This window comes from Diceros bicornis, chromosome 21, assembly GCF_020826845.1.
Source record: "Diceros bicornis minor isolate mBicDic1 chromosome 21, mDicBic1.mat.cur, whole genome shotgun sequence".
Lineage (NCBI taxonomy): Eukaryota > Metazoa > Chordata > Mammalia > Perissodactyla > Rhinocerotidae > Diceros > Diceros bicornis.
The window spans coordinates 34,487,684-35,064,399 of record NC_080760.1 but is presented as its reverse complement, the minus strand read 5'-3'; the positions used below and the strand labels follow the sequence as shown (position 1 = coordinate 35,064,399).

At 40.0% G+C, this 576,716-nt stretch overlaps 1 protein-coding gene across 9 annotated transcripts; it reads left to right on the top strand.

Annotated features, from left to right (window-relative positions):
• Positions 1-147,213: 147,213 nt before the first annotated feature.
• SAMD12 (sterile alpha motif domain containing 12) lies at positions 147,214-527,815 on the top strand. 9 transcript variants are annotated; one of them, XR_009223284.1, is made up of 7 exons: positions 147,220-147,361; positions 189,557-189,735; positions 314,255-314,384; positions 362,879-363,019; positions 417,656-417,776; positions 519,746-522,768; positions 523,840-527,815. XR_009223284.1 is itself a non-coding variant. In XM_058564834.1 (6 exons), exons 1-5 carry the CDS (start codon positions 147,349-147,351, stop codon positions 417,754-417,756), a joined length of 534 nt encoding a protein of 177 aa, XP_058420817.1. In that variant the 5' UTR covers positions 147,214-147,348; the 3' UTR covers positions 417,757-417,776; positions 519,746-527,815. The 9 variants fall into 9 exon arrangements, 8 of the variants coding, with proteins under 8 accessions (XP_058420817.1, XP_058420822.1, XP_058420815.1 ...); XM_058564834.1 differs by having other exon boundaries at positions 147,214-147,361; positions 314,255-314,354; positions 519,746-527,815; XM_058564832.1 differs by having other exon boundaries at positions 519,746-527,815.
• Positions 527,816-576,716: the final 48,901 nt, after the last annotated feature.

Here is a 576,716-nt window from a genome sequence, read left to right as displayed (position 1 = left end):
CAGGGTCTGGTTTTGTTTGTTTGTTTGCTTGTTTTTGGTGAGGTTGCTCTTCAAAAGGACCCGATGCACTTGGGTTGTGCAGCCATCTGCCACTACATGCTCAAGTATTGTGGTTAAAAAAATCTGGCCACCCTGCCTTTGATATAGAAGAACCACATGGGGTTGAGTCATACGCTGTGGAGAGAACACAGCTAATTATGGGATGTGCTGGGCCCAGAGAAGATGTTAACTGCTACATAATTACAACTGCAATCCAAGGGGACAGAGTCATGGAAATCCAGTTAATATAAAGAAGTCAACATAAAAATACTAAATTCTAAGCCACAAGCTACTGAAATATAGTCCCATTCTTAAATTTTTATTCCCTTGAACTTCCAAACTTGAGATCTGGTTTGTCATCAGGGATGACCATGATTCTGAAGCACTTTTTGGCATTAAATAAAATGCTGTTTCAACAATGCTAGGTTTTGATGATTTGAATGAAGCTGAAAGGATGGCACCAGTCTAGAAGATGTAAGACTTTCGTTCTAGCCTCAGCTCTCTAATTAAAAAGGCAAGAGACCTTGTGCAAGTCACTTAATTTGGAGAGGAGAGGTAGGTTGGAGGGAGGTTAGTTGAGAGAGTGTCTGAACTTTCCCCTCATGATAAATAGAAATAGTTTATTTCAAGAGAGTTATTGATCATCAAGGTCATGTCAGGCAAGTATTTGGAATTCAGAGATGAATAAAACAGTCTAATAGTCAATTTCACAAAGTTATTACACTTTCTCCGAATATCCCATCATTTAGAAAACTCACGACAGTAATAGAAACCCTACCCTTTGGGTATTTTTTAGATTTTTTAAAAAAATTTCAACTCGAATTCTGATCAACTAAAGTAATTTCTCAAGATCCATGGATTAAGAAGTTGAATGGTGAGAAAGTAGAAATAAAATTTTCACTGGTATTATTTCATAGCCACATTCGATGGTGCCTAGACTATGTTCTGCAACATTCTATTTGTAGGACATGAGGCTACATGCTGAAACCAGACAAGAGAGCAGAAGAACCTGAAAGAATCCTAGCATACTACTCAATGTATTATATAGGCATACGTGTGTGCGTGTGTGTATAAGTACGTAGCCCTGTCCCTTGGGGATAGCATGGTATGACATAGTGGTGGTTCTTAACCTGAGGTTTGAATCAGAATCATCTAAGGGGCCCACGTCATACCATGAAGTTCCCATTCAGTGGATCTGGAGTGATACCCTTGACTTTGGTTTTTAAATAACAAATTTCTTGTGATATAATTTGTATACCATATAACTCACTCTTTTAAATGTACAATTCAGTGATTTTTAGTATATACACAAAGTTATGCAACTATCACCACTATCTAATTTTAGAACATTTTCATCACCCTGCTACCTGCTACCTCAGGACCATTAGTAGTCACACCAATTCCTCCTTCCCACAGCCCCTGGCAACCATGTCCTTATGTCTCAAGGGATACCTATTAAGAAGAATATGGGTTTCTTGTCAAGTCTATTACTGTCACATGTCGCTTAACGATGGGGACACACCTTGAGAAATGTGTCAGAAGGTGATTTTCTCATTGTGCAAACATCATAGAGTGTATTTACACAAACCTAGATGGTACAGCCTACTACGTACCTAGGCTCTATGGTACTAGTCTTATGGGACCATTGCTGTATTTGCGGTCTGTCATTGATCAAATGTCATTAATTCTTGATGCTCCAGAAAAGTGATTTACAACTAAGAGCTATGAGGTCCCACTTACACGGGTTAGGAGATATGTGTTGGATTCAGGAAAATGCAAAATAGACTTGATTAACACTAAAATTATGATACCACATGAGATTCTACAGCTTTATTTTCTTGGACTATTTCCAGAAAGCTTTCAGGAAGTTTCCCAGGAGAGTTTTTCTTTGAAAGACCTTTGTGCTATCCAACTAATATAGTAGAGAACTCAACAGGAACACGCTTTCCAAGAGTTCTTGAAAAAACACCTTGAGGTGACCTTGTAATGGTGGACCCGGCATCTGCCTGGGTCAGTCTTGAACTCAACTGCATGTGTCAAAAATCCAGTTACAGCATATTAACCAAATAAGAGTTTATTTTTCTCATGTAATAAGATCCAGAGGAAGGTAATTCAGGGCTGGAGTAGCTGCTCACGAAAGTTCTTAAATACCAAGGCTTTTTCTAGTTTTCTTAGCTGCATGTAGCTGTTGCCCTTTGCTTTTCCCTCATCTTTCTGCTTACAATTCAGATGAAGGTAGAGCAACCACATTACAATCATGAGAATGACAGTGCCACAGTTTGAGACAAAAGAAAAAAATAAAACTACAGTTCATCCCAAAGCTCTAGCCAGTAGACTTCTGCTTACATTTCATTGGCCAAAACCAGGTCCTGTGGCCAAGCCAGGCTTAGCTACAAAGAACTCTGCAGAGGAAAATAGAGAGCGTTGTTTCGCTAATGAAAACCAGGTTGTATTAATTGGAAGCAGAGAGAACGAATATGCAGGAAACTTGCAGTGTTTGCCACCGTGGCCTTTTTATACATCCCCACAGCTACCGCTAAGTACAAAACCTGATCTGAAATTCGTGGGCTTTTTGTTTAGGTACAAGAAATTACTGACTAGTGCTAATTCCAATCAAAGCTTCTAGTTCTTTTCTATGTTCCTCTAGGAGGTTGTAACTTGAGGGAAAACAAAAGTGTACAGGTTTGATATTATAAGTTTTTAAGATGAGGGTCCTGCCTCAGAAATATATGAAGCACTGGTAAGTATAATGCTTTGCATACAGATGTCTCCACTTCCTCCAAAGTATGAATGGGGTGGTATTGAAAAATGAAGTTATTTTACTTCCAAAGCCTGGCAAATTAATCTAAAATGCATAGCACCTTCTAAGCCACTATGCAAAGCCAGCATCAGGTTCCTAAGAGAAGACTGCCATATGAACAAGAAGCTCAAATCAAATGCCTTCCTCAAAGTGTCTAAATAGTGAAGGAAAATAGAGAAGAACACTGAAGGACTTTTGCACAGGACCGTGGTGCTCTCACCCACAGGGAGTGGGATGTACAGGGACATCTGGCTTACGAATGTGGAGAGGATTGTGCAGCACGTTTCTCAGTCTCAGGGAGAAGAAAGTTACACTCTGTTATAGGCTTAATTGTGTCTCCCAAAATTCACGTGTTGAAGTCCTAACCTCCATATCTCAGAATGTGATCTTACTTGGAAATAGGATCACTGCAGATGTAATGAGTTAAGATGAGGCCATACTGGAGTAGGGTGGGGGCCTAATCCAATATGACTGGTATCCTTATAAAAAGGGGAGATTTGGGGGCCAGCCTGGTGGTGTAGCGGTTAAGTGCGCATGCTCTGCTTTGGCGGCCTGGGGTTCGCAGGCTCGGATCCCGGGCGGGCACCGACGCACTGCTTGTCAAGCCATGCTGTGGCGGCGTCCCATAGAAAGTAGAGGAAGATGGGCACAGATGTTATCCCAGGGCCAGTCTTCCTTCAGCAAAAAGAGGAGGATTGGCAACAGATGTTAGCTGAGGGTTAATCTTTCTCACAAAAAAAATGGCGGGGGGAGATATTTGGATACAGACAGGCACATAGGGAGATCATCATGTGAAGATGAAGGTAGAGATTGGGGTGATGCTACTACAAGCCAAGGAACCCTAAAGATTGTCAGCAAACCACCAAAAGCTAGGAGAGAGTCACGGAACTGATTGTCTCTCATAGTTCTCAGAAGGAAGCAACCCTGCCGATTCCTTGATCTTGAACTTCTAGCCTCCAGAAATGTTAGACAACACATTTCTGTTGTTTAGGCCCCCCAGTTTGTGGTACATTATTACAGAAGCCCTAGAAAACTAATGCACTCCCTAAAGAAAGATGATGCTGGTTAGCTTTAGCTTTTTCACCAAGAGAACAGATCTGAAGGCTTCAGACCTAAGCAAATAGTGGTTTTCCATGGTATCTTTACTACGCACTTTATCCATTCTGATGGTTTGGCAGCCCTGCGAAATTAACCTACAAAAGAAATATGGGAAGGTTGTGGCCTTGAATTCTGAGAAGTCTCTCTAGTTTTGGTTATTAATTTCCATATGGAAATTGTTTCGTAGGGTAGTGGGGGAAGCCATGGTTGGAATTAGAGATAAAGTTCGACTCCTTATGATGCTGATTAATTGGCTGAGGACTTTGGCATGTGACTTAATCTCTCTAAAATTCAGTTTTGCTTATCTGTAAAATGGGGATAATATCTAGCCCAAAAGAATGTTCTGAGGATTAAATGAGGCAATGAACATATTGGGTTCTGTGACTGGCACTTAGCAATAGTTCAAGGAATTGTGATAATGCTAATATTCCTGAACTGTATCTACAGATAGAGTTGTAGTAAAAGAAAATGTATGATTTCTGAGGCATAGTCAACTCTCAATAATCTATCATAATGAGAAAAGATTATCATAGGAAATAAGATCATTAAGAAATAATCTAAAAATGGCATTTTCCAAAATTAAAATCATTGTTTGTCTATAAAACTTACATATGCTCACTGTAAAAATTTTAAATGATATAAATACATATAAGGTAGAACTGTAATTTTATACTTCCCAAGTCCAAGATTCAGTGATTTTTTTTCATATTTCTTTATGTATGTCTGTGTGTGTTTAATAAACAAATTATTTTACACAAAAATGGATCATATTATATACGCTGTCCTACAAATTGATTCAGCTCTGTTCAATAATATATCTTAAACCTTTCATGCCATTACATATAACATCTCTCATTGCTTTAAAATGCTGTATAATATAAAGCTTTATGGATATACAAAAACTTATTCCCCTAAGCTATTTGAACATTTAGATTGCTTGCAATTTGTAAGAATCACAATGCTACAATAAGTAAAAACTACACTTTGGAGAATGGTACCTATTTTCTCCAATCTTTTGAAGATAAATTAAGGTATGGTTGGAAGGAAGGAAAGTAAGAGAAGAAAAAGTGAGAAGTTTGTTAATTTCTCTAATAATTTGGTATATGTAATGTCAAATAACATATTTATAAGATTTTTTGGTTGAATATTACTGATAGTTTTCCTGAATGAGAATTAACTGAATGGGGTGGCACTCTTGGAGTCAATGTTTGCATAGCCTTAGATAAAAGCTATACGATCCAATAAAATCTTCATTGAAAATGTGATGAATCTAGTCTAAGGAATCTAGTCCCAGGTTTCCATAATTTTTCCAACACTTTGACATTGTGCAGATGTCCCATTGTGGATCACTTCTAGAGCCAGACAGCAAAGCTTCTCAAGTGATATGCCCAGAACTAAACCAGGCATACATCCCAGGATCTTAGTTTCATTTTGTAGATAAAATGAGGCAGGGTTTGGACTTAACATTCATTGAGAGGGAAGAGAAATATTTTTCTTTGGTGCTATCTTTGGGAGTGTGTTGAGCAACTCAAACATTTTAGAGGTACCAGTTCTCGATAACGTACTGGCAGACGTCCTCTGTGAGTAGACACTCTTGCTTGGAAAGATGACTCTCTTTTCTCTAGTGGGTCTACATATACTATGTGGTTTCAATCAAAACTCCATTGAGATTTTTTAAATGGACATTTACTATCCATTCCTAAAGTTAACCGAAATATACTTGTCCAAGAATAGCCAAGAAATTCCATATCAAAAAAAAAAAAACAGAGGCCGGCCCAGTGGTGGAGCGATTAAGTGCGCACCGCTCCACTTTGGTGGTCTGAGGTTTGCAGGTTTGGATCCGGGCACTCACAGATGCACCACTTGTCAAGCTATGCTGTGGCGGCATCCCATATAAAACAGAGGAAGATGGGCGTGGATGTTAGCCCAGGGCCAATCTTCCTCAGCAAAAAGAGGAGGATTGGCATCGGATGTTAGCTCAGGGCTAATCTTTCTCACACATGCACACACAAAAACCCACAAAAATCAGTGTACCAAATCAAAATATAAAGTTATAGCTATTAAAACATTGTGGTGACTGGATCAGGAATATACAAATAAATTGGAACAGAATATAAAAGTCTAGAAATGAACATATGTAAGAATTTATCATCTGATAAAGACAACACTTCACTTTGGAGGTAAAAATATGTGCTACCCAAAAAGTATTTGGAAAAATTAGATATCTATTTGGAAAAAATAAGCTATATATTTCATTATATATACAAATTAAAGACTCAAATATATAAAAAAAAGCTTTAAAAAGTATTAGAAAGAAACAGATGCTAATAAGACTATTAATAAATTATGACGAATTATGAACATAAAGCACCAGAAAAATCTATAGAATATATATATATTCCCTATATATATATGAAAGTCTTTCTAAGCAACACAGAAAACTCAAAGGACATAAATACAAAGAATGGTAGATTTTACTACCTAAATCTTTCAACTTAGATACTGTGAAAGACATCATAAAGATCTTCAAAAAACACGAAACAGAGAGAGAAAATACTTACCAAAAAAATCAATACTCATAATATTAAAAGCTCTTACAAATCTCCAAGAATAATGTAACAAAACCACTAGAAAAATGCATAAAGGAATTGAACAGACAGTTCAAAAACAGAAGAGTGCAAATCACCAATAAACATTAAAAGGTATTCAACTTGTGGTAATTGAGGAACTGGAAATAATTAAAACGACACTAAGATGCCATTTTTCACCCACCAGATTTACAAAAATTAAAAAGATAATATCTGGTGTTGGTAAAAGTGCCAGTGCAAGAAAATGGACACTTTCATGCATTCTATGTAGGAGAGGAGCAAACAGAGCCTTTCTGCAATCTAATTTCACAATGTTCATCAAATTCAAATACACGTATACTTTGACCTAGCAGTCTCACCTCTCCATTTCTCTCCCATAGGACTACTTGCTAATGCTTAAAGGTATTTGTGCAAGGATGTACTGAAGCATTATTATCACGGTTACCTGTGTAGCACATGCCAACCACATAAAACATGTAGAATGATTGACAGGATGACTACAGGGCTCAAGAGGGCAAAATTACCTGGGAGAAACCTGGCTTGAGTCGACACTCTACAGCTCAGTTCACTAAAAAGGCTGGGGGTCACGCAGCATGAAAAGGGATCATATTTTTTCAGACAATCCCACATTTCAAAGAAAGACCGAAACCCTGTGTACAGAACATTCAGAGTCAGGCTTCTGTTTCATAGCCTAATTTGTGCTTCTTTTCAGTCTAAAATCAAGGCAATACTTTAGAAAACTTAAATGAATAAGAGGTTTTACATCAGTGTCTTCTAGTACTGATGTCAAAAGCCAAAATGAATACTGACTGTCTTCAGCTGAAAACACACTCTTTCGGGGCAGTATACAAAGTCACATATTTGCTAAAGCTTGAGGGTAAAGCTATCATCAATGAAACACTGCTCCTTTGGCCATGGTCAGAATTATATCCTCACCAATAGATGACTATCATATTCGTTTCTCTGCTGTTGGTTCAAGGTTCACGCAGTTCAACTTCTACAGCCATGTTTATCTACTTAATTACATGGCGCAACCTGTGTTTAGAAGGCTAGTTCTGTTCTATTATAGTTTCCCACAGACAAAACAAAAATATTTGTTTGAACTCATCCATTGAACAAAAAATTACTACTGTTTTCCTATTCAATTGATACTGATGTTGGCTTTGAACCTTAAAATGAGGACAGTGATGCTTGTCTGGCTGAGTGGAGATCTCAGGCTCAGAGAACATCACCAATCACCTCATCAGAAAAGTAGGATTTGAAAGTTCCTTGGATACTGGGAAGACACCATCCTTGGTCGTTCCAACCACATACCTGCTCCCGACCACTACTTATACTGAAGTTGGTCTCATTTGGCTTCTCCTCTCCCTTAAGACCAAAAGACCACTACTACCCTATGATGGGACATGCTTCACTTTCTAACAGGTAGCACTCCCACAGACCCTTCTGGATCCCTAGCATGAATGCTCTTAGAGCCACTTGCAAAGGGGGACTCCATTTACCTGTGTTATGACGTACTAGATATCCAGGGACACAATGATTACATCTTAGGAGATAAAGTTGGACTTACTGAAGGAAATCCCAGCTCTGCCACTTAACTTGTGTGTCCTTGGGCCTAGTACTTAATGTCCCTTAGCATGAGTTTGCTTATCTGTAAAATGGGAATAATAAAAGTACTTATAGTCTTGCCAAGATCATTAAATAGACTAGTATGGTGTCCGGCACTTAAAAAGTACAAGAAAATGCTAGCTCTAATTGCTAGCATTCTCATTATCTACTTGCACACCCCTGCCTTGGCCAGACTTACTCAGCAAAACAGGTTACACAAATTCCCACAAGGCCAAGGTGCTGCTGGCAGGTTTCCCCAGGCTGTGGGCAAGTACCCCACATTGAAGGCAACTCCACCAACGAGGAGGTGAAGTGGAGAAGTTCCACCCTGAGTCCCAGCCATGCCTGCCCCTCCATCATCTATTGCACTTTCTCAGGATCTGAATAAAAAGGACTTAAGTTTCATGGCTCTATGCCACTCTGTGCACACCTCTCTTCTAAAACCAGGCCCTCTGCAGTCCTGATTGTGCATACGTGCGTCCCTTGCTAGATTGTGAGCTTGAAGGAGGGACCAAGTTTCCTTTCTCTTTGTATTTCTCTTGGTGATTTGCCTCGCACTGTGTCTGGAGAAGAGTTAAAGAGAAAGAAAGAAACAGAGAGCGAGAGAGAAGAAGGAGGAGGAGCAGGAGGGAGGCAGGGAGGGCAAGAGGAAGAAATATTTGTAAGCAAGACAATTGGGCTGGTCTAAAGTAAAAGGAAATTTGCCTTGTTATTTCCCAACTCCCATTGTTCCCAGCTGTGAAAGATGTTCTTCCCTTGGTTATCAATTCCTTCCAGCCTGCCTTAGCTTGTCTCCACCCATGCTTTGGACTCCTTCCCCCTATCTTTCTGTATCAGTACCCTACTCTCTCTCTCTCTCTCTCTCTGCCAAGTGGCAATCAGGTGTGAATGCATTAATTAATCAGGTTAGCAGCCCCTAAGACAAAGTACTAATAAATAAATGCAATAGAAAACGAAAAACCTTAATCCAGGGGAAGTTCTAGTCTACAAAGAATCTAATACGGGTCACTATAATGGGGAAATCTCAAGTTCTGTATCAGGCAGGTGACAGAAAAACACCTATTTGATTGTTCTTTGTCCTTGGGATCTTAATGTCTTCTTTAAGTGGCTCCGAGAAATGCTGTTGTGCATGTAGGATCTGAATAAGTCTGGCCAACTGGCTGCTGCTATACTAATTCTATCTTCTGTCTGGTTTTTCCAGAGCCACCCTTGAAAGAATCAAAGTTCATGCAGAAGGTTTTATGAGAGCAGCTGCTACACTGTTTGCAGAACTGTATCAGAAACTAGAGATAGCAGAGGGGTTATCTAGTTCCTCCTCAGAGGCCAGCAGCAGCATTGCTCTGAATACACTCCAGTGTTTGATGTCTTTGGATGACCACATGTAACCCCCATAGACAGCCAATGAGTAAACACGACCAAAGGCTGGTACTTTCCCTCTCAGCGGAAACCTCCAGCTAAATGAATCATAGTAGTTCCATGAGAAAGTGAGGGGAAAACCCATCAATAACTTGTCAAGAAACTTTCAAGTATAACTGAGGAAGTAGCTGGGGGGAGAAAAGGCAGATAGCCTAGCAAATCAATTGCTGCTTGTATTAAATCATCCAGCTAAAACCCTCTGCCCAGGCCCACGCGTAGTTATTGATAGTCAATCATTATGAACTGTTCTTGCCGACCATTGCTGTCCTCCAAGTACAGAGCGCAGTGCACAGAAAATTCTCAAGATAGATTTGATTAAATAAATAAATCCTAAGGTTGCCCCATGCGGCTGCTACTTTGGTGAATAAATCAAATAGTCTGAAACAATTGTATCACCATACCATCACATCTCTGCTTACCTTATGAAACAATCCTATTCTTTATTTATTTTGTCACATTATATGAAATTTTATAGCAGCTCTGTAGGGATAGTAGGAACTTAAAATATGTCAAAGGAGTTATTTCTTTATTCCACAAACACTTTTGAAACGGATACAGATTTCCAGACACTGTGAAAACACTAAGAAAATGACAAAAAGATAAAATTCCTATAAGATTTTTATTGATAATAACAGCTTATATTTATTACCCATCACATAATAAGAATTGTGTTGGGCTCTTTGCATATATTAGCTCATTTTACTCTGACAACAATCAGCAAGGTGATTATTATGTCCATTTTAGAGAGAAGAAAACTGAGATACAAACAGGCTCAATAACTTGCCTGACATTTTTTCAGCTAGAATTTTCCAGAACTAAAACCTCCTCTGTATTTCCAAAACCCATTCCTTTTCTACTCTCTTACTATCCCTCTTTGAACATCCCACCATAATGTCAGGCAGAATGAAATAAATACCCTATTGGAGGTATAAGTAAATTATTCTGGAGCTCAGAGAGGAAAACAGTGAATTTGGATGGTGGAGGACTGGGAAAGACCATACAGGGCATTTAAAATGAACCATATAAGATGGGATTACAGAGGGGGACTACAGAGAGGGACGAGGAGGAAGAGGAAGGGGCTTCAGGAAGCAAAAATATATCAGCAAAGGCCCAGCAGTGCCAACTTGCAGGGGAGAGCAGCTGTGTGCCAGGACACAAAAAATAGGCTGCAAGTAGGGGTGAACTATGTACAGGCAGGAGTAGAATTTCCAGAGCGTTGGAAAAAATTGTTCTTTAAAATACATACACAATCTCACTATATTCCCCTTCTTATCGCATACCTGAAGCTAAGATAAACTTGAGCCCTAGCTTAATTTTGGAGAACCATCACAATTCCTATTTGAGCAGGGCTGACTATAGGATGTTTGTACATAAGACACACACACACACTCACGCAACTTTGAGCAGCTGATATCTAAACAATCATACTTTGGTCTCCCATTCTGTCCACTCATTTTCTGCCATTAGGCAAATTACCCAGAGATTATTCTCAATTCCACAAATAATCAATGAGCAAATATTTATAGTGAAGTCAATCTGTTGCAAGACCTAAAAGAGAGAGAGAGATTGCTTTATTGGTGGCCCAAAAGCAGGTGCTTTAAGAGGAATACAGGGGTTAGAAAATGACAGGCCAGGGCATCAATACACAACACGGAGCAGGGGAAGTTCAGAGACCAGCGGGCTTTCAAGATGGTCTATTTCCCCTAGTTTTACAGACAAAAGGTTTAGGAAGCCCTGGACCTGCACCAGAACCCAGCACTCCTGTTGCCCTAGCCTCTCCTACAACTTCATCATTTAGTTGTTCTGAAAACAGTGGCTGCTGCCTCTAGAATACATCCCGTTTGCCTCCAAAGGGAAGGCTTTTTTTGGCTACAGCGAAAGGAAAGTGGGAAGATAAAACAAACTTTAATTCATCTGTTCTTACTCATAGGCTTCCCATCAAGGATGGGTTTTATCCTTATTTAGAATCAATACTAAGTAAAGAAAGTACAAATATACCAATTGAAAAACTCTTTCTGTGGATGCCTCGGCAGCCACAGTTAAATTGCCTGAGGTTTAGCGACACCATGCATTTACCCTAGCTCTTATTCTGCAACCCTCAAGTGTTAAACTCAATCATTTCCTGCGACCTTTGATATAACAGCATCTAGGATCTGTTAATAGGACTTTTTGTGTTGTTTTGGGGGGATTTTTTTTTTGTAGTTCTGGGACAGAGTTAGGTAAATCCCTAACAGACTGATGGAGTTTTTGAGCCCTAATTGCTTGTGTTGAATAGTTTTCCCCAGGATACAAGAGCAACAATGTTTAAGTTGAGTATTACCATGTCTGAGAAGAGTAAGAGGATCTAGGTGAAACTGAGGAATTTCCCCTGGGCATTTCCCCTAGGTTAGCCTTGTGCCAAGGGAATCAAACCTCAGGGTGACCCTAGGGTCTCTGTATGCTACTATAGGAAGTGGCATAGACTTAATCAGATGACTTTAATTTCCTTACTGTCCGTCATACTGACTGGCACTATAATCCAAGGGAAAGCCAAACTCCAATGTTTAGATTCCTTGTCCATAAAATAGGAGACCTGAATTGATGTGTCCCTTTAGGACTTTCTAGCACAGATTAACTCCATTTCTTTGGGTTGCTCTGGGCAAACACAAAATGAGCCACAAGGAAAGTGCTCAGAGCTGAGTATTTTGAGAAAAGGAGAGGGATATGCATATTGGGTTGGATCTAAAGGTTTATGGCTGGATTTGTTCCCTGGCTTAGGAAACTGGAAATCCTTTGGTCAAAGTAGTACTTGGGTCAGTGAGTCTCAAGTAGGCTCACTTTGACAAGGACAGTAGAAGTGCAGTTATTTTCACTGAAGGTGAAACCAAAACAGCCTTGAGTAATGAGCCCAGGTCTTAGGCTACTCTGTGGTCACTTTTCCACTATATTATACCACCTAGATTTTCTCCTCCAGACCTAAAGGAAAGAAGAATATAAAATGATAGGTAGATGACTTGGAAAATGTTAAACTATTGTTTCCAGCCTTTCTGAAGTCTGCCTCCAGAAGATGTCATGTATGAAAATGTTTTCAAAGTGCAAAATGTGGGAAACCAGAAAATTCAGCTCTCTCTTGGAGCTTCAAAATTAGCATTAACAAAGCTCAGAAAGGTCCTACTGTAAATAGACCTGTATACATTTTCTTAAACTATTTCCTAACTCATTTGGCCAATGAAGGCATACTCTACACAAACCACCAATTATCATTGTATCTGATTTGTAAATATGTAGAAGTGATCACTCATACAGATGGATGGAAAGATCATTTTACCTGCACTGTGAAGTGACCATCTCTCTCATCTTAGTATGTGCCCATTTGTAGCTCCTTTTCATAACTACTTTCATTCAGCACAGGCTTGGATTTTAGTCCAATACTGTACTAAAAACAACTGATCCCAGTTGTTTTTGTCATCCCGGCCTTTGATATCACACCTCTGTATCCCCAAAATTACTAGCATAATACTTGCAAGTCATGGATACTCAAATACTTGTGATGATCCTGTTACTGACCTTGACAAGATTTTTGGTCATTTTAGTCATTCAAATGTGAATGCCCAAGTTGATCACTTATATATGGCACACTTGACTTCTATGGCCATTGGTTATAGTATCCCATTGGTTTTGCAGGATACTATCCAATGATGCACACCCAACCTTTCATGTGTCAGTGAGAAGAGTGCAGCAAATCTAATCTTTGCTTAAATATAAACCCAGAGTAAAAAGAAGCCACAAGAATCCTCCCTCAAAGCCAGTACACACAAATCAGGGTCAGCAGTTAAAGGCACATGGTCATCTGCCTAGTGACCTATCTTTACCCTTGGGAGCTGGCTTAGTTCCAGATAAGCCCTCATGGGGAGGAGGAATGAGTCCAGACCAGAGTGGCCAGAGGGTCCACGTGGCCTGGATTGGCTCCATGCGGTGCAACCCAGCTCCAGGCCATCCTTGTCTGGAACCCCAAATGATAAGGTCACAGCCAACAACCAGTAGCAGAAACAAAGGGGCATGCATAACCAGTCTTAGCCATATGCACATGTTGACCAGAGGGAACAAAAACAAATTATTTAAGGTGAAATATGTTGGTGAGGACAAACATAAAAGCGGAGAAATTGGAACCCTTGTACACTGTTGTACAGATGCAAAATGGTGCAGCCACTGTGGAAAACAGTATGGGGGTTCCCCACAACATAAAAAGTAGAACTATCATAGATCCAGCAATCCCACCTCTGGTGATCTACCCAAAAGAATTGAAATCAAGATCTCAAAAAGATGTTAACACAACTATGTTCATTGCAGCATTATTCACCAAAGCCAAGACGTGGAAACAACATAAATGTCCATTGGCAGATGAATGGATAAGGAAAATGTGGTATATACACACAACAGAATATTACTCAGCCTTCTAAAAAATAAAATTCTGCAATATATTACAACATGAATGAACCTGGAGAACATTATTCTAAGTGAAATAAGCCAGTCACAGAAAGATAAATACTGCAGGAATCCATTTATGTGAGGTATCTAAAATGGTCAAATTCATAGAATCAAAGAGTGGAATGGTGGTTACCAAGGGCTGGGGGGAGAGAGAAATGGAGAGTTACTAATCAGTGGGCATAAAGTTTCAATTAAGCAAGATTAATATGCTCTAGAGACCTGCTGTGCAACATTGTACCTATAGTCAACAATAACGTACTCTACATTTAACAATTTAAGAGGGTAGATCTCATGTTAAGTGTTCTTATCACAATAAAATTTTAAAAAATAAAATGAAATAAAGGTACTTGGGATATTGTAGGCACTCAACACATTGCATTATTATTCTTATTCAGTGGGTTCCAAATAAGAAGGTTTAGCTTAGTGAATAAGGAGGGTTTAGACTGCAGTCTGACATATGGTGTTCCAAATCCTCCTGATTGCTCAATTTTATCATCTATAAAATTAAAATTAAATGGAATTATATTGGGCATATAGCATGTAGGCAGTTCCTAGCATATAGTAAGTATATTTTAAACATTTTTTAAAAGTATGATAGTGTGACGATCTTGCCATTTTGTCGTTATTAATTGGTCTTTCTTTGAAGTTTATAACATCCAGATTACCTTGATACATCTCTCTTGGCTTACTCCACTTTTCTCTCTTCTTTTCCTCCTCCTTTTCCTTCTCATTCTCTCTCTTATTTCTCTGATCTCTTATGCACCAGGTCAACCATAGTCTTTCAACTGCCTACTCCCCTCCTGTGAGAGAGGAGAGAGAAAAAAAAAACACAATGTCCCTGCTGGGGAAGGGAGTGGATAGGTTCTCTTCCTAGATATGCTGGTCAGAAATAGACTATTATTATTATTATTTTATTTTATTTTTTTGGTGAGGAAGATTAGCCCTGAGCTAACATCTATTGCCAATCCTCCACTTTTTGCTAAGGAAGATTGGTCCTGGGCTAACATCCATGCCCATCTTCCTCAACTTTATATGGGATGCCACCACAGCACGGCTTGATAAGCGGTGCGTAGATCTGTGCCCGGGATTTGAACCTGTGAACCCCGGGCCGCCAAAGCAGAGAGTGCGAACTTAACCACTACAACACCAGGCTGGCGCCAGAAGCAGACTACTGAGTAAATGAGGGTGACAAACTCTGGTGACAGGAGTTGCCACACATTTCAGGATCTGAGGAACAAAGGAGTAAAGATTATTCTTCTTAGGTACTATGAAATTGCCGTAATCTAGCCCCACCATTCTCCTCCTGAATCATATACAGTACATTAACAGCACTCAGTTCTTAGCTTGACTGCCTTTGATTGTGATGAGGGTACATACCAACCCATAATACCTAGGTATCTGTCGGCTACTGTCCAAGACATACTGGCTCCTTTTTTGTAACCAGAAATTATTTACTTAACAAATATCTCCTGGAAATCAAATGTCAGTCAGCTACTAATTTGAAAAAACAAGCAAATACAACCATTTAGCAGAAGTTTTTAACGGCTCCATAACAACATGTATGCATGCAAACACCTCTCTAACAGACGTTAGCTATTTTTTTTTTTTTTTTTTTTTTGTGAGGAGATCAGCCCTGTGCTAACATCCGCCAATCCTCCTCCTTTTTTTTTTGCTGAGGAAGATGGCCCTGGGTTAACATCTGTGCCCATCTTCCTCCACTTTATATGGGACGCCGCCACAGCATGGCTTGCCAAGCAGTGCGTCGGTGCGCGCCCGGGATCCGAACCAGGGAACCCCGGGCCGCCGCAGCGGAGCGCGCGCACTTAACCGCTTGCGCCACCGGGCCGGCCCCGACATTAGCTATTTTGAAGTAATATTTTTTAAATTAAGTGTAAAATAGATACAGAAAAATATGCAAATTACAAGTATGCAGCTTGATAAATTTTCGTAAAGGGGCCCACCCATACAAACATCATCTCAACCAAGGAATAGAGAATTTCAGATAGCCCAGAGCACCCTGTCACCCCTTCTTTCAGTCACTACCCCTCCAAGAGTCACACTATGCAAACTTCTAACACCATGTACTAATTTGCCTGTTTTTGAAGTTTATTTAAATGAAATTAATCAGTCTCTAGTCTCTTGTGTCTGGCTCCTTCTGCTCAACATATGGTTGTAAGATTCCTCCATGCTACTGCATGCAGCAATAGCTCATTTGTTTTCATTGATGTTGCTGGTCCTCAGCCTCAGATTTCAATTAGCTTTAAGCATCAAACGAGGCACACTTCTGAGTGCTTACATCCAGGAGTTATATACGGACTAGAGGCAAGATCAACAACTTGCTTAACAGCTCTATTTATTCTTTCTCGTACAGGCTTCCACTTGAAAATAGCCTGAGCCCAGCCACAAAAATAGGCTTTCAAATTATGTATTTCTTGCCTCCCTTTTCCAGGCTGTTCCCCACCAGTCATCCTCCACCTCCCCCCACCACTTCTACTGCTTCACCCACCCTTCCCAAAGGTATTAACACCAGAAGTCTGAAGTGTAATATTTTCCTTCGCTACCAATATGGAAAAAAACTACACAGTCAGAGGATACTGGACTATTTTTCAATTGCTGGCTAGCTGGGTCTTCACACTCAAAATTCACTATTTTATTTGAAATTCCATGGATGTTCATATAATTATATATAAGGAAAAACATTTGTTCCCACATAAAAAAATTATTTAGGGTTTATCTGGGCCAATACTTTTTTCTACCACCGGCAATAGGTGGAGATAAATGAGATTTGACTATAATGAATTAAAGTGGGAGCAAATATTATATCAAACCAAATGGATGCTGAGAGACCACATATGTGGTTAAGTTGGCCATGGAAAAAGCCCTGGAGTGTGAAAGAAAGACGGACACGCTAAAAATGGAAGAAAGGAAGCATACCAGGCAATACAGTTGCTCCACAATGTCATTCCCGCCCATTCCAAAGGGGCATAAATAGAAATATTCTGGAATTTAGCACCACTGATATTTAAGCCCAATTTCCAGCAAGGTCAAGACTAATAGTGAATTATTTGTTTTACTAACTTAGGTTGCAAGCGCCTTGGGCAGATCTTGTGCCTTCTTCTATATCTCCTTTAGCGCCAAGAATACTGTTAGCCATCAACAAAACCATAATAGACCTAGATTCTTCTCCAAAGGCCAATGAAAACACACACAATGAGCTAATGGAGACATTTACAGGCAGAGGATTCCAGTTTCCTTTCTGAAAATGCCACCAAGGCAGCCTAGCTAATTAGGTCTTAGTAAATGACACTGACTGACTGGAATGGCCCACCTGCCTAGAGCTTTGTGTGTGCACCAAGCCTGTTTTCTATTTGTTTGGTTTTTGTTTTTGTTCTTCTAGCTATAAATGAAAATGGCTATTTTTGAAGTTTCAAAAGATTCTCTCTGAGATCTAGCTTGTGAGTTTACAGTAATTTCAAGAAAATGGGAATGCAGTACTTAACACTGCAAAGAATAAATTTATTCATTTGACGCTGTTTGGGCATTCGTCTTCCAGTCCTATTATCTTCCCTTTGGAGAAACCTAGAAGTATAATTATGTCCAAGGCTACCCATAAATGCAGTGACAATTCCAGGAATGAAATTCAGATGTTTCTTGCAACTTTGTCTCTGATCCAGCCTAGGAGTAGTCATAAATTTCCCAGTATTCCCAATATAAATGTCCTTGTCATGGTCTAACTCATCCCTTGTTTGTCTTTCTGAAAACAATGCAAGTTGATAGAGATAGAGATTACAGACACAAGACACTGGAGTAACACAGACTCAAAGACTAGCAGGTCTTTTGATGAACAAGAATGGCTTTGACTTCAACCAAGGTGCTTTAAACCCAAAGACCACATATGATGAATGTTAATCACTGGAAAACTCAATGAGTATTAATGGAGCTTCTATTATAAATACTCAGACCACGAATGTTTCTGTGTCCCTCATATTCTCTTCCTCCAAAATACTAATAGAAAATGATACAACTGCAAGTCATGGCCTTTCTCCACCAAAAAGTAAACAAATAAAAATTTTTGGAGGAGCCAAAACATATCAGCATATCAGCCGAAACATTCTAGAAAACTGTAATGCAATATGGTAGAGCAGAGAGAGAATGGACCATGGAGGCAGATATACCTGATTGCCCATTACAGTTTCATTTGTCGTTAGTTCTGCAGTTTTCTAAACCTCTCTCAGTTTAATTTCCTCATCTGTAGAATTAGGACTAATACATTTATTCAGAGCTCTTTCCATGGCAAGTATCAAAAACTTAACCCAAATTTGCTTAAGCAAAAAAATAAATAAATACATAAAAGAAATTTATTGACTGTGTATCTGAAAAACCTAGGAGTCTCTAGCTTCTGGCACACCTGGATTCAGGTGCTCGATTTTGTCAGGAAGTGATCTCTCCCATACACCTTCTTTCTTCTGAAATGGCTTAATTTTTAAGGATGCTTTCCCATCACGATGGGTGCCAGAACTCAAGGATAATATCCTCATAGCCCCAAGTCCAATGCAATGAATACTTCTCTTTGCCAACAGTTCCAACAAGAGTTTAGGAACTAACCTCATTTACTCTGATCAGTTATATGTCCATACCTGGAGGCATGACTGGAAGGAATCTCAAGGTAAATCAGAGTGCTGTTACCTGGAAAAAGGTAAATGGCTTCTGGAAAGGCCAAAGCAACCAATGTCCCCTATAATGCATCTCAGAGTTGCTGTAAAAGCAAACAAAAATACAAAACTTATCCCAACGCCTACAATTTCCATTAAGATAATAATAAATTAAAGTAATTCTTATAAGTGGACAAATCCTTGATATCCAGGAAATATTTGCCTGTATTGACCTCACTTAGAGCACACAATACACTTGGTAGTAGAAGCTCCATGATCTACACAATATTCCGCCAAAATTAGGTAAGGTTGCAAGATGAGATTTTAGCTAGATTGAAAGGGGCAGAGGATTTAGCCAAGTAAAGAACAGAGAGGTCATTCTAAGGGGAAGTAATAAAACAAGTCAATGACTACACATTTTTCATATAACAAAGAGTGTTGTGGGTAAGATGAGCATTCTAGCCAATAGAAAATGACATATCATGAAGCAGATTTGTAAATGTTAGTAGGAAGAGCTTGTATAACTCCAGCAAAAATAACATTTACAGAATTCAGTTGTTTAAAATGTCATTAGCAAGGAAAGATTTTTTTTGAGGTACTCATTCAACATAGTTCTTTGAAAACATACTCTTCCTCCTTAAGCTGGTGAGCTAGTCTGCTTTCAATGAGGCGGCCTGTGTGCAAACATATATTTGACAAATGAATTTCACACCTCTTCATTATAGGACACAATTAGGTCACTCCAGGAAAGATGAGGATTTATTGGTTTAAGCATGTTAATAAAATCCTGGCTGCAACTGAGAAAAAAAATGTAGTTTAGAATGAGAAAACTGCATTAATATACATGATGTGGATTCTAACTGAAGCCAAAATGAAAACTATTTCCTGGATATCAGATAGAGGTCTGTCCAACAACAACCTTATTTTGAGCATTTTGCAGGTAGACTTTAAATAAATAATGAAAAGTAAGACAGAAACATTTAACCAAATGTGAAAAGAGTGTTTTTTTAAACACATTGGGAGTGCCAACAATAAATAATTTTTGCAAGCAATACTAAGCCAGACTTACCATCCTTCCGGTAATGGACCTACATCAGACACCAAGAATCTTTATTTCTAGCTATGATGAATTCAGATGAGTTATCCCATTCTCAAAAAGATGTCTACAGAAGGCTCTGCTGGCTGCCAAAATCAGTATTCTCTCAAAATAGAAATCCCTTCTCAGTTCAACTTAAGAAGTCTGCTATGATAATCTCAGGGAATTTACCAGTCTGGGGAGATTTATTTCACAGAAATAGTGTGTTTCCAAGGTTTGAAGAAATTCACTCCATATTTCGGGAAATGAGCATATGATATATTTTGCATGTTGTTTTGATAGAAGAAGCAATAGCCCTTTCTACAGTGCACTATGAGCTGCTGATTAAAAGCCATTGTATGTTCACAGCCAAGAAGTAAAAACAAAGCATTAAAATAAGTGAATATAATAAATTAAAATCTTAAGAAAATGAGGGCATTTTAGGTGGCAAAATATTAGGTTCCAAAACAAAAAATTCAGTGATTCATCCAATTATTCTTCATTAGGAAAAAGTTGCTTCTAAACATGAACACATTGAAGAGCATCTACACCAAGTGTTCATTGGATGGTATGATGATTGCCAAGCATCTCTACTGCTTTGGGTCCTGTACCTTTGTGTTTGTAGTCTAAAAGGACCCTTCCTCAACTCTTCCCCCAACCGAGAGTTCCGAAGCCAAAACAGAGTTAATTATGTGGCTAAACAAACTGAGAGTTTTGATTACAGGAAGGGTATGCACAGCTTTCTGGATGTCTCATTAGCTGTAGAAGATCAAGTCAGCCTTGGGGTCAGGCTCATGGGAGAGACACTTAACCTCGTTTCCAGAAAACAGGGCAGCCTTCTGTAAATAGAGGAAATGGAAGCTGTGGCCTAAGGAGGAGGAGAAGGAGATATTCAGGTAAATAAGGTCTTAAGGGGGACTGGCATGTGCAAATGACCACGAGCCAGTGGGAGCCTTTTGGAGAATCAGCAAATGTTGAGTAGAGTGAAAGAAGAGAATATACAATGGGGAAGCCAGGGGGAAGAGGAGGTTAGAAATGTAAGCAGAGACAAGGTCACGCAAAATCTTGTAGGCCGTGATCAGGATCTGCACTTTATTCTAGAAGCAGTGGAGAGCCATATAAATCAAAAGAAAATCTTATCATCCCTACATATGAAATATATCCAGGAACTAACCACATTTTTTACACATCTTCATCCCCATTATGGGTCCAAGCCACGATCAACTCCTGCCCAGAGCATTGCAATTGCCTCCTAACTGGCCTTCTTGCCTTCCCTTGCTTCCTTCAGGCTCTTCTTCTCCGGGTACTCTCTACACCTTGACCCTGTTCACTTTTCTCCATAGCACTTATCATCTGACATATTCTATACTGACTTAGGAGTTCCTGGTCTGTCTCCATCACCAGAAGAGCAGGAATCAACTAGTTTTGTTCTCTGCTATATTATTTGCTTTTAGAGCAGTGCCTGGCATAAAGTAGATGCTCAGTAAAGTTTTGATCATTGAAGACTTGCTTATGCTCCCTATATTCAAAACTCCTCCAGTGGCTTACCATTTCACTTGATGAAAAGTCAGAATCCTTACTACGGCTCCCAGGCCCTGCACAATCTAATCTTCCAACCTCTCTGCTTTCATCTCCTACCACTTTCCCACTTGCTCCCTTTGCTACAGACACACTGGCCTTTCCATTCTCGGACCATAGCAAGCATGCTTTACCCCCAGTGCCTTGGCACTTCCTATTCTCTCTGCCTGAAACACTCTTGCTCCACATAGCTGTATAATTTGATCCTCTGTTTTCTTCAAATCTGCTCTAATGTCACCTTCCCAGAGAGGATTTTTCCCTACCATCGTCATACAATCGTAGCCCCTTTCTGCCACCCTAGTCACTCTCTTCCCCCACGCCTGGCTTTTTTTTTTTATCTTCATACTAATGAAAAAGTGCCACTTATCATAATACATATTTATGTATGTTGCTTGTCTAATCCTACAAGAAGATCAATTCTATGAAGGCAGTGGATTTATTTGGGTCATGACTGTTCCCTTGCACTTGGAATTATGCCTGATCCATGTTAAATACCTGCATTAATGAGGAACCAACAGGGAATCAGAAACCACACCAGTTATTCCATGACAGGGAATTTAATATAAAGAAGTGTAAACTACTATAAACTTGTTAATTACCTACCTGAAAGGATACAGAGAAAACTCCCAAAGTATCTCAGAAATAACAGCTGCAGGAAGCAACCACCCCCTTCGAGGCTGGGGGAACAAGGAAAATGTTGGAATTATTAAATACTAGAAACCCAGAGGATACTTGTGGAGCTGAAACTCAAGACTCTGAGAAGAGGGCTCTCCATGGCTGGTGGCTCTGAGCTCCGAGGAGTGAGCTGGTGGGCCTAGGACCCAGATCTTTGAAGATGGATTGCTGCAGGCTGAGGCTGGTGGAATGGTAATTGAGATGAAATGGGCTCTGTTCATGTTGGAAGAACTAACAGCATGTTGGATCCAGCTGTCACTACGAGAAGGAAAAACTGCTATGAGCTAAAGAAGTATTTCTTAGGTGATGCTACTGGGAACAGAAAGCAGAAAGTCTCTGAGAAGCTGGGAGGAAGGATAACATACCTTCTTCTTCAAGCCTTGTAGTTTCTCTTTCTCTATCGCCCCCTATTGGCAGAGCCTAACATGGAGCCAGCTGGCCAAGCCAAAGTGTGGTTCGCACAGTCCTAGCTCCAGCCAGCATCACAAAGCTGAGTGGAGAAGGATGAGTTGGAAGCTAAGCAACAATAACTTAATAACGTGCACAATACTCAATAAATTTCTATTGAAAGAAGTTATTGAAATATATTGCAATTTCTTCAAAAATCATTTAAGTTGCTTAAAAATCAAACACACTGCTGAATATAATAAATAGCAATTTAAAAAGTTATCCAAAGGACACAGAGGCAATTGAGGCTTATCAACAGGCTAGGGTCAAGTAAAATAATCAATTCCTATCACAGGCAGAGAATGGTTATCCATTTCCCAGCAGCTGAGGCAAAAATGGAAATATGTCATGCATTAAAATTTAATTATAAAAGTTAGTGCAGGAGAGCAGCAAGGAGGTCTCAAGATAAAGTTACTATTGTTTTCCAGAGCAGAGATTTGATTCTTTCAAGCATGTGTACTCGTTTGAAATCCCATAGTTCAGAACCAGGCAACATGAAATAAAAAGATTAGTCTTGCTTAAGTTTTACCTCATAGCAGTGTGTGTGTGTGTGTGTGTGTGTGTGTGGTGTGTGACCAGCTGTTGGCCTCATATACAAAAGAACATCAATACATAAAATAGCAAACATCTCATTTTAAGGGCTAGATCCTCGGGAGCCATCAGGATGAATTAGGAGCAAAATGCGTGCCAGAATAAGAGAATAAATCCACTTGTGGGTCGAGAGTGACTGAATCCCTACAAAAGACATAATAAATTGACTTGTTGCCTGAGGATATTTAAAATTGAATGTCTACCAAATACAATGATTTTTATGTTTTACAGAATTTTATGCTGAGTTGCTCCTAATGGAAGTAAGATGCCAATAGACTCATATTGCTTCTTAAGTTCACCCTTAGAGAATACGACAAGGTTATCAGCATAAAGGAAGACACTTATATTTCTCTTTGTTACAGTAGGAGGAGATAAAGTCAATTCATTTCATACTTGTACTATGTTGATAAAGATTTAAAAAATAAGTGTTAGAACTTAGTCCTGTTTGACATTACTTAAGGCTAGGTTGCATTTCATCATGAGAATATTTCTGCCTACTCTAATTTTGGCAAATACGTTGAATGAAAGAGACAGTACTAGCTGAGGTGACTGTCTGGATTGCATGAGTTGGTCCATAGACAATTGTCCATAGAATCAGGGGTGAATGATGGAGCAGTGATGAAGATTACACATGGCCTTAAGACATTCTTAAACCTGAGGTACATCAGTGCAAGTGTATCAAAATAAACAGCTATATTTTCAATTTCAAAAATATGGATTAGAAAGACAATCTCAAAAAAACGAGAAGCAAGCCACAGACTAAGAAAATATTTGCAAAAGACATCTGACAAAGGATTGTTATCCAAAATACAAAAACTCTTAAAACTCAAGAATAAGAAAACAAACAACCTGATTTAAAAAATAGGCCAAAGAGCTGAATAGACACCTCATCAAAGAAGATATACAGATGTCAAACAAGCATATGAAAAGATGCTTCACATCAAATGTCACCAAGGAAATGCACATTAAAACAACAATGAGATACCATTGCATACCTGTTAGAATGGCCAAAATCTGGAACACTGGCAACACCAAATGCTGGTGATGAGGTGAAGCAACAGGAACTCTCATCCATTGCTGATGGGAGTGAAAAATGGTACAATCACCTTGGGAAATAGTTTGGCAGTTTCCTACAAAACTAAATATACTCTTCCCATACAACCTACCAATCATGCTTCTTGATATTTACCCAAATGAATCTAAAAATTATGTCCACACAAACCTGCACATAGATGTTTATGGTAGCTTTATTCATAATTACTAAAATTTGGAAGCAACCGAGATGTCCTTCAGTAGAAAAGTGGATAAACAGTGCTATATCCAGACAATGGAATGTTATTTAGTGCTAAAAAGAAATGAGCTATCAAGTCATGAAAAGACAACTTAAATGCATATTACTAAGTGAAGGAGGATTTTAACAAATATCCCACTCTGATGTGGGATGGTTGATTATGGGGGAGAAGAACAGAAAGAATATGGGAACTCTCTGTATTTTCTGCTCAATTTTGCTGTGAACCTAAAACTGCTCTAAAAAATAAAGTTTATTAATTTTTTAAAAAGAGTAGATTGATTGCCTATATTACATTGAGACCAATATTTTACCATAACTTGCTTTCTTCCTCTCTTTCATATGGAGGAGGAGGGAGTGGGTCAACGTTTATATTCTTCACTTCTAGAACAGCTGGCTCATACCTCTTACTCTATCTCCTATTATGTCCCTCATTTTCTGTCTCCTACTACTTCTGTTAATGGTGTATGTTAAATAAGAAAAAAATTTGCTGCTTTCAGGGTAGCAATCAAAAGTTTCATCTGAAAAATGACCAAGATTATTTAAATTGATACCCTGGAGACTGACTTGTTAGAACTCTTTAAGAAATTCTGACCATGTCAGCCTTGCTAATCTCTCTTCTCATTACTCATCGATTCCAAACTCCATTAATCCCCTAGACTGACTATCATGAGAGCTTTCCAGAAGTGTCTGTAAGAAATACTCTCTGCTTCATGGTACTTCTTGCATTCCATTCAGTCTGCTTTCCCTCAGAAGGCCTGTTCATAAGGCAGAATGGGAGAGAGAAGGCGAGTGGGTCAGAGAGATTCTATCACTAACAGGAGTACATTGTTAATAATAAACAGTTACCTAATATGAATCACAAACCATGTACCAGACACCACACTAGCTAGGTGTTTAAATGAAAGTAAGTATTGTGCCCTTTATAGTTAAGGAAACCAAAGGTCAGAGAGGGCACATAACTTACAAAAGGCCACAAAGTTGGATTGGTTTCTGGATGCTCTGTTTCCAAGAGTCAGGAATAGGACTCCAACTCATTTAGACAAAAACGGGTAAAGTTTGACTAAAAAATTCCAAAGAAGATTAAATAAGCAGAGCGAACACAGGTCACAGATGCAGCAGGGCCTTAGGAATGCTTAGAACCAGCAACTCAAAATCTACCAAATCTTTTTCTGTATCTCTCCTCTCTGGTCTTCTTTGCATGCACCTTTCATTCCCTCTTATTGCAGACAAGTTTTCTCCTTTTGGCAGGAAACTGGGCTACCAACAGCTCCAAAGATTTATATCTTAAAATGTCTGGTCCTGGAGAGATACTGTCTTTGCACTTATCAATTCAGAAAATTCTGGTGAAAAATGTTCTGTTTATCCTCCCCACCTTGCTGGCCTAATGAACTCTCTCTGTTTCTAAAGAAACCACATGAATGACAAGAAATGGGAGCAGAATTGGAAGGAAGATCCAGGAGAACTAGAGACTCTCATAAGACAAATTCAGAGATGTTCACTACAAAAATCATGGTGTAGGGCCAGCAAGTATTATTCCCAATACGCAGATGAGGAAAATAAAAGTTAACTAATTAAAAGAAATTAAAGTGTAAGTGTTTTGCCCAATAAAACCCAATAAACAAGTAGCTGGGACTGCACTCAGTTCTCTCTAAATTCATTATGTTTTTGTCTGTATCTGTTTCCAACCCTACGAAGAGAAGGTGGCTCAGAGTAATCTATTGTTAGAGAGGTGATGCACAGCATCTCACAGGACCAGCTGATGCCAATGGAACATGAAGTCCACAGATTGGATCAAAGCCCAATCCCTCTGACATCCACATTCTTAAGGTAATTATAGAGATAAAACAAATTAATAAAGAATAATAGCAATGATATTGATTGATCACTATCTTTACGCAGTGAAATTTGCTTATTTATCACATAAAATAAAACTCTGAAAAGTAGGGAAGATTATCACCATTTTATATGAGAAGAAACTGAGACTAAGAGAGATGAAGATATTGCCTAACACCAGGGTTGATATTCAAACCTATATCCAACCAGCTTCAAAGTTTTTATGCTTTCCAAACATCTTCTACTTCCAAAGAGAAGAAGGTGGAAAAGGATGTATAAAGATTCTCCCAAATAAAAATGGTAAAGAACATTAGCACCTGGATTTACCTTGAGCTCAGCTGGATGAGTGATCCCTGGAAACAAAAAGAGAACAATGGACACTTATGGTCTCAGCAGAGCTGTAGTCCTGGCAACTAAGAGTGAGGGCTTGAATGTGATCTAGAGACTCCAAATATAAACTGACACTAGGGATACAGTTAAACAAGACAGAGAGTCCCCCATCAGAGGAGCTTATATCTTCCTTGGAATAATAGACCAACATTTATATAAAACAAATAAATAGATTTTAATAAAAACCACAAAGAAGTTAAAAAAGGAAAATATGACAGTGAGTGAATGTGGATGCTGGGTTATATAGTGTTGTCTGAGAAGATCTCTCTAGGAGGAGACGTGTGTTTAGTCCTGAATTACAAGACAAAGGCAGCCGTGCAGAAATCTGGGTGGGGCGGGAGGTGAGGGGTGGGAAAGAGGAATAGGGGGAGATTGTTCCAAAGAGAAAAAAAATGGAGTGCAAAGACCTCGAGAAGGGAGCAAAGCAAGCATTGCTGGATCTTAGTAGTTGAATTGAGAAATATGAGAGGAGGTTTGAGAGGTGAGCAAGAGCTGGATCCTGCAGGGCTTGGTAGACCAAAGCCAGGAGTTTGACATTTTAATGGGAAGTCATTGGATAGTTTTAACCAGGAAGTGACATAATCTGATTTGTATTTTAGAACCATGACTCTGAAGGAAAGGCACATGCGAAGGCATGGAGATCCATGAGTCTGGAGGCCACTGTGGAAGAACAGGTAATAGATGAACTCAGGATGTAGCAGTGAGATTTGTGAAGAGCAGTTGGAGTTAGGACACATTTTGGAGAAAAAGCCTACAAGGTTGTACATAGATTGTGAAGAAAATAAAGTAATAAAAACCCCCAAATCCTAGATTTTTATGTCTGTACAACAGGTTATGTGGTAATGATGTTCACTGAGACAACAAAACCTTAGGCGGGTGGGGGAAATACTTCTGTTTCACCCATGTTATGATTAGTATGCTTGTTAGACATCCAAGTAGAGATGTCATGTTAGGCAGGTAGGTTTATGAATTTGCAAGTCAGGAAGGGGACTGGGACTGGAGACGTAAAGGGGAGAGTCTTCAACTTATAGATAACATCTCTATGGAGGATTTCCCTAGGGAGACACTGTAGATAAGGAAACCAACAGAGAAAACGATAGAGCCCTGTGTCACACCAAAAGTCAGAATGCTGGTGAAGAAAGAATATACAGTAAGTCACTCAAAGTATAGTGTGTTAGGCAGCAGGAAAAGAAAGGGATTGTGACTCAAAAAAGCTTAAAGAAAAATGTGTTTCAGGAAAAAAGGAGAGGTCAACAATGACAAATGCTACCAAATACAAGAGATAAATAAATAAAGATATAGAAGCCTGGATCATTATTGCTTTTGCTGCAAGGTACAGAGAGCCAACTGAGATTTTTTAAAATAATATATGGCTAGTTATCTCACATATCAATAGGCCTACACTTTAGGCTGTTCCAAAGTTCCTTAAGTCAGAGGATCAACAACACTATCAATACTTTCCAGATACTTTCCATCTTGTTTTTCTGCCATCCTCAGAGTATGGACAGTGTCTTCCCATGTGCTGACAAAATGACTGTACATCTTCAAAATCTCATATAGACATGACCACATGAAATAAAGGAAGTGTTTTCTTCTGTCTTTCTTTCTGTATTAGGAAGTTCCCAGATATGCTCCCACCAGACTTTTATTCAAAACTCATTGGCCTAGATGGGTCTTAAATCAAAGTCTAAACAGTCATTAGCAAGAGAGATAGAATGACTTTTTTATTTTTTTGCTTAGATCAATTACAATTCACATCTCAAGGACTGGGAAGGGATTTCGTTGTCTTCCCTTATCACGTGAGAGAAAGCCCAAATATAATAAAAGACTCAACTAAAAGAAGTAGTAGAAGACGAAGACGAAAAGAAGAAGGAGGAGGTGGAGAATAAGAGGGAGAAGGAAGAGGAAAAGAAAGGAGAGGAGGAGTAAAAAAAGGGGGAAAAAGGGATGGAAATATCTTTCAGATAAACAACCAACAGGATCTGCTCCCAGTTCTATAAAGGCAATTTCAGTAGAGGGTGGAATTAAAAGCTCTATTAAAGCAATTGCAAAGAGAAAAGGAGGGAGAAAACTAAAAACAGTAAGCACAAAGAATATTTTTAAGGAGTTTTTATGTAAAGGGGAGAAAATGCAATAGTTTCCAAAGAAGGATATAGGGCCAAAGAAATTTGGGGTTGATTTTAGTTTTGTTTTTAAGATAGGCGATTTTGTAGCACTTTTGTATGTCAATATGAATGATCCTAAAATGGGGAGGAAATTGATGTAGAAATGTGAGAATTGTAGTAGCCAACTCCTCAAAAAAATGACATGGAGATGAATCTAAGACATTGTAGAGAGTTTGGTCTTTGTAACAAAAATAAGTCTAGTCATTTAATAAGATGGGTAACTCAGTAGATGAATAAAAATGCTAAAAGATTGGATGAATTGTTACAAGGTATGGTAGTTCATATACAACTATATCTATTTTCTCTATAAAATAAGCTTCAATGTTATGAAGACAATAGGAAGATGAAGAGGAGCTGTTGAAATTTGGGGAGAGAGGATAATAAGGGAGAGTCTCTGAGGATGAGGAAGTACATTGACTAGAGAAGTAATACGGGGCAGCTTGGCAGAGTTTAGATTTTCACTAATATTTTTACTGTTACAGCATTAGCACAGAGTTAGAGGATAATTTAGTTTGATTGGCATTGGGATTGTGCAAGATAAGAAGGATAGTGGAGAAGAGAATGGAACAAAGGGGTTAAGAGTGTTTTCAAGGAAGTGTTATAGCACTAGATCATGAAATCTTTAGGCTGAGTAAGAAGAGAGGTAAAGTCAATGGGTTGAAAGTTTGAATGAAGTCAGGGAATGTTGTGGGAATACTAAAGGAAGCAAACTAAAAATATAGGAGATGAGCAGAAGATGGTCAGAGAATGGACGTTTGAAATTAAAATTTTAGAAGTGGTATAACTATTGATGACAACAAGATGGCTGAACTAGGGTAGAAAAAAAAGATAGTTGAAGCTAAGGAGGTCAAGGACCTGGGAGGCTAGCTCATAGGATGGACAATGCAATTCCTGGCCCCTCCATTTATTGACTAGCGACCTTGGACAAGGTACTTTACATCTATATGCCTCTGTTTCATCTAAGAAAGGATAATAATATAAACCAATTCATAGAGCTGTTATGAAACCTAAATAAGTTCAGATATATAGACGGTGCATTCAATAGTGCCTAGCACATAGTAAGCATTCAATAAGTATTGGCATTGAGTACTAACTGTATCTGCATTATGTACTTACTACTTTATTTTTAAATGATGGTGTAGGTTCTGAATATATTGGTCATTAACTACATGACAGGCACTGTTCTAAGCACTTATTTTGTTTTAATCTCATTTAATCCTCACAATGTTCTTACAAGGCAGGTACTATTTTCACATCCATTTTGTAATTTAAGAGACAGAGAATAGCTAGTAAGTGATAGATCCAGGCTTTGAACCAGATCAGTCTGGTTCCATATTCTCTGCTCTTCACCACCATCCTATGTGGGGATTTACAGGGAAATGGATGAGGCCAGGAGGCGAGAACACAATGAAAGAAGAGAAGATATTCACAGGTAGAGATATGAGAGCTACAAGGAAGGGTAATGGATAACGAAGTCAATGACATGCACATCAAAGAATCTGGGGTTTTGAGAGAGGAAGGAGGCGAGACAGTCTGGAAGTGACCCCCGGGGGCAAGGCTTACAAGACATAGAAGCATTTCAAGTATTTCCGACCAAAAGGCAACATGAAAAAATAACTGCAAATTTGGGCATCCAGTAGACTTGGCAGTTCCTTAGGGTTTTGTCCTTGTCATTGTATTTTTATCCCAAGGAGAGGAAGTTTTTGTAAGACCTTGTCCTCTACTCAATTTTGCTAAGAATCATACTCAGTTTAGGAGTGAAGCTATCAGGTTAACCAAGAAGATACTAAAGTGATGTTTTTTTGAGGGGGAATGGGTGGTTCTCAGACCAATACTCATATGAAAGTATTTTTTGAAAAACAGAGAAAAATTCTCTAACTTAGGGACTTATCTGGTATGCGGATATTGCAAATAACGCAATTAGACGCAAATTTTCAAGTTCAACTTTCTTTCCATGACAGGTTCAAAAATAAATAAATAAATAAACTGAACGTTTCTCAAAACCAGTAGGTATAGATCAGCAAAGTGCAGCCCCTGGGCCAATTCCAGTCCACCACCTGTGTTTGTATGGCCTCAGAGCTAAGAACGCCTTTTACGTTTTGATGTAGTAGAAGAAAAATCAAAAAACAAAACAATATTTAGCGACATGCAAAAGTTATATGAAATTAAAACTGTAAATGAAATAATTAAAATCTCATTACACTTTAGCATTAACAGATGAACATTTGCAAAATATTTTGATGATAGGGACATCAAACCCAATTAAATGAAATGTTATCCCCCAAAAAGGATTCCATTTTTCTCATTCCATTACAAAAAAGTGTACCTTATTATTATGATATTTTTAATTTTATCAGTAAAAAATCGTGGAAAATTGTTTTCCCTCATATTATACAAGCACCTACATAATATTCTCAAATTTACCTCTTAGCCTAAAAAGTTTAAAAGTTTTGCTATCTGGCCCTGTATAAAAAACTTTGCTGACCTTCAGTTATAGATAATGGGTAGACAAAGTTTATATTACTTTAGATACCATAGTGCAAATATTATGGATGTGACTTGTGGATGTCTGTGTATAAATGTAGCCATTTGATCACATATTCATTCAGCCAAGAGACATTCATCGAGCACCTTCTATATTCTAGAAACAAAGGATTTCTACAAAATTCTCCTTCAAATGAATATTCCCTCCTCTTCCACAAAATTTCTAGTTATTATTGGTTACTGAATTTTATATTTCTGTATAACCATCAAGTGATTCACTGTTTTTCAATCTAGGATGGAAAATAGGAGTTAGCAAATGTGACATCTCTCCTCTATCTTTAACTCCACTGGACCGTCTTGTGACTTCTCCCTCCTAGGCTTACCCCCTACTATGTCATTTAATTTGTTAGGGTCTTGGCATGTCACTTGGATAAAGTCATCCAAGGTATGTGCCTCTGCCAAGTGGAACTGAGTGTTGCCCATTATCATAGCAATGACATTGCTCATCCACAGAATCAAGACCCAAAGCCATTTCCATAATTTTTAGTAGCTAACTCTTATCCTTTTCTTTCTAAATTGTCTCTGACACCAATTGCCCTACAAGATTTCAGTGTGGGTGTAGGGTACTGAACAGCCAATGAATACAGGGCATTCTTACAGCATGCAATCATAACTTGTGTTTAGCTTTCATAACAAAATCTTACCCAAAACCATCTCAAAGAGGCCAAAACCAATCCAAAACCACTTCCTAGGTCCACATTGCATAAGTGAATGTGTTCTTTCCCACCACATGATGAAGGGCACTAGGTAGCTAGATGCCTGATCATATAAATAGTGAAACTATTTATCTGTTATGTTTAAGCTACAAAAAATTTCAAGATTTATGGTTCCATATTGTTTATTAAACGTTTTTCTATTCATATCCATTGTTATTCCTTCTTTGACTCCTGGGAAGAGTCTATTGCTCTTTCTCTTCCCTTACATCCTAACAAAATATAACTCTTGTGGGAGTAGGAGAATGGGGGACCTTAAGGCTTTTGCTTAATACCCATAGATCAAGAAATAGGGGAAAAAGAGAATGAATATTTAAGAGCTGCATTGATAGAAACAAAGGAACTAGGGGACATGGAGTTTTTTAACATTAAAACATCTTTCTCGTTTCCCAAGTTCTCTTGCTCCCCTAAACTCTATCAACACTATTGAGCTTATGTGTCTGAAATGCAGTGAGGCCTTTAGAATGCTTACTTGGTTCAGTAACCACCTCTCTTACAAAATGTCTTCCTTGGTAAGCAGTAGAGATTCTCTGAATCCTGAGTCCATGGGAAAGAAATGTTCATTCCTTTCCTTTTAGATTACAAATGTACAGAGCCAGGAGGTCTCTTGTGCTGTAGCCAGTGTACTTTGTACAGAGAGGAAGGTTTTGGCAATGCTGGAACAGGAAGGGATAAAAAGAATGAATTAAAAGCTAAAGGGGACAGTCCCATTTGTTTATTTTTTCTATTGTTTCTCTTGCCCGGTCAGACACGGTGCTTGAAAATATGTTGCTAAGACCAATGTCGAAGAGCGTACTGCCTATGTTTTCTTCTACAAGTTTCATAGTTTCAGGTCTTACATTCAAGTCTTTAATTCGTTTGGAGTTAATTTTTGTGTATGGTGTAAGGTAAGGGTCTACTTTCATTTTTTTGCATGTGGCTATCCAGTTTTCCCAACACCATTTGTTGAAGAGACTTTTCTTTTCTCCATTGTATGTTCTTGGCTCCTTTGTCAAAGATTAGCTGTCCATAGATGTGTGGGTTTATTTCTGGGCTTTCCATTCTACTCCATTGATCTGTGTGTCTGTTTTTGTGCCAGTACCATGCTATTTTGGTTACTATAGCTCTGTAGTATACTTTGAAATCAGGGAGTGCCTGTACAGCAAAGGAAATCATCAACAAAACGAAAAGACAACCTAACAATTGGGAGAAGATATTTGCAAACCATATGTCTGATAAGGGGTTAATCTCCAAAATGTATAAAGAACTCATGCATCTCAACAACAAAAAAACTAACAACCCAATTAAAAAATGGGCAAAAGACCTGAACAGACATTTCTCCAAAAAAGATATACAGATGGCCAACAGACACGTGAAAAGATGTTCAAAATCATTAACTATCAGGGAAATGCAAATCAAAACTACAATGAGATATCACCTCACGCCCGTCAGAATGGCTATAATTAACAAGACAGGAAACAACATATGTTGGAGAGGATGTGGAGAGAAGGGAACTCTCATACTCTGCTGGTGGGAGTGCAAACTGGTGCAGCCACTATGGAAAACGGTATGGAGATTCTTCAAAAAATCAAGGATAGAACTACCATATGATCCAGCTACTCCACTGCTGGGTATTTATCCAAAAAACTTGAAAACACCATTGCATAAAGGTACATGCACCCCTGTGTTCATTGCAGCGTTATTCACAATAGCCAAGACTTGGAAGCAACCTAAGTGCCCATCAAGGGACGAATGGATAAAGAAGATGTGGTATATATACACAATGGAACACTACTCAGCCATAAGAAACGGTGAAATCTAGCCATTTGTGACAACATGGATGGACATTTCGGGTATTATGCAAAGTGAAATAAGTCAGAGGGAGAAGGTCAAATACCGTATGATTTCCTTCATTAAGTAGAAGATAATAACAACAATAAACAAACACATAGAGACAGAGATTGGATTGGTGGTTACCAGAGGGGAAGGGGGGAGGGGGGAGGGCGAAAGGGATAATTCAGCACTTGTGTGTGGTGATGGGTTGTAATTAGTATTTGGGTGGTGAACATGATGTAATCTATGCAGAAATAGAAGTATAATGATGTACACCTGAAATTTATAAAATGTTATAAACCAATGTTACTGCAATAAATAAAAAATTTTAAAAAATAAAAAAATAAAAAGGTTATTAATAATGGTTGAAGGATATTATATTGATATTTATTGGAAAGAGGTATAAACGATTTTTAAAGGCTTTAATGAAAAGAAGTAGAAAAGGGAAAGATTTAAATAAAATTCACAAATAAAAAGACAAATATCCAAAAAAAAAAAAAAAGCTAAAGGGGACAGAAATTAGAGATTTTTTTTAAAAAATTGAGAGAAAAATTAAGTGTGCGCGCGGAGGGCAGGATCACACGTCAACACAATGACTGGAGATCTAGATTATGCAAATTGATTCTAAGTAGCTCCATACTCTGTTCCACCCCATCCTGCAAACAAAAGAAGGGTATTTTTTCAATTGATTTATCATGGTCTCTAAAACTGCCAGCATTATTAAAATTCTTTAAGGGTGTAATAAAAGAGAAATATATTTTAACTTAATGAAACCAATTGGACGCCATTTTGTAAGAGAGTAACATAGGAACTGTTAATAAATTTTTGAGCCTGGGCTAAGCATTATCCACACCCTCCACCTTCAAAATAAGAGTCATCTATCTTTGTGCTACTTTGTGCATTCCGCTTCTCTGAGAAGGCTCCATCATGTCCTAGCCTTCGTCAGAATCTTTAAAAATCCTCCATCTCCCTCACGTTCTCCCCCAAACAATGGCATAAGCAATCACCCAAATGTGCAATTTCTATTTCCTAAATATCTCTCAAAGCTGTCCCCCTCTTCTCTATCAACACTGCCATCGTTCCAGTCTAGGCCACCCCACCTCCCATTTGGATTTCTAATATAAACTAGGTGGTCTTACTCCCTGACTCTACTTAAAAGAGAGACTTTTCTAAATTGCAAATCTGATCTTGTCAGCTTCTTGCACAACTCTCCTTTGTGTCTCCCAAAGCCCTCAGGATTAAGCTCACACTCATCTCCATCTTTATAGCACACTTGCTTAATTTTCTTTCCAGAACAAATCCCAGCATGTTTTAGGGGCCTTCCATGCTCTGCTATAGTGACATTTCTTTCAATGTTTTATGCTGCCTCATGCCTTTGCAACTTTGTTGTGATATTGGATACTCCTGCCCATCGGTCTCACAAAAGTGTGTGCTCCAAAAGCTTAGGGTCTATGTCTTGTTTATTGTTGTAGCCATGGCATCTGATATAATGTCTGGCACATGGTAGAATGAGACAAAGAACTGGTAACTTTTAAAGCAGGTTGACAATTCCAAAAGGAAGGAGTGTTTGCTGGCTGAGTACAGGTACCACAGTGATGAGGGCACAGCTATCCTGACAGTGAAAGGAAAACATGAGCGCCCCCAAAATTTGAGCCAAGGAGAGAAGGAAGGGGGAGTGATGGGCACCAGGGGTAAAAAAGGGAATGCTTAAAAACCAACTGTCTACTGCATAATTTTGCAGAGGGCTGGCCCTAATGTGAAGGGTGGCTCAAAGGGAAATTGCTGCCCGACACAGGAGTAAAGAATACCAATTATTTTCCTCTTAAGTAGGGCCAGACCAACGCAACAGAAAACCAGTGAGGATGGGCACTGTATTCCTGGAAGGAAGCTGATGAGGCTGGTGCCATCAGCTGGGTTGACTAAGGAGACATGATCCAGGAGCCACCCAGCTGAAGGCTGGTACACCACAGACAGACATGCTTCTTGGAAAAGACCTGTGGCAATTAGGAATTCAATCCTAGCCCCAACTTTTCAGATGAAGCCTTCTAATTTTCCTTTTCCCTCCCTTGATTCTTCCAGGAAACCTGCCTTGTCCTCTGCTGTGGTCAGGAAAGATCAAATATGCCTTTTACCGAAAAGGCAGGGCTTTCCTCTCCTCCCTGTTCCTTTGTGTGTACCCATATGTGATGGCTCATTCAGGGACACTCCTAGGGCTTCTGACATGGAGCCGCCTCCATTCTGTGCTTATGATCCTTTGTGTAGAATGAGAGGACATGAGGTCAAAGCGGAAGGCCAGACCTGGTAGTCCGAGACAATAAATGATGATAGAATAATGTGACCATGAAAACCACCATTTTGAATAGAATTTTTCTGTGATATATTCTGAGCCCAGGCAATTTTTGTATGCTTTTGTGCCATGCTTTCATCATTTCATGCATGCTAACTAATTTTAACCAAACACTTTGCCAGAAGAATTAGGCAAAATCCGAAGCACCACAGGGCCTATCTCACCAATTGGAAATAAAAATTAGTTGTTGAAACAGGGGAAAGAAATTTGACTCTTCGTACCCAATCTCTTCTCCCAATATTCTAATAATATTTTCAAACTTGTCCAGACATCTTCCACCTGCTTTCCATGGACACACAGTATAACTTTCCAGTAAGTTTCTTCCAAACATCTACTTCCTTCATTCTGCCCAGTTGTACCAGTTCTTATAACCCTTACACCATAGAATCAATGCCTTTCTACTTCTGTTCCTCTCACTAGCTTGTGAACTTCTGGAAGATAGGAATTATCTCAACTTGTCACCATTAGGTCACTCTTTCTTTCCAAACACCTCTTCCTATGCATCACTGATGGACTATAAGCTCATCATGGGCAAGGATTATGGCTTATTTCAGCACAGAGAAGATAATGTGTAAGTACTGGTTGCTTGTCTAATTCGGCCAAAAATTGGTTGGTCACTTATTGCCATGTCCAAAGTTCATATGCAAATACACTGTTGCCCCTTTCTGAAATCTTCGTTTTCTCACATTAAGTTAAATACTGAAGATGGAAGGATTTAATCATTTCTTAGTATCAGCCCATAAGAGGGCTACAAAGGTACAGGTGTTATTAATACCTAATAGGACTTTGAACTTGAGGCATTGTGTGATGGTGGTGATGATAGTCTAGGTCATTTCTCACTCAAGACACTCAACAAAAAAACCTCCACAGAGCTCCATCAGTAGCCCCAATGAGGCTAGAAAAACAGGGTAGTCCTGGAAATGGAAAGACCATGGGGTCACTACAGAACAGTCATGAAGGGAAACGTACTGTGTTTTATAAATCACAGGATTCCTGACCCAAGGAACAACTCAATTTCTTTGACAATCCTGCAGTATTTTTAGCCATTGAGCTGGCTAGTTCCCTGTCTGAATAATATTCCTCTTTTGTTTACTCAACTCTTGAATCTTCCTTCCTTCCTGCTGTGAAATGGTATGTTTACTGTGTATTGCTAAATCACTACCATATTTACTTGTGTTTTTATTGCCAAGATGCTCACAACTCTTTTTTTTTTTTTCCATCTAGAGGGGAAAAGCCATAACTTCAAAAAAGAAAGAAATAACAGAAAAGCGTGGCTCTTACATGGCCAGAAATGTTTCACTTTATTTTCTACCATATTCGGAGCACTTCCAGATTAACAGGTATCGTTAAACACTTAACAATTTTATCTCATTTAACACTCACCACATTGATAGCTGGATACCTGTTATTATCCTCAGTTTTATTTATGGGGAAATAAGCACAGAGAAACTTTCCCAAGGTCATCTGCTAATATATGGTAAAGCCAGAATTTGAACCTAGGTCAGTGAGACTCTAAACTTGAAATCTTAGTTACTAATCTTGTATGACTTTGAAGCCTGTATCTTCATTTCCCATTGCTCCCTTCAATTCTGGCCATGTTCATCAGTTTCAAAAGAATCCCTTGCCTGATAGAATTGTGTATCACACAAGACCACAGAAATCACAGACGTCCTCATTCTACACATGATATAACAAAGACTTAAAGAATTTAAATGACTTAAATAAGATGTCAAAGCTACTTCATGCCATCTCAAATCAAAACTAGGTTTTCTTGTCCTCCTGTTGGTCTCTTACCCTTGTTACAGCACTGAATTCTTGTGTCTCTTATATTTTTACTATGACTTTCTGATAAGCAGTATTTCTTTTCCTTCACTGAAGAAGCTCTGTTTTGGCAAAGGAGAACGAAACGTCTCAGAGGGAGAGATCTAAATATATCACTTGAAGCTATTATGCACACACTGGATACATTAAACCCCTTGGATGCTTAAGACATCTTGGTTATGCAAGATGATTATGTAAATCAAGATGTTAATTCATATTTTCCCACATTATAAATTACCCATAGGAATTCACTTGGCTGGTGGATGAGACTAAATACAAGCAAGGCCAATGCTAAGCAAGCTTCAAATTAAGTATATCTGTTTTGGATGACCTGCTACGTCCCTTCTAGACTTTCCTCACCTTCTAGCATTCATCTTCTTCCCTACTCACCTATTACCTGCCCAAATATCTCACTGATTTGGCTGCCCAAGAACATCCTGTACCAATTTCTCTTTATCACCTTCATTAGCCTCTCTTCTTCCCTCCCCCCAATTCTCATTCTCTAAGCTGGATGATCTTCCTGAAGGTTTTGATGGCCTCTATCATTCTTTTCCATGCTTCTCTTGTCCTTTTTCCTACATTCTGAGAGCACCTGTGACCTTCCAATACCTCCTTCAACCCACTCCCTACAGAAAGAATTCCACCAGAATGGGGCATTGCTATAATTTTGGGGTCTTTCCAATTCCTCTTTTCCATGACTACCCCTGGTCAACAGTTAGCTGTCTGAATACCACTCCTTTATGTCCTGTTCTTTCAGGTGGTTAATGAAATTAACTATTAGTATTAATTAACATTTATTAATAAGGAATAATTTATTAATACAATGCTTTTATTATACGGTATTAATACAATACTGTTATTAATATTAATATTTATTAGTTTCATTATATAAATGGTGGCAAATAGAATTAATAAGCTAATCCCTGCCAATATGTGAACTACCTGATGTGTCACCCCACACAGTAATCAAATGCAAAAGCACAAGTGAGGGTCCGGAAGACCCTCTTGGAGTGACTACATTTAATGACAGGTAGCAATACCAGTTTCTCAAATCCATCGTAAAGACTGATCACTGCCAGATTCCTTTAACTCCAAAATTAAAAGTATTCATCCAAGTCTTGCTAATTACCATTTCATTCCTCATTGTGTCCATTACAGCTTATTCCCAAGTAGATGGTTTATAATTTCATGAGATAGTAGTGAAAGCTTTATTTTTTCTTTCATTTATAGGTTTTATTTTTTAATTGAAAAAATAATGCAAGCCTCTTCTAATAATCAAGTCTAAGAATTCTGAGAGATATAAGGAAAAATTAACAATCTCACTTTATATCATTTCTACTCCATCAACCCTGAAGTAATCAATGTTAACAGTTTGGTGTGAATGCTTCCACCCACTCTACAATCCAAAAAATTATATTCAAAATAAATACATATGTTCACACAAAGATATAAACACATATAAATAAATATTTTAGTTATGTTCCAAACATGGGATCACCTTATGCATATGGATTTCTTGCTCACGTTTGTTCTTAATAATATATCATGGACATCCCTCTCGTCACTATATTCTATATTATGGAGTAGTATAATTTAGTCAACTTTCCTCCTCTTAATAGAGTCAGGCTGTTTCCAGTTCTGTTGCCACTACAAATAATAAAGGAAATATCATTGACTGTGGCTTTACATTTTAGTGGCTATTTTTATCTGTGGGATATATTTACCAAAATTGGATTGCCTAGGTCAAAGAATACACACATTATTTTTCTGGAAAAGGTTTGTTAGAGCAATTTAACAACATCTGAGAGTGTCCATATCCTTAGCAGACTTATAATATGATAAAAATATTGTGAGTTACAAGCATACAATAAGTCTACGTGGGCTTGTGTCCAATATAGTGAGACATGTAAAATGAGGGGCCTGAGGTGGAAGGAAAAGGGCCATCTTTCAAGATGTAGCCTAACATTTTTACACAGGTTCAAGCTTGTTGAAAATAGTACCAATGGCCCTTTTTGGAGTGTGAAGGTAGAGGTGGACATTTTAGAAAAGATGAATGTAGCTTTCAGGAGTGGGTGGAAAGAGGGAGGATGGTGTTATTTCCAGGCAACCCTCAAGAAAATTGCTCTGATTTGATGTATGTAGATGAATAATTTAGCCAGTTTCCTCATTTTTCCCACCCATCGTCAACCTGTGCTGCCAATTGTTCCCTATAGTGGCTCAGAGTACACGTAAGGGGCAGTACAGCGGGTGGTTGGTAACAATGTTTCCACCGGTGGCTAATAAGTAGCTAACATTGATTGAGTGTTTGCAGTGAGCCAGGTGCTCTTCTAAATGCTAAGTCCAGTTCCCTTGATATCACTATCTACTGGTCACAAACTTCCTATCTTCCCAGGATGTCCAGCCCATCCAAGCCACATCAACACCTTGATGGTATGGACTGTTAGGAGTCATATTTAAGCCTGGCCCATACTGCCCACATTCTCACCTCCTTGTCCACATTCTCTTCTCAATCCCCTGCAATCTGCCTCCTGCCCACATTGTTCCACAGAAACTGCTAAGATGAAAATCACCAGATGCCCTCCATGCGGCCAAATCCAGCAAGCACTGTTTTCCATTTTCTCCCCTTTGACATTTGGCCACTGTTCACCTGTGCGAACACAACTCTCACCTCTCAGTACGCATGAGAACACTCTTGCCTGGATTCCTCCTAACCCTATTGCTTTAGGCCAGTCTCAGTCATGGACTTCTTTTCCTCCATCATTCCCCTCGTGTTCTCCAAGATTCTAAACTTGGATCTGTCCTCCCTCCCTGGAAAATCCAATCCATATCCCTGGAATCAGATACAATTTATATGCTGCTGATATACAAAGCTAAGTCCCCAGGCCTGGATCCCTTCTGAGAACCATATCCTTGTATCCTAGCAGAGGCGCCAGACATGCTTATCCATGATTAAAATAAAACTCACTTTTTTTCTTTAAAGCCTGCTCTTCCCCCATATTCTCTGCATATCAGGACTATCCAGCTATTACTCATTTTAAAATTTAAGGATGCCATTCTAAACATCTCTTGCTCTCTCAGCCCCTAAGAATGGTAGCGATCATTTATTGAGTTTTGATGTGGGGCCATATTCTTTTCATACTCTGATCCATATCATTGAAAAGAGTCCCACAAATAGCTACTATAATCCTAACTTCACAGATGATGAAACTGAGGCTCAGAGATATTAAGCAACTTGATCAAAACCTTGCAGATAATGCAAGGCAGTAAGGGGATTTAAATGAAAAGCTGTGTGGCTTAAAATATCACACAAGTTCAACTACACTATGTGACTTCTCACCCAAGTCCCAGTACTGATAATAATTATAATAGCTTTGATGGTTAATTTTATATGTCAACTTGACTAGGCCATGGGGTGCCCAGATGTCTGGTTAAACATTATTCTAGGTGTATCTCATGGAGGTGTTTCTGGATGAGATTAACACTTGAATAGGTAAACTGAGTGAAGCAAATTGCCCTCCCCAATGTGGGTGGCCACTTCAAATCTACTGGAAACCTGAACAGAACAAAGATGGAGTAAGGGAGAATTTGCTCTCTCTGACTGTTTTCAAGCTAGGATATCAGTCTTCTCCTACACTTGGACTGGAATTTACACAATTGGTTCTCCTGGGTCTCAGGCCTTCAGACTTAGACTGGAACTACACCACCAGCTCTCCTGGGTCTCCAGCTTGCAGATGGCAGATGATGGGACTTCGCAGCATCCATTATTGTATAAGCCAATTCCTTATAATTAATAAGATAATATATATCTTATTGGTTCTGTTTCTCTGGAGAACCCTGACTAATACAATAGCCAACATGTATTGAATTACAATGTTTCAAGCACTGGATAATAAGAACTTTTCTCAAATTATGTAATTTAATCCACACAACAACCCTGTGAGGTAGGTACTATTATCCCATTTTACAAACATGAAAACCAAGATTCAGAGAATTTACAAAACTTGAACTGCACAATTGATCCAGCTAGTAAGCTAGAAAGAAGTAGTACCAGGGAACCAAGGCTGAAAACCAAACTCTGAACTTCTGTGATTTTCCTAAAAGCAGTTTAATCTGCCTCTCCCTCTTCATGGCCACTGCTACTTTCCTGGTCCAGATCTTCTCTATTTCACCAACACCCTGTGCTATTTGCCTCCTCCCTATCTATTCCCATTGAATCCACCACATTCCATACGTGGCCTATTATTAGCACATATGACATTATTTCCCATTGGTCAGGGGCTTTGTAAACGCAGGTATTTCGCCTTATTCATCTGTATCTCCACCCAAACTTCAATACATTTTAGATGAATAGATGGACAGCTGCATATCCTCCCCCGTCATCAGGATAGCTTACTCATGAATGAATCTCTAAGGTTTCATCCCTAGCCACCCATGGACCAAGAGACAGATCACTGAAAAATGAAAAAGCAAATCAGTACAGTGACACCGTCAGAGGCAGCTCAATAATTCTATTACTCCCTATTTGATTTCTTCTACTAAGTCCTTGACAAGAAAATTTAAACACAAAGAGGAGTTGCAACTAATTATGGACAAGGAGAGTGTCTATGTCTTGATCTTGTAATTCACACCCAAATCAACAACTTAGCACTAAATCTAAAGAAGCTATTCCTTGTCGTTAAAACTTGAACCATGAGATGTCATATAGTGATGATGTTATGTGGTTTTAAAAGTGATTTTTTTTTTGCCACAGCTTTTTAAAGACATGAACTTCCTATGAATTAACATGATGATGGTAATTCAAGAAAGTTTTCAGATTTTAGAAGGAATTGGCCAATGTCTACCCAAACACCCAAATTTGCAACCACAAAAATTGATTCCTTTGAAGCAGACATTTTTCCCCTTCCCACAGACATGTGAGCTGAGCAACTCTGCACATGGCGAGACTAGAGAACCAATGGAAAAAAGAAAACAAGCCATGAGCTTCTTCACAACATGCCAGGAAAGAGGCAGTGGTGAGACCTTTAGAACCCTGGAATTTGGTAGGACAATGGCTCATTTATAAATCTCAGTTCCTTCTTAGAGAATCACTAGGTTCTACTCCTCTTGATACCTCAAACTTTGCTGGTTTCTAAAGATGGCTATTCAATAAAGATACATCTAATCTTTATTCACTTTGTGTGAAAAAATAATTTAGTCTACCCCAGATAAACATGGAATGCCTTATCCACAAACAAGCCACTGAAGTTTTATTTCTAGCCAATCTTTTTCTCTTTCAATGAAAAAAATCATTACAGAATCTGACTTGCTTTGAGTTCAATTCAACTATTCTCTTTTAAATTAGGTAAGACTTTACCTTTTATTATCTACAACTAAAATGAAAACTGACATTTACTTATAAGCCATCTTTCACCAAGTTACTAAAAACATTTTGGACAGCATCTACCTCACTAAATCAAATAAACAAAAAAGACAAAGTGGGGGCCAGCCCAGTGGCATAGTTGTTAAGCTTGTACACTCCACTTCAGCAGCTCAGGGTTCACTGGTGCGGCTCCCAGGCACAGACCTACACACTGCTCATCAAGCCGTGCTGTGGCGGCATCCCACATACAAAAAATAGAGGAAGATTGGCACAGATGTTAGCTCAGGGCCAACCTACCTCACCAAAATAAAAAAAAAGACAAAGCGATAGCCCAAGGAGTGGAGTGACTTGAAGTCCATGACTTCCCTTGTTGGGCCAACCTAGGAAAACTTCAGGATGGCCAGTGCTTGAAGCTCTACCTTGGAGAGTTCGAGTCAATGGACTCTTTGGCCTGAAGATCACACGTGGAGTTTAGCTATGGCTGGGAAGCCAAAGTACTGGTGCGCTGTGTAATCATGCATAAAACAGGTGTTAAACGTATTCTTTGTTTTAGATGTTTGTTACGTATTCTAATACGATATATATATGTATATATATTCCAATATGCAAAATCTAGTTAAAAATCTTGAGCAGAAACACTACTATAAAATGTGTAACTTGAAGAAATTTCTTCCACCTAGTCTCTGTAGCCTCAATTCTGTAACCCAGGATGAACCAGTGGCTTTTTCTTCTCCGACTATCCCTTCTCTCTAACAATGGTGACTCTGTGTCCTTCGACTGCCCCTTTCCTGAAGGCTGACCCTCAACATTCTGTCCTCGGTCATGTGCTCATCCTCTTCTAGTCTTCTGCCCTCCCCAGTCACCTCTTTCACAACACAGCCAATGGCACGCATCAAAAAAGTAAATATCAAGTTGTCACTCCTGGGCATAAAACTAATGGCTCCTTATCACCTGCAAAATAAAATCCAAGTCCCTGAGAATGACTCTGTGAGAACTGGTTAAAATCATGGGTAGAGGAAATTTATATTCCTATATCATGGAAAAATTCCTATAATAGAAAAGAAAAAAGGCTCAGAATCAAAGATTAGATTATCCATCTCAAGAAGTGAGAGGTACAAACTAAATGCTAAACAAGAAAAAGGAAAAAAAATAAATGGAAATAGAAATTAATGGGATTGAAAACATATAGTAAAGATAATAAAAACTCAAAGGTTAGTTCTTTTAAAAGACTAATTAAATTGATAAGTCTCTGGTGAGACTAATCAAGAAAAAAGAGAGAAAAGGCACAAATTACTACTAATCAAGATGATGGGGACAATCATTACTCATTCAGACATTCTAAATATAATGAGGACATTATAGGGTTGCCATAAAAATACAGGACGCAGTTAAATCTGAATTTTAGATAAACAACAGATAATTTTTTAGTATAAGCATGTCCCAAATATTGTCTATCTGACATGGATCAGAATAATTTTATATCTGTTAAAGAAACTGAAGCCATAATTAGAAATCTTTCCACATCAAACCAAAAAGACTCCAGGTCTAAATGGAATCATTGAGAATTACAGCAAACATTTAAGCAAGAAATTTCACCAATCTTACACAAAAATCTTACACAGAACAGGAAAGCAAGCAACACTTTCCAATTCATTTTATGCACCCAGAATAAACTTGATAATAAACCACACCGAACATTACAATAAAAATAAATAAGTCTGGTCATCTCACTTATTAAAGTAGTTCAAAGACATATAATCTATAAAGATTATACAACACAACAAAATTGGGTTTATTCTAGGAATGGAAGATTAGTTCAACGTTTTGAAAATCAGTCAATGTTATTTACCACATTAATAGAAAAAAGGACAAAAAAATTATATGATCTTATCATACGTAGAAAAAAAAGGCATGTGATAAAAATTCATGTTTGCACAGGGTGTTCTGTCCATACCTCGTTCTGACAACAGTGTGGCCAGTTGGGTAAAGTTGTATTTAGTGTGTGTAAAGTGATCAGAAGTATATGTACTACTAATTGAATTAGCAATTTCAGCCCTGTTCCAGGGGAAAATAATTTCAAGTAAATAAAAATGCAAAGTTGGAAATAGTTTAACTGTGATGTGTGTAAATTCTTTGCGGAGCTATGTTTGCGTTTCTGGCATCCTAAGAATGCGATAAGATAGGAATGTTTTAGGTCCAGGCCAAATGAGGCAAAGGTCTCTAAAAAGCTAAAACTATGTCTGCTCTGCAGCAAGGTTGTAAACCCCTTCCCCGGATCAATGGTGTCATGAGGAGAAAAGCCCCATGCCAATGAAGTGAACAGTAAATTGGGTGGAACAGACCATGCTTTAGCTGGTTCTGCCTAGTGGTAGTAGTGGGGAGGTTTGGGAGAGATGTTGAGGGACTTACAGATGTAAGATTACAAAGGTTTAGTTTTGATATATAAATAAGACAGACTTCCAGCCTGCATGCACAGTATAGAGGTCAGCCTTGGTCAGTCAGTACAAATAAACTAGATATTCTAACACCCGTGTTGTCATGCCTGCTATTCTCAGTAGCCTTCCTTGCATGGGAGGAAATCCCAGAGCTGGGAGAAAAGCTCCTTCCCCTGGTATGGTGGCTTCTGCGGATTGGCTTGGGCTCCTGGCAAGTAAGGTATCCTCTTGGCTTGATTGCTCTTGGTAGGCCTGGAGCTCAACCAAGGGGTTAGATGAATAAATAAGAGACACAACATATGTCTTTACATATAGAGAAAGAGGTTCTTTCCACATTATTAATATTGCATTGTATATTCAACTTTGTGTCTAGAGTTTTTCATTTACTTTTATATTATGAGAATTCTTTCCCCTTAGGTCAGAGTCTCTATCATAGTATAGTGATGCCTGGCACTCGAGGTTGAATGAATAAAAACATGTTCAACATTAAAAACAATGTTAAAAGGTTGCATATATGGACACAAAAGTTGAAATGAATAGAAAACTTTTAAAGAATATCAAGTTGACTTGAATAAGATAAAGTTAAAAGTATTGGGGAGGGTGTGGCAGCCCTACATGCCAGAGTCCTGAACTTCAATCTCTCTAAACAACACTCCCTGTTCAAAAGCGCCAATGGTCCCACTTTGCCTGTTTGCTTTTCAACCTCTGTTAATCAGATCCCAGGAATTACACAAAGGTGTCATAGGGTCCCAGGAAGGGTGGGCAGGGAGGGGAAGCATGTGTGAGTTAACGAAAAGACAAATTAAATAATGTTTCTGACTGCTCACTCCTACTCTAACCAGAATAGCTATGTATTTATCTGTTTCTAATATACTGGCTTGCATAGAATATTTCATTTGAAAAAAAGCAGTTCACTTGCTTGGTTTGAAAACCATTAACTGTTGAGTTGTACTCCGTTGCATGGTTGGGAATAGGGAGAGATTACAGAGATGCAATTTAATAAGCTGTGGCAATGGTAGAAAGATGCAGGAACAGCAGCTTGACCACAGATGGATTGACAGAGCTGCCTAGATGCTCATCAATCCTGTTCCCTCTTCCTTGTCACACATTTTCCCCGCTTCTTTGCGGGTATGTTGGTACCAGATGGCTGGATTTGGCCAACTGAATGCAGATGAGAGTGATGTGTGCTATCTCCAGGCCTGTCCATAAAATATTCTGCCTAATCTTCAACACTCTCTCACCTCCCATACCTCCTTCTCCATCTACTAGCTGGATGGTACCAGGGCAACTTTGAAGCAATAACAGAGTAGAGGCTCAAGATGGTACATCGCTGAGTCTCCACTTGCAGAAAACCACCAAGAATTGCCATCCAATTAGGAACTTCCATATTTGACTCTGTGCTAGAAAGCCACAAATTTTAACTGGGTTAAGCCATTAAGATTTCAGAGTTTCTTTATTATTGTAGCATAGCTCACTGTGACCAATAAATATGGTGAAAGCCAGCATGTTCTAGCTGCATATTTGACATTCAGAGGATCATTTTTAAACATGCTCTTCCTTGACACAAGAAAATTATTTTGAGTAACACAACATGAAATGAGAAAACAATAATGGTCAGGAAACAGAAGTAGAGTAAATTTTTATTTTATAGAACTTTTAATATATTACGTCAATTTTTTTTAATAAAAAATAAAATAAATATGACAACATATGAAAAAAAGGTAATGGACTAATCATTTTAATTGCTTTGCCTTATTTTAAAGGGAAAAAACATTTACCTACGTATTGCTCTATTGTAGTAATGAACAATAAAATTATAGTTTTTGTTTTTCTAGCCTTAATCTTCTACAAATTTGTCAATGATTTTGTCAAAATTATTTTTATTCACATCTTTATGTTCAATAGACAATATAGATTTTTTTTGTCAACCTGTTGTTCACTGATAGTTGATGGAAGAATAATGTTTTTATTAATTTCAATGTCATAAAGTTTCTTTCAAATGAAGCGATAGATATAAAAACAGCTAAGAAACCCTTAAACTAAGTATAAGCCTGGAAAAGTTTCATAAAAATCCCATTTTATAATAAATTTCAGAAATTTCCATGTCTTTGTTTCTCTGTTATCAATTCTAGTTGCTTCCAAATTTTTTCATAGTCAAAAAGTTCCTCTAAAATACTTTCACCAGAAAAGCATCTTAAATTTCTATTACATTTACCAAAAACTTCTAACTTTTTCCTCTTCTGCTTTAGAACTAGTGTCCAGATCTTGGTGAAAACGATCAGGACACGCAAACATTGCTTTGTTATTTTTCCAAAAATGTAAGACGAGCATGTTTTGTTATTTCTCTGGGTATTTTTCTTCTAATTTGATTAATTTTTCTATGTAAATGTCCAGTTCCTCACATTTTGCATAGATAATCACCTTGTCCACTATTTCTGCGCACCGGTCTTCAAGGAACAAGTCTGAGGCTTGCTGTTTTCAGTACATCATTAAACTGATTCTGGGTGTTGGCAAATATTTTGATGTCAGGTTTCTTCACACCAGAAGAAATACAATTCAGAAAAGAAAAATCACTACAGCTATCTTTGTGTATTTCAAATGTACTATTTACATGCAGGAATATGGAGTACCATGGGAGTCGGATATATAAACTGCACCAGAAGGAAGCTCCAAGGATTCTGAACCATTAGGAACTTCCTCTGGAAATGAATTTGATAGTTGAGTCCACATGGTGTGGAAGGCCAACCGCATAGTTGGGAGTTCTCTGAGTTTACCCTCATAGAGAACCCAATGTTTATTAAAGAGGTGATTTAAATGTGCTAATTTGATGCATACATATATGTTATTGAAACTCAGCTGGAATCATGGCAAATGTTTGGACATTAGATCAGAAAAACATTTTTTTCACTGACAGTGCTTAAGAACTGCTGGGCATGGTGGTACTTTAAAAGCAGATCAACTTTTAGTCAGTTTTATTATGTTCTTAAATTCTCTATGGGTAATGCACCCCCTGATTATCTATACCCCAGGTGGATCGTACATCCAACTCCTGCTCAAATACAGATGGAAGATCATGTAACTCTCCACTTACTGGAATGGAAAATAAGCAAACCCTCAACAGACATAGAAAAGGCAATAGAACAAGGAAGCTGCTAATGCCTCTATTGATGCCTTTATCCTTAAATATGTAAAGTGTTTCCTCACAATTTTGTGGATAGTTCAGTTACCGTGTATTACAAGATCTCCTTACAAAGTTGAGTCAGAAACAACAGTCCTAGTTCCAATAGCTCTCCGGGAAAAGAAATTCCTGACCTATGTAATCCATTTCCATGAGATTCAAGGCTTCTCCCTAACAATGGATTGTGGCCATTTTCCTTAAACAATGGATTGTGGCCTGTTCCCACACCATTCCTGGTGAGACACACTCCAAAAAACCAAACCTAACATAAACAGAGATCAAATGTGCCTTTCCTTATGTGTGGTGACGGATAAAAACTAGACGATTGGTGGTGAACATGATGCAGTCTACACAGAAACTGAAATATAATAATGTACACCTGAAATTACACACTGTTATACGCCAATAAAAAAAAAATGTGCCTTTTGCTCAGACACAGAAACCACATCGCGGGCGGAGAAATAGGAATGTCCTCTTTACGCCACGTAACCCTACACCTGTCCCAACGCCCCACCACTTAAGTGGTGGGAAAGGAAGAGTGAGCAAAACCAGCTGGGTTGTGGTGGCAGAAATTCAGGGAAGCATGATGAAGCAGACGCTGGAATAATAGCAATGCGTGCAACGTCTCCCTTCTAGCTGGAGAAAAATCCTTCTTCTTCATGTAAAAAATTCCTTTGGAAATATCTTCTCTATGGAAGAAAGAAAAGTTCTTCTAAGATTTCTAATTTTACCTCTGAAGTTTCTTCTGTTTTTCTCCTACCCTGTCCAGCCACCCAGAGCTCAGTTAATCCTCCTGAAAATAAAATACTTTTGCAGCTGTTCCAAGCCTTATTCTCTTGGTCATTACGTTTTCATGCCAGCTCCTCGACTGTGATTATATTGATCCAGGCATCAGTGAAACAAAGCCCAGAATAAGCCCAAGACCTTGGGATGTTCACCTCATAGCTCATTTTGACAGATTTATTTAAGTAGTTTTTTCTCTTTTTTTTGTTTACTCAGTTTTGTTTCCTTTTCCAACTAAGTATATCTTCAGATTCAAGGCCAAATTCATAGATTTATGTAGTGGATTCCCTGGAATTAGTCTCCATACAAGTTACCCCACCCAGCCAAGGCGCAGAGTGCATTAGACCCTCCCTCTGTGAACAGGACAAATTCCCGGGGCTCTAAAGCTTAGCCTAATGCCAAAGTGCAGTGTGGTGTGACTGCCATCTGCTGGTACCGGCCTTGCATTACAGGATGGGCCGCCGGCACGCCGTAGCAAAAAAATCAGATGACATTTGTGCTGGAAAAAAAAAAGCTTTCTCTGAAGAAGTGAAAAACAAGTTTCTTCATAAACCTTGTCCATCTTCAACACCAAAGGAAAAAAAAAATCTTTACACGGGAAAAGCTGAAGAAGACTAGAAAATTCGTTTATGACAGACTTCCAAACGTTAAATATAGCCAGGAAGTGGGATTGGTTACAAGGCAGAACCCATTATCATAAACCTCGAGGGCAAACCTCATCGACTCAGGCAAGGAGGTCCTACCTTGTGAAGCCTCTTATGGGCTGACATTAAAACCAGTAACAAACTGAGTATCTTCCTTAAGGTATTGACAATTACTATGACCTCTTTCCCTTTAAAGGAAAAGATTTTGTTTCTTAGAACCCAAATGACTGAAACACAAGCATTGCCATTTGGGGGAATGACGAAATTTTTTTCTCATTACAAAAGCCATTCTCCAACGTTTAAGAATAAGAATCATGCTCAAGAAATGTTTACACAATCGTACCCTTGAAATCAGAGCCAGGCACTTTTTACTCAGTCCTGACTGTTTTTTTCCAGCTCTTATCTTCGGGATTTGTGGAACCGCACAATTCATGGCAATGGAAGCCAAATTCCTCTTGCTGACTTCAGTGGGTGTTGTCACTTATTTTCATGTCAAAGAATAGGACCTTGTATAATTGTCTATTCACAGGGAAGAATTTCCCATAGAGAACACCCCTGATGATGGAATAAAACTAAACTTCTTGAAAGGACCTTATTCACTATAGAAGCAACACATTCAACACAGAGGCACTGTTTACTGTTAATCAACATTAATTTCTTTATTAAAGGCCATGGGAACTGAAACAAATTTCAAATTTTGTAAAACTAAAGGTATATAATAAATATTGTATTTTTATACTTATATATATATGATTTCTCCCATCCCGGAAGCCCATTTCTCCCCTAGCCTTCCCCACCTTAGTAAATGGCCACACATCTGCTCAGTTGTTCGACCCACACATGCATGGAGCCATCCTGCAAGCTCTATGCCTCATTCACCGCGTCCAGTCCATCTCCACGTCTTGGCAGTCTTATCTCAAAACTCAAATCTGTTTACATCTCTCCATCTCCACAGTGACCAGCTTAGTCCAGTCTACTGTTATCCTCCTTATAAACTACAGCAATCACGTGCTAAATGGTCCCCATTTCTGCTCTTGCCTCACCATCTTCAATTCCCAACAGTGCAGTTGGAATGATCTCTCTAAAATATAAACCTCCAGTGGTGACCCGGGGAATAAAAACAGACTCCATACCAAATGTGCCTTTATGACCTAGTGAAGAAACTTCATAATTTGTCTGAAATGATGAGTTGCTTTAGGGTGGTTGCTTGGAGAGTAGGGCTGACTGCTCACTCTAACACTCCCAAGACAGGGAAATTCTCTTTGTTGACGGTTGCAGAAGGTGCCATTTTTGAAAAGTCATCACATAGCTTAGGGCATTGGAGTACAAATAGCATGTGGCTTTCAGAGCCACATCAAGGCATGAAGTTGCCTCAGGTAACCTAATAATTTGGAAGCTCTTCAAGTCGATATTCCTAAAATAGGTTTTAATATGGGTTTAGAGATGAGTCTGAGCTCTGCATGAGGAAAGAGGGATGCAGGGACACCAGTAGTATCATCCTCATTCTCCCTAGCAAGGTCTTGGGCCCCTAACTAGCATCCCCATTCAGAAGAAAAACTAAAGCCCTGAACTGAGCTCCACTCCCCTTCCTAAAAGGCAACTTAGTAAATACTGATTGTTACTCCAGTTTTCCCATTAAACAGCCCCCCAAATGGCTTAACAAAAATTTCTTCCAATCACATACATTATTTCTCTGATCAGAATTCAGCTAGATTCCATTGTCTCCCTCTAATTATCTTCCCTGAGCTGTTTTTAGCAACCTGTATTAGCCAGCGTTAGATCAGAGAAGCAGAACCAGCTGGAGATTTACACCATAAGGGATTTATTATAGGGATTTGATCTTGGATGATTGTGGATGAAAGAATCTATTGGGCTATGGTTTCTGCAGGCAGGGAAGTCAGACAGTCTGGCATTGGGAATGGGAGAAGGATGGGAAGTGGGAGAAGCAAGCTCTATAGGAACCCTGTAGGAATGGGCTGGAACCCAGGAGCGTGCACCAGAATCTGGCTGAGACTCTCACCACCTCTGAGCCTCCAACTTTGATGATGGCAATAATACGGAGGAGAAGCGATGCCCTTTGTCACACAGCTACATCTATACCTGGCCCAGGAAGCAGAAAAACCAACAGAGGGAGTCTGGCTGGAGCTGCCACGTGCTGGCGAGGTGTGCGGGCGGATGAACGACAACACGCCTGAGCTGCAACAGCACTTCATACGGTGCATCAACCGCTTGAGGATAAAAGGAGTCTCGCTGGTGCTTCACTTCCACCTTCCCAATCTCGTGCAGAATGCCTTTGGTGACAACCCAGCCGGGAGCTAAACACAGAAGGGAATTCTGGGAACTGTAGTTCCAGATTAGCTAAATTGACACAATATGCATCTACCACATACCCCTTATGAGCTGCTACCCCAGGAAAACTCTTGGCTGGCCCATCTACAAACCCAGCTATTAATTAAACAGAACTTTTGTGATGTCAGGATGTAAGCAAGAGAATATTAGCACTGGAACAAGCTAGAGTCATCTAAACCCACCCCCACATTTTACAAATGAGTAAAATGAAAGATCCAGGAAGGTATCTTCCTGAAACTTGCCTAGTATCATAATTGCCCAGAGGCAGTGCAAGAAAGCAGTTTACCTGTCTGTTAATCCATTATATGTGAATTGAGAAAGACATACGAAGCAGTAGAAATTCCAAGGTAGGCCTACCCCTGGTGTGACCCACACAGGCCTCCTCGACAAATGCTACATATGCGAACACGGGATACACTGTGGCCTTGGCATTCCTTCTCATTTAAAAAAATTATTGCATAGCCTATGTTCCCAGTTTTTATTTTGGCATTCACATTTTCTTTTAGTATTATACCTTTTTATGATAACAGGCCATCAGAGAATTCATCTGACAACAAGGTGCAGAAATGTACATTTTTCTTTAAAATTACCTTCTCAATTATTTTTACTTTGTGATGCCCTTATGTAAAAGGTTTAACTAAATACAATCAAGGTACAGATCATATTAAAGCTGATATTCTAAAGCTTAGCCCTAAAAAAGCAGTGTAGTGGGGGCCGGCCCCGTGGTGTAGTGGGTAAGTGTGCGCGCTCTGCTGCTGGCGGCCCGGGTTTGGATCCCGGGCACGCACCGACGCACCACTTGTCAGGCCATGCTGTGGCGGCCTCCTACATAAAGTGGAGGAAGATCTGCCGGAAGTTAGCTCAGGGCCAGTCTTCCTCAGCAAAAAGAGGAGGATAGGCATGGATGTTAGCTCAGGGCTGATCTCCTCACAAAAAAAAAAAAAAAAAAAAAGCAGTGGAGTGCATAACATTAGGAACATAGTCTTTGGATTTGTATAGCCACAACTTCACATAGGAGCTCTACCACTTGTCAGCTACTGGGCCTGCACCAAGTTCCCTCAACTTTCCGAGACAGTTTCCTTTACTTTAAAATATAAATCAGAGTGTTGTTAGGATTAAGTGAGACAATTCATATATAACACATTTACTACAGTGCCAGGGAAATAGAAAGAGCATTAAAATAGGAGCCATTAATTTCTATCATTATTATTGTTGTTGTTATAATTGGCGCTGTTAGTAATGGTGTTCTAGTAATTAATATTAATAATTAATTATTAATTAGTATTAATTAATTACTAAGAGTATATTGAACCTGAAGAACTGAATGTGGTGCAAAACAATTTTTATGAGTTTTCTTATTGAAAAGAACAATTTATGTGATTCCTTTAAGAGGTCATATTAATGAAACCAGGGTTTAAGACAAAAAGAACCTGATATTATCACCATATACCTTAGAGACTACTAGATTTCCCAATATGAGAATTGTTACACAAATTTCAAGCCTAAACTTCAGGGTGAGAAATGGTAATCACATGAAATTAAATGTATTTCTTTGCCAGCATCCTACTTCTAGCTGGTTATCTTCTTTCCATTGCTCAGGTTACTCTTCAGAATTAGCAAATGCACATCAGAACATGATTCTGGCGGTCCAGCATCCTCTCTTCAACTGATCTTGCCACAGATCAGGGGGTCCTCTGCATGGCCCTTAAATGTGGGAACAATTTATTCTGAAGCAGCTGAGCCCCATCAGTGACACTCAGAAACTTTTTTTACTTTACAAATAAAAACTGCACTGATATTTGTTTAGAAAGCATTTCATCCAGGGTTCTACAAATTGCCTAACTCGCAAAAGTTTCCAAGCTTCTTAGATGCCCTCATCCAATGTCATGCAAGTTGTTGACAAACATGAGATCAGTTGAATTCAACTACAGGTAATTCATCTTGTGAATTACAGTGTCTTGCATCAGCAATTAAATGCTTGACCTGAAAGTGGCATGCATAGCTTCTTCTCATAATTTGTTGGCCAGAATGGTCTCATGGTTCCACCTAAGCATAACAGGGCTTGGAAGTGTTACTGAACCAGAAGGAAGGGAACTGGGAAGCCCTAATGACTAACATGTAGAATTTCTATTTGATTCCAAACAGCAACATCTTTCTTTTATTTGAAAAACTGTAACCTTGAGAAGGTTGTTTACTTATTTTCTGTGGAAAACTTTTGGTGGTAAGTCACAGGATATAATCATTATGTGAAAGGATTCGAAAATCACATAAGTGTATTGATTAAAAATCTTGGATGCAACTAAATTTCGGTCTAGGCGAGTTTCTAATAGCAAACTGCCATAGTATCCTAGAAATCACGCTCACCTGGAGACCGACATACTCACCAATCGAGATGAAAATGAAGACAACCTGGATAACAAACCTATCCAAGAGTCCTGCAAAGAACTAGACCTATGGTTTTCATCAAACTGCCTCCATGATGATGAATCTTCATTTGCAAAAACTGGATTTGACCATTTCACTTAATTCAGGCATGAGAATTCCAATTATTCTTCTTGGAGCATACACATTCACGGGAATGATGACAATCTAAATCTGCACTAACAGGAGCCACTAGCCACAAACATAGCTATTTACATTTAAACTTAAATAAATTCTATTAAATTAAAAATTCAGTTCCCCAGTCACCCTAGCCACACTTCAAATGTTCTATAAGCACATGTAATTAGTAACTATTATGGTGGAACAGCACAGATATCAAACATTCACATCATTGCAGAAAGTTTTATTGGACATCTCTGGTCTAAGTCTTTCACTTTTGCTTCTGGAAACAGTTGGATGTACCCCACTTCCTAAAGCCATGGTTTCAATAGGGTAAGCTGATTTCTAAGACCTCAAAGAACTAAGTAGAAAGTCCTGACTGCAATAACCCAACAGTCCAATAACCAAGTCCATCTCTGGTCTTGTTTGATCTCATTGGTTTGATATGCCTTGCCCCTTAGTTGCAGAGGGTACCTACAGTAACACAAAAAACCAACTCAAATTTAAGGTTACCCAAGCTAGAAAAGGAAAGCAGAACATCAGAAATTACATAGAACTTGTCTCATTTCAACTATTCCTGTACTTCATCCCTCCAGGATAAAACTTACCCTAAAAAAAAATTGATGTAAGATTTGCTATATTTTTTTGTGTGAAAATACAGTAGAAAGTCTAGGTCAGGAGTCATAAGTAACATATGATAATTTATTCTGATTCTCTGTAACTCAATCAACTGATTTCATGAAATTAAGAATATTTTATAACAGTCAATAAAGATAAAAGAGGTGGATCAGCGTGGGTTGTGAGGACACAGAGGAGACGGTGGAAAAAACACCCATTCTGCCCCTCCTTAGGTATGATATTCTTATAATCTGTGCATTGTTCCTCAAGATTGGTATGGTTGGCAACCAAAATGATGATCACGGCCCCTAGAAACATGACTTGGCGGCTGGTCAGGCTTCAGTTTCTGCTGCTTTGGTTTTAAAATGGAATACACAAATATTGCCAAATAGACAAGATGTGTATTGCTGCACCCTCAACTCCTCGCTGTGGAGCCCCACTCTGGCGCTCTCAGCGTCTGTTTAATCAGGCTCCTCTTCCCATTTACGCAAAGGCTGTTACATCACAAATGAAAGCTTATTTTTCACCACCTCATCTAAGTTTGCCAAGATCTAGTAACAGGATCGAGGATCTAATTATAAATGGCTTAACTCCCTTGTCTGATTTGAGCAGACAGAATTTGAGCACCAGTAACAATCAAAACATTTCTTTGGACAAGTTTTATTAAACCGTGATATATTTTAGGCCAAAATATATTCATTCTCTGAAACCTACACCTACTCAACAAGACTTCACCATTTCTGCAATCGGGAGAAAAACAGGAGAATTTTAATCTACAAATTGGCATGTGCTTTACCATTTTGCAGCCCAGCTCCCCAAATTATAATTACAAGAAGAACTATAAGAAATACCCATGAAACGTGAAGTATGCACGTCCAGGTACATACTGTGAAAAATTTTGCCATTGAATATGCAATTGTAGTTGTCAGGGGCTGTTGGCATAAATATCTGTATTGTACCAGCATCTGCAGTGACCAGGACTGAGTCTATTTGTAAAGGATCGAAACTCTAACACAATGGATCGGAGTCCAGCCTTAGCGTCAGACTGGGATTAAAATATTAGCAATGCTGCTTTGGTACTATGATTTTTGGAAAGTTACCAATCTCTCTAGGTCTGTTTTCTTACTTATAAGATGCAGAAAGTAATATCTCAGGGTGGTTGTAAGAATTAGAAGAACTGGATGCAAAGTCTCTGACATATGGCAGGTGGCCAATGGATGTTAGCTGCTGTTGTCATTCATGTTGCTGCTGCTCTTGTTGTCCATGAGCAAGACAGTGCCATGATGATGTAAAGATGCCCATGGAAGACGCAGTGACATCATCAACGCTGGAAGGCGAAAGCACTTGTGCCTGATCATTAGGGATATATTTTAAACATTGAAGAAATAAATGATTCCCTGTATGGTGGGCTTAGTGATAACCAGACCACCATCACATGAAATGCTACCCATAACCCCCATCTGCACGGTATAGCAACTTCTCCTCCTTTGAGAGAGAGGCCACTGTGGTAGCTTTTTGTTATTTGCTATTGTTGTGGTTGTTCTTCTTGATGCCTGGACTTGAAATCTGGAAACCAAGCTTTGAATTTCAGCTCTGTCATTAACAAGTTGTGTGACCTAAGCTGCGAAGTCTCTTGGCCTCACTGAATCTCAATTTCCTCAGCTGTAAAAACAGGGGTTGTTTTCAGCAATATGGTATTTGGAATTTTGACAGGGCTTTGCAAACTGTAAATGCTAGCTGTGATGTGGGTTAAGGAAAAGTCATGAAGAAGATGCAATGATGCAACTATGTTACCAAGCAGGGACAACACTGGGATTTCACTGTTTCCTCACATTAGCCTGCTCTCACTTCATTTGTTCACTCACTCACACATATTCATTGAATGCCTACTATGTGCCATCTGTAGCTCTAGGGGCTGGAAATGAAGCAGATGAAGCCCTTCTGTTCCTGAAAACATTCTAGGTCAGGAGACAGACAATAACCAGATCAATAAGTATATGCTTTAATCCCAGGTCATGGTAAGTGCAGTGAGAACAAATAAAGGAGCACAGGGAGTGCGGTGGTCAGAGTTCTCTCTGAAAAGGTAGTGTTTAAGCACAGGTTTGAATGAAGTGACAGAATGAGCCATGTGACTGTCTTAGGAAGAGCCTTCCTGGCAGAGAAGACACAACTATAAATGCATTGAGGCAGTGGCATAATTGGAATCTTGGAGGAACATCAAGGAAATCAGTGCATCTGAAGCCTAGGGAGCAAGGAGGGGATGGTAGGAGATGGAAACCAGATAATTTATTACTTGTAAGCCATGATAAGAAGTTTGGATTTTATTTGGTTAGTTGGAAGATCCAAAGAGCATGGTAGCTGAGGAAACAGAAGAGAAGTTTTGGTGAGGATGGGGAAGGGAGATGCAAGGAATTCTAACATGAAGCCAAATGGGAGAAGGTAAACCCTGACATGGGGCCACAGTGGGCGGTCCTGGACCATCAGAGCCCTGTGAGCTTGGAGAGAATCAGGGTGAGTGCAGACAAAGGTACTCATTCTCAAGATTAGCCAATGCCTTCAATGGGGAGTATGATCAGTTCTGAGAACCAGTGACTTTTTCAGAACAACACTTGACACAAGTAAAGTCAAGTAAGTTAGCAGTCACATTTAAAAAGACTTTTGGCAAGAACATGTTTAGATGCTGATGTGAATGCAGAAGAGGCCACAAGGACTCACATTAAGAAAAAAATAAGAAAGACCTTGTACATCCCCAAAATGGTATAATAAAGCAAAATGTTTTTAAAACAATATTCTTGTCTTTTTATTATTACTATATCCCCAATTTCTCTAGTCCACTGCCTATCACCTAGTAGGCACTCAAATGTTTGTTGAGTGAATGAATGAGATAAGAAAAGAAAGAAGCAAGAAAGAAAAGAAGAGAGGGAGGAAGAAAGGAAAGAATAGGTGATACTGGTTTCCTGGACTGCTGTACCAAATTACCACAAACTTGGTGGCTTAAAACAACAGAAATTTATTCTCTGACAGTTCTGAAGACCAGAAGTCCAAACTCAAGAGGTTGGCAGTGTTGGTTCCCTCTAGAGGCTCTGACAGAGAATCCATGCCTCTCTCCTAGATTCTGGTGGCAGCTGGCAACCCCTGGTGTTCCTTGGTTTATACCTGCATAACTTCCATTTCTGCATCTGTCTTTGTGTGGAAGACATACTGCTTCGCTCCGTCTCTTTGTGTCATTGCTTCTTCCTATTAAGGATACGTGTCATTGGATTTAGGGCTCATCCTAAATCCAGTGTGATCTCGTCTTAAGATCCTAAGATTAATTACATCTGCAAGATCCTTTTTCAAAATAAGTTCAATTCATAGAGTTCAGGTATGCATGGGGGGAGAATTCAACACACTACAGGTGATGTATTTTTTTAATATGAAGAAAACTACTGATAGGTCAAATTTTCATATCAGGAGTAGCACCAATTCTATTCCTGTATTTGGCTTTAATTGACAAACAGTATGAAAATTTTGTTCTACACAGGTACATTTTCAAAAGGAAGGATAATATGTTCTAAAATATTTTGGTATTCTTGAATAAAATTTCTCCAAAAATGGCTAACTAGACACAGAAAGTTCAGTTCCTATGTTTTAAAGGAATTGAAGATACTAACTGCTATCTTTACTTTGAAGTAGTCTGCCTTTTGGCTGGTCAAATTTAAAACAGTTTGAGAATGATTATATTCTAATTTTCATATATAAAAATACCTTCTATTAGCAAGAGATGCATGAGAACAAGTTTGTGCAGTATAAATGTTTAATAGTCAATAAATGTTAACTATCACAAGTATGTATTTACTCTCTAAAACAAGATACATAACAGTCCAGCAACCACTAGACAGACAACATACATCAATATGATTCTCAAATTGGTAAATGTAACCCATAAAAAAATTTGAACTTCAGGCATTCATGCATTAGGTGGTCTTTTCTGCAACTTAACGACATTTTTATATGAATACATATTGTTACATCAAAATAAAAACTACTCATACTTATATATTAGTATTTTATTTCTGACCTATTTATAATAAATGTTAAAAAGAAAAATATGGCTAGCACGGGTTTCTTAAAACAGAATATCTAACATTTAAAGTAACAGCATGCTTTAGAGCAGTTTGAAAAATGCTGATTTGAGGAAATCCTAGAGCATGAGCTGCCATCAGGACAAATTTTAGGGATGTGCTTCAATGGAAAAGAGATCTCCAAAGTTAACCCTAAGACATTAGAAGAGTTTGGAAGTTCCACAGAGCTGCGAACTCTATTTAGCCCTGGACATACCCCAAAATTGCCAGAAGGCACCAGCTGAGCCTTTCCAACTCTTCCCCTATTTCCCAATACAAAACCCTCCTCTCTAGCTAGGCAGGTACACAACAAGCTCATTTCTATCTTGCCACACCTGTTCCCCTCCCAACCCAAATAGAAACGTACTTTTCTTTATTTCTCTCTATTGCATTATTATCCATGTTTCATTTTTATCTCCATGGAGAAGCATTTCCTAAGCACTCAAGTCCCCACTGGACTCTTACAGGTCTTGCTATCAATGTTATTTGAATGGCAATTTTTCTACACTACTGCTTATGTTGTTGAGGTTTCCATTTGTGTCACCCTTGTTTCCCAACTAGAGAGTAAGCTCCTCATATATGTAAACCATGTCTTATGGTTTTATGGACATACCAGTTAACAGTTCTTTGCATATAGAAGGAACTAAAAATATGTGTGAAATGAATAAAAGAATTAATATACTAGCTTATTATTTACTGAGATATCTACAAATAATAAACAGTACAGGAGTAACATGAAAGGATTAATGAAACTACACAAGGACCTAGTTTACGAGCAGGGAGTAATTTATGCACCATGAAACCTACATCCATTACCCACCAATGTCTTTCAGCTATAAGCAAGTCTCCCCAAAGAAGAGCTTGTGTTTCTGACCCTGTGTATTTGAACTCACAGGACATCAGTCTATGGTCTTTATAAAATTGAATATAGAGCTGCTAAGTTCCCACATCAGATGAACTAAAACAATTTTGTTCTCATACTTCAACTACTTCTCGTACTTCAACTATCAACCAAGCAGATGTTATTAATTTGGAGTGGGGACAGCCTGCGTCGGAAAGTCTTGTTCTTCCTAGGACAGTATGATATTATTCAATCTCATCTCAGAAAAGGTCTTTTCTTTGCTTTTATAAGAAGCCACATTCTAAACCAGAGAATGGCAAGTTTGTTGCATATTTTTTACCTCCTTCACCTTCTAGAACCTTGGCAGCCATGCTTAAGCAATCACAGGACTCTTTCTTATTAAGTGTGGACTTTGTCTCTGAATCTGTCTCCACCTAATTCTCCAGGAATCACTGTCAATCAAATAGATTTGTCAGACAAGATACAGCCTCATTTCCATTCCTAGGTCTAAACCACTCTCAAACTGTTCACCATCCCTTCTGGTTTCTCAGCAAATTATGACCATTTGGCCACAGTTATCTGTTATTTTTGCCTCAATTCCTCTGCTTAAAGTCTACCTTGAATATGCTGCTGTTTTTGTCATCTCTCAAGCTCAAAAGAAAAATATAACCATTTCTGATGGTAATCATTCTTTTGGTATCTCAGAAGCAACACAGCCTAAACCTACTCTAACTCATCTCATCTGCTGAGGTTTTCTTTCTTCCTTCCCAAGAACATGACGTCCCACAGACCTGGACCAAAAGAGGCCAGTTAGTGAGAGGAAATAACAAAGGGGAAAATGATAACCAAATACCATTAGAAAGCTCTAAAATTTATTTTAATTCAAAATACTTCCAATTTTAACATGCTTGTCATATTTAAGAGTGGTTGTCCTCCTGGGTGCAGGGAAAAGGAATCACCCTGACAGGCTGTTCTGTTCCCCACCTTCGTCTTGAACACCCAGCCACTCTCCAACTTGGAGACTTAGTAATCTGCTCACACGCATATGATCTTTCTTCTCCAAATCTAATATACTGAATCCAAGGATTCCTCCTTAAAGTCCAAAAGAAGCAGTGTCAAATAGAAGTATTATGTTAAAGAGGAGAGCATTTAAGAAAGTTTGCTAATCAAAAGTGGAGATCTAATAATCAAAGACATTAACATACAACTCACATAGGAAGAAAAATGGCCAAGAAAATATAATATTTTCACCCAAGAAATGCAAATATAAACCGCCATTAATTTTCTTTGTTCTGACTATTACTGCGCCAAAGTTGAAAAATATTGACAGTACCTAGCACATGAGTGTGAAGACATGACACTCTGATGTACTGTTATTGTTGGGAATTTCTTTGGTACATATTTCCTGAAAAGCAATTTGGCAATACGTGCGGCATCTATCCAGGTGCAGTCAGGGGAACAGAAGCCACTGGTACTGAGGCTTACACCACAGCTGGGAGTCTGCGGGAGGGTAGATCCAGACAGGCCCTTTTCAGGAAATCCGGAAGTGTGGGATCATAAAGAAGTCACCACTGATATCTCAGTTCCCTGCAACACTGAAATAGGTGGTTCTCCGGAGAAGACCTAGACACTTATGATCTTGCTGAGGATGTCTGCAAGTCACGGGCAGAACACCACTGCCAAGTCCACCCATGTGTCAGCCTTCAGCTGATGCAGAGAATAATAGCTTCTCCTTCTCCCTCTCATGTGAGCACCTCTCACAGACGGATTCTAAACAGAACCCTAAGTCAACAGAATCTGAGAATATACTTCCTGGGCTCTAAGTCTCTGTTAAACAGGTGAACTTAGAAGGGTAGGAATGGGTGGTATCTACTACCTATTAATAAATATTAATATTTTAAATGTTTCTATCACTGACAGTGATTCCTCCTGTAGGAATTTAATTTAAACTGAGAAATTAATGGATCTGAGCACAGGATGCATAGGCAAGAATGCTAGCATGTTGCCATGGCAATCATGGCATTGTTTATCATAGAGAAACAATGGTAACTACCTAAAGATCCACCAAAAGAGGATGAGTTAAATTAATGATAGTACATTCACACAGCAAAATCCTCATGTGGGAGACATTACTAGAGCTCACTAATTTCTGATTCTCCTCATCTTCCCCAGGCACACAGAGGCCACACACGCCAGTCTTCCTGAACTTGGGTGGCACCACACGACTGGTTCTGGTCAGAGGACCAAGAACAAAGTGTTTTACTTTACTTCTAGGCTGTACCTGTGAAAAGCTTCTGTGTAATGTTCCAGAACTCCCTTCCCTTGCTGCAGTGACCCAGAGGTCTCACACTGAGAAGAGAGCCACAAGATGGAAGAGGCATGGATCCCTGAGTCACTACTTAGGGGCACAGGACCCACAGTCAACTGTGAGCAAGAGCTAATCTTTGTTTCATTAAGCCACTGAGTTGCAGGGGTTAATTTGTTACTGCAGAATAATCTCGCTTATCCTGACGAATACAATTTATTACTCATAAAAAGATCGATCTTTCTGTTCATCAAAATAGGAAAATGCATACTACATATTGTTTCAAGCATGTTGCTTTATAAATGTTAAGCTTCCAATAAATATTTTGACTGAAAGAATAAATAGATAAAAGCAGGTTGCAAATAATATCTATAACATGAGTCCATTTACCTAAAATTGTATGATTGCACATGTGGTACATGAAATGTGTAAAGAAAGATGCCTGTAAAGATTCTCACCAGAATGTTAATGGTGGTTATCTAGAACTGTGGGATTTCCAATGACTTTTGCTTTTTTCTATATACTTTTCTATATATTCGTTGATTTTCATAAATTGTCTATGTATTATTTCAATAAATGAGATTATATATATATATATTAATACTAATGCCTGGAACAGTAAATGCTAGCTATCATTAATATTATTATTATTGCTCACAAACAGGAAAACTATTTTAAATAGGTTTCTAAAACATTTAGATAAACTCATACTTTATTATATATTCATTGAATTATTAAAACCCAGACTTGGGTGACAGATCTAGGTGCACTTCTGGGCTCTGCCCCGGCCAGCAGCATGACCTTGGCAAACTGACATTTTGAAGACTCAATTACTGCCATTGAGACAAGCTATGGTCTCTGAATATCTGGATTGAATTCATATTTCTTCCCTTAGCAGTAGTATGATTTTAAGCAAACTACTAAAACTTATTATGCCTGAGTTTCATCATCTGTAAAATGGAGCTTTACTAGCTCCCTTCTAGGGAGGACTGAATGAGCTTCTTTGTGTCATGGGATAATATAGTATACAAGTAAAGAATCTTAACTCTGGAGTCAGAGGTCACTGTTCTCATCCTAGCTCTGCCACTGGCTAGATGTGTGACTCTGGGCAATTCTCCTCACTTCTCTGTGCCTTAATTTCCTCATCTGGAAAATAAGGATGAATAATAGTGTTTATTTAGAAGGTTCTTTCAAAGACTGAATGAGCAAATGTTCATTGAGTTCTTAGACCAATGCCTGCCACATTTAAGTATTTATAAGTAAAAATAAATAAATAAATGCTCTATGTGATGTGTTTGAAAGCCCCTGGCACATAAGAAGTCCTCTATAAATTTCAGTTATTGGGCATAAAGTCAGCCTGATGCATAGTAAGTACACTACAGAAGGTACGTGCTTCTGTTAAAGGAAAACTATAATGCTTCAGACGACATCCTTATTCTTTGTGGGTGTCACTTAGAAAGTGGATGCCACAGGTGAATCCTTCCACTCTCTCTAAAATATCCCACAGCACCATGTTATGAAGGGCACCCAAGTTGGCTGGTGAGCATTGGATCTGTCCCTCTTTACCCATTCTTATAGGTCAAAACATCTTAATATGTATGTGTGGATGTGAAGAGCGGTTGTCTCCATATGAGAGTAATAGTTGTTAAATTGAGATCCGTGGACCCTCTGGGGCTCCTCAAGGTAGCTCAGGAACCCTTGTGACATTGAGGAGACGCTGAGCGGGAAGGGCTTCAAGCCTCCATTTCGCTTACACCAAAGCATCTCCAGTTACATCTGTTCTGCACATTGGCAGTCCGCATGTCATGACAGTGCAGCATGGTAATTTGCTGAAAATTTAATATAACAGTAGTACCTACTTAAAAAATTAAATTTGGGTGCTTTTTTTGGTCAAAGATAATCTATTATAAAGGAATCAAAAATTTATTAGTCATATTTCTCAGGACAGTGGCCAGGCCCTATTCCCTAAGTTTACACTCCCCAATCCTCCAGGTTGCAGGAAAAATGCCTGTTTACTATCTCTTCCTCCAGCCCCATCACCACCCCCCACCAAGATCCAGGAGTAAGAGATTACCCTAATGCTATCTCCTAAAGAGACGTTTGAAGTTCAAAGTTCTAGGCAATGTTGAAACTGTTGAATCACCTAAAGAGAAAGAGATGAGGGCTTTATGTCTTGAAGATTGGCAAGAGAAGCGTCCAGGCTCCTGCGAGATATAGAATCCCCTGGACTTGAATAAAATGATGTTGGTAGATGCCCTTCTCAAAGCACAGTCCCTCTGAAGCAAGCCAGTCCTCGTCAGGGGCTGGCAACAGGGGTGCTTGTCAGGACTTGGTGTGAAGCATACGGCCTCAGAAACCTCAGCAAAGATGCTTTGTGGCTGAGATGGAAAAAAAGGAAGTGGAGCAGGCAGAAACCATCCTCCCCTGATGAATTGTGAGGCCATGGCAGGGAGCCAGGACAGCAGTCATCATTGTGCAGGAGTGATCAGGGCCATATTAGCCACAGAGCCTTATCAAATATAAGAGTGTCAGAGAAAGCAGGAGAAAGGGTGGACTTTCCATCAATACTGGCAAGAAGAGGCAGGAGCCAGACTTGATTTGGTTTAATAAATTTGTAAATATGGTATTATCTGTATCCCAAACATCATGTAGTAATTAAAAGCATTATTTTCACAAGACTTTGGAAAAATGGTTTTAATACTTTAAAAAAAGTTAGAAAAGCACTATTGTTGGACCTCACCACTCCTTCTGACACTACGTTTTACCTACTTCAAGGAAAGAGTCCACTGAAGGAATCCTTAGTTCTCATGAGTTCCACACTTGTGGGCAGTAGACACACAACTTTGCTAAAGTCTAATAGCTTGTACCACAATGCACGTGCCAGGCCTCTACAGTGAAGTAGAGATGAGAATCCAGAGAAATGCAAAGATCAGAGTAGCAGCATCTACAAGGATAATACATACTATACCATTAGGATAGCTGAATTCCAGTAAATTGAAGAATACCTTCTTTCTATCCTTCATCTCACTTCCATTAAGCTTTCCCTGCACCCTCAGTCTTTTCAAAATGGTGAAAACGCACTGGATCACAGTTGGAAAATACAGCAAACCTTAGATTTTTACCCTCTGATTATTACCACCCCGGGGAAAAACCACCATGAAAGTGCTGTTTCTAGTGGCTGAAATTGAGGCCCTGTAGGAATTAAAATAGTCTAAGGAAAATAAACAGCTGATGGCACAAGTCTGGAGATGAAACTCTCATTATCACTTTTGTCTGAGAGTTCAGAAAGAAATGTGGAACAAAGTCACTGAAGCAGAGCCAGAAACCACTCTCATTTTGGTACAAGCAACCCCTGCTGCCTTTTTTCTGTGCGATTTATCGTGAAAGCATGGCTTCTATTCCAGGGCACAGCGGAAGCTGGATGTCAGTTTTATCCACCTCTTTTGAAAAGAGTATCATGGGTGACTGAGGGAATTAAAACAAAAGAAAAAAAATCACATCTTATACCAGGAAAAATAATAGTCAGAGGCATAAAAAAGACAAGTCCCACTACTTATGGTCTAGAATTAATGAGGACTCAGGGCAGCCTGAAAAGCTTTCCTTTTAGAAAACTCAGTGGTATATTAAGTGATTCTCTGAACGACAAAAGCAAAGTGGGCACCCCTTCTCTAGCATGGTGGGCACTACGAGAGGTGGTCTTCTTTGATCCTTCTTCTTTTTCAATTAATTATCTGCACTTGTGATCCAGCTCCCTGGACAACGGGGTAGAGGGTTGGGAGTTAGCAAATGGATTATTTTGGGGAAAATATGTCAAGTTAGATACTCATCTCACGCATACATCAAAATGAAATCCAAGTGGATTAAAGAGTGAAATGTAAAAAATAAGCAAGACCCAGAGAAAATAGATTATGTAGAGGATATTGACAGAGAAAGACTTTATGAGCATAAAAGCTGAAAGCACAAAGGAACATTTTAATAGAATTTGTTAGATAAAAATTTAAATTTCCATAAATCATGAAACATTGTAAATAAAATCAATAGACAATCACACAAAATATTTGCAACATTTAAGGTAGACAAAAGATAAGTATTTATGGTATATAATTAGTTCTTATAGATCAATAAGAAAAACCTCCAGTGAAAAAATAAAGAGCCTAAATACTTAACTCTCAGAAATACCAATTATCAATAAGCATAGTATAAAACTTCAACCTCACATGTAATCCAACAAGTACTGAAATACTAAATAATATTCTCACCAAATGGCAGAGCTGTTCTTAAAATGACCAGCTCTTTGCTGATTAAGCTTTTGAAAACAGAGAGTGAAAAATGTAAATGGTTAGGAGGCTTTTTTAAATAAATGGAAGAATTTATGGTCTAACAGAAGTCTAGTTAAGGGATTGGGGAAAAATGAGTCTTGCCGGGTCATAGGAAGACCAAAGCAGAAACTTTCTGTCTCTGTAGCTTCAGCATCACAATCACGCTGCCATTAAGGACATACTTCAGGGTTCTTGATGAGAACTTTTCCTTCATCCTCAGCGTGGTATCCCTCCCTGAGGCCAGATCATGTAGCAATGGCTGGACTTCACACACACCCAGTCCTATGGGAAATATATAACGATAGCCAGTCTGCAGGCATGTCATCTCATTTGTCTTCTGAAGGGTAGCAGAACATGTCATCCTAAAGTATGATGCTTTGGCATATTGATTATTTTGAATTAAAAGCACTTAAAAATAGCTGATACAAGGCCGGCCCAGTGGCGTAGTGGTTAAGTTCGCGTGCTCCACTTCAGCGGTGCAGGGTTCGCAGGTTCAGATTCCAGGTGCAGACCTACGCACTGCTCGTGAAGCCATTCTGTGGAGGCATCCCACATACAAAACAGAGGAAGATTCGCACAGATATGTTAGCTCAGCGACAATCTTCCTCACCTTGAAAAGAGGAAGATTGGCAACAGATGTTAGCTCAGGCCAATCTTCCTCACAAAAAAGAGAAAAAAAAAAAACCCAGCTGATACAAGAAGGACATTCTGACCTTCCTTTGCCCTCCTGAAAGCAGGAGATAAATCTCCTATGTGAAAGGTACCCTCCCTGTACCAGGAAAAGGGAAGACATTCTTATCACCAGAGACAGGGAATTTGGGGCAGAGAAATCTGAACAAACCTTGTTAAACTAACCCTTATCTTCCAAGTTACTTCTTCACCACTTACTACACCTAGCCCAAACCCCTTTGTTTTGTCAATTCCTCACAAATTTATTGTCTAAAAGGCATAGAAGCTCCCTGCTCTGGTCACTTCTTTGGGTCTTCATTCTCTTGTCAACGTTCCCATGTACATATAAAAATTTAGTAAAATTTGTATGCTTTTCTCTTGTTAATCTATATTTGTCAGTTTAATTTTCAGACTCAGCCAGGGACCCCAACAGAGTTGAGGAAAACATTTTCCTCCCCTACACTACCATGATGCAAAATCTGGGACCACTAAGCTTGGTATGCCCAGCCATGAAGATCCACAGCAATGCCTATCAAAAGCCTTCATATTCTTTGACCCAGTAATTCCGCTTCTAGAAATCTGATCTAATGAAATAAAGATGCAAACAAAGAAGTCTATACAAGGATATTGATGGAAGCACTTTTTATTATTGAGAAAATCTGGAAATAATCTCAATGTTCTATACTCAAAGAATAGCTAAATTATGAAAAACTCAAATGATGAAACCTTAAATAATTAAAAATAATGTTTTAAGGAATATTTAATGACATGTGAAAGCACTCAAGATATATTAAGTAAAAAAGTTGAAACAATAATCTTTCTATAGTTTGTTCCAATTTTTTTTTAAAAGACCAGAAGAAAAGATAACAAGATGTTACCATTGGTTATCTCTGTTGCAAGAGATTAATGTTGCTTTGTTTAATTATAAAATTATAATTTTACAAAATTATTTTGTAACTATAAAAGTAGAACATGATACTTAAGATTAAAACAATCTAGGAGCATATAAAGTGCAAGTAAAGGCCTCTCACATATTCCACTCTGCATCACTAAATCACCCAACCCAAGAATGTGTTGGTGTACATACATCCTTTCAGATGTTTTCCTAGGCAGATTCACATTTACTGTATTTTAGGGAAATGGAGACATGTTAGAGTTACATTCAGAACATATCTAGTGTTCTAAAACTCACTTTTTATCACTCAAAAATATTTCATGGATATCTTCCATGAAAGTGCATATAGATAGGCTTGGTTCTTTTTTAACAGCAAGCTAAATTTCTTTTATTTAATTATTTATTTATTTATTTATTCTTTTATAGTTGCAGTGTTTCCATAATGTTTAATAATTCTACAATGAGCATATATTACTTTTGAGATTAGGAAAAAAATAAACATTTTTTATAGAGAGGAGTCTCTACTACATTAGAGAGAAGGAGAGGGTGTCTCCTTGCAAATATCCCTCACCATATGAATGGGAGAAGCACGGACTGGAGGAGAAGCATTCTTTCACTCAGCCACGTAACGGATGTCCAGCAAGGACCTGCTGTGTGTCAGGCATTACAGTAGGCGTTGGGGAGACAGGACATAGTCTTAGTGCCTGTCTCAGAGTTGGCTTTCGATAAATGACAAAACTGAACTGTGCCGCTGTGGAATGGAGCAGGGAGCTCCCCACGCCTAGTGAGAAGGTTAAAGGCGGGGAAGGGCTCAGAGTTCTCCTCAATTCATTGATTTTCTGTTAATGCCTACTAGGAACCAGATAAACGTTTTTCTCTGCCCCCAGACTCTAGTAATTTAGCTTGGTTTAACAACCAGTTTGCAATCTCTAAAATAAGAATGATAATGAGTAGGGATTAAGGGAGAATTTGGGTGAAATGCCCAGCAAGGGTGTGATACTTGGTGCATTCAATAAATGACCGCACCCAGAGTACTGTTCCTTCTCTTACAGCCTTCCTCCTCCATCAGCTCTGCAGGGAAGATGAACAGCTTCATATAGACCTGAGTAATTAGTCTGATCCTTGTTCGAGAGCCATGTTCAGAAGGCTCTGAGGCTGAGTCCAGGTATAGTGTGAGTAAACTCTACCACAGGTGTAGGAGAAGGGAATGGAATAGTTATTTGCCCTCCCTAAACCCAGATATTTTCAGAAGTGTAAGCTATTTAAAAATTGCCCCAGGGGCCAGCCTGTGGCCTACTGGTTAAGTTCAGCGCCCTCCACTTCGGTGGCCCAGGTTTGGTTCCCGGGCGCGGACCTACACTACTGGTTGGCAGCTCACATACAAAATAGAGGAAGATTAGCAGAGATGTCAGCTCAGGGAAACTCTTCCTCAAGCAGAAAGAGGAAGAATGGCCAACAGATGTTAGCTCAGGGCGAATCTTCCTCAGCAAAAAAAATAAAGCCCCAATGCCAATAAAAGCAGGAAAACAGTTCTGTTACTATGAAATGATTGTAAAACATAGTGACAGGATGTTGGATTATCTGTGATTTTGGCTTATGGATAACACTTCTCCCACTATACCACCCACATTTCTCAAACCCACACCTGATTATGAAAAAGAGAGAAAAGCAAAATGAATATACTGAGTTAAGAGATGAGCCTAAATGGAACTAGAGAAATGGGACTTCAGCATGGCTTTGAATCTAACCTACCGTGGTCGCATGGTTTTTTTCCTAGCTGTCATTGACAAGGCAAAACAATTCAACATTTTATTGACTACTGCTATCATTGTTAAAGAATATGACTCCCCCGCTCAAAGTGAGGGTCTCTCACTAGGTTGCACATGGCTCCTAAACAAAATTTTAAAAAGCAGTTCATTAAAAAGAATGTAGTGGAGCAAAAGCCACACAGCCACCCTAGATACATTTACTGTGTGTGTGAAGATGTGTATGCCAAAGTCAGGGTCAAGTGAACCACTTTGCAACTAGAATTCTGACCTACTCGAGCAAGAATGGTCTTGCCTAGGGATCGTAATTATATCAATGGAGTTTACCCAGGATCAAGAGTTTCTACATTAACCACCACCTGTATGAAGTTCTTATATCCTCGAGGCATTGAAAAATAAAGGCACTAATTTAGAAAAATAACTCCTCTTTAAAGAAGCCTTCCTTGACATTCTCTCAGATTGAAGTGGTCTCATCCTGCTCTGAGTCCCCTGACCCTTTGTGTACGGGTGTTTTAGTTCATATCACACTACAGCTTACACATAAGTGATATGTGTGTATGTGGTATAGTTCCTATGAGAGCATAAATTCTGTGAAAGCAAAGTCTAGATCTGCTGTCTTTGGGTCTCTCATTGTATTTAGCTCAGTGCATAATAGATGCTTGGTAAATGTTTATAATGTATAAAAATGAATACACATACATAAATCACTCTAGACAAAAGACATACAGAATTTGTCATATTCATCCTAAGCCAGGGTTTCCTTCACCAACTCAAACGTCTACAGGGGCCAAGCAGCTAAGGTAAGTGAGTGAAGTGTGGGTGGGGTGGGGCGTTTTGGTGAATTGGTGAGGGCAGGCTCTAGCTAAAGAGCCCAGCTGCTACTCAGGTCCAGGTAATTGTTGCTCTGCAGGAATTTGTACACAGATTTGCCTCATCTTCCCATTTTTCAAAGGCTAGAAATTTTGACCTATGTGAAATCTATTGGTTTTTTAAAATGTTATCAACTAATAAATTTTTAAACACAGTGCAAGATGAATAAAAGGTGCCTGCAGGCCAGACGCAGACCACATGCTGCCAATTATGTTCAGTATGCATATCACCGTGCCTTTCACCCATGCGATTTTCTTGTTTAATGTCTCCCTGCCAGGGATGAGTAATGCCCTTCAGCCTGTAAACCTCTATCTTCATTTTCACTGTTTCTGTCCTCTTCTCTTGCTGGAAGGATTGTCTCTAAGTCTAGGTTTGTTGCTGTTTGTCCCCCTGGTTTTCTCAGCTCTAGTTAGGATAAACACAATTTCCATCCCAAAACCTGTGCCTGCTGCTTTTATCTTTCTAATCCCTGTCTTCTGTTTTTGCCAAGTGAAGTCTACCTTTTCTCGTTGTAATCCAAATGACTGCAAACCTTCTTTTTATCTAATCTTTGAAATACATTGACCTCAGCTAGGCTGACTTCCTTTCATTCTGCTTTAACTTGAGTATCCTTTTTTTTTTGGTGAGGAAGATTTGCTCTGAGCTAACATCTGTCACCAATCTTCCTCTTTATTTTTGCTTGAGGAAGATTAGCCCTGAGCTAACATCCATGCCAATCCTCCTCTATTTTGTATATGGGTCACCACCACAGCATGGCTTAACAAGTGGTGTAGGTCTGCGCCCAGAATCCAAACCTGTGAACCCAAGCTGCCAAAGTGGAGTGCACTGGACTTAACCACTACGCCCCGGGGCAGGCCTCTTGAGTATCCTTTTGTGTCAATGAGTGCTCTTCTACATTTTAAGTCCTGGCTTTCTACTTTACCATTTTTCCTTGGGAGTAGGTTTTGGGCTTCATATTTCTCCAGAGAACTGTGTCCTTGACTACATAACTGCCAGCCAGGAAGCTCATTGGTTCCCTCTTCTCAGTGGGCTTGTTCATTGTGGAAATCTCTGATGAGTAGCCATGCTGAGTTACACAAGGTATCATTCAATAGAATGTAACCCTGATCACCATTTTATCAACATTTTATGACTCTTGGGACTCAGAGATAGCATCCATCTATCCTCATCTTAAGATGTCCCTGATATTGTAGTCTCTTCTGTGAACAAACTGGGAGTGGCAATTGATTTCGACTCCATGGTTTTTTAGCAAGAAAGAAGAGCTTCTGGGCAAAGTGTAATGCATAGATTCTTCTACAGAATAAAAGTCTTCTTGTATGATCTCATTCTTGTTCATCTTTCTCCTGCTCTCAGAGCCATATAACCAATACAATTTGCCATATTTAAAGCACTAATACTGATGCTTGCCTTCAGATTTCTGCTACTCAGCTGAAAAGGCTTTTCACACTTAAGTTCTTTAACTATTTCCTGTTCTGGTATGGATAGGTACAGATCCACCTTAAAATTCTCATTTTTTCTACCTGTAAAAGGTGAATCACAAAGAACTTCACCTAATTGGGCTTAAAAATGAAGAAAATGTTAAATAAAAGTTTCTCTAAAAAATACATAGGGGCCGGCCCGGTGATGTAACAGTTAAGTTCGCACACTCCACTTTGGTAGCCTGGGGTTCACAGGTTTGGATCCCAGGCGCAGACCGTCACACCACCTCTCAAGCCATGCTGTGGCGATGTCTCATATAAAGTAGAGGAAGATGGGCACAGATGTTAGCCCAGGACCAATCTTCCTCAGCAAAAGAGGAGGACTGGCAACAGATGTTAGCTCAGGGCTAATCTTCCTCACAAAACAAAACAAAACATGTAAAAAAAAATTATAGATGAGCTAAATAAAGACAGGCACATTTCAGTGAATTTTTTAAGCACATGTAATATAGGTAATAATCAAAATACCATCAAAAGTAGCCTGAAGGAAAACTAGCTTGCAAGAAACACAAATAATCTAGAACAATCATCTAAGGATACCTAGAGGATAGGCAAGGTGAACTAAAATGTATTATATATTCATTCCATGCTTCGTCTAGACTCAGTTAATTGATACTGTTTACAATTTTAGTCAGAGGAAAACAGATAATTCCAGAATAAGATTAAGGGCAGTGAGAGGAGTGGAAGGATGAAGGGAGTGAAAATTAACCAGGGAAAGGATACAACTAAAAACTATCTGCCAATATTTGAGCTTCAAATGAAACCTGAGCTTGGTAAACAGAATCGTAGTTGTGTGCAAATTTAAAATCAAACATCTACTCAGTGAGTGCCTAAAGTATTTTTTAAGAGCTTTCAAAATCACTTAAAAAGGAAATTGAACTTCACACCTTCCTACCCTAGTCTTCAAATACTGAAGTCTTCAGGAGTCTCAAATTCTAAGCCCTTGAAATATTCTATTTCAGGAGTCTCAAATTCTAAGCCCTTGAAATATTCTATTTGCCCAATTTCATTCCTGATCATACAGTCTAAACGACGGTGGAAAATTGCAATTGTTTGTAATGGCTTATTATCAACTCTAAATCAGGTTTAGTGGTTCAAAGAATACCCTCCCTGGAGAAGCAAGGACTTCCACCTGAGAACTGCTCCAAACCCAACTGAAAATGTCATTTCGTCTCATCTCAGGATGGAGAGTAGCTATTCCTTTTCGCCAGGCACCATAGAAATTACCTTAAGTACTGACCACCAGTGTTGCTTCTATCTATTTTTGAACTTTTCTATAATTCTCTCTATTCTTCACCATGAGAAAGTAACTAGATTTTAAAATAAAAGCCATTTTCCATATATGAAAACAAATCGAAATATTCAAGCATCAAAGCCGTGTTTATTTTGAAGCAACATGAAGCTGCCTCTTATTTAAGAGTGACTCTCTGCCCAAAACCATGTTAGTTCTAGCTTTTAGTTTATAGATTTTGTGTTTGGTATTCAAGGTTAACTTCCTAGTTGATTAGATGTAAGCCAATATTAACAGCAGCAACTGCTACTGTGAAAATGAGATGCTACACCTTTGGTCTTAAAAGTCAAGAACCTATGAGTTAACTACATGATCTAATCTAGCTTCAAATTAACCACATTAAAATAAATTAAATGCTTTCTCCTCTTCATGTTACAAAACATAAAAATGTCATACTCTGTAATTTGAGAATGACTGTTCTCACTTGATTCAGGAGATGGTGTGGTGTCTTTAATTCCTTTATCAATATTATCCCAGACCAACAGATGGAAGATCAAGCAACCAAGGAGAAATAAGCATGTGCTATACTTATTATGCTTTTTCTTTCTTTTCCTGAGGTTTGCTTACTGGAAGTTGTTTTCCCATATCTACCAGACAGGGGTGTTTACAGCCAAGAAATGAGAAAGAAAAAATTAAAGGGCTCAGAGAAATCCGTGATATATTAGAGAGGCAAGGACAGAGGACAAATTTGCCTACCTTTTCTCAGTCTATTCCTCTGTTGCAAGAATTTTATTCTTATAGACAGGTATCCAGTAATCCTTGATTTTTATCTTAAATGGGGAACTTGTGGCCTAGATTTTGCTGACATTGTAAATTAGTCAACAAGTATTTATTGAGCAACTATTATATGCTGAGCACGTTGCTAGGCTCTGCAGACATATTGGTAACAATGCAGACAGTGGCCTTGCCTGCTAAGGGATCCAGAAAACTAGTCGGGACGACAAATATGAAGGAGATTATTTCATTTCTTAAATGTAAAAGAGTTGAATTTTAGATCAAAGCTCTAGGGATCAAGACAAGTTACATGCTGTATCACTTTGGGTCCCAGGAAGAAACAGAGACACAGTCATACGGGGAAATGGGAAACTTTACTAAAGGGACAATTTATAAAGATGTGGGCAGGATTTAGTCCCTAAAAGGAACTGAGCAGTACTCCAGGGTAGTAACAAGGAATAGTGGAGTCCTCCAGGGTAGTAACAAGGAATGGCATAGTGCTCTAGGTCTAGCAAAGGCAGGGAGCCAGCTATACCTCCAGGTCCTTCTCCTGCCCCCAACCCCCACCCCACATACACACTTAAAGGAGTAGGAGGGTCCTCAGGGAAACCTAGAAGATGAACTGTATGGACAGGTCTGCCTGATAGGAACAACTGCCTCAGTGGAGGAACGCAGTCAACCCTCACCAACCCAGGAGGGAGGGCTGGGGCATAAATTCCCTGGCCTGACACTCCTTCATCCTGACTCCTATTGGTGAATACAAGGCTGGGAGTAGGCACAAAATTTAAGGAGGCCATCACAATGCCCTGGGGATCTCAATTCTCTCACCCTAACTCTGGCCCTAGGTGAACTCAGCTAAAGCCAGAGAGCAAGACAGCCTGTTGCTATGGCCATGGAAGCCATAGAGCAAGACTGAGAGAGGGCAGAGCAAATTAACAGAACACATAGAATATCCAGCATACCTACTTTATTTTTCTAAATCAAATTATATCTATCTAAGTCTCCATCCACCTGGTTAGAGAGAAATTTAATTTCAGTAAATATTTGGCCCCCTTTACCTCCTCCGTGGGCTTATAGAAGAATCCTGGGAATCTGTGGCAGAAATACTGGGAGAGGGTCCAGGTCTTGGTGGTGTTGCCATCTATAAATTTGCCCCTTGGACTATTTAATATTTCCCTACTTCAGGCAGTCACACATTTAGGGACTACCTATATTATCATTTTCTTGATCTGTTCTTCAAATCAATCTATTTGGTATTAAAAAAGTAATAGCCATAAAACCACAGTTTTAATATGCAAAGTATAAACTTTTCCTCTATGCATTAAAATAAATAAATAAATGTCTGCCTAAAATCCTCCCCCATTGTTACCATTGTCAGGGTATTTTTGGCTTACCCAGTATTTCAGTTCATCCCCCCAAGCGCGGCTGCCCCGGACAAACCTCATAGATGCATCTACCTTCCCCCAGATGCTGATTCTACACCCTCTTCCTCGCCGCAGGGGCACAGCAGGGCCGTGACCACAGTTTTAGTCTCAGAGGTCACTCTAAATCTGCCCATCCAAGCACTGGCCTCCTCCCCCTTCTCCACTGAGAAACCCATGATTAATCCTCCAGAACAGACCCAAACCTTAAAAGCTCCCAACTCTTCCAGTTCAAGAGAACTTAGAAATTTAGAAACACAGTGCTGGCTTTTCTGGCGTGGGTTAGGCAGGAAGAAAGGAGTCACTAACAACACCTATAGTGTGTATTCTTCCTAATCATTCACTCTGTCACTGAATAATAACAGCTGTTATGAGGAAACAAACAGTGGTGAAGAAAGTTGCCTGGGGAGAGGGAGGCCATGACCTGCACCAACTATGAGCGAATTGGCCGCAGGCAGTCTAGAGAAAGGTGTGCAGAAGTCAGAGTGCCTGAGCTTGGCAGCCATCCTCGCTCATTTTGCAGACCTGCCAAGTTTTCTTGGTACCTGCTTTTGCAGCTCTGCTAATGATGATAAACTGTTGCCTCAGGATCCACAGCCAACCCTTTACACTGCATAGGTTTATCACTAACACCCTCAAACAACAGATAGTAATTAGGAAATATGAGTATCTGCTATAGTATAAAAACTCACAGGTGTTGTTTGATTCTGAGTGACATCGACATCTAATTGACCAGGTTTCTTGGGGGCAGATCTCCTGGGAAATAGGGATAGTAACAAAGCTATTGATGGTTTAAAAAAAAACTGAAAAAAATGATTGCAACTTGTGATGGCCTAAGTTTAGAGTTGAACTACTGAGAGCTTTCAACCTAGAGGAGGGTGCGCCTGGCTGGGGTTGCAATCACGAGATACTGCTACTGCCAAAGAAGCAGCACTGACACGTGGACGCAGCAGGGAAGAAATTCGCAACCTTTTCCTCCTTTCACATGCCCATTTCCTTCTTTCTGTTTCCCATTGGCTGAACCCAATGAGAAGCCAGCCAGAAAAGGAGGTGGGGAAATGTCCAAAGGATCAGCCTTGCAGGGCACAGAGCAGAGAGGAGAAGAACAAGATCAAGGCGGATGGGCAGAGGGAAGATTACTTTAGTCATTTTTATCTCCTCAGTTTCAGCTCTGGAGATCCACTTAGCTCATCTGAACCTGACAGGGATCAGAAAGAAGTATGGCTACGAGAGAGCAGAAAATGGTTGCTCTCTCTGGGCAGAGTCTACAAAAGTCATGTTTTTTCATCAATTCAAGGTAACATACTGACATAGCTATAAGACTATGATATAAAGACATTATAGGAAGAAATGTGAAATTGACCGTGAGACTCATAAAAAAATATTAAAGGCACCTTTTATTATGGTTTTATTCCCTTAACCACTAATGGTGTAGGTACTGGATATTGAGTTACTAGAGAATATTCCACAACAGGACAGCAAAACAGCATTTCTAAAAAATTGTCCCTCCATAAGCACTCCTTTCAGAGTATGTAGGACACTGTGATGCATCATCCAGATTCCTCATCAGGAGTGAAGGTCTTAGTCCCCCAGTTGCTGGGAAGGCTGTTGGCAGACAGTTAGCTGTCGGCTCCTTCCAAGGATTGCCTTAGTTGGAAGAGAGACACTCACCCAAGGTCACACACCTCTTCCCAATTCCAGAACAGCCCACATCCAATGACTGATGACAGGCCTATTAAGGATCTGCCCTCTCACCCCAACTAGGGACAGGTTTGGGGGGTCATGCCATCTTCAGAATTCCCCTCAGGGATGGCTGAGGCTTCTGTGGACACTGCGTCTCAGCCTGACTTCTCCCTCTCCAATCCTGCTTCTTTCTCTTCCCTTCCACATGTTGATCCCAAGAGCACTCCCTAACAAAAGCCCTAAATGCTGATCTCCATCTCAGAGTCTGCTTTCCTGGGACCCAACCTGCATCTCAGAGATCCCCTAACAAATAAACACTCATACTTTTCTATATTGTTCAAGGCACGTTCTATTGTAAAACAGCTAAACAAAGGAATTCTTTTCCTGCCAGTATTTCATTAAACTCTCTGCACATTAGTTTCTCTTTTCCAAGTTTCTAGTTTTGCTCTTGAAATGTACTTGAGAAAATTAATAGACCTGGATACTTTAAAATAAAACCCAAAGCACAGTAAGTCTTGTACTAGAAACCAGAATAGAGGGCAAAAAGGAGAACCAAGGGCTGAGTTAAAAAGGGATGAAGGACTTAAGAAAAATAAGAAGAGCTGTACACATAATAAAATCTGTTTTTAACTCTGGAAAAAAAGGGGTGAAGGAGAGGGTAATAAACTCACAGATTTATACATCCAACAAGAAACACACTTAACATGGAAAGTGGATGCCTGGTCCCATGGACTTCTTGCACTGGAAATCTGCCTTTATTAGGAATCAGAATCCTTTCTCCTCTGTGGCAGTGCCATAGCAGCACACCAGACTTGTCATGGGTGCAAATTCCCTCCACACTTTCTGAACTCCACCCTCAGAGGATGTCGAGGCCGGAGAAGTCAAGAGCCTTCTTTAGCGATTGATGAGAAAGGTCAGCCCTGCAAAATGATAATGAGATCATATCATATTCTGTGATAATAGAATAATAATAGCTAACTTTTAAGTGTTATGCATGTGCAAGGCATTGTGCTAAATGCTTTAATAATATCTCATTTAAGGGGATAAAAAGAGGAGATGCTGAGAACTATAAATCATGTATTGGGTTATATCAGTTACTAAAAGATTATGGACATAGAAAAGGAAGAAATCAAAGAGGAGCTATAGTGGCTTTGCAATGCATTAAGTTGGCTTGGCTGAACAACATTTCCCACAATTCCTTTTCCTGTCTGTTTCAGGTTAGGTTAGACCACAAGGAAGATTCTTATGAGAGATTTGGAGGGCAATCCTTTCATACCTCATATACATTGCTGCTGATCATCTTATTGGCATGAGGTAGTGGCTTGGCCTGCAACTGCTCCACCTTTCCCTGGATCCTCCCACTTAGTTGTGGTCACCCCACAGAGGTGGGATGGATCCTCCCACACATAAGTGTGGTTTAGACATTGAAACTGATGACACTACACATGTACCATGAGAGTATGAAGAGGTCTATTACTCACATAATGAGGTTTTCTGGGGAGAGCAAGGCAGGCTCTAGAGCAAGTTGGAAAATGGCTTGAGAGAGAGCAGAGAAAAGAGATTGGCTTGGGGTTTTATGGCAGTTAGAGGGTGGGACTGGAGTGCCAGCTCACACACACAGGCTGGGGCTTATGTGGTTTGAACTTCCCACAAGTGTAAAGGAGGGAGCATCCAGGTTTTCTTATTAGCCTGCCCAGATGTGGGGCAGAGGGGAAGGGATTGTAGTGGAGCTTGAAAGCTGTCAGCAGTAACAACAAAAATAGAGTCAATCTCTTTATCAGAAGTGTCTTTGACTCCTGGACCGGGTGTGTGTGTTTCACCCTATGACAAAGGGCCTTGACTTCTATAGAGCACTCATACCACAAGATCAGAAGCAATAAGAATGGAGACAGGTTTCAGTCCATCCTTGTGGGCTCCAACTCATGCTTTTGGGTTCCAGCTTGATCTTGCTTGACCCCACGTTATAACTATCTTCCCTTCAGGATTGCCTGACCTGTGGACTTCAAGCTCCTGTAGCAGGTGCAAAGACAGCAGTGTTAGAAGAATATTTAACCAGCTCCCCCCATTTCATATAGTCAAATCCTTGAAACAAATATGTGTGTGTGTGTGTGTACACACTAGTGATTCTGCTTCTCTGATTGAACTCTGACTGATATAGGAATACAAACTCTACTTGTTTGGAACATGGTTCAAGAAAGGTTTGGTGTCTCTGGCCATATGATGCTCCCATTCAATATGTTGAATGCTTCTCAATGGGCCCCTAATTAAGCATACAGGTGTTTAAGGCCCTTGAGCTTACATTTATACTCTGTACTTCAGCCAAACTGGACTGCTGGCAGCTCTCTGACCAGAGAGCCATATTCACATACCCAAAATGCAGTGGTCTGGGAAGAAGGCCAAGCTCAATTACCACCAGATGAAAGACCAATTGTTCTCTGTTAGCCATGATCACCTTATTCATATGGAAGTATGTGTGGTCCCCCTGAGTAATCTTCCACCTTTATCAGCCTCATTTTGAAAAACATGAGATCTTGTGTACAACTATTGAGATTTTTTTCAAGAAAAGACTCTACCTTGAGACTGTCTTAATTACTATTTTTGTTAGAAGCCAATTCTCAAGGTCTTCATCATGTAGCACACTTTCTAACTGTTTGATCACGGGGTCTAACTGTGTCAATCACGATATCTACACGTGGATTAATTTCTTCCCTTTCATTTTTCTCTCGCTTCCCTTACTTAACATGTTAAATGCCATAGCAATTTCCTACAAGGCCCAATTTGTGCCAAGTGAAGATTTTTCATACTTGCAGACAGGATTTAAAGGTGACACATTTAAAGCTTAAGTTCTTATCAAGGCAAATGATTATAGTCATTTGCGTAATTCTTGTCGACAGTTTTCTTTAACTTTGGTCTCCACATTACAAAAATTAATGTCTATAATTTGCTTTATGGTCCCACAGAGAGGGACAGCAAATGAAAGTGGCCAGAATTGATCATATGAGTGAAAATCCAGAATGAAATGAATGCTACTAAGAGGCAAAGAAAAGGAAATGGAAAAAAAAAAAGCACTAAACAAATATACCAGGGGAGATATAAACTCTACAGAAGACAGAGATTGTAGTCATTTTTCAAAATCCTGTTTACCAAGTCAAATTAGAAAAATAAACTTGCACAATAAGAATAATGGAGACACTGCAAAATAAGTATTGACAAAATGCAGGTGGGGAGTACTTAGCGTAAATGTGAACATAAACATTTGGTCTGGATGATATGTATCCTAACATAATAAGAAAATTAGCAAACATCTATTGAATTGTTTATAATTGTCTTTAAACAAAACACTCAAGACACACCATGAGATTAGAGGAAAACAGATGTGGTATCATTCCACAGAGCGAGTAAGAATGGGTGAGCCAGCTATTGTAATTCAGAAACTCTACCTTAGCAATATAATGAAACAAATATAATAAGATGAAAAATCTTTAAACAGTTAGAATACAATGGGATCGCAAGCAAAAGATAAGATGGGCTTACAGAGAAAATATCACGTTAGACTGAAATCGTAGATTTTTGCCAACAAATTAGAAAATCAATGACCGAAGGAAATGAAGTAGATGTTTCATAATTGGCCTTTGGTGAAGCTTGTGACAAAAATCTCATAAAATTCTATTTGTTAAATTGATTTGAAATGGTTTAGAGATGAATATAGTCACCTGGATTGAAAATTAGTTGCCTCGCTGAAGGAATATGCCTAGAAGGCTCTGACAAGGATGGGTATTTATGTGTTTCAATGCTCCTAGATTTTCCTTCTTCCTTTCAAGGCCTTGATGAAAATGAGGTAAAGTTACAGATTCAGGCATGACCCATAGGCAGACATTAAATTTTATATTTTTAGCCAACCGAACTGTAGTGCATCCGTTTGAAGAACGCAGAAGTAGAAGGAAATGAAGGAATAGAGTAAAATAAAATATTTCTGATAAAGATAGAAGGTATAAAATGGCAGTTTCTGACCATGTCTATGTAAACCAATAGAAGTAGGGTTTTGTTTGGGGTTTTTTATTTACTTTGGTTGAGTTATCATCTGTATAAGTTCTGGCTTAAAAATGGCTGGAGTTTAAGGACTGAACCCTTGAATGATTGCTCTTCTTTTACTCCCTGGCTACCCTTCCCAGCCTCCCACCTGAACATCCTCCTTGTCAATGAAAAAAGAGCTGTCAGGAAGCTTCCCAAAGTGGCACTTTGTGCGACAATTAAGGTAAGAGCTCTGCCCACACAAAACAGGTGAAAACTAGAGCCTAGAATTGTTGGTCCTCTCTCATCCGGCAGGTGGGAACTGGTGAGGGACAAACTTTATCTGGCAGTATCCCAGGGTGTGAAGGGAGCCTTTTGCTCACTGGGACACAAAAGCAATGAACAAATAGTAGGATTTTGCAAGATGCCTAAAAACTAGGTCACCTAATCTGATACAGAAAGTAGGAGAAGCAAGGGAAATGGATAAGCAAAGTGGCAAAGTGTCAGAGCAGAAGGCTTGAACTGGGTCTTAAAAGATATGCAGGAGATCATCTGGGATCTAGGAAAGAAAAGCTGGGGAAAGAATGTCCCAGGCAGAGGGACCCTTACATGTAAAGGCTCAGAAGCAGGTGCACCTTGAGATTCAGAGCAGCTGAAGGTAATTTGGTGTTAGATTGACTACACACTCAATGCTCACCATGCCACCACAGCTTAAAACCTTTAGTAGTGCTCCATTGTGCATAGGACAGAGGGGGAGGAGAATCTCTATCATGGCCTACAAGACCTGCATGGTCTGGCCCATGTCTAACTCTGCAGCGTCATCTTGCTGCATCCTGTCAGGAGACAATTCCCCACGGGACTCTCAAGTTTCTGCACTTCTTGCAAGCAGAGATATTAACTGCCTTTTTGTTCCAGACTATCTTTTCAAGGGTGATTGTATAGTGAACTGTCCTGGAACCTAGAGCTAATGTCTCCCTCTGGAGCAGAAGGCAGGTTTGCTTACTGTCCAGTATAATAAAGACAATATTTCCCTCCAGACCAAATGTCAGGTAGGCCTACTTCTCATTTTAAAAGATTTGGGTTCCCAAAGCTCAGGATTCTGCAATGGTGACACAAACTCACTGTGTGTTCAGCTCTACCTGGGTCTCTCCACGTTGCCTATGTGAGACTTGGATGATGGAGAGGTAGGGTGGTGTGGAACTGATGCAAACATGAAGCTCCTGCTGTTTGCTATGTCATGAGTAATAGAGTCTTTTGTCTCTGATCCTGGAGTCTTTTGTCTTCTGTCAGCATCCATAAAATGGTGACAGGCTAACTTGTTTGTGTACGTGTAGAGCAAAATCTCAGATCCCTCATAGTTCTTGACACACCCTCACTTTCTGAACTCTAGTCACAGTCAATATCATTAGACATCAGAAAAATGCAAATTAAGACGAGAAAGAGCTATCACTATACACCTATCAGAATGGTTAAAATGAAAAATAGTGAAAGCACTAAATGCTGGCAAGAATGAGGAGAAACTAGATGTCTCATACTTTGCTGATCAGAATGTAAGATGGTACAGCCACTCTAGAAACAGTATGGCAATTTCTTAAAAAACTAAATGTACAATAACCATACAATCCAGCCATTGCCCTCTTGGGCATTTATCCCAGAGAAATGAAAACTATGTTCACACCAGAACCAATTCACAAATGTTTATTCCAGTTTTATCCATAATAGCCAAAACTTGGAAACAGGCTACATGTCTTCAACAGGTTAATGGTTAAACAAATTGTGGTACATCCACACCATGGAATACTGCTCAGTAATACAAAGGAACAAACATGTTACATGCAACAACTTGGAGGAATCTCAAGAAAATTATCATGAGTGAAAAAAGCCAATCCCACAAGGTTACATATTGTATGATTCCATTTCTATAACATTTTGAAATGACAAAATTTTTAAAATGGAGAACAGATTAGTGATTTTCAGGAGGTAGAGATGGAGGGGAGAGGCAGGGAGAAAGGTGGGTGTTGTTATAAAAGGGTGGCATAAGGGATCTTTGTAGCGATGGAACTGTTCCACAGAAGTCAAAATAATTCTTGACTGTGGTGGTAGATACATGAACCTATACCTGAGATAAAATTATAAGGAACTAAATACACAAACACACACACACATATGCACACACAAATGAACACAAGTAAAACTGGGGAGTTATGAATAAGGTCGGTGGGTTTTACCAATGTCAACATCCTGTTTGTGATATTGTCCTATAGTTTTGTATAATGTCACCACTGGGGAAAACTAGGTAAAGAGTATACGGGCTTTCTCTGTATTATTTCTTATGACTGTACACAAATCTAAAATTATCTTTATAAAAATGTAATTAAAAACTTCTGAGACATGCCAAAGATACCTTCTTTGCACAAGGAAGGAAATCTATCAAAGTGTGTTTAAAGGCAGAAACAAAAAGATGAATCATTTCCTGTTTACACCACATCAGGTCCAACCAGTTTCATACATTGTTACAACATTACATAATTCCACATCTGTTTCTGTGTACTTTGATGGATTCCTCTTGCCTTATTGTACTGTAAGCTTCTTTACGGCAGGACCATGCCTGGTTTGCTCATTATTTTAGCTCTAGGGCCTGACAGTTATTAGGCAATCAAATACTATTCCATAAATTTAAAAAGGAAGTTTTAAGAGGTGATGTTAAAGAAACAGAACTTTACAATCATGAATATAATATATTAAGCAGTGATAATGTCAAAAAAAGTGCCAAGGCAACAGTGGAGCAAGCGCACCCAACTGTCAGACTGACCAGGGTTCACATTGCGCCTTGGACACTCGTCTGATAGGTGACCCAGCAAGTTAGACGGCTCTCTACGTCTTAATTTCCTCATCTCTGCAGCGTGAAGATGTACTAATGGTATTCATCCTAGAGGGTTATTACGAGAACTGAGATTACGTAACTAAAGCACAGTGCTCGCAACATAGAAGGTGCCCAGTAAACGCTGCTGCTTCCTCTACTAAAACTATTAATACCACCATCAAAACTCATGTTACAAAACCAATTGTTCCAACTGAAGAAAGCAAACGCTGGTCAGAGGGTTTCAGACTGATACAGAGATTTTTTTTCCAAGTCTTTAAATAGTGGAAGTGTTCTATCAGTGTATTTTTCTATTGGGAGAAAAAAATAATGAACCAGTTAAAGAGCATTTGCTTAAAAAACTTCATATTCACCAAGATATACCACATTCTGGACCATAAAATATATCTTAACAAAATTAAAAGAACAGAAATCGTATAAAGTATGTTCTCATCGTGCAATGGAATTAATCTAGAAGTCAATAACAGAAAGATAGCTGGAAAATCCCCCAAATATTTGGAGATTAAACACCACACTTCCAAACAACACATGGACAGAAGAAGTTACAAGAGAAATGAAAAAGTGTTTTGAACTAAATGAGCACAACTAAAGGAACAAACGCAATGCAATGGAAAAAATAGTCTTTTCAAAAATGGTGCTGGAACAATCTTAGGCAAAAAAACAAAAAACAAAAAAAAAGAACCTATACACACAGACCTTTCACCTTTCACAAAAATTAACTCAAAATGGATTGTAAACCTCCACGTAAAATGCAAAACTATAAAACTAGAAAAGAGCAAAGCAGAAAATCTGTGTGAACTTGTTTGGTGGTGAGTTTTTAGATACAGCACCAAAAGTGTGATCTGTGAGAGAAAAAAATTAAGTTAGACTTTACTAAAATTAAAAACTTCTGCTCCGTGTAAGACATTGTTAAGGGAGTGAAAGGCAAGCTAGAGACTGAGAGAAAATATTTGGAAAATATATATCTGACAAAGGACTTATATCCAAAATATACAAAGAATTCTTAAAACTCAACAATAAGAAATCAAACAACCCAATATTAAAAAATGGACAAAAGATCTGGACAGACACTTCGCCAGAAAAGATATACAGAAGGTAAGTAAGCATGTGAAAAGATTCTCAACACCATTCGTCATTAGGGAACTGCAAATTAAAACATTTGTGACTTTACAGTAGAGAATTCTGGCAAACAGTAACATAGGAGTTGATCTAGGTCTATGTCAACAGGGATGTATACTGATAGTATGTACTGAACTTGAGTCTAATCATGAGGAAAACATTGACAAATCCCAAATCAAGAGTGTTCTTACAAAATAACTAACCAGTACTCCTCAAAAGTGTCCAAGTCACCAAAAACAAAGAAAATTTGAGAAACTGTCACTGCTGAGAGGAACTTAGAGAGACATGAAAACTAAATATTAATATTGAACTCTGGATGAGATCTTGAACAGAAAAAGTAATTAGGTAAACAATACGGAAATTTGAATAAATATGGACTTTAGTTAATAATAATGTATCAGTATCATTAATTGTAGCAAATATACCATCTGATGTTAGATGTTAACAATAGGAGAAACTGGGTGTGGGATATGTGGAAATACTATCTTCGCAATTTTTCTGTAAACCTAAAATTGTTCTGAAAAATGTGTTTTTTTTTAAAGCCTTGTTTAATGGGTATGAGGTTTCAGTTTTTCAAGATGAAAACGTTCTGGAGCTCTGTTGTACAATAATGTGAATATACTGAACATTACTGAATTGTACACTTAAAAATAGTTAACATGGCAAATTTTATGTGTTTTTTACCACAGTTAAAAATAAAAAAAAAAATTAAAGGCTCATTTTCACTTTTAGCCACACAGTCAGGAGTTTCTCTCTTCAAACACCTTTAACACTAAATATTAATTATTACAAAATTGTAGTTATTATTAGTGTAGCTTCTAGCATCAAGAGAATGCTTAATGTACGTGAGGGCTGTGCTAAGCACTTCACAAAAATTCTTCAATAGAATCCTCTCAACAACTCCATTAGGTGGGTATTATCACTATGTTTCCCAAGTTACAGGTGATAAATGCGAAGCTCAGAGCATTTAAGTAAATTGCTGTGATCACTTTGTAGTAAGTGGTTCTAATTTCCAGAGAAATTTGACTCCAAAAAGCCATACGTTCATAGCTACTTTGCTATATTTGCAAATTTCACTGCAACAGTTCACAACCCCAAGGTATTACAACAGAACAAAACAAACAGGAAAGTAAACAAATGAATAAATACCAAGCCAGCAGAGTAGCCAGCCACTGAAGTAAAGTGGCCCTGAATTCCTATGCATTTCCCACAGCAGCTGTTTACCATTTTATAGATGCTAGTCCCCAGTTGTGATTTCATTACAACCAATATTGGCTGCTGTGATGTAACCAGGCTCCCTATCACTTACTCATATTCAATTCATCTTATGAAAACTGGGAGGGAAAAAAAATGCTATACCTTAGGGACCTGAAAAATCCTACGGGTGGTATATTTAAACAAATGTTACATTCCTAGGAAAATTATGCTACAAAAGCTTCAGCCCAAATGTCATTTCTCTTGCGGGAGAGGGAGAGTCTTTCAACAGAGGGGAAGTAGTGTCCCTAAGAAACAGGTTAATCCTTCATTTTGTTTAAAAAGACCTGCATTTACCTGTCTGTTTAACTAAGAAGCCCGTGCATTTGTCAGGCCTGGGCTGTGACTGATGGAAAAGCAATCTCCCTGCTCTCCTGGCATGTTAAAAGAGGCAGAAAACTCACATGAGACTAAGTGGATAGTTCCTTGCAGGTTAAAGTGGAAACCTTTGAGGAAAATATTTCAACCTCTGTCTGATGTAAAAATCAGCACCAACGCTCACTTTTAATATGGAAAATCACAAATCACTAGAATAAATCCCTGTTTGGGATGGGCAGACTATGTGAATGGAACATGGAAAATGCATAAATAATTTTAAGTAGCAAAAGTGAACACATTTTGAAACTCTGAAAGTGCTACAGAATGTTAAGCCAGGGTTCAAATTCTATGACTTCTTTTTTCCCATCGGCTTTCACTAATTTCAGTTTCTTAGACTCTCACATGAAAGGAAGGTATAATATAATAATATAATGCCTTTTATAATAAGGCATACCCTTTATTATCAGGGTTCAAATTTGAATACAGAGTTATTAGCTCCACCTTATTGGTTATGTTAGTTGAGTTTTCTCTGTCCTTATTGCTGTTTTATCCTCTGATTTTCCCAGGATTGAGATAAGTATGTTAAAATCTCCTTTTATTAGTGTATCTCTATGTCTCACCTCTGGTAGTTTCTGCTTTTTGAAAGTCGTTGCTGTGTTATTGGAGGAATAGGTAATAACAATAATAACTTTTGCATCTTCTTTGTGATTTTCAGCCTTTAGCATTACAAAATATCCTCCTTTAAATATTTTAGCATTTTGGACGTTAATTCTACTTTGCCTATATCAAGACCTTTCCTTTTTTTAATTCAGTTTCCTATTCTTTTGTTTTTAACCTTCAAAATCATTTAATCTTAGGTATGTCCCTTTTAAACAGCGAAGAGCAAGATTTTGTTTTTTTGGGCAATCTGAAAATCCTTTCTTTTCCCTTTTAATAAGTGAGGTGAGCCTGTTATGTTTGTTGATATGATCTGTATGTTTGGTCTCTGTTCTGTCATATTGTTTTATGATATTTTTTACTGAATATAGAAAGTTGTTCACTATGTAGTCCTTTTTGTTGCCCTTTTCCTTTTTTAAGAAGCATACTAAAGTATTTGATAGTAAAATGATATAATGGCTGAGATTTTGTTTAAAATACTTCAACCACAAAAGCGGTGGTGGCAGGGGGCTAAATAAAATAAGTACAGATAATGTTGATGGTTATTAAAGCTGGGTATTGGGGCTCATTGTAGTTCCTACTTTTATGCATGTTTGGAAATTTTTGTTTTCAAAGGTGTTTTGCTTTTTAAACAGTTATAAGAAAGAATTTTCTTTTTCATGTTATACAAAGTTGGCATGTTTTTTTAATTTACTTTCATAATAAGCCAAGTTATATCTTCGTGAACATAGACCAGAAATAATTAAAACTTAAGAGCTTCATAAAAAGAATTGTTAGTCTCTAAATCAAATAAAGACCTTCTCTATTGCCTCAAGCTCCACAGTAAATCATACATACTGTAAATGAGCAGAGCTTCTTTTAAACTTACAAGAAACAATTTTGTCTTTGTGAGAGTTTTATAACTACATCCAACAGCCTATAAAAAGCCTGTCTTGATGTGGTTCCCATGGTGACAGGACATAATATATGTGTCCATTAAATTTGGAACTGTAATGAAGTGTAATAAAAATCTACTTCAGAAAAATACACTTCTCAGCATATTTTTATTAATTAAAATATTGCATTGAACATTTTTCATGTCTGCATGCCTGACAGTAAATAAAAGCTTTGCCACAGATTAACTGTGACTCTTGAGTTCCATCCAATATTAATTGGTACAAAATAGGAAAGGCATTTTTGCAGAGAAAATATTTTGACTGGTGGCCCAGAGTGATTAATGGGTAAACAGTTATGCTTCCTGAACTGTGCATATACCATTTCAAATGCCACCAGCAATACGGATTTTGACATTTGTGTCCACAGGGGCAGGAACAGACTGGAAAGTGGATATCTTTAACCCTGGGGGAAGATGAGAAGTTCCTTATTGCTGACTGCCTACCCCAGCCTTGTGAAGAGTGTGACTACTTTGCCTGTGGGGGAGACATGGGATCATAAAGGCAGTTTAAGAAAGTCCTGCATAAATTCAACTAATGACAACAAAAGTAAAGACCACAAAAACCATCTCAGTACACCGCTAGAGGCAAAGAAGTTGCCAAAAAAAAAGGTGGGGGGACAGGTTCAAATTTTAAGCAGAATAATAGGAAAGGAAAGAGTCTTATTCTCAGGATGATTACCCAGTCATCTTCAGATGAGGAGTGGAAAACTCTCAACTACTTCTGTTTGAGCTACTCTCTGTGCCTGTCGACATCTGAATGACTGACATATTTGAAATCACACAGAAAACATAACTGAAGAAAGTGTGCATAGCTTCTGCCCACCCCCAAAATCAAGAGGAGTGTGAATTTCCTCTCATATATTAATCTAAGAAATATTTTCCTTTTGAGTTCTTGTGTCACACTGCCATGTAATAATTACAAGAATTTTCACTGCCCTGGTTGCTGTTCCCTGAAGAACCCAATGGATTAAACCACATTGAGCAATTACTCAACTGAAGAACTAATGAGCTGGACTTACTAGGTCGTAAACTTTCTCTGAAAAACGTTTTAAAAAATACTCTTATAAGTTTCCCATTAGTTAACCACACCTCAATATCCTAGTCACATTTTTTGGAATTATGGAAAATACCTGAACATACCACTGCCCCCGCTCCTCGCTTAAATAGTGCCATACTAAAAAAGGAAAGGAAGTGTTTGGGCACAAAATTTATATTGGACCCATGATTGAGGGCATAATATCAATATTATATTACTGTTAGATAGTCCAGATTTGCCTAAATGTTGCAGTGAAAAAGCAGACGATGGCAATTGACAAATGTTTGGAAGTTCCCCAAAGCAAATTTTTTTTGTACTGGCTCAGAAGGTTTTTTGGAAGTATGGAACTCTAGGAGTTGCACATATATTAAAGCAAAAGTAGAAAGCAAAAGAAATGAAGAAACCAGAGGCCTTCCAAATCTGGAGGCTCCTGGGGCCATGGAGCACGGCCAAGTGCCAACGGCTATGAGGCCTCACTTAGTGAGGCAGGGTATATAAGCACGCTCCCTTCTCTAGCCATGTGAGTGTCTCTCTACCAAAACACATCAGAGGGCTCTGAGTCAGGCTTCCTTGATTTCCAACACATATAGTCTAGCTCCCATCTATTCCAGAGTTTCTCTTAAATGCTCCCCTAGCCCCTGATGCTTCATTTCCCATTGAAGCACTTATCAGACTATCTGGAATGGTCTCCTGTCTGTGCCTGCCCACCCACCAGACTGTGAGCCCCTTGATGGTGGGAAATGAATCTTGTTCTTTTCAGCATTCCACCTTTGATAAATACTTAATACATAGCAGTTGATTTATATAGATGGAAAAAGTCTTGATGATCTGTTTGTAAAATATTGTATATATATGCACCCTGATTCTGTCAAATATATAATGGTACACTTCATCCTTTGCACCTCGAGATCCATTGTCTGGACAGTAGATACATAAGGATGCTTACCTTGTTCTCTGTACTGGTCTGACTATTTGAAACATTACTGAGTTGTTAAATTTGAATACGGAAAAAGAGAAAATACATATACCAAGTCACTACCTCTGTCTATTTGTACCCATTTATTTATTCATTCATTCATAGCATATTTTTTGAGAACCTATAAGGTACTAGGTTTGTCCTAGGCATCAGGAAAGAAGTAGAAACAAAATAGAAATGCCCTTTGTACTAATGGAGGTTGCATTCTGCTGTGCTTGGGAAAAGACAATAAACTAGTAAACCAATGAAGGTACTAGGTAATCTCGGGTTGACATATGTGCTTACAGAGAAAATAAACCAGATGATATAATAGAGTGACTGGAAGGAGGGAGGGGCTATGTTCATAGGTGAGCAGGAGAGGCCTCTCTGAGGTGGTAACTTTGACCAGGATAAATGTAGAAGAAGAAAGTGGGGTAGCCTGTGAGGTCAGAGAGTAGGCTGGGGCAAGATTATGAAGGGTCTTAAAGCATGCTGCAAGGAGTTCAGGTTTTATTGCAGTGCCATGAGAAGCCATTGGAATGTTATAAGTAGGGAGGTGACAAGATCTTATTTTTAGGAAAGACCAGTATGGCTGTTGGGTGGACAGTGGAATGTGGCGTGCCAAGAGGTGAAACAGAGGATCCGTTAGGAAAACTGGGCCACATTTACTTTACATTTACTCTGATGGTTCTCAACCAGGGGCAATTTTGCCTCCCAAAGGACATTTGGCAATATCTGGAAATATTTTTGGTTGTCACAACTGGGGGAAAGGAGTGCTACTGGCATCTAGTGGGCAGAGGCCCTGGATGCTGCTAAACATTCTACAATGCACAGGATAGCCTTTCTCAACAAAGAACTATCCATCTAATGGTGCCAAGGTTGAGAAACCTTGATTTACTCTATGCAGGTCTGCTCTGACTTCCTGATTGCACAATAGAAGCAAGAGAAAAAACAAGCTGTATAAATTCTAAGGAGTGTGTGTTCATGGGAAGCAAAGAAGCAAACTATGAAAAGAAAAGAGGACATAGAAAGAAGCTATAAAGCTAGACTCAGAATCACTTAAAACATGGAGTCGTCCAGTAGCCCCACCTTTTGTACCAAAAGCAAAGACGCTTCACTCTGGAGACCAGCGAACTCCCCTTAATTTCTTATTGCATCCTCAACATGGTGACCATCTTAGATGGAGAATACACAGTTATTTTTTATTTCTTTTAATTAAACTAAATAGCATCCCATCCATTTAGACTACATTGTATTAACACTTAGAAATCCTTGATGAATGGCATTTCTTGTCCTTGGATATGTCTTCCTTTTAAGAAGTTAATAATTTGCCTTCAGAAATTTGAGCATTTTATTAATTAGCAATTGGGATCAAGACTGTTCTTTGTGACAACACCTAGACCTTTTCCATTAATATGTCTACAAACAGAGATGGCATTCCACAGTGGGCAGTGCTATCAGATATTTTGATGCAGGTTAAGCTGGATTCTTTTTTCATGAAAAGACTGATGTGATGGGATTCTCCCAATAAATTATTATGCTGGGTCTCAGAGAAGGCTTCACACTCAAAGGGAGCCCCTGCGATGCTGTTATTACTCTTTGAAGGACACTTGACTTTCACTGAACATCTGCCCTGCTTAATGTACCTCTACTGAATGTGAGCACCTGAACCGAATATGCTACCAAGAAAAGCAACTAGCAAGAAACCATTTTGAAAACCCCAGGACTTTTGCCAGTAGGCTAAAATACAACTTAGATCCTCAAAAGAAAATCCTTAAAAATAGGTTTTTCAGGGTTTTCTTTAAAGTCTGTATTTTCTGAATGGTCATATTCAGTGAAAATCAATAAAAATTAATGGAAAAACAAAGATTATATATTTATGTAAGAATGTTGGGGGCTGGCCTGGTGGTGTAATGGTTAAGTTCGCGCACTGCACTTCAGCAGCCCAGCGTTTGTGGGTTCGGATCCCGGGCACAGATCTACACACTGCTCATCAAGCCATGCTGTGGCAGCATCCCATATACAAAATAGAGGAAGATGGGCACAGATGTTAGCTCAGGGCTAACCTTCCTCAGCAAAGAAAAGAGGATTGGCAACAGATGTTAGCTCAGGGCAGATCTCCCTCACAAAAAATGGAAAAAAAAATAATGTGAACATTAGACATACTAGAATAAATAATCTAATATGAGGCAATATATAGGCAGACAAATATATTTAACAGTGAAAGTACAAGTTAATACCAGTGAGGGTGGCAGGATGTATACTCCCATACACTACTATGGGGCAGGGTTTATAAATTATTACAACCTTCCACGGAAGTACCTCTAATCAACATTTTAAAAAATTCATACTTTATAATCTGATAACTACCCTTCTATCTTAAGTGAATACTCGGAGAAGAACACAAAGATTTATGAATAGGCGTACTTGTTGCAGGATTACTAAGAATAGTGTGAAATGGTAACAACAACAGTCAGGAATTTGTTAAATGGATTATGTTAACCTAAAATATGAAATATTAGTACGTCATTAAAAATCAAGTTTTCAGGAAAACACTCGAGACTGTTCACTAATGTGTCCCTAAAACTTAAAACTGTGCTTAATTAACATGATATTAAGCACTCTAAATAACTGTCAAATGAAAGAATATAACATTGGATGAAAGGGGTACAAAATCATTTTTTCAGTATGATCTAAATTCTCTTATAATTTAGATAGATAGATAGACCCCTACATATGCATAGAAAAAGATCTGAAAAGAAATACTCAAAATTATTTACAATGGTTAGTTTGGGATGCTGGGTTTGTGCATTGTTTTTATGTTCTTTATTTCTTCCTTTTTTTTTTAAATCTTCTACAACAAACATCAGTTCTATAATCAAAAAGAATGATCTTTTTAAGTGACAAAAAGCATGTGTACATTAGAAAGATAAGTCGCTATTCTTTTTGGTGGTGGTTCTTGCTGGCCTTGACTCCATTTCCCTATTGGAACTCTTGAGTGTTTATGAGATCAATCAATTAATTTAGTTTAACAAATATTTGTTGACACCCTGTTAACTGTCTGCCATGAATGAACAGTGCACTTCCTGCTCTTAAGGATATTACACTAAATATAAAGTTATATTATTTTGGTATGTATTTAATATAAAGATAATATGGTTAAGATAAAACTAAAGACAGTTTTTCGTTACCTGGAGCCAGTATCATAATGGAAGTAAGTATGCAAAGGCCACCGTGGGAGCAAAGAGCAAGAGTGTCTTCATCAACTTGGGGGAGACCAGAAGGAGCAGTTAAAGCCGGAGGAGAAAAACAATGAGGGTACACAGTTACAGAAGCCAAGGAAAGAAAATGAATGCAGGGGAGGCCAAGTCGGCATGCTGCCAAGAAACAAATAAGACAACACCTGAGATGTGAAGTAAACAGCAAGAGTAGCTTTGCTGTTTGGTGTGTATTCTAGTCACATCTTCATTTCTACCCAAGGAGAAATGATAAATGACATGTCTACTGCCTTCTCCAGCCTCAAGGCCAATTTACCATCCCCTCAATCTGACTCTCATTTGTGAGTAAAACTCCCTTTCTTGGTTATACCACTACCTCCTTGATCACTCCATTCTCCACTCTTTCTACATCCCAAATCTTCCAGCTCTCTTCCCTGCTAAAGAAACACAATCCATAATGTTTTTATGATTTTAAGATATTTTCAGACAGAGAAAAGCATTTTAAGACAAGGAATTCTTGACTAAAGCTGTAGAGAGAGTCAATTAAAGGAGATTTAAGTAACTGGTAAGATGGTAACTTTCAAATAAGACTGGTAGCCCTTTCCTGCTTGCTGTCATGTAGGGCACTAAAGATGGATGGCCTTAATACCAGGCCCTTTGCATTAATAAACACCAAGTCCAAGGGGAATAGCCCCAGAGAAAAGGTATCTCCAGAGAGGTTCATACCAACATGCACTTTATGCAACAGCCACACAGATATAATAATGACCAATATAAGACCGCTTGACCAATAAGTGCTCAGTCCATTTTGTGGTGTAATGTACAGATAGATAAGCAACTAATGTGGGAATATCCTTTTTTAAACACGGAGTTCAAAACAAATCAACAAAACACGTAGCAGCATAACCCATGTGTAGAACACAGAATGACGGTTGCATAGGATCATAATAGGTTTTATAAAAAATGAGCATACTGGTTAAAAATTCTGGGAAACCCTTGATAAGACAAGTTTCTTCACTATTGTCTTTAACATGTCAAGGTGAATCGAATTTCTCCTAGAGGATGTCCCAAGTTTATTTGACCACAGAATCTCTTTTTGTGGATTAGTTTGCAGGTCTAGGGTTTTCTTTAAGAGCATAGCTTTAAAAATCATAGAACCAGATTAGATTTTAAAATTATAGAATCAGATTAGAAGAGATCTCGAATCTCAGTTAGAAGTGATTTTAGAACAGCTGTTCTCAGTTGTGTCTGCTCATTAGAATCACCTGAGAAACTTTTAAAATTCCCAATGCCCAAACCTTACCAGATCAATCAAATCAGAATCCCTGAAGCTAGGACCCAGGCATTAGAATTTTGTAAGGCTCCCAAGGGGATTGCAATGGACAGCCAAGTTGAGAGCCACTGCCATGGAGTCTCCCACCAACGCAGGAAGCTCTTCTTCGGCATCCTTGATATCTTGTTGTTCTATCTCTTCTATGATGGGAAACCTCTGTGGCCCTGTGAGACAGTGAAACATTCCTCTGCTATGTTAAACACAAGACGAAGCATATTGCATCTACGATAACATTTATCTGAGTAATATCTTATATTGCTAAAACTGCAGGGCACATGCTACATTCCTATCTTCCTTCAATAAATGAATGGCCCATATTGATTTTCTCTTAGTAGTTTGAACATGGTGTTCCACATAAAATTCACACATAGGGAAAAAACGAGCTTCAGATTTATTAATAAAGTTCTAACAGCAAATATTGAAAAGCAGATATCTAGACAGAGAGTGCAGAATATTAACTGTGACATGTAATATTTAAGGGCAGCAATTTTTTATTAATATTTATACATCTAATATGTACAATCTAGAAATCTAAATAACTGAGATGCTTTTTGCATTATTCACACATAGGCCCAGTGAATTTAACCAGCCTCCAGGGCACAGAGTAAGACTGTCGTGGAGGTGGGAGCTCACATAGGCCCCTTTGCCAATCTTTGCCTTGGTAGGCGCATTAATTAATTAATTAATCTTAGTTCTCCCAAGTACTGCTTTGTTTTTTCTCAATGAATTATTTGGAACTCATGTTCAGATGTAATGCCCTGCTTTCAGTTAAATAGTTAAAATAAAAATACTTAACTCCAAGGACTCCAGCCACATAAACAACCATTCAAAACTTGAGACCTAAAAAGAAATGCTTTTGATTTAACCCACCAAAAACCAGTTTTGCAAATGACATCCCAAAAAGCATTGTCTCTGATTTGGAGTGAGTCAACCTGTTATAGGTCATTCTGTTAAAACACATAATAGTTTAATCCCTTGCTACTTATGGATTTCATGCAAAATTTGCATCAAAGGAGGGGCGGGCCCGGTGGCATAGTGGTTATGTTCGTACGCTCTGCTTTGGCGGCTCGAGGTTGGAAGGTTCAGATCCCGGACGCAGACCTACACTCACCACTCATCAAGCCATGGTGTGGTGGCATCCCACATACAAAATAGAGGAGGACTGGCACAGATGTTAGCTCAGGGACAATCTTCCTCAACCAAAAGGAGGAAGTTTGGCAACAGATGTTAGCTCAGGGCCAATCTTCCTCACCAAAAAAAAAAAAAAAATTGCATCAAAGGAAATAAGAATACTTAGTGCTTTAGCCTTAAAACTAAAAAGCTTTATAACAAAGTAGTTACCTTATTTATTTGAATATAAAATAGAGCCCAATTTCAACTTGACTTTCTAAAACCAGCTATCTGATCTCAGAGTCACTAATCTTTATTTTCCTAGTAATCCAATTTCCTTTATTATTTGCATTGCTAATGACTGTTTTGATTAAGGAATTAGGGATAGAAATGATAATACTGTATAATTAAGCATGTAGATTTGGAACTTTTTGCTTTTAAATGCAATGTATTCAAAGAGCCAGATCTTGGTACTAGATAATTTGTGAAATTCTATAGTGCATTAGTAATGTGCTGGGATAGTTAAAGAGCTAAGAATTTCAGGAACATCCCATGTCCAGTTGCTGGTGGTCCATAAATATACGGAACGAATCTAAGGAGGCCTTTAAAAAATCCAATTTATTGAATTAAGTATGAGTTTTAATAGCCCAATAAAATATCACTGAAAGATAAATATTGCAAATTACATTGCCCAATTTCAACACAACAATGCATTGACTTTTATCTCTCTAGGAAAAAATAAATATTACAATTATTTTTCATAACAAATTTGTATCTAATTTAAATAATATTCCTTCATGAACCTGATAGTTTCTATAATAATAGACTAAAGTTATCTGCTGTTTCCAACACAGTTTGTTAGGTATTTTGAAAGTGAAATATAAAGAGGGTCTAAGGGAATGTGCAGCACTTATGCTAAAGAAGAGGAAACACAGGGAAAGAAGTTGAGAGGATAGGGAGAATTTATGGCTGTGTTTAATTTTGTGGTTGGGCTGCTGTCATGTAGAAGAGAGATGAGACCTTCTTTGATGCTTCTGAGGGTGAGAGACCAAATAGAGATAGACTGTGAAACAACATCAGGAAATATTTTCAAGCAATCAAAATTATTTCAAGACTGAAAATCCCCAAAAGGAAGTGAGTCTTTCATTAATAAAAGCAATCAAGTCCAGGCTTGACAAACACAAGCAGAAATACTGAAGAAGAGGCCTAGCATCAGAATTAGGAGCCAACCAGATTACTTTTAAGGTCTGTTTCTACCCTGAGATCCTAGAATCTTCTGAGATTAATTATAGTTAATGGGGGATTATCAAAAATCAAGGCATTTAGTTTAAACAAATCATTTGAAATATCAGAAATCAGAATCAATTTAAAATAAAACTTTTAACCCAAGGTGGAGCCACTGAGAGACGCACAAATTGTAATTAAATCATTCTCTATTAAAAATTTGTACAAGTATGGTCATATTTTTCTATATACAGTGGTGTTTTTTGAAAATCTGTACAAGAATGGTCATTTTGATGTTTCACATTAAAAGCTCTATTATATACCTACATGTTTATAGGTGTTATCTTTAGATTGTGAGGCCATAGATGATTTATATTTTCTGCTTTTTCCTTATGTTAATATATTCATTTTCTTAAAAAGCATGGTAAAACTGAGAAATAATAAACTTTAATAAAATATTAGAAGTATGTTTTGACTACATGTGCACATTCACAGAATAAAGTTAAAAACTGAGATACCTAAATAATTAAAGAATTCAAAATCAAATCAAAGCCTCCCTTTGACCTCAATTGCCTGGATACTATTAAAAAAAAGTTTAAGTACTTAAATTATAATTATCTAAATTTATCCTTTAATTTCTCAGTGCAGAAACAGCCTACGTATTCCATCATCTGAAAGCTCATACAAATTAATAAAATCAGCATTCTGGACATATTTTACTGAAAGTGAGAGAGCAGTGTCTTAGTATCTTTCACAATATAATTGTGTACTAATGAATATTTTAAATTTTATAATATTTTAGTTTGAAGTTAAATCATTGTCGTTAATTATTTAGGGTTACAATCTCAACAGCTATACCAATTATGGGGGCAGAAAAAGTAGCAAGACTTAATTCTGTTAAAATGAAGCATTTTACTAAGCCATAGCATTATAGTCAAAATTAAGGCAATAAACACTTGCTACAAATTCAGGGAAAAAATATGAGTTATTCTGCCACTCTCTGCTAATATCATGCAAGAAAACTTATGAAAAAATTCTTAATATTTGCTTGTACCTACCATCTATGTTTTCTGTTTTAATATCACAGCTGTCTTCATTTAAATGCTATGAAAAGTTAAAGATATCACAGAGGGCCTTACAAAGGGATTCAAGCTCCATACTTTCAAGATTATTTAAACTTCTGGAAATCACTGTATTGGATAACTCAGCTTTTAAATAAAATTTCTAGTTTCTACCAGCCTTACCCACTATGTAATTCAATTCAGTGTTCCAGGAGGTTGCAATTTTGGGGTCAGGCCAAGTAAACTAGCGTGCAATTAAGAAAAATCTGATTCTCCTCCTATCGGGATAGCACCATATGCACAGGTGAGCAAACAGCTAGAAGCAGCTACCCTTGGAAGAAAGGATATTGACATCAATTGCCTCTGCAAGCAAATGCTTCGTTCTCTGAGTCCTTATCCTTTCTCTCACCTGTACTTGGAGCCAAGTCTCCCCCTGGAGGTCTCCCCCTCCAGACTCAGCTCTATTCTCCAGGCCCTATAACCAATTTGATTCTTCATCAGAAACATTTAAAGAGTCCTACTTCAGGACTCAATAACAAACTTTGAGTCAGCTTAACTCTAGCCTGCCTTTAGTCCTTTGCCCCAGTCCTGATATGTGGCCTTTGAACCAAGACCCCTATCTTTCATCTCTGTCCTAACAAATGATTTCTTGTTCTTCTGCACCTGATCATCTGCTTGAAGACCAAGTCAGGAAGCTGGACCCAATGTTGTCCTCATGCTTAAGAAAGATCTAGGTTCCCACATATTTAAAAAGTAATACAGACATGAGCATGCATGTGCACATACACAAAATTCCAAAAATGTTTTAAAATTGTGCCATTCTTTAAATGTTTACTTTGAACAAACTGATGCTTTTAACACAAAAAATATTCAACCTAATATTATTGTGTTAGTCTCAAGAAAATTATAGAATTTCTAAAATCAATTCAAAATATATTATAAGAAATGTAGAAGGAATGGACTCTATAGTCCAATCACTGTACCCGTACCTGTAGTACAGTAGTGTACCTGTGTCCTCATCAGGAGATGCGTTGGGTGATGTTTCTTAGTCCCTGCAGATCTACTCTTCATCGCTATATCCTACTCTACACTGAGGCTGGCTTGTATGGACAACTCAACATGTTCCCTTGCCTTTGGTTTCCTATTGGGTTAGCCAGTGGGTAGAAGTTGCAGGAGGTTGGAGGGTTGATGAGATGGGGTCAGAACTATAATTCCTCAGCTCCTACCCTGCTGGGTCACCATGGGCTGGCTGCCTCTCTCAACCTATGATCTTAGCTCATACGAGGTTGTCTGCTCCACACAGCCTCTCTTGCTCCAAGTATTGCTTACAACTCCCTCGTGCATCCCTTCAGATCTGGGTAACAGCTCCCCACTATCACTAGCTCCAGGGTACTGCACATTATCCCTTGTGGTTTCTCTACATGTGGCCAGTACTTTGGTAATAGCCCCTTCATTAAGCTCTCCAAAAATTATCCAATTTGAAAGTGTATCTACTTTCTGCTGCAACTCTGATACAGGAGATAAAGTTGAAATTCTAAATTGGAGGTTCTAAGAAAATGTAAGACCAAAGTCAAATGGCCCTTCTTGGCCTGTTCCGATGGCCGTAGGTAACCATTCCTCCTATCCTAAAACCAGAGTCCTGGCTCTAGCCCAGGCTTGTGGCTAGTTACTTACACCTATGAATGGCTAGACCTCTCAGTTTTGACTTCTGCAAGGGTTATTCTTCTTGTGCCTCCTTTGCCATGCTTTGGTGTATTCAGAGCACCTTTATAACCTGATGCCATCCATCAACAGCATGACCATCTACACTTATTTGTCCACATGTCCTCTATATGCCTGCCTGGCTTGACGTTCCAACCTCTGGCAGCTCTCTGCACTGCATGGACCTGCTCCAGCCCAGTGGATATATCTTCTCTCTGTATCTTTGTCTCCCCATCCTATTGAATCAAACACTCTGAATCTCATTCTTGTCACAACAGATTCTATTTATGGGGCTTGGTGTAGAAATAGTTCATATGTTCCTTTTCACAATCACTGCAACATCTTTTCTTTATGCATAAGAGTTACAGTGAAATAGGCATGTAGCCACAACTCACTTTCAGAGTGTGGTTCACTCTGCATTATCTTACTTGCCTTCCCCAGTATGGGATACTAGTGGCTACCCCTAGGTGGAGTATCCACAACTCTCCTCCTTTTAAGCCACTGCTTTGCTAAATATACATTTAGGATGAAATCATAAAGTAAAAGGCAAAATGGTTCTGGACTTGACCAGTAGCTACAATTACCACTGAGAAGATTCCAGAAACACACTGTGACACTGGTAGATATTTGGGAGGAATGGGCATTCTGAATGCACCACCGTGTGGTTGGGCCACACCGATTTATTTCACAAAAGGTAGAGCAGGAAAGCTGCTCAGAACCGCTCTGTTTTTGTACAAAGTATACCATCTGCTTTGCTGCCCTCTGTTAAATCTCTAATAATTTTAAAAACAAAATTTGGGGTTAGCTTGAGTGGCACTTAACTTTAAGTCAGTTTAGAAAAAGCATGAGAGCATTGCACCCTCTCAAGGGGTGGAATGAAATAACATGTGGGAGATGTACCAAGTTGATAATATAACTGAACCCCTTGAAGAGACCAAGAATTTATTTTCCTGCCAACACTTGCCTAGATGATTTTATCTAATCTCATGTATTAACACAGGCTCACGACTCCCAAATTAAAACCTTCAGCCCAGACCTCTTCCCTGACCTCCAGATTCACTACCTAAATGCCTCCTCTACAACTCTACATGGAGTTCGACACGCATCTCACACTGAACATGTCCAAAAGGAGATAATACTCTAACCTCCTTAGTCTGTTTCTCCCGAAAAATTTCCTATCTCACTAAATAACACCTCCATTCTTCTAGATATGCAGGTAAAAATTCTTGATTCCTTTCTTTCTCTCATATTCAACGTATTAGCAAATTCTGTCAGCTCCTCCTTTTAAATATCCAGAATTTGATCCCCACTCGCTATCTCTACCATGACAACCCTGGTCCAACCAGCATCACCTCTTGCCTGGACTAACACAGCCTCATACCTATGGCGTCCTTGCTTCCACTTTTGCCCTCTACATCTACTCTACACAGAGCAGGCAGAAGGAGCCTTTTAAAAAGTAGGTCATATCATGTCTCCCCTCCGCTCAAACCCTTGCAGTGGTTTCTCAATCCACCCAGCATAAAATCTAAATTCTTTATCAGGGATTATATGAGGCTAGATGGTCTGCACTCCAACCTTCCTTTGCATCTCACCTGCATCTCCTATCACTCTCTCCCTTACTCACTCTATTCCAGCCGCAAGGGCATCCATGCTGCTACACCTTAAACACACCCCTATTCAAGGGACTTTGCCATAATTGCCTGAAACACTCCTCCCCTGATATTTGCAAGTCTTGCTCCGTCACTTCCTTAAGGTCTCTGCTGAGATGTGACCTTAGAGAGTGACTTTCCTGCTCATTCTATATAAAAGAGCATGTCCAATCCATGTCACTCCTTATCCCCTTATCTTGCCTTACTTTTCCTGATAGGATGTAATATATTTAGTTATTTAATGCCTGTCTTCTTGCAGAAGATGTAAACACCTCGAGGGCAGGGACTTTGTAGTATTCTCAGCACCTTAAACGGTGCCTGATACAGAGCAGGCACAACTATATATTTGTTGGTTGATTAAATGAATGAATAATGTACTCTTCTGTTCCCAATCTTTCTCATAATGGAACTCTGCATGTTTGTACACCCTTGCACATTATATGGAACACATCAGACCTTGATCCAGGCATTCACAATGTCCCAAGGATGGTAAATCTGGAGTTAATCATCCTTTTCAAATTGGCACTGCCCCATGGGCATTTTATCATCCTTATACCAAGACTGCTGGAAAATCCAGATTGAGTGATTACGATGTTCTCCTAAGGAGCCATTTGCTGTTCATAAAACTCTAAAAAATAGCATCTATGGAACAAAGAGGCTGATGCCGTATAGAGATACATTATCCTGAACAGCTTAAGATGGCCTCCAAAAATAGGATGTTCCCTGTAATAGCATAATAACCTGTCCATTTCTCATTAAAAGGAGACTGAGAGTGCCACTGGCACCACACATTTATTTTTAAAGCTCTTTCATGAAATTGTTCTCGCAGATTCTAACTGTGGACTTGAAGGAGAAATCTAAGATTCTAAAAGAGAATTTCTAATGACTGAGAAAATCATCAAAATATCCCATGTTTTCTAAACGTGGAAGGAGAAAATGAGCTAGAGGAAAACAGAGGGAAGAAACTGCTGCAGAGAATACCGCAAGGGAATGTTAGATGAATCTTCTCTTTGAGAATTAATGGACTAAATGACCAGACAGAGCAAATATCTTGTCCCATTTGTCATGCATTATCTACGTGAAAGCTTGGCTGAGAGAAGGCATGAGTATTTGGTGATTATTCTTATTTTAATCCCTGTGATATTGGTTAAGATCATAGCTTTTGATGTCAGATACACAAGGGTTAATTCTTAGCTGTTTCTTACTAGCTGTGGGATGGGACAAGTCACTTAGACTCTCTGATCTTTCATTTTCTTATCTAGAAAGTGGAAATAATAACACCTTTCATGGTGGAAGGATAAATAAAATAAACAAATAAAAGAATGCATGTAATGCAGCGTCTAGCATATAAATAATAATAAAAACTACAATACAAACAATAGATAAAACAGCTGGCATTGGTAGAAGAGAATGAGAAGAAAGAGGAGGCGCATCTAAAGTACATTATGATTACTTTTCCACTCTTTCAGATCTCCACTTAGCAGCCTACAGCATGTGATTTGAAGAGCTGCTAACAAAGTGAAAGGCTTTGGACGCTTATTTCTTATGCAATATGGAGGGAAATTATTTCCCTCTATTTGCCAGTTGATGTCCCACCTGACTTCACATTGACTTAACATGCCTTCCAGGGTTTGGTAATGACATTCTTTCCCTAGGAACTGACACTCAACCTCTTACAGTTAAGGTGTGTACATCCTTTTGTCTCTGCTCCAATCCTGCCAGTTCCTCCCTTGCACTTGGTTGCTCCTGCTCCTTACACTCCAATCCAAGTGCCCTGTGCTGCTTCTCCCCTGTTCCCTTTGTTCTGGTTAGAGAAGACTCCTCACCACTCCTGGAAGGAAGAGACTGGGATCTCACAGCTCATGAGCTTAGCACCTGCTGTTCCCTCTCTTTGTTCTCACCCAAACCAACTCAGACTTATCCTTCAAGATCAAGTCTATGCATCACCTCCCTGTGAAGATCCTGCTGTCTTCGCCACCAACCACAAGCAGAGAGGACCTGACTCCTTTGCATCATCTGTGTGCCTTATGACAAATACATTAAGCCTTTTAGAACCTGTATTGCAACTACTGGCTCATCTATAGCACAGGATGAGGGTCATACAGACCTGATTTCTAATTCCAACTCCCCATTTACTAACTATCTGATCTTGAGGATGTTATTTAATGTCCTGAGCCTTGGTACCCTTGTCTGTAAAATGGAAATAATAATAGATACTGAGAGAATTATTATGAGACTTCAATGAGATCATGAAAATAAATGTTAGTCAATGTTGTCACATAATAAGTGTTTAATGTGCACAGTGCCTGGCACATAGAACGCAGTCGTTCATCCAAAAAATATTTATAAAGCATGCGTTATGTGTCAGGCATTGTGTTAGAAGCTTACGATTCAACAGAAGAAGTAAGATCCAGTTCCAGCATTCAAGAAGCTCAGAGACTATTATTGGGGTGGGTGAGGGAGTGTTGGTTGGGAGAGAGGTGCAGGAGAGCAGAGCATGAAGTGGATGGATAGACAAGGAAAGCTGCACATGCCTCAGTGTGGTAGGTGCTATGATGGGGTGGGATTACATGTGACTGCACTCACCAAAGACTTGGAGGGCAGAAAGGTTTCCCAGGCACTTTGGGATTCAAGCTGAGACCTGAAGGGTGAGTGGGAATTAGCCACACAATGGTGGGGGTAGAGGGGGTAAAGTTGGCGGGTGGGTTGGTACTAGGGGGGGCAGGGCATGAAGGACGTTCTTGGCAGAGAATGTGCAGAGATCAGGAAACAAAAGAGAATATACTGGGTTCAGAGAGCCAAAAGCATTTCAATATGGCTGGAGACAATGAAGATAACAATTAAATATTGAATTAATTAATTAGCTAAGTAACTGATTAACCGGAATTGCCACCCTTCCTACCTTGCTAAGGTCTAATAGCATTTTTCTGCTGTCTGCCACATACATTTGAAGATGGTTCACATCCAGTAGAACACAATGGCTAAGAGCAGGGTCTCTGGATTCTGACTGCCTAGGTTCAAATCTCAGTTCTGCTACTTACTAGCTGTGCAACTTCAATTACTTACCTCCAGTTTCCTCTCTTGTAAAACCAAGATAGAAATAGTACTTTCCATGGTTACACAGATTTAGTTATTAGTACGGCAGCTGACACAGAGCAATCATCCAATACACGTTATTAACATGCATGTACTCCTCCCTAAGTTTTCCCTGTGTGCACTTCTTGTCTCGTGACCTGACTGCAACCTCCTTGGGGTCAATGACACAGTCTTAAACATCTTCTCTTCCCTGATAGGATAGAGCAGTACCGGCTAAAAATGGTCAATAAATGTGTGCTGACAGTTATGTCAGTTCAGGCAGAGCAGCAGAATGCTGAAGATCATAAATTCCGGAGCCAGATCTGCTTGGTCTCATTTTGATAGCTCTTCCATTTTCTGACTCTGTGATCTTGGGAAAGATGCTTTACCTCTCGTTGCCTCAGTTTTCTCATCTGTAAAATGGTAATAATCATAGCAATGACTTCACTGGTTAGTTAACCCATGAGCATTCAATGGGTTAACTTATGTAAAACCCTTAGACCAGAGCTGGTATTTAAGAACTAGTATTGTTATTATTATGCTGTGTATATCTGTAGCATTAGAATGGAAAATAGGGACTGGGGTTGGAATGTAATATGTCTAAATATGCAGCCAACCTAAAGATCCAATGGCAATCAGAGATGTATAATTTCTATGTATTTGTGTAAAATCACCTGTGCATATGCACAAATAAATGTTCACAACCTCATTATATTAAAATTAACATTGTCTAATGTAATAGGTCATATGTAGATTGCTCTCAGCTTTGTACCTGATTTTGTCCTATTCATCTTGAGTCAAACAGAATCTTGGCTTTGGTAGAACCAAAGTGAGAGACTAGAGAGCTTCCCAGAAACAAGAAACCAAAGAACAAGAGACCACATCTTAATAACCTGATACCAACAAATACCAAAAATTACAGCTTTAAAAAGTTAGATATTAATGATTGATCCAATCCTAAGAGACTCAATGCAATTTGAACCATCAAAGTCAGTTCTAAAGCTGGATCAAATCCACTTACCCATCCTTGATTTAGAGCTTATGGATTTTATTCTTCTAAGGATCTGTAATCCAAATATCTCACTTGGGGCTCACGGGGGAAGACGCAATAAAGTGTACAGAATGCTAGGAATTCAAATGGGGAAATTCCTAACTCCTTAATTAAAGTTGCAGGGACAATGCTTTCTGCATGAATCAGATTCATAAAAGTATAATAACAACCATAGATTTATAGCTGGACAATGGATATATGTCATGCTCTGAGTTACAGCTGAGAACAGAGTTTGTTAAAGCTGAATTATGGCAAATGCCTTCAACTGAAAAAATGTATGCATAAAATATTAGCTATGATACACACTTGGAATACTCTGCAGAATAATAAAGACAGTTTCTTTTAAAGGTTATAAATTAAGAAGGCTTCCTTTCCAATGAATTACAATTATCACTTTCTTTTTAAAAGTGGCTGAGCATGTATCTTGAGCCTATCTCCTATTTAAAGAATATGTCCATAACCTTAACATTTTTCTATGTAACTTTCTCTGGGGTCCCTGAATTATAGGCACAAAGCTACTGTAAAAATGAGAAATAAATACAACTCAGCCATTTCAATCGGTAATTATGTTCACTACCAAGCTGTTTCTACATGTTCTTTGATTCAGTGGGCAAGTTTACAAGTGTTCAGAGCACTCTTTTTTTCCTTTCTTATTATGTTAAGAAAAGCCAGGTAAGAATTGCCCACACAGTAAATATTTCTTGGATCCCCACCATGAAGGCATACTTCTTCCTCCAAGCCAGGAAATAAAAGAAGAAAAATTTTCAAAGCATTTGAAAGTACATTTTCATTAAGAAACTTGGAGATTTGAGCTCATAACTCACCCTTCCAAGTAAGGGAGTTTGTTGGGTAGAATAAGTGACCCTCCAGACTTACAAGGGGACCCTGTCACTTAGCCGGCAGATGATGGAGTGAGTTTTGGTACCTCCAGTTGTCAGATTTGCAATAACATTTAGCCTTTGCAAATTACTCTACCAACTCCCAAGATCATCAGTCTGTCATTGGGTGTTTTTTTTTTGTTCCCCTGAAACTTGGCTTTGGCTCCTACTGGTCGACTGACTTGAGTAATTGCTGAGTTTATCCAAAACTCATCAGCTTCGCTTCATCCCCTCCTGGCCAGGGCATGATTCACCACTTAACCTTCTCCTTTCAAAGCGGGGAGAAAGGGAATATATATATATATATATATATATATATATATATATATATATATATATATATATATATATATATATATATATATATGAAAGTATTTCTTGCTTTAAAAATTGCTATTCTTTGAAGATATTCAGATTTCCATTCTGTATGTTTATCCAGCAGCTCAGAAAAAAAAAAATTTAGGGACTATAATTCTTTGATTACCTCTTTCCTTTTCCTGTGTTGCTTTTTTAATATATATTTTTCCTGCTTTTTTCTAAACATAAGAATAATACATGTTTGTGGAAAATTTTGAAACTATAGAAAAGAGAAATAACAATATAAAAAATCATTCCTAATTTCAGTACCCTGAGATAATCACCATTAATATTTTGAAATTTCTTTCCAAAACTTTTCCTACGTGCCTTCTAACAGCATTAGGATCATAATGTATATAGGCAATTTTATATACTGCTTTTAAAATGTAACATTATATCTGAGAATTTCTCCATTCTCATATTCTTTGAAAACCTAATTTTTTAATGGTTGTATAATACTCTCTAATGTGGATATTACTTAATGAATTTAACCATTTCTATCTTGTTTGACATTTAAGATCTATTTAGTTTTTCATACTTACACCCAGATCCTTATTCTAATCTCTGATTATTTCCTCAAAGTTTCTATAAGTACAAATATTGTGCCAAAAGATATTTTAGAAGCCTATTTAGCACATACTATTTGCCAAACACTGTTCTTAACTTGAATAATATTGGCTCATTTTATCCTTATAATGGGCAAGTACTACTGTTATCCTGAAGCTAAGGCAGTGAGATTAAGTAAATCCCCAAAGTCACACTGTGAGTATGTGGGGGAACTGGGCTTTGACCTCAAGGAAATGCTCCTAAACACTGCTCCAAGCTGCCTCTTGGGAAAAATTGCAAAGCTTTTGATAAATATTACCAATTTTTATAAAGATCACACAATACGCAACTACATCTGAGAGTACACACCTCACCTTACATCACCTTACATTCACCAGCACAGAATATTATTGTTTTTAATATCTGTCCCCAAATTTTAGACTTTAAATTTGCATTTACTCAATTCAGTCCCTTTTTTCTGAATTCTATAGATGCTTTTGCTCTTTGAGAACTTCGTACCTTGAAAATACTTGGAGTTCAACTAATATTTGTTGGTTGATTGATTAAGTGATGGACTGAGAAAAAAGGAGAATTAATTCAAGTCGCATCAATAAGTACTGATTCAGACTATTTGAATACAGGCTAGCAGACTTCAAAGAACTGTATGGCCACCTGAGCTATTAAAGAAAAGGCAAATATCTGACAGAGTATGTAGAAAAACTCACGGCATCCAGACTTTCACTCAGTGGGGGTCCTTTCCTAACTCAGACACAAGTTGACAGATGCTCCTTCAAGAAGCTTACTCTTTCTGAAGGGTCAGAATGAAAGCAGTTGAAAAATAATACAAGATCGTATCCAGTCATGAGCTGAAGGAAACACAAATGTTATGGTAGGTCTGAGAGGGGAGGACATTCCCAAAGGCTAGACCCTGAGCTCCCCCTCAACAAATGCTGTGAGATTTGTTTTATGTAATCGTATTGAATTGGTTGAGCACGTCTTTTTGAGCAATGGTGAGCCCATTCTTTCAGATGAAACCTAATTCGGGAAAAGTAGAAATGTTTGCAAATGGCAATATTTTTATTGCCTTTTATTTTTAAGCAGGAAATGTAATATCTGCAACTGTACCTAGTCATTTTCTTCTTATTTTACTATCATGGGAGTGTCTCATTTTGGTTTATTTAATTTTATGTCAAAATGTAGAAACTATATAAGTAGGCTGATTGTATGCTGTGCTTCTGAACACATTTTGAGTGTGAGTAAGATATATTGACGTTCATGTAAGGTGGCTAATTATGAAATGTGGCTTTTGTGGTTGCACTTTTTAATAAAGTATTCTTTAATATGAGAGATGATTTTTTGTTGCAGAGGGTATTAACAGTAGCTTTTTAAATACAGAACTACTTCTCATGTTTGTGGAAATGTAGGCTTATTTCTAGACACTTCTCTTTTTGAGAGCAAATACTACAGCACTTTAAATACTATACTACTTCTTAATTATGTTTTGCAGTTGTTAAGAAAAACGTAATTATAGAATGATTAAAAATTTTTTAAAGATTAAGATACAAAACATATCCATTTCTTCCATTAGGCACCAAAAGCACCATGCTTAAGGACTATAAAATTTTCAAAACACACACACACAAAAATGTAACAAAAATGTACTGGCTCTAAAATAGGAAAAGAAAATTGCAAAATAGGAATTAATAAATGCTATTATTATATCTACTGAAGGCATCATTTTGTTAACACTTCAATGGCAATTAAATCTTAAGACAGAGGTTAAAATGAAACATTTTCCTTATTAAAATATATCTGATATCGTGTGGGCCTCCAAAAGTAAGAGAACCTAAGACCTGCAAAGATTTTAAATTGGCCCTGAGTTTAAAGACGTACTTCTTTTTGATCAAGCTGTTTTCAAGCACTGCTCATTAAACGTGTCTTCGTTTCTCCAGTAAGTAACATAGACTATATAACATAGCTAAGGTACACTTAAGACATCAACAGGCGTTATAAAATTTCTACGTCTGTCTACAGCCTTGACAAATAAAGGTCAGTTGCCTCAGGCATTTGCTTCTGTTGACTATATTATCTGAGATGTCTGCAGTATGGTTTCCTCTATTTTAGCTACTGTTCATTCTTCACTGAATATATAATTTCAACCTGCTTTTTGCTCAGACCCTGGAACAAACTATTCACTGCTCCTCCTCTGTGGCCACCCAGTTTGTGGTACTTTGTTAGAACAGCCCTAGCAAACTATACATTGTCTCTAAGTTGAAAGTTCAAACTTTAGCAAGAGGAACACTGATCCATCTTGGATCAGGTATCCTTCTCTGCTCTAATCAACTGTGGTCATGGGGGCAGGATTATAATTTCTGCAGACTAAGTGTGCATACGAGACAAAGGGAAGTCTTGGCCTATGTCCCTAGAAAATAGAGTAGGAGTCAAGAATTAAGTGCTGATGCTTTATTTGGGAGGTGCAACACCAGGGCAGCAAGAGCGAGGAAAAGGTAGGACTACCATATACCCCAGTTTGCTCTAGTCCTGGTTTGCACTTGTCCTGGTGGGTTGTAAGACAGTAACAAGCAAATGTGCAAGTCGTTCTCCTTGAGGAGAGGCACGGTGATGCTCTCAGCTCCACAAATTAAGCACCATCTTCTTCATCAACAAAGACTCTGTTATGCCAAGTGACCAGAGGGTTCACAGGAATAGAAATCAGGAACCCAAGACTCTAGTCTTGTTTTTGCTCTTGTCTTTCATTTGACTTAAGAATTTCCATGGAATGTCAGGTTTAGAAGACATCTAGCTTTGCGTTTACCAATACATGTTAAGTTTTTTACAGTATTCTTTGCATTTTAATGTACATTATGAAAACTAATAAAAACATCAAATGTACAAAATATAGTTTTAAAATAAATTTATCTGATGGAAAATGAGTGAATCATTTAATGAAAAAGATTCAATAAATAATTCAACAGAGAGCACCAGAGCAAAAATTGTGGGGGTGGTTCACAAAAGAAGTTCATTCATAAATTCAGTGTTTTAATTCCTTGTGCAACACGCAAGATGTTGTGGTTCAGCCTGAACTTGAACGGCTCCATTGACTAGTTTCTCCCTCTACCCCTCTCCCCGTGCCTCAGCCAGGTCTTTCCTTGTCTTCTTCCTTTTTTTCCCATTAGTCCTAACTCTATTCTGTGGAGTCATACAGAATTATTCTATTATTGCTTCTTCGTGGCTGTCCTTCAAATACTTGAAGTCAATAAGCAAACCTTCTTTTAATCTTCTTTTTCTCAGGGCTAACTATTTCGATTGCCCTTCCTCATTGAGAATCTTTACATTGTCTTCTCTGTCACGTTATGAAGAAAGAGAGAATGCCCACATCTCAAGAGCATATATTTCTCTCATGTAATCCACTTGTGCAGAGCTCCAGAAGAATAATGTCACAACATTTCTATGTGGTTCAAATTTTTGAAATTCTTACATAAAAAATGATCTCATTTGATCCCATCTGTAACTTTGCAAGGTGGACAGGTAATACTAGCAAGTAATATTACCATTTATTAGATTAGAAAACTGAGGGACAAAAATATTAAGTGATTTCCTTCAGTTAGAAGACAAATAATAAAATTTCTGAGAATAAAAATAGAGTCTCCATGCATTAATATTTTGGTTTTTCTGCTAAACATACTATTTATATAGTCTCTGATCTCATGAAGTTCACAACTCAAGATGTAAGATAAGACAGACAGAACCACAGAAAATGGAGAACAGCAAGGAAAAAGTAAAGTAGAAAATTAAAAGAGAAAACATACAGGATCTGGAGCAGGATGGATGGGCAAACCAGAGGGAAATTATGGGTATAAAAGAACCATGGCATTGTATTTGAATATTTTAGAGTAGATCGTCTTTCTTAATATCGGCCCTTGAACTTGAGATCCCTCAAGCCAGAGCCTGCACTTTAGTGGTGCTAGGGAGGCCTCTCAGAAAATAAAATAAATAAATATATTCCTTCTACAGAATAGAAGAAGTCTCAAGCCCAGCCCCGTGTTTGATAATTTGCTAGGAGGAATTACATGACTCAGTATACAGTTGTACTCATAGCTAAGATGTATTACAGTGTAGGATATAAAGCAAAATCAACAAAGGGAAATGCACATAGGATGAAGTCCAAAGGAAACCAAGTGTAAGCTTCCACGACACCTATCTTGGAAGTTACACAGGACATGTTTAACTCCTCTAGCTATGGGTTGTTACAACATATGAAATATTGTCTACCACAGAAACTCAGTAACCAACGTTCTTAATGGGAGTTGGGCACATAGGCACCCATTGCCTGGCATGTACCAAATGTAAATGCTCCAACCAGCCAAAATCTTATTACAATCTCAGGTTGATTAGGCTTGAGAACAGAATTTCTTTTTTCCTCTTGGAAAAAGGGATCCCAGACTGTTCCAATATAACAATACCAGTCATCAGAAACAATTGGGATAGTAGATATGGGAAAAAGAGTAAGACCAAGTATCTAATGACTACATCCATCTGATGGATACAAAAATCTGTAGTCTCACTGATGATCCCTGAAAACGTTATTTCTCAATCCCACTTGCGAGTTAGTTCTTGCAACTGAGATATTTCTGCCCCTTAAATCTAACCTAATTCTTTCCTTCTTATTGAACTGAGTCTTTCTATCTGGCTTAAGAAAGCCTTCTATTCCCTGTGGAAGCTCACTTGGCCCAGGTCGACAGATCAACAGGGCCCATGATGTTGTCTGCACTGAGGTGTATCACGAAGAAGTGAGCATTTGATCCTCATATGGAAGAAGCAGGTTTTAAACTTCTATACATATAAAATAAGGTAATCAACTCAGATTACCTGAGGAAAGTGTGTCAGGAGATCTGCTTTCCTTCAGAGAAAACTTAGTCACTAATTAGGTGTGTCTGCTTGGGCAGTTAAACCTCCGAATCTGAGTCTTCTCATCCATAAAATGAGATCTCCAAGCTACAGGGCCTGCAGAGTCTAAAACTCTCTGATTCAGTGGGTTTCACAATACGGTCATACACAATACCATTGTCATTATTCAAAAGTCCCAATGCTCTTGACTCAAAGGTCTTTTATCCTATTTAAGTTCAAGCGTGGGATGGACAGTGGGCAAGAAGCTGGGGTTGCGGAGGAGTGGCAACAAAAAGTCGTAGGGATTAAAAGGGCTGGCCTGGTGGTGCAGTGGTTAAATTCGCCTGCTTGGCTTCGGCTGCCCCGGATTTGTAGGTTCGTATCCTGGGTGCAGACCTATGCACCACTCATCAAGCCATGCTGTGGTGGCATCTCATATACAAAAAATAGGGGAAGATGGGCACAGATGTTAGCTCAGGGCTAATCTTCCTCAGCAAAAAGAGGAAGACTGGCAATGGATGTTAGCTTAGGGCCGATCTTCCTCACACACACACAGAAAAAGAGGTCTTCCAAATAGTCTCCCTACTCAGAAACTTTTATTTGGATCATATAGAACTATTTCTTTGTGCTCCGGCTGAACTTTCCCATCTTGGTTTTTAATAATAAAGAAACCAGCACATTAATTTTTTAAAACAGGAAATGATAGGGCAAAGACTCCATAAACAGCCGAAATGTTAATCACACAAAGGCTCCCAAAGCAATTTCGTTCTGGATTCCTCGTGGTTATGCATTACAATAGGAATTTTCATCAGAACACTGGCCCTAGGACAGGCTGCTGGGGAAATGACACCTGTGGCAGCCTGAATCCCTGTGCTAGCTCTTGAAGGGACAACCAAGGCAGAATGTTCCAGAAAAGCCATTGGCATAGATGGTGATGCTGAGGCAACAAAGGGGGTAATTAATCCATTTTGAGAAACTACTAGGTACTCTGCATATATTATCTCAATTGATTTCAACAACAGCCCATAAGGGTATATGATTATCATGCTCACTTCACAGGTGATGAAAATGAGGTTCATAGAAGGTAGGTAACTTTACTACTTCACACAGTCACACAGTGTATTAGTTTTCCACTGCTGTGTTCTTGTTGCATAACAGATAACCACAACCTCAGCAGCTTAAAACAACACAATTGTATTATCTCACAGTTTCCATGGGTCAGGAATCTAGGTATGAGTTAGTGGGTCCTCTGCTCAGGTCTCATGGGGCTGAAATCAAGATGTCGGCCAGGGCTGTGATTCTTACCTGAGACTTGTGGTCCTCATCCAATCTCCCCAGTTATCGGCAGAATTCATTTCAACTAATAGAGGTCACACACTTCCTTGCCACGTGTCCCCCATAGGCAGTTCACAACATGGCTATTTGCTCCCAGGCTAGTCAAGCCCATCCAGGATAATCTCCTCTTTGGTTAACTCAAAGTCAACTGGTTAATAACCTAATCGAACCAATAATATTCAATTGTATTCACAGGTTCCACCCACACTCAGATGGGAAAGTGGAAAGATTATACAAGGTATGGGACACTGAGGGTCATCTTAGAATTCTGCTTACCCTACATAGCTTGTAAATGGCAGAGCTAAAGCATGACTTCAGGTCTATTACTTCCAAAGCCATTGTACTGCCTGCACAGCTGAGCCAGCCTAGGTTGAAGCAGGAGCCTAGACAGATATTCCCAACCATGGCAACTGGTTCAGAGAATTAGAAGAGACAGGTAAACCCGAGCTGGCCTGACATTACCCAAGAGGGTTTTAGTGTCTAAGTTTCCCTGCCAAGTGTTACCTTTGAATAGGCTCATTCTGAGATTCCTCAAAAACAAATGTCCCTCATTGTAAACGCCTCAGACCATCAGGAGGAATCTGGTTTCCCTGCATCAGTGGCTAAATTTCCTTACCTATTAGTTCCTCTCAAGGATCCCTTCCTTCTGCTCAGCCTTTCTGCCACATTTAGAGTGCCTGCTATGAGCCACGAACTCTGAGAGTCACTGAGGATACATAGATGAAAAGGCAAGACACTGCCCTCAAGATTTTTATGTCTTAAGTTGTAGGAAAGGGATGAAAGTGGAAAAGGATAAAATAAATGTGTTCAGGGAGATACATACATACATATATATATATACATATATATGTGTGTGTGTGTGTGTGTGTTATAAGTTAGAGAGGAAGGAGCTATATCTGCCTGGGAAGATTTCATAGAGTTCAATCTGATTCTTAAGGAGAAAGAGGTTGTTGAGTAGATTAGATGAGGAGTATGGGGGGTTGGGTGGGGAGGACATTAGAAGCAGAGGAAATATCTTCCTTAAAACCCTTCGATGATTCTCCACAGACTCATAAGATCAAATCCAGAGTCCTGGATATGACTTAGAAGTTACTATGTGATCTGGCTTCTTCCTTTCCAGACAATGCTCCCCTTGATATCTGCTGTCTGGACTCACCACTGGTCTTTCACATGTGTGGTTTCCTCTTCTGGAACATTCTTTACCAGTATACTGCTACCACACTTAATCCTTCAACCTATCTTTCCACAGCCCTACACACACACATACATTCATAATTCTATTGTCTAATTACTGTTTACTCTTCAGGTCTTGGATTAGACATCACTTCCTCTAGAAAGCCTTCCTCAATGCCAAGGCTCTGATTTAGAACACTCACTGTTAAGTGCTCTCATAATATTGTATGTGTTCCATAGCATAGCATTTATCAGTGTCCTGTCTCCTTGAGGCTAGTGGAAGATACGATATAGCCAATTTAAGGGATCAGGCTTATCTTTTCACTCTTCCATCTCCAGTGCTTACCAGTCACTTAGTAGGTGCTCAAAAGATATTCGTTGGAAAAATAAGTAAAAGGCAGAGAGGCAATCCTTGTCCATGGAAAAAAAAGTAAAGGCTTCATAGACTAAGTAGAAACTAAATTGCTCAAGACTTCCAGAGCCTAGTGTCTGCACTAGGGTACCTGATACAGGCCTTAGCAGAGAATTTATATATAAAAATCATATATAAAGTATATATATAAATCATATATGAATTATATATATGTATGAAACATATGTATATATATGAATGATAATGCTTAAATGAAGATCAGAGAAAAGAGAGACACTTCTTAATATAAAAGTTTGGAATTCTGATTTTCTGTTGCAAACATAGTCAAGAAATCAGATCTGCTTTTCACAGTTGGCCATTCCTAGAATGTAAGTACATCAGTCAAGAGAGGCTAGGGTTTGCTGCAGTAACAAATGATCCCCAAAATCACAGTGGCTTAAAACAAAGCTTTATTTTTTGCTCACAATGCATGATCATTAACTGCTCCCAATATTGGTCACTCCAGACTCAGGCTGACCGAATAGCCTCTGTCTCTGATATATCTATGGCCATCACAACAGAGAGAAGAGACATGAGAAATCTAAAACGTCCATCTTGGAAGTGACATGTGTTACTTCCATCCATATTCCATTAAGTAAAGCAAGTCCACATGGCCACTCCTGAGTTCAACAGGGCAGACACATATAAATCTCACACAAGAAGGGGTTCTTCAAGGAGGGAAAGTGAAATATTTGACCAACAATAATCCATCGCACCAGGGATCAACAGACTGCAAGCCTCTTTTCTAACATTTGGATTTTCCTTTTCATTCGTCAGCAATTAAACTTTATAATACTGCCCTGCAGTTGGAGTAAAGAATACAAGTTAAGTTTCTAGAGGGAAGAGAAAGAATCAGAATCCTCAGGTTGGAAAGGTCCCTATAGTTCACATTGTCACAACACCATATTTTATGAATGAGAAATCAGCTCAGAGACTCTGATGGCCTTCCCCACGGCACCCCTGCATCATGTGAGAGCTGAGACCACATCCCGAACCACTGGTCTCAGGACTTAGGATCATTCTTCCATTGCCTACATGAATGAGATAACCCATTCATGTCTATGAACCAGACCCAAGGCTGTGCACAGCATGGATATGGTTCCCGCCTTTGAACCTGATTTATGGTCCTGCTGAGAGAATCCCCCAGTGCAATGAGTTACAATGGGGCGTTTCTCAAACCAATTCTCCTTGCTCTGTTGAGAGAGGCTGTAATTATGCTCAGTTCTTCGCTTGTTTTATAGCTTGGTACTGACATAGTGAGAGCATCTACAATAAAAATGTCTATGGAGCTTTGTTCCCTTGTATAAATTCATTGTCTAGAATCTAGCAGCCCCATGTCTTGGTGATTTATCAGAATTAGTCCATTTAGGAAGGAGTGCCTTGCTCAACCGAAATCTGTTCTCTTTGTTCTAGCCAAACACTGGTATTGTCATGTAGCTTAAACTAAGCTCCTAGGTCTATTTTAAAGTAAAAAACAAAACAAAACAAAACCCTCTCTGGTCTTCAGTCAATTCTTCTTCTAAAGTGTCTCTGTTCTAATCTTTTTCATGCTTCTCGATTGTATAACGAACACTATGTCTTCATCATCATTTTGTTCCCCACTGACATTCCATGTAATTTGACTGCATAATCTGATGGCTACCTTCATTTATGAATTGGTCAAATCTTAGAGACGGCAGAAAAGGTAATGAAACAGAGAGCTATTTTTAAAGAATAAAGCGTGGTTTATTTAGACTTTTACCCTCAGTTTTTAATACAAGCTTTTGAATACATTATAGATTTTACATCCTTCAAATTTTCTAGGTAAAAACAAGGAGCATATACTCCAATGTTCTCAAATCCTTAAGAAAAAATATCTGTATATTAATGTACAATATTAGCATTTTGTTTACTCTGAGTTTTGAATCCATTATTTTATGCTCTCCTGTTTTCTATTTTTGATACACTTAGGTTGCACTTTTTTCCTTCTAATATATTCATGCTATTGAAGTGCAAGGTTTAGTACTAAGAACTGAGCAAATTGTAGACATGTGAAGGAGTTTCAGGATAGAGAGATTGGGTAGTCTAAGAAATGAAATAAATGGTCACTGCCTGCAGAAAGGTTAGAATCTACATTTTTAAAAAATGGCTCCTGACACTTTCAGGATTTGGAGTCTAAACGGTTGTTTTGGGGTCCCCTACTCCCCAGTTGGATTTTGACTGTCCTCTCCTCATTTGCTGACTCTGGCAAAGGGTGCATAGGAGTAGTTTATGTGATTTGCCTTTGATATGTGATAAGCGAATTCACTTTCTCATGATGTGTTGTTCTGCGATTTATATCCACATACACACATATATAACACAGGTGTAGTATTTCCTTGAGGGTTCTCCAGCATAAATAAACTAAATGATGTCATATCAGACAAGGGAAATTCTTCAAAGCAAGCCAAGTTGGCATACAGAATCCAGATATTGGGAGCACATTTGAATAGACAGACTGTGTGCTAAAAAGCTGCTTCTCTACAATGCTAGAGTTCAGAAAAGCTGAAAAGTTTGGTAATTTGAATTGGACTATTCCTAGAAGACACCATCAATTAGTGAACAGGTGGCTGGGCTTGGATGAGGAAGCCATAATTATGCCCTAGAGGTCTAGGGACTTAACCTGCTCCATGACTTAATTTCCACAGCTCAGCTTGCTATGATTTCTGTCTTGGCCATAATAACTAAACTATGACCCTTTCTCTCTTTGCTTAAAAACAGCTGATATAGTATTAAATCTACTGCTAAACAGCACAATTCTAGACCACTATATCTTTCATATATTAATTATTCTCCTGTATATAAGAGTAGCACATGTTCACTTTAGAAATATTGGAAAATAAGAGAAGTATAAAGAAGAAAAATTTCATGTAATCCTATTGCTCAGACATAAAATTGTAAAATATTTGGGATATTTCCTTCTAGCCCTTTTTTCTAGGATGTCTCCATCTATATCCCCCATCTACAAACACACACCCACACCTGGAACCCCTCTCTAACACACACGCACACACACACACACACACATGCACACAGAGGAATACATCCTCCATCACTTACTAGAAAATTACTTAACCTTTTTATTCTTTAGTTTTCCTAACTGTAAAATGCTGACTAAAATAATGCCTGTTTCACAGGACTAGTGTAAGAATTAAATGAGTGAGTTAGAATATGTAATGTACTTAGAACCTTGCCTGGCATATAACAGATACTCAATAAATGTTGGCTACTATTATCCTACTGTATATACCATTTTGTTTCTTTTTTTTTTAACTTTATAAAGTACATTCAAACTCTGTTTCCCCACCTTCACTGCTATAACCCTAGTCTAAGCTAGCATCATCTCTCTCCTGAAGTACTGCAATGATCATTTACTTGATGTCCTCAGTAGGACTTATAGTCTAGTCTCCATGTAGCAGACAGGTATTGTTGCAAAAATAAATCAGACCATATTGCTCTCCTGCTTAAAACCCTTGGATGATTTCCTATTACACATAGAATAAAATATAAATTTCTTACTATATTTATCATTCAGGAATTGGATTCCAGTTCATGTCATGGAACCCTGGTTAGAGTCACCTGAACAAACAGAAATGTGTACTCGGGTTTTCCAGAATGAATATACCAGCTGCATGATGCCCTCAAGGTCCTAGGCGCCCTTTATCTTCCTGCGGCAAAATCCTTAGCCTAAAGCTCTCAGTCTCTTGGTTGCAAGGCACTGCTCCATCTCCAAGATCTTTTCTATGTTCCAGAGAGAAAGAGGAGAGAAAGGTTAAAGGGCAAAAGTCAAAAGTCCGAAGATAAGCTGCAGAGTCTGTCCCCTTTGCAAGAGTCTCCTAGAAGCCTCCTTCCACGCACTGAATTCTTCATACATCTTTATTGGCATGGATAGTGTCACAATCCCCCTAAACCCTACTCTAGATGCAGGAGACACCAGGAAAACCAGTATTTTCATTATACGCATTAGTGCTCCACACTAAATTGGTTGCCTCTGGAAGAAAGAAGAGAGATGGGATGTTAGAGTGAGCAACCAGCAGTATCCGCCACCCCCTGGCCTACATCATCCTTCCTCATGCCTCCCTGCTCTACCTCTCTCCTTGTTAACTGTGCCCAGACACACTGGTCTTAGTCCTTAGAACACACCAACCTCCTGCCTGCCTCAAGAAAGGTCATTGCCCTTGCTTTCCCTTCTGCCTAGAAGGTTCTGCCCTCTAGTCTGCACATAGCAGGCTCCTTCTCCTCATCGAGTCTTAGTGGAAATGTAACTTCTTCAGAGAACTTTCCTTGATTCCCTATGCAAAGTCACCCCTCATGCCACCCACCCACCCTCTTTGCTTCATAACACTTATCACTAGCTGAAATTACCCTGTTTATTGATTTGCTGACTTGTTTACTGTATATCTCCTCGAGTAGGACACAAGACGCAAGAGAGCTGGGCCTTCACTCCTGACTACATCCCCAGTGCTCAGCACAGGGCCTGGAACATAATGTTAGATTTGGTGGACAAATGTTAAATGAATTATGATAACTTTCTGTTTTCATTAAATGTTACTCAAGAGATTTAACAGCTGCATAATATTTCATTGAATAAATATAACCCAATTAACCACTTCCTCTGGTTTGGTATTGTGGTAAACTGAATGGTGGTACCCCAAATATGCCCAAATCCTAATCCCTAAAACCTGCGAATGTTACCTTATACGGGGAAAGGGACTTTGCAGATGTGATTAAGTTAAGGATTTTAATCTTAAAAGATTAAGATTTAAAAATGGGGATATTATCCTGGATTATCTGCGTGTTTGTTTGTTTTTGTTGTTTTTAGTGCTGTCGAGTCAATTCTTTCTCCTAGTGATCCTGTGTACAGCAGAGCGGAACCCTGCCCAGTCTTTTTGTGCCATCCTCTCACATTCCCATGCTCTATCAGACAATGCTCCACTGATATTCATAGGGTTTTCATGGTCAATTTTTTCAGAAGTGGGTGGCCAGGTCCTTCTTCTTAGTCAGACTTTGACTGGAAGCTCCATTGAAACCTGTCCACCATGTCTAACTCTGCTGGTATTTGAAATACCAGTGTCATAACTTGCAGCATCACAGCAACACACAGCTGTCACAGTATGACAATCGACAGACAGGTGGTGTGGTTTCCTGACTGGGAAATGAAGCCGGTGGTGAGAGTTCCGAACCTTAACCAGCAGACCACCAGGGCTGGCTTTATCCATGTGGGCCTGATGTAACCACAACAGTCCTTATTAAAGGGACACAGGAGGAGTCAAAGAGGAGAAGGCAATGTGATGACAGAACAGAAGTTGAAGTGATGGACTTTGAAGATGGAGGAGGGGGGGCCACAAGCAAATGAATGTGGGTGGCTAATAGAGCTGAAAAAGACAAGAAAACAATTATCCTCTCAGAGACCCCAGAATGAACCAGCCCCGATACCTTGACCTTAGCCCAGCAAAATTGATTTCAGGCTTCTGACCTCTAGAACTGTAAAAGAATACATTTTGTGTTATTTAAAGTCACTAAATTTGAAGTAATTTGTTACAGCAGCAACAGGAAACTAATACAGATATTTAAGATTTTTTCCCCTAAGTGTTTACTATTATAATGATACTGTGATAAACTTCCTTTTATACTTTGTCTGCTTTCCAGTGATTTCATTAGAATGGATTCCCAGAAGCAGAATTCCTGTAAGTTGGCACCACCTTCCAACATCCTCAGTGGTGGCTGGGCAAATGCCTGAGCAACCTGGCTATTTAGAAGTATCTGCTGTGCCGGCCCCGTGGCTTAGCGGTTAAGTGCACACGCTCCACTACTGGCAGCCTGGGTTTAGATCCCGGGCGCGCACCGACGCACCACTTGTCTCACCATGCTGAGGCCGCGTCCCACATACAGCAACTATAAGGATGTGCAACTATGACATACAACTATCTACTGGGGCTTTGGGGAGAAAAGGGGGGGGAAAAAAGGAGGAGGACTGGCAACAGATGTTAGCTCAGGGCCGATCTTCCTCAGCAAAAAAAAAAAAAAAGAGGAGGATTGGCATGGATGTTAGCTCAGGGTTGATCTTCCTTAAAATAAATAAATAAATAAAGTGTCTGCTATTTTGAACCACAGCCACAGCGCCTGCATAGAATTAACCCACATTGTGCAACAAGCAAACACACAAACACAAAGAGATTGCTTTCCAGGGGAAACAATGTATATAAAAAATAAGCAAAACACAACGGTGCTTTTTTTTCATTTTTTTCTCATTCTTTCCCCATTAATACTATAACCTAGAAGTGGCGAGCAGCAAAGAGTTAAAATATAAGACCAGAAAAAGCTCAAGTTCAGCTCCAAGGATCTAGACACACTTTTGATACCTGCCAGATGGGCCTCTGAAGTGCAAAACAGGATCAAATCACGAAGGGAAGGCTGACACACAAGTCCTGACCTGTGAATCAATCAGAGAAGCCTCTGAGTATGAACACACGTTGCAGCCGTTAGAGGGTGTGGCCCGTGTAGGCTGCTTGGCCAGGGTAGTCTCTGTGGCAAGAGAGAGAAATAATTTACTTAGGGGCCAAGTGACAAGTGTGGCATCTCTCAGGGCAGAGCATGTCAGTGACCATCCCTCAGCACAGATAAGAAGCATGTTGCAAATAATTCAGTAGGGACACTTGTGAATGATTCACCTTTGTGTTTTCCAAAATTTTCCCATTTTCCACCCTAGAACCTTGCCGCTCAAAGTGTGTTTTGTGTACCAGCATCATTGCCATCACATGGGAGTTTGTTAGAAATGCAGCTCTCAAGCAGCATCCAGACCTATAGAATGAGAATCTACATTTTAACAATATCTTCATGTGATTCTTAGGCACTTAATGTTTTAAAACATAAGCCCTAGTGTCTAAGCTTTATAACAGCACAGCTTTTGTGAGCTTTGTTCAGAGTTGTATTTTCTGTGCCTCAAATAGTGTCTGGCGTGATTTGGAGGGGCTCAATAGATGGTTGTTTTATGAATGATTACATGAGTGGATGCACTAAGGCTTTCGTGCTGAAGACGAATTTGAAAAGATGAGAGTTACTTGTGTATTTTTCTCCGTATTTTACACACACATACACACATTTAAATCAAAGAATATTTTTTGACTCCATACCTCAAGTGCATTAGCACAAATAAGTGGCTGCAAGGAGAATTCCTTTCCTGGCCATTGTGAAAGCCGAAATCCAGGGAAGAGGTTAAGATAAGAGAGCTGGAATCAGCCTAGGGAAGTTACTCCCATGACTGAAATGAGGATGTAGGTCTGTGGTTCACCCTAGTGTCCAAAAGTCACACTCTTCCTTGGGAATAAATGGACCAGGACTCACAGGGGAGTGATCGCCCAGGATTCTGTGCCTAGAGGGGACCTAGGGAGGCTGGTCCTACACAGGGGTGCAACAGACCTCAGAAGAAATTCTTGCTCCAGCCTTGGCATAAATGCAACATCGCTGACTTCTTTCTAAAGACTATTCATACCAGATAACGGTCATATCACCATGACCCTGCTGGCCTGAAGACTTTTTGGAGCACCACATGAGCCTCCCAGACTGCTGAGTGACTGTAGCAAGGGGCCTCTATACTGACTAAGATGGAATTTTCCTCCAGCCCTGTGATATAAAGATTGTGAGTCAGATTTCATATTATTTAAAGAAATAAAGTATGACATTCTCTTTTTTATCATTTCTTTTTAATTTTTATTATAAAAATTTCAAATACACACAAAGGATGAAAAGGAAAAGTATAATGAGCCCTCATTACCCACCATCCAGCCTCAAGAATTATCAACATATTGCCATACTGGTTTCATCTGTACCTCTCACGTTCTATTCTTTTGCTGGTTATTTTTACTTAACAGCTGTATTGAGTTATAAGAGTAATAAAATTCACCCACTGTAAGAGTACAAGTCATCATTTTTAGTAAATTTATACAGATGTGCAAACTTCACACAGTCCAGTTTTAAAACATTTCCTCACCCCAGTGAATCCCCCCAAACCCCCTCCTCCCCACTCCCGTGCTATTTACAGTCAATTCCTGTTCCCAGTCCCAGCCCCAGGCAACCACCGATCTGCTTTACATCTCTATACATTTGCCTCTTCTGGGTATTTCACACATAGAGAATTACACAATATGTAATCTTTTGTTTCTGGATTCCTTCAGTTAGCATAATGTTCTTGAGGTTCATCCATATTGTAGCATGGATGTAGCATGGATATAAGTAGTTCAATTATTTTTATTACTGAAAAGTATTTCAATATATGGAATACCATATTCTGTTTATGCATTCACACGTTGATGGACACTTGGATCTAGTTTGGGGCTTTTGTCTTATAAAAATGCTATGAACATTCATTTAAAAGTCTTCTGATGTACATATTTTTATTTTTCTTAGCTAGATACATAGGTGGGGAATTGCTGGGTCATATGGTAGCTCTTTACAAAACTGAAAACCTGTTTTCCAAAGTGGTTTCACCATTTTCCACCCTTACCAGCAACGTGCGAGAATTCCAGTTCCTCCACATCCTCCCCAACACTTGTTTTTGTTTCTATTTTTTTTAAAGTGCATTGTGCATATAGCGCATAGGAAGTGGTATCTTATTGTGGTTTTAATTTGCATATCCCTAACGAGTAACAATGTTGAGCTCTTTTCATGTACTTATTAGGCCTTCATATATTTTCTCTAGCAAAAAGTCTGTTCAAGTATTGTGCCCATGTATTAATTGGATTGTCTTATTACTGAGATGCAAGAGTTTTTTTTATATATTCTAAACATAAGTCCTTAATGAGATATATGATTTACAAAATTTTTCTCAAACCAGTTTGTGGCTTGTTGTTTCATCTGATTAAGATGTTTTTCGAGCCACTCTGATCCTGGATGGTTACAATATCTGCTCACTGAGGATGTACAGGGGCCTCGTTTAGTAATATTTAGTTCATTTGGCTATAATATATAAGTGGCAAACCGCTTTCAATGGAAACTTTACAAAGCACAAAGTTCTGCATCTGGAGAAACCAATTCTCGACCAGCTTCTGGCTAATGAGATGGCCCAGGAGAGGGGGAGCATACGGCTTCTCATGAGGGCAGAACAGAGGGCCCAGCAAGAACACCTGCTGGTATTTTGATAGTGATTGAGGAGAATTAAATCTTCCAATTCACAAATATAGAATATCTCTCCATTTATTTAGCTCTTCTTTAATTTTTGTCCTCAATGCTTTGTAATTTTCAGTGTACAAGTATTGCACTTCTTTTGTTAAATTTATTCCTAAGTACTTTATTCTTTTTGGTGTTATTTGGAATTGTTTTCTAAATTTCATTTTCAGATTGCTTACTGCCGGTATATAAAATTACAATTGATTTTTGTAAATCGATCTTGTATCCTATGACCTTGATGAACTCATTTATTATTTCCAGTAGTTTTTTCTGGTGGTTTCCATAGGATTTTCTAGATACAGGTGTGACATTTTTTGCACTCATGTTTGTGGAATAAGATTCATAGGAACCTGATTTTAAATTAAACAAATTAGAATGCACTCAAAATTATTCCAATTATAGGGCTGCATATGCCTAAAGAGTAGAATGGGAGAGGTGTCACTGGGCTGTGCTGGGAATCATACGTCATTTGCAGCCTGTCTTACCTTTTCTTTTTTTTGTTTTTGTGAGGAAGATCAGCCCTGAGCTAACATTCATGCTAATCCTCCTCTTTTCGCTGAGGAAGACCGGCTCTGAGCTAACATCTATTGCCAATCCTCCTCCTTTTTCACTCCAAAGCCCCAGTAGATAGTTGTATGTCATACTTGCACATCCTTCTAGTTGCTGTATGTGGGACGCTGCCTCAGCGTGACCGGAGAAGCAGTGCGTCGGTGCACGCCTGGGACCCGAACCCCGGGCCGCCAGTAGTGGATTGCGCGCACTTAACCGCTAAGCCACGGGGCCGGCCCCTGTCTTACCTCTTCTACAGCCATATGAGACAGCTTCTTAGTTGAGGGTTTTGTCAAAATGTGCCTATACCTATAGGAATGTGTCCGAGGGGGAAAATCATTTGAGAATAGCTGCCTTGGGAAGATGGCTTGGCCTGAGACACGTCCTTGGGGAAGATTCTAGGGAGAGAGAAGGGATCCTCAAGAGCAGGAGCAGCATGGGAAAAAGCAAACCAGAGGCAATGTATTTTGATGCACCCATGTGAAAAGTGTAAAAGTGTGAGAAGAGGCATCCTCCCTACTTCACAGAGGGAGTAGATAATGGTGCAAGGTCAGCACTTTGAATCCAGCACAGAGTGTACAATTCAGTGAACTACATAAAGGCAGTGAAAAAAGAGAAGGTATTGCAATGGCTAAATTGTTGCTATAAAAGTCACAAAATCCTTATATTGTAATGTAATGAATCTCCACATGTCATTGAGTTAGTGTGTGTAAAGCACATAGCTTAGAGTTTGGTTAATAGTAAACATTCAATAAATGGTAGCTGTTTATATTATAACTATTACTTTTGCAACTAAAATTAGAGGCATTCTGCAACTCTCTATAACTAGTATTTATAATGCTAAGGGCAGTTCCCTGCTCAATTTGATGGCCAATTCAGAGACTACTTCATGGGTCTCAGAAGTAGATAAGGCAGCCCAGGATAGAGATAGACTTCCGAGGAGAAGGTGGTAAGGAAGATGACAAAAACCAAAACTTTGTACTAACCACCCACGGCAATCAAGACTACAAAGCACTTTTCCATGTCCATTGCAGCATTATTCACAATAGTGAAGATATGGAAACAAACTAAGAGTTCATCAACAGTTGAATGGATAAAGAAGATGTTGTGTATATATGTATATATATATATATATATACATATATACACACACATACAATCATGCCTCGGAGATATTGTGGGGTTTGGTTCCAGACAACCACGATAAAGCAAATATTGCAAAAGAGCGAGTCACACAAATTTTTTGGTTTTCCAGTGCATATAAAAGTGGTGTTTACACTATACTGTACACTATACTGTAGTCTATTAAGGGTGTAATGGCACTATGTATAAAAAAAAGTACATACCTTAATTAAAAAGTACTTTATTGCCAAAAAATGCTAACTATCATCTGAGCCTTCAGTGAGCTGTAATTTTTTTGCTGATGGAGTGTCTTGCCTTGATATTGGTGGTTGCTGATTTAGTCCAGGTTGCTGAAGGCTGGGGTGGCTGAAGCAATTTCTTATAATAAGACAACAATGAAGTTTGCGCATTGATTGACTTATCCTTTCACAAAGGATTCTCTGTAGCATGAGATGCTGTTTGATAGGATTTTACCTACAGTAGAACTTTTTTCAAAATTAGTCGATCTTCTTAAACTGTGCTGCTGCTTTATCAACTAAGTTTATATAATATTCTAAATCCTTTGTTGTCATTTCAACAATCTTCACAGCATCTTCACCAGGAGTAGCTTCCATCTCAAGAAACCACTTTCTTTGCTCATCCATAAGAAGCAACTTCTTATCTGTTGAAGTTTTATCATGAGATTGCAGAATTCAGTCACCTCTTCAGGATCCATTTCTCATTCTGGTTCTCTTGCTATTTCCACCACATCTGCAGAAACTTCCTCCACTGAAGTCTTGAATTCTTCCCTCAAAGTCATCCATGAGGGCTGGAATCAACTTCTTCCAAACTCCTGTTAATGTTCATATTTTGATCTCTTCCCATGAATTCTGAATGTTCTTAAAGGGTCTAGAATGGTGAATCCTTTCCAGAAGGTTTTCAATTTGCTTTTCCCAGATCCATGAGAGGAATCACTATCCATGGCAGCAATGGCCTTACAAAATGTATTTCTTAAATAATAGGACTTAAAAGTTGAAATTATTGCTTGACCCATGGGCTGCAGAATGGATGTTGTGTTAGCAGTCATGAAAACAACATTAATCTCATTGTACATCTCCATCAGAGCTCTTAGGTGACCAGGTGCATTGTCAATGAACAGTAATATTTTGAAAGGAATCTTTTTTTCTGAGCAGTAGGTCTCAATAGTGGGCTTAAAATATTCAGTAAACCATGTTGTAAACAGATGTGCTGTTATCCAGGCTTTGTTGTTCCATTTATAGAGCACAGGCAGGGTAGATTCAGCATAATTCTTAAGGGCCCTAGGATCTTCAGAATGGTAAATGAGCATTGGCTTCAACTTAGAGTCACCAACTGCATTAGCCCCTAACAAGAGAGTCAGCCTGTCCTTTGAAGCTTTGAAGCCAGGCATTGACTTCTTCTTTCTAGCTATGAAAGTCCCAGATGGCATCTTCTTCCAATATAAGGCTGTTTCATCTACATTGAAAATCTGTTGTTGAGTGTAGCCACCTTCATTAACTATCTTAGCTAGATCTTCTGGATAACTTGCTGCAGCTTCTACATCAGCACTTGCTGCTTCACCCTGTACTTTTATGTTAGGAAGATGGCTTCCTCTCATAAACCTCATGAACCAACCTCTGCTCACTTCAAACTTTGCTTCTGCAGCTTCCTCACCTCTCTCAGCCTTCATGGAATTGAAGAGAGTTAGGGCCTTGTTCTGGGTTAGGCTTTGGCTGAAGGGAATATTGTGGTTGATTTGATCTTCCATCCAGACCAATAAAACTTTCTCTGTATCGGCAGTAAGGCTGTTTCACTTTCTTATCATTTGTGTGTTCACTGGAGTAGCACTTTTAATTTCCTTCAAGGACTCTTCCTTTGCACTCACAACTTGGTTAACTGGCGCAAGAGGCCTAGCTTTCGGCCTGTCTCATCTTTTCACATGCCTTCCCCACTAAGCTTAATCATTTCTAGCTTTTGATTTAAAGTGAGAGACATGAGACTCTTCCTTTCACTTGAACACTTAGAGGCCATTGTAGGGTTATTAATTGGCCTAATTTTAATATTATTGTGACTAATGGAATAGGGAGGCCTACGGAGAGGGAAAGAGAGATGGGAGAATGGCTGGTCGGTGGAGCAGTCAGAACACACATAAAATTTATTAAGTTCGCCACATATAGGCGCAGTTTGCGGAGCCCCAAAACAATTACAATGGTAACATTAAAGATCACTAATCATAGATCACCATAATAAATATAATAGTAATGAAAAAGTTTGAAATATTGTGAGAATTACCAAAGTGTGACACAGAAACACAAAGTGAGCAAATGCTGTTGGAAAAATGGCACTGATAAACTTGCTTGACACAGGGTTACGAAGAACTTGCAATTTATTAAAAAAAACGCAATATCAGTGAAGCACAATAAAGCAAAGTGCAATAAAACAAGGTAGGCTTGTATATATAAAATGGAATATTTTTCAGCCATGGGAAAGAAGGTAATCCTTCCATTTGCGACAACATGTGTAGACCTTGAGGGGGTTGTGCTAAGTGAAAGAAGTCATATAGAGAGAGACAAATACTGTATGATATCACTTATATGTGGAATCTGAAAAAGCTGAACTCATAGAAACAGAGAGTAAACAGTGGTTACCAAGGGCTGGGGGGGTGGAGGAAATGGGATGATGTTGGTCAAAGGGTACAAACTTCCAGTTATAGGACAAATAAGTTCTGAGAATCTGACGTACGACATAATGACTATAATTAATAATACTATACTATATACTTAAAAGCTGTTAAGAGAGTAAATCTTAAATGTTCTCACCACAAAAAAGAAATGGTAATTATGTGACATGGAGGTGTTGAGCTAACTCTAAGGTGATAATCATTTTGCAATATACAAATGTATCAAATCAAATTGTACACCTTAAACTTATACAATGTTATATGTCAATTATATCTCAATAAAGCGGGGGGAAAAAAGACTACAAAGTACTTGTAAAGAGACTAATTAATAAACGCATGCATTTGTACTGTGTGTGTTTGTATTCAGAAAATGTATTTCAAGCTTATCTATAGTCATATTTAACTATATCTTTTATTTCCAAATTGCCAGATTAAAAAACAAGCTCCCTTCTCACTGTATGTGAAAACCTGACACTGGAAGTGCCTGCCAAAAAGGAGGCGATTGTGTGGCCAGGAGCTGTAGCCTGAAGGCGCAGTTTCAGAACAGACCCCTCCCCTTCCTTTTCTTCCCTTCCTTCCCCTTTCCTACAGTCTTCACCCCTGCTCTAGTTCAGGGCAGAGTCATCTGACCCTGGAGATTACAGCATCACTGATACGGGGAGGAGGGCTATTTTAGTTATATTTACTTCATCAGCTACAACCTACAACACAGAAACCAAGTTCAGCTTGGCTGGATGGTTTTCAGACCCTACAGTGCACAGATCTCTATGTCTGGAGAAATCACCTCTGTCTTGCTCAGCTCCTATGCTCCAAGTAAACCAAGCCAAAGCTCGTCTGATAGGATGGCCCAGGGCAGGGCCCCCGAATGGCCTGACTGCAGTCAGATAGCCAGAATGCTCAGGTGGCCAGCACCCTCAGGAGACATAGGCAGTGTCAGGGCACCCTGGTAACAAGGCATTCTCTGCCCATATCAGCTTCTCTGCTTCTAAGCAGATAGACAATCCTATAACCAGCAGAGAGAGAGGCTCAGCTTGCTGAAGGAAGCAGGGAATGGGCACATTGATTTCATCTCTGTCTGATGCCTGGCAAAGAGCGGCTACAGCCTCAGGAAACACTGCACTGAATGAAATAAACATTCTGGACTCAACTTTGACACTTGGGAATTGAAGTCATTGCACTTCTCTGAGCCTCTATTTCTGCTTCTGTATATTGGAAATGTAATAATTCCTACCTGCAGGGTTACATCAAGGATAGAAAAAGAACATACTCTAGAATGTTCCTTGTGAGGTCCAAAGCCCCACACAAATAGGAACCAAAAAATGACAAGCACTCTCCATGATGCTATGTCTAAACTTGGCCCAGATATTAATATTTAAGTGGCTAAAAGCAAGTTTCTCACTGACATTCTTCCAATAAAGGAAATTTAAGTGGTAGGAATATAAATATTATTTTCATAGAATTCTGTAATTTTACTTTCATTTGAATGAGATAAGTATGGTCACAAACTTTTTTTTTTTTTTTCTGAATGAGTCCCTGTAAAATAACAGGTTGTTTATCATGGCTCTAATGGGTTCCCTTGTTTCAGTCTCCCACTGTCAGTTCCATCCTTCACACCCCTGCCAGCCTGCTCTGGCTCCAAGACAAATCTGAGTTTGACTCCTCTTTTTCCCTAAAGACCTATATCCAATCAGTCAAGTCTTATGGATTCTGCCTCCTTAATATCTCTCAAATCCATCCATTTCTCGCCATCCCACCAACATGCCTCCATTTTAAGTCACTATCATTTCTCACTGGAAACTAACGAACTAGCCGCCTACACAGTCACTCATAGGGGACCCCTGTGTTGCTCTTTTGTCTCAATTCCTTTCTCCACATTGCCGCCAGAATGAACTTCCCGAAGCGCAAATTTTACCCTGACTCCCTGCTGGAAACTGTGGTTGTCCGGATAATCAGGATGAAATCCCCTGGACCTGGTGTCCCTGATCTTACAGATCCAGGTGCTCCCTGGCCTCACCTTGTACCACTTCTGCCAGTGCACTTTCCACTCCAGCCATTCCTAGCTATGTAAGGTTCCCACACCACATTCTCACCCTTTGCACATGCTGTTCCCTTCACCTGGAAGACTCTTTCTCTCCAACAGTTTCCACACCCACTGATCTTCACATGACTAATTCCTTATCTTATTGTTGCCATCACATCCTTTGGGAATCCTCCTCAGGATCCCTGAGACTGGGCTGGATGCTCTTGCTCTGTGTCTTCACAGCACCTACCACCCTCTCCTCCTTACCTATTTGCTGCAATGGCTCATCAACTCCTTGAGGGCATGAATGGATCCTTGTTCCTGCTATATCCCAATAGTGGATGTTGTGTTCTCACACAGATTTACTTCTTCCCTTCTCCCAGCTCCTGGGGATATTGATTACTGATGGCTCAAAGCCATGTCCCTTGCTGGGCATTGCCCTAGGCTGCAAAAACTGCCTTGCCCACGATTACAGCCCCTCTTAGGGATGCTGGGCCAACAATGACTGGCTGTCATGGGCATACAAAGGCCCAGCCTCCTTGCCTCTTTGGGACAACTCTAAAGGGTTATCTCAGCTCCAGAGCTCCTGGTAGGACTGGACTAGGCCTCCGTTGCAAACACATTGAGCGCCTGCTTCTCTCTCTGCCCAATCCTGCCACCCTCACTGTCTTTCAGGTGAGATGCACCCAAGAATATTCCCCAATAAACTTTCTGCACAAAATTCACAATTCTCAGTCTCAGAGTCTATTTCCAGGGAACCCAGTCTAAAATCCTCCCCACCACCCAACATAGTACCTGGCAAATAGTCAGTGCTGAAAATGGGCTTGACATATGAACAAATGAATGGATAAATGCCTTTAAGGCCAACTCTCAGGGCAGGAAACTTGTATTATCCACGTTTCCCTTTCTAGGGCCCAATACAGTGCCTGACTACTTACTTGCTTGAATGGTCCCTCAAATGTTCTCTTTATATGACTATGGGAGCAGTCTTCAGGAGGCATATGGCTCCTTTCTTTATCCATCAGGTCTAAAGAGATACAAGCTAAAAGTATCGAAGGAATGTAATATTAGTCTGCACAATAATGAAACTTACTGCCTTCAAAGGAAGAAAAAGTTATATCACAAATTACAAAGTAGCTAGAAAATATTTTGCTTTTCATTAGGGTTTAGAGACATTGTGTTCTCCCTGAGAATTAAAATAACTTTAGGGTGAGCTATGTGCTGTTCTAAAAGATCTGATAGGTTTTTCTTTTAAGGTGTATCTTTAGGAAAACCCTCAAAGAGATCTGCCTTGAAGGATACACGCCCACCTGAATGATGCGGTAAGACATGGCGCACCAGACCCCTCCCCCATATCATTCTGCAGCTCTTTGGGTTATCAGAAGAAATCATTGCTTGTTCACATAAAAACCCCAGGATGCTACTCTGGACTCAATGACTTGGACTTGGGGGAGTGTCTAGATAAGGGCAATCACAATGGGTCCTGGAAGAATCCAATGGGTAGGAGTTGTGGTGTTCCAGAACATGAATAGAATTTCAATGAGGAAGTCTAGAAGATAAAGCTCTCTTGGATAGAGAGGCAAAACCAGGAATAGGAAAGTTAGATTAGAAACCATGGATGTTTCAAAGAGGACCCATCTAGTGAACGGCTGACTTAGTCAATACACACACACACACAGACACACACAGACACACACACACACACAGACTTTTGAACCTTGAGGAAGTTATATTTAGTACTTGGTTTTAAAATTTTTTTCTTTTTTTTTAAATAGACTTTATTTTTTAGAGCAGTTTTAGGCTCTAAAAATCTCACAATGTGAAGCACAGGAATTCCTTAGGCTTTAGCAAAATTGAGCAGAAGGTACAGAGAATTCTCATATACTCCCTGCTCCCACACATGCATAGCCTCCCCCATTATCAACATCCCCCACCAGAGTGGTACATTTGTTATAATTGATAAACCTATACTGACACATAATTATCACTCAAAGTCCATAGTTTACATTAGAGTTCACTCTTGGTGTTGCATTTTCTATGGGGTTGGACAAATGTATAATGACACATATCCACCATTATAGTATCATACAGAGTAGTTTGTCTATGCTAAAAATCGTCAGTGGGCTAATTCCCTTTTAAAATTACCCAGTCCTTCAGTAAAGAAAGTTATGTATATGTGTACATGCACACATATATCTTGATGTTCTGAATCACACATATCCTGGTGACTCTAGGGAGCCTGATAGTTGGGCAGTAAAGGAGAAATAGAGCAACAGTCTGTTGAAGAATGGCTTTCTGAACTTTCATGCGTTAAGAGGCAATACAGTGAGTAGGGCTCATCAACAAGTGAGAAGTATCAGGGAAGAGGCATGGTGAGAAGAAACGAGTTTCAAATAGACAACCCAAGAGAATTTCACGACATGACACCTATGCTTGTCCACAACAAGCCTAAGAGAGTCCACCTGTTGGGTTACTTTATCTCTCTCTCAGGAAGATTCACATTGCATATTAGCATATCAAAGTCTTCAGGAACTTCTACTAGTAAAGAAAACTACTTAACTTATTTTAAGACTGTATTTTCCAAAAACTATTGATACGTACTAATATCTGTGGTACTCCATATGAAGACTGCTACACAGCCTACAGGGAAGGGTTTTATTTTAACAATAGGTTGTCATAACCAACGAGGACATTCTTGGAGATTTATGTGGTCATTGGACACAAGGTAATCTGGAAGTAAGAATGACTGGAGATGTGAGTCCTGTTAAGGGACTGCTACAATGTTTCAGTTCCGGTCCTCATCAAGCCAGAATGAAGATGGTGGCTAAGGGATGCGAAAACGAGAATCAAGAGAGTAACCGTTGAGGACAAATTGACCAGACTTGGTCACTAATTTTTAAGGATGAGGAAGCAGGAAGAAGGAGGACTCATATAATCGTAAAACTTTAGAGCAGAAAGTAATTTTTAAGATCATCTAGTTTAGTAATTTTCAAACTTATATTTAGCCTTAAGACCTTCAAACATCAAAGTTTCAAGGAGAAACCTAAAGTGCAGAACAGAAGAAAGTAGAAGGCTGTGGGAGTATTTTATCAAATAGTAGAGAAAGGAAGAGTGTGGGAGAGGAAATCCTATGCTTCACATTGTGAAATTTTGGATGGGAATTTTCAGGGTATACTAGATTTGCCTCAAAATACAGACTTAACAATTCAAGTATCATTTTCTCCCACTATTAAAATATTCCAGGACAAATAAGTTTCAAAGGTGGGAATGTATCATATGAATAATTTTAGAGGCCTTGATTTGTGGGAAGACCCATAGATTGGAAGTCAAAAGCTCCATCCTAGAGTTGACTATTTGAGACCAATTCCTGGCTCTATCATGCCCTTCCATATGTTAACATCCCCAAATTTGTTTAACTTCTCCGTGCATACCTCAGTTTTCCCATCTGTAAAACTGGGATAATAATAGAGTAGTATCTATTCCCAGGGTTATTGTGAAGATGAAATGAGCTATTCCATCAAAAATGCTTAGCACAACACCTGGCATAGGGTAATAATTTAGCTCATTATTTAATAAATGCTAGCTCATTATTTATGATGGTTGGTGTACACCAAGCACTGTGCTATGTACTGGAGAAATGGAGTAGAACAAGATATTACTTAAGCCCTCAAATAATAGTTGCATTCATTCACTGAACACATTTTTTTCCAAGAATTTTACTTATGCTACCTCTTGTGGTGATTTAAAATATGCCCACAAATTCTTAGACACTCCCTTCAAAAATTAGAGCCTTATTCTCCTCCCCTTGAGTGTGGGCTAGACCAAGTGGCTTGTTTCTAGCAAGCAGATTAGGTGGAAGTGACGATGTATGATTTTTGAGACGAGGTCACAAAAGGCATTGTGCTTTCCTCCTTGCTCTCTTGGATCACTCTCTCTGGGGGAAGCCAGCTGTCACTTTGTGAGGTGTCCCAGCAGTCTCATGAAGAGGTCCATGTTGCAAGGCACTGAGGCCTCCTGCCAACAGCCAACACTAACTTGCCAACTGTGTGAGTGAGCCACCATAGGAGTGGATGCTCCAGCCCCAGTCAACCCTTCAGATGACCGCAGCCCTGGCTGACACCTTGACTGCAAGCTCATGAGAGACCCTGAGCCACTTTCACCCAGCTAAGCTGCTCTCAGATTCTCTGAACCACAGAAATTGCATGAGATGATAAATATTTATTATTTTAAACCACTAAGATTTTTGGGTTAATTTGTTAGATAGATAGATAACTTATCCTCAAAAAGCCCCTGAGAGACATATGTTGTTATCCATTATATAAATGAGAAAACCAAGGCCAGACTTGTTACTTTGTTTCAGTTCATTCAGCTGATATGTGGTGAGAGGCAGATTTCAGACTCAGATCTATACGTTTCCAGTGTCCAGGGTATTTCTACTCCATCACTGTGCCTCCAAAGGCAGAGCTAACAGTACATACAGCATATGTAAGGCAGAACCATAAGGAACCAGGGCCTTGGGAAGGCTTTGTGGTTGGGTTTGTTTATTTTTCCTGAGACCAGCCCAGGAGATGGCAATGAAAGACCCCCAAGGGTCCATAGAAGAGTTGTATGAGGAAGACAGAGATCACCTTAAAAAATATCACTGCATCACTTAAGACACCTAACAGATACTACCCCATTAGCATTTAAAACTATGCGGCAAAAATGAGGTAATTTCCCCTACCCCCCAAAAATTCACATTTCCAGTTTTTAGGATCCTTGATTAAACCAGACCTCAAAGAAATAACTTTCAAATGCTAAATTCTTCTCTAACAGTTACCAGGGGCTGGAAAAGGCAAGTGGAAGGTAAAATGTGGGGCTGTACTATGCTAATGCTCACCTTATCTCACAAGGCACATCTTGGGTGTGCTGCATTCTGTCTCTCCCAGGTGCAATCTAAATCACCTCCTATGTCCCATTTTTCTTTAACTTTGAGTTTGGCAGACATTAGGATTGAGCCTTAGATCATGCCTTCAGGTTTACGAGGTCAGTAATCTGTCATCAGCACCTGCAGTGCCTTTTATCGGGCTCCAACTGCATGAATTCCCCAGACTCTTAACTTTCTGACAACTGAGGGACTTTTCTCTAACTACGAAGGCTCACTCCCATTCTTTCCTTTTGCGACAACACAATATGCTGTTTTTTCTGCCCCTGGAAAAATAAGACAGTGTACAGCTTCCTAAAAAGAAAAGGCTGCAGAGGTTTTATCCACATTTCTATTACAAGGAGAGGGCTCCTTTAGATCCACACCTGATATCAACGTATCCAGCTCCATGTTCTGACTTGGGTCTGCCATTCTCCAAAACTGCATAGGGCGGAAACACAATATGCAAAAAATTAGAAAGGCGGCATAGTATAGTGGTTAAGCACACGGCCTACAAAGCCAGAATGCCTGGGCGTTTTTAAAGCACGTAGAAGAATTTCTGGCAAATCATAACCACTCCATTAGTGTTTGATTCATGTAGGTAGGTTAAATCTATTGAACAAATTCTCATTTCTTTAGAGAACTACCTCTACTCTAAAATGGAGCTTTAATTTTCTCATTTAATCCACACAAAACCAAACAGTATATTAAGGTGCTAGAGTCCAGAACTATCTATCTATGCCCCCATTCAGAACTAGGAATTTTGATTATTTTAAGAAAGACTGTTTCGAATATACAGACATTTGTATAAAGACTTTCCTTATAGTCTTTTCTTTATGTTCTCCAATTTTGGAGTGCTAGCGAATTATCCTACAGGATTGTACGTATAAAATTACATGTCCTATATTTCAAAGGCAATGTAAGCCATTTTCAATGACAAAGTTGCCCATTCCTGATTTTTACTTTATACTTTTACATGAAAATCTAACCCCATCTAAGCCTGACTCCCTTTTGTTAAATTTAGTTGTGCATTATATGTGACTTCACTAGTAAATTAACTTTCTATGCCCCAAGGCTGAAATGCTGTATTCAATGTGGCATGTTTTCTTTCTTAGTCCTGCACATACAGCCATGGGGGGTCCCAGGGTCATTCTTTTCCAGAACTGGTCGAGGACAGAACTGTGGAGTCAGCAATAGGTCTTTGGTAATAATCATTTCCACAAATGTATTGAACATTGTGCAAAGCACCTTGCCTACGTTTTCTCATTTTCTTCCCAGGGTAGCTCATGCCAGACTCAGGGGCCAGCCTTGATGACCCCTCCCATCTCTGTCACATCTACAGAAAACGAAAATTCAATGTGATGACTTTTGGGTGTAAGAACAGTGCTCTATCAACTTCACTTAACCATGAGGCAAGTAGAACCTGAATTCCTTAGAAGTATATTCTTATTATTCAGTGAATTGGTTAAACCCGCTCTACTTCTGACACCTGCCCCATTGTGAGTAATTCTCTTCCCCTGACTTTTTGCCACCAGCAAGATGCCCCTATTGCTTATTCTAACACCTCTGCAAACTCAGAAACACACACAGTGGCACCCAACTGGGATTGGGTCCCACTTCTCACTTAAGAACAATGGCTAAATTTACTTGTTTACAAAGCCTACGTTCTAATGTCTTCTATGGTAGTGGTTCACAAACTTTAGCATGAATTAAAATCACCTAGAGGACTTGTTACACCACAGATTGCAGGGTCCTATTCTCCTGAGTTTCTCATTCAGTAGGTCTGGGTTGGGGCCCAGGAATTTTAATTTCTAACCTGCTCTCAGGTGATGCTCATGCTATGGGTCCAGGACCCAGACTTTGAGAACAACTGCTCTAGTTTATAAAATATGGTACAGGATTTTAGTCCCCCCCAAATAGATATGTTGAATTTCTAACCCCAGGTACTTGTGAACGAGACTTTATTTGGAAATAGGGTCTTTGCAGATGTAATCACATTAAGGTGAAGTCAGACTAGATTAGGATGGGCCCTAAACCCAGTGACTAGTGTCCTCATAGGGAGGAGAGATTTAAAGACAGAGACATACTCACGAGGAAGAAGACCATGTGACGACGGAAGCAGAAACTTGAGCGATGTAGCTACAAGCCAAAGAACTCCAAAGATTGCCAGAAACCACTAGAAGCTAGAAGAGGCAAGAGAGTATTCTTCCCTGGAGCCTTCAGAGGAAGTCTGGGTCTGCCAACACCTTCATTTCAGACTTCTAGACTCCAGAACCGTGAAAGACTAAATTTCTGTTGTTTTAAGCCACTCAGCTTGTGGTACCTTGTTAGGGTAGCCACAGGAGACTAAGGCACAGTCATTGTGGAGATTGAATAATTCGCTCAATTCCTCATCCTTCCCTGCATTCACATCCTTGCCATGGCTTCTTCATGGGCAGAGTATATTTCCTCATGCCTTGACTTTCAGGTTGGCCACGTGACTTGCTTTGACAAATGACATAGGGGAAGAAGTGAAAGCATCCCAGTTCTAAGCCAGGCCTGAAAAGTCTTTCATGCTTCCTGTTGCCCTCTCACTCCTCTGCTATTACTATGAGAATGGCTTCCCCAGGTAGCTGCTGCCCCTTCAGCCTGTGGCAGAGCCACCCCAGATGATCCACAAACCTGCAGTGAGGAGCAGAACTGCCCCAGCCTCTTTGACTTAAAGCTAAGCCACCAAACCAAGCTGAGCCTAGAGCAACAATAATCTTCCCACCCATCCCCTGGCCCCTCAAAAAAACCTTGGCCTGGATCTGGGTTCTAGACATTGTTTGGCCATCATGTGACCTGGGCAAAACCTTTTAGCTCTTCTGCCTCCACTGTGAAATGAGGGGGCTTAGATTAACTTGTCTCTAAGTCATTTTTTTTTTCCAGTTTTGATTAAATGTTTTGTTTTGGCAGTTTTGAAATACATACTGTGTTTCCACATTTATTGGTTTCTTATTTTACAATCTGATTTAACTTAAATACAACTGAATCAGTCACTTAAACTTATTCTTCAATAAAAACATACTTGGTCCTTTTATTTATTTATTTATTTATTTTTATAGATGTTTTAATAGTTTATAACATTGTGAAATTTTGGTTGCACATTCTTGTTTGTCCATCACCATATATATGTCTCCCTTCACCTCTTGTGCCCACCTCCTACCCTCATTGCCCCTGGTAACCACAATACAGTTTTCTCTGTCCATGTGTTGGTTTATATTCCACATATGAGTGAGATCATACAGTGTTTGTCTTTCTGGCTTATTTCGCTTAACATAATACCCTCCAGGCCCATCCATGTTGTTGCAAATGGGACGATTTTGTCTTTTTCTACGGCTGAGTAGTATTCCATTGTATATATATACCACATCTTGATCCAATTGTCAGTCGAGGGATGCTTAGGTTGCTTCCACTTCTTGGCTATAGTGAATAATGCTGCAATGAACATAGCGGTGCATAAGCCTCTTTGGATTGTTGATTTCAGGTTCGTTGGATAGATTCCCAGTCATGGGATAGCTGGATCATAGGGTATTTCTATTTTTAATTCTTTGAGGAATCTCCATACCATTTTCCATAGAAGCTGCACCAGTTTGCATTCCCACCAGCTGTGTACGAGGGTTCCTGTTTCTCCACATCCTCTCCAACATTTGTTGTTTTTTGTCTTGGTGATTATAGCCATTCTAACGGACATGAGGTGATATCTTGGCGGTGTTTTGATTTGCATTTCCCTGATGATTAGTGATGTTGAGCATCTTTTCATGTGCCTATTGGCCATCTGTATATCTTCTTTGGAGAAGTGTCTGTTCATTTCCTCTGCCCAATTTTTGATCAGGTTGTTTGTTTTTTTGTTGTTCAGTTGTGTGAGTTCTTTATATAGTATGGAGATTAACCCCTTGTCAGATATATGTTTTGCAAATATTTTCTCACAGCTGGTGGGTTGTCTGTTCATCTTGATTCTGGTTTTGTTTGTCTTGTAGAAGCTCTTTAATCTGATAAAGTCCCACTCACTTATTTTTTCTTTAGTTTCCATAGTCTGGGTAGGCATGTCATCTGAAAAGTTTCCTTTAAAACCAATGTCAAGGGCCGGCCCCGGCTTAGCAGTTAAGTGCATGCGCTCCACTGCTGGCAGCCCGGGTTCAGATCCCGGGCGCGCACCGATGCACTGCTTCTCTGGCCATGCTGAGGCCACGTCCCACATACAGCAACTAGAAGGATGTGCAGCTATGACATACAACTATCTACTGGGGCTTTGGGGAAAAAAATAAATAAATAAAATCTTTAAAACCAATGTCAAATAGTGTGTTGCCTATATTTTCTTCTATGAATTTTATAGTTTCAGGTCTCATCTTCAGGTCTTTGATCCATTTTGAGTTAATTTTTGTGAATGACGATAGCACATGGTCCACTTTCATTCTTTTGCATGTGGCTGTCCAGTTTTCCCAACACCACTTATTGAAAAGACTTTCCTTTCTCCATTGTATGTTCTCAGCTCCTTTGTTGAAAATTATCTATCCGTATACGTGTGGTTTTAATTCTGGGCTTTCAATTCTGTTCCATTGATCTGTGTGTCTGTTTTTGTACCAGTACCATGTTGTTTTGATTACTATTGCTTTGTAGTATGTTTTGAAGTCAGGGATTGTGATGCCTCCAGCTTTGTTCTTTTTGCTTAGGATTGCTTTAGCTATTCGGGGTCTTTTGTTGCCCCATATGAATTTTAGTATTCTTTTTTCTATTTCTGTGAAGAATGTCATTGGGATTCTGATTAGGATTGCATTGAATCTGTAGATTGCTTTAGGTAATATAGACATTTTAACTATGTTTATTCTTCCAATCCATGTGCATGGGATGTCTTTCCATTTCTTTACATCATCATTGATTTCTTTCAATAATGTCTTGTAGTTTTCATTGTATAGGTCTTTCACCTCCTTGGTAAAATTTATTCCTAGATATTTTATTCTTTTTGATGCAATTGTAAATGGTATTATCTTTTTGAGCTCTCTTTCTGTTAGTTCGTTATTAGCATACAGAAATGCAACTGATTTTTGCAGATTGATTTTGTACCCTGTGACTTTGCTGTAGTTGTTGATTATTTCTAACAGTTTTCCAATGGATTCTTTAGGGTTTTCTATATATAAAATCATGTCATCTGGAAATAGTGAGAGTTTCACTTCTTCGTTGCCTATTTGGATTCCTTTTTTTTTGCCTAATTGCTCTGGCCAAAACCTCCAGTACTATGTTGAATAGGAGTGGTGAGAGTGGGCAGCCCTGCCTCATTCTTGTTCTCAGAGGAATGGCTCTAAGTCATTTTTGATTAAAATGTCTACTTCTAAGAGTATGGAACATTAAAACACACAAAGACAAAATATTAACTTGTAGTTTCATTGGGGAAAATAAAGGCTTAATATGATTAGTAGTTTATTCATGCACTCCTTCAGTCAGTCATTATTTATAAACATGTAATACTTGTATTAAGTATTTATTATGTGCTAGATACAGTGCTAGTGGCTTGAATGCGAAAGGCGAGAAAAATCAGAGTCCATTCCTGTCCCCATGGAACCAGTAGGGACACTGGCACTATTTAAATGAAACCCTGGTCGGATTCCTCCAGCACAGGAGTAGAGGGAATGGGGAGGAAACCCACATTCAAGAGGTATGTTGCAAGAAGACGGGACAAGACTCCGTGACAGGTTAATAGAGCATGCAACAGAGAGGAATGTCAAACATCTCTCTTCTTTTTATCCAGGCATTTTGGTCTCTATCCCTTTAACAAGATTGCTCAATAGAAACTACAGATTAGAATCTCCTGAAGCACTTGAAGAAAGAAAAAAATGCTGGGGGTGAACGTGCTACCTCCAGAGATTCTGATACACTTGGTCAGCATTGGTATTATTATCATTATTTTTAAACTGTCTCCACCCACAAAAATAGGGCCAGAATAACTGTCTTTGTACAGGATGTGTCTGTATTAACTTCTATTGCTGTATAACAAATTAACCAAATTAAAACAAACAAATTTAGCAGTTTAAAACAATACTCGTTTATTAGCTCACAGTTCTGCAGCTCAGAGGTCTGAGTGCGTGCCCCTGGGTGCTCCGCTCAGGTTTTACAAGACCTAATTCAAGGTTTCAGCTGGGTTGGATGCTTATCTGAAGTCTCTGGGGAAGAATCCATAGCCGGGCTCATTCAAGTTGTTGGCACAACCGAGCTCTTTATAGCTATAGGACTCAGGTCTCTGTTTCCTTGCTGGATGTTTGCCAGCAGCCACCTGTATCTTCAAAGGAGTAATCAGTGCGTTGAATCTTTTTCATGCCTGGAATCACTCTGAGATCCTCTTCTACCATCCTCTTTTTCTACCTGCTGGAGAAAGTTCTCTATCTTGTCTGATTAGATTAGGCCCACCCGGACAATCTTCCTCTTTCAAGGTCAACTGTGCCTTATAACATAACATAATCAGAGGAAGAATGCCTTATCACATTCGCAGGTTCGGGGGATTATGGTATGGAATCTTGAGGGCCATTTCTAGAAATTCAGCCTACCATACATCAGAAGCATCTATACAAGTGCTGGCACATAGTAGGTCCTCAAAACGTACTTGTTAAATGGAATGGAACTGTGACTTTTCTGTGGCAAAGAAAGAGAAGGCATAGATAATCAAAGAGTGGCTGATATTGGGTCAGTTATCTTATTTAATTGAATCTAAGCATATATTCCTTTTTTAAACTTTTCATTGGAGTATCTCACACATACACAAATTTCCACAAAACTATACAGATATGCCTCCATACATTTTCACAAACAGTACACATATGTACAAACACCACGTGGATCAAGAATCAGAATATCCCCAGCACCCCAGATGCCCTCATGGGGCTTCCTTCCAGTAACTAACTATTCCCCCGCTTTAACCTCATATACACTAGGGGGAACCACTATCCTGACTTCCAATGCCATAGTTCAGTTTTGTCTGTTTTTTTAACCATATCTAAATGGAATCACACAATATGTCCTTCTTTTTTGTCTGGCTTTTCCCCCCCAACATTCTGAATGTGGTAGGCAGCCTCTAAGATGGCCCCCAATGATCCAATCTCTTGGTATCCCCTTGAGTAACTTGTATGTAACACTGAGACATGAATAGAAGATGGCAACATTGAGGGGACGGCACTTCCATGATTAGGTAACAAAAGACTTCCATCTTGCTAGTAGACTCTATTGCCTTCACGGTTTGCATGCTTTGATGAAGCAGGCTGCCATGCTGGAGAGACCCTTGTAGCAAAGTACTGAGGACGGCCTCCAGCCAACAGCCAGCAAAGAACTGAGGCCCTCTGTCCAACAGCCTGTGAGAACTGAATTCTGCCAAGAACCATGTGAGCTTGGAAGCTGATCCTTCCCTAGTTGAGCCTTCACGTGACTTCAGCCCATCTAACACCTTGATTGCAGCCTGTAAAAGACCCTGAGGCAGAGGTCCCAGCTAAGCTGTGCCCAAATTTCTGTCCCATAAAAACTGAGATAATAAAAGGGTGTTATTTTAAGCCACTAAATTTTGGGACGATTTGTTACCAGCAATAGATAACTAATGTATATGGTTCATCTGTGTTGTTGTATGCAGTTGTAATTCATTCATTCTCATTACTTTATAGTAGGGTTTGAAAAACCTTTTTCCTGTAAAGGGCCAGATAGGAAATATTTTAGGCTTTGCAGGCCAAAAAGCAATATCAAAGATATTATGTAAGTACTTCTGTATAATTTTCACGTGTTGCAAAATATTATTCTTCTTTTGATTTTTCTCCCAACCTTTTAAAAATGTAAAAACCATACTTAGCTCATGAGCCATACAAAGATAGGCAGTGGGCCATATTTGACCCATGGGCCATAGTTTGCTGACCCCTGATATATAGAATGGTTTGGTCATACCACAATTCACTTATCCAATCTATTTTTGATGAACATTTGGGTTGTCTGCAGTTTGAAGCTATTACAAATAATGCAGCCATGAGCATTCCTCTGTATGTCTTTTGGAGAAGATGTGTATGCATACCCGTTTGTTATACATGCAGGAGTGGAACTGCTGGGTCACAAGATAAGCTTATATTCAGCTAAATATTTTTTTTTCAAATTGGTTTTCCAGCTTGGTTGTATCAATTTGCACAACACCAGCTGTATATATGAGTTCTTACTACCCCACAATCTTGCCAAGAGTTGGTATTTTCTTTTTCTTTTGGCCATTCTAGTGGGAACTGTTTTTTCAAAGCTTCCCAGAATTGGCCAGAATTCAGCCAGATTTGAAAACCCCTGCTTAACCTTTATTAGGTTGAACCACATGAAATTGCTCTATTTATAGGTAAAAAAAGTTAAATATTGGCTGTTTCATATGGTTAAACTAATAGTTCCTTCATATCTTATTTACATTTATACTAAAAATGATACTCAAATTGGAATGCACATCAGTTGGGAAAGACCTTAAAGGCCTGAACTGAAATGAAGTTTTAAAATTAAAAATGGATTTCAGTGATTCTTACATTTTAAGATCCTTAAAAGCTTGAAAACACACCAATGGTTTTCACCTTTGATGCAGCTTAGAATCACTTGTGGGTTTTTAAAACTTAAGTGGCCCTACTCAAACTCTCAGAAATTCTGATTCTGTAAGACTAAGGTGGGGTTATGAATGTGTGTTTGTAAAAGGCTGATGCACAGATAAGATTGAGAACCATTGATATTGTCTGTCCTATGGCTTCCTTTTCCATTCATTCAATCTAAGGAAAGACTTAACACCTTGGTGATTCTGTATACTTGAAGGGGGAGGGAAGCACCTAGATTTCAGTTCCTTCCAGATTTTGGAATGCCTGGCTGCATATTAGGTTGGAAAAACTCTTTTACCCATGGCAATAGTGTCTCCCTGAAGAGGTCGCTCTCTACTGTACCACAGACAGAAGCCTTGGGTTTGATTCGTACACAGCTCTAAGGACTCAGCATTAAAGTATCACCAAGGGCATTTACTGGTTACACACAGGTACTTCTATAAATACGCAGACCCAGCCATATTGCCCAAAAGGAGGATTAGCATGTACTTAGTGGCCAGAAAAGCAGGTGTGCACGTACATACTCAGAAACAAAATTGTTTTGTAAAACAAACAAAATTTATGACCAAGACAGACAAAGAAAACCTAAGCAGTTATGATGGGGAGAATCGAATGTTTGTACTTCCTTGAGTTATTTTCCAGTGTGGTATTTTAAAGAATTATATATAGGGGAGGGGACAGAAGAGCTGGGGGCTGGGTGGAAGTGGCACCACATTTCTGAGCTCAAGGTCTTTAAAAATCTATGGCAGTCCTGAGTCAGATTTGTTCCCAAGGCCATTCCCTTATCTGTACCAGCCATAATTGCATCTGTATTTCCACGCAGGGGAAAAAAAGAAAAAAAATTCGGGAACTTCATTTTTATGGGTATTTACCAACTCTGTAATTCTATTGCCCTCCACGTGATTCTTTTTCCCGTCGGCTTTAAGCTCCCACAGCTGGAGTTAGGACACAGGTTCAGAAGTTGAAAGAACACTAATTCTTAGGCGCTGTTAATTATTAGGCCCTATCACAGACCGCCAACGGGCTTCTCGGCCAGGCAAGCTGAGAGCCTCCTACCTTGGACGCCACACAGGCTTCCATCACCTGACATCCTCAAGTGTAATCCTGGTTCCTAGATTTTGCTCCTAATAAGCCCTTGGGGATGATGCCTGTTAGGGATTTTTAAGCCATCCCCCACCCCTATGCTAAGTGTTCAGCCACCTGAACCACCTGGAGGATCAGCAGACAGCTGTATCACCTGGCGGGGGGATTCTCTTAAACCCCACACATCCCAGGGCGCAGAGCAACACGTTTCAACCTCACCCTGTGCAGCTGCTCTCTGGCCCAGGCGGAGAACCACAGGCGGCCGGTGGCTCTGCTCTCCTCACTAAATCGGTGGCCAAGGAGGCCAGCGAACAAGCTCAGACCACATCACCAACCCCGCCGCCTCTTGCCTCCCGCACGACCCCTGCCAGGTGCTTACCCTCTTCTAACTGACAGAGAAGATCTCAATCACGGGTCTCTACTCTTAGCGCCGAACGAAACCCAGAGCATGGCATCTTGGGAAATGTAGTCCCCGCTACCTCCCGGGGTCCCCGGGTCCGCTCAATAAGACACCCCCAGGAAAGATTGCTCTACCTGGGTCAGCTGAAGCTGGAGCTACTGTCCGAGTGGGGAAGCGGGACCGCGCTCCGCGGAGGACTTGAGGTCCTTTCACGGGTCCGAGCGAAGGGAGGGAACTACATTTCCCAGGCCGCCTTGCTCCGAGCCGGGAGCCGGTAGCCTCGCTTTGCGTGACCGCGGCAGGTTGGTCCTGGAGCAGATGAGCGCAGAATATTTAGGAGAAAGCGCGAGGACGGGGGGAGCGCGGGGCAGGAGGAGTACCTCGGCCAAGAAAATCATGCATGCGTTAGGGAAGCTCTGAGAGAATGGCTGTGGAAGGTAAGGGACGCTTGGGCATTTTAAGCTCCCTCTTAACCCGCGCACCCCAATACACACATCCCTGACGAATCTTGGGGAACGTGGGGAGGAGAAGAAAGCGGGTGGTGGCGAGCGGGCCCTTTCCTCCTACACGTCTTGGCACTCACCTGAGCCACCGAAGGCCAGCAGGCGCTTTATTCAGTTGCTTTGGAAAGACATGGAGGTGCGCAGGACTTTAGGGTTGGAGACGAAGAGTGCCCCTAATGCGAAACGCTGTGCTGGAAATAGGGGGAAAGCCGGAGAGACCAGCATGAGGTCTCAGCCCCGAGGTGCCCTTTTCGTTGCCTCCTCCCACCGGGGCCGGCTGGGTGGCCATGAGGCTGGGGATGCTCGCTTTACCCCCCACACGTGGGAGAGGACCCCCGCCAGGTGCGTCATCGGGAAGCATGCACTGCGATTGGATCGAGGGCCCCTCGTCGTGTGCACCCAGCAGCGGTGGCAGCAGATATACCCAGAGGGTGGAGGTGTCCCTACACCTGTCTCTGTATATACAACCCTCCCGGGCTTAGTCAAGTTTACAGAAACGAAATGGCATCAGCCCAGGAAAAAAAGGACAACCAACCTCTTCGATTTGGGTGAATCCTTTTCTTTGAAGACCACCTTCCTCCTTCCTAGTATAATTTTGGCCTGTGGCTTTGTAGTTTTGGCTCTGCCATCCTGCCTCCTTTGAACTTCCTGGTTGAAAGCAGGGACAGGCCGTTTGTGAGGGATCCGAGTTTTCATTTCACATTCTCTTACCTTGGAACGCAGGGGTTTTTTTTTTTGTTGAGGGTAATTTCTGGGAAAAAAGACGTGGACCAGGTGTGTTTGTGATCTCAAATTAGAAGTCAGACTGGGCGCCAATGATGAAATGATCCAGGCACTAAAGGGGAGCCTGTGTTCACCTACAGAATTATGGTTCCTGAGTGTGGCTCAGGTCAGAGGGGAACTGGGGTAGGAAAAAGAGGGCATGTCTGCCAGCTGCATCAGGTTCCTTGCCAAGGGGAAATGAGCCTGTTCCTTGTAGGGTGGAGGCAAGGAGCCCTGAGGGCTTGCTTGCTTCCCTCCTCCCTCCCCGCCCCAGGTGAGAGAAACAGCTAATTGTTTTTAAACTTTTTTTTGTGTGTGTGAGGAAGATCAGCCTTGAGCTAACATCCATGCTAATCCTCCTCTTTTTGCTGAGGAAGACTGGCTCTGAGCTAACATCTATTGCCAATCCTCCCCCCTCTTTTCCCCCCAAAGCCCCAGTAGATAGTTGTATGTCATAGTTGCACATCCTTCTAGTTGCTGTATGTGGGACGCAGTCTCAGCATGGCCGGAGAAGCGGTGCGTCAGTGCGGGCGCGGGATCCGAACCTGGGCCGCCAGTAGTGGAGCGCGCGCACTTAACCGCTAAGCCACGGAGCCGGCCGGAAACTGAGCTAATCTGACTCTTGCTCTGTCTTTAACTACTTAACCTGAAGTAGCAACAACCGAGCTCAAATGCTTAGGACCTATTAACTCAGGAAGCTATTGCTTTTGGGCTATCTCAGGTTCAGAGATCTTCAGCTGGCCTCTTCTTTCTATCTATATTTAATATATTTGGCTTTTCAATATATATATATATGTATATGTATATATCTCATATATGTGGCTTTGAAAAACCAAATAACCAAAGACTTTTCCAAGTTTTCTTTTCTGTGCAAACGTAGTAATAGGGTGAGAATCTGGCTTTTTCACATTGTTATAGTTGATAAGTGAGACAAGATGTAAAAAAAAATAACTGAGGTAAAGTTCGTCCTGAGCTTGAGGCCAAGGATGAGTTGACCTGTTGGCGCCCCTTTGCTTCACTACTCAGATGACATTGATTATCCTGTCTTCTCTTCCCTGCTCATCTATGTCCCCAAGTGAGGGGCACTCCTGCTGGCTGCCAGTCCACAGTGTACTTGAAAACGATTTCCTGCTCGCTGGAAGAAGTATAGAATTAGTCATATTTCTTGTCTGATGGGTTATTATACCAGCAAAGCCAGACCTTACAAAAACAAGGGCTTTGGAAGGAAGTATGCATGGACTGGGAAGAGCTTATTTTATTTTCTAGTGACTTATTTGGTTCAAGTGCCTTGTCTAGTAAACAGGAGATCCTGAGTTTGAATCACAATGTGGTCTTAACTTGAAGAATGCGGGGAGAATTTTAAACTTTGGCTGCCAATATGATTCCTATCTCTGGTCTTTGCAATGGCAGTTTTCTTGTCCTGAACTGGGCCCTTCCGGCTATCCTCACTTGGTCTTTCAAGGCTCAGGGAAAACTTCATTTCTCTGGGAACCTGTCCCAGCCCTGCCTTCCCTCTACCTTCACAGTGCTCTGCCCCAGTCTGTGGGAGAGCACTAAGTTTTTTTAGCACCTGTGCTTCCATCTATCCTAACACTTAACATACTTAATCTCTCTCTCTCTCTCTAGACTGTAAGACTACAACCCCTTGAGAGGAGGGACCATGTACTCTGACTTTATATTCCCAACCAATAGCACAGTACCTGACCCATGATAAGTGCTCAGCAAATGCTCATGGAATGCATGGGAAATAAATTCACGGAACTTTTGTAACTGACTCCCTAAGGGTGCATGGGGCTTTCTTAGGAGCCCAAATGCCATAAAATAGGGGACTTTTGAGAAATTTTAAGGTAGGGGAGACTTTTAAAGGAGGTGACCCTCTCTTCAGTCTTTTGTCCTGATGCTCAAAGACTCTTCTAGAGCAGTGGGTCTCATCTGAGGGGGACATTGTCCTCCTAGGGCTTGTTTGAGATATGTAGGAATTGCTACTGGGGGCTGCTGTTGGTATTTTGTGCACTTGGGCCAGGGATGCCGAACGTTGTGCAGTGTGTGGCCATCCCAGGCAAAGTTCCCCACCCAAGACCAAGTAATGATGAGTTTCGCCAAGCTCCTTGAGATTCACTGATTCAGAGAATAAGGAATTTTGCTAGAGGAACTGGGATAGGAAATAGAATACGTGTTACATAACATCTGATTTAGTTTCTGCATCTGGAAAAAATGGGCACGCTGTCTATGTCCCAGGATGGTTGTGAGGATTAAGTAAAGGAAAGGACTTATAGAAGAATGCCTGAAACATGGATCCTTAGAAAATGCTATTTGTACTCCTCCTATCCTTCTCCATAAAAAAAACAAAACAAAGCTCTTCTACTTAGCACGTGTGTTTTGTATCCTGAATTTTCACTTATTCACGCCAGTCTTTCTAATTGGTAACAAATTAGAAGGTTTTTATGATGTGTAAACTGTTTTAAGTAAGCTTGAACTTGTAAAGGTGTCAAGAGCAAGTAGGCAGCTCATTCATTTTGCTGAACCTGTAGCCTTGAGTTTAAGATGAAAAAGAGGTGCCCTCTTTTTATTGTTTTATGGCTATCCTGGGTTATGTTTTCTTCTCTGCATTTAATTACAACGTCCAGTTTCTATTCCCTAGCCTGGTTGTGACCCATGCCTTGCGTTTATGGGCAGCTGGGAGGCTTAGAGTTGTGCTTTCCAGCCACAGAACACATTATGGTCTGCATTCAGATTGGGATTATGTTGGCATCCATTGTCTTTTTAAAAAACCATTGCATTGTAATAAATTACTCCAAATAGCTGGAGAACTAGGACCACTAGAGAGGAGGTGGCATGCAGAAACCGCAGAGTAATCCATTCTCCATGGATAGACTGTGTAGACGGTTGTGTCCACTGAGACAAGGTTTTCTAACAGAAATGGATTGCAGTAGTATTCAGGGAGAGGAAAAAAGTGGATTCAACAGGGACAGTGTTGTATTCCTCTCTTTAGTCCAAGATTGGTGCTTGGCACTTAGGGGAGCACGGTAATTACGTCGTGAATGACGTATAAATGCCCCAAAGCAGGAGAAGGGTTCTCCTACTCCTTGTCTCCAATTCCTCTCCTCCTGGCTTCATCCTCAAGAGCTGTGTAAGAAAAGTAGGGTGGATGAACATTGTACGTAGTGTTTCTATTCCAGATCTGCTAGAATAGCCTCTCTTGCATGGCAGGAGGAGGATTCCAATATTCAGCACCCCCCGGCCCCAAAAATTTTAAATGGAAGGCTCTGTGCTCTAAATGACATCTGTGTTAGGGAATCTGAATTTTCCATCCTCAGTGAACAAATTGGCTTATCAAATAGCCTCTGATAAGTCATTCAATGTTCAGGTTCTATAGTTTTTTCCCCTGTAAATGAGTGAAAAAACTGCCCATCACCAAAATATTGTAAGGATAAATAATAATAACAGTGACTGGGCAAAAGAGCAAACGAGATAGTCAAATGCTTGTAGCAAAAAGAAGCAGTCGTAAATGACAACTCTGCACCCTGTTGAGTTCAGAACTGAGTCACAATGGGAGAGAAAAACGTCATCTTTGTTCCAAAGTGACATGGGTTATTTTTTCTGGCTTTGGGTTGGATGATCAAGTGGACTTGCTAACATTGTACCCTATCAGTGAACCCCTCATAGAAGTGCCTGCCTCTAACGCTGACAGCCCGGAGAGCAGAGAGAGTATGGGCTCCTCTGGTGGGACTCAAAGGGAGGGAGGAGGGTGAGACCCGAGCTGCCTATGCTTTGTTCTCTTTCACAGACTTGCATGTCAATAGTTGTCTTCTCTTCTCCTGAGGAGAACCGAGGAGACAGAGACCAGAAGGGCAATTCTCATGGATTTCTCCTCGTATGACAGACACATGGAGCAAGGAGGAAGATGGCTCTCTTGGTGCTAACTTACCTCATTTCTCCATTTTTCTAACCACATTTCCTTGTTGAGAGCATTGTTTATGTGCACCTCTCCTTGGTGGTGCTTTCTGAGGGCAGGCACTGTGTCTTCTGCCTGGCCCATGGTAGACCGTGCATGACGCTTGTTGAATGAACAAATGAATGAATGGAAGACCGATGGAGGATTATGAGTGCATCTGATTTCCATAGTAGCCCCCGTATACTCACAAGGAGAACTCCCAGTTGTGTTCATCTACAGAGTAGATGTAAAAGCAGTGGGACCGTGGACTAGTTTTCCTATCAGCTACTTATCTCTGCAGCATCACAGTGTTATTGTTCAACTAACTGCTACCCAATTCTCCTCCATTTCCCTGATCACCAAGGGTCTTTTTTTCCTTTTTATAACTTTTTTTTTTTTGTGTGTGAGGAGATCAGCCCTGTGCTAACATCCGCCAACCCCCCTCCCCTTTTTTTTTTTTTTTTTGCTGAGGAAGACGGCCCTGGGCTAACATCCGTGCCCATCTTCCTCCACTTTATATGGGACGCCGCCACAGCATGGCTTGCCAAGCAGTGCGTCTGTGCGTGCCCGGGATCTGAACCAGCGAACCCCGGGCCGCCGCAGCGGAGCACGCGCACTTAACCGCTTGCGCCACCGGGCCGGCCCCTCCTTTTTATAACTTTTATTTTGTTCTCCAGCCCATGAGATCTGACTTTCCTGCACCAGCAGCTTCTATTAATCACTCTGTTTTAGGACATGAGAGTCATGAAAGAAGCCCATCGTTGAAAATTCCTGTCCAATGACTGTGTGTGAGCAAGAAGTGAGGCCTCAAACCCTGCTTCTCAACTTGCTGTGGCAGTGTTCCTGCCACTCCCGTCTCATCCTCTTCGGGACCTCTCAGCCAGTTCAGATAGGGCTTCAGTCTAATCCTGCTGTTGCATTGCCTGGCCCAGCCCTTACTAATTCCTTTCAGCCACCCCTTTCTCCCTCATCTTGTCTCTTATGCCAGAAGAAGCACAGGCTGATACTAATAAGGGGAGATTATGTAGAGCCTTTGCTGGTGTAGCTGTGTTCTGTAATGCTGAGTCACAGTAGATGCTGTGGTGACATGTCACGGGCAGCCAGGGATCTGGAGCTGTGCCTGAACTCGGGGGAGTCAGCGTCAGATGTTGTGCACTTAATTAGGAGAAAGAAGGGAACTTGCAAACTCTTTCACTAGCATTCAGACAGCTTGGCGTTTTCTGTTGACAAGCAGTAGAGTACTGACTGTGTGCAAGGAACGCTACTAGATTTGGTGGGAAGTCTAATAAAAAGGGAGCTGAGTCCACTCTGCCTCCCGCCTCCACTTTAGTGATGGAGTCAGGGAAGCAGATTAGGCTGAGTGATATAAGTGCTAAATAAAAGTACAAGCAACATAACGTGGGAGGTCTGAACAAGTGGAGCATTTAGTTCTGAGCTGGATGGGGATGGCCTCGCCAAGGGGGGAGCATTTGAGTGAACTTTTGAGTAGGATATTGATGGGTGGGGAATGAGGGAAGGGCGTAAAACAGAGTGGTGTATGTGGAATATGTGCTACCTGATGGATTTTTTTCCCCCAAGTCCGGGGGCTCTGGTTGTTGAGCCCTTTATGGGCAGGAAAGTGAAGGAGGATGCGCCTAAGTCGTGTCTGGTACATTCCTTTTCCTACAGGCTCTATTATCTGCTTGGCCAAACCTTCAGCACTCCCGACAGCCCAGTTGGATCTTGCATATGGTCCTTTTGAAACCACAGGAGCAAGCAAGGAAAGCTGCTCTCCTGTAAATCACACTGATTCCTCCCCAATTTTCTGAAGTGGAATGTAGCAGCACTGCCAGCTCCAAGCTGGCTCATGAGAGCAGATTTGGCTATATTTAGTCTGATTTTTCTAAAGTGTGGGTGCAAGAAGCTGCTTGTACAGCTCACGTCCCCAAATGAAGAGCACGAAGGGGCGGCAGCTGTCAGGTGACAGGGGTGGCCGCCTGACTGCCTTCCAAGCCTTTTTCCAAGGGTGCTGGGGCTGGGAGGAGCCAGCTGGCAAGTTCAGTTTCTTTGCTCCTCGACTGCCTTGCCTGCTGTAGAAGGTGTTTGGATTCTGTCTAGCAAATCCCAAGTCTTCAGTCACTTGTCGGATGTTTGTGGACCTCACAGCTACAGCTGAGCGGGAGAGCTGGGGTACAGAATGGTCTCAGGCCTGCTCGTGTCTCGCTGTGGGGGCTATAGCACTCACAGTGCTGTCTTTAAATATACAAGCTCTATAGCCGGACTGGTGTGAACCCCAGCTCTGCTGAGGACCTGCTGTATGGGTTTGGGCAGTTCACTGAACAGCTCTGAGGCTCCTTTGCTCATCTATCAAATGGGAATGTTAATAGTAATGACCTCATAGGCATGTTGAGAGGGTTAAATTAGTATCAATAAAGCTCTTACATCCCATTCTGGTAGTTGCTCAATAAACACTTAGCAAATGTTAGGCAAGATGATGGCGATGGTGCTGTCTCTCGTTGTCTCCCTACAATGCTTAAGAAAGCATGGGGCCGTTTTTGTGGCCCCATGGTAATACAGTGTTTGGTATAATAGTAGGAACTCAATGAAGGAATGCAGGTTCTCAGAGTTGGGATAAGACTAATACAATGTAATTGATAAAATATAAGATCCTCACTTTTAAATGTATTATTTGATTTATTCATTAACTGATTATCTGATCTCATATCTGCAGTTATGAGGCAACAGAGGGAAGTAAAATTGTCATGAAATATTGACTAAGGACTTGTCACTTAAATAATGTTTCCTCACCAAAAATTTACTTGCCACTTAACATCCACGATTTTGTAGGTTGGGCTCTCTCTGATGGTCTGATAATTGCTCAACCATACAATATATATATATATAAATTGGTTGCAAAAAGGAATTTCACATCTTGCAAAAGGGAAAAAATTTCATGGATTCTATGAAAGTGACATTGGAGAACTGATGGAATCATACAGCCATGGTCCAATTAAGATCTGGCTGAGTTATGCCAGATAACCATTAAAGAAGAGAAAATTGACCTAAAATGCTGACTTGATAGGCATCAGAGAAAAACATTAGGACCATCTAAGGATTACGAGAAGTCTTTGAAAAGTGATGCCCTGAAATATTTTGGGACAAAATAATCTCCTTTATAAATGGGCTATGAAAAGTCAAATATGAAATGAAAAATGTTTTGTCCTGCTGCCATAAATCTTGTTGCAGAAGTTATATAACAAATAAAAAATGAGTTATTTTCTTGTTCTGGAAGTTAACATTTATAATTATAACCTAAATTTGGTTACTTAGGAGATAAACTTCTCAGTTTCTCTTTTCAAGATAGAGTATCATTCCAACTATTTCATTGTTAATTTTGAAACTTGAGTCCCTATTTCAAGTGTTCTCTTTCTCTGTTCTATATTAGTATTTTAAAAAATTTAAAATCTGGGTTATTTATATTTTACGTACAGTAAAATTCATCTTTTGTAGTTCTTTGAGTTTTGACAAGCATATACAATGTATTCATTCTTATAACCACCACCAAAATCGAGTTCAATTCCTACACCCCGGGAAGTTTCCTTGTGCCCCTTTGAAGTTACCGTTCACTCCATCCACAGCCTCTAACAACCACTGCACTGAATTCTGTCCCTATACTTTTGCCTTTTCCAGAATGTCATATAAATGAAATCATATACTGTGTTGCTATTTGAGTCTAGCTTCTTTCACTTAATGTATTTGAGATTCATCCGTATTGTTGCATGGATCAATAGTTCAGTCCTTTTAACTGCTGTGTAGTATTCCGTTGAATGGATGTACCACAGTTTTTCCATTTACTAGTTGAAGTACATTTAGATTGTCTCCAGTTCTTGGTAGTTATGAATAAACCACTATAAATAGTTGTGTGCAGGTTTTTGTGTGAACATAAGTTTATTTCTCTTGTATAAATAGCTAGGAGTGAGATTTTTGAGTCATATAGTAAGTGTGTTTTAACTTTATAAGAAACTGCCAATTTGTTTTCTAGAGTTACTGAGCCTCATACATATTTTCCTCGGTTGGGATTTTTTTCTCTGTATTAATCATCTGCTGATAACGAGGTCTTCACAAGAATAAGAGAATTACACTGGTGGGGACTACGCAGGCAGTTGTATGGTATTAGAAGGAAACAGCTTTCCAGAAGTGAGTTCCTTGAGCTGCATCATAGAAGAGCGTGCAGTATAGCTATAGTGAATATACACGCTGGTTTCCAGGTTATCCCAGACTTCAAGCATGGGTAAAGCCCAGAAATGCCACTGGTTTTGCGTCCAAAAGAAAGCCGTTAAATTCACTTTTATAATAAGTAACACAAGAATTTGTCATCAAGTTCTAGACTGTTGTTGTGGAAAAGCAGTCAGATTAGGAAAGCAGCCCAGATGAGGGAGGGCTTACTTTTGGAGAAAATTAGGCAAGAACATGAAGACAGGAAAGAGATCATCTTTGAGAGGCCACAGAAAGTGAGATTAACTAGAGCAGGGGAAAAACTTACCTGTCCCTGAAAGGAACTGGTCTTGCCTGCCAAGGGGAGTGATGCACTCCATTTTGTGAAGCCTAAGAAAAGGTTAGTTGACTCTGTTTCTAGTGTGATTTAGATTTTGAGGATGATAGGTGGTTTTGCGGCTCTGTGCAGTTCTGATTTAGAATTGGGTTTTTCACCAGCTGTCCCTTTATACAATGCCTGGAGCAGTGCCTGGTTCACCTGCAGAGACCACATTTTACTCAGCCACAAATTGGGTATAGGGCCTGACAGCAGAATTGCTTCCAAATGCAAAAGAGTCTTGGAGGTATAATTTGGATGTGAACACATTAGGATTTCCAGGATTTCCCACTGGTCTGTGAGACCATGGGGTGGAATATTTGAATTTAGGATTGCAACAGAATTCCTGGATACGTGGTTGCCTTAACTCTATGGTATTTGAAGTTGTAAATGTCAACTCAGGGTTTGTTGTCCTTTTTTTTTCTTTTTTGAAGAAGATACCTGTGCATTACATGGAGGTGAAAATATGATGTTATTAATCAGGCTTCAGTAGATGTACTTTGCACTTGATTTTGTCTGGAGTTTTATTGTCCCCTTGATGAGCAGGGGTTTATAGGTGGAAGAGAGAAAACAATCAGTAGCCAAGAAATGGAGGTGAGACATCCCACTCCTGGCCTTGGCTGAGTTATTACCCCTTTCTTTCCCTTTCCATCTCTGAGAGGAACACCAGATGTAGTACTTCCTGATCCCTGAGCTCTTGCTTTCTGTTTCTTTTCTGCTCTCTGAGAAAACTTAGCTTTTGTTGTTGTGGTTGTTTAATAGACATTTCTGCATGGATAAACTGTAGGATTGACATTTTGTGTTCAAGTCATCTGGGAAACTTCTGTGGGTATAGCATTTACTTCCTGTAGCTTAGAAGTGGAATATTCTTCATTTTGTGCACAAATACTTATTGAGTACCTACTATGGGCCAGGCTCTAGTGGAGTTTGATTTATAGTCCTATGGTGTGGTGGCTAAGCTTAGAAAAGCAAGTGTGCTGCAGATCGAGCTCTGCTTAGGTCGTGTTACCTTAATGATGAGATTCTCCTGGGGCACTTGATAACATCCACACTCCTACTCCCCTCCCTTGGGTGTATGTTTTTTTTTTTTTTTCTTTTGGTAAATCAGAAATGAGATCCTGAATCTAACATGTGCCCCCTGAGTCATTCTTAATAAACATATTTGGGAGACACTGATATAAGGGCAGGGTTCTTAATCTAAGATCACAAGAGAGGATTGAAGGTTTCATGGGATCCTCAATCCCCTTCCAGCTGTGTGCACAATTTGTACATGGACATTATGTGTATTGTTCATGGGGAAAGAGACTGGGCTTTCATTCTGTTCTCACAGGGGCTGAGGATGAGTAAGATGAGCTCCATGAGAACATGCACTTAACTTTTATTCTCTGATACATCTCCAGTGCCTACAACCATGTCTGGCACAAAGAAGGCACGCAACTGTTGGTTGAGTAAACAAGGGAACTAACGTTATTTTGTGTCTACTCTGAGCTAGGCTCTTGATGTCCATGCTTTAAACATGAATTTTCATAATGCACTGGGATAGGAGGTGTTCCCATCCAATAGTGGAGAGACTTTAGGTCCAGAGAAGGTAAGTAATTTCCCCAGTGCCACACAGCTAATTCGTGGTGGAACTGGGCTCTGTTGCCAAATTTGCTATATTCCAGAGTCCTTGTGTTTTCGCTGTCCTGTGTTGTTTTCTGGTTTTGTTCCAGTTTAGTGGTTTGATTCTGGTTTACCAGCTGTCTTTTGGAAACTTTGGTAATTTAAAAAAAAAAAACATAATAAAACAAGACATACCTTATTTGTGTTCTACAATAGGGAAAATTCTTCCAGGTTTATGGCTCAAATCTCTGATAAGATGTTTCTGTTGATATTGACTCGCTACAATTTTATTTCTCTCTTTGTAAGGAGCCCCAGGCTTTGGGGTTTTGGTTGCTTTCCCATGTTGCCTTCCAAATTCACTTGGGTGCCCAGCACAATTAGTGTACATTTCTATTTTATTTGGATAATAAGTATTCATTATTATTACAGTGTGATAAGCTAAGCACTGTGAACAGCACTGGCCATAAAAGAATCTAAGGCTATGAACCTTCTCCTTGTGGGGCTTACAGTCAAGTCAGAGATTCAAGGATCTAGCTGTAAATATTTCCCAGTAAAGAAGGTGTGGACTTGGGCAGGGCATGTGGGCAGAGTAGGCTGTGTAGGGGCTCTGCTCTCAATCAGGGGAGCTGCCATGCCCACAGCAATGGCCCTCCCACCACCCTGAACTCCCTGTGAGAAGTCCTTATAGGTATTTTTTTAAAAGAGTGGACTAACGGTTGGTCATAGCCTGGAGAGACTGTAAAAACAAGGAAGCTGAAGTCATGTAATAAGATGATATGGGGAAAGGAACCGAGGGGAGCAGATGTGAGAAACTTCATAGGGAAAAAAAGATAGGATTTGGGATTGTTTAGTTATAGGGTGTGGCAGATGCATAGTTGCTCCCAACTCTTCAGGGGCTCCCCGCTGCCAATAAAATCAAGTCCAGGGACTGGCCCGGTGGCGCAGCGGTTAAGGGCTCACGCGCTCCGCTTTGGCAGCCCGGGGTTCGCAGGTTCGGATCCCAGGCGCACACCGACACGCTGCTTGTCAAGCCGTGCTGTGGTGGCGTCCCGTATAAAGTGGAGGAAGATGGGCACAGATGTTATCCCAGGACCAATCTTCCTCAGCAAAAAAGAGGAAGATTGGTATTGGATGTTAGCTCAGGGCTGATCTTCCTCACACACGAGAAAAAATTCAAGTCCAAACTCCTCAGCAGTCAGGGCCCTTCACCGCCTTCCTGTTCTAGGCTGATTTCCCACCCCTCTCCTTTAGGAATCTTTCCTGATATTCACAGAGCCAGGGATCAGCTGTTTGCTGGCCCACAATGTGCCTCGAATACCTGCTGGCTTTATGTTCTTCCCACCTTGAAGGCCTTTCTCCCAGTTGTTCACATGTTCTTCTCACATCCTTCTATCTATATGTCTAAGGCAAGAGAATAGGGGGGTGGGAGAGGAGATCTTGTGTGAGAAGAGCATGACTGCCAGGCAACTGCAGTGTTTAAGGGACGGGATGAGGAAGAGGAATCTGAAGGAGACAGGAAGAAGCAACCAGTGGTAGTAGGGAACCATCTGGAAGATGGAGTGTGTCAACATCGCCTGATGCAGAAAGACAGCCAGCTAGGGTGTACTGGGAAGTGCCCATGGGTTTGGCAAGTAGTAAAAGGCTTTCTGATGAAATGGGGAAGCAAATCTACCTTATAATAGTTTAAGGATCAAGTGGGTGATGAGAAAGCTACTCTTGATGCAAATATATAGTAATGGAGAAAAGGAAATGTATCCAAGTAGAAAGAAGGGAGAAATAGTTATAGCAAGAGAGGGCAAGGTCAAAGGAGTTGTAAATGTGGTAAGAAGTTGAAAGTATGAAGACAAAGGGCCTACCTAGATGGGAAACAAGTTCAAAGGAAGCGTTTTTTTTTTTAGCTAGGAAATATTTGGGAGTGTTTATAGACTGTGTGAATTGACCTAGTGGAGAGGGAGGTTTTGAAGATAGAAAAATAGAAGGGATAATTGGTAGAGCAGGGGCCATCGGGAATTTAGATGTATTATCTCTTGGAGAAGGTCCTGTTCTTTCTGGAATGGGTGGGTGGTGTGTGGTGTGGATAAGGAATGTTGTAACTGTTAAATATATAATTATCAAAAAATATTAGTAGCTATACTGTATGATAGGCACTGTTCTAACTGCTTATCATATATTAGCTCATTAATCTTCACATCAACCCTATCTATAAAAAATAAAAGGGGCACAGAGAGGTTAAGTAACTTGCCCACAGTCACTCAGCCAGTAAGTAGTAGAGCTGGAATTTGATAAAAACAAAAGATGTCCATCCAATTTCCTAGTTGGGACACTTTGAAGAATACTGGATTAAGACATTATCATCTTCAGAATTTTCTGTAAATATGAGACTATTAAAGGATAACCTATAAGAATATGTGGGCGATTGACAATTTCTTGTGAATTCGTCTCTTTGGTGATAACTAACTCCAGGTAGGTCAGGGATGGAGTAGGAGGAATTCTAATTCTCACATGTTGGGGGAGGGTATAATTTTTGGAACATGAGCCATTTTCTGGAGAGGTTAGGCCTTAGTGGGTGCTTGCCTGTGGAGCACGGGTTGGGTGCCCAGGTCAGCCAGCAGGTACCACGAGGGCATTTTGATCCTACAGCCTGGGTTTGGGGTTTCAGGAAGACAACAGCATATAAGGGTGATGTCAGAAAGGAAAGGTGAAAAGATGCGGAAAAGAAACTTGGCCAACTTCGCAATTTTGCCAAGACAAGAACATGATCTCCATTTCCTTCTCCTATCTCCTGCCCCCTTCCTGCTTTTAAAGGCCTTAAAATTTAGGTTTCCAGGGTGCTGAGGCCATTGTCCCTGATTCTAATGGTAAGGGAGAGTGATTTCCCCTGGCTGATGCTCTCTCTGTTGCTTGCTAAGTGCCACTATACAACCCCATGAAGCTGCAGCCTCCCTCTGACCTGCTTTGCCTGACCTGGGTTTCTAATTGAAACTCAATAGCTGGTAGCTTTGGCGCCCGCGTGTTTTCTGGGGCTCACCCCAAGGCCATCATTGAAATCATACTGCCCTGGCTTTACACAGCACTCTGTGCTTTCCAAGGTACAGTTCTCATTTGAGCCACAGCTGATCCATTGGCAGCTGGAACAGGCACTCTTGTTCCCATTTCATAGATAAGGACATGAAGGCTCCCTTGCCCAAGATCACATAACTCCTTAGATTTAGAACTTGGTGTCGTGAGTCTTTTTATTATGGCTTCTATCCTTGTTGCCGTGATTGGAAGGGAGGGCAGTGCCTACTTCTAAGGTATTTGCAAGTGGGATGTTCTAAAAAGAATCAAGGATTTTTCTTTAATTATGGATGAAGGCAGCCCGAATGGGGCCTAAGGTCATGGAGGTGCCCAATCCTTGGCTCAAGTGATAAATTCCTTTTTTTTCCTCTCCCAGTATTTTGTTGAATCTCCATAACCATATCTTCTAAATAGCTATATTAAAGCAATATTTAAAAAACATATTCTGGGCATGAAAATCTTTCATATTCACCATAGAAATAAAAAATCATGCAAACACAAATAAGAATAACTGTAGCTAACATTTATTAAGCACTCACTGATGTTAGCAGCTGGGGTTGTTCTTCAGCCAGTATACCGTGGTACAGCTATACTGGTTGTTGATAGCCAATGACTATTCTGATGGGTTGGGGTCCAGGCTATACTGGTTGTTGTTTATTTTGAATATCCTACATATTCACAATAATCCTATGAGATGGTTAATAATATTATCTCCATTTCCTCCATGAAAAGTTAAGGCCCAGAGTGATTAAATCATCCCCGAGGTCACCAGCTGGTAAATGACACAGTAAGAATTCAAGCCCAAATTCAGGTGACTTCATTGTCTACTCTGTTGCTACTAAACTAGTTGGCCACTCGGATACACAGATAACCCCAGGGAAAGTTCATATTTCCTTCTGGGCTTTATATAAGTAACTTTCTGTACGTGGAGTAACAGAAGTCATTCTAGCAAATCTTAATAGTTGTTTAGTTGTTGATAAAATATTAATGAATTTTATTTATTCTCCTTTTTTTTTTTTGTTTTGTAATGTGTGTAAGCACAATGAGCAATCTTATTCTCCTTAGATACAGGACTTATGAGGGCAATGATGGAAGTTCTTGAGAGGACAACAAATAATTGTCCGAGTTTCAGAAGGTATCATCCCATTCTGTCAGTGGTTGATGGTTGTGTCGATGTTGAGGTTAGAGGCATGGAAAACACTCACCTAAACTACCATATGATCCAGCTATTCCACTGCTGGATATTTATCCAAAGAACTTGAAAACACCAATGCATAAAGATACACGCACCCCTGTGTTCATTGCAGCGTTATTCACGATAGCCAAGACTTGGAAGCAACCTAAGTGCCCATCAAAGGACGAATGGATAAAGAAGATGTGGTATATACACACAATGGAATACTACTCAGCCATAAGAAACGATGAAATCCAGCCATTTGTGACAACATGGATGGACATTTCGGGTATTATGCGAAGCGAAATAAGTTAGAGGGAGAAGGTCAAATACCGTATGATTTCCTTCATTAAGTAGTGGATAATAACAATAAACAAACGCATAGAGACAGAGATTGGATTGCTGGTTACCAGAGGGGAAGGGGGAAGGGGGGAGGGGGGAGGGCGAAAGGGATAATTCAGCACTTGTGTGTGGTGATGGGTTGTAATTAGTATTTGGGTGGTGAACATGATGTAATCTGTGCAGAAATAGAAGTATAATGTACACCTGAAATTTATACAATGTTATAAACCAATGTTACTGCAATAAATAAAAAATTTAAAAAAAATGGTGTATTGCTGTTAGATGGAATGAGAGGTCTGTGCAACATGAGGACAGGATCCAAATTAGTTGTAAAACTCAGAGTTGTAACACATTTCTTTTTAATTGAGGTAACGTTGGTTTATAACAAATTTCAGGTGTACATCATTATATTTTGACTTCTGTATAGACTGCATTGTATTCACCACCAAAAGTCTAGTTGCCATCTGTCACTATACACATTTGCCCCTTTACCCCTTTTACTCTCTCTCCACCCCCTTCCCCTCTAGTAACCATCAGTCTGTTCTCTGTATCTATGTGTTTGTTTATCTTCTATATTTGAGTGAAATCATATGGTATTTGTCTGTCTCTGACTTATTTTGCTTAGCATAATACGCTCAAGATCTATTCATGTTGCAAATGGCCAGATTTCATCTTTTTTATGGCTGAGTAGTGTTCCATTGTATATATACCACATCTTCTTTATCCATTTATCCATCAGTGGGCACTTAGGTTGTTTCCAAGTCTCGGCTATTGTGAATAATGCTGCAATGAACATAGGGGTGCATACATTTTTTCAAATTAGTGTTTTCATGTTCTTTGGATAAATACACAGAAGTAGAATAGCTGGATCATATGGTAGTTCTATTTTTAATTTTTTGAAGAATCTCTATACTGTTTTCCGTAGAGGCTGCACCAGTCTACATTTCCACCAGCAGTGTACAAAGATTCCCTTTTCTCCACATCCTTTCCAACACTTATTATTTCTTGTCTTTTTGATAATTGCCATTCTGACGGGTGTGAGGTGATATCTCATGGTTTTGATTTGCCTTTCCCTAATAATTAGTGATGTTGAACATCTTTTCATGTGCCTGTTGGCCATCTGTGTATCTTCTTTGGAAAATGCTCGGATCCTTTGCCCATTTTTTAAATAGGTTGTTTGTTCTTCTGTTGTTGAATTGTATGAGTTCTTCATATAGTTTGGATATTAACCCCTTGTTGGATATATGATTTGCCAATATCTTCTCCCAACTGATAGGTTGTCTTTTCGTTTTGTTGATGGTTTCCTTTGCTGTGTAACACGCTTCTTAAGGTGAGCTTGCCCACCCTTATTACAGCTTATTGATGATTCACATGCACTACTTTTATTTGATTATTGCCATGGCATTTTATTCTATTTTTCAATATATTCTTTTAGCAGGCTTTCTACTTGTCCTTTTCTTTTGGAGTTTCACTTTGGTCTCCTAGTCTCCCTGGTCATTCTAATGTTTCATTGATCTTTTTTTTTTTTTTTTGCTTCTACTGTGGAGGCTGTTCAGCTATTTTTATTCTTAATGTTTTTAAATCTTTAAATATTCAGAAACACTGCAATTCTTATATTCAGCCGCTATGTATCTATGACCTCTTAAGCGTTAACATTTCTAAATTAGGATTTCACTTTTCAGGTGATGAAACGTATACCCAAATATTTTATATACAAGTATAGACAGATAAATATTTTCTACCATTTGTTAAATGTTTACTGTATATTGCTCTGTCTATGCCTAGTACATTGTGTTTATTCCCATTTTGCATATGAGGAAACAGTCTTTGGATAGTTACTTGTCTGAGGCCACTTAGTAAAACAAGTTGGGAGTGAAGCCTGTGTATGCATGTATAGTTCAAATCATCATTATAATCGTGGCTGAATTTATTGAGTACTTCCTATATGCCAGAAAGTATGATAAGAACTTGACAAATTAAAACTTAGATTTTATTTTTGTTAGTTATATGTGAACATTATTTAAAAATTAGTCATTGTCAAATCTTTAAAAAAATGCTTTATAATGTTGTTTGCTTAGTGTTCTATAAACTTATCGCTAATTCAAATGAAGAGTTTCTCTGTTGGTTAAATCTCCTCCCAATACATTCATACACTAGGTATTCTGTCAGTTTCTTCTCACTGAAGAAATTTTCCCTAAAGAATTCTGACTTGTTTCAAATAGGTCTCTAGACTTGATTTAGAGCTGTTGTGGATTTCCTTTTACCTCAGTCCTTGGAGAGCCTTTCTGGATGTCTTTGTGTTACATTCCCTCTTCTGGGATCCTGGGTCTTCCTGTTACTTTGTTTTCACCTTGGTTGTGAATGGAGCACATCCTCCAATTACCTCCTGAGGAAAGGTACATGGGAAGCATACTTTTGAGAACTTGCATATCTGAAAAAGTAGTTACTCTACCCTTGTACTTAATTGATAACTTGATTAAATTTTAAAAGTTAAGTTGGAAATTATCTTCCCTCACAATTTTGAAGCATCTAATATTGTCTAGTTTCTAGTCTTGTTTTTGAAAAGTCTGAAGCCATTCTGATTCTTGATCATTTGTATGAAATATACATTTTTCTTCTTGAAATTATTTAATCTTTATCCCTAGTGTTGAGAAATTTTATGAGACTAGGCCTTGTTGTGAGTTTCTTTTTATCCATTGTATTGTGTATTTAGTGATCTTTCAAAATGCAGACTCATGTCATTCATTTCTGGGAATTATTTTTGAATTATTTGTTTGATTTCCTTTTATTCGATTTGTTTTTTATTTCTCTAGCTGCTGTTTTTCAGATGATAAATTTCCCAGACTGGTTCTTATTTTTGAAGTTTGTTTCCTATTTCCTATCTCTGTTCTTTTTGTTTTCTGGTAGATTAATTTTATCTTTCAAGCTTCTATGGCATTTATGATTTTTACTATCATTTTTAATTTTTCAAGAGATTTCTTTTGGTTTTCTGAAATTTTTATAACATCCTAATCTTTTGTGGATGTAATATCTGTTCATATTTCATTGAGGATATTAATGCTAACATTTTTGTATTTCGATTGAATTGTACTTTGCTCTCCATATTTCTTCCAAGTTGTTTTTTTTCCTATTTGTTGATTATGGTCTCCTTTCATGTTAGATATTTTCTTCAAATGTTTGTAGATATTTGGTTCTCTGCTCAGATTTGAGTGGCCTGCTTTAAAAAAAAAAATTGAAAGCTCTCTATGTATGCATGAGGCCTGTCAATCCATGGTTTTCATTGTAAGGTGAACTGGCTGGATGTTTTTAGCAGAAGGGTGGGAGGGAGTCTTCTTATGTCAGAATGTTTAGGTCTTTTTTATTGGACTGGTTGGTTATTCAGAGAAGACCCAATATTTGAAGTCTAAAATCTGATTCCAGAGTTTGTGCCCTTATCCACTCATTTTATTAACTTTCAGATAAGGTTCAATGTCTGGGTATATTCCATTGTATTATTTCTTTCTTTTTTTTTTTTTTTTTTTGTGAGGAAGGGCAGCCCTGAGCTAACATCCATGCTAATCCTCCTCTTTTTGCTGAGGAAGACCAGCTCTGAGCTAACATCTATTGCCAATCCTCCTCCTTTTTTTTTTTCCCCCAAAGCCCCAGTAGATAGTTGTATGTCATAGCTGCACAGCCTTCTAGTTGCTGTATGTGGGACGCGGCCTCAGCATGGCCGGAGAAGCGGTGCGTTGGTGCGCGCCCGGGATCCGAAGCCGGGCTGCCAGTAGCGGAGCGCTCGCACTTAACTGCTAAGCCATGGGCCGGCCCCCATTGTATTATCTCTAAGTTACATGTAGAAAGAAAATCACATCTACTCTACATGTAGATTTTCTAGGAATTCTCATTTCTGGAGGTGATTCTTTTAACCAGAAATTTCCCTCCACTACAATTGTAATATGTATCTGTTTTTTTAGAGTATTTGAGCACTTGGAAAAATAACCTGATACATAGTAGGTGCTCAGAAAATAATTGTTAAATGACTTCTTGTTTTGCTCAGCACATCAGGCTGTCTGAACAATATGTGAAAGGATGTAGAAAAAAGCCCCGGTTTCCTAACTCCTGTTCTAGTGCTGTAGTACATGTGTACACACTCAGACTTGACAAAGACAGTCATACAAACCGAAATAGATTCAACCCTGAAAGAGAGGTTTCCTGTTTATGGAACTTCGTGAGGCAAGAGTGTATTTCTTTATACTTGGGGTTGAGAGTTATTATTGAGGTGGCACTGAAGTTGCCTGGAAAAGGGCTGGCTGGGATACAGAATTGGCCCTCTTAGCAACTTGCATGTACTTCTGTGTTCAGATAGCAGCATTTTGGATCTTGATTTAAGCGTACATATTGCTGATTGCTGCTTAGGGACTTTCCTATTGGTTCCTTTCTGCTGACTGGGTCTTTTTGAACTTAGAATGGAGAGATGTCCCCAAGGGCTACCCACAGCTGCCTCTTTCCATCCTCTTGCCCTTATGCGTCTACCCACTAATCCTTTGTCATTGAGGTGGGAATGGGGGTGAGAACTTGATAATGCTGAACTGGCCTTTTTGGAAGAGCCAACTGTCAAACCAAAAGACTTAGCTATTGGCATGGCCAATGGCTTTGCTCTGTGATATTGCCTTTGTCCTGCATTTTGACATCTGGGCTCCCATTCTCTGGAAGGATCCATTCTCAGGGAGGATCATTGGGGTCAAGATTCTCTGAAAGAAGCAAGAAGAGAGCAAGACCACAGCATTAAGAATTCTCTCCTGATGAGAATGAGGCAACCATGTTTAAAGATAATTGTATAGAAAAACTTATGATATTCAGTCAGCCAGCCATGTTGGGTCTATTGTCAGGAGGTGAGAAAAAAGGGAGCTGTACTGGAAAACAGGATAACAGTGAGGAGGTTATGGTGTCTAGAAATACTTAAGAGTTATTCACTAGGCATGAAGAGAAAAATGATTTATCCAGTTATAAAGCTATATCGGCTGTTTAGACCTGAAAGCATAGTTTGTTGTAAACCTAAGGTTTTTAAAATTTTTACATAATTTAATATATTCTGCTAATATTCTAGAGCAAAATACTACTAGAAATTCAAGGATTAAAAAAATGCAACATAGCAACATTTCTCGACGTTTTAAATTAACCTTTTAAAATAATTATAATTACATGCTTATTATATATACCCTTTAGAAAGTAGAAAGAAAAAAAGTTATTCATGGACCCACCTACAAAAGACAGCCACTGTTAGTATTTGGCATATTTTCTTCTAGCTTTTTTCTCTTGGAATGGTTTTTGGTTTTGCATAGCAGTCATAAGGCATTTTGCTTGCCTTTTAATAGGATTTTTTGGTCTTCAATTGTAGGTGACTATGGTTATATTCTGATAATACATGTCTGTGATTTATTCTTTCCTTGTCATGTGGCTGAATAAGCAGTGCTTTACTTCTTGGCTTGAATAAATTGTCTATATGCTTTTAACATAAAACATTGTTCAGATTAGAAAGTGAATAATCCTTAGAGCAAAGAAGTATGATGTATATTTTATAACCACTTAAAAATATATCAGATCTAAAAAAAAAAGCACAAAAATGGTTTGGGGGAAATGTGTGTAACAAAGAAAAGACTTGAAGCTTTCTCTAGGTGAGACAGTGTCTCAGTGGTCCTAGGACACATTATAGATGTCTAGTAATATTTATTAAATATACAATAATTATTATTACATGTAACGTGGTAGTCTCAATGCAGACAGAAATCTTTTTATCTAGAGATACAGAAGGGAGAACGTAGGGAAATAGAGGCAATACCAGAGGCAATACTGAAGCCAGAGTTAGAACTTCTGGTCCTGCCTGAGCTGCTAACTAGTTGCCACCTCAGAGGCACCTGCCGTCAATATCATCACCAATAAAATGAGGCTGTTGAACTATATAATTTTAATGAGTTTCTGCCCTCCTCTGACATTCAATGACTCAGTGAATTTATGATTCTGGGGCCGAGTGCTGAGAATATAAAGGTCCAAAAACCTAGCAGTTACCTTGACTCTTCATTTTCCTTCTCCCTCGTATCCATCAGTGACCAAGTCTGACCATTTTACTATCTAAGTCGGGGGCTGGCACGCAACCACCTGTTTTCATAAATAAAGTTTTATTGAGACATAGTTATGCTCATTATGTATTGTTTATGGCTGTTTTTGTACTACAATGGCAGAGTTGAGTAGTTGCAACAAACTGTATGGTCTGCAAAGCTTTAAGTATTTACTCTCTGGCTCTTTATAAAAAAGTTGGTCAACCCCTGATCTAGATGATTTGCAAACTCATCTCTTTCTCTCATGTGCACTACCTTTGTCCTAATTTAGGTCTTCATCTCTTTTCATCTGGACAACCCAAGAGCCTCTAAACTTTCTAACTCGAGTTTTGAGCCTCTCAAATGTAGTCACTACGGAATACAGTATAATTAAAAAAAAAAATCTTAACCCTATTAAAAGTTCACCCTGTTGAACTCAGAATGAAGTCCAAATTCCTTACCTAACACACATGGTTAGAAAACCACTGCACTTCACTGACATCTGAAGAGCCTTCTAGTCACAAGACTTGACATGTTTGACATGACCCGTGTTCTGTAAATTGCAAATCTCAAAAAAACCCAACTCAACCAGCTTAAGTATGAAGAGGCTGTGTTTTGGCTCATCTAACTGAGAAGCCTAGGTGTAGATCTAGCCTTGGGAAAGATTTAATATAGGTTTCTAGTTGTGTCACCTGGACTCTATTCCTTTCCCTTGGCTCTTCTGCTGCTGTGTTGGCCCTATTCACCTGGAGGCTTTTATCTTGAGAGGTCAAGACTGCTATAGCTGTTTCTGCTTCATAGCCTTCTGGGTGCATATCTGGCAGTAAAGACAACAAATCTTTTCCTAGTAGTGTCATCTTTTCCACATGACAGCATAGGTCATGTGATCAGGGCTAAGAGAATGTGCTGATGGGCTTAGGGCCAGTTCACATGCTTAAGCCCTGGAGTTAGGGGTGTGATTCCACCTGAACCATAAGGACTGGGAAGGGGGGAAGACTTTATCCCCAAGCAAATTTTGGGTTGTTGTGGAAGCAGGGTAAATAGAGGCAGAGTGGGACAAAACAAGCAAGATTCACTGAGCATGCCATGAGTAGGAGCCCTCTGGCAGTCAGAAGCGATAGCAGTTGCCCTCCGTACCTGGGGAGGCCAGCAATTAGAGTATCACAAGGTTTGGGGATTGTGGTTGCCTTAGTCAGTGGTTCTTAATTCCAGCTAGTCAGTAGAAGTACCTGATACCTGGACTCTTCGAGGACCAATTAACTTGGGACCTCTCCTGCTTGGCCAGCTGTGAGTGATTTTACAAGTTCTCCAGGTGATTCTAATGTGCAGTCAAGATGCACTATTGACTGGGTTTAGGTCCTGACTTCATTTGCGGGTTCAGTGACCTTCGGTAAATAACCTCTTTAAGCTTCAGTTTCCTCATCTGTGGAACAATCCTATTCACCCAGCAAGACTGTTGGGAGGAATCAGTGAGGTGACGTATATAAGGAATACAGCCTGCCTAGGACCTCAAATAAATAGTAGTTTCTTACAGTGGTTCTTAACTTTATAGGGATATTGTGTTAGATTCCTAGGGCTGCCATAACAAAATACCACAGATGGGGTGACTTAAACAACAAATTTATTTTCTCACAGTTCCAGACTCCAGAAGCGTAAGATCAAGGTGTTGGCAGTTTTGGCTTCTCCTGAGACCTTTCTCCTTGGCTTGCAGATTGCCTTTTCTCTGTGTGTACACATCCCTGCTGTATCTTCCTCTTCTTATAAGAACACCAGTCATATTGGATTAGGGCCCGCTCTTTTGGCCTCCTTTAACCTTAATTACCTCTTTAAAGGCCCTGTTTCCAAATACAGTCACATTGGGGGTTAAGACTTAAACATACGAATTTCGAGGGGACACAATTCAGTCCATAATGGATATGGATCCTTTGATTCTCTGATGAAAGCTAGAGTTCCTTTACCCAGAAAAATGCCAAGATACACATTAAACCTTGCATAAGCTTATAGGACTTCAAAGATCCCTGTTAAACAAGAACATCTGAAGCAGCCTTGCAGAGGAAAACAAATACTAGAGAGAAGGATGTGTGTAAAAGAAGAAGGACATTGTATTACCATTCATTCATTTAACGATTATTTACTGGGTGCTGCCCGTGTGCCAGGCACTGTGACACAGGCAAGCCCCTTCCTCTCATGACTTACAATTTTTGTTGGAGGAGGCAGACAATAAACACATAGGCCATTCAATATCAAAGTACCAAGTGCCACGTAGAGAATCAAAGCAGAATGAGGGGGTGTTGTTGCTTGGGAATCTGCTTAGATGATGTGGTCAGGAATGTCCTCGCTGAGGAGACAATGTGTGAGTGGAGGCTTGAATAACAAGGAGTCAGCATGCGAATTGGGGGCAGAGGGTTTATGGCTGCCGAAATGCTTATTACTCTCTGGTTTATTTTAGTATCATCTGGCAGAGCCACCTCCTCTCGCACCAGCTGCTTCCCAGATTCAGTTCTGCTGCCTGCAGAGCGAGAATTCAGGATCTGCTCTGAGAAAGACATGGCTATTGTGGACTGCACCCCTGACTTTAGATATCTTTCTCTTATCCTGTCTCTGACATGTTTAGGTCTTGTGTTCAAGACCCCTAAATTGATGGGGTAAGACCCATCAATTCCAACATCTGTTCCTCTAAATTCTCATTGACATTACCAGAGTTGAGTCACTACTGTCTTTAGCCTGGATTAGTGTGACCATTGTTGGGGGAGAAGTCAGCATTGGTGGTGTGGTAAATGCATAAACGATAATTGTATTGTAGTACATGCTTCTGTAACAGTACACTGGGGCTCTGAAGGATTTAAAGGGACCAGTGGGTGGAATGGAGAAGACTTTCCCTAGAAGCTGCATCCTGAATGTACCCCATTGGCCTTAGGATAAAGAGAAAAATCCTGTCGTGGCTTGCTGACTCCTGTGGATCCGGCACCTGCCTCCCTCTCTAGTTCTCTCTACCTCTCTGCCAAGATAGGCTGGGCTTGATTCCAGCCTTTAGACTGGGCTCAGTTGTGCTGTGTGTGTCTCATTCTGGGGTCCAGGCTGAAGGGGCAGCAGCCCCTGGGCATGATCTTTTCCTAGTTATCATAAGTGTGTAAGAGGCCAAACCAAATTGCGTAAGCATGTTTAACTACTGCTCACATCTCGTCCATTCACATCCATTGGCCAGATTAACTCACACACCAAGGCCAAAGTCAAAGTTGTTGAATACGGACACATACTCTGGCTTATAACATTGTGTAAATTTCAGGTGTACATTATTATATTTCAGCTTCTGTATAGACTGCATCATGTTCACCACCAATAGTCTAGTTTTTATCTGTCATCATACATATGTGCCCCTTTACCCCATTTGCCCTCCCCCCACCTCTTTCGCCTCTGGTAGCCACCAATCTGTTCTATGTGTGTGTTTTATCTTCCACATGAGTGAAATCATATGGTGTTTGTCTTTCTCTGTCTGACTTATTTCATTTAGCATAATACCTTCAAGATCCATCCATGTTGTCACAAATGGCACAATTTTGTCTTTTTTATGGCTGAATAGTATGCTACGGTATGTATATACCACACCTTTATCCATTCATCCATTGGTGGGGACTTGGGTTGCTTCCAAGTCTTGGCTATTGTGAATAATGCTGCAATGAACATAAGGGTGCAGATATCTTTTTGAATTAGTGATTTCATGTTCTTTGGATAAATACCCAGTAGTGGAATAGTTGGATCATATAGGGACACATACTCTGCTCCAAGGGGAGGGGAGTGAATATTTATCAAATCGTAATTTGATCTACCCTAGTATGTAAAGTGCTTAGAATAGTGCCCGTATAGTTCTACCTAAACTCTAAGCAATAATGCACTTTTAACAGTCTTACTGTAGGGAAGGAAAAAAGAAGGGAATAGTTTGTTAATAAGTGAACAACGGAGTTGGGGGAGGATTACTATATAGAGCAAGACTTGAGCATGTTAATGGACTCATGGGAAGAGCGAGTGGGCTGGTGGAAGATGGAAGACAGGGCAAGCTTGAGGATTCAGCTGAAATTTGAAAACAAGAACTTAGAGTGGTGCCCTCTTCCTCATGGCCTTTGAAATCAGCACATGGTTAGATTGATGGACTTTCTCTAATCTGAGCTTTATGAACTTGATTTTTTTCCCACTTCTCCTTAATCTTAAGGAGAGATTTAGATTGTAACAGTTGGTGTTTACAATGTTTTAATGGCTGTCATATTGAGAACTGACTAGAAGCATCTTTAGAAATAATTTACAACACCATAAAATGAGTTGCTAATCTTTCAGAGTGTATTCCTTAGAATTATTTTTGTTTGTTTTTGTATACCAGCCAAGAAGATCTAGACCAATGAGGAAACTGGTAAAATATTTTAGAAACGTTATCTAATTTGAAAAGCTAAGTAGGAATATAAATCCTTTCTCAAATACCCAGTCATGCTCTCTGCCATTTGCTTGTGGTTTTGTTTCCTTAGTTGTCTCTTCAGGCAGTGCGCATGTATGTGATTAAGATGTCCACAGGATGCACGCCCACCAATGCTCAGCTGTCGGACTCTTGGGTGGGAACATAAAGGCTATGGAACATGGTGTTGGCTTGTACCAACAGTCATTATTTAGCCCCTACTGTGGGCCCAGTATTCAAAGGGACACAGGTAATGATGTTGATAATTAGCAACAACAACAACATGATTTATTGGATGCCAAATTTTGTGGTAGTGACTTGAAGTGGTAATATACTGCCCTAGGTAGTACGGGTAAATGCTTTGGGAGTTCAGATTAAGGAATATAGGTATGTGTTGGAATAGGGGAAAAGGTTTTAATGAGACTTAAACCGCATCTTGAAGGATGCTCATGTATCTAACAGATGAATGTTATCATATTCATCCGTATTACTGAAACACAACATTGGCTAAGTTTCTCCCTGCTCGAAACATTTATTGACTTGACAGCTGTTTAGTGAAAAATATTATGGACTCCTTATCCTAATACCAAAGACCCCACATGCTCATTGTATTCTACTCCAAGATTATCCTCCTATCTCATGTCCACAATTTCTTTTTATGTACTTTTGATTCTAAATGACTTGTTCTTCCTTATAAATGCTCCCAACTTTCCTAATCTGTCAATACCTTCTTTTAAGTTGGTCCTTCTGCTTGGACATCTTCCCCTGGTCTATGGGTGCAAATCCAACTTCTTCAAAACCTATCTGAAATACCAAGATCCTATGAAGTCTTACTTGACTTGGAAGTGATTGTTTCCTTTCTCAATTTTTAAAGCATCTCATCATTACTTTCTCCGCAGCTCTTATTCCCACCCTCTCTTACCCCCCATATCATCTGCAAATAACTATTGGCCTGCTTTTTTTTTCATCAATAGCATAGAAGTACTCAAACCTTTAGCTTTCAAAGACAAGTAATTTTTTAAAAATGAGGACACTCAGTTTCTATAACTTTTTTCTTGTGTTGACATTAAAACTCACGTGCCCAGATACACACAGATACTCACCATCTCTTATCTAGTATCATAAAAGATATGCAGTTAACACCAAAAAATGCAGGGAAGACAATATCAGAATAAAGGACAGGACAACAAAACATTTGGCCAATTGAAAACTCACGGGGCTATCTTTTTTTTTTTTTTCTTTTTTCATTTCACTGAGGACAAATGCAATTTTCATCACTTCTCTTTCCTCTCTGGGTAGACATTTGGAAGGCACTATTTTAGTAGATTGTGAGCTTTGCCAGAGCTGATTTATCTCTGAATAGCAATTTCTCTATCTCCCTCAGAGTTAATCTTGGGTATCTAAAAGTTTGTAACAAAAAAAATAGCTGGCATTTGTAACATAGAAGCAACCAGATTGAGAGACAGGTTGTTCAAAGATCTGACAGTTGTCTAAAATAACTAAACAGGAAGTCACTTTTATAAAAGCATATCTGAAATGTGTATGCAAGAGTAGTAGGTTACAGGGCTGTTCATTCTCAAAGAGCAAAAATTTCACAAAATTCCTAATTTTGGCATTATACTTAATTTTTTTTCTTATCTCTAAAATGTAGATATGATCACTAAAAATAACAAATGCAGAAAAAATTTCTGACAAATTCATGTTTTCTCAATTCTTTCTAAAGTAACATTTACCGAACTGAACAAATTGACTTTAACATTGGGAAGAAAGACACTGATTTTTTGAAGTTGTGCTATCCAGTAGAACTTTCTGTGATGATGAAAATGTTCAATAATCGACACTGTTCACAGGTAGCCACAGCCATGTGTGGCTGTTGAGCAGTTGAAATGTGGCTGGTGTGACTAAATTTCAAAATGTATTTAAATATAATTAATTTAGAATAGCCACATGAAGCTATTGGTTCCCATATTGGACAGCGTGGCTTCAAAGAATTGAATTCAAATGACTGAGATGCATTGCAGAATATTGACCTGCGATTTTCTATGTCAACCTGGATGGCATCTGATCAAGTTTCTTAATAAGTTTGAGAAATTTAAAAAGCATTTTTTCTTATTAATGAGTCTTTAGCAAGTTGTATACCTATCATGGTTTTCCATTGACCTTTGAGCTACTTTTAGTCCTCAGATCACCACAAGTTTTAAAAATGATGATTAGCAATCTATAAATTAAGATCTGTCCATTTTCCCCATCATTATTGCTCCTTTTAGATAATATGATCTTTGATTTATGTGTATATACACACACGTACAAATACATATGTATACACACACACGTATATATATATCAGATATACATTTGTGAAGATCAAGTGAAACAAGGGATGGGGCTAGTTAAACTTGAATGGTCCTTTAGTCTGAGCATTACTGTGAGTAGAGAGACCAAGCAAACAAAATATTGCCTGCTAAGATGACCTCGCTCCACCCCCTTGGGGAAGGGGAACACTCACATTTATCAAGTCAAACCGGAACCTATCAAGCCTTTTTCATGTTTTGGTGATTTGACAGATAACTTATGTTTCTGCCTGAAATGTTCTTTTTTCCTTAGTTGCCAGGATAACCCTTTCAAGAGAATTTTAAGCTTCTCTTTTTCTTCCCTGAAGCCTTTATTTGACCTTTTGTCCCCCTCTACCTTCCCTAACCACAGTGACTACTCACTTCTCTTTATTTTAGTGGAGCCGTGTGTGCGTGTGCATGCAGATGTGAATACCAAGGGCCAAGGTATTTGCTTCTGAAGAAATCAATATCATTAAGATGATATTAACAAGAGCAAAGGATGTAATGATTACAGCAATGGTTACCTTTCATTGAGCACTTATTAGGTGCCAGGCATTGACTAAGCACTTGATTATTTTTTTGCGGTAACATTGGTTTACAGCATTATATAAATTTCAAGTGTACATCATTGTATTTTGATTTCTGTATAGATTACATCATATTCACTGCCCAAAGACTAAGTACAATACATCACCCCATACATGTGCCTAATCACTCCTTTCACCCTCCTCCTGCCCCTCTTCCTCTCTGGTAACCTCCAATCCAATCTCCGTCTCTATGTGGGTGGTGGTGGTTGTTTTTATCTTCTACTTATGAGTGAGATCGTATGGTATTTGACCTTCTCCTTCTGACTTATTTTGCTTTGACTAAGCACTTTAAATACATTTTCATTTAATTCTTCTAAAACAGTATCAAGAAGTTATGATTATTCCAATTTTATAGTTAAGACCTAACCTAAAGCTAACTAATTTGCCCAAGGCCACACAGCGTGTCAATGGAAGAGCCAGATTTATTTGATTCCAAAGCCCATAATTTTACTGACTAAGCAATTGTTAAGGTGTAAAGAAAGAAAAACTCTTATTCTGCAGAGTAGCATGGTGTGGTGGGAACATCATGGTATGTGATGTGAAGGAATTCTTGTTTTCATTTCTCCTTTGCTATTTCCCTGGTGGCCTTAAACAAGTTGCTTAGCATCTGTCTTTCCTTCCTTCTAATATCTTATTCCCTCCTTCTGATATCTAATACCTTAGTGATAGAGGATGAAAAGTCCTACATATATGTTAATTCTGTACTTCTTCCTCCTCCCTTTCTGAAATACCAGATTTCAGAATATGTAATATGTAAAGACTTTCTAAACAATTAGTCACCTTTTTTTTTTTCTGTTAGCTTGATTTGATAGAGAATGCCATCGCTCAGCAGCAGAAAGTATGTTACAAGATGCAGGCATTCGCTTTTATCTTTATTTATAACCTCAGTTCTCACCAAGGTTGTTTACATATTTGAAAAGCTGTTCTTTTTTCCTTCTGGCTTTTTTTTTCCCCCTCACTTTTAGTTTGCTCTTTTCTGTTAGGATTGCCACTTTTCAGTTCTGTGCTATGTTTGTCCTTTAAAATTACTTGGTTACCGTTTTGTTTAACAGTTGTTAAAATTGTTAATGCCAAGTGGTCATCCATTGTGATGGAGGAAGGCAGTAGGATAAAAATGGAGGATTGTTGTTCCTTGAACACATGGTAGGTATCAGGTTTTCTATATGTGTTATCTCACTTTATGAACGCAATAACAATGTGAAGATAAGTAATAAAATAATGTTAGTATTGCCATTTTACAGAAAAGAGGTAATATAACTTGCTCATGCTTAAATATATGTAGCAAGGAAGTGGTAGAGCTTGGACTTGAATCAATGTGTAGCTCTGTGTTGAGTAGAGGAGAGGGATAGGAATAGAAATATATAATTCAAAAATCATTTGTAAACCCTTTATAAAAATAAAGTATATCTAGGGGCCGGCCCGGTGGCGCAGCCGTTAAGTGCGCATGCTCCACTGTGGCAGCCTGGAGTTCGCAGGTTCGGATCCGGGCACGCACTGACGCACTGCTTGTTAAGCCATGCTGTGGCAGCATCCCATATAAAGTAGAGGAAGATGGGCACAGTGTTAGCCCAGGGCCAATCTTCCTCAAGAAAAAAAGGGAGGATTGGCATCAGATGTTAGCTCAGGGCTAGTCCTCCTCACACACACACACAAAAAATTATATCTAGTATCTGTATTTAATTTTGTTTTTGTTACATTTTTTAGATTATATTATTTACAATAGAAAGCACATATCTTAAGTGTTCAGTTCACTGAGTTTTGATACTTGTATAGTATCATGTAAACAAAGCAAGATGTAGAATATGTCTGTTTCTAAGAGTTTCCTCTACCCTTTCCAATTAAACCTCCTTTATCTCTGTTCTGCTATTGAGCCCATCCACTGAGCTTTTTAATTTGATTATTATATTTTTCAGTTCTAACATTTCCATTTGGTGGTTCTTTATGTCTTCTATTTCTTTGCCCTGACTTTTTATTTCTTTGCTGATTTCTATTTTTCTTTTTTCATTGTGTCAGGTGTAGTCATTGAATCATTTTTATCATGGCTGCTTTAAAATCTTTGTCAGGTATTTTTTTTTTGTGTGCGGAGGACCAGCCGTGTGCTAATATCCAATGCCAATCCTCCTCTTTTTTGCTGAGGAAGACTGGCCCTGGGCTAACATCCGTGCCCATCGTCCTCTACTTTATATGGGATGCCGCCACAGCATGGCTTGACAAGCGGTGCCTCGGTGCGTGCCCGGGATCCAAACCAGCGAACCCCAGGCCGCCACAGCGGAGTGTGCACACTTAACCGCTTGCGCCACCAGGCTGGCACCTGTCAGGTATTTTTGACGTTTCTGTCATCTTGGCATTGGCATCTATTGATTGTCTTTTCTTATTTGATTTGAGATCCTCCTGGTTCTTGGTTATGAGTGACTTTTTTATTGAAACTTGGATCTTTCCATTTTATGTTGTGAGTCTCTGGATCTTATTTAAACCTTCTGTTTTAGCTGGATTTCTTGAACACCACTTTGTCCAGGTGGAGTTAGAAATCCAGGGTACCCACTCTGCTTCAGTTGATGCCTGGGAGGTGGGGCCTCTTGACCACTGGGTGATGGTGAACGTCCTGACTCTCCACCAGGCTTGCTTTGACACCACCCCAGGAGAGAGGGGCTGCCTTTTATTGTCTGGTGGGTGTGAAAGTCCAGCATCTCCACATCATCTCTAATGACATTGCAGGGGTGGGGAGGTGGCCTCATTACCAGTTGACAGACGTGAAAGTCTGGGCTCCCTACTTGCCCTTCTATGATACCACTCACTTGGGAGTTTTGGGGTACCTTATTACAGCCTGGAGAGGGTGGAAGTGTAGGCTCTCCACTCAGTCTTTGCTGGTATGGGTGGTTGGGTCACATTTTTTCTATGATGTTTGAGTAGAACAGTTCTTGTCGAAAAGTTTTCTATCTTGCTAGGTTGTCCCTTTCATTGTCCTCTGGCTAGAGAGATCAGGCTTTTGTTGTCTTATTTTTTGTCTGTGCCCTATAGTATATCTAGGTGGTGGTATTTCTTCTTCAGCTCCATGTCTAGAATATATGATTCAAAAAGAAAGTGCAGGGAACTCACCACCATGTCATTCTTTGAGTTCCAAGGTCCCTAGATGGTCTACCTTCTCATTACCTTTCAGAATTGCCTTATGTTTCTCTTATATATAATGTCCAGGGTTTTTATTTTTTCTTAGTGGGATGAATTGAGTAAAGTATGTCTATTCCATCTTCTCAGAAGCATTCAAGAGGCAGTACTTTATTTAAAAAAAAATAAAATCAGAGTAGATCACCAGTAGTAAAAGAATGTATTATTTCATAATAACTCTAATTCATATACAGGGATAGAGATTTGTTTGGGAACTGATTCACACTATGAAATGTTTCTTATAGTATCACGAGTAAAAATGTTTTAAAGTCACCAATGTAGACCACCTCTCTCTCTCTCTCTCTCAATCTGATATCTGAATCCTCTGTCTAAAGCTTCATAGAACCTCTGAGGGTATCTGCCTTTGTATTCTCTTCATGAATGAGAAGACTTAATGTTTATATGTGATGGAGAGAGATCCTCCAAAGCCTTTCCTCACTCTACTGATGTTGAAATGTGTAAGTTAAGCGTTATTTTAATTTCTGCTATATTTAGATCATCTAGTCCAGATATCGTGGGTAGGAAGGGTGAACATTCACTGTGGTCATTACACTCAAGTAGGGGAGCGAGTTCATTTTTAACAAACTGTTTAACAAAGATGAAATCATCTCTGTAGACACGTGACCCAGAGTGGTGTGCCTCATGTAGCTTGGAGGAAGCAGTGTCCTGACACAGCTGCACATAGTCTAAACATTTGGCTGGGATGGAGAGTCATCCAGGCCCAGCTCAGGCAGCCACATGATAGTTGTCAGGACTACCATCTAGCAAACTTGTGAGGACGATAGAGGGTGTTTTTGGGCCCAACCCTTCACATTCCATGTTATTTCCTCCCCTTCTCTTTGGCAGAGTGCCTTCCTCTCCATCCTCCTCTTGTTCGGAATAGGGCAGCCATCTATTACTGCTCACCTATAGACTTGCGGGGAATGGACATGTCATCTTTTAATGCCTCCAAGTTACCCCTCTGGAAATTTGTGTTTTTAACGCCATTCTTTTTGATAGTGAGACAGTGACTCCAACCTGTATTTAGAAATTTCTAAACTTCAGCATATATATGGAGAACCACATTTAGCTGACTGAGGAGAGGTTTGGAAGTCATATTCTGTCTCCTCAAGCCTGACCCAAATGATCAAGTCAAACATAATTTAGCTCATTTAAATTGCTTAGGAGTGCAGAATGAATCAGAGTCTAGTCCCTCAAAGACCCATGAGTTCTTCCTTGATGTTAGGGTGCAGGGGGCTGTGGTTCTTAGACTCTACCCTAGAACAGGGGTCAGCAGATTTTTTTTTTGTAAGTGGCCAGCTAGTAAATATTTTAGACTTTGCAGGCCATATGGTCTCTGTTGCAGCTGCTCACTTCTGCCATTGTAGCACAAAAGCAGCCACGGACAACATATAAATAAATAAGCAGGGCTGTGTTCCAGTAAAACTTTATTTATGGACATTAGCATTTGAATTTCATATAATTCTCATAGATCACAAAATGTTTTTATTTTTTTTTCCAGTCATTTAAAAATGTAAAAACTATTCTTGGCTCATACGACATATAAAAACAGGCAGTGGGTTGGGTTTGGCCCATGGGCCATAGTTTGCTGACCTCTGCCCTAGCAGATGTCTCCTGGATGGGTTCCTTTGCTCAAGGAAACATTGTGCTCCCTGTCTGTTAGCTTAACCCAAGCCTGTGTTCCTGAGATAAAATTTTGGTACACTTGATGTATTTTCATGTTAAAACATTAGTGATCTGACATCCATGAACACATTCCGATTCATTCATGCAAAAGCTTTTGTGAGTGATCTAGGCACTTTTCTGGGTGCCAAAGGCCCCCAGATGAGTACGAGAGTTTTGCCCTCAGGTCTTCACAGTGTCATCTGGATTGATTGTACCTCTGATAACAGTGTTTCTTTTTTTTGTTTTGTGAAGAAGATGAGCCCTGAGCTAACATTCGTTGCCAATCCTCCTCTTTTTTTTTCTGAGGAAGATTGGCCCTGGGCTAACATCTGTGCCCATCTCCACTACTTTATATGGGACACTGCCACAGCATGGCTTGACAAGTGGTGCGTCGGTCTGCGCCTGGGATCTGAACCTGCGTACCCCAGGCCGCTGAAGCCGAGTGTGCAAACTTAACCGCTGCGCCACCGGGCCGACCCCAACAGTGTTTCTTGATAGCAACACACATTCTTAATGTACATCTTCCTTGCTAAGATAATACTATAGTTATACAGCTGTCTAAGTCATAATGGGAGTTGTGAAACCCAAGCAAACCATTCTGGTCCAGATTTCAGTTTTCCTGTCTTCTCCTTAAGGAAGAGATAAGCAATCATATGTTATTGGTTAAAATGGAATTGTGTGTCAGTTTGGAATGGTTCATCTGAGAGTTATAGAAGACCTGATTCGCCGTGGCTTAATAGGTAAGGGATTATTTTTCTCATTTATCATGAAGTCCAGAGGCAGGCAATTAAGAACATAATTTGAGTAGCCTGATGATGGCAGAGCCAGTGTGGCTGTTAGCCTCTTGGCTTTCTCTCCTGTTTGCAGCCATATTCTGATCACAAAATATCTATAGCAGCTCTAGACATCACATCTGCTTTCAAGGCAGAGGGCAAGGGTGGTATTAATATCTGTTCTCCTTTCTCAGTTCCAGAACTGTCTCTTTACCCGTCAAACTTCTGCTTAGATCCTCTTGGCAGGAATCTTTCCACAGCCACTTGTTGCTGCAAGGGATGCTGGGAAATTGTTTTCTTTGTAGCCATATTGTGGAAGGTGGTAAGGAGGAGAGAGTTGGAAATGTTTAGCCAACCTAAACAAAGTGTCAGCTACAAAGAGAGGCCTTTTGTGATGCTCAGATTACTTCTAGAGGGTAGTGCTCTGCTTAATTTGAATCCAGAATATAATGCCACCTCCATTAATTAAACCAATATTTGGAGAGTGTCTGCTATGCGTGTATTATATATGAGAGATATGAAGCAAGGGCCCTGTCCTCCAGGAACTTCATCTCTAGCTAGAAGCAAGACATATACGTGAATTATTAACAATCTGTCTCAATTCTAATAGCTAATGATGGGGATTGGAGTATATTTGTTTCTAAGGTTGTTCGTTCATTTAGCAACATTTGTTGGGTGCCGATTATGTACAACTGTTCAGTCATTGTGGGCACGCAGATGAACAAGACTGCCTTTAGAACAGAAACTGTCAAGTAAATCGGCAGTTTCAGGACAGCTCTATGATTCTGTGATTTAACATATTTTTGGTGAATTATGCAATTAGGTTGGAAGCAACTTTTATTCACTCTTTTGAAAAGTAAAAATATAAGTTACTCATAAGGGAATGGCAGTGAGTAGGATTGAATCAGGATCTTTCCATCATACCTCTGCTCATTCTATAAAAAATGATGGAGCACTTACTGTACATTAGTCATTGGCTAGGCTCTGGGTTTGTAAAGCTTAATGAGAAGGAGTCACATACTTCAAGGGGCTCCTAGTCATAGACTAGGCAAACATGTTAATAAATATTTGCAGTGCATGGTACACACAGAAAATATCTTCTTTTTTTTTTTCTTTTAAAGTTGTTTTTTTTATTTATTTTTTTTATTGATGTTTTAATGGTTTCTAACATTGTGAAATTTTGGGTTGTACATTTTTGTGAGAAAATATCTTCTAATAAGCAAAAGAGATGAATTTTCAACATTGCTTAGGAGGATGTAATGGGTGCAAAATCAGTTAAAGCTTCATGGTGGAAAAAAGAGAGCATTTAATATTTCCTGAAGAGAGCATTTAATAAATGAGAGGAAGGAAGAGTATATTGAGTAAAAAGATCAGTTCTGTGAAAGTGGAGAAGCACAAAACCTTTCAGGAGCTGCGAGCGGTTTCTGCATGATGGTAGTGGAGGTACCGTTGGTGCAGGAGCCAGAGCAGTGTAACGGGCTATTGGGAGCGTTTGCACAGCTTCTGTTCACGGCCTAGCTTAGAATAAAGGAACATGCAACTTGAACGAGTCTCTGTCCCTTGTTGTACTACAAGGAGAGTGGGTGTGGGTGGGGATTGAAAGGACTGGGAAGCTGGGTGACTTCTTGGCAAGTAAAATATACTCATTCTTGTGAGTGAATGCAACCCAGCACATCCCTGGGCTCTTCTCATATCTTCTTGAGTAGACGAATGAGGCCTGGCTCTTCCGGATATTCTGTCACTGTGACCTAAGTCGCATCAGAAGGGGATCTCTCAGAGGTCAGGTTCAGGGGACCCCGGGCTCACTTCCAACAATTGAAGCACCTCTTCTGCCGGTCAGGCTGGGGCCCATATCGGAGAACGTGCCCTTTCCAAGAAAATTCTGAAGTAATATGATACCATTGAGCTATCATTATTAACCATTATTTTTTAAAGAAAACAAAATCATGTTATAGCTGAAAATCACAATGGGATTATTGAAAAAGAAACTTTCAAACCTTTGAATAAAGAAAATATCGTTGGAACTTCTCTTTCCACTTATGAAGGCAGTAGGGGGATGAAATGAGGGAGTGGGTTTTTTTTGTTTTTAAATTTTATTATAGAATATATATAACATGAAATTTATCATTTTAATCATTTTTAAGTATGTTATTTAATGGCATTAAGTATATTCACATTATTGTGCACCCATCACCACTATCCACCTCCAGAACTTTTTCATCATCCTAAACTGAAACTCTGTACTAAGCAATAACTCCTCATTCCTCTCTCCTCCTGCCCCTGGTAACCACTGATCTACTTTCTATCTCTATGAGTTTGACTACTCTAAGTACCCCATTAGTGGAATCATACAGTATTTGTGCTTTTGTGACTGGCTTATTTCACTGAGCATAAGTGAAATAGCGCTTAGTCTTTGAGGTTCATCCATGTTGTAGCATGTATCAGAACTTCATTCCTTTTTAAGACTAAATAATATTCCATTGTATGTATGTACCACATTTGCTTTATCCATTCATCTATCAGTGGATGTTTTGGTTGTTTCTACTTTTTCTCTATTGTGACTAATGCTGCTGTGAACCTGGTTGTACAAATATCTGTGTGAGTCCTTGCTTTCAATTCTTTTGTTGAATAACTGGATCAAATAGTAATTCTATGTTTAATTTTTTGAGGAATCGCCATACAGTTTTGCACAGCAGCTGCACCGTTTTACATTCCTACTAGCAGTACCTGAGGGAGTAGGGTTTTGCACATGAAAAAGAGATGGCTCCTTCAAAATGGCATGTTAAAACAATGCTAAAATAGGTGCATTTGCAATGAAATATTTTCCTGTTAGCTTTTTAAAAGAGCAATACTTATGAAATCTGTTTTGGTTTTTAACTCGTCATTTTGAAGAGCTCCATATGAGCAACATTAACATTAAGGTGACAGTGGCAGCACGTCAGGTAAAGGCCGTAAGCAGCCTAGAGTGTCAGTTCAGTAACTAGAAATCCATAAGGCACAAGAGCGGTCGGGAAGGTCAGGGGAATATGAAGAGGGTCTCGAAGCCGACTTGTGAACTGCTGAGCTCAGTAAATTGAGTAAATAACTTTAGTGAAAACAAGAAAGGGTAGTGATGAGGACAGAAAAGAGAAAGCAAACGGGGACACCTTTTACAAGATGAGCAAAGAAATGGAGGTCACAGCTTGTAAGAGGCCATTTGAAAGTTGCTTGATTTGTAAATATTAGGGACATGAAATTCAGGGAGAACAAAGCAAAGCCTGTCAGAAATGGTTTTAAATAAATAAACCCCAGCACAAAAACCTAAATCAACTACTGGGTTTGCAGGCAAGGAGGGAACAGCTATGGAGGATTAAAATATTTGTGTGAAGAAGGCGGCCACGTGTGTAGAAAGTCAAAACACCATATTCTGCCTCATGTTTATAGATGGCTTATATTTTCAATGCTAGGTATTTACTAGCAGAGAAAAATTTCCTTTTGATTTAAGGCATGATCATGTAAAGAGAGGAGATTGCTGGTTCATTCAGCAGCTGAACAAATGTTTCTTAAATGCCTATTATATGCCGGGTTCTGGACTTGGGAGTGGAGATCATGGAGATAAATAAAGCATAGAGCCTACCTCAAGGAGTTGCAGCTGTGGTAGGCGAGGCGGACAGATCAATCAGGTAGACATCCTCAATACAGTGAGGAGATAAAGCACCAGGGTACCGTGTTCATGGAGGGAGCGTAGCCACACGTTCTTGCTCTGGTAGCCAGCGACTCCTAGAAGGCTTTCTGAAGAGATCTGAACTGACATGTGGGCTGAGCAGGCGTCAGTCTCCCAAAGGAAGTAGGATTCAGGTGGAGTAGAACCTCTTTCTAGGAGGAGAGACCAGTATGAGCAAAGGTGAAGAAAGTACCAGAGTCTGACTTGGTGAGGTGATGAGGGAAAGAGGAGGTACTAGAAGATATCAGCAGCTCAGTGCTTTTCCTAGGCCATGAATTTCAAAGCAGGAAGCAGCCAAGGATCATGCTGGAAAGAAAGGTCAAAGCTATACATTTTGTATAGCTTTGTTTTTTTGTTTTTCTCATTAACGTCAAAATCCATCCCATGCCAATCCTCCAGCTCCCTATACAAGCAGGTTTCTTTTTCTTCTTCTTCTTTTTTTTTTTTTTTGGTGAGGAAGATTGGCCCTTAGCTAACATCTGTTGCCAGCCTTTCTTTTGCTGAGGAAGATTGGCCCTGAGCTACCATCTGTGCCCATCTTCCTCTATTTTGTGTGTGGGTTGCCACCACAGAAGGCCTTGATGAGCAGAAGCCCACTTTTTTTTTTTTTTTGTGAGGAAGATTGGCCCTGGGCTAACATCCATGCCCATCTTCCTCTACTTTATATGGGGCGCCACCACCACAGCATGGGTTGACAAGCGCTGCGTCAGTGCGTGCCCGGGATCCAAACCCAGGATCCAAACCCAGGAACCCCTGGCCGCTGAAGCAGAGCACGTGCACTTAACTGCTATGCCACCAGGCCTGCCCCCAGCACACCTTTTTTAATAATCACAATTTTAGAATATTTAATTGACTATTCATTGTAAGTAGGCTATTCTTTGGAGAAGGGGAAGCTGATTGATATTAACAGTAATTGGCCTCATGCTCTCATAGGTTTTGTTCTCTTTCTATCACTGCCTGAATTGGGCGTTATGGTTGATTCTCCAGCATTGATTCTGCTCCTGCCTTATTGAATAGCAGTAATGTGGTTTGGGGAATTGACCTTAGCTGAAGGTCAGCTGGTTTAAGGGTAATCCTATTTGCACTGCCAGGATTTTAGTTCACTGATGGTTGTGTGATTCATTTTGGTCCAATGAGAAAAGATGAAAGTTTGGAGGAGGTTTGAAGGAAAGAGAACCATAGTCAACCAAGTTTTCTCTATTGCTATGTGAGAACCAGAGCTTGTAGCTCTGGGTGCCATGAGGGGACCCAGGCTTAGGATAAAGATGATGTTATAGATAGCAGAATGGAGAGATGGAAAAAAAATCAGAGTCCTTGATGACACTGTTAAGCTGGGAAATTGACTAACTCTGACCGGGCTTCCTGTTCCAAAAGCTAGTAATTTCCCTTACTGTTTAATTCATTTGGGTTTGTTCATCTGAAGCTTGAAATCATCTGCATCCTAAAGGATATGTATTCTTTGTGACCTTCAGCAGACACCTCCATGACTTTTTGTGACTATAACTCTTTGAGCCTCATTTCCTTTATGTGTGAAATGAATATAATTATGTCTCCTAGTTTTTCATGGAGATTATTTGAGATCCAGCACAAAGCATGAGGGAGGAGGCATAAACTAATACATGTTGAGTGCCTACGATGTGCCATGAAATAGGCTGGTCCTTGGTTTTAGGAAGCTTAGATACTAAGAGAAATTCACAAATAATTTCCATATAAAATGGTATAAATCAGATCACATGCATATGGACCTTTGTGCAATTAAGTTTTTTAAGACCATTCATATAATATTTGTTGAATACTTACTGTTCCAGACATGTGATCTAATATGGGGTGGGGCAGGAGTGGAAATGAGGAAGGGGATTAAGGGAAGGCATATCTGAAGAAATGGTATGTAAGCTGAAACCGGAAGGGTGAGTAGCAGTTAAGTGAAGAATGAGGGAGAACACATCAGGCAAAGAAACATTACGTACAAAGTCCAGGAGGTGTGAAAGAACTTGGTGTGTTCAAGGAAGTGAAAAGTGTATGGTCAGAGTGGAGTGAACGAGGGATAACATGGTGAGAGAGAAAGTTGGAAAGGTAGAAAGGGGATAGATAATGCAGGGCCTTGTTGGCTATGTTAAAGATGTTTGAATTTTCTAGGTGTAAAATGAAGCCATTAGAAAGTTCTAAGCAGAAGAGTCTCATGAGCTGACCTACCCATTTTTTTAATGGGATTTTGGAGGTCAAGGGGTAAAGAGCAGTTGGCCTAGTCAGCAGTCTGGATGAGAGATGTGGGCAGCTTGGACCAGGGGAATGGCAATGGAGATGGAGTGAAGAAGGTGCATTTGAGCAGCATTTTGGGTATAGAGCTTACTGGATCTGGTGATAGATGGAAGGGATGTGGTGGATCATGGAGAAAGTTATGTCAAGGATGACTCTTCAGTTTCTGTGTGAGTAGCTGGAGAAGACCAGAAAAGGAGACTATCTTTTGTAGAAAAACCAAAGTTCAGTTTTGAACATGTTAATTTTGAGATATCCATGATACTTTGAAATTGGGATGTTGAGTAACAGTTTTACTTAAGTCCGAAGCTCATAAGAGAGGTCTAACTAGCTGGAGTTAAAATTTGAATCACCAGCAGGTTGACTGTATCAAAAGTGATGGGACTGGATGGTACCTGTTAAGGAAGGAGTGAACAGTGAGGAAAAAACACCATACCTTGCTTCTGGGAAGGCTTCCCTCATCTCTCAGATGTAGAATATTCTCTCAGAAGTCTGGTAAGGAGAAGAGGCAACCCTGACCTGGATGGGGTGCTGAGTAGAGGGAAAAAGAATTTTAGAATTGCAGAAGTGGGTTGAAGGGGAAGAATGCTGAGAAAGGGGAAAACTGAAGATGTTCGGTAAAAGGAGATTATCAGTGAAGTAAAGTCCTGAGGGAGATGGGAGGGGATTTAAGGTTCTGGCCTTAAATCATCTGAGGCCAAAGGGGAGGGGATAAGGACGAGAGTTGAACTAAATTTGAAGGGTTGAGGTCACAGGACGGTGAGATAATTTATTACTAGGGACCTCAAAACACACATACGTGCTGCATGTGCATATAAACACACACATATACTCACACACACCTGGTGGTTTGTGGAGGTCATCTAGGTGGAATGTATGGTTCCCATAAAACACACTGCTATTTCTTTGATAATGGGTGCATGGGAGGGGCTCAGTATGTATTTGTTGAATGAATAAATATCCTCAGAAAATGGGCTTTAGATTTTATTTGTGGGGGTGTCTGTGTTAGTGGATGTGGAGAGAGTTAGATATGAAAAATTGGAAGCCACCAGGCTTAACTCTCTTAAACCTTTCACTCTGATCTTTCCTTCTCGTCCATGTAGCAGTAATAACTCTTAAAATCAGTAGTTCTTTTGTCTGTCTCTTCTATTGGATTGTGAGTTCTTTGAGGGTAACACCTGTCATATATAAATCCGTGTTTCCCGAATCTAACCCAGGGATGGCACATAGTAAGTGCTCAAGAAAGATTTGAATGAATGCAGGAGGGTAGATTTGAGTGGATGCTTGACAGGTAGAGAAGGTTCAGAAGGGGGAGGGAATGAGCACTTTGCCAGACGGAGGCAGAGGGATAAGCTAAACTACTGGGGTTGAGATAATTGCCTGTGTGGGAGGCAGTAGGAAAGTTGCCTGATCTGGTATTCTCATCTGTAACATGGGGGATTAGTAACTCGCTCAATGTCAGACCACTTGGAACTGATGGTTTCTGGATTTGCTGGTAAGTCTTTCTGATTTCAAAGCTCAGGGTTTCCCGCTATACCATGCTACCTCTTCACCAGATTATTTCCCATAGTTATGACACCACTGCTCATCTCACAAATGCTTTGTTTCTTCCCACTTAGGCCAGATGAAATATTGCCTCTCATGGATGCCTTGTTTCTACAATTTGTTTTCTGAGTTATATTTTTTCCTCTTAGCTCTCCACTGCGGCTTGAATCCACGGGGTATTGATCACCCTGCCTGTGCTGAAGGTATTAAACTGCAAATTGAAGGTGAAGGTGTTGAATCTCAATCCATTAAAAGCAAAAATTTCCAGAAGGTGCTTGACCAAAAAGGAACCCCCAAACGACTGCAGACGGAAGCTGAGACGGCTAAGGTAGGTAATAATCCAATACATTAAGGAGATTCTGAAGCTGCAGCTTGGATGTTTTGTGGTCCAGCCACAGAGAAGAACTGATGGTGTTTTCACTAATTACCATTGTATCTTCGGTTAAATGATCACTGCTTCTTGGTTATGAGCAATAATAAATGAAAATATTGACTACATCCCCTTTGGAGTGAAATTGAAACACATTTGTGGTCAGTCTCATGCCATGAGGCTCTAGATATGGTGTGGTATAGAATGGGCTATAGAGAACTCCTTGGTCTTAAAGCTGAAAGATTTGTTTGCCAGGCTCAGATTTATCATTTTATGATGATAGGCGAGTCATGTGACTTTCTAAGCCTCAGATTCTTCCTCTATAGAATGGGTATCATAAAAACTACCTTTCTGAATCAGGTTGAGCAGATGAAATAATACCGTGCATGTGAGAGTATTTTGTAAAAGGCCCAGTTGGCTGCATGGGGATGAGGGGCTTTTGGTGACAAATACTGTTAATTAGTAATAACAACTGAAATTTTGTTAAACATACACATATATTCCAGGTACTGTTCGAAGGACTCTTGATGTATTGGTTTATTTTGTCCCCGTGATAATTCGATGAGGTAGACGATAGTAAACAGGACCCTAATTAATGAAAGATATAATTTTTCTATTTTGTTGCAGGATACTTTGTTCTTTTTAGTCTTGAGCCTAGATGTAGGTACAAAGCAGACATTAGTAAACTGGGAGTTGTAGGGTAGATGATTCTTTAGTAAGAACAACCCCGTTTAAAGACTTTCCACAGTGTAATTAGAACTATATGGATTTTTGTCTGAAATCAGTGAAGATGTTCATGTTGGGGGCACAGTGTTGAAGATGTTCATATTAGTTTGCTCCTTGGAAATTGAGAGAACTAGTCTTCAGATGGCATTTGGTTTCTCCCTTGTGCATTCCCTGCAAGGGAATTTCCTTTCAAATGTTTGAGTGAATGTATATATGTATGCCTGGGAAAGCAAATGTTGCAGTCACCCAAGAAAAACCTTAAGTGGAAAGGTCACTTTGCTGTCGTACAATAACCACATCTTTCCCCCTAAAAAGTGACTTTCAAAATCAAATGTGAATTTTTCTGCTTTATCTACAGTTTTGAATAGTTACCATTGTTGCTTCCCTTCTTGAGTGTGGATAATTAAAATTGATGACAGTACGTGTGTGTGTATATGTGTGAGAGTGGGAAATGACTGAGAGAAATTGCACCTGAGAGGAAATTGGTTGATGATCACTGAAGTTTGGTTTGTGAGCAGAGTTGGAAATAAGTGAGCCGTATTATCACATCTAAACCTCATCAATCTCTGATGCCGCACAGGCATCTTGAAGGAGCGAGGAAAAAAGGTCTTAAGGTTCTTCTTTAACTGGGAAGATAAATAGAGTTTGTCTGAGTAGGCCCTTTCCAAAAGGATGCTTAAAATATTAAAAATTAGAGTGGAGAAAAAAATTAATGATATTTGTCTGATTTTAATTCAACTTTAATTAAACATTTCCAGATTATCTTTTATTTGGTAATGTAAAAAGTTGGATTCAAATCTGATATGATTTTATGACTTCTGAATTATTTGGAATATGTGGTATTGTAGTAAATCTTGAATTTTCGTGTTGGTAGCACTTGCCTTTGCCTCTAGATGACTTTTTATTTGCTTTGCTGAAAACATACTTCACTGAGAATGTAGTAATCTATAATGAACCTTTCCTCAGGAATAGACCACATATCGGAAACCAGATTCATTTGAGTTTATCCAGATCATCTACAATGAAACCCCCAAACAAATGGGGTTGAAAAGGGAATTATGAGTGTTTTCACATTGACATCATATTTAGGAGTCAACAGACTAGAGGCTTTCTAAAGCTTAGACAAAGTATATACTCATTTTTCCTGGAGGACTTGATGACGTTTTTCATAGAGGACTTACTGCAGACCCGCAGTTTCACATACCCTGAAGTTTCTGTACAACAGACCATGTGAACTAGTTTTATGCATGGAAGACACATTTAAATGTTCTCTTCTGTTGCATTTAGGGAGTTATTGGAGTTGTGAGTCATCTTTTTTCTTGGGTAAATAATTGAACCTCTGGTAACTTGACCTACTCTAAATGTACCAAAAAAAAAAAAAACCTCTGGCTGGAAATGCATGCCTTTAAAGCTGCTCAATAATGTAAATTGGTACAGCTTTTCTGTCGGACAGTCTGATAGCAATTATCAATTTTAAATGTGTGTAATTTTTAGCCAATAATTTCCTCTCTAGGAACTTGTCCTAAGGAAACAATCATCCAGATGTGCACAGATGGCTGCAGAAGAATGGTCACTCGAGCACTGTTTGTGATATGAAAACATTGGAAACAGCCTAAATGTCTATTCACATGGCACTAGCTAAAGAAACAATGTGTATTTATGCAGTGAAATAGAATTTTCCCTTTATAAGGGTGAGGCAGACCTGTGTGTATTTGTCTTAGTCTGTTTGAGCTGCTGTAACAAAATACCATAGACTGGGTGGCTTATAAACAACAGAAATTTATTTCTCACAGTTCTGGAGGCTAGGAAGTTAAAGATCAAGGTGCCGCCCAGTTTGGTGTCTGATGAGTGTCTGCTTCCTGGTTCATAGATGGCATCATCTCGCTGTGTTCTCACATGGTGGGAAGGGACAAAAGAGTTCTCTGGAGTCTCTTTTATAAAAGCACTAATCCCATTCGTTGAGGACTCGACCCTCACGACCTAATCACCTCCCAAAGGCCCACCTTCTAATACCATCACATTGCGAGTGAGGTTTCAACATATGAATTTTAGAGGAACACAGACCTTCAGTCTATAGCAGTATTAATGCAGGAAAATGAGCGTGATGATATTTTAACTTGGGGAGGGGAGGAGAAAGGCAGGTTACAGCATGTGTAGCATGTCCCATTCATGTAAAAATGTCTGTCTCTGTATTATTTCTCTGCATGACCGAGTCTAGAAGAGTTTACTCCACAATTTGAGCAGCAGTTTATATCTGAAGTTGAGATTATGGGGAAAACTTTCTCTTCCTCCACTTCTGTTTTGCTTGACTTTTAAAAAAAGATATGCATTCTTTTAAGCATATTTGTTTTAAAGCCCTTTTCAGATTGCCCTATTAACTTGAGTAGGTCAACTGTGACTTTTCCTGTTGAGCCAGCATTCTCCCTTGTAGGGTGCTGTATGTCCTCCCATGGTTTCTAATTCTTGCTGGTAGGTTATTTGCCAAGAGAGAGAGTTATCTTGGGGACTGTGTGTGCCTTGGGTTGTGGAGACCATTTGATGAGGTGCTTTTATAGTATATGTGCTGCTGAAGCAAGCAGTGATGAGGTGTTTTTGTGTTTGTCTCTTCCTGAACCTTTTGGGATGGAACAGCTTTGACCAGGTGTTACATTATGTTTCAATTTGACATTCTAGCTCTTTGCTACTCACTGACTATGCAAATCAAGCCCTCCCCCGCCCCCCACATGTGCTTTCCCGTTTGCAGGCCTCACACAGGGAACCTGGTTCCAGCTCCCTATCATGCCTGTGGGCTCTGCCACTTTGAGCCCAGCCATGTTGGGCTTTGAAACCAATCCCTCAGCACATCACCTGTTCCAGATCTCCAACAGGCATAGTGAGCTTCATGCTCTTCGTTGCTGTGGGTTTCTGACACCTAAAGATTTCTCTTCCCTGATTTCAAGCTTGGTCTTATATGAGTTTAAAAATATATTTTCTAGTATCTTTAAGGTTCTAGAGCCTGAGAGGGGATTGTAGCATGAGCTTAATCTACTGTCTTGACCTGAAATTTGTATTGCTTTCATAATTTAAAAATGTATCTCTCAATCTATAAATGTATAAATATCTATTCTAGGAAAAATCATCCTTTTTGCTTTTCTCTTAGAATGTGATTTTGGGACCCTTCGCCCTAATTCCTCAAACGACTAGAACCCTAATTTCAGAAGGAGGTTGTCTATGCCACGAGTTGCCTCCAGCTCTTATAGACCAAAGAGAAATCAGTAGAGAACCAAGCTCATTTTTAAGCCTTATTATTGGGCAGCATTCAGTCTAGTTGGAAAAGAAATGGATCCAATTGAAGTGTAGATCTGCAAAAGATATTTACCAGTGTGAGTCCTAAATGCTTATGAGTACCTGGGAATCCAGAGAGTATGTGTGCCATTCTACAGCTGCAGTTACAAGTTCGAGATGCAAAAAACTACATTAACTTAGCTTTACAGGTGGATACAAGGCAAGAGAGATAGGAGGTATAGCATTTTCATCTCATCAGGAGATGCAGACGTTATGAAAGTACACAGTTTCTTTTGCCTCCTCATCCACACAGGGGTGTGTACAACTGCCTCAGATGAGAGCCAAGGTGAGGATGAGTCTCCTTGACACAGAGAAGGCACAGCCTCTGTTTCCCACCAGTCTATTTTTACCATTCTAGTCATGGAGGCCCAAGGCCAACTCACAACTCCTACAGACTAGGTATAAGGAAACAGCCATATGAGAGACTGAGGTTCTTCCCAGATAGGCCCAGGCCAGAGGTTAATTAACACTTGCCTCAGCAGTGGAGATGGGGCTGCCAGAGAGGGTATTCCAGTAGAGGTCGAACTTGACCCGTGTTGTCAAATATTGGTAAATTCAAATATGCAGCAGTAAAAATGGAAGGTGCTGTTAGCAATGAAATCTAAGTATGTTGAGCCAGGGTGTGGCAGCAGACGTCCTCAGGTGTGCTCAGCAGCGGTCTCATTAGAGTCAGAGTTTGTGTTGTGGAAACTGGTTGGACAGTAGCTTGAAGCCAAGTTGTATAGGATGTGAATACTAGAATGAAGAGCATGGATTTATTTTCTGTGCTGTCCAATATGCGACTAGCCATATGTGCCTATTTAAATTTATTAAAATTAAATAAAATGAAAAAACTCATTTCCTTGGTCATACCAGCCAAATTTCAAGTGTTCAGTTGCCATATGTGTCTAGAGGCTACTCTTTTGGATAGCACAGACATAGAACATCACAGAAAGTTCTGTTGGACAGCCCTGCTCTGATCTGTGGGAATCCGTTTAAGTTCTCTGGGTATAGGAGTAAGATAAAAATGGAGTTGTGTTAACATTTTCTCTGACCCTTGTCCTTAGGCCTGGAAGGATATGTACTTCAGTCATAAGAAAAATGTTGAACAGAAGTCTGTTCTGAAAGTAATATTCCTAAATGCTTTGGTTGGAATTGGAGTTTCCATGGCAACTCTGGCTATAGAATAAGATCAGCCCTTCAGCAGGCAGTATCCTGGCTGTTCCCCATCTTGGAATTCCGGAATGTGTCCTCACAAGTGGCCTAAACACAGCATTGTGAAATTATAAACTTAAGGAAACTTTCCTTTACTGTGTGTTTATGCCTGTAAGATAAGGGTTTCAAAGGTTAATTCTTTGTTTTCCTTGCCAGCAATGCCAATTCACCAGAGCCTGTAAAGTGGTAAGTCAGAGTAATAATCAAGAGTCTTGGTGGCATTTTGAGTGTCCCTCATTTTTGTGTGACTGCCCTACCCATTTTATTTATAAAATTTGTATCCCCATTTTGCAGCTGAAAAAACAAAGAATTTAAATGACTTGCCGAAACTTAGTTTCCAGTTAACAACTAGAGGATGATGGAATTCAAGTCTAAGTCTAATGACTCTAAATCCAGGATTTTATATTCCCTTAACATTAAATGTACAAATGATTTATTTATTTGAAAAGAAAATATAATCTGTTACACTGAGAAGCTGGCCGACTAGGCAGAAGAAGAGGTTAAAACACTGCATGTATTTTTTATTCCTCAGAGAAACACAGCCAATCTTGATTGCTGTATTATATAAGAGAGAAGCAATGCCAGCATCTAAAACAGTGAATAATTGCCTGCTTTTGGCTTTGGGATGCATTATGTGAATCTTTGGCAGCAGATAGCCTTTTCTCATTAGGTTAATATTAAATTTAGTTTGTATTGCTTTGGCACAGAGTTAGAGGAGCTGGCCTGGAACTGGGTGCTGGAGGCAGGAGGAGGAGAAAGCCTGGTGTTTTGGATAAGCCACAGGCAGATAAATGAGAGTTGACTGGAGGACAGCTGGTGGATGTTTGTAACAGTGAGCAGGAAGCGTTAATCTGGGATTAAAACGGAAAGCTAAAAGAATTTTGACTTGGGTTAAAAGACGAAGGGTGGATTGTACTTAACCTTGATCAAATTACATTGCTCGGCTGCCTCTGAGAAGGTCTGTGGCAATTTGGGGATAGAATGATCTAATTCTTGGCTATGTGTATTTCTTGGCTCAGGGAGCAAGAGTGTCTCTAAAAGAAGCTGCCAACCCGATATAATGTCACCAATGATATGAAAGGACATAATGCATGGGAAACATAATGAGCACATACTTAGTTAAGAATTGTCAGAAGGGTCAGAACAAGAGAGACAAGCCAGAATGACTTCATGCTATGTGAGTTCCAGGCCCCCAGTACACATACACTGGGCACTTGGAAAAATCTCAGAAGAAACTATAGTAAAGCTGTATTTGAAAAGGTAAGCATTTATTGCTAAAGTGTTGAGCTCTGAAAAGTATGACAATAAATAGGGTATATTTGAGCCATAGATTCATGGTATCATCAAGAATGAAGGAACCTTGGGGAGCATCTGACCACCTAATTTTTTTCGTAGGTGATGGAACTGAGACTCAAATGAGACTAAATGGCTTCTTCAAGATCTTCATGCTGGTAGTGGCTCAGTCTAGCCTGAAACGTAGCTCTCCTAACAAATGGCCGATGTTTTCCACTCTTCTGTGCTGACAAATCTATATAAGACAAGTGCTTAGAGCCATTTGGTTTACAGTGTCTGGTTACTAAAACTGTGGTGTGTGCCGTTTGAGGATGCAGCATGGAAGGTGGTGTTCAGGGGAGATGGAGCGCCTAACAGTGAGTGGGTTAGAGCCCAGTTACAGTTCCATTGACAGTTTTGACACAGCAAAGATAGGCCTCTGGAAGAAAGGGCACTTGAGCTTTAGGGATGGCTTGTCTGGTAGCACTCTGCCCAAATGCTATGCTTTTCCAGCCTGAAATTCTGAAGATTGCTATGCTTCCGACCATGGCAGCAGTTAAAGAATCACAACAGTCAGAACTGATTGTGGTATTTCAGGATTGCATGCATCTATATTAAGGCAAATATACAACATGTACCCAAGAAAGAGACAAACATAGGTGGCACTCAGGACAGCAGTGAGCTTGTTCTGTAGCTCTGATGAAAAGATTCCCAGTCCTTGTTGAGTGACATTGGAAAAGCCTAGAGGTAACTAAGAGCCCTGGTCAACCCAGCCAAGGGAAGAACTCAAAAAGCAGATAAAGCAGAACCAGAGAAGCATACAGTAGAGCAAGATGAACAGCAGAGGGCGGTGGAAGAAAGCAGTGTTTGACCTTCGGCGACACCCATGGCTGGAGGGCTGATGACAGTTGCTAGTGAGGGGCATTGTAGTTTAACAACTACACATCATCTCAAAGCAAAAACAGCTGTACCCTCTCTCTCAACGCACACACCTGCTAAAAGATCTTCTTTATAAAATGCATATTTTTTTTGTGAGGAAGATCAGCCCTGAGCTAACATCCATGCTAATGCTCCTCTTTTTTTTTTTTTTTTGCTGAGGAAGAGCGGCTCTGAGCTAACATCTATCGCCAATCCTCCGCCTTTTTTTTTTTGCCCCAAAGCCTCAGTAGATAGTTGTATGTCATAGTTGCACATCCTTCTAGTTGCTATATGTGGGACGCAGCCTCAGCATGGCTGGAGAAGTGGTGCGTTGGTGCGTGCCCAGGATCCGAACCCGGGCTGCCAGTAGCGGAGTGTGTGCACTTAACTGCTAAGCCATGGGGCTGGCCCTAAAATGCATATTGTTTAGTAAGGTTTTGAAGTAAATCTTTGTTTTGCTTTCCCTAATATCCTACACTGTGGTTGCTGTTGAACTGTAACTACTTGGATTCAGGTGACTGTTTAGAACAGGGGTTTGTAAACTTTTACTGTAAAGGGCCAGATAGTAAATAGCTTTGCATGGTGAGTGTTGCTATCTCTACGTGACTTGGAGGAAGTGGATGCATTTCATCGAGATAGTTAAGTGGTGGACCTGTTGTTTAGATGTCTGCATGTCTTGACTGCTCCACGAGGCCTTGGCTGTGCCTCAGCTGGTGGGAGGCGCTGGACAGCTCAGCTTTAGACACTGCACACCCAATATTATGGGGAACTGTGGGGAGACGGGTGGAAGGGGTACTTCAAATAATTTTAAGGAAACACCTTACTTTCTCTTTCTTCTCTATGAATATACAAATGGCCACAGCTTATGTTCTATTGGGATACAAGTTGCCAAAAGTTTATAGTTGTAAAGGAAAAAAAAACATTGTAATAAGTAACAAATCATTTAAAACTGTGCTGGTATCCCTCATACATTGAGAAAGAGAAAGATTTTGTAATAATGATTGCATTGGAAAAAAGTATTATGTGAAAAAAACAAACGCAAATGGCATAGGCAATTCTGTTATTCAGAGATGGATTATTCATCAACACGTCATGTTCATTCATTCTACCCCCCTACATATGCTGAAATCCATGCGTGTTCCACCTCCGCTGCCATCACACGGGTCGACCTCACCATGTCTTATCCCTTGGACCACATCAGCAGCCTCTTAACTGGCTTCCAGTTCACTCTTGCCCTCCTGTGATCCGTTCTCTGCACAGCAGTCTTGAATCAGAGGATGCCACTCACCTGCTTAGCATCCTTAATGGTTTTTCATAGCACTGAAAGTCAAAATCCAAACTTGTTATCATGAATGATAAGAACCTAAGACATTTGAGTCCTGCTTGCCCTCCCAACCTTGCCTCATACCGGGCTTTTCTCTGGTTGTCTGAGCTCCAAACATATTTGTCTTTCTGTTTCTTGAATATACCAAGGTCATTCTCTTTTGAGAGCATTGATACTTGCCATCCTTTCTGCAGCTCATGTTTTCCCCCTCAATCTTTGCATGGCTGGTTCCTTGTCATTTAGGTCCCAGCTGAAATGTGCCTTTCCAGAGAGGCCTGACCACCCTAACTAAATTTGTCCCCTAGTCACACTCTCTGACATCACTCTGATGTCCTTCATAGAACTTTTTCCTGTCTGAAATCATCCTGTTTATTTTCTGTCTCTTCAGTAAAATTTAAACCCCTGAGAGCAGTAATCTTGTCTGTCTTGTTCACTGCTGTGACATCAGTGCCTGCTACAGTGTCCAACACATAATAAAGAATGAATTTTTTGACAAATGAATAAGTCAGTTGATGTGACACAGAAGTCCCTTGCCTCTGGGTCTTTTTCTCTTTTGCCTCATAGTTATTTCATTATCTTTAGCCTCTTTGCCACTGAGCAGAAAGATAAATCTTCTGGGGCCTATAATGGTTGACCATATCAGGGGAATGCTTTTCTGGACTGGTGGGTGCACTTGGGACATCATCCGCAGGATGAGCAAGAGGTGCATCCATAGCCACTCTCTTACCCTTCCTCCTCAAAAAGTCAGGTTTGCTCTAAGACTAGGCAAATACCTGTTTGCAGTTTGTGGCAGGCATTCCAAACTTCACTTAGATAAGTAGTCTTTAACTTCTAGATCAGGACCCGGTGATCTCTCTGCTACCTCCAGGATTGGCCAAGATTCCAGATGGCAAGTTTCCTTCACTCCCACCCATAGCTCTCTTCAGGGTCCTCAGTATAAGCATCAGCTGACTACTCTGATTTTACCCCATCCCCTTGAAGTCAGAACTTGAGGGAAATGGAAAGTGGCAGCTTCTCCTTAAATGATTAGGAACTCCTGACTTAAATTGAAAATCAGACCACTAAGTACTAAATAATACCTAAAATGTTATTTGCAGGGCCTTACAAATTAGAAATAGTTTTTAAATGTTGCTTTCACAAATAACCTTAGATATATACTGTCATAGTCTGCTTGGGCTGCTATGACAAAATACCATAGACTCAGTGGCTTAAACAATAGACATATATTTCTCACAGTTCTGGAGGCTGGACAGTCCAAGATCAAGGTGCCAGCCAATTTGGTTTCTGAGGAGGGCCCTCTTCCTAGCTTGCAGATGGTAGCCTTCTGGCTGTGTTCTCACATGGTGAGGAGAGAGTGAGCTCTGGTTTCTCTTCCTTTTCTTAAAAGGACACTAATCCCATTAAGGGCCCCCACCCTCATGACCTCATCTAAACCTTATTATCTCCAAAAGGCCCTATCACCAAATACCATCACATTGGGGGTTAGGGCTTTAACATATGAATTTGGGAGGTGACACCAACATTTGGTTTATAACATATACCAAATATGCATTTTGGCCAGATGCCTGAGTGTTAAATCATTATTTGGCTAAAGTTGAATATCACCATCATATCTGGTACACAAGAATAAACTTGAAATATTAATAAGAATGCCTATTTATTGCAACTTAATTAAAATTATAGCAAGCAGACTTTTTTAAAATTGGTATTGTAGTGCAGTGGTAATAATTTCTCAGAGCTGTCAGCTCCTGTGATTTTTATGTTGCACGTTTATGATACTGAAAATATGCTCTCTCTTAACTGAAGTCAGTGAAGGAGCAATGTACATTTTTGTCAAGCTCTGCAACTACAGGGTCGTGCTAATGGGGATATTCCCCCCAAGTCATTAACCTTTTTTCCTCTCCAGTAATAACTGACTAAAAAAACGACTTGGACTCTTGGGCTTGCCATCTTGGTTGAAGGTCATGAGGCAATTTCATTGAAACAATCCCATAAACTAAAGCTCTGCACTGTACTTGAAGAAGATGGTTTTTAAAATTCTCAAAATGAAGCTTAATTTTGTTGCTATCCCTTGTGGTTTTCTTTTTTTGAGCAACGTTTTCACAATATTCATGGTAAAACATGAATCTCAATTCAGCAGCCGGGATGATCTTGTTAATGTGAGAATCAGATCATGTCGTTCCTTTGCTCAAACTCCTCTAATCACTCCCCATTTTCCTCAAATTAAAAGCCAAAGTCCTTTCAGTGGCCTACCAGGTCCTGCATGATCTGTCCCCTGGCAAGTCACTCATGTCATCTGCTACTAATGCTTCCACGCTCAGGCTACTCCTGTATTAAACCAGTTATTGTCCCACCACCGAGCCTTTTCACTGGCTGTTCCCTCAGCCTGCAATTCACTTTCCTCAGGATGCACAAGGTGCACTTCTTCATTTCCTCAAATTGTTACTCCAGCATAATCACCTCAGAGAGGCTTACCTGGGCTATTCTATTTAAATAATGACCTCTTTCCCACTGTCCCTGACTCACTCCCTGGCTCCCTGGCTCTTTTCTGTTATTCTCACTGCCTCCCCCACCCAACATACTCATCACTTTCTAAAACAGTGTATCATTTCCTAATTTATTATGTGTATTATTATTTGACATCATCATCCACCAGAGTGTAAACCCTGTGAGGGCAGGGACCTGTTTTGTTCAATGACATATCCCTAAGACTCACCACCATGCCTGGTACATTGTAGGGGCACAACTCTTTGTTTAAATGAATTCTTTTAACCATCAGTATACCTTTAATCTTCAGCTGGCTGATAGACTTCTACTATATAAAGCAAACCAGGAGAATTTCACTCTAAGTTGCATCCAGAATGCCAACTTTTATTGGAAAGGGAATTTTTATGTGGTGACAGTAAACCCAAAGAACATCCCTGTTTGTGTTACTAATAGTGCTGTGATGATCAGATATGTAAATAACCTATGATCGAATGATCATTAATTGCACACAAGTTTAAGGTTGCCAAAAATATAGTTGAAATGGGATTTGGCTACTTGGCCTGCCAGAAACCAAGGCTGAAGTCAAATCGTTATAGCAGATTTTTGGCCAAATGCCACAACCAAAGCTGAACTTCAGTATCTCCTTGTTCTTTATATAATTGAGCAGTTTAGCTTCTAAATGTTCGTGTCTAACTTGCACATTGTGTAATCTGTTTTTTTGGGAAAAATCTGATACTAGCCTTTTCTCATGTTCTCAATAGACAAGGGTTAACCCTATACAAGCCTGGATAGTAGTAACCTCTTATAGGTGGCCAGAAACAGGCCAGAACTGTAACAAACAGAAGAGAGGAAGGCATCAAAGCTTGAATGTGTTATCAAGGAGAATGATTTTAGAGAGGATATGTGATTTCACTATTTTGATTTATCCTGGAGTTACACAGTCGAGAGTACAGGCTCTGGGGCCTGAGGTCTGATCCCTGCTCTGCCGCTTACTGGCTGTATCACCTGGGGCTAATTTCTTGACCTCTCTCTGCCTCATTGTCTTCCTCTGCCCAGTAGGGACAATGACAGTATCCATCTCCTTGGGTTGTTGTTAGGATCACTGGAGTTTATATATAAAGTGCTTAAAACAGCTCCTGGCATGTAGTAAGCGCAATGTTAAGTGCTACTATTGTTACTCTTAATATCATCATTATCCTTAGAAAACATTTTGGCAAGCTAGATCGGAGAATATTTTTTTTAGCTGAGGTTTCAAATTGGCTGCCTGTAGCCATCTTGGGTCCACTAAGTTTGTTTGCCCACACAAAGTTTAGATCAATCTTCCACAATGGAAAAGCCCAGAAATTCTTCATTTAAAAGCACCGGATTTTCCACTTCTCTTGAAAAATTAAAAAATCTGGAAATGTTAAGCCTAAATTTGTACCAGCTGGAGTTGTCAGCAGCTGCTGCTTTTAAATGAGCAGTTTTTCCAATTTGGTTCTGTCCATGGCTGGCCCTCTTCGCTCATGTTTCCTGCTAGACTGGTATAAGCAGTTTAGTTTGTGACCCTGACGTACTATAAAGGTATAGTTAACCCTCTTTTATTTTGTGAAAATGGCTCTTATTTCCTTAAATATGCACATATTCTACATTCAAAGTATCTATTAGACCCCCTCTCTGGTTGATGCTATAGTGAGCAAGACAGAAGTCGAAACTGGATCTCGAACATGTACTATGATGCAAATTCTAATATATATTTGGAAGGAAACCAACTAAAGTCTGAAAAACTGAGATAAAATAAAGATGGAGTAGAGGATAGGGGAGGGAAGGAACAAAGAGAGAAAGGGTGTTTTTGAAATGAAGCCTGAATGTTAAAGAGGAACAGCCATGCCAGAAGATGGGAGCAAGGACACTTCATGGACCTGGGTCAGCTTGTGCAAAGACCCTGAAGTAGGGAAGAACATATCCTGCTTACGAATAGAATGACCAATGCGGCACGTTTATACAAATAGCTCAAGATCATATTGGAGAGATCATGTGGTTTTGTCTGAATTTTATACTTAGTGCAATGGAAAATCAATGAAGGATTTTAGATAGGGGAGGGACTTACAAAGAGAAGACCCTAGCTGCTCCTCAGAGGAGTGATTAGAAGCTAAAAAGAGTAGAAATGGGGAGACTAGGAAGTAACAATTTATAGAGTTGAGAGGTGATGGTGCCTTGGGGCAGGGTGATGTCAATAGAAATGGAGAGAAGTGGGTAACTGGAAGTTTATTTTGAGATAGAAGTGGTAAAGTGTAATTAGGTGTAACCCATGAAAGAAAGGGAGGAATCAAGGATGGCTCCGAAGTTTGTGGTTTTAGCAGCTAACTAGACACGGGTGTTATTTAGTGAGAGGGGGAAAAATGGCAAGAGAGGGCATTAATGGGAAGCTTTGGGGTGAAATCTGAAGTTTCCTTTTGACCATGTTAATTTTATGATTTCTGAGTTACATCCAAGAGAAGATGTCAAGTAAGCCATTAAACTTGTGAATCAAGATTTCCAAGGGAGGTCTCAGCTACAGATATAGATTAGAAGTCACATCTGTCACACTGGGGTGTGTATGTGTGACACCAAAGGGTTTTCCATTGGTCCTCACCTCTAGGAGGTGGTATCCTTTTTTCCCCAGCCTCTGCAGCTGCTGCTACTTTGGTGATTCTTGTTCTCTCTGCCCTGTCGTCATTGGACTTTGATGAGCCTAAGGGCTAGACTGTTCAGTTTGGAGTGTAAAGGCACAGCATGAGAGTACTTGGATAGAAATAGCTCATCCTAAACTTTTTCTTTTCAGTCTAATTTTTGACCACTCCTCCCTGGCATTTATGCTTGCCTACTGACATCTAATGAAAACATGCCAGTGCATTGCATGGGCAGACAGGGAAGGGGAGGAGTAGGGTTGTTGGGATGAGCAGCTGAGGCAGTTTTTAGGCTTCAAGGCATATTAATTTTCTATTGAGCCAGCCCGGGTGTTCTAGTGGTTAAGATTTGGTGCTCTCACCACCACAGCCTGGGTTCATTTCCCGGTCAGGGAACCACACCACCTGTCTGTCAGTTGTCCTACTGTGGTGGCTGCATGTTGCTGTGATGCTGAAAGCTATGCTATTGGTATTTCAAATACCAGCAGGGGACAGGTTTCAGTGGAGCTTCCAGATTAAGACAGACTAGGAAGAAGGACCTGGCCACCCACTTTCGAAAAAATTGGCCATAAAAACACTAAGTATAGCAGGCAGCATAGTCTGATATAGCGCTAGATGGATGGTGAAAGGATGGCACAAAGAGAGCAGGCAGAGTTCTGCTCTGCTGTACACAGGCACACTAGGAGTTGGAATCGACTCAACATGAACAACAAAAAAAATTTTCCATTGGGACATGAGGGCATATTTCTTTTTTCACCAGTGCTGTTATGGTAGATGTCACTTGTGTTCACCAATATCTACTTCTCTTCTCCTCTTGGGCTCGTGGAAGACTGCACTTCCCCATCTCCCAGAATGACTAGTTCCAGACAGTGGCCTGTGAGAGAAAGTGACACGCTGCACTAACAGGCTAGGGCAGCAAAAACCCTGGTGCAAACTTCCAACTCCCTCTTTCTTTTTGAGGAGTGTGGTGGCTACCTGTTCAGATGGCAGAGCACAAAGTCGAAGGAACTTTGATCACCAAGTCACCATGTGGACGTCAGATGCCCAGGAGCTGACTTGTAGCTCACTTTGTATAAACAAGAAATAAACTTTCATTATGTCCCAAGATTTTGAGGGGTGTTTGTTACTACAACATAAGCCTAGCCTAACCGGATTAATCCAGATGTCATCTGGAAATGATGCAATAATGCTTGCTCAAAACTTAAGCTCTTCACAAGCCGGCATCTTGTTGAACTTCAGGCTAAGTGCAACCCCTGACAAAGATGGGTGTGCTTGACTATTACTCAAAAGTCAGTTTAATCATGACTTTTTTTTTTTTTAACAGATGGAGACTATCAGTACTCTTTTTACTCTGAAGATTTTAAAGCTTTTCTCCTGGGTCCCAGTGATTGTTACCAATGTCAGGACATTCTAGTGCATGTGCCTCCCTAGTGCCCATTTTGTGTTTGTAATTGACAGCAATTAGCGCTGTTTCTATCTCATTATGATGCTGTGACTTCCTTTCTTGTGCCTCATGCTTCTAGAATGTACTGCGAAGTGCTAAGCACATGTAACTGGTCTAAACTGTTGGGCTTAAAAGTTAGAGATGTGTTGTTTTTCCAGTGTCATTTGTGTGCGTGCGTGTGTGTGTGCGGTTTAATCCACTTGAGCAATTATTTTGTTTTGGAGAAGCTGACCCATTTTTCCCTCCTGAATGCAAATCTGAGCTGTATTTCTTACCATTAACACATCGACTTTCTGAGACACGAGTGCTTCTCCTTGAATGACCCCTTTCCCTCTTGGGCTTCCTTAGCTAATATTTATCGGCAACATCTGGGGTTTAGCGCAATGAGGTTATTTACAGCAGTGCTTATTATGCACTTCTGTGACTCATGGCGGTTCCTAGCCAACTCCGCCATTTTGTTGAGAATGGTCCCCAGTGGAGCCCCGAGATTTGCAGCTATTTCTTAGGAACTAGAAGGTTTGTGTGCCTTGATGAAAAATCACAGAGAATATAAGGGAAAGGAATGGTTACAATTGGAGTGGACGTTAGGAATCATCTAATCCAACCTTCTCATTTTACTGGTGAGAAAACTGACGGGCAAAGAAATAAAATGACTTGCAGAAGCCTGCAGGAAATAAGTTACAGAGATGCAAGTAGGAGTCAGTTTTTGCTCTCAGTCTGTTTATCACTCCATCATGGCTTTTCTTTCTTGAGACTTGATTCAATACTTAATCCAGGATGTTTATGGGGAAGAAGTTTTTTTTGTACGTAGATCATTTCTTAGATTTTCTTTCACTCAGGGAAGAAAAATATGAGAAAATTCAAGTTGTGTTTGGGTTGATTATTTTCAGCATTGTAAGGATTGCTCCACCTTCCTTCTGGAGAAGGTCTCATAAGAGCTATCACTTCATGAGGGCAGAGCAGGCAGTTGCCTTTAGCTTTATGCTCTGGGCATGGATGGTGATGGCTGCTGCTGAGAATGGAATGGGAAGAGATTGGCATCTCCAGCTGCTCTTAAATGTGATTCCCAGCCTCATGCATATATCTCCACTCTTTTAAAAAATGTGTAATATTTAATACATATACAATAGCATATAGACTATGTAGGTATGACCAATAGTAAAATTAACACTGGTGAACCCACCACCAAACTTAGGAAAGTCTGCTCATTTTTGAACTCATCTTCTCTTGAGTTTTCTAGAAGTGGCTGGCTCCCTTAGCTATGTCCTTTTTCTTGTATTTTCTCTTTCTATAAAATATTGCTGACTTAAACATATGTACAAGCATCCTCTATCTTTAAATCAACCACAATTACAACAATCCTTTTGTCTTATTTTAAACGTCACTTTATTCCTCAAATACAGTGATTTCCAAGACTGTCATTAGCCCTTTTCTAGTCTTTCTTACCATTCCCCTCCTTGGCAGTGTGTGCAGATGACCACCAGATCCTTATCTCCAGGCCTCACTTCTTTCCTGAGTCCTCTTCTTTCATTTTCAGCTGGACTTACTGCAGTTACATCAAAAGGCAACATCAAAAGGAACAAAAGAAATCTGCTCTCCTTCAACTGCCACCCTAATTTTTTTAAATCCATCCTTTTAGTCCTAAACAAATATCTCCAAGAAATAATTTGTATATACTCCCTGTATTTATTGCATCATCCACACTTACTCTTGAATCTCCTGCAGTTTGACCTGTGGCTGCACTCCTAAAACTAGAGTCTCTAAAGTCAACAATGAGTTTTATTTTTCCACCATTGTCCCCCTTTCCTTAGTTCTCCTTCTTAATCACTTCTCTGCAGTGTTTTACGTTGTTGATCAATTCCTATTTTGTTTTTGGAAATGCACTCCTCTCTTGGTCTATGAAATACTGCTGTAACCTGGTTTTCTGCCTATCTTACTGACTTTTCTTTCTTTTTTTAATGGCCTCTTTTGTTTTGCTTTAATCCCCAAAACTGCTATTTCCGAGTGTGTCATCAGCCCCTTTCTGGTCTGTCTTACCATTCCCCTCCTTGGCAGCGTCAATGCAGGTGACTGCCAGATCCGATCCTCACCTCTGGGCCTGACTTCTCTCCTGAGGCTTTCTTCATTTTCAGCTGCCTAGTGGACAGTTCCACTTGGACCTCCTGCAATTACATCAGAAGGAATGCCCACATGGAACAGACCATTTACATCAGTCCCCCAAAGATTGTGTATGGTCTAGTGTCATCCTTGTCACTATATAATGATAGAAGAAACAATACTAGTAAGATGTAATAATTCTAAAGATGCATGCACCTAATAAAATAGCTTCAAAACATATAAATAAATCAAATGGAGAAATTGACAAATTCACAGTCAGAGAAGAAAGTTTTAACTTCCTTCTCTTAGTAATTGAGATCTTAAGTGGACCAGTGTTAGAAAGGTTATAGAAGATATGAACAACACAATAAAGAATCTTGATCTAGTAGACAAAGTTAGAACCTTGGACCAACAATTAAAGAATACATATTCTATTTGTACATACAAGCCAATAAGCTACAGGTGGCAAAATTAACGGTATACATGCTATAATCTAGAGATTGCATCTTACATCCTTGTGTAGAGAAATTCCTGATATGTAAAAAAAAAAAAAAAAAAAAAATTACAGAAATATTAATTATAGGATTGTTTATAACACAAAAATAAGAAACAACCTAAATGTCTGTGAGTAGAATACCAGATAAATGAATTGTATTGTGTTCATACTAAGAATACTAAACATTAGTTAAAATGATTGGACTAGAGTTATCTGACTCAAAATGGTTAGGTCTCATAAAGGTGAGTGACAATCAAGTTGTAGGATAATATATGCTGCATGATGAGATTTATGTTAAGTTAAAAAATGTAAAAAAATGTTTATGGGTATATATAAATAGAAGTTATAAGGGGCTGGCTCAGTGGCTTAGTGTCTAAGTTCATTTACTTGGCTTTGATTGCATGGAGGTCGTGGGTTTGGATCCAAGGCACAGACCTACACACTGCTCACCAAGCCATGCTGTGGCAGCATCCCACATACAAAATAGAGGAAGATTGGCACAGATGTTAGCTTAGGGACAATCTTCCTCACCAAGAAAAAGAAAATAGAAGTTATAAGAACATGCTAGAGCTTATAAAAAAAATAGTATTAGAATATCATTTCTAGAGGTCGGGTAATCTTGGAGGGAGCAGGGGAGGGGAACAAGCTTTACAAAGGTGCTTTGTGTGTGAAATTTTTTGTTTCTGTGTTTAAAAGGTTTGGAGTACAATTAGACGTATTTTCAAGATTTGACAAATCTGAATGAAACCACCAAGACACATACATATAGCAGCTATGTGAAAAAGTCTGTAGACCACTATGACTCAGGTTAGGTGTTGAGATATTCTGTAGTTTTGCTCACGATGTGACCTTGGACAGTAGTGCCCTATTTTGCCTACTGTAGTGTGCTCATCCATGAAGACTCATTTCAGATACTCTCGTTCTCCATGAAAGCTGCTCTAATCTACGCCAATCAAAATGAATCCTTCTGTGTCTTCTCTCAGCATTTTACTAGTTCTTCTATGTCACTTATGTCATAGTTATCGTAGTTGCCATGTTTGTTTCTGTCACTAGATTGTGAGTTTCTTGAGGACAAACTCGATGTGTCTCTGTCTTCCCTAGATATTAGCATGTTTATACTTGTTAATGTTATTTCCAGAATCTAATAAGTTGTATTGGTGGTTGCAATTTGAAGATTCTTGGAGTTCATGATAGCCAAAGGGACTTACATATGCATGTCATTTACCAGTTGGCAAAGGTAGGTCATTAGGATGCCTAAATATTGTGACTCATGGATGATATTTACTAGGGAGTCTTGGTCATTTCTGCCATATGGGTCCTGACGAATGCCAGGGAGCATTCTGAAACTTCTTTCACCTCATAATGGCCTTATCAGCTATTCCAGACGACCATGCTTGGGGGCATGGGAGTGACATTTTCAGCTCTAGAATGTAAAGGGGTGAATGTTGGATCTTTAAGAATGTTAAAAAAAAAAATCTATGGGGCTGGCCCGGTGGCGCAGGCGGTTAAGTGCGCGCACTCCGCTGCGCCGGCCTGGGGTTCGCCGGTTCGGATCCTGGGCACGCACCGGCAAGCCATGTTGTGGCGGCGTCCCATATAAAGTGGAAGAAGATAGGCACGAATGTTAGCCCAGGGCCAGTCTTCCTCAGCAAAAAGAGGAGGATTGGCAGATGTTAGCTCAGGGCCAATCTTCCTCACACACACACACACACACACACACACACACACACAAAATCATACTCTACATGGAATTGTTTTTCATTTAAATCTTGAACATTTTTGTAGACTGCTGTTCCCTCCATTTTATTTTTTATTTTTATTTTTTGTGTGTGAGGAAGATCAGCCCTGAGCTAACATCCATACCAATCCTCCTCTTTTTGCTGAGGAAGACTGGCCCTGAGCTAACATCTGTGCCCATCTTGCTCCACTTTATATGGGATGCCACTGTAGCATGGTTTGACAAGTGGTGCGTCGATGTGGCCCGGCATCCGAACCCGGGCGCCAGCAGCGGAGCTCATGCACTTAACCACTATGCCACAGGGCCAACCCCTCCCTCCATTTTTTTTTTTTTTTTGTGAGGAGATCAGCCCTGAGCTAACATCTGCCAATCCTCCTCTTTTTTTTTTTTTTTGCTGAGGAAGACGGCCCTGGGCTAACATCGGTGCCCATCTTCCTCCACTTTATATGGGACGCCGCCACAGCATGGCTTACCAAGCAGTGCGTCGGTGCGCGCCCGGGATCCGAACCAGCGAACCCCGGGCCGCCGCAGCGGAGCGCGTGCACCCAACCGCTTGCGCCACGGGGCCGGCCCCCCTCCCTCCATTTTAAAGATGAGAATACAGTTGAGGCACAAGACTGAGGACTTCAAATCTAAATTCCGTACCTCTTGCTCAGTGCAGTATGCATAATTATTTTACCCTGACATTTTCTAGTTCCCCATTCTCAGAATGTGATTTCTTCTTCCTTTTCTTTTTTCTAAGCCAACTTAGTAAAATATAACTAACATGATTAGAGTACTCACTAGAAATCACTAAATACCAAGGATTGGTAATTGTGCCCAAAAAAGCATTTAAAAATCACTTGAGTAAGTAGTGAGTTGACACAATACTTAAGGGTCCAGCCATGCCTTCATGTTGCAATGAGAAAGGGCCTTCGTTGGTTGTGGTTGGGCTACTTACAGTATAATAAACTTTTTTTTATGGTTTGTTTCTCTGTTCAGGAAATGTAATGATAAACACATGGCCGAGGCAGGAGCTGGTCTGCACTTCATTGGCACTATATGTTATTTAGTGGAAATGAGGAGATGTGCAATGTGCTGGTTTGCAGAGTAGAAGAGACTTCTTATTTAAATTTTATGACGTTAATATTTTTGAATATTGATTTGGTTGTCAACATGGGCTCTAGAATTCATTCACTTTTTTGATTTATTAACAAAAGGCTTTATATCTAGTGTCTGTATGATAGTGTGGAGGAAGACAAGCTTGTTGTATATCAGTAATACAAAGTGATGCACTAGAAGAAATCTAGGTGGCTTCACGGGGCAGGGGAGGGGAGGAACGAAGAGGGGGAGTTCTGTTGTTTTAAGGAAATGAATTTAGTAGATTTTTTCTGGCACCCATTCAAAAAGAGAAAAAAATACCATAAACTGTGAAACTTGAATAAGAGTGTTTTAGTTGTTTTATTAGTGATTTAAACAAAACAAAGAATGGAAATCAAGTTTAAAGATAAACAACATCAGGAAAGGAATTCTTCAGTATGTGCCCTGAGAAAGTTATAATGGAAACTAATTTATAATTATTTGATTTGTGGAGCTACTCTGTGTGTTGCTTATTTTGCTTTATTCTCACATTTGCTCTGTTAACAAACAACATCTGAATGTTAGCTCTTTTGTAGTTGTTGAATGACTTGTTATTTTTTTCCCCAAATCCCCGATGGACCATCTTTAGGTATAAACCCCACTTCTGTAAATACACAAACATGGAAAAATATGGTGTATTAGAGTTCTCCAGAGAAGTAGAACCAACAGGATATATAGATACTGGTCTCTGTCTAAGTGTCTGTCTGTGTCTCTTTGTCTCTGTCTCTGTGTGTCTTTGTGTCTAGAGACTGATTGGTTAAAGAATTGGCTCATGTGGTTGTGGGAGCCAGCAAGTCCAAAAATCACAGGGCAGGCTGGCCCACTGGAAACTCAGGCAGGGTTTATATGTTGCACTTTTGAGGCAGAATTCCTTCTTCTTTGGGAAATCTCAGTCTTTGCTCTTAGGGCCTTCAACTGATTGGATGAGGCCCACCTACATTATGGAGGTTGTATGAGGGTTCTCCAAAAAAAAAGGAACCAATTGGATCACACAGTTATGGAGGCTGAGAAGTCCCAAAATATCTACAGTCAGCAAACTGGAGACCCAAGAAAGCCAATAGTGTATTTCCAGTCCGAAAGCTGACAAGCTCAACACCCAAGAAGAGCCAGTGTTTCGATTTGAATCCAAAGGCAGGAAAAGACTGATGTCCCAGCTATAAGCAGTCAGGTGGAAAAGGTTCCCCCTTACTCATGAGAGAGCGAGCTTTATGTTCTCTTCAGGCCTTCACCTGATTGGTTGAGATAGCTGGTTGCCCACATTAGGGAAGGCCATCTGCTGTACGCAGTCTACTGATTCAAATGTTAATCTCATTGAAAAACACCCTCACAGAAACGCCCATAATAATGTTTGACCAAATATCTGAGCACCCATGGCCCAGTCAAGTTGATGCATAAATTAACCATCACAGAGGGTAATCTGCTTTACTTAAAGTCAACTGATTGAATGTTAAAAAAAATATTTTTCACAGTAACATCTAGACTAGAATTTGACCAAACAACTGGGCACCGTAGCCTAGCCAAGCTAGGTTAATCATCACAGATGGTGTATTTCTTATTTTTTTCCATTATAAAAGGACTGTGACTACATTGTAAGTTCTTAGGAAACTAGGAAGGAGAAAGAATAATATATCCATTATCCCACCAGAACTTGTTTTATTTTCTTTCAGTCTTTTTAATAAAAGGATATACTTTAAAGTATCTTGGAAATATTTGCAATAATGTTGTAGAGGGTTGAAATATTTATTGGGGCCGGCCTGGTGGCATAGTCGTTAAGTTCACACGCTCCGCTTTGGCAGTCCTGGGTTTGCGGGTTCTGATCCTGGGTGTGGACCTGCACACCACTCATCAAGCCATGCTGTGGCGGCATCCCATATACAAAGTAAAGGAAGATTGGCACAGATGTTAGCTCAGGGACAATCTTCCTCAAGCAAACAAAAGAGGAAGATGGGCAACAGATGTTAGCTTAGGGCCAATTGTCTGTGCCAAAAAAAAAGTGTTTATCTTTCTGGTATTTATTCTAGTTGTCAGAGCAAAAACCGTAAAGTGGGAGCTGGGGCTCTGGATGTTTGTCCAGTCTCTGCCACTCACTGATTTCATCAGTTAAGAAAGAAATAGAACCTCCTAAGCTTCAGTTTCCTTATTTGTGAATAGTTTGGGTTTGTCAATCTCTAATGACCTTTTCAGCTTGAATATTTTATTAATCCAGGATTTCTTAAAGTGGGGTACATGTACCACTCTATTACTACATTCTGGAAGAATGGAGGTGATATACAGATGAACAATGTTTAGTTTAATAATTCAGTATTGTGTATTTCAACTAAATATAATTGCACACAAAATCATGGCTTCCTGGTTATTGTTGCTTAGGACGAGGTGAAAACTAACACGGGATCATTTTAAAGAAAAATATTAAAGCACATGTTTTAGACTGATATGGAAGAACATTAGAAATGAATGAAGCTCGGGCTATAGAGTATATTAATCTAGGAATCTAACTTGATGTGCCCTTGAAACTTGAATCTAACTTGATGTGCTTTCAAGAGACCCATGAAGACCCCAGTAGCAGAGAGCAATGTAGATACTTGTTCATCTAACATTTTGTTCACCCTGTATTGAGTACAACCTGCTGGGTGCTGTGCCAGGTGCAAGGATCCTTGGGTGAATGGGATGTGGCATTGGCCCTTGGTGGCTTACAATCTAGTGGGGTGTCAGAAGTGTAAATTATTAATTATATCTGTATCACATCTGCAGTAATGGAAGTATATACCAGGGACCAGGTTTGGGATAACACAGAGAGACTAACTCAGCCTTGGGGACACCAGGAAAAGCCTCACAGCAGTCCTTCTTGACCTGGCTGACAAATGGGGGATGGGCATTCCAGGTACAGGGAATGGATGTCCAGAAGCTTTCAACAGACTCCTGGGTGTTTTCAGATACATAAGAAGTGCCTGTAGAAGATGTTGATTTCCAGCTCTCTCCCCAGTTTCAGGTGGCAAGCCTGAGCTAATCTTTCAGTATTTACAAATTAGATTTTGGAATATTTGCCATCTCTGCGCTTACCTGTTACCAGGCTTGCGGCTTCTGCTGCTTTACTCCTGAATGAGTCTCAAGCAAAAATCTGCCTAGCCTATAAATATGCTTTTTCAATATGGATTTTGTCATTTAAAAAAACGGAAAGAGAAGAAAAATGATTTTCAATGATCTTGGATGAGGGAAAACTTTGTATGCCTAATTTAATGCCTGCATTTGGTTTTGTGTTTGCTGGGAGCCGACTGTAAAGCAAAGCAATGTAGCCTTCTGTTCTGTTCCAGGCGCCAAGAGCTTGCTGGGCTGGGTTCCCACTGCATCTGTGTAATGCATTCCTTCTGTCCCACCCCATATTGCAGATCTGCCGAGGCTGACGTCATCACCATGGATAATAAAGCCATTCCCAAGTGCGTTACAAGTCGAGCTGCCTAAAGGGAGGCATGGGGTGGGATTGCAGAGGGCCTTGCCAGTTAGTTCAACATTGTAATTTCATTTGCCTGCTTTAAAAAAGTCATCTGTAGAAATAAGAGAGATCACACATTTAAATTTGAAGTATTTTACAGGGCTAATTTATTGCTCCATTGCTGTCTGCCCTGCAAGCAGATCTGTTCATCTGTTCCCTTGACAGCCTGCCAGATTTGAGTTTGCATTCCCCCCCAGTGGGCCTCATCTGGACGCCTTGGGAGCTGGTGGGAATCGTATGGACATAGTGGGTGTGTGCTGCCGGGAAGAACTGTTGGACCCAGTGTTACTCTGGTTGAGAGCAGATGAGTGCAGGGTTCTTCTTTCTCTATCAGGGCTTACAGAAACCTCTCCCCATTCCACCTCTTGCTTTGATAGCTAAATACTACTCATCCTTGTTAATCTCATCTTAAAGGGTACTTAGTCCAGGAGTCTTCCCTGACCACCTAAGGTGTGGGTTAGTCCCCTTGTTATATTCTCTGACAGCACCCTGTCCTCCCCTCTCATCACACTTGGTAGCAGTTCCCTCACTGCATCGCAAGCTGTGTGACGGCAGGGGTGATGGCATTTGTTGAAAGAGACTTTGTGCCAAGCCTCTTTCTAGATGTTTCCCATATGTTGCATGGAGAGGTGTACAGTGGAGGTTGAGTCCTGGAGCTAGACTGCTCCTGTGAGCTCTATAGGGTGAAGGAAGGCAATACTTGGGCTGAGGTGGGACACAGTATAATAAAGGCCGTTGACTTTGGAGTTAGGAACAATCTTAGCTTGGTCTCTTACTAGCTGTGTAACTCGAAGAACTTAATCTCACTTGCCAGGCACATAACCATAGATTAACCCTGACCATAGTGGGTACTTAACACATGTTAACTGTATTTCATCAAGTCTAAGATGTGCATTTTTTTGTGTGTGTGAGGAAGATCAGCCCTGAGCTAACATCCGTTGTCAATCCTCCTCTTTTTGCTGAGGAAGACTAGCCCTGGGCTAACTTCCGTCCCGATCTCCTTCTACTTTATATGGGACACTGCCACAGCATGGCTTGGCAAGCAGTGCATCGGTGCGCGCCCGGGATCCGAACCTGCGAACCCGGGCAGCTGAAGCGGAGCGCGAGCATTTAACTGCTACGCCACCGGGCTGGCCGCTAAGATGTGCATTTTTTAAGCCTTTTACCATTTCTGAAACTTAGAGGCATCTTACAACTGCTTGCATATCACGGTTTAATTGGTGTGTTTTCCTTCTTAGTAATATGTAAAATAGTGGCGCTTCTTGGGTGCATCAAGAGTCATAGAGGTATGATAGCTCTCTCTGTCTCCTCTTTGTAGGACAGAGTGTGGGGTCTAGATTAGGTGTTAGGTACCCTAATTCAGGATATGCACAATACCTGTGTAGTATTTAGAATTGCCTGGGCTACTTACTTAAAAATGTGTATGTACTTATATATGTATGTGTGTGTGTACACACATGCATGCACACATAAATGAGTGTATATATTTGTATAGTTTTGGGCCTCATCTCAGGTCTACTGATTAACATTTATGTGAATATAGAGAAAATAAATATAAAGGCCTGGGCATCTGCATTTTATCATTTGCCTAGGGGGCCTCTGTCACAGCTGGCATGAAACAGTTTGAGAACCAGTGCCCTCATTCATCTACTGTTGGCTTTCATTCTACTTCCAATCACTGCTCTTCCTTTTTATATTTGCTTTCTTCCTTCCTTCTCTCTTTACATATGGAAGCACCTAGCACAATGCCTGGCACAAGGCATGTTCTCAGTAGATCTCACTTCTTTCCCCATCCTTTCTCCTTAATATTTCCAAAATTAGTGAGTGAATAGAACGTGTAGGGGACAGAGTTGCAGGGTATGTTGAAGAAGCAGTGGAGTAGTGAGGTGAGAGCTACCACTGACCTTGCTCCACTGTTAGCAAAGAATGAGGGTTGGGGAGGAGGGAGGAAGCCAGACGCCTCTCCTCACGTGGTTCCTGGCTGTCTCTGTATCAGGCTGTTCTCGTTCTCTGGGTAGTCTATAATGTACATCAAGTACTTTAGTTTCAGTTTGGTTTTTTTCACGGCATGTGGCTTGGGGTGAAAACCCCAGAGCAATTCTCTACTCTCCTTGACTGACTTTTAATCCTGACCAATCTAACCATCACGTGCTTAGAAAACCCAACTATAGGAAGCCCTTGCCTGCTCTCGATTACAGGTAAGTATGACTCTTACCCTGGAACCCCTGGAGACAGACACCTCTTGTGTGCTCTCCCCCACTCCCAAGCTGCTGTTTCTGGCTCTGCAATGCATCCGTTGATCCCTCAGCACCCTTTCCTGAGGTTTTTCTGGAAGACTGGTCCCCTTAAGGGCTCAGAGAAGAAGGGATTCATCTTTGTTTCTTTGCTTCTCTTAGGTCTTCTCACCCTTAGAACTAATCTGTATCTGGTCAAATATACTTGTAAACTTTGTATAATAGTTTGCTCTTAATGTATTGTAGTCTAATTATGAAAGTAAAATGACCTGTTTTTTGTGCCCCCCACCTGTCTAGCACATAACTGATAATTAAATGTAAATATGTGACTGGATAAAGGTGGGAATGAGCATTGCTATTTGGAGAAGACCTAGTGGACTAGCTTAGGTCATGGAAGGTTTCATAGGTGAGAAAGGTAAGTTGGAAACGGATAGTGAAAGACCTAAGACAAGACCCAAGAGCTTAGACTCTGTACATAGAGGGAGCCCCAAAAGACTTCTATGAACAAGAGGCTGATGGAGTAAAAATGATATTTTGCTAAGATTCATTTAGCCCCAGTGGTTTGGAATAAGGAGATGGTGAAGGTAAAGTGATGAAAAATGAATATGAAGACTATTCTAGAAATACATGAATGCCTAAGATTTTGTTATCAGAAGGGTTGGAAAGGGAAGGAAGGGATGCAAATATGTTATGAAGAGTCTTTTTGTTGAAGGATGTAGAGTCAAGATCCCTGAGGTTTCCACCATGAACCAAAATAGGGGTATGGGAAAAGGAAGCTGGCTGAAGGAGAAGGTGAGTTTTTGTTTGGTCTCATTAGGGTTTGAAATGAAGGTAGCTCTTCTAAAGGGAGATATCTGGCTGACAGAGAGTCAGAGTGAGAGACCAGGAGATGGATCAGTGGTAGATATAAGAGATTTGGAAGTTGTGCACATAGAAGTGTAGTTGGCTCCTGAGAGTGGAAAGGTGAGCTTAGGACTAAATGCATAGACACTTGGGAATTGCCAAAGTGAGTAGGCAGGAGCCAAGCAGCAAATCCACAGGGCCCTAGGCATAGAATAGACCATTTAGAGTACCTGTCTTAACATTTTTTTTTTTGCTAGGACTACAAAGATAGCCCTTTTTTACTTAAGCTATTTAATTCTTCTCTCTTTTTTCTCCTCTTTTCCCTTCTTTCATCTGCCTTCCCTCTTTTTTCAAAAAACAATTTATTATATTTCATTTTTTTCAGCTTTATTGATATATAAATGATACATAACGTGGTGTAAGTTTAAGGTGTACAATATGATTTGATATACGTATATATTGTGAAATGATTACCACACTGAGGTTAGTTAACACATCCATCCCTTCACATAGTTACCATTTTTGTGTTTGGCAAGAACATTTAAGATCTGTTCTCTTAGCACCTTTCAAGTATGCAGTCTGTTTTCCCCAGCTTTATTGAGATATAATTGACACATATCATTGTGTAAGTTGAAGTTGTACAATGTGTTGATTTGATACATTCGTATATTGCAAAATGATTGTCACCTTAGAGTTAGCTCAACACCTCCATCATGTCACATAATTACCATTTCCTTTTTGTGGTGAAAACATTGAAGATCTACTCTCTTGACAACTTTCCAGTATATAATACATTGTTATTCACTATGGTCACCATGCTGTGCATTAGATCTCCAGAAATTATTCATCTTCTAACCGTACTCACCATGCTCTGCATTAGATCCCCCACCCTCTTTTCTTCTCTCCTTTAGGCCCTCCACCCTCCCTCCTTCACTTCTTCCGTTCCTTTTTTTTCTGTCTTACTTTGTATTCCATTCCCCTAATCTAGTGCAAAGATGTCTGGGTATTTAGGTGTAGGCTAGAGATAATCTTGGATGCAAGAGAGGAGTGTAGGCAGAAAGGAAGATATGGACAACCTTGAAGTCAATGGTTCTGTTTTATATATTGCACACAAGACTACTTTGTCCCTCAAGGGCAAATTACTCCTCATAATAGAAATAAAATGCATTTTGCTAAATGGTATTTACAGGCAACCTATCATTACCTAAATGCGTATAGGCTCGGAAATTAACATTCCCTTGGATCTAGCTATAAGTAACCTCATAAAAGTAATTCTTATAAAATTGCCTTTCCTTTTTATATAGTTGCTAATTCTGGAAGACCTGAGACAACTCCCTTGTGTTCCTATAAAGTGATTTGAAATCAGAGGGTTGCCTCCTTCTCCAAATGCCCTTAGAACCATATTCCCTTCAAAACCAGACTTTAAAAGGTATATCTAAGACTGTACTCTTTCTTTAGTACAATATTTTAAGTACTAATTTATATTTGTAGCAAATATTATCTCATGGATATTTTAATTTACACCTAAAACATTTAATTATTTGTAAAGTGACTTAATTTTTAAAACAAATACTGTTTGGAAAATTAATGGAAATAGATGTATTTATTTTCCCACTGCGAATGAGATGGTCTGATAGATAATCAGACCACATCTACACATCTCAAAGAAAGAGAATATCTTTTGGTATAGCATTTGTTTATCTTGGTATTGTCTGGAAGTTCCTAGTACTTATTATTCATGCAGCCAGAGTAGCCTAGTTCTCACTAGCTTAATAGTTCTTTCATCCTTGCATGGAGTAAAATGGACGGCCCCCTTTTTTTCTAATGAAGATTAGCCCTGAGCCAACATCTGTTGCCAATCCTCGTCTTTTTGCTGAGGAAAATTGGCCCTGAGCTAACATCCGTGCCTGTCTTCCTCTATTTTATATGTGGGACGCCTGCCACAGCATGGCTTGATGAGCAGTGCGTAGGTCAGCGCCCAGGATCCGAATGTGTGAACCCTGGGCCGCCAAAGTGGAGCGTGCAGACTTAACCACTATACCACTGGGCTGGCCCCTGGACTGCCCCTTCTTAAAGGACATGTGCCCGCCCTCTAGTATTGCCTACTTACCTTAACTTTCTTTGGTTTATCACTAATAAGATATTTGGCACGCTCATCTTCAAGAATCAAAATACTCAAAATCATCATTAGTTAACACATTTATCAACTTGATCAGTTAGTACATTTGTGTACTTTATATGTGTCTGGTATTTGATCAGTTACTGAAATAAGTGTGTGTGTGTGTGTTTAGCCGTGGGTAAATTATAAAACAATGTAAAAATATTTAACATTTGGAATTTGTCCATAAGGAATTTATAATCTAGTTGCATGGTGAGTTATAGCTTAGAATAGCAAACTATTACCCACAGGCCAAACCCTGCTTTCTCCCATTGCCTATTTTGTAAATAAAGTTTTATTGGAACACAGGCACACACATTCATTTCATACTGTCTACACTACGATGGCACATTTGAGTAGTTTTGACAGAGATTGTGTGGCTCGCAAAACCTAGAATATTTATTATCAGGTTCTTTGCAAATGAAGTTCACTTGACCTCAAGCTTGAAAGCTCTGCAGCGTAAATCAACTGATGCCCAAAGACCAGCCCAAGATCTCATGGGTAGGCATTTTCAGATTGGCTACAAATTCATATAAAACATCATATACCTACTTGGAAGAGGGCAAGCCAGAAACACATGGACTAAAATTTCTGCTCTTCTCTTTCCTGATTATATGACTTTGGACAATGACTTAAACTTAGAGGCCTAGTTTCCTCATCAGAAAAGTGGGCTTAATAGCTATCCGCTTCCCTGGGTCATAAGGATTTAATGAAATAATGCACATATAATACTTTACATGCCACTATGTGGTGGTTTCTCTGGGTTGGCTTCATTCCCTGGGAAGGACAGGTCCTTGTAGCTCCAGGCTTACAGGATTCTGCCAGTTGAGATTTAAGAAGACTCTCTCATTGTGTCATTTCAAATTTTGAAAAAGGTTCCTGATTGGCCCACTTCAGTCACATTCCCATCTCTAGACCAATCACTGTCCTACCAGGATCCTAATGGCCTGAGGGAGAGGCATTCCCCATCAGAAAGGGATACAACCAAAAAGTACCATGTTAACTACATTGCCTTTACTTGTGTTTGACCTCATTATTTGTCTTGACCCAACCTTTGCATATATTCCAGCTTGAGAGAGATTTCTTCAAGGGCTCAGGCCTCAGGTACCTGTGGACATTTACTGTATGGCCAGGTGCAATGGTGCAGGCTTAAGGAGCAGAAAGCAACAGTGGTTTTTTGCGCTCCTGTGATATGTTTAGAATTCTATGAAGGACACAGTCTCTGTGACTCTTAACTTTCCATCTACCTTGACAAATAGTAGGGATGATTTTCACATAACTAACGTACCCTATATACACGCTTATATACACACCTGGGATTATACCTATATACACACCTGGGCTTATACATAATTCCCTACATGCTGGCTATATCAAATTTCTCTTCCACTAAGAAAGCATGTGGGAATGCAAGTTAGGATGACCTTATTACAGATGACCTTGAATCTGCTCTGGAGAAGGGAGGACACAATCATAAAGCACTAGCCAACTTGAACACTTCATTATAATTTAAAGATTACTAATGATATACCTCATCACTGATCACAGTACTCTGGGGACCTGTGTCATGGTAGTTGAGACCCACTACCCTGGAATAACTTGGGTGATAGAAAAGGCTTATAAAATGAGCCATGATATAAGGTAGATAGTTTGAGTGCCTAATAAATGGAGCCAGCATCTGGAACAGTTGAGAGTATAAGATATCCCACAGGTAGACGACTCTTGTGTTTGTGGGCCTGTATTAGTTATAGGTCTGGTTAGCTGAAGCAAAAAGGGGAATTCATTGTAACAGTGAAGTGTGTCTTCTAGTCCTCAGTCATCTGAAATGACATCTGGCACATACTAGGTGCTCAGTAAGTGTTGAATGAATGAATGATCTCAACCGGAAAGTCATTAGAAACCCGGACAGTATTCTGGCTCCAGCTCTTGTCTCTGCTTCTCTGTGGATGACACCCCATTCATCTTCTCTTCCTGGCAGCTGCTTTCTCTGCTTCCCGGTCCTTGTGGCAGCACATGGCTATCCGCAGCTCCTGAGTTGATGCGGTCCAGTTTCAGCCATTTGAGGAGACTGACGCGCTTCCCTCATTTCCAGCTCTAAATTTTGGTAGAGAATCTGATTGGCCCAATGTGAGTTAGTGGTCTACCCTTGGTAAATCAACTGTGATGCAAACATGGCAGCCAGCAGCATCTTCCCCAGGATCCTGTGGCTCTAGGTTGGGCAATAGGGGGAACATTCCCAGACACAAAGAAATTCATTATAAACTAGGAAGACAGTTCCATGGGTGTCTACTGTGGGCCCTGTTAGATAGATAACATAAAGAGTACTGAAGCCAACCCTCCACATAGCTTGCCCCAAGACAGGATTTGCTGGAGGTTGGTGATTGCAGCTGGAGTCAGAATAGTTCAGCCTCCTGGTCTTCGGTAGAATGTCAGCCCTACTCTTCTTCTATGGTTATTATCACTTGGGTTCCATGCCAGCCAAGAAAACATAGAATTGTCTTTTCAGAAAGTGTCAATTTGAGGCATCCTCATTTTCCTGAAAGCAGCTAGTTGGTGCTGAATAATAATGAAATGCTATTCCTGGACGTCATGATTCCATCTCTGAGCAAATGCAGAGGAGATCTTGGCAGGTATATCTCTATATGATCAGCTATGCCAAGGCACCTCTCACTGCTAATGCAGTGCAGCAGGCATGAGTGACATTTTTAGGCTGTTTGTATTGATTGTAATAATGTTTTAATGTAGAATGTATCACGCGTTACTTTTGGGAGATGGCTTGGTTTGGTAGAAAGGGTCAAATAGGTTTACATCCCCTTTAGGCCACTTGCTGTCTCTGAAATATCAGGCAAGTTCCTTAACCTTTCTAAGTTTTAGTTTTGTCATTGGCAAAAGGGAGATAATGACATTTCAGGAGGAAGAAAGAAAACAGAAATAGATGCCTTTATACCATACACAAAAATAAATTCCAGATGGGTTAAAGAGCTCATATGATAAAACAAAGCTTTAAAAGTTTCAGAAGGCAATAGAGGAGAAAGGCTTTCTTAAGCGTTGTAAAATTAAATACTTCTAAAGACAAAGTCACTATAAACACAGTTAAACATAGGTGACAGCATGGGAGGAGATATTTGTGATATATATAGCAGACATTGAATTAATATCCATGACAAGCTCAGTAAAACAAATATTCACAACAAATCAGTAAAACAAGCTATCAAATAGATAAATAGGCTAAAGGAATAAATAGGCAATTCAGAGAATAAATTTTTATATCACAATAAACATAGACTCAATTTCATCATTAATCAAAAAATTCATTTTTTAGATTCCTTTGCATAGCATTAACAAAAATTAAAAAGCAAGTAATGTGGAACAATATGCACTTTCATGCACTGTTAATGTAAAAATTCTTTAGCAAACCTTCTGTTTATTTTGGCATTAATTCCAAGATATAAAATGTGTATACCCTTTGACTCAGTAATTCCACTTCTAGAAATCCATAAAGAATACTTCAATTGTGCACAATAATGTATGTACAGGGATTCTTATTTCAGAATATTTTGTTGTGGAGAAAAACTATAAACAACCTTTATCAATAGGAGAGTAGTTAAATTATGGTATATCCCTTTGAGTGAAAAATTGGAAACAAACTAAAGCCCATAATAAGGGGCTAGCCAAATCAATCATGGTATTCACTCCATGGAATATTATGGAGAGATTTATAAGAATGAGGTAGACTCACAAATAATATTATGCAAATACCTCTCCAAGACATATTGTTAAATGAAAAAAAAATGAATCAGAGAATAATAAATATAGTATGATCTAGGTTTTATAAAAGGTACTTACATTTATGTACATATATGTAATATATGGAAAAAGGACAGGAAGTATCACACCAAATTTGACCCTAGTGGCCTTTGTGGGATGTTTAGATGTATGGGTGAAGGATGATAGTCACACTTTCCTATTTTATTGTATTATTTAACTATTTCAGGTGAAGCTCTTATTAACTCTTTTCTTCTGAAATATAATTATTTTTTAAATGGTGATAATGTAAGGGTAAAGTATTAAATGCAAAACACTTAGGACAATGCTTGGCACATATTAGGTCCTTGATACATATTAATATGTTTCTTCTTTTAATCATAGGCTAAAGTGAATAAGAATTGTATGAACTAAGAAATATTCAATTTGTGCTTACTGTATGTCCTGGGGAACACTTATCTCTGCGGACCTTCCAATCTACCTGTGAAGATAAGACAGATTCACAGATGTATCCAACAGTGATTTGGATTGGCATGTCCACGCTAGAAATGTTTATACCTGGACTCTGTATCATTTCTTAGAATCAGAGCATCCTTTTCCTGTTGTCTTATCAGCACTTGATGCAGACTGATATTCTTTATTATCCAACTGACTTTTGCTAAACTATTGTACACCTTACAAGGGATTCTGGAACAGTTAGTCCCTTCTGCTTCCCTACTCTCTTTTATGAATCAGCTCTTCTCTTTTTACAGTTTAAAGTTTTGTTGTACCTGTGCTTTTTGTTTTAAGCTGCCTTGACTCCGTTTTTAGAAAACAAGCATGCAGTAAATAAATGTATGTTACCTATGTGTTACCACAAACTTCCAGCATTACTCCATCCTTCAACACATTGGACGTGTTACAATTAAGTTGTTAATTTTCTTTAGTTGGCTACATTTCTGATCATTTTTTTTCCTCCCCTCCCAGGTAGAACAAATCCATCCTTTCATGCATGTCCTTTCTTCCTTTCTGCATATCTATTTGCTTGTTTATTTACCTGTGTCTTCATGGCTAGCTTTGGGAGTTCCAAAGGGATCAACGACAATGAATGTTTCTTTGTAGGCTAGACACTATGCCAGGTCCAGAGTTATAAAATAAACGGTTGATTGCAGCACAGCTGAAACATTCACATATTGAAGGTGTACAGTAATATAAGAGTACTTAGGAGGGACATGGAACTGAAAATAATGGTGGTTTGTGGGAGGGGGCTGGAGGTGAATACATAGAAAGAGTAAGATAACAGCATTGTTATAGTAAAGAAGACAGAGAATGCATAGCAGGCTGTATGGCAGAAGCCCAAAGTGAAATGAGTGGAAAGCTGAGACAGATGATGCTAGAGAGAAGATGGGAGCCAGAGTAGAGCAACTTGGTAAGCTCTACCTTGGAATTTGCCTGGGAAAATGGTAGCATAGAATCAGGTTCCTGCTGCCCTCCTTCCTAATTCCAGCGTAATTACTTTCCATCTGTCCTGAGTGGAGCAATTTGGGGTTAGGCAGGAGCACCTGGGGATTTGCTGGAGTCCAGGACCCAGGCCCAAGCCGGGAGCCAACTCAAGCCTAGGGTGTAGTGGTGGAGAGCCCTCAGGGAGTACCAGGACACCTTGCTTCCTGGAGAGAGCTTGATCTGCAGAGTGCTGTAGACCCTGGGATTAAGGGCAGTGCCAGCCCTGAAAGTGGCTCTTGGAGGACCCCCGACCCCCAAAGAGCTATGAGGAATGAGAATACAAAGATTGAGTCTTTCATTCTCAAGTGAGCAGGAAAATGCCAGCTTTTTCAGCTGAGGCATCCAAGAAGGAAATTTAATTCTTTGTCATGTTATATTGGTCCTGGTAGGCTCAGTTTAATCGGTGGAAACAAAAATCCCCCAAACCTCAGTGACAAAAATACAGCAAACATTTCTTGCTTTTTCATTTTACATGTCAGTCGCCCGTTATCTGAGGTCTCTGCCTCAGGCACCCAGGCTGATTGAGGCTCCACCATCTGGAAAGTCGATGGTCACTGTAGCAGGAGGGAGGAAGGATGAGTAATTGCACACTGACCTTTCAATGTTTTTACCCAGAAGTGACACATGTCATTTTTTCTTATTCATTGGGCAGAACAAGTCACACAGGTACACGAAACTTTGGGAGTTTGGGGGAGTGTAATACTTTCTATGCTAGAGGTAGAGGGAACTGTAGATTGGTGAGCAGTGGAAATGTCCACCATATTTGGCAATGGCAACTGCCAACCTGGCCATTGCTGGTCCATTGTGCCTCCTCCCTCTTACCAGATTACTGCTTAAAGGGTCTCTGGATCTGAGTCCCTGGGGTGAAGAGAGTCATGAATGGGCAAAGGAAAATAACCTAGAAAGGGTCCCAGAAGCCAGAGAGAGGGAAGATATGCAGAACACCCGGAATAAGTAGCAACTCCTGCAGGGGTTGGTGAACTACAGCCTGTGGACCACATGTGGCCCAACCACCTGTTTTTTATGGCCTACAAGCTAAGAATGATCTTACAGTTTTAAATGGTTGGAAAAAAAATAACATCAAACGCTTTACAGTGTGTCATGCATTCTTCTAAATCGCTGTGTTTATCAGCTCCATTGATCTTTACGACAATCCTGTGAAAGAGGTACTAGTAGTCATTTTGTAGAAGAGGCAACTGAAGCTTCTATATAAGTAGGTAGGTAGAGCTGATGAGTCCTTTAGCTGGAATTCAAACCCAGAGTCTTACCTCAGAGCCTATGCTCTTAATCTGTTTCCCTAAATGAAAAGTTCTTCGAGACTGTGAGTGCAGTATTTAAGTGATGAAAGAAAGATGCAGGCAACACATTTCCAGGAGAAAACACATTTCCTCGGTCTTTCAGAGAAGCAAAGAAAGGCTCTATAGGAGGAAGAGGCCGTATTTCTACTGTGATAAGGAACACTAACTTTGAACCCCACTTAAGCCAAATGTTACCCATCCCCTCAAAAAAATCCCATTGTTCTCATTAGTAGACCTTAGACTTGTATTACAAAAATTATACTCAGTTATCGCTATTATATTTTGAATTTAGCGAATGAAGAATTTATGGAAATTGATTTTTCTCTCTTGTTATGCATGTACCTACATAATATCCTCAATTTTGCCTCTTGGCCCACAAATCCTGAAATATTTCCTATGAGACCCTTTACAGAAACAGTTTGCTGGCCCCTGAACTAGTGCTATGGAAGTTCAGGAGGAGATCACTAGTAATGTTAATGAAACAATGATATGAACATTTAGGAGGTCCAATAATATAAAAAGCCTTTGTTTAAATAAAAAACATGATTTTTCCTTAACTTTTTTAATATGAAACTTTCAAATACATACAAAATAGTAAAACGTGGTAAAATGGCCTCCCAGGTACCCAGCACTCAGTTTCACCAAATTCCTAGTTTCATATATTGCCCCGGCTGTTTGCCTCCCAGACATTGGGGTATTGTAAACAAAGACATCATGTCATTTCACTGGAAAATATTCCAGTATGTATCTGTAATAGGTGAGGACTTGTGTTTTTTTAAAAAATATGCATAGCCACAATAAGTTTATTATACCTAACAAAATTAATAACTTAAGGCTATCTACCACTAAGACCATGTTCAGTTTTTCCTAATGGTCTCAAGAAAAGCAGAAGTTGGAAATTAACTGGTGTGCAGGTGGGGGAGGCAGTGACTTGTGTCTTGATCAAGCCAAGAAAAAAAAGAATAACAAGGTAAAATAAATAGAAAACAATGGAAGATACAAAGAATAAAATTATTTCAGTTGCTTATTATTGTGAACATGACAAATTCCCTTATTTTATACAGATGCAGTTAAAATCCAACAACACGAAGTTCTTTTAAATCAGAGATGAAAAATGGTTTAAATTACAGGAATGTGCAAAGAGATAGCAAGAAAAATAGAGGTTATAATTTTAATATCAAACTTATGCAAATTTAAGGTTAAAAGCACTGAACAGGATAAATAAGGACATTACTTAATTATAGGCACAATATAAAAGAAATATTATTCATAAGCATAAATGCATCAAATGAGACTGAAAAATATAAAGCAAAACTTATTAAATGCAAAGGGAACTTGATATTACTAAAATTTTAGTGTGATCTTGCTTTATATCTTTCAGGATCACCCAGATCCAGGCAATCTGTATTGTAGTAAACATAATTGAATATATTTAACTTTGAATTCTATGAAAGTTAACAGTATGTGTATTTTTTGTATGTCTGTGGAATAATTCCAGGAATTGATTATATTCTTAGCCCCAAATTTTCATAGGCCATGTTCTCTAATCATAATCTACTAATTAAAAATAATTAAAAAAAAACTAATTAATTAAAAATAATTAAAAAATCAATACTGAAATGATGACCAAAAAAGTCTTAATTATGGGTTAATGAAATTCTTCTAGATTATCCTTGAATCAAAATAGAAGTCAGAACTTGAATTACAAACTATCTAAAAAGCAGTTATACCGGGCCGACCCATGGCTTAGCGGTTAAGCACGCACGCTCGGCTGCTGGAGGCCCGGGTTCGGATCCGGGCGCGCATGGACGCACCGCTTCTCCGGCCATGCTGAGGCCGCGTCCCACATACAGCAACTAGACGGATGTGCAGCTATGACATACAACTGTCTACTGGGGCTTTGGGGGGAAAAATAATAATAATAAATAATAAAATTATTAAAAAAAAAATACCAAAATCTATGGGACGTGCCAAAAGCTGAACTCAGGGAAATGTATTGCCTTAAATATCAATATTTGAAAAGTAAAATAAAGAAACTTAGACTGTCTTAGGAATATAGAACAAGAACATAAAAATAAAACATGTAAAAAAAGAAGTATTAAAGATAAGGGCTGAAATTGTTGAAACAGAAAATGGTAGAAAAGTTAAGTGTGTCCAAAATCTGATTCTTTGAAAAGACCAATAAAACTGATAACCTCCTCTTGATTGTAGTTGAGAAAAAGAGACAGCAAAAATGTATATAATTAGGAACAAAAAGGGAGATAAAACCATAGAGAACAAATTAAAAGACTTATAAGAAAATACAGTATAAACCCTTGTGACAATAAATTTGAAAGCCCAAAAAAAGTGTTTAGGATGCAAATCATAAGTCATTTCTGGTGCTGGTCAGGGTGGAGAAGCCAAGCCTATTTCTCCCAGTGACGACAACTGCCAGTTCTGGACAGAGTACCAAAGGCAACGACATGAGGCCTCTGAAAAGTAAACAACATGGACAGATTGGGAGGGAAGTCTGCACCTGAAGAACTACTGCTTCGGTGGTGAGGTTCCTGGTTTTTTCCTCTTTCACCCCTGGCTGGAACCTGAGGGTGGCCCCAGTTACTGAACTGTGCAGAGGGCATCCATGGCTACAACTGAAGAGAGAAACCCCATACTTCTGGCCCGAGGAACAGGAAAGAGGGCCTCCTTCAAGCTGGAGAGTATGGGAGGAATTTTCCTTTTTTCTTCCTTTTGTTTTTGTTCCTCTCTCATCCTCACCCCAAGGGCGGCATCTCTGTGGCACCACGTGGTGGCCTCAGGAGAGATGCGGTCGTTTAAAACCTTGAGAGAAAATGGTCTCTGGCTAGAATTGAAAAAGGGCACCCCTGTGGTCCAAAGAGTGATGGGGGGAAGGTAACCCCATTTTTTTTCCTTGTCTCTCACCACTTTGCCCGAGGGCAGCCCCAGTTGCACAGAAGTATGGACAGTAGGGTGTCTAAAACTCAGAGAACCCCACCTTTCCGGCCAGAGGAAATGGGAAGACAGGCCCCTGTCATGGTGGGTATATGACTATGCATTGGTCAAAACTTATAGACCTGTATGCCAAAAAGAATGAATTTTACTGGATATATATTCAAAATTAAGTAAATTTAAACCAGAAAAATTATACATTCATTCATTTGGGAAGGAGAAAATTTGCATGAAAGTAATTGTCATAGAAAATATTAGAAACACAGCTAAAGGTCTGCCATTTAAAAGTTACAAGAACAAGACCATTATACAACTATGTTCTCTATGTATCAGAAAACAGTTAATCCTAGTGTTACTACTCTATTGCAGACTATAAAGGAAGACAGCATTACATTAATAGCAAAACACAATAAAAATAGTTAAGGAACAAAAACTACAGACTGATATCATGATTATAAATATCAAATAGTCTAGCATCGTGTCAATGAATAATATGCTATGACTAAGTAGGCTTTTTCCAGAAATGGGAAGATATCCCATGTCAGAAAAATCTATCAGTATAATTCATTTCTTTAACAAATTAAAGAAAAAATAATGTATTAAAATGCTTCAAAAGGCAGTTCCTAAACTTCAGCAGGTATTCCTAATTAAACAAATTAAAAGTTAAGTAGGAATAGGAATTCATAAATATAATAAAGGCTATTTACAAAAAAAAAGTGACTAACATTGTCTTAAATGGCAAAACATAATTTCAGTTAGAATCAGGAGCTAGACAAGCATGGATACTATAACCTTTATTATTCAGCATTTTTTGGAGATTCTAACGTAGTAAAGAAAATGTAAAAATAGAAAAAATTGGTATAAATAGTAGAGAAAAGAATACAATTATATCTGTGCTTACTATAAAATTGCCTTGAAAAATGCATGATAAACTGGTAAAGTACTGGAATTAACAAAGGCTTGGCCCATGGTAAATATACAAAAATCAATAGTTTTTCCTCTCCATTAGCAAAAATCAAGACATGGATTTAAAGAAATAGATTGCATTCACAGTTACTGTCTGCTGTTTACCTGTTTGCTGTGGGGAGCTACTGTAGGGTACTAAGCCTGGGAGAAATATGATCAGATTTGCATTTTGAAAAGAATGCTTCGGCAGCTCTGAAGTGACGACTTTGAAGCGGGGAGACCAATTATGAGAATCCTGCAATGATCCAGGCAGAGACAACGTGGCTTCAAGCAGTGACAGTGGTAGTGGGACAGAAAAGAACTGGAAGGATCTGAGATAGCAAGTAGGGAGAATAAAGAAGGATTTGCAATTGGAAAGGGAGGGAGAGGGAAGAGTTACAGATGAATCCCTTGATTCTGGCCAGGAGCCTGCCTGAAAGGGGGTACTGATCATTGAGTAGGAATACAGGAGGATGAGCAGGTTCCACGTGTTGGGGTTGGGGAAACATGTTTGGTTTGGGCCTGTCATGTCTGTGTGACATACAAATATTCAGCAGGCAGGTGGCTGGATGGGTTTGGAGGTGAGAGTGAAGGGTTCATTCAAGGAAGATATTTAGGTGTCATCAGCAGCTTTGTCTGATATTCCCAGTGCAATTACTGTGCCAATGTTTCTTTCCATAGGAAACTGATTCTCAAATGCCTGGAGTACAGAATGTTTTCCTTTTAGCTCTCCAGATCATTATACCTCTCCCTTTCTCCACTTTGCTCCAGAACTCAGAAGGCCATCATGTATGGCCTGCATCAAGGCTGTCTGTCTTCTGATTGCCTTTGGCCTTGACTGAACATTCGAGCTCCTGCCAGGCTGTCTTCTCTTGCATCTATAGCAGCTCTGCACCCTTCTGGCAACTGCTCCCTCAGCTTGTCCCTTTCGGTCTAGAGGTATGAACAGCTCTCTGCTGCTATTCTACTTTACCTTATCCCTGCCCACACCTTTAGAACTCGTCCTGTCCTTAGATTCCTCCTAATCTCCCCATTTGATGTGCTGTTTCTGGTTTGCTCCACCTGGTCAGTGGATTGGCTGCGTCAAAAATCATCTGGGATGCTTGTTAAAGTAAAAATCCCTGGGCTTCATCCCAGAGTGACCAAAACAATTTCTAGGGGTGAAACCAAAGACTCTGCAATTTATCAGGCATCTCAAGTGATTCTGATCTGTAGCCACATTGGGGAACCTTCCTTAATCTTGGCAACCCTTCTGAGACAGCATAATATCATGAGCCAAATGGTTGAGGTTAAATAGTTCAATCCCAGGCTCTCCCATTGCCCTTATGTGACCTTGGGCAAAATTGTTTCATCTCTCTAAGCCTTGGGTTCCACAGATATAGAGGGAGTTCAGAGTTCCCAGCTCATGTTGTTTTTCAGAGGCTTAAATGAGGTAATCCAGGTAAAACAGCAGGATGGTAATAAGCTTCCAGTAAGTGTTATTTATTATCTATTGATAGTATTCATTTAATCTCCACACACATGGTCAAATTTTGCCAGCTCTAGGGCAGATAAGACTTGGTCCCTGTATTCAGTCTTGTGAAGGACACAGAGAAGTAAAATAATTATAGTAAGTACAGTTAGATGCTTCAATATTTATAAACTCCTAATTTAGGAACTTTCACTGATGTCAACCAAGCTGTGGCCCAGAGCAGATGTTTGTCCACTCTGTCCTCCGTCTATGGGGTAGGGTTATGGATTTATGAACTTAACTTCATAGATAGAGATGTTTTGTAATGAACTACTTTGGGAGTACAGAAGAGGTTGGGAGAAGCAGGGCAGGTTTCAGAGATGTTTGTGAATTGTCAGACATTTCAAGCTGTCCATTTTGGATAAGGAGGCAGGGCAGGTGTTTCAGTGACAGGGAATAGCATATGGAGTCCATGGAATGTGCAAGTGTGGGGTCATTGGAAAAGGCACCATTTGGTGGGACGGAAACACAATGTTAGAAGCAGCTGATGAACTTTGTGGATATTGTTTCATTCAACTAATATATCTTGAACTTGGCTATGGGCCAGGCACTGCTCTGCATGCTGGGGACACAGACAAGTACAAAACAGATATTCTCTCTCCTGACGGAGCTTACATTCTAGTTAGAATTTTAGTTGATGAATAAACAAGTAAATGTATAATGTATAATGGAGACAATTGCCATAGAAAAGTATTACAAAGCAGGATAAAGGGAAAAGGATGTGTGGGGCAGGATGAGGAAATAATATAGGGTGGCCAGGGAAGGCCTCTCTAACAAGCTAACCTGAAGGGAATGCTAGATGTCTGTGGAAAAGCATTCCAACAATGGGAATATAGTACCAAGACCTTGACACAGAGCATGCTTGATGTGCTGGAGAAACAGCAAGGAACCTGTGTGACTTGAGCAGAAAGAAAATGAATAGAGGGATAAGAGGCAAGATCAGAGTACCACATGGGGGTTATAGCTCATATAAAGCCTGGGAGGCAGTTGTGAGCATTTTTGCTTTTACTCTGAGTGAGGTAGTAAAGCGTCATTGGGTTTTGCTGTTATCTGACTTATTTACAAAGGAGCACACTGTCTGCTGTGTTGAGAATAGCCTAGGGAAGCAAGAGGGAAGCAGGGGTACCACTTAGGAAGCTATTGTAATAATCCAGGGGAGACAGAGTGCTGGACCAGCATGGGAGTAGTAATGGTGAGGAGTGGTCAGATACCTGGTGCATTTTGAAGATAGAGCCAACGTGTTTCGATGGATTGCACGTGGGTGTATGCACAAGAGATAAGGAGTAGTTAAGATTGACTCGAGGTTTTTGGCCTTTGGAAGCAATTAGAAGGTCACAGCTGTTATTTACTAGATCAGAGAATTGCAGGAGGAATAGGGTTGTTGGGTGAGAATGGAAACCAGGGATTCTCTTTTAGACATTTTTGGTTGGAGATATTGAGCAGGCAGCTTAAGTAGATGAGTCTGAAGTTCAGGGGAGAAGTCCAGCCTGCAGGTATAAATTTGGGAGGCATTAGTGTATAAATGGTATTTAAAACCTTCAGCCTGGGCCAATTCCCTTAGGAAGAAAGAAGGGATAGAGAAGAGAGGAGCAGCAGGGACTGAATGTGAGGGCATCCAATATTTAGATATCAGGGAAACTAGAGGGAAAGAGTAAGGAGTCAGAGAAGGAGCAACCAGTGAAGTAGGAAGGAAGGGAGGTGAGTCCTGTCCCAGATGCTAAAACAAGAAAGTGATTCTCGAAGGAGGGATGGTAGAAGCAAATGTTCCTGGTATGTCAAGTGTGATGACTGAGAATTGGCCATAGGATTTGACAATGTGCAGTCAGTCATTGGTGACCCTAAAGAGCTGTCTCAGTGGAGAGGTGGGGGTAAAAAGCCTCATAGGAGGGGGTTCAGGAGAGAATGGGCCCAGAGGATTTGGAGAACAAGAGTAAGATAGCACTTTTGAGGCTTTTTACTCTAAAGGAGGGAAAGAGAAATGGAGTAGGAGCAAGGGGGATGTTGGGGGAGGGGGATGTAGGGGTGGAGACAGAGAAAGATGTTTATACGGTGATGAGAATGATCAGTAGAGGGGGGAAGTTGAGGATGTGGGAAAGGAGTGGACGTGTGCTGGGGTGATGTCCTGAAGTAGGCACGAAGGTGTGGGATCTAGCGTACAAACAGATGGCTTGACTTCCAGTGGGAACACCCAGAGTGAGAAGAGAGAAAGCAAAGTAAATGGGGCCAGAGACAGGTTAGGTGGATGGTAGGATGAGGCGGGGAGGATTGGGGAGCTCTGTTCTCCTGGTTCCTCTTTTCTCAGAAATAAGAATTTGAGTTTCCATTCAACAGTGAAGAGGGAGAGGAGGGGAGTGGGTGAGTGAGTGGATTAGGGACACGTAATGGAAACACTCAGGACCACTAAGGTCCTCTTGAGTTACTGGCCTTGAATTTTGGGGGAGACCAGTCACCCGGGTTGTGTGTTGTTCTCTAGTCTTATTCAGCAGGGCAGCTGTAGGTATTGAGTAAACAGAGTTGAACTTATCTAAGGTTGGGGTTATACTTATCTAAGGTATGTCGACTAAGAGACACAAAATATGCCATGTAAGAGGTCTAGCTTTATTCTCTAAGCACTGGGACTCGTCTATGATTACATACGTGTTTTACGAAGTTAAATCTGATAGCAGTGAAAAAGGGGAAACCTGCACACTGTTAGGGTAGGTGATGAGAACTGGTTCTGAATTGCTTCCGTTTCGGCCACTCTGACATTGCTGCCTGCTTTCAATTTGATGGACTCTTCGAAGTCTGGACCTATCACTGGACTTGTATCTTTTTGTCCACAGGCAAATAATAACTTCCATTTCCACAAAAGGTTGAGAGAGCACGCCCCCTCCCCCGAAATCTTTAATAAACCATGAGCCGAGTCAGCAGTCTTTGAAAGATTTGTGGTTCCCAGAGCTAATTATAAAACTTTTGTACATCACAGTGTACATGTGTTATACCAACCCTTTTGGCTCAACTGGGCCAACTATTTCAGGTATAAAATATATTTTATGAGTTAGATATATATCAAAAGAGTGCATTTTGTAAAGCCAGATAAAATTGCATTTTCAGCTAGAGAAATATCAAATATCAGAATGACCTCCAAGGACCAAAACAGCCAGGTTTTGGTAAATACACACTGTGTATTTTATTAAGTAGAGAGATCTAAACAAAATCCATCGTGTGGGTATGTATAAAGTGTGTTTAAACCAGAATAATCTGTCTTGAGTTTTGCTTTCTCATGGCTGCTTGCTCATGTCCTCAGGAACAGTGCTATGTCTTGATTTTGTTTTTTAAATTCTTATAAAGTAAAAACCTTTAAAAACTGTTTATTCCATTAAGCTGTGTCAGTTTTATTCAGATTTGTTTCATGTCTGATGATACATTCGTTTCTCAATGTAACAAATGAGGAAAGCTCTGCTGACAAGCCTTACAATTAAACTGGATATTAAATTCTTTAATCTCAAACTGTCACAAATAGACTAAAAGTTCACAGCAACTTTGTGGAAAAGTATCCTTGAAATGATTCTTTCCTGTCTCTCTTTGATGGAAACTTCATTAAAGCTCATGTGGAAGATGATTATTTAGTAACGAGCTTTGTGTGAGTCTTATGATGTGGGCATGCATTTGTAATTTAGTTTGGAACATGAGTTTTTAAGTTACTGTGAACCTAGTATTGATATACTTAAATCTCCCCAAATACTGCTGAAAACACCCCTTTCTCTGCCCACCAAGCCATTAGGAGTGGCCTCTACCACATAAACTGAAATAGTTGGGTGATATGTCTGTGTTCCCTCTAGCTCTTCAGATCTCTCTCTTGCTCTCATGTGCTTTCTCTCCTTCCTTTCCCTCCCTCTCTCCTTCTCCCTTTCTCTCTCTCTGTCACTCAGACAATCAATAATTGTTTACTGACCAGCCACCACGGTACTAGACACTGTCAACATGGCAGAGTTATGCGAAGACACAATTCTCACCCCCAAGAGCTCACAATTTGGGGAATATTGGACAAATTGTGGTATGTTGATTACCATATAGGTTATAGGCCTGGTTAGTTAACCAGTACTTCCTTGGAACAATGCATTTTCTGTTGACGAGTATGTATAGTAAGTTACTTTAAGATTCCCTATCGAGTAATCCAAACTGAATTAGAAAAACTGGGCAAAAATATCCCCTACCCCCCAACTCTCCCTCCGCCCCTCCCCCCACCACACATACATACACACACACACACACACACACACACGCACGCACGCATACACGCACACACACACACGTGTGCGTGCTGAAGGGGGAAATCTTCTCTTCGGCGTTAGCTCTATATATAGCTTCTGAGTCTGGATGAATGCCAACAAAATGAGGTGGCGACAAGGGTATGACATTTACTTACCTGGGAAGAAAGAAGCCTAATAAATTGTTGGCATTATCATCATCATTAAGGAAAACAAGGACCTGGATAGAAATCTTCAGCACAGCCCGGTCTTGGGTGAAGCCCAAATGTATATATTAAGCATAGAAAGCACTGAAGGACGCGCATCCGTCACTGCAGCCATACGTGTGCGTATCTGGTAGTATAACACTATCAGCAATAACATTGTCAAATATTCAGCCGGCTGGGAGGATAAATATGGAAGTCGTGTGAAAGGTAAAAGTGGGAATGGAAGAATAAGTGACAGTGAACACTTATCTCACAGTAAGAGAAATGATCTCGAATGCGCCCTCCTTCAGGCCAGCTCTGAAAGGTCTCTAATACAGAATCCTTCCCCTAAAGTAGCCTGCATCTGCGAGTTAGAGACCCTGTGCTCAGTCACGTCTGCTCAGCAAAGGGATGAAGGAAATAGACATGGCAGCCGGTGTTAAAGGAGCTTAGCTCAAAGGGAGGATCAAGGGAAATGTGACAGACAGTGAGTGCTGGGTAGAGATAACAGCTGCATGATGGATGTTTGGAAATGGGTGAAAAATTGGACAATGCAACAAATAAAATGGAGAAGAGGAACACTACAATTTTTAGATCAGCGTGCACAATGATGCCAGTTTAGACTAAAAGGAAATCTTAAAGTCTATATCTTAAAGATATAGACTAGATGAGAAGTGAAGAGAAATCTGTACATATATATTTAATATACATTTTAATTATACATGTACACAGAATCCAGCAAATCTTTAGTGTCTGAGCAAATACAGATTGACGAGACCAATGGTGAATCTGTGCTACATAATAGGTTTACCCTTGTCCTAATTATTTTTTATGGATCACTACCCAGAATGGATATAAAAAAGAATGGCTTTAACCTTTCTCTCAGGCTGATTGGAGTTTTACTATCTTTTTGCTCTTCTCCTTTCTAAATCGATGAAAAAAAGTTTGTATAAGAAACAATAAATTGAGCTACTCTGACCTTTTGATATTTGGATAAAGCAAAAATGTAAGTGATTGTCTTTAGACATCTTATTGATGAGTCTTCCAGAAAAGAAACACAGCCACCTGGTTTTCTGATTCCTTTTCCTGGGTATCTAGTTCTTTATCTCTTAACATTTTACCATCAAGAGCCTGTATCTTCACAAATACTGTAGGTTCTGTGTTTTTAGAAACAGTTAATTCATGTAAGTTCCCTGGACTAAATGTTTTAGTATATAGATTCCACTGAGCATTTATATTTTAAAATTATCTTTTTTTACTCCTTCTATCCTCATGCTAATAGTGTGGAGAAAAATCGGCTTGCATTGTGTTAGGGTACTTTTTCTTTCCCTGACAGTAATAATGACTGTGTTTTGAAGTATCCCACACCTGTGCAGTGTGATCTCTCTCCACGCCTGCCGGTTCCGATATTTCACATGTAAAAATGTTCAGGTAGGCTTCCAAATGATTTAAATTGACTACATTTTCTGAAAAGTCCGGAATTTAAAGATGGAAAGATATTTTTATATATACTTTTTCTTCTTTGCTAAAAGCTGGTGTTGTGTTTCAGCAAATGGTTGTCATATGAGGTAATTAAATCATTAGATTCTAGCAGTGTATTTATTTTAGAGAATAAACCAAGCAAATTATCCTAGGAATGCTCACCCTCACCTTCCTCAACTCCCCTCTCAGCTCTGTAACGCCTTCCCTAGAGTAGTATTTAGTGTGGGACCACAATGAGCTCTTCGATATTGCTGACAATTACCTGAAATTATCAGTAATCATACAAGAGGCAATTATAACTCATAGAAGCACCAACATAATTATTACATCTTTTTCAATGCTCTAAACTTAAATGTACTCCGATAGCTGAAGCAAAAACGATGTTGCTATGGCTTTATTAGTCAAATTATCTAGAATACACAAACTAGATGTTAAATCACTTTATTTAGTTGTGACCGATAAAAACAAGTCCTAATTTTAAAAGTACACAGGTTTAGACAATCTATGGACCTCTTTCTTCTTATCGTAATTGCAACATGTTCATTAAGGCCATACCATAAAGCAGATCATCTTTAGGCAGAGCTGTATTAGGGATGCATACCTGATTTGTATCAGCATCCCTCAACTCAGAGATACAATCATCAAACATCGTCTGACACTTGAAAGCAAAGGTACAGCCACTGTGCCTCTATAAATCATCAAAAGAATCAAATCATCAAAAAGAATAAAATTGTACTCCGTGTACTTTAGATACAATAAATATATTGTACTACATTGATGAGGAAAATAACCCCCAAGGACTTTAGATTTCTGTGCAAGGGAAAGAATGTGAGGATGTCAGCCAGCCATTCTTAAGCTTTAGCTATTTAGACTCTTCTCTATTAATGATTAATATGATTAAAGATGTCAAGTGCCTGGCAAAATGCCTGTTATCTAGTAGGTACTCAGTAACTGGTAGCTCATGTTATGTGTAGAGTATTGCTGGAGGATTCCCTAGAGTTTGGCGAGGGTGGGAGATTAGTTCAGGGGTGTGTAGGGAACCACAGATCTCCTAATGCGCAGACAGCAGGACTCGGGAAAGGTGTTTATGCACTGAGACTGTAGTGGAGGAGGAGACAGACCAGTGCCATCCTGCAGTTGGGTTTCTTTCATTCCCACGGGATGAGCGTGCTTGTCTGTTAGTATAAATCAGACTGGACCTCAGTCCCAACAACTGCTGACTTTTGTTTCCCTCTGCAGATACTTTTCTGCATTCCCATATCTCCTGCCCCCTAAATCTAGCTCCGTGGTATGAAGCTTCCATCTTAAACCCTTGGTTTCCACGTTCCTGTTCTTTAAGAGCACATCCTTTTCTTTTCACAAACATTTATTGAACACATGCTGTGTACCAGGCCCTCATGCCTGACACTGGGAGTACTGAGATAAAAAGACACAGTGAGCATTCCAGGAACGTGCAACCTAGCTCAGCAGCCTAATGAAGACCTGGTGGTACTTAACAATGCTTGGAACACACTTCCTTATGCTATTGTTTAAGAGGTCGGAGATGCTCAGCGTGATGGTGCAGTAGGGTATGAAAAACCTTAACCATTCTAAGGAATGTTCTGTATGTGTTATGTAGTAAGGGCTGAGAAGGGTGACCAAGGCTCCTGTGGTACTGAGTGATTTCCCTCTATCCCCAGGTTAGCACAACAAAAGTTTATTGCCAGCTTAGAAAATTTGCTAGATGCCTGAAATACGGCACTAAATAATAGTCTTTGTCATTCTGTAACCTTTTTAGGCATGGGGGGCGTAGGAGGAATATTGGAAGTAGGGATGGGGTAAAAGAGACTGTTTTCTAATTTATCAAGATGCAAGTATTGACCCCATAGCTAACAGGATGTGGCTTTTCCTGGGAAGTGATGTCTGCTTTGCTACTTCTCCATCAGAGTTCTTGCTTTGCAGATGATGCTTTTCTTGTGTTTCCCATTGAAAGGGACTTCTCTTGGCTTATCTGTCCATCACCCTTCTCCCATTCCTATAGTAATATTGGCCCTTAATCCTGTGGGGAACCCATTACATGTAGTTTGGTGGAGCCAACTGTCCCCCACCCATAGTGGTGGGCATGTGACTTATGCCTGGTCTTTCCTCATCTCTCTGGCCCCAGTAATTAGTTCAGAGGTAGGCAAGCTAGGTCAATTAGAAATCCATATAGGGTTTTTTTTTGCCAGAGCTACTGGGAGACAACTGCCCCTTTTCCTTGGGGCTGCTAGGCTGGTAGAGAGTGAGTCTGAGCTGCTGTTGCCTTTGACCATCTTCTTTGCTTTTTAGAGAGGAGAGAAACAGAACCTGAATGGCATTGTTAAAATCCCCAGATTTGATCATGAATGAAGATAATATTTCCCAGTTATGTGTTGAGTTAATCATCTCCCCCTCAACCCTTTCCAAGGGTGGAGTGTGGAGGCAGGCATAAGCTAATTTAGAGTGGATTGAGTTGCAACCAAAATAACTGTTACAAACTCACCCATTCAAAAACTAAGAAATTACCAGTAAATGCTGGTCGATTTTATAACAGTCTACAAATCTCTAGGCCATAATGCCTTTGGAAACCACCTAATGTGTGTGACTGATTCTGATCTTTTATATGACACAACACATCCTCCGGATGGGCAGGCACCAGCAAACACCATGGTCTCTGGTGGTTTTGTTAATAATCCTATGCTCTGTAAGCACCTGGATGATACATCATCTGGAATTCCTATAGGTTGCCCTTATGGGTGTGATATATCTCCCTTCCATTTGTCGTTTTAAACATTTCTCAATCACTTACCGTGTACCAAGCACTACTGTTAGACATTAGCATTATAACTTTAATTGGCTCTATAGCTCTATGCGGATGTACTGTTACTATCTTCATTTTACAAATGAGAAAATTAAGGTGTAAAGCAGTTAAGTAATTTTCCCAGTCAAGCAGGCAAGTGCTAGAGCTGTGATTGACCCTGAACCTGACTCCAGAGCACTGATGTAATCACTGTGCAGTGGCATCTGTCTGTGCACCAAGTGGTTTTGGTTCTGCTTCTTGGGAATCACTTTAGACAATCTTGCCCTTTTCTTCCCAGCTTCTTTTTCCTCTCAGATGGCTAGTATGTCTAATACCCCATTTGAGCTAGGAAACATTCGGAAATTAAAATAGGCTTCCCCACTGATTATTTGTGTGTGGGATATTCACCCATATAAGGAAAATAAGGGTCAGCCTACAAAGAAGATTCTAGATTTTCTTAGAACTTTCTTGGAATTTGGAACTTGTAGAAATATAGCTTCTGCACAAATCCTGTTAAAATATCAATAGTTTGGCTGAAACAAACAGAAAAGGTCAATGATAGCAAAGAGCCATGAATTAGATTTAAGGAAAAATGAGTCAAGAGGAAAAAGTAATTGGAACCAGAACATTCATGGTCCAAAGAAAGAGAAATAGAAACTTCTGGGCTCTCTTAAGAATCAAGCTGCCCTGCTGTACCAAGGACAGCTTTCTATATTCCCAGAACTCCTAGGAGTCCCTGCACTGAGCAACTATGTATGTTTAATCTGAGCAGCACGTTGTAACAATAGAAAACTTTGATACAAAATTGAGATGTCATTGGAACAGCCAAACCAACATAAATAAAATATCTCAAAAGCAATTGTAAAGTGCTGTTTAAACCAGTATGTAAGACTAGGATATAAACTGTGTAAGTAGTACCCACAAGATAGAGGGCAAGAACCAGTAACTATGTGACAGAGATAGCAAAAGTTTAGTGAAGTCGTGGAAAAATATACATATTATTCAGCCTTAAAAAAGAAGGAAATCCTGCCACATGCAACAGCTTGATGAATCTGGAGGACATTATACTAAGTGAAATAAGTCAGTCACAGAAGGACAAATACTGCATACTCTCACATATATGAGGTGTCTAAAATAGTCCAACTTGTAGAAATAGAGTAAATAGGTGATTGCCATGGGTTGCAGGAAGGAGAAAATGGGGGAATTGCTTTCCACAGGTGTGGGTATAAAGGTTCAGTTAAGCAAGATGAATAAGTTCTAGAGATCTGCTGTGCAACATTATGCCTATACTTAACAATACTGTATTGTGTCCTTAAAAATCTATTAAGAGAGTAGATCTCATGTTTAATGTTCTTACCACAAAAATTTTTTAAATATGAAAGAGAAGGCAGCTGCAGAAACGTGAATTGCTCTGTATTTAAACTTTTCCCCAGGGCCTCAGAGAGCTCTCTTAGCTAATTCACAGCTCCCAGTGTGAATGGGGAATTGGGGAGACTATTGGGAACCACACTTCTCACGTATGTCTCTATGGCTTACCTTTTGTGAGAACAGAATTTTGGAACTGCTGATCCTTTCTAAGGAAAGCACCCAGAGTAGGATTTCTACTTCTGTATCTTCAGGGGCCAGCAGGACTGCTGAAAGGAGGGGTGAGGGCTGTGGGTTACTGGAGAGTCCAAGTCTTGAGTAAAGGCATTGAAAGCACTGTGCTAGTTAAAACAAACCCTCTATGGGCAGGATTTGGGACTCGCCAGGGGTTGAGGTTTCACACACCAGAATTAGGGGTGGGGGAGGAAGAAATGCTGGGATGGGAAGAGGTACTTGTCAACGAGGAAGGTTTCAAGAAAGGAGAACCAAAATGAACAGTGCTCCATCAACAGACCTGTCCACACGTGCTTACTGAGCACTGCTTGAGTATGTTAGATTCTGGGACTTTCGAGTTCTGCTCCCATACTACAGTCATCCCTCGGTATCCGGGGGGAATTGGTTCCAGGACCCTCTGCAGATACCAAAATTTGTGGATCTTCAAATCCTCCATATCCATGGGTTCCATATCCGTGGATTCAGCCAACCATGGAGAGTGTATGGTTTATGATCCGCGGTTGGTTGAATCCCTGGATGCGGAACCTGCGGGTACGGAGGGCCGACTATATGCCGCTGCTCTGTGAAGGGGCTGACGTTAAATGTAGGTGGTCTTTCCTCAGTATACAAACAGACTAATTTAATAATGCTATTTTCCCAATTTTAAGGTTTTTCTCTCTTAAATTGGTCTTAATCTTTGTTATCAACCATCATTTGTCCATACGGCAATCTAGCTCCAGGTAGGCATCTAATATAACCTGTAATTGTCTATATTTAATTATCTTATATTGAATAAATCAGTATTTCCTGTGCAAAGAGCGGAATGACTCACAGATAGTCTATAACCTGAACAATTAGTGAGTCCCTTTAAATACCTCATAGACAAAAGGAGAATGAACACATCTTGGACAGTTTGTTAGCCTTCCTCATCCTGTAGCCGTGAAGAGAGTGACACAATGAAAATGCCTGGCTCATAGATGGTGCTCAATAAATATTTGCTATGAATTAATGGCAGTGAGGAAATGAATGACTCATGGGACTCCCTTTCGCCTCCACCAGAGCCTACTGTAAGGTTGATTGGAAAATGGGAATAATAATGCCTTTCTCCACACTTGCTCTGAGGAGAATTGAGAGAATGCATAAGAAAGCACTTGGTGAGCATACAGCACTGCACACGTGTTTAAAATTCCTACTGTGGTCCCACGACTCATTTTAGTGCACTCCATGGTCAACCATTAGAAAGTAGCATGAGAACTTAAAAAATAGCTTTAAATGCATGTGACTAGGGAAGCTCGCTGGCCTCAGTCACTCAATTTATGCCGCACAGGCTATAATTTTTTTTTCGTTTGTGAGGAAGATTAGCCCTAAACTAACATCCGATGCCAGTCGTCCTCTTTTTTGCTGAGGAAGACTGGCTCTGGGCTAACATCCATGCCCATCTTCCTCTACTTTATATGGGACGCTGCCACAGCATGGCTTGACAAGCAGTGCATTGGCGTGTGCCCGGGATCCGAACCTGCGAACCCCGGGCCACCACAGCGGAGCATGTGCACTTAACCACTACACCACTGGGCCGGCCCCATCACACAGGCTATAAATTTGAAGTTCGGCCAACAGGTATATTTACCTGGCCTGCCCAATGCTTGAAACATTTTATTTAAATTAGTTGCCAGCATTGATAATGGAAACTTTCACTTAAAATATGAATTTTAAATGTTTCTTGGAAAATTACATTTTCTGGAAATTTTGGACCTGAATTCCCACATAGAATTAATAAGCTGGAATGGAGTCGTAGAGGTTCCCTGGAGGAGGGGTGTTCTTTTTTGGTTAGCCATGATTCCTACACTGCCCTTTTATCCCTCAGAAACTGCAGGCAAGTGTCATTTAGCGTTGATCTTAGAACTTTATTTTCTCTCCTCTAGACCTTCTCTACTCATTCACATTACCTGTCTAGCCCTTGTAGACAGCCAAATTTGTGAGTTTTGCAAAGGGGCTCTGTCACCATTACACCCTCCCCCTACCACCTTCCCCTGCTCCCAGCTGTCCCAACTGAATTACTTACCTTAGAGGCATTTTCTTCTTTTCTCTCTTGAGCAGCCAAATCCTATCCTTATAGCAGACTGTGTTTGAGCTGGTCTTTACTGTAATGCGTATATGAGAATATATATTTTTATTGTTTATTGGTTGTGGTGTGTGTGGGTGTGTGTGTGGGGGGGTAGAGGGGAGCTGCTTTGGGAAGCATCCTCTAACAGAGTAGTTATAATTTTACAGCTAACATGTACCCTATGAGCCATGTTGACCGTTTACAATCCTCACAGCCTTTTCTGCATCCTCTGACTTTAATATTTCTTAATAGATGTATTCAAACTCCTTTTCCTTTAAATTTTCAACTCTATTCATCCTTACTGGGTTGTTGATATATTTTATTGGTAAAATATTTAAATCTCCCTCTCTTTGGGTTAACTGCATTTGGGATTGGCAGATTGTTTAGTTTTTATGGGCTCTGGTTTTGCAAGAGAAAAATCAAATGACTACTGCATGTCTGAAATATATGGATACTATTTATTTAGTATTTACTGTGCCAAGACTAGTTGACTAGGCTGTGAAAAAATGAAGATGGCCTTGCCTTCAAGGTCTTCAGAGTCTAGTGAAGGAGATATATGTATGACATAATTAAAAAATAATACAAGTGATATTAAAATTAACTGAACTTTGTATAGCCTCCAATAGTGCACAAAATGTTTTTAACATATTTTATTTGATATAAGCAAGAACACTGCAGAGGAGGGAATAATTATAACTGGTTGGAAGACTTGGAAGAAGCTTCATGGAGGAGATGATGTTTGAACTTGGCTTTGAAGGATAGTCTAGCCTGAACAATGCAGAAGAGAGGTTAGAGGAGGGTGCATTCCAAGCCCAGAGAATGACATAAGCAATATCAAAGAGGTTCAGAAGGGCAAGGTATGGTTGGATATGGCTAGCAGATCAGTAGAGATGGATCTTAGAAAGCAGGGAACAATGTTCTGGGCAATTTCATTGGAAAAATGACTGGGACTAGATCATGGAGAACTCTGAATGCCATGCTAAGGATTTATGCACTGAAATGAAAAACTCAGTGTTTCAGACAACAGTCTGGTGGTTTTATCTCCCTTTGTTCTGGTGTCATAAAAATATTTATTGAATGTCTCATATTGGCCCTGTTTCAATGCAAGCTGATATGTGTTTGAGTTCTCTAGGATTTGTTCATTTGTAAATGATAGAAAAGTAACTAAACGGTTTTATGCAATCAATCAATCAAATAATGGGGTAGGTATTTATTGGCTCACAACAACAAAAAAGCGAATCATAGCTCCGGCATGGCAGATCCAGGGCTTACACAGTGTCACGTATTCCGTCTTTTAGACCTGTTTTGTGTTTCTTTGCTTTACTCGCCTACAAGATCTTTTCATGTGGCAATCCCCAGCCTCAAGTCCAGTAGACAAGTGTCTCTTTCCTGGAAGTTGGTGCCAAAGTCTTCAGGGTGAAGGAACTACTCCGATTGTATTCATTTGCCCAATTGAAATGTGGACCTGGGAGTGTTAGAGAGGTGCCCCCAAGGAAAATATAGATCCTATTTCTAGATGAAGGGAATGGATGCAGAGTTAGATGGCAAAAAATGCCCACCACAGTGCTCCATTCCTCTCTCTTAGAAAGGTCCAACTACTGATTCGTTTATTCATTTATTTACTAACTTATTATTTAGGATTGGAGGCTCAGATTTCATTGATAAACAAAGGGCAAGTTTGATTTGTCAGTTGCTCAGTCTGAAAAGTAGCAGCAAGTTTTTGCAAAAGGCCACTGCTTTGTTTGGTGCAGATGTCGATGTGTCCCTGTTGTGTGCTTTTACAAAATAAATGGATGCTTTTCAAGTCATGACAATGGGAAATGATTTGACTACCAAAACCAAATCGTGTCTGTTTAATTTCCTATTAACTGGTCTATAAGGCATTGTAAAGCTCAGTGCAAACCTTCATTCTGTTGTGGATTGTGTTGAGAAATATTTTAAATTGTCTTTTTTCCTTTACTTTAGAGCTTGCTGTAGAAGCTTGAATGTAAAGTCTTTACTAAAGAAAGTGCTTCTTCAACTGGAACTATAGCGTTGCTGGGGCCTCGCCATGATAATTGACACAGCAGAGGTTCAGCAAACATTGCTCTGAAGTCTGCATTATCAAATCTACCCAGATTTTCCAATCCACAAAACGTCTATTCAAGCACTGTTGTTTAACATCGAGAGATTTCTAAATTTGTCAGTTGACCTGCTAGACACTGCATATTATGTAGCCTAAAATAACACCGTAAACTGTGGGGAAAAAAAGTGGAATTGTCAAATCACCTACAGTTTTTAATGGTTTTCTCTTTCATATGAACATTTCAATTTCAATTGCCGTCAGTTCCTCTAAATAAGAATCGATCTTTTTTCCCTTCCTATTCCCGTCATTCTCAGTGCTTCCCAAGGAAATAACCAAATTAAATTAATCTCTGCACCTTTAAGTCTTTGTGTTTATTTATTTATTCTTTTCTAATTTGGTGAATTTATTGCACCAAGACATCCCTTTTGTTAACAGTTCAATTTTCTTCTGCCGTTCTAGATGAGTCGTCAACGATAAGGAAAGTAATATTTGAATTCCAGTCGGTTCTTTGTGAAGAGAAATATAATATCCCAGACTGTCACAGTCAGTTTATTTTTTAAATGACAGCAGTGTTGTTAATACCTTTTAACTTGAATTTCCTGAGGAACTTCAAGCTTTAATAGTTTTAAAATCAGTAGAAAAGTAACCACATTCACACTACCTTTGTTTGGAGGAAATGCCTTCTATCTACTGAATATTGTGAGTTATTAGCATTTTTAACTGTTGACCCAAGATCTTGGGAACTCTGTGAAGAAGTGTTAAATGAATAAGTGGTGCTCCCCTGCCACAGCTTTTTGTGTGTGTGTGTGTGGAGTGGTGGAAAGGTTTTGGGCATTTAGTGCCTAGTAGAGCTAGGCTGTAATATCTAAACTTAACCAGTAGACACCACTCTCCAACACATGGTGTCCCCTTGTCCACTGACTATGGCCAAGCAAAATGTACATTGCATAATGGGGGGTAGGGGTGCTTTCACTGGATTTGTTGTATGAGTGACTCCTCCTGGAGTTGTCTTGCCAAATCTTTTCCTCAAAGTTCAAGATTGAGTTATATAAATTAAATTATCACCCTACTTCATAGGCAGCAATGGAATATTATAAAAGAAACCTCCATAAATATGTATAGTTTCTCTTCTTGTTTTTAAAAAGATTATGGTACCGAACAGTCAGTGAAATACCTCCTTGTTTCTCAGAGTGTGATCTGCGTCAGAATCACATGACCTGCTTGTCACTGAAGGTTCCTGGGACCCACCCTAAGCCAACTCAGGCAGAATTTTTTTGGTGGGGAGAGTGATGATTACCAAGCTTCCCAGGGGATTCTTCTGTGAAGTAAAAATTGAGAACTGCTGTTACAAAAGATTACTGATGATTGTAAAGTACTGGCCCAAAACACATTTAGAAGAGGCTTTCACACTAAAATGAAGGGAGTGTGAAAAGGAAAGAATTGTGTACAGATGGTCCCCAACTTAATGATGGTTCAACTTAATGATTTTTCGACTTTATGAAGGTGCAGAAGTGATATGTTTTCAATAGAAACTGTGCTGCTAATTTTGAAGTTTGATCTTTTCCCGGGCTAGGGATATGCAGTATGATACTGTTGCGATGCTGGGAAGTGACAGTGAGATGCAGCTCCCAGTCAGCTACACGATTGGGAGGGTAAACAACCGATACACTTAACAACCATTCTGTGCCCATACAACCATTTTGTTTTTCATTTTCAGTACAGTATTCAATAAATTACATGAGATATTCAACAGTTTATTATAAAATAGGCTTTGTGTTAGATGATTTTGCCCAACTGTAGGCTAATGTAAGTGTTCTGAGCACATTTAAGGTAGGCTAGGCTAAGCTATAATAGGTAGGTTATGTGTATTAAATGCATTTTTGACTTAGGATATTTTCAACTTACCATGGGTTTATTGGGAAAACCTCATCATAATTCGAGGAGCATCTGTATATTTATATAAATGTGTGGGTGTATGTAACCACTTTAGCTTGCACAGATAACTCTCATCCTCAATATTATCATCTTTAAATATCAATATTATTCACTATTGAAATAATTTGTTACACATGAAGTATGTATAATGTTACACTTTAGGGTGCAATAATGCATAATTATACAGACATCACCTTTCCATCAAGATTTACATTCTAAGATAGACAATAGTCACTGTTAGATATTTAGGACATATGGTAAGGACAAAAATCAAAGAAATTAAATATTTAAATTACATATAAATTAATGTAAAGCTGTTCATGACGTTACATTTTAATTAAAAAAGTAAACATAATCTGGACTTCATGATACAAAAGGTGTCAGAGGAGGGGTGTGTGTGTGTGTACCTGCGTGCATGTTTACGTGTAATGTTCAGTTTTGGGTTTTGGGGAAGTCATGTATAGGATTTTTACTAAATCATATACTTCTACATTTCAGAAATAGAACCAGTTCAAAAACAGAAAGTGTGTAGATATGTCCATTCCTGCTCTCCAAGAGTCAAAGCCGGTTTCATTAAGATACAATAAAATTTCTGTTTCTTGGGGAAGTGTTTCTGAAACCTTCAGGCAATTTTGCTGCAGTTCAGGTGTCAGCCAGTCTGGCCCGCTCCCACCCCTTGCTCCAGCCACCACCTGGTCTAGCCTGTGGGTTTAATTAGGATGGACAAGGTGACTACTTTGACTGTGAGTCAGTCTTTGAGGGTTAAATATTATTAAACTTTGGATAGTTGGCCAAACCCATTCACACCAGAATTTTAAAGTTTTAATGTAATTATTTGGCACTTATTGGATACAAACACACAGATGCACATTTCACTAAATTTGTGATCTTTTGCACCTTCATTGAAGATCAATTCAGAATCATCCAAGAAAGTAGTGCTTTTTTATATAGATATATACCAATTATTAAACCTTAAGGGAAGAAGGCTAATATTCTTAGCATATTTTATCATCCTCTTGCCTCCCAAGTGGCAACTCACTGTCAATATTTAGACCAGAAGCGTTATTAAGAATATGAAATGTTATTACAGAGCAGATTTCATAAGAAATTTGATCCATCACTTCAGTATGATACCAGACTTTCAATCACATTGTAACATTTAAGTTCCATTTTTAATGTTGCCTGGGTCTGGAATTATGTTCAAAGTTAAAGAATGAGATGAATTTGGAGAAAATGCTTTCATCCCTTTCCTTCATATCTCCACCTCTGTCATGCTCTGCCTACCTTTCTGACTGCTCACAGGAATTTGGTTGAAAATAAGACTGTGGGGAATGATTGAGCACTTGCTTTGTGCTCAGAACTCCCCCTATATTTAACAATAATGAAAATAAGCAAGCTCCTGCCCAAAATAGCAAAAACTAGTATGGATATGTGGTGATTGTGCAAGTGACGTTGAAGCGAGACTATGAGATGAGATGGAGATGTCTTTCTTTCTTTATCTTATTAGACATGTGGAAATCATGGATAAGTTGAAATGGCATTAACAAGTCAAAGATTATTGTGAAAATGGTGACTTCATAGATGGCAAAAAAAAGCAAAACACCTTTGGGAGAAGTCTACTTTAGTTTTTGATTCGTTAATTCTTAAGAGAAGGAAGAAGATTATATTGTCTGGGCACTTGTTCAACCAAGCAAGTTTCACCTTCCTTTTGAGAGAAAATAAGATCTGGCCTTAGAAAGTACTTCTCTCATAAATTAGAGAGAAGTTTGGATTATTTTCCACTTGTTTATAGGTCTATATTCTAAACAATAACTAATAGATAATTAACTATTTCTATTGGTCTTGTAGTTCAGAATTCAAATCTCAATTAGCTCTGGGATCTTGGGCAAATCACCCACCCTTTCCACACCTGTTTTTTCATCTACAAAATAGGAATAATAGGGAGTAAATAAGATGATGATCGTACTGTACTTGGCATCAGGCAAGCCTTCAAAATGTGCTCTGTAGTGAATATGATCTTGTTACATACACCTTCAAGGAGTTTACAATCTAGTAGTGAAGATGGGACATGTATTCACATGGTTATAATTTAATAAAAGGTAGAGTTCAAAAGAGGGAGAGATCACCTCTAACCTAAAAGACTTAGAGGAGGATGTGTCATTTGACCTGAGCCTTAAATAAAAGGAGTACTATTTGAACAGGAAGGGAAGCCCTCTAGGGGGAGGGATATACAAGCAGAGCTGGAGAGGTGAGAAAGTATAAGATATCAGTGAGGTGTTCGGTCTGATTGCATTGGAGAATTTGTGAAATACAGCAGTGTCAGGGAAGACTGGGAACAATGAAGTTGGTTGTGGCTAGACTGATTACGTAGGACCTGGAATGCTGTGCGTTCAGAATTTTGGTCTCGAAGCCGTGAAAAATGAATTCTCATCCTGATCATTTGGAGGGGTACATGGCCAGCTCGTTTATAACCATCATACCTACCCGCGACTGAGGGCCACACCCCCCACAGCTTCATGGTGGGAGGTGATATGTGGCAACCATCCATGGCTGAAGCTTCCTGAATAGCTCTGAACTTCTGCATTATCCAGCTGGTCACACTTTCTGCCACACCTATGTAGTCGTTGAGAATTAGAAGCCATTTTTTTTTAGATTGGCTAAGTTAAAGGCTAATGTTTTCTAAATTGGCTATGACTGATTTTTTTGGTAAATAATGTCGGTCTAGGAAACTATCAGAGGAATGTGACCCTAGTGCCTGTCAGCCAGCATTGGTGACAATATCAAGTACACATGGCTCTTGATGCCTCAAGTCGTTACTTTTTTATATCCATTTATGGTTTGAAAAAACTCGGATCAAGAGATTGTGTAGCTTTTTCTAGTTCTTGTAAACATTGTTGTCTTAGTGGCAGGGTTGATCTTATCCCAGTTTCCCTTTTCCCGTGAAAAACTGGGAAGTGATGCTGATACATGGAAGACCTGGAATATCAGGCAAGCCAGAGGCTGCCAGGAGGGAATGGGCCCCTCCAAAACGGTCTGTAGTCTGACCCACATTGGGGTTCAGGAGATGTTTTACTAGATACCAATGGCAAAGTAGGAATTCAAAGCTCTTAAGTACTCAAGTCCATAGAAAAATAAGTAAGTTATTAAGTTTCTTGAATAATCAAGATATTAAAAAACTGAAGGTAAAGCTAAGGCACTGATTCGTGGGTAGATATAATCAAGAATAGGTAAAGAGTTAGGAGTTCAGCAAATCTCTAGGATCGACAAGGGGTCAGCCTTCAAAGCTGGAACTTGTGTCTTCCTCATGTTGGTACCGCCTCTGATCCATCCTGCTAGTACATAAGGACCAGTGTTCTGTACCTAGACCATAGATGTGACCATGGGCATGGATACAAGTTCTGTTAGTGACAGGAGCAGTAAACAAGAGAGCTAACTTTTGCTCAAAGTTTCTTTCGAGGGATAACAGCGAGATTGAGGTGCTAATGGATAATAAGGCCAAAGCAACAAGGAGTACCCAAATTCCGTTCAGGGACCTGAGGAAAATATTCCACTAACTGCAAAATGAGGGGCAAAGTAATGCTTCATTTTTGCTGTGACTTCACCTCAGATCCTGATGTCGAGAGCTCTAGTAATTGAGCGAGTTCACAAAGAACATTGTTTTTCTAAGCTGATGGGCATACTAGGAACTGGCTGTGAGTTACAGAAAGCCCAATTAAACAGTGGCTCAATACCTGGTTGACTTTTCTCACATGATATGAAGTCCAGAGTATGCAGTGCATGGCTGACTCACAGATGTACAATATCTTCAGTGTCACAGGCTCCTTCTGCCTTTCTCTTCTGCCTTCCTTACCCTAAGCCTTTTTCCTTTTCATTGTTTCAGTTCTACTTATCATATTTGCATGCCAGGTAGGAAGAGGGGTAAGACTTAAGAGCCAAATGTGAGTGCCAGAAAGAGTCTGCCCCCTTTAAAAATGGTTTTCCTGGAGGCCAACGTAACAACTTCCACTTATCTGTCTCAGACTAGAACTCAGTCGCATGACTTGTTGCAAAGGATCCTGGGAAGTATAGTTTGCACATTGCTGCCCTGAAAAAATTACAGTTCTGTTCATAAGAAAGGAGAAGATGAATATTGGGGAAGCCAGTGGCACTAGTTGCCAAGGCTAGTTAAGTCTGAATAACTTCAGAACCAAGTGGGCCCTGAGACTTGCTCAGCCTCTGTTACTGCTCACCAAAATCCAATCTCAGATTCTAATGCTATGTCACCCTATTCCAACTAGTGCCAGGTAGGACAGGCATTGGAACTGGAAATAGTCATTCAGAAAAAGGAAGCTCATGTATCTCTTCTTTATTAGTTTTTTGTGCCTGTTGTAACAAACTACCACAAACTCGGTGGTTTAAAACAACAGATATTTATTCTCTTGCAATTCTGGATGCCAGAAGTCTGAAATCTTACTCAGAGGAACTTACACAGGGCTGCACTCCCTCTGAAGGGTCTAGGGAAGAATCTGTTCGTTGTTTCTTCTAGCTTCTGGCACCTGTTGGCATTCCTTGGCTTGTGGCCACATTTCTTTCTGCTCTGTCTTCTGTTGTCTTCTCTGCTGTGTGTGTGAGTCTTCTCCTCTTTTATCTCAAATCTCCCTGTACCTTCTTCTATAAGGACACTTGTCATTGGATTTAGAGCCCACCTGGATAATCCAGGATGGTTTCATCATCTCAAGATCTTTAATTAGATCTGAAAAGATCCTTTTTTCAAGAAAGCTTTTGGGGTCCACCATTCAACTCAGTACACCCTCTGCTAAGCACTGAGTTTTCCTAGGTCAGCCTAAACCTTTTAGAAATAGCAAGTCAAAGGCACATCCACCATATGATCTCACCAGCTGTGTATATGTGGAGAGAATAGAGAGAATGATTAAAAGCCAGGTCACCTGGCACTTGTGGGTGGACCTTGTAGGGTCATTTTGAGGGTTAGACAAACCTGGCACTAAGTATGTATTCAGTAAGGAGAATCTATCCATTGTTACTGTATTGCTTTTATTTGGGCTTCTTTGTGATGCCTCATCTAGGAGAGGCACAGACAGGAGTATGTTTTGCTGTGGGTTGAAGATGCTAGTGCAGAAATGCTTTGTAGATATTGACCTTTCCTTACCCCTCAACAATGGCTTCAGGATGTAGGTGAAGGCATAATGAACATGAACTTCATAATATGCTGACAGAGAAAGACAGGAGAATAAAAGGCTAGGGAATGGCTGGTTTAGATGGTAGCAGGGATGGGGTAAGCCAAGGAAACCGTGTGACACAGGCTATTTCTAGGGGATGGGTAGTCAAAGAAACTGTTTCTGAGGACTTAGGCTCTGAGATATACCCCAAAGACAGTTAAATCACGAGGTTTGGGGTATGACCACCCAGTATGGCCAACTTGCAAAATTAGTGGTACTGCTCCTCTCAGACTCTACAAAATCACCTCAGGCAACCATTTTGTGATACGATTAATTTTTATTTTATTTTTGCTTTAGATATTTATTTTAATTGGATTTTACCTGGGGCAGAAAAAGAGGTGGTGGTTATGGAGGAGGATTGACATGAGAGAATGAGAGGTGGAGGGAGATGGCGGCAGTGTTGTGATTCCGCCTCCTGCCGCCAGGTGGAGCTTGGTTTCTGACTCAATGTTTAGCCTCAAAACGTTCTTTCTCCTCAAATTCCTCAGAAATGATGAAAGGCAACATAATCTTGAAACAAATGGCCAACTTTCCATGGACTCTTTATGCTTTAAGGGTGAATTTTGGCCTTATTAGAAGTTATCTAGAGGGTCAGCAGGAGAGGTTAATGGGATAGAGCCGTAGAATTGCTGTTGGTTAGTGGAAAGGCAGCCCTGAACACATTTATCCTTTTCATAAAGTTAATTAAATGGATAGATAACTCTAATACCTTTCCATGAAAGCACCTTCCACATTAAAGACCCAGTCCCAGCCACAGAAATAATCACTTAAGTTTCTTAATTTCCCTTCATAATGCACTACTGGTAGAAGAGCTTATTTTCTAGTATTAAGCCAAATTGCAGTGCATGATACATTTTCTTTGCTCGCAAGAAATCCCCACAGACAGCATTAATGGATTTATTTTAAATTGTTGTTTGTAAAATGAAAGCAAACTCCAAATAATTATATAAAATTGTTTTTTAATGTTTGCATAATTTTTTCATCATTAAAAGCCACCAAGCTCTTTAATATTGAGGCAGAACCATCTATTGAACATAAAAATTTGTTACCTTGATGCTTTTAATATCTCTGCCTCACACACACACAGGCAGATAGAGGCATTCTCTGCTCTGCATGGTTATTTATAGTGCTTGTCACATTAGCGGCTTATTCTGACAAATGTATTGTTTTGGCATGAACTTCAATAAGAGAGGGGAAAAAAAATTCTTATCCTGAAACTTCCTGGAAACCAAGCCTATGTGCTCGGCCTGCCATTGAGAATTGGACAAAGGTGCTACTTTTGCCTTATCATTTGAGAAATTACTAGAGATGCTTTTCTTAGCCCTTCCCCTATTTTCAAAAACATCCTCTGCATAGGTCGCAATGCAATGCTGGAAAAGCCTCCAAAATCTGCTTATTAGGATCAAGGTATAGCTTTTAGGATGTTTTCCTCAAGATTGCAGAGGTGGCTCAGGAGTTCAACAGATATTTGCTTTGAATTTAGTTTTACATACATTTTACTCACAACTATAATGAAAATATGCCCTTAAATATATTCCAGATTTGAATATACTGGAGACCATTAGTGCTTTAACTTGCCCTGACTTGTACACAGCTATTAGAGAAAAGCCTTTCCTGTCATTTGTTTCCTTGGTACCTAACCTAAAATTGTACGACAAGCTGCTAAATAGTTGTAAATGATTCTTTTTTTTCCTCTATGAATCAGGACGTTTATCAGGAAACAACATGCAAAAATAAACTAAGTACTAATGCTAATATGCATTTGTCTTACAAAACCCATGATTTCAAATTTTGTGTTCATCAAAACAGACTCATCGGTCTTTTGAATTGACTGACTTTATAATAAAGAGATGTTTCAAATTTGAACTTATTTATATATTCAAGCTAATAAAATATCACTCTCTTCTGTTATAATCGAGTCCCTGGAAGATACTGTGTTTTTTTTGGTTTTGTTTTTTATTTTGCAGGGAAAGATTTGCCCTGAGCTAACATCTGTTGCCTATCTTCCTCTTATTTTTTTTCCCCTCCCCAAAGCCCCAGTTCATGGTTGTATATCCTAGCTGTAAATCCTTCTAGTTCTTCTATGTGAGCCGCCACCACAGCATGGCAACTGACAGACAGGTGGTGTGGTTCCACGACCGGGAAACAAACCCGGGCCACTGAAGCAGTGAGAGCACCAAACTTTAACCACTAGGCCATCAGGGCTGGCTCTAGAAGATATTGTTTTAAAACAACATCCTAATAAGCAAACTAACAAAACAGTTAAAAGTGTAGTCTTGCCGCTCAAAGTGTGGTCTGTACAGCAGCAGCCTGGAAGTTGGTTAGAAATGCATAAACTTGGACCCCACCTCAGACCTATTGCATCTGAATCTGCATTTTAACAAGATCTCCATGTGATTCATATCACATGTTAGTTTTGAAAGCACTGCCCTGGACTAAACAGTAAAAGTCTCTGCTAATAAACTTGTAATCTACAGGAGTAACCCATTATTGCTCATAAATATGTATGGCAAAGGTGCTTTCCAAATGTCACTCAGAGGGCCCATGTCCAAGCTGGATAGATTCCTAGGCCACGGCCACAAAATGATGCTTTAATAGGTCTCGTGGGGAGGAGAAATCTGTATATATTCTAGAAAGCTTCATAGGCAATTGTGATGAGCAGCTGGTTTTGTAGAAAGCAAGACTTTGGGAGAATGGGATATAAAACTGGCAGTTTTTAAAGTTTGGGGGAAGAGCGAATGGGTAAAGGGAAGGCTCACATGTGGAAAACAGCTCATGCTATATTGGCTCTAAAGTACCAAATCCTAATCATTCAGGGGCAATTGGAGAAGGACAAGAGAAAATGGAAATGACAGAAAAAAGTGGCTAGAGAGGCGCTCCATCCATCGCACGTCTGTTGGTATCTGTTTTATACAGACCACCATACTGATAGTGATGGACAATGAGCTGAGCGATCAGACACAGTTGGTTGTCTCAGCATGGAGGACTGTGGAGCTGTATTAAGTACAGTCTTCTCTGGAGGCTCGCTACACCTGACAACCTTGTTGATTCCTTTGAGGAGACTCAGAGGTCGAGGAGGTCAGCACCCTTTATTTTTTTCATTACCCAAAGGAAGAAATGTTTGAAGCTCTTGTCCTTCAGCTGAGTAGTCTTGGAGTCTGTGGCCAAGATTCATAAATTATTTGTGCTTTTATCCACACTCATGTTTTGGCAGCCTCCAGTTTTCATTAGTTTTTTTCTAGTCGTGGCCGACTATGTCCTCCTCGAACACATGCAACTCATGTTCAAAAAGTATTTTACATTTCTGGAGCATGTTTAGGTTTTCAGAGCATTTTCATTTACCACTGCTTCCCTGAAGCTGTAGATCCAACATCTGAGGTAGGCAGGAGAAGTGTTATTGCCGTATAAATTTGGCTTGGGGAGGGTAAATGACTTTGTGGACATGTGGCTAATAAATCTTGGAGCTGGGAATAGATCAAGTTGATTGTCCTGTCCACATTTCCACACTTCCTCTTATTCCTTATAGTAAACCACTGTGGTGATCATTAGTTCTAGTTAACAATATTTGGTCCTCCTCTCCTTCTGGTCTCTACCTGGTTGACTGGTTCTGGCCAAAGAGAGGTGACTGGAAGGGATGTATGTCATTTTCAGGCTGGAGCATTTAATTACCAGATTGAGACCAAGGGGTCCCTTCCCCTGTCTGTGGTCATCATGGAAGCCATGTCTGGATGAGGCCTCTGTCATTCTGGGTCCCTGAGTAACTATGATGAGTTGAGCCCCTGTATTGGACATAAAATAAACAGGAAATGAACTTTTGTTGTTAAGTGATTCAGATTTTGGAGTTATTACTGCAGCATAACCTAGCCTATCCTGACAGGTACAGCCTCTATCAAATCCTTTTGTGTATAAGCCAGCATGTATTCACTGGAAGGTGAGGGGGTGAACAGTGAACTTGGCAGGGTGATGAAGCATGTACCTAAAATGCTTCATAGTACAAGACTCTATTCTCTCTGAAGGAATGTGCTGTGTCTACCTCTCCCCTAGTTAAAGCAGCCGTTTCGACCATATACCTCACACCTATTAGGTGCCCTGTCTATATCTGTTGAACGAATGAATAAATATATACTACTATTTTAGAGTAAACTCTGTGGGTATGTTCTTTCTGTCAAGACATATCTTAGCAATATCATTTCTGTTTCTATTAGTTTTCATATTTTCCATGTTATACACCATAAGCCATGGGAATTCGAGGTACGAGCACTGCCCTTTTCCCAGGAATTTAGTTGGGTAGGATATCTGTATTACCACTAAATAGCTAGCATCGTAGGTTTTAGAGGAAGAAGAAAAGGATGAAGTAGTGACGTTATTAGAAATTCAGAGCAGGGATCCCTCAGCCTGATTTGGTGATGTGCTCGGAGCTATCCGTGTACCTCTAGGAGTGTTGTAAGGTAATAAGTGTTACAGAAATAACATGCCAATCTAGTCGATCTTAAATAAAACACATTAGTGTGTTACTGAGTTTTTTATTTTATGTTTCGTTGGAAACACAATCTTATTCTTCTCCATCTTTTGTGTACCATACTAATGAGCCTGTATTTAAGGGAACAACATATAACTGTGTAAACAGGGTCCTTAGACTGTTTCTATGACTGGGTGGTCATTGACATGTTAAATGGATTGCAAAACACTCTTCTTTAAAAGTGGAGATACCTTTGTCTCAGGTGGAATCAGAAGCATGCCAGGCCTGAGAGTGGTGTCCATGTTCACTGTGCTACGCTCTGTTGTGGCACATTCCCTACCTTGTTTCAGTTTGTTAATCATCTGCTTCCAGTTCTTCTGTTTAATTAGTCCTGTGTTGTTTTATTCTTCCTGCTTCCTGACTTTCTCCCTTTCTTTCATATTCTCCATCTGTTTCTGTCTTTGAAAATTTCATTTTGGTCTTTAATTTAATTGATGTCTCCTCTAACATTTTATAGTTCATTAGCATTTCTTATCAGATTTCTTACACTCAGTTCTGGCATTTTTACATATCTGAAATCTTTTACAGCCTTGACTATGTATACAGATCCCCAAAAAGCCATCTTTTTTTTTTTTTTTTTGAGTAAATATTTCCAAATGCTTGTGATCTCTATAAACATTTTTCTATTCTCCTCAGTCCAAAGTAGATGGGCCTATATTGATACCCTTGATATTACAAATTGTATTATTTCAAAACGTAATAATAATAGCTGACATTTAATGAGCACCTGAATGTGTTAGGCACTTTCCTAAGTGCTTTGTGTGTCTTATCTCATGTAATCTGTACTAAAACCCTAAGAAGTAAGTACTATCATTATCCCCATTTTGCAGATGAGGAAACTGTGATACCGAGAATTATCAGTAACTGTGTATTTTACCCAGGCGGCTGGATCCCGGTCCCATTCTCTTGACCATTGCAAGAGATAAAGAGATTAGGTAAATAACTGATCAGAGAAACCCATGTGTCTTTGAAGATTATCTTCCTTATTATAGGTATGAAGATTATATTATCTTTGAAGATTATAACTAGTTTTCAACTGGCCATTATGTACGTATTTATTTATTAGCTGAAGTGATCATGTAAAAATCACACCTAGCTGAATCTGGAAGGAAAGAAGTGTTTCACAGAGTCAGTATATTTAGAACTATTTTTTAGACTGGGAGAGAACATGAATGTCATGATATTACACTTCCCAAAAGCTTTGGAATGTGGGGTTCTGAGACTCATGATGCCCCAGATGCAAGTCTTTCCTATATTGACGGGGCACATACATCCCATGACAATCTGATGACCCCAGTTGACACATTTTGTTCTCTTCCCGTTTGACTCATTATTGCCTAAGCTCACCCTGCATTCTCGAACATCTTCTGTGACAAGGATGATGACAACTAACATTTACTTTAAACTTACTGTGTGTCAGGTACTTGTGCCACATGCTTTCTGAGCATTTTCTTGTGTGATTCTTACAACAACTCCATAATGTATGTACTGTCATATTCCCAGCCTGTGGATAGGGAAACTGAGCTTAGGGAAGTTTGTGTAACTTGCTTCTGATGACCCAGGTGGGAGATTGCAGAACTGGGTAACCTCTCTTCTTGCCATACATGATTTGGGGTATATGGAAGACATTCATTTGTCAGACATTTATTACACCACACTTTGTGTGAAACACTGTGCTGAGCATTCAGAGAAGGGAAATGGTTTTTGCCCCCACAAACTTGTAGAGTAGTCAGATGTGTACACAAATAATTACAAATAAAGATAAAGAGATGAAGGGTGCTGGAGAAGCACAATTGACTGACCAGTTCCTTGGGGAAAACTGGGAACGGAGAATATATTTGATGATTGAGTGGGAATTAACCAGATGAATAAGAGAAAGACATTCAAGACCAAGGGAACACCATGTGTATAGGCCTGAAGTCCTTCACTGGTTAATTCAACAAATACTTGGAGTATGTACTGCCTTCATAGACCTTATACTCCAAACATGCAACAGCTTTGAATGCAATTTCATGAAAGTACATGACACATTTAGCACATAGCTACAGCTGGGGTTTATAAAGTGTAGGCAAGTGAAGCTATTGTGTTGGTTTCCTAGTGCTGCTGTAATAAATTACCACAAATATAGTGAGTTAAACAACACAGATTTATTATCTTATAGTTCTGGAGGTCAGAAGTCCAAAATAGGTCTTTTGGGCTAAAATCACGGTGTTGCCGAGGCTGTGTTCCTTCTAGGTTCCTTCTAGAGGCTCTAGGGAAGAATACATTTCTTTGTCTTTGCCAGCTTCTAAAGGACACCCATATTCCTTAACTCATGGCCCCTTCCATCGTCTTCAGACCCAGCAGCATAGCATCTTTGAATATCTGCTACTTAGACACTCCTGCTCCTCCTTAAAAAGACTCTTGTGTTTACACTGGACTCACCTGGATAGTCCAGAATAATCTCTTCACCTTAATCCCTAAATGCCTGCCAAGTCCCTTTTGCCACCAAAGGTAACACATTCACAGGTTTTAAGGATTAGGACGTGGACATCTTTAGGGACCTGTTATTTTGCAGTAGAGGCAGATGATGAAGATCTTCATTAATGTACTAGGACCTGGGCTTTGTTTAATAGAATCATGGGAAATGAGCAGAAGCAAAAAGAGGCTAGAAAAAGAATGTTTAGAGGCTTTTACTAGTGAGAGCTGATGAGGGTCTGAAGTAAGGCAGTATCAGTGGGATTAGAAAAGGTAATCATTTGAGAGAAATTTAGTACATTTCTCTTGGCATTAACAGGTTATGTGCATGAAGAAGAGGGAGAATTCAAAGATGACCCCAAAGTTTCTCCCTTGGTCAGCTGGTTAGCAAATGTTCTTAATTTTCTGCTTAAAATGGTATTTTCTGAACTCTTAAGTGTCAGCATAAATATTCAGGCCAGTACAACATTAGCTGCATTGACTTCTAACAAATCACTGGTGGTAGGCCTTCCAGCTGAAGTTATTCAGGTCTTCAGTTTATATTTTTCTTTACTCTATTGTAGACTGTTCTTTAATATGCTGGTATACACAAATGTCTTCTCCACTAAATTGCATTTTAGTATAGTATCTTAAGCTAGCTTATGATTGGAGATTTTAAGGTATGAAACGTGTCACTCTTTTTTTTTGGCGCTTGATATGTTTAAGAAAGTAATTTTTGATCTAGCCATCCAACTTTGGGGTATATATCCAAAGGAAATAACATCACTATCTCAGTGAGGTATCTGCACTCCCATGTTCGTTGCAGCATTATTCATAGTAGCCAAGATATAGAAATAATCTGTCCATCAACATATGATTGGATAAAGAAAATGTATATATATATATATATATACACACACACACACACATACACACACAATGGAATATCAGCCTTTAAAAAGACGGAAATCCTTCTATTTATGACAATGTGAATGAACCTGGAGGACATTATGCTACATGGATTAAGCCAGACACAGAAAGAAAAATATTGTGTGATTTCACTTACTTGTGGAATGTAAAAAAAAAAAAAAAAAAAAAGGCAAACTAATAGTAACAGATAGTAGAATGGTGGTCACCAGAGGCTGGGGGTGGAGGAAAAGGAGAGAGATTGATTAGAGAGTACAAACTTTCAGTGAGGAGATGAATAAGTTCTGGAGACCTAATGTACAGCATAGTGACTATAGATAGTAATAGTGTATTGTATACTTGAAATTTAAGAGAATAGATCTCAAATGTTCTTATCACACACACACCAAAAAATGTTAACTATGGGAGTTGATGGATATGTTAATTAGTTTGGTTGTGGTAATCATTTCACAATGTATACATATATCAAAACATCATGTTGTATACCTTAAACATATACAATTTTTGTCAAAAATAATTTTTCTAAAGTAATTTTTATAAATACTTAGATGAATAAATCAATTTTTGTAATCTAGGGGTAGAATATTAGCTTTCATATGTAATTTATGCATCATAACCTGAACATACTAGGCTCTGAAGAACTCACCAGAACCAGTTAATTCAGAGTATTCCTCAAGTTTCCTCTTTAAGTCCAGTATCATGTTACATATTTTTGTAAGGTAAGGAAAAGTATTTTTCTCTTCCCAAGTAACTTAGGGATGCACTGGGCCCACTGTGATAATACAAGGGAAATAGCTGAAGAGGTATACAAAAAGTTATCAGTCATCGATGAATAGATGTCAGAACAGCAGCGAGAGCATGACAGCAAATGGAGATGGCATGGGCCAAGGCTGGCTCGTTCAAATGAATTAATCTCAAACCCCAATCCCTAATACCCCAACTCCAATCAAGTAACTTCTATCCTTTCCAACTTAACTCAAAATATGTTAAATTCTTAGTGTTAAACACTGTGTTTCACAGACTGAGAGGAGTGTGTGCAGTGCATATATCTGACAAATGACTTGTATTCTGAATATATGAAGTCATGCAAATCAATAAAAAAGGACAAACAACCCAACTTTTTAAATTGGCAAAGACTTGAACAGATGCTTCACAAAAGCAGGTATCAAAATAGTCAATAACCCCATGAATATGTATTCAACATCATTAGTTATTAGGGAAATATTAATTAGAACCACAATGAGATACCACTTCATACCCCTAGAGTAACTAAAACTTGACAAAGATAGGCAAATGCCAATTCAATTAGGATGTGGAGCAACCAGAAGTCTCCTACAGTGTGAGTGTGAATGTAAAATGCTGCAACCACTTTTGGAAAAGTGTTGGCAGCTCCTCAAACTTAAACATACGGTAAACATAAAGTTAAATATATACTTGCCCAGTGACTTAGAAATTCTACTCCTAATTCCAAAAGAATTGAAAACACATGGCCACACAAATACTTGTACATGAATATTCATAGCAGTTTTATTCATTAAACAACTCAAATGTCCATCCACGAGAATGGATCAACAAATTGTAGTATATTTATAGAATAGAATTCTCTGCAGCATTAAAATAGAACAAATTACTTGTACACACAGCAACATGATTGAATCTTACGGACATTGTGTTGAGTGAGAGAAATCAGACCCAAAAACATATATACTGTATGATTCCATTTATATGAAGTGCAAAAACAGCAAAAGCACTCGGTGGTGAAGGAAATAAAATGGAATTTGCTATAAGGGGTGGGGATTGATTGGAAGAGGACGTGATGGAATTTCTTGGGATAGAAACGTTCTATATTTGATTGGGGTGTTTGTTACATGGGCAAAAACGCTTGCTAAAACTCATCAAATGGTATTCTTAAGGTATATATATTTTACTATATGTAAGTTTTCCCTAAAAAAATAAAAGTACTGTGCTAGGTAACAGGAATGCAATGATTGAACAAAATAGATGAAGTCCTTATCTTCATGAATTTTTGCAGTTGAATGAGTGAGACAGATGTTAAATAAGAAATTGTCTGTGGGATGAGCCTTTTGATATGGTGCCATGGGAGCATAAAGCAAGGGAAAACGCTCAAGAAGTGTTAGTGTCCCAAGAGAAATGACATTTAAGCAGACACTTTAAGGATGAGGAAGAGTGACTTAGGTGAAGTTGAAGAGACATAGAGGGAAAAGACTTTCCTGAGAACTTGGAAAGTATGAAAGAACTCACTTCTTCAAGGAACTGAAGAAGGTCCAGGATGACTGGAGCATGGAGAAAGATAGGGAGAGTGATGGAAGATGATGCACTTGTGATGCACAGTAGAGAGGCAGCCAGGAACCAGACAGTGAAGAATCTTGTAGAGTATATTAAAGGGCTTTAATATTTATCCTGTGGCAATGTGAAGGTGTTCCCATTGTTGTACTTTGTAGAATGACGTGACCAGTGTAGCAGAGCCTGCCAAGTTTCCCCCTGTGTTCATTCTTCTTTTTTTTTTTTTTTTTTTTGATATTAAAACAAAACTTTTAGCTCAGCATTGCTGCCCAAAATAAAGCCTTCATTTCCTAGCCTAACTAGCAGCTCTGTGTGGCCATGTGGCTAAGTTCTGGCTAAGAGGATGCAAGTGGAAGTGTTCTTTTTTTTTTTTTTTTATAATTTTATTTATTTATTTTTTCCCCCCCGCAAAGCCCCAATAGATAGTTGTACGTCATAGCTGCACATCCTTCTAGTTGCTGTATGTGGGACGCGGCCTCAGCATGGACAGAGAAGCGGTGCGTCGGTGCGCGCCCGGGATCCAGACCTGGGCCGCCAGCAGTGGAGCGTGTGCACTTAACCGCTAAGCCGCGGGGCCGGCCCCAAATGGAAGTGTTCTTTAGCAGTTTCTAGGAGAGACCGGGAGTATGCCCGCTCACCTTCTTCATTTCCTGCACCTTCCTGCTTCCAGGAACTTGGATGTAGCCTTGGACCTTGAGGATGACACCCTAGGGTCAGATCCTCAGGACTTCATGGAGAAGACCTTATATAGCACCAAGTTGCAAACCTCCAAACTTTTATCAGAGAGAGGAAAAGGGAGAGAAAGAAGGCAGCTCTGTTCTTCTGAAAAATTCCCTTAAGAATTCAGGTAAGGAGAGGAATGGTGACTTTGCATACCACCGCTCTGCACGGACCCCGCCTAGGTTTCCTCCCTCCCCCCCCAGTGTCTACCAGGACCTCAATATCCTAATAATTACCAACAATTTGCATAGTTGTTTTGAACAGTTAAATCATATTACTTCCTTTCAGTGTATCAAACAAAAGGAAAAGCTAACATACAAAACACGATAAACCAAAGCCATTACAACAACTGTACTTAGAACAGAAGGGCATTATGAGCTAAAAATGTTTTAAATTACTTTTTAATGTGAAAATTAAAGGCATTGTAAATCCATCACATGTACAGGATTGTAATTTCCAGTCGATACAAAGAAAAGCATCCTGATAGGAAGGGTTTTAAAGCACCGGAACAGATTACTGAAAGAGAGTTGTCGAGGTGGTTTCTCTAGAGATCTTTAAAGGGGAAGAAGCTCATCTATCTTAGTTGGTTTAGAGGAAACTTGGTAGGAGGCGAGAGGCTAAAATCGTTGGCATTTGAAGGTCTCTTCTACTCGAGTATTTAAAAAATTCTATGCAAAGGGAATATCTTCATGACCTTGGGGTGGACAAAGATTTCTGAAACAAGACACAAAAAGCACTAATCATAAGAAAAAATGATGAACTGGGTGTCATTAAAATTAAGAACCTCTGATCATCAAAAGACAGTAGAATGACAAGCCACAGATTAGGTGAAGCTATTTGCAATACAGCAAATAAAAGAAATACAGCAATTCCAGCAAAGACCTTGTATCCAGAGTTTATAAAGAAGTTCTATAAATGGGTGAGAAAAAAGACAAATACCCCAATTAAAAATGGTCAAAAGATTTGAACAGGTACTTCCCAAAAGGGGATATTGAAATGGCAATAAACACATGAAAAAGCTAAGCATCATTACTAATCAGAGAAATGCAAATTAAAAACTGATACCATGACAGCCTCACCAGAATCTCTCTAATTAAAACAACTGCCAATACCAGGGTTTGGTCAGACTGTGGAGCCCCTGCATCTCTCACTTGTTATTGCTGAAGTGTAAATTGGTGTAACCTCTTCAGAAAACTGTTAGGCAGGTTTTTTTTGGTTTGTTTTTATTTTTTTATAAAGTCAAGCAAACAACTACCCTGTGACTCCGCAATTCCACTCCTAGGTATTTGCCGAAGAGAAGTGAAAACGTGTCCAAACAAAGACTTGTACAAGAATGTCATGGCAGCTTTATTCAAAATTGCTACAAACTGAAAACAACCTAGGTCTCCACCAATAGGAGAAGGGAGAAAAAAACTAAAACCAGTGTTGGTATAATTTCTACACAGTATTAAAGAAGAATGAACTACTGATACATGTGACAATATGGATAAATCTCACAGACTTTGTGCCGAGGAAGAGAAAGTAGGCACAGAAGAGGGCATACTGTATCATCTTGTTTATGGGTGGTTCAAGAGAAGACAAAACTGGAAGATGGAGAGAGGCACCAGAATAGCAGTTACCCTTGGGCTGGGCTTGAGGGGAAGGAATTGTGTGGCAGGTTGGCAAGGGACGTGAGAGGAAACTTTCTCAGATGATGGAAATTTCCAGTGCCTTGATCTGGGTCGTGATTGCATTGTATATGCATATGTGAAAAATCATTGCATTGTACACTTAAGCTCAGTGTACTTTACTGCTTGTATGCCTCAATAAAAAAGTTTAAAAAAAGTTAAAATTCTGTATTGTGATTCTGATTCCCCTTAGAGTGTTGTCCAGTGTTTCCATTAGACATATTGTGTAAAGCACTCATCTTCAAGCATTTAGTGACCATGCACTGTGTCATTTTAAAAATAGTAGCGAAATGAATGAATGACGAATGAGCATGTACACAATACATGCCTTATTAACTGTATTCCATGGAATAAAATGTGTTTGGGGTAAGAGTCATTATTGATAGGAGTTATGAATCCACATTTGATAGGCTTGATACTTTATTTATGTGCTGACTTGATGCCTTTGATGCCAGAGACCCACTTTCACCATCCTTGCTTATGGAAGTAAGCATACTTCCATTTTAATTCACCAGCCGCATGGTTGAACTTCACACTGAGTATCTTTGTGTTGCAGGGTAACAACTGATTATATTATATCACCCATTGGTGAAGTTAATCAGATTGCGGGAATAGAAAGGCATGCTGCATTTGTTAGGTCTGTCTCTCAAGTCTTGAAGCCATGATTTGGGGCCATGCTGGACCATGTTATAATGGACAAGAAAGTGGACTTGGAATAGGAAGGATTGGGATCAGATACTAGTTTTATCACACAACAGCTGTGACCAAGTTATTTTTCATCTCTGAGTTTCATTTTCTTCTTCTTGAAATAATACTTGCCTCAAAAGGTCTTTTGGAAACTAGAATGAAATAATGTTTATGAAAATGCTTAGCATAATGCATCATACATATTAGGTTAAAGCACAATAAAACTTCATTCCTTCCTTGCAGTTCTCCCAGAAGCCACATGAGGCATCTAGACCTGGAGTTCTTCCTTTTGCTAAACCACCACATTGTTGGCCACTCTCAGCCTGAATAGCAGAAGTCTGACTACTTTAAACCTTATACATCTAGAGGAACTCTGAAATAGGTGACAGGATCCTTGATGCACACTGGGCGTTGTCTGGATTGTCTTCCAACCCATTCTTTTCCTTGTTCTCTGCTTACTCATTAAACTTAGTGTACTGTTCCCTAAACTCCCTTTCACAAAGCTGTTGAATTAGATACATTTCCCAGAGGATATTAGCACTCCAGTCTCATATTATGTGCTGCAGCATAGTTGTATAAAATAGCTGGAAAACAACAATAACAAAAACCTAGAGCCACTAACATCCCAAGGTGGTGGAATGGGTTGCTTAGGTGAAAAGCCTACCAGGTACCAGGTCCTTTATATATACTTGTTTTGGGTATTCCACTTGCTCTTCTAGATCCACTTTCACCCATCTTTGCCCTACTCAGACCCTGGTAGGACCACATCACCCAGGCTCCCTTGCTCTTTGACTTCCAATTGGGAAACATCAACAGGAGACCAAAGGGCAGGAGGATAGCAAGGTTAGAGTGTTTATTTCTCTACTCTTTCTGTGCTGGGCTGGGGATCAATGGTGGCTGCATTCTGCTACCTGAAGCCATGGCTCACTGTTGGGCAGCATCTCTTCTTTGGCTCCGGTTCTCTCCAGGCTCTAATAGTAGCTCTCTCCCCTTCCCCTTGAGGCTTTGAGGGGATATCTGCCTCCTACCATTGCTGGCACGGCGGTGCATGGTTCCAGTAAACCTTCCTGCACCTTTGTCACTACTGCTTACTATGTTAATTTTCTAGTGCTTTTATAACAAATAACCACAAATTCTGTGCCTTAAAACAACACAAATTTATTACTTTACAGTTTTGTATGTCAGAAGTTTGACATAGGTCTCACTGAGCTAAAATTGGGGTGTTGGCAGGGCTGCATTCTTGAGGCTCTAGGAAAGAATCTGTTGTCTCTTCTAGCTTCTAGAGGTCACCTGCATTCCTTGGCTCACATCCCCTTCCTCCATCTTTAAAACCAACAACAGTGGGTTGAATCCTCATGTCATATCTCTGACTTCCTCTTCTGTCATCCTCTTCCACTTTTAAGATTGGCCCCACTCAGAAAATTTAGGATAATTTCTTCATCTCAAGGTCCTTAACCTTAATCAAACCAGCAAAGTTCCTTTTGCCATGTAAGGTGACATATTCACGGGTTCCAGGGATTCAAATGTGAACGTCTTTGGGAGCCATTATTCTGCCTACCACAATTACCTTCATTAAATTCTCTTTATTTTCCCCTTTGTGCCATCTGCTTCCTGCCAGGACACTGACTGATAAAGCATTATTTAATTCCATCCCATAGAGACTCGGTGATTTAGGTATTGTTTCACAGGTGAGGAAATTGAGGATAGAAACCTGTCAACTGCATTTGGATTTACCATACCAGTATTAGATAATTTTAATGATATTGGTTAATTAAAAAAAAAAAATCAGAAAATCCAAAATTATTTATGCCTGCTGGCTGCTGGAATTGCCCATAAAATTCCATAAACATTGGCTAGCTCAAGGCAAAATTATTTGGTGTACAGTATGTAATAATCAAATATATGTATATATCAAGTATATATGTGTATATCAGATATATGCACATATGTAGATTGCCTACTGACTTCTGTAACACAAACATCATAACCCAGAATAAATTAAAAAAAAAAGAATTAGGAGGAAAGGGAAATTCTGTATCATAAACTTTCAACTTAGGAGAGTTGTAGAATTAAGGTGGGTTAAACTTTGTTCTGATTCCTTTGTCATCTCTGTCTTCTCTCCTCATGCAATCAGTCAACTTAGTGGACTTAAACAGTTTTTTTCCTCCTTCCCCACATCCCCCACCTCTACCATTTGCAGGAGAAAAGTTATTGCAGCTTTGGTGTGAATTATTTAATGTTACCTCTCCTAGGAGTGTTGATGTGGTGAAAGAGGAGGTCCATGGCAAGGAGGAGTTTGTAAAACCAGGCCATCTAGTCTATTTACTTAACATTAGTAGATATCTTGGACCCATGGGTCTTTCAGTCCTATCTGATGCTGATCCTGTGTACTAGGTTAACCAATGTAACAGAAATCGTGCTGGTGAAACAGGACATACCAGAGGAACAGTCCAAATGAGGAGCCCTGACTTGGGTCTACAGATGTGATGGTGCAATTGTAGACAAACCAGGGAGCAGATTCCAAGCAGGAGGGCCAGGGCCACTATAAGCATCATTGGGAGATCCATTAGTGTGAAAGTCTTATAGAACTAGGGAGCATTGTCGGGATTCCTTGATCTCCATATTTCCAGTGTCCAGAGAAGATATTCTATAGATATTTGTTAAATGAAGGACTCAAAGAGGAAAAGGAGAGAAAGAAGTGACATTTCAGGCTTTCTAACCACCCTTTCAAAGAAAAGCCTAACTGTTTTTCTCTGGCCATCTTTTGCCCCTTTGAGAGTAGAAGAGTTGACAAGGGTGTTGACAGCCAGAGAGAGGCAAGGCTCCCCAGGAGACATTAGCTGCTGACTTTTTGAGAGAATCTCAGCTGATGTGTTGTGCTGCTTTATCAGGTGTCAGTGGTATTTGAACCATCAAGTTATATCAATAATACATGTGTAGCTTACTTGTAATAGAAAGAATATCACAGATGAGTTCAAAGTCCAGTGGACTAACATTTCTAAACCCATGCTTTGGATATGCACATGACCGCCTCATTCATGTAACTTACTTCATTGAGGTCTCTGCTCACGTGTTCCCTTTTCAGACATAGTCTCCCAACCCCACTTCCTCCCTCTCCCCTTACCCTACTGTTTTTCCTCATAGCACCTATCACAGTATGACATTATATTACATGATAATTTTTTATCATCTGTTTATCCCCACCAAAATGAACTTCTCTGCAGCTAGACAGTCTCTCTGTTTAGTTTCCTATTCCAGTGCTGAGAACAATACTTGATACAGAGTTGCTGCTCGGTATATATTTGCTAGATTCAAAGCCAGATTCATTCTGGCTTTTTTATCTGGTGATCTTCTGCAGGCCCATCTCTCTCATCCTCAGTTTTCTCGTGTATGAAATAAGGGTAAGAATTACAATATGGGGTTATTTAAAAAATTAAGTAAGAAACAGTATGTGAAAGATCCTGGCACAGTATCTGGCCCTTGGAAGGTCCTCAAAACTGAGTTTCTTTAACATTGTCTGTTTTAATTGTGTATGTTCTTCAAGAGTATAAGTAATTTTTCTTTGTTATATATAGGTATTATTAGGTATTTAGGAAACTTGTTAATATTAATGATCTAGATATGAGTTGTAGTAATCAAATTTCATCATTGAGACAGAAAATCCAAGTTGGCCACTGACCATTAAATAAAATGTTATAGTGAAATTCGCTAGATGGCAATCTTGGTCTCAATATGGCAAGATTTGAGTGATTGACAAAAGTTTTTATTTGTTAAAGCAAATTGTAAATGACCGTATTAGATGACACAAGCAGAGCAATAAATGTAGAAAGTGATTTAAGACCAGATTCTTATAATGTCAATCTTTTTCGATTTACAAATTTAAGTGGTATGTTTCTCCATAAAAAGTACATGTTAATGCAAAGTAGTGTCTCCTTAAAATGTCAAGTGCAGTGAATTACTAAGATGTTGCTAATGGTTTCTGTTTTAACCTCAAACACTCCCAGTTATTGTCTTGATTGTTACAAATAGCAGATATGCTTTCTGACACGATTATTACTTTATTAAATAATTTTTAATGCCCTTATACCTCTTCCATGTCTCTCTAATCATTTATTCATGAGGCTTATCATGTTCTGCATAAAACCAGCATGATTATATTTGTACCTGAAATTTTTTTAGATTGAGATGGATGGCAAAGATCAGACACCTTAAAAATACTTTGCTGCACTGTCCTCTAATTGCCAGTTTTACTGAATGTGAAATATATTTACTTTCTCTTCATTGTGGCTTTCCTGGGAATAATACCCAACAAGCCAGTGAAAACCCAGAGGCAGTTCACAACAGAGCAGGCTTTCAGGTTGATCTTTCTTGGGCCACTTTTGGAGGAGTTTCATTACAAAAGTATCCGAGTGTCTTCGTTATAGACATGAGTGTCCTGAAGTACTGATCCTTGGACAGCTTTAAAGCAGACAGTAAAGCGTATACCTGTTTTCCTTATCTTTCGTTTGGTAGCCATTCGGTAAATGTTGGAGCTGAAGTATGTGAAGTGAGTTGTGATAAGTTAAAATAATCTTGGCCTTTAGGGGGAATATTGAAATGACTGACAATGCTTGTTTTTGGAGAGTGGGCATCATCATTTTGAATCAATGGTCCTATTTGCTGCATTAAAAGCTCATTTTATGTCTTTCAAGCTATGGGATCCTGCACCTGTTGAGTTAAGAAGATACTCTACTCTTGATCATTTTTGGGGAATGAAAATAATGGATGGTCATTTAGTAAAGGTCATTGGGCATCCTTTGAGGGGCAAGACTGCCTGAACTTAAATCCCTGCTCTTCTAGTAATTAGCTATGTGATCTTGCCTCATTGGTAGAATGGAGATAATAACCATAATCTACCTCATTGGGAGAATTAAGTCAGTTAATATTTGTAAGGCTCTTGGAACATTACTTGGCTCAGAGTAAGCACATCTGTAAGTGTCTTCCAAGGCGCTGCAGATCTTTTTTCCTCTATGGAACCTCCTCGTGTTGCTCTTCTTTCTGGCTGTCTATGTGATTTATTGTCCGAGCCGCATACTGTGAAACTTTATTATGTGTACTATAACCCTTTATTGTGCCTCTGCTATTTTCCCCCCATTTGTGTAAGTCAGTCTTGCCCACACATTTATAAGATCCTTGAGGGCAAAGATTGTGATCAGCTGTTTTTAAATCCCTCCGGTGCCCCCAGTAGCATCTTAGCACAGGGCTGGCTAAGTCTTTGACTTCAAATCTTTGGTAAAAACAAATCTAAATGACCTTCTTCTGTAAAGTCGGTGAGGGTCTTATTTTCCCATCCCTGTGAGAACTAGTTGGTTCTTTCTTAGCATTCCTTTTTCCCCTAAAACCTGTTTCTTTAACTCTTTCACTCTCCCTCCCTCCCTACCTTTCTATCTTCCTTCCTTCTAACCAAACCAACCACCTAGCCAGCTGTTCAAGAAATAAATACATTTTCAGCCTCCTGCTATGTGCCAAAAACGGTGGGAGTTGTTACGTATACAAACGATCAACAGAGTAGAGACAGCCCATGTTTTTTTTGGATCTTTTACTGTGAAGGCTGGGAAGAGAAAGAACAGAGTCCTCTGACTGAATGACCGTAGGAACCTACTTTAAATTGTGTAGCTAAAGAATGCTGCTCTAAGAAAGTGATATTTAAACTGAGACTTGAAAGTTGAAAAGAAACCATGGTGCCAAGATCTGGGGAGAAAAAAGGTGAGGAAGGCCATGACCAGTAGAGGGAATTGTATGTAGGGAGGCATGGAGGTCTTCATGGCACTGAAGAGGGCCAGCAAAACTGGAGCCCAGTGAGCTTAGAAAGGAGAGTACGAGAGTAACACCTAAGTGATAGACAGACGGGGAGACCACACGGAGCCTTGCAAGCCACAACAAGGGTCTAGATCTGAAGTGTGATGGCAGTCAGTGAGATGCCTGAAGGGTTGCATTTTCTCATTTCCATTTTTAAATCATTCTGGTTGCTTCTGTGGATAGTGCTTTGGAGGGGGCCCAAGCCAACATGGGGGGACCAGGAGCTATTGCTACAGTTCATTCCTCTATTATCGTATTTAACACACTGGGTTATTTTAATGATTGATTTACTTGGCTCTTCATGTTTGCATCACTGGGTCCTAACATACTGCCTGACGAGTGGTGAGATATGTCAGAAAATGTTGAGGAGATAATGCATGAATTAAAAGCTGCCCTTAGTGCAGTCCAGGGGGATTGCTTCTCTTGTCTGTAAACTGATTTGCACTGATGCTGTGGTCATATGCTGCTGTCTCCTACTGAGGCACATGGCACGCATGCTGCCTAAGTCCACAGGCAGGAGTAATCAAGTACAACATCCCCTCCTACTGAGGTGGGCCTGGGAGAGAGAACCACTTGCTTCTCCTTGTCTAGAGAATCATTAAATTAACTGACGCTAAAGTTTCCAAAAGGGTATACCTAATTTTTTCTTTGGTGGTCTAGTGGTTAAGATTCAGTACTCTCACTGCTGTGACCCGGGTTGGTTTCCTGGTCAGGGAGCCACACCACCCATCTATCAGTTGTCATCCTGTGACAGCTGCATGTAGCTGTGATGCTGAAAGCTATGCCACTGGTATTTCCAGTACCTGCAGGGTCACCCATTGTGGACAGGTTTCAGTGGAGCTTCTGGACTAAGACAGACTAGGAAGAAGGACCTGGCCACCTACTTCTGAAAAAATTGGCCAGCAGAGCATTGTCTGATATGGTGCTGGAAGGTGAGAGGATGGCACAAAAGGACCAGACAGGGTTCCACTGTGCTTTACACAGGGGTCCTGGGAGTCCGAATCAATTTGATGGTGCTAACAACAACAAATTTTTTCTTCGTTTTTAAAGTTTTTTGTTTGTGTGTGTATTTTGGTGGTATTCATGTTCTTTAAGGACCTTGCCTATTGAATCCAAATATGATGCTGGTATTGGGTTTATACTTTTCTCCCTTCTGCCTTCCTTCTCTTTGTACTGTTTTCAGGAGATAATTTGCACAACTCCAGAGTGAGAAGTGCTGTGATAGTGTGTAGGGATGCAGCAGTGAACACAAATGACAAAAATATCTGCCCTTGCAGAGTTTACTTTCTAGGAGCAATTATATAAGAAGATGATGAGTATGGTGGGGGGAAAAAAAGAATAAGGGAAGGGACTGGTGGGTGGGGTCCTGGTCAGAGAAGGTCTCAAAGAGATGGTAACGTTTGAGCAAATATATGAAGAAGAGTAAGCTATGAAGATATTGAGGAAGAGCATTCCAAAAGAGGAGGTTCTGAGGCACAGTTTGCCTGGCAAGTTAGAGGAAGGGCCGAGAGGCCAGTATGGTTAGAGGGGAGTGAGCTACGGGTGATTGGTAGGAGAGAGATCAGTGAGATAATAATGGAGAGACAGATTGTGAAAGGCCTGTGGTCTACTGTGGCTTTTACTTTGAGAGAAATGGGGAACCAGTGCACAGATTGACCGAAGGAATTACATGTGTATTGACTACTCATTAAGTGACAGAGGGAAAACAATCTACCAAATCCATTTGTCTTGAAGTTGGTGTCCCAGGTATGGCGTAGGAATTGGCTGACACCGGCCTTGAGTAACTATGACATATTGTCATTGCTTGGGTAGCTTAATATCAACTAATGGAGTGTCAACTCCTCCCTAATGAGGTCTTGGAGCTCCTGCTCCCTGCTGGAGAAAGACAGTCAGGATCATGAAAAGTAGATCCGTGCAGCTGGTCCGCCCCAAGCAGCTGGTCATTAGGAAGAGAGTCACCCAGAACTGAAGTGGAGAGGCAGCCCAGGGTGGTGGGTAACAACAGGGATTCTTGGGCCAGACTGCCTGGGTTGGAACCCGGTTCTGCTCTTTGCAAGCTGTGTGATGTTAGATAAGTTCACTTCTTTGGGCCTCAGTTGCTACAACCATGAAAATGGGAATAGTTGTATTACCTCTTAGAGTTACCATGAGGATTAGTTACTACTTTTAAAGTGCTTTATAAATGTTTTAAATAAAATCCACATATACTCCCCCACTTTCTTTGGGTTTATGCACCATGCTCATTACTTTGTGGCTCAAGGAAATGAGAGTGCTCTCCACAAAGCCCTGTCGGCTCTTCCCTGGTCCTGTGTTTCCCTCTCTGTCTTTGGATGGTTGGTGGCTCTGCAGTTAAGCCTGACGGTTCAGGGCTCTCCTCCAGTCCTGACTGAAAAGGGAACAGCAGCTTTCCTTTAAGGGAAACACCCTGCTGGAAGAAAATACATGGGCCAAGCCGTCATGCTAATTATCTAAGGCTCAAAGGAATTAATTTTCTGGTAGTCTTTGAGCTTACTGCCTTTTTTTTTTAAAAAGAATCATTTATTAAATTAATGTGATATAAAAGGATTTATATTTAAGTGGATGGTGAATAGAATAAGAATGAAGGCATATTGAGAACTCGAGGTACAGGGCCAGGCAGGCAATATTATTGAACATATATTAATTCTTCATAGGTTCTTAGGTTTTTGAGGAATTGTCATCTCTGTGATGCTATGCTTAGAATACTGTCTGGTTCTTTTTTACTCTAGAATCAAATAATTATAGAGAGGTAGTCTGACCAAGTACTGAGTACTGTATTATTCCAAGTGCTTTCTAAACACTATCTCAGTTAATTCTCACTTGGTGAGGTAGATAGTATCATCTCTAAGTCACAGTTTGAGGAAACTGAAGCCAAGAGACCTTACAGCTACAAATGGTGGAGCCAATGTTCAGAACTTTCTATGTCTCCCAAGACCCCATTTCTTCCACTGTCCTCTCCTGCCTCCCTTATTAGGTCACTGCTGGGCATTATGAGTCAAAGGACTTGGCCTCTTCTATCCTAGTAGGTAACATTAACAGCTTCCCTGTCAGAATTTTAGATCCTACTGGTGGTATTGTAGAATTGGCCTGGGAATAAGTCCCTGTGTGTATCCTGTTCCCAGTGTTCATTGGAGCTTACAAACTTTCAACTGGTATTCAAATCAAAGGATGATCTTAGTCATTCATATAAAGGCAAAAGATTAGAAAAATGAGACACTAGCTCAAAATAGAAAAATGAAAACAGTAAATAATTTGAGTTAAATATCTCTAGATTGTATTACAGCAGAGGATCTCTTATCAGCTGTTAACTCAATTTGGCTATGTCTCAGAGAACAAGCAGGAGTTGCTGTTTGGGGATTATGACTAGCCATCGTGAATCAGGCATCAAACAGACCACAGAATCAGACGGCACTCCACTTTGGGGCTGTAACTCCTCCAGATGATGAGAGAGGCCGGCTGAAGTGTTCAGGTACAGGAAGTGACGTGTCTGGGTGGGAACTGGTTGATGATAGGGTCTCTAAAAGACTTACATTTGTACTTTTGCCAGCAAATGGGAAGAAGCATGGAGCACTGCTCAAGAGCTGGCAGAGAACCACTAGAGCTAGAGGAACAAATGCCATTTTCTGAGCACTGAGATTTCTTGGCAGAAATCTTTAATGTTTGGAGCTGCCAGAATGTGAATGAGGGCATGAAATAATTTTGGTATTTATTTTTAGTAATTTTAAGAACATGCCTAGTATTATCTTGTTCCTAGAGCCACCTGTTCAGATTTGTTGAATTGGGATGGAAACAATGCCAGGCATCTCTAGTCTCTCTCCCTGCCACTTGGAAGCCCCTCCACGTGATTTCCATTTGTCTCTCATGTACTCATGTGATGATAATATCAGCCATGTAGTAGACTGAGCTGCAGTCTGAGAGCTTTGGAACTGTTGGAGGGTTTGGCAGAATTAAAGACGTCTTGCCTTTCTGGGCTAGACTCTCCTTGGATTCTTTATCACCATAAGATGAAAATTTCAGGCACCAAGGGACAGAAAACATCCAAAATGTATTTATTCTCCCTTTATTCCTGAAAAAAGTAGAGTGCCTAGCAAAACCCAGAAATTGCCCACACTGCCCCTGCCCTCTGCATCAAGGTGAGAATCTTCCCATATCTGCGTGGTCCAGGGCATGAGAACTGGGTCAGTTTACCCAGGCAGGTGGCAGAGGGCACACCTGCAACATGCAGCTGAGACTGCCATCCACAGTGGGTGGTCATTCCAGTGTGGGAGGTGTTTTGACTCCTCTTTTTTCACTTTACTCAGGTCAGAAATTGTGGACCACTGGTGACAAGTCACAGAGCAGGCTCAATAGTGACGCCCAGGCACAGCCTTTGCATTCCATTTATGATACCAAGTGGCAGATGTTTTGTACTTAAAGGAATGATTTCTACAAAGGGGAAGGCCTTTTCACAGGAAATTTGCAAACATTACATTGCCTCCTCTAGCTTTGTTGCAGATTCAGTTAGTCTTCTGAGAAGGAGCTGCTAGGAGGGGAAGATCCTAGCAGTGCCTTGCTGGAGAACATTGAATAATTTGATCCCATCTGCTTCTCCTGAGAAGGGGGGAAAATCACATGGTGATGTTAGTGGATCTCAGGCTTCAAATGAGCTTTTCCCAAAAGTCTTCTATAACCAGACTTAGCCATATCTTCCTCTTTTGTTTGCTTCCCTGATATCCAATTTGACATCTAGTAAGCCCACTAGCATTTATTAACTAATCCAACAAGGTTAATTAAGTGCCCCTGAGAGGCAGTAGAGCATGGAGATTAAGAGTACAGACTAGAGCTAGACTGCCTGGATTTCAGACCTGGCTCTGCAACTTACTAGTTTTATGATCCGGTCAACTTACTTAATCATTCTATGCTCAGTTTCCACATCTGTAAAATGGGGGTGAAATTAGCATCTGTATCATTGGATTGGTGAGAACAGTAAATGAATTAATATATCAAAAGCACTAAAAACGATATTTGGCACTTAATAAACACTGCTAGGAGTTTGTTGGATGATGATGATGATGACGATGATGATTTTGTTGTTAGGCTGAGAATAAAAATACAGTTCTACTCTCAAGTGGCTAGTAATTTTTGGTGGGGATACAGGCAAGTCAGTCAACAGTTTCGTCCTGATTTGTGTTGTGTTTGGATAGGAGTGTGCAGTGGTGTGTGAGTAGGGAGGAGACTTGGTGGGGGGTGATGGGAAGGACTCTAGAGGGTATGATGTGCCAGCTGTGTCTCAGGCAATGAGCAGGGGTTAGCTAGGAAGAGAAGTGAGAGAAATGCCTTCCAGGTGAAGAGCCCACATGTGTGAAGACCTGTGTAGGAAGACCTGTGGGAGACGAGTTTGAGAAGCACAGTTTGCTATGGTTAGTTAGCATGTAGGGTACAGGTGAGTGAGGGGTGAGATATTGAATTGGAGAGGGAAGGATCAGCGAGAACAGAAAGGATCTCATATGTCTTGATGGGGAATTTGGGTTTCATCTGGAAGGTGTGAAGCAGCGAATGACGGAGCCAAGGAGGTGGCAAATCAAAGAATTAAAAACATCGGTGACACTTAAAGCATTTTGAGTTTCCTCATCTATAAAATCAGGGGCTGTGGGACTGCAGTTGTTAAGTGCAGAATGAGTGGACAGAATGTTCTCTTTTTGGATTCTCTAGCAATAAGGCAGAAACAGATGGCATACTCCACTAGGATTTTTGCAAATAAATGTTAAGGAGGGGACCATTTAGAGATATTGGTAGAGTTTAGAAAACCAGCAGGGCATGGTAAGGGATGCAGTGGGTCGCTATAGAAGGGAGCCTGAAGGGGCGTGAGGAGCCCACAATGTGGCAGAGCTTGGTTCGGAGCTGAAGCCGCAAACGAGGGGCCGCTCGATAGAGGTCAGAGGGGAGGGACGAGCCGCTACCAGGACTGCTCGAAGCAGGCAAGGAGCAAGATACCCTGTCCTCTCCCTTCCTCCCACCCTCTCATCTCCTACTGGTGCCTCCCACTGCTGACCCCCCACTGGAAGCAAGAGAGCAATGTATAGAGGTCAGGAAAATGAGAACCAGCGCTCCTCTCAGGACAAACCATTTTGAGACTATTTTAATTCTTTTTTTTTTTTTTTTTTGGCTTGTCAAAATCCACTGTGAGACAATACCTGTGGATAAGATAGGAATTTGGAAAATTTTTTAAATCACCTTTCTATTCTGAGTTGGAAATATATACTAGGCTTTACTATAATCAGCTACTTGCCTCTATTAGAGGCTTCTAATGGAAAACCACAGAATAAGTACAATAATTCCCCCTGTTCTTCCCATTTACTGAAACTCATCTGGGTGACAGGCTCTTGAGTCTAATCACCAATCCTTACAACAGTCTGAAAGGTGCTTTGTATTATTATTCACATTTTATGGAGATGAGAATAGGAAAGAAAATCAAGGCAGTGCTTTTCCAATGACACTACAGCTATAAGTAATGAAACTGGGATGCAGACTCAGCTTTGGTTTTTGTCTATACCCCACTGCCTTTAGGCAATAGAGGTGCTTTAGATAGGTCTACTACCCTGCTTTGGGGAAGATACTGGGTACCTGGATGTCTGCCGTCATCACCATCATCACCATCACCACCATCGTCACCACCACCACCAACAAAACAAAAGCAGCAAATAGATACACAGAACCAGAGGCAAGTTTTATGGACGCTAAACCTGAACATCTTAAGGAGAGTTATTTTTATCTAACTGTAGTTTTATTTTTTAATGACATGTTTCAATTTTGGCTTTATGAAGGAATTTTTATCAGATTCCCTCTTGCAAATGTTTTCAGTGCTGACATATTGGTTGTAATTTGGTGCCAATGAAACATTTCAACGGAATTATTGGTTTAGCCACTACTTTAATACTATTTAGATGCAACCAAAATTTCTGCAATATAGTGTAAGATGAAATTGCTTCATGATCAGGACTGTCCTTCTGCTCCCACCCAAAATGGTAGCTGCTAAAAGTCCTTACAACTGCAGACTAGGTAATTGAATAATGTGTATACCAAATTGAGGTCCGAATGATGCTTTTAATAGCATAATTACTCATAATAAGGAAAAGGTCAGCATTCACTAGTAATTATCTATTCTCTATAATTTTTAAAACATGAAAAAAATGCTGTGGCCAGCACATCCAAAGGGGAAAAGGCTCTGTAAAACATCACTGGTATGAGAGAACCGTGCTTTATTATTAAATTAGTAATTTCATTTGAGAGACACAATGTATAATTGATCAGCTAATTTGCCTGAAGCCTTTCATTTAAACACTGTATTTCATAGATTCTTAAACGCACATTCTCTTCACATATTCATATTTCCAAAATCAGGCATCATTGTGTAACATAGTTTATTTAGCATCTTTCCTTTTCTGTCATAGCGGTACATAAAATAAATGTATGTCTTAAAATCGGTGGCATCTTAGATCAGATGAAATAGGGGTTCAGACCTTTTCATTTTTATTTTTTCCCAATGAGATATTCCTGAAAGACTAAAAGAACTCTTTGGAGGGAGCTGATACAGAAGACTACATTCACATATTCTAATAGAGTCATTCCTTTTTTCTAATTTATATTATTTGCCTTATCTGTGTGAGACACTAGGTTATTACTTTATGGTAGTAATAATCACAATGATAAATAGTGTCTTCTGCATTTGGATAGTGCTTTACAGTTTTTAAGGAGCTATTGCTTGCATCATCTTATTTATTTTCAGAGTTACCATGGAAGATAGCATTCCTGTTTTCTGGCTAAAGAATCAGATACAAACCTTCTGAAGGTTGGGTGACTCAACTAAGGTGCTCAGGTCAGGGTTGACAGAGCCAAAACCTGGGTCTCCCAGCTCCAAGTCCACTCCTTCCACTACAAAAAGAGAGAAAGCCTAAGACAGTGGACATGGGCTTCCAAAGCAGCTAAACCTGGGTCCAAATCTTCCTTTGCAACCTAACGTCTAGGCAACTGAGACCAGGTTATCTATTTTTTCCCACGTTAATTTGTTTAATTGCCTAAGTAAAACATGAACGTAAACGAGTTGTTTAAAGAAAAGGGTAAAATATGGAGTAAAAAGTCAAGTATCCCCCACCACTACCCCTTTTCTAGTATTTACTGCATATGTGTAAATAGCTCTTTAGCATAAATGGAGTCATACTATTATACAGTATTTTGTGATTTCCTCTTCTCACATATAGTATATCTTGGAGATTGATTCATTCATTCAATAAATATTTGCTGTTCTCAGCCCTGAGAAGTCCTCATGTCGGTATATGTAGTTCCTGTCTCTCTCTCTTTCAACAGATGGAGTATTCCATTCTAAGTGTCTATCATAATTTATTAAAGCATTTCCCTGTCACTGGACATTTGGCTTGGTTCCAGTGTAATTTCGATTACAGTTAATGGTACAATAAAAATATAAAAATCATAGCACATGCCTATCTGTGCAGGTTTGTATACCTGTGGGCTAGGTCCCTATAGGGAGAGGTAAAGGATGCATGTATGTACTTAAATTTTAGTTGCTTTTGCCTAACAGTCCACAAAGGAAGTGGAATCAAGAGTGTGTCAGAGTGAGCAAAATGATTCTCCATGAACTTTCCTTTTTTTTTTTTTTTTCCCATTTACAAAAGGGAGGAAATAACACTGATCCCTCATAGAGTTCTGAAAATCTTGCAGAATAAGAGTTGGAGAAAAGTAATGATAGCCACCCCATAGGATTTCACCTTCTTTTGTGGATAAGACAAATTCACAAAAAAAGTAGATGACAAGACAGTAAATGCCAAGGGCATCTGGATGGCATGGGCAGATTTGAAAGGTCAAAGGAAGATGAGAGGACTTCTGGCTGCTGTGTGGTGGGTGAGAGGAGAGTGGGTATTGGCCTGCCTAGTGGATGGGTAGAAACGTGCTGGGCTGTGAAATTCCAGGCAGAAAGAATAATGTGGACAAAGGCAGAGGGAGATGAGTGTGATGGGACACTCTTAAAATGCAGCAAAATCCTATATGATATGATGGAGCTGCGGCCTCTCACTGTTTGGATTAAAACTTTTACTTTGCATCTCATTAGTCATGCAGCAAGATAAGCCACTTTGCTTGGTCTCCTCAGCTTGGCCATTGCTATTTGTACCTCACTTGTCTGCACAGTGACAAGAATTATACACTCATGGACAGGCTACCAAAAATCCTGTATATTCCTCTGTTAGGGAATAGTGTTTATAAAAAGTTCAGCGGTAGAGTTGGAACTGGAGTGAAAAATCTAGTCTTGCTGGAACGAAGCTACATTTCTGTTCAACTCACCTGAACTGCTCTGTGTCCAGCATTCTGCTAGGCACTTCTAAGGCGAAGAGAGAAGGGGACAAGAAGGTTATAAAACAAACTCTCAACCCACTAACAGCTTTTGTATTAGAAATAGAGTATTATTTCATGTGAACAAAGCCCTGTGAAGCACCACATGCCTCATTGGATCTCCCCCTTTGCAGTGTGTTATTTTCTAAAGGTGTTCTGAACCAATGGAAATAATAGCAGGGTAGTTGAAAATTATTTTGGCATTTTAAAGGAGGATTCTGCTGCCCTTAGGGGTGGGTTTTTTGTGAGCATATGAAGACGGGTTGGTTTTCAGACAGTTGGCAAAAACCCATCCCTCCTTGCTAGTTCATGTTACTGCCTAGTGAAACTGCCAAAGATCATGATGTTATACTTTGTGGTCTGCTTGCTGCGCTGTTTGCCCGCCATCCACTACCATTTCATATTGTTAGGAGTCAGGCCTGGTGTGTATGTATGTGTGTACATGCTTCCTGTGCTAGGGTACTCTGCTATATGTTATTGTTCACTGATTTCCACATTTGCACTGTTGGTAGACTTTCTTGTTACTTGCCACAAAGAATTGTGATTTACAGGAATGGGATTACTGAAGGAGAAAGGGGCGGTACCTTGTGGCAGGTCTTATCTCCCACTGGATGGATAAAATGAACTGCAGCATGTGGCCACATGGTCCCCCATCCTTATGCATCGGTAGAGCTCAGAAAACCACAAGTCTTGTGATCTCCTCAAGGTCTTTTGGGGTCTTGAATTGGAATAGTGTCTTGTTGATTTGAATGTGTAGTGTAAGTAGCAGCCCTGAGTCATAGATTGACCCTGTCATAGATTGGGAACCATCTACTCTGCATTTTTGTCTCAGCCATAGTTGATGGGGCAGGATTCACACAGATTCTTACCAACTAGCATGTTGGGCCTGTGCCAAGCTCCAAAATGGTTAGGAGCTGCTGAGCCCAAGGCTGTCCTAGATTGGATGTCCAACAAGCCAGTAAGGTAAGTAGCTGCCTTACTGTAAGGTAATTAGTCTCTATATGTCTTGATGGTATCTACTTTTCACTGTCTGCATTGCAGCAAAGATCACAGCCACGTGTTCTTCTGCAGGAGAACACAGAAGATGGCACTACCACTTTTCTAACTGAACCTGGATCTGAAATCCTAACTTTAAAGTCGAGGTAGGCACAGCATTTTAAATATAAGACAACAACAAAAACAGTAATAAAAATAGTAATAAACCTTTATATAAATTTTTCCATGTAGTAGAATCCCCAGGTTATCATTGGTTATAAGGGTTCAAGGTAGCCATATGGACAAGGAAAGATAGTCAGGGACAAAAGCATTTGAAGATTCGCCCGTTATTTCTGAATAGATGACTCAAGAAAATGCAGTCCTGTCATTTTCTGTGCCCAACAGCTTGGTATCTTCTTTTGTGATTCCTACTAGGAATCATTGATTACCTAAAATGGTTTGTGAAGCAATCCAATTAAATGAGCCAAGAATTACACATCAAGTGTTACCATCTTTATTTGCTTATGTCAAGTGGAGTCAGAGCCCTTCTGTGATCAGCAAAACAGGTATAAAGTGGTTGATTAGTTTCCTTTAAGTTTTATCAAAATTTGTGGGCAGGGAACCTAATTTTCAGTTTAATTTTCCTTCCTAGCACACACACTCCATTTTTTTTTTTTTTTTTTCCATTCTCTCTCTCTCTATTACTGCTAGCCGGAACACATAATTTGTAGTTTCACTTGAGTGTTTGGTTAATAATGTTAATATGAATCCTTCTCTCTTCTTATCTTCATTTTAAATAATTTGTAAAGGATGGTCAGTTACAGACATGCTTAAATACATGTCAGCCATTTTGAAGAATACTTGAAAAAGCAAAAGATTTTCATTAAATTGTCCTTTAAAATACTTCCCACACTGAAATTATTTTGTGTGGTTAAGAATTTTTTTATGTGATTTATTGTGTGCCTACTATGGGCTGGACATGGAGGAAATACGAGTGTGTATAAAAACCATACCTACAGCTTCAGTTTTCTCATATATGAAATGAAGATAATAACTAGGTTTATTTCATAGAGTTCTCATTAGATTATATAATCTTTGTAAATGTAAGCTAAGTTATAAGCTAAATGTTAGCTATGGCCACATGGCTTCAGGGTTGTCTTGGCCTCTGATCCTGTGACCTAGAACCAGTGACTTCCCTGGTCCAAGACCTCACCTTGCTCTCCAAGCTCCAACACCTGTGCTGGGACTCCTGTTTACTCTTTTCACATTGCCAGTGCCTGAACTATGACTGCTTTTAGTCCTATACTGAGATTTCCTCTGTAGAAGCACTGTGCTAGGTGTTAACTCCGAGCTGTGCAATGGTCTGTTTGCTGGTTTCTCCTTCTTAGTGTTGAAACATTGAGACATGAGGTTGAGAACATCTTAATTCATCCTCTAATCAGCTTGGTTCCCTTAAGTTAACACTAGGTGGTCAATGAAACCTCTTGTAAAGCAGATCCATCTTAGACAACTAGGGAAGTGTGTAGGGTAACCAACTTGTCCTGCATCAACACTGAAAGTCTTGAGTCCCAGGAACCCCTTAAGGGATAGTTTCCCCACGACGGTCTCAATTTTAAAACTGAAGATCCCAGCTTCTAGGAACCTCCTTTGTCCCAGCCAAACAGAGATTTTGGTCACCCTAGGTTCAAAATACCAAGGCAGTCAAGAATGCATATCTCACGTCTTGTTTGTAAGTAATTATTTTGCCATAATAAAAAAATAGAAATTAATTATTCCCTTTGAAATACAACTGCCTTTAAAGTTCTGTTACAGACGTGAGGCTGTTGTGTGGCTCTCCTGAGGGCAGCACCTAGAGAGTCATGAGGAATCCAGGTCTTATCTTTTGCTTTGTGTGTATCTGAAGCCATGTATATCCCTTCCTTTCTAGTTAAACAGATTCTGTAGGACTTTTCAGAATAACAAGAAGACAACTGACAGATAAGAAGTCTTTTCTTGGTTTAAAATAAGAACTGTAACTGGCAAGCAGACAGATGCCTTGGGTCAGCTGATCACCTTCTTTTAGCCTCTATAAAAAGAGTCAACCTAGAAAATCAAATAACCATGAGAAGATTGCTTATTAATCATAGTACCAGAGCATAGGAAGTTGAGTAATCATATTAGAAAGCCATCAAGTTTTATGAGTTCCACTCACACATCTGCAGGTATAGATCAATTCTCAACCCTGGCTGTGAATAGCATCATTGCTTCCTAAGTCCGACCCCCCAGAGAGTCCAATTTAATTTGATTGGGGTGGATCTCAGACATTGCTTTTTTTTTTTTTTTTTTTTTTTTTTAACTCTCCAAGTTATCCTAATTTTCATCCAGGGTTGCAGCTAAGGATGAAGGGAACCCTCTCACCTGCTGGCATGGGGAACCCTCTCCACTGGGTAGTACCTGACACATTGAAAACCATGCAGTTGGCTTCTGCTTTAACTCCATAAAGACCAAACCATTCTGTTAAAACAACACAGTGAAGCATAACATCCATTACTCTCTCTAATTTCCTGAGGAAGCTCCAGGTTATCTCAACAGGACTTGGGGATGTTTCTAGACTATTCCTTATGGTGGGATAGATCTTTGAGTGTCTAATATCCTCCATTTATAATTGATTCTTATTATCTCCAGTTTTAGGTAATGCTATTTGCAAATCTTGCCCCCAAAGCTTTGAAGGACAGCCCACTAGGAGACTTTAAAAGGCACTGTATTAGCTCAAAATAAAGAAGCCAAATAATACCGTATAGAATTGTTTCTATGTATCCTTTACTCCACTTTTTCAAAAGACTTTGTTCCTTCTTGACTTGCCTCTGGAAACTTTTGGGACAAGCCTTTTGTTCTTCGCTAAATAGTCAACATTCCACTGGTTAGACTCCAAATTAGTACCACTTTCACAGATATAAACAGCTCTCTACCTAATCTGATTCTTTCACTGGTTCTGACTATAGTTAGCCTTTAATACCCTTTTTCTGGAGCCATCTTTGAAATGTTCTCTGTAGTGGTTCTTATCCAACTTTCATGGGCTATTGGAAATACCAAGTCGCTTTGTCCCTGCTATTTCTCATTTGCAGGTTTCTTCAAGGTAAACAGCTCAGTCATATTATATTATTTTACAACACAACCAGTTTATGTTCAGCAAAGTTAACTCCATCACCTATCATAAATATAAAGCAAGTGCATTTCTTTGCAGTGGTTATTTGAGGGGATTTTTCCCAGCTTTGTTTTTTGCAAGGCCAGAGGGTGAAGGGCAATACATAATTAAAGGATCAGCTGAAATCCTAATCCTTTTAGCAACACTGTTGCTGTTTAGGGCTTCTCCTGTACACTGCCTCTGAAATATTATTTTCATTTTTTTAGATGTGGAAACTCAGACATAGTTTCACAGAGAGGTTAAACAACCTCCCCAAGGGCATTCATTGCTGGTCAGAGGTTGATCCAGTAATCTAATTAAGGCCTTATAATTCCAGCAGTGTTGCCAAAACCACACTTTTCCCTCCTCCTCCTGCCAAACGCAGTAATTGAGTATGATGACTTGCCTGGCCCCTTGCCCTGGAATCCCTCTGATGCCCACAGCTGAAGCCATTTGACCACACATTAAGGGTTCTACCCCAGGCCAAGGGTGTGGGGTGATTAGTGGTCGTTAATCAGGGAATTTAAGAAACCCTCCTCAGGAATCAGGTCCTGCCACTGGGCTGCTTTGGGCTTGACTTTTGTGGCAGTGACACAGCCCCATATTGTAACCTGGTACTGGTAATAAATGGGATCGCTATTCTGTCCCCTGTGGTCAGATTCTCCCATTTGTTCTTTGGTTCCTGCAAGACCAGGGTGCCCTGTCTTGATGCCTGGCCTACCTTCCCGGAGTCCACATTCTTTCTCTGAGCCTTTGCCAGGCAATGGGAGCCCTGCCTTCTCCTGCCCACTCTCCACCTGCTCATCTTCCCGCATGACAGTGGCTTTCACATGTGCCATTGCTCCCTGTGACTCCTGGATAAATCCTTATCTTTATTCTGTACCTCCTGGTCCATTAACACCTGCCTGAGCCAGTGTCTCTCTCCGTATACCTCACACCTGTGCTGCTGCTGCATGCCTGGGTTGCTCCCAGCTGGGTCTGCCTTTGCTCTGTGATTCTGTCTAGGGTCGAGGTCCTAGTCTTTTCCCACCACCTGTGAAGTTCCGGTTTCTTGGTCTGGAAACGAGCCATCCATTCTCTATACCAATTGAAGATTCTATTTGGACTCAGCACTTTCCTCCACTTTTCATTTATTTCTTATAGGACTTAACTTTTTATCCTGGTATCTGGGGGTAACCTGCAATTGCCTTTTGTATTTGCAGGTGGTGTTAGGCCTCTTTGCTTTTGATTTTGTAAATTGTCCTCATTTCTTAATGTCATTTTCAGCCATGGTGTCAGATTTGGTTTCCTTCTTTCTTTCTTTTCTCTCTTCTTTCTTGTCTGATTTCGTGGAGGGTTCTGTTTGATTCATCTTTCACTGCAACAATCTAGCCAGCAGATGGATGGATGGACGGAAAACAAACATACAAACATTCTGCTTTTTTCCTTTTTAATACTCTGAGTGTGGTGACCATAGATTATCTAGTGTGTGTGAAACTGACTGATGTGTCTTTGTGTTTTATCACCATCCCCTCCACAATCTCATAAATGATGGTTAACACTCAACACATGCCTATTATTAATAATAAAGCAAAAACTGTAGTCAAATTCAGGTTTGCTGTCGGAGCAAAGGAGAGCCTTGTACAAGTTTACCAGAATAACTGTGTCCTTCACTTTGTGTAGGAAGAGAAGCAAGATAAGGCTATTAAAACCTCTGGAAATAAGTAATGTCTCTAAAGGAAGCCCATTATCAGATGTGCACATAGTCCTGAATTGCAATATTTGAAAATATTAGAAATGAGAGAGATTTGAAATAAAGCAGCCTTAGGAAGGGACAGACATGAGACCAGAGTAAATATGGGACCAGTTAGATTCATTTAATACCATGTACCCAAGAATGACAGGATAAAATACAGGTATTCCACTATTTATTAAACCCTTATAGACATTTAAGATGTTTCCAAGTTTTCACTGTTGCAAATTTCATAGCAGTGCACACCTGTATGTGTTTTTACATATGTATATCTGTATTTCTTTGGGATAGAGACCTTGAAGTGGAATTACGCATTGTAAACTTCTAGAAAAACAAGAATTTGTACTTGAAAAAGGCAAAATGAGTCTAAGCAAATTTCCCACTGGATATTAATCTTTTCAATGCTTGCATATTTGTTGAGTGAAAACTCAATCTTAGTTTTCCTTTGCATGTCTCTATTTGTTAGTGAACACTATGTAGCAATTGAAAACAATGAAGTAAGTCTATATGTTTTAGGGTGGAAAATATTTCTAAAATCTATTAAGTAAAAAAAACTTGAAAAGCAGTGCATATAGTATTGTCTCATTTGCAGGGATGGGCAGGGCTCATAGAAAACTATGTATTCCTATTTTACGTATATACGTGTGTAAAATACATAGGAAAGAAAATGTGCGCAAAGCTATACCTCAACGTGATGACAGTTGCTACCTCTGCTGAGAAGAATGAAATTGAGAAAATAGTATGAAAAAGTTGTGTGGCTCTGTATTATTTGAATTGTTTCAGTGAGAATGCATTCAAAAATTACCATGTAAAATTTTAAAAATCTAATTAAAACATCCATAGTATAATGTCCTCTTCTAGAGTATCTGACCCTTTGTTAAATGACAGTTGGAATAGCAAATTATATAAAACCAAATATTTATATAATCAACACCTACTATGTGGCAGACCTTGTGTTGGAGCTGTGAAGGGTAGAAATGATGAATAGAACTGTTAGTACCCTTGAAATGCTCATGGTTCTGTGTGGGAGCCGACATTTAGACAAATAATTAAGTCTCACTGGGAAAGGGCCTGTAACTGGAGAATGTTACCAAAAACTATGGGAACAAGGCAGGGAGGAGTTGAGGAAATCCTCTAGTTGAGATTGTATTTGATTTGGGGCTTGGAAGATGTGCAGGAATTCTTCAGGTAGAGATGCTGGAAGTGACATCCTAGCAAGATAAAACATTATGTGCAAGAGCACTGAAGCATAAAAGGGGCGAGTGTTTATGTGGCTGGAGAAATAGTTCTGGGGAAATGATGAGTGACGAAGCTGGGAAGCTATGTTGGGTACCAGTCATGTCAGGTTTGCCGGATGGAACCATAGAAGTGGGTCTCTTTCACTCTTGCTTCTCCAGCACCCAGCGTAGCATAGTTTGAGAGAATGTATGAGTGTGTGCATGCAGGGTTCCCTACTATATGTGGGGACAGAGCTGCATCATTGTTCATGGCTGTATGATCCCTAGTCTACACCATCTCTTCTCCCATCCTCCTGTACACTTCTTCATCAGTAGTGTTCCTTTCTCAGAATCTTTCAACTGTCTCAGTGTTCAGGTTTCTTCTTTTCATCACATTAATATCCTCGTGTGCCTCTGTCCTAAAAATACCCCCTGTTGGCCCTACCTCCTTTCTAACTCCTTGTCACTTTCACTTGTGCAGTCAGCAGGCTGGGTGCCCAAATCACCATTTACTGCTCTGACTGAATTATCTTTCTGTTCTGTCTCTTTTGAATCACTGGCCTGAAGCCCTGATTTTTCTTCTTGATGTCCCCAGCATATAGCATAGTACCTGGCGTATAGTAAGTGCTTAATAAATGGCGAATAAATGAAGTGAATAAATGAATCTTTCCTCCATTTAATGGTGGGTTGTTGATTGTTAGTTTGTGTTTTTACACCTGGCCCATCAAACAGTACAATGTCATGTGTGCTTATTGGACAATGTAATTATGTGGTTACAGGACGATGTAAATCATCATAATTCATGGAAGAGAAAGTAACGGTGGTGGAGCATTTGTGAGGGGCAATTATATGAGAATTTGGAGCAGATTTAGGCCATGTGATTACTGGAAAACACATTTCTATTGAAAAGTAGACATTTTCAAAAAAATCAATGTTATAACACAATTTTTAGTTTTCATGTTCTCTTGCTGATGTTTATATATGTCAATTTTTTTTTCCAAATACCTCCAACTTGTATCAGAGTTTATTTTAGTGACTAGTTGTGATAGGAAATAAACCTGACCACCCCATCTGAAATAGCCATTTCCTCACAGTGCTCCTCTCCTTTGTCCTGGTCACAGGCTCTCTCCTCACCCAGGTTTATTGTCTTCTCAGCACTTGTCTCCATTTGACTATGACTTGTTTAGTGTCTGTCTCTTATGCTAGAACGTAAGCCATGTGTGGGCAGGTGTCTTTTTGTTCTTTCTCACCAATGCATCCCATAGTGCCTTGCATATAATGGATACTTGGTTAAAATTTCATGAATGAATGAATCTTCTATAGAAAAATTTATCTAGCCATTCACCTTTGCCAGATATTAAAAATTCATCATATTTAAGTTTTCTTCTTTTAAACTTCTGAGAGTTAGCAGGGGCGACTTATTCTGTGGATTTAAAAACCTTTGCATGACCTGACACAAAATAGTCATCCGTAGTTATTAATAATTGTTTGCTTGTTTTAAGTGGCTTTTCAATAATTTGAATTATAATATGCAGAGTCATTTTCCCTGCCCTTCTGTCCAGTCCTTCATCATCTGGATGTACAGTTGACTTGTTTAAAGTAGGAAATAAAGAAAAATGTAGAAGTGCTACTGAATATGTTAACCATGGAAATCAGAACACTTTGCAAATAGGAACTGCAAAGCTTTGATAGATTATAAATTATTATTTGACACCTTTCCTGTGTAGCAGATTTTTTTAAAAGAACGATATGTTAATATTGTAAAAATTGGAGCTATGAACTGAATGCGCACACACATATATGTAGCTGGAAATTTAACTACTATTTGCTTTGAACAATGGGGCAAACAGAGCATGAAATTAAGTGTCGGGCACATTAAATCTACAGATTTTAAACTTTTTATGTGGTCACTTTTCAATGAGTAATAGTAACTTGAAAACCAGTTTGACTCTAAAAATAATTATAGAATAAAATACATTTGATGAGTAGAAATAATACGATTGAAAGGATAGCTGAAAGAGAGGCTGGAATCACCCTGCTTGCAGTATGAAAGATTTTTGCTCCTTCATAATCAATAATCTCAAATGTCTCTGAAGGGCTCCACTGATGTATAAAAGGTATGGAAAAATAATGTCATGGAGGAACAGAGAATCAGTGGAAAATTAGTTTGGAATCCTTTTCTGGGCTTTTCTTTGAAGGATCATAAAAATGTCCTGTACTCAATTCTCTCTGGTCTGTATATCAAATGTGTAACCCAGATATTTTTATTATTAAGGTAATGTGCTTTCAAATCAAAGAGGTCAAGAAATGCAGAAGGTACCTTTGAACCTCCAGCCTCTTTTTGCACCTGCTCTGAATGCCAAATGGCTAAAAGATAGAATGAGGCCCCAGAATAGAAATGGAAAATAATGTGCATGCAAAGGCAGAGAAGGAAGGTTTTTTAAATTTAATAACCTGCGTTAATTCAAGGAAAAAAATGGAATGGAATAAAAAATGAAAAGGGGAAGCTTATTAAAAGGGAATAAACAGGAGAGAGAAAAAATGAAAACATGAAAGAGGATTTTCAATGATGATTTGTGGAGAAATGTAATTTTAGTTAAGTAGAGAAACTGCATTTGTGGTGTATCTTTTAGTGTCATTATTTATTCCCACAGACTCTGGATGATGCTTGTTGAGTGGGAGAGTTTTTCTTCTTTTGGATTTGTTAAGCACTTCCGTAGGGTCCCAGATTTCATTTCCACAAATAACATTCATGAGCCGAGTGAGCATTGCTCAGTGAGAATCCAGATTTCTATTTATGGCCCTGAATGATCCTCCCTAGAGAAGGTCAGTCAGCCACACAGACCAAAAAGACAAGATATATTGGAAGAAATACTGAGCAAATGAAAGTGCTCTCTTGGCCAAGGTGTGTGTACTGATTGGAAGCCAAGATTCATGTTTAACTGGGTATTTGTGGCGAATCAGAGAGGATGTTGAGATTTCTTTTGTGAATGATAAGTGCCAGCTTCATGCCTGGATCTAAGAAATGAGTAGGATATGATGCCATGTTTCTTTTCATGCTGTTTTCTTAAAAAGAGCTATAAAATGGCAACCACCAAATCCTTTGCATTTTTGCCTTCCTATGGGTCTGGGTAAATTATGCCACTATAAAATAACTAATCTGGTTTATTATGTAGCTGTCAATGAATGTGTCTAAAAATATGTTTTAACCTGATTTCTGTCTGACCCGCACTTCTTCAGTAACAATAAGTAGTAGCAGTAGTGGGAATAGCTGCTGTAGCAGCAGTAGAAGTGATAATAAAATAGCAATGATGGCAGACACTACCATTTATTAATTATCATTAATGCCAGGGACTAAATGACATGTTTGATGTTTATTTTCTAATCAAATCATCATAGAAAACCTATGAGATAAATATATTATTCCCTTTTGCTCTATGGTAAAGCAGAGGTAAGTCACCTGCTTACAATTAAATAGCTAGTAAATAGAAAACCCAAGACGCAAACCCAGGTCCCTGGAATTTCATTTGAGCAGAGTCAGGTGGAGGGCCTGTTCACAATGTCATGCAGCCTCCCTTATTTAGATCTCTTGGTCTGTTGGCCTTATACTTTTCAATATAAAGTGTACAATAAAGAGAAGACCTCTTCTGTGTTGTTCAGTGCTCAGTACCCCCCACCTAATACAATACTAGACATTGAACAAGTATCCAGTAAATATATTTGAATGAATTAATGAATCAGACAGGGAAGAACCCTCACTATTTTCAAATTCAGATGCACAAGACTGCTCCTGAGCTTTGCAAGTTGCTTCATTGCTTCCAGTTGTCTCACACCAAAACCTTGATCTACTGTCAGATTGGGACAGGAAAAGACATAGAGGACTTCTGGTTTCTGCTCGAGCATGTGAAAAGCTTGGAAGTCACCACTCCATCCTAACAAGTAAAAAATTGAACACACTGAAAAATCAATAACTCTTCTTAGATCTGTAAGAGAAGTGAGGTTATAGAGCAAACTGCTGCCCCCAAAATTTGAGAGACCAGCGAGTGAATGTAGACAAACACAACTTAGCAGAGCAGAAACCTCCATGGGATCCAGTGCTGGTGCAGTAAAACCTGAACTGTAATTGATGAATTGCTGGAGGTTCAGTGTAGACAACTCTGAGAGATAAAAACTTCAGGAGGACCCAGTAATTGAGGGACACCATACTTTTGTGAATTTTACCTCCTGGAGCTTTACTGTGCTCTCACAGTGAATATCAGAGACAAATCTCCTTGTGCCTCTGGCAGAGGGAAGGAGAAAGGAACCATTTTGAAATACAGGAGAGCGTTCTCCTCCTCTTAACAAGTTCTGCCCTCAGGAAAAACCATTTAACTATAGCCTAACCTGCTGGGGTATTTTCAGAGCCTAACTGACCTGGACAACTGCAGCCCACTCGAGCTATCCTGTTCTACCCAAGGGACGAGGGAGAAACTGAGAAGCGTGTATGAAGTTCACAGTGCAGAGGCATAGGCTTATTAAAAGTCTGAGCCCTAATCATAGGACTATAGAATTATTCCCCTCCTCCAACACTTTACCACCACATTACCAAAGACCTATTTATAAAATCTACCCAGCACATCATATCTGGCTATTAAGAAAAAAACTATAATACGTACTAAAAGGTAAAAAACACAGTTTGAAGAAACTGAAAAACCATCAGACCCAGACTCAGGTATGGCAGGGATATTGGAATTATCAAACCAGAAATTTAAAACCATTATGATTGATATGCTAAGAGCTCTAATGGATAAATTAGACAACATGCAGTGGGCATGTAAGTAGAGAGAAGAGAATTCTAAGAAAGAACCAAGAGGAAATGGTAGCGATCAAAAACACAGTAACAGAAATGAAGAATGCCTTTGATGGACTTATTAGTGGACTAGACATAGCTGAGGAAGGAATCTCTGTGCTTGAGGATATCTCCATAGAAATCTTCAAAACTGAAGAACAGAAAAAAATTGGGGAATTAAAAGAACAATGTGACAACTACAAAAGGTATAATGTGTAATACCAGAAGAAAGAGAGAAAGGAACAGAAGAAATATTTGAAATGACTGAGAATTTCCTCAAATGAATGTCAGACATCAAACCACAGATCCAAGAAGCTCAGAGAACACTAGGCAGGTTATATGCCAAAAAAATACACTTATACATATTCAAACTACAAAAAATTAAAGATAAAGAAAATATCCTGAAAGAAGCCAGAGGGGGAAAAATACTTACCTGTCCAGCAGCAAAGATAAGAGTGACATCTGACTTCTCCTCAAAAACCATGCAGGCAAGAAGAGAGTGGAGTAAAATATTTAAAGTATTGAGAGAAAAAACCCCTCACCAATCTAAAATTCTATACCCCATAAAATTATCCTCAAAAGTGAGAGAGAAATGAAGACTTTCCCAGACAAACAAAAATTGAGGGTATTTGTTGCCAGTAAACCTGCCTTGCAGAAAATGTTAAAAGAAGTTTTGTAAAGAGAAAGAAAATAATATAGGTCAGAAACTCAGATCTACATAAAGAAAAGAAGAACATCAGAGAAGGAATAAGTGAAGGTAAAAGAAAAACTTCTATTTTTCTTATTCTTAATTGATCTAACAAATAATTTGTTCAGAATAATAGCAACAATGTATTAAATTATGTATGCATATTTGTATATATGCTTATGTATAAATGAAACGAATGACAGCAATTATACAAGGGAGGAGGGGAAGGAATAAGAATTATTTTGTTATTATTAGGTACTTAAACTACCCATAAAGCAGTATGGTGTTATTTGAAAGTGGACTTGGATTAGTTGTAAATGTATATTGTAAACTCTAAAAGACCACTAAAAAATGTTAAAAAAAAAAAAAATAGTGTAACTGATAGGCTAGTAAAGGAGAGAAAAAAATCATATAAAACACTCAAAACCGAAAAAAGTCAGAAAATGAATGGAAGTCAAATAGGAACAAAGAACAAAGGCAACAAATAGAAAATAATAACAAATGTGATGTATATTCATCCAACTATATGAGTAATCACTTTGAACGTCAATGGTCTAAATGCACCAACTAAAAGACAGAAATTCTCAGAGTGAACCAAAAAACAAGACCCAATTATGTGTTGTCTACAAGAAACTCATGTTAAATATAAAGACATAAACAGATTAAAAGTAAGTGAATGGGAAAAGATATACCATACTGATGCTAATCAAAAGGAAGCAGGAGTAGCTATATTAATTTCAGACAGAGCATACTTCAGAGCAAGCAAAGTTATCAGGGATAAAGAGGGACATTATATAATGATAAAGGGGTCAATTTTCCAAGAAAACATAGCAATCCTTAATGTGTATACATCTAACAAAAGAGTGTCAGAATATGTGAGGAAAATCTGATAGAGCTGCAAGAATAGATGAATCCACTATTACAGTTGGAGACTTCAACACCTCTCTATCAGAAATGGGGAGATCCAGCAAGAAGAAAATCAGCAAGGACATAGTTGAACTTAACAACACCATCAGTCAACTGGATATAGTGGACATATGTAGACTACTTCATTCGAGAACAGCAGAATACATATTCTTCTCAAGCTCACATGGAAAATTAAACCAGATAGACCACATTCTGGGCCATAAAACACACCTCAACAAAATGAAAAGAATAGAAATTATACAGAATCTGCTCTTAGACCACCATACAATTAAACTAGAAATCAATAACAGAAAGCTGGAAAATCTGAAAATATTTGAAAATTAAATGATGCACTTCTAAATAACACATGGGTCAAAGAAGAAATCTCAAGATAAATGTTTTGGACTAAATAAAAATAAAAGCACAGCTTACCAATATTTGTAGTATGAAGTGAAAGTAGTTCTTAGAGGGAAATTTATGGCATGTATTACTGAATGTCTGTGTTAGAAAAGAAGAAGGATCTAAAATCAGTCATCTAAATTTCACCTTAGGAATCTAGAAAAAGAAGAGCAAATTAAATCCAAAGTAAGCAGAAGAAAAGAAATAATAAAAATCAGAGGAGAAATCAATGAAATTGAAAACAGGAAATCAATAGAGAAAATCAATGAAACCAAAAGCTGGTTTGTTTAAAAGATCAATACAAATTGATAAACCTCTAGCCAGGCTAATGAAGAAAAAGAGAAGACACAAATTACTAATATCAGAAACGAAATAGAAAACATTACTACAGATCCCATAGACATTAATAGGATAATACAGGAATAGTATGAATAACTCCTTGCCCATAAATTTTATAACCTAAGTGAAACGGGCCAATTCCTTGAAAGACACAATCTGCCAAAACTCATACAAGAAGAAATAGGCAATCTGTGTAGGCCTATGTCTCTTAAAGAAATTGAATCAATAATTAATAACTTTCCAAAACAGAAAGCACCAAGCCCAGATGAGTTCACTGTGAATTCTGTCAAGCATTTAAGGAGGAAATTATATCAATTCTCTACAGTCTTTCAGAGGATAAAAGCAGGGGGAATACTTCCTAACTCATTCTGTGAGGCAAGCATTACCTTAATACCAAAAACAGATAAAGATATTACAAGAAAAGAAATGGCAGATCAGTATCTCTCACAAACATAGATGCAAAAATCCTCAACAAAGTATTAGTAAATTGAATCCAAGAATTTATAAAAAGAATTCAACACCACTACCAAGTGGGATTTATCTCACATATGCAAGTCTGGTTCAACATTTGCAAATCAATTAATGTAATTCACATCAACAGGCTAAAGGAGAAAAATTGCATGGTCATATCAATAGATGCAGAAAAAAGCATTTGACAAAGTCCAAACCGATGCATGTTAAAAATCTGAGTAAACTATCAATAGAGGGTCATTTCCACGACTTGGTAAAGAATATCTACGAAAAATTTACAGCTAACATACTTAATATGTTAAACTCACAGCTTTCCCACCAAGATCAGAAACGAGACAAGAATGTCCCTCTCACCACTGTTTTTCAACATTGTACTGGAAGTCTTAGCTAGTGAAAGAAGACAAGAAAAGGAAATAAAAGGGATACAGATTGGGAAAGAAGAAATAAAACTGTCTTTGCAGCTACCATGATTGTCTACGTAGAAAATTTGAAGTAACAGACAGAAAGCTCATGGAACTTATAAGGGGTTATAACAAGGTTGCAGGATACAAGATTAATATACAAAAGTCAGTCAATTTCCTATATACCAGCAATAAGCAAGTGGAATTTGAAATTAAAAACACTATACCATTTACATTAGCACCCTCCGCAATGAAATACTTATGTATAAATCTAACAATATATACAAGACCTATATGAGGAAAACTATAAAACTCTGATGAATGAAATCAAAGAAGATAATAAATGGAGAGATATTCAATGTTCGTGGATGGGAAGACTCAATATGGACAAGATGTCAGTTCTTTCCAACGAGGTATAGAGATTCAATGCAATTCCAGTCAAAATCCCTGCAAGTTGTTTAGTGGATATTGACAAACGGATTCTAAAGTTTGTATAGACAGTCAAAAGGCCCAGAATAGCCAATTCAATAGTAAAGGAAAACGACAAAGTTGGAGGACTGACCCTACCCAAATTCAAGACTTACTATAAAGCTGCAGTAATCAAGACAGAGTGCTATTGGCGAAAGAATAGACAGATCAATGGATCAGAATAGTGAGTCCAGAAATAGACCCACATAAATATAGTCAACTGATCATTGACAAAGAAGCAAAGGCAATACAATGGAGAAAAGATAGTCTCTTCAACAAATGGTGCTGAAACAACTGGACGTCCACATGCCAACAAATGAATCGAGACTCAGACTCTACACCCTTCATAAAAATAAATTCAAATGTATCACAAACCTAAATGTAAAATTCAAAAGTATAAAACTCCCAGAAGATAACATAAGAGAAAATCTAGATGGCCTTGGGTTCGCTGGTTACTTTTTAGATATGACACTGAAGACACGATCCATGTAAGAAATAATCGATATGCTGGATTTCATTAAAATAAAAAATTTCTGCTCTGTGAACAACACTGTCAATAGAATGAAAGGACAAGCCACCATCTGGGGGAAAATATTTGCAAAAGACCTGTCTAATAAAGGACTGTTGTTGAAAATAGACAAAAAACTCTCAACTCAACAATAAGAAAAAAACAACCCAATCAAAAAATGAGCCAAAGACCTTTACAGACACCTTAGTAAAGAAGATGTATGGATGGAAAATAAGCATATGGAAGGATGCTCCACATTGTATGTTATCAGGGAAATGAAAATTAAAACAATAATGAGATACCACTATATACCTATTAGAATGGCCAAAATCCTGAATGCTGACAACACCAAATGCTGACAAGGATGTGGAGCCACGGGAGCTCTCATTTTTTGCTGGTGGAAATGCAAGATGATAACAGCCGCTTTGAAAGACAGTTTGGCAGTTTCTTACAAAACTAAAAATACTCTTACCTTGTAATCCAGTAATCGCCCTCCTTGGTATTTTCCCAAAGGAGTTGAAAACTTATGTCTACACAAAAATCTACACAGATGTTTATAGCAGCTTTGTTCATAATTGCCAAAACTTGGAAGCAAACAAGATGTCCTTCAGTAGGTCAATAGGTTTAAAAAACTGGTGCATGCAGGCAATGGAAAATTATTTAGTACCAAAAAAAAAAAAGCTATTAAGCATGAAAAGATGTGGAGGAAACTTAAATGCATATTTCCAAGTAAAAGAAGCCAATCTGATAAGTCTACATACTGTATGACTTCAATTATGTGATCTTGTGGAAAAGCCAAAATTTTGGATGCAGTAAAAATATCAGTGGTTGCCAGGAGTTAGAGAGAAGGGAGTAATGAATAGGCTGAGCACAGAGGACTTTTAGGGCAGTGAAAATATTTTTTATGATACCATAATGGTAGATGCCTATCATTAGAAATTTGTCCAAACCAAAGGATGAGAAGCCAAAGCTCGTCATGAGAACATCTGAGAGGAGAGCTTGCTTCCATCATTAACCCTAAAGTAGGGGTGGGCTACATGTGTTGCAGGAACAGAAAGAAAACAGCAATGTCTTGGACTTGGAACATCAAGACCAAGGCAAAGAATACTGGGAGATGCCCTAGGAGAGGGTCTTGCAGGCTGGAGGATGGAGTTTGGATTTTATAGTAAGTACAAAGAGAAGATGCTGAGGGATCCAATCAGATTTACATATTCAAAAGTTTACTCTGATTGAGCTGTGGAGAATAGATTAGAGGTGGCAAATGTGGAAGTTGGAATATGGGTAGGAGATTATTGCCAGTGTCTCAGTGAGTAGTGGTTGCCTTTTGAACTGAGGTGGAAAAGTAAAGGTGGAGGAAAGTGTGTGGATCTTGCCCATGTTCTCCATGCAGACTCGACAGTCCTGGTATGGATTGTATGTATCGGTATGTTAGAGATGGGGCGACAGAAAACTAAGAGAGGATGATTACTGGGCTTTTGGTCCGTATCTACCAAGACGTGCAAACACTGCTGGAAGAACCGAGTTGAGGGAAATCATGAATTCTGTTTTGGACATGTGAAGTTTGAAAGTCCTATTGGACATGCAGGTGAAATATCAAGTAGACAGCTTGTATAAATGAGTCAAAGTTAAATAGAGAGGTTGAGGAGGAAGTATAAACTTGAGCATCACTGACTTATTGACAATATTTAAAACCAATGGGACTTGAAATTACCACAGAAGAGAGTATAGATAGAGAGTAGAAGAGGTTCCAGGGCCAAACCCCAAAGCACAGCATTTGGGGGTTGATCGGAGGAGGAGAGGCAGGCAAAACGAGGAGGAGTAACTAGTGAGGTAGAAAGAAAACCATCAGAGCGAGATGTATGGAAGCCAGGAGAAGAAAGTATTTCAAGAACAAAGTGTGTCTCGTTGTGTCAGATGCTGCCAAGAGGCCACATGAAGGAAGGTGTGATATTGGAATTAGCAACCTGAATGCCTCAGTGGCTGTGACAAGAGCATGGTTAGTGGAAGAACAGTTGGAAACCTGAACAGAGTGACAGCACAAGGTGCTGAAACAGATTTTACTTCAGACAGTTCTTTCCAGATGTGCTTCTGTAAAGAGAAGCGAGAAATGGGACAGTAGCTGGAAGTAGCCATAAGGAGGGGGAGGTTAAGGGTTTCAAAATATATAGTGGCAAAAAAATTGGAAACAATATAAATGTCTACTAGTAGGGGAATGGTTAAATTATTAGCTTTTCAGTGGAATGCAAGCATATGTATACCTATATGTTGATATATATTCTTTTGTATGGATAAAGTATATCACAATAACAATTTTTAAAAATAAGTAAATGTGGAGATCACACATACAGGATGACAAACTGAGCACAGGTGTCTCTTTCCTCTTCCCACTGCATACCATTTGAAAATAAATAGCAAAGGAATATAAACATAAGATGGCGATAACAATGAGAATGGAAGGGAGGGGAGGCACCAACGACTTTGTAAAATGTCAAAGAGGTTCTAGACTTGGAGACAGGAGTGAGAAACAGGAGATAAAACAGAGAGTAAGTAATGTGAAACATTCTTTTCTTTGCCCATTTCTGCCTGTAAGAAGAAAGCCCAATGGCCGATGATTATGCCTCAAGCAAGAAAATAATCTGTCTCTTAAAGGTTTTTTTTTTCTTTTTTTCTTGTGTCAGATGAATTGGAGCATATTGTGTGGGTATGAGCACTCCAGAGTGATGTCATCTTGATTGTGGCATTTGGGAAGCATTCTGAGTAAGAGGCCGCTCAGGCAACAAGCCCAGTGCAAATACACAGAGGTCCCAGTCTGGTCTCCGTTGCCTCATTTTTTTTTTAGTTAAGAGACAAAGACATAAACCAGATATTTGCAGGAAACCTACAGGTAAAGTCAAATATGCACAAAGAAAAATTTTGAAAAATAAAACCCTCCTTTTAAAAAACTTTAGTATCCCCAAAGAAATTTGAAAACATATTGCATCCATCTAGAAATGCATCCATTAAAAACAGAAAGTCCTGGATGCTTTGAAAAAGGAACACATAAGAGAATAAGACAGCCCATGGAAATTAAAATGCAATTTTTTAAATTTTAAAATTTAGTAGATGATTTGGCAGGTGAAATTGAGAAAAACTCCTGCCATGTAGAACAGGGGTTGGCAAACTTTCTCTAAAGAGCCAGATAGTAACTATTTTCAGCTTTGCAAGCCATTCGGTCTCTGTCACAATCATTCACTCTGGCTTTGTAGCAAGGGAAATAGGCCTGGCCATGTTCCAGTATGAACACTGAGTTGCACATAGTTTTTACACTTCATAAAATGTTATTCTTTTGGGTTTTTTCCAACCATTTAAAGATATAAAAATCATTATTAATTAGCTTGCATACCATACAAAAATAGGAGGTGGGCTTGATTTGGCCCATTGTGCCATATTTTATTGACCTCTAATGTAGAAGAAAGATCTGGATAAGATGTAGGAAAAACAAACTAAATTGTGGCATGAATTTAAGCAACTGCTGGCATATAAAAAAAGAAAATCTATTTGATTTTCATGTTGAGAAACTTGTTTGAGATTCTCAGCAGATATGAGATTGGACTGCTGAGACTGTGATATAAGAAAAAATAATCCAAACCAAATGAATTGGCCCAGGATTTGAACAGTATTTACACAGTCATAATAAGGTAAATGTTGCTTATTGATTAACTTTGAATCAATCTGCAGTCATAACATAGCAGATCAGATAGAGGGTGTAGGACAGAGAGCATGTTATTAACCTTGACAATATAAAAATAATACTGTAGATGACAGAAGGTGGGACTTGGAAGGAGATGAACAAGTATAGAAAACATAAAAAGGAGGAAATTAATAAGTATAGAAAAAATAAAAAGAAGTCCTTATTTGGAAAACACATAGATTTAAATATATTACTTAAGGTTAAAAAAAAGTAACCAATTAAGAACTAAAATTAATAATACCAAGAGCCAACCAAGGAGAGGGAAGGAGGACGCTAGAATATGTGTGCTAATTCCTGGTCATTTTCATCAGGACATCTACTGGTAATTCTCTAAGTTTGATAAATTAAAGACACTGAAAATAGAAACCATTAAGAGGTTGCCCCTGGAAATTGCAGCTGAGATTAGAGAAGGGAAATATTTGAGTTAAACCATGTGTGTGCGTGTTCTACTTCAAAGAAATAATAGTTTCCAGTAAGAAGAGATGGGGACAGGAGACTGGTGTTTTTTACAGTAAGCCCTTTTGTATAACTTTTTTTTTAAAAACTATGTGCATGCTTCTTTTGGTAGCAACAAGGAGATTAAAAATAGGATGATTATAGAAGCAAAAAAATTACTTAAATTGTTAAGCAATTGAAGATACATAATTCTTTGTTCAGAGGGGTATATGGCCTTAAAAACTTGTGCATGGACATGGATTCTGGAAAAACAGTTTATGAAAATAAAGGTAATTGTGGGGCCAGCCTAGTGGTGTAGCAGTTAAGTTCGCGTGTTCCACTTCGGTGGCCCGGGGTTCGCCGGTTCGGATCCTGGACATGGACCTACTCACCACTCGTCAAACCATGCTGAGGAGGCATACCACATAGAGGAGCTGCAACTCTACAACTACGATACACAACTATGTACTGGGGCTTTGGGGAGGGGAAAAAACAAAAAGAGGAAGATAGGCAACAGATGTTAGTGCAGGGCCAGTCTTCCTCAAAAACAAAAACAAAACATAAAGGTAATTGTGTTAATGAGATAAATCCTGGGTAAAATTTTCTTTAATTTGTAAAAGTCAGTAATTTAAATTAATATGAAAAATGTTTTTTCTGTTATAATTCATCTCACCTCCATTTTATTCTCTTCCGTATTATATGTATGTAATGAGGTTTTCAAAGCTCTCTCTCTCTTAGAATGTGAGACTATTTTGTCTGAGTTGATCAATTTATCTGAACTTGAGTTTGTCCCTGTATTGGTCAGCTTGGACTGCCATAACAAAACACCATCAACTGAGTGGTGTAAACAACAGAAATTTATTTCTCACAGTTCTAAAGGCTGAAAGTCTGCGATCCGGGTGCCAGCATGGTTGAGTTCCAGCGAGAACTCTCTTGGCTTGCAGAAGGCCACCTTCTTGCTGTGTCCTCACACGGTGGAGAGAGAGAGAGACAAAGAGTTGTCTCCTGTCTCTTCTTATATAAGAACGTTAATCCTGTCAGATCATGATCCCACCTTATCACCTCATTTAACTTGAATTACTTTCATAAAGGCGCTATCTCCAAATACAGTCACATTGGGGGTTAGGGCTTCAACATATGTATTTTGGGGAAATACAGACATTCAGTCCATAACAGTACCCATTGAATTAAGTTGTCATTTGAGTGAATTGAACATATGGACAAATTGTTGGTAAGTTTTGCCACTGAGAAATCATGGAGCTGGTGAGTGGCTGTGCTTCATACAGGCTTAACTTTTAATGCCCAAGAACACTACTATTGGACGCTTTGCACGGGCTGACCCCTACCCTAACAGATTCGAGAGTTTTAGGCTAAACCCCAGAGTCCCCACCCTGCCCCTGCTAAATTCAATTGCAGCAACATTTTCTTTATGCTTTTTTTTTCCCCCTGAGTGCCAACAGCATGGTGGTCCCAATTTCCCAAGATTCATCAGCCCTTTCTTTTCTGTAAAATCATCCAAAATAAACACTCAGCCTTTTGATTATTTCATTTGATTTTAACAACTTTGTAAGATGGGCAGAGAAGGTGTTTTTATTCACGTTTTACTGGTGATGTAACTGCGAGACAGAGATTAGCACTGCCCTACTGCACAATGCAAAAAATGTGCCTCCTTCCACAATAAGGAGAGTGGAAAGAGCCCTGGACTAAGGGTCAGGTGACTGGTGCGGATCCCAGCTCTACCCTTGGCATACCTAGATTGGGACAAAGGCAGGGTTGATTTTGAGCAGATTTACCTTAAATGATGCAATTAAGGAAGCAATCCAGCAGTAAGAACCTCAGTAAGATAGCTCACATCTTGTTTTCCCTATATGTCCATCAAGCCAGAGTGAGATCATGAAGTAAGCATGGCGTTTGAATTCACTAGCAGTGTGACCATGGATGAGTTACTTCACCTCTTTAAGGCAGTTTCTCTAGAAACTAGAAGTTTCTACTAAAAGTAGAAACCTACTTTGTAGGTTGTTGAGAAGATTAAAGATGATATATCTAAAGTATTCAAAACAGTTCTTCCCATAGGCTGTGTTACAAAATCGTATCTAATATTATGTCTGGAATGGCATTAATAAGCTCTTCCGCCACATTCCCGAGCCTGATGGGAGCAGACTTGACCGGGCATGCCCTCATAGTGATTTCAGAGGAGCAAGAAATAGTGTACAAGCATGAAAGGCACCTTAAGAGTTCAGCTCAGACCTGGCCCATCCTCACCCTTGCCCTGTTTTTTTTGGTCAAAGCAGGCCTTCCCTCTCCCCCTAGATTCAAGACATGGTAGAGAAATAGATGCCACCTTGTGACCGAAGGACCTCAGGTCATATTGCAGAGGGTCCTTTTGCACTCGGCATTTTTGCTGTCAGTCTACCACATTGTTATTCCAAAGGAATTGTTGCAGAAATATGCAATGATGATGATGATCACTAACCATTTTTATGGTTCATATTTGTTTTTGTTTTTGCTTTTGTCATGCTTTCATTCATCCAACAGTCACGCAGGTGTTTGACCATAAGGTACATGCTCAGAGCGTATGTGTGCCTTTGCGCCTTACACGCATAGCATCCCCCATAGGTTGTACTCATCTGGGCAGATAAGTGATGGGTTTTCCTGCTGTGCTAAGACAGAGCAGACACACAGTACGGTGTGATCCTTTCCCTCCATGTTTCTCTTGACAGGCACAACAATCTGGGCTGATAGGAAGAGCAGGCCTTGATAACCAGAGCCATTTGGGATGTCAGAGACATCTTGTTTTCTGTTGACTGCCTGTGCGCATCTGTTTATTCCCTCTATGAGGTTTTACTGTTAGAAACTCTGATGCCCAGCAGCATGCATTTGGGAGGCAGCAGATCTTACTAGCATTGCACGCAAGCATCCGCTCCACAGCTTGTGAGCAGCAGAGTCTACACATCTGGATGGGGCGCCTTTATAAATAGCTCCATCAGGTGCCTGGGGAATCTGGGCTGTAACTTTGGTGTTGTATTAGGACACTTTGTGCATGACTGTCCCTGGAGACAAGGAAGAGCTCTGAGGGAAACTCTTGAGTCTGAGAGAAACCAGTGGCACGGCTGAGTGTTGTGTAGTTGTAGCAAAGCCCGAGCTGAATAAGGAGCATCCCTTTGCCTCTCCTCATTTGGTACCTTTTTCTTTCCATTTTCTTTTCTTCCCCTTTTCCATATTTTCTCATTTTCTTCTTGTTCCTATGCCTGCGTTTTCCACTGGTGCCTTTTAATCTTCCTACTTTCTTATCAGCTGTTTTTCTTTGGGTCTTGGCTCACCACACCTAAAACCATCTCACAATGCTTACAGCTCAAGTGAGCTGGACTCCAATGACATCCTGTTTCTGCTGCACTATTGCTTCCCCAGATCAGGCTGGGGAGTCAAGCATTGGGAGAGCATATTAATGCGATTCAAGAGATATGAAGATATACTTTCCTGAACACATAGTGTGGGGCAGGGAGTTTTAAAGTGCTTTAGATAAACCATTTCTAACCCCTCCACAAATGACAAGATAGGTATTATTTCCAGTGTATTGAGGAAAATGTTTAGAAAGGTTCAGTAACCTGCCCAAGGTCACAGTGGTAGTGAATGCCAGAGCTGGTCTTCAGTCAGGGTCTGCATGACTCCAAATGCCAAAGCTCGTTTCATTACAGCACTTTCTGTGTCAATCAAAAATGAAAAAATTGAGGATCAGAAATGTCAGTTATTTTGCTAAGAATTATAGTGCTAGAATGCCTCTGCATTTTTGGCTCAATGTAAGAGAAATCTAATTAGAGGAAAGGCTGTTTTAGTTCCAGCCTAGGGACGTCAAGAGCACAACTGGGACTTGAATCAGTTTTCTGACACTCAAGGCTATAGGAGCTGTGATATATAATAACGGACCAGACAGTTCTTTCATTCGTTCAACAAAAAATTATTGAGTACCTGCTATGTGCCAGGCACTGTTCTAAAGTTTGGAATTCTTCACAAAATAGGAAAGATTCCTGCCCTTGTGGAGGTTGCAAGCCAGTGGGAAGAGACGGATAATAAACAATAGACAAAATGTGTGAACTCTTAGTGTATTAGATGACACTTGCTATGGAGAAGGAAGCAATGGCACAAGATAATGAGAATTGAAAGCACCAGAGGGAGGAGTGTTGCATTTTTAAATAGGGAGACAGGATAGAACTTACTGAGGAGGTAACATTTGAGCAAAGGCTTGAAGGAAGTAAGGGAATTAGACATGTGGGTATCTGAGAGAAGAAAATTCCAGGCAAAATAAGAAGTGGGTATAGTTGGCATTTGTGAGCAACAGCAAGAAGTCTGGTGTAGTGGGAGCAGAATGTATTACAGAAAGAGTAGTAAAGATGACATCAAAGATACTGGATATCCAGATTGCTTGAGGCTTTGTAAGCAATTTTAAAGATGTAAAATAAGGACAAGGGAAAAGCAGAATGACCTGTTAGCTGCATTAGGCACCCAGATGAAGTAATCTAGGTGTGGCGTGATACTGTTTCTGATCAGCATTATAGCGATGTGGGTGATGAAAAGAGATTGGAGTCGGCATGTGTTTGAAGGTAGACCCTTCAGGTTTTTCCAATAGATTAGATGTGGAATACTAGAGAAAGAGAGGAGTCTATGACGAATCCAAGATTTGGGGCTTCAGCAACAGAAAGTACCAAGTTTCTCTCAAATGAGACGTGGAAGGCAGTTTTGAGGGGGAAAACAGGAGGTCAGTTTTGGGCATGTTGAGTTTGAAATGTTTACTAGATATGCAAATGGAACTGTGAAGTCATCAGTTGTGCACATTATTCTTTAGTTTGGAGAGAAGACTGGGCTGGAGATAATTTGGGATTTATCAGCATGTATTTACATATATGGTGAAAAAAAAAAAAGGAATGAGACCCAATGGAGCGCATCAATGTGATGTGTGAAATGGAAATCAGTGCAGTGGCTGGTGAAATTTGTCTGGCATTGCTCCCAAGGCAGGACTCAAGAATCAGAAAGATGATGGAAGTCTGACTTTGGTTCAATACAAAAGACCAAAAGACCGTTTTAAACCATTAGAGCTTATTAGCAATGGAGTGGCCTATTTCACAGGATGCATTTTCTGATGCTGTGAATTTTCAGGGAGAATATTGAATCTAGATCATTGTTTTCCCAAATTTTGTGCAACTCCGAAAAAAGAAAAACAGAAAAGAAATGAAAAAATAATTTTCAATTAGGGAATTAACATTTTGTCTTTATCCAAGTAAAGTTGTTTACACACATGCACACATACCTCGGTATGTTCATAGTGGTCCAGGTTTACTAACCACCATTTTAGATGTCTTAAAGTGGATTGGATTCTTGCCTTAAGTTTAAACTTGAACCCACTGACTATTTAGATTCTTTCTGACTTTCCATTTCTGTGAGTTTGTGGTTCTGAGCATTTAGGAATGAAAAAGGCCATCACTAAACTTTGATATGAACAAATTAAGGAAAAAAATTGTATTAGGCCAAATTTATCTTTTTTTTTTTTTTTCTTTTCATGACACCACCACAATGATGTCTTAGAACAGTGGTTCTCAAACTTAGTCTCAGGACCCTGTTGTACTCTTAAAAGTTATTGAGGACTTCAAAGAGCTTTTGTTTACATGGATGGTGCAAATATAGGAGAACAACCAATACACTTGGTTAATAAGGATCTCAAATGATGGATTGAAACCTGCAAAATAAAATTGAGATTCATTAAAACCTACCTTCAAGACAAGAGAGCCCTAGTTTGACTGAGATTAATTTGAAGAAGACTCAAAATTTTAGATTTCCTCTACATTCAGGATGAGCCAGTGATATCACTCAGTAATCATGAAGGTTTAGGCTTAAATAATTCACTTTTATAATCAGTACATTTGGGACACAGGCTTTTGAAGGAAATATTAATAAGCTACAATGTCCTGTGGAAGAGACTGGAAAGTAAAAGGTCTAACACAGATATCACATCAAGAACAGTTGAAGAAACTAATAATACAATGCTGTATACTTGGAAGAATTACTAGCATTGCTTACCCATTACAGTTACTTAGGGGTGTTACACTGCTCAGAGGAGATAAGCATCACAAGTTAGGAAGCATGGACTGATCCAGGTGGTATTAAAGCAGTGGTTAAAGATGGAAAAATATGAAAAAACACTACATATATTTATCTTTCATTCATTCATTCATCTTTTACCTGGAAACTTTCTAGCAGTGAGATGTCTTCTCTTTGGGAGGTTTGAAGTTTAATAGCTTCATTCATCTTAAGATATTTTGGTCCAAACCCAAGAATGACCAAGTGGATCTCATAAGCTACCCTGGAAACAGAATACAATAGAAAAGATAGCTTTTAAAATTTTTTAAATCACTTTCTTCTGTGAAAGAGTTAAGGTGACAGAAGAGAGAATTCTTAGTACTTAGAAATTAATTCATGTTGTTGCAAAAGGCAAGATTTATATAATAGGACAAAACTCGAACGGACATAAAAAAGTTGTAGAACGTTTGTGGAAAAGGAATCTTGGGAAAGGAATTTTAGGTGTGGTCTAACTGGCTAAGATAGGAATAGATTTAACTTTTTGAAAAAAATTTAATATCAAAAGTATACTGGTACAAAATTAGAATTGGTTTTCTCTCTGTTTTTTTTTTGTCAGGAAGATCAGCCCTGAGCTAACATCCATGCCAATCCTCCTCTTTTTGCTGAGGGAGACTGGCCTTACGCTAACATCTGTGCCCATCTTCCTCCACTTTATATGGGAGCCGCCACAGCATGGCCTGATAAGCGGTGTGTCGGTGCGTGCCCGGGATCCGAACCTGGGCCACCAGCAGCGGAGTGCGCGCACTTTAACCGCTATGCCATGGGGCCAGCCCCCTCTCTGTTTAAAGGACAAAATTTTATTGGACTATTGGTCTGCTCTTTATAAGAGATTGTAAAAGTTTTGTTTTTTTTTTTTTTTTTAAACTTTTTGCGTAATCTACCTGGACAGCAAAGATTCTGTGTCTTACCAAAATAATGTAGTATGCTTCACATTGTCTTTATCAGGTCTTTGATTATTTAAGAAAACCCTGTCTTCTCAGTATTAAAAGACCTAAGTTTTGTTTATAACTTTGTAAGCTTCTGTATTTGCCTTTGACAACTTCTATTGTCACTTTGGTTAAATAAGTATTATTTTATTTAAAAAATTTTAATTAATTCAAATGCCAAGTATTCTGTGAACTAACCCATCCTTCCTGATATTTAGAGGCCCCTTTTTGGGTGAGTGAAGATCAAAAGCTGCCAAAGTAGACATCAATGGTTGGTTGTATGTGTGTTTTTCCACCCTGTCCTGCCTGCTCCCTTCTCCCCTCTTCTCCATCCTTTCTCCAATCTTGAGTAAGATTACCCGATGGAAGCCAATGAAAGAGAGGACTGTAAACTAAAGACATTGCAGAATGGTAAAGGAAGAGGGAGGCAATGTTTAGAACTTGCAAATACTTAGTTATAAAATGAGATGCTGCAAGTATGTTTACCACTTTCTGATAATTGGCCATAAAGCTCGCTTTATCCTGCCAGTGAATATAAAGTATCTTTGCATTCTCTGTTTTTTCACGATCAACCCACTAGGCCTCATGCAAGCTTACCTAGTTAAGACTTTGTACAGCCATTGGGAGCTTAAAATTGCAGTGTTCTCTTATAAATCAAAACCCATAAAATTAAAAGAGAATTTATATGCAAAACAGTTAATGGATAATTGAATTACAAATAAAATTTAACTTTAAAAGCATTTCGTAGTATGTTCTTTCAATATCAAACTTTCTTTAGAGTCTTTTATTACTTAGCAGAAAATCTTCAAGTTTACCTTAACGAACTTAAAACTTGAGTTCTTTTCAGTTAAATATAAATCAAAAATTACTATAAAACATAGCTGAAATTATTGTATATGGGTAAATTAAAATAGGAATCATTTGCATAAAAAAAAGTAATTTGCAAACAACCTTTCCCAATGTGTCTTTTCATAAAGTGAGACCTCCCTGTAAAACAGAAATTAAAGACTTTAAAAATGTGCCCTCAGCTTATCTATAGAAAGGCCAGGACCACTTCATAAAAGAAACGCCTGGAATTCTGCTTGGTGTCACAGTGCGTGGGGGTTAAGATAACAAACTGCCTCCGGCCTCTTTCAGGGCAGCAAAACAAACCAAAATTGCCTTTAGCATTGTATATCCAGAGAATGATGTACCTGAGCATGGGGAAAGAGAACTGGGGCAAATGTTTTTTTAATGTTTGCCTTTGGGCAGGATTTTTTTTTTTATTAGTTTACTGTTTCTAATAAATATGAAATACTGTCTCTCTGTTTTATGAAATTATTTTGGTTTAGGTTCCTACTGTGGGGAAAAAAACCATGCAGCATATTAGAGAAAATTATCAACTCTATAGTTGGGTGTAAAGAGAGGTGTGAGTGTTGGGTGGCAGAGGAAAGGAGGGTGGTTGAAATAACACTATGGAGCTATTAAAATTTGATAACTCTGCAACTTCCTGTGGGACAATGTGATAAATAGATTGATGTGAGTTGAACATATGCTTGTTCCAAATTGCACACAGAAATAAAGTTTAAGCTCTTTAAAGGATCAGGTTATGGCGTTCACTCGCAAAACATGTGGTTGTTGGGGATGGGAGGCATCATGCTAGAAGGAGGAGTAACTGAGGTTGACCTGGGGTGCTACACAAAGAGAAGTTCAAGCAGAACAAATAAAAGTCTGCTCCGAGAAGCCAAAAAACAGCACCAGACTGGGGGAACTGGAGTCATTATGGAGTCATACAAGTTAATGTGTAGCAAACTAATAACAATTACATAGCTAAAGCCAAGGCTAAGAATCAGCTGATGAATGGGGTCAAGACTTGTATCACTATCTGATTCAGAAGAGACAAACAGTGCTTATAAATGGTAGGAATCTCTATCCCTCCCCATTTTGATATACCAGTTTACATGGAGGCATATCCCTGTAGGTTCATACGGTCTTAAAAATCTGCCTAGAGCTTTGATTTTTCTGCTGTTCAAGCAAGTGATACTAAATTACTACTTAGTAAGAGTGTATTCTGAAGGAAAAGTGAAGTAACACCTTGAGTGTTAGCCTCAGAACACCTGAAATTATAATAAAGGGAAATTTATAACAAAAGCATGCATGGTAGGCTGGTGAGGATGCGTCGTGAGTTTGTTACCGAACCAAAGTGTGTTCGCTTCATGGTGAGGTGAAATCAAAGCCTTCACCAGCAGTAATTGTCACACAAAGTACGATTTATTTGCAGCAAATGAGGAGACCACAGGGAATTACTTCCAAAGCCATGGTTCTCCGAGCGAAGGAAAACAGGGGCCTTTTATTTCGGATGGGGAATGAATATTCAAAAGGGAAGTTTTGTCATCACATGTGGAGATGGGTAATCGCTTGCACAGGTGCAGTTTGAAAACATGCTTCCACATACAATGCATGTTATGGTAATAAGGCCTAAGCTCCTCCTGGGGCAGAGATCTTAGCATTAAAATGAAGCGAAGGTAACTTTTAGACAAGTCTCAACCTGTCTGCACAGGCATCGCTCTTGCGGTGGGGTTTGGACCAGTTCAGGGCAGTTGGTGATTGCATCTCTTAACATAACTAAAAAACAACTTTGAGAAACAGTTAAGTGCTTTTGAAACCTCCTTTGAGTTACTTGGGGCAGTTAGGCGGTAACAAGTTGACTTGACATGTTTGGGTTAATCTCCACCTGAGTCTCCAGTTGAATGGGCTTGTCTTGGTGTGAGGGTGCTCTGTTTCCCAGAAAATGAGCAAGGTAAAGAATGACCTTCCAGGAAATTTTAGTGTATTGATGTATAAGCAACTTTATCCTCTTGCCTTTCCCTTCCTGATTTGTAGGCTCTGTGACTGGTTCATAGGAGTTTTTAAAAGATGTGATTAGCTTCACTTGCAAGAAACTTGCAAGGGGTTTCAGTCAGGGTAACGATGTGTCAGCTATGAACTCATTCAGCTCATCTGAAGGAAAATTTTTAGAGCAGGAAGGAGCCAGATTCAGAGGTGCTGACTCGTTTCTAGCTAAAAGAGCCAAAATTCTAGCTTCCTAATCATGCAAAGGAAAGGAGGGTGATAAAAGGCAAAAAGGGAAAAGCTAACAAAACATTTACTCACTTGCACCATCTTTACCAGAGGTCCTCCTCTCTCATCAAAATTAAGAAAGCAATTGATATGATTGTACTCAGAGGTTAGAGGGAAAATGGCTGGCAGCCTGTGACTCGAGGATGTAGGGTGGAAGGAAGAGGCTGACAAGTGTGATTAGGAGCCATGTGAGCACAACACCCAGTGGGTGGAGAGCAGCAAAGAAACTCACTGCTGATTAAATAGTAAGGCAGGCCTGTGAGCACAGACTCAGTGAGAATGATTTCATTTCATTAATTCATTCACTTAATCATCGTGGCTGCAAAGAGCATCTATTAAATGTAAGGCACTCTGGGGAGCACAGTGTAACAGTTCTATCCTCACTGAACATATGACTTGGTGTTCCAGTTATAGGGTTGCAAAACAAATTACCCGAAAACTTGGTGGTGGAAGACAACTGTTTATGATGCCCATGGATTATATGGGTCAGGAATTCACCCAGGGCACAGCAGGGATGCCTTGTCTGTGCATCACCGTGTCTGGGGCCTCAGCTGGAAGGTTCAAAGGCTGGTGGCTGGAATCATCTGAAGCTTGTTTACTCATTTGTCTGATAGTTGGTAGGGTTGGTGGTGGCTGTTAGCTGAGACCTGAGCTAGGGGATTAGCCAAAATTCCTACACATGGTCTCTTCATGAGTTCTGGGCTTCCTCACAGTATGGTGGCTGGGTTGCAAAAGTGAATGCCAGAGAGGGTGAGCCAGGCATAAGGTGTATCTTTTTTATGACCTAGCCTCAGAAGTCACATAGACAGCATCAGTTCCCCTGGACTGCGTTGGCCGGTACTGTCACAGACCCTGCTGAAATTGAAGGGGAGGGACTATCAACCCCAAACATCAGGAGGAGAATGCCAGTCGCAATGAATGCAAAGCAGATGTGTGTGTGTATGTGTGTGTATGTACATATATAAAATCATCTTTGGAAAATACAATCTACCATAAGAGTGAAAGAAATAAGTTACCACAACACAAAGTAAAAAGTGATAAGTATTGTTTGTGATTATTTTGTAAGTGATGGCCCAAAGAGTAGTACAATTGAAAATATGCTAATGAAAATAACCCCTGAGCACTGTTTTCTAAACTTGAATCACCTGCATGTCACTTCTATTATCTTGTTACCATCTATACTGTTGTTTCCTTAATTTTTTTGTTAAAATTGATCTACTGTTTTTTTTACTCAAATCTGTTTTAAAAGCAAACTAGATATTACTGCCGAAAATAAAATTTGTTTTTTGCCATAATTTATTTGGCATAAAATAAAAGCAACTTTAAATATAATAAAAGTAAAACAGAACAGTTGTTAGAAGTAGATGCGTTGCTTTCCGATGAAGGTTCTGAGGCTGAAGGGAGCCCTCTCTTTGGCAAAAAAACATGTTAGCAGATGTCAGAAAGATGTTAAATCATGAAAAGTCGAGGTTCTCCCCTTGCCTTAATCTGAAAGTTTGAAAGAGAAGTGAAAGAGAATGATTCCTAGTGAGAAGGTCAATGATATTTAAGGCCAGGTCTGTGTGCCACCCAACATCCTTTAAAGAACTATCAATATTATGATCCTATTTTGTTGGCAAAGGCTGATCCAGAATGATACAAATCATAGATAGCTTTCATCTGCCTCAAACAAGTTCCTGGGATCCATGAGAAAGACCAGAATCTGGCACTGAGTTGATGCTTGTTAGTTAATGCATGTATTTGTAATCTACTGTCTGTCAAAGGCTGGGTCCTCTGCACCTCTATGTTTTGTTTTGTTTTGCATAAACACCTCCCTGAAAGATCCAGTGAGCAATAAAAGGCCTTGGCTAGTTGGCTTCTGCATAAAGTCTAGCTAACCCATTATCTTACTACCATTCCCCCCACCTGCTGGCCGAATTGACTTGTTGTTTCCCCGCTGTGGCATAACTAATTCCTAAACTTACAGGACCTCCCTAAGTCCAGAGCCCCTAGGCCGACTTGTACTTTTTAGTATGCGGGTATCTAAATCCTATAACAGCCATTCCTAAACTAACTATTAGCACCCGCTGGGCCCAGTTGTACTAGGCCCTAGTGATATCAAAGGACGACAAGAAATGGACGCTTTCCTGGAATACAGAGAAAGGCCACTTGGGAACAGGTATTTCATCTCTAAAATGTTGATTAATTGCTTAGCACCCTATTGTCTCGTTGTTAGTGTTTTCTGGTGAATACTCTACTTCCTGGGGATTTTTCCCAGTAGAGATGATAACTCAAGAACAAGTGTAATTTTCATGGTCTTCTTCACTTGGACCTTTTCTTTCTGGTTTCCGGAGGTATGGAGAAGGTCTGCAGAGTGAGGAAGAGAGCAAGAGCCAGATATTTATCTTTGGGGAATCCAATCTGTAGCTTTTACCCTACTCTAGCACTTCTAACAGTAGTGCTTTTCTAGGCATGGGGCTGGTATTAACAGACCTTCTTTTCCTTCTTTATTTGTAGTCAGCTACGGTGAAGCTGTCAAAACCAGTGGCTCTGTGGACTCAGCAGGATGTCTGCAAGTGGTTGAAGAAACATTGTCCCAATCAGTATCAGATCTACAGTGAGTCATTCAAACAGCATGACATAACTGGTAAAGTATGCAGTATCCACAATATTTCACTCCCTCTCGCTGTCCTCTGACGATGGCCTTTCCCATACCCTTTCCCATACTTTCTTCAGCAGGAAGAAATATCATCTTCCTGCTGAAATTTTCTGGCATGAGTTGACTTTAAAAAGGGTGATAAATTCCAGAACCACGTGAGCCACACTCCTTAACAGGCATAAGTGGTTATTATAGAGAACCACGGATTTTGAGTGTCCAGTACAGAAGTATGTGGTAATCAGGGTAAGAGACTGGGAGATTCTAGAGAAAATAACAGTGTACCAATCCTAGACAAAAGAAAGGGAAAAAGCCTTTCAAAGTAACTTGGTTACTGGATCAGTAGGGTAGATGTTCTAAGTAGAAAAGATTTCTAAATAGGAAAAGTATGAATTGAATATAATAATCCTAACCCACTGCCCCTGAGATGAATACCTTCAAAGCACAAATTAAGACTCCATTTAGATCAAGGGGCTTTGAGTATTATATGTGGAGGTCAAGAAGCACTTGGAAGCAGAAAATATGACGGTGAAATGACTGTAAAAGCCCTTAGGATCCAGTCTCTCAATTGGAGTATGGGGTGGGCATAAAAGAGTGGATAGGTCCACCATGAATCCCATCAGAGGAAGGGGGTCTTTTCCAGACCTCACCTGCCCTGCCACCCTGAGATTCTGCTTGTATGTGAGCAATGTTCCTCCATCCCTCCTCCTTTGCAAACACTGTGATGAAAGATAGGACTGAGGAATATGCTCTGTGCACCAAAACTGTGCTTCAGGGGGGAAAAAATGTTAAGTCCTGATGCTATTCCAGAATCTTCCTTTTTTCTAAGAGAAGACTGATACTCTAGTGGGAAAGTGACTTGCTCTTGAGTAGCTCAGCACTCTAGATGCCAAGCCTCTTTTTAAACTCATACTTTCTATCTTCAGAAATTTTAATCTCTCTCTATTCTATTCCCTCCTATTACTTTGAAAAGGGGCGTGTTAAGCCGAAAGTATTTATTTTTGCGGTTCAGCACTTACCCTGTAGCTTTGAGATCTGGGGTAGATCACACCTCCCCAGGGCAGGACTTAATGGGTGGTTTTCAAAGTGTGTTCCATGGAGCCCTTGGGTGCCCTAGAGGCTGCCAAAGGGACAAGATTTGGGTTGAGATGAGTATGTCAACCAAAGCAGTTCCCTTTATGTCTATTTTGTGTATTTGAATTGTACAGAAAATTTGATTTGGAAAAAAGGGTTCTAATACTAAATAATGTTTAAAAAACACTGAGCTAGATTATCATAGATTCCTGCTGACCAAGTTGGTAATGTTTAAATATGTAAGGAACACACTCAAATGTATCTCAAGCTGAGTTAACAGAGAGATCCTCCTAGTTTAAGTATAAAAATGATCTTTAATGCCCTTTCTTTCTCACTCCAACTAGAGATAACAGCCCTTTTGGATGAAATTCCTGAAATCCTGAAGGCAATGTCAGAACTTAGCTTAGATTCCAAGTGTCTAGATTTTTTTTCTTAGTCCCTCCCTTAAGAATATAAGAAAATTCTATACAGAGTCAGTCATTTCACCCCTAAAAGTAATCAATCAGTAACCGTTTGGTTGATTATGGTAGCCTTCATCAGATAATGTGTGCTTAATGTTTCTTAACGCCTGTATGATAGTAATGGCAAAGCCTTTTTCACGATCTTATTTGAAAGTAGTGTTATCTTTTATTAGGGATGGGAATTATGAGATACCCTTGAGGGAAGGGTAAGCATTTATAATGACGAGGGTGAGCATTACGCCTCTCAGAAATAAAGATCTCATGCTTCAATGCTTAGGGAGGAAATGGTACTACTTCCCAAGGCTTTCTGCTAAGTGACATGAGGAAAGGGGTTTCAAACAGCTGTCATGTTGCTTTTGGTGGCATATTTGGTCTTCATGAAACACCACTGGTATTGGTAAATCGCAACCTTTTGGGGATCTTGGGCAAGCTGCTTAACCTGAGCAAGTTATCTAACCTCACTTCCTCATCTCCAAAATAGAGATAATAATAATAATACCTGTCTCAGAGTTATGGTGAAGATTAAATGAAATAATGTAAGAAAACCACTCAGTCAACCATTTATTGACACCTTCTACAGTATGCCAGCATTGTGCCTTGCATATCAAGACTCATCTGGAGGTATCTAAAAACATATCTGCCACTCCTTCATTCTAAGGGTGGCCTGTTTTCTGGCAAGAAAAGAAAGCAGAGAATTATTTGGGAACTTAGGGGAAAAGAGAGAATGATTTCAGATTAACATTTGCCCCACGTCTTTTTGACCTTCACCTATTCGAGGCCTCAGAAGACTATTCTCTCTGCGTATTCTCTTGCCCCTGCCTCTCCAAGGGTGAATGTAAAAATCTCAAATGATGACAAGTGCCAAGTGGCCAGAAAATCGCTTTCAGGACTTAAGCTAGCCTGCAGTTACCAGCCCCATGATGCTAGAAGCTGTGAGCATCCTAGTACTCTTGGAGGCTGTGATAAACAGGGCAGGGAGGTTTGTTAAAAATCAAGACGTGATGAAGGAGCAAGCCTCAACAGCCTATGCAGACAGTAGAGTGACTGTGGGTGAGGGCAGGGCAGTGGTTACAAGTGCCAGGTCAAAGCCCAGAGCTGCAACTTAGCTGTGTGATTTTTTGAAGTTACTCAGTGCACTTCAGCTTTCTTTACCTGTAAAAAGGAGGTGATAATAGTACACGCCTCGTACTGTTGCTGTGAAAATAGTTTACAGTCATAGTAAGCATGCAATGAATGTTAGCTACTGCTGTTTTCCAAAGTGCTGTTCTGATTTCTATGAAAACAAACAACACAAATAGTGCTGAATTCATCTGTCTTATCTTGAAAATTGGGATATGAGTACCTAACGGGGGCAGAAAAGTGGGCTGGTAAATATCCTGTGCTTATCTGCAAGGCTGCAGTAAAGACGTTCATGTGTCTCTCATTTATGCTTCGATTCTCCTGAGTACTGCTGTTCATTTATTTTTCTTCAAGTAAGGATCTCCAATATCATACTCATCAAAGAAGCATGTTATGTCAATGTAACATATAAACAGTCCCTTAGTTTAGAGGCAGATGGTACAGTGATGGTAAATAAAAAGAACATATATTAAATGGAAAGAAAAAGAAGATGGGCTTTCTGGTCATAGACCTGAGTCAGATCCTCCCCCGTTGTCCCCCACCTCCAGTCTTTAACAAGTAATAGCTGTACAACATCACACAAATTAGTTTCTCATTAGTGAAAGGAGAATAATCTTTATCTTAAAGGGTTGTTGGGAAGATTAAATGGGATGATGCATGTGAAGGACCGGGCTTAATGCCTGATACGTAGTAGACATTTATCCATTTATCAAGTATTGGTGGGGCATCTACCCTGTACCAGGTTTTGGGAATGCAGCAATAAATAGGATGGTCAGCGACCTGTGCAGGGAAAACATTGGGCTTCTGTCGAAAACTATGCGTCGTCAGTAGCACACCATTTCATGTTATCTAATTCTGATTCTTCAGAGCTGTTTTATAACTCTGTACGTTGTAGATAACGGATAGCAACACAAAATAATTCTTGGTGTAGATGTGGAAATTGTGTCCCACAGAGGTTCGCTTGACTTCCCTAGCCACTGTGGAAAAGGTGAATTTTGCCTCTCATTTAACACATTCATTTTATTCTTCCACATCTATAAATGTGTCTGCTGTTTGAATTCTCCTTTGAGCTGATTGTCACATCTTATCAGTTTCCTCATTAATGAGTTAAATAAAATCTTAAACTTGTGTTTATTTTTGTATTTGATGAGAGGCATTATTTTAACCTTTTTTGAAAATTTACCCTTTAACCTTGGTAGTTGTTTAATCTTTTTATTTTTGTTTTAGCCAGCAGTTCCACTATATTAACATTATCCTGTTGCCTTTGTTTGAAGGACATTAAATTCTAAACAAACTTTCCCCCAGTTTCTCTGAAGTCTAAGAAAACCTAAGAGATGTTTTAACCCAGCAGCTTTCAAAACCTTTTGCCAATTTCCTATTAGAATTTCATTGTGGCCAGAAGGCACCTGCTATTTTGTGGCAGGTGTGTTTAATCAGAACAGAAGTTGCTAGTGTTAACTCCCTGCAGAAGCGCTCTTGAAAGGCATAAGATGGTTGGAACACCTGAGAGGCATTAGGATAGATAGATTTAAATCATCAGATTAGGCTCGAAGGAAAGAAATTTGTCTATTTTCCTGTGCTTGCAAAATTCTTTCCCCAGCTTTCTGAGGCCCGGCATGGAATGCTGATGAGGACAGTCTCCTGGGGCCAGGTGTAAGCTCGCAGGCAACCTTCAGATTCTCTGTTATCCACAGTTAAGAATCTTTTAAGGTTTGAGGCAATTTCAGCCCCTGGCTGTGCCGGATAGTCTTCTTGTGGTGGTTCCTAAAGTCAACTCACCTCCTTCAGCGTCAGGTCCTCCATCTGGAGAAGGTTCTTTCCCTGCCAACTTTAAAGACTTATTTTCATAGGTGAAGCACTCAGAGCTCCCCAGAATGCAAAATAGTTTTTTAAAAGCTATTTTGAATATGTAAAAGGTTTCCATGTAGTCTGCTTCATGGAATAGCAACCAGAATCCTTTAGATGTCTAGAGTTCTGCAGCAATAAATAGTTATCATATGAGTCTCCCCTGCACATGGTCCGTATTGATTTGTCATATTTCTCAATGGTCTCCTACAAATTAGATGAATGCTTCTGGTCCTTTCTGTGCTTCAACACTGCCCATTTGTACCTTTTTCCCCTTTTCAAAATATTCTGCTGAGATGTAGTGCCCGTAAATTTGGCAGTTCTGCTTATACTATTGAATAAAGGGAAAATTTTCTTTTTCAGACCTTTGGATTGTCGCTCTGTGCATTTGCTAACATTGTTCCCTTCAATGGGGTCCGAATCCGAAGTGCTAATTTCTCTGGGCTGTTCCACCTCTTTATCCTTCTGCTCTTGTCTTCCTAGTCTTTTATTATGATTAGAGTTACCCATGGAGACCAGTGGGGTGTGTAGTTAACAAGTGTCAAAAGAAGTGGAATAATTACTTTATGGGATGTACCTGTGAGAACACTGCTTCGTAGAATCCAGGGTAGCCACAGAAATTGTGGACATGTTTACCACACTGCCACATCTGCACTTTTTTTTTTTGTCTTTATTATAGTTTTCCCACTGGCTATTGTGTTCTACTTTTCTATATCTTTGTATTTTGTTACGTTTCTCTTTTGTATGAACTTCTCTACATGTTTTTGTATGAACCTTGAGCAGCATTTTATATCTGCATAGTAAAGTTTTGACATCATCAGGGCATGAGTTGTTTCCCATAAGTTAATGTTCCAATAACAGCATTTATTCTTCATTTTTAACCCCCTTTGATGGAAAGCTTACTAACGTGACCTTTATACCCCTCGGCATCCTTAAACTGAGGGTGCTCAACTTGATTGTCTTGATAATTCAAGATAATAGATTTCTGAATATTGGAAAGGACTTTAGATGTCATCTAAGGTTTCATGGGGTTGATAAAAAATACTCCTTTGAATGAGAGTTATGAATGGAGATCAGAATATCAGCTTCATTCCTGATAAAGCTTTTTAGAGAATGTCATTTAGGCCTTCAGACAAATTGATTTGCAAAGAATATTTTCTCTCTAGATTAGACATTACAGTCACTGGGACAACTGGGCACTAATCTTTTTGCTGCGTGGCAGACTACGTCAGGCACACAGATCACAGGAGAGGACAGAACATGAGACTAGGCTGAGCAAGTCCGTTTACTGCTTCGAAAGGTACCAGATAGAGGACAGGAGAGAAGCCTGAACATTAGTCAAGAAAGTCCTTCCACAAGGGAATAGGAAGAGTGGGGAGTAATGGTCCCCCTACCAATTCAACCAGATGTCTCCCCATGTATCCTTTCCAACACCCCTGCTACATGGCCAGCCAACCTTTGCTTGAACACCTCCAGGGATGAGAATTTCATAATTTTTAAAAGCAGCATGTTTTTCTGTCCAAGACTTTGGATTATGGTAGTGGTGGTGGTGGTTATGGTGTTTCGTTTTCCTCACTCCCTCCTACTCTAAGCTGCAGGCCTGCTTTGTATGGCTCTCAAATGCCATGTTCTTTTCTATCATCTTCAAACCCACTCATGCACCTGGATAATCCAGCTTCCCTTCAGGGTTTAATTCGGCTGCCACCTCCTATAGAAAGCCTTTCTTTCTTTCTTTTTTTTGTGAGAGCTCAGCCTTGAGCTAACATCTGCTGCCAATCCTCCTCCTTTTGCTGAGGAAGATTGGCCCTGGACTAACATCCATGCCAATCTTCCTCTATTTTATATGGGACACCGCCACAGCATGGCTTGACACGCGGTGCATCGGTGCGTGCCCGGGATCCGAACCTGTGAACCCTGGGCTGCAGCAACAGAGCGCACGCACTGAACTGCTACGCCACCAGGCTGGCCGCACCCGGCCCCAGAAAGCCTTTCTTAGTTCTCATCTGGATTAAGTAACCCATCCTGTAGCTCCCAGGATAGGCCCTGTTGTAGGACTTGTCACATTAAGTTGATAGTTGAAAAGTTTAATTATTAGAGAGTTCTGCTGAGGTTTAACTGAAACCCACCCCTAGGTCCTGTTTAGGTTTCCAGGTGAGAAAATTTTCTGATGGCTGCCCCCAGTACAGATTCTTGCTGCCAGGCCTCAGGGCAGCCATGGTGCCATCTCCCAGACCTTTCCTTCATCCCAGTGGACTGTTGATTGGATCCCCAAATGCCTCCTCCCAAGTTGCTTCTTCATCTCCAGTAGATGTCCTCCTCCTGCTACACAGAGAAGTTAATAGACTATCTGATGGGGTTTCCCTCAAAATTTTTACCTTCTACTCCATCTTTCTGTTCCTTCCTCTTGGCTCAGAAGACAAGGCCTTGTTCCCTTCTACAGACAACCTTTTCTGCCTCTGCTTTAACCAGACATCCCCTCTATTCTCTGGATATTTGCTTCCTCAGTTACGGTCATCCTGTCATCTTCAATCTAGCTGCACTGGCTTCCTCCTTTCTCTCTAAATAGTTCCGCTACAGCCCCTTAATAAATCCCTCTCTCTTCATTTCATTTATTTGTTAAATCATAGTTAATGCGTTTATTTAAAAAAAACTTATATAGCCACTACCACATGCCAGGCAGAGCATTACACCCAACAACTTCAGAATACATGCTCTCTTCAAGTTCACAAGAATTAGTCACCGTGATATACTGTATGCCAGGCCATAAGTAAGTCTCAGTAAATTTCAAAAGACTGAAGTCTTGGGGCCAGCCCAGTGGTGTAGTGGTTAAGTTCGTGCACTCTATTTCAGCGGCCCGGGGTTTGCAGGTTTGGATCCCCGGGCGCAAACCGAAGCACTGCTTGTCAAGTCATGCTGTGGCAGTGTCCCATATAAAGTAGAGGAAGATTGGCCCTGGGCTATCATCCGTGCCTATCTTCCTCAGCAAAAAGAGGAGGATGTGCATTGGATGTTAGCTCAAGGCTAAGCTTCCTCACCAAAAAAAAAAAAAAAAACTCAAGTCTTACAGGGTGCGTTCTTTGACCACAACAGAATTAAATTAGAAATCATTAACAGTTGTTGGGGATGAAAAGAACTTTCCCTCTACCTGTCTGGAGTTCTTGGCTGAGATACACCCTGCAAGAAAGGACAGATTAATAAGAAAAAACAAAAGAGTTTAATAATGTGTATACATGGGAGAAACCCAGGAAAACCAAGTAACGACAAAATGGCCGTAGTCTTTACCTTAAATACCATCCTCAGCTAAAGACAAAAGAGGATGTTGGGGGTGGGGAGAGTCAGGGGCTTCAAAGGAAAGGAAGGCAATTCACAGGTAGGTGAAAAGGAGCAAACGTTTGCTTGGCCACAGGGAAATAATGGGGCACTAACAAACAGGCTTTTCTAGGTTCCTCCCTGTCTACTACCTAGTTTATGTTATGCTATGGTGATAGCTCCCTTTCTGGAAGAAGTTTTATTATCTGAATACTTTTAAGTAGTTAAGGGGGAGGGAACGAGAACAAATTTGAGTCTTTGTTTCTTAAAAAAATCAGCCTAAAATAATGTTCGTGTTAAAGAGACACATTTTGGAATGGCAAATTTTGTTCCCCTTCACAAAATATCAAGAAAGTCTCAAATATTTAGGAGCTTAACACTCATCCAAGTAACCACATAAGTGAAGGAAAAAATCACGAGAGAAATGAGAAAATATTTTGAACTGAATGATGATAGAAATATAATTTTTTAAACATTTGTGTGGTGCAGCTACAGTTGAACTTAGAGGAAAATTATAGCATTAAATGCTAATTAGAAAAAAGAAAAGTCTTGAAATCAATGAATTAAATTTTCAACTTAAGAAGTTAGAAAGGGAAGAAGGCACTAATCCCAAAGAGCTGAAATCAGACGAAAAACGTACAAGCAATGAAGAAAATTAACAAAAGTAGTTGGTTCTACGAAAAGGTCAACAAAATTAATAAATGGCTAGCCAGACTGAAGTGGGCCAGACACCATTTTAGTGAGTGTGTTTTTCCGGGAACAAAATGAAGGTTTCATAGCCACGAACTCAATCTCATACTTCCTTACTTTCAGCCAGATCCAGCTTTTCCTTCTTTTCCTCCCCTGTATTCCACTTTTCTACTCCTCTATGAGAATGTCACGTGATACCAAATCAAACATGACCAAAAGTGTGACTTCCTTTGCTGCTTACCTTGAACACTGAGCTTTCTACCCTGTCAGAGAGATTAAGTCGACTGAGCACAATCTGTTTTGATAAGTAACTATCTGCTTTTTAGCTTCTGTATCCATTTGATTCTTTTTTTTGCCCACTTCACGCCCCCACTCTGATTACTTCTAAGTGAGGCAACCTGCTGGACTGTTCCTAAGAATGGGTCTCTGTTCTCCCGTAGCAATGTGACCTACTTTTTAACATTTTCTGAATAATCCAAGAAGTTGTGTGCCCTTGCACGACTCAGTGTAGCTCTGGGCCTCTGTTTATTCATGTGAATAACAGGAGAAGGGGTCCCTTCCAGTCTGACATCGCAGAACCAACGGTGTCCTGCATTTCTATCTCACTGCAATTTGCACAGTGCATAGCCCATAGTGGTGCACATAAATGCTTATCACTAAATTTTCTACATCATTAAAAGATAATAAAATATTACGAACAAGTTTATCCCAATATATTTAACAACTTAGATGAAATTGACAATTTCCTTAAAAGCTGTAGCTTAACAAAACTGACTCAAGAAAGCTAGAAAATCTAAATAGCCACATATCTCATAATAAATTAAACTTTAAATCAGAACTCTCACAAAGAAAACTCCAAGCACAGCTTTTCCAATGAAGTAAAACATCAAGTGTTAGTAATAAAACTTACACAAATTCTTTCAGAAAATAGAAGAAAAGGGAACACTACCAAACTAATTTTATGAGACCAGAATAACCCTGATACCTCGTATGATATAGACTGATATCCTTCATGAATATAGACCTAAAAACTTGGACAAAATACAAACAAATTGAATCTAGCAATAGACAAAAAGGGTATTACGTGATGGTCATGTGTGCATAGGAATGCAAGGTTGATTCAGTTTTTGAAAGTCAATGTGATTCACCACATTAATAGAATAAATGAAGAAAGTCATATGACCTTCTCGCTAGATGCAGAAGGGTTCTAATTTCAGTTCTGATATGTAAAGAGCTTGGATGTTATCGCTGTAATGCTTACAACAAGAAAGAGCTGGACAAAGTGAAAATCAATGATTTTTTTTTCTGGACCCATCAAAGAACTGATATCACAGGGCAAATCACCACCCTGAAATCTGGAGAGAGGGGCACGTGCAGGAGATACAGCACCAAAGACCTGCTTAGCTGGAGCAGAAACCAACCTAATGATAATGGACAGAAGATTTAGACACTTCACAGAGAAGATAAAAGAATGGCCAATAAGTACATGAAAATGTTCTCAGCAATATTAAGTCATTAGGAAATAATTAGCAAATGAAACCACAGTGAGATACCACTTTACACCTGGGATGGCTAAAATTCAAATGATTGGCAAGTGTTGCTGAAGATGTGTAGCAACTGGATCTCCTGTACATTGTTTTTGTGGGTATAATATGGTGCCTTCTGATTCAAAAACTGTAAATTTCTTATAAGTTCATCACACACTTTACTAGATGATCATGCAGTTCTAATCTGAGGTATTTACCCAAGAGAATTGGAAACATATGTTCATAAAAATTCCAGTCCACTAATATCCAAAGGGGCTTTACTCAGAGTAGACGAAAATTCCAAACAACCCTTAGGACCATCAAGAGTAGAATGGATAAACAAATTGTGCTATATTTATACCAAAAACACTACTCAACAATAAAAAGGCACCAACTACTGATGCATGCAGCGACATGAATGCCTCTCACGTTGTGCGGAGTGAAAGAAGTTAGAAATGGAAGAGCACATACTGTGTGATTCCAATCATATGAAATTCTAGAATAGTCAAAATTAACCTACAGTGATAGCAATCAGATCAGTGGTTGCTTGGCATGGGGGATGGAAGGGAGATTGACTGACAGAGGATCAAAGGAACTTTCTGTGGTGATGAAAATATATCTTTTTCAAAAGTTATCTGCTTGGCACTTCAAATATGTGAAATTTATTGTATGTAAATTATATCTCAATAAAGTTGATTTTTAAAAACTTGTGTGCTTTCCAAATTTTAAAATGGCACACTGTTTTTAAAAGGAAAAAGTGAAAATGTCATCCTATGTCTTTCCATACTGGCTATAGGATCATTTAGATTAAAGATGATGGATGGATGGATGGATAGATAGATGTGGTTTTATATTCATCTATTATATATATAGAAATTGAGTTTGAAAATTCACTTTATGCATTTTTCACTGAAAGAATAGTCTAAGATACAGAACAGTCTTATGAAGAAACATATAGTTTTACCAGTTGTTGGAAGATTACTAGTGACAAGAGGAGAACAACTTTCTTGTCTTATTGGGATTCTGCTCCTCTGAGCCTATACCAGTGCACACAAGACTTCTGGATTTCGCAGATGAATTAAATTTCGGAAAATATTTTCACAATGGCATACAGTTGCCACCTTTGTATTTTCTACATTAATATTTTAAGTTAAAAACTACCCTCACCACCATTTTACAAGCCAAAGGAATTTTAACACAAAAAATCTCATGATTTACAAATGGAATAAATTTTACTTAAAGAAAAACATGTTATTTTTATTTCTCCCGTTTTCATCATAGAACAGTGCTGCTTTGTAGGCTAGCTTGAGGGAACTACTGCTCTAAGGGGACATTTATTGATACTCTAAATACGGAATTTAATGTTAGTGATGATATTTGACAGAGTAAAAATGGAAGTTGTCACCAAAGGAACTATTTGTTGTTTTATAGATCAGAGAACTAGAACAGAAGGAATATTGTTTTTTTTTTACCCTATAGTATAGACTTAAATACAGCCCATACAGTGCTCTTCTGTCACCTACTGACTACCCACGGTAGAATTTTTATAATCAAGACTACTCTTAGAGGTGAGAGGATTCTACTTGGTTCAATTTTCTCTTAGATGATTAGCCTTTCCCCTCACCAGTTTTATAGGTTTTGTAATTTGGGAAACTGAGACAGAGGGGGAAGGTTTGCCTAGGTCCCATGGCCAGGACATGGAGAGCTGGGTCAGGAACTAGCTTTCTTAACTGTTATCCAGCGCTCCTCTCACTCACAGACCCCCTGCTGCCTTTTCCCGGCCAGGACCAGATAGCAGACCCAGCCAAAGGCTTCTGAGACCTGAGGAAGGCCAATGCCCGCAGGAGGGATACTCATCAAAGTAGTAACGATGGAGCAGTCCTGCTTTAGAAAACCCCTGACATCCTTAACAATGCCTGTTGTTTCTTAGAGGCTTTCTGTGTGCAAGAGACTCTGCTGAGAACTGTGTGTACATGATGAGAGGATGCCTGTCAGGTACCTAGAGCTGTGCCTGGAACTGTTCAGTGTTAGCAGTTACCAGATCTCAATCTTGCAAGCTGTTACAGATGAGGAAGCGAAGTTCAGAGTTCAGTGGGCCACTCAAGGTAAGCACCGTTGCTGAGCACTTAACGTCAGCAGGACCTACCACACAGGCTTGTTGGGATATTAGAGGAATTAAAACCTGGAAAATATTTAGAGCAGTGCCTGGCACATTGTAGAGGCCCAGTAAATGTTATCTATCATCATTGTTATGGATCTATGTTGAGTGAATTGATAAGTATTTAATGGGCACTGCTATGGGCTATGCACTGTGCAAATTGCGGTGAGGTAGAAATGCAGGACACCATTGGTTCTGTGATGTCAGACTGGAAGGGACCCCTTCTCCTGTTATTCACATGAATAAACAGAGGCCCAGAGCTACACTGAGTCGTGCAAGGGCACACAACTTCTTGGATTATTCAGAAAATGTCACATTGCTACGGGAGAACAGAGACCCATTCTTAGGAACAGTCCAGCAGGTTGCCTCACTTAGAAGTAATCAGAGTGGGGGCGTGAAGTGGGCAAGACACCATTTTAGTGAGTGTGTTTTTCCGGGAACAAAATGAAGGTTTCGTAGCCACGAACTCAATCTCATACTTCCTTACTTTCAGCCAGATCCAGCTTTTCCTTCTTTTCCTCCCCTGTATTCCACTTTTCTACGCTTCTATGAGAATGTCACGTGATACCAAATCAAACATGACCAAAAGTGTGACTTCTTTTGCTGCTTACCTTGAACACTGAGCTTTCTACCCTATCAGAGAGATTAAGTCGAGTGAGCACAGTCTGTTTTGATAAGTAACTATCTGCTTTTTAGCTTCTGTATCCATTTGATTCTTTTTTTTTTTTTTTACTGAAGACTTTCTTAATTACTCTGTCAGTTTGTTTTTGTGTGTCTTTGGAAAGTACTGAAGTCAGCTTGCAAAATTGGAGATCTCCTCCCCTTGGTTTTGCTCCCAATCCCTGTTTGAGTATTAATATACCATGTACTCTCTTCTTGTCAAGTCCGATTTCCCATCTGTACAGAACCTCAAGATGCATGGGCAGAACCTTTATCTCCACACTCTATTGAGGTCCTGGAAATTATGCCCTTTTAGAGCTATCAGCTAAGTGGACCAGTGACTCTCTTCCTTCAAATGGCATAGTTTATGGTGATGACTGTGATGCCATATGTTATTAATGAGGAAACTGAAGCCCATACACGGGATTGATTAAGATCCTGTGGCACTGCTTTGATGAACTGCTACTGTCCTCAAGAGGTCTTGGCCAGCATCATTGTAGGCCGTTGTGTTTGGACTTGCATGTTCCTCATTCAGAGAATCTCATTGGATCTATTTTTCAATTCCTATATTAACTTAGGGTAATGTGACTGTTAAGTGTTTAATTGCTCTTGGCAGGCTTCATATCTTAGATAGTTATGAAAGATTAGAGAAAGCGTGGACTGTGGAGACCCAGAATGGAGGCCTCTCCACTGATTATTCACTCTGTGTGTGACCTTGGCCAAGTCTCTTTAACCTCTCTGAGACTCAGTTTCACTTTCTCTAAAATATAATTATAATAATGTGTACCTTACAAAGCTGGTATTAGTTATTATTGATCGGTAGTTATATGGAATCCATGCAGAGATTTGTAAGAAGCAGAAGAGAGTATAAAAATCACTTTGCATAATGGTAAAGAATTATATAAATGTGTATGTGTGTATATCTATACATATATATGTGCATGTGTGTGCATATATATATATGTGTATAGTTTTTGTTTCATTAAGAGTATCTCAGTTCTCTAATTAGGGCCCTAAAACCTATCAGTCAGCTTCAATTTCCTCAGCCCACCAAAATTTTGCTTTGCCCAATGCATTTTTGAGTAGTAATAATTATTATAAATGAATATCAACTTATCTCCCAAATATATACTTAGGATCGAATACTCCCAAGACATTAGTAACTCAGAGGATAAAGAATTGAGAATATTTGATTCTTGCTCTTATGGAAATTATCTTCGTGTTGGGGAAACCATATATTTTTAAAAATATTTATTGAGTGTTTACATGCCAGGCACTCCAGTAAGAATTTTGCATAGATTATTCAATTTTATCTTCACAACTCTGTAAGGTATTATTATTATTCCCATTTTACAAATGAGGAAAAGGAGACTCAGAAAACTTAGGTATCTTGTCTTATGTCATGCAAGCCTAAAAGTGGCAAAGTCAAGGTTTTAACCCAGGGTTGTCTGAATCCAAAGCTCATGTTTTGACCTCTATGCTATGAAAAATAGCATCTTACATGTACAAGTGAGTGATTCAGAAAATAAATGGATAAGTACCAAAGAAGATTTGAGAAGGAACTTGTATCTTTGAACTTGCTTGATTAGGAAGTCTGCTTGAAGGAGGCTGAGTGTGTCCTGTGTAAAATTTTAGAAGAGAAAGTCCCTAAAATATCAAGTTGGATGTATGTACTTTGTTCAACCCTTAGAGAATTTAAGAAGAAAACATAACAGCTTTTGAGCCATGGACCTCACCACTCCCTATTGCCTCAGACTCTGCCTCTTCTCACACATGTGTTACCTGCCTAAGCCTGAAAGCATTTGGGTTTCTGAACTCTGAGGAGGGATCAGTGATGGAGGTGGAGATAAATCAGAAGAGTAGATTGAGAGCTATGTTAGAGAAGGCTTTGAATGTCAGGCTAAGGAAATAGATTTTCCTCTTAGGTGTCATTCAGCGTCGGTGATATAGCGTCATTAATGATGAATGAAGTGACAATCTCGAAACTCGCTTGGAAAAAAATCAAATAAATGTGTGGATGAGAGAGATCACCAATGTATGAGTTGTTGGCCCAGGTGGATCCTGAAGCTATTGGATAGTTCCATTACCTATATCTAGCTTTTTCCCTTTCCCGGTCTCCAACGTAGTTTCATGCCTAGCTCCCTTTCCCAGAGCCCCCATCTCTCTCCACTTTCATTATTCTGAGAGTAGATGCCAACGGTGATGAATTTCCCTAATATTCCTCCCCAAAATATTATTTGCATTTTTACTCCTCACTGGCTTCCTTTCTGTCTCTGAGGAAAAGATGTTGTCTCTCCTGAAGCTGATACCCTAACCTATGCTCTTCTCTCTGCCTACCTGACCCTACCCACTCCCACGCCAGAATTTGTTCATCTGTTTTCCCCTTTCTTCTGGGTCTTCAGACTTTCTGCCTCCATTTGTACATTTCAGTTTGAAAACATGCGGTGTCCTGTATACATCCCCTCCTAGCTATTCTTACTGCCATCCCTCTGGTCTGGATTTTCACAGTCTCTCCCCAGAACAATCTCCTATGATCCTACTTCATGGCTCTCTAAAAGCATCTGTTCTTTTGTCTTTTTAAATCAGACTTGACCAGGTCACTTCCTGCTTGAAAAGACTTACTACCTATTAGGTCAAGTCCAAATTTTGAAGTTTGGCATATAAGGCCCTGCATAAACAGTCCTCAGGTTCATTTTTAGCCATTCCTCATGTCTACCCTGTCCCAAAAGTATGGCAGACCACTCTCATTCTTGCCCCAGTGTAGTTCACCTAGTGAACTTTTAGTAATTTTTCAACGGCTAACTCAAATGATTTCTCTCTTCCCTACTCTGCCTGGGCCTTTCCAAGCAGACTTAATTTTTCCATTCTGTATTTTCTTTACATTTTTTGCAATGAATGAATGACAGCTATTATCGTTAACATTATAACACTTATCACATTATATTAATGTTATTTGGTTACATGTTTATCTCCCTTCTACCAGCCCAGAAACTCCTCTAGGGTAGAAATAGCATCTGATTCATCTTAGTATCTCTAGCTGTGTCAACCCAGTGCCTGGCATAAAATAGACATTTAATAAGCGTTGATTGGATTAAATTGAGTTTGTTCTTCCTTTGATAGGCTTAGCACTGAACTTAAAGCCTTTCTTCATTTCTGTTGATGAGAATACTTTGATTAGTCCTTCAGTTTCCTGATTTGCCTCCTTTTCACGAACCTCATCCTATACTTTCCTATCTGCAGCTTCTTATAATTACATTCCACTGATGTTCAAGTCTTTCTTCCTGTCTCCTTCTTGGAGAAGCTCCATTTTACTTTTTTAAAGAACTCCAATTTTGGATCTGTACTAAGCCCCAAAATGCCATCTTTATGTGTACTTGAATGACAGACTCTTGAAATTTTGCAGGATCCAGAGTCCCATATTCCCTTCAGGCAGCTCTTCCCAGGGATATTTTGGCAGGCTGTGTCTGGATCTCTGCTCAGTGCCAAGACTGATTGTCACAGTGTTGTGGAAGCTTGCTGGGCCAACTGAAATTCAAGAGACAGGTGTTATTTTGTAGGGTAGAAAGAATATCCTTTATCTGAAAAGCTTCTATTTAGGGCCACAGGGCAGGAACACAGAATCTGTCATACCATAGGTACATTTAGTGCTAATTTGTCTGTGTTTCAAAAGTAACAAAGAGTAATACAAATATAGCATTATTGTTTCAGATATCCAAATGTCTGGACTTGGGTACAACAATGCTACATTTTGATTTCTAGCCCTTCATGGCAAATTAGCTAACCCAAAACAGCCTTAATGACATTGATACTATCTCAGAGATTACAATTTACACAGGAGAAATGAGAACATTGGATGGCTTAAGTATGGTGATGTACAACTACATAAAATTGCCAGTATGGAACAGTTTTGACCAACAAAAATGGCAGTTTCATTAGATTTAACATAATAGTGAAATAATGTATCTTATTTACAGGAAGTAGATAAGATTAAGAATAATGTGTTTTAGAGTTTCCTAATATGCCAGGCACAGTGTTTAGCAGTTTTTATGCAATAACTCATTTAATCCTTGAAACCAGTTGGGGATGAGTTATCATTCTCTTTATATACAGGGAAACTGAGACACAGAGGTTATGACTTCCCCCAAGCTCACACAGCTAGTAAGACGCGATGGATAATGCAATATCAGGAGAAGGATTCTTCCAACCCAGGATTTGGCAAACTTTCTTTGTAAAGGGCCATTTGGCTTTCCAGGTCATATGGTCTTTGCAGGTCATAACTACTGAACTCTGCCTGTGTAGCATGTAAATGAATGAGGTGGCTGTGTTCCAATAAAACTTTATTTACAAAAACAAGCAGTGTGCTGGATTTGGCCCACAGGCTGTAGTTTGCAGACCCCTATTCTAATTGCTTCCTCCCTCTGCCCAAATATATTTTCTCAGAGATGGTTATAAAAGAAATTTAGAAGTCACAGTTTTTAAAAACATGGTTTTTTTTTTTCCTTTTTGTATATTCAATGAGAAAAAGTTAGAAAATATACATACACACACAAAAAAAAACCCATGTAAAATTCCCCTCTAATTCAACATCCAGCAATAATCACTGGTACAAACATTTTGATGTGCATCCTTTCACATTGTTGTCTGTGCACATATTGACTTATAAGAATGACATCCCACCTTAGGAGTGGCGTAGCCTTCTCTTTTCCACTTAAAAATATATGGCGAAGGGGCTGGCCTGGGAGTGTGTAAGTTTGTGTACTCAGCTTTGGCGGCCTGGGGTTTGCAAGTTTGGATCGCAGCATGGACCTACACACCGCTCATCAAGTCATGCTGTGGAGGTGTTCCACATACAAAATAGAGGGAGATTGGCACAGATGTTAGCTCAGGGACAATCTTCCTCACCAAAAAACATATCTATCAATGTATATGGCGAATGCATTTCTATACCAGTTGAATGCAAACTGTTTTCTTTGGCTGTTAGTAGTTATTCTCTGGATGGTGTATAAATGTCCACCTTCCAGATAAATTGTATATCTAGTCCCATATGCTTCTCCATTCAACACCCCAGCCTCCCTTCCCCAGCTATACCCATCCTATATTTAGTTATATTCTGAATTCTTCTACCTATACTGTAACACACACACATACACACACAGGCACATGCAAAACATAGTGCCCCCAAGCCGCATAATCTCCGTGTCAATAGCCCTCGCTTGGGAGAGTCACAATTTTTTTCCTCTAGTATTTGTACTTCTGATATTGATCAGATTCCTTCCCCTTTGCCCTGTTGTGGCCAGAAACGATAGTGAAACCAGCTGTAGGTAAATGGGCTCCAGAAAAATAATACCTCTCCAAGTCCCTGTCATTGTCCTCTGTAGATGCCACCGTTGGGGGAAGTGTAATTTCTTTGAATGTTTTCTTTCTGTCTGCTTCCCTCTTGCCCAAGGCTCCTCCAAAAGAGAATCTTGCACAACTTTTCTTAAATTCATTAAATTTTCAGTGTTTTTCCCCAGTGGTTGGTACGCAGCAGGTAACACAAGACAGGAGGACATTAGAATTCCTTCCGGGGAGAACATACTGTGAGCAGTTTCAAAAGGTCGCATGTTGCCACAGTGTCCTTCTTTATAAATCTTTCAGAGGATAATGAGGCATATCTAGAGGGTGGGAAAGATGGGACTGCTGTAGTCATTCTGGAAGGATCTTAACCCTAAATCTGCCATTGGGTAGTAAATTCACAGTGATGATCAGCTGAGCCTATAGGGAAGGCGGGGCCAGATATAGTTACCTCTGTTTTTGCAAAACATGCTCCCATTAAGTTCAAGTCAAAGACTATCCTCTCTCCAGCAAATGTAAACAGCTACAGAGTACAGCATGCAGTCATAGCTGGGTACCGTGAAAAAGTGCCGCTGTAGAATATAAAAGGGAGGCCGTTTCATTTCTCTAAACAATTTCCTAAATGTGTCCAGTTAACTATTCGAGGTTGTCCCCAGAATCTTATAGATTTTGTTACACATAAGAAATTTCCTGCTGATATTGTATCACACTTGAAATTTGTAAAGTGATATTTCACACACATTATCTACCCTCAGAACCCTGTTGATACAACGTTGGTGTGAATCTCTTTTCAGATGAGTAAAGCTTTTAAAAGTTCAGAAAGTTGACCCAGACAACATAGCCAGTAGATGGCAGTACTCAGCTCCTCTGACACCTGAGGCTTCATTTTTTGCTCCAATCCAAGGCAAGTTCTGCCTTTCTTACTCTCATCATTTTGCCCTTGTTAATTCTCAGCACAGTCATATATTGCTGTTATAGAACATTCTATGCTGTTCTATACTATAGAACATGCAAACTATATTTTTGACACCAAGGAGAAGATTGTCTTAGGAGATTCAGAACTCGAGAATAATGTATGTATCCCAAGCATGCTCATTCAAGATCATTGAATACTGAAGCTGTTATTCACCAAGAGATATTGTTATCTTTAACCAGAAATAGAAGGAAAAGGAAAATTATACCAAAACACTTTTTTGAGATAATTAGCAAAATGTTGGGGACAGATGGCTAGAAACTATAGAAAAACATATGTTTTACTGATGTGTCTCTTTGATCATATGTTGGATGCTATGGTGGCAAAAGCCTGTTTCCTGGTTGGAAAACTATCCTTGTCATGTTTTCTGCTTTTTATTTAAGAAACTGGCTGGCTTTCTTTTGAAATTTTTTGCAGTCTATATACCTCCCGCTTTATCACCTCTGGCTGCACAAATTTGAGTTGGATTTTCTTAGTATGTTTAAAAAGAAAGGCTAGGAAATTGAATCTACAAACAGATCTGCTCTGCTTCTTGGAAGCAGTATCAATAGAAACGATTGTTGCATACACCATTAAGGGTATTCAGAGGTCAGCGATAGTGTAGTGCATATCTTTGAAACTTCATAGTTTAAAAGGATAAGTGTTAAAAGTATACCCTCATTGGGCCGGCCCCGTGGCTCAGCGGTTAAGTGCGCGCTCCACTACTGGCGGCCCAGGTTCGGATCCCGGGCGCGCACAGACGCACCACTTCTCCAGCCATGCCGAGGCCACATCCCACATACAGCAACTAGAAGGCTGTGCAACTATGATATACAACTATCTACTGGGGCTTTGGGGGAAAAAAAGGAGGAGGATTGGCAATAGATGTTAGCTCAGAGCCGGTCTTCCTCAGCAAAAAAAAAGAGGAGGATTGGCATGGATGTTAGCTCAGGGCTGATCTTCCTCACACACATACACACACAAAATATATATATGTACGCCCTCATTTATTTGGGACCAATTACCTCTTAATTCAAAAAAATTGACCTAGAGCCCAGGCTAGTGGCGCAGCAGTTAAGTGCGCGTGCTCCGCCTTGGGGGCCCGGGGTTCCCAGGTTCGGGTCCTGGGTGCCCACTGACACACCACTTGTCAAGCCATGCTGTGGCGGTGTCCCATATAAAGTAGAGGAAGATGGGGATGGGTGTTAGCCCAGGGCTGATCTTCCTCACAAAAAAACAAAAACAAAAAAAATTGGCCTAGCACATAGAAATGACACATAGTAGCACTAAAGAAATGGGGACTGAGTAAATGGCAGGCAGAAGGGATGGAAGAAAAGAAAGAACCGACTGGAAAGAAGTCCAGCTATGCACAAACAAGTCAACTTGGGCAGGTCATACGTCTGAAATGGGGCTTGCATTTCTCCTCTGCAAAACAATGCAGTTTGAATAGAAAACCTCTCAAGTACGTTTTAACAGTAAGATTCTAAATTGGGCATTTAGCAGTTGAATATTAAAGAAATCTTTGTTAATAATAGGTTATTATGCAAGATGGCACGGTGAATTGCCCTGCTCACTAATTTATCTAATTTCGTTTCAGTACCCATTTATTTCTTACAGTGTTTGGAAATAATCACATTTCCTTCTGTTGCAAATATTCTGTAGTTTAAACCTTTAATTTTTAGGAGGAGCTCCCTTTTTTATTCTAGTAATTTGTTTACTTACTGAATATTTTATCATTATCTCTGTTGCAGTTTAATTATTTACTGGTTAACTAAATAATTTGTAATTTATTATAACTTGCTAATTTACAAATCATTCATTACCTGCTAATTGTTCAATTATCTTTAAATTAGTGCTCATTAATTTACTCAATAGACATTTGCTGAGCAATTACTAGATGGCCAGCGCCAGCAGGATAGAGACGCGAAGAAGCTTGAAAAGGAGCTTGGGCTTCTTTAAAGGGATTTACTGTCGCTTCTGGGAAACTGGATCTTCTTTAGCGCAAACACATGTTTATAACATCTCTGCATTATCCTAATTCCGTTTGTTCCATTTTTTAAAAATCCAAAAAAAAAGGAAGATATTTAGAAACTTTTTACCTGCTGCAGATTTTTCAAGATGGGTCAGGTGAAAAAACCTTTTGATAATCGGGAAATGCTTTGAAAAATCAAAATGCACAAAGTGAATTGAATCATCAACATCAGATTTTTGTACTATATACTCACAAATAATATACATATATTGCTCTTCAAATAAATATAGATGTTAAGTGTTTGAGGGATGAAAGAAAAGAGATGGAGATACTGGGGGAGAAATTAGCTTGAATAAATTGAATGGGGTTTAAGGATTATCCTGTGATTCCATTGCGCTGGTTATCATGGGTAGTACTGGTCAGGCTAATCAAGCCCAAATGAATGAAACTGTACGCCACTGGATGGTTTGGTTTTCACCTTGGACAATTCCTTCGATCTGGAATTTTGGCAGCTGCAACTTTCAGTTCAAGAAGCTAAATGTTATTTTAGATGCAACCAAGTCTTGGTTATTTGATTCTGCCCAGGTTTAAAGATTTCCTTGGTTCAGGCTGACTCCCTAGAGCATGTTAGAGATATAGTAGTAAAAGTGTAGTGTCATTGATTATTCTTTGCCAGAGTTTGAGTAATGTGCCCTGAAAAAAATATTAATACCTCTTGGCCTAAATTCTTTCCCTGGTTTGATTAACTTATTATAATTATGATTAATACTATAGTTAATAATAATATAATTATGAAGCTCGTCACTTCATACAACCTTTTCTCTGTCTTATCCTACATCCAGCATTTAATGCCATCATACTGTGAGTTAGATGGACGGTACATATTGCAAATTGCCTCCTTGATTCCACTGCAGTAGGAACTATTAAACTATTATTGGAACCGAGCTTCCCTGATCTGATAGAAAGAAAACCCTATTCTGTTTAACACTGAGCATTGAAGTCTATTTTTCATTGTGCTGAGGGAAACGTCTCCAAAAACTTTAAAGGAAAAGGGAGAAAGCCGCATTAGATAAATGAGAATATTGAGACATCTTTAATGGAAAATCTGTTTGAGTCATCGGAAGCCTCAGGCACTGCGAGTCTGATGAAGCCCTTGCTTTAGTTCTAGCACAAAATGGGCAGATCCTGACATGCAAATTGCCACTTCTGCGTGTGGAATGTGCCCTGGAGGTTTGCTTATTTGACTTATGTGGGCAGATTGAATAGCTCTTTCTTAAAACATACTTGGAAGAGTAGCCTGTTTATTTTAGAGAAGAATGGTTACTGCAGACCCTAGACTAGAGTGAAATCTCATTCTTTCTAATTCTTTCAAAACCTCAGTAAGAGTCAGCTTTGTGGTACGCTCATCTTGGAACAAAAGGCAGAATCTCCAAATTCTCATTCAGCCAAATAAAGTCTTTTCCAATTAACTACAACCTTTTGTTGAGAAGTGTCTTTTTTCCCTCTTGCCATTCTCAGAACATAAAGCAACTAATTATTGGTAGCAATCTACACACAAAAAAGTAATACCTTAGAACAGGGTTATCTTTATTTCTTTTCTAGTGATTTTTCCTCGAGTTTCTTGAAGGAGATGAATCCTGGCTGGTGACAGGCAAGCATGGCGGTATAGTTCATGACATATGTCTTATTTCATGTTAGAGATACCAGTTAAATAAAAAATATCTTGGATGGAGGCAAAAAAACCCCACAAAACTTTTTGAAATAGTCTTTAGCAGAAGTGTTTGTGAAGGATTTTTTTTCCTTTGTCCTAAAGGAGTGCTTAGCCTTTTCTTCTGAGGCACAAGAGCTGGCGATGTAATTTTTCAGTTGAGTTTTGCAGTTGTTTTGAGCTCCTCAAGGGGGAGCTTTCACACAAGCTAACTGTGTACACTCATCTCTGAAGTTCGACTTGGACTTTTGGTGGGTTCCTCCTTATCCATCCATTGAGTCCTGGAAGGAGCCTCCCTTTGATATGCAAGTTTTACTATTTTAATTGACCCGAGGGAGGTGACAGCCAGCCAATTACAATCTTTAAAAAACTTCCATCAAGCTGTACTTGGATGTAAATTAATTAGCTTCACTGTTAGGTGTCCTGCTGTATGTCAGGGGAGTGGTCAGTCCAGTCAGTGTCCCCCACTAGGTCAAGAAAGCGATAGCAGTTGGGCCTTAGACATGTAGTTTTAATTAGAACATTCTTTGTGGTTAGGATTATTCAAGCCTATTGTTTCATAATGCCTTATAAGCAATGCCAGTTTTTTATGGTTATTATGAAAGGGATTATTCTCATCCTTTAATAGACCTCAGGACGTATGCCCCACCTCACCTCCAAACCCTATCCCTTCAACACAAATCAATTTTAATGTGGAATACATATTTATCCTCGTTTTTAATATCTGGATGTAAAGGATGTTAAGTCCTACTCAGATTCCTTTTTCAGCAGTAAGAAAAAAGATAAATTAATAACTATACTTAACTGCTATTTGCAGTCAAAACTGAGGTGGGTTGGGTATAAAGAAGACTTTATTTTTTTTCCAACAGATGCTGAAAGCTTCTTTCCTATTGCTCTTTTTTTTTTTTTTTTTTTTAAAGATTCAGGTATGGTACAATGTCGCTAAAAATGTGATTTTTGACAGGTGATTATTTGCTCTAATTCAGCTTCCCCATTATCCTCAGAGGTAATTTCCCTGGGGGAGAAGTTAAGACAAAGAGAAGATGCAGAGTAACACTTCTCTTTGCGACTCTTGGAAATATAATGCCCTTTCATGAGAAATACAATCTTTTAAGGGAAAATGATTCTTCTGTTTTAGCTCTACAGTGGGAGGATTTCTGTGGAATATAAATATTTGCAAACTCTTTATGTAAGCATGCTTTAACCAAACACCTGGTAAATGTTGCACAGTTTATTAATGACTTGCAAAACCTCCAAGTTGGGAAATACAGCTATGCCATTACGATCAGTCATTTGGCAGATAGAGAAGCCTGAAAGCCATTGTTTAATACCTTTTTACCCAGAAAGAGTCTGATTCACTAGAAACATTCAAGATTTCAGCAGATTTCCCTCCCATCCCCTGACCCTGCACTAAATTGCTCAATTATCTTCCATAAAGAGTTTTATTATTATTTCAAATTTGTAGTAATAGAAAACGACTGTAAGCAACGTTATTCTGTTGTTGCTACCTGTCTAAGACCCTTTCAAAAGCTATGGCTTGTTCTTTGAGTTCTCCCTATATTTATTTAACACCTATTATGTGTGTGAAACTAGGCTACATCCTGTGGGGGCTGGGATGAAGGGTAAGAAGCAGTATGACATAAGATACCACCCTTCCGAGATCTTAAAATATAGGTAGGAAGAAATGAAACACAAAAGTAAGTTAAGTGGCATCGCAAAGCAATATGCAGTTAATTGTCAAGAAGATAGTACAGAAGGTGAATTCTACAGGCATCCAGAGGTGAAGCTATTGTGGGATAGAGTGATCTAGGTTGATTCTAAGATTACAGAATTTAAGCTAGGCTGTTAAGAATATGCAAGATTAAGGAGAGGCAGAAAGAGGGCAAAGGGCATTCTGGAAGGAAACGGCTTGTTATGAAAAAGTAATAGATTGAATATGCCAAGTGTATTAGGGACAGTGCACAAAACTGTATGATTAGAAACAAATGTTTCTTATTAGGGAAGTGCCTTGAAATAAAAATCCCCATTGTATTAATTCTCTGGTGCTACTAAGGGTACATAACACATACATACCCTCCAAATGAGTGGCTTAAAATGATAAATATTTTTTCGCTCATGAGTTCATGGCCTGCTAATTTAGGCTAGATTTGACGAGTGGTCCTTCTGGTCCTGCCTGGTCTCATTCACTTGTCTGTGAGCCAACCAAGTGTTTGAGTAACACAGACTTGACTGGGATGATGGGAACGACTGGGACCTCTGCCATGTCTCTCACCTGCCAGCAGGCTGACCCAGGAATACCTTCTCATAGCAATGGTGGAGGTGCAGGAGAAAAGAATCCCCATCTTGCAAGTGCTACTCAATCTTCTGCTTGTGTAACATTTACTGACATTCCATTGACCAAAGCAAGTCACGTGGCTGGGTCCATGCACCCAGCTACTCCGCCACAGAGTATATCCTACATATACATAGTGTAACATCCACCTTTTATTATACCTCACAGATTCTGTGGGTCAAGAATTCAGGAAGGGCTTGGCTGAGCTATTCTTTTGATCCTCATGACATTAGTGGTACTTAGCTGATAGATGGGCTGGTCTGGATGGTCCAAGACAACTTCACTCACCTGTCTGGTGTCTTCACTAAAAGTCTGGGCTCAGCTGGATGTTAAGAAGAGTGGCTGCACTCCACTCCAGCTTGGCGGGGTCTTAGAGTAATCAAAATCAAAAAAGTGTAGTCTTTTCCCAGAGCCAGCCTCCCCAAAGAACTAGGCAGGAACTGCATGGCCTTTTCCCACCTAGTGTTGGAATTCATGCAGTGAGCTCTGCTGTACTCTATAGGTCAGAGCAGACACAAGCCCTCCCGGATTCCAGGACAGGGGATACAGACCCTACCTCTTTATGGGAGAAGTATAAAGGAATTTGTGGATGTGTTTTGAAACCACTGTGGTCATTCTACAAGCAACAAAATTATTTACATTTTTCCCATGTACAAGTTATACCCAATCCCTCGTAAGACCCACCCACCCAAAGACCCATCCCATTGTGATACAGGCTCAGCTGTAGATGATACTCGTACCTCAGGTGCCATTCCTTGAGTGTGATTCCTTTTCACCTGAAGATCAGTGAACAAGAGAGACTAGTTAGTTATCTGTACTCCAACATAAAATGATGGAACAGGATAGGTTAACCTCAATTGACACATGTCCATATCAATTCTGAATTATAGCCAGGGCCATGCTACCAATTTCGTGATCAGGGCCCTTTATTGCTCCCTGGAAGTGATTCTCCATGTTTCTTGGCTTACTCTCTAGGTAAAGGTGAGTAAACCTTTCTATAAAGGGCCAGATAGTAAATATTTAGTCGTGCTTGCCCCATATAGTCTTTGTTGAATTTTTTTTTTTTTAACAATCTGTTAAAAATGTAAAAACATTCTCAGCTCAGTAGACATATAAAATCAGGCCACCGCATGAATTTGGCCCGTAGGCTGTAATTGCCAACCCCTGCTGTATACTTGTGATTCTACCCTTTGAGTCATTTTTCCTTTTCCACAGAAATAACCTATGTTTACAGCTAAGTAGTTGTCCCAGTGTATTTCCAGCTCATAGAATTTTGAAGAGAGCAAACTCTTTTTATCTGACCTTTGTAATCCAAGCTGGCAGTGTATTCTGCCAATACAATTCTCTTAAAAACACTGTGGGTTTTCTAGAAATCGTATTGAAATTCAGTCTATTAGACAAATGTCACATGCATGAAAGTCTTTGAAATATGCCCTTCTCTATCATGGGTCCCCTGTGAGACTGCTGTAGGGCACTGCCCTTAAGATTTTTCAGAAGCCCTATTGTTTAACCAAGAGAATCTGTAAGGGACACTCTTAAGATCCTTGTGATGCTTGTTTTTTTGTTGTTTTGTTTTACTAAAAGGATCTATGATACACCATCTCAAATCTTCTAAGGTCTTAAAAAGTGGTTTTATAGCCACACGGCAGCTCATATTTACTGTGAGACCACATCTTCCTTTCAAAATTCTGGATTATATCTTTGCCTTTTTTACCCTGTCTTACTTTGATAATGTTCTGCTGAGAGACATTGAAGTTGAGATACAGTATTGTTTTTGACCTAAGCATGTCCTGGCTCCTTTCTATTTTCTCTAAATTCTGCTTGAAACAGCATTTTTCCTTTTTTAGCTCATCTCCATTTATCTGTAACTTATGAAACACAGTTAAACCAATTGATACTTGATTTTCTGCTGGAAGTTTCCTTAGCCAAGTTTTTCAATTTATTAGTACATTTTAAGATTTACAAAATGCTGCAGGCCACAGTTTTTCTAAAATTTCCACCACTGTGTAATAAGGGTCTCCTTACCCTCAGCTTCCAACAGTATTTCCCTCACTTTCCAATAACATTTTTTTCACTTGTCTTGCTGAAAGCTTGCTCAGGGTCTTTTGCCCTCCACCTAGTCTCAAAGGCAATGCCACCTGTTTCATTTTTTGTTATATTATCGCCTTACTTCTGATAACAAGTTCAGTTACAGTTATTTAATGCTGCATAAGAAAGAACTCTCAATTTTGTAGCCTTAAAAAAAGCCATTTTATCGGGGCCGGCCCGGTGGCGCAAGCGGTTAAGTGCGCGCGCTCCGCTGCGGCGGCCCGGGGTTCGCTGGTTCGGATCCCGGGCGCGCACCAACGCACTGCTTGGTAAGCCATGCTGTGGCGGCGTCCCATATAAAGTGGAGGAAGATGGGCACCGATGTTAGCCCAGGGCCGTCTTCCTCAGCGGAAGAAAAAAAAAAAAAAGAGGAAGATTGGCGGATGTTAGCTCAGGGCTGATCTCCTCACAAAAAAAAAAAAAAAAAAAGCCATTTTATCATCTCAGAGATTTTGTGTTTAAGGAATTTGGGCAAGGCTCTGCTGAGTGATTCTTCACCTTAAAATGTCAATTGAGATCATTCAGTGGTATTCACCTGGCAGGTAGGCTGGTCCAGAAGGTCCAAAATGGCATCACTTACATGTATGGCTCAGAAGATTTGGCTCAGCCTGAACCATTCACCTACACATAGCCTCTCCAACAAGGCTGTCTTAGGGTAGATGAACTTCTTACATGACTGACAGCTTCCTCCATAGAATAACAAGCATCTCAAGTGCGAGGAAAATAATTACTGGCCTTTATTGAGAATAACGTCTATTGGTCAAAATAGATACAGACCCACCCAGATCCAAGAGGAGAGGACATAGTCCCTACCTGTTAATGTGAGGAGTGTTAAAGTATGCAAGTTCATACTTTGAAACTACCGTATGGACCATTAATGGAGGTAATACTCCATATAAGAAAATTTTCATAGCCCTTGTGGAAAGATTTGAACTTGAGCTTGGACTATCCGTACTCCTTTAGATTCAATCAAACATAGCACAACTCTCTTTCAACCTTCATTTCCCAAAGACTCGTTGTCATGCGTTTCCAATTTTTTTACCACACATCCCAACGTAAAACACTTTTGAACATGTATGCCCAATGTGTACAAACACTCTGTATATAGACTTTATAAATAACCTCATGATTTTACCACACATCCCAAAGAGTAAAACATTGTTGAATACATATTGCCAATGTGTGTAAATACACTTATATAAACAGTTAGTAAATTACCTCATGATTATGTTAATTATAAAATGGAAAGTAAAGTTGGATCCAGTAGACAAGTATAAAATATTCTTAAATATCTTACTGATTGTGATGATTTCGTATTATCACTAGCTAACATTTCAAGGCAAAAAGATATACCTTAAGATGACATTCATAGTTAACAATAGTGAATATAAATACATATTTAAATTAGTCTTTCTTGATAATTTTGAATTCAGGAGCCATTTTCTTGTCAGACTGGTACATTATTGTTGCTTTTACCTTATAGTGCATTTAATTGTTTTCCTTGGAGTAAAAAGTGCCACTTCCACCATTTTGGTTATTAAGAACTGTTTTAACTTTCTTGTTTATTTTGTGTAAGTCAATTTAGTTAAAACTAGGTGTTATAAGCCACAAATCCATTTAACCTCGCATGTGTAAATAGTATTTGTCCCAGTACTTTGATCAGGAACCAGTGAGTGAGGGCAGCACTGTTATCCCTCAGGCCTGTGGAATTCTCTCTTTTCTCTTGGGAATACTTGAGCTACACCATGACCTTCCAGCTAATGGATTCTTATTTTTTTAGATAAAAAAATAACCGTGAATAGGTAGTCTAATGTTTTCTTACCATACCCTAATGGGTCATCTGGCACAGCCCCTATGGTGCAAACACAGCATAACGAAAGCAATTGACACAGAGGACATTCCATAAATATATGTCGTGTTAAAAAAAAAAGAATGTCTGACACAAAGTAGGCACTCAATATTTGTTGAATGAAGAAGGAAATTGCTGTATCTGCAACAAAAAGAAAAATACAAAAATCTCCGTCGTTCTCGACAACTCATCTCCTCAATGATCTAGTCAAAACATTGTGGAAGATTAGAACTTATTTTCTCTGAAATACATTCCCACTGGAGGCTGATTTAAAAAATTAACTTTCTGTATCAGTGAAGATTAACAATTTTTCCTCCCCTCCACACCCTTCCCATTTGTTACTTCATTTTAGCGTCTTGGGTTTTACATTTCATAACAGTCTCATCAATCATTTAATTTCCTTCAACAATTAGCTGAGTTGAGTTAGCAGTATTAATATCTTTTCTGTTCATTTTAGTGGGAGAACTAAGGCATATTGAGTTGAAATTTCTTGCTAAAGGCCGCATAGAGAATCAGTAACCATACTGGGATTGAATTTAAAAAATTCTTACTCAGAGGCTTTACCTATGTTCTTTTGAGCCACTATAGCCTTTTGATCTTTGCTTGAAACAAAAGAAGTCTTGATGATTAAATAAGTGGACCTTCTTTTAAATCAGCAAATAATGGAGATTTCTAAACTAAAAGCAGTTATCATAGCAAATTCAATAAGAATGATATTTTATGGAATATAGTTGCTACAAAACAGCCTGTTAATTTGGAAAAATCAAGGTAACAGACTACTTTAGTTTTTTCAGAATCCTTTTTAGGAAGGTGGGAGGTGAAAACTTGACTACTCTGTCTACCACAGTACCAAAGCAGAGTCTATTGGTTGGTGTTAGAGCGGAAAATTAAGAGAGTTCTCTTCTGCCAACCCCTGGGTTGCTCTACAAAGCAGAACACTTCTCCCTAACAGTGTTGGTGGGTAGTGATTGGATAGAGAGGTTGGGAGATGGGAATTTGGAATAGCAGCAGTGCAGAATTGAGAGGAGATTCACAGAAAGAACTGTTGGGCAGTCCACGTGAGGATGGAGACCATGACTTAGCTTGTAATATCAGTAATCTACACACGAGTGCGCACTCTTTCCAGTAATGTGTAGGTTGAGAAGGCAGATGGTTGTGTGATCTTTGATTGACGTTTAGCTGATCTTTTGCAGTGTGAGTGCAGGGGACACTGAATTTGAGGATATTGTCAAGGGAGTCTGGTATGCAATTGAGTATAGGATTGGAGTGAGAAAGTGAACTCACATGGGAATTTATAGATGTGGAGAAAAGGGAGATACAAGGAACCTGACTGTGCATAAGGTTGAAGGACAGGAATAGCTGGAGTGAGAGAACAGCGGGGCAGAGAGGAGGTTGATGATGAAGTTTAAGCTTTAAGAGCTCAAGTAACTCACAGTGATGATGAAGTCTAGAGTGTAGTTATGAGGGTGGGTGATAAAGTAGAGTAATAGTAGGATAATAGGTGCATTTGTAGGGTAGAGAGTAGAATTTCAGGTAAAAATGAGTCTGAGATCCAGGTGCCATATTGCTCAGGGGATGTGGGTGAGTAACTGAGAAGGTGGATAATGACAAGAGAGGTAAGATGCAATTGGAGGACGGCATGAACATCAAAGGGAAAGGATCTCTTTTATGAGAATAGAGTAATAATCTGGAAGCAACAATAGGAAGCTGTTGCCAACAATCACCCAGACCCACCTCACTGTCTCTCCAGTGACATTTGTCAAGGAGGCATGGAGGAAGAGATTCCTAGTTGGTTATTAAAAAAATAATAAAAATTAAAAAATAAGGTTGAGATTTTTGTCCATGCATTGTCCTTCCTAGCTCAATGAATGCAAAAATGTAAGGCTGACTTCTCTCTTCTACCTTCAACATTTTCCCTTCTGAGTTTATCACTTTGTGATTTATTTTCTTTGAAGAATGGATACTGTTTATTTTAACCAAACTGCTTCCTAAGAAATATTGGAGCCAGGCATTTCAGGCAAGGCCGTGTGTATTTTTCTTCTTTAAGACTCTTTTCTCATCAGAGGGAAATATTTAAATCCGGTTCAATCCAGTTTATGTAACCTAGTTAAACCAACATTCCTCAACCTCCTGAAGTCATTGAGCCTTGTTGTATTTATCCAAGAAAAGTAGTTTTTGTGACTGACCTTACAGAGAAAACCAAAAAGAAGTCAACAAGATTTTTCTTATCTATTTGCACATGTGATTTCCATTGATTGTTAATATTTATTAACAGGAAATATCTTCTCCATCTATACTTTCTCTGTAGTCGGGGAACATGATGGCTAAGAAAGAACATAATAAAATCTGTGAAGTCATTAGTGGCAAGGACAAAGGGTTTTCAAATTTATTTTCCAGATTTTCAAATTCTACCACCAAGTTTATCTTTCCTTTCTCCCTCCCTCCCGCTCTTCCTCCCTTCTTTCCTTTCTTTCTTTTTTTTTCTGATGTAACTTACATACAGTAAAGAATACAAATCTTAAATGTACAGCTCAATTTTTACGTATGCATACAGTCGTGTAAACCTCACTCAGCTCATGACATAGTATATTTCTACCTTCCCAGTAGAGTTGCCTTGTGCCTCTTCCCAGCTGATTATCTGTAGAGTGGACCACTATTCTGACCTCTACCACCATAGATTAGATTTATTCTTTTTTTTTTTTTTTTAACTTCTTTTGTGTCTGGCTTTCTTCACTCAATATTTTCTTTGTGAAATTCATCCATATTGTTGAATATAAATATAGTCGGTGGTTTTTCATTGTTGAATAATATTTCATTGCATGAATGTCTCCTAATTTCTCTATTCCATTGCTCAGGGACATTTGGTGATTCCCAATTTGGGGCTATTTTGAATGAAGCTGCTATGAACCTTCTTGTACATGTCTTTTAGTGGAAAGAAGCACTCATTTCCATACCCAGGAATGGAATTTCTGGGTCATATGTATGTTTAGCTTAATAGATATTACAAAGTTTTCAAAAATGACTATTCTAGTTTATACTTTGACCAACAGTTCATGATAGTTCAAGTTCTTCCACATCATTACCAACACTTGGTCTTGATAGTGCTTTTAATTTTAGCCATTCTTGGAAAGTTGTAAGAACAGTATGTTCTTGAACTAAAATAAGACAGTGTTATGATAAATGAAAGAAAGTGTAGGTTCAGGTAGAGGGCCATTAGTGTTACAGAGCTTATTTGAGTGCCACAAGTAGGAAATAGTAAGGGATTTGTTGAGCTGATGTTTCTCTAAATATAACCCCCATATCATCTGCCTCAGCCTTGTCCAGGGTACTTGGTAAGTATACACACTCCCGCCCTCATTCCTGATCCACTGAATCAGAATATTTGTCCCTGAGCTCGGTATATATACCCAACACCCTCAGTAACTCTTATGGACATTTAAGTTTGTATATGCACCACTACATACATATTTGAATGACAGAAACCTCAAATGGCAACTAAGAAATATTGAGTTAAAATCTATGATGACTATATTTCCTGGCTAACACTTGAGGTCTCCTGAAATCAGGACAGCCTCAGAAAATCTCAGTCACCCTTGATATCAGATGGTCTAGCATACCAGTAGTGGGAATTCCAGAAGGAAAAGAGAGAATGAGACCAAGGAAATAGTTGAATATTCTTTGGGAGACCAAGAATTTTCCAAAATTAGTGCAGGCACCAAACCACAGATCCAAGAAGTTCAGAGAACACCAAGCACGATAGATACCAAAAATCAACCAGTTGAACAAACCAAACATATCACACTGAGGCCTATCATATTGCTGAAGACCAAATACAATATATTGTCTGTATTCCAAAGGCATGGAAACATTTTTGTCATCAATCACCCCATGGCCTTCTCAATTTGTCACAGGTTCTTCTTGTAGGAGGATGGCTCTGTTCGTCTACCTTCTCAGAGCCTCCCCTCGCTCTGATTTATTTATCGTGGTGCACTGTATTGTATTATGTCATGATAGGCTGTCAGGTGCCAGTCTTTAAAGTTGACCCATTAAAGTCATTTTCTCCCAACTTATTTTAAAAAACTATTTTTTTTTTTTTTTGCTTTTAATTTAATATGGCAGCTCTTACTAGGTCCTTCCTGTGTGGCAGGTACTAAGTGTATTTATATATCATTTCACTTAATTCTCATCCTCATGGCAACCTTATTAAATAAATACTATTATTCTTTCTTTTTTTTTAACGTGTGTAGAAACTGAGGATAAAGGAACTTAAAATATTTTTCAAATTTACCAAGCAAATAAGTGAAACAGCTAGACTTTAAACCTAGGCAGTCTGACTCCACAACTCCTCCTCTTTTTCTTTCCCTCTTTATTGAGATATAATTGGCAAATAAAAATCGTGTACAGTCATGCATCGCATAATGATGTTTCGGTTAATGACAGACTGCATATATGACAGCGGTCCCATGAGATTAGTACCATATAGCCTAGATGTGTAGTAGGCCATACCATCTAGGTTTGTGTAAGTACACTCTATGATGTTTGCACAACAACAAAATCGCCTAATGACACATTTCTCAGAATGTATCCCCATCGTTAAGCAACACGTGACTATTTAAGGTGTATGAGTTGATGTTTTGATATATGTACATATTGTGAGGAAAGTAAAAACTACTCTTAACCATTCTCAGTTTTAAAAAACACCATCAGACACACACAAAGATTATATTATATGTAACATTTATAAAAAAAAATAGCAGACTTTATTCTCCATTTCCGGTGAGAGTTATAGCCCAATTTGCTCAACAGGTTAGGGCACATTTTCTCTCTTTACCCTTGTTTTCCTTAGCCCAGTTGCAACAGCAGCCTGGTTGAAATGAACAAATCCTCTTAAATTCTTAGCGTTGCATGAAAGGAATTGGCAGGCTGACAGGAAGATGCAGCCTTCCCTACACGGACAGATGCTGGCCTCAATGTTTGTGTGGAGATGTGATAAATCAAGAGAGAAGCTTTGTACCCAGTTCACAGTGCAGGGTGTGTGGGTGGACTCTTGATGGAGATTCTGATAAATTTTAGAGGTTGCTCACCAGGAAGTTCTTTTTACCCCATTTCACTGTGGATTCTGGCAGGCTTCTCTTTTTTAAGAGGCTTGTAGCAACTAGTTACCCGTGTCAGGTATTTTTTTTTCAATGAAGGAAAACAATAGAAGGTCAACAAGACTGAGCTTTAAAAAAGATTTGTGTTATCAAAGGTCATGTGAAATCTGAAGATGCTTCAGGTTTTTGGATAATTCTGCTCTGATTATCTTGGTAGATGCCAGCATCTGCCCCTTGATGTTTTTACTTTATCAGCCCAGAGCCCCTACTCTCCTGTCTCCTCCCTCCCCAACACACACACACGCAGAAGAATGTTGAGCCCTTGCTCTTTACTAGGGGAAAAATAGGGCAGGAGCTTTCTGAGGGTTAGGTTACATTCCGTAGATGAAAGGTTGGGGTTTTACACACAATAATATCCTTCAGCCTTTGACCCCTCTGGCTTTTCTGGCTGTAACAGTTCCCTCACAAACCCCAATCCCTGGACACTTTGTCAGCCTGGATATCATACATGACTTGCATCTCTATCTAGAAAACTTGCAAATAAAGTTTTATCTCCTTGATGTTTCAGTGTTACTTCTCCATTTGCCTCTCCTCTGCATCTTACATATTTCTGTCTGATATTTTGATCTATGAGGACTTGCCTTTGATTAAGGGTTCTGCTCCTTAAATGTTCTTTTTTAGTTTCTCCACTGTATCAAAAGATTGGAGGCACCTCGGGTGACCCAACATCTCTGGCATGTTAAATTGAGGTGTCAGATGCATGTACTTTCTTTGATAGATGACCTAATAAGCCTTTTCCTTCTCTGATTTAAATGATTTTGTAATACTGAATTATTTCTTTTTGTAGGCATATGATTTTCTTCTCGAACTTCCGTGTGTTGCATAGGTTTTCATAATTAAATGCAGTAGATTGTTTAGAATCTAATCTTGGAAACATTTGCCTTTTTTCTCATGAAAAAACAAGGAAGCAGAGCTTCATAAATCTGAGTATTGAGCTTAAAATATAATTTATGAGGAACAAATAAAGGAAGTGTAAATCATGCTCAAGAAAGGCTTACTTTCATCTTAAAAGTTGGATTGAAAAATCATGTGGATACATTTGTTAAGTGAATGAAAAGACGTTCTAAAAATAAAATCTCAAGGTTAAACATAGAAGCACATTTAGTAGATAGTTACGTGATCCCAATATCTTCAAAAGTTTTGTTTGTGCCTGTACGTGTGATCCCAGCAATGACAACTTAGCTCATTTAAAAGGTGAATTCTCATAAGGTCTGACTTCTATGTCCTGATGAGTTTTTAACGTTTGGGTGTTTTAAATAAAACCCAAAGCTGTAATCAATCCAATCCAGAAAATACACAGGACCCGAGGCAAAAAGAAACCTGGAAGACGTTTGCTTTACTATCAAAATCTGAAAGAAATGTTATAAATTCAAGTTTTCAGCTGTGTCTAGTTTCATAGCACTCGGTGATAAAGGAAGAACTCTAGGAAAATTCACTTACAAACACTTATGTTCTTTTTTTAGAAGCAAGATACAAAAATGGTCCGATGGCTTGGATTGGGGTGATACGGCCCTGGAAAATGCAACCCAACCAATAGAAGTTTGATATTCAAATAGAGATTTATGACTTTAGACCTAACAATTGTATAAAGTCATTTCTAAAGATGGTATCATCTAATTTGTCAGTTTAGGCACATTTTGAAGCTGTTCTTCACTGTAATAGTGAAGTTGTAACAGTTGATATCTTTATGTAGAAGACTTAATTTAACCAATATAGTTTTCATTGAATCCAAGCTATTGATGTTATGATAGCAATACATTTATTGTTATAAGATGTTTTCTCAGTCTCAGTTCTGTTTTTAGTGGCTGATCAGTATTCATTGGAATCAGCCCTTCTTTGACAGAGGCTGTCTCCTGGCTTGTGAGGCTGTATGTTCTCAGAGTCACAACGTGGTGCAGTGTGTGTTGATTTACAGATACTTGTAGCTGAAGGCGTGTATTCTGCTATGCTCCATTACTCTGCATACAACGAAAACATTTTGATTGTAAAAGCAAGCTCACTTCAATTGTTGAGAACATATAGCTTCTGCAAGGGACAAAGGACAATGCTACATTTCCCTGCGGTTTGGTTGGTTGTGACTTTGACTTATTTGTGTATCCAGGTGTCTCCTGGTTTAAGGAAACCCATTATACAAAACCTAAATTTATGAAATGAAAGATCAGTAAGTCTCACTTTGTTTTTGTTATTCTTTTGTCAAATTCACAGATTTGTATAAGAAATTTGCTCAAATTAATGTTCAGTGTGGTGTAGTGATTAAAAGTACAGGGTTTGAAGTCTGATGGTTCCAGATTTGATCCAAAGCATCAGCTCTTGTAACTGGGAAGTCTTTGTTGGGATCTTGAACCTCTCAGGGCTTAATTTTCTCATCTGAAAAATGAGAGAAGTAATTGTGCTTATCTGTGAGAATCTGATAAGATAATTCTTGTCAAGCATTTATCACAGTGCCTGGCATATGACAGTAAGACAGATTATACATAGATGTTTCTGTGTGTATGAAAATATATGTATGTATATGCATATGTATTTTTGATTTACATAGTGCTCAGATAGTGTAGTATGATTACATAGGTCTCACAGTGTTTTATGGAAAATGGTGCACACTTGATGTACACATAGAATTTTTAGTAGCAGATTTATCTTACTAATTATGTATTGCAGAGGCCACTCTTAAAATTCGTTTTCATTCCCTGCACACACACCTACTCACTATGGAGTTAGGTGACCTAGAAGCATGCTGGATGGCACAGTGAAGCCACTTGGGCTGTTTTAAAAGCATAGGCGACACGTAATGTTTATGTCAGAGAATCAGTCGGGCACCCCTTTGCCCACTGAAACCCTGTCAGAGTTTGGGTTCCCCAGAAAGCAGGCTTAGAGGGGGAGATCTGCATGCTGAAAGTTAATTAGGTGATGTCCTCTAGTTCAATACCTGTTAAGGAAGTGAAAGAAGCAGGATTGGGCAGAGGGAGAAGTCGGGCTGTGATTCAGTCATGATAAGACCTCAGCCAACCCTAGCTCTGAGCTGGCATTAATTTTGGGGTTGTCCCAAGCTGGGCGTAGGGTACCTAGGGGGCTGGATCTTGATACCTTCTCCTTGCCCCCAATCCGCCAGTCATTGGATACAGGCTGCTCTCAGGAAGAGGGGCATGGCTTTGGGCAAGTTGGCTCTTTTTAGTCCTCATAAAAAGAAGGGTCGACAGCTGAGAGCAGTCAGTAGGCAACACTTACTCTCAGTGGCTGGGGAGTTCTTTAGTCCCTCAGGGGGATCTGAGTGGCTCAGCACAAAGTCTGTACAAATCAGTAGAACTGGCTATTCTTGGAAATTGATTTGGCCTAAGATACCTGGGCTCTATTTTCCTCTGGTCTTTCTCTATTTTTTCCTTCTCTCCCATCCTTCCATCAACCATTTATTGATGTCTGCTACGCAGCAGGCACTCAAATGAGGGCTAGAAATTTAAAAAATACAGGTATCTTCTTTTTTGAAAGTTCTGTTGTATGCAGAGAAAGGACAGGCAACAGAATGAGTGGAGAAGATGAGCTGTGGAATTGGAAAAATAGTATTACATAATTCTACTGGCCCTTGCTATCTGTGTGATCATAGTTAGTAAAATTCTCAAGCCCCTTGGGCCGACCCCATGGCGTAGCGTTTAAGTGCGCACCCTCCGCTGCTGGCGGCCTGGGTTCGGATCCCGGGCGCGCACCGAGGCACCGCTTGTCAGGACATGCTGTGGCGGCATCCCATATAAAGTGGAGGAAGATGGGCACAGATGTTAGCCCAGTCTTCCTCAGCAAAAAGATGGAGGATTGGCATGGATGTTAGCTCAGGGCTAATCTTCCTCACAAAAAAAAAAAAATTCTCAAGCCCCATTTTCCTCATTTTTAAAATAGAGATAATAATTGAACCTATCCGGAGGGCTGTCCAAAAGAATAAAATAAAGAATGAGAAATTGTTCACAGTTATGCCCAGCCCATCATAAATGTCCAATAAGTTGTTGTTGATGTTTTCATTGGTAATAATAATGTCAAAGGTTTACGGATCCATTTCCATGTAACTCCTTTACCTTTGTCTGTTGGGTCAAACAAAAGATATCTAACCTAGGAGAAAAGCTCAGTGAGTGAGTGTTCTGAAGTGTTAGACTCTTCACTCTTTACCCAATTTATACACTCAGAGTTTCTATGCCTCAAGGACTTTACAATGCCAGGAATGTTCTAGTGACCTCACCTTGCTAGGCTTCTCAGCGGTCAGCACAGATGGCCTCTTCTCTTTCTTCAGCCACATTCCTTCCAGATTTCCTTCCAGATTCCCAGCCACTCCTTAGGAGCTTCCCTTTTGGCCTGTCTCCCTGATCTACCCAGTCATTGCCAGATGTCCTCAAGGGGCCAGTCCAAGGACCTGTCCTCTGTTCATGCTCCCTTTCTCCTTGACCATGGGTTTGTATGTCAACTCCATGGTGGTGGCTCCCAAGCTAAACTCCAGACCCAACTTCACCTTGGAGCTCCAGCCTGTACACCTACAGGCCACTTTACATTTCTATTGAATATCTCACAGGCATAGGCAGTTCAGATTTATTATAATGTCCTAACCTAAAGTATTGATCTTTTCCCTCGAACTTGGTTGCTCAGTATTCCTCACGTCAGCAATGGCACTTTCTTTTATTGCCCAAGCCAGAAACACAGGGATTATCCTTGACATCCGCTTCTCTCTTGCCTCAGATACCTGATCTATCACCAAGTCCTTTTCATTCTACATGCAAAACATCTCCTCTCTGCACACATTTCTGTCACCACCTTTTTAGTAGAAGCCACTATCATCGATGGGCTCAACAAAAGTTCCGGTCTCCTAACTAGTTTCTCTGCTTCCAAACATCACTTAGACCCTCGACTGAGACTGTTTTTTTACAGGTAGCCAGAGAGAGAGTTTTAAAATACAAATTGTCAGCTGGCCTGGTGGCGCAAGTGGTTAAGTGCGAACACTCCACTGCAGCAGCCCACGGTTCGCCGGTTCGGATTTGGATCCCAGGCACGCACCGACACACCACTTGTCCACTTGTCGAGCCATGCTGTGGCGGCGTTACACATAAAGTAGAGGAAGATGGGCGTGGATGTTAGCCGAGGGCCAATCTTCCTCAGCAAAAAAGAGGAGGATCGGCATGAGATGTTAGCTCAGGACTGATCTCCCTCACAAAAAAAAAATTTTTTTTAATAAATAAATAAAATACAAATTGCATCATGTCACTGCCCTGCTTAAAACTCTATACTGACTTCCTGTTGCACATGGAGTAAATAAAGAGATCCTTGGTCTTGCCTCCAAGACTGTAAATGATCTTGCCCTTGTCTGCCCCTCTATCCTCATCTCAAGCCACTGGCCTCCACTCTTCCTACAAGCCTACCTCACTGGCCTTCTTGCCTTCACTGAAAGTAATATTTTACATGGAACATTTGCATATAGTTTTTCTTCCTCTTCAAAACTCTTTCATTCTTACTCTTCACCTATCTTTCTCATCCTCCGGATTTTAGCCGAAAGTTTCCATACCTCAGTCTAACCTGTGATTCCCCTATTTTTCTCATGAAGAGTGTTTTGTTCTTTTTTCTTGATGGAAATTATGTATTTAGTTGGGAACATTTTTTTTAATGTGTGCTTCCCTCACTGAATTGCAACTCGGTGAGCACAGAGACCATGTGGATTGTATTCACTGCTTATACCCCGCACCTGGCCTAATGTCCGGCACGTAGAAGGTCATTAATTGTTTAAGTGAATGCTGAACTGAGCAGGCACAGCCTTTCTAAATAGAGGCAGCATGAATTTGAATCGGGTGTCTTGGTTCTCGTCTTCGCTCTGCTAATTACTAGCCGCATGACTTGGGGCAAATCCCTTCACTTTTCTGGGCCTATTTTCTTATCTTTAAAATGAGGATGATGCCATTTCTTCTCCCTTTCTCACAGGGCCATTCATTCATTCAGCAAAACGTTAATGAACATCTACCAGCTGTTGAGCGCTGGAGTTACTCAATTAAAGGAAACCCACATTCTCTTCATAAAGAGTTTAGAAGGGAAGACAGGCACGTGAACAAGTTCATGATTATACTATAGTAAGAGTAAGGATAGAAGCCCGTACAAGGCACACCTTTATGTAATCTGTATGTTTAGTTTGAAAGAAATGTATTGAGTCAGATACTATGTTAGGCACTTTCAAATTTGCTACCTCACTTAACTTTCACGTAGAAAACACCAAATGACTAAAATCATTATTCCCATTTTACAGATAAGGAAACTGTCACTCAGTGGCATTAAGTGAGCTATTCAAGCTCACTTAGTGTATGGAGGCACCAAGCTTCAAACTCAAGCTTTCTACTCCAAGTTCAGGTCCCTTTCCAAAAAATATATATATATAATTAAAGTGTAAGTTATTAATTAAATTATTGCTAACATCCATGCCAATCCTCCTCTTTTTGCTGAGGAAGATCAGCCCTGAGCTAACATCTATTGCCAATCCTCCTCCTTTTTTTTTTTTCCCCTTTTCTCCCCAAAGCCCCAGTAGATAGTTGTATGTCATAGTTGCACATCCTTCTAGTTGCTGTATGCGGGACGCGGTCTCAGCATGGCCGGACAAGGGGTGCGTCGGTGCACGCCCAGGATCCGAACCCGGGCTGCCGGTAGCGGAACGCGTGCATCCAACCGCTAAGTCACAGGGCCGGCCCCAACCAAAGCTTTCTTGATAGATCTCATGGTCCTCGTGATCATTGCTGTGGGTTTTATCATGTAATTGCTTTTAGGCTGTTTAATGCTTGCTGATCTTACATCTGCAGATCATTTTTCAGCTCTCTGAAGGCAGGAGCACTGTTTCCATCTATTTTCCTGAATGTATCCAGAACTGGGACAATACTCACTTGTTAATCTTTCTAATAAAGACATCCTTGATACTAATAAAGTTAAACACTTAAAGTTTAAGGAAAAGCAAATCCCTAGATATCGGTAAGAGAAGGTTGAAGTAGATTTTTTTAAACGTTACTTTGGCAATGGATCTCTAGTTCAAATTAATTCACGTGTAGAAGCCAACATGCCCAGTGCCTGTCTTCGACATATGAACACTATACGTGTTTGGCTGTCTTGGCCATGAGTAGAATACGGAGTGGGGAGAAGGAGGCTTGTCAATAGACGTCTCACACACTTCTTGGTAATTAATTTCAAGAGATGTCTAATGCACTTTGGATTGCTCACCTAGTGACACTCGATTAACAGAGAATCCCAAAATAATGCATACAATACTGACAAATAAAAGCAAACATACCAAGAGCTTTGGTTTACCTATCAAAAAGAGAGAAGACCTTGAAGGTTGTTTATGATATCATTAATCTTCGGCTATAGTCTCCATTATGTTGGTACTAGACTTCTTTGCTTGAAAAATCTGCTCTGAGGTACAAGGGAAGTAATTACTGAGTCTTCCCAAGGACTAAAGCAGAATTCCCACACGAAATGTCTTAGGGTTTTCTTACATTAATTTTTGGAGGGGATTTGGTAATTCTATGTACTACCAACAACATAAAAGGATCTAACCTTTAATTTACTGTTTGGGAGCTGTGTGTTCTTCCTTGAAAAATAGTACAGGGCCACATTTTCACTCTATTTGAAAAGCACTGTAATATAATTTCTTTCTGAATTTATATTTCAAGTGGGAATTAACATTATTCCAGTTTCCTCATATTAACATCATCAGCACCTGAATGTATCCAACCAAAAAACTAGCTTGTCTAAAACAGTCTTTTTACCCAGGACTGGTATTAAAAAAATCAATATACAGTTCCCATCAGTATGGTAAGTTACTACAGTAACCGCAGTGCAAATATCCATTAACCCTTCTCTTCCTCGACACAGAGAAGGGGCCTTCAATTAACTGCTAATCATTCTAAATGTAACCAAGTGAGTGACCCAGCTTGGCAGTGGGCTATGCTCTAAGGTAGAAGTGAGAGGAGACTTATTGGTGTTGGAAGGTTTTGAGTATGTTCTTGCCAGGAAATGAGGCAAGGGGTTGGCTGACCTCAGAGTTCTTGTTAGCTCTGGTACTGGTGATTCGCAGTCACCTTTAGGAAATCAGGTGTTGGGCTGGGAGTTACTTAGGAAGATGGATTTGCAGTGCGCATCTAGAAGGCTAGTTCAGACTAGTCTTCAACTATCCTTGGTCTTGGTTAGCTGTTACTTTAGAATAGGCTCTACAGAATAGAATCACAGAACTTGAAGTCCATTCCCAGAGTCAGTTGAAACCCTGAAGGCGAGACTGCCTGAATCGCTTTCCATTGCAAGTAGGAGGGATGTGGGAGAGGGAGGGTTAACAGTCAGATGTTGAAAGTGGCAACTTGTGAGCCAGATATGACCCATATACATGACTTGTTTGGCTCTCATAGTGTGGGAAAAAATGGGCAAATTTTAAATTGGGAGAGTTCATAAAACTTCTGGATTTTCAGTTCTTAATTTAAAAATAGAAGTACCCACACTCAGCCTGTATTCTAGCATAGCAAAAATGAGTTGGAATTGCTCATTTTAGGAAAAAAATAAGTGTCCAGTCCACTGCGGTGCACCTAATCCCAGTTGTCCCTTAGAGTGGTTCTCTTCACATGGTTATGTTATCCTGACAACATTTGAGTTTGTGACTTCAGGTATAATTGGTTAAGGAGGTCACCCAGATGCATCAGACAGACAGAAATATGCTCTTGGATTTAAGGTGTATTCCAAATTGTTTGTGAGAAATAATAATTAAAATACCAAAATTTGCAAATGATTAACTTTGAAAACAAATTATTACAGGTTCATATCGTTTTTACTCACCTACACCATGATGGGCTTTCTTGAAATGGGGATGAGCGGGACAGTATGGTGACCAAGATTGTTAGCAGAGCATCAGATCCGTGTTTCTGCTGGGTGAACTTCCTCACGGAATATTCCCTCCCTTGAACTTCTCCAAGGGGTCCTGAGAAACATTTTTAGCATTGAAGACAACTGTTGGGGCTAAGCAACACAGAGCTTGGGTCATAAGAGTCCCTCCTATTTCTCTAAACTCCACCAGGATATGCCTATGCTCACCTTACCCCCAGTCAACCCAGAGCTTTGGACTTTGAGGAGAGTGTTGAAGTAATGAAAGCACTAGGGGTAAGAAAGAATATTCTAATGTCCTCCTTTGTTTAATTTTATCCTTTCCATTACTTTTCCAGATCCCAAGTGCTCTCAAAAAAAAAAAAAAATAGCAGTAACGCTACCGTGATTTCCTCCCTCTGACACATCCTCTCTTGGAGTGGTGACAACTTCCTGCACTGAAATGGTGCCCCCAGTCATTGGTGGCTCGAGTTGAAAACCTGAGTCATCTCTGATTTCTACCTTTCTTTCATTGCCCACTTCTAGGTCTCATAATCCTGGATGCTACTGCATCTTACTTCTAACCACTACTTCACCTCACCCTAGTCCAAGGCACTGTCACTTCCTGTTTCGACTGCCAGGATAGTGTGCTGACTCTTCCCATTGCTCCTTACCTTGCTCCTTACCTTCCACCCCCAATCCATTCTCCACAGAGTGACCAGAGGTCCTCTTTTAATACACGAAATCATGCCCAAGTCATCCCTTGCTCAAAATTTTCCACATTCCGAATAAACTCCCAAATCTTCACCAAGGCCCAGGAGACCCTGTATGATCTGGCTCTGGCCCTCTTTTGGACCTCATTTCTTATCATTCCTTTATCTTGCCTACTCTGCCCAAGTGACACTAGCCTTCCTGCCATTCCTCTAATTGCCTTGGCACTTCCAAATGTCACCTCTTCTGGGAGGCCTTTTCTAATCGCCCAAACTGCAATAGCCCCATCTTTCCAGTAGGGTTCCCTGTCTGCCCCTATAGATCAGTTTATTTATATATCACTTACCTCTCACACTAAATGGTAAGCTTCCTGAAGACGGAAGACACTACTTGTCTCCATAGCCCCAGCACCCAAAGTAGTGTCAGGCATATAAATGGTGCTCAATAAATTCATGATAAAGTAAAGAAGTAAAAGCCCAGACTACGATCCATATGAAGGACTTGAAGCTTCTTCCACCTCCAAAAATCTGAGTCTGTGAAGGGCCCAGCAGCCTGGGTCATCTAAATACCATTTATAATCAGTTTGCGGTATCAGGAAATTTAGTTGGTGCTTCTTTTTTGAGATTGTGTTGGTTTTTCCCTCCTTGATCCCTCCCTGTGTAGGCAGCTGTCTGCAGAGCACGGTGGCCAAGGTGCTCTTGTGGGAAGAGGCAGGGAATGTAAAAGCCGTAATAGCATGCTTCTAGTCTGTCTACAATAGTGGCCTTCCTCTTCATCTGCGTGGTTACTGGACTCGAAAAAATCTTTGCTTTAACCAGTCTGACTAACTCTTGCTTACCCCTTGAGTCCTGGCTTAAATATCCATTACTCAACGACAGGTTCCCAGTGCCCAGACTAGGTTAGGTCGCCCGGTTCTGGGCTCCCACATTTGCCCTGTCTTAGGACTTGTCACACACCTGTAAACGTTTATCATTAGCTGCCTTCCTTGTCAGTCTGAAAGCTCCAGGAATGACCCTGTCTGTCTTGTTCATCATTATAGCCAGGGTGAAGAACAAGCGACAGGGACGGAGTAAGTGCTCAATAAATGTTTGTTGCATTTACAATTGGATTTTTATGATAAGTGACAATAGAAATTACAAAAAAAAGATGCAATTGATGATTGACTACTTATTACTTCCCTGATAACTGCATCAAAAGCAGCACCACACTTATTTGGACACTGTTTTCTTTTGTGTCAACAGGAGGTTGTGGAATAGGAGATTGACGGGACATTTGCTCCTGGAAATGATCTAGTTATTGTGAAGAGTTTTCAGAACCACAGAACCTGGGTGGTGCTGTGGAAACCATCCAAGGAAGACAATGAGTCAGATTCTGTTCATATGATCCTCAGTGCACAGATCATGATTTTTCTAGAAGTTGTTTTATCAGGAAATTCTTCTGCACAATTTTACCCTTAATCTTGCTTCCTGTAGCCTAAGCCTTTTACTTTTCTACCGAGGAGGATAAAGCACAACCAAAGGTTTAGTGGAAAGAATTAGGAAAAGCTCTCGTGTTTTAAATACTCTTTAACTTCTCAATTTTTCTTTCTACAAAATGGAAATAACTGTAACAACAACAACAATATCTAAATTTTCGAGATTTGGATAAAACGATTTGGATAGCTAAGTATTTAATATGTGAAATCTTTATAGCCTCAGTTGTTGGTACCACACAGTCCAGAATGCACAGACGTTTATAACTGATAGTTTTGTAACTTGTACATTCAGAACTGATACTATTAACCCACCCAAGTAGGACATAACATTCTGATAGAGCTTATCTATCCACATTTTGACCCAGTCAGATGCATTAATGGAAAGGCTGAGGCTAGAAGTTTTCAGGGGGCCATCAAATAGAAAAATTGAGCCATGCACACTGGAATAAAACCCTCACTCTGATTTACTAGCGCTGTGCTCTAATGACAGACCAGCCAACTTCCCAGGACCAAAGCTCCCATGTGTCTTACCAACACCTCAGCAGCTCTTGGCTGCCGAATGCCACAGCTTGTGAAACCACAGCCCAAATAATGGGGAACAGAGAGAAGGGAGGGTCATCATTTTGGTGTTGGGAGGGATTTAGATCATCTGAATTTCAGGGAGTTTTTTTTAATGCAGTATTTGTTAAATTGAGGGCATGTATAAAGAGCTAGATGTCTGTTATTTAGAGGCCGATTATCCACATAAATGATACCCAAGTCCCATTCTGTTTTCTGAATGAAACTTCAGGACCAAGGTCTGATAGCAGAACATTTGAAGGCAGGGCAGTCCTGGAAGCCTGGGAGATGGGCTCACCACTCCTTAGCTCTCCTCCTGCTCTCTACCTTTGAGTGTGCTGCTGTCCAGAAATTAGAAAGAGAAAAGAAAAGAAGTCTAAAGCCTTCCTGTTGACATCTTAAAAACTGTAAGTTCTAGTCACAAGGTCACTTGCTACTGTAACAAATTACCACAAACTTAGTGGCTTAAACAACACAAATTTATTATCTGACAGTTGTGATCAGAAGTCCAAAATGGGTCTTATGGGGCTAAAATCAAGTTGCTGGTAGAGCTGCATTCCTTCTGGAGAGTATGGGAGAAAATCCATTTCCTTGTCTTTTCCAGCTTCTAGAAGCCTGCATTCCTTGGCTCATGGTCACATCACTCCAACTTCTGCTTCCATTGTCACATCTCTCTCTCTCTGGCTATCCTGTCTCCCTCTTTCACTTATAAGGACCCATGTGATTAGATTGGACCCACCTGGATAATGCCAGATAATTTCCCATCTCAAGATCCTTAATATAATCACCTTTGTAAGTAAGTCCCTCTTGTCATGTAAGGTAGCAAATTCACAGGTTCCAGAGATGAGCACACAGACCTCTTTGGAGGGAAGGGCATTATTCTGCCTATCACAGAAGACAATCAGAACTACTTGAGCCTGTGTTTGTCCTTTTATTCCTTTCTCATGACCTCCGTGACCTGCCTGGGGTTGCCAAGCCTCCGCTGTAGCTACCTAGGATTCCCCTCTCCCCTACTTCTCCTTCCTCTTCCAGATGCGGATTTACTGAAGCTTCAGACCACCATCCACCATCCACCATCACAAACATCCCGCACACATCCCTGAACTCACTTCCTTGCCAAGCACTGGTCCAACGCCGAGTCTATATTGGTGTAGTTCTTATCAGTGCTGCCCAGCAAATATTTCTCTTCCCTGCACGACCTTCCTGGCACATGATGGAAGCACAATTCATGTGTGGCTCCTTTGTGGGTGGGAAGGTTCATGTGATTAGTTCTGGCCAGTGATTTATAAATGACCCTAGGTTGAGCATTTCATTGATGGTATGAGACCTTCTAGTACCTTCTCTTTTTCTTCTGGTACAATGACCAGCAGTGTCCAAGGTAGATGGACTTGGAGTTTACAGGTAGAATAAGCAGGAAATAAATTTGGTTGTAGCCCCTGTGATATTTTAGGGTTGTTTGTTATTGCATGTAGCGAGGATTAAAGGGAGGTAAACGATAAGAGTGAACAGCACAGATTGCTCCTAACTGCTTCTCACCATTCACCTGTCTCTTCACAGGCCACATAGGTGTCCCTATTCCTCTGATGAAAATGCCCATTAACTTCACCTTCTGGCTATTGAGTTTCCTTTTTGAGGAGGTAGAGCATTTATTTTCTGAAATGTATATGCTAATATACCCAAAGACTTACCATTGATCACATGTAGTTGACTCTCTTTATTCTTCATCAATTGAAATGAGAAAAGATCTGCAGGTGTGCTGACTGGGGGTGTTGGAGGACAGTACAGGGGCGTGCCATGGGCATTTAAAAACAATCATTCCGTTTATTTCTTGCGCTAAACTCTCACGTTTAGCGTGCTTATTTCAGGCTAAGCACAGAGAGAGGGAGAATTTGATGGAAACCACAGTAGCAAGGGAAACATGCAGACCTTCTGAAGAGAGAAAGGGGCTGAAAGGAGGCCGTGCCAGGCTGCCCAGGGTGTCTGTACACCGCTGGCACTCACCCCCCAAGTCTCCTTGTTTTGCAGCTTTTAGATGCCCTCGCTCACCCTGCTCCTGTCATCCTCAGCCCTGCTGGAACCGTTGCCTTTGGACAGTGATTGGGATTAAGGCGTAGCTCCCACCAGCTAGAGATGGAACTCCAGCCCAGCACCAGGGGTGCAGCAGGGTTGTCGAATGCCTGCAGATTAAAACCGGCACTCGAAATGCGTGTTTCACAGAAATGTTATTGTAACCTGGGTTTAATGTTGCTGGAGTTTCTCTATAACCAGAGTAAGAGCATCCGGGTCCTCAGCTGGGTTGTCAGTGACATGGGCTCCTATGGGCCAGCCTAAGATCCCATCACCCAAAGAAAAGCATTGTTTCCATGGAAACTTGTAATCTGTAACCCAAATACCCAGGTTAAAATTTTGCTATTTTGTTTAACTCAATGTATGAGTCTGTTGGGGATTGCCAATATTAGATAAAAATTGGAGTTCTTTTTTTAAATTTGTGGATTTTCTTCACCCAGATTGTCCTTTCCGTCTCAACAAGAATAATGGAGGACCCTCTATTCTCAAGTGTCTGTGTTTAGATGGAAACTTCTGTTACGGCAGGATTAGCCAAGACTAAGATAGAAATTCTTTTCCAGCCACTGTTCATTTGCTTTTCCTTTCATTTCTTGAAACCCTGCAGGGCGAGCCCTGCTGAGACTTACTGACAAAAAGCTTGAACGAATGGGGATTGCCCAGGAGAACCTCCGGCAGCACATCTTACAACAGGTGCTCCAGCTGAAGGTGCGAGAAGAAGTCAGAAACCTACAGTTACTCACACAAGGTATCCTGCTGCTTCCTGGTGGGTGGATGGAAGGGGAGATGGGAGGAAAGAAATCCTTACCATCATGACAAAGGGGAGCCAGGGAGAAACTGTTATGGTTTTTTTGCAGAATTTGCTTCATTAAAAAAAAGTATACAAATTTAAAGGCCACTTTCCTCCTAAAACTTTTTGTGTGTGTGTGAGGAAGATCGGCCCTGAGCTAACCACTGCCAATCCTCCTCTTTTTGCTGAGGAAGACCGGCTGTGGGCTAACATCCGTGCCCATCTTCCTCCACTCTATATGGGATGCCGCCACAGCATGGCTTGCCAAGCGGTGTGTCGGTGCGCGCCCGGGATCCCAACCGGCGAACCCTGGGCTGCCGCAGTGGAGCGCGCCCACTTAACTGCTTGCGCCACTGGGACGGCCGCCCTAAAATTTCTCTTTTTTATAGTTTACTAGGGGGAACGATGCACAAATAAGTAATGGGTGGGCAAATAGAATTATCTGAGTAATATCAAAGTCATCACATCTATATAGGTTGTGCACTGCCCAACCGCAGAGACTACCAGTCATGTAGATCAGAATACGATTGCACCCCCAGAGTTGTACAGTGTACAGTCTGCACAACTGTATGGTGCAGCACAAGCTATCTTTGTCTGACCACCAATTCTGAGGGGGCCTTGGAATTTGCATGATTCCATAGTTCATATGACCAGTGATGTAAGTAGGATTTTTGTTGTGTTTTGTTTTACTTTACTTTTCACTGACTTTTCCCACTGACTAATGGGAGAAAATGTTTTAGAGGTATGTGTCTGGACGTATATGTATGTATACACACATGCACACACACACATTAGAGATTGTGAGAACCCTATTTAACATCTTGAAAATAGAATCATTTTTTTAAAATAGACTATGGGGAATTTAAGACTGGACTATTAAGATCATATAATTCTAAATAAGAATCATTAATGACTTCAATATGTTGAGAGCATTTAAGAGCCCTGTAACTGTGGAAGTGACAAAATAAAGCTGGAATTTGAAGAAAACCTTAAGTTAACACTCTATATAACTTTGTATGTCTATATAAGATTTGGTTGCTATGAACCTCCATTGGCTATAACCCTATATTTCTTTTATTTTAATTCCCATTGTACATCATTTTAAATGAAAGGATGATAAAATATGTATTTTTGAGATCCTTGCATATTTTTCAATCTGTAGAATATTGTAATTGCGTGTACTGATATTGAGAAATCTGGGTCAGCCAAGTTTCATGTTATTGCATTTAGATTAACCAGCACTAGTCCATTTGCCTAGAGGAAGTAATTCAATGCCTGAAAGATGACTGCTCTAGAAGGATAAATATAGACTGCAAGTGATATGAAAATAGTATTGTTTATTTGATATGCATTATTTGCATTTTGTCTCCAGAGACTTGCAATGGTAAATTTATAGGTATGGGTACACTGAGTGATTTAAATTGGAATCTGATGTACTTCTAAGTTTCTTTTAAGAAGTAAATAGAGATTCAAAGATTTATCACAAGAAAGTCCATTGCAGTACTATTTATAAAATTGAAAAATTAGAAACAACCTAGAGGTCAGGCAATATGGAAAGAATCATAATTCTGCTTAAATTCGTAAGATCCAATGTAAGGCAGACATTAAAATTACATCTTCAAAGAATATATGACAACATGGGAAAGTACTCAAGAAGTAATAAGTGGGGAAAACAGGCCGTGTATAAAATTTTGTTTATAATATGAGCCCAATTTTGTAAAAAGAACAAATCTTTGTATGTATATAGGAAAAGGACTATAAATGAATATGCCAATATGTTGATAATAGTTCTCTCTGGGTGGTGGGATCCTGGGTGATTTTAATTCTTTGTATTCTTTTTATTTTATTTTTAATTCTTTATATTTTTCTATATTTCCCAGTGTAAATCCACATTATGGTTATGATCAGAAAATACATATTTTTTAAGCTTCAACCACAAGCATCATTCTGGCAGGTTCCATTTAGTGTCTGAGGTTTCCTCTGCTCTTTTGTTTTCCTCTTGTGATGATATATAGAACATGAGACCCAAACTCATCATGTGTGCCTTAGATTCTTTCCTCTGCTACTATCAGCCTGCACAGTGTTTGCTTTGCAAAATCATTTTCTACAGCTTTCATTGCCCTAGATGCATAATATATAAGATTTTTCCTGAGATAGTACTCAAGTCTATTAAGCTAAATATATGTTTGTGTTCTTAGAAGATGCTAAGTTCAGCCTTTTCAATTCAGTTGTCGTCACTTTCTTTAGCTTTGAAAAGCTGTGCATTTTGAATTCTTTCATTCTGTTCCCTTTAGAAGAGATCACATTCTCTAGCTCTTGGATATTTCATCTGCACTCATATTACCTTTTTTATTGCTCGTCCTTTACATGTTAATGTTCAAACTCATTTCATGTCAGGCAGCCTTTGGAAAATCCATAGCCTTATTGAAGTGATGGTTTCTTTTTAAAAAATGAAACAAAAAACTGACAAGTTATTTTTATAACAGATAATAGAAGTTCTAAAGACAGCTGGAGTTGCCTTAAAATATTTTGGGTCTAGGTTTGCTATAAAAAGAATTGGAACTCCATTCCACCCAAGTGAACTGACTGGCTCACCATATATGTCATATGGAAATTAAACATAAGGGTGATATATGATTCAGTATTGAATATTTGATTCCTTGTCTCTGCAAATATTAATCAGTGGAAATAATATGCTGAATAAGTACAAGTAAAGGTCTTAGAATGGTAGTTTTTGGAAATCCTTGAGCTTCCCTCTTAAAGAGTGTCATTCACACCTCTAGTCTCTAGAGATATAATATCCTCCCCAGCCCACAGGGGACTGTGACTCTTGTGTAATGCAATTAATTTTTGTTTGTTTTGAACAAATATTTATCAACTAACACATTTAAATGAGAGTTATTGCCTTCAAAGTAGCCAATTTTTGAGGAAAGGGATTTATTTCACAAACGATTAAATTTCTTATGTGTTTCCTTCTTGGCTTTGGAGGCAGTTTCAAAACATAAGCTTTAATTGTTTGAATAGCAAAAGTTTAGAAAGAACCTAAGTGTCCATCTTTAGGAGACCAGCTAAATTATGGTACATGCAGGTACTGGAGTGCTATGAACGCAAGAATGAGGAATAACAAGATGGATGGATCTCTGAGATGCTATGTGAGGTGAAAAAAGCAAGATGAAGAACAAGGTACAGAGTATGCTACATTTGTGAATGAAAGAGAGAGAAATACTGTATATCTGTGTGTGCTTTGTTTACATAAGGAAGTTCTGAAAGGCACACAAGAAGCTAATGCAAACTGCACCTGTGTGAGAGGGAAGAAGGCAGATGGATATAGGGATGTGTGCCTTTTATGTCGCTTTGAATTTTGAAATATGTGAGGATATTAACTACTAAAATAAAATTTTTAGAAAGAAACAAGAAGGAGAAAGTGAATTTGAGCATCAGACAGGCCTGAATATTAAATCTTAGCCTCAACACCTATTGCTGTATTATTTTAAGGAAGTTACTTAATCTCTCCGTGTTCCAATTTCCTAATCTCTGAAAGGGAGATCAATAAATCTACTCACCTCATAGGGATGTTGTAAGAATTAAATGAGCTAAAATATATAAATCACTCAGTACAGAACATAGTTAGCTATCACTAATAGAAGCCACGAAATTAAATCAACCTTAGTAATTTAAAACGAAGCATTATTTTTTTATAATATCTTTATTGAGATGTAAGTCACATAACTTATAATTGACCCACTTAAAGGATACAATTCAGTGATTTTTAGTATAGTCAGAGTTGTGCAACTGTCACCACAATTAATTTTAAAACATTTTCATCACTCCAAAAAGAAACCTGTTACCCATTAACAGTGATTCTCCATTTCCTCCCAATGCCCCCCAACCACCAGCCCTTGGGAGCCTCTAATCTACTTTCTATCTATTTGCATATTCTGGACTTTTCCTATAATGGAATCATTCAATATGTGGTCCTTTGCAGTTGGCTACTTTCACTTAGGATAATGTTCTTAAAGTTCACCTGTGTTGTAAGCATGTGTCAGTATTTCATTTTTTTAATTGCCAAATAATATTCCGTTGTATGAATATGCCACATTTTATTTATCCATTCATCAGTTGATGGACATTTGGATTGTTTCTGGATCTTGACCATTATTTTTTTTTCCTCTTTTTTTTTTTTTTTTTTGTGGGGAAGATCAGCCCTGAGCTAACATCTGCCAGTCCTCCTCTCTTTGCTGAGGAAGACTGACCCTGGGCTAACATCCATGCCCATCTTCCTCCACTTTATACGGGACGCCGCCGCAGCATGTCTTGACAAGCGGTGTGTCGGTGCGCGCCCGGGATCCGAACCGGCGAACCCCGGGCCGCCTCAGCGGAGCGTGCGCACTTAACCGCTTGCGCCACCAGGCCGGCCCAAGACCATTATTAATAATGCCGTTTTGATCATTTGTGTACAAGTTTTTGTGTGGACCTGTTTTCAGTTCTCTTGGTTATATACCTAGGAGTGGAATTACCGAGTCATATGATAACTCCATGTGTAACTGTTCAAGGAGCTGCCAGACTGTTTTCCAAAGCAGCTCTACCATTTTACATTCCCACAAGCAGTGTATGATGATTCCAGTTTCTCCACATCTTTGCAAACATTTGTTATTGTCTGTCTTTTTGATTATAACCATTCTAATGTGTGAAGTGGTATCTCATTGTGATTTTGATTTGCATTTCCCTGATGGCTAATGAGGTTGAGCATCTTTTCGTTGAGCTTATTGGCTATTTGTGTATCTTCTTTGGAAAAACATTTATTCAGATCCTTTACTTATTTTTTAACTGGGTTGTTTTTTTCAAGCTTTATTTTTGACCCACCATGTTTCACTATGCTTGATTACCTACTTTATTTACAAGATCTAGAGCTAAATATTGGGCTACCATTTCCAAAGAGGAACCCTACCCTCAAAAGATGTAATCTTGCCCTCACTGGAGGCATCCAAAAGAACCTGTCACAAACTTGGAAATCAACTCCAAAATGAAACAAATGAATGGACTCTAAAGATTTTCTCTCAAGGAAACAATATTCTTTTCGATGTAGAAATTAAACACACCCACATGAAATCAGTCACATCAATTTGTAATCAGACCTCCAAATTAGATATGACCATCTGAAAGCTAATTCTACTGTTTCTAATAGAAAATTAAGCCTACTTTTCTAATTTTTGATTGCTGTTGTAAATTTGTCTTAAGCTTTTAATTCTACACCAGTCATTTTCACATAGTTAGCCAGGAGCCCCAGGACAGTAAGAGAGCCAAGATGGTCACAGATGGACCTGGAGTGCTGGTCCTAGCCACTGTGGGTTATCTGAACACAACGAAAATGAAGTCTTTGCCTCCTTTTACTTATTCTCCTCTTTCTGGATACTGATCAAAAGACAAAAACTATAAGGCATTTAAAAAATGTATATGGTGGATGTATAGTAAATATACATCCTAGTAGTTATAGGCACTATCAATGAATCATGAAAAAAATTCCTGAAACTGCTCATCATCTAAAGCCCGAACTGTCCTTCGGGCAAAATCCTGGCCTCAGATTTCTCGGCCTTTAATCACAATGGCCCTATAACTACCTGACATTTGCAAGCAACATAATCAATCTTTGGCCCTGCTTTAATTTTGTTCCCGTTGGTGCCTTTGAAATGGTTCCTTCCTCCATGGGGCGTTTTGGTCTTCTGTGTCTCATCCGTGGAGCCACAAGGATGTATCGATCTGGTAGGTTTGCTTGCTCACACTTTTCTGCAGGAAACTCAACCCTGTCAGGGCACCTCCACTTGTCTCTTTGGAAATGCAATACAGAGCTGGAAATGTCGTTATTATACTTTCCTTCTGCTTGGTTCATGAGAGATGGGGGAAAAGTTGCCTTATGTAACACACAGCAGTGTGCAGACTATTTTGAGATTGTCCAAATTAATCCATAATCATGCATATGAGGGGCATCCTTAGCTTCATATTAATGGACAGTGTTTCTAGGAAGAAAAACACCCGAGGGATACTGAAAGCTGACTATTTCGCACATAGCTAATGAGCATTTATACAAAGCACTGCACTAATTGTCACATCAACTCCTGACATTTACCCTACCATCATCAGTACTTTTGTTGGCCCCAGTTTACATATAGGGAAACTGAGGATGGAGAACTTAATTAACAGACTCAAAATCAGATAGCTAGTAAAAAGCAGAGTGCACATCTGTCTGACTCCACAAGAAACTTTTATCGATTACACTCCACCACCTCTGATCTGTCAAATGGAGATAGTAATTCCTATTTTATGGCAGTACTAAGATGATTAAATGAGATTTTATGTGGAAACCATATAGCATAGTTCATGGCATATTCTATGAAAGTGGATTGACAGACTTTTTCTGTAAAGGGCACGATAGTAAGTATTGTAGTCTTTGCAGGCCATATGGTGTGAAAGCAACCACAGACAATCTTAAATGAGTTGCATGTAGCAGTGTACCAATAAAACTTTATTTATGAACACAATTTCTGGGCCCTAGTTTGTGGACCCCTCCTTTACAAGGTCAAAAATGTTTATTTTTGACATCATTATCACAATTATTGTTTTTATTCTTAATATCTTCTCTTTAAAGCTGTAAATGGTTCTCTCAACCCCAGGGACACTATAGTGTGGAGCCACTCCTAGATGTTCCTTTCAATATCTTTCTTGGCTACTAATACATGTATAAATATAACAGCAACTGTGAGGATTGGGTCAATTCATGTAGTAGAAATCAGTGTCCTCACTGGAGGATAAGGTAGATGAAGGTAGTAAATGCTTCCATCTTCAAAAGCCTTTTTAGTTAGTGCCTAGATAATGAAAAAAGAAGAGCATGATTGTTTACCAAAGCCAGTTATAGCTCATTAAACATTAGTGTTTCCCAAAGGACTTTTTCCACATTGTCCAAATGTGTGTGTCAATTTTAGTTGAGAATTGTATAACCAGATGGACTTTCCCAAAGATACATCTTTTGGAATGACACAAATTAGAAACACTACTTTCCAATCCAAGAAGACTTTCAGAACCATGTGTACAGACTGGGTATTTTAGTCCAGTCACCCCCACAATGATACTTCAGCAACTGAAGTAGGCCATCTGAATTGAAATAGGCCATCTGGCCCACCACCTTGCTTGAAGAAGGACGTCTTTATAGAACACAGCAATAGACTCTTTGAGAAATTTTCCAATCTCATTTTACAGATTTGGGACCAAGACCCAAAGAGGATTAGAGGATAGTCCATGGTTACACAACTAGTTAGTGGCATAACTGAAACTAGATCCCAGTTCTCCTAATTCCTAGACCAGTAGTCTTTTTTCTCATTGTTTTTAATTTTTTACTGACATGCAGTAAAAGTCACCATTTTTAGTGTACAGTTCTGCAGGTTTTAACAAATGCATACAGTTGCGTAATCACCACCACAGTCAAGATATAAAAATTCCGTAACTTCAAATACTCTCCCTGGTACCCCTTTGTTGTCAACTCCTCTCATTACCCCCAGCCTCTGGCAGCCACTGATATGTTTTCTGTCCCTTTAGTTTTGCCCTTTCCAGAATGTCATATAAGTGGAACCATAGAGTCTGGCTTCTTTCACTTACTGTAATGCATTGAAACTTATCAGTGCTGTGGTGTATATCACTGGTTCATTTATTTTCATTGCTTTGTATTCATTGGATGGATATACCACAGTTTGTTTATCCATTATCTAGTTGAGGGACATCTGGGTTATTTCCAGTTTTGGCAAATACCTAATAAAGCTACACTAAGTGCTCACATACAGGTTTTTGCATAAATATCAGTTTTCGTTTCATTGGATAAGTACCTAGAAGTGGGATTGCTGGGTTGTATCTTAAGTATCTGTTTAACTTTATAAGAAACTGCCAGGCCAGTATTCTTAAGATGATAAAAGCAGAATTAACAGTATTAGAGGCTTTTATACATATAAAAATATTGGAGGTTTTCTGAAAATTACTGTGTCTTTGTAGAAATCCCACCTAGCACTTCCTGGAGCCACCACCATCTTAAGAGACCCCTGATTTCCTGGGAATTTCTAGTAAGTTACCTCAAAGTAAGTTCAGGTCAAGCATGTTTACAGTTCATTCATTAATTTGATAAAAATTTTCCTAGCATCTATGTACAAGCACTAGGCTATGGCTTTCCCCAATTGTCATTGAGGAATGCTTCCTTGTCTCTCTTCTGAGGAAGAAAATCTAATGACATTTCCAGTTCCTGGGAAAGAAAACATAGCCAATCAGATTCCCTTTTACGCATGTGTGAAGTAGGTCTGATGGCCTTTTCCTGTCTCTCTCAAATTACACTATTTGAATTTTCAGGCTCCTTCATGTCTTTTATTTAATTGTGCCATGAGTGTTACAAATCTAGTGTTCACATATCAGTTGTTTCCATACTTGGCTCTTCTGCCTTATCATTGGATCACGTTGAGCTCTTCCTCCCTGGTACTTGTCTATTTTCATGAGTGTGATAGTGACAGTCTTGGTTCTTCTCTTCTCTTTCTACTCTCTCCTTCTCAGGTTGGTGGCAAACTGCCTTCCTCTACCACTCCCCAACTATTGATGTCCCCTGGGGATGGTCCCCTTAGATCTTCTCATTTTGCATGCTCTCTGGAGAACCTCATTCACTCCCATTGCTTTAACCGTCCCCTACTTCATAGTGACTCTCAAATACATCTTAGACCTGTCTGAAGCTTCAGATCCTTATTTTAATCTCACTAAAAGATGTGGACCCCTGAATATTCCATTGACATCTCATTAAAAATATCCAAAATGAACCCCGTTGTCTTGCTCACCATCTCCCCAGCCTATTCTTCCCCTTGTGTTTCTTCTGAAGGTTAATAATGCCATTACTCACTCCATCGCCTAATGTAGAGGCTCAGTGTCACCTGTAATTACTCTCTTTTCCTCACCAATCACATGTAATCAGTGACCAAAGCCTCTGAATTCGGCTCGTAAAATGGGTTTCCAGTCTTTGCTTGCCTCATCACCACCCTTGCCACTGTGTCAATTCATCGTTCTTTAGCGTCTTTATAGGCCATTAGAATAACCTACTAGTTGTTATTTGATCTCTAGTCTCTGACCTGCCCCCTTCATTCTTCCTTCAGTAACTTCCTACTTCTATTGCCAGAGTTAAGTTAAATATATTTCTGACCATATTATTTCCCTCCTTAAAAGGTTTGATGGCTCCCAATTGCCTACAGAATAAAATCCAAGCTCTTTAGCATTCCATAAAAAGCCATTCCAGGCGTTTCATAGATATATTAACTTTGGGCAAGTCACTTGTCAGAAATTAAGATTCCTCACTTTTAAAGATGGGGATAGGATCTATTTCACAGAGTTGTTATGAATATGGTATAATAAAACTCATGAAAGGACCTAACCTTGATGAGACATCACGTCTTCTGAGAAGCCTTCCCTCCTCTCTCAGGCAGAACCAATCATTCCCTCTTCTGCATTACTTAGCACTTTGTTCATATTAATAATGTTCTGTTCATTACACAGTATCCATTTGTTCTTCCATCCAATGAGCACCAGGCTCTGCGGTAGGTACTAGGGACAAAAAGGAGCACCCAATTTAGCACTGAGGGCCGAGTGCATTACAGAGATGCGTAGAGATGTAGTGATAGCACAGAACTGGAACTTAGTGTCACCTGGGAATAGGTGGGATAAAGGAAGACTTGCCAAAGGTGTGATACATGAACTAGATCTTGAAGGATAAAAGTTTTGACATAACGGCAAGGGTGGCATGAGGTAGAAGGAGGAGTCTCTACAAAGGCATGGGGCACGGTGTCTCGCCATCTCCCCCAGAGATCGTGGGCAACCTCACTTGTCTTCTGATTCTGCTTTGTGCTCCTACGTCCTAGTGCGGTGCCCAGCAGAGAGCAGATCCTCTGTTTGCTTTTCCTGATTTAAATTTAATTATTGCCCTTTTCTCCTATTTACTAACTCTATTTCATTTTCAATTTAACTTTCTCAAAGCAGTGAATGCAATGTCAATTTTTTTATAGATTCATAATTAAAAATAAGAGTAGCCGTAAAGCTATTTTGGATAATCTTTATCCATGGGCAACATCGTCCAGAATCTCTTTTATTCTCTGTGATCTTTTTTTATTGGCTTGACCAGTAAGGATGATGGCAAGGGCTCTTAAATATATACACAACCTTTGGGCAATTAACTGAGTTTTAGAGGAAAGGTACACTTTATAGTCACTTGATATTGTCACTTAGGTGAACTGAGGTGGATGAGAATGTTGAATCAGCAATTTTATAGGATTTTGTGCAGATTATTCTTCTGTGATTGGGGTCCTTCATTACCACTTCTTCATCCAGTGTTATTTCATTATGACCTGCCCAACCACATGTCTCTTCCCAGTTGCCTCCAAGATAGCATTTCCTTCAACTGCTACCTTCTTGAGCTTTTCCCCAACACATTTCAACATCTTCAGACCCTCCTACACAATTTTGTGATCAGGAATTTTTCTAATTTTATCAAATCTTTGAGACTTAGAGAAATTCGCGTTGGTATGAGCTCTATATTTAGAAGCCTTAACACAGACTTCTTTGGGAACTTCTTAAGCTCACAGGTCAGTTTATCACTAGGGGTTAGCGTTGTGACACGTACACCCCAGCTAGCATCCACTCATATTTCATTTTCATTCTGGGAGTCCGTTATGGCCAGTTCATTCAAGTAGGTGTTTTGTTTGAAGTGAGGCTATAAATGGACCCTTGCTTCTTGTCTCTTGCATCCTTTATGATAGAAAAATATCAGCCTGTTCTGAGTGCTCCTAATGGTCTCTCTAGCCAGCATGTGGTAGAAGCATTCACACATTATTTTTCTAATTTGGACGTGTTCTATCAGGAATTATCCTTGTCATTACTTCTGCATAACTCAATGTTTAATGGTATTTTTTGCATGGGGAAGAGTAACCCTTAGGGAACCCCAAAGACTCCAAATGCTTCACATCTGCGTCTGCAGAAATCACCAGCCTTAAAATTCTTTACCATTGATCCCTTTGCACTTAAGTGTCATAGGTGAGATAAATAATACATGTGATGTGTCTTCTTTGGACAATTCATGATGGCCATGGGATTGCATGGATGTCACCTTGGCCTTGTGGTTTGACTGTGGATTTGAAGGATCTTGAATGACAAATTGAAGAAAGATGATATGCGGCTTTTCCACCGTTGACATTGGTTCCTTTCTTCTGGGTAAGTCTGGACCCTGCAGTCTTGGCTCTAGGGTGTTCAGCTCTCCTATGGGCTTTTGAGAAAGGCAATTGTAGCAGGACGATGGCATGTGGACCTGATGAGAGAAGATCAAAGCCACTTTCAGAGGTGCGCTGAGCTGCTGTGGCTTTTCTGAGAAGCGATAGAGAAATATGCCATCTGTGTGCTTTACAGTTTCTGTCCCCAGTATTGCATATTATCTACTTTCTCTGTGGCCTTTTTCTTTGGGGCAACCAATTCTCAGTGCCTGGAATAAAGCTCTACACAGTGTAGATGTTCATGGCTCTCCTTGCATCCAAGTTTCTACATGCCAATTCCGGAAGGCACCACATACATCGACTACACTGTGAATGCCCCAGCCTTGTGTCCCAGCCAAGAATTAAAATCTTCTGTTCTTCTCTGAAATAACCCCTCCATTCTTAATATCCCCCTTTTTTTGTTTATCTCTTTATAGTATCAATGACACAGTCATTCATTCAGTAATTCATCCAAAAAACATTTATTGAAATCCTACCATCTACCCAGCACTATATGCTATGTGTTAGGGATACAGGGGTGAATGTGACAGTCCTTGCCCTTGAAGTCAAGTGAGAGAGACATGAAGAATGACAGAGGTAAAAGTAGTAGGCGTTCGATCTAGAAGGAATGTGTCAGGAAAGGTTTCAAGAGTAAGTGACCTCTGAACTGAGCCAGATGTTAGCACAGTGTGTTTATTTTTTCTTTAGTCATCAAGCAAATAAAAAATTGCCAAGATGATACGAGCCTTGGAGAGGTGTACCGCACTATAAAAATATATTTACTAAAAAAGAGTATGTATTTGCTGAGTGCCTGCTGTGTGTCAGACCTTTACTGGGTGTTGGTGAACTTCAATAAGCAAGATAGACATGGTTCTCAGATACAAGGACTTTACATTTTAATGGGAAAGATACTCGTCAAACAAGGAATCATGGTAATGTGGTGAATGATGTGAAAGGGGATGTTAATTGTACTTTTGGAGAGCGAATAATTATGACTCCAAGGGATCAGGAAAGTCTCCCTCAGGAAGCTGACATCTGAAAGAGGAAGAGGCTTTAATCAGGGCAGCTGGGGCTTGGGGATGTCCCAGTTGGAGGGAACAGCCTGTTCTGAGGCCAAGGTTGAAGAGGAAGCTTGGTGCATTTTAAGAATGTGAGGAAGGCTAGTATTGTTAGAATGTCTAGAATGAGTAAGAAGGGAGGGGAGACGGCCGGAGATGAAGCTGGAAAGGTGAGGGAGGGACCCAGTGGTGAAGTGAATGCCTTGTTTCTTTGCTTTCCTTAAGGAATTTAGGGTTTCTTAAGACAGTGGGGAGCCACTGAAAGGTTTTGAACCAGAGACTATCCTGATCAGATTTGTGTAACAAAAGATGAGAAGATGCTCTGAAGAAGGACAAGATGGAAGGCCAGGCATCCAGTTAGGAAGCTGTTGCGTTAATCTGTGCAGGAGACGATGACAACCTGAATGAGGGTGGTGGCAAGTGGGTGTGGAGAGAAGTCAACTCAAGAGATTAGGCAACCTGTGGTGATGGATTAAGAAATAGTAAATAAGAAGGTGGTAAGGTATCATCCTTCACCCCTCTCCACCACATTATTCTCCCCCAAATCCATGACCTTCCTGCAGCAGAATTTTCTGGGCATGCTTCTTCAAAACTGTAGATTTTGGACCTTACTGCGGAACTTGTGGAATTGGATTCTCCAGCCCGGGCATTGGTATTTTTCTCACAGCTTCATGCCCAGATGATTTTTGTGCATGTGAAAGCTTGAGGGCCACTGCCCAGCACTGTATAGATTCAGCACACACAGTGTGCCAGGCGCTCAGCCCTTTCATAGCATCAGAGTAAAACTCCCTTTGGCCTTAATGAGTTTGCTTGTCAAGACCAGGTGAATTCAGAGGAAGGCTTCAGCCCTTGGGGTGTATGCAGGTATCTCATCTTAAATCCCAAATCAGAGTGGAGCCCATCTTACACTCTCAGCTAACCTCGCAGGTGATGTCCACAAGATCTAAGAAAGTGGCCCTCCCTCCATAGTTCTCAGGAGACAGTGCCACTGAAATCCCACTTCTCCTATTTCCCCAGGCAAAATGAAACAAGTTCTCTTGAGCAGCCCCACAGGGCGATAAAGAAGGTAGTTTACACAGAGCGTCCACCATGTCCTGGGTGTGGCAGGTACAAAGGCAAAGCTGTCATGGTAGCTTTACAGAAGGTCTTATCAAGAAAGAAGAGGGGAAGGAGAAAAAGAAAAATAGTTGCTTGGCCCTACAAAGAACGGTTTAGAGATTCATATTTGAAATCATCAAGATTTCATAAAGTTTGGCAGTCATTTTTAAAGTCATTAATAACTGACCTTCTCATTAGATACTGTTTTAATTTCTGTACAGAGGCACAGGTTACCAAATCTTCTCCAATTTATCACAAAAGGGAAGTCTGGAGCTAATGTTCATTGTGCGGCTACTGCACATTTGGCATTTTAAATTCCATATTTAGTCCACATAATAATTTTTCAAGATAGACACTGTGAACCTCATTCTACAGATAATGAACCTGAGGCCCAGAGAGCTGTGGTACCTGTATCAGGTCACACAGTTAAAAAGTGGGTGTGTTAGTCAGCGTTCTTTGGAGAAACAGAACTGATGAGAGATAGATCTACATACTATATAAGACATGTATATATGAATAGAGAGAGAGAAAAAGAGATTTATTATGAGGAATTGGCTTATGTAATTATGGAGGCTGAGAAATCAAGATCTGTAGTCAGCAAGCTGGAGAGCCAATGGTGTGGTTCCAGTCCTGAAAACCGGCAGGCTGAAAACCCAAGAAGAGCCGATGTTTCAGTTCAAGTTCAAAGACAGGGAAAAAACCAATGTCCCAGCTCAAGGCAGTCAGGCAGGAGGGGTTCCTTTTTACTTGAGAGAGGATCAGCCTTTTTGTTCTATTCATGTCTTCGACTGATTGCGTGAGGCCCACCTGTATTGGAGAGAGCAATCTGCTTTACTCTGTCTACCAATTCAAATGTTAATCTCATCCCAAAACACGCTCACAGACACACCCAAAATAATGTATGAGTGAATATCTGGGCACTCCATGGCCCAGCCAAGTTGATGCATGGAATTAACCATCATAGTGAGTGAGATAACTAGTTGTCTCCAAAACCAATATTCTTTCCTTCCAACCTACCTGCCTGCTGTGAAGTCTCTTTCTTTCAAAGATACATTTTTTTCTTTTATAAAAAACTTGATGCTGATGCACTTTTAAAAATTAGTGCTTGAGACTATTCAAATAAAAAATTTCTCTTAATAGCCTGCTTATCTCACATAGTTACCACTCTCCCTCCTCCATTTTCCATTATTTTGGGATGCTAAAAATGGGAGGTGTGTGGTTTTGCGGAGCCACCTCCTGCATACCTGAGATATTGAGGCACTAAGAAATCAAATTTATCTCCCAACTTGACATCATAATGAAGTGGAGATGCCAGCCTAGCATTTTCCCATGCCCCCAAATATCCTGAGTAATCTTAATCTTGTTAGATCAATGACATGAAATTGTGCTAGTTGCCATTTTAATTGATTTAATTGAAAGTGATTCAGCATAAATGAGTGCACAGAAAATTATTAACAGTGACCTCAAAGGTTTCAAGTGTCTGCTGTCTAAGAGGCGATGTGGCTTTAATTTATACATCTGTAGGCTCACTCTTTCCAAGTTATATTAGAAAAACGAAATGGATGTTTAGCAGTAAAAACTATTAAACATTGATGAGGGTAGTATATGGAGAGTCTGAAAATATACGGGAAACATTGACTACACTTTTTATTTCATACCATTTCTCTCATGTTCGTTGGTTGTCATGATTCATGTTTACTGTAAACTACATATGTAAGTATCCTTACTTCCAAGTATCAGGAAATTTGATTTTTATTTTGTTATTTGTGTCCCTAAAATTCAGACCATGCCCTGGAAAGGAGGAAGAGGTGAAATAATAGCAGAATGAATTTCGTTGACCTAAAATTATTGTGTATTTTTCAAAATTAATTAACCCTCTCCGGAGGCTTGGATATTTGTTTTGTTACACAAAGAGTTTTACTATAATAATTTTGGTCTGGGAGGATTTGACATGTATTAAGGCACAAATAAATGGTCTCTAATTTTCTTTCTATGTCTGAAAGTTTAAATACGCATTATCCTTTGTGCTTCCTCTCTCCCTTTCTCTCTCCTTTTCTCCTCGACTTCTCCTCGCCCTCCCCAATGTACTTCTTCACTAACGACTCCTCTCAACCTGCGGAAGAACTATTAGAAATTTATTAATTAAGGACCAGTTTCTGCTTCTTCGTCAGGGGTAATCATTTGTTTTAGGGCTGATTTTCTGCTTTAATTAAATGAAAATGTCACTCAGTCAAATGAATTCATTTATACTTATTTATCCAGTTCTCCGGGCTTGCATTTCTTACCAGGGACTTGGGCTCATCACAGTTACTCACAGAATGAACTGAAAAATGTCTCTTACATCAGTTTAAAAGGCTCATAAATGATTACTTCTCCCTGTAGAAGTACTGTATAAACAAAGCCATCATTAACAAATGTGCGAATGGTTGTTTTTTTGTGTAAATGTTATCTAGGCGCATATAGGGATACATACTTGACTGTGTCTGTGCACACACATGCGCCTGTGTGTACTAGAGCAGGAAAGTGAGGAATACCCATCACCGGAGTCCTTAAGACTCTAAGAAAGTATCAAAGGGGCCAGCCCGGTGGCATAGTGGTTCAGTTCACGTGTTCAGCTTGGGCGGCCCAGGGTTCCGCGGGTTTGGATCCCGGGCGATGACTGACACACCGCTCATCAAGCCATGCTGTGGCAGCATCCCACATACAAAATAGAGGAAGATTGGCAACAGATTGTTAGCTCAGGGCCAATCTTCCTCACCAAAAAAAAAAAAAAGAAGTGTCAAAGGTAATATTTTAACCATCTCTGTGTCTTTATTTCCCTTTTCAAAATGCTAATTGATGGTGCAAAGTTTAAATTCTACCCAATCTTTCCCTTCAATTTTTTTTTTTTTTTTTGTGAGGAGATCAACCCTGTGCTAACATCTGCCAATCCTCCTCTTTTTTTGCTGAGGAAGACTGGCCCTGGGCTAACATTCTGTGCCCATCTTCCTCTCCTTTATATGGGACGCCGCCACAGCATGGTCATTGCCAAGCAGTGAGTCGGTGCGCGCCGGGATCCTAACCGGCGAACCCCGGGCCGCTGCAGTGGAGCGCGCGCACTTAACGGCTTGTGCCACCAGGCCGGCCCCTCCCTTCAAATTTTTTGAAGGATTATTTATTGAGTATGGTCTGTGTCTAACATTATAGGTGCTTTAAGATATTCAAATGGAATAAACATACTTATTCATTCACCCATTCAACAACTTTTATTGAGTACCTACTATGTGTCAGGCTGGGTATTGGGACTTAATGATAAACGATGCAATCCTTGAAATTGACGAGTAGGCTAGCTGCAAAAGACTCACCAAAGTCTTTTTGGCATGAGCAGATTGTGTTCCCTTTCCAGAAGGCTGACACACTGGTTCTTAGGAGTTCTCCTCTGCTTTTCCAAAACACATACTGAGGGGGTAAGTGTTACCTTGAATTCTTTTCAGGAAAAAAACAAGTGCAGTTAAAGCAATTCTCTATCTTATTGAAAGGCTGGAAATGGGTGCTGATGCCCACCTGGCATGGGTAGACTTGTATTTAGACTTGCTGATGATCTCACAACCACAGATATGAGGTCTTTGGTCACCCAGTCTTTGTAGCAAAACCCCTGTGGGTACAAAGAGCAGCTCTGAGGTGTTGTGCTAAAAAAACTGGGTCTCTCATCCACACATCGCCATTTTCCCTGCTGTAGGACAAGCAGGCTCTTGACTCCACCTGTTTTGTTTTGTTTTTACCTTAAATGGTCTAGAGACAAACTGGATTTAAATGGCTTGCAAGTTGTTTCTGACAGCTTAATGAGTTACTCCATAAAATAGGCAGTTTTAATCTTTAAATAAGTCATCCTTTGTTTTCTTCTCTGCATCATAATAAGAGCTAAAATTATGACGGCTCGGCAGTTTCTATTGTGAGAGACAGTTGTACTGGGAGTCAACTGGTCCCTTGGGTTAACCCAGCACTGGGGTTAGGAACTGCCAGTACTTGAGTTTCCTCATCCTTAAAATAGCTCCTGGTAGATATTGAGCGCTATGGCAGTAAAGATAATTAAAACAATTATTACTTAGACTCCTGGGAGCCTATCCTACTCATAAGTTGTTTTAGACCTATAACTATCCAACGCAGTATGTGTTAGCCTATATTTTATCCGTTTTCTGAACACTCGATAGTCTCTCATCCAGTGGGCTGGTACAGCACCCTTAGTGCCCACTTTTATCTCATGAGCATCAGTATACTGCTCTCCAACATGTTCAGCCAATCAGCAATCTTTCTTAATATTCTAAGTTAATTGTGCTCCTTGCTTTGGCCTTTCTTCCTGCCATTTATTGTCATCTAGTGACCAGTTTTGACTATAATGGCAGAAAGAAAAGGCATGCAAGGGGGAGAGTGCACCAAAGAAACCAAAAAAAGGTATATAATTATAGATGTAAAAATTCAAGTTCTATAGAGACTCAAATTTTCTTTCAAGATTTCAAATTTGCTTTCTATGAAGAAGAGGATGAAGATAAGTAGGAATTAGGAGTCTGGAGCTAATGAAAGCCAACATGAATATCACGAAACTGGTCACTGGTTTTTGGAAAAATCTGTGGTGAGAGGTATGTGAGACTTCATGAAATTTGAAAGAATGGCCACCATTGTCCAGTGCCAGGGAGGTTTCTCTATAGGAGCTGTAATGCACTGCCCCCTGCAGCACTGTTCAGTCAGCACATCCCTTTCTGGGGTCCTACCAACAGGAAATGAGCTATGCATATATATATATATATCACACACACACATATATAATGCAAGGAGAGGCTCTAATTTAGACTGAGGAATACTGGTGACATTTAAGTGGTAACAAGAAGGAGAAATGAGAGTTGCCAGGTGAAGAGTAGGGGAGGAGCAAGCAGGCAGATGGAAACGCATGTGCTAAGCTCTGAGGCACAGAAGAGGTTAGCATTATCTAGGAACTGAACAAAGACCGCAGGTTGGACCACAGAGCTCGAGGGAGAGTCATGTGGCCTGGACACAGCAAGGGCCAGATTCTGCAGGGCCTCGAAGCCACATTAAGGATTTGGAATAGGGTCTCAAAAGTGTAATGAGAAACTAGTAAAGGATTTTAAGCAGAGGAGTGATGAGATCTCATTTAACATCTTTAAAAGATCGCACTGGCAGCTCTGTGGAGAATAGATTGGACGAGGGCAAGGATGGAACTGAAGAGGCCAGACGGTGACTTTTGCAGAAATCCCGGTGAGAACAGGTCATGGTTAGAACTAGGGTGGTTGCCACTGAGCTAAATGGGGACAAATCTGTTTGCAGGCAGGATCAATAAGACTTGATGACAGATTGGACGTGGCCAGAGGAGGGAGAATCAAGAGAGAGTCCAGTTCCTGGCCTGAGCTGCTGCGTGGGTGAGGAACCTGGAAGGGGAGTATGAGGCAGAGGCTTGACTGGGAAATGAAGAGGTCTGTTTGTACCATGTTAAGTTTGAGCCCCCTTTGAAACATTTCAGAAAGCAGTTAGATTCTGAGTATGGAGCTCTAATGAGGGATGGGCACTAAACATGTAAATTTAGGAATCATCAAAATGTATGTGTCATGTATGCCATGGGGATGGTACAATCACCAGACCACTAGGCATTCCTGACCTTTCCTCACATTAGGGCTTGTTTTACATCAAATGAGAAAGCTAGAGGCTCCAAGTGTCTGGTGTGTGCTTCCTTCACTGAGCCACCGTCAGCACTGGTGTGTTTCACAAGTCCTTTCTGATGGAGGTTTGTTCAGATGAATACCCGAAAAGGCATTGAGAGGAACAAGAAGCTGTGCTGAGGAGAGAGATCACAAAACAACGTTGTGAGGCTGTATCTCACGCCCTCTGCTGCGCCAGCCTCCATTTCCAGCATTACTTTTGTCGATATTAGGATAAACGACCACAGAGTGACCCAAATCATGATCCTCAGAGTCAAAGAATCTAAGTTGTTATCCCAGCTCTGACCCTCACCACCTGTTGAACCTTAGGCAAATGATATATCCTCTCAGAAAGTCAGTTTTCTCTGCTGTAAATGAGAACAAAAATACCTAGCTCACAGGTTGCTATGAGGATGAAAAGAGAGATTTCTGCGAAGTGATTATTAACACAGATCTGAATAAATGGTAGATAGGAAGTGGATCCACATCTAAGAACACGTTCTTTCCGGAGATTAGTGTCAGGCTGAAATATATATTTTATGAGGCTATTACAATAAGTCAAACACTGAATTTTTGTTAAAGTTCTGCAATCATCTCAAGCCAGTGAGATGAGAGAGGGCATTGTACAGTGTATATAGCTTTATCACTTCCGTTAAATTGCTTCTGACACAGGCCAGTTTCTTTGTCAACCAGAATCACAGTCAAAAGTGTACCAATACCTAAAGACAGTTTTTCATTCTCTGTGAACAAGTCTAGAGATGGTATAGAAGCTTCTATATATAGCTGTGCATTTGGGTCTTTTTGATAATTTCATTTGATGAGGATATGTAGCTTGGTAAAGAATCATTCCTGATGTTTTAGATAGGTTCTCTATGAGTACGTAAGGAGGATATTTTTTAGGACGCAGAGTTTTTACCTTTATTATTATGGGACTAGAAGAATTCCTACCATCACTACCTCCAAATTGCCCACCTATACACTTGCTATACCCTGCTTCAATTATTAATAGTTATAATGTTCTACTGAGAAATAGTCATGGTCATGACCCAAATCAGCACATGTATTGACCATATATCTCCTGTGTGCCCAGCACTCTTTGGACTCAGAAGGAAGAAAGCAGACTCTTCCTTATTATTTCTTGACTCTGCAACTATAGAACAATACAGGAGTATTTATGATTGAGTACTCACTGGATTCATACATAATTAAGTGCTCTAGAACAGCTCTGTCCAATAGAACTTTCTGAAATGATGGAGATATTCTAGATCTGTACTCTTCAGTGCAGTAGCTATTAGCCCTATGTGGCTATTAAGCACTTGAAATGTGGTTAGTGTGACTAAGGGAATGAATTTATAATTTAATCTTAAATTTAAGTGGTCACATGTGACTACGGCTACCATGTGGAAGAGCACAGCTCCAGTAATTCTAAGGAGAGATGGTTGTGGGCTCCAGGAATTCAATAAGGAAGTAGGACATCAGCCTGAGCTTAGAAGTAGGGAGGAGACTAGAGGACCACTCCATCTAGAGTAACAGCATGAGCAAAGGCTGTGAGGAAGGGGAAAAGACCTATGTCATTTGTGAACATTACAGAGGGAAGGGAATTGAGGGAAATTAGATGAATGGGACTTTCTGAAAATGTCAGGGAAGAAGTTTCTAGAATCTAGACCATTCTTCTATTTCACAAGTTTGGTATGAGTATTTACCTGCATTATGCCTCTCATTATTTGGAATAGGGGTTACATAGTGTTGATTTTATTATCGTTTTTATAAATAAATGATTTCCACAGAGTTATACCATGTAATGTATAACTTGTTCATTGAAATTTTCAGATGGGAATCTAAAGAAGCAATTACTTAGCAGAGGTTGAAGGAATCCTCAAGAGTTGTTGAGTCACCCAGGGGCTAGCAACAGCAGAAGCCTGAGAGGCAGCAAAGGAAGGGACTGTGTTAACAGTCTGCGGAGAGCTGGAGCCAGGAAAGAGGGGTCAGCTGACCAGAGGAACCATTGCAGAGAGGTGTAGCCAGTGCCAGAACCATCAGATCCAAGCATGGAGGGAATGAGAGAAGAATAGCCAAACCTCTTGCCTACCGCCTCCTGCTGGTGCCTCTCACTAGAGAAACACAACCAGAAGCTAGTTGGCAAGGGGTTGCAGGTAATGCAGTCGTTGGGGGTCAGCTTCCCATAGCAGAGCTGGACAGAAAAGGCGAGAAGGGATTGTGGGGAAGGGGCAGGAAAAGGAAGTGGAAATAAACAGCTCTCTTTTTTTTAATGTTTAAAAAAATAGTGTCTTAGTTCAGGCTGCTGTAACAAAAATACAGTTGGCCTTCCATATCTGTGGGTTCTGCATTCGTGGATTCAACTAAGGGACTTGAGCATCCATTTTGGTATCCTCGGGGGCCCTAGAACAAACCCCACAGATACCTAGGGATGACTGTACCACAGAGTGGGTGGCTTAAACAATAGAAATTTATTTCTCACAGTTCTGAAGGCTGGGAAGTCCAAGATCAAGGTGCCAGCTGACTCGGTTCCTGGTGAGAGCTCTCTTCCTGTTTTACAGACAGTCGCCTCCTTGCTGGGCCCTCCCATGGTGGCAAGAGAGAGAGAGAAAGCGAGTTCTCTTCTGCCTCATTTTATTTTTTTATTTTTTATTTTTTTGTGAGGAAGACCAGCCCTGAGCTAACATCCGATGCCACTCCTCCTCTTTTTTTGCTGAGGAAGACTGACCCTGGGCTAACATCTGTGCGCACCTTCCTCTACTTTATATGGGACACCACCACAACATAGCTTAACAAGCAGTGCGTTGGTGCGCGCCTGTGATCTGAACTGGCGAACCCCAGGCTGCCACAGTGGAGCGCACGCACTTGACTGCTCGTGCCACCAGGCTAGCCCCTCTTCTGCCTCATTTTAAAAGGGCACTAATCCCATTCCTGAGGGCTCCACCCTCATGACCTAATTACCTCCCAAATCCCTTCACTTTGGGGATTAGGGCTTCAGCATATGAATTTTGGGAAAACACAAACTTTTAGTCCATAGCAAGTAGTAAAATTAAAACCATATAAGTATCTATTATGTGAGTTAAATTATGACAAAAACGTACAATTGAATGTTCAGCCTTGAAATTATATGCAATGACGAGAAAATCGTCGCTAGATATTAAGTGAAAAGAAGAATATAAAAACAGCATATACTGCATATACTATTTTTAAATAGTGTATATATAGTAAAATATAAGTGTATATTGTTCACACTCACAGGAAAAAAAAGAAAACAGGAAAGAAATGCACCAAAATGTTAACAGTGGTATCTCTGGATGGTGATTTAAGGGTGCTTTTTATTTTCTTCTTTGCACTCTCTTGGGTTTTCCACATTTTCTAGAGCAACATAATTACTGTATTTTTCTGATCTGGAGTGGTGTTGGTGTTGTTTGATATATCTATAGGATATATATGCAGGGCTGTACTGAGTAGAGAGAGGTGAGTGACCAAGTTCCTTTTCATCCATTGTTTACTAGCTCTACAGTTAGCGTGAGTCTCATTGCATACCCATTTCTGGTGTGACAGCAGGCACCTGAACCACATTTCTTAGTGCATTAAAAATGGGATAAGTCAATAAAATGCTGTTTTAAAATATTCCACTGAGAAACCCTTAGGTCCTGCAGAATGGCCTGATTTCCTATTGATTTTCTAACTGCCTCAATTGTTTCCTCAAACATGGTTAGTTAACTCAGATCCCCACCAACCCCCTTTCCCCATTGTCTATTACATTTGGTCTCTGTTAAATATAAATCTTTGGTGGCACCTTCATTATTAAATTGACAGTTGTGTAATGCTTTATTGGCATCTGTAAGAATGAAGCATATTTCTTAGGAACTATGGAGAGAGTAGCCTTTTTTTTTTTTCCTGAACCACCTAAGCATAGCCAGTTTTGTGTGCTCTTGTGATCTTCATCTTAAAAGCAGCAATCCATCTGTCTCATTGTTTTATTCTTTCCTAATAGAAAAACATTTCCCCCTACTGTCTTACTGATCTGTAGTCACCCGACCTTGATAGACTCTCGTAAACGGAATCATCACCAGTGATTTGATGACTTCTCATATTAGTTATCATTTCAGTAAATCCACTCTCTCTCCCTGGCTTGCTTTTAACCTCCAGCTGCTGCCTAATTATTAGTTCTTGGATGGCTACTTCAGCAGCATTACTCTGGTACTGGCTTGTAGTAGGTATTAATAATAATAAGCAGTTTGTAAATGTGCGCAGTGTTAAATGCTCATGAGGATTATTGTTGATAACCCTAATTGTAATGATAGTTTTGTCATTGAGTAAGTTGGGATTCTTGTGGTTGCAAAGAACAGAAATCTAAAGGTGGCTTCAGCAAGACAACAGGGCTCGGTAGGGTATTCCTAATACACATATAGATGTCTTTGACAGAGCTTCAGAGCAAAGAGGCAGCAAGACCTCAGGAAGAACTAGAACCATGAAAGCCAGAAAGAATCCAGACAATAGTCTGCCCTCTCTTTCTCTTGTTTTTCCTTTTTCTCTATCTACTTCATTCTATGTACACAATATCTCTGTGACTCAAGTCACAGAATGGCAGTTGACGACTCCCCACCTCTTTCAAGTTTACTGACTGTGGCTAGAACTCTCTCAAGTGCTCTCTTAATTTCTCATCTTGCTGCTCCCAATTATTTTCTCCCCCTCCCCATCCTAATTCCATATTCCCTGGACGGGAACTCTGATTGGCCCAACTTTGATCCAGTCAATAACAGCCAGTGGCAAGGTTGTAATATCTCCCAGAGACATCCGCTCTGGCCATTGTGAGGTGGTCAGACACCCTAAAAAGTGTGGACTCTGGTTCTTATGTAGTTGACGCCTTTGTTGTACCTAATGAATGACACATATAAATTTACATCTTTTTTTTGCGTTACTATTTAGAGGAAGAAGCATACAGATGGAGCCCTGGAAAAAGTGAGTTTTGAAGACTTCTTTCCTCCATGGCAAGAAAGAGCAATTTTGTGTTCTTGACTTAAGAGATTGTCACAGAGATGTGTCAGGGAGATGATGAGATGTGATCAAAGGAACTGAAACAAGCTATCAGAACTAGGAATGACACCGAGAAAAAGAGTGAAACAGTAAAGGAGTAGCCTGTAAGAGGCAGGCAGGTTTCCCCTAGTGAAGATGGCTGCTTTGGTACCACGTTTAAGAATCAACTATGCCGTGGTCTAGACACCAACCTGTGTGTATTTTATGAATCTTGCATCCTGGAAATAAGAGGATCCATTTTGAGGCAACCAGAATACAGTTAGCTTTTCTGTGTGGGTCTTATTGCGCTGGATCCCCAAATTGAGACATATATGTATTCATTCATCTAATAGACATTTGATGAACAACCACTAAGCCTCAGGCAAGTGTTAGGCAGTATGGCCATCAAACAAACCTTTAAATGAGTGTTAGAGTTAATTAAGCTCTGTGCTAGGCACTTCATGTTCTTTAGCTAATTCTCACAACAAATGCCATGAAGTAAGTTCTGTAATTCCCACTTTACAGAGAGGGAATCAGTGCTCGGAGAGACTAAAATAACATGGTCAAAGTCATGAGGTTAGAGTTTGGAGAAGCTGGCGCTTAAGGCAGATCTGCCTGACTATAGAATGCTTGGTTTTATTTTTTCAATATTTGAGTTGTGTTGTCATGGGTTAATCAATCGGTTCTATTGATTGTTTGAGGAATTACATGAGGAACACCCCTGCCCCATCAGAGATAGTTCCCAGGCTTCCACTGACAGGGACCAATGAATGGTTAGACGTTAGACCGTGATAAACCACAACATGATGTGGCAAATACTATGATACTATGGTTGAGGCATCTAGCATGAGGTATCTGCCACTTCCTAGCTATGGAACCTTGGGAACGTTGTTTTCTTCTCTGATCTTCACTGTCCTGCACCTGTAAAAGTGAAGGGAGTAGAAGGACCTACCTCTTAGGTGGTTGTGTGGAGTAAAAGAGTTGATACATATAAAGGTCCTGGAGCAGTGCCAGGAACAAAGTCAGGGCTCCCACAATAGTCGCTCTTGTGTTGTCCACAAAGTGCTATATACTCTGAGAGATGGTACTGCCCAAGGCAATCAGGCAGGGTTCAGAGAGGAAACAGCTTTGATGCATCAGATGTTGCTAGGTAAGGAGGCAAATGTTGGACATTTAAAGTGGAGGGATCTGTGAACAAAGGCCTTTGTTTATTCCACACACATTTATTGAGCATATACTGTGTGCCCAAGCGCCCAGCTCAGTGTTAGCTAGGAATAGATAGGCGTAGCACTACAAAAGTGTATAAAATGTTCTCGATCCTGATTTCAAAAAGATGAATTCTAGAAAAATGGCCACAGGAATTGTCTGTGAGAACAATTATGGACATGACAAACCTAGGATTGTCTCAAGAAGATATCAAACTAATTTCTTCACCAAGCCCTTTAAAAATTCTTTGTTCAAGTGACTTTCAGCACACCCTAGTGCACTAAGGGGTCTCCCCCCACCGTGTGCTTTTTACACCCACCTGTATCTACATACTACAAAATATATCACTGTCCTTCATTTTCCAGGATGACACTGCTGACTCTCCATATATCTCGATGAAGGATTACTCAGTTATAGAGAACATTCCTCAACTGGAGATGGCTTGAGAAGGGATAAAGAAAAAGCATTAAGGCATGTTAAAAATCGGCTTTTTCCTGGTGGCAGTTTGTCATTTTTCAATTTGGCATCTTTCCCTGTTCTTTTTTCTGCCGTGTAGATCTGTATGAATCTTGATTCAGAGGGGATTTTCTTGCGAGGTGCCTTTCTTCTAGCATATGGATAAAATTGCCAGGTTTAATTGAAGGCTGTTTAGAGTCTTGCTCTATTTACAGTCAAAAGCAGATCACTTCTGTTGTTGGCCTCAGTCCTAGACTCCCAGGAAATTAATAGTGCCTCCTGGCCTGTGACAGTCTATGTTTACTCCCCGGAGTGGGCCCTGGCTCTGACAGGCCTTGGGTGTCAAGGCATCCTGGGACCTGGAGCAAACTCCACCTGGGGCCATTCTGGTACCCTCAGGCCACCCTCATCTGACCATCCCATCCCATAATCTCTGAAGAGTCTGTTGTCTGTGCCTCACTGTGATTCCTGCATAGAGTAAGGGATCAAAACTGCTCAAGCTGGAAAGAACTTCATTTACTTAAAAAAAAAATCAACAGGGGCCGGCCCGGTGGCGCAAGCGGTTAGGTGCGCGCGCTCCGCTGCGGCGGCCCGGGGTTCGCTGGTTCGGATCCCGGGCGCGCACCGACGCACTGCTTGGCAAGCCATGCTGTGGCGGCGTCCCATATAAAGTGGAGGAAGATGGGCGCAGATGTTAGCCCAGGGCCGTCTTCCTCAGCAAAAAAAGAGGAGGATTGGCGGATGTTAGCACAGGGCTGATCTCCTCACAAAAAAAAAAAAAAAAAAAAAAAAATCAACAAGCACATTTGTAGTACTTACTGTGTATTAAGCGCTGTTCTCATTTTACAGATGAGGAAACTGAGGCACACCAGTTAAGAAAGCTGTCATATAGCTGGTAATTGGCAAAGCCAGGAAACGAGCTCAAGTGGTCTGGTTCATTGTCTGTACTCTTAATCCCCTACTCTGCTGGCTTCCCATGCTTAAAGGTTACCCAGTCCAACCTCTTATTTTATGAAATAAGTTATTGTATAAAACACTCTTAACGCACAGTAGGAGCAAGATATGTGCAAGCTTTTGTCATTAGTGTGTTTAATAAATGGTGAAAGCTGAGGCCAGAGAAGTGGTACAATGTAGTTCATACATTTAGTCCAGGATTTCCCGAATTGTATCCTGTAGAATGCTAGTATCCAAACGGATGTAATAAGTATCGTATTTTTTTTTAAAAAAAAGAGAACGATCAAATAGGTTTGGGAAATGTTGGTTAAAAAAAAATCAGTCTTATATACTGCAGTACTTCTCAAAGCCTTTAATATGCTAATGTGCATTATTAGTCTCCAAAAGGTGGCCACGGTATACAGGGTTTTCTAGACTTAGTAGACCGTTGTATAGAAAAACGTTAACATAGCAGCCCTGAGATGGCTTTTCTTAGAAGATCCTGCTTGCAAGATTGGCCCTTGCTGGTGTCTGGAAACTTGGATTTCAGGAGAGTTCCCACCACTCCCTGATCAGAACGGCTCATATACCTAAACTGTTCGTACAAACAGTGTCATTTCTGCTGACCACTTGCTTTCCCTCTGGGAGTCTCGAATTTTGGTACATACTAGGCAGAGGATGCCTATGTGACCGGCCCCTGGTAAAATCCCTGGGCAGTGAGTCTCTAATGAGCTTCCCTGGTAGATAGCATTTTACATGTGTTGTCACAACTCGTTGCTGGAGGAATGAAATGCATCCTGTGGACTCCGCTGGGAGAGGACATTTGGAAGCTTGTGCTTGGTTTACTCTGGACTTCACCCCATGTGCCTTTCCCTTTGCTGATCTTGCTCCATATCCTTTTGCTGTAAAAAATCTTAGCTGGGAGCGCAATTATATGCTGAGTCCTCTTGGTTCTCCTAGTGAATCACCAAACCTGGGGCTTCGGGATCCCCATCATGATTAGAAAATCTTTTTCCTCACAGTGCCTTTTAACATCTCGTGGGTCCTTGGGGTTCTGCAGCATACGGTATGGGTAGTGATGAGCTGTTCAATCCCAAAAGTCAGAGGCAGAGATCACCCCACATCTGGGCTTCTTGGTGAGAAACGTTAGGGTTCCTGGGGCCCATGTGGAGATCATTACCAAGTAATGATTTTCTTCCCAGCTGGGACATATAAATTAATATACACTGACAGAGCAGAACTGACTGGTACAATTTCATCATTCTTTTGGAACAATTGGGTGGGAAGGGTAAGGATGGAACCAATAGCTTCAAGGTAGAGCCATCTTTTATGTTCCTCCAGTTTTAGACTTAGCTCTTTAGCCTAGGATAAAATTTATAAATTTACATAAAATTATATTAGCATTTATATGAAAATAAATTATATTAAATTGCATATGTATATATGAAATTTTTAATATGTTTAGTTAGACAACCCTACTAAAGAAACTTTATGGCTTTTTGAGCCTCATGACTGAGCCTGTGACTTATCTGTAAGTAAATATGATTTCCCTGAGTTCGTTTTACAGAATAAACAGATGCACCAAGGGTCTTCTGAGACCAGGTGGGCTGCTATGGTGCGTGAAAAACCAACTGGTGAGGGTGATCAGCCCCAGCGTGTGCTCCTCCAAGCACCTTTTCTGGTACTCCTCCTCCTCCATTCTTCATGGCTGACTTGTCTTCCTCTTAGGTTTTTCACAGCTGCCAAAAGTTATATTTGCATATCCTCTACCATGGGTGGAGGACTGTGCTTCCTGCAATCCAGCCTGCTCCAGTTTACTTCCCTACGTTGTATGTCTAGACCAGCCTATGCTATTTTCCTTTGACGCTTGTTGACCTGTTTCCAGATAACAGTCTCATACCAAGAATCCGCCAGTTATTAGTTGGTTTAGCTGGCTCCTTGCCAAGCTGACTAGTGCACAGATAATTGTCTAAACACTTTGGCCTCCTCACTGTCTCAGTACCCCGTGCTTATGTTGCATCGTGCCTCCATTTATGTTTTTCTTCTGTCCTCTTTGCTCTTTCCAACCTCTCTAAATCCCAGTTGAGTCCCACTCTGTTGTCCATGAAGCTGACTTTCTCCATTGCAGTCATAGGGACCTCGCTGGACCTTGAATTTCCACCAATCTGTCTGTAGCATACACCTTAGAACTTATTTTATTTGCTTATACATCCAACACACAGTGATTGAGCTTTTACTAAGAGCCATTCATTGCACTAGAAAATAGGGATACAAAAAAGAATGAAACAATCTCCCTGCCCCCAAGTAGCTTATTGTCTAGTTGAGCTGCTACACACTGTTACACTATTCTTTTTTGTGTGTGTGTGAGGAAGATCAGCCCTGAGCTAACATCTACCAATCCTCCTCTTTTTTGCTGAGGAAGACTGGCCCTGGGCTAACGTCCATGCCCATCTTCCTCCACTTTATATAGGACGCTGCCATAGCATGGCTTGCCAAGCGGTGCATCGGTGGACGCCTGGGATCCGAACCGGCAAACCCCAGGCCGCCACAGCGGAGCCCATGCGCTTAACCACTTGTGCCTCTGGGCCGGCCCCCATGTTACACTATTCTTTTTCGCATACTAGTGCTGATTCTTCTCTGCATCTCTAAATTCCCTAAGAGCAATGAACTCCTCTTAGGTTTTTTGCGTTTCCAGAGTGATGAATGTTCAATAGTAAACAGTGATTAAGAACTCAAGAAAAGATCTGATTGCTATCCCATTTCTACAGTTTATGAGCCACATTAGCCTCTGTTTGCTCATCTGTAAACTGGGAATAGACATATCTACTTCTTAGCAGGTTGTAAGGGCTGACTTCTATAATTATAAGTGCATAGCACTGGGCCAACCATGTACTAATTACTTAAGTAAATGGTAGCTATAATTCTTACTAAGCAGACCTATGACACAGAGTTTATAATATTTTTTCCTAGAACTTGAGCCTCAGGGAAGCACTGGGAGATTTTTCCTGGTGGGCAAGATCCTGGCGTTATACTGTCAACCTTCCCACATGAGGTCCAACCTGTGCAGGATGGGAGGAGTTAAAAGAGAAAGCAGTTGTGAGTCAAAAAGTCAACAATGCATGTAAAGACCTGCCAGGCTTCCTCTGCACAAGGACATGGATTTCCACATCCATTTTTGGTATGAAAGTTGCTATCCCTAGCTTGCTTCATTTCCTGACAGTCACTCAAGGCAGAATGGAGTCTGGAAGGAAGGAAAGAATTTCCATGTAATGACCGAATACTGTGTGCCAGGTGCCATATGTGCATTCTATTCACAACATCCCTGCCAAGAAAGTGTTCTTATTTCTGTTTTACAGATTGAAAAGCTGAGGCTTAAAGAGGTTGAGTAGTTTGACCAAGTTGCACAGCTAACCCAACACCTATCGGAAGACTTTGACCTTTACATTAAATGCCCTTTAGGAAAGCAAATCTATGGAAGTTCTGGCCTGGTCTGTCTGTATTTCCCCTTCTTTAGAACCCGCTTCCCACTCCACCCAAAGGGTCTATAGTAGAGCTGACAACTTTGCCGCAAGCTTGTAACTCCGTTGTCCTAATACTCCTTCTCAGGGCCAGGACTGGGGTGAGGTAAGTGAGATGCCTGGTGCAAAACGTAAGGAGGCACTCACTCCCAGGTTCTTGTATGTGTTGACCTACGATTTTGCTCACCCTAATCCCAGCCTGCCCCTCCTGCTGATTGTCCTGGGGTATAGCTGCCGGAATTCACCAAGACCTCCGTCACCATGATAACCAGGCTGTCCCTGAGATTGGCTGGCAGACTGTTTGAGACCCCTACCCTTCTCAGATTGCATGTTGCCATTTCTTTGTAGCTCCTGCCCCCAAAACTATTTTCTGCCTTCCTAAGCTACCTTTCATGATTTCTTTTCACCTTTCACTCTAAAACCATAATATAGCCACACAAGCAGGAAGAGGCCACAGAGATCCTCCGCCAGGGCTGGAAAATTGGTTTCAACCCATGTGTTAACTCCAGTCTGTTGGAAGTAGCTGAGTAGAGGACTGTAAGGCCAGGACTTAGCAGAAAGCATGGTTCTGTGGGTGAGCAGGGTCCATCTTGAGCACAGAATTTGGACACTTGCCCTTGCCGTTGTTGGAACCCAAGCCAACTCTTCTCATCTTACAGAAGAGGAAACTGAGGCCGTGAGAGGGGAAATACCTTCCCTGAGCTCAATTGCTAGCTAATGCAAATCAGGGCTGGAAACTATATCTCCTAGCACATTTTCCACACTGAGTCAGGGAAATGGAGCCCACCGTATACATTCTTCTCCTGGCTCCACGACCACCACAGCCACCACCAACTCATAAAAGAGGCATGATTCGTGCTATAGCTGCACCCAATTTTGCTCTCTTTCAAAAGCCTGTCCCTGTAATTGAGTCCCAGCAATGTGGTTCAGGACCCACCTGCATCAGAATCATCTAGGGTATTGATTCAAAATGCTGAGTCTTGGGACATTCCCTAGTTCTTCTGAGTCAGAAGGTGATTCGGTCACTAAAGTTTAAAAAGTTCTAACGTGGATTTTGGACTGTTTATGTCAGTGGCTTAGTTTCTGGGCTTCTCTTTGTTTTTCTTTCCTTTGGGGCTTTAAGTCAGGACCTCCATCATGATCTTGTATTTCTAGTTCTCAAACTCAACAAGAAATGAAAATCACTCTACTTTTCATCAAACTGTGATTTTCCCAGGATAGATATGGGAAAAGGGAATTCTCAGAATAGTAGACATTTAGTTTTCTCTTGTGGGTCATGATAGAGTTATATAGAAAGATCTCTCATTTACCTAGTGGTGTGTTTTCAATAAAATTCTATTGTCAAAGATGGTGAAGAGCTCTTAAGATCTTCACGTTCAGTTGTAGGCAAAATATTTCCAAATGTGTGTCAGTATTTTCTTAAAATTCCTTCATTAGAATTTGTTTTAGTGCTTGAAGCAAAGGGTATGGACTAGTGGGCGTGGGGAGTATCTGCAAGTGTATGTGTCTGGCACACAGAGTTTTTCAGGAAATTTGAATTAGTTGCTAAGATTTAAGGATCAGAAGAGATCATATTTTTAAATATAAATTTCCATCTTCTATTTTAAAAATAAACTATTTTGTACGGGACCACAGCCCACAATGCAACAACCTGGTACCTAGTGGCTGCTCCCTAAAACAGACTGTGGCACATTAAAGATGTTTGTAAATTCTTTAACACTCATCCTATTGAGAAGTGGGGTCTGGGTATCCTCCCCTGGAAGGCTTAGTGACTGCTCTGACCTATAAAATATGGCAGAGGTGATGCTATGCCAGTTTCTGGACCCAGGCCTTAAGAAACTGGAAGCATCTACTTCCTGTCTCTTGGGACACTTGTTCAGGGAAATGAGCCACCATATAAGCAGTGCGACTACCCTAAGACCACCATTCGGTAAAAAGCCCAAGTCACATGAAGAGGTCCTAGGAGAAGAGACACCATGTGTAAAAAGACATGGAGCATGAAGGTCAAGGAGCACCCAGGAGCCAGACAGGTGACTGAGGAAGCCGTCTCGGAAATGAGTCCTCCATCCCTATAAGGGGACATCACATGGATCAGAGATGAACCACCCAGCTTAGCCCTTCATAAATTCCTAACCCACAGAAGCATAGGCAATATAAAATGATTGTTTTAAGCTGCAAATTTGAAGTAGAGAACTGAAACAAGAGCATGTGCTTCTAATTTGCTCTATTTTGACCCTCATTCTTTCCCCTGGCTTTGCTTAAATTATTTTGCATCCTGGCTGCTGCGGGAATTTGGGTTCACAATCCTTATTTAAACCATGGTCTAGAGACCCTTGAATTATGTAAACCTTTGGGAATAAAAATATTAAAAATAGAATTATATATATATATGAAAAAATTAGGTTGTGAGGGCAGGAGGGATACAGAGAGCGATGGAAATTTCTACTTGAAGTACTTTATCTTCCATGGACCACCTTGCTCCAGGTGAAGAGAGCATAATATCAGGATTGGTCAGCTCTTTCTGAGAGTTAGCTGCCTTATCTACAAAAGCAGCTCCCATTCATCTTTGACATTCGATGAGTCTGTAAGTAAGATAGCTCAGCTTTTGTATTCCTTACAGTATTTTGAGTGTGTATTCGTGTATCTTGTATTAGAAAGTATATTTATTCCATAGCAATCTAGCTGTGGGTCAAAGAAATGTCTGATTCTTTGTAGAAGCCTGTGCCTTTCTCCTCTTGTACCTCCAGCTCTCAGTAAATATTTGTTGAATAAATGAATGAACAAATGAATGTGTGTTAGTCACAGAGAGTACAAAGACAAATGAGACGCCATCCCTGCCCTTGAGGAGCTCACAGTCTGTTGAACACAGGCAGCAAATTAAATACCGGTTATGCCTCCTGGGTAGCACGTTCTTTGATTCAGAAGTACAATTTCATCTGTGTCTAGCCGTTGTTCACACCCATACCCAGACAAAACGACAAGCTACGTGGAAACATGCCTCGGAAGAGCCCAGAATGGGGCAGGGAGCTGCAACCCGCCTACCCTCGAGAGGCAGCCTCCCCCTGCTGAGGTTTAGTGCATGAGAAGGAGGAAGGGGCACACATCCCATCTGAGCTGTGGGAGGCAAGGTGCACTTAGAAGCACCCTCAGGGACCCATCAGAAAAGCAAGAACAGGATCACTGAGGCATCAGTCGATCAGGCTCTGCTCGAACAGGCTGCAGAAACTGCAGCGAGGCCGCTCCTTCAACACCACTCCTCAAAGCGGCAGTGAGAGCTGGGAGGTTCAGGGGCAAACGCCGGTTATGTTTTGTTTCTTAAAAGAGATGTGAGGAAGACCCTGATTTTAATCAGCCTGTCCCATATAGGCTTAAAGGAATTATCTTTTTTCCTTCCCAAGTATGTTTGGCAAAGCGTCAGCTTGTGCTGACAATTCCCCCCAATTCCCCCCATTTTTTTTTTTTTTTTTAATAATCGAGGACTTTGTGAAGTCAGACAGAGGGGAAGCAAAGACTTTTGTTTCATCTTAAAGATAAGTGGCTTCTTGTTCTTTATTCTCCCGGTGACATTGAGTACCAGTGTCAATATATTGATATGATCAATGTTGTATAGATTGTTGATTAAAATGCTTTTGGGTTTTGAAAGATTTCTTTTTGTTTATGTTTAATACCAAGACCATGAGGATGTCAGGAAATTGTTAGGGAGCGATGCTGGGCTGTCTTGTCACTTGCTGAGCAGCAGAGCTGTGTTCCAGCCCAGAGAGGCCAAGCCCTGAGGGTGGAAATGACTTTCTGTTTGCAAAGTAGTGAAATACTTAACCAGTAATTAATTTGCTGTGTTTGTTCAACAGACTCTGCGCTCCTTTAAGTAGAAATCCTATAAAAAAAGGTAAAAGCAACAATGGCAACCAAACTTCTCTCTTCCCCATAGTTGAAAGCTTGTCAGCACCTTAACATTTGGAGGACAAAATGTCATCTTTATCAAGGTTCATTTTCTTCTTTAAAAAGTAGCTTTTTCCTCATTTCAACATTGGAATCCAAAGTAAATATAAACTCACTATCTTGGCAATTAGGTAAAATTATAAAAATAAAAGATATTAAAATTAAACAGCAACTGCAGAAATTATTGATAGTAAGTAGTGATTAGCTACAGCTAATACGGCCTTGATTGTGTGCTTCATCCAATTCTGGATGAAGACATCCACTTTCCCAGGGGGAGGAACTTATATCTTCATGAAAACATAACTTGCTTGCTAATTTTTGTTTCTATCCTTTTAAGTTTCACCACCTTTCTTTGGTCTGTAGATAGCTGCACATTGCTCTTAGTCTTAGCACACTGCTCTTAGAGTATTTCCTATGTGATCCGCTACCCCTGGTGATTTCAGTACATTTAAATCTAGAATCTCATGGCCCAAGACTCCTGTCTTTAAGTAGGCATTACATTATTAAGTGAATAAACGTTTTATTGCCTAACCTGCAGGAGGTGACTAGAAGGTGACATAAGTTTTAAGAAAGCATGTCAAGACAGTGTGCTTGGCCTCCCTGCTTCTAAAGGGTCTGAATTCACTCAATACCTTGGGAGCCAGGACAGAGAAGAGACACTGGTGTGTAACAGTGGAGCTGGCGTGTGACATGGATAACTGGTCCCAAGCCAGAAATTAGTAGGGACCCGCTTGGTTGCATAGTCTTGTCCTTTAATCTAGAGAGCCGAACATTTTAAATGAGGACTGACTACATGGATAAAATTCCTGAAGCATAAGGCTCTTTCTTCCTCAATTCACAAAGACTATTCTATAATCATAAAAATCATAGACCCAAAAGGAACTTTGAAAGATTGTGTTGTCCGTGCTCCTGACTTCAGGTAAAACCATGCGTAACCTATCCATAAAAGATAACAACGTGCCTGTTTTTAAGCTCTCAAGAAAATGATAGTAGCCAGCTTTCTTTGGTAGCCTATTCTGATGTTTAAATATCTTCCCCAAAAGGACAATACTGGTATAGCTTCGCAGTCACACAGAGCTGGATTCAAATGTCTGTGCTGTCACTCTTGCTTCGTGATTGTCAGCAGATTACTGATCTTGCCACATATTAGCTAATTTGTAATATGCAAATAAACAACAATCTACTTACGTCACAAGGTGGTTTTCAGGAGTAAAGAGAGACATGTGAAGCATTTGGCACAAAGAAGACTTGTTCCTTCTCTATTTCTCTCTACCTAACCTGATACCCTCCTATTGCATTCTTAGTGTTCTCTGGCTCAGTGCGGAGGGACAATGTCAAATGTCTAATCATTCCCTAAGGTGGTAGATAGCATGATGTAGCTGGAAGACTTGGCACAAACTTTAAAGGGAAACTAGCTTGCCGCCTTCAGAATAGCAAGATAGAGTGATAAAGCATTTGGTATATCACGCTGTGTATTAGTTTACCAGGCCTGCAATAATAAAGTACCACAAACGGGGTAGCTTAGAACAACAGAAATTTATCTTCTCACAGTTGTGGAGACCAGAAGCCCAAGATCAAGGTGTCAACAGGGCCATGTTCCTTGTGAAGGTACTAGGGAAGGGTCTGTTCCAGGCTTCTCTCCAGCTTCTGGTGGTTTCTTGTATGACAACATAACTCCAGTCTTCACATGGCGTTCACCTCCTGTGCGTATTTGTGCCCACATTTTCCCTTTTTATAAGGGCACCAGTCATGTTGGATTTGGGGCCCAGGCTATTCCAATTTGACCTCATCTTATGTAATTACATCTATAATACCAAATCAGGTCAGATTCTAACTTACCAGGGATTAGGACTTCAATGTATGAATTTGGGGAGGAGGGTCACATTTCAACCCATAATACACTGAGTTGAATTATAGTTAGTAGTTCCTGAAAACCTTTTGCCAGGTACTCTTGGACATTATACTTGGGACTTAGGGCAAGGTAGTTTGTGGTCAGTCGCCTAAATAATGCAGGAAGATAATTCCTTGGAGAGCCAACCTCAAACCGCTTGTGTGTTAGGAGAGTGGGAAGACCTGGTCATAGTGAAGAGCCATCGAGTCATGTGCACAAATGTAGAAGAGGAGGGAAAGCCTGGACGCAAATGGACAAGACAACAATAGGGGTCCTAGTTGAGCCACATCAGAAATGTTGCACAGTTGGTAAAGGGCCTTTACCTTTACTCTTCACCTGTAAATTTATTAAATAGGAGAATCATTGCTTGTTCATATTCTAAAAGATAGGCATGGGTGAGGTAGTTCTTCAACTTGGGAATCTTCGATGCCAACATCAGGTATTTGTGAACATCCTTTCTCCTTCAGTAGTGACACACTTGGGATTATGGTACAGAAAACTGAACAAGCTTGGTGTTAGCTTCTTGCCAGAGAGTGATGGGACTTCCTGTAGGATGTAGATGAGAAGAAAGCACAAGATAGCTAGGATCTTTGATGAGTTTGGAGCCACAGAGCACAGCAAACTTGCCATTGAGTCCTTACCAACTTATTTTGTCGTATAAAAATCTCATCTGTGCACAGGGAAGGAAGGGCTGGAAGCTGGAGTGAATCAGCTCACAGAAGCCCTCCGTACATAGCTGTCTGTTGAGTACTGTCTACTGTTCACACACTGTGCTAATGCTGGAAGGCAAAGACTATACATTCTCTGCCAGCAAGAATTCCAGGTTTTCCTGGCGAGACAGGCATTTCCTTGGCAAGACAGATGACTAAGCAGTCACAATACAACTTGAGATAAATAAGGAGATAGGCGGAGGGTGCTATGGACACTAGAAGGGGCCCTTAACTCCCCGTGGAAGGGGGAAGGTCAAAGATCAGGGAGGAGGGCACTCTAGGACTGAGACTGATTAAGGCAAAGTATTCTAGGCATGGTAGCAAGAGTCAAGAAATGACTTGCTCCTATGGCTGGAGTTTGAGATTTGCGGTGGGGGCCATTATGAGGGCTGAGACTGAAGTGTAGTTAAAGTGTATGATGCTAAGGAACTGAAATGTCACCAGTAAGTCCTCACAGCCTTACAGGAGCCGACCCCCAGCAGCAGATCCAGACTCATTTGGCTATAAGCCAAGGTCCCACACCTTCTACGCACACATACACAAGCAATCACTCGAGCATTTTCCTACCATTGCAATGGTTATATTGAGAAAACCAGGGAAGAGCTCAATTGTGAAGAGTAATTAGTGTTGTGACTGAATAAATGAATGCCACCTGTGCATCCTGTTTGGGGAAATGAGTCAAATTAGTGAAACAAGTTGCATAATCATAGCAAATGCCAATCTCAGCCATTGCAGCTATGCTGGTCATTTCTAGTTTTAATGAGCGGCTCTGTGATCAGTGTTCATTCAGATGAATGAAGAGGAATTTTACGTTTATGTTTTATTTTCAATCACAACGTAATATGTGATCACTGCCAGAAAATAAAAAAAAAATTAGTTATGCAAAAATAAAAAAGTTAAAGTTGGTCTAAACCCACCATGCAGAAATGGCTGTCAACATTTTGGTGCATATACTTGCAGACTTTCATAAATATGTGTATTTACAAAAAATGATTATTTTGTTATTTCTTCTGTTCTCAGTTTACATTTGACTTGTCAATATTTTTCTGTTTCCTTAATTCCTCTCTTCTTTTTAAAAAGAGTGAGGGCTAATTTTACTTTATGATCCAAACTTTTCTTTGATTTCTTCCCTTCTCCCAATTCTACTCCAGGAATCTGGAAGGTATGGTACTTGTTTTAAGTTCCTCTGATAGTTACTCTCAAATGTTTAAATAATATTGTTACATGTTTAAAACCTATGATCTAAACCTATTTTTCTCAAATTATTAATATCGAGAATGAAACAATATCTATTGACTCATGCCTATGTACAAATGAAGAATGACCATGCTTTCCTTCATCCCACTCCCCACACACACCACCCCTCCCTCCCAGTTTTTGTTGTTCTACTTTGGGATTTTTGTCCCACTCTGTAATAGTTGAATTGTGGATTCTTATATAATTGGGCCTCTTGTTTCAAGAATATCGTTTACATTCTTTTTAGAAACAATGGTATTTAACAATATTTGCCTTCCTCAATTTCCATATTGTTAGTTAATCTCAGTTACCATAGAGAACATCAACCTTCTGGACCCTTTCCCAGCAGAAAATGCCTTCTCATTGCCTTCGCTTATTACTGACAGCTTGGGCAGATAATAGAATTTGGGAATCATAATGTAACCATTCTCCCTGAAAACCATGTAGACAAATTCCACTGGCATCTTTTTCTTTTATATGGGATCTATTTTGTTTTCCTGGATTTCGGGAAATGGTTTTTTTTTAGGCTTAATATTCAGTGGATCTAAATGTTTATCAATTTTCACAAAGTCCACAGACAAACCTTTTAAACTAGAGATTTTTTTTTTCATTTCAGGGGAATTTTCTTCAATATACATTTTTGAAATGGACTCTGTTGCATTGGTACTGATGGCTTCCTCTTTTACTCTGGTTACGCATATGCCACATATACTATGTGTGTGATTCTAGTCCATCTTTTTCTATTTGATCATTTCCACTTGCCTTTTTTCTCCCTCTGAACTATGGGTGCTTGTCTCAAATTTGCACTCATCTCAATAGTTTCCAAACCAGATTGATTTTCAGAATCATCTCAAAGAATTTTTGAGAATCACCTTTTCCCTGCTGTCATGACACTTAAAATATAGAATGAAACATAACCATTAAGGAAAGAATTACACAAATAACTATTAAATGACAGTTGTGAAGAAGTTACTGTGTGATAGTATATAAGGGGGAACCCAGACTACAGGGCCAGGGAAAGGATTTCTTAAGGAAGGGGCCAAAAATCTGAACCTGAGTTAATAAACAAGTTAAGCAAAGAAGTAGGAAGAACAGCAATACAATAGAGGTACAGCCTGTAGGAAGAGCCTAGAGGCTGGAAAGACTTGGTAAACTAAAGAAATTAGCATAAGGGCATCATGAGGAAGGTGGATGGTGGCCAAAGATGGAGAGCACCACACCTGGCAGAACTGTGTAAGCCATGATGACCAGGATTTGGGTTTTATCCTAGAAGTAAGGGCCAGTCTCTACAGGGTTTAAAGAGGGGAGGCATGGTCATATCCATTGCTTTGTCTACTCAAAAGAGGGTGAAGAGAGCAGACTGGCTTATTCCTGAGCCAAAATATAATCGGGAATGATTAATATATACTAATTACCTATTACGTTGTTATAAATTCACATATAATTATACAGTAACAGACTCTTTAAATGGATGAAAATATGTTACTCTTAGTCTACATTTTGAAAATTGAAAATAGGTCTGGCAAACCTTAAAAGACATCCCTGGCATTCAGAACTTTTCAAGTTGAACAATTTGTCTTCTGAATAGCAGATGTCACAATCTTGATGCAACCTCCACGCATCTTGCCTCAGCCCACCTTCGCAAGTCAGACTTGCCTGCCCTCCTGCCAACAAAAGGTTGGGGCCACAAATCCTAAAGACTACCTAAACTGTTCAAGGGGCCAACAAATGTACCACATGGCAAATGGATGGGCCTTTATTTTAAATTGACATTTTATTTTCATAGATTCTCATTCAGTGACTATAAAGGGCCCATTCAGTAGATCTTTTTTAATATCAGAGAATTAATTTCGAAATAACTTCACTTGATTGCCTACCATCTGCCTCCCCCCACTTCCTCTGACATTTGTCCATTGTTCTTTCATACACGGGGAAATAACTGATTACTTTCCAAAGTAATGCCACCTGGAGTGACGAATGGCCCAATTCACATGTTTATTGAGTACCTATGACATGGGAGTACTATGTCATATACTTTGGAAATGGATGATAAAGACAAACAAGCCAGGTTTTCTGCCCTCAAGAACCCTCCAGTCTTAGGAGAGGAGATCAGAAGATCACAATCGACTGTGATACAAGTGCTACTGAGATGGCTAACACACTCTGGATTTTCAGAAGCAAGAGAGAAACCAGGAGGACTTTCAGTTACCTGGATCTCTGGCAGTAGGAATTAATTTTAGGAGGTTCTTTTAAAAAAATACATTGAAAGCCCATGCTCCTGACAATTAGTTATATCAGAATTCTGGGCAATCCATTCATGTATTCCCTACATAATTCCCTTCCCTGAGTCAATCTCTTGAAACAAATCCTCTCTGAACTAGCGTTGCATCTTTGGGGATCACGCATGTGCATGTTTGCAGGCCACTGCACTGTTCTCTATGGAAGGGATCAAATAGCTATTGTCTAGTTGTTTTCATCTTTGATTTGCTTTGCTATAAATGTGATGTAAAGCCGGCTATGTTAAGCTAATTATACCTAAGCTTTTATTTTCTGCTGCTAAATGGAGTGGTGTAGAAGGCGTCTCCTCCCCCCCAAAGAATGGAACATTTAACCACAATAACCATTTTTACATTAGATGAAGCACCTTGCTCTCCTTGAGGACTTCATTGCCATGAAGTATCTAACTAGCCAGGGAAACATGCACAGGTTCTGCAGAATTACATTGTGTTTGATACTCAATATAAACCCCCAGATGCTGCAAAGTAGCAACTCCTTAGTGACGGGGCCAGAGGGAGGGGGTGTGATCTCTGTTAAATATTAATTCCAGTACAGATTTATAAACTTGTAAGCTCCTCACAAATTTGTGTAATATTTTCTATATTCCTAAATAGGCTGAAATAGTTCTTTTTCCCTCTGTTTGGTACCTGTCATTCTTCTGGAAATCTAAAAGCAGGACAAATCACACACTTAGTCATCAGAAAAGAAATAGAGTATGACCTGGAATATACTTTGGGTATTAATATTCATAATCTTCCCCAAGCCACCCCCTAGCCTGAGCCCCTCAGTTTCTGGCCTCTTTTAGACGGTGGTGTTTCACTGCTTACCCCTCAGTTTATGGTAATTTTATGCCAATCCAGGTCCAGGGATAATTGCTCCCAAATTCTTTATGATAAAAACTCAGTTGTCATTTGCCTTTTAGATCCCTGCAATGGATTGGCAGGCATTAGAGAGTAAATCCATCCTCTAGCTACAACTCATATATATAATCTTTCCAATTTGACACAGTGGAGCAGGGTGCTCTTATTGAGAAATTGAAGCACCAGGTGTGATTAAATAAGATCACACATTTCATTCTCTCTTTAATTTCACATCAGTCTTCAGCAGCTGAATCCATGTGCTCCCCCCATGGAGTCAGTTGGCACCATGCATTTTTAGTGTACCCAGCAGAGCGGTGGCAAAATATTTCCAAAGTAAGCCACCCTGCTGGGCCATTGTGAGTCAATTCTGGTTTTGCCTCCAAATGATTCAGTGTTGCTAGATCTGGTTGATTAATCCGTTCACATCCCTGGAGAGTAAGACTTCTGGTACTTTTACATCATTGATGCTCAATTTTGGCTAAAAGTAGTTTCAAAAGAGAGAAGACTAGAATCAAGGATAAAGAAACAATAAGAAGTCTTCACAGCCTTTCCTCTCAGCCCCTCAACTTGTTGCTTCTGCAACTCCCCCACGTCTCTCCCCACCCACCCTGGTTCTCTTCCTCTAGAATCAGAAGTTGGAAATGGCATTAATACATTTCCTTTGCAAGCGTGTCCTGAGAAACAACATTTGTGGCATTCTTGTTGCCATTAAAAAATGAAATTGAGGTAAGGGGGCATTTCTCAGATTAGGGTTCAGTGTGCCTGACTCTTGCTATTTAGCAGCAGGCGGTTCAGGACCAACAAGAATAAAGCAGTGTCCCTGCGTAGAGAAGTAAGCAGTGGTCACGTGGCGTAACCAGCATGACAATAAGCACCATCATAGACGCAGTCTCTGGAGAGAAGGGAGTAGCCATCCCTTCCCAGCTGTGTGTACTCTTCCTTTGCAACCAGAGAACACTCACTATGACCAATTATGGGTCAACTGCATAGCACGATGTGGGTGAATTCATTCCACAAATACAGATTGAGTGCCTGTGTGCCAGGTGCTGTCCTAGGCAGTGCCGAACAAACACCATCACTGCTCTGCCGAAGCTTATCCACTCTTCATGATATGACCTCTGCTCACTTCTCCTTTCTCATCCATCACCCCCAGGGTGCTCTGTTAATGTCCAGTCAGGTAGAATAACTTGCAGTCCCATGAGTATCATGCTCTTTCTTGCTTCCATTCATCCTGGTGCCCATGCCTAGAGAGCCTGGATCTCCTTCTACCCCTTTACCTGCCTACCTTCCAGCCAAACGTCAGGTCTCATTTCCTCCAGGCACCACCCCTGGCCTTGCTCCTCCTCTCAGCTCACCGAAATGTGTCATCTTGTCTTTCATCCCTACTTTAACCTTTTCAGGGGTAGAGACTGTGTTTTGTTTATTATGGTCCACATTCTACTTGACACATAGTGTCACTCAGTAAATATTTGTTGAATTAATCACTGAGTTTATATTCTTTTTGTGTGTGTGTGTGAGGAGATCAGCCCTGTGCTAACATCTGCCAATCCTCCTTTTTTTTTTTTTGCTGAGGAAGACTGGCCCTGGGCTAACATCCGTGCCCATCTTCCTCCACTTTATATGGGACGCGGCCACAGCATGGCTTGCCAAGCAGTGCATGGGTGTGCGCCCGGGATCCAAACCAGCGAACCCCGGGCCACCACAGCAGAGCGCGCGCACTTAACCACTTGTGCCACTGGGCTGGCCCCTGAATTTGTATTCTTGAATAAGATCCATATGAATAAGACCCTTGAATAAGATTATTAATCCTTGAATAAGATCCATATGCACTCATTTGCCCTCTGTGCAATTTTGTAAGACCCACAAGATAGCTCTTAAATAGAAAGTGGAGAGATCGTGACATTTGTAATCTTGATCACCCTAACTGTGGTGAGAATTAACACCCCCAGGTCCTTTCTTGGGAAAATCACCTCCTCTCCCTGGTCTGCTTTTTAATAAGAATGGAACCCCTTGGCAAAATTAAATTGGAACTGTTAGATATTAGGCGGTTCTTTGTTGGAATCACTTCTGGAGAATTACCAAGCCTGTGCCTTCCTTACTGAGTACAAATTAAAATTTATTTGAAAAATAATAAGAAACAGATTTACATCTATAAAAAATAGACATCCATGTAGATATAGTTCAAAGATAATGGGTAAAAATGAAAGAGCTGTGTTTGGGTCGTGAGATTAAGGGTATATTTTCCTTTTTCCAGAAAGTTCTTTAATATTTTATAATTTATTTTTGATGAAAAAAGTATTAGCTATCCAGAAGTTTTTTGCTTTACTTTTATGAGCTCAAGTGAATCAGTTAAAGATTTTCTCTGAGCAAACAAATATCTTGCCAATTTTTTTTAATCTCAGACTCCTTGTCAGCAAGATGTCCATTTGTTCATTCAACAAATAAATATTAAATATCTACTGTGTGTCAGGCATTCTAACATGTACTTGTTTTCTCTGTGTTAGTAAAATTATTCATAATATATATGTGTGTCAAATCATGTTGTATACCTTAAACTTACACAATGTTATATGTCAGCTATATCTCAAAAAAGCTGAAAAAAATAATGATGACAAATTTTTTTGGGGGGGGTGAGGAAGATTAGCCCTGAGCTAACATCTGTTGCCAATCTTCCTCTTTTTTTGCTTGAAGAAGATTAGCCCTGAGCTAACATTTGTGCCAATCATCCTCTACTTTATATGTCACTGCCACAGCATGGCTTGATGAGTTGTATAGGTCCGTGCCCAAGATCCAAACAACGAACCCAGGCTGCCAAAGCGGAGCACTCCTGACTTAACCACTATGCCATGGGACTGGCCCCAATGACACATTTTTATATCACTTGCTACCTCCCAAATCTCCTTCCCGTACATTAGAACTGCTATCTCTCATAATTCCATAAAGTAGTCAGGACATTATAGTAGTCAGAGAAACACTAGGTGCTGTAACAAATATATTCCAAAAAGTCAGTGACTTAGTCCTCTCTTATTTAACAGTCCTTCTGAAGGTTGCAAGTCAGTGGGTGACTCTGTTCCACACAGTCACTTAGGGACCCAGGCTGGCAGCAGCTCTGCCACCTTTAATATCTGTTTTTGAAACTGCTGCAGTCCTCGCCATTCCAGCCTGGAAGTAAAGGGCCTTGAGCAAGTAAACAGAGGTCACAGACATCACTTGTGCTTAGTTCTGTTGGCAAAAACTTAATCGCATAACCACGCCAGCCTCAAGGGAAGTTTGGAATTGTAGTCTAGTCTTGTACTCAGGGCGAAGGGAAGAATGAATTTGGTGGGTAGCTAGCAGTCTCGGCCACAGCAGATATATTTAAATTGCTGTTTATAAGAAGAGAAAACGGCTCGAAGAGGTTGACCTGCTTGTGATCACCCAGTTAAACATAACAATCAGAACTAGAAGTCAGGCTCTTGAATGCTAGATCATTATCTCTTCCATCACTTCGTGTTGCCTAGAAATGGAGTGATAGCAAAATACCGGCTTAGTGGAAGCATTACCCATGGGTATCCTTTGCTGCCTACATGAACGTGAACTCGCATAGCACAGCCTAGAATATGATATTCTTGCCTTGCTTTAGTTGGTTCAGTCCAGACCAGAGAGGAGATGCTCCTAGTGCTTGAAGAAAGGCTAAATGGTACTTTGTAAATATTTTAATGTGAGCAATGTGTTTGGCTTTCCACCAGCTCCAGAACAAGATTGAGAACAGACTAATAAAATCCATACCTATGTCTAAAGTTGATGCAGATGCAGAGTGCACAGGCATGAATATAGCCAGGGACCTCTCTTGTGTCTTCAGTTGTTCCCTATCAATGGCTCATTTAATGAATATTTATGGAGAGCTTATTACATGGTATGCACAGGGCTACAGAGAGGATCAAGACAGACACAAACCCAGCCATCACGGAGCTCATCATAGACACCAGCAACTCCAAAACAATTTCAAACTGTGACAAAGGATGCTGAGAGAGAGAATAATTGTGGGAGACCCATTTCAGAGCTGGCTTCTGGGAGAGCATTTGTGAGGAGGTAATATTTAAGCTGAGTCGCAAAGGATGAGAAGGAGTCAGACATACTAAGAACAGTGGGGAGAGTCTTCCAGACTGAAAAACACAGTATGAGCAGTGGCTCTGAATGAGGAACAATGTGGCCCATTCAGAGAACTGAAGGTGTCCCTTGTGGCTAGGGATATTGAGTGAGTAGAAAGTGATCAAGATAATAATGGTCAAGTATTCTTATTTAACCCTCACAACAACCTATGAGGTAGGTTACTATCATCATCCCCATTTTACAGGTAAGGTGACTGAGGCACAAAGAAGTTAAATAACTTGCATGACGTCACTTAGCTGATAAACAGGAGGGCCAGAGTTTAAACTCAAGGAGTGGAGCTTCAGAGTCTACCCCACACCACTGCGTTATGTTGTCATACTGCCATAACAAGACTCAAATCCTCCCACTCTGTCCATAAACAACTTTTTTTTAGAGGAGATAAAAAAGACCTCTCTTCCCTTATCAAAAGGTTCTTAACCTGAGATCTCTGGACTCCTCGCTTCGCCAAGGGAACCGTGGATTGAATACAGTGGGGCAGATGAATTTAGATATATATATATATGTATGTATATGCATGTGTGTGTGTATATATATATATATAAATAGTTTCTGTAGAATATATATTATATATAGAATATATTTTAATCAACTTTTTACTGAAATTTAACATTTCTTTCTATTATGAATGTAGGTACAAAATCTCAGTACTGTACTCTAAGCACTTCATGTGACTTTGTCACTAGAATCACAGGTAATTTTTAATCACCTATCAGTTGTTGAAGACATCTTGAAATATCTTTTGCACTCATCACCACTTTCAAATTATGGTAGTTATTATTCCTGCCAATAAATCCTATTATTTAATGCATAGATAAAGAAACACATGTATTGTTCTATCACAAATTTTTTAAACTATTTTAAGTATTTATCAATATAACTTATTTATTTTGTAATCTTACATATTTTTCTTTTTGCCTTTAAAAACATTCTTGAGGAATCCATAGGCTTCACCAGACTGCCAAAGGATCCCTTCCCTTAACCCTTGCTATGTTTAAACTTTTGCCCTCCCTCCCTACATCACCAGATTTCTAGAATAGTCATATGGCTTGTCTGTGCTTGCTCAATCTCTTTGTTCCACAGTCCACTGTCTTCCGGCTTTCACCCCCAACTTTTTTTCACAAGATGGTCGCTCTAAGATCACTAAATCCTCCGAAATTAAATGAATACTTTTGAGCATCTCTCTTCTCTGACATCTGTAGAATTTTGCCACTGTTGATCCCATTTTTCTTCAAGGGACTCGCTTTGCTTCAGCTTGATGAAAATCACCCTTTTCTTTTCCTTACCTACTCTGTAGTATCTTTACAGGCCGCTCACTAATCCCAGGTAGTTCTTCTAAGCTTCATTCCTAAATTCCCAGCTGTCCAAAGAAAAAACTTTTACCCTCGTAGCCCAGAGGCACCCCAAACTCAGCACGTTGAAGTTGAACTCATAGATTGGCTGAGGCAATCTGCTCTTTTCTCCTGCATCCACATGTTGATTATTGGACATCAATCTCTTGTGATCACTCAAGCTAAAAACCTCAGGGTTGCTCTCAGTTGCTCTCTCGCCTTCACCCCTGCTTCTGCTAAATGAAGAGTTCCTATTGGTCTGCACTGCTGAGGAACTGGGGTCAATCTGGCCCAAGAATGATGTGTATTAGTGGGAGAGAAGGCAACGTTTTAGGTGTAAGTTTTATGAGTATAATATTAATTTATAAACCCTTGAGAATTGCTCTGTGATTTTAACTATCCTTCTCTGGGCCACAACTTTTGCCAGGAGTCTGATGGCTAATTTATGACTTAACATTCAAATTTTAATGGTTTTCCCTCTCTTTCTCGGTGTGGAACATGTTGAAAAACAGGCCGTATTCCTCTGCTCAGTGTCACATAGAACTTCTTTCCTTACTGACTAGGAGTTTCTAAGCTTTTCCCGTTTAGAGCAGGGTGAGGGAGGCAGGCAGGTCAGGAATATTCCTACTTGACAGATACTGTTCAGAAGCCAGCCCTCTCTCTTGAGGGCTGATAACTGTCTACTCTTAACGGGTTCTTCAGACACCACCACCAACCCACCACCCCCGGTGCTGGAGATGGCTCACCTGTGGTTCCCTTGATGCGAGCAACAGCATCTGTGTCCTTCTACAAGTTTATTTTTCTTCAGCCCACAGTGTTCTAGCAATGCATCAGCTTCTTGGCTTGAGTTGCGTTTTCCCCTTTTAAGTGGCCTCCTTAGGGAGGCCTTAACTCCTCCACAACCAGCTCTCTTGTGTGGGATGGCCCAGATCTGGTCCACAGGAAATGCTTATGTAGTCCTTGCCCTGATAAACAAGGGGCACGTTGTCCCTAGCGTTAAAATCTTTTGTTAGGTCTACCCCCAGAGCAGTTAGCCAGCCGCCGCTTCTGGCTCTTTAGATGTCTCACTTTGTCCCCCAGACTCCCAGAGACTCATGTCAGGTTGTTTGAGAGTCCCTCAAAGCTGCCTCTCTGGACATGGGATCAGGCAGGGGCCTCTTCCTCCCCTCCCACTGTCCTCCTCAAGCAAATAGAGGCATGTTAGGACATCAGGAACTCATGCCTGGCTTTCTTTATAGAAAACCTCCTGCTAAAACTTTTTTGTTGAAGTGTAATACAGAAAAGTACACATATATTAACTGTACAGCTCACTGGATTTTCACAAATTGAATACACCTATGAAACTAGCACCCAGATCAAGAAATAGAACATGACTAGTATCCCAGGAGCCCTCCTTCTTGCTCCCTTCTGGTTACTAGCCCCCCAAAGGTAAACGCTATTCCGAATTCTAATAGTAGAGAATAGCATCATCTGTTCTTGTTCACTATATAAATGGAAGCATACATTATGTACTCTTTGTGTCTGACTTCTTTCATTCAGCACTGTACTTGTGAGATTCATCCGTGTGTTGTCTGCAGTTTTTTATTCATCCACGTTGTTTATTCTCATGGCTCTAAGTTGTTCAACATGTACACATATCACAATTTATTTATGCGTTCTGCAGTTGATGGGCATTCGAGCAGTTTCCAGTTCGGGACTACTCTGTAAAAAGAGTTGCTGTGAATATTACTGGGCATGTCTTTGGGTGAAGAGAACTACACAGTACTACATATGAGGAAGTATTTGCTCAACCATAGGGCAGGTGTATCATATTAGTTTGCTAGGGATGCAAAGTACCACAAACTAGGGGGCTTAAACAGCAGAAACATATTTTCTCAGAGTTCAGGAAGCTAGAAGTCTGAGATCAAGGTGTCAGTAGGGTTGGTTTCTTCTGAGGCCTCTCTGCTTGGCTTGTAGATGGCCGACTTCTCCCTGTGTTCTCACATGGTCTTCCTTCTGTGCATCTCTGTGTCCAAATTTCCTCTTCTTATAAGGACACCAGTCATATTGGATTAAGGCCCACTCTAATGACTTCATTTTGCCTTAATTACCTCTTTAAGATCCCATTTCCAAATATGGTCATTTTGAGGTACTGAGGATTAGGATTTCAATATATGAATTTGGGGGGGGACACAATTCAGCCTCTACAGATATGTTCAGCCTTAGTGGATTCTTCCAGTGTCTCACAGTGGTTGTACCAATTAACACTCCTCCAGGAGTATGTGAGAGTTCTGGTTGTTCCATATCCTCACCAACACTTGGTATTTTCTGTCTTTTAGAGAAACCTTTAAACAAGCTCCCAACCTTTATATGCTCTTGATCTGAGTGAGGGATAAAGATAATGGAACTGGTTTTCACATCTCTTTTGCAAAACACTGTATGTGCAAGATGTGTGACATCTCCCTTTAGTATGTGGCATCTGTTGTCTTCACAGAAAACTTCATTCTAATATCATGTTAACTAGTTCTAGAATTTTTTGCTTGCTTGTTTTTTACATCATTAGGCAGAAAACAAAGTTGGCAATGACATACCTTCATTTTACTTTTGAAATTTTACTGGCCTTCCCACACCTGCCCCAGCATTTTGAGGTTAACTCATACCAAAAAGATGGTACCAGAAATCTCTAAGCAGGTAGACCTCTTTATTCCAATGTTGAGACTGCAGCTCTTGGGGTGAACCCTGGTAACAACACCTCTCGGTGGATGCTGCCCCCACCTAGAGGAGGCTGACAGCCCCAACAGTGGCCGCTCATCTCTGGCCTGCAGCAGTTCTCCCTCCACAGCTTCTCCTCCACAGCTGGGCAGTTCACTTTTGCTTTTCCAATACCATCTCTAATGGAAGGCTTCTAAAAGGATTTTTCCACACCTTCTGATGGCATTAAGATACAATGAGGTTCATTCCAAAGTAACTATTTTAAAACATTTGTCCAAATCCCCTGAGGACCCACATAGGAGCAACAAGTCTCTGTAATCACACCTCCCTCCCCCCGTGATCGCATTGCCAGCACTCAACTCATGACACAAGTCCATGGCTCACTCTTGACTTGGAGAACCTTATTCACCCCACAAATCTTTCCAAAGGGTAGAATGATGAATCTCTCACTAAGAAATTTAGGAGATCTGGGGGAGACTATCTATGCAAATTACAGGAATAGCCTATAATTTCAAGAGGTCAGTATCTAAGTAGATCTATACTGACATGATATTTTGATCACGTGGTTAAGTTTGTCTTTTCTCTAGGCGCCAGAGTTCTAAACTTTGAAGACAGGAATAGGACTTTGCACACTTCCTTTTCTTTTTTTTTTTTTAGAAGAGCCAATGTTCCAAGCTACAAAAAATAGTTGAGAAATTAGCAGCATCCACAAAGAGCAAACAGCAGTGGTCCCATCTCCATAAGAATGAAGCACTGAAATTTATACAATGTTATAAACCAATGTTACTGCAATAAACACAAAATTAAAAAAAATAAAAAATAAAAAAATAAAATAATTTTATTTTTTTATGACTAAAAATAATACGAGATGATTGTTGGATGTTTAAAACATCTCAAAAAAGAAAGAAAAAATTCTACTTGTAATCCCACCACCAGAAAGAATATTCCGGTTAATATTTTTGGTGTATATCCTTTTATTCTTTTTTCTATGCACATATATTTGATAAATACATAATTTAACAACAACAACAAAAAAAGAATGAAGCACTAAGCCAGTCTTTTTAGGCTTCTGGTCAGAAAACAGAGGAAAAGAATCTCTCTGAGAGACTGAATAACACATAGTTATGCTCTTAAATGTGGAGAAGGGAACATTGCATCAACATGTACATTGAATTAATTTAAGTTTATTCTACTCACTGCATAAAGCAGAAGTAAAACATCCAAAGGTTTTTAAGAAGTTTCTTTCCTTTAAAAAAGAAAGCTGTTGGATGTTTATCCCACAGAAATGAACATTTATGTTCATGCAAAAAGCTGTATACTAATGTTCATAGCAGTTTTATTTGTAATAGCCAAAGATTGGAAACAATCCATATATCCTTCAGTTGGGTGTAAGGTTAAACAGATTGTGGTACATCCATCCCATGGCATACTAGTCAGCAATGAAAAGGAACAAACTATTGATACACGGCAACAAGCTGAACAGCTCTCAAGAGAATTTTGCTGAGTGAAAAAAAAAAAAGCCAATTTCAAAGGGAATATGCTCTATAATTCCATGTGTGTAACATCTTTGAAATAACAAAATTATAGAGATGGAGGACAAATTAGTGGTTGCCAGGGGTTAGGGATGGAGAGTGGGGATGGATGTAGCCATCAAGATATAACACAAAGGAGCCCTCTGGTGATCAAAGAGCTCTGTATCTTGATTGTGGTAGTAGTTACACAAAGCCACACATGTGATAAGATTTCATAGAACTACACACACACGCACACACACACAAGTACTTGTGAAACTGATGGATTGTACCAGGTCAGCTTCCTAGTCTTAATATTGTACTATAGTTACGCAGGATGCTAGCACTGGGGGATGCTGGTTGAAGGGTACACCGACTTCCCTGTATGTTTTTCTGCAACTTCCTCTGAATTTATAATTATTTTAGAATAAAAAGCTAAAAAAAAGAAAGCTGGTGTATTTTGTATCTTCATGTTTCCATTGACAGTAGAGTCACATTATCCTACCTTAAAAAATGGTGTTTAGATTTTATTTTATTCTCTAGAATTTATGAATTAAAATAATGTAGTAGATACAGAGAAAAATATATAGAGCCTATCAAGCCTATATCTCTTTCTGCCACTTCAATTTGAAGTTAATGGAGGTAGTGAGAGCTGGAATAGAAACATTTGAAGATGTTTGGAAAGACACTTTCTTTTACATTTGTTTTAGCAAGATTAAAGACAAAATCACCTCCTTAGGAACCTTCATTTGTATATTTATAACCTATGTTTATTTATTCATATAGTAGTCAAAAAACAATAAGCCACATTTGAAACCTAGATAATTACTAAATTACTATCAGGAGTGAAAATCTTTATACATTTGAGCACTTGTTCTTCCCATCAAATCATATAAATCAGGGGTGAATATTTCAGATTTAGAAAATGCAATAAAGGAGGTCACAGGAGATGTCCCTTTCAAAGATGTGTAAACTGACCTCGACCTCTCTGCTTCACTCCTGTCTCCAGCCACCACCTTCTGCCTGGAGGAACCATATTGCTCTTTGAAATCACTTATTATACATCCTGTCTGCTATCCCACATGGTCCCAATATAGCATGCTTTCTGTAGAAAAACAGAATGAATTCCTCATTAATTTCCATGTACTCCTTGATAAACACTGACACTTGCAGGTTGCCAGTAGAGTCACTGTCGGTAGGTACCTGCAGGAAAGGAGGAGAAAAGATTGGCAGGTTCCACAGATGTGTCTTGGAGAAATTCTGTAACTACCACCTCAGCTGTTGTCTTGTACTTGGCCGAGTGGAGAAATAGAAATGAAGGAAAGCCAGAATACCTTCTCTCAACTTGTAAATTAGCAAATCACCAGCAGATAATCTGATTTTCCTCCCTGCTGCTCTCACACCTGCATGCCATCAGTTTTGAACTAATATGTCAATACAGGGGCATAAAGTGGTCTTACACATGGATTTCTAGTTTGAGTATATAAATGTTTATAATAGAAAATCTCTCTCTTAAAACCCAAGGAGGACATGCAACGAGGGGGAAACTCTTAAATACCTCCATTAATGGTTTTGTACCAATGGCTCTTAAAGGGAAAATTACAATTTTGAGATCTGTATGATATAATCTATTCTTTGTGGTTGCACATTCTAAATTTTTCTTTCCATGGTTGCCTCCTACCAATTTGGTTCAGTCATCTTAAGAAAGGACAAGATTCCTTAGTAGTAATATGGGAATATTGTTATTTAATACCAAACTAAGGTAACTAAGTTTCCCTGTGCTCATCCTGTATGTCATCTGTCAGTTGAGTTTGGAAAGGGGAAGAGTTTTGTTTTGTTGTTTGCTGAGGAAGCTTCGCCCTGAGCAACATCTATGCCAGTCTTCCTCGATTTTGTATGTGGGTCACCACTGCAGCATGGCTGCCGACATGTGGTGTAGGTCTGTGCCCAGGAACCAAACCTGGGCCGCCAAAGTGGAGCATGGGAAACTTAACCACTAGGCCGTGGGGGTCAGCCCCAAGAGCAAGATTTTTGAAGTTAGCCCAGCCTTGGAACCTAGCTCTGACTCTTACTGGGTATGTCACCTTGGACATGTTATTTAAATTTCTGAACCTTAATTTCTCCAATTATATGCTTTAGATAAAATTGTTACCGTAAAGGTTGTTGTATTGGATATAATATATTAAAAAATACATAGAGTATGTCCTACATGTATATTCACTCTACAAATGGTTTAATAGAAGCTGTAGTGGGAGGTGGTCATGTTAGAGGGGGTAGGAATAGTTATGAAAGTAATAGTTACACATTTAACAAAGAGGAGAAAAGATTAGCCCATATTAAACAATATTCTAAGGCAGTATATAATTAAATGTTATAAAGGCTATAAGAGCTTACAGAATAGAACAAAAGTGAAGGTGAAGAGGTCATGCAAATATTCATGAGGTGACACTTGATCTGGGCCTTGAAGGATGGTGAGGATTAGAGATAGGGAAGGGATAGGGAAGGCCATTAAGAGAAAAGTGAGTAACATACTGGATCAGACAGATTTCGTCTATGAAATGCTGATGTGCTCAGAGAGAGACATCAGGTAGAGCAGTAAGAAACAAGGAGGGAAGATGAGGTGGAGAGACAGTATCACCAACTTTGATTGTCAGAGGGTGTTTATATTTAATGCAGGAGCAAATCAATAGCTAAGAATTTGGGGCAGGTATATAGCATGAGGAAAGTAGCAGTTACTGAAGATTAATCTAAGAGAGGTGTGTGGGGAAACAGAGACCTCTAAATGATTATTAAAATAATCCAGATATGATAGGGTAAAAGTTTGTAAAGGAGTAGTGATTCCAGAAATGAAGAGGAAGTATCATATTGCAGGCCATTTCTAAGTCAAATAAGAATGAAGAGGCTGCCTGGTTTCAAGCCCAAATATAAGAAGAATCATAGAATGGTAGTAAAAACAGAACACTGAAGAGAAGACAGATAATTAATTACCTTTTGGACATGTTAAGTTTAATGTAAGAGTAAGATACAAAAGCAAAAATGATTGACACACTGTAGGGCATATGATTGTAGGTGTTAAAGGGAATTAACTAGAGAAAACGCCTTGTGGTCAAAAACACAGAAGTGATTCTTTGATATCACATGAAGAAGTGGCTCTCCCCAGGAGAGAGGATAAAGAGTTGAGAAAAGCAGAGTTCCACAAAGGGAGGGTCCCAGTGCAGAGGCAGGAGGAGAAAGATAAACCAACTAAGAAAACCAAAAAGAAATATGTCTTCTGGGAGACTTAATCAGGGCTGAGGCCCCTCCATTGATTCCAAGTGCCCAGGAGCCTCCAAATTCGTATCTTGTTTTTCAGTCACCTAGATCTGCCTCAGAGTGAATCTGAAACTCGGAGAGGAGGCTAGCATAACTACATCTTACAGAAATGCTCTGAAGTGGGTTAGCACACTTTTTCTGCAGCCTTTACAAGGGGCTGGATAGTAAACATTTTATGCTTTGTGGGCGAGACAGTTTCTGTTGCCACTACTCAACTATGCTGTTGTAGCAGGAAGGCAGACATAGACAAAATATAAGTGAATGTGTGTTTGACTGTGTTCCAATAAAACTTTATTTATAAAAACAGGTGGTGGGCTGTATTTGGCCCACAGGCCATTGTTTGCTGACCTTTGTTCTAGAATGTATACAACCCAAAACAGGTCGTGTTTTTCCTCTTGCACCCTAGGTATCCCTGGTGGGTTGTTCGATAATCCAAGGGAAGACAGAGTGGCCTCCACATCCAGTTTCTCCAGGTTTATTGTCTGTGTTTGCAATACCACACCTTGATGTGTCGCTTCTTCTAATACGTAAGATTTGGAATATATCTGAAAGATGTCTTGCATAGTAGGAAAAATGAGAACTTAGCTGAGGTACAGTTGCTGCAGATATAATGAAATATAAAATATTCTATTCCCAGCCAGTGTGCCGTGCTGTTTTAATTTACAGAATATAGAATTATATGGCATTAAAATTCTGACACATCAGTCTAGTGGCAAAACTTTAAGTGAGAACAGACAAATGTGCTCAGTCTGCTTACTTAACAATTACTGCAATGAGAGTGAGAAATAGTGCAAATTCTTAAGGGTTCTCATTGTTTTAAGAATGCCACTTTTGGTCCTCCAGTTCTTTGCCTTAGGAATTCTCGTGTTTGTCAAAGTCACTTATCCTTCCACCAGGAACTGGAAGACCCTGAAAGGCCTTGAATTCCTTTAGTTTGCGCTAAAGGAAGTTCCTGACACAGAGCTTCAGCGACATCTTAGTTTGCCCACACACATTCTATTGACCACTTTGTGACTATAATTGACAAGTCCTGAGGGTTAGTTACTATTCCAAAGAACACTCTAGACCGCTTACTGCAATATCTTGTACATAGTAGGAAACAGACTATTTTAAGAATGTAATCCCTGCTTACCCTCAAGAGTCAATTTTTTCAGCTCTATGATAATATTTTCAATGAATCAGTAAGACAACCAATCATATATTTTCTATTTTTTCTTCTGAAATTCCTTTAAAGAGCAAGGATTTTGGAGACTGCAAAGCTGACTTTGAATCTGGCAATAGATATCAGGTCCTGTATCAGATTCTTTGAGCAATCTGCTAAACCTCTCTGAGCCTATTTGTAAAATGAGGTGAATTATTCCTACTTCATAGGACTATTAGGAGAATTAAATGAGTTAATAGAGAATATTTATTGCATTTTTGGACTAGTAAAATGCTTATTCATGTGACATTAAAATTTTTCTGCTGTGTAACAGGCACTGTTCTAGACATAGAAGATACAAAAGTAAAAAGATACAGACCGTGCCCTCAACAAACTCTGTCTGGTGTAGATATCACTCAGGGTTCACATACAGGAAATAGAAACCACTCAAGCTATTTTAAACAGAAAGTATTTAATATAGGAAATTGGATGCTTACAAAGTTGTTGGAAGGGCTAGAGGAAGTCCAGGCTCTCTGTTGGAATTCTAGAAGTGACTGCCAAACAAGACCACCCATCTGGCCTTGTGAGGACTTCCTCTGCCTCAGTGTGGAAGATGGGGATTCAGGGAAATCAACGAAGTCAAGGGCACATTTCCTTTGCTGTAGTCCAGGGATCGGGGAGTTTCACCATCACAACTGCCTCTGGATACCCTTGGAGTAATGGCTATTCCTAGGAGCTCTGCCACAGAAAAACCCAGTATCTCCACAGCTGGGGATGTGCAACCACCCTCTCGCTTCCTGCATCCAAATCTCATGAAAGAGTATCTAATTTATTGAACTTACAATCTAGCTGCAGGGGAGTCTGGAAAATGTAGTACTTTAGCTTTACAGCCTCTGCAATATAATGGGGCACACCAGAAGCAGAGTGGAATAGAGATTGAACGCCACATACCCATCACTATAGAGAGACAAGCAGATAAACCAATAATATTAGGACTGAGGCCTAAGTAGAATGAAAGGAGTCTATACAAAGTAAATGGGCAGCACAGAGGAGGGAGTGATTTTTTTTTTTTTTTTAACTAGAGGAGCAGTAGCTGGGGTTGAAGGATGACTGGAAACTAATGAAGCATATAGATAGAGGGAAACTATTCTGAGCGGAAGAAACAGCGTGAGCAGAATGTTCGTGCCTCTTCCCGTCTTCATTCCCGGAGTGACAGCAAACATCTGGGGTGTAGAGATTCACTTTTCTTTAAGGAAAATAGGAGAAGCTTTGAAGATTTTCTTTCCTTCAATAATTATTATTTAAGTACCTTTAGTGGTCCCTGCAACCAAGAGTAAATTCCGTGAGTGCAGGGAACAGGTCTGTTTTGTTCCATGGATACAGAGCTCTACTAAGTGTCAGGAGCATAGAAAGGACTCACTAATAACAGCATAATTAGTATCCTTAATCATGGGCACAAATTGTGATAAGACAATAAATATGGAAGCAATGTTATCAGAGACCCAAGAGCTAAGGTGATAAGGGATGCCTTCATGGGATTTTTGAGAGGAAGTGGAATTCTAAGCAAAGACAACTCCATAAGCAAAGGTCTGTAGGTTATAAGCACAAGACATATTCAAGGATTATGGCTTAATCACAAATACGGTTTGATTTTATAGGTTTCTGGTTATATAGGGGAATATTTGCATTCAAGGCTAGAAAAATGATTTGGGAATCAAGAAAGATCTTATCCTTGAAGGCTTTACATCACCTAGAATTTTGGTCTATTCTAGCAGTAATCCTCGAATTATATTGATAATTTCCAGGGATGTAACCATAATCAGAATGGTTTTAGGAGCATTTATCTGGTGGTGTGATAAGCAGGATGCAGAGGAATACAGGGAGAGGCTAGAGGTGTGTTAGCCATTACAACTCACCACGTGTGCAATGGAAGGGTCTGAACTGAGTTGTGCTGGAGAAAGTACATAGAAAGAAAAATATCACAAAGGGACATACTCCCTTTTGAAGTGAAATGCATTGTTTTCAAATTCAAGTCTGAAAAATAAGTGATATAGACTTTTCAACATCTTTATTTTTATGAATTTTATCCACACACATTTAGTTGAGCAAAGTATGTGTGATGGCACAGACGCTTGGTAGGAAGAGGAAGGATGGCTCATGTATCTCGGCACCACTCTTCACCTGCTCCGCTGGGTTCAATTACTTAATCTCCCTGAACCTCATTTTTTCCCTCTGTAAAATGAAGGTGAAACGGTGCCTAATACCAAAGGTAGTTGTAGAAATTAAATAAGAATGTCCAATGAAAATAAGAAGTGAAGCACTCCGCATGACACCTTGCATATAGTAAGTGCTCAGCCAGTGTCATCACTGTTGCCATTGTTGTCATCATCATCATCATCATCATCACCACCAGGGGAGGGGGCTAGGCAGTGTAGAAGAATGGAAAGAGGAAGACTTCGGAGCCAAGCAGACTGTATCTGTCAGATTCCTGGCAGGAAACAGATGTAACACTCAAATGGGTTGATCTGGAAGAGAATTTAAGAAAGAAACAACCGTATTTACAAAGTCATGGGCAGGCTGTAGGGAAAGAAAAGGGTTAGCATACTACCTCCTCCTAGTTAGGGAGAAAGGGAGGAAGGGCACCAGGGATCAGCCCTAGGCCTCAAGGGGCAAGAGGGAATAGTTACAGGAACTTGGAAGGATATAGTCATGTGGCAAGAGCCGCTGACAAGAGCTGTGACCTTTGGTCAAGGGATACAGCCTTGGTGACCTGCAGTGAGGGAGGCTGGGGGAGTCAGTACCCTGACCTCACTGCCCCCCCCCGCCCCATTTTCTCCCAGCACTTCCCATTTGCAGGACCCAAACCAACCAGAAGCCAGAGAGCAGAGGGCCCTGTGATGCGTCAGTACTGGTCAGTGTTTAGGAGTACAGAGCATGATGGGGAAGGGTACAGAGCAAAACTAGAGGAAGAAGTAGAATATACCCAGCACACACCCAGCTTTAAAGCCACTTTGTAACTTTAGGCAAATTGCTTAATTAATTTGAGCCTCAGGTTGCCCACTGTAAAACCAGGTAATAACAATAGTTATGCAACTTATTATAAGCATAAACTAAGATGATGTCTGGAAAATGCCTAGCAGAGCGCCTGGGATGTGATAGGCATCAATTAATGTTCTCCAGCCCCTCCGCCAGCTGATGACAATTCTCTCCACTTTTGGCTGCCTTATAGCCTGCATGAGTTCCCCAGGAGTGTCTCTCTCATAGTGTGGTCCATAGACCATGTGCTTTAGAGGCACCCGGGGTCCTTTTTAACAGGCAGGTCCGTGGCCCCCACCCCAGTCCAACTAAATCACAAGCAGAAGGGTGGGAATCTTCAGACAAGTTCCCCCAAGTGATTTTCATGCACAATAAAGTTTGAGAACTATCATCCTAGAAGTCCATATTTCTAATTGACGCCCACTTGGGTAAAGTATAGGTGAGATTTATCTGTGCTTGGCAGCCATTAGGTACAGTTACAGCCCATCAGCTCTGTGAAGAGGTGCTGTCAGACCAGGACACTAACAGTCTGTCTTGTGGTGTTCGGCCACACTGATTCTCCATTTTACTGGCTTTATTAATACCTGAGGAACAATGTTCCCAGGCTTTTAATTAAAAATTCTCTAACATCCGGACTCTAATCATTTTCTAGGTTGGATATGGGATTGGTGAGTAGCTGGATTTTACTCCCCTTTCAGAGAAATTAATAAGCAAAGCAGACGCTATTAAAGGGAATAAAGCTTTTTGAAAGCTTTGTAGATGAGAATAGGTCAATTCTGAGTATAAACAGAAGGAGGTCAAAACTTAGAGTAAGATCAGAAGATCAAGGACCTTGCTTTAATTTAGTAAAGAAAGGTGTAAGAAAATTCATCAGCAGTCCAGGACAGATATTGAGCTCATGATTTGGGTCCTGAATTTGTTAGGATTCAGATTGGGTATCATAAACAGAGACTCGAAATAAAGGCTTGGACAAAAGAGAACTTGATTTGCTTCTCATGTAAAGTTGCAGAGGTAGGCAGAGCAGGGCTGGGGTGGTGGTTTTACTCCACAAAGTTATCAAGAACTCAAGTTCCTGCCAGCTTTTGGTCCTGCTCTCCCCAGAAGGTGGCCCACGTCTTCTTCTTCCAAGATGGAACTCCAGTTGTCATATCCATGCTCCAAACCGTAGAGAAGAAGGCACAGACAGTATGGAGCAGCTAACTTGTGAAGAAGGTTTAGAATCTGCCACACAATACTTATGGTTACGTCACTTTGGCCAGAACTTGTTCACACGGCCATGCCAAACTGCAAAAGAGGCTTGGAAATGGGATCACTGCTAAATATCCTACTAAATGGATGATACATTGAGGGCAACTAGGAGTTACTGCCATAGGTTCTGCATCCTGAGAAAATTTGGACCTTCATTTCCCAATGGGATGGTTATCAGGTTCCAGTCAGAAACCCAGAAACCATCCCAGATATATTTAGAAAAGGGAATTCAACACAGGGAGTTGGCAACACAACTGATAGAAGAGTTGAATATTCAAAGTGCAAGAATGAGGCAACCCAGAGGTTAGCAACAGTAGGAAGCTTCTACCTTCCTGGGCGCTACAGGAACAAAGGAAGAGGCAGAGCTTAGAGGTCAAAGTTGCCTAGCAGAACTTGGGACCCCAGTAGGCTATTCTGGTGGGAGCTGGAGTCAGGAGAAGATACAGCCACTGCCCAAGGTGCCACCAGAAGCAAAGTGACAGAGGAAGAAATATGCTGGCTTTTCCCTTCTTCTGCCCCTCAGTCTTCCTCTGGAGCCTCACATTGGCTAAAACCACCTGGAAGCCAGAGGGCAAGGGAGTCTGGAAATGTAGTTTCATGCAAACAGAGCAGGCAAAGAGAAGTAAAGCATGGTCCTAAAGGCAAACAGGTTATTGGAGCAGCACTCAAACCCAAGTTGTGGACCAGGATAAATTACTGATCATTCAGACTTTGCTAGAAATTATTTCTGGATGAAATTAAAAAATTTACAAAGCAAAAGAGGGTCCTTCTGTTGAAGCAGGGACTCAAACAGGTCTTCGTATGTCAATATTCACAGCAACATTGTTCACAATAGCCAAAAAGTAGAAACAACCTAAATATGCATCAGTAGATGAATGGAGAAACAAAATGTGGTATATATATGTAATGGAATATTATTCGGTCACAAAAAGGAATGAAATTTTGACATATGCTGCAACGTGAATGAATCTTGAAAACATTAAGCCAAGTGAAAAAAGCCAAACACAAAAGAACAAATATTGTATGATTCCACTTATATGAGGTACCTAGAAGAGGCAAGTTCATGGAGACAGAAAATAGGATAGAGGTTATGTGGGGCTGTGAGTTTGGGGATAATGGACAGTTACTGTTTAATGGGTACAAAGTTTCTATTTGGGATGATGAAAAAGTTTTGGAAATGGATAGTGGTGATGGTTGCACAACATTGTCAATGTACTCAATGCCACTGAATTTTACATTTAAAAATAGTTCAAATAGTAAATTTTTTAAAAGGTACAGCATAAAAATAAAAAGGATGCTTTTGCTTCTCAAATGTATTTACTGAGTGCAGAACCCTTTATAGAGAAGGTGAACGTTGACTAATAGATGCTGACTAATGGACAAAACAGTGGGATCAAAAGACCATGAAGACTTAAAAACTAAAACCAAAACTCTGTTTCTAAGATTTGTTGTAAAATTTCAATAACACTTTCTGGGGGAAATACTACTTCCCCCTTTCCCAAACTGAACTTGATATGGTCATGAAGCATAAGTATAACTCAGAATGAAAATGCTAAGTCAGCAGCATACAGGTAAAAGTGGGTGTTGCCACTATATGGGGGGCATCTGAAGATTTGGAAATAGGTCATCTCAGAGAGGAGTAGGAGAAGAGGCGAAAACCCAGAAAGCCTACAAGGGATTGTTTCAAGAATGGAGATAACTGGGAAAGATTCAGTTTCTGGGTCCCCTGTTAACAAGGAGTGCAAAGGGTCAGGATATTCTCAGCTATGAAGAGGCAGCCCAGGAATGTCATCGAGGACAAGCACTAAAGAAGGTTGTTGGCTTTTGTACCCAAGAAGGTCATTGGCTGCTTAGTGAAGGCCATTTCTGTGAATGGAAGGAGAATCTAAACTGGAAAGGGATGAGCAGAACAGTCTTTTCTGCATTTCTCCGTTTGCTGGCTCAACAGAAGCAGTAAACAAACCCTATTCTCAGAACTATGCTGACAACAATGATGATGGCAGCACACAAATTAGGAGGTAAACAAAAAGCCATGTTAATTTCAAGCTCCATTAGAAACATAGAAAAAAAAATCAACCTCTGCCAAATAGAAAAGGTCAAAATTGTAAGGGAAAGAAACTTACTTTTTGAGATCCTAAGAAGGTACTGCCAACATTGAAGACATAGGAGGGTTCTGTTTCATCTTGCACTTTTGTTAATCGCAGATTTCTAAAAATAACTCTCTTGTTAATGTCTCCTCTAATCACATATGTGAGGTGACCGACTATGAGCTGCATGTTCTTTCTCCTGGAAAAGGAAACCATACAGTGTTTGGAGTATAGCCACAGGATTCCATTCCAGAGCTGTCTTCTATTTTGTCATTTGCATATAAATTTTTAAGAACCTCCAATAATGTTTATGGCTTTGGCATAATGCATAAGTATTATTCTTTTAGAGACTCCACAACTTAAGTTGTCTCTGTCTTGAAATTGGCATAACATAGTCTTGTCCAAGACACCTGAGGCCCTTTAATCCCTTAGTAAAATGTGTTGCATACCCCAGATCAAGTTCAGGAAATGCACACGTCTTTCTGTTGCTTACTTGTGTTGAAGGGGATGATACACAAATGAAAACAGATATCCTTCATAAGCTCTTTTATATGTCACTGCAGTGAGCATTCCGGGTCTTTGATGTTAGATGAGTCTTCATTTGTAAATTTAAAGCCATATGTATTAACTTAGTTTCTTTCCAGGCATTCTGCATGAGTCAGCATCACATATGGCTTTATAAAGCTCCAGTACCAGATGCCTGCTTGTACTTTGATTCAGTATATGCAGGAAGAAAAGATATACAAAAATGTCACCATAACTTTTTGGCTAGATAATCGGTCAGAAGTTGCATCCCACCTGGAGACGAGGCATTGGCCTTGCTGATTTCTCAACCTTCTCTCTCTGGATTTTATGATCCTATGACATCTTTTCCCAGAGGTATTAAGTTTGAAGAATCAATCACTAAGTGCAATCAAACACCCTCCATCCTCCAAAAACCTAGATAGGTATTTTTATACACAAATACATAAAAAACATTTCAAGAACAACGGATTTCCTTTTTGAGAATGGAAATATAGTCATTGCTAAACTTCATTACTGGTCTGAACTCCAGGTATTAGTTATAGTGGAAAGTGAGAAATTGTAGGAGACTCTTTTCTTAGAACCAGGACATGCATTATGGTCTGAATTTAATTAAGTTTTGCTCATGGCACCATGCAAGCTGGCACTTAATTATATTCTGTTGTTTTTTTTAATATACCATCTCCTATTATTCTCCAAATGTTTCATGTATGCTTGTCTTGTTTTCTCCAGCTCTGTTGTAAGCTCTTTGAAATCAGAGCTAATGTCACACAGTAGATACTCAATAAATAAATTAATGAGCAAAGGAATAGATGAACGTGGCTACAGATTCAAGACGCCACCATTCTCATTACGAGACGTGACCTGAGAAATTCAGGAAAAGTGAACAACTGAGAATGTTCCCTGTTCTTTCCTGGAAGCCATGCAAATTCTCCTTGGCTTCCATGAATAATATACAGGTTTAATTTTTCTCCCTCTGGTCTTTTGCCCTTTTAATCCACCCCAACAAAATTGCTCAACTATATGGTACTAGAAAATATTGTGATGAGCTTTACCCTATTCCAGCATTTATGTGTTTATATACTTATTTTATTCTTGGCCTTAGCTTGAGCTTTTGAAATTTTCTGTTTCCACTGTCATTTTCTAAGTATATGTTGTCTTTGCCTTCTTTGTGACGGCTTATTAAGATACCTGTTTGAAATGAGATGTTCCTAAAATACAGGTCAGGTACTCTCTACTTGGAAAGTTTCTCTAAGAATAACATAAGGAACTAGAGGCAGTGGTTATGTCTGGGAAGTGTAGGAACATGGAAGAGGAGAATGTTTACTTTTCATTCTGTAACCGTCTGTATAGATCATTTTTGTCCGTGAGCCTGTATTACTTGTATAATTTAAAAACTAGTTTAAAAATATCTGTATTCATCATGACCTGTGCCATTCTAGCAGTTTTTAAAAGGTTTAATGAAATATTAATGCAGTTTATGTGTATATTTAATATAAACAAAAGAATAATCTCATTGTTTTAAGATACAACGCTTAATGAGTCCAGTATTCTGGCTTTTGAAGCATGTCGTAACTATCTGATTAAATACTAGTCAGTGATTCCTGCTGGGGTCTGGTTATGAGCAGATGATGGCTGAGTGGCTTTTGTATCTGTAGCTTTTAGGTTTGAATGACATGGCCCCTGTGAGCATTTTAATAATATAGAAAGTGTTTCAATCAGCGGGTCAAGAGAAGCACTTCCATCACAGCTTTTCATATATTTAATTCACAGTTTTACTTTTGGCAGTGTTCACAGTCGTAACTCATTTCACATGTTATGGGTCCTCCACATTGATTACAGCTTGCTAATTATTCATATGCAATGGCCCCACCACATTTCACTCTTTACATTTGCAAAGTTTTTCTTTTTTGTAAGGTTTTTATGTCATTTTTGTCCCAGGGTTTTATTCCCATGTCAGTGTATTTGATCCTGCTTCTAATTTGTCATTAGCATTTCTACTCTTGCTTGTTTGTTTTGAGTTTCTGCAATGGTTCAACCATTGGTAGACATCTTTAAACCTTTTAACCTTTACTTAGGCCATAAGTCAATAAATGTTTACAAGTGCATAAAGTTATTTGACTCCATAAATGAAGGCTCAAAAATGCATGCAGTTCTTATGAACATCTTTGTGTATTGTATTAAGTTCAAAATTCATAAGATATGTTTAAGTTTGCAATTGTAGAAACTAAGTTTAATTCCCAATAGAGTAAGTGTATAAATGCTCAGAAGCATATACAATTTTATGGACATGCACTATGTATCTGTAATCTGTAACATTTAAAAATTAGCAAAAAAGATGTGAAAGAGACTGGCTAAAGATGTGAAAGAGACTTATCCCAGTGGTTCTCCAACTTTGATGTGCATCAGAATCACCTGAAGGGCGTGTTGAAACACATTGTTGAGCTCCTGATTCATTCCGTCTGCTATGGAGCCTGTGAATTTTCTTTTCTAACAAGATCCCAGTTGATTCAGATTCTATTGATCTGGAACCACACACTGAGAACCATTGCTATCCCATTTCTCCTGCTGAGCACACAGAAACACTACATTTCCCAGCTGTGTTTGTAGTTTCGTTGGAACCAAATGACTGGATCCAGGCCAGTGGAATGTGTATACTACTTCCAAATCTGGCCACAAATTTCTGTGTATGGTCCTCCACTCTGTCTCTCCCCTTTCCTGGGCAAGTGTGGAAGCTATGTACTCAAGATGGCGGCCTGCCAAGATGGAGGGCACCTAGATCTGTGAGTTTGTGCAAGGAGGAATGCTGCCCTACTCACATAAAACTGTCATGTGAAAGAGATTTAAGCCTTTGTTATGTCAAGCCACTGAGGTTGGGGGCAGCATCGTCTAACTTACCCAAATACACATAACTTTCACGTGATCATGAGATGAACCACGCCCAGCTCTAAGGAAACTTTTATTATGTAAATTTGAGAAAAGATTGAATTAATCTGCCGTCCACTGTCCCCATCCAAAAAAAACGTATTTTAGAATTGATTTATACGTGACCTAGAGCCACATGTCAGTAGGCCACAAAGAGATTTTTGCCAGTTCTTCAGAACATCTCCTAACGCCTTAGTACATTTTGGGTGAGCTTTCATCTGAACGTTGCCAACTGCCTGCTTCTTGAACTCCTATATTCTTGTATTCTCAAAATGTTGCTACGTGTGTTACACACATCCTCTGCTTCACGTTGGAGGAGACCAAAACCCTTTTCCTCTCACTCAAAGTCCATTACAGGACAGCTCTGCCTTCCTTGCCTGTGTTCCTCCCCTGTCTTGTTATGCCAGTGAGGTCATCCCAGAATTTCTGACCCTAACTTGATTGGGGCAGAGTTTCCCCTTAGGCATCTTCAGAATAAGGTCAGTGGCCCAGAGTGACCTACATCTTTCATCACAGTCATAAGCCACAGGAGTCTCCCAGAAGATCCCTCTTCCTTAAACCTATTGCTGGTTCTCCTTTTACTGATTCTGATCCACCCCCTTTCTAAACTGGACTTTGCGTAGATGTGCATATCCCCATTCCTGCCCCCACCAATCTTGCTGAATTTGACCACTTGACTATTTGGATATCTGCTGGGCTTTCGTACCCCATTTATTTGTCAGTTCTGTCCAGATCTCCACACACGTCATACTCCATGACTAAAATAGATTCTAGTCAAACTCTCTTCCTTCTGTTATGCAAATGCTGTATGATAGCCCCTATTAATGTCTCCCTATTAATGAACATCCCTGTACCTAAATCTTGTGCACATAGCTGATAATTTTTCTGGGGCAGATTCTTTAGAAGGGAATCCCTTGATAAAAATGTATGAACAATTGAGGTAAATACTATAAGAAAGAGCTAAAATGGTTAAAAGTAGCTATGTCTGACAAGTTCACTAGGATGGGCAGAAATGGGCAGATAAATGGTGTTTTCCATTATAAGCACTGCATTTGACTTTTTCTGTTTATGTATTATTACAATTAAAGATAAACATCGTATTATAAAAATTATTTTATCTTTTCCCAAGTAAAGCACAATTATGCCCTCAAAAAAGTATATGAACATTTTAAAGAATTCATAGTATGTACCCATATGAACAAACTGCCCTTCTGAAAATTTATAGCAATTTACCCTGCCAACAAGACTGTAAAATAGTTCGCTTCCTGTAAAAGCCTCTACAAACTAGGTATTTCTTTTTCCTTTTAAATATTTTCTAATTAGGTTTAAAATGACATGCAATTTTAATTTGCATTTATTTTACTGGTAAGGTTGAATTGCTTTCCTATCTGATTTATTGGCCATTTTAATTTCTTCTTTAGGCTTTTTGTGTGTGTGTGTGTGTGTGTGTGTGTGTGTGTGTGTGTGAGGAGGATCGGCCCTGAGCTAACATCTGCCAATCCTCCTCTTTTTGCTGAGGAAGACTGGCCCTGGGCTAACATCCATGCCCATCTTCCTCCACTTTATATGGGACGCCTGCCACAGCATGGCCTGACAAGTGGTGCTTTGGTGCGCGCCCAGGATCCGAACTGGGGAACCCTGGGCCGCCGCAACAGAGCACACACACTTAACCGCTTGCGCCACCGGGCCGGCCCCTTCTTTAGGCTTTTTAAATGAACATACCAAAGCTTGTACATCCACTGTATGCTGTGTGAAATTAGTCATTTCAGAAGGTGTCCTTATACCGGTGACATGGCCACGGCTTCAACATTCGGGTAACTCTTCTTTTTGAATGACCCTCAGAGTCCAAGGGACATTCTTATGGATACTCTTAGGATCAGTTATATCATCAAGTTAGGGACAAATTGCAGAGCAACTGCATGGTGATAACCTCATTTTTTTTTGTGGCTCCTAAACCGTCTGAGAAAGCAACTGTCAAAAAGGCATCTCGGTTACATGTGGAGCCACAGGAAGATGAACAGAATAAATGTCTGGCTCTTGAAAAGCACCACTGTCGTTTGACTATATCCATTATGGAAGGCTTCTCGCTACATCCACCTCATTATTTCATAGGCAGACTTCATATTTAATACGTTATATTAATTAAAATTGGTTCATTAGTCTGCATATCAATGTGTCATGCAACCTTTTACACACATACATAGCAGACACTTAGAAATTGAATCAAGATTGTGGACTGAGCATATTTTTTTTTTTTACCAGAACTGTCATTCATCCTAAGGATTTTTGTCTGTTTTATTCACTGTTGTATCCCAGGCACCTGGAGAGGTTCCTAGCACAAACTAGGTGGTCACAAATACTTGTTGAATAAGTGAATACAAGATGAATATGTAAATGAATGAATGAACAAATCAACACAACAATTGGGTGTCAAGACCTGAGCTTCGTTTACATTATTTTGTAAGATAACACCAGATGGCAGGTGCTTTTGAATAATACAGGTGACAAATACATGATAAAGGTCAAATGGCACTGAAAAAAGGGCAAGCTTCAGTTCTAACCTTGGCCCTGTCAGGGAGTAGCTGTTGTCATTCACACCATCAATATTTATTGAGTACCTACTATGTGCTCTGCACTTTTTTTCTCTAGCTTCACTGAGTAGAAATAATTGACAAGTATAATTGTATATAATTAAAGTGTACATGATGATTTGATGTACATGTACATTGTGAAATGATTACCAAGATCAAAGTAATTAACACATCCATCATCTTGCATAGTTAACTCTTTCTGTATGTATGTGGTGAGAATGCTTAAGATCTAATATCAGCAAATTTCAAGTACACAATAGAGTATTATTAACTATAACCACCATACTGTACATTAGATCCTCAGAAATTATTCATCTTATAACTGAAAGTTTATACCCTTTGATCTACGTCTCCCCATTTCCATATCCCCCAGCCCCTGGCAACCACTTTTCTACTTTCTATTTCTATGAGTTTGGCTTTTTTTTAGATTCTGCATAAGTGATGCCATGCAGTATTTGTCTTTCTCTGTCTAGCTTATTTCGCTTAACATAAGGCTCTCCAGTTTCATCCTTGTTGTCACAAATAGCAAGATTTTCTTCTTTTGTGTGGCTGAATAATATTCCATTGTGTATATATACTACATTTTCTTTATTCATTCATCCATCAGTAGACGCTTAGGTTGTGTCCATATCTTGGCTATCATGAAAAATGCTGGAATGAACATGGAATGCAGTTGTCTCTTCAAGATACTGATTTAATTTCCTTCAGATACTTTCCCAGGAGTAGGATTGTTGGATTGCATCATATTTTAAATTTTAAATTTTTTATTTTAAATTTTTTGAGGAACCTCCATACTGTTTTCCATAATAGCTGTACCAATTTACATTCCCACCAACAGTGCACCATGGTTCCATTTTCTGCACATCCTTGCCAACAATTGTTATCTCTTATCTTTTTGATAATAACCATCCTAACAGGTGTGAGGTGATGTCTCATTGTGGTTTTGATTTGCATTTCCCTAGAGCTTAGTGATATTGAGCGCATATTCATGTACCTTTTGACCATTTGTATATCTTTTTTAGAAAAATATCTATTTAGGTCTGTTGCACATTTTTAATTAGATTATTGCTTTGCTCTTGAGTTGTATGAGTTCCTTATATGTTTTGGATATTAATCCCTTATCAGATATATGATTTGCAAATATTTTCTACCATTCCATAGGTTGCCTCTTCAATTCATTGATTGTTTTCTATGTTGTGCAGAAGCTTTTTAGTTTGGTATAGTCCTACTTGTTTATTTTGCTTTTGTTGCCTTTGCTTTTGGCGTGTTATCCAAAATATCATTGCCAAGAATGATATGAAGGAAGCTTTTCCCTATGTTTTCTTCTAGAAGTTTATGATTTCTGATCTTATATTTAAGTCATTTATCCATTTTGAGTTCATTTTTGTAAGTGGTATAAGATAGAGGTCCAATTTCATTTTTTTGCATGTGGATATTCAGTTTTCCCAGTACCATTTGTCTTTTAACCTTTATGTTAGAGTTCAAAGTGATTTATACGCCACTACTGTATTAAAGTATTTTGAATTTGACTATACATTTACCTTTACTGGTGAATTTTATACTTTCACATGTTTTGAAGTTACTAATTAACATCCTTTCCTTTCAGCTTGAAGAACTCCTTTAGCATTTCTTGTAAGGCAGGTCTAGTAATAAATTTCCTCAGCATTTTTTTGTCTGGGAAAGTCTTTATTTCTCCCTCATTTCTGAAGGACAACTTTTCTGGGTAAAGTATACATGGTTGGCAGTTTTTTTCTTTGAGCGCTTTGAGTGTATTACCCCATTCTCTCTTGGCCTGCAGGGTTTCTATTGAGAAATCTGCTGATAATCTTATCTGGATGTGAGGAGTCCTTTTTCTCTTGCTGCTTTCAAAATTCTCTCTTTGTCTTTTTTGAGAGTTTGATTATAATGTATCTGGGTGAATATTTATTTGTGTTGAATCTGTTTGGGGATCTTTGAGCTTCATCTACTTGAATGTCTCTATCTTTCCTCATATTTGGGAAGTTTTCAGGAATTATTTCTTTAAATAAGTTTTCTGCCCCTTTCTATCTTCTCCTTCTGAGACTCCCATAATGTGAATATTGTTTTACTTGATAGTGTCACATAATTCCTGTAGGCTTCCTTCCTTCTTTCTCATTCTTATTTCTTTTTTTCTCCTCCAACTGGATAATTTCAGGAGATATGTCTTCGAGTTCACAGATTCTTTCTTCTGCTTGATCAACTCTGTTATTGAAGCTCTCTATTGCATTTTTCATTTCATTTGTTGTATTCTTCAGCTCCAGAATTTGTTTGGCTCTTTTTTATGATTTCTATCTCTTTGTTGAACTTCTCATTTTGTTCATGCGCTATTTTCCTGAGTTCATTAAGTTGTCTATGTTCTCTTGAACCTCACTGAGCTTCCTTAAAATAATTATTTTTAATTCTTTTTTCAGGTAATTCACAGATCTCTATTTCTTTGGGGTCAGTTACTGGAAAATTGTTGTGTTCTTTTGGTGGTATCACGTTTCCTTGCTGTTTTGTGTTTCCTGTGGTTTTGCATTGATGTCTGAGCATTTGAAGGAGCCACATCTCTTCCAGCCTTTTCAGACTGCCTTCACAGGGGGCAGATTTTCCCCTGAAAGTGGCTGCAAGGGCACTGACTAAGTGGAGTACAGAATCTCTGGTTCCAGGGAGGGCACAGAGGCATGTGCTCCATGAAGCTCCATGAGCTGAGGTTAATTTTGGTGAAGACTGCAGGGGTCGTTGGTGGCAAAGGCTGTGGGCATCCTGTAGGTGTCTGTGGTGGCAGTAGCAGGTACGGCTCTTGAGATCCTCAGTAGAAAAGGCTACTAGGCACCTCTTGTTCTCCTTTTCCCCCATGGGGGGAAATTCTAGTCAAGAGGGTCCCCCTTGGCACCAAGTCTGGCATGCTGGCACTCAAAATGGTAGCATAGCTGGAGTCTTGGGCTCAGGAGCACATAGAACAACCACATCTCTTGGGGCCTGGGGCACAGGTGTGCTTGTGCATTGATGGCAGTGGTGTCTGAGTTGTGGGCATGTACATATTGCCCACAGGACTGGAGTCTGAGTTTTGAGGCTCATGTGGTGACTTGGGCCCCAGGGAAGGTAAAGTGGTACACAGCAGCAGCACGGGCCCAGAGATGACAAGGTACAGCGGTTTCCTGAGCCAAGAGGGCAGCAGCAGTGTACCTCACAGATGGCAGGTCAAAGTCCTGACTCAGGTCCCAGGGGGTAAAGTGCAGAGCAGCAGCAACTCAGCCCTGGTGATGACAAGTCATATCTGTGACTCAAGACCCAGAGAGCAGCACATAAAGCAGCAGCATGGCCGGGTGATAGAATGTCAAAGCCCTGACTTGGGACCGGGGTGCACGTTGCAGAGCAGCAGCAGCTTGGCCTCAGTGATAGTGGATCAATGCCCAGACTCAGGCCCCAAGGAGTGGAACTCAGAGCAACAGCAGCACTGTTGGCAGGTGATGGCAGGTCAAAGCCCTGACCCCAGACCTAGGGGGTAGGGCACAATGCAGCAGCAGCTCTGGTCCCCATAGAGGATGAGGTGCTATAGCATCCCAATCCTGGAGAATGGGGCACAGCGGTGACTCAGGCCCCTGGGGGCAGGTCTCACCTCAGCGACAGCTCCAGCCCCGGGGAGGAGATGCAGCGGCACAGACTCCAGGCAGCTCTATCAGCTGGGTTCAGCATTGAGTAAAGACTGGGGTGGGTGGAGGGGTCCTCAGTCACAAAGACTTCAAATGTCCACAGTGGTGACATGAATTTCTGGGGTTCTCCTGTTCTCCTTTTCCCTGTGGGGTGAAATCCATCCGAGGGGATCCCTCTTGGTGCCGGGCTGCTCTGGACTGGGGAATGGGATGGTGCAGGTAAAATACTTCCTATGCTTTTCTATGTAGCCTTCCTCAATTTTTGAGGTCCGCAGGGTTTTTGCTCCTCCGTCATTGTAGTCTTTAGCTTTCCCAGAGCTATTTTCATCTATTTGCAGTTGTTAATTTATTGTTTTTGTTGGGGAGATGAGCACTGGGACCTCTTAGCCCACCATCTTGCTGATGTCAGCCCTCTGACTTGGATGAATGCTGGATACATGAGAAGTATAAGACAGGATGGCTGTGTCCTCAAGGAATTTACAATCTAGTGAGAGAGAGAAACATTAATCAGATGTTCCTACAAATAAGTAGGGAATTACAGATTTTAAGTGCCAGGCATATAACAGGCATACCTGGCCGGAGTGCTCAAGGAAGGCATCCTGCTCTGAGGAAGGGATATTTGAACTGCATATGAAGGCAGAGGAAACATTTTGAACACAAGTTCAAAGACAAAAAATAAGAGCACTGTTCATTGGAGAAACAGAGAAAAAGAGTGTTGGGAAGCACAGAGAGATTATGGAGAGATGAGGCTGGAAAGAAAGTCTTCATAGCTCTTCGCTGTGTGATGAGGGACAGACACAATGATCCTTACCAGCAATGTGGGCTTGGTAACATGTACCTGATATGTTTATTATGAGTATGAAACATATAAATGTAGCTCTTTGCTTAATGTCTGGCCCATAGGAAATGCACAGTTATAGTCGTGTTATTTTCCTCTTTCTTTCTTTTTATTACCTATATTTTGAGTGCATTAAGAGCAAGAACTTGGTCGTATATTTCGATGGATCCCCTTAGTGCCCATCCTGATGTGAACTGCTTAGTAAATGCTCAATTAATGACAGCTGGGGTTACCATAATTATTACTAAGAAACCTTTGTATGCTAGGATTTTACATATATTTTATTATTTAGGTTTCATTTGATAAAAATTGCTGTGGATTTACAATACTAAATTGAGTTTCTAGCATCTGATACTTTCATAAGTGGAATTATGCATCTTTGTTGTCCATCGATATTTGGGGTTTGATTGTGCATTTTGGACATGGTTTTATTTTCCAATAAGTGGAGTATTGGTTATTTCAGAGCTTCAAAACATCTCTAATATTTAGAATGATGAAAAATGTAATCTATATAAATTGAATTGCAACGTATATTTGCATCACAGCATTTTTCTGATAGCTATTAAAGAAGTGTATAAATACAGAGATTAAATGAATGCATAAAAATGAAAATATCCTTTCACCAATAATTTGCTGCTCGAACAGCAAAGCAATAATTTAGAGCTCTGACTTTGTAATTCAGCTGATTAGAGAAATCCAATTCTCTTTTTATTTCATGTTATGTTGTATCTAATTGATGGAGAAGTCTAAGTGAATCAATATGCCAAAAATTGACCCAGACAAACTCCATTCCTTTTGTGTCTAGATGACTTGTATGCCCTGTTTTCCCAATTTTCAAGTAAAAAAGATATGTTTTCTTCTAACTACCAAAACTGCAAAGTAAAGCTGAGTTCTCCCTCTTTCTGTCTCACATAATTACATAATAAAGTTCCTGCACTCCAAACTTTGCTGAGAATTTTGTTGACAATACACAAGACAGAACAGAATGCATGCCAGTCTCCTTAACTAGATGAGCCCAAACAATTTTAAAAACTCCCTTTAATCGGATTAATGTACTCAGAACCAAATAGATGCTCAGAGAGCAGATCACAGGAGAAAGAAGGTACAAAGCATTACCTTTTGTTGCATGACCTTACATGATTTTTTTTTTTTTTTCTGATTATTGATGGTAGATACAAGATAATACGTACACTCCCCATGCTACCCACAAGGGTTTTTGTTGTTTGGGTTTTTTGGGGGGTTTTTTTTTTTGCCTTTTTCATCCTCTGCTTTTATTAAGAAGTTAAGTTCCTGTGTATCCCACCCTTGGGTCCTTCTTACAAATACTGTTTTGTGTACTGGCCTATTCATAAATTATTAATGTCACATTGGAAAAAACCTTTCGGAAACAGGCCTTCCTGACATATAACTGCTGGTAATTTCAGCAGAGCTTCAGGGTGCCCGAAGCAAGCCCAGCTGTGCTAGTGAAGAAAGCCTCTGAGGCTCTTCTCCGCTAGTGAAACAATTAACTTTATGTTCCATTTGCCGATGATGGCGTGCACCTCGGTTGATCATGTTTGTTAAACCTGTGTCAATCTTTTCAGCCTGCTCGGCTCAGGAGAGAGTCAGGATGTACAGCCGGGCTCCAGGGTTTTTGGGTAGAAATGAAAAGGTTCGCACTCATCGAACAAGAAAATGGCATTCCTGGCTGTCAGTCTGGAAGGAAGAGCTTTTCTCTCCAACGCTGCATGACAGGCTCTGCTCTTGTCCCCGACTGTCAGCTCATGCCTCATTGCCGAGCGAGCATTTTCCCCACCTAACCTGACAGGCAGATGTGTCTGACGTGAGAGCAGGCTGCCCTCAGATTGAGAAGCAAGGATACCCCAAATTTGGGACCAGTTCTGTTAAACTGATTAGATTGTGCTGTGTAGGTTTCTTGTAGCTTTGAGATGTGCCTTCAATGCCAAAGAAATCAAATGTGAGAACGGTCTGATAGAGCTGGCTTGTGTCCGAAGACCTAGCGAGGGGCACATCATTTCTCCCACTGGCATCCCATGCCCATTCACCTCTCCCTGCTACATCTCATCCATCGTTGAGAACCTGAGTTTGCTAATAGAGCAGTTGTGAAGGGAGTTGGGATTGCTTGAAGGAACAGGCTTTGAGCCCCATGCGTAGAGAATGTCATAAGTTGGGACCTAGATCTGACTGCACATTGGGGGTATTTTGCATTTCACATCTTCAGCTGGCTTCTAGCAGCACACGTCTAGCTCTGATTTTCACCCAAGTATTTAAAAAAAAAAAAGGACAAACTGGCTATGGTAATCCTAAAGAAGATGTAATTTCCTAAGATACATCTGCTGAGGAAAACCATGTATTTCAGAACCAAATATAAATTGACGTGTATTTTCCATTTTCAGTTTTATATATTGTCTTTTCATTCACAAAATTGATTAAATGCCTAGTCTGTGCCACCACTAAGGTGAGAAAAACATATATTTCTGGCCCACAAGAAGCTAACCATCAAAGTAACATTCCCTTAAGTTGTCATGAATCATCAAAGTTAACTGTATATAAATCCATAGTCTTAACACTTCAAACTCACTGTTTTACCTTGTCTAAATACTTTGAGGCTCTAAGTTTCAGCATCTTATGTGTAAAATGAGAATAGGTCTGGATAATCCTTAAGGTACCTGGAAAACGTTCAGCTGGGCTCTGCCCTTAGCACCTATCTGGTGTTGGGGAAACTGCTTAATATTTCTGAGCTTCAAATGCTGCATAAGTAAGATGAAATAATGCCCAATTTGCAAAGGTTTGTTTTTTTGTGTTTTTTTAATGGAATGAAGATGAAGTCTAGCCTGGCCAAATAGTAGTGCAGAGTAGAAGTAGCTATTATTGTATTGCTGCTGTTTTTTTTCTGTGAATCTGTAAATAGTTTCTTTTTTGTGTATGTGAGGAAGACTGGCTCTGAACTAACATCCATTGCCAATCCTCCTCTTTTTACTGAGGAAGATTAGCCCTGAGCTAACTCGGTGCCCATCTTCCTCTGTTTTGTATATGGGATGCCGCCACAGCATGGCTTGATGAGCAATGCATAGGTCCCAGGATCCGAACCTGTGAACCCCGGGCCACCAAAGCGGAGCATGTGAACTTAACCACTATGCCACCGGGCCAGCCCCTGTAAATACTGCTTTTGATCCAAGGATTTCAAAATGTGTTTTATTAGATTTACCAAAATCCCCTGGTTCTGGCATGCAGCAGCTTATAATAGGCAATAGAATTCAGTTTCTAAAGCATCACTCTGTAGCATTTTTCTTCTTTTATAGACCTACATGCAGGAGCGTGGATGAAAAGAGGCATGTGTCCTCACTTTTGCCTGGTAAAGCAGGGACATGCTTAGGATCCATTGCTATGTGCCTAGAAATTTGTCACCAAAGAGTCAGCTGCTCCGTGTTGACCTGATACCAAATTCTGAAGTCACGCTATTGCGGTTTCAAGTGAGCAGAAACACATGACAATTTACACAGATCTTTTATGTACCTCTAGCTTTTTCCTTCCATGTTAGAAAAATAACAGAGAATTTTCTGGGAAGTAAATGGTAATAGATGATAATAAGGAAACTTCAGGAAGTTAGTAAATATTTCCTTTCAAAGCCAAGGACACGTGGAAATCAGGCCTCTGAAACATCAGCCAGACACTGGAAACTCTCATGATTCGGTTTCATTGAAGATATCAAAGAATAATTAGACCATAGGGGGAATTCCGTTTTCCATTCCCCAGGGACTATGATTAGTAAGTGACTTTGCATGTCATTCCTTTTTCCACTTCCTGTTTTTTTCGCCTTTGAGAAAACTGTTTGTTAAATGCTGGGAACAAATAGAATGGGTGTGTCCAAGCTCCCTGGGCTGTGTGGCTGACCCTTGGAATGCTGCTGAGTTTTCATTTTCATCCACCAGATCTAGGATCTCCTGCGAGCATGGATGGGGACTCTCTTTCCTTTTCATCTAGAGAGCAAATGATAGAACTTTGGGATCTTTTCTTTGCATTGTTAATCTGAAAAAAGAGAAAAAGGAAAGGAAAGATGTGTGTATAGAGATAAAGTGAAGTTACTTTGTTAGTGTTCCTAACAAATAGACACAGGGAAATGCTGTGACAAACAGGAAAGACTTGCAAGGTTTTCATTATACTAAGAACTGTACACAATTAAATTGAAATACAAATGTAAGCCAGCATTTCAGTTAAGCTGCTTATTAAAATAATTAGGCCAGTGAAGCGAGGAGTGTGTAAGCCAAGGAAATTGTGAGATTTGGTTAAAATACTCTCTCTGCAGATATATACAGAATTGAATGGGAAAGGGGTTGTAAAGCCATGGGTTTGGGAAATAAAAACTGTTCCTACACTGAGAGTTAAAAGACACTGGAAAAGGGCTCAAGAATTTTTTAAATATATTTGCAGATTTGTAGTAATAGGAATCCTGAGCTGGAAGGGATTTTTGCGAAAACATTTCTAAACTGGCCACCACCAAGTTTCCATTTAAAACATATTGTTCCCTATGAGTTTTACTTTTTGAAAGATTTTCTTTACAATTTGCACTTTTAAGTAGTAATTAACTTGATTTCCTACTAAGTAAAAACATGATTCTCCAATTAGAGTATTGGATTAGCATGAAATAATTAGTGTTACCTCTTTCAGTTAATATAATTGAAACAAAAAGCAAATAAATGTGACATATTGATTATCCAGTGTAATCTTATTATGGGTAAATGTATGATTTCTGTTAGGCTTTTTCTGACAAGTGAAAATAGCGCAAGGAGGCTTTCTGCCACCTTTGAGGGTCCCTGGTTGGGAACTGCTGTCTGTTCCACCCCCTTTATTGTGTGGTGGGTTTAATGGCTCAGCCTGAGACTGCACAGTTTAGTACAAGATCCAGGCTAGAATACAGGTCTCTTGATTTTTGGTCTAGCACTCTCTTTGCTAAACCATACTGCCACTTTATACACTTGTGAGGCTGAGGAGTTTTGAGTGCTGTTAATTCCAAGACTTGGGAAGTGCAGCTGTGCTTGAAAGACCATAGAAACAGCACTGCAGTAACTCATTTTCTTCCCTAGCTTTCTCATAAAATTTTCTCAATATCAAAGTGGTCATTTTTTATTTTTGTCCGTGTGCCATGCTGTTATATAAGGGCCATCATTTCTACTCAACTGATCCATTGTAAGAGCTTACAAATCATTGAATCTTGCTTATTTGAGTCTTTTTTTTCTGGTGAGGAAGATTTGCCCTGAGCTAACATCTGTGCCAATCTTCCTCTACTTTGTATGTGGGTCACCTCCTCAGTATGGCTGATGAGTGGTGTAGGTCCGCACCAGGGATCCAAACCCGCGAACCTGGGCTGCCGAGGCAGAACATGCTGAACTTAACTACTATGCCATGCGGCCAGCCCTGTTGAGTCTTTTAATGTGAAAAGTGTGCCCCCTCAACCCTTCTGTTTGATCATATAAATAGGTAAGACCTAAAAAAGCTCAGAAGACACCTCTCTTAAGTGAATAATGGTATAAGGTTGCTTCCTCTCTCATAGCAGGCTGGCCAGTAACTCAGATGTGCTGTTAGGGACTTAATAAAGAGTATTTGAAATTATTTGAGTCCATACTAAGTATGTTTAGAACTGTGTCCTTTCAGAACTTTAGAAAGAGTGGAGTTGGCATCAGAAAAGTGATAACACATCAAAAATAACGGGACCGAGAATTAGAATCAGTGACAGCAACCAAGAAAGGGTCAGCAGCCCCTGAATATGGTTAGCATTACTGTAAGCTAAGAAACTGTAATGAATGACTGGTCCATCACACCTGGCAACATGTTTTTAAACCACCTGAGCATGCTGTGAATGCATGGAAGGTTGCTGTTGCTTATCAAAGCTCTTTGGGAAGTGTGGGCTCGCTGAATCCACACAGGCACCTGATATCATTCAAATTACTGTACATTTGGAAAACAGAACGTTTAACTGCCTGCCATTTTAAGCTGCTGCTGCCAAGGAACCTCTATCCTGAGGCTGCTTCGGGGGACATTTGCGAGATCTAGCGGGTGTCTCTCTTTCAACCTATCAATTAGGAAAAGAGCAGAGGCAGATGTGATATATTAGATGGCCCTAAGATGGATCACTCTGAAAAATCTCATATTGGCAAGAGCAATTCAAGTTGCTAGGAATCCAAAGTTTGCCATGTGACATCCTCAGAAGTCTGACGAGGTTTGACTGGTTTACTCTGTTAAATGAAACTGGTAAGATGACTGTCACAAAGTGATTAATAAAGTGCATAAATCTTAACTATGAGAAAAAAGAAGATGAATTCATACGTGCACATATTGGAAATGTAATGAAACCAAATTGAAGCTACCAGGATTTGCTAATATATTACAGAAAAACAATACCATGTTTAGTGTTCTTCGCCAGTCTTGTTTCGTTGGTCTCATTTTGAAAATGACCAGGTAGACGTTTGGGTTTTATTTTTCATTTTTCTAGCACAGGAGACCTGAACTGGCAACAGAGCGGGAAAGGAATGACATAGTGAATACGTGCCTCTGGTATTTATCATTTATTATTTATTTTCCCCATGTTAATGGAGCCGGAAAAAAAAATTGGTTCAGCGTCCCTCAAAGCTGTTATTGAATGCTGTTAGTAATCGTATATGAAGTTTTGGTAGTTTTCAAAGTAATTAGAACTCCAGAGCAAATAAACAGTAAATGGGTTCTCATCTTTGAAGTCATTTTTTTCTAACTAAATAGCTGTGTTCTGCTATAATTATATACAAGTCATTATAAAATTAAAAATCATTTTAAGTGAATGGATGTTTTTTTAAAGAAGCATTTGTTCCTTGCTAACTATTATGAACTAATTGTAGTTTATGATGGTTTTCAAGAAATTGGAAATCACTGCCTTGGAGCCCTAGTCCCCAATGGTTGCAAGTTTCAATTCCAGAAGGAAAAAAAAAAATTGATGGGCGAGAGAGTCCAAGGCAATCAAAATCTGAATTTCCATGACTTTGAAAAGATCTGACTTTCTGAAGGTCATCACAGACAGATGGCGTAAAAAAAACTTTATTGTCCTATGGACCTGAATTTCATTCCAACACTACTGGAAGCTAACTGTGACCTTTGCATGTTAACGTCTCTAAGCCTCGATTTTTGCATTTGTAAAATGGGGATAATAATATCTACCTTGCAGCATTGTTTTGAGGATTGAAGATAATATCTATAAAGTTTTTAGCACAGAAACTGGCATCATAGTTAGTAGCTGTTATTATCATCACTTATCATCATTTCCATTGTTATTTTTGTGATAGCTAAATTTACTGCTCAGAGGCCCAAGCTTGGCCTTCAGGACGGTCAGTCCCTGGTGTCTAGTGACAATCTTATTTTCAATGGCCAACTTGTATCTACCAAGAACAGAGGATTTAAGTTAAACAATCCAGAAAAGCAGAAGTTTTCTGTGTTATTTTCCTATCCTTAGGGGCCAAGGCCAGGTTAAACGTGGTAGAAAGTATGACTCTCCAGGCCATATATTTATTAGGGGCTTTCCCATGAACCAGGAAGTTCCTGAAAGCTTGCCCATTCATAATTTCATGAAAATCCACACTTTGCCAGTATCCCCCGAGGACAACAAGGAAAACAAACAAAAAAATAAATAACAATAACAGAAAACCAAAATATTAAACAACAACAGACTCCCCTATAGATGTGTCTCATAAGTGTCCCTTTCCCTAGTCCTCTCTTTACTCTTTATTACAAATTAATGTGAGTTATACAGGTTGGTAAAAACAGGGCACCGGGTGTTTCTGTCAGGAGGTGGAGATGATGAATGTCAAGTTCAGGGTTTCCTTCTAACTCCCAGGACGATCCCAACTGCTTTCATCAGTAAGCTATTTCTTTTTACTGTCCTTAGCTCTTTGCTCTGACTTCTCATTTTTCATTTTGTTGTTGGTTTAGAGAACATTCTTCCTTAGTTTCTTGGTTCCAGGTACTAAGTTTGCTGATCATTTCTTATATTCCTGGCACAGGGTGCTTCACATATGTTATCTTAATCCTTAACAACTCAACGTTACAGCTGAGAAAGGAATTTGTGGGGTCATAGAAATAGTAAGTGCTAGGGCAAGGGCTTGAGTGAGCTCTTTCAATATGGTAGCTACTGATCGGTGATTTCAGATGGAATACTCACTCACTAGAGAAACCAAATTTTGATTCTAAATGTAGATGCTATGATGGGCATTTAGACTGTGGATCCTTTTTTTTGTTTGTTTTAATTAATTTATTTATTTTTTTCCCCCAAAGCCCCAGTAGATAGTTGTATGTCATAGCTGCACATCCTTCTAGTTGCTGCCTGTGGGACGTGGCCTCAGCATGGCTAGAGAAGCGGTGCGTCGGTACGCGCCCAGGATCCGAACCCAGGGCCGCCAGCAACGGAGCACGCACACTTAACCGCTAAGCCACAGGGCCGGCCCTAGACTGTGGATCCTTAATCTAACTTCTCCAAAACTCCCTTACCATTCTCACAGCATCTACCCAATTCTTCTGGTGCATAGGTATCGATCAAGAACCACAAATCCAGCCGACGGTCATGCTTTCTTCCTTCCTCCTTGAATCCAACCCCTTTGTACTCACAGCTTCCTGGTCCCAACACCCTGGCTTCCCAGTTAAAAGGAGCAGGAGAGCACTGCCAGTTTATGACACATCGCCTCAGGGGTAACGGAAGAAAATGTTCTCATCTCAATAGGGCAAGGGAGTGGTAGTGTTAGCCTTTATTATTTTTCTTGAAGATGCTGGAAAGGAAAAGAAGGTTGGATGGGTTTCAGAAGAGGGAAAGAAGAGGGATTGATGAGAAACAGGAAACAAACCACATTCAGAGACGAACAGGCCCCAAAAAGACAAGAAAATTGCCGTCCCTAACCGAATCTCGACAGAAGAGTCCAGCACAGCTTGCTAACATATGCTTATCCCCGCCCACCAGACTCAAGCACCACAGTTATACAACCCGCCATGCCTTGTCATTCTCTAAGTATCAAACAAGAGTTCTCACAGGGTCAGACGTTTATAATAGTAATAGCTACCAATTATTGTACACCCACCCCGTGCCCAATACTGGACTAGGTCCCATTCAGTCTCTGCAATAACTCTGTGAAATTGGTAAATTATTATTCCCAGCTTACAGACAAGAAAGCCAAGGATGACTGAATTTAAGCAGATTGCCTACTGTCACACAGTTAGAAATTGTCACACAGAAAGGGGCAGATCTGGTGTTGAAACTAAGCCCTTTTGTCTCCAAAGTCTGTGTCCATTTCCGCTATCCCACATCATCTGTGGCAGGACAGTTTTTCAAGCATGCCATTCCAAATTAGTAGGTCTTGTTTGGAGGAATGGCATTAGAATGAGGAAAAGCTTTTTAGGGAAGTCCCTTGAAGCCACAGTGACCTGAGAAAATAGCATTAGTTCCTTCTTTTTTAACAGCAACATTCATAGTTTGTTAAATACAACAAACCTTCAAGCTGCTATATGGATTGTTTGGCTTTTTCTGCTTACCTGCTTCTTAAAAATAAATCCCTGTATCCTCCCCAAAGTTTGTATGATTGCTATAACACGGGGACTTTCAGATCTCCCATGGAAAGTTAATTCAAGACTCACGAGCATCCACTATGCAATTTGGGCAAAATGGATTTACAAACCACTCAGATTTAGGAGATCCAGTCTAGAAGTCCACCCATGCGACTAATATTCCAGGCTCGCTCTTCTGACCATTCCTGAACAAACATAGCTGAGAGCAGAGAAATTAAGTCAGAAATCAGAAGGAGCCTGCCTGCATATAACAGGATATGGCACCACAGAACACAGACTTGTGCACCCATATGGGAATTAGAGGAAACTGTGGCCAGATTATTTATCTTCCTGGGATCATGTAGTTTCCAGCAACAGATGCATTTTATCCACCAGTTCTCTAAGATTCTCCTGTAGCCTATTTTCTACAAAACACTGATACTGAGTATACATATGTCACCTCTGGTAATTGCAAGAGAATTTAATGAATTTTACACCATCACTTCCAGTCAGTCTTGATATTTCATTTTTGTCTAGATAAAAAGAGTAAGAGGAACTATTTCACCCTCCTTATGGATGAAGTTTGGTGGGGAGAGGGATACATTAGGCAATCAGAATCACTCACTTGTCAATCTAATTGTGCAGATGTTCAAAAGAGGATATGCTGATTCTTGTCCAATTCAGTGTGAAAATTTATAGAATCGGATTGCTTGAAGGGAAGTTATGAGGTCATCCTAGCCAGTGCTGCCTCAAGCCAGGTACACACCCAAACAGTAAAAGACAAAGGGATTGGCTTATTGTTTTATGTCTCTTAAAAAAGCACAAGAAACCTCGTGCTTTCTTCATTTTATCATAAGAGGGGACAAAAAGTGACCATCAAGGTTGCCCGTAATGGATCCAAAGGAGTTGGAAAGGCTTCATTTAATGAGCTTGGTGGATGGAAGATTTGACAGTCTTTTAAAGTCGCCCATTTTATTGACATGAAGGCTATGACTCAGTCATCTTTGTTCTTTGGAAATAATGTGATACATTTAACTTTAGGGTGCCAGTGGGCATCCATAGACCAGAAACCACTGTGTCTCCATGCTTAGAATTTATGAATGGAAGCACACCATACTAGAGGAAGTTTCTGAATGAAACTCCCAGATAATGAGATTAGAACTCTACTCTCCAACCTCAGGGCAAACCCTATTCCATGTTCATACTCCATATTCATCTCTTCTACCCATACATTTGCTCTTTGGAATCTTTATTCCTTCTTTTCCCTCCATTTCTCCAAGTTCTAGCCATACTAACAAGACCCAGTGGAAACCCTCCTCTTTACAGAAGGCTCATTGCTGGAGTCTAAGATGTACCTTCCTTCCCTAGAGTTCAGTGCTTGGTTGTTCTTACTCTTGTTTTTAGCTTTGTCTCACACGTTAGTTCACGTATGGCTCATGCGCTTCATCTCATGTGCCAGTTCAGATTGGGTATGGCTGATTAGACGAAGATTGCAAGGCCACTTAGCGAATCTGTAAGAAGAATGCTGCGATGGATTAGCAGCATCTTTCATGGGTGTGGAATTGAGGAACAGAACATTTGGGCCATGTATACACTTCCAAAACTAACCCATAAATACCTAGAGAATAAGAATCTCTTCTTTGGATTTTATATCCCTTGCCTGCCTCGTGTGGTTCTCTCCTCATAGTAGGGGCTCAAACCATATGTGTTGATTGGTGCCCCAAAATGTGCCATTAACACATCAGGACTAGGTTCTAAATGAGTCTGGAAAGCAATATCTTGTTTTTACCAAAAGACAACAATTCCTCTAAAAGTCAAGCACCAGAGAAGGAGTACTACGTATTTTTCTCCATGAGTCCTAGCCAAGTATTAAGATAAAGTGAAATTCCACATGGAGCCACACTCAGAACTAGATTTTATTTGTGATATGTCTAGGCTCTTTGGAATTTTTGTTGTTTATATATTTAATCCGTGAGAGCAGTTGTCCAGCTCTTTCTACCTGATGCCTAATTTGGGCTTAAATGATATGCTTAAAGGAAAAAGAGAAAAAAAATAAAAAAAATATTTGATGTAAAAATAAAATGAAAATATTGCAGGGAACCACAGCTAGTGAAAACAGCCTGCATGATAAAAATAGTCATATTTGCTTTGAAAACCTGCACCTCTTCCATGACTTTCTAGAGCGAACAACCAGGTCAACTGAAGCATCCAATTCCTGATCCCTGTCCAGTTTCAGCAAATTCCAATAACATTTGAGGTTCATTCTCATTTCCTAAAGAATAAAAACTCCCTTATAGTTACAGCACTTACTGCTGGGGTTAATTGGAATTTCAACTTCAACAATTTCTATAAGCTTAGAGCAAAATATTCTATGTTTGAAAAGCAAGAGAAATAAATTGCAGGAGACTGGCAGGTTGGGTTTACAGAGAAATTTCCCTTTCTTTGGATCAGAAGTTCCTTGACCATAGAAAAAGTAGGCAGCTGCTGGAGCGCAGCTTTCAACCTGACCAGCAGACAACCGGCACTAGCATAAGCATATAAATAGGAGAGAGTAAGGGAAGAAAGAGCCTTTGCCTGCCTTGGACGTCATGTCCTTAGGAAAATGAGATGAACAATGGACTTGGAATTAGAAAATCTGAGTTCAAGTTTTCCCAGGTGTTTGACCTTCAGCATGTGATGTAGCCACTCCAAACCTTGATTTCTTCTCTGAAAAAAAGAAGATAATCGTTTTTACTTACACCATAGGGTCACAATGGTCAGATAAGAAAATGGAAATGAAACGACCTGATGAACTGTAACCAGGGCAAATTAAGCTGTTACCATCTAAGGTTACTCAGCTCCAGTTGCGCACACCCCCTCCAAATAACTCGCCTTAAAACAGAGATCATTAAAGTCTTTCTTCAGTAGTATTGACCTCATTTCTGCCAAAAGCACGTGAAGGATGCAACTCCTTTATGTAACAGTGGCTTTCCATACCTAGATGGTGGGAGAGGAGATATGTTTGAAATGATCCGCTGGTGAGAACCATAGCCTTTGTTGTAGAAAAATGAATGGTGAGCAGATTTTTGAGAGAGTGGAGGATATACTGGTTTAGAAATTGGAGAAGGGTCTTTAACCATCCCTGGAATCATACTCAGTAGGGCGTCTACATTTAAGGCTACCATGGCTGAGGCTACTCAGCCCTCTACTAGCTTGTCTCAGGGCCTGATTCAGAACCCCTCCAACCCAAGGCAGGTTTCTAAGCTACTTCTGGATGTGTGTCATTTACAGAGATGACTGGCATGTAGATGACATATCCTCTTTTCTCTCTGGTCTAGAGATTGTCACTTTATGCCAAATGTCAGCAATCTCTTCCTAAAAATGCCTAGTATCTATCTAGAAGGCATTCGTTGATCCACCTAATATTTATTGTGTACCTATCACAGAGTGGGTTCTGTGCTAGGAATTGACAAGGAAATCGTGAGCAAGATAGAGTGAGTCCTTGCCTCATAGCATTTGCATTCCTAGGCCCACAGCCACTGCACGCAGAAAAACCCTTAAAGGAAAGGGGCCTTCTCTCTAGACATGTGTGATACAATCATTTTAAAAGAGCATTGGATTCTGAGTCTTCATAGAATCTCAGTTCTTTTTATCTTACTAATTCATCATGTGATCTTTCTCATCCTCTGTTTCCTAATCTGTGAAATTAGAGACCAAAATGAGTTCTCATAGGACCCTTTCAATTCTAGAATAACCTCATTCCTTGACCTTAGGAAAATCTGTGTCTCTGTTTCCTTATTTGTTAAAGAGAAATTATGCTATTTGCCCTACTAACACCACTAGCTGTTTCTGAAATTGAATTAGGATAATATGTGAATGAGTTTTAACAATATAAGGTGTCCATGTAAACATAAAGTGCTGCTAAGACTATGATTAGGATGTGATTATTAACATAGGACAAAGGAGGGCAGCCTTGCAATTTCTGCTCGAGGACCTAGAGCACACTTCTGACACAAACTGAAAATGTGGAGATACCTGACCCCGTGCAGATGGCTGACACAGCCTGCAATTATTAAGAACTCTTATTTCTAGAGAACCTTTCCCACCAAAGTGCTTGGGGCACAGTACATATATAGTAATAGTGAGATAAGTCTCAGTTGCCTAATAGAAAAATAACCTCCTGTCACCATTTATGTGTATTCTCTAGAAGGTGGGCTCAAACCGGTTTCTTCTCATTTCTGAAGAATGCTTGAGCCTCTTCTTTCCCTTTTGCTGCTGCTTGGAGCTTGCTTTTGGAAGCAGACCTACAATTTTTTATTTCTCCTAAGCTTGATAGTCCAGAGGCATAGTCCCCTCCAGGTCATTAAGTACACTGCAGCGTCCAGGCCACCTTTGCCATGTTTCTATTGAGGGCTGCAGTACAAAATCATCCTGGAGGTATCAATGATGATAATTTTGCCCTTGATTCTCTCTAAACTCAAGTTTATCCCTGCCCTTGTAGCAGAGAGTGGGCAATGCGGCTTATTGGAGATAAGCTCAATGCGCTTGGAGTGACCGAGCTCCTCTGCGAGTTGCTTGGCTACAAAATGGCACTTGGGGAATGTTTTGCATTTGTTGTGGCACCATAACAACTGGACTGAAAAGTATATTTTGACTAAGAATGAGGACATCTTGCTATCATTTACACAGGGATTTGCTTTTGGAATTCCTTGTTCAGCTAAAGAAAATGTTATGGCTGTTGGTTTTGAGATTTATCTGAGCACTGGCAACAGAATAAAGCCGACAAGCATTTATTGTGCTCCCTCCCATCACCACTGAAATAGCAAAATGGCCCAGCCGCATGTGCAAGTGGAAAGAAAGTGCAAAGGTCAATCCTGAATCTCAGTAGTATCGTCAGGAGGGAATCATTTGCAGACGAGAAATTTGTGAAAGTCAGTCATGTGTGTTCGTGTGTTTGAATGTGTTGTTGTCTGTGCTCAAGTTGTCGGCTTAACCGACTACCTCTTTGGTGAAGTGAATCCCACAGGGCCAAGCTGTTCATCTCCCCTTAGCTGCCTCCAAAAGAAACATAGAAATCTCAGACACACAGGAATGGGATTGTGCTACATGAAAGAAAGCAAAATGCATCAAATATGCGTGTCCAAATTACAGTGCTAAAATAGACTTTTTACTCCTTCTTAATGTATATAAAGCACTGACAATGCACCCTACAATGTCAAAACAAGGAAATGGTGAGAGAATTAATTATTTTAGTTCTATATCTGCTGATAGCTATAGTCTTGGCTACAGTTCAAAGCATAATTCAAATGTAGACCAGAAATGGGTGACTTAAAATCGAGTTTAAAAAGATACAATGTTTGCATCACTTCTCATGTAATCATTTCTTATTAATGTTAATCATGAACATTAATGAGAAGATGGTAATGTCTGATTATTGCCTAATATTAAAATACACAAGGGCACACCCCAGTTTGATCTAGATTTCCATTCCAGTTAAAAGCATGAAAAGGATGTTTTTCTTTTCGTGTGCATTCAATTAGTAGTAAAAGACTATTGGTCTGATCAGTAGAAGGTCTTAAAAATAATAAAACTAATGCCAGCTGATTGTAATTTATGTATCAGAAAAACAGTTGTTATGCTTTCCATTCGAAGGAGGGAAAAAATTGTCAGGGGTGAGCACTCTGGAGCTTTTGATCACTTGGAATTCATCTTCATTTTTGCATCAGAGGCTGAAGCAGCCCCAGCCCCAGATGTCCAGTTGATTTTTGTTCAATTTCAACTCTTTGGGGAAAATTACACAGAATTATGTAATCTTTTCCTGAATGCCCAGATTATGTAAACACACCCATTTCATTTTAATAACAGACCTAGAGACACCCACTGGAAGAGCATGCTAATACTTCTTTTCTCTAAATTGTATTTCGAGGCAAACCTTGCACAAAGAAGGATTTAGAGCCTTTTATAACCTGGCGTATGACAACATGTTAGGAGCTGCTTTGCAAATACACATGGCTGCATATAATGGAAACAATGCACCTTCACTTCCCTCCACTTAACTCTATACTGCCATGTTGGTCTCTTTGATCATGTATGAAGACTCAGGATAGAAAACTTGCCCGATTTGTTTTTGCCTTTGTGATCACTGACCTCTGAATTATAGTGATCCCTAATTGAACCCCTTCCCATATGGCTTGAGGGTGAGCTGTCTCTGGGTATGTTGCTTCCATCCTGGCTTTGAGCAGAAATGGTCATGTTCCACTGGTGAGGCAGCCAATGACCAATGAAAACAGGCCCATATGCCATCTTTATCATTTGTTCTGAAGCTGCCCAGATGCTGGAGCTCTGTTGGATCCACTTTACATATTCTTAGGGAAAGAAGGAACATGTGGAAAGACAGGGAGAGAGAGCCTTTTCCTCAAGTCTTTGCCTGTGATACGTTCCGCAGTGATAAAGCACAGAAATAAAATAAGATTAGCTTATCTATGGCACTCGGGTCATCCGTTAGATTTGGCAAGGTGGCCTTCAATAACAGTTTAGACTTAGCCCGCAGGCCTACATAGGCTCTCACATAAACAGATAACATGTATTTTATGAGACTTAGTATATGAGCCAACATCAGGAGGTTTTATGGAAGGCTTAATTACTCTCAGAGGTTTAAAGCATGTTAAATATGAGATATTTGGTCAAAAGTAAAAATGACAAAAATAAAAATTGCTTGACACTAGGACCCCAAAAAAGTTTTCTTTGTAAGCATTTATTTATGTTATGACTGTTTATGTTTTCCCACAATCTGGACTCTTTCTGCAGTCAATAAATACCATGTCTGCTAACAGAATGAGTGCTAGCAATTAGCAGAGCTGTAACCAGTGCTGGGTAAATGGCTGCATTGTTTGCTGTGAAAATTACCAGTGAAAGACTAACCAGGATTGTTCATACCAGCTCTGAAAAGAATCCCTCAGAGCTCTCTATTTGGGAAAAGGCAATATGATTCAGAATAAAGAGCTGGACTATGGAATTAGATAGGCAAGAGTTTGAATCCCAATTCAGTAATTTAATAACCTCAAAATATGGTCTCAGGTACCTTGTCTATAAAATGAGAGTAATAATAACTATATCATGGAGTTGTTATAAGGATTAGATTAAGTATATGAAAATAATACACCTAGTAGAAGGGAAATATTTTATTAGGGTTAATCCTTTTAGCTTCCTTGATCCCTAAAGAATATCATCTGAGAGTAGAATTCTGCAAATTTTGCAGGAGACACACAAATCAAATGTATTACTTTTTCACCTTTGTCTCAGGCCTGCATAAACCTGTCAAGACTACATAAGGAAATGATCGCATCAGTACCAAAGCATGGTCTTCCATTTCTAGCAAGATGAATGACCATATGTTTAGAGAAAACTCTCCCAGTTTGCACTTCAGTGTGCTAGATGATAGATAAGTAGATATAGAGATATAAGGGAGAATAGTCAAAGTCAAGAAACATACAGAAATCTCTACTTCACAGGGGTAAGCAAATCCTAGAGCTGGCATTTCATGGTCCAGGTTTTAGAGCTATGCACAGTGTGGGAGAGAAATGGACAGGAGTTAAAGCAGGACCCTGAATCAGATGTTCTTCACAAAAAGCCAAAAAACCAGGAGCCCAAAGGGTGACATTTTTAGTAGGTGAATTAAGAAAGAAAAAAACCACACCATAGAAGACTTGCTTTTCATGACTCCAAGTGGTAGAGGGTGCATCTAGTCTATAATTTCTAAGCTTGTAGAAGAAAAACGACAAAGAGAAAGAAGAACTTCAAAAAGAAATTCTCAAGAAATCAAGACAGAAAAGTGGTAATGGAAGAAATATAGAAAAAGTGGAACAGATACCACAAAATAAAGTTGTAGAAATGAATCAAGATATTTCAGTAACCAAAATCAATGCAGTTGTATTATCCTTCCCTATTAAAAGACAAAGATTGTCAAACTAGATTAAAACACACACACATACACACCATGAGACAAAATCCAGCTATATGTTATTTATAAGAGATGCAGAATGGTTGAAAGTAAAGGTTAGAAAAGCTATTCCAGGCAAACGTTAACCTAAAGAAAGCCTTCATTAACATGATAATAATAATATCAAACAAAAATAGAGTTAAAGGCAAAAAGTAATATGCTAGAGATACAGAGGTATGCTGAATTTTCTTAGAAGTTAACTTTCCTCAGGAAACTGTAATAATGTTGAATTTATATGTAATGAATGATATAGCTTCATATATTAAAGACAACAGAATTACAAGGAGAAATATACAACTCCATAGTAGGAAATTTTTACTTACAGTTTTCAGTAAAATATAGACAACTATAATAACACGAGGAATAAGTGTGACCTCAAGGACATATGTAGAATGCTGTTCCAACAATTGGAGAGTAGAAATTCCTTTGCAGAGATACAGAAAATCTATAAAAATTAATCATGTTCTAGAGCATAAAGCAAGTCTCAACAAATGTTAAAGAACCCATTTTATCATACAGAATATAAACAAATCAGTTATTAAAAGATAAATGCATACGTATGGAAATTTTAAAATTCACTTTTAAATAATTACAGGTCAAAGAATAAATCATAGTGGAAACTATGGAAATTAAATGATAATATAAGTACTACATAATAAAATGTGTGAGATAAAGCTCAAGTAGTACTTTATAAAGAGAAATTTATAGGGGCTGGCCTGGTGGTGCAAGCAGTTAAGGGCACGCATTCCACTGAGGTGGCCCAGGGTTTGCCAGTTCAGATCCCTGGCGCGCACCGACGCACCACTTGTTAAGCCGTGCTGTGGCGGCGTCCCATATAAAGTAGAGGAAGATGGGCACGGATGTTAACCTAGGGCCAGTCTTCCTCAGCAAAAAGGAGGAGCATTGGCATCGGATGTTAGCTCAGGGCTGGTCTTCCTCACAAAAAAATAAAAAAAGAAATTTATAGCCTTGAGTGCTTATATTAGAAAAAAATGTAACGAGCTAATCATCAACTGAAAAATTTAGAAGAAGAGCAGTGGAGGAAAACCGCAGATAATGGGGTAAAAAAATAAGATAATAAAAACTAATAAATAAAAATAGAAGATCACCAACATCAAAAGTCTATTCTTTGAAAAAAATAATGAATTAACAAGATTCATCACACAAAAAAATTAAATTGCCCAAATAAACAACATAAAGGACATAGAGGTCTATAATTACAAATACACAAGAAGTTAATCAGATTATAAGGCAAAATTAAAAACTACTTTATGCAGATAAATTTGAAAGTTTGAGTAAAATGGACATTCTAAAAATACATATAAATTATCAAAACTAATTTGAGAAAAGATACAGAATCTGAATGGTCCTATAACCATGAAAGAAATGAAATCAGTAATTAAATTTTTTTCTCCTGGAAAACACTAGACCAGAAGGTCTTGCAGTCATGCCATGAGTTATGCCAGATATTCAATTCCAAAATACATAAACTCTCTTAGACAATAGAAAAAGAGGGAATATTCCCAAACTTATTCTACAAGGCCAATATTAACCTTGGATCCAAAACTTGATACAGACAGCATAAGAAAATAAAATTACACACTTTCAAATATCTAGAACATTGACAAGTAAAAAAAACATTAGCAAACCAAATTAAGCAATGGATTTTAAAATGATATGTCATAAATTTTTGGGTTTATCCTTGGAAGCAAGGTTCGTTCATTATTAGAAAATTATTTCATGTAATTCTTCATATCAACTGATTAGAGAAGGAAACCATATGTCATCTCAATACATGCCCAGGAATCATTCAGTAAAATTCTAGAAGAATTCCTGATAAAAATTCTTAGCAAACTAGGAGTAGAATTGGAACTTTCTTAACCTGATGAAGTATATCTACAAAAAAACTTATAGCAGGCATCATCTTCAAGGGTGACATTTTTAAAATCTCTTTTAAAGTCAGGAACAAAATGAGGATGCTAGTTCACCACTTCTTTCAACATAATTTTGGAAGTTCTAGTCTAGAAAAACACGGCCTAGAGAATGAATAACTTGTATACCAGGAGACATGCACCAGAATATTCATAGCAGCTTTGATTTTGATAGCAGAAAACTGGAAATTACCCAATTATCCTTTGACTTCGAATGGATAAATCAATTGTGGCATCTTCATATAGCGGCCTCCTATACAGTGGGAAAACAAATGGACCTTTTCTATGTGTGTCCTCTTGGATGAATGGTGTTGAACAAAGAAGCTAATCACAGAAGAAGACATATACAGTATCATTCCATTTATGTGAAGTTTACATAAAGTTCCTAAACAGGCAAATTTTAGTGTATATTTTAAAATACATACATGTAAACTGTAAAGAAAAGTAAGGAAATGATTAACACAAAATTCAGAATCTAGGTTACATCTGAGGCTAGCATGGGGAATGGGATCATGGGGAAGGGGGAAGGGATTTTGTACAATTTTCTATATCTTAAGCTGCTAGTAGATACAAAGTTTATTATTATTAGACTTGACATTTTGTATTGTCTGTATGCTATTACATAATGTATAAAACAAAGCAAAAAATCGTCATGAATGTGGATGGAATACACATTTCTTCCTTGATATATTGTCCTGTTTCCTCATCCAAGGCATCCATTCTAGAAAATTTCCAATGTCTTGTGTCAGAAAACTCACAGAATAATCATTTAAATATTGTCCTTTGTGCTTATTTGGTCTGTGACCAAATTCTTTATTTCCCTTCACATTCTTCTAAATCCACACTTTCACTTCTTATAACCGTTGGTCCATGTCAGGCAGCACTCGTAACTACGTGCTCACTCGGTCATTTGCACATTCCCTAACTTCCCTGAGGTACTTCTTCATCTGCAGAGCAGAAAATGTCATGCCTGCCCAGTGCCATGGGGGGTGAGAATTAAGCAAAATGATGTCAGCCTGGAATTTAGTAAATACTGAATAAATGTTAAGTATTATTGATTGTTGTTATGAAATGAAATAGCTTACGTAGAGTTCCAGGAAAATGTTGGGCACAAAGTAGACATTGAATACAACCCAGCCACTCTTAGTATCATGGATCCAGGCCTTGTTCATTTCTTTCTTATTATGACATCCTGGAGACAATTTCCCTTATTTCCAGGACTGTACCCATTTCCATGATGCTCACCCCTATTTCCATAGGACATGTTTCTGGAGTCAGGTTCCTTATTTTCCCATCTGTGTATCTGCATTGCCTATTACAGTTCATTGTTGTGGGGGTTCCTGAATGTTTACCGGGTTCCTTTAAGGCCGTGATTTGGCATCCATTTCACAATTATCATGTCTGGTATCTCGAAGTTCATCAAAGAGACATCCCAGAGGGCTTCACTTTCCTGGTCTCCTTAACTCTGAGCTGTACCTTCCTCATCTTTCAGGCTGGTTAGTTGACCGTCTACTTTGTCCAGTTAGTCATCACAGGTCCTTCTCTTTAAATAAAATTCAGTGGGATAACACATAAAAGCTGCTGCCCCACAGATGACATATGAGATAGTCCAAAATTATTTTTCTTCCACTCCCTCTCTCCTTCACACTCTTTCCTTGCATTCAAGCAGTTCTCAGAATTCCAACCATGAATCATGGCTTCCCAGTCTAATAATAAAAGATGTGATAACTTACCCCTGCTCCATTTGGTTTAAATTTGAAACTCCTGTGATGTCCACTTACCCAATAATTATATTCAACTGATGCAGTTACCCTTTGGCCTGCTCACAGTATAATATTTTGTCTTATCTCTTCTTTATCCTTGTTCTCCGTTTTTGCTGTGTGTTCTTTCTCTCTGTAATCCAGGATATACGTCACTGTTGTTGTCTTTTGGATTATAAGATTAAGTGTATGATCTAGAGAGTGGTCAAGGATGTGCAGAGGAGATTGCTAGGAAAGACTGTCTTATATCTGTGTCATTCATTTTCCTTTTAATGGCCAAGCTCCAAAAAGTACTAAATTTCAGCACACAGTGTATTTTGTGACTCCCTAACCTCTTGAAAAAAGGCCAAATAAAAATGAGGAATGTTTCTTTCAGTATGCTGTATGTATATTGCAAAAATTGTAATCCAAATAAACATTTAGAAAAGAAAGATGAAAACTCAAACAAGACCATCCTACCCTCTGGGAATTTACAGTCTAAATATGACAAAAATATAGAGTGAGATAGAAAAGAAAGTGGGCAGTGATGATATTGCTGACACTAATGTCCATACAGGAAATTGAAATATATGGAAAGAAGAGTCAGCTGGTTCTTGGGCATTGATCAAAGGAAAATACAAATATATAGAAGGAGAAAAAGGTTACTTGATAACATTCTCCTTTGGTTTTAGATAGTTACACAGCTAGTCTGATTCTTCCCCTTCTCCCCGCAGCCTCCCAGGATTCTAGGGTATTTTGGCTAATGTTATTTACAGTGTCCATAAACTCAAAAGAGGCTAAAGGGGCTATGAAAGAATAATCATTGTGCAAAAAAACTCAAATACATTTAGGGAGTGGAAAATGCATAGGAATTTGTGACCACAAATGATGGCAACCTGGAGACCATAGTAGGAAGTAGTGATTACTGCAGAAAACTGTGGAGTACTTTCCCCTCCCCTGCCACCACTAAAGGCAATCACATTCCAAAAAATTTTTTTATTGTGCCAACCACACTAAATATGTCTGCTGACCCCAATTGACCCATGGAATACCAGTTTGTGAGCCTCAACAATTCCCATTGCACAGATGAGAGATGCCTATAGTGGTAGTGATTTACCCAAAATCATACAAACAGACAGAGACGAGTCAAAGCTCCAAATCTGTCCATGCTGATGGACTCAGTCTGAAACTATGAAAGAAGAGATGTGCAGGTATTTTTATACAAACAATTTGTACTAGCTGGAATAAAACAAACTAGATGAGAGGAGTGTAGAAGTTTTGTAAACACTGCCAAAGTATTGGGGTCAATAAAAGAGACCAAAAACTTGATTGAATAAAACATCTTGCTTCCGCCTCATTGCGTTCTTGTCCATGTTGATCAGCTGTAATAGAGCATGACAGAGGTATCGATTGAATGAGGCAATTCTCAGGTATTTGGGACCTGAATGCAGCCGTGGACTATCAAGAAGGCAATGCTCTACAGAAGCCTAAAATTAAGAAAGTTAAATGAAAAGGGGACTGGGGCATAAGAAGTTTGGTGTTTATAACATTCTAGCAAATGACATACTTGAAGCTGAATGGGCCTCATTTTCTTCACCCGTAAGTTACAGATAAGCATATATCGGTTATTGTCTTATAAATAGCTGTTGATGAAATGCCTGAAGTATTTGCATGGGTTTCTGTAATATTGATTTCTAAAACACTCTCAAAAACAGTGAAAGAAGATTGGATACACACTTCTACATTTATTCCTTACTGAAAAATCCCAGAAAAAACAACAGCAAAGGAAAATGTTAAGGGCATAAATCCATCAAGACATGGAAAACAAAAGGGAAGATGACAGTACACAAATTTTGGAAGCTAGAAAGCAGATGGACACGTGGTAAATACATTAGCAGACCCAAGATATTAATATCTGAGCTAAAATAAGATCATTGGAAAGTTTGAAAAACAATCAGATCCCCAGATCCCCTCTCCCACTCCTTGTATTCAGGACTCTGTCACGCCCCCACCTTGGCCAATGGCTAAAGATTTTGTTCCTGAAGAGAGTAAAACAGTCTCTGGGAATGGGGTACACCAGGCACAGTTGAGAGCAAGGCTTCAGGAGAAGTGTCTCCAGGAAGATGAAATTGATACCTGAAGTATAGAACATCTTGAAAGGATATTTAAACAACTGGTGAAGAGTTTGGGGCTGAGTTAGTGATAAGTATTTAGAAAACCAAACAAATTTTTAAAAAGACATTTATTACCTCCTGGGAAAACAATAGTCATGCAGGAAAGGAATGGTGATGGTAGTCTTCTCCATGCTCAGTGTTGGGTACATTTAAATAATATAATAATGTACACACTGAATATTGATTTAATGAAAATTACTATTATTGGAATGACGGGGGATGAGACAGAGAACATGTGCGATGGAAGTAGAGGGAGGAAGGAAAGTTAAGTCCTCTGACTTCATCGTGGGAAATTGATTTTTTTGAAAGTTTGACATTTTTTTTGAAGTATCATTTAGAGATATGGAGGTAAATGCTAAAATAACCAGTTGAGGGAAGGGATAGTTAGGGAGAGGGAAGAGGGATATCGTAGAATGTTTTTTGTAGCAAATCTTGTAGAGCTATTCAATTCTTTTAAATTAGGCCTAGATATCTTTGATTTAAAATTGATATATGTATATTTCAAACTGATTAATAAAAATAAAAGGGAAATCTGCTGAAAAGCCAGATTAGTGAGGGTGTTTGTCTCAACAGCCAGAGATGAGGAGGAGCAGAGAATGTTCTTCCCATCTCTGCATCTTTCCCAGCAAGCCCACTCTGTCCACATACTATTGAAGTGATGCCTTCATCTCAAGCTGATGAAATGATGTACCCTAGTTTAGGAATAATAGAAACCAGATGGCCTCAGCCTTCTCAGAACATCTCATTTTTAACTGCTTTTATTTATCTTCCACTTTTGGTTGTATTTCCTTAGGACATTTTTTGATCTTACAGACAATAAAAATTATATTCTGAGAATCATGGCATCATAAGACTTGAAAAATTTTCTGGAGTTTAGGGAGTCTCTTACTTACCTTCTTCAGAATAAACACATGGTATATGCCTTTCACTAAAAAGGCTGGGTGGGGGCGGGGCATCACTACTCACTTGTGTCTGACATTGTCTTACAGTCTTGGATATGGAGCTCTGCGATTCTTAACCTTTTTTCAGTTTTGAGGCTTTTAACCTCGTTAAAGCTTTGGACCTGCTCTTCAGAAAAACTCCTATATGCAGATTCTACATACACTTAAGGAGAATCACAGAGTCCCTGATGCCTATTCATGGTCCACTTAAGTATCCATGAACCTGTTATGAATCTGATCCCTATTACTTGCTATACTAATAGATTCTAAATAAGTATTGAATTAAACGACTGAATGGACCCAAAGAGAGAGACTCTAGTTCCAGCTGACTTATTGGGTGAGAACAAGGACACGCCACCAATGCTCTGTTTTGTGTCTTTAACGTTCCTCTTGGAGTATGGAGAATTGGTTCTGGATCTCTTTCTCTCCTTGCTCTTTGGGCTGTCTGCCCTTGTATCCTCCATCCATCCTGAAGCAGTACTTAACTAATGTCTTCTCCATTGCCCAGACTCCTGAATTTCTAGGCTCAACTTATAAAAAGTGCCCTCAACAGTACATCTTGCCATTCTAAAATAAATAAATCAAAAATGCTTCATTATGCCCAATTTGTTCTACATATTCAAGGCTGCCATATGGCTTCAATAGATGTCTAGTGAAAATGTATTTAATATCTCATAAAACCTACATAAAGATGTCAAATGCCCATAATTAAAGACAAATCCTCTCTGAGATATTACTTTACCAATTAGCCATCTGGAGCTGTCTGGCCAAGTCCTAACCAATTAGCCAGTTGTGGACGTTTTGAAGATGTACAAGTCCTAAGGAGAGTTGGGAATACTTAGCAAGTTTAGTAGTGATCATAGTGCTGGGATAACTGGATTCAAGATGTTCTCATTATGAAAATGCCTCTTGCAGTCCATTTCCACTCCCTCAGGTAATCACCATTGGAAATAACTGAGCAACATTACCTGAGTCCTGCCCTTTGCAGGATAATGAAACTTTCAGTGGCCATGTGAAGAGCAAGATAGTAGAGGTCGTAGGAAGATGCTTGCAGAATTAACCTTACTCTGTGGGTGATCCTTTCTATTCTACAAAGGACAGTTATGTCTCAATTTAAGTCCTCACCTTGCAATACTGCCAGGTCCACAGAATTTTGTCATCATCCCCTTCTCCGTCAATTCTCCAGCCAGGTAGGAACAGCTGAGAGGAATGTAAACTTTGGTGTGCCTCAGAATTGCTCTGCAAACGTGTACAACAATGCAGATTCCCATGTCCCAGTCCCAGAGGTTCCAGTTCTCACTCTGGTACATTGACTTCATTTTCTTCCCCCAGCCATCTGACTTTACCTATTTCACTCTTGTGCATATGGCAGCAATCTTATTTTCACTCTAGTGGTTGTCCTAACCAGGTTGTCCTAACCAGGGCTTGCAGAATGTTTGCTGTAAAAACAATTTTGTCTTCCCTTTTTGGCTTTAAAAACCAAAAGGCTGTCCAAGACGTGATGATTTATGTCATTAAATTGAAACATGAGGACACATTTTAGGGTGGAAAATTTGGTAAAAGATGGCCAGAAATCCGGGATTTGAGCATATCCTTTAGTGGAATTGGGGAGGGACAGAAGACAGAGAAGGATGTGTCAATGTTGGTATTACAAAGACACCTGAAAGGGTGGTAAAGGCTCCGATAGAACAAAAGCTACAGGGGTGGTTACCCAGGAACTGTTTTCCTTATGGATAGAGAGTTAACCAGAAGATTGTGTTGATTTTTGCAGGTGTTCTTTAGAAACACAGTAAGAAAGTTGAACTTAAACGGAAAATAAAACTGAAACTTATGTTAAGAAACAACAGAATGTAGCACTATTTCAATTGCAATGAAATATAGCTTTAGCTTTCACAAACTCAAGGGAGTGTCAAGTTACATGATTAAAACCATCTTCTCAGGCTCAGAAGGGGAGTGGTCCGCGCATTTGCCCTTGGTGCGAGCCTTTTAAGGACTGTTTATGCGTTTACTGTCAGCACCTTGACTGAGAGTACCATCTCCATTTCCATCTCCACTGCCTCACAGGCAGGACCAACAGCTCTCCCCCTGCCGGTGCTGCCTCTGAGCAGGACCGATGATTCAGCATCTCCTAAGCACTTACATATGAAATTCTTCAGTTGTATTTTCACATGGGATCCTCTCTATCTTTGCTGGAGTCTTTCTCCTGTAGTTGCTGTGCCTTCACCATGGAAGTCTTAACTTCCTAGAAGCTAGCAACAATGTCCTTTTTTTTTTTTTTTTTCATTTTTGGTGGCATTTAGAACAATACTATAAATACAAAGCCAGTCCTTAAACATGTGGATTGACTCACTAATAGATTTTTTTCTGAGACACATGTCTCAGTGCCTCAGAACAGAATTCTGTTACTTAACTTCAGTTAAATGTGTGTCTGAAGAGTTTCACATTTCCCAATAGCCAATACTTAAAACAAGACCAGATCCCTAAAAGCACCTAATGTTCCTGTCCCATTTTGTTCTGCTCCCACATTTGACTGAGATTCTCATCTTTCCACACCCTCTACCATTGTTTCTGTGTGTCCACACATAAGATTTAAAATGAACATTTATTAAGTCTCTGTTGCAGGATTCTGTGCTTAACACTTTACAACTTATCTTCCCAACATCAACTATAAGAAGTAGGCACATTTTACAAACAGAGAAACTAAGAAAAAGCATTTTATAAAAACAGGTTCAAAATACTAAGAAAAATAAGTGGAGAGGGAGTAAGGAATGAAACTAGTGGCAAACGTTGATGTTTGTTGAAACTGAATAATGCTTAATGTGGATTCATGGTCCTATTCTTACTACTTTTGTATATGTTTGGAAATGTCCATAAAGTAAAAGTTTTAAAATTATAAAAATAAAACTAATTAAATTAAAAACTTATCTGGAGAAATGACATCTCTTCTTCATCTAATCTTGGGTTAAGATTATTTGGGTGCCTCCTCCTGGTAGAGAAAATGCTGATAATAACCGAGCTCTCTGCTAGAGGTCCACTGAAACCCTGAGTAGTTTGTTTCTAACCATTATTACCTACATATGGCCTTCAAGTCTTCAAATTTCCTTTAGCTTTCTTCCTGAGTATGACACGGAAGCCTATTTTGTACCCCAGGAAGACATAAGGGGATGTCACTTCAAATGCCATGAAATAATCTTTTTGCTCTGTTCACTTGTGATAATGTGTGCGTTTCCCAGTAACTTCTCTCCAGTGTAGAATCTCCTGATTCTTTTCCATGTTGTCTGTGCCGCCACCTCATTTTCTTGTTGTTAACTGAAGAATTGTTCGTCTCTATTTAGACTTCAGATCTGCATCTGCTTTATGCTATTCCATCTGTTCTGCATTGTACTTTCTTTGTAATATATTAGATCCTGGGTAGCATTTAAAGAGACAGTCAAGTTAGCATGGGCCTCGAGCTTTCTCTGTCTTTCTGGGAAAGTTTCTTAGATTAGTAACAAATAAAACCGGTTGTTTGTTACCATGTAGAAATCACTTTACCTTTGAAAATTTGTAAAGTTTCTTTTTTCATTATTCCTTTTCTTTTTACCTTCTTCCTTGGCATCATCCCAGACCCACTCTCAGAACTAAGTGACTTGGTCTCCTTGGCCAGATTGGAAGTCAGACACTTTGACGCCAAAAGAACTGGTATATAATGGACTGAAAATTTAGAAGTTCCTATGGACCCACATGTGTCTCTCTGATACTAGGGATGAGCAGCTATTGATCAGAAAAGGGCTGTTTCCAACCTGTGGCTTCTGAGTCAGTGGACTTGGATTCAAACCCCACCTCTGTAAGTAGCCTCCCCCAGGCTCAGCTTGGCCCTCTGTGGAATGGCAGGACTAGTACCTACCTTGTAGTTTTGTCGTGAAGATAACCTTTGAAAAGTTTTCAGTATGGGACCTGTCACCTATTGCAAAAACTTTATAAATGGTCAGTAGCTAATTATTATTAACTCTACAAGTCACTGACAACATGGGAAAGTGCTGACTGCGGATGGTAATAGCTACAAAAAAATAATGTGTTTTCTTGGTTGCCAAATTAAGTTGAAACCAGTTTTCACATTAACAGCAGGCATTCACTAACTTAGAAAACACAGCTACCAACGAGGCTCCAAAAGAAGGTCTTTGAGGCTGATGCTCATTTCATGTGTCATATTCACTTTGGGTGAAAACTTGCTGAATTTTGTGAAATGTGAAATTGTTGAATTTAGTTTTTCCCTTCCTTGTCTACCCAGCTGTCATTACATATATCCTCAAAGGTGGAAGTTTTCTGACCAGGGCTTGGTTAGGACAGAAGTTTTGTGCTTTGATTTTGCATTGTGTTTGAGGTTAGTAATGAAGAATTCAGGAGAATTATTGGATGCTCTAGGGAAAGTACAGACGTCACCTTATTTCTATTTTCTGTAAAGTTGAAAATGACAATGAATAGCAATGCTAATAAGTGATACTGTGTCTGGTTGGGTTCAAAAAAATAATTCATTACTTCTGAAGAGATTGAAGCCTTTGATGAGAGCGGCTTTTTTGACAAATGAAAAATTCTAAAACTGATGGTAAAATTTTTTTGTAGCATCTGTATTCATTCATTTACATTTTTAGCAAACATGTCTTGAACATCTTCTTTGAGCCAGGTACATTGTTAGACAGTGGAATACTAAAATGAATAAGACTATTGTGAAAGGAGAGAAATAGCTCAATTAAATTCTATAATTTGAGGAGAGTTTCAAAAAAGGGCCAATTGCCAATGTATGGATCGCGTTTAGATAAAGTCACAAGGGGTGGTGCAGTACCCCAGGCATCGTGACAGTGGCGAGCCTCTACTGCCTCTTGGCTCAAAGGAACAAGGGGAAGAGTGAGTCCCAGTACCTGGAGAGAAGCTAGTATGAGTAGGTCTCCCCTGGGAGATGCAGCCCTGGGCCTCATGCAGGGAGCTTTGATCAATTCAGGATGGTCTGCCAGGGAGGTAGCCAAAGAGGATCAACTCCACAGTCATTCCTCTCGGCCTTCTGAAACTCCTACTGGTGCTGCCCATTGGCAAATCCCTCTGGAAGCAGGAGGGAAAGGGAGCCCGTTGGTGCAGGTCACAGAGGTCAGCCTCTCAGGGCACAAAGCAGAGTGGAGAAAAAGCTGGAAAAGGCAAAAGAATACAATACAGCTGTGACCTCCCTCAAGATACTCTGTCTAGTGGTAGAAGACTGGCAAACAAGCAGATAAGTTCTAACACCTATAGTAATTAATAGTATACTGATATTTACAAAATAATAGGAAAGCCCAGGGGACAAAGCTACCAGCTGTGGTATTAGGGAACATTTATTCTTGATCTCAAAGAATGAGTACAAATTTTCTGGACGACAGGGGAAAGAGAAGGAATGTCATAAGGGGTAGAGGAAAAGACCAGTATATAAATCACACAAGTATACGAGGCTTGTTTAGAAATTATCAGCCTGACTGCAGCAGAAGGTATATGGGACACAGGGAAAGGATTTGGGATTTTGTGAGGCTTTGTTTGGATTCTTGGGGAATATTATCCAGAGTCACCATGGCATGTTTAGTAAACAAGTGTAAGATACTTCTGACCTGCATGCTGCGTGAGAGGAGATGCCCTTTTTGTTCGCTACCAGAACAGTGCTTGGCACTGGTTCCATGCTTAGTAGCTCTTTGGAGAATGAATGAACAAGTGAACAAGAGAGTTGTTGTATGTGAACCTAAGTCCCACGACTTTGTTTTACTTTATTAAAATTAAATTTGATAGGGGCCAGCCCGGTGACATAGTGGTTGGGTTCACGCACTCTGCTTTGGCAGCCCAGAGTTCGCAGGTTCAGATCCTGGGCACGGACCTACAGACTGCTCATCAAGCCATGCTGTGGTGGTGTCCCCCATACCACATAGAGGAAGATTGGCACAGATGTTAGCTCAGGGACAATCTTCCTCACACAAAAAGAGGAAGATTGGCAACAGATGTTAGCTCAGGGCCAATCTTCCTCACTAAAAAAAAAAAAAAAAAAATTAGGGGCCGGCCCAGTAGCGCAGTGGTTAAGTGCGCTCTCTCTACTTCCGCGGCCCGGGGTTCACAGGTTCAGATCCCAAGCGTGCACCGACACACCGCTCGTCAAACCATGCTGTGGTGGCATCCATCCCATATAAAGTAGAGGAAGATGGACACAGATGTTAGCCCAGGGCCAATCTTCCTCTGCAAAAAGAGGAGGATTGGCATCGTATGTTAGCTCAGAGCTGATCTTCCTCACAAAAAAAAAAAAATTTAAAATTGATGTGTATTAGCAAGTGGTACCATTTTGATTCTTCCTGTTTGTTCTAGAAGTAAGCAGATCTAAAGAACAATGGTTTTGTTGAAGAAGCACAAGATGAGGGTCAGGACATCTGTTCATCACTGGAAGCACCATTTAGCCCTGTTTCTCAGCTCCACTGTCTCAAAAGTAGAAATTGTGCTTGCTCCCTCAGCTATCTCATAAGATTATTGTGAAGATCAAAGGTACCTTGACAGGTATAAAGAACTTGACAGATAAGATGCACTGATGCCTCCTTCGCCTGCATCAGTAGCCACTGAGATGAGCCACATAAGTGAATTTTTCAAATAATTAAATTGTGTTCCATTAAATTAGAGTTTTTCAATGTCAGTACTATGCACATTTTGGGCCAGAATAGTTCTCTGTTGTGGGGGGCTGTCCTGTGCGTTATAGGATGTTTTGTAGCATCCCTAACCTCTACCATTGGCCACTGGCACTTCCCCCACCCCCACAACCAATTGTGACAACCAAAATTGTCTCCATACTTGACCAGATGTCCCCTAGAGAGCAAAATTGTCCCCTGGGTGAGGACCACGGCGTTAAACCTTCTTTTTAAATCTTAACCATGCTAGATGGAAATCTTTCTAAAATACATTGGTCACATCTCTGGCCTGTTAAACGTGGCTCCTGGATTGCTACACTAGAATACTAGCTGTAACAATCATAACATCTTTAAGACATGTTAGAATTATTTGCCTGCATCCCTGGTCTGCTATATTTTTGTAGACCTTGTGTCTGCATTTCATTTTTTTAATTTTCCCTCCCTCTCTCCCTGTGAGGCTGACAGCTGTCACTTTCCTGTAAGCATCCAAGTGTACTAATTTGCTATTTCTAATCTGCTGAGGATTTAAAAAGTGGTTAGGCAGCTTTCATGGAATGCATCTAAAATGAGAATCAACATTCCTGAGTTTGGGTGTACAGGAGCCTGGCAGATGGACTTGGTTTATTTGAGCCAGGCGGAGGCCTTCTTATTTCTCAGTTCTCAACTCTTCTCTTAGGGACATCTGCCAGGTAAGTGTAGTGTCATCACAATTATTATATCACGACTGTATGGTATTACCTACATCGACTTCCCCATGTCCTTGATTTAGGATGAAATAAGAGAGGGATGAAATGTCTGATAATAGTTCAAACATTCTTGCCAATTGGGTACAAACATTTCAGAGAACAATTAGTCTTTTATTTGCTCACCACCCTCCTCCTCCTGCTTCCGTTTAGAAATTATATGAGGGGGTAGTACATTATTTATATCATCTATGAGGCTGCACAGAGCCTGGTATAATGTAAGCCAATAAGATGTTCTTTTATATTAAGTAAAATACGTCTAATGTATTAGCATCTAGTACAGTGCCATGGTGCCAGGCACATAGTAGGCCTCAAAAATGTTGGTGAAAGGAACCACAGGAATGAATAACAAGAATATAACCTCACTTCCTAATTGTCAGTATGAAAAAAACTCATGTAAGGTGTAGCAAGCCAAGGATAAGGACTTCAAAAATTCAGGTGAGGGGCCGGCCCCGTAGCACAGCAGGTAAGTGCCCATACTCCGCTTCAGCGGCCCGGGGTTTGTGGGCGCACACAGGTGCACCACTTGTCAGGCCACGCTGTGGCGGCGTCTCATATAAAAGTAGAGGAAGGTGGGCACAGATGTTAGCTCAGGCCCGATCTTCCTCAGTAAAAAAAGAGGAGGATTGGCATCAGATGTTAGCTGAGGGCTGATCTTCCTCACACACACACACAAAAAAATCCAGATGAGGAAGGTAGTCTGTAATGAAAGCACAGACTAATCTTTCATGTCACAGATAGAGAGAACTGCAATAGTCCCAGAGGAGGAAAAATAAAATGACTAACCGTCAACCCACTTCCTGTTCTGCTGCAGTGTCTTTTAAATTTGCAGGTGGGGAATGGCTCAGCGGATTCTAGCTCACAGGACAGACCTCCTTTTATTTTTTCCATTGCAAATGTTTGCGTTTTTCACTGGCGGAAAGAAAGGTTGAGACTCGCAGCGTCTGCCCGATTCCAGTGGGTAGAATCTCAGGTTATCTCTAACAGCTCGCTTGCCCAGGATGTGAGGCTATTTCTGTCTGCTGTAACAAGAGTAATCCCTCGTGCCAGAATAAAGCAACCTGTAAGGGAACACTTACCTGAATGGTGTGCAAGGTCAGAGGAAAGCATTTCATTTAAAAATGGCTCTGTACGTAATAAAAAAGGGATCAGTGTCCAATAGGACTCTGAACACAGGGAGAAGAATGGGATTTGACTCACTTCGTTTTTTCAAGGTCACGACTGGTCTTAACAAGCCCCATGGGAGACAGGTTTCCAGATGGTGATTCTGGACCAGCCAAACCCTTGAGACAGGAGGCCAAGGCTGACCAATTTCCACCTGGGAATATGAAACCTGAGATCATGCTGGTAGCAAGATCACCCTCAGGGCTTAGCCCAGAATCCATGCTACCCTCTGAGTACCTCCTGAACTGAATGAACCCCGGGATGCTGGGACTTGTACTTGCAGATTTCATCTGGTCATTTCAGGAGGAGTTCTGTTGAAGAAATCAAGACAATCTGACCTGAGAGTCAAGAAAATAGCTAGTCCTCAAAAGATAAAGAAATTCTTAGAATGTCATAATCATCTATTTGTATTTTCAAAAAGGCAACTTAGTCAGAAAAGATCTCTGTGTGTCTCTTGGGTTCTGCGGTCTCAACATTTCGGATGGGTCAATGGTTAATTGGGTTGGGTTAGTGATTCTTTTTATTATGGTGACTTTTGACCATCTTTCTGGCAGAAGGTGTCTAATTAAATCATGGGCTGTTGTGGGTGAAAGATACTATTTCTCTGGCATTTAGTCTGCCCAGAACACAGCAGGAATTGCATGGAGGGACTTTGGAACATGGTGGGTACTTAACTTTGTTTTGTCTACCTTCATAACAAAGAGCAGCAGTCAGTGGTTCTGAATGCCTTTTCTAGTGAGATGATTACACAGGATCTGCAGCAGTTTGTTGAGGCCAGTGGGTCCGGAGTATGCGTGGTGGTACGAGATGAGTTAGCTCAGGCAGGGCTCAGGATTAGTAACCTATCAGGAAATGAGGGATGAGGGGGCTTAGACAAAGGTGGGAGCAGTGCAGTTGCTAAATTTGAGGTTGAATTCTTATAATCTGCTTGAATCCAAGTTATCCTAAAAGACTCTTTGAACAATGGGTTCTGTGGCTAAAAAGAATATCTCCTATGCAAATATATTGAGTGAAGGAGGACTTGCTGCCCATTTTGTAATTATTTATTGAGTACTTACTAGGTGCTGGCCATTTTTATGTGTGTGATTTAAGAGAATTTTTACAAGCCTTTGGGATATGAATTATTATCTTTGTTTTAAAGATGGAAAATGGGGGCTGGCCATTTTCATATATGTGGTTTAAGAGAATTTTTACAAGCCTTTGAGATATGAATTATTGTCTTTGTTTTAAAGATGGGAAAATGAGAGCTTCATACCCATTAGTGTTACACACTTGGGACTGAAGCATGACCTATACTGGGGCTTTATGTGAGATTGGCAGAACTGAAATTGGAGATCAGGTTTTCTGTTTTGCCCATTTTATAGTAGATAAAGTTGTTCTTATCTTTCCTAGGTTAAATTAATTTTTGAGGTCTAGCCTGGGAAACGAAACACCAGGAATAGTACTGTTTCAATCAGGAAATGTCTTCTCATAGCAAATGTGAAAAGTTGTTAAAACGTAACCTATTTGTAACTTGGTAAAACGTAACCTATTTGTAACTTGTAGGCCAACCACACATGTTTACACTAGTTATTCTTAAGTTCTATGTGTAATAAATAAATATATTTGTACATGTGTATGTATACAGTCATTTATTTATGCTGTATCCATTATACCCAGAAAAATTCTGAAAGAGTAGGTATTAAAATGTTAACAATAGCTGTCTCCAGGAGATAGGATTTAGGGACACCTCATTTTATTATTTTTCTCTTTCTTTGTAAATCTAAATTTTTTTCCACAACGGGAATGGAGCACAAATTATAGAAAGACAAGACATAAAGGAGAAGGCACACACCTGGCTCTTTTTAGATTCAGGTGTTTTTGATTTTCCCTCTCTCTGTAGTCCGTTCCCCCGTCTATATTGGTTTCATCACAATGATGCAGCTTAAGCCATCAATTTGAAGGTGATTCTGTGAGCTTTTTTTTTTTTTTTTGGTGAGGAAGATCGGCTCTGAGCTAACATCTGCCAATCCTCCTCTTTTTGCTGAGGAAGACTGGCCCTGGGCTAACATCCATGCCCATCTTCCTCCACTTTATATGGGATGCCGCCATAGCATGGTTGCCAAGCGGTGCATCAGTGCGCGCCCGGGATCCAAACCAGCGAATCCCAGGCCGCTGCAGCAGAGCGCGCGCACTTAACCGCTTGCACCATCGGGCCGGCCCTAGTGAGCTTTTTAATTTAAAGTTTGTGCAGGTGTCAAGATTCCAAAGGCATCAACTCAACAAAATTGAGGCCCATGGTGATAATTAGGATTGAGAGAACATTTGAGGAAGACAATGGGGAAGAAATATGAGAAACCAAAGGGAAGGACTAGAAATAGCTGGTCTATGGTAACCTCAGCAGGAGACATTGGTTTGGGGAGGGGATGAGCAAGTACAGGGGAAACAGACAGAATCGTCGACAGAATTGTCGATCATAGCATCTGAAATCAATCTGGGAGAGGAACAAAGGGTGAATCTCAGCATGAGAGGGGCCATAGGAAGATGGAAAAACAGGCCAAGGAGACTAAGTAAAGACAAGTCGCAGGCTATGTAGTGGAGAGTTTGAGAAACATCACGGCCGTGCAGTGGACACTGGTGTGTTTGAAAGGTTCGTCATGTGGTGTGATCATGTAGGAAGTGGAGGGACTCGCATGACTCATTTGTCCTGGAAAGAAATGGAAGTAGGAAAGAGGAAGGAACAAGGCCCCAGGACAGAGAGAATGGAAACAATTTAGATATGTGTTATTAATTATTGTCTCCAGAGAGCCTGGTATGGCAAGACAGATGATGACATAGGGGGTATTACTTAAATCTCTTCCAACATAGCTCCCTGTCTCTCTCCATGTGGCATGAATCATAATCTCTGGAACTTTCTTGTTTCCAACAAGAAGGCTACAGCACTGATAAAGGCAGTTGGGAAGATTGAATGTTACATCACTGCCATTTCTGCAACTGTTCTTCACCCTCCTGTCAACCCTGGCCTGAAAGACCCCAGGGTAGGACCATTCACTGCAGCCTAATACTTGATGTATAGGAGATTGACTCTAGAATGATTTTTCAAAACTTGTTATATTCTAAAATGAGTGGTTTCTGGCCCCCATTCCCACCGCCCTCCTCTACATCCTTCATCTTTTGCCCACAACAGATGGGGCCAATTTTCGCATAGATGGAATCTATTTTACTTGCAGGAGACTATGGTTTAAGCATCATTATTGTTATGGTGGTGATTGTCATTGTCATTTAAACTTCACCTATTTCTAAAAAGTGTTTGAGACAATTTTCTTGGCTACAATAGAACCTTTCAACAAGAATGAAATGTGAGAACTTTTTAACCCAAGTGTTATATTTGCCGTTCTGGGCATTTTCTTCTTGGTGCATAGCAGATACTGGATAAATATTTCGGAATTAAGAATAAGTGGGTTTTGATTTCATCTAAGTCACCTCTCTGTTGCCTATTAGTGTTATAGCCATTGGTCGGATTATCTTTTCTGGGGCTTGGCCTTGGCTGGGGGATAGGTTACTTGGTTAATTTATTTGTCCATTTACCTAACTGAACACGTGCTAAACGTCAGAGATTACGCGAGGCACAGAGAATGCAGCACTACTCCGTGTCCTCATCTCAGCAGCAGCAACCTCAGGAACATAAACTTCCCAAAATACCTGTTATCACTGGCAATGATGCCAAAGACCCATTGGGGACCTACTGTTTACAAGGCAACTTGCTAGGCCATGAGATACAAGGGATATATAATATAGCCTCATAAATACAAAACAAGTAGGACATTCTATTTTAAAATAATAAAAAAGGACATTATAGCTTATGATAATTTACTATAGATTATTTAAGCATTTGCACAAGAAATGGTGCAAAATATGTCTTGCCACTATTCCCATTTTGGCATTGAGAAGGTTGAGTTCTGTAACTCAGAAATAGAAACATGATATGTTAGTCTAGGTTCTCCAGAGAAACAGAACCAATAGAATAGAGAGAGAGAGACTGATTTGCTATAAGGAATTGACACACAGTTCTGGAGGCTGAGTAGTTCAAGATCTGTAGTTGGCAAGCTGGAGACCCAGGAGAGCCAATGGTATAGGTTTCAGTCCAAGTCTAAGTCTGAGGGCAGGAGAAGACTGATGTCCCAGCTCAAAGACCGTCAGGCAGAGAGATAGAAAATCCTTTCTTACTTAGTCTTTTGTTCTTTTCAGACCTTCAGTGGGTTGGATGAGGCCTACCTACCCTGGGGAGGGCAATCTGCTTTACTCAGTCTACTGATTCAAATGTTAACCTCATCCAGAAATACCCTTACTGATATACCCAGTAATGTTTAACCAAATATCTGGGCAGCCTGTGGCCCCATCAAGTTGACACATATAGTTAACCCTCACATGTGATTTATCTGAGATTGCACATCCATGAAGAGGGAGAGCTAATAGTACACTACCTTTCCACGAGGTTTCTCATTGAAATACCAACCATTCCCAACTCTACTTAGTTTTGACAAACACAAAAGATTGGGTATGTTTGGATGTGTGTTATCTATAGTTGGTTCACAGAGAAATATCCAAGCAGTGTCCCATATCTCACTAAAGCAGCTACGTTGGCCAGGGGCTCTCCTACCTCCCTGATGGCTGCCAGCTCTCCCCCATCAAAGCTGCCTTGAGGTGCCTGTGCTCAGCTCAGCTTCTCATTACATGGGATCTCTCTTCACTTCTCGGCAGTGCTACCACACTCTACTCATGCCATTGGCACATTCTGCAGGAATTCCTACAGGCCCAGGACTGCTGCAGGGACTGGCAGAGCAGCCAGGGTCCAACAGAGGATAAAGGTAGGACTTGCCTTATGCCTCTGAAGACTTGGCACGGTGCAGGGATGGGTGCTACTTGAGCCACCAGTGTCTTCCCAGTGCCTAGTACAGTTGCCATAATAGGCAGTCAATCAAAATTTGGCAAATGAAGGGAAGAAAGGATGGAATGGGCAGAGGGAGAGAATGTGGAAGAGGGAGGAATATACAGAAAAGAGAGAGGAAAAAGTGAAGGAAAAGAGAAGGAGTGAGAGAAAGAGAGGGCAGAAGAGAGAGAAATTCGAAAAGCAAGAGAGAAGAAAAGAGAAGGCGCAAAAAAATAAACAAGCAAAGAAAGGCAGCAAGAAGGGCTGCTGAGCTGGACAGGGAACATGGATGACCACTGGTCAAGATGGAGGAGCACTGCCCAGGCCAAAGGAAAAAGACAGGGTTCTCCTAGCTCTGCCGATAGCAGGCTGGGACCTGGGACAAGTCACCCAATCTTTCTGGTCCATGGGGTAAGGCCTTACTTGCAACAGGAGAGAATCAGACCAGATCATCTGACAGAGCCCATCTCTACGTGAGCACCCCTGTCTCCATCCTGGTCCTCCAAGGATCAGCAAAAGTGACCTGGCAGCCAGCACTCTGACCCAGTCCCATTCCCTCTTCATTTCCCCCCGTCTTCGTTTCTTATTAGGCGCATAAGTGTCCTAAATGAGCGTAGGGAAGAAAACACAACTACAGTTTTCCATAGGAGTTAAATTGCAGAGCATGGAGAGGATTCAAGAAGGACAAATCTTTTTTCGTTTAGCGTCTTCTTAAAGCCAAGATACATGCAAACACCAACCTCGGATTCTGCCCTCTGCGGCACCCAGCCAGAGCCTGACTCGGAAGCTGCAGAAAGGGGAGTGTAAAATGAAATACAGATATTTATAATTGAAGTATCTTTCCCCCTGGGTATCTCTTTCTTTTTTTTTAATGAAAGTTCGGTCAACTGAATATTCAGTTCCCCAAGGAAGGCTCCTCGGCTGTCGATTACACTACGCGCATGGGGAGAAGCTCTAACGGAAAATGACGCCCGCTCTCGGCTAATGATCACCTTGCTCGGGATCAGAATGAGACAAGGTCTTTGAGCTCGACCCCCTTTCAACTGCAGATTAGATATGAGGAACAGAATATAGCTAAAAGCATTTTGTGTGAGGCTGCAAACCAAATGGACTCTGGATCCAATTTTATACGTGCACAGGTATATCAAATAAATTTAATTTCCGCATTGAAGGTGCTTGCTTTTAATTCTGGGGCCAGCAGCGCAGAACAGTTTTGAAGATTAAATTTCCATTCCGAGAAGGAAGTAGTTGGGGGTAGCACTTCTAAAGCAGGAGTAACCGAAAAGGAAGAGGTTTTCAGTGCTCACAGAGAAGGTGGGGGTGTAAAAAGATCTAGCGGGCTCTAGGCAGACAAGAAACCTTCAGGTGCAAGGTTACCTCTGCCACCTCATTTCAAATCAGATAGTGACCTTAGTTATAACGAAAGCAGGGCTGGCTTTGACCCCCAGGTCACAGCAGCGGGGACCCTGCCGTCATCTGAGACACCTGGTGCCTATCTGTGTTAAATGTGGCTGCCCAACTTCCTTAACCACTACTACAAAATACACCTCAATAGGTATAATTTTAGGTTTAAACTCAAAGGTTTTAAAGAATAATCCTAGATCACTTCCCTCATGAAGCCTTTCCTGATTTCTACCACTCACCCACCACCACTTGACCAGTCCATCCTGGGTCTCACTGAATCAGACCCTGTGCACATATCTACCACTGCAACAGTAATAGGAGGTAGTGTTGTCCCAGGGTTAAGCTCTGTAACCTCAAGCAAGTTACTTAACCTCTGTGCATCTTAAGTTTTATGCATTTGAAATGGCAATAATAATAATAGAGTTGTAAGGATTGACTGAATGAGAAGTACTTAAAACAGTACTTGACACATGGTAAATATGATAGGGCTGTAGAGGATAGACCCTGTCTTTGACTCTCTAGAACTTAGCCCAGCTTAGCAGGAAAAACAGTTTGTTGACTGACTTTTGATCTCAATGTTTTACCTGCCCAACATTTCATACTCTGAGCCTTGGAGTATTGGCGGGTATTCACTAAATGAACAAGTTTAGGTTGTTCCCATCTACTGAGTGCCCACTGCATGGCAAATACTGTTTCAGGTACTTGATATAAAATATTCTATTTCATCCTTATGTCACCCTCTTATTTTTCCCATTCTAAATATTAGGAAAGTGATGCTCAAAGAGTTTAAGTAACTTGCTTAAGGTGGTAACTGGTATTTGATGAACCAGAATTCAAACACAGAGTGCACTAACTCCATGCTATTTCCACCTGCCCTCGGCCTCCTACCCATCCCAGCGATTGGACAATGAAGTGGCGTGCTAGCGTTCTCTGGCATGTCTGCCCACAGCACAGACCACTCTCCTTGCGTGATTCCTAGTCAGCCTGACTGGCTGTCCCTTCTGTCCCAAAGGCCAGAAACTCGGCTTAAGTTAAGACACAGAGGGAGATTGGCTTAGCTTATCCTCAGGCCCCCCATCAAGCCTCCCACCCCAGAACCTGGACTGTAGAGTCACCCTCATTCACTTAGAGGCCACTGCCTGCTCCGGTCACCCAGTTAGTGATGGGGCCAACAGCATGCTGGGCCTTTAACGCCTTCCACCCAGGACTCCTTCAGATGTTCATAATAGAGTTGAAAAATAATCTCGTTTAAAGTTTACATTTCATCTCAGATCATCCTAAGGGAGTGTAGCTGCTGCTTACAGCAAGAGCAAAGGGAGCCTGCTATCTTACAGACAATACACAGAAATCCTGGAATTACTTCATGTCTTTTGTTAGTGAGAAGTTACCTGTCATTAGAATTACCTTTTTTGCTTTCTAAGATATAAAATCTTTTAGAAGGTGCTATTGTATAGGATATCTAAAATAATTTATGAGGACAGAAACTGCAGCTAAAAAAAATTATATATATATATACATATATATATACATATACACACACACACACACACACAATATATATATATTCGTCTTTATTTAAGAAAATGAAATAATTGTCAGCCCAAGTAGTATTTTGACAATAGGAGCAGTTCCATTCGGCGGATGGTCCTTGAGCGTGAGCAGATTCTCATGAATAAAGAGGTGCTTATAGCTGTATTTATCTTAAAATGGATTTGTTTTAGTGAGTTGAGTATTTTAAGGAGAAGTGTATGTTAAGAAGTTAAAAGAGTGTTTTAATAAGAAAGCTTTCTGGGGCTTTTTGTCAGTTAGCAGTGATCATATTTTAATTGGCCTCCATTTGTTGCACTTCTGTTTTCAGAAGAGGGTGTACATCGTCTGATGTTTAAAAAAATAAAGTCACCTACTCACATCATTTTATCAGATAGTGGCCAAAACAAGCAGCGGGCTAATACTAGGTTAGCAAATATACAGTTGTGATTGCCATCAAATCTTGCCCGTGCCCATGGCAGACATCAAAAATCAATCCGAGTGATCTTAGCATTCTTTTCACCACCACCCTTCTTGGAGCCACCACCAGTCCGTCGGTGTTGGCCACCAGTCTGATCCCAGGCTAACAGTCCTTTTGTCGCTCTATAATCAGAGCCAGTGTTCACACAAGAGTAGCCAAGAGTAAGAATAGGATTCCATGTGGAATAATAAAGATAGAAATATTCACTGTGGAGGGCCAGTCCCATGGGGTAGTGGTTAAGTTCATGTGCTCTGCTTCGGCGGCCCAGGGTTTGCGGGTTTGGATCCTGGGCACGGACCTACACCACTCATCATGCCATGCTGTGGTGGCCTCTTATATACAAAATAGAGGAAGATTGGCACAGATGTGAGCTCAGGGCCAATCTTCCTCTCTCTCTCTCTCACACACACACACACAAAAGAAATATTCACTGTGGAAATCACACCCTGTGATCCCTGTATCATGAGCAGAAGTGGAATAGTTGCTTTTGGTGTAGGAAAACTATTGCTCATTTGGAGCAATTGCTCATTAGGCTATGTTTAGGGTCACTAAAGCACAGTTCCTGCTATATAGAAATTTCATGTCTTCCACCAGTGAAATGTCCCTACCCATCTATCTCCAGAGACAATGTCCCATTCTTCCTCTTACTATCTCTTTACCTGAACCTCTACAATAATTTCAACCAACATTAAGCTCCTTGAGGGCAAGGACTATGTCTGTTTTCCATAATTATCGTTCATTGTGTGTGAGTGCCTAACACCATTTGGTATAATGAGTGGAGTGTGAATGAATTAATCCCCCCTAACTGAGCTCCCTGCCTCCTTTAATTGTATCCTCCATTTTATAGCCATATGTAAATCTGGACACATCACTCTCCTGCCTAAAATCTTGTCTCCTTTTCCCCTACTGAGTGAAACCCAAACTCCTCTCCAGCCACACTGCCAGCCAGCCTTTGCACTTTATCATCTAGTAATACCAAACTCTTTGACATTCCTCACAAATATCATATAGTTCTTGCCATTGTGCCTGTATTCATGCTGTTCCCTCTACTTGAAACTCCTTCCCCACCTAACTCGAGTTCATCCTTCAAAGCTCAGTTAAATCATTGTTTCCTTAGAAATGCTTCTCTATATCCCAGAGTTGGGGTCAGTGGCTCTCCTTTAAAATTCCATATCACTCTGTTCATATTTTTATTATAGTACTCACCATATGATATTAGAATGGTCTATTTTTATATCTCCTTAAATAATTATGTTTTTGCTGCATGTTATGGAAAATCCAACTCAAACTGGAATATATTGGTTCACATAAATGAAAAGAGGTGTCAGGCTTCAGGTATAATTTGATTCAGAAGTTCATAAAGTCATTGGGCTGCATTTTTCTGTATTTCTTTTGATCTTGTCTTCCTGCTTTTACCCTCAGACTAGTCTCTCCTGGTATCAAAATGATTACCACAGCTCCTAGCACAAGTTTTCTCATTGATATCCAGATGGAAAGAAAGAATTTCTCTTCTCACCAGCAGATGAAAGCTCTGAGCCTTCACTGATTCATTCAGTGAAAGACAGGTACCCGTCCCTAAACTAGTCGTTAGTGCAAAAGTGATGGGAGTGTGACGATTGGCTGAGACTCTGTGGCTGAAAAGTTGAGGTCCTTGTAGGAAGGGGAAAGGGATAAAGAATACTTCGGAGGCCACCAAAAGTAGCCACTATACTTTCCAATTAGACCGAGCTCCTAATGATCATGCATCCCCTGCCGTCTTCATCTGTGGGTTCCCAGCATGTAGCATAGTGCTTGATATGTGCAGAATAGATAGTCAATACGTATTTGCTTAGCTGAAGGGAACTTAACTTGCCTGGAACTGAAAAGCACATCTATATCCATGCCCACCTTCCTCCATGCTCCCCACTTTAGCTCTGCGGATTCCGCCTCCATGCTGGCTGCCTCCTACAGCTACGTCTCACCCATCCGTTATATGGGTTCTTCTGCCTAAAGTAGGTTCCCATCTCCCTTATCCTGGGTTATCTTTTCTCAACCAAAATTCACCTTAAACCCCAGCCACCCCCACCCCAATTCCAGAAAGATCTTCCTGTTTAGGGCTCACTAGAGCTTCCCTACAGGTTTAAGAGTCTGTGATAAATGCACAGACGCATCACCGGAAATGATGGAAACATCAAAAGAGAAGGGGTTATCAGTCAGTCCTTTTTTATTAAAAATTCCCGGAAGGCAGCTGCTATATATCTTTTGATTGTTCCTTCAAAAGAAAGAGTGTAGCAGAGTAGAAAGAGACTAGACTTTGCAAACAGGTCTGGGTCAAATCCTGGTACCATCACCCCTTAACTCTATGAAATGTTGGGCAAGTGATTTAATCTCTCTGAGCTCAGCCCCCTTTTGTGTAAAATGGGGTTAATAATACTCACCTCCAAAGATTATAATAAGGATTAAATAAGGTGAGCTATGTAAACGTAGCTGGGACAATACCTGGTCAATTGATGTCACATCTCTCCTTTCCCTCTAGCATCCAGAGTACATTATTGGTATGCCTAATATTTTCAGTATGATTGTTTCCAATCCAAGCTGTTGAAGAAGCTCACTGTTACTGGAGAAGCCTCACAGTGTCTAAGCACGGGAACTTGAGATTCAGCAATCTTTGATAACTTGTCCAGTTACCAAAAAGGCAGTTATCTACCAACTTTGTCATGCCTTGGTTTTGTTTTCCTGGTAAAGCGGAGAGTAAACAGCTTGCCAGCTGTGGTCACTCTGAAGATCTGGATAGGGTGGGTGTGAAAGTCAGGACTGCTGTGGCTTCTAAGGAGCCTTGAGGGTCCGCAGGGTTCCTCTAACTCTGGGCTCTTGCTTCTCCAGATGCTGCCTCCCTGATGTAAAACTCAGCCTCATCTCCTATTTCCAGAAATAAATCTTACTTAAAATTGTGGCAGGGAAGAGAAGTTGTTTGTAGACCTGAACAACTTCAGATTGATCGTTGGACATCCCTGTTTATTAAACCCCACAGAGGACTATTACGTAGTTATTCCTTCAGACCTTTATCCGCCTCTTGGTTCCTCTCTAAATGTTCTCCTCCTTCCCCCTTTCCCAGTTTTCGTTCCACCTTCCTTTTGGGAACAAAACAAAATTCCTCTCACTATCTCATTCAGGGCATTTTATCATCAATTTTTGTGGTTTTGACTGCTAGTCTCCTTCCACCCTGTAGAGCTCATCAAAAAATTTTATCAAGCAAAGATAGTTCCCTTCCTCAGAGAAATTCTAATGTCAGCTATTATTAATCATTATTAATAACACATTCTTCTCATATATAAATGTGAATGGATTGTTTTTCCTGCAAAAATGTACAGAAAGGGCCAACCCATGGAAAGGGCTGCAAATGTTCCCAAATCCCAGTTATTAAGACTCAAAGGTCACTGGCATTATTTGATGCCTGAATGGGAGAAGGGCAGATATTTTTCATGTTCCTTGCCAGTGGATTTCTAACAGGAGTGAAAGGACCTGTTCAGTAGCCATAGCTGTTGAATAACCAAAAACTAACATTCCCCCCAAATAAGTTTTAAAAACTATCAAACCTTAAAAAGATCCACTAAAATTCATCACAATGCCACAACCAATTCCACCACTTACAGTCAACCCTAATCTACCATAAATAGAAGGCTTTGAAGAAAAATCTAAAAAAACAATCACAAAAATACTACTTAAAATAAATACGACATATATCATCATTATTCTCACAAGGAATTTAACCATGGCCAATGACATGAAAAACTATCATTGTATTTCAACTATAAGAACACTAATGATCAGCATCCAAAAATCCCACCCGCTAATCCAAATTATCAATAATTTGTTCACTGATTTACCAACCCCATCAAATATTTCATCATGATGAAGCTTTGGCTTCATATCTATACTATATGTATACACTATACATCATGTATACACTATACAATAACTGCGTTTTTGTCCATGACCCCTGTCAGCTCTTAGAGACCATGTTTTTAACCATACACTCGTGAGTTTCTTGGGGGAGCCAACGAAAGAAAATCATTGCCCCAGGATGCCACTTTCTCTCTCTTCGTGCAGAATTCTTTCTTTCGGCAAATGCGACTGCCAAAGGCTCAGCTCTTTAACGTGTTGCACCTCTCCGTTTTTATGAGAAGCACAACCAGAAACAAGGACTTCAACTTATCTTTCAGGGACACAGGTCTTCTAAGCCCCACACCATGAGCGTGTGTACAGGTTACTAAGATAGAAAAACATGATACATAGCTTTAGGATTTTTAAGTAAAGTTGGTTTCCTTTGTACAAAAAGAATGTATGTCCATTGTAGAAAGTCTAGAATATCCAGATAAGCGAAAGAAGAAAATAAGAGTCTCATCCCATTCCAGCACCCAAAAATAACCTCTGTTAATATTTCATCACAAATGCTTTTGATCTTTCAGGCGTAACACCTGGGTATATAGTTTTTACAAAATGGATCGTACTCTGCATGCAGGTTTTCTTTTTGGACCTCACATGCACAGAGTTGAGTTAACAGTACTGCTTGGTTCGGGACACGGTTTTTTCAGCTCTTTCAAGGGACTCGTGCAGGTTTTTCTTCTTCTTTCTTTTTTCTGATTTCCTTTCCAGTCCCCACCCACTTAAACAAAAACTCTAGTGTATTTGACATGTCATTAATGTATACTACTGTTTTTTTTGTTGTTTTTTTGTTTTTTTTTATAATTTTATTTATTTTTTCCCCCAAAGCCCCAGTAGATAGTTGTATGTCATAGCTGCACATCCCTCTAGTTGCTATATGTGGGACACGGCCTCAGCATGGCTGGAGAAGCGGGCCGCCAGCAGCGGAGCGCGCGCTCTTAACCGCCAAGCCACGGGGCCGGCCCTATACTACTGTTTTAAGTGTGAATGTTTGTAATCCATACAAATGATATTGTATTGTGTTATAGACCACATAGTTTCTTTTTTTTTGTTTCATTCAACACTGTTTTGGAAATCTATCCACATTGAGATATATATATAGATGTAGATAGATAGATAGTCCATAGTTCTAATTGCTGCCTAGCATTCCATCACATTTTACTTAGCTGCTACCCTAGTTACATGCACTTGGGTTGCCTCACACGAAGACCTGGGAAGAATTTTTCTGCTCTAGACCAAGGACGGAGATTCCTAGGGTCATAGGGCACCTTTGTGTCTAATTTCACTAAGTCCTGTCAGATTACAGTCCATATGGGTGAACCAGTGTGTATTCCCTCCAGAGTGGATGGCATTCTCCAGATTTCTAATTTTGGCCCATCTGATGGATGTAAAGTAGAATCTGGCTGTTTTAATTTGCATTTTCTGATAATCAGGGAGTTTGGGCATAGCTTCATATACTTCTTAGCCAGTTAGATTTCCCTATTATAAGATTATAGACTGCTCAAACCTTTAAATTATTTAAGATGGGAGGTTTACTACCTCTTTTCCTGTTTATTTGTCTGACTTTCTTGCAAATTCAAGATAATACCTACTTTCAGGCTTTCAACATTGCCTATATGTTGACAATCTGTCGTCTTTGTGTTAATTTTCTTTCTGTAGTGTTTTTTGCCTGACATAAATTCTAAATTTTTTTTGTCCATACGGTTTGATTTATTCTTATGGCACATATCTTGCAAATGTCATTGTTTTGTTTTGTATTAGGGGGGCAGGTAGGGGGCTGGTTAAAACTCGTTTATTTATTGTAGATTTTCTTGTTAGACTGGAATGTGTATACAAATTGAAGTTATTTCAATTATTATCTTCAGAGTACTTTTGTTGATATCATCTCATTTGATCTTTATAAAAACCCTGAAAACTAGGTGAAGCAGGTAGTAGTCTCCCCATTTTATGAATGAGGAAACCGATTTGACTCAGAGAGCTGTAGTGACCTGCACAAGTTCACATAGCTAATCAGTGGGCAAGTCAAGATCAACAATCACGTCTCTTGTCCCCAGGCGATATCCCCATGGGGCTTATTAAGAGTCAGGATTGTTTCCAACAACGTACAATTGTCTTAAACTTCTCTATGAGGAAGTTGTCCATCACCTGATGAGATAGTCACATCAAGACATGTGACTAACATGTTTTAATAAGTTTGGATTGACCTATAAATTTGGTCTAAGAAGTGAGCCAAATGGTCTTTTTCTTAAAAAGGGCAGAGGTGCCAGTGTGAGAAAGGGTCACTCATCTCTTTGAACAATGTTGTGAGAGATAAGTTTCTTTAATGAGTCCGGTTCTGAATGTGGTGACTGCAGACAAATTATGGTTTCCAAAGTGAGCCGTCTTCTAAACCTGCCCTCAAATTACAGAGATGGAATGAACCACGGGGCCAAGGAGAATAGAAACTTGGATATGAAGAATGGGAAGTAGGAAAAAATTTCTAATCACCCTCACATCAGAAAATGCCCTCCAGAAAATGAATATGTAGTTCATTTTGACCTCAGTGCAGACCCTAAAAAGACAGATTCGAGAGAAATATTGGACTCGGGCCCCTAAAATCAATGAATGCTATCCTAGCGATGGGACTAATGAGCTGGAGGTCAGGTGATTGTTTGTAGGGGAAGGTGAAGCCAAGCTCTCGGCTCCTGCTGGCGAATGAAGAGGTGATTGAATGATGGGGTGATGGAGGATTCACTCTTCAGTGTAATCATAGTTACATGACAAAATGCTGCTCATCAGCATTTTGTGGAGAAGGAGAGAAAAGCTCAGTTGGCTGCTGGTTGGTGAGGGCTTTTTAATCTTGGCGTGTCCTTCAGCACCCCGGGCAATAGCAGCCAAAACCTGTGTTCTCTGACTGAGCATGTCTTCCTAGTAAAAAGATTCCTTTTGCATAATCCAATCGAGCAAGGCTTATGGTTGGTACTTTTAGAAGAATCTGTAATTCAAATATTTGCCAAATGAGCTAAAAAGATTATAATAGCAATAATAATTATAGCTTCACATGCAAACTGCTTACTCTGTGCCACGCACTGTTTTTAACAAGAGTTATTTCATTTACTCTGGGGGATAAAAAACCTAGAGCATAAGCACTATTAATATCTCCATTTTGCAGATGAGAAAATTGAGGCTTAGAGAGGTAGAATGCGTTGCCCAAGGTTACAAAGCTAATAACTGGCAAAACTGGAATGCAAATCCAGAACCATTTGACTCCACATGTGAATTTCTATGCTCTCAAAATTTGTATTAGTTATCCATTGCTGCATAATAAATTACCTCCAAGTTTAGCTGTTGAAACAACGAATGTTATTATCTCTTATGAGGGTTATAAATCCAGGAGTGGCTTAGTTGGGTGTTTCTGGCTCAAAGTTTCTCATGGAGTTGGGGTCAAGGTGTCAACCAGGGCTGCAATCATCTGAGGACCAGAGCTGGAAGATCTGCTTCCAGCATCACTCATGTGGCTGTTAGCAGGAGAACTCAGCTCCTCGCCAAGGGGCCCTCTCTACAGGGCTACTTGAGTTTCATCTGTAAAATAAAGATATCCTACCAGGTTGTAACGAGGATTGACTCGGACAACTTATGAGAAATAAAATAAGCTGCACGAATTTAACTATTATTGTTATTATAGGAATTTATCACCATCTTGTATAGGATATTCAGGAAAGTGGAGATATCCTTGACTCATGCAAAAGAATGACCAAGTTCATGCCTAATTAACTCCATGCCCTAGGAAAGCCCAGCCCCTATGAAAATGATGTCTCATCCAGGGCTCTTTAGAGTGAAGAAGATGAGGACACCTGGTTTCTGCAGAGCCCCCATGAGGCACTTCATAAGCAATGGTCTGGCTGGGATTCTGTGCTTCCCCTTATGTTTGATAGAAGAAAAAAAGGTGTTCTCGCCTACCAAGACCTGGTGGCTGCTGGAAAGCGAGCACCCAAACCCTTTTGTGTTCTAGTCCCAGATGTTGGGATCTAAACCTAGGATGGCAGCAACAAATGGTCTAGATAGAAAATGAAGCCAAGGCTTAGCCCAAGACAGCAGAATATAGTAGAAAATATGGGGTGTAAGACAAACCCATCTGTGCCGACTTTGGTGTGAGGAAGTTTCATTGAGGTTCTGTAATCTTAGAATAATAGATTTTTTATGGAAGGCACCTAGGAGAGTGTCTGGCACATAGTAGGTGCTCAGTAAATAGAAGGGTGGTGGTTGTTTTTGTTATTATTGTCATCATTCCGACCTCATATGGTTGTTTTGAGGATTAAGATAACATATTCAATTATTTGTTTAATATCCTTCTTGCTCATTAGATTGTAAATTCCATAAGAATAGGAATCTTGCGTATTTGTCTTGCTACTGTATTCCCAGTATCTAAAACAGAAGATGCCTAGCAAATATTACATGAATGCGTATACCTAATACAGAATCTGGTATGTAGTAGGTACTTCATGGTTGATAGTTATCAGCATTATCATCCTCACCAACATCATCATCATCATCATCATCATCATCATTATCACCACCACCATCAGCAGCCCATCCCCAAGACATAAGAATACTCGGGTGTGATAATTCAACAATGTTCTCAGTCTATGAGCAGGAGACCTAATTCCTCAACCACTTCAGGCACCTGTAGTTCACAGAGGAGTTGGTTTCCTTTTCCCATGGTAACAAAAAAATCTCCGCCATATGGATATTGTGTTGTTATGGCTCAAGGAAAAAAAAATCTTATCCCTAAAATACCTTAAGCTCTGTCACCAGATTCACCCAGAATCTCTTGGAGTCATATTCCCCTTGCACTGAATCCCATCTCCACTATTTACTGTGTGGCCTTGGGTAAGTTACCAACCCTCTCTGGGCCTTCATGGTCTCATTTATAAAATGAAAAATAATACCAACCAAATACCAATATGGCTGTCATAAGGAATAACTAAGATTCTCTTTGCCAGATTTCTCGCATGTGTCCTTTTCATGGAGATGCTCAATAAATATTTATGGAATAAATATGTTGACCAAATGAATGCTGTAATTTTATACACAACTTCGCTACTCATTCCAAAACTTGAGTCCACGTGAAAGGAAGAAGAGATCCTTCCAAACTCTAGGGAACTCTGAAAGGGTGAAAGATATAGGATCCAAGACTCAGTGTGACTTTGGGCAAGTCATAAGATATGGTTCAGAGTCTCTGGGACCTTATTCACAAAATAAGAGGAAATGATGGCTGAACAACAATGGGAATGTACTTAATACCAATGAACTATACACTTAAAACTGGTTAAAATGGTAAATTTTATGTGATGTATATTTTACCACAATAACAAAGGAGGAAAATCCTGGCTGGCTAGAGTACTAACTTTCTGATGCTGGGATGCTAAAACTTGAGATGAATAGTATTGTCTAGTATATATGATCCTATACTGTATACCAAGTACTGCTGAAATCTCAGATGCATGATCTCGTGTAACCCTCTTAGTGGTCCTGTGAGTGAGGTATTATTACCTGCATTTTACAGAGAAGGTCAACAGAAGCTTAGGCTAGCATTTCTAGAGCTGGGGTTTGAACCAATGTATGCCTCACTAGAGAGCTCACGTGCTTACTACACAGCCTCCCGATGTTTTTGGGGGGCAAATCCCAGATGCAGGCAGCTCAAATCTTGGTCAAGGAGAACTTTGGTAGAGAGGGTGGTATCGAGCCGTGTCAGAGTTTGAGAAAGGCCCTGGCTCCTTCCGTTCTTTGAGGCTCCCAATATAATGGAACAGAGGGAAGGAGGGAAAGGAGGAAGAGAGAAACAGAAGGAAAATAAAACAAAGCTGAGACACAGTTATCAATATTTTGCTGTGTTTTTAATGTTGACATTTAATTGTTATATTTGTGTGGTTTTAATAACAAAAAATAATTTATTGGATAATCAAAAGTGCCAATCAAGGCCCTACAAAATTGAGAGGCCTGAGCAAACAGAGGCCTCTGCCTCTTTCTTCCCACCCTCCAGTTTCTCCTGTAGAGAGAGGCTCTGAGTGGCACTGTGATGTAACTCAGATGGTTCATCTTGGCACACCACAGACCATAAACAAGTCTTCTAGAACACTGCAGCTGGGCAGAGGAACAGCAGGTCCAGGGCATCCATCATGTCATCAGTTTGACAAAACATAGCTCTTAGGATCACAATCCAAGAAGGGTTGCTCCCCTCCATCCTCAATCATAGACTTGATTGATTCTTAAAATAGTTGGCAGTAGTCGTAGTATTAATAACAATAGCAGCTAACCCATAGAGGCTTGCCATCTGTCTGATAAGCACACTATACATAACTCATTCATTCCTCCCACAATTTGATCAGGTAGAGACAATCATTAGTCGTTATCTTTTTCCATATGAGAAAACAGCTGCACCTAGAAGTTAAGTAATTTGCCCAAGGTCACAAAGTTTTTAAGTTGCAGAAGCAGAATGGAGTTATGGAAAATGGCTACCATTTACAAAGCACTTACAGTAGAGTTATTTCAAGGGTTGAATGGGATCATTCATGTCCACATTTAACCCAGAGCCTCACACCAACCCTGTGAGAGGCTTCTATGATTGCCGTCCTCAGTTTACAGACGGGAAGAGCACAGCTGATGGAGGACAAGAAACTGGCTGAAAATATACAGCTCTGAAGTGACAGAGCTGTAGGGTCTGTCTTATGCCAAACACAAATACTAATCTGCTGTGCCCTCTGGCCTTCTCAGAAACTGATTAGAAACCAAGAAGGTAAATTTCTGACTGTGTTGAGGCCTCACTTTGCCTGGTCTTCCTAGTGGTTCTGTGCTGAGAACCACTGTTGTTTGTTCTTGTTTTCATTCAGGTGAAGCATAGGGAAGGGTTCCAATCTCCTAAAATGTGTCTGTTCATCTTAAGGGTCAAATTTGATAATGAAATAAATTGTTCTATTCAGTCCCTATATCAAATGTCTTATTAAAGATGGATATTGTTTGCAGTGCCTTTTGTAGGCGTGAGTTGTGACCGCTTTTCAATAATCTTCCCATATAGCAATGCAGAACCATTCTAGGCAGCCCAGCCAAGGTTTCTCCCATAATTGTGTCTGTAATAATCCACCATTTTATATTTGTTTCATCAGTTTCAACAGTTCACAAGAACACCCATAATCTTAGATGCAGTAATCAATTGTCTCAGAATTGCCCCATCTTAAATTTAGGCTTCACACTTGGCAGTTTAACTAGAGAGCTTCATTGTTGAATGCCGCTCTTTCACGGATGAGGGAAAGTGCTACTATTTGGGCTGCATTTAATTCTTATTATTTTGCGAATTCAGCTGGATACCACGGAGTTTAATGCTGCAGGGGATAATCGCGTAATGCCGTGAAGGCTCATGGCTGCCGACTTCTGTAGTCTTTGCTAGGACTCTCTCGCACATGGGACTCTGCTGCTCAGGTGGGGCTTTTCTGCTTCAATATTTTAATAAAACAAATATCATTGCAATGTGGAATTTGTGGGGGAATCGGTTAAGGGTATGAAGTAGTCACCAAACAGAGCTTTTCATAACTGCTAACATTCATTGGTTGAGGACTTACTAAGTGCCTGGCAGTGTACCATCAGCTTATTTCATCTTAAACAACCCTAGAAGCAGGTACTACTGTCCCCACCTACAATGGCTGGAAGGGATTCGTGTATAGTAGGTCACATAGTTCACAGCAGAAAATGCCTGCTCCAGAGTCAATGGTCTGCAATTCCTGTTACATCATCTTCCCAGCACAGGCAGAACATTCCAGAGGGAATGAGAGTCAGAGACAGAAAAACGCAACACACAACACCTTACAAAGAATGGAGAGAGTCCCAAATGAGTTGTGAATTCTGCCTGTTTTCCAGGGGGACTGTCATGACACTAACTGCCACACAGGGTTGTCCTTTTTCTGTGTGCCTCCCCCATCCACTATTCAAATAGGACCCCACAACCGAGAGCAGAATGAACTTGATTCTGAAGTGTCAAGTCTCTTCTGAAGCTGTATCAATTCCCACTGCTAAGATCCCTCTCACTTTGTAGTGAGACTCACGTTTGATTGCCTGATGAAAAACGAGTCTTCCTTTATCAAAATGTTTAAACCCTGTGGACACCAGTACATGTGTGAAAAAATAGATTTATGGTGATCACGTTTATTTAAGGTGTTTATAATACGTATTGTTATTTGTTAATAAACTGAGAGTGACATCTTACCCTAAAATGTAAAGTTTATATATCTGAGATAATTGAGCAGACTTGAAGATAAATGATGATAGAAATGGCAGCTTATTTGGATAATACTTTCCGGTTACCAGGAAATGGGATGAAATTCTAAAGTATAAGCATATTTATCTAAATGTAACTTGGAATTCATTAGCCAAACATTGAACTTTTTGAGGATACCTATGTAAGAAAAAGTGGATAAAAATCAATTCCAATTCTAAAAGTGCTTATAAATCAAGAAAAAAGTGGCTATATTTGCTGGGAAATGATCTATTATTAATGTCTTATTTTATAGCAATAATTAAATTTTGTTTTTACTTATCATCCTCCTAACCTCTAAAAATAAAAACAGCAGTCACTATACACAACATATATTATTTTGTTCATTGCTTCATTCAATACATATTTCTTGAGTGCTGGATCAGGCATTGTGCACTAGGGTTATAGTAGCGAACGAGATGCAGTATCTTATCACAGGTGCATTCCACTGGGGGAGACAAGTTACGAACACAAAACCAAATCGATATGTGTAATTTCAGATGATGATAAATGTTATGACGAGCGTAAAGCGAGGTTAAGAGGTAGACAATGCCTTATTTGGGGAGAGGGGTAGTCAAGGAAGGCCTTTTAAGGAGATAGATCCCAGCAGAGATAATGAATGAGAAAGAAGGTTCCAATCCCTTTCATGTACAAACTCCTCACCAAAAACAACTTGGGAACCACCAGTTCTACCTAAAGGAAAATAATTCTCTCCTACCTCCTCCCCACCATTTTTTCCCTAGTTCTGTTTTGTTTGGCAAATATTTATCTGTCTAAGATAAAAAGATTTCATTCCATCTCTCCTTTAGCATTATTCCCAAAGTGAGGTCAAAGCATTTCACTTGTCCTGTGGTTAAGCCAAATTTGAGTGACTCTGCTAAGGGTCCCAGTTCTGTTAATAACTAGTTTGCAGCCTCTGTTTTTGAAGGCTCCTATTTTCTTGGATCTGCCTCATCTTTTGGACTCTTCAGGAAGCTCTGTAACATCTAACTGATTTTGTCAGGACTGATAAAGTGTTATATGGAGCTTTCCCAGTCATGGGCCTGGGCATAAGGAGTTATGCTCACCATGTGCTAACCTGGAAACAAGTCTTTGTGCTGCTGTCCAAGGCTTCACAACCTCTCTTCTCAGCCTTTAGGAGGAAGAGGAAGGGAAATGCCATTGATAGGATTCTCCTAAAAGGTACTATCCAAGGCACTTGACACACCTTACCTTATCTAATCTTACAACTTACCAGGGATGTCCTCATTTTACAGATGAGAGAAAATTGAGGCCCAGAGTGCTTAAACCAATTCTTCAAAGTCACCCAGTTCATAAACGGTAGATCTGGGATTTGGTCCCATTTCACATCCCAAAACCATCTCATGCTCTTTCTACTACATGGATCCAGAAAGCTGTTAACTTCCCGTGTCCCGGAGGGAAATAACATATGGAACTCTCCCACTGCTCGGTATATCCAATAACCTTGTACCTAATTCTCATGGTCAGTGCCTGGAAAGTGGGACATCAAAGCTGCAAATTAAGATTTCAACCAAAGAAAGTTTCTACAATTTCCAATAAAAGAAGATATTTCAGGCATTAAGCTGACTACCTTAACAGTGAGTGCCAAAACCCTATGGGCGATTTATAGAGAAGTTGAAATAAGGAACAAAACAAATACATTTAGACTTCACTGAATTCCTCTCCATTTGGGAGAAAGAAAAGTATTATTCTCTGGGAATGGAAAAAAAATAGATTCATTCCTCTCTGCTATTACATGGGTCCAGCTAAGCAATAGTGCACGGCAAAGCCAAATGCTCTGATCAGTTTCTCTGAGCTGTTATTAAAGTTTGCAAAATATTGCTCAGATTCTTCCTGGCAGGGTTTCAGTATTGTCTGTTTAAACTGGAATTGGGCTGGTGCTCTTCATTTCTGTTAAGCCTACCAGAGCTGGTGATCCCACCGCGCAAATCTCCCGGCGCCATGGCCTTCATCCAGCCTAGGCTGGCGACACCCTGAGAGCCAACACCCTCTGTTGGCTCTCTGATATGACCCAGTTCAAAAATAACTGAATAAACTTTCTTCCTCCTCTTTCTCTTTGCCTCTCTTTCTCACCTCCAACACACACACACACGCTTTGAGACAGAAAGGGGAACCGTGCAGAACAGCACGTCTGTCTCAGAAGGTATTCCTCCAATAAAGTTGGGGCCTCTGACCCCCGTATTCTAAGAGGGACATGAGACTCTCCTTTTCCTCTGCTGATCTGATAGATGATCTGACTCCTCCAGCAACGTCCTTTACCACTCCCCAACTTTGCCCTCTAACCTCACTCCGGCCCTCCTGAATCTACCGTAGTTTCCTCAAACATCCCATGCTCTTTCTTGCCCCAGGCTTTGCCCTGATGGGAATGAATGCCCTTCCTCTCTCCCCTCTGATGAACTCCAGTTTACCCTCTAGGTCTCAACTTGGGTGGCATTTCTATTATCCCCCAGGATGATGGTTTAGATGCCCCTGTTATGTGCTACTATGGGGAGCTTATCTCATCACAGCCTTGATTATAATTTGTCTCCCCAAAGCAGCTGCAAGTTCTGAGATACAGAACAAAGTCTGACTTGTTCACCTCACATAGGAAGGTAGGCTATCTGCTATAACACATCGACCAAAAAAGTATATAAAATCTCCAACACGATAGACGTTTATTTCTTGTATGGATAACAGTATTAGGCAAGTTTGACAGGTAGGCAGGATGGCCCTCACCTATGCAATCATTCAGCAACCCAGGCCAACAGAGGCTCTGCCATCATCAATAAGTGGCTTTCAGAGTCTCCCTAAAGATTTTCTCCATTCAATCCAGCCAAAAGGAAAAAGAGCGTGCAGGAATGCCTCATGGGGGGCTTTTACGGACCAGGTCTGAGGGGTGTACATCACTGTTCACATTCTATTTGCAAGAACTCGGTCATGTGGCCACACATAATAGCAAGGGGTGCTGAGACAGGTAGCCCTTGGCTAGGCAGCTTCTCCTAGTAAAAAGTATATGGAAGGGAGAGCACAAATTATGATGGATAAGTACCATCTAACACACAGTAGTCAATCAATAAATAGTTGCTAAATAAAGAGATGAATCAGTGAGTGAAAAAATTTAGGACGTCCCCTTAATGTATTCTGAGCTGTGGTACAGGACTACCTTCTCGTAGCTACTGCAAACTACCAATGTCAGAGAGGCAGGTGAAAATTGTGATTGCCTTAGCTAACCATTTTCTGTGTTCACTATAGAATGACAGAGCCTGGCACAGTCTCTAGCATATAGTTTATGCTCAGTGAATATCAGTTGAGTGAATAAGTAATTGGAAATCATAGACTATTGAGATTAGAACTGACTTAGATGTCACTGTGTTTATATTGTGCTGACTAAGAGATCTTCCAGTCCCCACTTCATAGGAAGCACACTCACTCCCAAAGCAACACCTGCCATCTTGGGTCGCCCCCAACTTTTGGAAACTCGTCTCTCCCATTGAGCTGAAACCTGGCCCCCTGCGCTATCCCCATATTGATACTGGATCTGTCCCTTCAGATCATACGAAACATGTGTCCTCCAGAGGCGCTTAACACTGGCTGTACATCAGAACTACTGGGGAAGCATCTCTAGAAATTCTCATTCAGTATGTCCTCTGGGTTGTTCAGGAATCGATAGTTTGAACAGCTCTCTCAATGATCCTGATGTGTAGCCAGTCTAGGAAATCACATGTCTGATATTTCTCTCTGGGTTAGAATCCTGCTTCCTGGGGAAGCATCCCTAGAAATTCTGATTCAGTATGTCCTCTGGCTTGTTCAAGAATCCATAGTTTGAATAGCTCTCCCAATGGTCCTGTGTAGCTAGTCTAGGAAACCATGTGTCTGATATTTCTCTCCAGGTTAGAATACTGCTTCCATCACTTCCTAGCTGTGGTCCCTTAGGCCGGTCATTTAGCCTCTTCATTCCTCATCTCTAAAACTGTGACAAGGATAGTATCTATGTCGTAGAGTTGTGGTGAGGACTGAATGAGTATTGCAAATAAAGCACTTAGCATCGTGCCTGGCCCGCTGTAAGCCCTCATTAAACATAGGCTGCCATTACCGTTATTACCGCCTACTCCTTGTACTTCGCCACTGCCTCCTTAGCTTTTCAGGTATGTCAAAGCAACCATTACAAAACACTTCTTTTCCAGGCCAGTTACCCTCAGTTTTCTTTTTTTTTTTTAATCCCTTTCCCACATGGCAGATTCATATTTTCCTCTCGCAGACAGATTACATCCCAGGAGAAGGTGTAGTATTTCTGCATCCTATAACTAGTAGGAATTGAAGCATCTGATGCAATAAATGTAGATAATTGGGCTTCAGCTCTGAACTTCAGATGGCAGTCATTACTGGTCTTAGTAGGGCAGCTGTGCATATTGTCTTATTCTAGAGAAGTCTTCCCGTAGGGGAACCCGAGATGTGCTAGATCTGTAATGAAGGGGGAAAGCAGAGAGAGGATGTGGGAGTTCATTTTCTGATGCTTTCGTCCTGATATGTTTAGTTGAGTGTCAGAGCCCACCCCAAGTTAACCTATTAAGTTCCCAGAGTTTGTTGTAGATTTTCAGCCATTAGTCATCATAGTCAACACCATAGGAGCAAAAATAATGAAATGGTAGTCTAAAGCAGGTCTAAAAGTCCAGTGTGAAGTTAGAAAGGAGGAGGAGAAAAGGCCAAATGTAAAAAGCAAAATGAGCACTAGTTAGTAAGGTAAAGTGTGGACTTTGGGAAGACAAAAAGAAGCCAGGGAGAAAAAAATCTGGACATTGTACTGGAGATACATCTTTCCTAAGTCTTATTTGTTAGTCATGGGTCACTTTTCTTTCCCTTAAGGTTGAGACCTGTCCTTTTATGATGAGGGATGGGTGAGGAATGGAGAGGATAAATTCATTTATAATCATAATACTTTGTATTAATAAAATGTTCTTCTTAAAGCTCCATCACATGTTCAATCACATCCCCATAAATGGGAGGTAAACCATATATCAACATCTTGTCTAGTTAAGGAGGGAAGTGAGTCTCAGAAAGGCACAGTGACTTTCCAAGTGTCATACTCCCATGTTGTGCCAGGCCCAGGAGGAAAACCTATCTTCTATTTCCTAATCCAGTGTCCTCCACTCCTAATGCTGCCAGTGGTTTCTGGAATGTTCCCCTCATTCACTCTCTCACTATTCCTCAATTTGTACACGTGCATGCGTGCGCGCACACACACACACACATTCAAAGCTGCCGTGTTCCTCTAAGCAGCTCTCATCCTCATCTTACATATCTTTCCCTCTGGAAGTTCTTGATTCCCCCAAGCTGACCTACTACCTTCTTCCTCTGTGCACCCATAGAACTTTGCTTCTACATCAGTTATAAAATGGATTTCACTGTATTCTACTTATTTTTTTACAAGAGTGCCCTCCCCATGAAGACTTTCTTGAGGGCAGGAACTGTGTATATACTTACCGTTGTATCCCCAGCATCTTACACAGTGCACAGCATATAGTATATAGTGGACCCATAAATGTTTGTTGAATGATTGGATGGGTGGATGAGTGGATGGATGGGTAGATGGATGGACAGATGAGCAGATGGATAGATAGAAGGTCTTTTAAGGTTGGGATTTAAACAAATATATGAGAAGCCAGCTTGCTGTCAACAGAGGGCTTTCTTGACTTTCTGATAAAGATAGAATCATTCTGATGCTTATAGTTTAGATCTTCTACCATAATTACTTATCCATATTCTGCTAGAAGTTCCATTGCTGAACTATTTATTTGGTATGAATCTTCAATACACCCAAAAGGGAAACAGCTAGTCCCAGGCAGCATTGTAGTAGAAATAGCAGTCTCATAGCCAGGATTTGAATCCTGGTTCAGTGAGTTATTGAGTGTATGAATTCTTGCTGGAAACTTAGCCTCCTTATTCCCCAATTTCTTCATGTGTTACGTGGGGACAATAATGGTGCCTCCTGTACAAATAGTTTGTGAGGATTAAAGGAGATAATAAATATAAAATACTTAGTACGCACCAGCACGTCACACAACGCCTGACACAGAGTAACCGCTCAATGTGTGTGAAGTCTTCTGCCTTCTTACTACATACATGTGAATCCTGTAACCCAGAAAGCTGGCTGATTCAGCAATGTATCTGGAGACCCAGTTCCTAAAAAGTCTGAAGAGGTGATTGAAGCTACTCTGGGGACTAAATAGGCTGTAATTCACTGCATCGTTAACCAAGTTACCTCCCTTCTCTGAGTCTCAGTCTCATCCTGTGTTCTTGCAGAGCTGCTTCCGTGTTTTAGTGAGCTCGAGGTCAAGCTCTGAGTACCCCCGTTGCACCTGACCCTTCCTGAGGTATGACTTGAACTGTAAGCTCTTTGAAGACAGGGACATTTTTACCCTCATCCTTCCACATCCCAGTCCAACTTGCTCCTCAGGAGGCCCTTCATAAAGTTTTGCTGAGTTGGAATAAACTTGCTTAAGTTGCCTCACAGGCTCTTTGGGGAACTTCATCAAATTGAACGCTGAGCTCCGTGAAGGTTCTGGCCCATTAGCCCCATTCCCCTGCAAGCAGTTAGTGAACTTAATGTTCCTGCCACCGCCAGCATGGCACCAAGCCCACTCCCTCCCAGGTCGCTCCTGGTCCCTCTCTGGGAGCCAGCAGGCCCCAAAAACCCTGGTAGCACAACTTTCCCAGCAGCATTTGAGAAACTAGACCAAGTTCTCTGTCAAGTTAATGGAGTGACCTTCCTTTAGGTTCAGACAACCCAGCCTCATGTTCCGTGGCAGAAGGCCCTCCCTGGGTTTGTGAGCTCTTAGTTTTTATGTCTGTGCCTACCCAGAACTGCACCCGGAACATAACCCTCAGCATATGGTGAATGAATGAAGGAGGCACAGTTTGTTGGTAGTATCAGCCTCATGATGCGTAGTATTTACCTAATACCGGAAGAAGACTGGGGAGAGCTACTTTTAGTATTTTCTAATAAAAATGTCTTCTCCCATGGGTGAATTTATGACCTCTATTAGCAAAGGGGCAGGGGGAAAGCAACAAAATCTTTTGGTCATTTCAATATACACTCTCTCCAACTCTCTGCTGTTTCAAGAAGTCTTAGTTGAGAAATATCTGTAATAGGTGAGCAACGATAATGTCATTGAATAAAGATTGATGGAAACAGATATAAACCCGGAATGTTTTTAGTGCCAGAAATACTGTTGGCTCAACAATAAATGACATCAAAGGACTTAAACATTTCCCACAGAGGTCAGCAGTTCTGCAAGTGATGCACCGAAATTCACACCTCTGCCAGAAGCTCACTGTTCCTGGCATGAAAAAGAAAAAATCAAATCTGTTAACGCCAGTACCCAGAGGAGGCAATTTTGCCTTTTCTGGTTATTGTTCAGGTGTGTCATTCTCCAGAGAGCCAGCCTCTGGAGGCTTGTCAGACTTGTTATAAAATTAAAAAGCTGTGTTTTAAAATTTATAAATTCCTTTTATTCGTTTTGTTCTTTACTCTTGGAACTAAAACTGTAGCCTGCGGATGTCTGTCCTGTGTGAGTCTTAGGGGTGCTGCTGTTTCAGCAAGCATCATTGCTGTTCCCATAATTGGCCATATCTTAAAGCAAACTACCTGGACTAAACTATATCCTTGGTTTTCTTTGTGATTTTATTTATTTATTTTTTCTGCTGCTTTGTTTTTTTGTTTGTTTTTTGGTTTTTTTGCTGAGGAAGATTAGCCCTGAGCTAACACCTATGCCAGTCTTCCTCTATTTTGTATGTAGGTCACCGCCACAGCATGGCCGCCAACGAGTGGTGTAGATCTGTGCCCAGAAACCTGGGCTGCCAAAGCGGAGTGCGCCAAACTTAACCACTAGGCCACGGGGCCAGCCCTGCGATTTTAAAATATTGTCCTTTGTTGCTATAGCACCTGTTCTCTGAAAATCATGATTTTGGAATCAAAGTATTTGAGATTAGAAAATAAATGTAATAGTAGAACATGGGAGTGCTAAGTGCTTTTTCTTCCCTTGCTTCATTGAGTCATCACAGCAACCTATGACCTGAATACATTATTTTTTGTATGTTATGAATGAGGGGGGGTCATTAGCTAAAGTTAGAATCTATACCTGTCTAGAGCCTGCACTGTGCTCCCCACCCGCTCTCATGTTCCAAATCCACCTTACCTGCTATATGTGTTTCCCTTTAATGTAGCATCTATCAACTTCCAACATAGAAAATAATTTACTTATTATGTGTATTGTTTATTGTCCCTCCCCTCACTAGAATATAAGTTCCACGAATGCAAAAATTTTTTTTCTGTGCTATTCATTGATATATCCCAAGCTCAAGAACAGAGCCTAACATGTAGTAAGGCTTCACTGTAGATTGCAATTGTTATCATTAGCTGTTTACCTACTGTACCAGACCACCTCTATGCATGTTTCACTGGTGGAAGAACTGAGGTCAAGAGCCACCTGGTGATTTACTAAAGATAACACGGTGAGCAAGTTGGCAAGAAAAACCGGATCTACTTACTGCCAGCTCAGTTCTTTGCCTAAATCCCAATTCAATCTTGCCACACTTTTATTATGCTATAAAATGAAGAACTGTTTATGAGTTAATTCCCGGGCACATTGTTGTTTTTATATCACATCAAAGAACCTGAGACAGGCAAAAGATATAGCCCTATTGATTGTTCTCAGAAACTCAACTTTTCCATCCCACAAGGAATCCATGTTTAAGGCTCATTTTGAGGACAGGAACCAATCTCTGATGAAAGACTGTCTCCAAAGAATCTACCTCCATGTCAGGGCAGGTTGCTGTGGTGTTTGGTTATAGGAATCTTGAAATCAGTCGTCTGAATTGAGGACCTTTTTCTGTTCCTATCCACCAGACCCTTACAGAACCTTGGAACTGACCTAAAGTCAAAGTGCTGAGATGTTTTCAGCTCTTGGATGCTCAGTAGGTGGGTATCTTCTAGAGAAAATCCGGATGCCACAGGAAGTGACATGAGAGTGACTCACCCCTACCTGAATCAGGTGTTGAATTCATGGGCCTGATGTGTAGGGGTGAAGTCCTGGATGGTGGCTGAAGAAGAAAGTGACAACTTTAGAAGTAAGGGTATGTTAAGATAAGGGATTTTGTTTGGCTTTCTGAAAAGAGGAAAGACTCCAGAGCCTGTCAAGAGAATACATTTATTTGAGCATGAATTGTTTTCTCATTGCCAGCAACAGAACACAATTCCTCATCCTCATATTAATATCTCCTCATTGTGTTTAAAATAGAATATGTCATGCTCAGTAGAAGACATATGGAGAGAGATTTTTCTGCTTCTGATGACGTGCCTAGATTACTGTCACACCCAGTCACAAGGCTGCTGGCCAAAATTGAGGGGCTTATTTATGATTTTAAGTCAGGTGGCCCATATGCATTAAACCTATGACCTAGAATTGGCTAGTACCATGCTCTGTTAAGGCATCCACTAGTCTTTCAGGGCAATGATAATAATAACTACAAGTTTTCATAGAGCTTTGTATACTTTCTCATACATTTAAAAATTTTAGATTATTATAAAATCATCCTGAGTTAGTTAAGGCAGAGATTCTTATCACCTCCATTTTATAAGTTAGAAACCTGAGTTGAGAGAAGCTAATGATGTGCCCTAGGTCACATAGCTGGTAAATGACAGCCCAAATCCAAGGTCTGCTGGCTTGTCAGTTCTTTCTACTGTGACATTCTGCTCCTGCCCACGTGATATCTCCACCTGGGTGTCCTGTAGGCTTCTCACGTACGTGTCAGAAACCAAATTCATTACCTTCCCCTCTCGGAAAAAGCCACCCCTCTTCTTCCTGCTTATTTAATAACCGCCCTTCCCCTAATCACTCACCCTGGAAACTTTAGAGTCCCCCTTGAACATCCCTAATTTCTCTTCCCACACTTTTTAGAGTTAGTCATTTTTGAAATGTCAGTCAAATCAAATGTCACTCTTCTCTCTAACCTATTGTCATGGGTTCTGCCTTGATTCAGGCCTTCATCTTCTCTTGGTTGGCCCACACTAATATTCAGTAGTTTGATTCATTCAACAAATCATCTTTGAACCTTTGCTGTGTGCCAGGCACTGTGCTTGGTGCTAGAGAGACTGTTCTGAGCAAAAGCAAATGTGGACCTTGTTTTCATGGTGCTTTGCTAATCAGCGGTAATCAAATAATCACTCCAACAAATGTGAAAGGGCAACTATGACAATTGCTTCAAAGGCAAATACATGATCCTGCTTCCGGCAGTTCAGTACGGAGAGATATTTCTAAACCATAAATATGATCATGGCACACCCTTTGCTCTAAAAGGTTCCTAACTGCCCATTACCTACATGGTAAAATCCAAGCACATCAGCTTGGTATACATGTCTCTTCATGATCTGGCTCCAAATGCTAGATTAGATTACAAGCCACTGCAGCCCCATTTCTCCCACACCCCTCACTCAATTAACTCATCCTGTGACTAAGCCATATCTGATATTTTTTCACATCTTGCCATTCCAGAAACAGCTCTTCTTCTTCATTCTTCTACATCCTGGCTTAAGTAAAACTCTCTTCCAGAAAAGCAGTTCCTTTAGCAATACAAAGAGATATCCTACTCACACTTCAAACTCAGCTTAAATCCGCTTCCCACTCCCTGGATGTAATTAATATTTCCTTATGTTTTCTAACACGTTTTCCACACCACTCATATACCACTTCTTCCATTGGAATGTAGATCGTTATTTTCTCTTTCAACCTCCCTCCCCCCAACCCCCCGATTGTGAACCACTTGTGGGCAGAGATTGTTTTAATTAATATAGGTTTGAATTTATATTTATTTTATTGGATAGAGTGGGACCATAAATACATAATAGAGGAGATAAAAATATTTTGTTCGTTTGTCATTTCTTTTCACCACGAGTCTCTAATTTCTCATGAGCACTCCTTTCCCCTTAATTTAATCTCAAAAATTTTTCTCTCCTGTTGTTTTTTTTTTTTTTTCAGAAATCATATTTAAATAATTCTGGAGGCCTTTATATGATCATATTCTACTATATGTCTTCTCTTTTCTATGCACAGTATATCCCCCCAGCCCTCCTGCTCTTTAAACCTCTGGCAAAAGACAGGTTTTTATAATTTGTACAATCCCTGGTTAAATGATTACAAAGTGCCCTATCAAAATATGGGAAAGGTGTTCTTTGGGAAGACTTGAATCTGTTTGTTTAATGGGGGTAAAGCATCAGGAATGGATGAAGTAACTGTCAACTCTGTGTCCATTCCTTGCTAACCTTGGCCAACTCGAGATCTTGTTTCTCTGCTAATGTAGCTTGAATCATGATTATTGCCAATTAGTACTGAAGGTTTGCAACAGTAAATTGAGAAACACATGAGAATAGTTGAGAACAGTTCTTTGAGAAACTGATTTTACAAAGTGATGAGAATGGTAGAAGAAAAATGTAATGATTAACTAAAAACAGACTCTTGGGAAGAAGGTAAGTTTTTATTAAAAATATACACTTCTTAAGGATCTATAGATTTCTAGGATCTGGAAACTGAAATGAAACGTTTCTTAGAGATTATCAAATTTCATATTCTGCAACCTAATAGAGAAACAAAGTCATAAAGTACAGAATCATGGCCAGATTATTTATGTAGATCAAAATAATGGATAGGTATCTTTGTAAAATATAAAATAAAAAAATTAATAGCCCAGCAGAATTCTGTAGAGGACAACATGTTATTCACCATTTTCATTATTGAAGGAGTTATGGAATTATGCCTAATCAAAGTGCTCACTCACACTGGTGTATTTACCGAGAGATACTGATTCTCTCAGCCTTAGAGGCAGGACTCCCTGGTCAGACCCTCCATCCATGAGCAGCCTCAACCATTTCCCTAGAATGCCAGACAAGCACTGTTTTCAATGTATGCCTTAACTTTAAAAAGATAAATAAGGACTTGAATGTTGATAATAAGGATGCCATTCGGGTAAACAGTGGAAATTTGGGGATCAAGTCTGTTTCATTTATTCATTGCTGTGTAACAAACTACCCCCAAAACTTAGTGGTTTAAAACAACAACCATTTTATTATATCTCATAATTCTGAGGATTGGGAATTCGGGCAGAGCTCAGCTGGGCGACTTTTCAGCTTCACGTGGCGTTGAATGTTGTTCCTATGTGGTATTCAGCTGGTGGCAGGACTGGCCCCAGAAGGCCTTACTCACGTTCCTGGTGCTTTGGCAGGGATGGCTGGATGACTTGGCTCAGCTGGGCCCTCCCCTCTCCATGGATTCTCAAGGCATCTCTACATGGTCTCTCCTGCAATGTAGTCAGACCTCTCAACAGACCAAGTAGAAGCTGCCCGTCCTCTTACCAGTCAAACCCAGAACTGGCAGAGCATCATTCCACCATCCATCATCATTCTCCACTGGTTACAGCAGTCACAGGCCAACCTAGACCCCCATCTCTCACGGGGAGGAGGTGTCAAAGAATTTGTAGCTGCCTTTAATCCACCAGAGTGTTAACAAAATTACTTTGTATATTTTATTTAGGATTTGTACATTAGATTTATAACCTAGCAGAGTAGATATTTGTTCATTCAGTTATTTAAAAGGTATTTATTAAGCACTTGCCTGTTAGGTGCACAGCACTGTGCTGTCTACTGAGAGAGATTGAGAATACAGGGTGCAATCTCTCCCCTCCAGGAATTAGCATTTAGATGTAAATACAAGACAAACACACAGCAAGCAATTAGAGTATGTAATTATATAATTAAAGTGGCAAAATGCACTTCATAGACCAGTGTAGCCACCACAAATGCCTACAGGGTTCAGGCAAGCACACAGAAGAGTGAAGTGAGCTGGTGTGAGAATAGTAGGAAGTGTGAGGGGGCCTGTGGAGAACTGGAGAGTTCGTGCTGTATCTAAAGAGGCAGCTCTGCTCAGCTCCAGCCGATTATTGCCATATGAGAATGTGGGACAATGGTGCCGCAACTGCCAGTTTTTCAAAGTATAAATCTCCCAATTTTAAATGTTAGCAATTAATGCAAATTAATTAATTCAAACAGACCGGAGTTTTCAGCCCCTAAAGTGGATAATAAAGGCTTTAAAGATTCATGAGAAGAAGAGATGGAGTTAGTGTAGAGCAGTGCTATTTAAAGTGTGGGCTGCAGACCAGTGCCAGGCTGTGAACCATTTATTACTGATCTACAATGGAATCAGTAAATAACTTGAGAATAAGCGTTTAGGCTCTCATAGCAATTTAATTTCCACGCCTGTAATTGATGCACTTGTCTGGTTGGGGATGGACCAACTTTGGTGTTGCAGAACTTGGCTGCCAGCTGTATTTGGTGTGAGCTCCATGCTAGTCATGCACATGACCACATGTGACCAAGCACTGGAATAGAGCCCTATGCTGAGGCCCTGTGGAGAATTTGGACCTCAAGTAATATAGAGTTGGAATAAGTGCCAGGGCACAGAAAGCTTTTCTAGGAATAGCATGCCCAAAACTCAGAGTCAAGAAAGTACTGAGGGTAATCAGGAGAGAGTTTATTCATGAGGGGTGTTGTGGAAGGCATGGATGGTTGTGCAGAGATTATAGAGCGCCTCGGATGCAGCCTTATGCATTGGAGTTTATCTTGTGAGGAATGTGGAGCCACAGGAGATCTTTGAATGGAGATAGACATCACCTACTTCCAAGAATGCACTTTGCCCTCTTTTCTCCTTTCTTTCAAGACCTAATTCAAATTCCGTCTCTCCAGTACCCATCTATGCAACAGCAACCACGCCTGTATATGAAATCCACAAAATCTTTTATTCTGTATCAACTAATACCTTCTACTGTTAAGTATCTTCTATAAGTATATCGTGGGCAAAAACTCCCTTACTCAGCTCTGAGTCTAACTGAGAATCTAGCACAGTCTCTTGCCCATAGCGGACATTTATTTGGACAGGTAGTTTTTTTAGGGAGATGAATCTGGTAAGAGTGTTTTGAATAGATTAGAGCAAAAGAGTAAAGAGTTAGAGGCCATGTAAGGGACTATTGCAAGGGCCTAAGAGATGAATGCTGGGACCAGAGACTGGAAAGGAAAAAGTAACGTAGGGGAGTGTGTAGTGAAGGAATGTTTACATATATGTATTATGCACACAAAGTCGTATCAGTGGTTTCCTGAAGCCTCACACCACATTTATACATGGCTGATATTTTACTTATCAATAAATATTCAGAATAAGCTCCATTACTTAAGAGTTTTCCAGATTACTGAAATTTACTCTTTTAAGCACCTAAATAGATTTTTTAAATCTCCATTGTGCGATCAGTTTATTTCTTATTCTACGGTACATATGCCCCTACGCTAAATGGCCCCAGGCTGTTGCAATTCAGTATTTTTTCTGTTTCTTCAATCCTCTACCAACTACCACTAACTGTACTATCTGTATAGGTCCGTGCTACTTCTGTCCTTCACAGAACTTGTTCTGAGTGAAGAAGAAAGTATCCTTCATGCATATCCATGAAGTAGAGAGTGCTTGGTAACAGCTATTTTCCTTGCAATGTATAAACTTCTTAAAGCCTTTTTACTGACATTTAGATTTATTTCAATACTCTACATCAGGAGTCAGCAAACTTTTGTTGTGAAGAGCCACATAGTAAATATTTTAGGCTTTGTGGGTCATATGATCTTGATAGCGACTACTCAACTCTTCCATTGTAATTTGAAAGCAGCCATAGACAATATATAAATGAATGGGTGTGGCTGTGTTCCAATAAAACATTATTTAGAAAAAACAGGTGATGGGCTGGATTTGCCTTATAGGTGCTATAGTTTGCCAACAATTGTTCCAGAATATTGAAATTGCCAAAGTCTAACTTTTGACTATAATTTGGTCTATAAAAAGAAAAAACTTTAATAACAGAAATAGATTTTTTTTTCTTGTGCAGAGAAGTTATATTCCTCAAGCTTGATCATTCTTACTCAGATTTTTTTTTAATTTAATGCTTCAAATAAATTGTCCTTACATCTAACAGCCAGCCTTGATGGTCTGGTGGTTAAGATTGGGTGTTTACCCGCCGTGGCCCAGGTTCATTTCCTGGTCAGGGAACCACACCACCGTCTGTTGGTTGTCAGACTATAGCGGCTATGGGTGGCTTTGATGCTGAAAGCTATGCCAAATATTCAGCGATGAGCAGGGTCATCCATGGTGGACATGTTTCAGTGGAACTTCCAGACTAAGACCAGGAAGAAGGACCTGGCCAGCCACTTCTGAAAAAAATTGGTCATGAAAACCCTGTGAATAGCAGCAGAGCATTGTCTGATGTAGCACGGGATGAACAGTGAGAGGATGGCGCAAAAAGATGAAGTTCTACTCTGCTGTACACCTGATTGCTATAGGAGCTGGAATCGACACAAGGGCACTAACAACAAACAACTTCTAAAAACTGCAGTAACAGCTGACCCCCACCATTTAACCTTTCATCTGAGTAGTGGTTTTATCCAATCTCCACCTCCAGCCATTGTTCCACTGCACTTTCTTTTCCTCTTCTAGTTTATTATATCCATATGCTGTGAGGCACTGTCCCCTACACTACTGATTTCGTTAAGAAATGGGAGCTTTGTGGTCAGCCAGCAAGTCATGGGAAAGAATTACAATTTCATGAGTACTATAGCTTTAAAGCAGAGATAAACAACAATTATTTGTATTGAATTCAACACTAAGTTTACTTTCCCTCCCCTTCTTGATTTCCAAAATAAACTGAACACCACGCTTCTAAAATCCATACCAATGGTATATAGCATCCTATGTATATGCCTATTAAAATGCTTCCTGCTTCAGTGATATTTGGAGTTTCTCTGAGGCAAAGAAGATCTGTCTCCTTAAGCCTCTTTAGCTGAACATTGCACTGCAAGATGAAATCCTTGACAGTATTGCCTCTTTAGACGTAGGTGTCTCCACCAAGGGCACATTCTCTTACTGTCAGCTCTCACATGCTGCAGAAACCATAGCCTTGGCACACAGGCTGCTAGATGTCGAAACAAAAGATCTTGACATTCTGGCATAGAAACTGAACAACAATGTGAAATACACTTGGTTGCTGTCTAAAGTGACATTGTGGTCAGCCAGACTTCTGTCTCTATGTGGAACCTTTCTGTCACAAGGACACGACTGATTCCACTCCCTGTGTTTCATTCTGTCAACAAGGTAATCTGTGTCTTCTTGGGATTTCATTCTGAATAATCCACGACTGAGATGAATGAACAGCGACTCTTGCTTATTTCAACTAGAATATTATTCCTTGAGACTGCCACTGGATATCTGGAAAAGCTTGGGAGTATCATAAGCATGTTCGCATCTAATTCATGAATTCTACTCTCAGATTCCAAGTAAAGTTTAAGATCTTGTGTGTGTGTGTGATACTGAAACTTTTCCCCTCTTAAGTGTTTTTTTAATTCTTCTCTATTTCTTTTCTGAACCCACCAAAATTGGCCTAGACCTCTCTCATCATTTAGTCAGAGGAGAGCTAAGGAATAAGACAGTAGGAGCCCTATGAGCCCTGCTTATCCCCTAATAACTCCAGGGTGTAGAATAATTATGCAAGGGCCTCAGTCCAGAAATCAAAAGATCTAGATTTACTTCCAGGTTCTGCCCCTTGAGGGTCTAGAAGAGATCTTGCTCAGAGCATCTGTGAAAATTAACAAGGTAGTGAATTGCGATTATCTGTTGCTGCCTAACAAACTGCCCCATATTTTAGAGGCTCAAAACAACAATAGGCATTATTTGGTTATGATTTTGCAATTTGGGCAAGGCTCAGCAGGGACTTATTTTTTTCCCATATACTATCACCTGGGGCTGGGAGATCCATATCCACGATGGCACACTCATGGCTGTCAAGTTAATCCAGGCAGTTGGCTGGTTGCTCAGCTGGGTTGTCGGCTGAGATCTCAATTCTCCATGTGGGCCTCTCCATGTAGCTCCTTGGCTCACTCATAGCATGGCAACTCTGTTCTAAGGAGGAAGAAGCAGAAGTTTCCAGTCATCCTAAAGATTAGGCCCAAAACTGGCCCAATGCCATTTCTGTCATATTCTGTTAAACAAAGCAGTCCATCCTGGGCCTGGCCCAGATTCAAGGGAGTAGGAAAAAAGACCCCACCTCTCAATGGGAGGTAGGGAGAGGGGCTGTGACAAAGAATTTACAGCCATCTCTCACATAGTGTATGGAAAAATACTTCGATTTCTGTGGGGATCATTCATGGTTTTATAGTTGCTGAAATGTAAATTTTGTCCAGTAAGAATCAGATTTAAATCCAGTATTTTATCTCTTTGCAAAAATATGAGATCCAGCCTCCCTGTACTTTTTTGCGATTCACCCTTCTCCTTTATTAAATGGGAAGAGATTTGAGAGTTGTGGGGCATCTATTAGGTGCAAGACCCATAATATATGCTTTTTCATTTACTGTATTTCATTGCATCTGAGATGCACTTTTTATCATATTTAACATTTCTGAATTGTACATTTTATAATATAGGCGTATAGGTCATTGGCAGTCTTGCATGCGTGAATTTGGCTGTGATTGTTCATATTTTTATCACTCCACTGAAGTTATGTATTCTATTAGTACTTCACCTGTTGAGTTTAATTGCTATTTAAAAACGTCTTCAGAAATATTACACTATAATTTGGCATTGAAGCAAAAATTTATCTTGTATGCTGAAAGTCGTGGAAATAGGGCACCATTAAGTGAGGCAAATGTTTGACATTGGAGGAATGACCTCAGTTTCATATATTTTTGCAAAGCAGCAGTCATGAGCTTTACGCTACCTAAGATAGGAAGATAGCACAAGTAAATGAAGGTATGTTGGGTTTTACGACTGGGATGCATGCAAAAGGATTGCCTATCATGCACAACGCTTGTACCTGAAAGCAGAGAAATTGCCAAGTTCTTCAGAGCAGATGAAAGAAATCTCAAAGCAACAAAAGGGGCTAATATTGTGCCTTGTCCAGAACTATGAAAAAAGCATTGTGTCATAGTTTAATTAGCAGTGAGGTTTTTTTTCCTTTCTTAGTGGTATATTTAAAAGATTTCCATCTTGGATTCAATGAAAAATAGTAGTTCTCACAAAAACATCTGCAGAATACCCATGCATTCGTTTTACAGATGAAGAAGCCGTGGCTCAGAGAGGTTAAGTAACTTGACCAGTCTCAAAACTAGCAAGTGGAAGAGACTGTTATTTTCATTATCGCACACCGATTCCTTAAAATTATAGGGCCACGTAGGTTGGTGGTTCTGGAAAGGTATGAATGTTATGCGGTGACAGCCATTCCACCTCCTGTCTCCAGCAAACTTCAAAACTATGAATGCAATGCTGTTACAGTCCCGCAAAACCAAAACTCTCTAGAGAGAGAGCTTTCCATGGCTCTGGACCACTGCCCAGGATTCCCTCACAGTCCTGTTGAGAAGAGTAACTAATTAAAAAGCTTATTTGTGCAGAGAGTTTTATAAGAAGCCACATAATGTTAACTAATGAGAGTAACTGCTCTGAAATGGGAATCATTTAAAATAGGAAATATTTCTCAACTCTCGAGGACAGGAGTAGGTTTGGGGAAAATTTGCCTGAGCTACAATTTTTTGTGTGTGTGAGGAGACCAGCCCTGTGCTAACATCTGCCAATCCTCCTCTTTTTCTGCTGAGGAAGACTGGCCCTGGGCTAACATCCGTGCCCATCTTCCTCCACTTTATATGGGACGCGGCCACAGCATGGCTTGCCAAGCAGTGCGTCGGTGCGCGCCCAGGATCCGAACCGGCGAACCCCGGGCCGCTGCAGCAGAGCGCGTGCGCTTAACCGCTTGCACCACCGGGCCGGCCCCCCGAGCTACAATTTTAAGGTAGTACATTAAATGTTCCTTGGCCCCTTACAGAAGAGAGCAATAGTTTGGGCCACTGGCTGCTCACTGACCTAAGGAAACACCAGGAGCTTCCTCTCCCCTTCTCCGTCCAAGCCAGCACCATTGTGGGGACACAGTGGGCAGGAGCAAGAGCCTGCCTCCCTCTTCTGCATTTCCACTGAAAAGATGGGGGGAGGGGCCCCCATGGTGAGAGAGACATTATCACTTCTATTACAGTCCCTCATTATTTACCATATATTTTCTCAGCTTAGAGACTATGCTGAGTCCTCTGGGGCTGTACAAAGATGCATAAAATGCAAGCTCTTCATACATGAAGTTTCCCTAACTAGGAGGGCGGATGAGGCTTGGGCAGAATTCCCAGCCATATTTGTAAACAGCGATGAGCACTCCCCTTCTCTCTGCTCGCCTGGAATCTTGCCCTTCTGTAATAGCATGCAGGACTTTATGTGGCGGTTTCTCTGTGTATGTATCTCTCAGTAGACTGGGAGCTTCTTGAGGGCAGTGGCAAAGGCTATTTGTTATTCATCTTTATATCCCCGGTGTTTCACATAGTGCCTGGTGCGGCAATCAAGAAATCATGTTTGTTTATTCCATTTATTCATCCATTCATTCAACAAAATTATTCAGAGGTTCAGAACATGGAGAGAGAGGCTTTGTGGGAATATATGAGGCCTTTTTGAAGTGGCTTGTGAGCTGGCCTTGTATGAAGGAGAGAATTTGGGCAAGAGGATAAGGAAACAGGGACCATATGAACAAAGGAAGGACAGTATGGGACAAATTCCATCAATTACTATGTCTGGATGCCTAGTGGGTAAGACTGGAGGGATAGGCTGAAGTATGACCATAAAAGGCCTGGAATATTAGGCCAAGTATTTTTTTCAAAAGGAATGCCATTAAACAGAATCCGCCTTCTCTCTTCAGAGCACTCAGGAGGCGGCAATGCTCCAGAGGAAAGCAAGAAAGAGTATAGTGAGTTTCTCATTAGAAAAATGTGTCTAACTTGTAAATAATGTAAAATGAATGCTGCATTAGCAACTACAGACTCCAGGTCTTGTCTGTGATGCTGACAATACTTCCTTAGGGAGGTGGCAGCACATGGTAAGTAAGAGCCAGAGTACCAGCTCCCATCCAGCTCCATCAAGGGTGATCCAACGTCTGTGTGCCTACGTTTTCTGGGTTTCTCAAAGTGGAGCTGATAATCATATCAACCTCAAAGCCATTATGAGGCTTAAAGGAAATGATGCATGGAAACCCCATGGGAACAATACTTCTTGGCACATAAGGGTTTCACAAATCTTAACTATTATTATCCCTCCTCTTCCATGTACCTTGCTTTCCTCATCCAAATGCAGATAATAATACCTGTCCCAGCCCATTTCTCCTGGACCCTGACAGAATAAAATGCAATTAAATATGTGAAAGCAGTTTGGAAGTTAAGTGCTGCATAGCAGCAAGGTGGTGGTAGGGATGTGAATTACCATAGTCTTGGCTGAAAGGTAATCCCAAGAGCCTGGGCAGGAAGGTAGGGAGCTCGTGTATCTCCAGGCCATTGGCCAGAGGTGTGTGTACATGAATGGTTTCTCCAGATACGGTATGTCAAAATGAGGGCCTTAGCATTTGACTGGTCCAAGATGACATAAAGATGGGAACAGGGTAATCTACTAAGCAAGAAATAAATACAATTTAAGCCCCACAGCCTTGCAAGCAATGTAATTTCAAACATCATAGTCTTGGACATCTGGGCTCTATTACCTGAAATCCCATTAAACCTTCACTTTCATAATTCTGTGTAGAACCTGGTAAATTGCAAGATCCTGCTAATGGCCACCAGCCAGTTCAAGCAATTCATCCCAAGGGTCCCCAAACAGGTTTACAACTCATGCCAAGTGGATTCTTTAAGGGGAAACTGTGCACACAAAAGAAATAGCCCAATTCACACAGTTTCATAGCAACATGCTTTGTAGCTCTGCCAACACAGAGAAATTATCTGTTATCATTAAGACATCTAAGCCTCATAACTTTTTCCTCAATGGAAATTAGTACTCACTGGCCCAGGGAAGATCCCTAAACCTTGTTAACTGTAATACAGACTGTAACCTGCTGAGAGCTGACGAATCCAGTTTAGACAAAACTAAGCCCTAGCCTTTCCCCACCCTCAGCATTTTCTCATTTAGGGGAACTCAACTTGAACTGAGCTCTTTTTCCTTTTGAGCTTTTCTAAAATGTCTAGACTGTTTGCGTTTGTTCTTGTGTTCCAGGCTAAAGGGCCAAAACCAGCAGCAAAGAAATAACCTTGGGGCCTGTCTTGAGAATCCTGCTAGACATGCCCCAAGGTGAAAGGGCCCGTACCAAAAGAACTATTTCTCATAAGACTTCTTGCTTGGTTTTGCCAACTCAAAGGGTTTATGTAAACGAGATAATCTTCTGCACTTCAGAATGTTTATAAAGTCTTTCCTAATTACTATTTTGTTTATAGAGTGATTCTGGGAACATGATGGAGAACAGAGGCGAAGCCTTGAGCCCTCCCTACAGAAAGCAGGAAGGGGGAGGGTGGGAATCAGAATAAATTTACAATGTGGGTGAGAGGATTTGTGGCTACACCTTGCTGTTTAGGTTTCTTCTTTCTAAAACTTTTCTACTAAATCTCTCAGTCTCAGTTTTCTACTCTACAAAACTTCTAGGCACATGTGACCGTTTAAATTTAAATGAATTAAAATTAAATAAAATTTCAGATTAATTTCCTCCAGGCACTAGCCACATATCAAGAGCTCAATAGCCCATGTGGCTAATGGCTGCCATATTGGACAAAGCAGATATAGAACATTTTCATCATTGCAGAAAGCTCCATTGGACAGTGCTGCTCTAGATTAAGGAACCCTAAGGCCTTGCTACTCAAAGTGTGGTCCACAGACCAGCAGCATGGGTATCACCTGAGAGCTTGTTAGACCTGCATGATCTGCATTTTAACGAGATAGTCAAGTGACTCATATGCACATTAATATTTAAGAAGCATGGTTTGAAAATACCCTTCCACTCTAAGATTCTATGTGGTGAAATCCATCATTGTTCTCAGCATTGTTTGTTCATGTTTATGTAGCTTGTACAGCATTATTTCAAAAAGAGACACTTAAGCCCCTTGAGACTTGGCATGGAAAAGGAGAAACATTAAGTATACCTTAAACTCCTTTAAAAGTGTGCTTTTTCTCTTTCCCTTGGAAAAGCAGCAGGATCTGGAGAATTTTTTTGAATATACTTTTTCTAAAGAAGCGAATCTTGAACGTTTTCCACTGAAGAAGCTATTGGATTGGTCAACAGAGAGGCCTTTGAGAATAAAATAAGATTAAATAGAGAGAAAGACAAAGAGGGGAATAGATGAACTTAAAAAGAAAAAAAGGAAAAGGAGCTTGACTTATTAATACAGTTGACAAACAGGAAGGGCACCACGCTCCGTGACTCAGTGAGGAGGGATACAGAAGCAGGGAGAGAGATTAGGGACCGATCCCTCAGAATATACTCTGCTGACCAGTCTGACATTCTGGAGATGGAGGGGAATTTCAATGGAGACTTGAATTAAACTTTGAAGTATATTTTCATGCTTTCTCATGAAATTCATTGTTGTTTGTGCCAGGGGACAGGGTTTTCTTCCGGAAGGTTCTGTGGGCTTTTAGAGTGGCTGTTGGAATTTAATGACTTGAGATGCTTGCCTCTATCCAGTGCAGAGAATGGAATCACTGGGGTTACCTCTAACTGATTGGCTGTACAAATGCAGCCCTGCTGAGAGCATCTGGCCTGATGATACTTTCTCCCAGAAATGCGTCATCTCATATTAATGTGGTACAAGGTGGTAACCACTATTGTCAGCAGGCTTTTAGTTCAAGATGGCCATAAAGCTGGGTGAGGTTTTGCCATTTCCCTGGGGAAATCATGCCCTGAGACAGAAGTTGATAGGTGTCCTGAATTATCACAGAGAATTCATCGAGTTCAGAGGCTTGCATACACTGAAATTGCTAAACCAACTCTCATCAGGTAACAATACTATTCTGCCCTTACTTTAAGAAACTGCTAACATCACTCCTGTAGCTTTTGCCAAACATTCATTCATTCGTTCAACAAACATTTCAAGAACACCTGTGATATTCTAGGCGTTCTACTATACACTGCAGAAAGAAAAAAACAAGACACACACTTTACCTGAAGAAGCTAGAGGTTAGGAGCAGTCGTGCTTAAAGAGTGGTCCTCAGACTAGCAGCATCAGTGTCACCTGCAAGCTTGTTAGAAATGCAAATTCACAGAGCCACGCCAGACCTACTGAATCATAATCTTTCCATTTGGAGCTCAAAATCGATGCTTTACCAAGCTCTCCAGGGGATTTCTAAGTACAGTAAAGTCTGAGAAACATTATTCTATAGACAACATAATCAGGTGATTCTGATATAATATGATAAATGCAATGATATGGATATGAAACTCCCGAAGCCCTGCAGCCCCCAAGGCAATGTTGGGCATTTGAGTAAGTGCTCGATGGAATAAATGTTGCTTGCTTGCTTGGTTGATTGGTACATGAATCAGCCTGTAGAAACTAAACAATACCGGGATGATGGAACTATTCCTAAGTCCCTAGGACATTGAATAGGTTGGACAGCTTGCTCAGGCCTCGCCACTCCTGTCTGCCCCACTCTGAAACCCAATATTTGGATCGCTATACTATATCATATCCAGGATTCTTGGTATTTTATTATATAACGCAAACAAGACTATAAACCAAGTTTCCTCACGGTCTACCCATTTTTCCCGGTCTCAAAGACGAATAACTGCTGTTTAAGTACTGAGGAAAAGACATGGGTGCTTCCAAAGATTTGTGCCAAGCTGGCTTCATCAGAATCACTGAGCCCCTTGTTAAACATAGAGATTTCCAGACCTCCCCCTGGACATTCTGAATCAGTGGAAATGGAGAGAGGCTGGACAAAATAAAAATCTTAAGAAGCTCCTGGATATGAGCCTGATGCAGTGAGGTTTGAGAACTTCAGGCTGAAATGTCAGAATTCTTAAAACCCTGGAATCCAGAGACTCAATTTAACCCACAGGAACCAGAGTCTATTTCTGAGAGGTTTTGAGCCTCGTAGTGCAGACTAGCAGCTTTACTTGAGGTGGAACAGTAAGAGAACAAATACAGTGTCATTGACTTTTTTTCCTAGGGCAGAGGAAAAGGAGAAGGTGACAGCTTGCACAGAAGTGCATTCTTTCTCTCTTGTTCTGTGTGTGTCTGTGTGTGGTGGTGGTCCAGCTTTACTCATCTCATGAACCCTCTAAAACTCCCCAGAGAGACGAGGCAACCCCAGCCAATGAGGACTGCAAAGCCAACTGCAGAAAGATTCTTACAGTATCAGGAGCCGGTCACATTCTAATTGAAACAATAAAACCAAGGGCTGAGAGGATGGAGATGGAGGCCAAGGTCTCCCTTTCCCATGTAGGTATAAATGATTGCCTGAAAATGTTCCCATGGGGCCTTGGGACCTCATATTTCCTGCTTAGCACTTCTGGAATCAACAGGCTCTGATTTGTTATAACCAGATCAAGAGTCACAGCCTGGCCTAAAGGCTGCAGCCTGTGTAAGGTCATTTCTCTCTCTAAGCCTGACTTGATTCATCTGTGGAGTGAGGTCGTGGTATCTACTTCCTTGGGTTACTGCAAAATGGATACAGGTTCTTAGCATGGTGCTAGGTGTGTAGTAAGTACTTGGTTAATGATAGTGCTTACTGTTATGGTCACTGTTGTCTATAGCCTTGGCGTTCTCCAGAGAAACAGAACCAATAGGAGATATTGGTTCTCCAGTAGGAGATATATCTATATATCTATGTCTATCTATCTATTGATAGAGAGAGAGATCTATCTAAAGAGAGAAAGAAAGAGAACATGCAAGAGAGAGAGATGATAGCTAGATACTTACTGTAAGGAACTGGACCACACAGTTGTAGAGGCTGAGAAGGCCCAAGAGCTGCAAGCCTGAGACCCAGTAGAGCTGACAGTGTAAGTTCCAGTCCAAGTCAGAGTACAAGTCCAAAGGCAGGAGAGATTGATGTCCCAACTCAAAGACAGGCAGAGAGCAAATTCTCCCTTACTCAGCCTTTTGTTCTACTCAGACCTTCAGTTGATTGGATGGGGACCACCCACATTGGGGAGAGCAATCTGCTTTACTCAGTCTACTGATTCAAATATTAATATCATCCAGCAACGCCCTCACAGACACACTCAGAATAATGTTTAACCAAATATCTGTCTCCTGGAGGCCCAGTGAAGTTGACGCGTAAAAGTAACCATCACAGAGTAATTGTGGTTTCCAGTTTACGAGGGGTTATGAGAAGTTACGGGCTAGTTTGTAGGCATCATCTATTTTACTGCCCTTAACCCAGATCCTCTGCCATCCTGATATCCATCTTGTCTGAGATTCTGGCCTTTATCTTCATGCAGTCAGGGAGTAGAGTTGATTTCTTAATCGTATTCTCGGGGGGAGGAAAGGGGCGGCAAACACCCCATGCAAACTATGGGCAGGCAGGTAGTGGCAGAAATGAAACCAGTGTAACTGAGAAGGCATGTGGCTTCTCCCACCAAAGGGCTGGTAGCAGAGTTTAGTTTTATTGCCACATAAATCCTCCTTTGTCCTTCTTTCATCTCCTAACTTCTCCCATACATGCTAATTAATTAATTGAGCATACCTGTTTAAATCATCCCATCTTGATTCTTGTTATGGTATGCCTGTGAGGGTTCTAAAAGTTAGAAATGATTTAGTATTAGAGGTTTTGATTACATTGAATATGAAATCAAATAAAATGAGCAAATGATGAATAGAAAAAGGGAGTGAGGTTTGAAATTAGCCTTATTTCCTGTACACACAAGAGGCACACTTAAGTTGGTTTTTATCTTGGCCTATTTTGGGAGTGATATATTTGGCTCACAGCCAGGAATAGAAGATAAACAAGGACCTGTATCCTCTAAACCAACCTCAGCACTATTGACATTTTGAGCTGGATAATTCTTTGATGTCGGGGGCTGTCCTATGCATTCTAGGATGTTTAGCAGAGTACCTGGCCTCTACCCACTAGATGCCAGTAGTACCCCCAAGTCATGACAACCAAAAATGTCTCCTGGCATTGCCAGGTGTCCCCTAGGGGTCAAAACTGCACCCAGTTGAGAACCACTGCTCTAAACATACAAGTGATTTTAGACTGTTGAATAGAAATGTACTAACTTTCACTCGGTCAAACCTCTTATTTATGATACTTTTTGTATAGGATTCACATTTGATGAGCATTCTTTTATACAAACACAGCGACTTGCTTTCTCCCCTGTATTCCTGTTGGAGTTAAAGAATTTGCTTTCCTAACAGATTTCTGACTGAGTCAGGAAAGCATTGTGGGGAGAACAGATCTGCCTTCTAGTCTCAGCTCTATGCATTCCAGCAGTATGACTATGACAAGTTAATGAACCTGGCCTGATTTTTTTCCAGATGTGTTATGAGGATAATGCAATTCAGGCCTTAAAAATGGCAGTGAGGATTCAATGAGTAACTGCCTATAAAAACCTTAGTTGGCCCATTGTAACTGCTAAATAAATGTTAGTTCTGCTTATTATTGGCTGTTATGCGGGGCAACTGTGGCTCTCACTCCTTTGGAGTGTTCATCTCACACCTGATATAAATTGTCCCATGTCAAAGTGCAGTTCAGGGCCACCCTAAAGTCCTCAGGCTTGAATCATGAGTCACGTGAAAGACATTTTCAGATAGAAGATATGGCCCTTCTTTTTTAATGGAAAATACTAAACCGCCCTTTTAAGAGATGCAAACTCATTTCTTCCCTTCAGCCCATGAGAGGTGGGGCTGCTTGCACACAATATCTTTTCTTCTTCCCCAAACACACTAATCTCTTCAGCCCTTTGCTGCTGGAGTGGAGAAAGATGGCGCTGGACACCCTCAGTCCCAGAGCTGTTCTTGAATCCTCTGCCGGGTTGGCCATTGCTCCCAGGCCAGCCCTTTCCTGCCTTTGAAGTGAACTCTCCTTATCGTGGAACTGTCTGTTAGTGTCTGGACTAATCTGGAGGAGAATGGAAGCCAGAGTGTGTTGACTGTGGCCCTGGCAGGAGAGAAGAGTGTTCTCTCTCTCCTGGAGGGCGCAAAGGCTTGACCTCCAAGCATCTGGTTTCCTTTTCCTGGCCCCTAGTTGTGGCCTGAGAATATTGACCTATTTGTATCTCGAGTTTCTCTGAGAAATTTTGGGAATTTCTGGCAATAATAATAATAAATAGTAGCCATCGCTTAAAAAATAGGTACTATTTGCCAAACACCATGCAAAGTGCTTTTTCTTTGAGCCCATTTTATCGTCACAACAACCCAGTGAGGTAAGGATCATAATCAGCATTTTAAAGGTAGAGAAATTGAGGTTTGGAGAAATTCATGTTTTCAACATCATGTAGCTGGTAAGCAGTGAGCCTGGGATGTCAACCCAGATCTGCCTGATTCCAGAGCCCATCCTCTTAATCACCGGACTCTAATTCTTCTCTACTCATCCCAGACTCTGAAGCCATTGGACTAAAGAGGTGATTAGTTCCCAGAAAACCTAAACTGGTAAGGTTGACCCATCAAACAGAGATTTGAGAAAGAGCGCTTTACTGTTTGTTAGCTGCAGATCCATACGTGGCCAGCACCAGGATGCACGTGTTTCTTGAGTAGTCCTGAGATGTAGACAAAGAAACTGGAGCAGTCCCCTTCTCCATATGCAGACTTCAGTTACAGGATTGAATCTCGTATAAAATTAGGTATTGAATTAAGCCAAAAAAAAAAGAGAAAAACTCTTCTTCTCCAGCCTCATTCCTTTCTTCATTAATTTCACAACTATTTACTAAGCACTTTCTGTATACTTGGCACTGCACCTTGCATTAGGAAGACACACAACGATAAGACATGGCACCACCCTCAAAAAACTTAGGAGGAAAGATGGATGTGTTAAAATAAAGCATTCATGGTGGGTTTTGTGGTAAAGGTTTAAGATGCCGTGCTGGCTTATAGGGGGAAGTTGTCAGCTGTGTCTAGGCGGAGAGGAGGCCTCATACTGAACGTGACACGTGAGGTGGTCCTGAAAAATGGAGGGGTAGGTGTTGACTAGTGTTAGGGGGTGTACAAAGAAGGCACCCTAGGAAAGGTTGAGCAAAGGCTGCGAATAACTGGTGCATATGAGGAGCTAGAAGGAGTCTGGGATGGCTGAAGCCCAGGGAATGGAGCTCCAAAAGTATACCATCTCAAACATCACACGTTTCCCCTTCAAAGAGCCAGAGCTGTCTAATGCAAAATGCCATTTTACATTTTGACTTCATGTAGCTTTTGTATACCTGAAGGCATGATTCCTGTTGCAGATAAAAATCTCTAGCAAAGTGGTAACAGCAGAGACAACCACTATATATGCTTCTGTGATAGAAAGACAACGGTTCAAGCCTTACTCTAGGCACATACAACCTGAGTAAACAGGGACCTCTTGTTCGCACATAAAGCCTAGCTCAACATGGTGACACATTCAAATGAGAGACAACTAACCGCAAAAGCATCAAAAAGCAATGACTTCTTTCCTGAGTCCATGGAAAGATGGTCCAGAGGGCATGATGCCATAGCACACTCTTCTCTTTGGCCCTCTCTCTTCTGAAGGTCCCACTCAAATGGCAGCCATCACCCCAAATCTCCTGTCACTCCCTAATCCCCAGTTTGTCTCTCTGTGGCCTCCACTTCTGTGTATATTCCTGTCTTATAGGAGTATCTCTCTGCTTTTTCCAATATCTCGGTCTTTCTAACGTGAATTAACTTAGCCTCTAATTTTCTTCCCTGCCCAGCAGGGCCCTTCATTGTGCTGATGGGGCTTATGGATAAACACAGAATCCTACTTAGAAGATAAGAGAATGGGAAAGGCTCTGAATACTTATACTTTATATATTTGTCCCTGTCACTCCTACACGTCACTAGAGTGGGACACTCCCAAGTCTGAGTACAGATTTGATCCTCCCTAGCTGTATGAACTTGGGCAAATAATACCTCTGGATATTATTTCTTTATCCATAAAATGCAAATAATTCTGCCTATCCTAAGAGTTATATTGAGAACCACTGGTGAAAGAGCTTTAAAGTATAATACCTCAGCTTATGTCCATGATTGTGTTATTATATGTGAAAATTAGACACACCCACTTTCCATCAGCTATTAGTTATCTGGAGAAGTAGCAACTGCAATAAACCTAGTTATCTACTCCTGACTTGGGATCCAAACTATAGTAATTAATTGGAGTTCACTCTTTATTATCATTATTTACTTTTAAATTTTATTTTGTAGGTTATTCTTAATAATACTTTTCCAAGGTCATACATTTTCCAGAGCTGATTTTAGCATAAGTGTCAAGTGATGGTGTACTGTGTCAGGCTCCTACAAACCTATGTCGTTATTCCAGGCTATACTGCTCACTTGCAAGTTGAGCTGGACAGAAGATTTTTACTCATGTAGATTTCTCTCCCCCCTCCAATAATACTAGAGTGTTATCTCTTAATGAAATTGTGAAATATGTATTTTTGAGGTAGTATTAGTGAATGAAAACTATCATGGATGCTTTAGTTAGTCAATGCTTTTGGGTCAAATCAGCACCTTTGTGAGCCTAATTTTTGTTGTTGTTTTGCAAAATCCTATGACAACAATACTAAAAATCCTAGCGCCTTCACCACATCACTTACAGTTCCTTTCTATGCATATGTGTTTTATATTGTAGTATATCATAACTGTTTACCATGTTGCTATGTAATCATCATAATTATTACTTTAATAGCCATGTAATCATCCATCTTGTTAATGCACCATAATTTACTTAACCTAAATTTTCAACAATAGGAGACTGGTTGTTTTCCAATCTTTCCACTATTATAAATAACCTCTAGGTGACATATTTGTGCATATAGATTCTTTCATTTTTTTTAGATTATTTTCTTAGGATACACTCCTAGAATGGGGAACACTGAGTCAAGGAATGTGAATTTTTAGTAGTTTTTAAATAAGTTGACATTATTTTTCCAGTTTACAATGCCGTCAGCAATACATTAGTATTCTACTTTCATTACAACATTATCAGTAGCGTGTATTATTATTTTATATTTAATATGCTTGAATAGTACCTTACTTTTGTTTTTGCATTTTCTCAAAAATAGCAAGTTTTAATCAAACATTTGCTTATAAATTATACATTCTCTCTTGTTTTGAAAAGCCAGTTTTAAAACCTAGGTAGGTTTTTTTTTTTTTTTAACATCAGGAACTCTTGCTGTCCTGTTCTCCATTGCCTGATAATTTTGTGTATTAAGTAAAGTTAATACTGATATTTTTCTAGCAAAATATTCAATTGTGCTCCTATGTTAACTAATTAATAAGGACCTGTGTATAAGGAACTGTAGGGAGTAACCAGATAAAATAATAAGAAAATTAGAAAATAAAAAATTAGGAAAATGTATCTGTACCAGTGTTTCCAAGGTCAAAAGCAGGGTTGCAATTCAAATAGTTCAGTCGCTGGTCAGATGTTAATGACTTTCTCTAGCTAGTCCCTAACCTGCTCAGCCAATCTGACTTTTCGCCTGGCAAACTCAGGAGCTTCAGCCATACTGCTTCCAATATTTCCTTCTAGGTTTTATCCTAGGAAAGCTTCCCGATGAATGAAACCCCCCTGCCAAAATGCCTTCACACCGTTCCCAATCTGATCTTGTTCCAGATCAAGGAAATGCATGAAACCCCATGATATATGAAACGATTTCCCACACCACAGTCCTGACAGCCTGCCAATTCCAGAGACCTGGTTTTGCCCTCCCTTCCAGGCAACTTCGCCTATCCCTGAGATGGATATCTTCCACACTCTGCCAGATGGTGGAAGGACATTCCAAGAGCACAAGCCACCATAAATTTGTCCTGGAGTTGAGTGACCATTATCTCTGCTAGAGCTTTCTCTTGGACCTAAGGATGGTAGGGGTTGTTTGAATAAGATAATTGCTGCATACTAGTATCTGGGAACATAAAGAAATAACTTACCATGTTTTCCTCTTTTTCTTCTTGCAGCCTCAACCGAGGGTTCTCCATAAACGTGGTTAGCCTTTCAAGCTGCTGTCCTGCCAGTTGATATGAGCATGGCCTGTTCCTCACAGAAAGACTAACTCGTGGTACTGCCGGAAGATATCCTTGGAGCCTTGACAGATTAACCAGATTAACTGAAAAAACACCCACTCAGTCAAGATTATGGGCTTTGGAAAATCTTAGTTTGCTGGGGATTTTAAAATGAGGTGCATAATATACAGTGCCAACTCGTTCCAAGTGGTCATTGGTAGACCGTTAGCTGGAAAATTGCTTCCAGTTTTCATCACTGTGCATAACTCAAGCTCCCTTTGGGGAGCTGTCTGTGCCCTTCACTAAGAGTCCTGTTTTAGCATGGCCACTACTGGATTATTTCACTATGTGTGCAGATGGCATGATGTGTTAGAAAAAAATCACAGCAGTTCTGCAATCTCAGTGGAAGTGTTCACCATGTTATGCCCTGGTAGGAATATAAACATGTCTCGGTTATGTTAGTTATGATGTCTAAAGATATTCTGTCCAACTCTTAAGCACTTTATATGAGAACACTACACCGCAACGAATCAGCACGTTCAGTACATGTGAGGAAACAAATATTTTCTTTTTTCTTGTCCTATTTCTGGCTCAGACTGTCGAAGACAAACATATCCCCAGTTGTTTTTGGTAGATTGGTGTAAATATGGCCACAGTACTGTTAGACTTAACCTCTTGACACTTTACTGAACAACTGGACTACTTGTAGCACCAAAGGGAAGTAGAGTGGGGTTGGTGATTGTAGTATCTTAGCTCTTGGTTCCACGTACCTAGGCACAACTTACCACATGCACATACCAATACTCGAACACACAGGAGGCTTCTATTTAGCCAATGTCCATATTCTCTCATTCTATATGAGTTATTTCAAAGAAAAAAAAGGAATGGCCTTCTTTTAATCTAAGACCGTGGTGGGTTGATGGTAAGGGCAGCAGAATGCAGTTTTCCTGTGTAGTCCAACTATAAGACTTTGGAAAATTCTCTAGGTCAAGTTTAAGTCACAACTCTGAAGAGAAAAAACAGCAAGTGACCCCTGCGTGCCTAGAGACAGAAAGTGTTCAATTCCATACTAGGCTCCCTCCTCAGTAGAGAACCTACTAGTCCTTTTAATCCTTTCTGGGATTATACCCACAACTAATTATTTTTTATACTAAGTTTTACAACAAAACACAGTCTTGGGAAACCGGTCAGTCCAGTTATTACTTATATTGAGGCATTAGAGAAATGTCCATATTGACTGACACTACGTAATGGTTTAGCATTTTTTTTCCTGAAAATACGAAGTTGGCTGAATCAAAAACTCAGCCAAGTGTGTTCTGTGTGCCCATGATCTCAGCCTGGGCCGGACCGGCGTTGGAGGCTTTTCTTTAAATGTATGTAACAACTCTGGGACCCGGCCAGCACAAACAAGCTTGACATTTCAGGGGGTCTCCAGACACACACTCATTGTCTACTCTCCTCACATCTTGCCTCCCCTGGGGGTCTCAGGAAATGCACAGCCCATTGAAAAACGCCCCCGCCTGAGATTTGGAAACCTGACAGGGAAGGAGAGAGAGACCCAAATGTGATTCAGTGAGTCACCCAGCGGGCTGACTCACCACAAGCCTGTCGGGCCGTAGTGTCACAGGACAGGGCTTCCAAGAAGGAACTCAGAGGAGTTTCGGTCACCACCAGGATCTGGCCCTTCAGCGGGTCAGCACCAGGCCCATCAGGCCCTCAACAGACCGTAACCCTTTACTAATCCAGAAGTAGGAGGCCAAACCCTAGCTGCCAATGTCCCTAGACGTAATAGCCCAATCTCCACTGCCCACCTCCTGAGTTTCAATTCTACCCACAGGGCTTCCTCTTCTTTCATTCCTTCCCTTACTCTGCAAGCATTCTTTGAGCACCTACTATGAGCCAAATATTGTGCTGTGGTGACAACAGCATACAAGGCAGACTCTCCTTGCCCTTATGAAACAGTATTTCCTCCTCCCAAACACTATCCCCACCCTACCTTTTCCACAATGAAAACTGAATTCAGACACCATTCATCCCCGGCCAGAGAAACCTGGGAAAATGCACGTGGCAGCATGCAGTTCCCTTGCCTGAGAAAGTGGGCAGCAGAGGAAGAGGTGGTAGATGGCATCAGGCTACATATTTGTGCCCTTCGTTTACAGCCAACCCTTCCAGGGCCCAGATTTAGCTGGTAAGAGCTTCCCAAAGCAGCTTTCAGTTGCTTCCCTTGATATCCACCCTGGTCACCTATATTCCCATTCTTTGTATAGACGCAACCGTTGATCGTTATGCTGGATTCTCTGAAGCTCCAATTCTCTAGTCCTGGGGACACAAAATTGGGCCTGATGAATCCAAAAGAATTACTGCCACGTGCTGAGATACTGGAGCTGGGAATTAATTAGTTTAGCCAAGGACATTCTGAGACTACTACTAACACCTTTGGAAAACTGGACATGCTTTATGGTGCGGATGTTCATCAAATGATGGTGGTTCATCCTTACTCACTTTGGCTTTTGCAAAATACATCCTGAACAGTTAAATAAGTAGTTTCCTAGCCTTTTTTATTTTTTTTTTTTTGAGTCAAAAGAGTGCTGGAAAATTAATAGAAGTGATGGGTGAAGATGGAGATGGGAGAAGGCAAAAACAAAAACAATGAAAGAGCCCAGTTGAAGATGGCTTCTCTAAAAATGCCTTAATTCCTGGCACGTACCACGTATTTGCATATGAACTACTACTGTTTTCCAAACTGTCGACTTCTGTTTGAAATCATTTTGGGGGATAGTTTTGGAAACATGGTGGCATAAAATCTGAGCAGTCAGGAGCTAAACCAGCAAAATGGAGAAATTACTTCATTCACAGCCTCGAGATTCTTCATTATGTGTTGATCTGCAATTACCCATGGTTACTTCCCGCTGTGCTGTACCTTCTTCCCAAGATGTTTGTAGGAAATTTTACCTCCCCGAAGTTCAGAAATGGCTCTGGTGAGTTTTGTTTAGTAGGAGACGGAAAACGGGGAGGTAAGGGATAAATATTTTGATGTCTAAGGGCTGTAGACTGTTGATGCTTAATTTTTCCTTTTACTTAAACCTGTGCTACACCTTTTATTAAAGGCTGACACCCATACATGTGCAGGAAGGGCACTCTTGGGAATGAACAGAAATGGATAATTATCTAACTCTCTGGGATGCCAAGGAGATTAGCTTGTTCCAGCTCCAGAACTGAATTTAAATATGCAGAGCGGTGGTTCTGCTAGGGTGAAAAGCAAATCACTTCAGTAGTTTAAGACATACCTAGGGGGATAGAGACCCCATCAGCTTTCTCTGTGGGTAATAGCATACCTTTAAATCCCTACTCAGGCTCTGTGAGGTGTGTAACCGCACATTTGACTTCTACCTCCAGACCATGGGTAAATAGCCCAGGGTTCTCCCCAGGGTCCCTTCTCAGCTGCCCAGACAGAGGCTAATAGTCCTTAGTTCTGAGGGAATTCTGCCATTTTTAACATTCAAGGGGAAAAGGAATATCAACCTTCCGTGTGAATATAAACTAAGGATAAAAACCTCTAATGGATTTACCCCTTGCTCCTTACAAATGCTTTCTTTGTCTGCAAATGTCACATAATTGATTTTGGATACGAACAATAAAAGTCTCATGGAAGAAAAGTTTTCAAGACCCCCTTAGCACTCTTAGTTTTACCAAAACCTCCTCTTTCCACTGCATTAGCAGCTTCATTCTTTGTGATGTTTTCCTCTACATTCCTTAGAGTAATTTTGTTGCTTGACAACTAGACCTAAAGCTGTCGTAATCTCTTTTAAAAAATCTAATCTTTGAAAAGGACATACATTTCTTTATGCCTTAAAGGCTGTTTTTATTCCCCTCTCCTACAGCCCCCACCACCCTACTTTTTTGCTTTGTTTTGTGTGTTTTTTTTTTATTCTCTTTCTTCTTTTAACATAATTCAGTGGGTAGATTTCAAGTATTCTATAAAGAACTCAAACAGAAAAACAGAGTCATCACCTTCTTTCCCCAGTACTGACTAATGATTCCTTCTTAAGCTTGAACTTGGTGAAAACTTGCTGCCCAGATAGCAGTGGGACATGGATTCTCATCTCCAGAGAATGACTGGTCAGCACTGCTAATCCAAAAGGAGCCCATGAGATCATGAAGGAGGACAGACCAGCAGAGGCCTCTGCTCAGGGCACAGCTGGGAACTCTTATTTCAAAGACTACCAGGTCCTGCCCCTTAGTCTCCTTAGATCTGCATCTAATCCTGTAGCCAGAGAACTGTCTTGTGAATTCTGCTTTATCGGTGTGCATGTTTTCTGGCACTACTGCACAACTTCAGGGTCAAAGGGGGCCGCATTTCCATTATTTTGCTCTGGTGACTTACTCTAGTGGGGAGACGGGGAGCGTTCTTTTGAAAGCTAACCACTTGTAGGAAGCTTGAGGAAAAGTTGTCCAGGTGTACAGGGAGGTTCTGCTACACCTTAATAAAAAGAGCAAAATGGATCCTTCCCTGGAGATTCTCATCGGGGAAGGTGGCTAGAGGGATGGTATCAGTACTCTTTTTCTTCTGGCCATCATCTTGGCCCTGCAGGGAAAATTCTAGGCCAAGGGGCGAGCACTGTTTCTAAGATCTAAAAGTTTTAGGGTGAAATTCATCTGCGACAAATATAAAGGGGAAGTGCCAGCGAGTACAGGGGCGGTTTTAGGCCTGCCCAACAGCACAAAGACTGAGAAATGACTTCCACAGAACAGCAGAAAATGGGTGTAAGAAGCTTTGTAAATCTGGAGTTTCATTCACCACATAGGGCTATTTTAAAACCTTCAAGAGCCCCAAGCATTCTTCCTTCAGAGCCTCCCTTCGCCAATTAATAAAATTGCCAAGTAACCGTATGATTTGCATTGAATTGCAGTTGACTGGTTGACATAATATTAAATATTGCAGATATTTAGACATTATTTCTGATTATACAATATTCTTTTCATATTTTGGAGCTAATGATTTAGGGGTTTCATTTGTTTAATTGCTTTTTTTATTGTTGTTGTTTTCCAAACCTCAAGCATTTACAGAAGTCTTAGAAAGGCTCTTAGGCCCAGGCCTTTTTGCCTAGAAAGAGCCCTACTGACATGAACGACAATGAGACTGTTAAATTAATCCAATGTTGGAGATACTATACCTAAAACATTTAAGACACTGAAGACTCTGCTGGTTGCCTTCTGCATTGTTTATAGCCTTTTAAATTTCAAGCGTTTGGATCAGAGGAAATAAACAGGCTGCTTTCACGTGGCTTTGCCACGTTAGCACACCCAGGTACTAAATGTGGAATTCTAAGCTGGGTTGAGGTGCAATAGCACACAGATCTGTTCTGTCTGATTGTATTTAATCACCACCACCCCCCCCCCAATTCTATAAAAATGTATTCAAATGCTTTACTCTAAAAAAAATTCTAAAACAAGAGATTCTTATTAGATCATTGCTTCTCTCGGGGTGGGAAAACTGATTTTGTGACATAACCTTGAAGGAAAAATTGCTTGCCGTTCAATGCCTTGAGCCTCTGGTAGTTACGCCTGTCCCATTCCACAAGCTGATGGTGGTCTCCCCCCCGTCTCCCCAGAGGGGTAGCCTGGCCTCCCTCTAAAATAGCAAAATACCATGAAGACAACTTTTGAAGCTCTAAGTGCTTCCAATAGACTCCCTGTTCAAGCATAATTCAAAAATATGATTTGGATTGAACACTGCCTTGGTCCTTGATTATATGATCCCTAAATCAATTCTAATTCTTTATATCTATTTCCAGTATTTTTTTTACCGCAATCAACTGCATTTATGTATCTGTATTGGGAGCTGCCTGCTAACTCGGTGGCAGCTTTTGACAATTCCTATGTCTAGTTCCCATGCAATGCATTTGACAGAACACAAGAATATGTTTCCCCACATATAAGCTGCAGAAGTTTTGAAGTGCATAGCCAGGCTCTTTTTCACATCAAAAGGTCCCTGTTTATAGGTGGAAAACTTAAAGAGAATGGTGGGGGATGGTGGTATTCATGTTTGGACACTAGAACCTTGGTCTTTTTCATTGTAATGCAACTCCCACCTCAAATAGAGAAGGGGTAGCCTCTTGAGTGAGCGTTGGCCCGCACTGGGACTCGTTGGAGTTCCACTTGCTTAAACTCACATATAGGCAACTGGAAGGCTCTCTAGGGCTCTGAACAATTTCTCCACCACTACCTTTCTTCCACCAATAGAAAAATGCTCTCTTTACAAGGCTGTGTTTGAGGAGACCATGGTTGAGCTCGTGAAAGAAGTTCACATCGCAGAGAGCTGAATAATGCGAGGTTCTTGACTTTGCCCTGGATGTCTCAGTCATGATTGGCATGGAAGCAACTAGTCTGCTGAAAAGCCGAGTCAGCACAAATGTTTTGAAACTAATTCCACCAAAACTCTTGTGTCACTAAATCATGCAACTGTAGTTCCAGTTAATCCAACTATGTAATATCATTCGGCACTAAAATAGCTGTACACAAAATTTTAGAAAAGATGAATATTGTAACAAAATTACATAGCAGGAAAAAGTGCCTGAGAAAAGAAAATATTGATCTATTGTACTTTTTATACTTGAGTTATTCCTAGGACTTTGTGGAAATGCACCACCATGATAAAGGGGAAGATGTTTTGAATTCAAGAATACTTGATTTTGATAGAAATTGCCCATCTCTCTGGGCCTCTGCTCATCTGTTTGGGATGCTACCTGTCCCACCTTAGCAGACAGGGTTGTTTGGAGGCTAAACTAGCTAAAGGGAGAAGCTGTCCTGTACTACCAGTATCTGTAATTATCATGGTGAGGTGGGCTTCAGGCTTTAGTCACTTAGCCCCTTCCCTTTATGCCTTCTTCTCATAGCTGTTATTACTGAGACTCCATTCTGGAATTTAAAAAAGGAAAAGAAAGAATGATAAGAAAGTAACAATTGGCATTTTGAACGCACACACGTGCTTCTTCCAGTATATGTGGGCTGATCTGCAGAGGCCACGGCCAAGGCACCCATTATCTCCATTTCTCCACCTCCCAAAGGTTTAGAGCACTGTGACCTCACCCAGGGAGAGAGCCTCAGGCTTTGCATAGTACAGGCGAAAGCTGCCAATCCTGGGGTTGGAGAAGACCAATGAAAGTGTGAAGTTGACAAATTGAGTCGCAGGAAGCAGAGAGCCACATCGAACTTCCTTGATGAGCTACTGTATGTTAGTATTTGTTCTAGGAAAGAAAGAGGAAGAAAAATCACATGATGTGAATTGACTAGAAGACCAGTGCTCTCCATAGCATATGAGGGAAAAAAATCTGATGGAAAAAACTGGTTCACTGTTTTACAAACACTAACAAACGTGGCTATAAAAGCACATTTTGTAACACAAAAGCCTATGTAGATGGTAGATATTTTTATAGCTTCCTTAGGTGAGTAGTTAAACCAGCAGTTTGAATTCTCTTAGTCCCCTAAGAGTGGTTAATTAAATAAGTATTTTCCTTACACATTGCCCACAACTGTGGCTTTTTCTCTATGCACCCTAGAAAAACTCCCAGGACTCGACTTAGGAGGGCACAAGCAAGTTACATGGCAGGATGAGTGCCTTTTCTGTTGGAAATTCATTTAGTTCCCTGGGGTCCCAGGGCATACAATGTTTAGAAACTTTTTTCTCTAAACATAAGAATTATTGTGCACCACAATTTTGAACCACCGATTTCCATATCTTAAGCAGCTATCAACTTGCCAATTCTCTTTGGGTTTCCTTTATATTTTCTTATAATGTTTCCTTCTGTTTTGGGTTGTCCTCAAAAAGAGTTGGGGGCATGATTCTTTTTAAATTGATAGAAATGAAACTGTACAGGTTTTTGCCCCCTTGTATCTGTGAGCATGATGTGTATCAGGCTGGAAAATCTGCTTTATCATTTTGTATATTTGACTATTTTGTATTCAGCATTACTTGATTCCTTATGTGCATGGCGATGTATTAAAATGTGGGATTTCTATTACCGTGTAAAAGTGTTTTGATTCTGATTTTCAACATACATCCTTGGAAAAAAATTACATTAAACTTTTCATTTCTATTTTCTTCAGCTCATCAGCTTTGCAGAAGAAAAAGAAAAGTTAACAGCATTTCACTTTCCCTCTGTTAGCTAATGATGCAATTCATGGTGGAAAATTGTCCTCAATTATACTGTGTTTCCTGGAGAAATAATATATGTGAAATGAATTGGTGGCCTCCCTCCAGCTCCCAGCACACAGAATTGCCCCAGCACCAAATCCCACCATCCTAATTGCTGTTAGTGTTGAACTCTTTAGTGTTGAGCACAGCTGGGCAAAAGACACAATTCTCTTCATCTGCGGATATGGTAACACCCTGGAAAAAGATGGGAACAAATCTTGGCCCACCAAGTTGCTCTCACCCCAGAGAGTCTTAAGTGCTTATAATAGCACGATTGATGGCGTTTCTTAGCACCTGCATCTCCATCTCTCCCAGCTGGTAACCCAGTCTAAGCTATCTGTATTTTACAGAGATACTGACCTTCAAGTAACACCTGCCCAAGAGATCTGGGATTAGAAACTAGTTCTCCCAAACAGATTTGGCGCAGCCAATTCTCTAGCTCAGCAAACATCTGGATACACTCCACTCTCAACTATGTATTTAAAAGATGCCAAAAATTTTTCTCAAATTAAAAAAAAAAAATCCACTGAATAATGGGATGCACCAAATATCAACAGCAGACCATTTGCCTGCTCTCAACTACCATTTTCACCCTTCCTTTTCTCAAGGAGCCATCATAGTGAGTACTTATAGCCACTATGACTTTCCTGAATATGATGAATTGCCTCAACTTGTGCTGGAGAAACACTTCTTTCCCAGAAAAGAAAAGGCCCTTAAAATTGCATTAAAAAAAAGGAAACATCATTGCCTTTTTTGTTACATGTTTACTGTGAATCTACGTTTCTTTGTTTCCCAGAAAAGGTTTCCAAAAGCAAAGCCTGTGATAACCTTTTAGGCTAGCTTACTGACTCAATGTATAAACCTTCTAAATCTATCTACACACCTTGTAAACTCTAAAAGCACAATTTCTCCCACTTTCTATTCATGCAGATTAAGAACAAGGAAAATGGGGCAACTGTTTTGTCAGTTAACCACTGTGGAAGATACAAAACTTGAGCTCCCAAGCCCAACATTCTCTTTGACATTTCTTGGGTCATTTCTGACCATTCTGTCTCTTCTTTTTGTCTCTTTCTCTTATCATTTTCCTCTAATCCCTGTGTCAGTCCTCTGCCTTTACCTTAACTGCTCCCTTTCTGTGTGCTTGGCCTGATATCTTTCTCTGCCTTACCTTCTCTTTCTATCTCATCTCCGTCTCTCTCCCTTTTTCGGTCCCATCTCAATCTCTCTCTTCAAATCCATTTTACCCTTTTCCTTCTTTCTTTTTACTTTTTGTAAGGTAGGGCACTCATCTTATTCGTGTTTATATCCTCATCTCTTGGCACATAATAGTTGCTCAAAAATGTTAGGTGAACTGAATTAAACTTGGTGCCACGTTCTTCTTCCCAGCTTACTCTCCTCCTTCCTACTGAGCCTAGCAACCCTACCAGTACTTCATTGAGCAAATGAACTCATTGTAACCGAGACTAAAGCCAGATGTGTTTTCTGAGGTAGGTGAAAGCTTTAGGTAGCAGGTGACCTAGGTAGCTTTGGGTAGCCCAAGCCAGAAGTAGGCAGATTCCTCTAGATATCACTTAGCCTGTTCAAAGAGCTTTCCTGCCATCTCAGTGCTTTGGGAACTCATACTTTCCTGGGTCAACATGGTAGCCATTTTTGGATCAAGGTCAGTGATGTCATGAGAAGCTCAGTTGAGGCCACCAAAATTATTTGCTGACCTAAAATAATTCAGAATCTTATAAAATCCCTCTGTGAGACCTAGGAAATGTACACTGCAGTGTTAGGTATTTTGTGCCAGAGAAAGCTGTCCCCAGGTGAGGAGGTTTCTTATGGTGATTACGAAATCATTAGGATTGTTAATACTTCCTCTTTTGCATAAATCTATTTTTATGGCATAGAGATATATGTACATATTGTAAAATAGCTTTTCAGTACCTTTCATGATTTTTGCACGTATATTGAAAAATCAACTAAAAAAATAAGCTTTAATAAAGGCAACCACATTCTTCTGTTTTTGTATAGCACTGGGGAGTTGTAAGGTGGGAGTGGATAATGATAACTGTATACAGTTGTTTCACAAGTGAAGATGTCCCCATTCTCATGAGAAACAGAAAACTTGCTAGGGTCCTATTTTTCTCTCGTATCTCTGTCTTTTTGGTAGTGTAACCCAAATATTATTAAGTCTCCTGTTGCCCAGTCTCTAGTGGGAAGTCCAAGAGGAGAATAAAAATATATATGAAAACATTTCCAGATTTTACTTTGTTCTTCATGGAACTTCCAAAGAAGAATGTGTGAGTGTGGGTGTGTGTTACACAGAAAATATATTAAAACTCTTCATTTCCATCTATGCCATCCTCATTATCCACCCAAGGCAACTGCTTCCCTTCCTTACCCCAAATCTTTCTGGCTCTGCCGCTCTCAACTCCCAACCAAGAACTCTCCCAGCCACTAGACTTTTCTGGTTCTCATCTCCCTCTACACCCTCTTTCCTTCCATTTCCATGCTTCTCTTCTAAATCTCAGCCCTTTTCCATGTAATTTTCCCATTTTTACTTCTCCAGCTCTGCTTTTCTATTCCTGTTGCCCTGATTCTGCCTCACAAAAGTGAGTAAACCTTAGCTTTCTTTAGTGAGCAAGGGAAAGAAAAGGATGTGATAATACAATATTTTTTCTTAGTAATTTTCTTTATCAATTTTTCTTAGTAAGTCTTGCTCCAGAACTATAGAATAGATGATTGGAAAATGAGTAACAGCACGTTAATGTGATTGCCATTCAGGGCTCAAATTCTACCTCCAGAAAGTAAGCCTTACAGGCTGCCAAGTCTTTTTTTGTTTATTCATTTAATTATTTAATTATTTGTTAATTTGTTAATTATTTGTTAATTCATTTAATTATTCATTCATGGATTGCAATCTTGTGCTGTTTGTTCTATGTGCCAGGAACTGTGCATGATTTGGAGTTAAGTGTTGGTGACTCAGAGATGAAGGACATTTTTCCTGCCCTTAAAGATCTTACATCCTAAGACAGAGAAATAAGGGGGTCAGCAAATAATTCCTTCTTTAAGAATCCCTTATGAAAATGCAAATATCTTTGCAAGGATGATAACTTAAACCCTGCTCATTTTCAGATACTGGAATTGGGGAGAGATGCAAGAATGTTCCATGTCAAGTAAGCTCTGACAATATGATATACGTACTTTACCCAACTCCTAGAGACACACGATGTATATTAGCATATTAAAGGCTCTGAGAAGTCTTGAGAGAAACAATCATGTATATTTGTTTAGTGCAGCATTTTCAAAATTTATTCAAGCGTCAACTATTTTCCCCCAGAGAATTCCAACTAACAGCCCAGAGAACAAGCTCTTTTGGAAATGCTGTTCTAAGCCAACCATTAGCTTGGCCTCAATATATTATCTCAAGCGGGTGAATATAAAACCCCTCAGGAAGTAAGTAGTGCAAAAGATGGGATCCCTAGAAGGTGATGAAGGCTTATGGGCCAGAAAGTGGGCTAAAAATAAATTTGCTAATTTCTATTAATTAATGATGAAGCAGCTACTACATGGTAGTGAGCTCATAACATCCTCACCCTGCCACCAGCCATGGATGGGAAAGGGGAAAACAGTAGTGTGACTTGGGCCAAGGCTCACATACCTCTGATTTTAATTTTCTATCTTGGAATATTAGGGGTTTGGAATAGATGGACTCCAATATGTCTTTGTAGCACAAAGTTTTAAGCCCAATTTTAACTTTGTATCACCTTATCTCCAATTTTGCTTTAAAAAATTGAGAAGCCTCACTCCACTGTACCTTATTTTCCTTCTTAAGACTTTGGAAGACTTTATTTTACATGTTTTTGTCTCACAAGTGTTATCGGAGATTTTCAAAGGAAATAAGAACTTGGACCACAATTTGAGCAATCACACAAGCATATAGACCCACAGTTGGTAACTTCAGCGCCATAAACAAGTGTTGACTTTTTATTCTTGCACACAATGGAACTAGAGAAAAAAGAAGTCATTCAAAGAATTTGAAAAAAAGAACAAGTGGTATCAAACACTTGTTTGATCAAGAATACACTTCTGGTATTCTTCCTTTGATGACACTCTATAAAAAATTAGAATTAAAGAGAAGCTGAATTCAGAACTATGTGTATATATATAAATCCTCATCCAGGATGAGAAACCGCGAACCTGGGCTGCCGAAGAGGAGCACACAGAACTTTAACCACTCGGCCACGGGGCTGGCCCCCAGAACTGTATTTTAAAGAAGAACTCATAAAGATTCCCACTAACTCCCGGTATTTCTGAAGGTGTGTTGGTGTGTGTGCATGTGTGTGCACGCCTGCACACAGTGATGGAGATGGAGTGAGAGAGAAGGAGGAAGAGACTGGAACAGTTTTAAAAAAAGACTTGATTCCCCTTTGATCGGGTTGACTTCCCTTCTCATCCCAGACAAAACAGATGAATCCCTTCCTTTGTCGTTCCTTTGTATTTGTCTCTGTTACATTCCAGAATCATTCAATGATGCTGCTGCATGAAAATAGAATAATTCTTTTTTGTTTTTTTCTTTTATTTTGAGAGACAAAAATTGTTATGAGAATTGGTCCTGACAAGTATGTGATAATGGTCTCTAAAATACAATTTAATTGATTCCAACAAAAACAATAGTGACATTACCTGAGTGCTTATGATGCGTCAAGCGTGCTTTACCTTACCTCATTTAATCCTCACAATATTCTGTTAGATGTTATTATTCCCATTTCACAGGTGAAGAAATTAAGATTTAAAGGGATGAAATTTCTAGGCCTGATCACACAACTAACTCAGCTATTTCTGACTAGGAAATACAAAATTTCAACCATTAGACTATACACATGTTTATTGAGCATGTACTATATACGTGCCACAATACTAGACAAGTAATCCCTTACATCAGTTGCCCTTGACCTCTTCAAGATCAGAAGTACTTTCAAAACTCTCCTGAAAGCTATGGATGCTCTTGTCAAAAAATGTACCCAACCCACAAATCTTGACCTACATTTTCAGTGGGTTCAAGGGCTTTTCCAAACCCCATCCCATTTTAAGAACTCTTGCCTTAAGTAATGGCACAGAATCTAACTGGTGAAGAAGAGATGATGGCAGAAGAAATAGAGCCAGCAATGACTTAGCCCTCAGTTCACAGCAAAGTTCCTCTCACAGGAAGAGGGGAGATAGTCATGATTCATTCCACAAGTAGTTGCTGGATGCCTTCCGTGGTAAGTACCATGCTAGGCCCTGGGAATACAACAGGAAACTGTGCAGACAAGATCCAGTCCTCATGGAGAATGTGGTTCAGGAGGGGAGACAGGTAAGTAAATAGGCATCATATTTGTGGCTCTCATTCTACATTTTCGATCTTCTCAATGCTTCTCAGGGTGTCCAAAAACCCAGCTAACTCGGTTTGGGATTACGTAGTAAAGATATTGCTATTGCACAGTTTCTGTCCCAATATGTGAAGTTGAAAATATAATGAGCACTTCTGTTAAGAAAAATATTTTTCTTTATTGCCTTTGGTGAAAAAGGAAGCAAATAGATTCCCTCTTTCAAATGCTGATTCCAACATCTGTCCTCCAAAATTGGTATTAATGTATTCTCTTCAAATTAGGACTTTTGATTTTCTGTGAATAACAAGAATATTAGCTATGCCTTTTTATGTGCCATTTCTCTTAAAATTTCAAACACTTTTTTGCTCAATGTGTTGTTCAGTTCATCTGAGGTTGGGGGTAAGATGGCTATTAGTAGGAAACCAAGTACACATCCTGTGTCCTCATATGGTATCATTTCAAGCTTGTCAATTCTTTCTTTTTATGTTTATATGAATGCTTTGACTTATTCATACCCCATTTATTTCCGCGAAGTAGTTGAGGCAATTCACAAGAAAATATACCAGAAAACAGAAAGCTATAAATATTAAATAGAAAGCTTAAAATCAGGATCAGAGCAATTGTAGCACAATTAGAAGATCAAGACAAGGATATAGGTTGTAGCCTATATACTTTGGCTGTCATTATTAAAGAGGAGGCATAAATTTCATGTCAACTTTGGAGGCAATCAAAGTGATCTGATACAAGATTTACACATCCATAAAAATAAACATGGATGTCTAGTGGAGAAGAATACAAAAGTCACATGAATTTTTAACATAAAACAGAAAGAATTGTGCTCAGTGTGCTTAGGGCTATGCCACTAACCCCTGGGAGTATGAGTTCGGTCATCTCTGATGATGAGGGTGAAAAAATTGGAGAAGTGCTGCCTTGGGGGAAGCCAAGTTTTCCTTCCCACATAAGTCCGAGAAAATTTTCTTAATGCATCTTTCTAGGTGGGCCCCTGAGTGAAGCAGTAGACAATGTCCCTACAGGAGATGCAATAAAGGTTTTCAAATAGCTGCTGCTTATGATGTCCCTCAAAGGCAGGAAAGGGCAGCGCAACTATGTCCAACCAGGTGGAAAAAATTCTATGGGCCCCAAAATTATGTGATCTGAATTTATGAGCTCATCAAATCTTAAGGCTACCTAGAGGATTGAGAATAAGGAATAAGCAAGATGATGTGCTCATGACTAGAGCCCCTTGGCAACCAACCTCAGTCATAATAACAATCATGTTTGGAGTGTCTGTAATGTGGCAGGCACTTCAATGCATTGTTTTATTTAATCCTTACAATCATTCTCCAAGGTAGGGGCATTCATTAGGACTCTTTCAGTTACAAGTGACTAAACTCAACTACCAACTACCTTAGCTACAGAACTGAAACTACCTTAAGGAAAAAGAGAAGAGAGAGAGAGGGAGGTTTATTGGATGATGTATTGAAAAGTCCAGGGCCGGATGGAACGTGTGGCTCTTTCAGTATCCACTTTGCACTCAGTATCTGCTTTCTTCTCTGAGTGGGAAAGATGGCATCTCACTGCTCCAGGCTGACACGGAAAGAGATCATCTCTTACAACATCCAAGCCAGTCCTGAAAGTAGACTCTGATTAGCCATTTTGGGGTCACTTGCCCACCCCTTAGCCCAGTCAGTGTGTCTAAGAGGACGTGACCCTCTAATTGGTGTAGGGAAACTGAGTCCTTGGATTGACAGCACCACGAGAATCTCGTGGAGTTAGAGGATGAGGAGCATTGCCCAGAGGGAATGGATGCAGGGCAGACAAAAATACCAGACAGTCTGCAGTAGATATTATTATCCCCACTTTACAGATGAGAAAATGGAGGCCAAAAGTAGCAAATATGAGGACCAAGATGTGATTGTCCTGCATTAGTCATAGTAGGTTAGGTTATGCTGTAATAAAACCTGAAATCTTAATAACTTAGCACACCAAAACGTTAATTCTTACCTTACATGCCTAACTCAGGTTGAGGGAGTGGAGGGTTCTCCTCCCCATAGTACTCGGACCCAGGCTGACAGCAAAGTTTCTAGCATCTGGAAGACCTGGATTCCAGGCCCATAAAGCAGAGAAAGAGAGAAGCATGACACACAGCCATGGCTCACTAGCCACAATGAGTCACGTGGCTCTGCCACCTGCGAGATGGTTAGGAAATGACTCGGGGGGCGGGGGGAAGGGTTGTGGTGTGCACATGGATATTTGTGAGTATTAAATATCTCTGCATTTAGGTCTGTATGACTCCAGACCTCTGCCTCTTACCTATCGTACCTCTGTCGCATATTCCTCGAGTGCCACAAAAGCAAGTGTGAGTAGTAAGAATTTCCGGCCAGCCTCTCCCTCAGCAGTCTCCCTCCCCCATGAGTGAGAAAGGGACAGATATTCTAGATCCTCGAGTGATCCTAGGAGAAAGAGCAATAGACTCAGAAGACAGTAGGCTTACAAAGCTGGCTAGCACCCTGTCCAAAGGGCCATTTCCACACCCTGCCTTCCCCTCGGGAGCCACGTAGGGGAGAAGGGGGCTGACATGGAGACTGATTGCTACTGCCTAGTCTGTAGGGCTGCCTGGAGCTGAGTCCAGCTGAGAGAGAGCCTCCTCCAGGCTGCCAGGTACTGAGCTAAACCTCCAAAGCAATTGTACTTTGAGGCTGGGAGCTGTGTTTCTGAATTTATCTCTTCACGTGATTTGAATTCTCGTCTTCAGTGACAACAACAGGCTGCGATGCTAGATGCCGGTCTGGACTCTCCGAATGCTGCCTCATGGCCTTGTGCTGTTGTAGGAATCTGAGGGCATGAGTAATAATCTAGGTAAATCTATGCCTTATTAGTACATACAGTGTTGATCTCAAACTCCTACCTAGACCCGTATCTGTGCAAGTAAGACTGTGAACCATAAACACTTTCTTTTGCCTCTTCTGGCCTAAACGAGAACTTGATTTAAGAGGTTGGCATCAGGCTGCTTTTACCCAGGCCCTATCTAGTAAGCACTTGGTCTTCAAAAGGTAGGGAGGAGGGGGGCCGGCCCCGTGGTATAGTGGAGCTTGTGCGCTCCACCTCAGCAGCCTGGGGTTCACGGGTTAGAATCCCAGGCACAGAACCACACACCACTCGTCAAGCCAAGCTGTGGCAGCGTCCTACATACAAAATAGAGGAATATGGGCACAGATGTTAGCTCAGGACCAATCTTCCTCAGCAAAAAGAGGAAGATTGGCAACAGATGTTAGCTCAGGGCCAATCGTCCTCACCAAAAAAAAAAAAAAAAAGGTAGAGAGGAGACCTGAGGCCAAGAAAAAGGAAGCTTTCCAGAAGAGAGTGCTTTTGACTTCTTTCTTCTCCCGCTCCAAACACTACCCCTAGCTCCATGGCCAACCCCATCAGGAGTCCCTGAAGACTTCATTATTGATAGACCCTTACTTGTACATATAATGTCTGCAGGGGGACCACTGACTCTTACCAATTATTCCAAGTACTCCCCTACATTGCCCAGGTATGGGACTGCCTGGCATCTATGAATTGTCAACAGAAGTGATGATATGCTCCCAACGCCTTGGGCAGAAGCATTGAACAGCTAGAGTGCCTCCTTCTGTTCTCTTCCAAGTGTCCAGAGCCACTTTAGAGGCCACATATGCCAGATGGTGAGGCTACAGAGAGAAATGTCCCACCACATCAGACTTTACATGAGTAAGAAATAGATTATTATTGTGTAAGCTGAGATTTCAGGATTTGTCTCCTGTGGCAGTTAGCGTTAACTACCCTAATTCAATATGAGAAAGGTATAAAAAATCTTAATGTTTGAAAAATCATACAGTAGGCTCTTTTAGAAGGCACTTTGTTCCAAAAGAGCTAAAACTTAGTATATAATTCTTAACTGCCCCTCACTTTTTCAGGAGTCTTTTATTACATATTTCCAGAAATGTATGTATGATCTTTGATTTTTCTTCTTTTCCTTCCCAATTAAACACAGAGTTGTTTGGCTTAAAATAAGATTTACCAGTTTTGACATTATTAATAACATCAATTCAGTTCTTAACTATATTAAACGTATGGTGCTTATGCGTCTTAAGTCTAGTTTCAGAACATTTATTGTTTCATTTTCCATTTATTTTTATAAAATAATAAGATAAAATACATAAGGAAATAGTCATAGAATCGCCTGAACATACCTGGATGGCCAAAACTAAACTGCTGGTTGACAGGAAGGTCCACCGTGTGATGACTTCAGATTTTCAGGTTCATGAAAGTTTTAATTCAGCGTAGGAATAGTGTTGAGGAGTTTCGAGAACATGTATGGCAGTGTGGCCACACCAGATGGGAGCACATAAACCTGCGTGAGTATTTGCCACCTGGGCTTCTGAAAGGGCCCCCTGCCTTGCTATTCTCCATGCCTAGAAGGCTCATGCACCAGATCATCACATAACTGTTTCTTTCTCAACACTCTGGTTTTTCCTCAAATGCCACATATGTAAAAAATTCTTTTTTCATCACCCAGGTAACCACTCTCCCACACAAACAAACAACTACAACAAGAACAGCTACAAAGGATGGGGGGAAATTGAGGAAAATTTGAATTTCACTCCATATTAAATAATGTTATTGTATACTATTAAATTTTTTGAGAGTCATGATGGCATTGTGGTTATACAGGGAAGTATCCTATTCTTGGGAAATATTTGCTGGACTATTTAGAGATAAAGTTTCATGGTGTCTATAACGTACTCTAAATGGTTCAACAGCAATAACCCACACTTGTGTATATATAGACATGCACACACAGAGGAGGGCAAGTAAGCAATGTGGCAGAATGTTAATAATTGGCGGATTTAGGTAATGAGAAAATGGGTGTTTATTGCATACTGTTATTTCAGCTTTTCTGTAGATTTGAAATTGTTCAAAATAAAAAGAAAAAAAAAACAAAAGAATCTCTACTCCCACTTTCTCTCCTTTTATCTTCCTTTATTTTCTACAGGGCACCTACAATTCTCTGAAATGATGTATTTCCCTGATTATTGGATCTTCTTTAGCTGGAATGTGATCTCCTGGGAGCAGAGCTTTCGTCAGTCTCATCAACCACTTTACCCGAGCACCTAGACCAAAGTAGCACTCAATTAACAGTTGTTAAAGGAATGAATGAATGAGCCCTCCAGATTCCCTTGACCCATGCCATATCCCAGCCTCCTTAGGAATGAGCTTGGACACCTCCAAGCCGCAACATCCAAAGGACCCCCAAATAACTAGTAAATTAGCAAATCTGACCTGAGTGTCCACACTCGGCCTTGTGGAGCTATAAAAACAGAGAGATTTCAGTCTCAATGGGGACAATGGACAGGTCCACACACAACAAAGATGACTGTGAGGCCCCTTTTCACTTTACAAAGGCACTTTGGCAAACCTTGGCTGAGTGAACCCTCAAATCAATCCTACAAGGCAGGTAAAATTATTAGCCTATTGACAGAGGACACAGAAAGGATCACATGACTTGCTCAAGGTCCAGCACTTTTAACTGGCAGAGCCAAGATTGGAACCCTGCTTTTCTGACTCAGAATAATTCGTTCTTTTCACTATACACCAAACCTCCTAAAAATGTTACAATTACTAACAGGCAGGATTTTTAATTGCCAAAGATATATGTATATTTATTTGTAGTCCCTCACATAAAAGAAATCCGAGATTGGTTATCTAAAAGATGGACCCTTGTAATGTACAACGACAACTACTTATTTGTCGTGGAGATGGAGGTCCTAAGGGCACTAGTTTCGAGCTAAGTGTCTGGGTCCTTTAAGTCAAGTGCTTTTGTTCCTTAATCTACTAGCTTGCCCTTCTGCACTTTCACCTCTATATAGACAGTCAACCCATTACAGCGGGTGGCCCCAGAGCTCTAACACCGAATCCTCACAACACCTAACACCTTGTAAGCTACACAGAGCCCTGCCTCAATCAATACTTGAATGGAAGGCAAAAACTGAAAAGAAATTTCGAGCATTGCAAGGAATAGTGTTCACTCAGGATGTTGACCATGAGTCAATACTGCACCATTTGCCTGATGGGAAAATGGGGCTGTTTGAAAAGCATCATTCCTATCTTATGCAAAGAAGAGAAAGCCTGATTCCTAGGAGCTGGCACTTTTAAAAAAATCCCATATACCTTCTAGGTAGACTAGAATGCCTTTTGATCGGGGTTCAACTCAGGTAATTACATTCCCATCCAAATTACCAATGGTCTCCAATTTGTGCAAACAGGCTTGCAGACTTTGCTGTAAATATAGTGTTAAGCTAAACTAATGCAATGATCTAATATATATTTTATATTTTAGAAACTTATGCTGAGGAAACTGACTATAAAGTCTACATTCACGATGTTTTGTGTTTCTTTTTCTCTCTTTCTTTTAAACAGACTCATTGAGATATAATTAATATACCATAAAATTCACCCATTTTAAGTGCTCAATTCAAAAATATATTCACAGAGGTGTGCCGCCGTCTAATTTTGATTTAGGACCATCTGCTCTAATTTTAGAACATTTTCATCACCCAAAAAAAAAACTCTATACCCATTAGCAATCACTCCACACTCCCTCCAACCCTCCTCTCCTCCCAGCCCCCTGGCAATTACTAATCTACTTTCTGTCTCTAAAAGTGCTTATCCTGGACATTCCATATGAATGAAATCATACAATATGTGATCTTTTGAGGCTGGCTTCTTTCATTTAGCATAATGTTTTCAAGGTTCATCCATGTTGTAGCATGTACTGGTATTTCATTCCTTTATACTGCCAAATAATATTCCATTGTGTGAATACACCACAGTTTGCTTACCCATTCATCAGTTGATGGATGTTTGGGTTGTTTCTACTTTTGACTATTATGAATAACGTTGTAATAAACATTTATCTACAAGTTTTTGTGGGGATATATGTTTTTATTTCTCTTGGGTATATATCAAGAACTGGAATTGCTGGGTCATGTGGTAACTATATGTTAAAGTTTTTGAGGACCTGCCAGCTGTGTTCCAAAGCAGCTGAACCATTTTACATTCCCATCAACAATGTGTGAGAGTTGCAATCTCTTCACATCCTCACTGACACTTGTTATTGTGCAACTTTTTGATTATAGCCATCCTAGTGGGTATGAAGTGGTATCTCATTGTGGTTTTAATTTGCATTTCCATAATTAATAATGATGGCAAGCATCTTTTCATGTGCTTATTGGTCATATGCATATCTTCTTTGGAGAAATGTCTATTCATATCCTTTGACCAATTTTTAACTTGATTATTTGTCTTTTCATTGAGTTGTAAGTGTTCTTTACATATCTTGGACACAAGTCCTTTGTCAGATATATGATTTGCAAATGTTTTCCCTCATTCTATCTAATCCTTTTGTCTTAGCCTCTCGATGCTAAGCCTTTTCATTTTCTTGATGGTCTCATTTGCAGCAAAAAAGTTTTAAATTTTGATGTAGTCTAATTTATATATTTTTTCTTTTGTCACTTGTGTTTTCAGTGCTGAGTGGGAAAAACTCACTCTTCCTTCTGTGTTTTTCTCCTTTACTCTCACACTACTGCCATACTGACCACACTCCTGACACCAGATGTGTGAGGTTTTTTCCACACCAAACAATTCTCCGACACCAGATGGGTGTCCTACAATTCAGCTCAATTCTGACACCATCTACCTGGAGATAGCATTAGATCCCACAGGCTAAGAGCTCAGTCCCACAAGACTGCCCCCACTTCAGATGCCACTTGTTAGCCATGCTTCTGACCGACTGTCTATAAATTGGAGGCTCCCATGACTCCCATCTTGGGTTCAATTAATTTGCTAGAGTGGCTCACAGAACTCAAAGAAACACTTATGTTTGCTGGTTTGTTATAAAGGCTATGACAGAGGATACAGACAAATAGCCAGATGAAGGATACATAGGGCAGGGTACTGGAGAGTCCCAAGCACAGGAGCTTCTGTCCCTGTGGAGTTGAAGTATGTCACCCTTCTGGTACAGGGATGTGTTCACCAACCTGGAAGCTCTCCAAACTCCATACTTTGAGATTTTCGTTGAGGCTTCATCACATAGGCGTGATTGATCATTAACTCAATTTCCAACCCTCTTTCCCCTTCCTGGAAGATAGGGGATGGGGCTGAAAGTTCCAAGCTTCTAATCACTGCTTGGTCTTTGTGGTGGCCAGCCCCCATCCAGGAGCCCACAAAGCATTGCTTCATTAGAACAAAAGACTCTCCTATCACCCAGAAAATTCCAAGGGATTTAGGAGCTCAGGAACCAGGGTCAAAGACCAAACATTAGAACAAAAGATGCTCCTAGAGCTCTTATCACTTAGGAAATTACAAGAGTTTTAGAAACTCTGTGCCAGGAACAGTGGACAGAGACCAATATATATATATATATTTTCTATTATTTCATAGCTGTCCTATCCAAGAAACTGCTGCCTAACCTAAGGTCATGAAAATTTACTCTTATGTTATCTTCAAAGACTTTTATAGTTTTAGCTCTTACATTTAGGACTATGATCCATTTTGAGTTCATTTTTGGATTTGGTGTGAGGTTGGAGTCCAACTTCATCGTCTTGCATGTGGATATTTAGTTGTCTCAGAACCATTTGTTTAAAAGACCGTTTTCCCACATTGGAATTGTCTTGGCATCCTTGTCAAAATCAATTAACCAGAAATGTAAAAGCTGGGTTTATTTTTACATTAGCATGCCTTACATACTCCCCTAAAAGTTACAGTTAATTAAATTGATCTATTTTATTGTTTGCAAAATATCTGATGTGTTCTTAGAAAGAAGAATTTGGTAAGTATACATAGACCAATAGAATATGACATCGTAAAGATGACTTGAAGCCTCCTCCATAGTTTATAAGGGATATAAGTTTTCAAATAAAAATATTATAAACCAATACATCTGCAATAATTGTAAGAATAATGATAGCTAGCATATACGGACCTGGAACTGTGCTAAGCTCTGTAAGTACATACAGCATTTAATCTTTCCAAGAACTCTATGAGTTCAGTATACTGTTGTTTCTCCAGATGGGGAAACTGAGGCTTAAAGGGGTTAAATAACTTGCCTCACACAGCTAATGAGTCCCTTGTGCATTTCCAAATTTTGGATGAACTAATCACCCTCTGTACAATGGGTATAACTTGGAGATATTGCCTGATAGCAAATATAAAGGTTTAAGTGTTCCCTCAGGGTCTGAGAGTGTGGCTCAAAGCATTACAAACCTGAAATTTCCTTGAGGGCCCAATGTTTAATCTTTAAATTCATGCAAAATTTTCCGTCTCTATAATATATGTGTTTATTTAAAATACTCCATAATATATGTGTTTGTTTAAACTACATAATAGGTGTACTCATTTAAAATAAAGCTGGCTCCCGGAGGTAACACGTAGAAGTAGGGAATTCTTCCCCATCCTTTTTTTAAGAAATCACAATTAAAATGTTTCAGAAACTGTACATATTCCCTCTTCTAAAACTTTCTAGAATTATCTTTATTTCTCCCTGAAAGAGCCCCTGGGGTCACAGGATTCTGCTGATAAGATTGATGGGGCTGCCTGATGGACTCCACATGCTCTTGAAGCATGGCTATGAAACAATTTCCTTCAAGCAAATCTTATTTTCATAGTGACTTACATCATAGGAGTGAAGATGTAGTCCCACAGGAACAAAGAAATGTAACCCCAACGTGTAATTTTGAAACAATTGCATCTGCGGGAAAGCTTTTCAAAATCACATATTTAAAAAGAAAGTGTATCATTTCTGATAAAACAATAATAAAGCCAAACTAAGTCACAAGGAGAACAAATAGTGTGCTGAAACTTAAAATATACTGCCAGATCTGCATTTCCTCATGGAGTAGCTTCCATGAAAGAAATTTGTCTACTGTGTTCCCTGGGCTTTATGTCAGTCTGAGACTGGTTTTAAAGAAAAAAAAAAGTGTTAAAATGCTTAACATTTTTAAATGAGTTAATCGAGGGTGATCTCTTAGGTGATCTGTGGTTAGGGCCATTGATGTATTTGCCTAATGTTCTTTGTGCTTTCTTTATGGTAAAAATGGGTTTATTCTGTATATGTATATCTTCATAAGTCTAAATTTTTTCCTCTGGGACTTGATTTCCACAACTGGTAAGCAATTTTCCGAAATAGCAGTCAGAATTAGGAAAAGAAAGACCTGCCAGTCGGCTGATCTTGAAATTTAATAATTTCTGAAGGTCTTTCCTAAATCTATGAATTACGCTTGATGCGGCAGCAAAAGGAATAACTTGTCAAAGTTTGATCCTGCCCTATCTGGGATGTTCCTGGCAAACTGGCAAAGCAGGCAGGCCAGAGGTCTATTTGCAAGAAGACTGAAACACATCTTGGGAAGAACAAGTCCTAAGAGAAAGTGTCCGAGTATAACTAAGGTGAATCCAGTAAGAAAGCTTGGGTCCCAGCAAGAAATTGACAGCACTCTCAAATTGGATGGTTGAAGAGCTTTTAATAAACAGACTATACACAACAGTGTAGTCAGAATTTAGGGAAACCAACAAGATCTGGTGCAATGTCTCAGAACTAATAACACAGGGGAGCCTGAGTGGTCACTGAAAAGTGGGAAGAGAGGACGCTGGTTACTGGAGGGACGATGATGGGGGAATAAATACACTGAAAACATTCTTTTCTTACCTTCCATCTTCTGTTGGTTCCTCCCACTGGCCAAACCCAATAAGATGCCGGAGGGCAAGGGAGCCCATTGTCATGTCCACTTGGGTGTCAACACTCTCCAGCCAAAGACCTCCAGGAATATAGTGTAGCTGAACAATTGGGTTCATTGCTCATTGTAGTGGGCAAGAATGCACACCATAGAGAACTTTGAGGAGGCTCAATAAGGGGATGTTAGCAAGGACTTATTTCTAGGATTTGGGCTGGTGGTGGGTAATTTGGGGAAGGGCTGCAGAAGGGAGAAACTTTGCTCTAGATTGGATGCTGTCGGGAAGCTGGCCAAAAGCAGCTTCTCTACCAATTACAGCTTTAGCCACACCCCATTCTAGATAAGATTTATTCAGATACCCAGTCATAGAATTGCCTCTGCTTTCTGACAGCATCCCCCTCTTCTAGCTAAAATGATTTGACCATTTTTGTGGCTTAGAAAATGTCCATGTTTTTGTCTGTGTCCCGACATGATTACAGAGTGGTCTTGCTGTCTTGATCCATCCTGGTCACAGAGCAGCCTTGTCTGATGTTTGTTGAGGTTCTGTGCTAGATACCACGCTCTGCCTCTCCACATCCACCTGGGTGTGGACTCTGGGAGGCTGATCCTTGAGCAAGAGAAAAGCAGTCTATTCTTCAGGACCTGGCCTGATACAATCAGGCCTTGGGGTTCTCCTATTGAACATAAAAATTTCACAGAACCTCACTCAGACAAGACCCCTGAAGATGGAAAGCTCTGAGTCCGACATGATGTTCATCATTAGGCCACATCTCTGAGCCCAGCTCTCCATGGGGAAAAGTGAGAAGGGAAGGAACTGTTTCCCTTGAAAAGAAAAGTCACTTACAAAACACTAGAGTTCAAGATGCTCTGTCTTGGACTGCCTCCTAACAGAATATGACACAAAAGGAAGAGGGCCTTCTCTCCCAAATCACTGCAGGTCACTGGGCATTGTGCAACTCGGGCACCTATGGGTCATGGTTAACTTTGTGAAGGTGTCTGTCAGGACATTGAGGGAGAACTGTATTCCAGCACCTGGTTGGAAACCAATGCTCAGCGGAGCAAAGGAGGCCCAGCAGGAATGGACAGTTCATGAGCACAGAAGGGATGTCCCCTGGGGACACCTAGGTACACACAGGGGGCTATGCAGGAAGTTGAGGTCTTGAATTTTGTTGAAGGAAGGAAGAACTAGAGAAATGTGAGCTTACCATTAAATTGTAATTTTGTTAATATCCCTGGTCTGTTAAGGCCTAGAGGAACCTAGTATACACATTTTAAAAATACCAAATCAACTAATTATATATGCATTTAATTAAAATGAGCTTCTTTCTGAGTTTGGCAATGATACACAATACACTTTTAACAGCTTTGTGCACCATTCCCAACCTGTAAATGTGGATAATCACACTTACTTATTTATAAAGTTCTTTGAGGTCTTTGGATGAAAGGCTCTTTTAAAGTACAAAGCATTAATTTTTTGTGACAGAGCACTATACGAGAAATGAACATGAAGCGATATAAAAATTTGTGTGTTCTTTCTTGCTTTAAGTTTTCAGTTGCTTTCTTCACAGAGACCACAAAAGCCAATCTCCAACAGGAGATCTGGGGTTTGAGATAACAGGACTCATAAAGGACTGTGAGTATAACATCCTAGATAGGCTTGAATCGGCTACTCCTTTTGAGGATGTGAGAAATAAATGGATAGACAAAGTATTTTGTACAAATGAACTCATTTCAGTAAGTTGCACTGATAATCTTAAGAGTATGTAAATGGGCCTCTATTTATAGACCTGTTATATCCATTTTTGACCAGGATAAGCAAATGAAGCGATAGCGATAGTCAATCATTACAAGTAACTAGACCACAAGAGAAAAATGTGCCAGTTGCTAGGTGATGACATTCAATCTATCATTTTAGGTAATAAATATAAGATGAAGTTGTGAGGAGAGAAGCTATTCATAGCTAAAACTCTAGCTAAAATGGCTATTATTTATTGCACGGAACTGAAATCAGATGAAGTTGAGAAAACCAACGTACCAATCCAGAAGCCAAGATGCTTCCCTAGCAGACATATTTCAAGGACAAATCCAAAGGTAAATAGAAACTGAGGATTTGGGATGAGGGAGGGAGGATAAAAGGTTAAAAAAACAACTGGACTTGACTGTGTCACTTATTATCATGTTTCAAACCATAAAAGTAAAAAGGAAGAAATATTGATTCATTATTTAGAAATTTCCCATTTCTGAAAAAGAAGAAAAGTCTACCAGCCCCTATCAGTTAGTTAGCATGTGGCAATAATGTATTTGGCACAATATATGCAAATGCTATGTGAGACCCTGTGTTCCTGCCCTCTGAGAGCAGAGAAATTAGTTTGGAAATCTAGGTAATGAAAATAAAATGATCAGAGAATAACACAAGACATTAAAAGCCATTGGTTAAAACCTATGCCTGGCCTAAAATAAGCACTCAATCATGCCAGCTAAATAATAAAGAATGGTATAGTGTAGTGTGTCCTATAAGGGGTACCTATCGCTGGTTCTGTAAGGTGGAAACCTGAGCTATCTCAAACACAGCTGAGAATTACAAAGCCAAAGAAAAAGCCCTCCCTCGTGACTCATTTACTTTAGCAAGCCTGGTAATCTAGAATGGTTGTTCTCATACTTTAGCATGCATTAGAATTACTTGGAGAACTTAATAAAGCACAGATCACTGGGTCCTACCCACAGAGTTTCTGACCCAGAAGGTCTGAGCAGGATAATTTGGATTTCTAACATGTTCTCAGGGGATACTGATGCTTCTGATTTGGAAAGCACATTTTGAGAACTACTGGTCTAAAAAATTATAAGTAAATTTAAAAGCATGAAAGAGAACCCTACTAACAGCTAGCATTTGCTGTGTACCCACAATGCCACTATGCTTCAGATCCTCCATTAGGTGATAGATAGATAGATAGATAGATAGATAGATAGATAGATAGATACATAGATAGATACATAGATAATAGACAATAGATGATAGATAGAAAGTCACTAAATTTCATGTATACACAAACACAAAAATAGGCATTATTTATTTCTATTTTACAGATAAGGACCTAGAACTAGGCTCAGAGAAGTTAAAACACTTGCCCACAGCATGTAAGAGGTAGAACACAAACTTGAACTCCGGTCCGTGTCAGTCAAAGCCCATGCTCTTTCCCCATACCATTCTGCATCTCTGCAAGGCAGCTAGTCACCTGCCAACAGCAAAAAATATCAGCTTACGGCATTGAAAGAGCTTAAAAATCAACCAGAGTCAAATAGAAGAACATAAAATGCACAGTAACTTGGGGTCTTAAAGACAAGAAAATACAGCTTGACCTTCTTCAGGCTGGAGACAAGGGATCAGGGTCGGGCCGCACAGTTCTATTGCTTGGGGTGACCCTTGACGGTGGTGTGGGTGTCTGGGCCTCCCTGACGGTCTACCTTTGTTATAGCTGAAGAGAAACTGGCTGGCATGACCTTCAAAATCCAGGGAAAGGACAAGAGAAGATGCTTCAAAATTACATTTTCTTTTTGAAGGGCTCATATTTCTCCCATTGACCTTGACCCCAAACAATAATTATAAGTGGAAGCCGAGGGAATAAAAGCTATAGAAAGTGTCTCCTGACCATAACAAACACCAAAAATTGGGGGAAGGAGTTCTTCCTTTCCCTCCTCTTCTCAATGCTCTCCCTCATCCTCCTCACCTGAAGGAGAGTCATTTGTTTCCTGTGGCGAGAGTGGCTATGTAACATTGGAAGGGCAAACCCTTTCCCCTTATCACATCTCCTCTGATGTTCTTGCTCCCTACTTTGAGGAGATTGAAGCCCCCCATATTTTGGTCCAACCAGAGATTCTGATTTAACAAAGGCATCAATATTTCTTCAAAGCTCCCCCAGGTGGTTCTAATGTGTAGCCAAGTATGAGAACAACTGTATAATAAATAGCTTGTCTTGGCTTCTATCTACTATCTCTCCTTCCGTTGCTTTCTCTCCCTCTAAAGACATACTCACATTATCCAAACTCTCAAAGAAAATACTTTCATTGACCCTGCATCTCCATAAACTACTTTGTTACCTATTTTATTAAAAAATAATAAAGGATGTTATATATTGCTGTTTATTTAAATTCATTCAATGTTTAACTCCTCAAAATCAGGATTTAGTCTCTAATATCTTACCAAAACAGAGCTTTTGTTTTTGTTTTTTAAGTGCAGATAGTTAATAACCTACTACCTTTTTCTCAATCCTCATTCTCCTCAACTTTAATTATGTAGTTGATACTGGTGACCCTTTAATCTTTGAAACACTCTCATGCTTCAATTTGTCACCTCCCTCAATACTGCATTTCCTACCTTACCAACCATTGCTTCCACATCACTTGTACTCTTTTCTCATCCTCTACCCCATAGTTGTAGAAATTCATCAAAGTTCCATGCACTTCCATCTCCCCTTAGCAATCTTATCCAATCATGGGAATCCCATAATCACTTTTGTAAAGGGGTATCCACCATCCTTATCTGCAGCCCCTGCCTCTCAAAAAGTCTAGACCTGGATTTCACCTGTCTATTGGACATCTCCACCTGAATATTGTATCAGGATCTCAAAGTTAACATGTCCCAAAATGAACTTATCATTATCCTCTACCAGTCCGTTTCTTCTCCTCTCAATTCTCTTTTATAGAACCACCGTATTCATCAGTCACTCAAAGTTGAAACCTTGACATCATCTTGGAGTCATCTTTGATTTCTTTCTTTCTTTCCTGCCAATAAAAGCACATTCCCTATGGATGTCAGCATCATGGTGGAGTGAGTTGTTCCCTTTGTCTCTCCCTCTAAGTTACAACTAAATGAACATTCATTAACCAACAAAGTATTCCCTACACAGCACAACAGGACACCTGAGAGATCCACTCGGCCATACATCTGAAGGTAGGTGGACTGGATCCCTGGGAAGCAGTAGAACTGGGTGTGAGGGCGCCTCCTCTTCCCTGACAGCAATGATCCAGGTCATGGGTCCTCACACAGTGGCCAGCACAACTATAAGAGGAGCCAGAGCCAGCACAGCCCATGTGTGAAAGTTTTCAGAGTGGTGGCCCCACCTATGGGAACGATCCCCACCAGGTGGTGGTGGCTCAGCCCCCATGAGGGAGCACTGCCCACCAAGTGCAGCAGTTTAGCCCAGCTGCCTGCAAGCACAGAGCCAGCCCACATGTGAAAGAAAGTGCCCCTCCCCTTCCACCTAGCACAGCAACATGGACAGTCTCCTGCCAAGTGCAGTGGTCCCACCCACATGAGAGCGACCCACCAGTGAAGGACAGATACCCTGCCTGCATGTGTGTGCATGATCCACCAAGCAGCTGTGACCAGGCCACACAAATGCAGAGCAGCCATAACAGCACAACTTCCAGCAGATGGAGTGGGATCAGAAAACACAGCTCCTGCCCCCCTCCCACCCCAGCAGTGGCAGGTGGAATCTAGGACCTGATACTTCCACAAATGTGCCAGCAAAGGATCAATTCATCAAACACCATGAAGAACTACAGTAACAATTCAGAGCAGAAGGAAAATGACAAGCCTCTAGCAACCAATCCTGAAGTTACAGAAATTTACAATCGATATGACAGAGAATTCAAAATAGTTGTCATAAAGACACTCAACAAGTTACAAGAAAACTCAGAAAGATAGTTCAATGAGTTCAGGAATAAAATTAATGAGCAGAAGGAATACTTCACCAAAGAGACTGAAGCTCTAAAAAAAAACCAAACAGAAATTCTGGAGATGAAGAACACAATTAACGAGATAAAAAATAATCTAGAAACCATAAAAAACAGAGCTGACATTATGGAGGACAGAATTAGTGATTTAGAGGACAGAAATTTAGAAATGCTTCAGGTGGAGGAGGAGAGAGAACTAAGATTTAAACAAAATGAAGAAATTCTTCAAGAAATAGCCAACTCAATCAGGAAAAGCAACGTAAGAATTGTAGGTATTTCAGATGAAGAAGACAGGGTGAGAGGAGCAGAGAGCTTGTTCAAAGAAATAATAGCTGAGAACTTCCCAAACCTGGGGAAGAAGCTGGACTCACAAGTACATGAAGCCAATAGAACTCCTAATTACATCAATGCAAAAAGATATATAATAGTAAAACTGGCAAAAGTCAATGACAAGGGAAAAATATTGAGGGTAGCAAAGCAGAAGAAAATAACCCACAAAGGAACCCCTATCAGGTTTTCAGCAGAAACTTTACAAGCTAGGAGAGGATGGAATGATAAATTCAAAACACTGAAAAACAAAAACAAAAAGCATCTGTTTAAATTTTTGCTAAAATGTTAATTTACTTGTTAAATTAATAAAACAATAATTAATAATAATAAATTATTACTATTGCATTTTGAAGGCTCTTTATATATATATATCCTAGATGCAAGCCCTTTGCCAGATGTGTGATCTGCAAATGTTTTCTCCCAGTCCATGACTTGTCTTTTCATTCTCTTCACAGTGTCTTTTGAAGAGAAGCTCATAATTTTCATGAAGTCTCATTTATTTATTTTTTCTTTTATAGATCATGCTTTTGGTGTTGTATCTAAGAAATTTTTGCCTAATCCAAGGTGACAAAGATTTTCTCCTATGTTTCCTTCTAAAGGTTTTATAGTTACAGGCTTCACATTTAGGTCTATGATCTATCTGCAGTCAGTTTTTGTATATGGCTGAAGGTATAGATAGAAATTCCTTCTTTTCCTTTTGCGTATGGATAGTGAATTGTTCCACACCATTTGTTGGAAACTGTAATGAAACTCTTTCTCTATTCTGTTGAAATCAATTGACATATATGTGTGGGTATCTCTATTTTGGTTTCTGAACTCTGTTTTATACCACTGATAATTTGTCTGTATTGATGTCAATATGACACTATCTTGATTACTGTAACTTCAAGATAAGTGTTGACATCAGGAAGTGTAAAGTTTGTTCTTCACTTTGAAAATTGTATTGGCTATTCTAGGTCCATTGTGTTTCCATACAAATTTTATATATTTTTACTGGGATTGGGTTTAATCTATAGATCAACATGGAGAAAATGGATATATTAAAATACCAATCCTTCATATTCATGGGCATATTACATCTCTCTGGTTTTCAAGTCTGCTTAAATTAACCTCAGCAACGTTTTGTAGTTTTCAGTATACAGGTATTATTCATCTTTTGTTATATTAATCCCTAAATATTGTGAGTTTTACCTTGTTGGATTATGTATATTTTTATATTCTTATAAATATTTGTGAGCTTTGTTCTGGGATATGATTAAGTTACTTGGAAATTGGAAACACTGATTCTTTTGGGTCTTGCTATAAAGCTCTGTTAGAACCAGAGCAGCACTTAGTCCAGGATTAATTTTTTCCCACTAGCAAAGTAAAACCTTCTGAGTACAGGCAACCCTCGATATGCAATGGGGATTGGTTTCAGGAGCCCCAATGGATATCGAAATCCATGTGCTCAAGTCCCTTAGTAGGCCCCCCGTATCCACGGATGTAGAACCGTGGATACGGAGGGCCGACTGAACTCTGCTCTATGCCTTGTGAATTACATTTTCTATTCTTACTGGTGTGAGCACGCAATCTTCCTGGCACTGTGTGAGATCTTAAGGCCTGTTTCCTCTAATCCTTTCGGATGGTTCCTTTCTTGTCCTTGGGTAGTTTCCATCCATGCAGGTGCTGATCATGAGCTCAATACCCGAAGGATATCCTCTACAGGCCTACAGAGTCCTCTCTTTGGGCAGCTCTCTCTTCTCATGTATTCTCCCATGCAAACTTTAGGGGCTTGGGAGCTTGGCCTCCCTGGACTCTCATCTTTGTCTTCTCCACTCAGGGAGACCACTGGGATCCACCTGAGTTCCCTTTACTTTTCCAAGGCCTGAAACTCTCTCCCAGCAATAATCCGGGGCAATCATAGGGCTCACCTCATTTGTTTCCCATCCTCCTAAGTACACTGACCTTCGTTGTCTGATGTCCACTGTCTTGCAAAACTTTGTTTCATATATTTTTCCATTTTTCAGTTGTTTTAAATGGGAAGATAAATCTAGTCCCTGTTATTCCATCTTGGCTATAAGTGGAAGTCCTCCATGCCCCATAATTTTATTCTGCCATTTTCCTTTCATCCTATATTTTCTATTCCACTACCCTCATTGTCAGATTGTAATAACAACAATGAAATAGCTTTCATTTATGAAAACCTGCTATGTGCCAGGGCCTGTATCACACACTTGACACATATTATGTCCAGAAACCATGACTGTAAGTTGGGCTTATTTATGTTTTTATTTGTGGAATGTTTAAAATGTTTAGAAAAGTTGAAAGTAATATAAATGTTCTCAACACTTAGAATTGACAATGCTAACCTTTTGCCCTATTTGCTTGAGCAGAAGCTGAGGTTTCCTTTGTAGCCCCTCCCCAGACCCGTTTCCTACTTTCTTTCTCTTAAGGTAATCATTATTCTGGAGTTGGTGTTCTTCATGTCCATGGATTTGTACGTTCAAGATGGGCTTATCATCTCACTTTTACTGATGAGGAATCTGAGGTTCAGAGCGTTAAGTAACAGGCAAATGTTCATTCAGTTTATAACTGATGGAACTAATATTGGAGCCCAAGTCTCTCTGGCCCAAAGCCATGTGCTTCACTGCAAGAATATACTCATCTTCCTGAAGCCCTGTTCAAATCATATCATTTCCCAATTTTGATTGCTACCGCTGAGTTAAATATGTTTCTCGTCTTTTATGTCATGCTGACAAAGCATGACTTCAATGTACCTTAGCCACTCCTACTCTGTGTAAACCTCTTCAAATCATACAAAACAATTTGTTTTCCCCAGTATTACAGTGAATTTTCTTGCTGCTGTGTCATTGCCTATATTTTTTTTCCTCCACCTGGAATGTCCTCCTCTTCCCATTTCCATAGGCCAAAAACCATCACTGATACTTTATGATATATCTGACAAAACACAACATTGATTCATTCATTTATTCACGTCAAATATTGACGACTACAAAGAGCAGATGAGCAGTGGTTGTTTGAGTCTTTGCTCCTTCCCTTCATCTGGATATTCTGTCACTGTCCTCAGAACCGTATAGCAAAGCATTTTTCATCTCTTCCCCCAGCATTTTGCCGTATTTTATAGTATTTTGTATACATGCCTGCCTCTTCTATGTCTAACTTTGTCCCTGTATTACCACGAATGTCTAGCACAGTGCCTTTGTACATAATAGGTGCCCAGTAAATGCTTATTAAATGGAATTATACACTCAAAATCCAAATATCCTGAGAAATGCAAGAATTGATAAATATAGTAGTATTTGTTTTTAATTTACTTTCAGCTATTTAAAAAATGCTGAGTACAAGTGTTTTCTTAGATTAGGACATGCATAGAGCCCTTTCAAAACATCCAGTGCTCTGGCCCACGTGGAGTCTTGATATCCAGTGTTTCTCCAAAACATAAAAGGAAATCTCAGCTCCGTCCTTCCACCCACAGCAAATGGCATTAACATCTTAAAGCACATTGGTTGAAAGACATTTGGATCCAAGGCAAGAGATATTAGGCCAAATTTTCACACTGATAGAATCTGATGTTATCTTATACCACAGATGTTTTGTTCTGTGTTGGCTTGAGTGATTCTGTATTGTAATTACTATTACCATGTAAAATACCACCGAAATAAAAGGAATGACTATCAATAGGTCTTTTTACCGTTACTGAGCTGCAGAGCAACCCTGATTGAGCTGGAATAATAGATACAGTGAATTCCCCAGATAATTCCATGCAAGCTTAGTCTCATTTTAAAGATCCCTCTGACTTCGACTAAAACAGGATAGTGACTTTGAGATTATTCATTACATAAGCCTGAAAATAAATCATGTATTAATGCTGCATATTATGAAAGAAAGGTATGCTTTATGATACAAAAAGAATTTGGTGCTAGATAGAAACACTTGGATTTACTTCTGCTTCTGACACATAATTTCACTCAGCTAGGTGGATTAACTAAAGAATGAGAAGGAAAACAATATCTAAAACCAGAATAAAAATTCCAGGTTGCTCCACCTTATTCAACTCTGTGCGCATGGACACTGCTGATTCGGACATGTACCATTTCCTTTTAATTATTCATGCTCCTAGAAGCTGGACAGACTAGAAATGTGCTCAGGTGTGTTGTGAAAAAGTAATGAAATCTCTGCCACAGCTACCTTCCCCACCCCATGCTCCATTCACTAGGTGTAGCAACGCAGGAACACCCTGATGCTCTTGTCCAAGGAGCAGCCTAGCATCACCCTCCTTAAAGCACATCCACGTGCAGTCCAGTGCATCAGTGGGCATCCCTCTGGTGCCAATGCAGTTTAGACCAGTGAGCACTGATTGAGTACCTACAGTGTGCCAGACACAGCACAAGCTTCTACAGTGGATACAATATGATGCCTGGTTATGCAGCTCCCACAACTGAATAGAACTATGAAGAACTTTAAGATACTGTATCAGGAAGTATCCTTACCCGTGGCCCACACAAAAAAGGAACCATGTTGTTCAGCCACCCCATTCTGTAATGATGTAGTATCTGGTCTGTGTGCTCTGACCATTAGATTGTCATTTTAATTTAGAGTTGGGTCCATTCTAACTTTGGAAAATGCAACAGAGTTTTCTCCCCAGGACTTAATAAAAGCAATGAAAAGGATTAAATAGCCTGATTGAACCCATGCCTTAAAATAGATGAGATGTAATATACTAAATAGGTACTAATAAGTACATGCATGTCGATTATACATGTGTATACAGCATTAAAGTTTAATAACTAAGCCATAACTAATACGCAGAGCTAACAAAGATTTAATTACAGTGTGAGCAGTCTTGCTAACAGTGTCACCCAAAGGGATGTCACCATCATGGTGGGTTGTAGTTTTTCTCAGCTTATCTCCAGGTTCTACGTCTGTCTGCTCACTCCTTTTGGTGTCCAAAACTGGTCCCATGTTAGGCCATTTGCTTACTTTTTTATTCCACGGCTGACACACTATTACAGAGAATTATCATTCTCTTTTTCTCTCATTGCTCTCAGGGTTCAGGTTTTAAGTCTTCATGAGACATTTCACTATACTTTAAGCTACTGTTATTCCTAATTTGCTATTGCACAAATGTGTGCAGTGCTGGACCATAGGATGCTCACTATCCTCCATTGCCTGCTCTGCACTACAGTCTGTTACAGCCATATAGGTTCCTGGTCTATACTGAAATTTAGTGGTGTGAGGGGTTCTATAGAACACCCTGAATCTTAGGAAGGGAAAGAAGAGCTTCCAGGCTACGTACTTTCTGAAAGGTTTTCTGCATTGTACAAGAGTTATTGATGCTCTTCTTTCTTCCTGGGGTTTTTGTGAGTAACCGATATACGCACATTTATGTGAGGTCTGTACTGTGATAACGTGATGAACAAAGCACCATGGGAACACAGAGGAGAGAATGATTAATCTGAAAGGACAGTGATGTTTGATGATAATGATTAGAAATCTGGTCTGGAAGAGAATGTATGGAAGGGCATTCCAAACACAGGGAATAACAGGGACATATACAATAATCTATTGAAGCGAGTGGCATGTTCAAAGAATGTGTAGCCCAGTGTGATTAGAGTACAGGTGGGTTGAGATGAGATGAAGCTGAAAAAGGAGCAAGATTTTGGAGGTCCTTGAATGCCATGATAAAGATTTTGGGATTTGTCATTTTAAAAAAATATCTATCCTTTTACTTTTGCTTAAGCAGGCTTGACATATAACTTGTTTTTTCCAAAGGAAATTGACTGCAATATAGTGGGTGGACTGGGGAGGTGAGGACAGGGGCAGGCAGACCAGTTAGGGCCACTGTGGTAATCCAAGTGAGAGGCAAGGAGGATCCCAATGAGGAAGGTAGCAGAGAGAGTGGGAGAGAGGATGTCATTTCAGATGTAGATTAAAGAGCCTTAAGACAAATTGGATGAGGTGATGAATAAAAAGGAGGAATCAAGGGTGAAGTTCAGGTTTCTGAATTGGATGACTAGGTAGGTTGTGATATCATTAATTCAGATTAAAAATATAGGAGGTGAATGAATTCTTGCTTTGGGGAGATACGGAGGAAGGGGAAAGGAAGAGATGTCACTTTAGCCTAGAGTAATCCTTGGCTCATAGCCTGGCCTCTGGTTATCTCCTTCTAAGGCAGTCTCCAGGGGTAAGGTCATTTCTATGACCAACATGGGAAATCAAGCTTAGTTCAGCCAATGCAAGCAAGAATACACCTGCATGAACCATTCTGATAACAACCAGTACCTTAATGCCAAGTCTTTCAGGTCTGAGCAACCTGTGTAAATTGACCTTTCTTCTCTCTGCAGGAGGTAGATATTGGCCCCAATTCTTCACTCCTTTCTATATCCACACCCTTTGTTGTGTATCTTTGCAGTGCTCCCACAAAAGACAGAGTGTACTTTCCTTTCTCTTGACTTTGAGTTTGACCAATGAGATGTTAGTAGACGTGATGACAACAAGGGCCTGAAATGTGCCTGTGCAGTGGGGCTTGCTTGCTCACTCATCAACGTTAGAAGAGCTTTCCCCAAGGTCACTGTTTCCTCTTTACTCAGGTTCTACAAACGAACATTCACGAAGCAGAGCCAATCTAGCAGCCGCAGCGTAAAGCCGAGCCACCAAGCCCACATGAGGAAGTAAATAATTACTTTATGCCACTGAGTTTTGCTGTGTTTTGTTACACAGTGAAAACTAACTGATACAACCAGTAAGTGAAAAATATGGCTATGGGTGGTGGTCCCCTCAGGTCCCTTACCAACTCTTTTCAGCCAGCCTAGAATTGAGCGACTAGGGTAGCCCCCAGCATGTCAAATGCTGGTCTGCACAGCAGCTGCAGCAGCAACAACTGAGGTTAGACAGATCTCTTTACATTAATGGTGTGACTCTTCGTGGATTTTTAGCTACCATTTAAAATGCATCCACTTCTGATCACGAATGACATTGTGCCTATGTTATACAGACCACTAGGAACAGAAATTCCACTACCAGCGGTGGACTTTTGCAAACCTTAATTACCCCTGAATCAAGAAATCCTGACTATCTTGAATCTTGATTTCTTATTCTATCATAAGTTTTAAATTCTTTAGTTTTTTAGGGGGCAGGGGCATGGTTAGTTGTGTTTTCTGGAGATGTAGAATATCTGGTCAGATACAACTTTAAATTCTTGAAGGCAAGTATTAAGCAGACCTTTGACCTTTCTTTCTCTGGGTAAACATCTCAAACTCATTTAACCTTTCCTCAGAGGTTCAATTTGCTGATTATTTGACTGTTTCTCTGCTCTTTTCTGAACCCTTTTCTATTTTGTTTTATCTCTTCTAAGTTGTAAAGACCAAAACTGGACATGGTCTTTATGTCTGAACTGGTGCTCAGTGTAATCCCTTTATTCTTGAGTCTTTGAGAAGGTGCCAGATCAGACACCTCAGGGTTGAATTAGCTTCTATTGTATAGTAACAGAGGTTCTATACTCTTCTTGGATTCCCCAGCCCCCTCTTCAACTCTCCATATTGTATCTTTGGCATTGATTTTTGATACCTCAAAGTCTTGATCTGTATTTGGTACTTGCCATGATCACTCCAGGTTGTGGATGATTATTCTTTTTTTTTTTTTATTCCTTCTGCTGAGACTATGATCTGTGTAAACTAGATTTGTGATTTCAAAAGTTATCGAAAAGAGAGCCACATTAAGTAATTAGAATGAACACACACCATTCTTGTAATACTAATCAAAATAGCATTAAACTTAGTTAATTACAAAGTACAAATATTATACTAAAATACTTAAATACCACCATAAGGTTATAGCCTGCCCAAAAGAAAGCTGCAAACTGACATAATTTCTCACTTTTGTAAATGGGTCTCCCCAAAAAATGAGGTGAGGAAAATTAACAACAACAATAATAATAGCTGACATTTATTGAGTGCTAACAATGTTCCAGGCACTGTACTGCTTTCATATCTTAGGTTTGACTCCCCATACGAGGACTCATAGATGAGGAATTAGTGTGGATGATTTATTAAGTTGAGCTCTCAGGACAAACCAGGAAGGGAGTGAAGGAAGCAGGATGGGGAAGGGAAAAAAGTCAAGCAAGTGTGCAATCTCCTGGAGGAGCAAAATCACTTCCAGCTGAGAATTACTGGGATAAAGTCAAGAGAGTAGGGTATTGGTGGCAAAATGGACAAATAGATCATTGGTTCAGAATAGAGTCTAGAAATAGACCTATACACATGTGGTCAATTGAATTTTAACAAAGATGCAAAGGCGATTCAGTTGAGAGTGACAGGCTTTTTAACAAGTGATGCTGGAACAACTGGCTGTCAATACACAAAAAAGAATAAAAAAATAAGGAACTTCAGTCCATACCTCACATTATGTACAAAAAATAAATTAACTAAAAATGGATCATGGGCCTAAATGCAAAACTTAAAACTATGAACCTTCTAAAAGAAAACATAGGAGAAAATCTTTGGAACCATAGATTAGGCAGAGATTTCTTAGACAAGGCACCAAAAGCACAATCCATAGAAGAAAAAATTGTTATATTGTACTTTATTAAAATCAAGAACTTCTGCTCTTTGAAAGACAGTGCTAAGAGAAGGAAAAGTCAAGCCACAAACTGAGAAAACATATTTGCAAATCACATACCTGATAAAGGACTTGTACCCACAAGATATATGGAACACTCAAAATTCAATTATAAGAAAACAAACAATCCAATAAAAATCAGTAAAAGATTTGAAGACATATAAATGGCAAATAAACGTACTAAAAACTGTTCAACATCATTAATTTTTAGGTAAATGCAAATTACAAGCACAAGGAGCTATCACTTCATATCTACTAGAATGGCTATAATAAAAATACACACGATTACAAGTATTGGTGAGGATGTGGAGAAACTGGATCCTCATGAATTGCTGGTGGGAATGTAAAATGGGGACACTCACTTTGAAAACCAGTTTGTGCTTTCTTAAGAAGTTAAACGGGGGCTGGCCTGGTGGCACAGTGGTTAAGTGCGCGCGCTCCGCTTCAGCGGTCCAGGGTTAGCAGGGTCGGATCCTGGGTGCGCACCGACACACTGCTTGCCAAGCCATGCTGTGGCGGCATCCCACACAACGTAGAGGAAGATGGGCACGGACGTTAGCCCAGGGCCAATCTTCCTCAGCAAAAAGAGGAGGATTGGCATCAGATGTTAGCTCAGGGCTGATCTTCCTCACAAAAAAAAAAAAAAAACAAGTTAAATGTCCATTTACCATACTACTGAGCAATTCCACACTGAGGCATCTACTCAAAAAAAATGAAAACATATACCCACACAAAGACTTGCACACAACTATTCACAGCAGCATTATTCATAATAATCAAAAAGTAGAAAAAATCCAAATGTCCATCAACTGGTGAATGGATAAATAAGATGTGTTGGGACCATACAATGGAATACTATTTGGCACATAAAAGTAACAAACTATGATTCATGCTACAACATGGATAAAGTTCAAAAACATTATGCTATTTGAAAGAAGCCAGAGGCAAATGGTCATATATTATTTGATTCCATCTATATAAGTATCCAAAAAAGGCAAATCTGTAGAGAAGAAAGTATTTTAGAATTGACTGTGGCTGGGGGTAGGAATGAGATTCACTACAAACAGGCATGAGAGATTTTTGGGAAGTGATGATGGAACTATCCTAAAACTGGATTGCAGTAATGGTTGCATAATTCTGCAGATTTTCCAAAAATCACTAAATTGTACATTTACAATTGGTAAATGTTATGGTATGTAGATTATACCTCAGTGAAGCTGTTTTTTAAAAAGAAGTTCATATTGCATGTACAATTTTGCATTCCACTTTTTTCAATAAAAACCATACCATAAGTATTTGTTAATATCATTAAAGACAATTTGAAAACATCTTCCTAACAACTACTTACTATTTCTTCATATACCCATACCCCAAATTTATTTAATAGCTTCCCTTTAGATTGTTTATGATTTTTTAAAATAATGTTTTGTTTAACCTCTTTGTGCATATTAACTGTGCGACCTCGGACATGTTAACCTCTCTCAGCTTTAATTTTCTGATAGGAAAATGGGCGTAATTAGTAGTTCCTACTTCTTGGGTACAATATGGTTACTGTGAGCATCATATAAAATCAAGCATGAAGCAATTAGCATGGTAGTAGCCGACAGCATCTAGATGTTAGCCATCATTACTGTCATCAGCAATCGTTACAAAACTTTAAATTTGTGATTATTCCTCAGAATAGAATTATAGAAGTGAAATCTCAGGGCTCATTTTTAAAAACATCACTCTCTAATTTAGAAGTAGGCAAAACACATTCTTGACTCTTCTCCGCCCCTTTCCTGATACTGGGAACCCAGAATAGTTCCTCAGATTCTTGCTTTGATGCCTTGGTCTGATGCCTCTGAGAGGTCCATGACTCTAAGCTTCTCAATCTCTCCCACCAAGATCCATCAGTCCGGTGATTTCTCTCTTAGTAGAGGTGGACTTGGATGAAAATATTGGATAAAATGCAATGGGTGATAACGAATTATATTCTCCTCATAGGTAACATAGTTACCTTTTCAAAAGGATCAGCAGTGTCTAAATAAATACAGAGAATTGGAACATGGAGTCTTCAGGATACTCTACTGAGGGGAAAAAAGGTTGATAATTGCATGTTCAAATCACAGACCACTTTGCATGTGGTTATGCTGCCCAAATTCCTTAGCACGGTGTATGGGCTCTCATTATTTATCCCCATTTACTTCTCCATCTTCATTTCTTGCTATTACCTCCCTCCAAGGTGATACTAAAATCATACTCTCGATCTTGCTGTTCTCCAAAATGTGCCATGCTTTCTCTCCCACAAGGCTTTGTTCACCCTGTTTCCTCACCTTGAACACTCTCTACCTATCCCTACCCCCCTTCATTTGACTAACTCCTACTTATAGTGCTGGCTTCATCTTAAATACTACATCTTCTTGGAAGTGTTCCTGTCCCCAAACCTGAGTTTGGCGTTCCATCTTTAAGCTCCCATGGCACCCTGTCATTACCCTTACTGGATTTAAATTGTCTGTTTATTTGCCTTCTTCCCGATCACACTGTGTGGCAGCCATGGGGTTGTGTCACTTTGATCTCCCTTCAAGACAGAACTTGGTATTTAACTGCAAGGAGTGCCGTTAGCTGACAGCCTCCAGCTGTTAATGCCTTCAAGATCTGCCTCAGCTTTCAAGCTGAGGCCACGATCCTTTCAGGCAGCCCCAGCCAATGACTGAGCATAATAGTGGTACTAGGGCCAATTCAGGACTCTTTTAGTGGGAAATCTTTGAGTTGGCTGAGACTGTGTCAGATCTGCATGGTGGTCTGAGGCTCTCTCTGCCTCATCGTGCTGTCTCTCTCTTTCCTTTCACAGATGTCATATCTGCTTTTTGGTATAAAGGATTTCTCTGCCCAATCCTGCTTTCTCACCCTTTCATGGCGTTACTCTCCAATAAACCTCTTGCACTCCTACATTTGTTACAGCATCTGCTTTCTGGTTAACCCAATTAACACAGACCATGAGCTCTTTGAAGGTGAGGGTCATATTCTTGTTCAAATTGTATCTTCAGCTCCCAGAACAACACACAATAGGATCTCAGTGAAAAACTATGGAATGAATGAATGAATAAATAAATGCCCAAGATAGTGTTCAACACTGAATGATATCTTGATCTTACATAATTCAGAGATGCTGGTCAACATTGAAGAACATTCTGATTTGAAGACAGATTCATTTCTGAAATGCATTGCAGGAATGACATAATTGTGCCTTTTCAAGTGGGTATTTTCCAATGATTGAATTTATGCCAAATATATAATTTATGCCTTAGGATAATCCCATGGGCTAATGTAGTTGAGTATGAGTCATAATAGACATTTGTACTTGAAATTACACAATAGCTATAAAATTGTTATTTACTATCAAAATAGCAAATTTTAAATATTACAGCTTATGCCTTGAAATCTCATCTAAATGTTGCTTTGTAGAGTAAGATCCAAGTTCTTTTGGAAAAATCTTTCAAAATCTGGGACCTATGTACTTGGCACTTGCCACATTATCATCTGTATGAAGTATCCAGCTAGCTAGTTCTCCCACTAAATCGTAAACTGCTTGAGGGGAAGCACACCACGCATTTCTCTGTACCCCATCCCTCCCACGCTAACCCAACCCTCAGCATCTACAAGGGATGTGTTGTACTGGAAAGTATGTGGATTTCGAATACCTCAGTTGAAATACAAGCTCCATCACTTACTAATCGTGACCTTCACCTTCTAAAACTCATCCTTGTTTTCCTCACCTTTAACCCATCTCATGAGAATTTGTAGTGAGAATTGGAGATATTTCCTCTCCTCTCCTTTCTCTCTCTTTGCTCTCACTCTCCCTCTCTCCTTCCCTCCCCCACCTCCTACCTTCCTTCTTCTTTCTCTTCCTTGCTCACTCCTTCCTCTTCTGATTTTTTCTTCCTTCCTTCCTTCCTTCTTCTTATTCCCCAAACATTTATTAAATGTCTACTATGAAAAAAAAAATGTCTGCTATGTCTCAGGCACTATGCTGGGTGCTTTGGAAGCAGGAGTGAATAAAGCGGATGAGGCTTATGTCCTCCTGCACCCTCACAGTGAGGGTGGGGGTTATCAAAAATAATCACCCAAATAATGAATATGTGAAGTGAAGGTGTGTAGTAGGCAGAAAGATGCCTCCCTCCCAAAACACGTCGATGTCAAATCCCTGGAACCTATGAATATGACCTTGTTTGGAAAAAAGGGTCTTTGCAGATGTGATTAAGTTAAGGATCTTGAGATGAAGACAACCCTGGGTTATCGGAGTGGGCCCTAAATGGGCCTTGCCAACACCTTGGTTTTGGATTTCTGGCCTCCAGAACTGTCAGAGAATACACTGCTGTTGTTTTAAGCCAGCAAATTTGTGATAATTTGCTATAGCAGCCACAGGACACTAACCCAAAGGGATATATAAACAAGGTCTAACCTATACCAGGGAATCTGGGAAGTGACTGTGCACAGACCTTGGTACTCCCCATGTTTTCCTGCCTTCTTTGCTCCATAGCACTTTAGAATATTGTCTCATTTTCTGCACTTCACATTCTTTTCTCTCTGTTTGACACACTCTCACCTTTCCCTTGCCCAGAAACTTGGAGATTGGTTCTCAAAGGTTTGATTTGAATCCTGCTTGCTGTGGATTCTCTGAGGTCTATATTCCACATTTCTAGAAGAACACCACTGAAGTCCATTAGCCCGGGTATTTATAGTTACAGATAGAGGTAGGCTGCTATGGCATGCTTTGCCAGCAGGTGCTGCTCGCTAACAGAGGGCACCATGATGTGGTGTAAAAGGCACAGGTGGGCATCATGAGCTCTACATTTGTGTTCAGCTTCTGATACCAATTGAATGTATGTTTTTTTTTGTTTTTTTGTGAGGAATATCAGCCCTGAGCTAACATCTGTGCCCATCTTCCTCCACTTTATGTGGGACGCCGCCACAGTGTGGCCTGACAAGCGGTGCGTCGTTGCGCACCCGGGATCCGAACACGGGCCACCAGCAGCAGAGTAGGCGCATTTAACCGCTATGCCACGGGGCTGACCCCCTGAATGTATGATTTTTTGGTAAGTCATTTAGGTTATTTATGCTTCAGTGTCCTTATGTGTGAAATGAGGGTTTGGAATGGGTTTAACCACAAAAGCCTCTTCTGGCTTTAAAAATAATCATAATTCCATAGTCAAATGTTTTTTACATTTGTGAAAAAAATGTATGTAGATTGACTTGTGGCCCTATATAACTAATTCTGTAAGTAAGAAATTCTGCAAAACACATTTACCTAAAAGGAAAAGGATCTGAAATTTTAGGTACTGTGTGTCTGTTGGTTTTGCATAACCCAGATGATTCCCAAAATCATTTATACAGGTATTCACAGGTCTTGACTGTGCCCCTAAAAAACGTAACTCAGAGTCAACCTTTTGGAATTCACTTTTTTTAACGTCATGAGTTTCATAGTGTCATATCCGTGGGTAGGCTTAAACAAGTAGTATAAGCTAAGTTATTCAGCCAGAAGAGGTTCGCCATCATACTTCCTTAATGAGATTGGCAATAAACATGCCCTGACCCATGCCTGTGGTGGATTATTCATCATTCTAAGAAATCTCTGGGTCTGTGATCTAGGCAGACCAAGCCTAAACATGTCTCCTCTTCCCTCACTCTCCTCTTCTCTCTCTTTCTCCATCTCTCTCCTACGAGCTATATGACAGGATAATATTAGTCACTTATATACATCAATAGATATTCATCAAGCAGCCCATTCCTTCGCCTGGCACTGCAGGAATCAGAAATGTACAAGACATGAATGATCTCTGCCATCAAAGAGCTTACTTGTGCAACAGTAGCCAAGCATTCACGTCAGCCGTGTATTATAAGGGCCAGCGTAGGAGTAATTGATTTTGTTGTAGAAGCAGAGAGCAGGAAGCAAATACCCTGGTCTGCTACACTGGAAGCTAACCCATGGATCTAAGCTGTCCACTTACCATTGTGTTCCCAATGCCTGGCACATTTTCTCCAATAAAGCAAACACTCAACAGATATAAATTGAATGGATAAATATAAGGTCTGAAGTGGGTAGGGATGGTCAGGGGAAGGTTCCCAGAAGAAGAGACATTTGAGTTAGGGTGTGAAGGATTGAGAGACATTAGATGATTTAAAGCAAGAGGGAACTTCTGGAGAGAACATAAGCAAAGTTGCAGAAATAGACTCTTTGCATAGAGATAAAAGTAGGATTTGGAGGCAAATTAATGCTGAGATTGATTCTTAAAAGGTTAATGCCATTTCAGTTCATGGTTTATACATTGTTGAATAGTCATAGTCTCTTCTAATATTTGTAATTTTGGCAGTGGAGACAAGAGTTTCAAGGACCTGGGAGAGATGCATGGCCTCCCTCTAAGACTGATTCCTAATCGAGTGCCAAGAATTTTATGTGTCTCTAAAACCTCCAAATATATACTGAAAATCTTTAGTTGGAGCTATAAGATTTGTGTGGCTATCAGCTGCTAAGCCTAAGAAGGTGTTGTTTCATGGTACGATGAGCTGGATATATGCCATTGGATATATGCCATTGAGAACTGTCTCTGAGAGAGTGTATTTTCCAGAAACAGTCACAAGGGATGGCCAGGACCTTGATTCTTCCTAGCTCTCCTTTATTCTTTTCCTTGGGTTTGGTTCTCTAGAGCTGAAAGTCCAAATCTGGTCTTTCTTCCTTGCTTACATCCTAATAATTGTCATGGAGTCAGGTGGCATAGCAAAGATAAATTAAGTATGAAGATGCTCCATTTAAGATCCATATGGCTTCTATTACTCACTGAATTAAAACTAACTTTCTTACTCTTTATGTCAAAACTGTTAACCAGAGTTCTTTGAGCTACCTCATTCCTTTCTCTTTAACCCACATCTCAGTTTCTGTGCTTGTATTTTTGCATCACGGAAAGTTAAACATCAGACTGTCTGTTAGGAGGCAGCTTGGTCTATATGACATTGGCTTTAAAACTGAAGACATTGGTTGGAGACTGGATTCTGTCACTAATGGGCTCTCTGGCCCTCCCCTGCCTAAGCTTCATTTTCCACCATGGTAAAATGGCGCAATAATACCTAACCTGTCATCCTCACAGGATTATGGAGAAGAATCTAATGAGATCACACATGTGACAGCCTTTGTAAAATGTAAGGCAAATAAAGACGTAAGGCATTGTTTTCATTTTTGAGTCTTCTCTAAGCATACGGCAATCTCAAATTACTAAGTATTTCTGTTCCATTATACAAATAGCTACTGAAATCCCAAGACTTTCATAAACCTGAGTCAGGAAAGTCTTGACGACGTCTCTTGAATTTCACAATCTCTTAGAATTTGCTTCTCTATCTTCTTATCTTTTATGACAGTCTCTAAATTTACTCTTGCCCCTGTGACTAACACTCTGGAGTTCTCAATCAATGTCTGTTGAATTAATGTATGAATGACTTAATGTTTATCAGTCAGGATAGTCTAGGCTATGCTGCAATAGCAGATAAACCTGGAAAACTCAGTGAGTTAGCCCAGCAAAACTTCATTTGTCACTCATGTAAGATCTGATGCAGATCAGTGAGGCAGGGGGAGGCCTCCAATAACTCAGCGGTCCAGGGTTCTTCTTTATTGTGAATCAAGACATGGTTTCCAAGGTTGCTGCAGGGAAGGAAAAGAAGATGGAGAAAGCTCAGAGCTTTTAATTGCCCTGGCCTAGAAGTGACACATGTCGTTACTACTCACAGACTAATGGCCAGAACTAACCATATGGCACAGCCAAACTGCAGAAGAGGCTACAGAATGTAGGGGAGCAAATGCTGAGTGCCAAATATTTGCTAAAAGCCAACTTCTCTGTGACATAATGCCCTCCATCTCAACAAGAGTCATTGCCGATTATATCCCACATACTGTTCTAGGCACAGGGAAACCTAGCAATACCTAAGACAGAAAAATTCCTTGATTTTGTAGAGGGCCTGTCGAGGTGGAAGAATGAAACATTTTGGTTATGCTTCAGTTTATAGCATTGTGTCTTGTCTATTCTTTCACTTTGTACCATTTTCAAAGGTGCCCACGTTTTTGAAAGAATAGGACTGGGACCATTCTAATAGCTCTGTACTCCTCCCCAGGGAAGGGAGACTTTCTTCTCTTGTTTTAGCGCATGTCTGCTGGTCATGAGGCTCAAAAGCCCCTGTGGTTTCAGTTGGGAGGAGGGAAGAGAGAAGGAAGCTTGGAGGCAGAGCCTTCCAGCTGGACTTGTTTGGATTGGCACAGTCTCTGTAAGCAGCCGTGACTCCAGAGCTGCTGGAAAATGTGCTTATCACCCCAGGGGGTTGAGCGGGAAGGGGAAGGTCCCAGCTGATAGAGTCTGAATGAGAGCTAATGGAAAATAGGACTCGGCCTTTTGTTGGGTAAGTGGGAGGAAGATACGGGGTCCAGCTTCAGGGTACGAGCAAGCTGAGCTATTATCTTCACTGTCCTAGCCAGATAGAATGGAAGCTATTGTTATTCTTCATTGGATGAATGGAAGAAATATACAGTGATATTTCCCTCTTTGCCAGTTTCTCCTGTTAGTCTTTTCCCTCTATCACTGGAGTTCCCTTCAGCTTAAAGGAACTATTTTTTTTATTATCTGCCAAAACCCGACACCAATCTCTGGGCTGACTTCACCCAACATGACTTGTTTCTCTAATGCAAACTAGCATTTCTTGATTCTCTGCATTGTGCTTGATACTTATACTAGATAGTGTTAACATCCATTTCCACCACCTCTATCTCCACTTTGCCTTCTATTACATAGTCCAGAAAGCTAAAAACTACGTTACCCAGTCTCTCCCTGCTATTAAGTTGAGATGTAATGTAGGATCCTCCAATAAAATGTACTGTCATGAGATTGGAAAGCAGAAGGGAGGAGGACCATTCTTCTTCCAGTTGGTGTTGCCTGATGCACACTCTCATCAAATGGGAGCTTTTGCAGTGACCGGGAAAGCTGGTCTGGGAACCAGATTTGAGGCTGTGGGGCAGTTGTGATTGTGAAAGCGGTTTCCTGCAGTTTCCTTAACTGGGAGTGGCAGCTGCAAGAGAAGCTGTGATGCCTGGTGGTGTCCCCTGTGTTCAGTTTCTGCCATCCTTCCTACAATTTCATAACCACTTATTTCCCTATTTTAAATCCTATTCTGCCTGAAATACCTAGAGTGCTTTCTAGGTCCTGGCCTATGTCACTATACACTATCTCACTTCATATTCCCTGACTACAGCCTGCCCAAAGTCACTCACTCACTAAGGGGTAGTCACGGTACATATTCTAAGACCCACGCTCCTATCACTACTGCATGCTGCCTGCTTCCTTATCCTTTAAGGCCCAAATCAAGTTTCACCTCCATTCTCACTTTGTCCCTGATTCCTTCATTCCAAGCAGATGTCTGTCCCATACCTCTTCTTCTTGACTCATTCTGCCTAATATTGATATTTAATTTTCCCCTCTAATCTTAGCTCCACAAAAAGAAAAGAAAAAAGTGTTAGCTCTTATGGGCAAGAGAAAAGCTTTTTATTACTTCTGCAACCACCCTTCATGTGTATTCTTAATATTTGTTGGGTGGCACTGTGTTAACTTATAGAGCGTAAGGACATGGCACAGAAGGAAAACCTCCGTTCTTTCAATTTAAGCTGATAGTCTTCTTCCCAACCACATAACTCAAGGTCTATAGGGCAGTTACAAGCACTACTGGGAGATGAGGATGTACATTTTGATGGAGGAAGAACCCCTATTACCAAAGAAATGGAGGAGGAAGAGGAAGCAGAAAGAAACTATCTAGGAATTTGCCCACACGGGAAGTGCTGGGTTTTCTTCCTTGCTGGCTGATCACACCTTTGCTTTGTTTTTGACATTTCCTTAAGTCTCCTGCCATTATTTCACAGCAGACATCAAAGTGACTCCCCTCCTCCAATTTACACATCTGCAGCTGGGCTAGGGGAGCCAGATCCAGGAGCAAAGATATCAGCTGTGCAGAGAAAACTGGACTGTGGTTACCCGGGCTGTGGGGGTGGGGGGTGGGCACAAGGGGTGAAGGGAGTCATATATGGGGTGATGGACAAACAAAAATGTACAACCCAAAATTTCACAATGTTAGAAACCATTAAAACATCAATAAAAAAAAATAAAAAAATAAAGATATCAGCTGTGCATACCACCAGCTTTCCTTAGAGGGAAAATAGGAAGTAATTTTCAAAGGTTAAAGGAAACTTGCCAGCCTGGAAGCTGCTGGAAAAAATCCAACATACTTGATTTCTTTCCGATCTAAGGAGAGAGCCTAAAGGATGGAGAAGCTGTAGCTCACTGGATAGAGAACACCAGGGAAATCAGAACTCAATGGTGAGCATCTGGATGTACAACTAGAAAAAACTTCTCTAGATGGTAAAGTTAGGTCTTCTCCTTAAATTCCGCCTTGTAACTTTCCCACTAGATCTGCTGCAAAGTTTTGGTACTGGTTCCAGCTTTTCAGTTCATGAGAAATTATGTGAACATCAACAAAGAAGCCAGCTTCAGATTGAAAGGAGCAGGCAGGTGAATAAAGTGGGGGTGGGAGAGTGGGAAGGAAAGGAAGGAGCAGGGTGTTATGTGGGAGGAGAGGGAGAAGGAAGAGTGAGGGTCACAGAGAACACAAGGAGGAAGAAAGCAGAGATAGAGAACATTTCTGCAATGCAAAGATTCTTGTCCAAGCCCCTTCAAGGCCCAATCTGATAAACTCTTATAATACTCATTGTTTAGTTCTCTCATTTCATACTGACCAACTGGCAAGTCCTTTAGAATTGTTTGTAGTTTTTCCCCATGTGTACTTGATTTCACAACTAGACTGCCAACTCTTCCAGTCACTTCCCCAGTCATTTCTGTGTGGTTTCTGGACCAGAAGCAGCAGTAGCATCTGGGAACTTCTTAGAAATGCAAAACCTCAGGCCCCACTCTAGCCATGCTACATCAGAATCTGCATTTTAAGAAGATCACCATATGATTCAAGCACACTTAAAGTTGAGAGGGAGAGCCCTCCCACTGCAGAAATGAACAAGGAAAAGAGAGCGATGGTGAGGGAGGGAGGGAGGGAGCTCTGAGGAGGCTGGTATAAAAGGGTGTGCACTTGCCATGGGTTCTATTCCTTGAGAGACTAAAGGAGGTTAAGCCATAGAGAAGCTGGTAGTGGGTTACCACAACCCAGGAAAGCCTGGTTATACCCTAAGCCGGTGGGTCTCAAATTTTAGTGTGCATCAGGATCACATGGAGAGCTTATTAAAACATAGTTTGCTGGATCTACCCCCTTCCAGAATTTCTGATTCAATAGGTCTAAAGCGGGCCTGAGAATCTGCATGTCTAACCAGTTTCTAGGTGACACTGATGGTGCTGATCCAGACAAGACTTTGAGAACAACTGCCCTTAGCAATAAAGATATTGAGATACAAGAATCTCCCTTCTACAAATTATTTGGGATAATTATGGTCTCAAATCCCCGGTTGAATTTGCCATTAGAGACCAAACCACTTTACAATGACTTCCAGAAAGAAGCCCTCATGGGAAAGCCCTGATGCATTTCAACCAGCTGTGTTGGGTTGAGAGATAATTAGGAGGGAAGCTAGAACGATCTTGCTTTCCCAGCCATATTATCCAGCAAACCCAGAGACAGTGGGTTGGTAAAGAAAATTATACAGATGAGGCCCAGAAGCTGCCATTTCATTGGGGAAGATTTTGCCTTTTCATTACAAGAGAAAGCTAACATTTCCCATCTTTCCTTCCACCAGAAGTAGGCAAGCATAAAACCAAACTCAATTTCTTACAATTTAGTAAACTCAGTACCAACCAATTATATTCCGGGACATGAGAAACAGCTGTTGTAACGTTGGAGCTTGAACAGTTTCATCTCAGCTATTTAAAGGGATAAAAGAGCCAATATTTTCATTCCCTTGTGATATTATCAAGACATGATAAACAACCAAGACTATAGTATTAATTACATTAATTTGGGGAGGAGAGAGACCACTTTAATTGCTCCAAGCTGGAGAATAATTTTTTATGGATGGACAGTCATTCCATAAATTCACATTAGAAAGGGTACTTTGTCTTTTTCTATCAGCAGCAAAAGTTCCGGAGTCAAAAAAAACCCACCATACCCTTTTAAGGCAGATTTCAATAGAAAACAAAGTTCTCACTGTTGCCATGTATCATTTATTGAACTCTGACATGTTGAGCTATTTGATAGAAAGAAACATAGGGAAGGTATTTTTCTTGAAATAATTTATAATCTTAAACCAGAAGTAGGCCTGGCACAACTAAATGTAAATACTTCCTCATATACAGAATGGATGTAGAGTTGCCACTTCCCTATTAGGGTTGAGAAGACCAAATAAATGAGGAACATCAAAATGCTTTGTTAGCTGTAACATCCTATAAAAGCAGAAAAGGAAAGGAAAATATCTTTTATTGAGTGCCTTCTGCATGGGGCACTGAGCTGGGTGCTTGACTCATATGATCATATTTTAATACTCATAAGAAATCTTAGAGAGAAACAAAAACATAAAAAGGAGAGACTGTAATAAATAAGTAATGAAAATGGCAATTCTGTCAAAGTGGAAATTATTCAGATAAAATTGTATGGCTCAGGTTAATTAATATGATATATACTATGCACGATAGGTGTCCTCTCTCACCCCCAAACACACAATAAATATTTGTTGACCTTATAAGTGTCCCATTCTGCAATCACCCAAACATATACTATAGTTTTGGTAATGAAAATATGCCTAAGTAAATCTACCTACTAAGGCTCCTAGGATTAAAAACAATATTTGACTCCAATATGTATACAGTATATACAGTCATGTATCGCGTAATGATGGGGACATGTTCTGAAAAATGCAATTTCATTGTTGTGTGAACATCATAGAGTATATTTACACAAACCTTGATGGTGAGGCCTACTACACACCTAGGCTATGTGGTACTAATCTATGGGACCACCATGGCATATGCAGCCTGTCATTGACTGAAACATCGTTATGCGGCACTTGACTGTATATGTTTTATGTATATTATATTATATGTACATATCTTATTAGTTCTGTTTCTCTGGAGAACCCAGACTAATACAGCCAATCACGGTCATTGTATTCTCTTTTGCTGATGACTGGTAGCCATGTGACCCACTTTATGTCAATGAAATGTAAGGGGAATGCTGGGGGAGGGCTGTTCTGGGACCATTTTCCTCTTGAATAGGAAAGAGAGCTGCACAAACAGAAGCTGCTGCGGCTTCCCTTTCTTCCTGCTTTTGGTTGGGGTTATGTGAGGCCTAGGTGCCTGGATCTGGTGTAGCCATATTGTAGCGTTACTGCAGGCATCACTGACACGTTCAAGATGGCAAAATGGGAAGCCGGAAAAACTCTGGGTTCTTGTTGATATTGCCGACCTGCTTCAGCAACCAAAGCCAATGCCTAGACCACCCATCAAGTCAAAAGCTAATGAGGAGACATTTCATCTAAGCCACTCCGAGTTTGAGTGTGTTGTTACTTGCATCAGAAACCAGTTAGAGAAAAAAAAAAGTATAACTCTCTGCTATTATCATATTTTGTTCGTGAATCCATTTTTTTAAAGTTTGCTGTTTATAATCATTTCAGTCGCCAAATTAGAAACTTTGAAAAATAGATTGTGCATTGTTTGCCTGTAGGACACTGAAAGTAATCCCTCCAGGAGGATTAGAAATATACGGAAATGTAGATCCCTTCTGCCAGTGAACCTGTGTTCACATTGTGGTTGGCTAGACACAGACCCACAGTAAAGAGAGGGAGAAGATTGCCTCTTCTCTCTCGGCCATGGGTGATCTCAATGTCGGCTGAATCGCTCTCAGTCTTCAGAGTTATTGGAGGAAACAATCATTCCAACTTCTAAAGGGTAAAACTGGTTTTCTTTGACAGTATAGTTTTATAGTAAATTTCATCTTTTCTTGTCTTCAACAAGAGAAATTTTTATTTTAAAAGGTTTAAAGTGGGAAACAGTTTATTGATGATATTGGCTGTGAAGCCAGAGAAGGCATGCATGCACACACAGACTTGGGCCCTGGCAGCTTGCCTCCATGCTCCACCACCTCAGGAGACTTGGCGCAGAACCAAGAAGATGGCTGGGGCGTAGAACTTGATGTTGGTTGCTTGGCCATGGGGCGACTTTGTAATTGTAGGAACACTCCTTCTGGGGCAGTTAATGACCTCTACCTAGAGCCAAATAAATGGAATACTTGGGTGAAGGATTTAGTCTTGAAATTGAGCCCTAGTCAGCAGTAAACCTATTAAGAATAAGGCCAGTGGGCTTACAGAAATAATACAGCAACTCTAAATGTGTGCCTCCTTTTACTGATTGTAAGCGGCCCTGAAAAATAAGTGAAAATCAACTTATTGTAAAGAGAATCCCATTCTCCTATTGGCCTGTGTCATTTCAAAGACGATTTATCCAACTGATCAATTTTCAGGTGGTATTTGTTTCCAACCCTTTGACTTAATAATTTTCTTCTCTCTTCCCAAACCCCTTATTAAATTTTCATTACATTAAATTAGGGATTCACTCACTCCTTCCTTCATTCATTCAACATAAATTTAATGAGCCCATAACAGTGTGTCAGGCACTGTGCTAGGTGTCCAGAAACACAGGTGAAGAATAGATCATCCTTGTCCTTATGAAATTAACGGTCCTTCTGGGACTTCTAGTGTATAAATTAACAATTGAAATAAAATGGGAGCAGCATTACACAGGGTCATGGACAAGAGACGTGCCACACCAGATGAAGTGATCAACCTCACACGGAGGGGATTCGATCAAGGAAGCCTTTCGTTCCAAACAGACTCCTTCTACAGCATTAATGAACGTTGCTGAAGGGATCCATTTTTGGTCAAATTTCAATAAACCAGTTTGTCTTAAAGCAGGACTTCGCTTAGACAATGCATCTACTCTATTTTAATTCGCTTTTCTTGAAAATATGGGTTTATTCATTTAGCCATTCACTCAACACAAATTTATTGCATACCGTCATAGGCTGGGCAGGTAGGAGAATTCTGGATCCTGACGTCAGTCAAGGAAAGAGGAGGTAAGGATTGGCTTGAAGGGAATAATCGTGGGGCTGGGTCAATTCCGTATTGGTGGCTAAAGAGAATATTTAGGAGCCTGGGCCTCATAAATTTGAAAATCAATTTCCCGCCTTAGATTAAGAGGCCAAGTGGTACAAGCCACTTGCTTTTCAATCAAGGGAAGGATCTCAGTGCTACTTTCAGATCAGCAACTGAGCTTCCTAATAGAAACATCTCAATCAACATAACGGTAATGATCTGATTTAAGGCCATACTTCTGCACACACACACACATATAATACATAAAATATGTTTATAGTTTTCTGGAAATTGATTTATGGTTTGGACAGAAAGACAGAAGGCACTAACACCATAATAATTGGCCTGCATTTTAAAAAGACTTCTTCCCTGGCAATCTCGAGCATGTTACCCTGAGTTCCACCCTGAGAAAGGCTGGCGTTGAAAACAAGCCTGAAAGGCTAAGAGACTCAGAGACCCGAGTGGTGTGTGTAGTGGGAGTGGTAGAATGCACCAGAAGCTGTGAGAATGTGACAAGAGGGCATTTATTTTAAGGGTGTGGGGAGAAAAATAAATTAGGCTGCAATTGGATTCTTCAGTTCGGGGCAGGAGTCGAGAGGTGCACCGTGCTTGTGTAAGGAATTTTTTTTAAAGAACATCCAAGTGAAGAACAAGGAGATATAATTTTTCTTGACACACCAATGTACAATAAGAACATATATTTAGTAACATTCGCCTCCCTGCACCCTGAGCAGCTGTTCAGTTCCAGCAAACACTCCTCCTTCCAGACGAGGAAGGGGCAGTGTGCTGCACGAAGTTTCTTAAGTTGCCAATGAGAGCTGGGACCAGCATTCCGGAGCACGCCCCCTCCCCCCACCAGGCAGCAGGGGGTCAGACACAGCCAGCGGGTAGGAAGCCAGGGCAAAGGAGTTGCTCCAAGGGAAGACCAACTGGAGAGTCCTGTTTAATTGGGGCAGGAAGAGCAAATCTGGTTAAATTTGGCAATCACTGGAAGCATCAGGCTCTTAAAGACTCTAGGGGAGTTAAAGCTTGCTCCTCCTACTATACCGTCTTAAAACAGGGAGCAGGAAAGAGAATCCCTCAAAATTATCCCTCTTTGCTCTGTGAGACTGTAACTCGCTAGGCACTGTTTTTGGCTGTCAGGGAAATGTTTTATGTCCCCTGGAGGTGAGACTTGTGCGAAGTGGAAGACAGGATGTATCCACTTCAGGTCAGGCCATCGTTTTCCAAGGAGTGACATAGTGGACATCTGGTTTCCTAGGTTCATAGTCACCTTCTTGACAATTTTTGACAGGAGTCTTGGGGGTATAGCTGGCAATGAGGACTGGCCAGGGTGGAGAAAGGCCCCATGTAGATGGAATATATGATCCAGTCAAGGATAGGTGTTCATTGGTTCGCTCGTTTCCTTTCTCCCTTCCTTCCTTCCTTCCTTCCTTCCTTCCTTCCTTCCTTCCTTATTTCCTTTCTTTCTTCCTTCTTTTCACTATAGTGTACTGGTGCTATTCAAAGCGTGGTCCTCTACTGACAGCATCATCATCACTTGAGAGCCTGTTAGAAATACAAATTCTTGGGTCCCAGCTCATACTACTGTGGTAGGCAATCTCTAAGACTAGGCAAAAGTGCTGGATGTCACTTCTGAGATGAGGTTACAAAAGGACTTTGATACACTCTTGGATGCTCTCTCTCATTCACTCACTCATGTGCTATGAGGGAAGCCAGCCGCCATGTTGTGAGCAGCCTTTTAGGAGGCCCATGTGGCAACGAATGGATGTCTTGGGCCAACAGCCAGCAAAGTCCTGAGGTCCACCAACAGGCATGCGAGTGAGCATGGAATTGGATCTTCCCCAGTCAAGCCTTTAAATGACAGCAGCCCTTGACATCTTGATTGGAGTCTTGTGAAAGACAGAGCCAGAGAACCCAACTAAGCTGTGCCCAGATTGCTGATTCACAGAAACTGGGAAATGACAAATGTTTGTTGTTGTAAGCCTATAATTTTGCATTAATTTGTTATGCAGCAATAGATAACGAATACAACTACTGAATCAAATACTCTGTAAGTGGAGCCCTGGAATGTGTATTTTAACATGTTCTCCAGTTGATTTGCATGCACAGTAGTCTGAGAAGCACTGCTGTAACTAAAAGCCAGGGCTTTGGAGCCAGACTGCCTGGATTCAAATCCTAGCTCAACTACTTCCAGCTGTAAGATCTTGGGTGGGTTGCTTAACTTCTCTGTGCCTTCATTTCTTCTGTAAAATGTCACTAATAATAGTACATACTTTTAGGTCATGTAAAGAGGATTAGTTGAGTTAATATATTTAAAGCACTTAGCACATTGCCTGGCAACAGCAGGTACAATAAATTTAGTGATGATTCATTCATTCAACAAACATTTATAGGGCACCAACTAAGGGTCAGGCATTGTGCTAGATGCTGGAGTTACAAAGATTAATAAGATATAGTTTGCTTTTCCTGGGACTATTGTCCTAGAGGGCAGATGGGCATATAAAAGAATAAACACAATAATGAATTAAAGATGCTGGGGTTGACTTCTGGAGCCCAGAAGATGTCAGTTCTATCATGCATAAAGGCCTTAAGGAGAGGCCTAATCAATGGAGCGGATGGCGGGTTGGAAAAGAATAGAAGGTATGGGCTTTATTCCCACCCCCCCACCTCACCTCAGTTGTTCTGAGTCTCCGTGGTTTCCTTTTTATACGGAAAACTGACAAACCCATCATCACCAACAGCCTCTTTAGACAGGAGCTGCTAGAACGCAGGGCCTGGGTATATTATTCACAAGGGTCCAGCC

Coding starts and splice junctions, on each gene's coding strand:
- SAMD12 (XM_058564832.1), top strand. Junction 189,736..314,254: donor CGGAAGCTGAGACGGCTAAG/GTAGGTAATAAT, acceptor CTTTATTTGTAG/TCAGCTACGGTGAAGCTGTC. Junction 314,385..362,878: donor CAAACAGCATGACATAACTG/GTAAAGTATGCA, acceptor GAAACCCTGCAG/GGCGAGCCCTGCTGAGACTT.